Raw genomic sequence first — 543,265 nt, 5'->3', positions numbered from 1 at the left:
TCGGACATCAAAGTCGAGGCAAAAAAACGTCTGGCGCTGCATCGCCAGCAGAGTGTGTCTGCCACGGGGGGGGACACCGGAGCTGACCCCTCTTGATGAGAGACAAGCGGCAACAATTGGGGAATCCCTTAGTGGAGTGGTGACTGAGGCGCAGGGGGACGCCGACGCGCCAGATGCACCGGGTGACACACCCCCAAAAGCCCGCAGAGGTTCAACAGGACGGCTCGAGGAAGTCGGAACCGGCTCATAAGCCACTCGTCCTCGTTTGCCAGCACGTCTTCTTGCTGTCTAAAGATGCGTTCACTCCGAATTCTTCCATTTGCCACATCTTCTAAGAGTGCAAGATCAGCCATTGTGCGTCATTACGCATTGTGATGGGGGATTTTATTTCCCTCCATTTAATTACATCTGACAAGCTACAGATGTCGGTAATAATCGACGTGGAAATGGGAAATTGATCAGCGCAAATGTAATTTCTTGTTGCTTTCTGAATGGTTGAGACATACGCCATACATTGTTTTATCAAAAATAAAACAAACTAAAGGCATATGCATGAATACCATAATTCTGTAGCTTATGAAGAAATGTTTTACTATGAAAACAACTTTCCCTAGTGGACAATAAATGCATCTCTCTCTATCTAACCATCTGTCTGTCTAATTGCACCTATGTCTGCTCCGCCAGACGGACACATTGACGAGAATATCAGTTTTGTACATTATTTCGTACTGTTAACTATATTATTTATGAGGATGAATTGCACAACATGCCAATATTGCAGAACATTTTTCACTTTTCTTTCTGCACATAAGTGTTCATTTGAATTTCTGTTGTAATTTTCGTTTGATTTTTTTTTGTTTGTTTCACTGCTGATCGATCAAACAGGTGTTGGTGTAGCTGTTAATTGTAAGACGCTTTGTGAAGTCTTCATGTTATTTATGAGAGGCAGTATTGTCATTTTCACTTTCACGTGTTTCTTCCATCTGCCGACGGTGTCGCCGTTTCTCATTTCACCCGTTTTTGTGCGTACGCCTGGGTCAGAGCTTGCGTGAAGGACCGCACATTTTCCCGTCAAGTTTGCTTTTTATAAATCTCAACTATTGCGTAGAGAGTGGCGTACGCCTTCTTTTGTGCGTACGCAACGTTTATAAATGAGGCCCCTGGAGTTTGACACCCCTGCTATAAGGCTTTAGATGGTCATGGGTTAGGAGTGGGGGTGCTGCAAGGATTGTGACAACTAAAGTCCACGAACCTGAATGTGCGGCAGCTTTTCAAGCATGAACCCCTGTCGACTCAATGTGAATCCCGCCATAAATTCTTCAATGAGCTTTTCTTTAAAATTCTTTAAAAACTGCTGTTTGCTTTGTTGCTTTTGCCAACCAACTTTTCGTTTTTTTTCCCTCAGCTTTCTTTGAGGTGCAGGTTTCTTCATCAATGACATTTTGTGTGTTTCCCTCTCCTGCAGACTGGCTTCTTGATAACATTCACGTCCAACGTCATATCTGACTACCTGTCCCAGGGATCCAGACTGACAAACTATTTAACCCATGTGTTATCTTCGATGACCCCACCCGTACTTTGACGTGTTCTCCCTACCATGACAAAGGTGGATAAAGGTGGAAAGATTTCATGTAATCCATGGACACCAGTGAAGATCACAAATCAGTGAAGAAAAAGGTTCAGCGCACTATCTAGTGGGTCTAGATGACCCAACTCCCAATGTTAAAGTGCCTAGGATAGCACAAGGTTTAAAGAGCAGTAGTACTTTGCAGCTTTCTTCAATATTACTTTGACAATCTTGAAACTTTGAGTCTTCATCAACAAAATGTTTCACAAAAATAACATTTCTATTAAACTGAATTTAGTTTTTAATTAGTTAGATTTTAAAAATATATTGAATAAAATAAGAATTTTAAATATATTGCTAATTTTGTGCATTCTTTCCACTATTTCTGACAGCAGCTTTAAAGAATATTTAAAGAATCACTTATGAAACAGTCTTATTGATAAGAGTATTGTACAGAATGAGGAGTTGATAGTCCCTTATAACATAGATACCGTTTTATGTCACATAAAACAGCTTTGTGGGTTAGTTCGCCAGCAAAGTATTGCTTTAGTTACAGTGGGAAAGCAACCAACCCAAACACCAAAAATAAATTATGTAGTATATGATAATTGAAGGAAAAACAACGAGCAGACCAGCAGCTGCAAAGCATTCAGTCTTGTTACAAAACCTCGAAATCTAAAACAAAGAAAGACTTTTCCCCCTAATGTTATTGTTTGAGCATATATAGTTGTCAGTAAACTCTTTTGTAAATATCAATGGACTGCATTATTTAACAGCTAATTTTAGGTGCAGTCAACTGTTTGCAATTTTTTCAAAAATAAGATCCTGACAGGAACCAATTAGGTCTAAAAAGCGTAAAAACTACAGCAAATGTCAGGGAAGCTTTGTGTTGTGTAATCCACTTAAATGTTAAGGGACTCTTGCTTGCAGACCTGATCTTTTTTTCATAAATCCACAAGTTATCAAATATTAGTTGAAAAAAAGAATTAATATTATCAAGCAGGACTGTCTTTGGCAGGAACTTTTGCATGTAGCTGAAACCATTGCGCTGGGGTTTACAGTAACTTTACCTGCTTCAGTTTCAAACTTGACTTTGATCAGAACCATATGGTATTCTTAAATTCTAGACTGATTTGATTTATAATTAGTCAGATGCTGAGAGCATTAAGACTGGAAAAGTCAGTTGGTCTGGACAAAGTCCGCTTAATATGATCTGGATCAAGTCTTGAACCTTGCGCTTGGTCTGTATTTAAACTGCATTCAGTCCTGCGCTTTGCAGCCCTTGTCGGGATAGTTCACTTATGCAACTATATATTTCACTGACCAACTTTGAACGTTTGTTCAGGTACAACACTTTTTACTTTACTCTCAATTTCAGTCTGTACTTGCTTACAGCCAAATGTTAAAAAAAAAAAGTGGTGAGTTAAGAAGTACCATTATACCTTTGGTGGGTTATTTTTAATGAAAATGTCTCTGCAATATTTTATATTTGCAAATACCATGGTCTAGTATTCAAAATTAAAGTTTGCTGTTTTGTAAGCACAAATGTATAACGTTTTCTTTTTGCAAAATAGAAGCCTATCATGTCAGTGTCTGTCTGTCTGCATTTGTCCTGTTTTAGTTACGTATTACTATGTATATAACTAACAAACTATTTATAAAAGAAACTTTTTGAGCTTTTAAGTGTAATATAATGTCATTTCTTCCCAAAAAACGTAACCCAGAAGAGTTATTTTGATCAATTCACGCATTTCTAAGTATTCCTCTAAAAACATGCTCTCTGAGCACCAGCACCTCCCAACCCACGAAAATGTGCGGGTTCTCACATTGTGACGTAGATAAGTGAGGAACAGCCCCTTCTAGAAATAGTGTTTGCTGCCAGCACCGCCCCCAGCCTAACGCACACTTTCTCCACAGAGCTAGCGGTGATCGGCAAAAACGCTTTCCCTCTATATGCACAGTATGCACATCCATGGGCGAGACGCAGACACGCTGCCAAGGCCGGCTCTAGATTGGCGTCATGAAATGGCCGGCACTCACAGGGACCAAAAGCCGGTCCCTCCAATGTTGCCAGATTGGGCAGTTTTCCACCCAATTGTGCAGTTTTGGTTTTTCAATTTTGTATAAAATTGATTGGTAATCTCTGAGGCACCGTGCCTCAGAGATTGAGTCTTCTTACTTCCGGGTTGGAACTGGAGCTGTGAAAATAACAAATATTTCATTGAAAAATGTGTTCCTCAGTGTGCCAAAGATCAAATATTATCACATTTATGGATATAGTCTGAAAGGCTTATGAATAGCACAATATAGTCCTTTTTGAAGGTTAACACAAGTGAGATATCAGCAAAACTGTTTATTCAAAATAGGGAGTACTGTAGGGTAAAATGAATCAGTTCTAACTTTCTTTTCTTTTAACTTTACTGGCATTGGAAAGTTTCTGTTTTTGATTATTTTCTCTAATCTATAAAGCAATGAGTTCATTTAACTCTAAATCTTTGAGGCTTTATGTTTGGCTAAATCATACTTCAAAGAGCTAAAGAACTCAACTGCACCAGAGTTTGTGTTGGCATGTCAAAACCAGGTCAGTTTTTCTTTTTATATCTTCAAAAACTCAAACAGATTTAGTGAGCAAGCCAAAGCAGCTTTTTATTTATAGCTCACAGACCATAATGAGCGTCTTTCAAAGAGACCAAACGACATTGGCACCATTAAAAGCACATGCTACAACACTTACAGCAACTTTAACCAGAATCCGAATCGAACACGGTATTTAAAGTGTGCCGTTTTCATACGTCATTAGGATTGCACTTGCTGTGATAGACGCCGACATCTCTTGTGTCAGGTCTGATAAACAGCCACGACCTTGATTTATTTTAAATTTTGCTTTATGCTTGTCAGGTTTATTTTAGGTTTGTCATGACATATGGAGATTAGAGGTCCATAAGGGTCAATAAATTTATGTGAACCAAAGACCCATGGAATTGTATTAAGAAGTTGGCAGGAAGAACATCACTTTGCAAATAACCCATTTAAATGTACTTTCAGAGCACATGTGAACCTTACAGAACGATTAGAAGAAAAAAAAATGTGATTGTTTTTAAAAAGTATGTGTCTTTCTACCATGTTCTACTTTCTTTGTAAAATGTTACCTCTTTTTTTCTCTATGAAATAAAATATACCAGTTTTTAAACTTTACCATAAACCTGTACTGTCTGTAGTGTTAAATATCCTAATTTTTAAATCGATTTATGAATATCTCAACTATGCTATTCTATTAAACCAAATAAAAAGATGCTAAATGAAATGTTTGCATTTTTTAAAAATGGAACATTCTAGTTTTGGTTACGCCAAAATATATTAATACAGAGAATGTAGTCTAATTTATTTTATTTTTCTTAAAAGTGTGTTGTGTTTAATGTTCTACAGGTCAGAATTTAAAACCATTATTTCATAATATTTAATGGGATCCGATTTAGCTCGTGCTGGTTTGCGGCGCCTTCCGTCCGTGCAACCAGGGTTCGACTCCGGGCTGCTCCCTGTTCCCTTCTCCACCTCCGTGCCGGCTCCAAGCCCGGTTTGAGAAGGTTGCGTCAGGAAGGGCATCCGGCGTAAAACATTGCCAAGTTTACCATGCAACTTGTTCGCTGTGGCGACCCCTGATGGGAGAAGCCGAAAGAGGAAGAGGATTTCATAATATTTAATACTTCATGTTAGTTGGAAAAACAGTCAGAAACTATAGTTTGAACTGAAGATTGTGAGTATTTGCCAGTATTTCTAGAAAGATTTCAAAGTAAAAGCTTCCAATAGGTGACAATTGTCCAATAAGTGACAATTTTTGGAATGCAGTTTTCTAGGGTGTTCACAGATCACTATCCTGGGTGACAGATTCAATAGTGTCCACTTTCCCAAGACCTTCTACAGAGGGAAGCAGGTGCAGGAGGCTAACAGGCAGATTGATGTCTTGTGAAATGCATCCATATGGCTTTGACATGCTTTGTCAGTCAACAGGTGGACATATGGATCGCATTTCCTGATCCACAGCAGGATGCATGCTCAGAACTGTTGGCCAAAACTCAAAGCCACATCAAAAACACATGATCGTCAGTGAAAAGTTAGAGCTCATGTGTTTCTTGTGTGCTTGAAAATGGGTGGGTTTTCAAATAATTTTCAGTGGCTGTCAGTCATTGAATAACAGTGTTTTGGGGGTTTAATCAGCATGCATTATTTTAAGCTGTTAACAGCATTTAAGAAAAACTACTTTTTTTTTATTTCCACAGTACTGTTGCACCTTATGTGTTCCTGGATATGATTCTGACATGATTTCTTATACCTTTATTTCATATTTATAAACCTATAATACAATTAGGGCTGCATTGAGACCGTTTGTATGTGTTAATTTTCTACGGCCAAAAAAACATGCTTCATAGGTTAATTGAAGATCCTAAATTGTCTCTATAGGTGTAAATATGAGTGTGTGGTTGTATGTGTCCATATAGCCCTGCAACGGTGATCCCCACCTTTGCCCTTCAGCAGCATGGTAGGCTCCAGCAACTCCAAGAACCCAAAAGGAATTAAGAATGTCGATGGACATATGCAATAACGTAGACATGAAATTTGGGCTTTTTGTGTAAATTGTAACATAAAATAATTAACCATTCAATTGTAGAAGCATAAAGTCCCACTCCAATCATCTTTTCATCAATTGTAAAACCATTCCCAGTAGTATTTCATTATAATTTTGCTGATTTTAGTCAAAATCTAAAAACCTGTGTCATATTCTGGGACCTAATTTCTGCAAAGAATCAGGAGTTCATCAGAAATTTGCCTCTGAATTGTGGGCGGGACTATTGGCACTGAAGTAAGCAATCGCTGATATCCTATCATTCCTTTGTTTGCACTCTCCAGCTAGCTAACAGCCCATCACAACCCCAAAGTAACGTTAGCAGTGCAACAGAAATGGCGAGCAATGTTGGAGCTATCCATTTGTACAGTTTTGAGCCAGATGCCAGCTCAGACGAGGAAAAACAAAGACGCTCATGGATTTAGTTGTGTGGACGTGGATGCATCAGAATAGAGCCGAGCAGAAAGACTTTGGCCCGCCCATTTCAGTTGCAGTCATTGCTGAGGACTTTTTTATGCAGCAGTTTTTTTACCTGCTCCTAATCCATCGTCATTAAAAAAAGAAATGCAGTTTCAATCTTATTTTTCTCTAGATATGTCCTCCACCATAAGAAAAATGTTAGAAGAACATGTTAAAAACCCCAAAAACATGATTTTCATTAGAATGGGTCTTTAACTGTTTTTATCTAACAACAACTTCAAATATGCTAACAATATCCTAAAAGTAACATGATATTTATTAGCATTTTGTAAAGAGCTGCGGATAGCTTAGTAAAGCATCTGTTTCACACTAAAGTTTGGACGGCGTAGTTCCACAGGTATTTAGACAACAGACTTTCAAAAAACACGCACCTTCCCATCTCAACAACGTTTTCCACATGATGTCATTTTGTTTTCATTTCAATTTAACTGGGAAGAATTAACAGTAAAAAACTTACAATAATTTAAAACAAAATTTATCAAATTAATATGAACTGTTACAATAGATTATAGAATTTATTTTGGAAATAAATAAAACCGTAAACACAATGGTAGGGAAATGTGAACACTACGTGTGTAAAAGTCAAACCATGAAAGGGATTTCTGTTGTGCAACCCAACCGTTAAGAACAAGAGATGTTTCGGGTTCGTTCTTAGATTACTGGCAGTAATTGAACGAAATGACTTGATCAAAGCTAAACTTTAATGTTGGGAACAAAAATGCCGCTTCAGTACAGTTAAATTTGTGAACAGTCTTTATTTAATTTGACAGTTTTGAATTTCAGTATGTAATTGTTTCCCCGGAATTGACCTTTTGACAAAAAGCCGCAGCCATTATCCCAGTAAAGAGGATTATTGTGAGGAAAACACATTCACTTAAAGAAGAAAAAGGCACTTTTGTGTGGAATTTTAACCAAAAACATCCAGGACGTTGCTCTTTATAATAATTGCTGACAACCAGATGAAGGGGGTGGGGGTTCTGCGCATGTTTAAGCCTGCCTCTCAAAAAGGAATAATTTGTAGAGCACTGAGCGGCAGAGGCATTCAAAGGTTGGAAGAGAGTTTTCCTCCTCTCTTAGCTCCTTTGAAGCGCCAAAAACAGTCAGGATGAAAGTGGCGATTTTGTTTTTGTGTTTTCTGCATTTGACTTTTGTTATTTCTAGTCCTCGGGCTAAACCCAGACACATATGGCTTAGCGAGGAACAAACTTTCCAGAGCAAAGGTGAGTAAATGGGCACCAAATTCTAATGCAGATCAAGAGAGAAAACAGCATAAATTTTGTTACAAATAAAAACTTAAGTTAGGAGGATTTTTTGCAATAAAACGTGAGGAAAAGCACGACTTTTTATGTTCTAAAAAGCAAATATATTTTTGTTGCTGCTTCGCCATGTGTCCCAGCTTAAACTTTCAAAGAGCAAAAGTTATAATCCTGCTTTAGTCCTCGACAACTAGTCCAAATAAACGTTAATGAAAAGTAAAAAAATATTTCCCTTAAAATGCATGACAGCTTAAACTGTCCCTGAAGATGCTGAACTTTGCTCACAATTGGTTGCTATTATGATCCTTGCTTGGTGCTAAGCTAACTCAGCTGCAAAAACTAAGGAACAAACTGTGCTCTGAGTATTTTAAAGGCCTCCAGCACTCCTAATTGGCAAATTTGTGGCTTTAAAGAGATTGTTTTTCATTTTGAGATTAAACTATAGGAATGTGAAATCAACTATTGGAGTTGCAACATTTCCAACAAAAGGGTTTGAATTCTGATGCGTTGACAGATGTGGAAAGGCTGAAAGGTGTTAAATCTGCATGTCTAGTGAATATATGCTTCTGTTGAAGTAAATTACTTCTTTAAACATTCAGAAATTGCATAAGAAAAGAAGTGAAGGAGAGCGTTGCAAATCTCTGCCAAGTCTATCGAGTCAAAGTAAATCTGTGTGTGTGTTCAGACAGAAAGCAGCACACGGATGACAGAAAGGCATGCAGCAAAAACGGCCCCGCTCTCTTAATTTATCACTTTTAACTTTGCAAATGTTTACAGCTGGAGTGCTGAAGCCGTCCGTCTTCAAAACGAGATGCTTTTGAGTGCGTTCAGATTTACTGCCGAAGGATTTACTGCCTCGCTCTCATCTGCAGTGGTCAGTTTTGATGTGTTTGTGGTTTGTAATCAAAAGAAAAACAGAAGGGAACCAGCCAGCCGTCGGCGCTGCACGATAAGGATGCAGGAGGCCCCGCTGCTGCACATAAACACACCACAACTCAAAACCATCATCTTTTTGGATGGCATGAAGTACTTTGAACTCTAGAAGCTGAAATTAAATTTACTCTACGAGTGTAAAACTATTGCATCGGCTGTGATGAAATGTGGTGCATTTCCAGTTTGGTGGTGCAAATCTTAATCTTGCATGTCCAAAAGCTTCATCCCACCATTTAATTTATCAAAAAGAAGTTAATCTGTGTTTAATTGGAAAACTGGAAGTCATTTTGTTGTGCTTGCCTCTATATTATTTTCTACAGAACACACTATGTCCCTTTGACTTCTGTGTAAGAACGTCAAACTGAATTGCATCAAGAAGGCCTGGAAATAAAAACTGGCCAAAACATTTAATACAATAAAAGAAGAGAAAAGAAAAAACCTTGGGTGTGCATTTGTTAAAATCCTGGTAAGAATTGCCTGCTGTTGAGAGAATTCGGTTCCTAGAGAGAAAATAAAAGCAATGATGACTTCGGCAAATGATTAATTAAATTGTGCTGATTTTCTTTCTGCAGGATTGGCAAATCAGGACAGAGTGGGACCTCTGTTTGCCAGAAGGGGACAGTATGAATATCAGCAACTTCTTGGGCCTGTAAGGCTGAGATCTGTGTTGTTCTTTTGTCAGTCACAGAAACAAATTCTCTCAAGATGCAATTTTCAGAGGCCCTTATCCCGTTTTGCAACTTTTTAAGGGTTCTTTTTTGTCTTCCAGAAGACAGTTGTGCTTCCTCCCTCTCAAAACGACGTTCTTCACACCAAAGTTGAGAGAAAACGCATAAAGCCTGGCTGCTCCCTGCTGGGCCAAAGCTGCTCACGCCTGTCGGGCTGCTGTGAGGCCTGTGCGACGTGCCACTGCCGCTTCTTCAGCGCTATCTGCTTCTGCCGGAAGGCAAACGTGCAATGCGAGAGGAAAAAACTGAACACTAGCAAAGCCAGACAGAGGCGAAAACAGATTCACTCGGAGAACCAATAAACACGCCAACCCATTTGGTTATAGAAGTTCAGCGGTTGGTTCACTTCACACTCTTGACTTTTTTATACCTCTTAACCCTTGTTCTATCATAGATGACCCCACCCTTACTTTGACATGTTCTCCATACCATGACAAAGGTGGATAAAGGTGGAAAGATTTCATGTAATCCATGGACACCAGTGAAGATCACAAATCATTGAAGAAAAAGGTTCAGCGCACTATCTAGTGGGTCTAGATGACCCAACTCCCAATGTTAAAGTGCCTAGGATAGCACAAGGGTCACGAAAAATGTTTGAGCATCTTTTTTTAAAGTATTTATTCTTTATTATTGCAGCACTAATTGGTGTTTTGGTTGTTTTTTTCTGCATTTTGGTTGCACCCTTGGTTTCCAGGTAAACCATTATATTTTACTGAGTGTTTTAGTTTTTACTTAGTTTAAGTACAAGAAAAGTGTATTAAACGGTACTTTTGGAATTTTGTTACAAGTTTTTCTAATTTCTAAAAGGTCACCTCGTGTCCAAGTTTATCGTCTATGTGGATTCACATTCATCTATGTTTTTTCATAGTGGGTTAAAAAAAGCAGTCAGTAAGCTTTTTTTTTTGAAGATGTTTCACATTTTCTACAAGATGAAGTGAACATCTTCTAAATAAAAGAGAAACTAGGTTCCCTTGTCCACTTTTTCTATTTTATTCAGTCTAGAAAAACATTGAGAGATTAAAATCATGTGAACTTTTCTGTCACATTAAAAATAAAAAACTGAATTAAAAAAGATTAACCCAGGATGAACAATGGGTCATACCAATTAAAAATGGATATGCATTTTACTTTCTTTTTCTTCTTGCAGAAGTGGGACCAAAACGTTTTTAACATTTTTTTTTAATATCAATGATTAGTTTCTGCATTTTTATTGGTCACAACATACAACATTATCAAAAAAGCCCTCTACCATGAATAGAACGGGACAGATTTTTAAAATTACATTTTGATTCTTAAAGCCCAAGAAAAGTACATTAAGAGCGCCAAAAGATAAGATAAAAGATATGTCACGCTTGTTAAACACATCTTGTGTGTTAAAGGGAAAAAAAAGGGTAAATGGCTGATAAATTTGTGGCAGGTGGAGTGCCACTTAGTAAAATGATTCCACCTGTGTGCACCAGCTGCTTACCTGCAGAGGGTTTATAAAAGTGATTTCCCTGTCAGTGTGAGAGTTCAGTGGCAGCCTGTTGCTCCCAGGTTGGACTGGCTGAGCGGAAGCTGAGGTCAGCCACAAATGCGCCTCAGCACAGGGTTTTTAATTGCTAAAGGTAGCATCAAATGCTCCTTAGCAATGGTAATGAGTGATTGCAGCATCAGATGCTGGATGGCTGCATAATTTGGTCAGAATTGTGGGCTGGATCAAAGGCTTTGGGTTATGCTGCTCATGTGACTCCTGGCGGTTGTTTTCCTAAGTTAAAGTAGCAGGTGCCACTGTTTTGCCGTTGTTTTGGAGCTACTGTCTTAGGTGTTGCTTGACGCCGTTGGTATGGACCACCAATTTGGATGCCGCCTGCCGCGTCACGGAAGGGCCCACTTGGACTTTAAAGCCACCCCATCACTCTGACTCACCAGGGGCCACCGGAGTATGCAGTTTCCCACAGTGGATGGCTGTCGACCAGCCCCGATATGTGCCGTTGGATTTGATCAACAGGCATCAGGACTTTGTGCAGAGTCTGGGATTGTGTTTTGGAGCTGTGGGGGCTGTGTGTAGGCTTTTAATTGTGATCCATCGATTATTTGTGGTGTAACTGGTGTTCTTAAGGTGTCTATCTTTTTTAGCATAGGTATTATACTAGCCTTTTGGTATCAATAAAGATCTGTAAATTTTGTTAGGATGGCAGTCTCATTTTTTTTGTCGGAAAGTCCTGCGCCTATTGTTTTAAGGTTTCTGGTGGCTACACTCTTAATGCATCTTCACACAATGTTACTAAACACAGAGGGACGTGACAATAGGCATGTTTGAGATGAAGCAGTGCCTTGTCTGGTTTGTCGGCAAGAACAGGCGCCTGAGATGAAGTCGAACGCCGAGCTGCAGCGAGACTGAGAACAGGAAGTTGCGATTGTCTGTAACAATCGGTTGAACTTTAATATACATCCCCCTTAGTATGATCGGTGCTATTATATCTTTATATTCATTTTAATGTTTTGTAATGTGTGTACCTTTTTTTTTTTTTTTTTTTTTTTATAATTTTCAACAGGTTTATTTTTAATTTGACAAATAGCCACTGGGCTGATTCTGGCTCATTGTGGTGATGCTTTTAACGTGCACAGTCCCTAGGAAATAAATAAAATTGAAATTGAAGTTAACTTTTAAAGGCAACAAAGCGCAGAACCACAGAGGATTTGGGATGCTTTGAGTTTTGTCACATAAATGTAAATGCCTGTCTGATGTTTAGCATTAAAACCATGATTATCAGTAGAAAAATTGAATTAAATGTTTCAAGTAAAGTAATTTCTAATAAGATAATTATAGCATAGTATAGCTATGCTATAATTATCTTATTAGAAATTACTTTACTTGAAACATTTTTTAAGTGATTCACTATTTGCAGAAAGAGAATTAACTTATGTAACTACCAACTGCATGTTTCAATAGTCTAGCAGATGAACTTCATCCAGATGGAGTTGGGGAACGGCTGGGGGCGCGAGACGAGCCAGAGGCAGGATCCAAGTGTAAGAGCCGGAGCAGAAACGACGTACACGGTCAGGTACAGGGGGCACAGATGCAGTTTAAAAGCCAATGTTAAAATGGAAAGTAAACCAGGAAAAGGAGACAGATGGTTACCCTTCTTGCCACGGCAGCGATGCCCGTACTACTTCACTCCACCAATTGCATTTGGTGTAAACAGAGCATTACAGATTCTCCTTTAATCTAAAAAATCTGTGCCACCTACAGTAGAGGAGAACAATACATAAATCAGATAATAAAGAACCGATTCCTGTTGGCAATACTGGTGTAGGAGATCTATAAAAATAATTTAGCCCATAGAAGAAAAGAGAATGTTTATCTGAAATACACAAACTCCCTCCCGTAACTTTCTTAAAAATTGTGTGCCAAGTGCAATCATAAGCCAACAAAAATAACAGCAAGTGCTGTGGGAGGAATTCCTGGAACTCTTGGATCAGACCAGGAGAAGGGATCAGACCAGAGGAGTTTCATTGAAGAGTTAAGCAAGAGAAAAACAGTCTGCAGGCAATTACAGTCGGGTGTCAGACCTGCCGCTGTTTCAGGGGAAGCTGCAATATTGCAAGATAAAAAGGGAAACCTGACAGGCTGGCAGGACGTTCCAGAGTCCTGAGCTCTATATAAGTTTCATATAATGTTAAATGAAACTGGTTCTGCAGAGACATTGTCAAGAATTTTTTTCTTTTAGCTGAAATCTCTTTCTAGGACTTATTGAAATCTGACAGCTTGTTGTCTTAAATCATCAACTATTTACAAGTTTTTATTTTTCATTCGAAAAGATTTTAAACCTCAAAAATGCTCAAATAATATCAGCTGCATATGTTCCATGTCTGACTAAATCTTTTTCTGTCTTTTCTTAACTACCTCACCTGTGTCTCATTAGATAGCTTTAGAGTTTGGGCCATTTGGCCATTGCACTCAAGTAAGCTACAGAGTCCCACAAGGCTCAGTTCTAGGGCCCATTCTGTTTATGCTTTACATGCTGCCCTTAGGACACATAAATAGGAAACGCAGCATTAATTTTCACTGTTGTGAGATGGAGTTGTATTTATCCATTAAACCTGACCAGAATGACCAAACTTAATGCCTGCATCATAGACATCAAGACCTGAATAATAATTAATTAACTCCACCTAAACCCAGAAAAAATGCTTTCTTTTCTGTTTTTTTTCCTTACCGAGAAGGAGAGTCTAAGGGCAAGGATGCTTAGTCTGTTTAATTTAGTTTAGCCATTACCCATTGAATTCTATGACTTCATGTTTTCAAGCCTATTACACAATTACTGGTATGAAGATCATTGAGACAACTATTGTTGTGACATATTAATAAACCTAGATAGAATTGAATTGAATTTGTGATGCTGGAGGTTATTTGTGGTTTGATTGAACTTCATAAAACTTAAATACTCCAAATGACCATTTAGCTGAGATGAGAAGCATATGGAAAACTCATCTTAGATAGGTTCAAGTTAAACTGCGCAGAAGTTTTTTTTCTTTATCTGAACAGATTGCAAAATGTGTTGTCCATTGTGCCAGAAGGGATCTAGATAATTATTTTCTTTTTTTATCTTTAATGGATTTTCCTTTAGGCAGGGTAAAAAAAAACATGCCTGTTTCCTGTAGGAAGTGTTTCCAGGAATACCTGGAAAATCATATTTGATGTCAGCAAATTGTGCAAACGTTGTTCCCTTTAAGCCCAAGGAGAGTTATCCATTACCCTGCAGAGGCAAAAAATGATAGTTGACTTTGTCACCCTGGTGAGACGTGTGGATTTCAGAATGCACATGTGTAATAAAGCTTTGAAGTCATTCTTTTTCATCTTTGTATTCATCCTTACCGGAGTTGCGGTGGAATTGGGGCTTTTCCCAGATGTCATGAACCGAGGGTTTACATGTATCCCTGGTTTGGATGACAGTCATTGATATTTCAGGTTTTTTTGGGATGTTTGCAGGTTTGCTTATGAAGGTGAAAATTCTTTCATAACTTCTGCACATAAGTTTTTCTTATTAGTCTCATCTGTATCAGAACGGTGTGACATCGTCTTTTCCCATAATACCTGCTTAAAACACTCTGAACTAAAAAAACATTTTAATCATCAAAAAAACTTGAAAGAAATATTATTAGATATAAGTGAGAGATGATGAGAACGTTTTTTCAATGCTTTAACGTACGCTTTAACATGTTTAGCATTTTTCTCATGATGGAGGACATGCATAAAGGAAATTAAACTTAAAATTGCATTTCTGAGTATTTTTTTATTCACATCGTTGAATGATCAGACAAGAATTGTCATAATAAGGCAGTGGGAAAAAGCCTGTAGCTGTGACACAATCAGCAGACCACAAGCTCCTTGCTCCACTCCATTCGGATCCAGCCACTTGTAGACATGTACGTATTTTTTTTCCTCGTCTGAGCTTGAATATGGATCTAAACTATACGACTGGATAGCTCCAATATTGATCGCCTTTTTTGTTGCATCGGTAATGTTAGGTTGGTGGTGTGGGGGGCTGTGAACCAGCGGGAGAGCATAACAACATATGGATGATGGGAAGGATGGGAGAACCTATTCAGCGCCACAACTCAGCCAGAACTCAGAAGCGAACCTCTAAAGAACTACTGCTGCTCTGCAGAAACTATGTCCTTGAAAACAACACAGATTTTTAGACTTTGGCTGAAAAACGACATAGTCTAAATTAAAATACAACGGGGAATGCAATGAAAATAGATGAAAAGGGAATCAGAGTAGGTCCTTAAACAATGGGAAAGCTTAAAACTGGCAGCTAATTTAAAACATAAACAGTAAAATAACTATTTTTTTTGGAACCTCGTGGAAACCACTGACTTACATCAAGATATTTAACTCTGATGCTTCATAAAGAGAACTGTAAGAATATGAAACAATACACAATACTTATTAAGCTTTTAAAATCATTGTTCCACCTCCAACGAAGATGATGGATAGAATTAGGAATGGTCACTTTTAGAGGGACAGCTCAGGATAGATGTTCGGAGATATGAAGCCAGCAGGAGATGGTATGCATTGGAATTACATTGGTAAAAGGATGCTGAGGTTACCAGGAATGGCTAGACACAGGGGTGTCAAACTTCAGGCCACAAGGGCCAGCCTGCTGCTGAATTTTCAGAAATCCTGCCTTACCTGCTGCTGATTACCTGGATCAGGTGTGTTTATCCAATAGGGAGCTTCAGTGACAGGTTGGTTGGAAAACATGTTGGACACCGGCCCTCGAGGCCTGGATTCTGACATCCCTGTAGAGGAAGACCAAAGCACTGGTTCATGGCTTAAGTGAAGAAGGACGTGAGGGGAGTTGGTGTGAGTGAGGAGGATGCAGAAGAAAGGATTAGATTGGGACAGATGATTCATTGCAGCGACCATCATAGGGTTCAACCAAAAGGCAAAGAAGAAGAAGGAGAAGAGGGGGCAACGATATCCATAGTGGCAATTGTTCTTTCATAAGAAACATATTCCAGTTTGATTTTTTTTTAAAGGATAATCTGCCATATTTCATTATATTTTATCTGTGAAGCAGCATGGCTCGTTTAGTTTCATCAAGAAAAGTCAAGATGACTTGAATGCAGAATTGAGGGGTCATCGATGGGTTTTTGTCTCTTTGGACAACGTTAAAATTTGTTAACTGCCAGACTTGCGCAAGTTCAGTAAATTTTAAAAAAGCTTTGACAGCACAACATTCATCTTCCCATAATCTGAGTAGAAGGGATGTCCAGACTTTACTCTTTCCAGCGTGCACATCCTCTGGCTCTTCCAGAATATTCCTATAACGTCTTCCGCTATAGGGCCTCTTCCTCAGCCTTTAACACCTCAGTAGGGTGGCATCCAGATATCAGTCAGACCAGTCAAAACCACCAGGACTCTATTTAAATAGGAAGAGTGGCATCACTACTCTGAGATCCTCCCGGACGATGAAACTTTCCACCCAACCTCCTGTTAATATCAAACCCCTTAACTGCCTCAGTATTTTTGGAAAATATATTGATTGCCCAGATGATCTGAATAAATACTTTTTTTAAACATAAGGAAAATGTTCTTGCATGCAGCAATATGGTAACCTATAGGGAAAATTATGCTTTTTATGCAGTTCATTTAAAAAATTTCCTTTTTTTCCTGATTTTCTGCAGAATTTGTAGCTGAAAAATAGGGTGCAAAATGTGTTTTTAATTGAATTTTAATTTTAATTTGCATGACCCAATCTTTAATGACACAAGTGAGAGTCAGCACATAGACTGAACTGCAACTGGAGAGCCTTTTTCCAATCTAGAGATATTCCCCCCCCCCCCCCCCCCCCCTTTTTCTACCTGAAAACCACTTATAAGTGGTGTTGGCCTCTTCACACTGTCAAACTGCTCATAGAAAGATGCTGGTCAATGTTTGAGGGAGCCAGACATACACTTAGATGTGTTTTTTCTCCTTCCTTAAAGTATGTTCTCACTTTACAGACTATTTGCCCCTGAAGGATCTGTTTTGAATTCTGCAGAGACCCATCTCAAGCAGAGGCAATAGACACCTACACATGTTTCTTCTCACTTTAGAACAGATTTGAGCAGAAATCTGCACAAAGTTTGGTGTCACTGAAAGAATCTGGAGATAAGAATGTGTTTTGGGATTATTTTGACATGCTATCCACTAACAATTTCTATTGGGATACTGAGAACTGCTAAAACAACTTCTCATGTGATATCACAGAGTTAACAGACCCCTTAAGTTGTAATAAACAAAATGAAACGTTGGCGGTCCTTGCTTAGGGCACTGGTGTTAATGTGTGGCCTCTGAAAGCAGTTGTGAGCTCTGAGGGATTTTTTTATGGCACAACATAATTAGTCTGCTTTCAGGATGTGCTGATCATGGAAGAAAAAAATGAAAAACAGCATGAAATAAAACCTCAATTTTAACTGGGCCAAAACAATATTATGTTGTTAAAGAACCAGATGATGTGGCTTTAGTTAGCTCCATTTGTTTTGTGCATGTTGCTTTTTGCTTTGGTGGTGTTTAAAATCTGTTAGTGAAGCTAACAATTTAAATGAAAACGTTCCGCCTTACTTCTAAATACACTAAAGTGTTAGTCACTTTAACACCAATAATTAAAGACCCACTCTGAGAGCGGTGCAGGGAGCTTGCATATAATCTCTTTTCCAAACAAAATTGTTTTCATCTGCTCCTGATTCACAAGAAAGAAATACTCAGAAATGCAATTTTGAGCTTACATTTTTTTAAATATGTCCTCTATTGTCAGAAAAATGCCACAAGAACATGTTAAAAAACACTAAAAACACAATCTTCATGTGAGTAGGTCTTTAAGCTTTTATTCTGAAACAATGCCCCTCCTTTTCTTCTCATCCAACCACAATGATATTTTTGCTTTTAAATTCATAGATATCTCTTTGAAGATCTCCACCTGGAACAAGGCTTGGTGATGGACTAAACCCTAAACCACCATCAGCTTATAGGCTCTGGGGTTTATTCCTCCATCTTCTCTTATTCCACCAGCAGGACATCATCGGCCCAAAGCCTGCAGCCGCCACAGGGTTTGGAGTTATTTCATGCATATCTTTTTGATTAACTAATAAATCTTTTCTCACTTTCCTTAGATCTTTTTTCATTGAATTACTTGACATCCATTCAAATTTTCATCATGTCTACATTTTTCCAGCACATCAGAAAAAGCTTTTTTTATCTGTGAGGTATTCATGCAGGTTTTCTTGGTAGTGAAAAACTTTATTTTAATATCCCTTTATTCGTTTAAAGTGTTATGCAGACATTTGGGGATTGCTTTCTATCATATATAAACAAGTTTGATTCAAAATTTGTTTAAAAAAATGTGAAAAAACAACCTCTTTGTTGTAACAGATGCTATTCAAGAATACCAGCAAACTAAAAAAAGATAGAATCTCAATTTCTCAATTCGCATTCATTCCCCAAAACTCCTCTGCAAATGTGGACTTTCAGTTTGTGTGTTAATGACAGTTTTTGCTGGATTTTTCTGTTCATGCAGCTCACACCCACTAAATTCATTTCACTTTGTGAATATTCATTTGAAGGATCTTTATCTTGTTTCCTGTTGTTTCAGGTGGCAGATTTCCTCTTTACACCACACTCCTTGGAGTCCACATACACTCTCTTTACAGCAGATTTCTGTGTTTGAACTTGTTAAAATATTTATGTTGGAAAGGAAAATTGCAGGGTGATTCAGTGAGTTATTCTTTTTGAAATAATGATTTCCCTTTATTATTTAAACTCTCTTGACCACAAAAAATGTATGACTTAAAAACCAGAGTGGCCACACAGTCATAAATACTCACTCCAATGAAAAAATGGTGCTTTTGGTATTATTATGTTCTTGTGGCATTTTTCTCATGATTGGGGACATGTATGAAGAAAAGTAATCTGAGTATTTCTGTTTTCACCACTCTGAATCTTTACCAGATGAAAAAATGACTTTGGAAAGAAGTTATAGGTGTGAAGTAGGTGCTACTATTGGTGGGCCACAACTTCCTGCTCTGCTTCATTCTGATGCATTCACTTGCAGACAACTAGATTTATGTACGTTTTTGATTTTCTTGTCCGAGCTGACTAGTGGCTCAGAACTGTACAGCTTGATAGCTCCAATACTGCTCACCCTTTTTGTTGCACTGGTAATGTTAGGTTGGGGTTGTGAGGTGCTGTAAGCTAGTGGGAGAGAGTATGAACAGATGGATGTCGGGAGGCTAAGGCGGGCTTACTCGGAGGTGAATTTCTTTTAATGAACTCCTGCCGCTCTGCAGAAACCATGTCCTAGAAAACAACATGTTTTTTTGTTTTTTTTTTTGGCTAAAAACAGCATAATTATATTTAAAAGACCACTGGGAATGATTTTAAAGCACATAAAAAGATGATCAAAGTGGGACTTGACCTGTCTTTATGGAAGGTATTTCTACATTTTTATCTTTGGCATTATTAAAAGGGGGGTGGGGGGTAAAGTATTACAAACAGGCGCAGCAGCACAGTCACAGTTGTGTTCCTAACCCCCAAAAACAAGTATGAAAGAGACAATATTATGAACAACTCCAGATGATAACATTTCACCTTCTTATACATAACCAGAACCTTCTTATGTGGTTATTGAAGTCATTCTGTCTGTATATAATCTTTAACATCCAAACCAATGATCTCTTTCAAATGGATGACTTAGTCATTATGTCAAATTACTGATCGTTCTCTATCAGACCTTTTGGAACCTCTTTAAATAGATGGTTCCTGTTCTGGCCGACCAAGTTTAAAAGAAAAATACTCATGTTTAATTACTTTTTTTGGCAAGTTCTTTTCTTCCCAGCAGCTGTGTTTCTATAACTCAAGAGAGATGTTGCCTATCTTTGACCTTCCCTGGAGGCGTGTCAGGAAAACCTTTTGCCATATGAGGGGACCCGATGCACTCGCATGTCCCCGTCTGACAAAAAACAGAGCCTTAAAGCTGAGATGAAATCCCTCGAGGTGTTAAGTTTAAGTTACATCACTTCCTCTAAGTCAAAAAACTTTTTTTTTCTTTTGCACAAATTTACCTTTTGTAACTTCAGTTGTCCGAAATAAACTGTAACTGCTAAATTACTCTTTCATTGTTTCATAATGTTTCTCCCCACATCCAGTTAGAGGTTTTCCAAAAGGAACTCTTTGGCCCCAGGCAAAAATGATTTAAGGGTCCAGAGTCAGTTTACCGTGTCCAGTAAAAAGCTTCTAAATGGGACGTGCTGTGCACGCTCCTTCAAGATGCTCTTTTATGCTTGAACGTGTGACATTTATTAGCTGTTAGAAAATGATGTGTTCTTGTTTCCATCCTAAAACCCTTTTTCCATTTTTTTCCTCTTTGTAGAAGTTTTATTCTGATGCCTAGTTTTGCTATAATTTTTGCTCTTTTGCCAGGAGCAAGTTTACGAAGGAGGAGGGGGCTAGCTCTGAGGGAGTTTCAAAATACCTCATGGGTTGCTTTTTCTGTAATGGATCGCAGAGTTTGTGGCTTTTGCTGTCGTTGCTGACAGCTCCAGACTCCCTCCATGATGGTTTTCAAGCATTCTGTTGACTGGGCTATCCAGCATCTCAAACAGTCTGATGCTTCATGAGGTCCAAACACAAAAATCACTGTTCTTGGTTTAATTTTTGAAAGCTTTTGTCAGAACACTGCTGGTCTCATTGTGATCTTTTTATTTTTTTTGTCTAATAAAAAAAATTACCTTTTACTTATTCTGCTGTTCAATTTTTGAATGATTCTCCTTCAGGTCGAGTGAATACCGATACGCTTCAGCTCTAAAAGGTTCTCTAGAGTTGGCGGAGTGTTTATAAAAGGTTGGTCCTGACTTTTTGAGGAGCCATTGATCGTCTGCTAAGCATTTTTATTTTTAAAAGGTAGATTTCTTTAAACTGCCCTCTGACTCATTGCCTGCATGGCCACAAAGTTCTAATAAGCTCTGATTTGAAGTGAATTAAAAAAATTGTGGCCTGCATGCAGCAACTTACAGGCGATAAAAGTAAATTTTCTTCAGGGCATGCCATGTTCTCAAATGATCTCATGCCACTCTGTAAAACTGCAGGTTTATAGTCTGACAGAGGACTTTGGTCACAAAGTTGTTGCTTTTGTTCTTTTTTACGGGATTTCCCGGCCCTTACCTCACCATTAATGTCTTACGTCTTTTCATCAATGATCATAATTCCACTCATTTTTTATCTTTGTGATATAAATGTAAACTGGTATCCTAAATGTAAAAGAATATCGCAGTAATTATCCATATTGAATTTGTTTATGTCTCAACATTTCCTTGTCTTCTGTGATAGAAATCCTAACCTGATATGTTTCTGTCTCCATTACGCTCTGCAGGGCTGCTTTCACAGGCTTGACATTACTTAGATTTAAGGCTCAGGAACCTTCCCTAAAGCTTTGTTCTTCCTTCCAAATCCCTGAGAAGTTATTGTCGGAAGCTTTTATTTCTCTTCTTTTTATTGCTTCGCAGTTGGATCATGGAGTTTTGTGTGTTTGTGTTCTCATGTTTCTTTTGAAACTAGGTCTTATCCTCACAAAGACAACTGAACTCATTCTTATATGTCTAAAGAAAGCATTAGTTGTACAGTGGGGGGGGGGGGGGGGGTCTTGTTCGATGATTCTGTACGTGGTCCTTCTTTAAAGATCAGAGGTCTGTAATGTTTACCACAGCCACACTTCAACTGTGAGAGACAGACTGAAAAGAATTATTCAGGAATTCACATTGTGTGATTTTTAAACATTTCATTTCTACAAAGGTGCTGAAATAAGAATTTGGTCAATCAACTTTACCTCAATAATTTGTATCGCAACCCTGGTTTCAATGACAGACGTCATATGTTTCCTGTGGGTCTTCACTAGGTTTGAACTCACTCTAGCTGCTATTTTGGTCCATTCTTCCTTGTAGATCTTCTTAAGAGCTGAAATGTATTGGAGTTGTTGCTGGGCAACACAGGGTTTCAACTCCCTCCCTATATTCCTGGTAAGAGGAATAATGTGACCTTGGCCCGCCGAGAAGTTGTTACATTACAAACCCAAGCTTTTTCAAATGACAAGTTTTTTGTCTACTCCTGATCCAAAGACAATTTGAAAAAAAGAAATCGTCAGAAAAGCAATTTTCATTTAAATTTTTTTTATACATGTCCTCCATCACAAGAAAAAGACTAAGAACATTTTAAAAACACAATTTTCATTGGCATGGATCTTTAAAACAGTTATCCTGTTTCCTTTGAAGAAAAGCGGCCCCAACGCATGATGCTTCCACCATCATGCTTCACAGTCATTGAGAAATTCTTTCAAAATATTTTTAATAACACAAAAAAACTAAACAATGAGAAAAACTAACTGTTTTGGTTTGATGTTTTCCAATGTCTCTGCAAAGTTTCCATTGAGGAATTAAAGTTTGACAGCTTCCAATAAAATTATGTTTAAATAGCTGAAACCAATAATTAAATAACTATAATAAAGTTGTCAACCAAAATAATAAACCAAGCTTGCAAGTTTTCAATTGTTTTAATTAATACAACACAAATTAGAATGTACTTAAATACAGATAAATATTATTTAAATAAAATATGAATCCGTAAAAACCCTCACATGGTTTTAGCAGACATGTTATATTAGACTGTTGGTTCTGACCCTGTCTGCCGTTATCGGATCTGTTGTTATTACACAGCAGAATTCGGGGTGGCGCGCGCCCGTTTCACTGGTCGGAAGCGTACAGTAGAGATGGCAGCAGAGCCGTAGTAGACTGCGAGGCCTGTACGGTTCCCGACAACCGCTACGTGACGAGCAGGGATTGTAAATGGAGGAGCGAACAAGGTAAAAACAACACCGCCCGTGTTCTTTCTTAACCCATAACACACCAAGTTCCCCTCACGACGGTGAATGTGTATTTTATCCATTTGACTTTGCTTCCCGTCATGGGGGACAATTAGCCAAGCTGCTAAGTAAGTAAGTTAGTTAGCACGCCGGCTAGTAGCTGGTTGCTAACTCTGTTAAGTTTGTTACGTTAGCTAGCTAAAGAAGCTACACACCTAAATAATAAACACACGATAAAGTTTCTTTATGCGTCCTAATATTAACACTTCGATATGTAGGCAACCATTATTAATGGCAATTTAAAGGCTAGGTATCTATAGCCACCATAACAATACTGGGAAGCTTTATTTTAGACTCAAAAGAAATCAGAAAATATCACTCAATATTCGTAAAGGAATAAAATAAAATGGAAAACAGAAAAACACTAAGCAGTCAACATCACGGATAGTGTAGAAAACTGAGATCCTTCCAAAACCTCCCAAATGGCACTTCAGGAATCAAACGTCACTAATTTGAGGATTTAAAAACACCAGTTACAACAGAATTATTGTGTTTAACGAGTCATGCATATGGAGCAGGAGAGTTGTTTAAAAAAAAAAGTAAGATAGCTTTTGAGGTTACGTTATAAACTTTAAATTAAATGTAAAGCTTGGTTAATAGTTTTAATTTCATTGTTGACAGTGTTTTGTAATTCCATGTTGTAAATTGCACTTCAAACAAGGAATTGTATTATTGTTTTGTAATTGCTTGATACATACTGTGATATACAAGTCAATTTATAAAGGTTTTACAGCTACATTTGCAATTGCATTTGAAAATACATTTTTTAAGGGGGAATCCTTTATTTTATTAGAAAACCCTCTTGATTTAATAGATTAAAAGAAATTTTCCATATTCCTTTATTTTCATTGTACTGTCCCCTGGTGCATTTCAAATACACTTTGCAATTCAATTTAATTAACTGTTTAGCCTCTCCTTTTATTTTTTGTGTGACGTTCTGGGGCCTTATAGTAGAGGGAAACTGGTACTTGAAAGTACCCCCGCTCTCTGATTGGTTACACTGTGTCATGCTGTCATGGCTACCTCTTAGAGCAGAGCTGTCCAACCTCTGGTCCTCAAGGTCTACCACCCTGCCTTGTTTTACTGTTTTTCACTGCACCTCTCTCTGCTGACTCAGGTGTCTCCTTGTTCCGCTTAACTGAACTCACCTGATCCGGGTAATCAGCCGCACAAAGTGGAGGCAGAGCTGGAAAACAGGCAGGCCTTGAGGACTGGGGTTGGGCAGCCCTGTTCTATAGGATCATGCTCTTTAACACCAGCTTCTTTTAGTGAATTCACATAGTGGAAGCCACAGCAGTTCTGGATTTTTGGGCTTCAATAACTAGTGATAATTCATCCTTCTGATCACAGATGCAGGTTGTTTATCTTATTGACTTCATTACACTCAGTAGTCCCTTTGAATGAGCTAAAACAACTACAACAGGTGTAGATTTTGTGAGAGGTTTCTTTGCAAGAAAAGCTATTATTGTAGATATCTGATGATTATTTCATAGTGTTAAATCTAAAGAGAAGTAGGGCTGTGGATTATTACTTGAGTGGCAATCTGATTCATCTACAGAAAACACTTGATAGCTTTACTTTGATAGCTTTACTTTGAAGATTGATTCACTTTCTGTGACAGTAGCACAGGTTTGTTTACTTTATATTCTTAAATCCAGCATTATTCAGCAATTTTAAAGTGATAATTACATTGCCTGAAATGTATTTGTATTATACTCTTCTATGTTTATAAAGATCGCAAATGAATGATCTTAAACGTCACAAATATCTGTTTTAAATTTTTCTTGTACTGATTGTGGATATTCTAGTTTCTAGATACTCCTTACAGCCCTTGTGAGAACCTTTTGGCAAAAGCACGCAACATTTTTGATCTTAACAAGTTGTGCCTGACTCTACAATCCATTCTAATTTTTGATCTTTGGTTGTTGTTTAAAGCCAGGCTTAGATTGTTCAGTGACTGTTTCAATCGTCTTTTCCCACACAGCTTTAAACCGGTAAAGTCCTTTTCTTTGGATATCAGTAAAACTGCTCCGTTTCTATGACATCAAGGATTCCTCCTCCTGATCTAGAATTCCCTCTGCAATGCTCATACTGCTGACATGCGGAGTGTGTTGAGGCTTTGTCATTCATCAGCTTCCACTGATCACTTCCCACAACAGAAGCCAGCCTTATCTTTCTGTTCAAGAAAAAAAATTTCACACTATCGTACCAACAGAAATAATTCTCACACACTGATTGATGTCTGATCCTCACATACATATAACTGAGTAAACAACGGCTGATTGATGGCTGCCATGTTTTTTGCAAAGCATTTTAGATAGGGCTGCAGCTATCGATTTTTTTTTTTTGTAATCGATTAATCTAGCACTTGATCGATCGATTAATCGAGTAATCGGATAAAACGATTTGTGTGTGTTTTTGAACAACCAAAACAAATAATGCATAACAAAAATGATGTGGTTGTAAAATGAACAAGCATTTGGCTTTTATTTCTCAACAGAGGTATTTATTTCCAATTCCAAAAGTTTGGCTCCAAAATTTAAGTGCCAAGTTGGCATTGCCAACAATTATAGAACAATGTACAGTTAAGTGAACTTACAGTAACATGTATAACATGTATTGTAAAACTAATATGAATATAAACTTAGTTTTTTGTCTTCTTAATACACAACATTACAAAAAAAGGATTGCACCTTCTGCAAATTTAGTTTAGTTAACCTGGGAACAAAAAATGAATATAAAATATCGAGCCAAACAGGTACACAATGTATACAATGTATAAAAAAATTATGTAAATAAAAGAATTATAAACAATTATAAATAATAAGCTGTAATCTCAAAACAAACATCAAAATGTACGTGTTTGTGTGCGTGCGTGCATGTGTTTGTGTGTGTGTGAAGGGGGTCTTTTTTTAGGCTATACTCTCTTGCAATTGAACGTGATACGTTTACTACTTTAAAACATCATCAAAGTTAAACATCATATCTAGTCAAACCGCATCACGACATCGCTACAAATGCAGTATGGGATTAAAATCAGCGAACATCAATAGGCTTAAACTATGTTAATTTACCTTGTTTCAGCGATGCTTGGTGAAACAGCATAGAGTGGATGTCTTCTGTTCAGATGCTGAATCATGGAAGATGTACTGTTGTCGTATGCCAGCTCTATTTTGCCGTGACATCTCACGTTTTCTGCCGTTTACTTATAGATCTATTCTCCGCCATCGCACCTACTAAATTCAAAAGGCCCGTGTGAATAAACGGTCCGTGTGACACAATCAAATCCCTGCGCCGCGCGTATGGTGCACGTAGGATTTTAACGAGGCTTCGAGGCAGAGTTTTTGCCTCAAGGAATTTTTGTAATCGAGTAACTCGAGTAACTCGAGGAATCGTTTCAGCCCTAATTTTAGAGACTAAAATTAATTACAGGAAATATTCATTCCTATTTAGTAACATTTTGCAATATTATTATTGGGTGAGAGGAGAAAGGTGTTGATGAGTTGATCGGTTTAGATGGAGCATTTGAGGTTATCATTTCAGCATTTGTCAAAAGATCTGTGCATGATGAGAACTCAGAAAAACACTTATGTTCATGTGTCTATATTATTTTTAATTTTTGGAAACATGCAAAATATTTCTGAAGACTGAAAACATTTTACAAGTTTGCAGAAAATCTTTACAGCTGTAAATCTCCTTTACACACACTCAAATATTTTTACAGCCATCAATCCTTTTTATACGAGGATACATTGGTATTGCAAAAGCAAAAAACCTTTCTGCTATTACAACTTTTTTTTTTTTAACAGATGCAGACATTTTGTTTGAAGAGGCAAAACATACTTGCATGTGTGAACATCATTTTAACACAAACTACAAAATACCAATAAAAGAAATATAACTCTATAGCAATAGGGAACCTGCTGAGTTACATTAGCAGTGGTTTGATATCCTGCTTGACACTCCATTTGTCATGGCAACAGACAGCATTATCATGCAAGCACAGATGAGTAAATATTAGATCAAATGAGGCCTCATGGCTTCAACTTTTTAAAGGAAAACATTTGGGCCCATTTTCCTACAATGAATCCGGTGAATGTAGCATTCCCAAACTATATGCTTGATGCTATGGGCTGTAACCTGTAGTTAAAAATAAACTTAACAAGAAAACATCCAGCCAGTAATTTATACAAATGTTGCTATTTTATGAAGCTCCATGTATGCTGGAAAAAAACAACAACAGAATTTTGTCTGCGGTGCGCGTCTCCGTTGTGTGGTCACACGACTGTCAGCTAATTTATGTTAACATGCATTATCCTGTGAGCATGTCACCAGTTTAATTCTGAAAGTACAAAGCAAGTTTTATTATGAAACCTGGACCTGTTTCTGGTTGCCCGACTTTTTGCAGCAAAATTGACGCGTAAATTGACTTGAAATAGAACTCTTGCGTAAAGCTTGCGATACGGAGGGCTGGACATGGAACGCAGACATGACGGAGGCGATGTAAACATTCTGATTGATTAATGAACGTTCAATTTTTTTGCATCAATGCACTGCCATGAAGCAGCACTGCAGACGGACCAGTGGAAATCAGCCTGCAGGTCATCCTTCAAAATAACTCAAATACTTTAAATGTATTTCTTTGATTCTAATGATGCAGTTGTTTACTGCAGCAAAGAGGCAGAGAACGATTGAGAAATGCTTTGTGACCTTCTTGCTAACAGTCATCTCCTTGAAACAAAGAAACAACTGTTTCTGGCTGCTTTGCTCCTGTTCTCCAGAATAATTCTCTCCTTTTTGTGTTTTTTTGGGGGGGTGGGGGGTATGGAGTATGTTCTGTAATGATTTACTACTTTTTCTTTGTGGTCTACGTCTTTGTCACCCATAAAGTATCAATATAGCTCTAAAGCAATAACACACTACTGTACTGTTAACACAGTTACTTGCTTCCTATGTCAACAGTGCATCACTAAAACTAAAGATTTAATATAAAGAATGGTTTTCATCACTGACAGCCATTCTAGCAAAATGTATAGCTTTAAAATTACAAGAAATTTAAATTTAAAGCTTAGACATTGGTTTTTTATTGCGACCCAAAGGTTGTCTAGTTAATGATCACATATTGTGGAATTGCTCAAAGTGAGATACACAATCGTACAGTGATCAATGCCATAGTTTATGCTTTTGATAGCAGATTATTTAATATGAAGCATTTTTCACTCTTACTAAGGATTCTAGGTCTGTGGCATTAAGGCTTGTTAATTCAAATACTTTGAGAAACAATTAATTGACCAGCAGAAAAGTGTAAATAGGTGCTTTTCTTATTTTGCCAGAAGAAATTGGTTGTGAAAATCATTTACTTTTGACCCTCGCGATCATGGAAACTGAAACTAAAAATTACAAACGCTCTGACCGTTCACATCATCAACGGGAATCAGCTGATTGTGATGCGGAGAAAAGCGGCTTTTAATTTCGGCTTAGCACTGAAATGAAACACATTACTAATGTAAAGTATTGCTTAACGGTGCAAAGCCTCTTTGCTCTTCCACAGAATCAGCTGATTTATGTTGCTTGCGTAAGCAATTCACTACTGTAAAGTGTTGAATATCGGTGCAATGCTACTTTTCCCTACTTCATAATCCGCTGAATTTACACTATTTGGGTAAACGGTTGAATAGTTATAGTAGTGGGAAGAATGTCAACCCTGGAGTTTTGGTATGAAAAGGTTAAAGAGCAAATACGTTGTTAGACAAAAACAGATACATTTATTTTATGGAGTGACACATTTTATGTCAAAAGATATAGGTTTAAGAGAGGTGTAGATATTGTTGTCAGTGTAGATGATGACCACCTGGCTAAAGGTGATATCCTTAACCTTCGCTTGATTTAACTAAAACATACTTGATTGTGCATCTATCCGCTCATAGGATATATTCGTAAAATCAAAAGGAAAATGGTCTATAAATGACTTTTCTTATGTTAGGATTTGTTCACTGTTTGCTAACACGAGGACAAAAGCTTACTTTCATGTATAAAGTTGCAAAGGTTACAGGAGCAAAAAGTGTCTATGTTATTTTCCCCCCTCAAGTTGTTGTTGATGTAAACACATAGCCACCCCTACCTGTGCTCATACTGCAGACACGCTTGTACTATCAGTTTGTCTTGATAGGGGATGTGGAGCAACAGGTAGATCGCCACAAACCACATATCGTAGATGATTTTTCTGTTAGGAGACGGTAAGTTCCAATTTCCAATGGTCTTGCATTTTGTGACAGTAAGCTTCATGGCTAAGCTTTGTCTTTGCTCCACCTTGTTTCTATTCAGCTTTACAGCCTAGTGTCCTACGTTTTTAACATCTTTACAGTCTTTTGGACAAAATATAAACTCCCTGTGAACTCAGACCTTGTTGTATGTGATTCTTTTTTCCTTTTACTCTGGTTTGTGGTTTTTGCGGGCGGCCGTGGTGCAGCGGTAGGGGCGGTCGCCCCATGATCGTAATAGCAGGTTCGATTCCCGCCTTGCACACCCATGTGTCGAAGTGTCCTTGGGCAAGACACTGAACCCCACCTTGCCTCTGGTGGTAGGTTGGCGCTAGGGTTGTGCCGATAGACGATACCATCGTGATGGCTGACTGACATCATGATGGAGAGACACCATCTTGATGCCACGCCCCCACCATGCTGCAAGTCGACACCATAAGCCGCGGTTACATGTGCAAAATATCTTGATCGGATCAATGGTCGGATTAGATTTCAACCGTGTACATGGGCCCAGAAAAACCTTTTCCGATTAGAACAAACGTTCACATGGGTCACATTTTTGGTCAGAATAAATCATTCGCACATGCGCAGTAGTGTTTGAAATTCCGGAAAAGGAAAAGAATTCCACTGAGAGGCTACATGCATAGATATCTGGCAGCTCCGTAATATACTAGAGGATCTTCAAAACTTGCTTTTATTGATGTTACGGTTATTATGAAGCGCTTGTCCGCTCATCATTTTAATTTTAATCCGTGTTGTCCGTGCTTTTTCTGTTGAAGAACGAAGCCGGAAGAAGCCAGGGCTATGATAGGCTAACATGGGCTAACAACATGTTGCCTTTGATAAACATAAAATCCATGCGGGAAATGCTGCAATCTGCAGCTTGGCTGAATGTAAATACGTAGGAATAACATCAGCCTTTATTTTGTCGGGACACGACTGGAAACACAAATCCACGTGATTGTTTGAACGGTTTCTAAGGACTGAGCTACATTTCTGCTTTGAAAAGCTCACACACCGCCCCAAAGCTGCTGTGTGAGCTGACAAAGCTGTCAGAGTTCTGCCCGGACACAAACAATTTTACCGGAAGACCCGGTTCTCCTGAGTTCTGTAGCTCGTTCACCTAGAGCTGCAGGACGGATCGCAGTCCGAAGTCTCCCATACATAGCACACGCGTAATAAAGCATCCTCCCCTCCCCCTCAAACACAAAGTCCGACTGCGTCCGATATCATCGTCAACTGCCAATTTAAGGGACATCGCCCAACCCTAGTTGGTGCCAGTGTTCGGCAGCGGAGCCGCCACCAGTGTGTGAATGTGTGTGTGTCTGGGTGAATGGGTCTATGACTGTAAAGCGCTTTGGGCCTTGAAGGTACAAAAGCGCTATATAAGTATATGCCATACGCCAGTTCAAGTTGACAGTATGACACATAAAACCTGTGGTAAGAAATGGATGTGTTTTGCAAACATGTGCAATAAATGTCACTTATCAGTAATTAATTATGCAAAATTTGTGTATTTTATTATATTTATTTACCTTTTGTTTTAGATGGGAAGCAATAATGTTTGAAAATACTGATAAATTTATCAAAGGTAAACAGTAAGTAGTATTTATTTGAAATAATGGCATAAATTAAATATATAGATTTTCTGAAGTTAGCCATTACTAATTGCTGGTCCATTATTAGTTGTTACTTGTTTGTTTTATACCTTGTTGGTGCTAAATTGTGGATGTTAAAAGTTGTGCTATTTCAATGTGGGGAGTGGTTCTGGTTTTGGAAGAAGTGCTCACACACATAAATCCAAGCAGCTGCTTGCTTGATTGCACTTTACTAGATATCCTTCCATTCCACACAAAGCTGCCAAAGGATTTGGGTCGTTTTAGTGTGTATTTGTTAAAAACTCCTCATAGTGAGGAAGCTTTGTTGCCTTTTTTTTAATCATAGTCCCAAAGACTAAAGTTGCCAGATATTTTTATATACAATAGTCGAGCAAGTTTTGTATGGGTTTACCTTAGAATAACAACAGAGAGGAGTACGTCTCTTGAATAATGTAGTTTTAATGCCACATGCTTGTTTGTCCTTTAACAAGAAAAAGTAATTTGTCATTAATGTCAGGCAATACGGAAACAGGAGAAACAGGTGTTTTCTTTGACCCCTACTTCAAGCTAGCCAGAGAAAGGTCAAAAAAGTTTGTGCTATTGTCTTATACTCACAGTTAGAATGAAGAGCTTTGCCACCTCTCTCTGGGCTGGCTGTGGTGTGGTGTTAAAGAGTCATTGGGCAGAACATTGAACCCCACATTGCTCCTGGTGGTTATTGGTTGGAGCCAATGTAAGTAAAGTAGAAAAGTGCTGTGTATGTGTACACCATTTACCATACGCCATTTATCTTTAGAAAACTTGTTAAACCTGTCTCAAAAAATGAAAATATTTTGTTGGATGCTTTGAAAAAAATATAAATGATCACAATAGGTAAATGTTATTAGGTAAAAACATTAGTTTTTGCTTAGTAAACAGTTCTTGACAAGTCTCTGTAATGTCAGATTATCTACTCTGCCATGTCACTCAAATTTCATTTCAACACAGTTTGATGAAGTGAAGTTGGTCACGTGATCCAGAAATGGGGGGTGAAGAGGCTAACAAGTTAAGTGTCTAAAGGGTGCATTTATTTAGAATCAAACAATGTTTTTAAAGTGTATTTGAGGTCACAAGAGGTGCCCCTCCCACAATTATATTTTATATTATATTGGACCCGGACACCAGTTCAGACAAGGAAATTAAGATGTTGGTGTATCTATTTGTCTGTTAAATGGATGCATTAGGAATGGGGTGGAGAAGGGGACTATGGCCCGGTTATTTTACTTGCTGAAACACAAATTTTAGCTTTTTCAAATGGCTTGTTTTATCTGCTCCGATTTTAATTTAAAAAATACTCAGAAATGCAGTTTTAATCTTTAATTATTTTATGTATGTACTCTATCATGAAGAAAAATTGCTACAAAAACATGTTAAAACAACAAAAGCACAATTTTCATTGGAGTAGGTCTTTAAGTGCTTTAAATTAGACAGGCTCCATTCTTATTTGGTGTTTAAAATGCTCTCTTTCCAGTTCCAGTGGCATCATGGGACACAGAGTGGGCTAAACCAGAGAGCCTAGCTAAACACATCAATTGTGAGTATATTTACACATTTATTAAATTTGATATAAAAATTGTTTTTGTTTTTCTTTTTTTATAAAGTAATTACAATTTGATAAAATAGAAAGAGTCTAATCAAATGCTTTGTTTTGCATTGTGAGCTTTTCTTGAGGGTGATTTTACTTTGACATTGCATTTGATTTTTAGTAAAGATTGCTCTTTTAAATTGATGAATTTTGGCTTAATCTTTAAAATATAATTTCCCACATTAATTACCGTAATTTCCGGACTATAAGCCGCTACTTTTTTCCTGCACTTACAGCCCTGGGGCTTATTCAGTGACGCGGCTAATTTATGGATTTAATTGGCGGCCGCCATGTACGTACTTTCGAACTCAGTGAATAGTTTGAATTCTCTATCTAACACCAAGCTCAAGGCATTTTTATTCAACACACCTCTTAGCAGCCAAACAGCATGGACTTGACTTCAGGTCTTAGACACTTCAGTCATGGTTCAACAAAACGAAACACGCATGCCCGGCCGCATCCCAGAATCCTTTGGTGGCATTAGACCCAACGTGCACGTGATCGCCATTACAGTATGATGCAGCTTTCAAGTTAAAAGCAATCGTTAAAAGCAGCGTAAAGAAATCCATCATCACCAACGGGTTTGGAAAAGCCGGTCAGCTGCGTGACGGAGAGAACAGCGCATGCTCAGGAGTGAATTTACCTCTGAGTCATAGTGACTCGGCTGGCTGCACGTAAATATGTGGGAATAACATCAGCCTTTATTTTGTCGGGACACGACTGGAAACACAAATCTACGTGATCGTTTGTACGGTTTCTAAGGACTGAGCGGAATTTTGCTTTGAAAAGCTCACAGCTTCCGTGTGAGCTGGAGACATCTTCTCCTGCTGCTCTTATAGAGTTGCGGGGCCGATGGCAGTCTGATGGCTCCCACACGTAACAACGCATCCGCCCCTCATACACAAAACGTACAGTTTTAAGTCCGATTGCTTTGCACAGACACGATTTGCTCCTTCCACCGGCGCAATGGGGACGAAGTGCTCCTCCATGAAGCCGGCCTGGCAGAGGTGTCGGAGTATATAGGAAGGGGAGACAAGGAGCGCGCGGGGCGAGCGCGGAGCGCAGAGGCGTCCGCGGAGCGCAGAGGCTTCTGACTTCTGACGCACGCGCCGCACTGAGGCGCGCGTATCGCGCTGAGGCGTGCGCTTTTCAGTCGCCGCTGCTTTATTTTACTAGTGTGTTTTTTAACCAGCCCTGTTACTCCCATAACGCTGCCGCGACACAAGCAGAAGGAGAGCTTTTCCCGTTCACCCCCTCCATGCACTGCTGATACTTGCTCATTCTTAAACACGGACAACAGTATGGCGAGCCGGGCGTTGGCCCCGCCTTAGCCCCTAAGACTCATGGGAAATGGGGAATCGCGGATGTAAATTTCCTCATCATAACTGAGCGATGTAATGTTGATTATATGGTTACTGTTTGTAATTTTATGTATGATACCTAGATTGAGGAACTTGTGAACAGAATAGAGGTCCGTGCTGTTTGACAGATGTTGACATACTCAAATACATGAGCCAGAGGCAAAGCTGACTCCACCCACAGTGTGCCAATGAATCGCACTCACTCTGGGATTCAGGACGTGATCTGTCAGGATGACAATGTCGCCTAACACATGCGCGGCTTATACTCTGACGCGGCTTGTGTATGTATAAAAGTAATTAAACACGTGGAAATGGGTGGGTGCGGCTTGTTATCGGGTGCGCTTTGTAGTCCGGAATTTACGGTAGTATTATTAGGTAGTTTTTAAAGCTGGTTAGACATATTGAAAGGGTGCTGCTTTGACAGATTAATTTTTTCCACTACACAGTATTTTTCTTTGTCATTGTGTGACTGTTGTGTGTGTGTTTCAAGTTGCATTAATCTTTTCTTGCATGTGTTTGGAAGGCATCCCACTGTGGTGTATGACATGGCCACTGCCTCATCCAGAGCAGAGACTAGCCATAACCACAGACAGACATCGCAGCTCCATGCCATCGGTGAGTCCAAACACTTCAGTTCTTTACTGTAAAACTTTATATATATATACATATAAACACCACCTCCTTTCTCCAATAATTTCTTACCAGTTTCCTGTGCCAAACTCAAACGGAAGAAGAGCCTGTTTGGGACCACCATTTACGTGGAGGTGACAGCGGATGGAGAGTCGCACCGCACGACAAAATCTCACAGCTCCTCCAATCCGAAATGGGACGAGACGCTCATCCTGTAAGATGCAAGTTTTTTTTTATTTGTGTTGTAGCTAATGAGTAATAAACCAATCCCAGTTCTGCTTTACCAATTTTATTTTAATAAAAACAAGAAGTTTTTTTTCTTTTTGTCTGCAGAAAATCCCTTTTTACTACATATTCAAGTGAATCAGGAAATTATTGCAAAATAACAACAAACTTTGGGTTCAAAAATCTATCTCTGATATTAAAGACTAAAATTGATTATATTTAGCAAAAATAAAATGAAGCCATGCCTTTTCCTAATTTAGGATATCTCTGAGTTAAGCGCAAACTGCTTCATCTGATACAGTGGGGCTAAAAGGTATACAGTCAGCCACCAGTTGTGCAAGTTCTCTCAAATTAAAAAGATGAGAGAGGCCTGTAATTTTCATCATAGGTATACCTCAACTACAAGAGACAAAATCAGAAAAATAATCCAGAAAATCACATTGTCTGATTTTGAAAGAATTTATTTGTAAATTATTGTGAAAAATAAGTACTTGGTCAATAACATAAGTTAAACTCAGTACTTTGTTGTATACCCTTTGTCGGCAATGACGGCAGTCATACATTTTGTTTAACTCTTCACTAGGTTTTCACAAACTGTTGCTGGTATTTTGGCCCATTCCTCCATGCAGATCTCCTCTAGAGCAGTGATGTTTTGGGGCTGTCGCGGGGCAACACGGACTTTAAACTCCCTCCAAAGATTTTCTATGGGTTGAGATCTGGAGACTGGCTAGACCACTCCAGGACCTTGGAATGCTTCTTGCAAAGCCATTCCTTCATTACGCAGGCATTGTATTTGGGATCTTTGTCATGCTGAGGTTTTCACCCAGAATCTGACGATACATGGCCCCATTCATTCTTTCCCTTACAGGGATCAGTCATCCTGGTCCCTTTGCTGAAAAACAGCCCCAAAGCATGGTGTTTCCACCCCCGTGCTTTACAGTAGGTATGTTGGTCTTTGGATGCAACTCAGCATTCTTTCTCCTCCAAACACAAAGAGTAGAATTCTTACCAAAAAGTTCTATTTTGGTTTCATCTGACCATAGGACATTCTCCCAATCCTCTTCAGGATCATCCAAATACTCTCTAGTATTTGGATGATCTTTACTCTCTAGCAAACTTTAGACAGGCTGCACATGTCCTGGCTCTAGCAGGGAGACACGTCTGGCACTGCTGGATTTGAGTGTGTCTTTTATATAGATAACCAGTTCAAACAGGTGCCATTAATACAGGTGGAGGACAGAGGATCATCTTACTGAAAAGGTTACAGTTCTGTGAGAACAAGAAATCTTGCTTGTTTGTAGGTGACCAAATATTTTCCACAATAATTTACATAGAAATTCCTTAAAAATCAGACAATGTGATTTTCTGGATTTCTTTTCTCATTTTGTCTCTTGTAGTCGAGGTATACCTATGATGAAAATTACAGGCCTCTCTCTCTTTAAGTGGGAGAACTTGCGCTACTGGTGGCTGACTAAATACTTTTTTGCCCCACTGTGTTTTATTTTTTATTTTATTTGAAGAGGGAGGAACAAGCTGCATGAAGAAACACAGAGCTCTTTGTTCCACCACACAAGTGGCCCCAGGAGCCTGAACATTGCAGCATTCCAGCCAGATGATGGTTCAGCCAAATGCGAAACATGCCATCGTGGATGTTAATGGTCATCTCTGATTCAACTCATGTTTATGTTCTTGTGTTTTATGAGCTGCTGAGGGTTCCGTTCTTGACCATCAGACCTAAATGATTAGTGTTTGTCAGGCTTATTTATTTTGGCTTTGGATGAAAAATCATATGGCTAGATTATATAATTCAAATATTGTGCTTTTTGAAATAATGAGAGGGAGCAGATGTTTGGGATAAAGAGACAAAATTGTTTAACAAGAGTTCTCATATTATTTTAAGGTACACTATTAAGGATTACATTTATAATAATACAATCTTTCACTTGTCTATAAACAATCAGTGATTTTGTTGCACTCCCCGTTTAACATAAAACAAAAGTTTTATTATTGACTGAGGTAAAAAGGTGGATATATTGTTACAGAAACAAGAAAATGTTGAAACCATTTAAGTGTCTTGGCACCGGGAAAGGGAAAACTATGAATATTGTATTATACAAGCAACACTCAAGATGAAATACAGTACTTTAAAGACCCACTCTGTTCATCTTAAGATCTACTTTAAAAGTGTTCTCAGTAGTCTTTTAATGATGTTTTCAGCCAAAATCCAAAAACCGTTTTCCAAGACAGTGTTTTCAACCAGTGGGCACACTGTCCTGTGCCGTGGGAAATTGTCCTCATTAACTGATCTAAAAACATTTACCATTTCCAGGATGTCAGCTTTTTGTTCATCCAAACAGGCCCTGATAAAACACAGAGTAGTTAGGAATATGAAAGATCATAAAATACTTTTTTCTTTGTGTTTATTTGATTCTATTAAAGACATTTTGATAAGAATGACGGTACCGCGATTGAGCCGCGGCCATATCTTTTTTTCTTAAAAGTCCTGCCCCTTTAACTGTCTCCACCAATCATTCTTGGAGGCTCAATCACACGTCATCAGTCTGACCAATCAGAAATGGTTAAATTCTTCACTTCCTTGTCCCGATTTAGCTCATAAAGTCACTCAGTTCTAACAAAAATACCAGCTTTCCACAGAATCCAGTGGCAGACCGTGGAACAAATGAACAAAACAATGAAGCTCAGAGACGCCAGTCTTTTTGCTTTTGGCGGCTGTTTGCACTAAATCTCCCATGATGCATTGGGTTAAAGTGACAGCATGTCAGCGCACAATGAGTCTTCCTTGTTAAACGTCTTGAAACCACAACGAACACACATCAAACAGTTTTTGAATCTTTTAACTTAACTTTTATTACATCTTTTAGAAAAAACAGCTGCAGCTTCCAGCTTTTTCTGCCACAATTATCACAAAAATGTATGCGAGTTTGCAGAGGGGCTGTAGATCAATACAGACTGAGTTTCTCCTTTTTTTATAAATTTTTGGATGCTGGTGTGCCGCGGGATTTTTGTCGAGGTTAAAGTGTGCCGTGGCTCAAAAAAGGGTGAAAAACACTGGTCTAAGACATAGTTTCGGCAGAGGGGCAGTAGTTTATTAGAAATTTACCTCTAAGCTGTGGACAGGACTGTTGGCATGGAGCAACCCTGCCCCCCTTCCCTTCACCCTCAACTGAGAGCCCTGTTTACATGCTCTCCCTCTAGCTTACAGCCCCTCACACCCCCAACCTAACATTACTGGTGCAACAGAAATAGCTGGCAATATTGGAGCAGTCCAGTTGTTCAGTTTTTTAACCAGATGTCAGCTCAGACGAGGAAAACAAAGACCTAGCCGTCTACAAGTGGATGCATAATAATGTGACAAATAAGATTTTCAGTATTTTTTTTTTGTCTGCTTCTGATTCCCATTGATTGGAATAAAGATATACTCAGAAATGCAGTTTAAAGTTTATTTTTTTCTATATATATATATATATATATATCCTCCATTATCACAAGAATGCGATGTTTAAAACACTAACATGTTAAAAACACTAACAAAACCAAGTTCATCGAGAGGGTCTCTAATTATTGCAAAAATAAAAGTGCAAAGTATAGCTGCACTCTATTATTTATTGATATGATGCAAAATGTGCCCAAAAATTCAAGATTGAATGTCTACTGACATCTGTTTGTCCATAAAAAATAAATAAAATCATGTTATCCCACATCTAGATGGTTATTTGCTGTTTTGTTGTGGTCGTGGTAATTAATTATAATTATGTATATTTCTGCTCTTAGGAATGTAACGCCACACACACAAGTGGAATTCAAAGTATGGAGTCACCACACCCTGAAAGCAGACGCTCTGCTGGGCAAAGCCAAGCTGGATCTAATTCAGGCTTTGGAGCAGCATGACAGAAAACGTATGGTTATGAGATGTCATACATCACATGATGTTTTTGCCCTTTTTGTATCGCCTCCTAAATAATAATGGCTTGTTCGGATGAATAGTGGAGAATGTAAAGGAGGTGCTAAAGCTAAACGTGGAGCAGAAAGGAGTCATGGTGCCTATGGGGGAGCTGATGGTGTTCCTGGACGGACTGATCACCAGTCCTGAGGATGGGCCACCTCTCACCAATGGCAATGCAACAACTGCCTCTAGTGAGCTCAGTATTTTGATTAGAGGTGCGTTACATTTATTTTTTCCAAAATTAACAAAGAAATGTTTTATTTTCTCTTTGACCTCAAAACCTGTTTTATATGTTTCAGTTTAGTAAAAACCCTCCTGCATGGGCTACCTATAGTTAACATTTCTTTTTATTATTTTCAGAGGTCCATCAGAATGGCGAGGTTGTCCATGAAAACGGAGACTCCTCCTCATCCTCTTCAAGGGCTGCCAACAGGTAAACTCTTTTTGGACTGTATCTAAAGGGAAAAACGCCAGGAACTTCTAAAAAAACAAAAAGTTCTGTGGACAATTGAAGTCATAAATTACTTTCAAAATCAACATGAGAGAACCAGATTGTAGTGTTGACGAGTTTTATTAGCAGACTTTTCTCTATTTTGTTTTTAGTGGCACATTTTTTTATAATACAAGAGCATAACAAAAGATGAAGAATTGTCAAGCAAAAAATAATTCATTCATCCATCTGCCACATTTTGACTTGAAGTTACTTTCATTTAACCAAAATATTCAACCTCTTTTTGATTGTAAATGAGACAGGTGTCTTTCAGAAGGGAACAAGACAATGGACAAATGACAATATTGTGGAAAAGTTTGAGATATTTTTTAGAGCTGCACGGTGGCACTATTGCCTCACAGCAAGAACGCCCCCAGTTCACGTCCCAGCTGGGGGACCTGAAACAGAACATCAATGGGGGACCCCCCTGTGTGGAGTTTCTATGTTCTCCCCGTGCATGCGGGGGTTTTTCTCCGGGGGCTCCAGCTTCCTCCCACCGTCCAAAAACAGGTGGAACCTAGGAATTACAGTAATTTCCGGATTATAAACTGCTACTCTTGTTCAACGCTTTTTTATGCATTTAAAAAAAAAAAATTAATGCATTTTTTCTAAACGGCCGCCAGTTGCACTCGAGGAGAAAAGGTAAGAGTGAGACAGGTGCAATACGGTATATGTGTCGAGGAAGACGGAAGTTTAGTGTAACTTCCCGCTTTGTGAATGAATAGCATGAATATCATGGAAAATGCAAGAAGAAATGCTGATTCTTCTTCTGTTACATAAGTTTAACAGGGAAGAACCTTTTTTTTAAAGTGCTGTCATCACACCAATTACTTAAACAGAACGTTAAGAGGAATTGTAGGTTATTATTTTAAACTTTCCCTTAAAAAGTAAAAAGAACAAGTGCTCCATTTTTAAATGTCCAAGATGAAGTAATCTCTTTTTCTTCTTTTAAATCTAATTATCCATCCAGCAGTTCTTGTGTAACAGTAAAAGCATCAGTTCTGTCCAGTAATGCATTAACCAATCCCGTCTGTTTAACAGAAATACATGACATAATCCTTTTTTATAAAACATATTTTACATTTGTGAAAGCAAGTGTGATTCGAAAGGACTAGTCTGTCTTTTTTTTAACTGAGCTGAAACCTGATTTATTCTTTAGTCTGTGTGTTATGATGTTTCTTAATATGTCAAAGACTTTGTTTTTTTGTACAACATGTAAGTTACAAGTATTGTGCTGATTGATTGATGTGAGCGAAACAGGAAGTCAGAGAAGGAAACAATGTGGGTGGTGTGGTGCAGTTAAACAAAAACATTTATGGTGCTGATCACAACTATCCAGCTTGTTTCATTTTGTAAATACATTTTCTCCAAACTTGATTCAAGTCATTTCCTTCTCTCAAGGTCAGCAGGACCCCTAGATTAGCAGTGCTGCTTGGCATTAACCTGCTTAGACATTGCTTAGAGCGTTTTAATGCCATTATACAAAGTTTCCTACTCCCTATTGTGTTATAAAGTCTCTGGAGGAATGTGCCAAAGCTCTTTCTCGCTGTAGAGTGGAAACTACCCATTAAAAGAAACGGGAAAATATCCATCCATCTTCAGAACCTGTAGAATCCCTTTTGGGGGTCACAGTGTTGCTGGAGCCTATCCCAGCTACTGTTGGGCAGAGGCAGGGTACACCCTTAACAGGTTGTCAGTCTCTAGCAGGGCCACACAACCACACTCACATCTAGGGACAATTTAGAATCATTATTTACCTATGAAGCATGTTTTTGGACTGTGGGAAGAAGTCAACACGTGCACAGGCAAACATGCAAATTCCACACAGAAAGGACCCAGCAGGGATTCAAACCACACCAGGATCTTCTCGCTGTGAGGCGAAGATGGGAACACTCCATAAAAAGCATCTGAAGACCAGCTTTCTGATGTGTTTGGTTTTAAGCAAACTTGCAGAGATTAGGATATTTGTTTTGTTGTGTGCTGCCAACAAGGATTCGAAGTCCCACTCTGATCATATTTGGATCTATTTGCTGGTTTTAGTCAAAAAACTTGTCGTTTTCTGCAGAGTTTGAGAAATTCATTACTGATTTGTAGATGGGAAAATTGGCGCAAGGTTGAGACTGCTTTTATTTCCCATCATCCCTTTGTTTGCAGTCTTTCCTGCTAGTTTACAGTCCCTCACAACCCCAACCTGTCGTTAGCGGTGCAACAAAAATGGCGAGTAAAGTTGGGGCTAACCAGCCGTACAGTTTTGAGCCAGAAGACTCTGCTTTAAATAAGTACAGCAGCCTTTATATTTAGGCTTTGGTGCTGAATTTAGAAATGTTTTTTATTGAACTGCTTAAATTGTTCATGTCTTGAAAAATAATATTGCTTTAAAGCTTATTGCAAATTATTATAATTTTTAGTTTGCAAAAAGCTAAAGATTTGGTTGTTTAACTGATTGATCGTTGATTCCCTGCTGTAGGTCTTGGCTTAGCTGAGCTTTAGTTCTATGGCTGGTTTTGGTTTGGTCGTTCTGCAGGTTTGTCTCTGACATTACCTGAAAAGCTACAGCTCACAAAGAAAGCCTTTCAGTTGTGCTCATTACGCCGCTGATATCTCGTTTCGTCATTGCATTTCATTTACAATCTCCTTCTTGTCTTCTCTTTCTTCTCCCTCAAGCACAATGAATGGTTCAGATTTGGACCCGAGGTCAGGTTCCTGTTCAGCCTCCAGTGGCGCTGAAGGTCAGGTGCCTTCCAGCTCCTGTAGCCCAGCTCGGGATCATGCGGTCAACGGAGAGACAACCCTAAACTCCACTCCAGTCCACCAGCCATTCGACGGCGAGACACAAAATAGAATAGGTGAGTTTGTCTTCTATGTTCTCAATTCTAAAGTCTGTTGATCTTTTCTCTGAAAAGAATTCCTAAAAATGTCATTTTGTTCACATTTATGCTCCCTAAACAAATCTTTATTGTGTTCAAGTTTGAAATGACAAAAAGAGTAGTTTTAGGTAGGGATGTCCCGATCCGATCACGTGATCAGAAACTGATCCCAATCACGTAGTTTCAGACTCGATTGAAATCAGATGATTGTTTTGGTAAACACACTTTTTAACGAGAATGGCTCTCTGTGCTGCAGATAAAGAGACAGCTGTCAAGGGGTCTACAAAGTGCAAACTCTGGGGAAAAGTGATTTGAAAAAAATAAAACAAACAAAACAAAAAATCTCTGCATTGGTGACTGCTAGTAATGTGCGGTTAACCGCGACACCGCGCCCCCTGCTGGTTCATCAAAAATCCCACACCATCACAGCTCTACTTGACAATGTTCTTTTTTTTAAATTAACTATGAAAATAACAGTTTACACTGATAGTTCTCAAAGTCCAAGTTTTATTTTTAATCCTCAGAAAAGTTGTTATATCTGAAGTACGTCAATCATGGTGGCATTACACCAACATATCCAGCTATTGGACAATACAATACTTTCTATTTTTAAGATAAAAAGTTTATTGTTCTGAATGTTGATTTTGTTTTCATTCTCTTCTTATTAAGCAGCCATTGAGGCTGAGAAGAATATTTTACCACAGACTTCTTCATTTTTCCTAAGTGTACATGTGATGCAACAGTTGCACATGTTTTTGATGTCAAAAAGTCAGATGATGCGAACAAATAAAAACCGTCATTGTCCTGTGTTTGCAGTAAATGGGGAGTCCAGCGAGGCTGCTGCCAGGCAAACGTCCTCAGCAAGAACGGATGTGCCCCCCACAGGCGGCCACGAGGACGGCGCTGGAGAGGCCGACTCTCCTGCCGCCCCGAACAGCACGTCGCCGCCTCGGACAACTTCCGCGTCTCCTGTAGCCTCCTCTGCCGGTGCTAAACCTGCAGACACCACCGCCGCTGCTTCCACCACATTGGCCTATGCAACCCAAGGGACCAGCACCGCCACAACACCCTCCTGTTCGTCCTCTTCCTCCCCGCCCACGGCAGAAGTAAATGCTTCCGGAGACGGGGGCGGCGGCGGCAGCAGCAGCGGCAATGCAACGACAACCTCAGACGGGGTCAAGCCCAGGCAGCCGCTCTCTAATGCTGCATCATCTGATCCTCTACCACCAGGGTAAGAAAAAAACTTGATTAAAAGCTAGAACCGCCTGATAACACACGGTTTGATCCTGTGATGTTTATTCAGGTGTTGTCAGCATCTTTAAGCTCTATTGAGAACATGCAGTGGTACAGATTTTGTTCAAGCACTTCACATACACTGAAATGATAGCTATTACTGCAGTAAACTTAAAAGCCCTCTTTTCAAATGTTACATGGCAAATTCTAATTTGTAGGGTTAAACCACCTCATTTTCTCTATGTTTTCTATTTCGGCAGTCAAATCCAACTTCTGTAACATAAACATCAATAACATTTGCTATTGTTTCTCTGGGGGGTTTTCGTGTACGGTACTTTATTGACGGTCCCTGCCTGCCTCTGCAGCTTCACATCAAGGCAAACTCCGGCTCTGCATCACCACAGACAAAAAAATAAACTGTTCATAATGGTCAATAGAACTACATCCAGCGTTTTACTCTGTAATGTTTGTGGATAAAGTCAGAAGAACAGAACAGACTGGAGATACCGTGACGAGCACATAAACAAAACCGATCATATCTATGAACTTGACACATTGTGGCTGTTAGACTTCTAACATTAGCTCATCTTATAGTTTCCGTGAGTAAATGAGGTTAGAGCCCAGCCTGTATGTAGATTTTGAAAATATTAGAAAAAAATCAAAGAAAAGATTTGAACAAAGATCACCTTTTTTAATACACAAAAATATATATTTCCAATTTAATACCATCCACTTCCATATGTTTCTTTTAATTACTGGATTTAATAGTTTTTTTTCCAGCAGATCAAAAGATTTTCTGATGTAAGCATAATGATTTCTGTCGCTTAGTTGGGAGCAGAGAAAAGACCCCCATGGGAGAACGTACTATGTAGACCACAACACCAGGACTACTACATGGGAGAGACCACAGCCACTACCACCAGGGTGAGTAACATGTTTTCTCTTCAGGCCTGTAATACTAAGGATACTTGATGGGTACTTGATTTTTACTCCATGTGTAATTCTAAATGACAAAAAAGATGTTGTCTGTCTAATCTGTTGCTGCTGCATTTAGAAATGCTCTTTTGATTAACAATATTTATTAAATGCTTCATGAAAATTTCTTTTGAAACACAATTACCACATTTTTCAGAGGAAGTTGCTCTGGACACAGCAGCCATAAAATACATAAAAGATAAGAAATAAAATAATATGTAATTCGCTCCAGAGTGGAAGTTGCACTTTTTCAAGAAAAGTGGAATGTTTCTGAAAAAGCATAATGCTGTGTTCACACCAAACGCGATTAACACGTCAAATTCATTCAAAGTCCTTTCTTTTTTTTTTACGGCAATTTTTAGTTTCTACTGGAAGAGCTAGGTCTGAATGACGACGCTTTCAGCGATACTTCCGTGTCTCTGTAACCCAGTTTCATGACTTGCTGTCCTGCATTAGTCGGAGGAGGGAAAGAATAAAAACAAGAACAGTAATGCTTTAAATACCATAAAGTTCAGGAGAACGATCAGATTCTCCTCCATGTTTGTTTTGGACAGCGCTGCTTCTTCTCTGTTGCTGTCAGTAGCAAAAATGGATATAACCACTTACAGCCCCCCCTAGCGGTTGTCAGTGGAAAAATAAATATACGAGCTGATATAAAAATTTTTTAATCATATAGAAGTGGCCCCTTTTGGCCAAACTATGCAAAATCCTGCACAATGTTCTCAGAAAAAAACTTAAAATTCAGAGTTACTCTAGACCAGGGGTCTCAAACTTGTGGCCCGCGGGCTATTTGCCAAGATGTTATTTTGCGGCCCCCTCCTTATTATGAAATTTTAATGTTAGTGCGTCCTGCCAGTTTTTTTTATTAATGACACTTTTTCAGTGTTGTGCGCTGAGCTGACGAACCAACCAATCCAGGGCTCGACATAGCCATTTGTCCGCTGGCCCGGTCCTGTTTTTCGAGCAGTGCGGACCACAAGACTTTACTTTTCACTTGTCCGCTCGGGCCACTAAAATATTTAACGGTTTATATATTCTTCACCTTTTTCAATAAAGTATATTTTGCGAAAACTGTAGATTTACCTCGTCTTCATAATGTAGTTTTTCTGCTAGTCCTGTGTTCAGACTTCAAGGGTTTCTATGGGAAACCTTTGATCACTTCTCCTTCTCTCCCGCCTGCGCGCGCTCGGCTTTCACTGCCGAGCACCACGCGGCACGCGCTCACTACTTTTTTTTTTCAAACTTTATTGAATGTAACAATTCAATACAAAACAATGTTAAACAGCAACAACGAAGGCACAAGCCAGTGGGTTATTATTACATTTGATTATAAATCCGACACCGTCACTGAAGAGAGACTGAAGCATGTCAGAGATGTGGAAGACATGGCAGGAATAGATAGGAATATGTTGGATGGAGTAGTGGGTATAATTAGTAGTATGGACAGCAAGATATTTAATGAATGCATTGAAGATGAAACTGTATCCACTAAGCTTTAAGCTGAATGTCAAAGAATCAAAGGCAACTCCAAATACCTGAATCTCAGACTCAAATGCAGTAGAATGTTAAACTACTTAATTTTGTTTTTCTTTACAACACTGTAAGCAGTAAGTATTTCTAGTTAGCTGAATGATCTCAGTTAGACCTGCACAATATGAGGAAAACTCGCGATATGCGATATCAGAGATTAAAATTGCGATAACGATATAATTTGCGGTATATAAACAAACAGCAAAATAACCAAATAACCATTCCCAGTTTAAAAATTATACTCCAAATGACCCACGTTGACATAGGTTACAAACATCTAACATAACAGGGCTCCATCTGATTGGTCAACAATGTGAAGGCGTCCATCCGATTGGTCAAATGCATTAAGGGATTTATTTGATTCGTTAAATGGTTCAAGCTGCCATTAGATTGTTTTAACACATTTAAGGTTTATGATTTATTGCGATATTTGCCGTTAGAAGCACCATGAAAACTTCTGAACTAGTGTTACCTACTACACTGCAGTGCTCTCTTTAAAACATCTGAAACAGACTAGAGCAGATTTAAGTTTGATATGGTCTATTTTCAGTCATTGAAAAGTGTAGAAATAAGTGATGTCACCAGAATGCACCAAATTGTACCATATTAAAAGTTTCCGGGGGGGCATGCCCACAGACCCCCCTAAAGTTGCAAGCACCTGCGGAGCGGCGGGTCCCGCTATGCGCGGTGTCGGGCCAGTAACTTTCAGGCAGGGCCAGTAAGTTTCAAAAACTACTGGCCCTGTGGGCCAGTGCAAATTTCTGGGCTATGTCAACCCCTGCAATCACAGTGGGGTATAGGACTCTTGGCGGCCTGACATTGACCGGGCTTTAAAGCAGGGGGAAATTTAAGGCAGGAAACCTGACAGCCCCCTCCCCAGAACATATTAAGAACTTCTTTACTTTCCTTTTTAGAATTTGTCTATTTGCTTGTAATTTTCGAAATACGTGCAGTCAGTTCGGAACTTTTTTCTGGGCCGCACAGACGCTTACGCGCGCGTATGCATATTAACCCCAACCAAACGGTTCTCCCGCTGGAGGTGTGTCAGATGAGGAGAATAAATGTCCCACACTTACATGCGTGATAGCTAACGGGGCTTTAACATTAAACACGTGCGAGCAACAACACGATTTAGTCTTAGACACACTTAAAATACGTGTGGAAAATGCAACGATAGGGGGGTTGGGTTGGTGAGATGAAGGCAAAGCCGCATCGAGACTGAAGGAGAAAAGGAAGTTGGAGTGGTTTTTTGCAATATTTTATTTTCATTTTCAAGTGTACAAAATCAAACAGGCAAAACAAACAGTTCAGGTGCTCTTTAGACCATTACAAAACACAATGTAAAAACACAAGTAATTAAACAATTGCCAGTTACATTCTATTCAATATTTATTCACAGGCCGTCCAAACAGGACATAAATAGAAGAAAGAAAAATGCAGTCTCAATACAGAGCTAAATAACTTTAACTTTCTGTAAGTGATTTAGAAATGGTGTCCAGAGTTTATTGTGAACATTAATTGAGGCAGTCCTGACATGGCGAATTTTTTTTCATGTGGATGAGAGATAGCATGTCAGTGAGCCACACTTTAAAGTATGGAGAAGCCATAGATTTCCACTCTCGCAAAATTTGTCTTTTTGCAGTCATTAACCCAAGTTCTAGTGGTTGTTGCATTACAGTTGGGATAGCTCTAGTACGTACGCAGCCAAAAATGGCGAGCTCTGCATCGGGTGTTATAAAGCAACCATAGGCTTTGGCATACCAGTCAAATATTCTGTTCCAGAAGCCAGCCAATGAGGGACAAGACCAAAAAGCATGAGCCAATGTGCCTTCAGATATTTTACATTTATCACAAATGGGAGTAATTGAAGGATATATTTTGTGCAACCGTACTTTGGAGTAGTGGAGCCGATGGATGATTTTAAATTGTATGAGTTGGTGTCTGCTGTTGACTGAGCACGAGTGAATCTTGGACAAACACTTTTCCCACATAGATTCTGATATTTCTATGCCCAACTCCTCACTCCAAGCGTTGGAGTTGTTTTTAACTATTTATTTTTAATATGCTTCTCCCCCTTAGTATGATCTGAGTTATTATATCTTTTATATTTATTTTAATGTTTTGTAATGTATGTAGCCTTTTTTTATCAATAACTATTTTGAAATTACTTGAATTAATCACTCAACTACAAAAACCATCAGGACACGTTTCCCATAATGCATTGTTTTGTAGTCATCAGGGCAGCTTTTAGTCAGCGCAGTACTAAGTTTCCAGCTGCATTCGCTTAGGTTGGACCTTGCCCCCGCCCCTTTCTGGTGATATTTTTGTGATGATTGACAGGTGATGTTGGAGCAAAAACATACGTCACACACCAGGTGATCTGCGCAGCGTTGCGTCCATCTGGGTGATCTTAAACACGCTTATTGTGCATCTTGGCTGCACTTATTTGGTGTTGCCAGCATAAATTTCCATCAGTTTTTGAGCCTTTCTTGAGCCTTTCTTTGATCTCAAGTATCGGTAAAAAAAATAAACATTCAACACAGACTCAAAATTGGGAGCACAAACTCTCTTATCATCATTATATTTCAATAAGTCCAAGTCCAGTCCAGATTTACTGACAGTCATCTTCAACCACACTGAGGGTCTCTGCTGTATGAGAGGAAGTGCTGCCAAGTGTCCATCAGTGAGAAGAAGACAAGAGAAGCCGTGTTCAGAAGAACCATTGATGGATTTACAGAACTGTAGAATTGGAGTCTTCTTTTGTGTTTAATAGTTATAATGCAACACTGTTAACTGAACTGTGTTAATAAGGACATTAAGATCAGAAAACAGTAGATATAGAAGACTAAATAAACAGAAATGTACTGATTTATTTACTCATTGATTTTTTTGGTGTATTTTATTTTATTTGAATGAGAGTTTTATAAGTACATTTTGTACAGAAAACAGTTAATAATAGAGTATAGTTAATAGTATAGTATGTTCCATATAAATTTACTGACTCTCAATCACTCACAGGTTGCGTGTGTGTGTGCGTTGAAATTGCGGCCCTGCCTCAGCTAGACCCTGCCTTCAGTGGCCCCCAGGCAAATTGAGTTTGAGACCCCTGATCTAGACAAAGAAATGAACGCCAAAACCAAGGGCAGCTCCACAACAGTCAGAACCAAAAAGGGATGTGGAATCACAGAAATAAATCCCCCTATTTTTGTGGAAATGCAGTGATAGGTAAATGCATTTAGAAGCATATTTGCTGAAATGCAAAAATAAAGTTTGAATAAGAAATATAGATTTTTTATTTTTTTAGTTTTCTAATATTTGTCTGCTTCCCCTCTACAAGTTCTTGCCATGGTAACATTTTTTTTTTGGCAGAGGTTTTTACTAGAGATTTCCTGATCAGGGTTTTTTTGTCCCCAAGGAACAAACTCTTACTACAGTAAAGATGTCTTGGCAAAAGTAGGTCTGTGACATTGAAACTACCGAACACTCCTGTTTCCTCATTGAGCTCTTAAACGCTGACTTGTTCTTAATTTCTCTAAGCATTTCCCTTCGTTCTGCTTCATTCGTCCAGATGGGAGCGTCGCGTAGACGAACGAGGCCGGATCTACTACGTGGACCACAACACCCGCACGACTACGTGGCAGCGCCCCACCATGGAGTCGGTGCGCAACTTTGAGCAGTGGCAGAGCCAGCGAAGCCAGCTGCAGGGAGCTATGCACCAGTTCAACCAGAGATACCTCTACTCTGTAAGAACTTTGAATGAAGAAATACTCAGAACTGCAATTCTGGGCTTAAAAACATGAAAAACACCATTTTCCTCAGAGTGGGTCTTTAAGATTATAATTCTTTTCCTGTGATAATTGATCTGGTCTAAATAACCTTTTTAATCTTTAGTACGAGAAAAGTTTTGTTTTGTTGACACAAAACAGACTAAACACGTTTTTGTTTGCTGCTATTCAGTAGAGTAAAAGATTGATCGTATTACTTAAATAAACGTTTTATTATATTTTAGGCATCTCTTAGAGTTTATATGTTCAAATAAAAACGGTGCCACAGAAACTCGAAAAGCTACAACATGCAACCTCAGCTTTAAGACAGTTTTCCTTTGCAGCGCAGGGATGCAAAAGCACTTGAAATAACTCTAAATTTAGCGGGACTGATGCTCTATGCTCAGACTTACGAACATTTAGATTATTTTTATGAATTCTAATTTAAATAATTGGTTGCTGTACTGATTTTGATTACCAAATCAAATCAAGCAACAATCCCCCTTTTTTTTTATAAAGGGGATTGTTGCAAACTCTGGTCTTTATAAAACTTCTTGTTCCTCTTTTATTTAAGTCCTGCTTGAAAAAAATCTAAAATATTTCTCAAGTAAATAATAAATGCCCATTTTTTTTCTAATTTTAGGCATCTATGATGACTGCTGAGAATGATCCACTTGGACCGTTACCTCCTGGTTGGGGTGAGTTACTTCTTTTTTTTTTCTATTTGGTGCATTTAAACGCAATAAAAACTTGCCCTGTGTTTCAGTTTATAAGCAGTAAATCTAAAATGGAAAAGATGTTTACAGCATCCTAAGGTTTTGGTACTTTTGTGTTTATCGTATCCCATCAGGTACGTTGGGTCATGAAATTCAGATATTTATTTATTTTAGTCATCTTACCGTCTTTTTAAAAAAGTGTAAATGACTGAAGCGTTCATTTCAGTGAAACTCTCATGTAAAGGCGTTTCTTTGACTTTAGAGAGACGTGTGGACTCCAATGACAGAGTTTACTTTGTCAACCACAATACCAAGACCACACAATGGGAAGACCCGCGAACTCAAGGGTGAGCTTTGTGGCATCGACATAAACACAACAAGCCTACAAATAAAGTTATCAGATTAAGCGATGTAGGTTTCCTTTTGGTGGTGATTTATTTTTGTTTGTTTTCTAGCCATTTTTTCCAAACTGTCTGTGAAGGTTCTCATTTATTCAGGTGATTTTTGCCTTTAAGGTGGTTTTTTTTCAAACTGTTGAACAAAGCAGAAGCAATTTTATTTTAAAAATTAATAAAACTATATTGAAATCTAGTGACATAAAACTATAAAACTGTGTAAAAACAGTAAAAACGTTGAGACAAAGACTGCGATGTTCATGCTGGGTTCACACTGAATGCGATTCGCACATCAGGTGTGTCAGTGCACAGAGGCGGCAAAACAGAGGCAGTGGACGCACGTTTGACATGCGAATCACACGATATGTGGATTACAGAATTATTGTTGGTCCTCTCACTAATCTGGGTTTAAGAGCAGATTCTTTAATCTAGTTTAAAATGTACAAAATGGTTTTTACCAAACAGATAATCAAGTCCCATTATTGCTATCTCACTGCAGAATAACCAGCAAATCTGATCTACAAAATCTCTTGCTCCTGAAAAGTAAAAACAAAAATGTTTTCCTGGTACCTGCTCCAAATAGGAAAATACAATTTAGTTGGATTGATCTAGTTGATTTCTTAAAAAAAAAAGTGCAAATGTTTTTTTTATTTTATTTTTTTTTTACAATTTTTTTTAAATATTGCGCTTTAGTTCTTGCTCACACACATTTTTCACAGAAGTATTAATAATCTTTTGACCCTTTACTCGCATAGATAGCCTTTTGTGTATATGTTGTCAGAGTGTGCGTTTGTGTGTGCCTTTAGGCTTCAAAATGAGGACCCTCTGCCTGAAGGTTGGGAGATCCGCTACACGCGGGAAGGAGTCCGCTACTTTGTGGATCACAACACCCGAACCACCACTTTCAGCGACCCCCGCACTGGGAAGTCCTCGGTGTAAGGAGCTCTTTGTCCCGCATCGCACTTCTGAAAACAAAGCTGGGTTTTGTCAGTGAGCTTACAGGCCGTCCACACGCACACACACACACGCATGACCCGACCAGCTGCTCAGGGAATATAATGTTGAAAAAATTTAATACTTATTACCAAAAAAGTTACATTTAAGGGAAAAGTTGATCAAAGCTGGATTCAAACGTTTTACTGGTGATACATATGTATTATTTTATTCATAGGAAAATAGATTTACCATCTGTTTTACAGTCAAGTCAAAAATATAGCTTTGGGGGAAACAATTGCAATTATTTTTAACCCATCCTCCTAAACAAATACTAAATGATAAATGTATTTTTTAGCTCCACTATTCAACGAGTTACCTTTAGGTAAAACTTAACATAGTTTCATATTAAAGAGCTAAGAATTCAAATTCAAATTAATTTTATTTATAAAGCACCTTTCATGTCAAACAGACAGCTCAAGGTGCTTTCCATAAAAAACAAACAAGAATACAATAAAAACAAACCCCACAAAAAGAAAGAAAGTGACTCCAAAGCTCTAAAAGGATTGGAAATAATTTAGTTTGGATTTAATTGGTTGTGGAGGGTTAACCAGAAGGTATTTTGATCGCTATTCTTGATGGAAAAACTTTCAAACAAAGATTTTGGTAAATATTTTACTCTGAAAGCAGTACTACTACAGGAAATCTGATAACTTTAAATTTATACCATGAGTCCAAACAATTATTTCATATTTTAATGATGAAAGTATTAATTGCATGTGACACATTGCGGCTCATTTTACCTCGCCTTTCTGTTCCTCTCAGCACCAAAGGCCCTCAGATTGCCTACGAGCGCAGCTTCCGATGGAAACTCGCCCATTTCCGTTACCTGTGTCAGGTAAACCTTGTAGGCTTTATTTCAGTCCACTCTTTCCTAGAGAGACGGCAAACGCTGCAAACAGCTCCGACCTACTTCCAGCGGCTTACCTGACTCGCGTCTCGAGCTGTGACCTCTGAGCCGGCTCACCAAAGCTTCAATGCAATTTGATACCATAAATTGAGCGTCGGAGCGCTTTTTGACATGGAGGATTCATTTTGTCCCATATTATCATCCGGTAGCTGTCAGTAGTGTGAGCTTTGTTAAATAAGCGGATATGTGACAGGAGTGTCTGAGCGCTGACTTACTTCTGCTGTGAGCCACGCCCGACTCACATCTGATGAGCCGTCACTCTGCTGGTTTTCCTTCCCAAGAGTCGAATCCACAAGCAACACGAGCGCAGGAAGTTTAAACTCAGAGCCATAAGATTTTATTTAGGCTTGTATTAAAAAAAAAAGGCTTAGATTTTAATTAAAGAAACAATAGAAGAAGAAAGAAACAATTTAGATTCTCCCGGTCTTCCATTTCTCAGATGGTAACTTTATTTATACTTTAGGTCTAAATACCGGGTTTTATGAAGTCTTGACTTGATTCACGAAACGCAGACGTGAGTCAGGTTAGCCGCCGGAAGTAGATCAGAGCGGTTTACAGCGCCAGCCCCTGCTGCTTTCCTGCCCCAGTACTAATTTTTCTCGTCCACCCTCAGTCCAACGCCCTCCCCAGCCACGTGAAGATCAACGTCTCTAGACAAACTCTGTTTGAAGACTCTTTTCAGCAAGTAAGACTTTCCACTCGTCATACAGCACTCTATGTAAAAGTCAACAGCTTTTTGTTCTAATCCTGTGTTTGTTTCAAATTTCTGTTAGATCATGGCTCTCAAACCTTATGACCTGAGGAGGAGGCTGTATGTTATTTTCAGAGGGGAGGAGGGTCTAGATTATGGTGGCCTGGCTCGGTAAGAGAATCATGAACAATGATGTTTGAAACTAATAAAATGCAGTTGATGGATGAAGAATTCATGAATGGTGATGGATCACTTCTAGCTCCTGTTCTTCCTCCCTTTGGACTAAGGGTGCAACTTTTCAGGGAATCTTTTCATAGGAATTTAACGAGGCTTCGAGGCAGAGTTTTTGCCTCGAGGAATTTTTGTAATCGAGTAACTCGAGTAACTTGAGGAATCGTTTCAGCCCTAAAATCAACTGTCCGTTTCCACCGAACGCGATTCACGCATCAAATCCACGTACACCGTCTTTGTTTTAACATTAGTCAAAGTTGCTGCTCGACGTTTGTCCAAAAGTGTGTTAACCCAAAGCTCTCGCCGAATGTGGGAGGAGCTTCTGTGAAAAGCTTTTCTCGGCCTCATCCCAGAGGACGGGGATGATGACAGATCAGGTTTCCTTACAAAAGCATCAGTGAGCAGTGCGCATCTCCATGGGTGGATTCATGAGATCATTCAATCGCTCCGCCTGTAACCAGTTGGAGGGGTTTATAGCAGCAGGAGACACAGTAAATGAATGTAAAGTTGTAAATTCTGACATCCCCCGCACATCCAATTACTTAAAATTGGATATTTGTAGAGGTAGCAATAAACACCATTTTAAATTAATTGTTATCATCCATGGGCTGCACGGTGGCGCAGTGGTTAGCGCTCTTGCCTCACAGCAAGAAGGCCCCCGGTTCAAGTCCCGGTTGGGGGACATAAAAAACACAACATCAATGGGGGACCTTTCTGTGTGGAGTTGGCATGTTCTCCCCGTGTGTGCGTGGGTTTTCTCCGGGATCTCCGGCTTCCTCCCACTGTCCAAAAAACATGCTACATAGGTTGATTGGCAACTCTAAATTGTCCATAGGTGTGAGTGTGAGAGTGAATGAATGTGTAATTGAGGATATTCTACCCTGCGACAGACTGGCGACCAGTCCAGGGCATCCCTTGCCTACGCCCAAGTGGCCGGGATAGGCTCCGGCAACCCCGTGACCCCGAAAGGGAATAAAACGGTTAAGAAGATGAATGAATGAATGAATGTTATCATCCATAAGTTTGCTTTACCTACATTAAAAGATGATCAAAACTGACTATAATGCTCTGTGGGTAGCTGAGATTTTTGTTGTTCCATTTGCTAATTTAGACACAGCGCCCCCCACCTTTAATGGTGGTTGTGTGCAACTGCAGTTCCAAACGCCTTAAAGTCAGGTCCTAACTTAGAAACACTCGATCACTTGTTCTGTTTTAATGGTTTTAGCTAATGCGGCTAATAATCAGTTGCCACCAATTTCTTTATCTAAGCAAAACTCTGGAATCAGTGGGAATCTGAGGGATTCTGAGGGCTAACGGTCTTAAAATAGATCCTACATTTTTATAGATGATTTTTTGGTGTTTGTTTGGGTTATTTTTTGCTTTAAAGAACCAGACTTTTTTTTAATTTTTTTTTTATTGCAAACAAAAAGAGAATTGTTACATAAATGAAATTCAATGAAACAAAGAAATAGTTACATATTTGTAATACAACTTGGGCAGTTTTTTTTTTTTTCAAACACCACTCTCCCGTCTCCCCACCCCCGCAAAAAAGGGAAAATAAATTAATTAATAAATAAAAAAAGAACACCCTCAAACCCCCCTCTCCAGGCTATGATATACATTGTCCAATGTAACAAAAGCTTACCTCTATATGATCAACTCTAAAAATGGCAACATAAAATAGAGAAATATAGGTACATATAGAGCTGATTTGATATTTATACGTAAAAATATAAGAATAATAATAATACTAATGCTAATAATGTTAATAATAATTAAGAAGAGTTGGAATATTTTAAACTATAAACTACAGGGATGTGATGGTAGAATGTGAGGAGGTCTCAGGTAGAATTCTGAGTTTGCCAAAGTGATCTAAAACCGGACCCCAGACTGAGAAAATTTGTCCCTCGATCTTCAAACTGAATATTTTATTTTTTCAAGTTGTAATAGTTGCATAAGGTCCATCAGCCACTGGGACACCCTGGGTGGGTCTTTAGATTTCCAGTGCAATAATATACGGCGCCTTGCTATTAGAGTAGCAAAAGCAAGAATGTCTTTGTGTCTTTTTCTTAATGGATCTGGGTTTTGGTGTGAAACACCAAAGATGGCTAATGCACCAGACTTTAGCAGACAGTTACACCTCTTTGCTCTTTCAGCATCTGCAGACACTTGGAACTTGTCTCGTTTCTGTAAAGGAGTTGTTGCAGCCTTTTCAAACAACACAGAGGATCTAGCAAACATTTTCAAAAGGCACAGAACAGCAGAACAAAGCGGAGTTTCACTGAGGCAAAGAGAGGAAAGCAACAAGTGCTTTCTTTTAGAAACATTGTAGGAGAACGGTCTGTCCTTGCCGGTGTCCACAGACCTGCAAGACGTCAACAGACACCTTTAATCTGTAAAAAATATTTATTTAATACGCAAACAACCGAAGTGTAATCGATTGGTAGGACTACTTACTGTAGTATTTAGGAGACATCCTCTTTGCAGTTTTTAATTCAGCAACTCTTACTAGCATTGAACTGATGAGCTTTGTCAGCAGCCTCCATTTCCCACAATTCTCTTTAATTCTGTTGATTCTTTTCCACGGCTTTTGAATCAGCAAGAGAAATATTGAGGCTTTTCTGCAATGTTTCTGCTGGCTAAGACCAGCCTCAGATTCCCCAACAATTTATAAATTCTGACCGTTCTGCTGAATTTCATTTTTATTTTTCCCAGATGTTTAATATAATGAAACCTGGAATGAAAATAATGACTACACTGCTAAAAGCATATTAAGATGCTTAGACCATAAGGAAGGTTTCTATTCATGCATGTCTGTGTAAATACTTGGATTATTTTTATCAGTAAGAAGGTTTCACAGATAATTTAAATGAATTGCTAAACAGAAATGCTGCACTCCTGTCGCCTCAAACCTGAACCGATAGCTAGAAAAAAAGGGGTTTTCTTATTTCTAAACCTTTTTTTTCTCGTTTGTTGTGTTTTTCCCCACATCTCACTTTGCAGAGAGTGGTTTTTCCTCTTGTCCCATGAAGTGCTGAACCCCATGTACTGCCTGTTCGAGTACGCCGGCAAAAGCAACTACTGTCTGCAGATCAACCCGGCCTCTGCCATCAACCCCGACCACCTCTCCTACTTCTGCTTCATCGGCCGCTTCATAGCAATGGCACGCCCACACACACACGCACATCCCTCTCAGTTACATTTATATTCATTTCAATCAATTTTTGTTGCTTCCTTTTAGGCACTTTTCCATGGGAAGTTCATCGACACGGGCTTCTCTTTGCCTTTCTATAAGCGCATGCTTAACAAGAAGCTGATCCTCAAAGACCTGGAGTCCATCGACCCAGAGTTCTACAACTCCCTCATATGGATCAGGTCTGCCATGTTTTTCAGAGACTTGCAAGCTTACAAATGTTTTAAAACTTTGATTTTGTTCTTTATTTACTGTAAGTCAGTCCTTGAAGTCAGCTTACAGAAACTAGGAAGACTTATGATGGGTGATCTCTCTATTTCTGTGAAGCTTTACGTTTGTAGAACAAAACCACAGAACATAACATTTATGTCAATTCTGAATTAGGAGGAGTTCATGTAATTTATGAAAAGAGGTTATATTTGACCTATATTTCAAAATAAATGGCAACATTTTCCATCATAGACCAAATTTGATCCTTTAGATCAGTGTTTTTCAAGCAGTGTGCTGTGGGAGATGGTCAGGTGTGCCGTGGGAAATTACCCATTTTCACTGATCTAAAAACATTTCCCATCTCCAGGATATCAGCTCTTTGTTCATCCAAACAGGCCCTAAAAAAACCACTGATTAGTTAGGAATATGAAAGATCATAAAATACTTTTTTCTTTGTATTTATTTGATTTGTTTAAGGACATTTTGATAAGAATGACGGTACCGCGATTTAGCCGCAGCTTTAGCTCTGTTTTCTGAAAAGTCCCGCCCCTTTAACTGTCTCCACCAATCATTCTTAAAGGCTTAATCACACGTCATCAGTCTGACCAATCAGAAGTGGTTAAAGTCTTCACTTCCTTGTTCTGATTCTGCTGATAAAGTCTCTCAGTTCTAACAAAAATGCCAGCTAAAGCTTGTCTTTAGCGGTGTAGCTTTCCACAGAATCCGGTTTCAGACCGTGGAACAAGTGAACAAAACAATAAAGCTCAGAGAAGCGATCTGCGGCAGTTTTCGTACTACGTCTCCCATGATGCATTGGATTAAAGTGCCAGCGTCTTACCGTACAATGAGTTTTCACTGTTAAACCTCTAGAGACCACAACAAACACACATCAACCGGTTTTTGAATCTTTATGAACTCAGAGGTCAACAGTTTAGTTCTCCTTCAAGGTTTGTGTTTATTAACAGCCAAACATCCCAGAGTTTGGTCCAAGTCATCTTTCTGACTGAAACACTTTTCTAATAACATCTGGATTATTTTATATGTTAAACTTAAGAAGTAATAACAACATTTAAGAAACAGGATTAAGGTGAAGTGGCCAACAGACGCAATTAAACTAAATTCAAACAATTTAATCATCTAAAAAGATATAAAACATTTTAGTTATAGTCTTTAAAGACTTTATCTTTAATTAAGACAAAAGAAAAACTAATAAAATCTTCAACATGTTCACTTTTTGTGTAGCTATAGAAAACATCAATATGTTAGTCTTTTTGTGTAAAATGTATCAAACATATTGTGATCATATCATGGTTCAAAAATTTATAGTTGCTTTTGCACTAACATTAAAATAAATATAAAACAATACATCTGTTTTTAGAAAGAATATATTTGTTTTTTTGTGATGTTACAAAAAATTGCATGTTAATAAACTGAAGGGGAAAAACAACTAACAGGGTAAAATTTCAAATAATTTAGTTGAAAATTGTTATGGAAAACTAACTTAACTTTTATTACATCTTTTAGAAAAAACATTGTGAAGGGGCTGTACATCAAACCAGACTATGAGTTTCTCTTTTATTCAATCTTTGGATGCTGGTGTGCCGCAGGATAAAGAGTGCCTTGGCTCAAAAGAGGTTGAAAAACACGGCTCTAGAAGAAAATACAAAATGAAAATACTGTATGTTTGGGAACATTTTCATGATCCTAAAACTTTGAATTTTTATCTGACATGTTGAGTTTTTTTCATGTTTGCTCATCAGCACTTTGTCAAAGTGGTCTGAGTTTGTGTTGACGTGCTAATCATTCCACAGTAATTCATAAGACTACAGTAAAATCTAAACGTCTCACCAGTTTATCATTTTAATTTACTACATCAAAGAATTGACAGAAAATTCAGGTGTTTAGTAGTTGAGATGTTTTTGAAACTCTTTGATGAAATCCATATAAAATATTGCAATCTAATTTTTTAACGAAATAAAGATGGTATCAGTTCTGATACGTTGGGGGATTTGGAATGTTTTTGCTCACAACAGTGTTAGTTCACTCTGCACAGCACGTTCTCCATTAAAGATCAATAGGAATACCACATGTTGGAAACAGGAAAAGTGCTATTAAACCTGGATGCAGAGGATCTACTGATTTCTGTTCACCAGTGCGTATAAGAAACGAAATGTCATCGTCTTTCAGGGACAACAACATTGAGGAATGTGGGCTGGAGATGTTTTTCTCAGTCGACATGGAGATCTTGGGGAAGATCACGTCTCACGACCTCAAACCTGACGGCGCCAACATCCAAGTGACTGAGGAGAACAAGGAGGAGTACATCAGGTTTGGTTCATGGTCCAAGACCTAACAGCTGAAGATGAGTTTGGAGTCTGAATGTGGTTTGGTGTGTCTCTGCAGTCAAATGGCAGAGTGGAGGTTCTCCCGCGGGGTTGAAGGTCAGACCAAAGCCTTCCTGGACGGCTTTAACGAGGTGGTTCCACTTCAGTGGCTCCAGTACTTTGATGAGAAGGAGTTAGAGGTTAGGTTTGTCAAGATTAACTCACAGCAATACAAGTGGCTTTACAGTGTTCCCTCGTTTATTTATCACGCGAGTTACGTTCTAAAAAAAACTCCCAATGGGTGAAACTTGGACAACTAGATTCTTTTCAATGGTCATAGATGTTTTAAGGCTGTAAAACTTCCCCTACCTTTCTTAAACACTTAAACATTTTCACACTTTTCTCTCTAGTTTAAACTCAAAATTAAATACAGAATTATGCTATGAAAACGAAGATCTATTGGCGATAGAAGACTTATGTAATTGTGGCAAAGTGACTTCATTCTGTACAGGAGAAGACATTGACACGGTCTGCAGCCAACGCAGAACATGCTGGAAAACATGTTGTACGTTCTTTACAAAAGCATACAAAATAGCACTGAAAAAACACGCATCATCATTGAGGGAACACTGTATAGCTTAGAAATGTATTTTTCTGGATTTTCTTGTTTACATTCTATTTGCCATAAACTGTGGAGGATCATCAAAGACGTTTCCTCTCCTCCTGGATGTGTTTGCTCGCTGCAGGTGATGCTGTGTGGGATGCAGGAGGTGGACCTGCAGGACTGGCAGAGAAACACGGTGTACCGTCACTACACCAGAAACAGCAAGCAGATCATCTGGTTTTGGCAGGTACGCTCACCTGTTCACACACCTTTGAAGGCTTGTATGTGTGTGTGTGTGTGTGTTTTTGAAGTCCTGTTTTCCGTCCATCTTCTGCTTTCAGCTGGTGAAGGAGGTGGATAATGAGGTGCGACTGCGCCTCATGCAGTTTGTGACTGGAACCTGCCGGCTTCCTCTGGGCGGCTTTGCTGAACTGATGGGTCAGTGCGATCAGACAGCCGGCTTGTCGTCACTGTTGTCGTGTTCTGTTGTCGTCTTCAGCAGCTTTACAGGCCTGTCTTGTTTTGGAATGCAGGAAGCAACGGGCCTCAGAAATTCTGCATTGAGAAAGTGGGAAAAGACACGTGGCTCCCCCGGAGTCACACATGGTGAGTTCTCACAGAGGTTTCTTAACTATTATAAACAATTAAAATATTAATAGATAGATTTTGTGATATATATATACATATCTTTTTGCTACAAAAAGGTAATTAAAAAAACACTTTTTTATTTTTTGTCTTAGTTTGTGCCTCGGTTTGAATTTAATTTTTTTAACGACTGTATGGCAGACATTCTTCCAACTACCATAACTTTTCCACCGTTGAAGCTATTAACCGAATTCCAGCTGATTTTTGTGGCGGAGAACAGCAGATTTGCGTTGTTAATGTGTGTTAATGTTAGCGTTGTTAATGTGTGTTAATGTTAGCGTTGTTAATGTGTGTTAATGTTAGCGTTGTTAATGTGTGTGGAATATCCGTGCAGAGCCGCACTTTTTGTCTGCGTCAGGATCAGCTCATTCTTTTTTTAATTGCAAAAAGCGGTTGAATAGTTACTGTTTAGTCAAAGAGCGTGGGGTGCTTAGGTCTCGCTGGCTAAAGGGTAACGGAGTAATATTGATCGTTAAATATTGACTTGTTTTTTTTTGTGTCTTTTCAGTTTTAACCGTCTGGATTTGCCGCCCTACAAAAGCTACGAGCAGCTGAAGGAGAAGCTGCTGTTTGCCATCGAGGAAACCGAAGGTTTTGGTCAGGAATAGAAGCGTCACGCCGCCTCTGTTGATCCGCCGTTGTTGTTTATCCAGGCAACAAAACAAAAAAACAAACAAAAAATTGCACAAAATAACTACAATGTACATAAGCTATTTTGTCATGTAAAACCAAATCCTAATTTGCTGCACAGTTTTTGCCACAGTCCCATTCCCCTTTCCTAATATATCAAATAACCCCCCCCCCCTTCCCCTCATTGAAAATATGCAAACATTTTAGAATTGTGCTCTTCTATCTAAAAACAGAAATCAGATTTAGTTTTATTTTGAAGTTCTCCTGGCCGCTGCCTGGCTTTTAAAGAGACAAAGTGTTTCTGAAAGAGTTTTATAGTTGAAGCACAATCTTCTTTTAAAGCTCTAGTTCTATAGAGCTCCTTTAGGCCTACATTTAGATTTTAGGATCTGGTGCCTCAATCTTTTTTTTTTTTTTTTTTCATGTTGGACCCATAATCATTTTTGCAGTTGTTGCATGCTGCCCCCAAACGATTGAAAGACTGCTGTGAACCCCCTCGACCACCACAAGCGCTTGCTATAACATCCAGCATGGAGCGCCGGAAGGTTCAGGTTCTCCTGATTCTAAGCTCAGAGCCCGGTTCTCCCGACGTTTGGTGCACAGAACCGAGTTCGGATCTGGGGACTGGAAGGCTCTCTCCATGCTGGAGGTTCTGGACATCTGCTGCCTGCTTGCACACTGTGACGCAACCAGAGCGAAAGGGCTCCTGGCTGGTACCTCAAGAATGGACCCCCCCCTCAATAAAAAAAAATAAGATTGAGTTAGAATGCTCGGTCAACCTTTGGTTCTCTTGTTTTCAACTGCAGATTGTCTCCAGAGCATTAAAGTCATTCTGAAAGAAAGTTCTCACTTCACAACATGGGGAAGTCTTTTTTCGAATGTTGAAAATATTCCTGCTAACAAAAACAAAAGTTAGCTCCAAATTCCAAGACTTGGATCTGAGCAGAATGCAAACCTACCAAAGATGATCTCCTTGATGTAGTCTCCTTCCCAGCAGTCATCAGGATTCAGTCCTTTTGCCGGTCTATAACTGAAAACTCCGTGAAGCTAACGCGTGCGGCTAACCGAGTGGAGGAGCAACGGCACAGAGGAACCTTTAAAAAAAACATCTGTGCTTCCTTACCATCCAAAAAAAAAAAGTCAACCGTGTTTGTGAATTACTCATCGTATGGAGACGACAATACATGAAGTAATGACATAGTATAACTAATACCACACAGATTTCCACCACGGATGGAAATCTGTGATGCCTTTTGTTCTTATCAGAAACAGTTGGACGGTTTCAGGTGGCCTTCACTGCAGTCGGTAAAACGGACGCTGTTGTATGGAAGCGCCTGAACGCATCAGACCTGTAACATATCACGTGTAGATACACACTGTAAACACCAACTACTCTGTACAGAATGCCCCTTTACTGGAGACGATGTGTATAGAAGATTCATTTTTAATCTGCTTTCACCCATTTTTAATGGGGAGAGATGGATTTATGAGATAGATATTAATAATAAAAGAAAATCCCTCACAGGCTGTGCTGTCTTTGTGTTACACAAGTGTAGAGTTCACTCATTTGTGGTTTTTCTGTAAAGATTAAAAAAAAAGTTACTCTGTACTACAAATGTTGCTGTTTCTGCTCTAAGATGAGTTTATAAGTCATTTATAATAAAACAATTCCAGTTCAAGCATTTTATGCCATTACAGAAAAAACATTTCATAAAAATTAACAAAGCAGAATTTCCATTTTCCTGAAAGATTTCCCTGAAATTTTTCCGATATTTCCTTTTGAAAATTTTATGTTGGTTCCTTAAATTTGCAGCTCAGAAAAACAATTTAATTGATGAACCTTGTGAAAACATGTTAAAATCCAAATGATTTCGTTTATATTTTCACATAAATAAAGGCACAGATATGAAAGCTCTAAACTGGACTGCAACTCTAAAACTTCCATTTAATTGCTTTCCTGCTATGTTACTAATGTTTTCATTTTGGTTGAATAGGAAGCACCTAAATGTATTTGAGATTTACAAAAAAATTAAATTAAAACATTAAATCTATATAAACATACTGGCCTTTTAAAATGTTCAAAATCCCATTTTTTGTTTGTATAGTTTTTTTTTTTTTACTAATTTTGCTTTAAAAAGAATCCCAGATCGTGTTTACAAATCAAAACATTTAAATCTGTTTGACCCACTCTGATGAAAGTTGTGTTTTTGGTGTTATTAACATGTTTTGTGGCATTTCTCCGGTGATAGAGAACATATATGAAGAAATTTCACCCTAAAAATTATATTTTTACTTCTTTCTTTAATCAAATTGTTAAAAAAAGGAGGAAAAAAAACCTTTGAATGATGGGGGGGGGGGGTGAATTTCTAATTAACTACTGCCGCTCTGCAGAAACTATGTCCTGTCTCATAACTGTAATAAAGAGACCACTGGGAACACTTTGAGAGTAGATCAAATGATGATGCTGGGCTCTGATATGGAGTTTTTTTAATTAACAAATCAGATTATTATAATAAGATCAATATCTATATTGGGTTGCTTTTAAAGACTCCATCTTCAGTGGAAAACCAGTTAGAATCTGTCATTTTTCAATCATGGCCAAATAGATAAAAGAAGACTAATCTGGTTGTACTATTTTAGCTAAAGTAATTCTCGATTTCTTTATTCTAAGAACAAATTGGATAAACTTACAGGGAGGGCTATTTCCTATTAAGGCATAAAGGTCACACGTGCATAACTTCTAAAATCATTCATTAATGTTTACAGTCCGGAAGGCCTCATGCTCCACTCAGATGAGCTTCATCCAAGCTTCTTCAGGAGCTCCTCAGCTTCCTTATGGACCTGCAGAACACATACGGAGATAAATCCTCTGGGGGGGCGGAGCGGCGCCGCCCACAAGAAACCCAACGGGGACTGTGTGCACCTGTTTGTCCTCTGGCGTGTGGGCGGGGTAGTCTTTGGCTTTGGTCAGCCAGAGCAGCGCGTTCTGATCGTCTTTCATGGCCATGTAGGTCTTCCCCAGCATCAGCAGGTTTTTGCTGTAGAAGTTTGGATCAACTGGGAAGAATTTAAAACTAGTTCTTCTCCGGAGAATCCCAGCGGAAGTGAGCAGGAGATGAAGTTAAATGGTGTGGGGGGGGGGGGGGTCTTACCTTCTTCAGCTTTCAGAAAAAACTCCAAAGCCTGAAAGAACAGGACAAAGACTGCTTCAAGTTGGCATCTATAGTGAATTGAACTCCTTCAATCAATGACGGGGACACAGCTCCCATGTTTTAAAGTGGTGATGTTGTGGGAGGAGGTCCTCACCTCCTCAAATGTGGATGTGGGAGGGGATTCGAAGATCACAGCAGCTACTTTGCGCTGATACCACGGCAGCTCAGCGAAAGCAAAACACCTCCGGGAAAGAAGAGCAAGCCTTAAATCTGGAGGCTCCCTCTTTGTGAGACAAAAATCAAAAACAGACTTACCAGTAACCTAAAATGTGCAGGGAGGTGGGATCTTTGGGATTCAGCTGGATGGCTTTCTTTAAAAAAAACAACAAAAACATCTCAGTCCAAAAATGTGTCAATATCACTGCACGGTTCCTGAAAGCGTCTCACCTCCAGATGCTCCCTGATGATGAACGAATTCCCAATTTTAGCCTTGACCCCTTGACTCTCCCCAATGTCACTCAGGCAAATAGCGTACCACTGTGTTGGAGCACAAAAAACACCTCATTATGTCAACAGAGGACAGATGTCCACTCACAAAGTGGGACAGCTTGGCCTGGTGGCCCCCTCCACCTCTTACTTTGTGTACTGCAAAGTTGGTGTCGTCTCTTTCCAGGGCCCTCTTTACAAACTCAAAGGCCTCGGATGTCAGCTGCGTCTTACGCTGGGGGTCAGTGTCCGGGAGGAAGGACAGTTCCCGGGACGCCCGGGCCAGCCTCCACAGGAACTCCGCCTCATCGCTGTGAGAAACACAAGCGGACAACAACTGGGACTTTAGTGACCCCTGGCGGCCGTGTCACAAATTAAAATCTATATTTTTAAAGTGCTTTATAGAATTTTAAAATAAAAGGGGGATAATAAAAATGGGAAACAATTTCTTACCATGGATAAAATTTGTGGAAAGAGTTTTAGAGTCATCACAGTTTATATTCTTGCTATGCAGCTCCTGTATCAAGCAGCTCCTGTTAGAGCTACTCCAGACTAAAGTAGAACATTTCACAGAAAAAAAAAATGATTGCAAAAGGCCTAAGATTTTAAACGGATTGATCATCTTTTGATCTGTTGTCAAAGAGTTCCCATTGGTCTTTAAATTATCATGATGCTGTTTTTAGCCAAGTGGACGCATCAGAATGGAGGAGAGCAGGGAGACTTCAGCCCAAATGTAGTTTCTACCTCACAACAAGCTTTTTCTACGTCATTTCTTCCTGATTCACCGTGATTAGAATAAAGAAATACTTAGAAATGCTATCTTGAGCTTAATTTTCATAACACATGTCCTCCATCCTCAGAAGAATGCTACAAGAACATGTTAAAAACACAGAAAACACGACTGTCATCGCTGTGGCCTTTAAACAATTTTGTGGCTTCAGTCAGACCAAAACCCCAACCTTCAGAGTTTAAAAAGCAGCATGATGCCACCAAATGTTCTAGTTCCTCAAAGAGCTGATGTCTAAAGGGAGCATCTCTTCTTTAACGTCTTTGTTAGAAAGTCTCAATCTAGACCACAGGAAAAAGACATTTAACGCCTGATGTCAGTATTGATTTTTTTTCCTTTTTTTCTTCATAAAACTGTGAAGAAAGATTTTTGTAAACCTCTTTTTTATTTTATTAGCTCTAAATTCTGTTTTGTATTGGCAGTCAGGTGAACTCATAGCAGTTTAGGTTGCCCTTTGGCCCGGGATGTTGAATATGCCCCGCCCACTTTAGGCTTCAGTTTTCCTGTTAAAAAGCATAGGAGGGACTCAAACCCCTGTGCTCGGTTCACTAATTTGACAAAAAACCAGGTGGGACCAGGTGTTGCAGTTCCTCCAAAAGACTGGGGGGAGACATTTCCCATCAACTCGCATGTTAAAAAGTCAGATTTTACTCCAAAACTACACCTAAAAAAGTGTGGAGTTAAAAACGTTTTTGGTGCATTTCCCTTTATTTTCATGAAAACTCAGTGGAGGTATTTTCTCCTCACCAAATTTAATCTGCACATTTATTTGATCGTAATAATTTCACCCCTTGACACCTCAATTTATTTCCAGCAATGAATAAAAAAAATTCACTTCTGTTTTTGAATCATAGAGATGCTAAATTAAGATAATTTTGCATATGCATATTTTCATCAAACGTCACATTAGAGGGATACTGAACAAGGTAGAGGTACTTTTATTTTGGAGTCTTTTTCAAAGCTTTTAAACCAACTCTTTTAAAGTTTAGCTCAAACATTTTTTAATCTTAAAAACTAAGCAATAGCGCAAACTTCCTAGAACTTTTTAATAACCTCCTAGAAAATAATTGAAACCTAAATTCAGTGGATGGAGGGAAAAGAACTGTTGTGCAGAATTAATAACTAAGAGTGTCTTTCTGTAACCCAGAATGAGGGTGGTGTAAAGGTGGGGTTTGCTTACCTGTCTTTGTACTTCACCAGCAGCTCATAGAGCTTCTCTGTCTCTGCACAGCTGTATAGGTAGTCCGCCTGCTCCAAAATCTCATCTGCACCAACAGAAGTCAAAGATTACGTTTCTTAGGGACATGTATGTTTTTAATAAAGGGTTTCCTTCAGCACCAGCTGCTGTGTACCTTTCTCTAAAGCGCAGACGAGAGCAGAGGCGTGAAACCTGCAAAAAGCTTCATAACTGAGAGCGGAGAGCACGGGGAGGCCGAGGAGGAGGGCAGCACGTCCATTCTGAGCCAAACACAGGGGAAAACAGATGTGACAGAGGCAGGGTTAGCTAAGGTCACTCCAACTAATCTCCATCAATCATTGAACAAAAGATCTACAATTACGTTTATTCATTTAAAATGTTTTTCATAACTAGTTTTAGACTGATTTAAGTGCAGTTTTCATCATTAAAATCATTCATTCTTAGAATAAAAAATTCAATCAGAAGACAAATTTTCACTATAAAAAGAAATTACTGGGATTTTCTGAAATGTTTTTTGTCCGTTTTGTAATCGAAAATCTAATTAATTCTGACTCCGCCCCTTTTTAGTAACACAAAGTGACGTCACAGTCGAGCTCGTCTGTCAACTGTGGACTATGCTACTGTAACCGAGCGATGGGGGAGGTTCAACAATCATTCACTCCGTGGTCACAAACGACACGGGACAACAGGTCCGCCATTCAGTGGACGCGCTCACCACTCCTTTATTCTTCTTCTTCTCCCCCTATTTACAAAAACTCTCTGAACTTGCCACGCCCCCTGATCTCTAGGGTAACCCGGGAGGGACACACCTCTCCCAAAATAAAAGATCCAGGAAGTTGGTTACATACGTCCACCCTTTCAAAAGAAATGTCCTCATTTCTACAATTTCTACAGGAAATGCAACAGGCCGGGGATTGCAAAAAAAATAAAATAAAATAAATGAATTAAGAAATAAACATTCGAGACCCAATATGGCGTCAACAAAAGTCATCCAAACAGGAACAACATGAGTTTACAGAACCCACCGGCAAATATCCCACCACAGGAGGGAGAGGAAAAAAATAAAAAAAATCTGAATAATAATACAACATTGCCTGCCAACCAACAGCATATTATTCAACAGAATCTTTCAAGGAAGGAAAACACAACAACATATGACAGTCTCCACACAACACCAACAAAAATGTCACTGTGACATTACCCTGTATCGTTACATCCTAATAAAGTCCTGATAACGTGTTGGAGCACGCACCATTCTGCCACTGCGGGAGTGTGCAGGGGCTGTCCCAAACGCGTCCCTCTGACCCTGTTGGGGTGGATCACCATTATCTGGGGGGTCCAATGAAGTACCCGCCGAAGGAGAGGATGATGGTGGAGTGGACCTACTGTCGTTTGGGGAACCAGCAGGCAGGGGAAGAGTGTAACGTTTTAACCTGTCATGATGAACAACCTGGGCCCGCTCAGACATATCCAGGGGGTTGACAATGCGATATGTCAAAGCGGCCTCTGCACCTGAAGCCAGAACCTGATCCACACGATAGGGACCTTTCCAGTGCGGTGCTAGTTTTGTGCGGCCCTCTGTTGGGTTATTAAGCCAGACCAGAGCACCCTCTGTAAAGCCCTTGTGGTGAGAGTTCTCATCATGGTACAGTTTCTGTTTCTCCTGTGCCTCTGCTGCATTAACCCTCGCTGCACTGAAAGCAATCTCCAGCCGCTCCACAAGAGACGACGCGTATAAAGGCAGCGTGGCTGCACTCCCAATGCCACCAACCCCACTAGGAATGAGAACCTCTGCCGGGGTCCGGGCTTCACGCCCGTGCATAAGATAAAAGGGAGTAAACCGTGTGCTGGAGTGCTTGGAGGTGTTGTAAGCAAAAGCAACAGATTTCAAATGGTCATCCCATTCTCCCCCATGGGACAACAACATCTTGGCCAGCTGGTCAATTAGGGTCCGGTTATGTCGCTCTACCATGCCATCTGATTTCGGGTTGTAGGCCGCAGTACGCGTCTTAGCAATGCCAAGCAACCGGCAGAGGTTCTGAATCACCTCTGCTTCAAACTGCCGACCCTGGTCGCTGTGCAGCACCTCAGGGACCCCGTGCACCAGCACATAGTCCTCAAAAAGACAGCGGGCAACTGTCTCTGCAGTCTGGTTGGGCAGAGCATACACATTCACAAATTTTGTGAAGTAATCCTCCACTACCAAAACATACCGGTGGCCCCGAGACGTTAGAGGCAGCTCCAGGATATCTGCTGCCACCCGCTGTAATGGACGACTGACTGGAGACCCTCCCATGGGCGCCTTGGCTTTTGGAACCGGGGATCTGCGTGTCTGGCAGGCCCTACACTGCTCACACCACTGTCTGATGTCTTTAAGCATGCCAGGCCAGTAATAACTCTGTCTGGCCTGTTCCCAGACCCTCTCAGCAGAGAAGTGAGCTGCAACCGGGCCCCCATGGAGTTGACCCAAAATGTCAGGCACCAGCGCTGAAGGAACCACCACCTGCACCTGTTTGGAACCCGAGGGAAAAGATGTCACAGTCCGACACAGCAATCCGTCCACCACTGATAGGCGGTTAAACTCAGCCCACAATTTTCGTAGGCTGAGAGAGGAGCCCCTCATAACTCGGCGAGGTGGTCTGGATTTTCCCCGCTCCAGCCAGGCTACAACAGCGCAAATGTCTGCATCCTCTTTTTGATGTGACTGCATCTCAGCATTACTATGACATAGTGAATAAGTGGACTGCTGCAAACAGGCAGCGAACACTCCTGTAGGAGCCGGTGCATGGATGACAGGATCCACAGTCACTGGTCGACGGGACAATGCGTCTGCATTCCTGTGACTGAGACCATCTTTGTGAACCATGGTCCAGTTGAAGGGATCTAGTTCCAAAACCCATCTGCCTCTTTTTCCTGAAGGGTCATGATCCAGTGCCATTTTCCTGAGGCCCAGTAGGGGGCGGTGGTCCGTGACGATAGTAAATTCCGAGAGACCAACATAATGTTTGAACTCTCGGACTGCCCACACCACAGCCCAGAGCTCCCTATCAAAGGTGGACCACCTTTTCTGGGCAGCTGTGAGGGCCTGGCTGGCATAGGCTACCACTCGTTCAAGTCCATCCACTACCTGTGCCAGCACCGAACCCACGGAGTTCTTAGATGCATCCGTGTAGATTTTGAATGGCAATGTAAAGTTGGGTAATGTCACTACAGGTGCAGATGTAAGCACCTGTTTCAAATACGTGAAAGCAGCCTCACACTCAGGCGTCCAGTCAAATGTAACATTCTTGCCAGCCAATCTATTCAGTGGAGCCGCATACTCAGAAAAGTTTCGGACAAACCGCCTGTAATAAGAACACAAACCGACAAAAGCTCTCACCTCTGAGGGAGTGCGAGGCGTCGGCCAGTTCTTTACCTTGTCTGTGTTGCGAGGATCCGGCTGGAGGCCATTTTGAGAGACCAGATGGCCCAGGAAAACCACGTGGTTTCTGGCAAAGTGACATTTCTTGGGGTTCAGTCTCAGACCTGCCCCCTGTATTCTAGATAGAACCTCGTTCAGGTGTTGCAGGTGGTCTTCAAACGTACGGCTGTAAATCAATATGTCATCTAGATATACCATGCAGATGTGCCAGGGCAGACCCCTCAGCACCAGTTCCATCATGCGCTGAAAGGTGGCCGGTGAATTGGTCAGGCCCATGGGCATGGCTCTCCACTGATAGAGGCCCCTGCCTGTCGTGAAGGCCGTCTTTTCCCTGTCCTCCTCGGCCACCTCAACCTGCCAGTAGCCGTTTGAAAAGTCCAGTGTAGTAAACCAGGACGAACCAGCCAGAGCGTCAAGGCTATCCTCAACTCGAGGTAGAGGGTGCGAGTCTTTGATTGTCACCGAATTGAGGCGGCGATAATCAACACAAAATCTCCACTGCCCTCCTTTTTTTCTAACGAGTACCACTGGAGATGCCCATGGGCTGCAACTCTCCTCCACTAGCCCATCTGCCAGCAACCCAGCCACCTGACGTTCTATCTCCAGCTGTTTACCTGGAGAAGCCCTGTATGCTCGTTGTTTAACGGGGGGGTGGTTGCCTGTCTGGATGCGATGTTTAACCAGTGTGCACCTGCCTGTAGGTTTATCAGGTGCGCTGAAAACAGTACAAAACCTCTCTAGTAGCGCAGACAATTCTCTTTTCTGCTGCTCACTAATAGGGGACTCCTCTAGGGTGACAGGCAGGGCTGGGGGTCGGACCTGGATAGTGTTCACATCAGGGGAGGAGAGAGATGGTGTAACGTCAACTACATCTAGTGGGTATAGCTCACCCAAATGTAGTCCCTGTTTCAGTTCCATTGCTGTCCCCTTAGGATTAAGGACCCGGGCCACAGTGACTCTGTCTCTAACTGTTGTCACCGCATGAGCCACCACCAGTCCGGTTGTGTCAGGCACATTAGGCTCAAGATAGCCCTCAAAATCCCGATTCAACAGGTCTGCACCTGCCACCAAAGACACAGTTACAGGAACCAAAGCCTCACTCAGGGGTGGAATTGACCTGCTTTCAGCCACTGACACATTGCAACATATAGGAGCTAATTCTCCCCCTCGCAGCAGGGGAATGCTGACATCCCATAATTGGAGCACCCCACGGCCCAGATCTAGCAATGCATGGTTTTTAGTCAAGAAATCCAAACCCAGCAACACGGCCTGTGTGGACTCGCGCAGTACAAAGAAGGTGTGCTGCCAACAGGTGGGGCCTAAGCGAAAACTCACTGTGATGGTGCCTAAGGTGTCCAGCATCTGTCCGTTTACTGCGCGTGATTCAACATAGTTCTTCCTGAGGGGTCGGCTCCGTAGGGCAGGAACAGACATTCGAAAGTCGGCGCTAATCAATGACACAGAGGCACCTGAGTCAACTAAAATAGAGACCTCTGTATTCTCAACCACCCCTCTAATGTAAGAGGTGGGGTGATTCTCATTTGACTCAGAGTCAAGCCCATGTGTGTTAAAATCCTGATGGGAGGGGCCCCTGACAGATGGAGCTGGCGTCTGGGCCTCAACACCAGCTACTGGTAGTTTCCCTGCTGGGTGCTGTCAGCTCCTCCGCCTGGTGGTAGGAAACGCACACTGCGGTCCCTGTGCTCCCCTTCCCGTGGAGCACGCCATCCGGGGCTGGGGCTTCGATCTCCAGACTGCCTGCGGCTGAACGCCGCCCTTGAACCTTGCTGCCGGCCGGCGGGGTGGGGGTCCCCTTAATAATGCGCAGTCTCACGGTCCGGAGAGCGACCGCGATATCCATCCCAGGGTGCTCTCACTTGACACCCCCTTTCTCCACAAGTGCAGGCACAACGGCCGCGCGGGGAAAAACGGGGCCGCTGTTCTCTCTTCTCCGAAACATATTCCCTCAGTCTTTTGTTTTCACTGTGCAATTCCTTCATTTCCATTCTCATGTTGCACATCTCATCCGTCAATCTGTCCAAAACTTTCTGAAGACCGTCTGTGACTGACACGGATTGCACAGGTAATCCTGTCTCCTTCGCGTGCGCGCCGCCGTGAGTACTCACACAGTCCCTCTGTAGAGCTTCTCTGGCGTTCTCGCATCTTTCAGCGATGATCAGGGCTTCTTCCACGTCCGTGGCCCCCTGCTCAAGGCACTTGGCTTTCAGAGCGGGATCCAGACCCGCGAGGAAGCGTCTGAATATTTCCACTCTCTGCGCCGCTGACTCGTACTCCGGGAACGCCTCCGCAACCAGTCGGCGCACATCAGCCGCGTAAACCTCCAAGGTTTCACCGGGAGCCCGGGTCCGAGCAGACAGGCTGGCTCTGAAGCGATCCATAAATTGTCTCTGTCCGAACGCCGCGCCAAGTCTCTCTTTGGCGGCATTGTAATCAGATTTAATCACATCGGGAAGGCTGTCCCACAAAAGGAAAGCAGACTTGCTCAGACGCGTCGGGAGGATTCGGGCCAGCTCCTCGTCGCCGCGACCGCCGTCACCCACCATGGCTCTGACTGCAACCTCCAGTTGTCTCACCCAGCCAAGGAACCCCTGGCTCCCGTCGCCGGTGAATGGGGCGGGCAGATCCACTTTGAAATCACGGAAGGGAGAATCGGCGAATCGGTGCATGCTGGGCTTGAAGGGATCCTCGTCTCCACGCCACATGTTACTGGCGGGAACTTTTCGAGCTGCACTAGCTAGGTTAGCAGGAGATGGGAGCTGAATGAATGAATGACGCCACCAGCGGAGTTCAGAAAACTTTAAGTAACTTGCCAACACCGCTGCCACCAGTGTAACCGAGCGATGGGGGAGGTTCAACAATCATTCACTCCGTGGTCACAAACGACACGGGACAACAGGTCCGCCATTCAGTGGACGCGCTCACCACTCCTTTATTCTTCTTCTTCTCCCCCTATTTACAAAAACTCTCTGAACTTGCCACGCCCCCTGATCTCTAGGGTAACCCGGGAGGGACACACCTCTCCCAAAATAAAAGATCCAGGAAGTTGGTTACACTACCCTTTGACCTACATACGAAGTATTGAAACGCGGATTTAAAATAAACAAAAACTCAATTCCAAACAAAAATGTCCAAAAATGAAAAACTATAAAAATACACTCCGTTCTGGCCCGACATGCCAGTGAATCTTGAGCTTTAAACCTTTCTGCAGGTATTTCATTAAGTGTTTACATTCAACGAGTCCGCAATCCTCCGGGTTGTAGTCCCATAGAGGCGTTTCGTTCCTCGGAGTCCTGTGCATTTCGCAGCGGGGTTAATCTTCAGTAGAGAGCTGCTCACGCTCAAAAAAAATCTTCGAGCCATTTTTGTGAAGGAGGATGATGAACCGGCGACTGAATGTATTAGGAAGGAGCGAACACGGTCACCGCAACAGTAGCGCCTATGCCGAGTTCTGCGTCAGCCAGAATGCGCATGCCGTCAGCGGAGCGCGCTAAAACCAAACCCCAGAGATTTATAAATGACTAGAAAACTGATCTGCGTCAGAAATCAGTCTATTTTTGCTGTTTATTTACTGGATAAACGAGCGCAATTGAGTCGCGTTCAAGAACCCAAAGCAAGCTAGGTTCACAAACAATAAACCGGAAGTGGTTTTTAGCCATCAGAAACTTTGAAATAAAAAGAATGAGAGAATGATGATTTTTCTACATTTACGATAGTTATTCTATCGTATCGTTTTTCAAAAACACGTGTTTAAAAAAATAACCCGTCTCTGAGAAGTATCAAAAACAAAAGTTGGATTTCATGAATGAGCAACACCAGCAGGTGTTGCAACATCAATATGCAACCGACTAGAAAACAAGTTATCTAACAGTTCCGACTTTTTTTAAATAATGTTTTATTTAAAGTTAAACTTTGGTAGCATGAAAAGATCTTTCTGGCAATCCTGATAGTATATTTTAAACTTTTTTCTTTGTCTTACTTTCTTTATTTTTTTTGGCTTCTATCCATGAATACCATTTTATGCATTTTCTGTTTTTCCAGATTTAAGATCTGGGATTAAGGCCTACCTGTACCTGAATGATGGGAAGAAGGGAGTTTTTTTTTTAAAACTTTATTAACAAATAGAAAGTTTGGAAAAGAATCTAAAGCACACAACACCTTCTGTAAAACATGGTGGAGTCAGTGTGATGGTATGGGCAGACATGACTTCCAATGCCACTGAATCACTTGTTTTTATTGATGATGACTGTGTCCGAATTCCCACCGTAATCCCTACCCACTAAAAGACTATATAGTGTGGGACTATTTTAAAAGCAATTCGGACACCATACTCACTACTATTTTTTAAAAATAGCAAGTAAGATGCCATCGATTTCACGATGTGAAAATCTAATTGATGTGAGCGTTTTGCGATGATCGTTTATAAATCCACTGTGTTCTGAAAATATTAAATAACTAGTCACATGCATCCCAACGAGGGTTAACGGGATGCTGCAGGATTTTGGTACTGACTCCCTGACCTCTTCACGCATGGGTTCTGCATGTGATACATAAGTGCCCGCCGGATCTGGATCTAAAAGTATGGTAACAAATGTCTTCCTTTCTCTGCATTTTCCTCTTTTCACATCCGCTCAGATAACTATGCTTTATTTTGCCACATTAGACATCATGGTTTTCCAGCCCAAAAGTAATCTAAAAAACCACCAGACCCAAAAAAAAAAATGCACAAAAAAAATATGAATTAGTAGAGGAAGGTTCCACCCTCCGCAATTACTGCTGTTTTGGGGGTTTCGCCCCCTGAAATCATAATAATGTCTCTAAATTAAAAGGGACAGCAGTTGCCTTTGCAGCCACAATAGCCTGTAGGACTATCCTCCTCCAGTGGAAACCAGATAAACCTCCTTCATTTAAGGGGTCCCAAACAAACCAACTAAAATGATCCAGTGCCATTGGGCTCGGCGCCACCAGGGCCCTTGAGAAGCCCCAACTCCAGGCTTGGCTGTAGAGAGGATATTACAGCACTCTGGCCTGGGGAGTTTGTGTGTGTCTGTGTGTGTGTTGGTTCCCCTGCAGAAGGTTTGTCTTCACCGTCCTCTGCTGTCTTCCCAGTCTCCTGGAGGGATAACCGCCTCCCCTCCTTCCACTTACCAGGCTGGGAGGGAGGAGATATAAATGCTCGGACTTCCTTGGACCAGGGGCGGCTGAAATTCTTGGGTGGATTCTGTTCGTGTCAGCCTGCCCCTGTTGTCTGCCTCAGCTCATTTTGCCTGTTCGGCCTGGTGTTGCCCCTTTTATTACTTTTGGAGTTTTTTTCCCTGGTACTGAGCTTCTTTTATGTCTCTTTATGTTTAAGGTTCATAGCCAGGCTCTCTTAGTTGCTATTTACTAACCCCCCTTCATTTGTGTCCCTGTTTTGTTATCCCTGTTTCTTGGTGCAATACTTGTACTAAACGGCCTGGCTGCCATTTACTGCTGATCCCTCACGGGTTTGTTTGTTTTGTCTTTATGTTACAGATTCATCCCTTTTCACTGAGACAGCATGGATTAAAATGGATGTCGCAGTGCAGCTGGGGTGGCACCAATTCAGGCAACAAGATCAGAACTTCATATTGCCTTTTCTTGAAGGAGTTTTGAACTCTCGGTCTGGCTCGTCACTTGGGACCTGTCTGCCATGGGTGACCCCAGCAGTGGCATTAGCCCCAGACATCTTTGCTTCTAGGATCATCCCAAACCCCTCCACACCTTTAAATAATAATACTTTTACTGGGTTTTCAGCTGCCCCAGAGGGTTGGAGGCCCCAGGCACTTACCTACCTTTTACTAATGGTAAGTCCTCCCCTGTTGTAAGTACGGCTTAAATCAGTGTGTTGCGTTCAATCACACAGCCTCGAGAGCATCACAGAGGTCGGTGCAGCCATTGGAGGGATGCGCTGCAGGTGATTAGGTCATCAGTTTGCAAATTTAGAAGAAACGCATGCTATAGTTTAGAATTCAAGAACCCAGATGCAGAGTAAGGCTTGGGTGGAAAAAAACAAGTGGAAGACAGTTTAATGACAGAAACGAAGGATCCCCTCACAAAAAAAACTAAAGGGAAAGGCCAGGAAACCAAAAATCAAGGAGCAGCGTCTGCAACACGAACTGATAACAAAACATCACGAAAAACGCTCCAACACTGAGATAAAACAAGGAGACTGAAACAGGCAGACGGCTAACAGGGTGCAGCTGTGGATTCCAGCATGAAGCACAGGTGAGTGGGCGGAGCAGCAAGGAGAACCAAAAAACAAGCAGAGCGTGTCAGCCACGTGCAGAGAAAACACAATGAGAAGCTTCATATCCATGACTCATGAACTGTGAGATTGCAGTGAGATGGAACATTTCTGGGCTAAAATGAGGTAAGTAATATGAAAATAAAAGCAAGTTATATATGGTATAATTTTTCTCATTGGCATTGACTGTATTAGAGGAACTGGACTGAGTGATGCCTAGCCCCTGGTGTTCCAAACAGGAAGTACCTGCTGATAGCAGCCAATCTATTTGTCAGAATAATTGTTCTTGCTCTGATCTATTTTAACATGTTCTTGATAATCCTAATTTTTCAAAATATTTTTTCTGTAGTGCAAGTTATTCAAGCTGTAAACTGACCAGATGCCTCAATAAAAGTCCGTCTCATATGAAAGGCTCAAAAATTGGCATCCCGAGCTCGCTTTGAGTGGAACGATAATGCATACACGTCACATTAAATGTATTCTATATTTTAAATATCGAATAAGTTTGAGTAGAGTTTAATTTTTTGCTTGTAAAGGAGTTAACAAGAAGGGCATTTAAATAATCTTACCTTTATTGAGTTATTTTTTAATATAAATATTTCTTCATAGTTGCCATAATCAGATCAGACCAAAAGCAGAATATTCATCAAGTCAAAAAAGGTAGTTCTTATTGATCATCCTCTGAAAATATTTTTACAAAATCTAAAAAATTTAATCCACCTACGGTACTTTTTTGAAGATGTCTTTCGGAATATGAATCCTTATTGAGGTAGGATTAGCTATAAAGTCTTTTAACCATTTTATTCTAAAAGTTTCAACCATTGATTCAATATATATTGTCTTCATACCTCCCCAATTATATTCATTGTTAGGAATTTTAGTTAAGATTTTCTGATGTAATGGGTCTTATTTTTTCCAAATACTCTTGTAAATAATTGAGTAAATTTTTTGATATTCTTTGAGTTAATGTGAAGAGATTGGCAGCATTTTGAAATTCCTTCTGATTAAGACAAGTTTTTTCCGAAAATGATTAAATCTCTGATCAACCTATGATTTAATGATTTCTGCATTTGATCATTTTTTTTTTCCATAATGTTTATTTCTTCTCTTGCTTAATTTTATTTTATTTTTCATTTTATAAATGAGTTGTTCAACTAATTTCGTGGTGCAGTAACCAAATAAGTCCACAAGGTGGCAGCAGAGCACCCTCTCTTCGGACATATTGAGGGGAAAAAAGCCGAAGAAGTTTCCGTTGACAACATCTGCCAGCTGTAGGCACCGCCCTTCAGAGCTAGCTATCCCGAATGTTAGTTTTACTATCACACTGCTGTACACGAAGAGAAAACACCGGAAAAAAGGTATTTAGTAATTTTGCAAATAAAAACTCAATTTGATTTTTTTTTATCTGAAGACAGACGCTGCCGATAAAACATGTACGTTGTTCGCTCAATAACTTAGATACGTGTTATGTGTAAACTAGTATGTACCTTTAGCCATAATACTGACTAATTGTGTTGCAACAAAGTCAGCCTCGCATTTGTTGTTCTCTCTTAATAATCGATTCATGTTTTGCTAGTTTTTTGTTTATCGATGGTCACCGTAGCGAGTAAGGAGGTTTCCGTGTTTACAACGTTGTAATGTCAATGTAACCACGCTGGAGACTCAACATTATAGTACACGTTTGCTACCATTAAGTAACACATGATCAGGAAGCGGGATTTGGCGTGTTATAATCTTTCTTGCCTGGAGGAACACAGCTAATCTCTGCATCTCAGTTGAAATAAAAGGGAGAATGACAGTGATGGAGAAGATGAAGAATCCTAGGGTGATGAAAATAACACTTACAGATACTGAATGGAAACCATTTAGTAGGGACATTTTGAAGGAATTAGAGGGAAAAGTCGAGGCGATGATGAGGGGAAAGTTTAGAGGCTGTGCTGGCAGACAGATGTGATGATGAAGAGGCTCTTGGAGAGTTTTAGTCAGATTAAGTAACATGGTTCTTAGAGAGTGACCGAGGACATTTGAGTCACTGTTTTGAAGCAGAGAAGCAGCGACTTTCAGTGGAAATTTAAGAAAAGGCAGAGAAAGTAAAGTAAAGAAAGGAAGTGAGACTTTGTGAGCTTCTGTGAGGTTTTATGCCAGGAAAGAAAGCAGCAAAATCAGCATCTACATTGAAAATACAGACGGAGAAATGATGGCAAAGGAACAGGAACTGCACTAGTTTTTAATACAGAATAACCGGGACACCTGGATGGTAATATGATGAAGTGGTAGAGAATAGTAAACATTGTACAAAAGAGAAGCCAATGGTGACTTGTTTCACTCTGATAACTAGAAATAGTCTACATTCTTTAACAAATAAGATTTAGAAAAACTGATAAAATTAACCTAAATGACCAAAACAAAGACAGAAATTAATCTAAATCATTCCAATCAAACGGTCGACCGCTGGTCCACAGCCGCCCCTTAACAACAATTCGATTCATATCATCATGCTGTGGCGAGCCCTGAAAGGGTGACCAAACAAAAAAAACATGGCATATATTAAAGGTGTATTTGAATGAATATGGGGAGGAAAGGTGGGATTACTTGTGGTTTAAATTATTCAAAGCAGCAAACGCTTTTTTTTTTTTTTTCCTGTTCATCCATCTTCCGGTTCTCAGCTGTTGGGAGTTGGTACCACAAACCGCCATGGCTGTAGTTGAAGCCCCGAACTCCGGGGCCACAGACTGCGTGACCAAGGTGGCTCTAAGCATCTCATGTGACAATCTGCTCGACAAGGACGCCTTCTCCAAGTCCGACCCTATGTGTGTGGTTTTTATGAACACCTCGGGATCCTACTGGTCTGAAGTAAGAGACGACATCAGGGCCAAAAGCCTCTGAACCTTCCAGTTCTTCAAAATGAGACCTCCTTTGTCATTTATTAAATGTATTTTTTTTGATGGTAATAAATACTCGACTCTTAAAAATGTGTCCTAGATTGGCCGAACGGAGAAGATCCAGAACTGCCTCAATCCTACATTTTCCAAAAGCATCACCCTGGATTATTACTTCGAGATGGTGCAGAAGCTCCGCTTTGAGGTTTACGACATCGACTCGGAAGACTGCAGTTTGCAGACCGCCGACTTTCTAGGGCAACTGGAATGCACCCTGGGGCAGGTTAGACTGCTTTTGCTTTTAGAGGATCATGAGAGTTTTTTTAGTAGATAGCGATCCTATCAGTTCTGTCCAGCTGAGCCTCAGGCGTGTCTTTTCTTTCAGATTGTGTCGTCAAGGCAACTAAGGAGGCCGCTCTTAATGAGAGACAAGACGGCTGCTGGGAAAGGAAGCATCACTGTGAGTTCAAAGCCGTGTCCTCATGTCAAGCAACACGGCAAGTGTTCTATGGAGGGAAGCTTTACCTGCTAAATAGAAATAAACCCTTCGCTTTGATGTTTTCTAGATCTGTGCGGAGGAGAAAACAGACAACAGGGTGGTGGCATTTGAAATGGAAGGTAGAAAACTGGACAAAAAGGTTAGAAAAACAGCGTTTAAAAGGACAATATGATGGGTTTAATGTGTGCTGGAAGTTATTTAATTGCTAAGTTGATGTGTGTAAATTATAGAAATGTTTATATATATTTTTTAAATCAATTTTCAGTTTTAGTTACTGTGATCCTGGCTGTTGTTTCAGAGTTTGGTTTCAACTTCTTATTTTCAATTGTGATGCATTTGTTTTCATCTGTTTCTTATTTTCTTGCAGGATTTTTTTGGGAAGTCTGACCCGTTTCTGGAATTTTTCAAGCAGACCGAAACTGGATGGCAGCTGGCTCACAGGACAGAGGTACGGCGCCATGTCTGCTTTGAAGAGTTACTGGGTATTGTGCTTTAGTACAGTTATAATTAATAGCATTCTATCTTAATAGCATTCTATCTATTCTATCTTATCTGCTGCTTTTAGTAACAGCAGCAGATAGAATGTGATTTTAAATGAGTGTTTGGAGTCATTGATGGTTCAGTATAGCACTGCTGGTTGAGTAAATCGGCATAAGCTTCTTTTCCTCACCCATCAATCAATCCATCTGTTCTCTAAACCTGCTCAATCCACTCCGTGGTCACAGGGTTGCTGGAGCCTATCCCAGCTACACTAGGGCATCGTTCAGTCCAGTGACATACATCCACAGACTCACATTCACTTAGAGACAATTTCAAAATCCTTAACTAACCCATAAAAGAATTTCTGGACTAAAGAAACCAGAGTGTCCGGGAAAAACACAAGCAGAAAGAACCCAGCTGGGATTCGAACCTGTGTATTTTTGCTGTGAGGCGAGAGCACTGCACCACGATTTAGTGTACCCTTCCATTCCAAAAATTACCTATCTGTAGTAAGGAGACTCGGAGCTGCAACAATACTCATGTAAAGTAGTCATTTCTTAAATTAACGATTATGAAGGGATTTTTGTCCTGATGTTCAGATTATAATCTGGGTTTTCATAGTCATTTTTTTACCTTGTGATGGTTCAGGATTAGATGCCGACTCGTCTGTTTTAGGGTTTTTGTTAGTTCAAACAGTTTTGTTTTCAGACTAAACTTAAAAGAACATCAGCGTCTAAGTTTCCTCAAGTATTTTTCAGCACATTCTTCCCAAGGTTTTGCAGTTTTATTCATCTCTACTTGGTATGTTGGTCATTTAACTGTTAGCTGCTCTCATGTCCTAAAGTGGGGATTAATGAGCGAAATGAACGGCGATCCACTACTATGGCTGCTAAAAGGAAAACTTTTTGTAAATATATATTTTTTTGTTGTTCAGTTTGTGAAAAACACCCTAAACCCAGTCTGGAAGCCATTCCGGATCCCAATGCAGTCACTGTGTGGAGGAGATGTGGAAAAGTCCATAAAGGTAAGGAAACATGGAGCACATGCTGCCACACCTGTTGGAACAAAAAGTTTACAAATGTCTTTTAAGACAAAATGGTGTGAATGCTGGCCGATGTTCTTGCTGGGAACACTAAAAGTGACGATAGTTCCTTCTTTCCCCTCTCACATTTTTGAGTTTGTTAGTTTATGTGTGTCGTTTTCTGCTCCCATCCTCTAACCCTGTTGAAGGATCAGATGTTTTCCAGTCCACACCAAAAGTGAGTTGACTGCCGGCAAAGACCAAGCAAATGCAGTGTCTCTGAAAAAAACAGAAGTGAATAAAGGACAGGCCAAAGCCCTGGACACACCTCCATTTGTGTCTGAGGAAAACGCACAACTCTCAGGACACTGGCCCTTTGGTTAACCAACCAGAGTTTTTATGAACTATTTTGTCACCAGAGATTGTCAGGGTTGTGTCTGGAAGCTTTTAGGTGTGTTTACGAAAAAAAATATTATTAAAAGTGTCAAAAGTTGCTTTTATATCAGTTTATGGAAGAAAAGGCTTCAAATACTGTTGCTAAATCCCAAATAAACATGGGTTCATGTAACCAAAGGGCCAGTTTCACTCTAGTTAATCCATGAGCTTCTTTAGCTGTTGATCTTGTAGCTTTTAGCAGTTTTCTGTGTGCAGAGCGCCTCGTTTTCACCCTTCTCTCTCCACACACGGGTGTCATCCTACCTCAAACATGCAGCCTATCAGAGCTCGTCCCCACTAACCAGTTCGGATGGCTTGTGCGTGTTTCTGGTAGACGTTTCTCTGTGGAGAGGGCACACCTCCCCCCCATAGCATGCTTTTGCCTCAGCCACTGTGGCCTCAGCTGTCATTTCAACGTTTGGGTTTCAAGTGTTCATAAGTCAAAAATCAAGAGGAAGCTTTGATTTTTGCTGCTAATTCCGTGTGTCCCTGTCAGGTTGACTGCTACGACTACAACAACAGCGGCTCTCATGACTTCATCGGATCCTTTCAGGCCACGCTTTGCCAAATCCAGCAGGCCTCAGAAACGTTTGCAGTGAGTTTAAGGTTTATAGACGCAGATAAGCAGACGGTATGGTATATCTCATGATATCTGTGGCTTTTATGTCTATTTTATAGGCAGAGTTTGAGTGTATTAATGGAAAGAAGAAGGAAAAGAAGAAAGGATACAAAAACTCTGGGATCATCGTCATCAAACAGTGCAAGGTACTTCATGTGTGTATATATATATATACAAACACACACATACTAGCTTTGTTGAAAACAACCGCTGTGAAACTGCAAAGATAATCTAAAAATCTTACAATTACAAATGTTTTTCTTGGACGGACTACTTCAGGCATCTCAACTTTACAAAAACCGCTGACCCTGCATGGACAGTGTAGTTCAAGGTTTTATTTACTCACAAAAAAAGGTAAAAGCAGAAATATTTACATTAAAAACAAAACCCAAAAAACCAATTGTTTTAAATTTCCGTCTCCACTCTCCGACTTATAAAGTCTTTAACTCCAATAAAATGCTAACTGACTGTGAAGACAACTTTTATTTGACTCCTATTGGGTCATGGCAAAACCACTTGATGGTCTTTTAAAAAAATGTGTCCGCCATGTTTTTTCAGAGTTTTTTTTTTTTTTTGTAGCCAGCAGTGAAGTAGGCAAACAATTCATTCCAACATCATGGAAACTGGGCGGGACTCCTACAAGCTGTTTCTAGAACCAGAAACCTACAGAACTGTGCAACAATAACAGGAATGTTTCTGACTGTTCCTGTCATCACACAACAGTGTGACGGTTGTGTGGCACGCACTCAGTTCAGATGGTGTATTGACGTTCTCTGGTTTTGCAGATTGTGAAGGAGTACTCTTTTTTGGATTACATCATGGGGGGATGTCAGATTAACTTCACTGTAAGTAATGCAGACTCAAGTGAATCTATTCCCTTAGAAACGTGTTTTTGATGATGCCTTTTTCATATTGGCGACCTCCTTCTGTGGACAGATCGCTATTGATTTCACAAACTCCAATGGAAATCCTGCCTTACCCACGTCTCTGCACCACATCAACCCTCAAGGCTACAATGAGTACCTGGCAGCCATCTGGTCTGTCGGTAATGTCATCCAGGATTATGACAGGTACACCAGATTTCTGTGTTTGCTCTACAGAAATATGCTGAAAACATATTTCCAGTTGTTTTTTTTTCCCCCCTCAGTTTTTATGGAAATGTGATTTTTAGTTGACACTCACTTTCTTTGCACAGCGACAAGATGTTTCCTGCATTTGGTTTTGGTGCCAAGCTGCCTCCTACCTGGCAGGTAACGGCTTCAGCCGCCTTTTCTCATGGTTTTTGTCTGTTTCGTATCAAAGCTCATCCCTGGATCAGCATCACTTGCAGATTAACAGTTGCTTGTGATTGCAGGTCAGCCATGAATTTCCCATCAACTTCAATCCATCAAATCCCTTCTGTGCAGGTAATGCAGCCTGAGTCTGCTCTCTGGAATGGACACCAGACCGTTTTCTATGACACATCTGACTTTATCGACTTAAAAAAAAGTGTTTTATAATGTAATGATTTCCTAAAATCATCTAATCATCATCAAGCCAATGCGTTTGTCTCATGAGAACGGGCCATTCTTTGTGTATTTCACAGGTGTTGAAGGTGTGATCGCAGCCTACCAGCAGTGTTTGCCTCAGATCAGGCTTTACGGCCCCACAAACTTCTCCCCCATCATCAACCATGTGGCCCAATTTGGGAGACAAGCCTTGGAGCAGCAAACTGCATCTGTGAGCTGCCTCCACTTTTTTAATAGATTTTCAAAAGCCTTCAAAGAAGGACAGAAATGTTTCTTAAGTTTATTCCTCCTGATTATTGTTCTTATTATTACTTCAGCAATACTTTGTCCTGCTCATCATCACTGACGGAATCATCACAGACATGGACGAGACGCGTTCCGCCATCGTCCGCGCTTCCCGGCTCCCCATGTCCATCATCATCGTCGGAGTGGGAGGAGCCGACTTCAGCGCCATGGAGTTCCTGGACGGAGATGATGGACTTTTGCGTTCGGCCACCGGCGAGGCCGCCATGCGGGACATCGTGCAGTTTGTCCCGTTCAGGCAGTTCCAGAACGTAAGCCGCCGTGGTTCACGAGCCTCAGCAGACCTGCTCTGCTGGAAATATCGCCTTCATTTGAGTGTTGCACATCTAATTTCAGGCAGGCACTGCAGTCCTTGCACAAAGTGTACTGGCAGAGCTGCCTGACCAAGTGGCCTCCTTCTTCACTTTATTTGAACTGATCCCCCCCAGAGACCCCGGCCCTTCTTAGAAATGTAGGAATACCCCGGCAAATCGCACGTTGCCTTGTCTTCTGCTTGGGCTGTGTGAGGTTTTAGATCATTTCTTGTATTTGAGAACTGGACTGAGTGAGTGTGATGTCACCCATAGAAAGCTATTTGCTTCTGCCTCCGACCAAATGAAGTCGATTCAGTCGCCATTTTTGCACGATAGGGATGCCTTGATGGAGCCAGACGACATCAGTAAGCAGTGATTGGTTTGAAAATCTGTCAATCAAATGTGAGGTCACGTACTTTTATGAGTAAGTTTATAACCTAAATAACTTGCACTTGCAACAGAAAAAACAGAATGATCAAGAACATGTAGCAGAACAAGAATGTTTATTCTGATATATAGAATGACTGAGTAATGTTTATTTCTCTATTGAGGTCAATTGGATTTTGACTTTTTGGAACCAGGGGCTACTTCCTGTTTGGAATGTGAGAGGGAGGGGTCACCCAGTCCAGTTCTCATATACAGTCAATGGTTTAGATGCTGCAAAATAGTTCAATAAATTTGATTATTTTAATACATAACATGCAGCTTGAGCTCTAACTTCTGTTTAGTCTTATTGAGGTTTTAGAACGGCATGATGCTTCTGCAGTTTCTCCCAGGGGTGTCCAAATTACAGCTGTTGAGGCAACTGCTGCCAGAAGACAGTTATTTGGGTGTCGGCTCCACAAAATCTAAAATATATGTTGTGGTTTACCCCAAATTTTTAATTTAACCTCCACGTCATTAGATTTGGCAGTAAGTGAAGCTGCTATTTCTTGCAAGCCAGCAATAATCTAAGACGACGTGTGCAACAACAAGAACACTAAGCTGCAAAGTGACAGAACCAAACACACTGAAGTTTCCAAAAATGATTAGCAAATTTAGAATTTGACCAAGCACCGTGCATAACTACCTAAATAGAAAGTAGAGTTACCGTAGCAACAACAGGACAAAAACTTGAAGTTAAAAAATTGTAAAATAGTATTTAGTTAAATTAGGATAAAACCAGTAAAAAAAAAAAAAAGTTACACACTTTGCTGTTGTCCACACTGAATATTGTGTCATCTTAGTTGCAACACTTTAAAAAACATTAACCTTAAAGACCCAAACCCAATAAATATTGTATTTTTACATGTTCTTGTGGCATTTTTCCGATGATGGAGGACATATAAACACTTTAAGCTTAAAACTGTATTTCTGAGTATTTCTTTATTTAAATCAATGTGAATCAGGAGCTACTGCCGCTCTACAATTATGCCCGAGAATAAAACGACAGGGTTTTTTTTTTGGCTTAATCATTATTAATAGACCACTGGGAACGCTTTCAAAAATAGATCAAAAGATGATCGAAGCGGGTCTTTAAAGGGCACATTAAAAAGGAGCTGTAAAATCAGGTATATTAGGCTGAAATAATATCTCAAAATCCCCAAACCTCTGCTAAATGAGAGGAAATTGCAAAATAACTGAGGGTGTGGTACACCTGAGAGACTCAGTTGTCTATGACCCTCATCCAAAAACAGTTTGGACATCCCTGAGCTTCTCCTCTTTCTTTCCTTTTTTCAAGATCATCCCCTCTTGAATGTTTTCTGCAAAATAAAAAACACTTCTTTTTCTTTTTTTCTTTCTGCAGTGTCCTCAGGAAGCCCTTTCTCAGTGCGTGTTGGCAGAAGTTCCAGGTCAGGTGGCGGAATTCTTCCACAAAATGAACTTGAGGCCTCCTCACGGCGACTCGCCTCTCTCTGAAATGCCTCCATCAGCACCTCCTCCCACCGGGCTTTGAAAGCCCAGCCATCCATCTCCAAGCCCGCCTACTTCAACCTGAAATCTGTGTATGCTCCACCTATATCGCCATGTTAGCAAGTAGCATTAGCCTAAATGTAGGATTTGTAAACCTTGTTAATCCAAATATGAAGACATGTTGTGGAGGACTCTACCTAATTTCTACCAGATGTTTTTTCACAGATGTTCACTGTGAATATTACGTTTTATTTGATGTGACCCAAGTGCCAGAATGGTTCAAAGTACCATAGTTTTTTTTTTTTTTTACATTCTTGTTGATTTTTAGAAAACTATCTGAACCCTTCTAGAAATCTTATTGTTTTTATTATGTTTTTAAAGAACTGAAGCAGCTCGTAAAAGCCATTTCAAGCCAAATGCAAACACAGAAAAACCAGAGCACTTTTAGAGTTTTTCACAGAAATCTCTCCTGCAGCACTTGCATGCTATTAAACTCCTTTCTGTTGGTTTTAGTGATGGAAAGTACAGAAGATGTATTCAGGAACATGGTCGATGCTTTCCAAGTGTTTACAGAACTGGACTGTTAAATATTTAGAACCTAAGAGGAATTTACACTTACAAAATATTGTTTTTTGTTTGTTTTTCTAATTCAGCGTTTCATGTGATTAAGCTCAACTCTGGGTGCTGCCATACAAGCGTTCACTTTTCTGTATAAAGAACCCCTTAAAGTGGTTAAAAATATCATTATTTACACTATTTTGTACTGTAAATTATTTGTTTTCACTGTAGGAAAAATTCACTTTGTCTTAATAGAAGTATTATATGTACTTCACACTTACCTACATTTTACACATATGAACTAAACTATGCAAGATCATATATCCAACTGTAATTTTGGTTGAACTTTTTTTCCTATTTGCCATATGATGCCAATCTTTTTGTTTTGGCCCAGCTGCTTTTACGCCAACAATAAAAAAAAAAGTTTTCTTATAATTGAGATCTTTGTCAATTTATTTATTCATTTATTTTAACATTTATTGAGTTTATAACAAAATACAATGGCTTGTTATAAACTGCATGAAGACTCAAGACTCCAGTCATGTAATACGGAAGTTTCTTGCTAAGAATCATCAACAAACATGAACTAAAATAAAATATAAGTAGTGCAGAGAATAAAGAAAGATTCTAAAATGTTATATTTCTTAGTCTGCTCAAATAAAATGCACAAATCCTAAGTCTACTGTCTTCTTAAAGTCAGCTCCTATGAGCATATTGTGGTCAGGTTTTTTTTTTTTTTTTACAATTTTCTCCTGTTGAGAGATGTGCTTCAATAGATGGAGGAACAAACTTTGAACCTTTTTTTTTCCTTTTTGTTTTGCACATTTGTCTTATCTCAGGTTGTCCTCCTCAAACATGGAAAAAAATCTACTCTCCTCCCTTCCAAAGGTTCTTTTAACCACCCTTTGTAGGAAACCATTGTTTTGATACAACACAACATTTTCAAGTATGTTTCTTTATTGTTACTTGGAATAAGAAATTATTTCTCAATTATCAATCAAACCTTATTATTACAGAAATCTCTCCTGCAGCCCTTGCATGCTATTAAACTCCTTTCTGTTGGTTTTAGTGATGGAAAGTACAGAAGATATTGCATTCAGGAACATGGTCGATGCACAGGCTTTCCAAGTGTTTACAGAATAAATTCACACGCACTGGACTGTTAAATTTTTAGAAACCAAGAGGAATTTATACTTACAAAATTTTTTTTGTTTGTTTTTTAATTCAGCGTTTCATGTGATTAAGCTCAACACTGGGTGCTACCATGCAAGTGTTCACTTTTCTGTATAAAGAACCCCTTAAACTGGTTAAAAATATCTTATCATTATTTACACTATTTTGTATTATAAATCATTTGTTGACACTGTAGGAAAAAGTTCACTTTGTTTTAATAAAAGTATTATGCACTTAACACTTTGTTGATTTTGCACAGAATTTTACACATAAGACCTAACGTATCCAAGATAAGATATCCAAATGTTATTTTTGCTTAATTTTTTTCCTGTATGCTGTATGATGTCAGACATAAACACTCACCGGCCACTTTATTAGGTCCACCTCCTAGCAAGGGGTTGGACCCCTTTTGCCTTCAGAACTGCCTCAATCCTTGGATTCATTAAGCTACTGGAAACATTCCTCAGAGACTTTGGTCCATATTGACACGACAGCATCACACAGTTCCTGCAGATTTGTCAGCTTCCCATCCATAATGCTAATATCCCGTTCCAACACATCCCAAAGATCCTCTATTGGATTGAGATCTGGTGACTGTTGAAGCCAATTGAGTCCAGTGGCTTCATTGTCATGTTCAAGAAACCAGTCTGAGATGATTCCAGCTTTATGACATGACGCCTTATCCTGCTGAAGATGGTACACTGTGGTCATGAAGGGATGGACGTGGTCAGCAGCAAGACTCAGGTAGGTAGTTGTGGTGCTGTAACCAAGCTCAACTAGTACAAAGGGGCTCAAAATTTGCCAAGAAAACATCCCCCACACCACCCTGAACTGTTGATACAAGGAAGGATAGATCCATGCTTTTAATGTTGTTGATACCAAATTCTGACCCTACCATCCGAATGTTGCAGCAGAAATCAAGACTCGTCAGATCAAGAAACGTTTTTCCTTCTATTGTCCAATTTTTGGTGAGTCTGTGTGAATTGTAGCCTCAGTTTCCTGTTCTATGTTGAAAGGAGAGGCACCCATAGTGTGGTCTTCTGCTGCTGTAGCCCATCTGCATCAAGGTTGGACTGTTGGAATTATCCCTCATTCTGTCAGCCTGTGCTTCTTAAATATGTGTACTTGTTGGCTACAAAAATCATTGAAAAATCCATAACAAATTAAAATGTATGATTTAAAACATTTTCATCTAAAAACGCGAATTTGAAATTTGTGTCACTGTTCATTGGCATTATGTCTAATCTGATAACTAGAGTTTTCTCACAGGATATTCAGTAATCGTTAAATAACTTTTTCTCAATTGTTGTTTTAAATATGTATTATTTGTTTGAAGTCGTTTATGTTCCTGTAAAAGTTTGAATTGAATGGAAAGTTGTTTGCCATATACTGAAACAATATAGTGTGCTTAAGCTAGTAATAATAACAGCATAAGAATAAGTTTCTTTTATTATTTTTGTAATACTCTGATAAATTTGTGTAATATGCGTCAAATATGCCAGTACATGCATTTTACATAAAATATTCAAGTTTTTACAACTGTCATATAAACATACAGCTTTCTGGTTAAGGCTTTTAGAGATGGAACTGAGATACATTTCAATTTGTTTGATAAACACAGGGGAAAAAAGTAGAAGTTGAAGAAAATTTGCATTTATGAATATAAAAATTGCCAAATATAATAATGAGATTAATTGTGAGTTTTTTACTGGAGTCCAAGTTTTTATTATGAAAGCCAAAAATTATATATTCAAATTTCAGAGTGAAGTTGGGGTGGATATGTGTTTTGATAAATTGTAAACACTTTTTCCAAAAAGATCTAATTTCATTACAGTTCCCAAAAAGATGGTTAATTGTTTTTGGTTGTTCTTTGCAAAAATTACAGTTAGGGTCAATTGTTTTGACGTATCTTAGCATGACTTGATTGGTGGGGTAAATTTGGGAATTATTTTATAAGAAACTTTAAATTTTTGGGTCACACTCCAGCCTTTTTTTCTCCAAGTACTGGCGGGACCAAACCGTCTCCAGTGGTTTTTGGCACATGGTACAGAAATGACATCCCTAGTTTGAAACAAGGCACATATTTTGTTGTTGTTCTTGTGGGTAGGAGTAAAGCAGATTTTTCCTGTGTATTGTCACACGTGTGTGGATGTCAAGCGTTCTGGTGTCGTAAAATAAACAGCGTGATGACGACAGTACTCCTGACTCCTCCCCTTCGGCTCTCACGTACAACTCTTTAGGAACGTAGGAACTAAACCCTTCAAGCCAATCCCGCCTGTCACCCGCTTAACTTTCAGCCAAGTCAATTATTGACATCTCCCATCAGTGAAGAGACTTTTCTTCCCTTGCTAGCCTCAGTGCCACTTTAAAGGTAAGCGTTTTTACTACTACTATTATGAGTTTTCAGCGAAACTTCGCGCTAATTAGCTTGAACTTCAAGTTGAAGTTGCAACCCCGCGAGCCTAATGGTGGTCAGTTAACATTATTATCCGGTTGGCGTAGGGTTGGGTGGTCCATTTCTGAGCGGCTTGCTGGCTTTACTGCCCTGAACAGTAGTATTTTTATTCACCGAGGTCCTAGTTTAAGTCAACTACTCTGGTATTAACGCAAATACGCACCTTTAATTTAAAAAAAGCGTCAACTATTTGATTGTTTTTCCAATGGTTTCCTGACGTATTAGTCACTTTTTAATGACGTAACCAAACGGAACTCCCTAGTAGTAACTAACTCCTGTTCTTGTTCAGACCCATTTGGTGCTTATTTTGTTCTTCTTATTATTCATCGAAATGGTTATAAGGGTTATTGCGTAGTTTTGTAAAGTTTAATAGAAACTGTGCCTATGACACTTTTTTATCGGTGCGTAACCTTTTACATTAAGATGAGGCTGCTTTTCTGCCGCCCCTGCTTGTTGTTTTTAGCCGTTAGCTGCGCATCATGGCTGCTCAGTGTGTCACCAAGGTGGAGCTCAGTGTTTCCTGCGATCATCTGATGGACAAAGACATCAGCTCCAAGTCTGACCCCCTGTGTGTCCTGATGATGTGCGGCGAAGACTCCCGGTGGTACGAGGTCAGCATGGCCACCGAATCGGATTCTGTCCAAATATTAAATACTAATCAGAGGCTTAAGTTTAATTTTTGTCAAAACCTTAAATTTCTGTGATTTATCTGTTTTGAGGCCCATGTTTATTCTCCTTTTTTTGCCTTTTTACAAGATTACATTTATATTTTAGAGTGTGGTTTATTTAGTGAATTTGCAACAACTATTATTTATTTTAATAAACCAAAATGAATAATCTCCTGATGATTAAATGTGTTAATGTTTTACTCACACCTTATTTCAGGTCATTTCAGACTCACTTTTGCTAACAAGGCTTCCTAACAGGTGGGACGCTCTGAACAAGTGCAGAACTGCCTCAGCCCCAGGTTTTCCAAAAAGTTTGTCATCGATTACTTCTTTGAAGTAGTTCAGAAACTGAAGTTTGGAATTTATGACATTGACAACAAGACAATTGACCTGAGTGATGATGACTTCCTGGGACAACTGGAGTGTAATCTGGGCCAGGTCAGTTATATTTCTTTAATATAAGGGTATAGACGTCAGAAACTAGTTCTGCTGGAAAAGGAGACCATTTTTTTCTGTTAAAGATCTGATAAACTCTTGCTGATAAAACTCTGTGTGTAATATGATCTCATTTGTTGACTCTGCTCTGCTTTTGTGGGTTTAAGTAGCATTTTTGCCTAAAGGCTGAGTTTTCTGCTGTTGTGTTGTATAGAGTTAAACTGTTTTTTTTCTGGCTTTCTGTCCATAAAAACCATAATCTGTAGAAGTTGTATTTAGGGTTAGGTGGTAACCAACCTTTTATTAATACATTTATTAGCTTATTTGACACAGTCTGGTTAGAAAATATGTATAAATTGTATAAATCTTCCTTTTTTTTGAAATTTTAAGCTTTTTGTTCCACTTTCTCAACCGTTTCTTCAATTATTTGTTTATTTTTTGGAGTCTTTTTAATGCTTTAGGTTGTATCCAGCAAGAAACTGACACGACCACTCGTCCTGAAGAACAATAAACCAGCTGGCAAGGGGACCATTACAGTGAGTGGGCAAAAGAAGTGATATTTTTATACTGATCTATCAATTGTTGATCATTTACCCTGATTTTTGTTGTGTTTTAGATTTGTGCAGAGGAAATAAAGGACAACAGGATGGTGAACTTTGAGGTAGAGGCGAGGAAGCTGGATAATAAGGTACAAATCATTTGGTTTTTAAGTTCTTTAAGACGTTAAATGCTTTCTACTTTAGCTAATTATTTGTTTTCATACTCAGGATTTGTTTGGAAAGTCTGACCCCTATTTGGAGTTTTACCGTCAGACAGACAGTACATGGCAACTGGCTCACAGGACAGAGGTAATCCGATTACAACTCTACTGCTATTGAGGAGGAAAATGTCTGCAGTTCTGCTCAAACATTCAATCATCTCCATGTGTCTCAAACTAAGTTTTTAAATGTATGAAACCAGTTTGACTTTGCCCAGGGAGTAAGTTAGTGTAGAACCGCCACTGATTAAATTAGTTACAAATGAATGAAAATGTCAAAACCTCAAAAGATGTCAGTCATGACTTATGACTGCTGCACGGTGGGGAAGTGGTTACTACTCTCTCCTCACAGCGAGAAGGCCCTGGTTCGAGTCCTGGCTGGGTTTTGCATGCTGAGTTTGCATCTTCTCCTAAGGGCATGCATGGTTTTTTTTTCCAGCTTCCTCCCAAACTTCAAAAACATGTGGCAGTTTAGCTCAGGTGGTCGAGCAGGTTGTCCAACAACCGAAGGGTTGACGATCCCCGCTTTCCCCAGCCAGCCAGCTGTCACCCCCCGAGCGCGGCTAATCTGCATCTCAGCGCTCCCCCCAGGGAATGGGTCCAAATGCGGAGAAGAATTTCTCCATTGTGGGATAAATAATGTGTCTTTTTTTTTTTAATTGATGATTCGAAATTGTTCATAGGTGTGAGAGGCTGGGAGAGGCTCCGTCAACCCCTAAAGGCAATAAGCGCGTTTAGAAGATGGACGGACTGTTTACAGCTGTTAGTATTGCAGTTTGATCTTCATGCTACAAAGTCGACTCAGACTCAGCATGTAAACAGACAGACTGAGTTGACATTTTTTTGACTGACTGGTTACATAGATGTTTTTCCAGATTAAGTCGATCAGATTCACTCTACTGCCACAAGTGCTGACTCTTTATTCTAAATAATTACATGCAGGTTGATACGAACATTTAGGAAAGTTTGGGACACTCTCAGAAGTCCAGTTTGGTTCTGTGCTGCTAACTGTTCTGCAGTGATGTTCTATCAAAGTAAAAGCAGCTGGAAACTCAGCCATGAAGTGGCTGACAGAGTTGTCATTTTATGGCTTAATGCAGTGGAAGTAGAGCCGTGCCAGGTGTTCCTGTTTCTAGTATGGCTACTGTTTTCTAGTTCCATGTTTCAGTTTTAAGTTGAGAGTTTAGCGGGTTGAGGACAAGTTAGGCCATTAAAAGTGGAAATCAGGACCCACACTTTGAATTTTACATTGCTCAATTTGGATGAATATGTAAAACTACAACATGATAACAAGTTCCCTCTGTCATTTTTCCTTGAGAAGCTTGTTGAATTGGACCCATGTGTTTGTAGTTGTAATGCCAACGGCACTGCAGCCCGTGACATAGGGGCAGTTGAGCAAAAGTAAGACACATTAGCAGTCAGACTCCTAACATCCACGGTTAGGAGTCTGACTGTGAATGCTCACGCCTTTCTAAAGATTTGAAAGGAGAACAACTCCAGATATGCTAACAGAGCATAGTACTGGGTTTAGTAGAAACAGTAATGTACACTGACGTTTGGATCAGAGGAAGCCAGTCTGCTTGTCAATCAAGTGACTTACTTCATGGCGAAAATGATGATTGGCTGGAGGCATTCTGTTTATTTATTTTTGACGGCCCATGATCAGCCCACACTTCCTGTGCGATTGACGTAGGCCTGCATAATAAATCACAAATTTATCGTAATCGCAATATCAAGCTGTGCAATACACATATCGCAAAAGACAGCGATAAATAGTAACCTTAAATGTGTTAAACAATTTTATGGCAGCTTGAAGTATTTAACGAATCAAAAAAAAAACATTTATGCATTTAACCAATAGGGTGGAGCTCTTCCTGTTGTTGACCAATCACACGGAGCCCTTTTATGTGAGATGCTCGCCTCCTTTGTAGACGAGGGGCATTTGGAGTATCATTTAAGTTGACTCTTATTTAAATTAAACTGTTGGAGTGAAATGGAAATTATTCTTTTTGGTCATTTTTCTGTTTGTTAATGAAGCGCAAGTTATTGTCATGACAATATTGATCACTATAGGTGTGGGGTTGTTGGTTCTTATATAAGGAACTGTGAATGTTCTACAGACTTTCTGTGCCACAATGATCCACACCAGAACACAGAAACGATCCATAATGACGTGAGTGAGATTTTGACCTGTACTGATTCCTGACTTGAACTTTTTACCTTCTCAGAACTGCATACATTTTTGCCTTTTGTTGATGATGAAATCTTTTCAAACACATTCCAAAAACGGAATCCAACCTATTTGTGAAAAAAGCTTCTCTAAAAGCTCTTTCACAATTTGAGCCCATTGAATCCTGCTGCTGTCATCTCTGAATGGTTCTGTTTCGCCGGGTAAGAAGACAGAGAATAACTTGATATGTCAGTAAACTCGGCTGACCTCTTTCTAAAGCCACATGGGGTCAGAAAATCTGGGTCGGACCAACTCCAGCAGCCCCAAAACGGCTCTCCCTGGCTTGTTAAGTCGGCACTTTCATGACCTTCTCCCTCGCACTCATCAAGGCAAATCGCCTTCTCAACAGGACCAATTGACCTATTTGCAATGGATGTGTACATTTTCTTTTCAAATGTTTGATTCCAGGTGGTGAAGAATAACTTGAATCCAACGTGGAGGCCCTTCCGAATCCCTCTGCAGTCTCTGTGTGGAGGAGACCTGGACAAACCTATAAAAGTAAATGTTTGAACAGGTTTAAACTGCAGCTCACACCTTCAGTCACAGTTGGTTTGATCAAGGAAGCCGTTTTTTTCCCCATTGTCAGGTCGCTAGCACTTAAAACAATCAAGTTTGTCCTCTTAGACAATTAGTATTTAGTGTCATAATGTATATTTTTGAACTTTTGATGCAAACATGTCAGGAAGGAAGCAGTTTTCCACCACGCGGGACACGTGAGTTTCCCAGAATTCCACAGCTTTGTGTGTCTGTCTTCATCTCACCATCACTTTTCTGGTTGAAGTGTGTGTGAATGAAGGAGATGGTGATGACACAGAAGTCCCTTTTTTCTTCTTGTAGACATATTTATATTCAAACATTTTGTCCGTGACATTAGAAGTGTAGATTGTTCTGTTGCTGTCATACACCATATGTGTATTTCTGCATGTTCATTTATCTGTCAATCAGTTTCCCGCCACTAAAACAACAGGAAGCAGAAACAAAATAAAAGCACTGTTAGAAATATTTGACTCTTTTTCTTTTAAAGTTTAAGTGAAGAAATGTTATTTTTTTACCCAGAGTAAACGTTATTATCTGATGTTCCCTCTTTTCTCAGGTTGAGTGCTATGACTACGATAGTGATGGATCACATGACTTAATTGGAACTTTTGAAACCACAATGAAACGTCTCCAGGAGGCTTCTCGGACCTCCCCGGTACGAGCGTGATGCTTCCTTTTATCACTCGCTATTTAAAAACAAAGTCAAACTATTGTCTGAAAATCTTTAGTTGACATGTCGGAGCATTTTCGCGCTAAAGGATGCATAAACCTTTTCAAGACGCGTGTCAACTATTCTGTCCTACAGGCTGAGTTTGAATGCATCAACAGTAAAAAAAAGCAGAAGAAGAAAGGCTACAAAAACTCTGGGATTGTGAGCGTGAAGGTGTGCCAGGTAGGGTCTTTTACTCACTTTGAATGTCCTAATATTGTGCAGTAATGTGTTCTAAAAACGTGGCTTTGTCCTCCAGGTGGTGAAGGAGTACACATTCCTGGATTACGTAATGGGGGGCTGCCAAATCAACTTTACTGTAAGTTTTGAGTTTTGGCCTCACTTATTTTGAAAGTCTTGAATTGATGCTGATGTTCTGTCACCCACACGTTTGCCGTCAGGTTGCCGTGGACTTTACCGGCTCTAACGGTGATCCCAGATCTCCCCAGTCTCTGCATTACATCAGTCCTCAGGGTGTGAATGAATACCTGTCTGCCATCTGGTTTGTGGGAAATGTCATCCAGGACTACGACAGGTGGGACCACAAGGACTTGTGAAAAGCTGGAAAAGGACATTAAGGATTGCCCTCTTGCAGCTGGAGTGACTCATTCACCTATTTATGCAACAAAACAGAGAAAATGCTTGGCTTAGTGATTTAGAGCTGGTTAGACTTTGTCCTCGTGACTCATGAGGCACAGAGAGGCCGGTTTGAACAGAATTGATGCATATTTTCCATTCAGAAAATATTCCAAGCAGTATCTGTTCCACTACCTTTCTTTCATGTACCGGTAGGGACAATAAAAGGAAATGATTTGATTTAAAAAAACGTCATAAAGCAATTGTAATGCATCAATGACATCTATGTGACTGAATAGATTTTCACTGAATGTCAAATCTAGATGTTTTTAATCACACGTGTAAATAATTTATTGCAGTAAAGCAAGAAGTTTTTACTGTGCTTTCTCCTCTGTGTGTAGTGATAAGATGTTTCCAGCATTTGGCTTTGGAGCTCAGATTCCCCCTTCCTGGCAGGTTTCCCACGAGTTCCCCCTAAATTTCAACCCATCAAATCCATTTTGTGCAGGTATGTTAACAGTAGCACAGCATCTCCAGGGCTTTAATGACACCCTGATTTCAGCTGTTTGTTATTTTTGTTTGTGTGTGTTTGTGTGTGTGTGAAGGCATTGCAGGCGTGGTGGAGGCCTACAGGATGTGCCTGCCTACTATCAAACTTTATGGTCCCACCAACTTCTCACCGATCATCAACCATGTAGCAGGTTTGGCTTGTCAGGCCATGCAGCAGACGGCCACATTGGTGAGTTCTCTATTATTTTCATTTTTTTCTAGAGCTGTTTTCCTTAAAGCCCTACTCCGATCAGCTTTTGATCTATTATAAAAGGAAGATTATGCCTTTTTCGCCAAAAACCTGTGTCATTTTCTGTGGCATAGTTTCTGCAAAGCGGCAGGAGTTCATTAGAAATTGACTTCTGAGTTGTGGGCGGGACCATTCCCACCGAGCACCCCTCCCCCTTCCTGTTTATGCGCTCTCCCACTAGCTTACAGCCCAGGGAAGGGAGCTGGGGGCTCAAATCCAGAAACGGGCCCAAATCCACATTTTTGCATCTGCTCCTAAATCCCCACAATTTAACCAAAGAAACACTCAGAAATGCTGTGTTAGGCTAAATTTCCTTTAATCTTGTCGTCCATCTTCAGAAAAATGCCACAAGAACATGTTAAACAAAATTATTAGCAGGGGGGGGGACTTTAAAAAACTTTAGCTTAATTATAAGTCTTAATTAAAGTAAGGCCATTTTTTGTATTATGAATGTTTGTACAAAGGTTTGCAACTTGTAGTTTAAAGATTCCACTGTAAAGTTAGTGTTTCACTAACCGTCTCGTCTCAAATATTCACGTTTCCTTATTTGCGAAAGCTCTCTCCATCCTGTGTTGTCACTCTGTCCTCCTGAAGCAATACTTTGTCCTGCTGATCATCACCGACGGAGTCATCACAGACATGGACGACACTCGCAGAGCCATCGTCAACGCCTCCCGGCTGCCCATGTCCATCATCATTGTCGGAGTGGGAGGAGCCGACTTCGGCGCCATGGAGTTCCTGGATGGAGACAACGGCCAACTGCGTTCACCTACAGGCGAGACGGCCATGCGAGACATCGTCCAGTTTGTGCCATTCAGGCAGTTCACAAATGTAAGTCTCACCACAAAATAAAATTCTGTGTGTCAAACTTTCAAACCCAAAGTCGTCCTCCTGACTACCAGCAATGCAAATGTGTCTAAACCTGAATATCTCCCAAAAACTGCATACGACTGAATTAACTGCTTTCTGACGTTTGTGGCTTTTCAGTGATACCAATTGTGAAGAGGTGGGACTCTGGGAATTGTAGTTTTTGGTGGATTTTAGTCAAAAGAAATTCTCTGGTAGTCAGGAGGATTTTCTAATATTCAAAACATTCTCAAACATAAAATCCTTGGTTTGTCTAATCTTCAACGTGTTTACCTCTACACCAGCTCTCATTTTTGCATTGATGCAAAAGAGTCATGTAAATGCATTTCTGCAACGGTTGTTTCAAGACAGTAAGTCCCCAACCCCCAGGCTGCAGACTGGTACCGGTCCGTGGGCCACAAATAAGAAGGCTGCATGCAGCTGTGTGGTTTAAGTGACTTCAATCTGAACTAAATATAACCACACTCAGAAATACAAAGAATTTAAATTTTAGCTCTTTTGAGCACCTAATCCTGTACAGGCTTTCTATAGGGAAACTCCTTTTATTTTGACATGAACGTTCTTTTTAGGCTTTAATACACTGTCAGGGTGCTAAGAGACAGGGAAAGCATGACTGCAGCACCAACAAAAGAAGGAAAACGTCTTCTTCATAGTAGTGTAAGAAGAAAACGCTTAACTTAAGGTTCTTTAAAAATGTGTGGATGCTGCACTTCCAGGTTCTGTGCAGCAAATTGCCTGCAGTGCTACTGACTCAGCTCTTGATGAAACTGTACTGTAAAGCAAAAATACAGTTGCTGTGAAACTGCTGCAGTGCATCCAAGTCAAATTGAAGATGTTTTTACCGTGTTCTTGTGACATTTTTCGTATGATGCATAACTCCTCATCAAAAAATAATAAGGACATAAAAAAGAAAGTTAAAATAGCATTTCTGATTATTTCTTTATTCAAATTGTTGTAAATCGGAGGCAGATGAAAAGCTGCAGTTTTAAAAAGCTGTGACAGCGCAAATACGGTGGTCCACAACCTCCCTGCTCCGCTCTATTCTGATGCATCCACTGTCAGACAAATAGATCCGTGTTCGTCTTTGTTTTCCTCGTCTGAGCTGGAATCTGGATCAAACCTGTACGGCTGGATGGCTCCGATAATGCTCGCTGTTTTTGTTGCACCAGGAATGTTATGTTGGGGCTGTAAGGATGTGTTAAGGAGAGTTACGGGGGACGTGAAGGAGGGTGGGGTTGTCCCCCCACGATCCCTTTCAACAACTCAGGTGAATTTCTACCAAACTCCTGCGGAGACTATGTCTTAGAAAACGACACAGATTTTTTAATTTGGACTAAAATTAGCATAATCACAATTAAAAGACAACTGTGAACGTTCTTACAAAAGATCAAAAGATGATCGCAGCCGCTCTTTAAATAAGAAGAATTGTCCCCAAAACAGAACAACGGACAAACTGAAGGTTACGTTTCAACTGACTTCTTTTTTTTTTATGCGTCAAATTATCTCACTTCGGTTTAAAAAATGGATGTTAATTATCTTCATGTGTTCATGCTGAAGTCTCCTCCTGAGGCGCTGGCGAGGACCGTGCTGGCAGAAGTTCCCGCTCAGCTGGAGGGCTTCTTCAACACCATGAAGCTGCACCCGCCCAGCTCCAAACCTGCACCCACCCCTACAGGGACCGTGTGACACCAGGAAGAGGAAACGTCTCCTCTGTTTTCACATCAGCTTGGAATCCACGCGCAGCACATCTCCTTCGTAAGCACTCCTCTCTGCTGGCATGTCTCACTTTCAAAGCAGATCCAGACGAGGTAAAATACTAATTGCTGATGTCTAGTGCTTCAAGAAAGATAGCATTCCATTATTGAAAAGGTTTTGCACGGAAAATGGGACATAAAACTTTTATCTTTTAAAATACTTTTTCCTTTCGAAAATGTTTCCGCTCTAGTAGCTTCGCGAAAAAGATCCATAGCCAACTGTATGTATCTGTAACATACAACTACGTAAGCATGAACATGTATACATAAAATTATGTAAGTGTGTTTGGAGCCTCCATAACACGTGTGTGCTACCTTTGACATTTGAAAATCCAAAACTGACAAGTGACTTCATGTTGTTTACATGAAGTTCCATGTTTGTTTTTGGTGCCCGGGCTTTATTTTTAAATGACATACTATTGCATGTTTCTTTATGTTATTACATAGAATGTATTATAAGAACCTATTTGAGGTCTTTGTTGTGTTACAGGAAAGATTGCCAAATCCACAAAAGGAATCTTACATATTACAACTGGAAAATCTGTCTCATTTCTGCCAGTATCATGTTATCACTATGCCATTTACTTTTAAATGCATTGTTTTTTATTTGTATTATAGCTAGAAACTAAGAATTTGCAGGTTGCATTATTAATCCTGTCTGCACTCTTAAATTTTGAGATTTGAAACTTATGTTGGCTCTGTTTTAGCCTCAGAAATAAAATGCTTTATCTTCAATACAAATGGATCGAGTGCCATATTTACTGAATGTCTGAATACTAATTAATATTGGAGTTTTAGTCAAATCCAACTTTGTGAAACCAACGACTTCACCATCTTTGGAAGACTTGGTTGAAAAAGGATAAATCACTGCTGCCACCTAGCGGAGAGTTTGATTCATGACATTTTTAAAGATCCACTGACCACTGATAATTATTTTTGCTGTTTTCAACATATTCTTAAGGCATTTTTCTGTTGGACTTGCATAAAGAAAATTAAGCTTAACATTGCGTTTCTGATTATTTCTTTATTTAAACTGTTGTAAATCAGGAGCAGAAGAAAAATAATAGAGATTGTGTAGTGTTACATGGTAGTTTTAACATAGAAATTCTGCTGGGCGACCCACAAGCTTCCTGCTCCAAGATCTGGGTAACAGAGAGGAAGGGGGGGGGGGCGGCGTTGCTCCACACCAACAGTCCCATCCAGAACCCAGGCAAATGTCTACTGAACTATTGCTGCTCTACAGAAACGGTCCTAGAAAATGACAGTTTAAAAAATATATATTTTGGCTAAAAACTGCAGAATCATAATTAAAAGACCACTGGGAACACTTCAGCAATTGATCACAAGATGACATTACATGGCATGAATCAGCAGATGTGAAGTGAGGTAACGTACCCATAATAACAAAAAAAAGAGCAAAATTCCAATATATGTTGCTTTTAAGTCGTAAACAGATTTGCAGTTTTTTTTTTATTGTTCAAATAGTTTATTGTAGAGAAATTACAAAGACAATCAAAATGAATGTCAACACTGTATGTTGGGCATCATCAGCTCTATACACTGACCTGTAATCAGGCACAAAGTCTTTTAAATATAAAAAATAAGCTATTCTCTCAAAGAGGCTGTTATTTCCTGAACGCTTCAAGTCTTGTGAATCAACACTAACTAGATGACTCAATGTCCAAAAGCTTCCCTTCTTTTCTGAAAAATGTCGCGGCTCCCTGGCGTAACAACCGCCGTGTGGTTTGTGGTTACATGCGATGGATGCTGCTGTGATCCATGAACTGCTTTAGGTTGTGCATGTTGTCCCACCACTTGAAGAGGAAAGTGTCGGCGATGAGGCTGAACCAGGGCGTGACCTCCAGCTCCTTGCGCTTGGCCTTCTCCAGCATGGCTTTGAGCTCTTCTTTGGTCACGTAGCAGTGGCTTTTGATCTCATTGGGATCTGGACTTAGGTCAACATCCTGTAGAGAGACACAGGATGCTCACTGTTTTTTTTAGGGTAAATAGGAAGAAAAAAAGCCCAAAATTCAAGAATCGGAAGCACAACCTTCTGCACAAAGAGTATGTAGTCGATCTCATGTTCTCCCCAAACACCATCTGACTGGGCCTTGTAGTGAATTCTTGTTAGATATGTCATTTCTTCTGGAGTTACCTGATGAAAGGCAGCAGGTCAACCCTGATGCACAACAGTCATTTTCCCTTCAATGAAGTAACTCCGCCCACCTGCTCCAGAGGGATACCCAGCTCAGCTCCCAATCTTCTCTGAGCGGCTCTCCTCACCCCCAACGCATCCTTCTCCTCCAGCTCGCTGTCTGTGTGGAGAGGATGACTGCAGCAGGTGTTTGTGAAGCATCCTGCCCACAAATATTCAGTGTCATCAAATATGCTCAACGCTTTGTAGGTAAACATAAGGTGTTTTAGACTTTACTGCTGACCAGGAAAGGTGATTTTGGCGTCAGATCTCTGCTGGAGGAGCAGCTTCTCCTCACTGTTGAAAAGGAAGACGCTGAACGCTCTGTGCAGTAACCCTGGAGGACAGAGGCCGTTACCAGCAGATCAAGGTTACAGGTAAAGGAAAAAAAAATCAATAAGCAGTAACCCTGGAGGACAGAGGCCGTTACAAGCAGATCAAGGTTACAGGTAAAGGAAAAAATAAATAAAAAGGTCTTCAGGCAGGAACCTTTATCAATATTAGAGTTGAGGTGGCAGTTCTTCTTGGTGTCAGCGCCGATCTTGCGGTCGTCCTCGTCGATGAGGATGCACATCTCCGACAGCAGCTGCACCTGCTTCTCGTCCAGGTGGTCCGTGGTTATCTCAGGCATGCCGGATGCTGACCCCAGGTGTCTCACCTGACTGAAGCAGAGGACCGGTCAGTGTGGTGTCTCGAATCAGGAACAAGTCAGGTGCGATCACTCAATCTGAACACTGAATCACGTGATCCAGGTACTCAGCAGGAGAAGCTGAACCTAAAAGACATGGTTTGTCTTGATAGCAGTAAAGCTGTGCTGCTTTTCTGAATGTAAACTATCCATCTTAATAAAAACTATTAGAGTCTAGAGACCCCGAGTTTACAAAGGCTCCAGTACAATGACTTGATATACCAGGAGTAGCAGCAAACATAGATCAGTGCTTTCCAAGTTTGTCTGGATTTGAATAGACATCTAAGGTCACACTAGGAGGCGTGGATCATCACACAAGCGATTAGCTAACAGGCAAACAGTAGTAGTTCCTCGTGCACAGCTAGCATAACTATTATTGAGCGACAAACAAAACAACAGCTGCATTCCCGCTCTGAATTACCTGAATATATCTCTACTGAAGGGGTTGACAGCCTTGCTCCTCAACAGTGTTACTCCGTCGAAGCCGTTTGGTTTTAGCACGGCGGCTCCCTGCCGGGTCACGCTCCGTAGCGCCGCCCACAGCGCTGGGGCCATGGCCTGACCAAAACAGAGGACCAATCACAGAGCCGGAAGAGGAGGCTGCCCGCAAAACACGGAGCGGACTGTACCAAGAGAAGGATCGGGTGACACATGAGGGAGGAACTGGGACCCAGTCAATTAGTTAATAAATATTAAATAAGAATACAGTTTGTTCACATTTTAAAAAGTCTTCAAATAAACGAATACGTTTGAAGTTGTTTTTAATTAAGTTTGATCACACCAACTTTTATATTCTTTACAGATTTTGTAGAGACTAATGCTAATAAAATAGTTTCAGCAGGTATTTATAGAATGAACGACTAAGGATCTTTCACTAAGCTAATGCGGGGTTGGAAAATTCAGGTGATTACAGAAAAACGTTAGTATCTTTGTGCTATTTTCCAACACTTTTTTTGTCTTCCACTCTTTCTTCTCATTGCTTTTAGCCACTAGTGTCTGCAGGGTTGGTAACCTCTTTTAACAGCCTGGATCCAGACAAAAAAACACAACAAAATGTGAATTTTTGTTTTTTGTCCTTTGTGTGCAGGTTGTTGCAGACTGTAGCTGAGAGCAGATGAAATTTTGCAAAGAAACTGCAGTGTGTCCTCAATTCATGAATATACAAAGCCGCTCATCCATGTAGCTTCACGGGTTCTGACTGCTGGAGCTTCTATGCTGTCGGGGAGAAGCACAAAAACCTCCATAACTTGCTGTTAATGACTCGTGTTCTGCATGATGTCCTGATACTAGAAAATGGGTCTTTGTGTGACTGGGAGGACGTGAAACCTGTTTGTGGTCTTCTTGTATTGTGTGACAGCTGTGAATTGGACTTCAATTGACTGAGCGACGATTCCAAAACACAGAAGAAAGAAGATTTGTCAGACCCTTAAGTCTGTAAAGAGTAGGTTCTCTGTTTTGACATGGCTACATTGACTCATTCAAAACCAGCTTTGCTCTCAATCCAAAATGCACTTTGTTTTTCTTAAACTACTGATGCCATAAACCCCATTCTGTTTCAGTGTTGTCTCCTTGGGATGGAGACATTTCTGTCTCAGTGTTGCTGAGTTTAACTGGCTGCGTTTTGTAGATCCTTCTTTGACTATTTTTTCAATCTTGTGAGTTTATCTCTTTTAAACTTTCATCAAACAGCTGATGAATCTTCTCAAATTGTATCACAAAAACATCCTTAAAATAAATTTTTTAGGATGGTTTGGTTTTGGCCAGAAAAAAATTAAAACCCTGCAGAGAACAAGACCTGCATGAAGGAGGAGCTTCACCTTTCATCATTTAATTGAGGGGTGTCAAACTCATTTTCACCGAGGGCCACAAAGGGGCAGATATAACTTATACTAAATGTAATGAAAAATTAATTTAAATTCTCCTTATAATGAATTATTAATTAAATATAACTTTAAGGATTTCAAGAGGAGAAAATAACTCCTTTGGTATGTCCCATTTGTCCCTGTAAAATGAAACTGATAATTTTGTTCAAGGACTTCTTGGAAAAGTATACCAAAACTCTACAAGTATGAGTCTTTCAAGGATACGCAACAACCAACATTTTTGGGTTAGGCTGTTAGGCCCAAATCCCATCCTCAATAGAATCATATTTGATTTATTAGCTTAACTTTAGGAAGTTTCTAGTTACTTTTACATTTGTTTTATAGTTGTTTAAATAAGAAGCTTAAATAAAAAAATCTTCGTGTTCTGCATACATTTTATAAAGAAATTACTAATTTTTTTTATGGTTAATTAAAATGAAAAAATAGTAGTCTATTAAAAAAACAAGTTGTTTACATGGGGCTAGCCCGCTTCCGGTCCAGTGTGATCCATTTCCTGTTTCATCGATCACACTGAAAGTCAACACACCATCAGACCACCAACTGCTGAGGCCTCTTGTAGCCGAACTAGAGTTTTCGCTGCATGTTTCGTACATATAAAGCCACGCACAAAAACCGAAAGCAAACGCGGCTACTTACAGCACGTTTTCTTACAAACAGGCGCACCAAACACGCTGGATTTTGTCTGCGTCGATGCTCGCAACCCAATACGCGTGGAGTTCACCTCCCAGCTCCTGACATTAAAGCCTCTCATTGGCTACGTGGCCAACGTCGTGGCCGTTCATTGGCTGCGTGGCTGACGGCCTGACCGTTCATTGGCTAAAAAAAGCGCAAACACAACTACGGAGCACGGATGTAATCTTAATGTGATGTGTCAAATATTGGACGGGGGAGAAAAAAAAAGAAAAATCAGATAGACGCAAATATGTAGCATTTCGTCACAATCCATTGTTAAAGCCACACAATAGGATGATTGTCTTAAGTTGATTATACAGCTTGAAATGAACTCAAACGTCACAAAAGTCTCTTAGTTTTCGTGAGTAGCGCAGACAGACACCGCGGTATATGTGGCGGCTAGCGATGCTAGCTTACAGCTGTTTTTAGGGCTGAAGAGACGGCAATGAATTCAGAGACAGTAAGGTGAGTGTCGGTCCGGTTTCTTATCATTCAAATGCCTTATATTAACCCACGATAAATGAAAAACAAAAAGTATGCATTTAAAAAAGATTAAACCTGAACGGCTGCATCGTTATTATACGCTGTTTGGTAAACAAATTAGTTTGCTACAAACAGGCGGAAATATTCCAGTTATCACCGCAGAAACGCATAAAAAATGTATAATTTAAAACAAACAGCTAACATTTCCTCATTTAAACTCTAGATTTATGGTTGATTTCCACATTTTGTGACCCGAGAGTTTTCTTTTTTATTACTAATAAAAATTTCTCACAGCTATAATATTAGCTGTGAGAAAATGTGACAGCAGAATGAAAAGCATCTGGGAATTGTGGCTGAACCGGTTGTGTGACAACTACAAGATAAATGTAAATGGATTGATTGGAATGGAGTGATTTTTCTTTTTGTGTTTTTATAATGTCCTGTAATGCTTTAGTTGTTATTTCTTTTCCATCAGCCATCACTAAATTCTGTGGGATTTTCTTTGAGCCTATAATCATATTCTTATCATTTATTATTACATTGGAAGCGCATGATAAAAGTAGATTCATGTGAAATTGTAAAACTAGAGACTCTGCATGTTTTTACAAAGTGACATTTAATCCCAGAGTTTAGGAATAAATTAGTATAATTCTGCGTCAGGGCAAGACTGACTAACAATCCTTCTTGCTTTGCATATTCAGGCAGGCAGCAACAACTGACGCGCCCAAGCTTTTCTCCAGCCAGCGAGCGTGGTTTCTGTTTACCAGTTTGTCAGGTGGATTGTGAGGGGGCGGAGCCACACATCAGGTAGAAAGCATGCCTGTGGAGGGAGGAAGCAGCAGCGGCTCAGGTTCAGCTGCACGTCACCCCAAGCAGAAGCGCAAGGCTCACAGCCTGTCGATCCGCCGCACCAACAGCACAGAAGACAGGCCGCCGGGCGTCCTCCGAGGAGACATGCTGGAAGGACAGGTGAGAGCGAGGGGGGCTGCCCTTTACGTTCACATCTTTTCCTCCTGCACACCTGCAGGTCAGAATATATAGAAACAGCCTTTAGGAGACAAAAATGATAAATAATCTACAGCTTATGCTGGGATAACAGGAAGTTTAGATTGTCTTTTAGTCGGGGTGTGGGGCTGCTGTTGTCAGGCACAAGAGTAAGCTGTGATCCGGTTGGACAGCATTGTTTTGATTTTTCTGCCTGCTGGTGTAAAATCCCAGATCCCCACATCTCCACATTGTTTGTAAGATGTGAGATTGTGAGATGTTTCTGAGGGTTGTGTTTTTGTAAGAAGCTACAGAATCCCATTCAGAGTAAACGTTAAAGAAGTGTCTGGTGTGGCCGTGACCTCGGGTTACTAATTCTTGCAATGCAGAACAAAGGAATCTGCTGTGACTTTTCCGAACCGCTGGTGACATGCAGTTGGTGATTAACTTTTTTCTAACTAAGGTTGTTTAAATGAAACCCACACGATGACCTAACATGGCGACTGAGATGATAAAAATGGCTTCTGTTTGAACAAGAAGACTACAGTTGTTAACTTTTGGGAGTTGCCTGCAGAGCCAACACAGCAAAAGCTGCCTCTCAGATAAGGTGGACAAAGTCTTTTTATACTCCCTCATCAAACAGATGATGGCATGTGAAGTTGTAGCTGGTGCAAATGCTATTTCTCCTTCTAGATTTCATCTGAAGTTCCTCAGATCTGATCATTTGACCTAATTTGACCCCATTTGTCGTTCAGCTTTTACTTTTTCCGCTCGTCTTTCCATGTCCAGCAAGCAAAACTCGAGCTCAGCTTGCAGCGGCCTGTTGCCTCATCAAGTTTTAATATGAGCCGCTTGTCCAGGTCTGATTAGTCTTTTCAACAGTCCTCTTTTATTTTTTTGTGTCTATTGCCTATATCCGCTGGCTGTTTTGTGTACTCAGTCCAACCCCCACAGCTCAAACTCCACATACACAGACAGCTTTATGAGCCCGGACGGAACACGGAGAGCGTTAATTCTGCCTCGTTTTAATGGTGTCTTTATTGAGCCAAATGCATTTTAGGTTTAAGGAACAAAAGTAAGCAGCTTTGAATTTCGTGAATGACCTTTTTATGCCTTAGGAGTTTGTGGCGTAAACCGTCAAAGCTGCTAACGCCTCTTTACTGCAGGTTTAGAACATGTGTGCTGTGCCGCGGCTCCTCAGATGGCCCTTTGCCGTTTCTTCAAAGTTTTGTACTTTTTCTGCTTAATTTTGTTTTGGTGAAAAGTACCTGGCAACTTGTGGGATTTCTCATGGAGGTAAGGCAGTTCGTTCAGAGTTTTGTGAGGGTTTCGCTTCAACGACACGTCGCCCCATCTGCATGAAGATGTGATCACGTTTCCTGCTTCTTCACATTGAGCTCACATTTCCTCCATTCAGGACTCCAAGCTGCCCCACCACGTCAGGAACAATCTCCTTGACCTGTTTGGCCAGATTGAGCGCGAGTTTGAAAATCTCTACATTGAAAACCTCGATTGTGAGTAACCGTTGCACCCTAACCAATCCGAATTACAGAACTGTCAGAAAACTCTGACTCTGCTGCTGGCTTTTCAGTGCGGCGGGAAATCGACTCGCTGAACGAGCGGCTGACTGGAGACGGGCAGACGGTTGATGGAGGAGACCCCACCAAAGGAGCTCTGAAAGCTAAAGGTCTGGCTTTGTGTTGAGCTTCCTTGACGTTAAATATGTTTAGCTTTTTCCAACAGCATTAGATGACAGCAAGATTTATTAACTGAGTGGTGCAAAATTTAGACATTAGCAGGAGATATTTACTAAAATAAGGGAATTTGTTCATTTTTCATCTTAAGTTAGGGCTAAAAGTTGCATAAAACAGCTCAACACAGGCCTGGAAGTTTTCGTGGACTCGAACTAATATTCAGGCGCATCAGAGGAACATGTAGAAATGAATGTATCAGAACAGATAATGAAATTAGATTTACATTTTAGGATCATCAAAGAAGAAGAATTGACTAAAAAAGACAGCATGTGGGAATTTTTAAGAATAAATCTGACTGATTAGGCACAAAAAAAGAACAACAACCTGCACAAAAATCACAAGTAAAAAAACAATTTTTTTGTAATAAATAAATATATTTCTTATTTATGTGCTCTGTGGATGGATCTACAGCTTATGGATGCGAAAACATTTGCAGAGTATAATTATACTTTTGTCTTCTTCTTTTTTTTAAGACAAAAAAGGCAGATTTATAGTCTGTTATCTTAAAAAAAAAAACAATTAGGATTTGTTCCCATTTTAACCCTGGAGAACCCAAGAACAAAAGTTACTTTGATTATTTTTTTGGTTTGGTTTGTTCATTTTGGGTAGCAGCAATCAACAACGGCCAAAAAAATTAAAAGTAAAAACGTAATAAATAAAAAAGAGAAATAAAAATGTAAAAAATGGCAGCCAATTTTCTGGGGATTCAGGGAAGCTCTCCTGCTGGAACCAGGGGAGATGAGAAAGCGTGACTCTCGACGGGTCGGCTCTTCCCACCAATGGGGGCTTTACTTACCAATTAAAAAATAAACATCTTAAGAAAAAAAAAGAGAACGTACCGTTCTGGAAAAAAAAGAGCATTTCTGTGTTGACATTATTCAGAATCATAATAATTAAACAGTTATACATGATTATGCAGTTTTTGATGAAAATAAAAACATTCAGTTTTACATTTTTTCTGATTTCAATTTTGTATTTTGAAGTGAGAAAGCATTGGGACAAATTTAAACCTTTGGGGTTTTATGACGCAATATTTTACTTTTTAATGTCGACCAAAACATGAGCTTTTTGCAGCCAAAATCCAAATCTGTCTTTTTTTTTTGCGGGTGGGGGGGTTCCTTAATAAAACAATGTTTGTTTTGAGGTTTTCTTGTTTCCCAAAGTCATTTTCAAATGTTTTTGGTCTAAATATCTTTACAGGAACTTTTAATATTATGAAACGCGATGTAGAAGAACGTTTGAAGGAGCCACAGAAACCTCCAACCGTAGCTAAATCTGTTCTGTGTCGGTTAAAACAATCCTCCTGAGTTGATTTGCAGCTGAAATTCTGTACAGACGAGCATCGTTTTAGCCAACAGGACTCATTCTGGATTAACCTCTGGGTTATAGTCGGATTAACAACCTGGATTTTTTTTTTTCTTCAGGTTTTAAATCTGTAAACCTGGTGTGTGATCCGTGACGTTCTCACAGATTACCAGCCACAAAACAAAAACAACAAATAGCTGTAAATTCAGTAATTTCTTGTGTTTTTGTGTTCCTGTCACAGCCAGCCACAGTACCAGCCAGCTGTCACAGAAGCTGAAGACCACCTACAAGGCCTCGACCAGCAAGGTACCAGAGCTCCACTGATCTATTGTGTTTCAATGGGATGCACGCTCTGTGAGAATCCTATGTTTTTGAGGTAGAAGAAGAAAAACTGGTCTGCTTCCTTCCCCAGGGATAGTAGAAATGTGATCAGAGTAGGTAAACAGATTTTTAAAAATCCCTGCTTTTTGATACTAAAGTTGTCTCCTTTCACTGGTCTTTGATATTAGATTAAGTTACAGAAATCTGAAGAATCCAAACTTTAAAGTGACTTTTTTTTCTTTTTCTTTTAACTTTTACCGAGGTAGTGCTTATGCACTTTCCAGCACAAATTAGGTGGAGCGCGCAGCTTCACCACATGGGAGTTGTGGGGCGGAGATTCATGGGTAACTTTTATGAATGCTGCTTGTCACTAAGCATCGTGGGAAACTGCTGTGGATTCTGTTGGATTGCACCTTGACCCCATATCCTAAACAGAAAAAGCTCAGTGAGCCGCTACATAACAAAAAACATATTCAGAAATGTAGAAGAAGCATTTTACTAACTTTAGGGATGGTTTGCATCGTTTTTTTTATTATAAAGGCAGAAAATTATCTGTAAAACAGCTTATGATAAACGTCTTATTAAACTGTGGAATGTCTGTCATTTGGAGCCAAAATCTAAACCTGAAAATGAATTTACCAGCTACATTTGGGGTTTATGTGCCAGACTTCTTATGACGTTTAGAATAGATTAACACGCACATTGCTAAGCTTTTGCTTTAGTTTGCAGCCATTGGAAGAGAACAATGCCATGGCAATATATTAAAAGAAATTACAGTTAAAATACATCAAATCCACCCTGTTGAAATAACTTTAGGCAGATTTGAAATGAGTAGGAAAAATTGGAACACAACAAATTGTATTGACAATAAGATGGTAAAAGATTTTTTTATTTAATTTACATTAATTTTATGTAAATGTCATTACACTTCTATAAAATCTAAAAGATAATTAGGAGCCCGAAAAATGCAATAAAAAGACCCAAACCCCCAGCCACAAAAAGCAAGTGATAGGTATGTAGATAAATATTTATCTATTTATCTACATAAATAGATAAATAAGTAATGTGAAGTTAAATTACAAATAATGAAATCTTAATTTCTACACTGTTAAAATGAACTGAATGTTCTGTACATGTTTTTTTCAGAGCAAGAGGCATTTTTATTTTATTACATGGGAGAAAACACCACAAACATGATTGTCATAGGTAGTGTCATTCTTAGGTGTAACCACTAGATGGCACTGTGGAGAGGAGCTTGGACATTGTTGAAAGCCATGTCTGAATTCCATTAAACTATAAAGTGGGGGGGGGGGGCACATTCTTCTTTTTTTATGTTGTTGATGTTATTTTTAATGGCAAAGTTGATTTCACGTAAAACTTTAATAAATTTATAAAATAAGAAATTAAATACATTTTATACATGAAAAATCATTTAGAAGCAATGCATTGTGGTCTATAGTTGCCATTCTAGTGAAGGTCAATGTTTTAACAGACTTCTTCTTCTCAGAATTCCCAGGGAACTGGATTTTGGAATTGTAAAATCAGCCCCCCCAAAATACCCGTCATATTTAGTGCATTTTAAAGTTTCTTGTGGTTTGTCCATGATTCCTTCCTCTAGACAGATTTTGGGATAAAAAGAGGCGATGCAGAAGAAATGAGCTTGTTTTAACGTTACTCACATGTCGGTGGATTTCAGTTGACGTTGCTTCATTGTTTTCCTAGACTCACTTCTTGTTGACTGTTTAGATCAGGTGTGTTTTATTCATCTGAACCTGGAAAAGGGTATTTAGCTACACATAAAGCAGAAATAGCTTAAGAAAAATAAAATCAGGCCTCCAGAACCAAAACTAAACTCTTGAATTCATGTTTTCCTTCAACATCCCATCAAAATAATAATTTTTTCTTCCAAACGTTTGTAATACAACCACATTTTTTCTTATTGTAAGAAAAAAAGGCCAAAGATTTTTGAACTATGGATGACTGGGTGTTTTTTAAATGATCAGTTTGTTCTCTAATTTACTAAAAAGAATCTAGACCAATAAATTAACATAAAGTTCTAGCGACCTTGAAAATGATTCTGCTTTCAAATGTAATCAAAGTCTTTAACTGTTGAAATCTATTTTCACATTTGCACTGTCATAGTCTGCTGTAAAGTGGTTCTGCTATAATCCCTGAATGCTGTTAGGATTTAAACTATCTCTGTCGCATGTGGACTCATGCTCCTCCACATCTGTGCTGGAAAAACGGCGTCTACAGTTTAGTTTGGATCAAATAGTCCGCTGACATTTGGCCTCAGGACACCCGAGAGCCCTGGAAGAACTGACCTCCGGTTACATTTTTTATTCTTTTCAAACGGGATGATTTATTTCATTTTCTTTAGCAAAGTGTCTCACCAGACTGGCATCTTCCTGCAGAGGTTTTTCTCTTTTTTTTTTAAATATTTGAATATAATTTAAAGGTCACCTTGTTCTTCTATCACAAAAAAGGTTTTGGCGCTTTCATTAAAACGCTCTGTTCTTTTATTTTTATGAGTCATGAGCACAAACTGAAGTCAAAAACCTTTTTCTGAAGAAAGTTGTGTTTAAAGCAGGTTTGTGCCTCCTTTTGCATAAAGCACATTGACCTCTGCTGACATATAATGGGAGGCTTTAGTTCAAATAAAAACATCATTTTCCATCATTTTAGGTATTATTCTGGCACAGAAAACCCCAGTAAAGTTGTAAAATGTTTAAATTTAGTGAACAAAGATTCAGGGCTTTCCAAAGGATCTACTTTTTAGATGAAATTGTTCATTTTTTTCACGTTTAAATTGTAAATAAAATAGTGTTTCTTTTTAAAGACGGACTTATTTAAAATGTCTGCTAGTATTTTCACTGAAAACTGGAGCTTTATGGAAGAACGACACATAATCCAGAGGCTGGACCTCTCTGATGAATCAGCTGAAGCTCAGGCGTCTCTGGATGACACAGCTAACCCAACAGCTCTAATAATCCTGAGTGAAAACCAGCGTTCAGACTGGAAACTAATCATCCGCACTAACAGTAGCCTCTGTGCATCACAGGTTTGGCCTGGAATGTTTTAGCTTTCTCATCACTCACTTGTCGCTGGCTTCTCATGACCTACAGCAGTGATCCCCGACCCCCCCCCCCCCCCGGGCTCCATGGGACAGTTGGTACCAGGTTGCAAAGAAGAAAAAACATGATTTGGAAGGAAGTTTTATTTTGGAAAACTACTGGACTCTCCACCACATCCGATTCCATCTTGAAGGATGTCAGGCTGCTCGGTCAAAAATCCATCCACTACTTTCTGAAAGTTGCTGCACAGACAGCTAGAAACCCCCAAGCTAGCAAAGTTAACAAAAAACAAACTGATTTGGTTTCTTTTTGAGGAAAAGAGCCAGAGAGGAAACAGAAGAAGGACCTTTGACTTCAAAATAAAAGCTATCAGCATTTAGAAGACAAAAACCAGGAGGCTTTATTCCAAAAATGGATTTACTGGGAAAATGCTTCCCACACATTATAATAATGCATAATATTCAGCAACTAGCGGTCTAATGTTTCGAGGTTGTTGCTAATAGTGACTATATTTAGAAAATGGCTGTTTTAGTTACCACTTTTTTTGTATTTATTCGTCGCACTGTAAAAAGTTTTTCGTTTTTTTTAGCTTCCGCTTTGACAGTCAGGGTTAATGGAAAATCTATTTTACATTTTATTGGATCCTAAACAAAATCTGGTGCAAAAATAAATCAGATATTTTACAGAGGATGAGGTTGAAGACGCTAAAAACAAAATCAGACGGCCACTTCAGCCTCCGTCAGACCGTTCCATGAAAATATAGTCTGACATTAAACCGGTCCGTGGCCTGAAAAAGATTGGAGACCTCTGACCTATAGGATGGCGCTGCGGCGCGTTGTGAGCGTAAACTCTGAGGTAATTTGTGTTCAAATGTCCTGGTTGATCCAGCTGCTCTGCTGCAGCATCAGTTGACTCCCAAAGATCTGATAACGCTGCTTGCAGCAGCATGTGCTGCTCAGACTGCGTCACTCCTCAGTTCCTAACTCCTGCAGCGTTGGATGTCATGTGTAAGCGGGAGGAGAGATATTTTTAGAGCTCTGCTGTCGGAGCACAGCGACCTTCCGTCTCCCCCTCGCTCAGATTTGATTTGACGTGTGGTCGTGGAGATAACACCGGTGAGCTGTTTGGTTTGATTTGAAAGTGGCAAAGCTTTTCCCAAATATTCCATGTGAAGCAGACAGCAGCTATTCCGAAGTAAAAAAAAAATCCAAATCAAGAAAAATATTTAGAAACTTTCATTTCTGTCAGGAGCCAGTGGAAGAAATTTTTGTGAAATTTCTATCTTCTGATGTTGGTGTTGGACGCCCTGCAGCAGAATAACATGAGGATGGCAGTAAAGGAGGCCAAACTGCTTACATTTATTTATTTTTCTTTTATTTGATATATATGATGCATGAAACTGGTTTCTTACCCGTTATTCTGTTTCTTATCCGTTATTTATTCATTCATTTTCTATTCCGTTTTATCCCTTTCGGGGTCACGGGGCTGCAGAGCCTATACCGGCCACTAGTGGGCGCTATTTATGTTCGGCAGGAAATATTTCCAGAACAAATTATAAGAAATCGATTTTATTTATTCAATTTAACCAATGTCTCGATCCCCTCACTACTCGCTAATTCCTTAAAAAAGAAAACGTTGTGAGGAACTATCTACACTTTGCCAAATTGACGTAAATCTTTGATCGCGATCAGATCTTTGTTTTCGTTCTATTAGGCAGGGCTTATTTTTCTATGAAGGTTTGAACTTTGGGTTAAAACCTGAGAAAAACCTGTGAAAATGTTGATGTTCGTCTGAGAAAAGTGTGTAGTGAAAGGATTTACAGCATTAATACATGTAAAATATAATTGGGAAAAGTAAAGAAGCCTACTTTGCAGATGTGACTCGTAGCAGGTTATTTTTAGAACTTAACTTTGTTCAACTAACGCTCATATATTGTAAACCACCATCAAGGGTTGGTTTCAGCTCTGTTCCTGTAAATTCACTGGTGTTCCTGTCCTCTGTAGATCGTGTCCAGCTTCAAGGCCACCACAGGCTCCCGGGCTCTGTGTCAGCTGCTGAAGGAGTATGTGGGCCATCGAGATGGGATCTGGGACCTGAGCGTCACCCGAACGCAACCGGTGGTGCTCGGCACGGCTTCTGCTGGTACGCTCAGACTGTTGGAGTCAGGATGCACCACGAGAAAGCCGTGGTTTCCTTCAACTACAACAGTTTAGTATTTTCCATATTGTTTTTGACATGTGCTCTGCTCCAACAGATCACTCTGCGCTGCTGTGGAGTATAGAAACAGGAAAGTGTCTGTTGAAGTACTGCGGCCATGCAGGATCAGGTAATAAATGGAGGTGTGCAGCATTATGTTAAGTTTACATCCAACGTGGTTAACGCTTCAGGGGCGTCCAGTTTTAACTGTAAGTTATAACGTACAGACGCGATGAGAGGTCATGCGGCGCCATTTGAATGTCGGGCGGGGCGCTTTTTAGGAAATGTATCCAGATTTTTGTTTCCAAAGTTCAGATATCTGGACTTTGGTGAAGAATGTGCATAACGTCAACCAATCAGGAATAAAGCTTTGGCCCGAGATGTGTTGATGACATAATCACCATCTTTAGCCCCAAACCAACACGGAGGAGAAGCTGATTGTTGCTGTTTGTTTTCCTCCTGAACTTTAGGATATTTTTGATTTATGTTTTTTGTTTTTTCTCAAGACAACAATAAAATGGTCCATTAGATTTATTCTTATTTTTTCTCTCCTCGAGGGGAAAAAATGCGCGACAGCAAGTCATCAAACTGGGTCACAGAGCGACGGAAGTACCACTGAAAGCGGCCGTCATTCAGACGCAGCTGCTGCAGTAGAGGGTGAACCTCACCGTACCGGAAGAGTCTCTGAATGATCCCATGAACTCAGATATGGAGACATGATGACTGATTTCTTTATCCATGTCTTCCATGATGAGTGAACAAAGTTCTGGCGGGACAGTCCGGTTTCTAAACACATTTTTGGATAAGCGTTGAGGAGCAAACATGAATTTGGCGCCCAAATCACGTTCAGTGTAAACTCAGCATTAGGTTTCCGTGTCTTATACAGTCAAAATCTCTAGTTTACACAAAATGAATTTGTTTTAAGAGATATCTGAATATTCTCTTGTCACATTGTTCTTCATATTACTTTTTATTCAGAGCAAATCTTTCTTGGTCCTTTTTCTATACAGTGAACTCCATCAAATTCCACCCGACAGAGCAGATGGCGCTCACAGGTACGCACTCGATCGTGCGTCTGTTTCACGTTTAAACCTTTAATGCAGCATCTGGACCACAAAGCTGGATGATTTCAGACATTTTCTGTTGATGTGCACTTCCTCTTTTTCTCCCCAGCCTCTGGAGATCAGACGGCTCACATCTGGCGCTACATGGTGCAGCTCCCCGCCCCGCAGCCACCACCAGATGTCACTGTGAGTAGTTCAGGAGCGAACTGAAGAAATCACGACTCGCTCCGTAACGTGGACCTGACACATGGCGTCGTCCCGCAGGCTCTGTGCGATGATGACCAGGACTCTTCGGATAGAGAGGAGGGCGAGGTGGACGGAGAAGGTCCATGCGAGGTCCCCACGGTCAGGGTTGCCACAGCAACGCTGAAGAGCCACCAGAGCGTGGTGATCACTGCTGACTGGCTGGTAGGAGGACGACAGGTGGTGACGGCTTCTTGGGATCGGGCTGCCAACCTGTACGAGGTGGAGACATCAGAACTTGTTCACACACTCACTGGTATGTGGAGGTTAAACATGGCTCATGAATAGTTACTGGCTCATTTGAAGGGTATTTTACTGCTATACTGTGAGCATGGGTCAGTGCAGTATTCAGATTAAAAATAAACTGATTTGAATGTTTATTTTGTGTGTTTGTGTCTAAATTATTTAGTTGGTATGGTTGGGTATTGCTGCCAAACTGCTGAATCCATTCGAGTTCGATTTGCGTGAAATTTCCATGCAGATTAACATACTTTTTTAAGTTTTGGCATGTCAGCAGCTTTCTTCAGTGCGCACACTTTGGATAATAAAAGCATGTGTGTCTTTCAGGCCATGACCAGGAGCTGACCCACTGCTGCACACACCCCACCCAGCGCCTCGTGGTCACGTCATCTAGAGACACCACCTTCAGACTGTGGGACTTCAGAGACCCGTCAATCCACTCGGTCAACGTCTTTCAGGGACACACGGAGTGAGTGTGGTCCACTCTACACCACACAACGCTTTTATAGCTTCTATTCAGGGGACAGAACAGAAGTAAATGTTTTGCCAGTCATCTCTGTGTGGCTTAGATACTATGGCGTTTCATCGCTGCCATAAAGTGAAAGGGCGTAAAGACAACTGAGCGCAATATAAAGGGGCGTTTTTGTCACTTGGGGGCGGTAACCTTTCTGGTTGATCTGATTGGCTGCAATTTGCTGGTCAAATTCAGCGAGGCAGCGGGTCAGGACTTTCTTTTAGAGGCTTTAATAGAAAAGAAACGGCGGCTGTAACGTGGATTAAAACGGTAACGAATGCAGTGCAATTTAATCCACGTTACATCTGCCGTTTCTTTTCTAATAAAGCCTCTGACACAAACAGGGGTGGGGAACAAGTTTGACACAAAGTGCTGTAATTTTTAACTGGGATAGTCAAAGAGCCACACCATGCACTGACCTGCCAGACACACACACAAACACTCAATTAAAGCCATATTATTTCCCATAACACACACAACAGCACTGGATTAAACGTTGCCGTTTCAGTTATGATTTATTTTTTAATTTTTTCAGTCATCAATCTGCATCCAAAACTCCATCAAAGTCCAACATCCGGGCTACATTTCTATCAAACACGCCAGGTTCCCTTCCGTCATCGTCAGAGTCCGTCTCGTCTCCATTTCAGTTATGAAATTTTTACCTTTTGGTTTCTGGATTTTTTTAATGTAATGTTGTTTATCATTTGGTTTACTTTTGTGATCTTTAATATGTTTTTGTGTTGAGCGATTTGTTGGTGTTATTCGCACTTCCGGGCCACCGTAGTAAGGTGTCGCAGATCGAAACAAAATCCGTTGTAATCCTGTTAATTGCATAAATGGTTGAAGAGTTACTGTAGTGGAAAACATTTCAACACTGAAGCTAAAGCTCTGGTGTTGAAGGGATGAACATTTTTGATGCTCGTCTCAGTGCACCGCTTAGCTGATTTGTCTTTTATCAGCTGTTGTTGCAGTTTGAATTGTGACCACAGGGTGGTGCTGCTGCACCTCTTGATCCCCCTTTTCCCCTCTCACGTGACATTCTTATACCCTGTTGCTCTACTGCAAAGCTCCTCTCATTCATGAGCACTTTTTCCTCACTACCCACAGCTTGCTCATCTTCATCCTCCCTCCTCCTCCTCTCTTCCATTCATCTTTCTGTCCATGTTAATCCCCACTCTATGTAATTTGGCACTTTGCTTGCTAACACTCAGTGGCGGTGCTCATTTCAGAACGATGACTGTCAGACTGGTCTGTGGCGCTCCCTGTAAACAGCAAGTGGAGTGTGTGTGTTTGTGTGTTTTTTACATGTGTGTTGGCTGGCTGCATCTTTCTGGCAGCCTTTGATTGTGAGCTGGAGGAGGGGGGGGATTACATCAAGCTCATTACATTTACAACCCCAACATGTATAATTCCTGCAGACCCCACTTTAATTCTTTCCCATAGACAATTGCTGTAATGAGATTAAGCGCTGGTGTTTCACAGTTAGCGGCTCTTCCTCCGTTTTCTCCATCCTTACGTCATTCCCAAGCGGCTTCCTCCCTGTTGCCCTTCAGTAATGCATTCAAAAGCAAGAAATCTGCACTACCTAAACTTGGGTGTCCGCATTGACTGTAAATGACATCTGGACTGAGTGACTCCTCCCCTCTCACATTCTAAACAGGAAGTACCTGCTGGTTCCAAGAAGCCACAAACAGCTGTTACTTAGTTATTCTATTTGTCAGAATATCCATTGTTGCTCTGATACCTTTTTTAAAATCAGCTAATCCTATTTTGTAGAGTATTTTTTCTGTTGTGCAAGTTATTCAAATTGTAAACAGACCAATCAGATTTCTGATTCCAACATGGCGGTGTCCGCATCACAAAAACAAATTGGTGACTGAGTTGACATCACTTTGTTGGAGCCAGAAGGAAGGCATTGTGGGAAGTCGCACACTAGCTCTCATATACAGTCAATGACACTGAGATCAAAACCACAGTTGGGTCATACCAAAGGCTATGGGGGGGGGGCACCTCAGTGTCCCATCAGAACTGTCAAATACAGAGAATCAGAAGAGTTAATAATAGACAACTATTACATAAAAAACTAAAGAAACATTTAAACTATTACTATTATTTTATTTTATTAATTTTAAATTTGTTTAAAGTTTAACTTGTAAAATACTGAACTGGACAGGATATTTTTGGTTTCTCTGAAGTCTGGGGCAAAATCTTCATTTTAATATTGGAGCCTATAAAATGTGATTAAAGATCAGGGCTTTTAGGTAAACTTTGTCCATAAAAGGAGGCCTTTTCTTATCGCGTTGGTGTTTTTCCCATCTTCATGGTCTCATATCTAAACAGGTCTGCAATGATCTCCCTGTCATACGTGTGCTGAATCGAGCAGGAGCGCCTAGAATCGACAGAGGAAGTCGTCTTCACTGGCAATTACAGCTAACGCTGGGTGACAGCCAGCTTCAGCATCTAAAAGTGCAGCCCCCGCCCTCCATCCGTCCCTCCCTCCTCCCGCCTGCCCCACCATAATTGCAGTGTAATGACAACTGTGTGCGAGCTAACAAAACCCAGCCAGGGCAAACGAGAAATGACAGCAGACTTGCTCTACAAACGGGATGCCATGTCGCGTTTGTCTCTCCTGCCGTCGAAGGCTTCCTCAGATGCTCTGATTGCACTTGATGCAAGTGTGTGAGTCTGTGTGTGAGTGTGTGCGAGTGTGTAGCCTGGGGTTACTTGCAGATTTGACATCCAGTCTCTTGAGAATTACTCAGGCACTTGCCAGTTTCTCAATGAGTGTCAGTTTTGCTGCAGCGCAGCAAAAACTAACAAGGCGCTCTCCGAGCACCCAGTCCTCTGAACCTGAAGAGTTTCATTGACAATTTTTATTTTTTTTACAATCAGTCCATTTTTACAATTTTTGTTGAAGTCTGCCCCCTTTAAGCAGCTGACGGCAAATGTTTATTTTTACTGCGTATTTATAAATCTAAATATTGAAGAATAACCTGTTTTGTTGATCCTGATGCTTTAATCTACTATTTAAAGTAAAGTTTAGCAAAACCCAGAACAACCAGAACATAAAGTGCTGCAAAGCCGTGTTTGTCTTTTGGGAAGTTGTCCCAGTGAAAAAGATGAAAGGTCGGTAATTTTCATTAGAACTGAGAGACAGAATGTTTAAAAAAACAATCCAGCAAATCACATTCTATGATTTTGAAAGAGTTTATTTGTCTAATGGTGCAGAAAATAAGTTTTTATCGCCAACAAACGAGTAAGAATTCTGTCCCTTAAAGACCTGTTACTTCTTCTTTAAGAAGGTCTTCTGTTCTTCCATTGTTACCTGTTACTGTCATGTGGTTATCTGCACAAAAGACACCTGTCCACACCTTTAAACAGTCAGAATGCAAACTCTCCACCATGACTAAGACCAAAGGACCATCGAAGGATACTAGGGACAAGACCGAGATGAACCGATCTACAATAAACAAGCAGCTTTGGAGGGAAAATCAACTGTTTGAGCAATTTCCCTCTACTTGAGGCTCCATGAAAGGTCTAACCTGGTGGAGAACAAGTGATCTATAGATCAGTGAGGAAATCGCCCAGAACTGCACAGAGGAACTGGTCCTCAGTAACAAAGGTTACTATAGTAATACTCTTTGTTATGGATTCAAATCCCGTCTAAAGTGCTCCAGAGACCATCTGAATGATCCAGAGGAGGATTGGGAGAATGTCACGTGATCAGATGAGACCAAATGTGGTAGAAACGCCTCTTGCCATGTTTGGAGAAGGACGAATCCTGAGCTCCACTATAAAGCATGGGGGTGGAAACATCATGCTTTTCTATAACAGGATAGGACGACTGATTGGTGTTTAGGAAAGGATGAATGGGCGGTGAAATTCTGGTCAAAAATGTCCTTCGGTCAGCGACAGCTTTTGCGGATGAAACGTGGGGGGATCTACCAGCATGACGATGATCCCAAACACATCTACATTCCTCAACAATTTAGATCTATTGACCTTTACATAAGAGAAATGAAGAAGTAAAGCAGAGGAATAAAGTTTGGGAGACATTCTGGGCCCTTTGCCATCCGTGCAAACACGATTTCCATTTTCCCCTCCAGCTTCTCCAGTCCAAGGGTTTCTTGACCTTGGCTGTCAGAGACACTGCAGAGCATTAAGTACCTCCCCCCCTTCCTCACACCCATTCTAAAAAACCTTTTAACCTTAATCAACCTTTTAATCAATTACCTTGTCTGATTACACTCCGTGCACACCTCCCTCTTAGCACGCCCTCCCGTCTTTCCTCTCCTCCTCCTCCTCTTCCTCGCTGCACCTCTCCTGCTCCCAGCTGAGCCAGGAGCCCGCAGAGTCGGAATGGTGCCTGAAAGCAGGCAGCCGTTTTCCCGGAGCCTCGGCTCGGATAATAGACCAAAGTTTGGTCCACTAATTAGCCATTAATGTCGTGTCAGTTTGAATTAGGGGGGAGGACAGTTTTAGCTGGAAGAACTACAAGTTGAGCCCAAGCAGCGAAAGAGAGGAGGAGAGCAGTTTAACCAATCTCCTTTAAAGCCCCCGTGTTTGTGAACAGGAAAACTACATCACCAAGTATACACACCATAACCAGCGTTCGAAATAAGTGGTTATCCTGTTGTCCGAGACAACCAGATGTCACGGAGGACAACCAGAAATGAACCTGATGGTTGTCCGTGTGACGACCTGGTCTTTTATTCAACATTTTGGTATTTTTCGACTATTTTTCAAGTTTCAAGGGTTAGTTTTTGGCAACCTCTGAATTGAGTCATTCGCAGCAAATTGTATAACATGTATAATTCCTGCAGACCCCACTTACAAAAGAAATGAATATTCAACCAGTTTTTAGTACTTTATTCTTGTTATTTTCTTCGGTCTATTTGTCACATGACAGCGCACCCCGGCTGCTTTTTTTGTGGTTGATAGTTTTTTTTCCCTGTAAAACCTTGTTGTTTTTTTTGGACCAAACTAGGTTGGGTTTTTTTTTTCTTTCCTGCGACCGATCAGCATATATGATGCAGTCTACATTTAAAAAAAAAAAAAAGCCCGGTTCCATAGCTGCTTCTCACACACAGTCATGCTCTTGATGGTTTGTCTTTGTAGGATTTTCCTGCTGAACACCAAACCCAGCTCCACTCCTCACACTTTTAAGCGGAAACCAACTTTCACAGCATCCCAGCAGCTCCATCGCATTCAGCGGCGTGAAAGCTTTCAAGTCTTTTGTTCTATTTTTTTTGGTGTTTTTTTTTTCTAAATAAATCCCTCACGTTGCCCTGACGACTGCACGCATGTGACAAAAGCAGAGCAAGATCATGCCAACCATTCTCTGCTCAAGCGAAGCCTTGTGATGTTTTTAAAAAGAAACCGTAACTCCGGAAGCCAGTTATCACTGCGGCGTTGTACCCGATACATCCTCTGTGACGCATGTGTGCCTTTGTCTCATCTTTCCGAATGCGTGAGCAGCAGTGCACTGTGGGAATTAACCGCCTATAAATAAGTGTTCTTTAGGAAAACTTCACCATATTTTTTCTTATTTCTTTGAAGGACCAGAACTGATGATGAACTCAGTCAGTGTCTGTTGTCACGTCTAACCCCTCTCCTCACCTCGCGTCTGCTTGCAGCACCGTAACGTCGGCCGTGTTCACCACGGGAGACAACGTGGTCTCAGGAAGTGACGATCGCACAGTCAAGGTGTGGGATCTGAAGAACATGAGGTCGCCCATAACGACCATCCGCACCGACTCGGCTGTGAACAGGTGGGTGACAAATTCAGCTTGTCGGGTGCCCTCCTGCAGGCAGAGGAGGGAACTGCAGCACGATTCCACTCAGAGCATCAATCACAATTGGTGCACTTCAATTATTTTATTTTTTACAATGTATATTATTTTTCTAATTTACAGTCAGACTTTTTATTGATTTCAAGCTGATCTTGATTTGACCCCATGCTACATGAAAGTCCAAGAAACCCCACCTTGTCTCTTCAGCTACTTACCTGCAAGCCCAAACTCAGGGCACGCTAGTGGTTCACGAAGAGAGAGAGCAACTTTTTAACACAAATCAACTCATTTACCATTTGATGCTAAAAATATAAGTGGTAAATCTTCAATATTCATGTGGAGCTACTTTGACTTGGAAATTGTAAATGTGTCCTTTTGATTGACAGCTGATTGTTAAATCATCTGGTTTAGAGTAAAATGTTTTTCTGACCTAATTATTCATTTCTTAGACGGTCGGGATTCAGACGCTTCGTATTCAAGAAGAAACAACTATTTTTGTGCTGAAAACTTGCTTTAAAGCAGTTCAATGGGGTCATGTGACCCAACATTCAACCATCTCTGACCCACAGTCTTTTTTTTTTAACAGACTGGAATCTGTAAATATGTTTCAAATTTGGACCCTGTCAACGTGACATGAGCCTTATACTCATACCAGCTGGTGAACACGCTTCTGCTCTGAAAAAATCCAAACATCTGACTTTATCTTCTCTGTTATCGTCGTTTAGGATTAGCGTCTCTGCCAACCAGAGGATCATCGCCCTACCACACGACAATCGGCAAGTCCGGCTGTTCGACATGAGCGGAGTGAGACTGGCCCGACTTCCACGCAGCAACAGGATGGTGAGGACCGGATGGAGCAGGGCAGAAAGAGTCCCATCCACCCGTTTAATCAAACTAAACTCCCCAAATGTCCTCCTGCAGGGTCACAGGCGGATGGTGTGCTGCACCGCGTGGAACGAGGAGAATCAGACCTGCAACCTCTTCACCTGTGGCTTTGACCGGCAGGCCATTGGTTGGAACATCAACATCCCCGCCCTGCTGCAGGAGAAGTGACCGACCCCGACCCCCCCCATGTACATAGAGCATGGTACAAACCAACACTGGAATCTGCTGCCTCGAACATGCCAGCACGCCAAACGTTTGGAGCGCTAAAGCGGAGAAGACATCATGCGTCTTCTGGGTTTCTGAGCGTGCAGCTGTCAGATGATGTCAGATTTACTCCCCTGTTTGGTGACTCGGCTGGCATGAGCGAGGCCGCAGAGTTTCCGTTTCCGCCTCCTCCTCCCTCCACGTGGATGGTGACGCGGCTCAGCCCTCCTCTGTGTGGAACATATTTGAGTCTGCGTTTGTGCGCCGTTCGTTCCCGCCACTGTTCACCACCGTTCACTCGTTCCCGCTTCTGCATGTCGACCGTCTCAAGTGTTTCAATCGACAAGAATGGCGTTGCAGACAGAAGAAGGCGTGTACTTAGGATGGAGTGGCCCGTCTGCCGCTTCAGGGAGGAGCTCAGCCAGACGGTTTTATCATTTAATCTCACTGAATGAAACATATCACACCCCTGACCCGCCCGCCGCTCTACCTGCCCGGAGAGGGCCGGCCCGCTGTGTCGTCTTAAAACCGATGCCTAATTTAGTTTTGTTTTTGTGCCCTTGCCTCTTATTTTTGACACTTTTAGTCGTGCGCCACGCTTCCAGATGTTGTCAAACTTTACTCTGCCTTGTTCCATGTTTACAAAGCCTTTTCTTTTCATACATAAATATATATATTTGGGTTTATTCCGCCTCTCTGATGGGATGCAAAGTGTCAAGGGCGTTGCAATAAAGGCAGACTTCAATGCAGTATTCTCAATACTTCGCTGGTTCTGATTCCAAGTCGTGCCGCCAGTGACATCGTCTGTGTTGCTGTAAAGTGTGATCCCAAAGTGAACTTGTTGGTTACTGTTTGTGCCTGTCCACACGAAAACACCATTTTGACCTTGTTCAGGTTTCCTTTCTTTTAAAGAAACAGAAGCAATAGCCGAGCTTCAAGCCTTGTTCTTTTTTTATTTTTATTTTTTAACCATTTATTTTTCCTGAAACTCAAACACTGAATTTGACGGAGTATTCGGGTCACCATAGAAGAAGAAGAAACAAATATATGAGAGTAAGGTCGCAAAAGGATTGGAAAAAATCTAAATTATACTTGGAAAAAGTACAATTCTGAGAAAAATGTTGTACAATGATGAGCATTAAGTCAAAATTGAAAGGATAACGCTGTACAATGACTTGAGTCTTTACAAATGTTGTAAACTTATTGTTACATTTAGCTTTTAAATTGTTTCAACGACAATCCAACTTTACCCATGCTGACAAATCGGATGGATATCACATTGCTTAAGATTTTTGCTGAACTACTTCACTTTTATTTATAAATGTACAACTTAATTTTCATAAAATAACAATTCTTTTTTTGGAACATGAATGATTTTTTAACTTTTAAAATGATGACTTTTTAAACAGTAAATTTATGACAGTATTCTCCAAAAAATGTTCATTTGTCTCTAATTGATAAATTTTAACTTTAAAAAAAATATTGTACCAATTAATTCTTATGTTGGAATTTTTTTCCTCATAATTTTGTGACTTAATTCTCATATATTTATTTCTTCTTTTTTTTATGAGGCCCTAATCCTCCGTTTATTTAAGCATGCCTGGATTTAAGCAAACGTGGTTTGTTACACTTGTGCAATAGGCTAAAAATGAACCGATGCTGTGGTTTTTAACTTATTTCAGTGCTGTAGATCCTTACAAAAAAAGCTGTACTTGCATATTTGACTGGTATTGATGTACTGTAGCTCAGTGTACATAAGTGTGTTGAAGTCACTTCATTGCCGTTTCTGCAGATAAAAGCCTCGTTATGCATTTAGATGTAGCATAAAATGGAATAAATTTGCCTTATATTTCCTTGTAAGACGGTGCAGAAATGTTATCCTTCTGAGCATCTTCCAAATGCTTGTTAGAGAACTTAATTGTGGCCTGCAGCACGGTGCAGATCTCATTCTTCTTTTTTTTCCTGTTCCATTCATAGAAGTCAATCTTGCGTCCGCTGGTATCAGTGTCATTTTAATCTGCGGCTGGAACAGGAACGTGAGGCCTGCTTATGAAATTCCAACTGGAGGAAATGTGATTTTTGGCTCGATACATGAAATTACTGCAGGAGGAGAAGGAAAAAAAAAAAAAAAGAATGGGCTTCGGCTCACAAAAGTGAATTTCTATTCAACTCCAGCTGTGTTATGTGATCTACTTTACATACTTTATTGTGACTGTTTCGTGCTCTGACGTTTTTTGAATAAAAAAGTGATTTTCCCCTTTTTTCCCACACATCTGTCATCATATTCAGTATAGATTCTTCTCTGGCTTTGCTTCCAGTTTTAATGAGACGTGTCTGCTTTGGAAGAAAGTCGTACTTCGTTCATCTGCAAATGCAAAACTTCGGATGATAATGATTTATGGTGTGAATAAGAGGGACATGGTGTTGTCCGTCCACCTGCGTACATACAGTCAGGACCATAAATATTTGGACAGAGACACATTCTTTCTCATTTAGTTTCTGGACATTACCACAGTGAATTTTAAATAATGCAACTCAGATGCCATTGAAGTGCAGACTTTCAGCTTTTATTCCATGGGTTGAACAAATTGCATAAAAATGTGAAAAATAAAAGCATTTTTAAAACACAATCCCTTCATTTCATGGGCTCGTAAGTAATTGGACAAATGAAATAACTGAAAACAAAATGGTCATTACTGATATTTGGTTAAAAACCCTTTGTTGGCAATGAAAGCTTGAAGTCTTGAGCTCATGGACATCACCAGATGCTGGGTTTTCTCCTTCTGAATTCTCTGCCAGGCCTTTACTGCAGCGGCTTTCAGTTGCTGTTTGTTTATTGGCCTTTCTGTCTGAAGTTTAGTCTTCAACAAGTGAAATGCTGCTCAATTGAGTTAAGATCAGGTGACTGATTCAAGAATATTCCACTTCTTTGCTTTAATAAACTCCTGAGTTGCTTTGGCTGTATGTTTTGGGTCGTTGTCCATCTGTAATATGAAACGCCGCCCAATCAGTTTGGCTGCATTCAGCTGGATTTGCTCGGTCAGTCTGTCTCTGAACACCTCAGAATTCATTGGGCTGCTTCTGTCCTGTGTCACGTCATCAATAAACACTAGTGTCCCAGTGCCACTAGCAGCCACGCACGCCCAGACCATCACACTGCCTCCACAGTGTTTTACTGATGATGTAGTGTGCTTTGGATCATGAGCTTCTCCATACTTTTCTCTTACCATCATTCTGGTAGAGGTTGATTTTGGTTTCATCTGTCCAAAGAATGTTTTTCCAGAACTGTGCTGGCTTTTTTAGATGCTTTTTAGCAAAGTCCAATCTAGCCTTCCTATTCTTGAGGCTTATGAGTGGCTTGCATCTTGCAGTGTACCCTCTGTATCTACTTCCATGCAGTCTTCTTTTTATGGTAGACTTGGATATTGATACGCCTACCTCCTGGAGAGTGTTGTTCACTTATTTGGCTGTTGTGAACGGGTTCCTCTTCACCATGGAAATGATTCTGCGATCATCCACCACTGTTGTCTTCTCTGGACGTCCAGGTCTTTTTGCATTGCTGAGTTCACCAGTGCTTTCTTTCTTTCTCAGGATGCACCACACTGTTGATCTTAATGATGGCTCCTTTCACCTGCATGGAGAGCTCCTTTGACCGCATGTTGTCTGTTCACAGCAAAATCTTCAAAATGCAAGCACGAGTCCTCTAATCAACTCCAGGCCTTTTATCTGCTTCACTCATAATGACATAACATGGCAATTGCCCATACCTGCCCATGCAATAGCATGGAAATCATTTGTCCAATTATTTACGAGCTCATGAAATGAAGGGATTGTGTTTAAAAAATGCTTTAGTTTTTCACATTTTAATGCAATCTTTTTGTTCAACCCATGGAATAAAAACTAAAAGTCTGCACTTCAATGGCATCTGAGTTTTTTTATTTAAAATTCACTGTTGTAATGTCCAGAAATTAAATTAGAAAGAATGTGTCTCTGTCCAAATATTTATGTTCCTGACTGTAGATGGAGGTTTTATCCAATGACACTTTCTCAATCCAGAATCTAGTTCTTCCCGTTTTCATGACGTCTGGGAATATTTGAACCTATCAAAACAAGTATCCTCGTACTTCCATAGATTCCCATGGATTTCTGTTTTTTCAGTTTAAAGTAAAAATGCACAAATAATCTTTAATCATCCATCTGTCTATTTTCCAAACCTTCTTACTCTCTTTTGCGGTCATCAGGTTGCTGGAGCCTATCCCAACTACTGTTGTTCCATCTTTAACAGGTCTGTTGCAGAATCACACAAAAATAATCTTTTTTCATTGCTTTCATTATAAGGGAAACGGTTTTTGAGGTTGTGTGGACCCTAAACAAATGAAAAATATATGCATTAAAGAAAACGGAAAAAGGAAACGTTAAAATCCCTCTGAAGCAACAGCTGGTCATTTGTTTTAACTCAAAGACGGACTTTTTTAAAAAATGATCAGCTGCAAAGGCAGACATTTTAATACCTTATGGGTCACCTAAAACAAATTTGAAAAAAGAGAATCTGCAAAATTTTGCAAAATAAAATAACTGTAGCCTTATCTTGGGAAATTTGTTCAGGAAAAGTCAGTCTGACATATTGCATCTCCTTTTTAAAAACATAAAAGGGTAAGGAGGTGGAAAAAGAATTCTATGATATCCACAAAAAGTGGTGATTGGTTAAAGCTGTCCAGATTTCTATGACAACCACTCTCGCCTATCAGGAGTGAGCTTGTTGGAAGGCCACACCCCTACCATTTGAAAGTGGACTCTGAAGAATCTGTCAAGCGTTTGCTCAATGTGAGACCACCTACTGTTACTGAGGCATCTGATTGGTCCGTTGATAACTTATGACGTTCACTACTGGAAAAAAAGAGGTTTATCAAGAAACGTGCTAAAAATGTTATCAGAGCAAGAAAGGTTATTCTGACCAATAGAACGACTGAGTAATATCTGTTTATTTCTGTATAGAAGTCTATGGGACTTTGGCTTCTTGGAACCAGTAGGTACTCCTGGCTTAGAACGCCAGGGGGGCGGGGTCACTCATTCCAATTCTACTGTACAGTCAATGGTGAGGACCGTGCAGAGTGGTGGTGTGACCTCACAGGCCGTGGTGACAGTGTTGGGTTTCCTCTGACAGACAGCATGAACCTGCGGGGCACAGGATCCCGCCGAGCGTCTCTCTGTCCTTCTCCATTAGATTAAAGCTGTCCGACTATGACCAGCAGCTGGAGCAAATTGTCAATTATGGTGTTTATGCCTTGGCTGGAGGGATTGGGGAGGGTTGTTACGGAGAACGCCTCCTCTTCCTCCTCCTCCTCCTCACCTCATTCCTCCTCCAGGCTAATTTGGTGCCTGCTCTGTTTGACACCTGCCACAGCCGAGCCATTTCCTTGTGGATTTCCCTGGGGAGGCCCTGCAGAGAGCGTGGAGCGAGGGGGGGGGGGTCCTGTAATAATCGTATAGGGATGCTTCTGAGGGCCGGCACATTATCACGCTGACAGGTGATCATGACAGCGCAGAAAGAGCTAGATAGTGGAGAAACCTCCACATCGGAGCAAATTAGAAACCAAAACCTGTCAGGAGGTTTTTTTTCTTCTTTTTTTTAACCTAGTCAGATATTAATATCAAATTCAACACAATATGTTAACCATGGTCTGAAGGTCAAAGTAGGGAGTTCTCCGTGTTTTCAAGGACCCCCCCACCCCTCTTTTAGATTGGCCTGTTTCTACTGGAGTCTATTCCAGCTAATCAGGTTCCTTAGTGTTCATCTGGAGAAACGCACAAGTGTGTCTGCTGTGCTTTTTACTCATGAACCTTTTTATCAGCTATACCAGCTCTCTCCACCTTTTTACATTTGCAGACACTTTAAATAAACAAAAAATCCTGTAGTTTCTGATCCGTCTGCTATGATTACAGCCGCCTTTACATTCTGAAACACTGATCAATAATCCTTCTTCACATCCTTCAACCTGTGATGTGTTTTGTTGAAGTTAACCCTTGTGCTATCTTAGATGACCCCACCCTTACATTGACGTGTTCTCCCTACCATGACAAAGGTGGATAAAGGTGGAAAGATTTCATGTAATCCATGGACACCAGTGAAGACCACAAATCATTGAAGAAAAAAGGTTCAGAGCACTGTCTAGTGGGTCTTGATGACCCAACTCCCAACGGTAAAGTGCCTAAGATAGCACAAGGGTTAAAAGAAACATTAGCCAAAATCAGCATCTCTATTTCTCTTCTAATATGATGTAAAATTGATTAATTATTTTTGTCAAGGAAAAAACACACAGAGCCACAGTTGGGTTTTACTTTATTAATAAAAGACACAAAACTTACCAAAAAAAAAAAAAAAAACTCTCTAGTGATGGAGAAATGGAATGAAAGTCACACCTGGATCAAACCTGCTGCTGTCAAACCTCCGGAGCACACGGTTGCAGATCAACTGTGACACCACCAGATGTCGCTCTAACTTCTAATATTTTCCTCTCAGCTGCTGGCGGTGGTCTCCAGGCGGTAACAGGAGCACGCTCATAAAGGTGATGAATACAAACACTGAGCTGCATCAGGACGTCACACAGTGAAACAGATGGAGGAGTCCGACGACGAAATACTCCCAACGTACGAATTTACACGGTCACGTGTTCTGTTGAAAGTTTTCTCGGAGTGGGGAGGCCGCGTGGGTTCGCGGCCCTGGAAGGAGTCTCTCATTGGTGACGAGTAGCGTCTCCTGAGAAACTCTTTTTGTCGTGGATTCACTTATTTCAGGTGTGGGGAGAAGAGGGGGACAAAAGGGGACAAGCGCCGGAGTAAAAGGGTGAGTTAGGAGAAGGACAAAGATAGAAATGGAAAAAGAAGCTGCCGTCTGTCCTCCTCCTTGCTCCTTTTCCATCAGCCGTCACCCTGACAGGGCCGGTAATTGGACGTGGGCCCCCCTTTTTTTTTTCTTCTTTCCCTTCTTTCCCTCCGTCTCCGTCTGTCTCGCTGTCTTTCTCCTGTGGCTCTGCTCCTCAGCGGGAGCTTTGGGGCCCGGAAATAGCTGATGACAAGATAGCGGCTGCCTTTCATTCCGCTCAAGGTTACCCCACCCTTCCTTGACAGGCGAAGAAGGGGTGCATGTGAGCTCAAAGCACAGCCGGAGAAAAGAGTCCCACCCCCCCTCCCGGTGCTTTTTGTCCCATTTGAGCCTGACATGCTGAAAATGTGGCATCTTACCCCCTTGAAATAAAAACTAAAGGTCACACAAACGCCAGCTCGCACACACAAACACGCCCCCCCAACTCAGATGGACAACAGGAAGTGCTCCTGCTCTGGGGGCTTTTTGACCCAGGTACCAAGGCCCGTTTCCTGCAGGGACCTGAACCACTGCTGCTTGGCTGTCTGGTAGGGGCGCGCCGCCATCTTGGCCTCGTAGTACATGAGCTGACCGTCCGCAGATCCGGACGCGTGGATCCCCAACTGGAAAAAAAGGAGGAGAGGGCGTCAGAGAGGAGCAGGCGAGAGGACATGAGGCGGCACGGAAGCATTTGGGTGGGGTCGGCAGAGGGATGGGGAGAGGGATGGGGGGAGGGCCCCAACAGCTGTGTAATCTCCACATTTAAATTTCACAAGCAATTGCACTTTCTCTGCGCCTCCTTGTGCGTTCCCGCCGTTGATAGGGGAAACAATGGAGATCGGTGGAGAGCTGAAGTTTCTTTTAGAGATTAGTACGCCTGCTGTAGCGTGGCGCTCATCTGTAGTGTGATGGGAGCACTTAGGGTGGAGGTGGGGGGGCGCTTACTCCAGGACTTTTCCAAATAATTATGGTTTCATAGTCATTACGCCTTAACAGCTGCCATTTGGCGTCTGGTGCATAAAATTTTGGAGTGAAGGTGGAGCAGGTGAGGATCAGGCCGAGTTCTGATGAGAACCGGATGTTGCTATGGCGACAGGAAATCCTTTTTTCTTTTCTTTTAAGGCTGGTGATGCTTTTGGAGCTGTAAAATATTTGTAAGTTTTTAATCTTTTTTCTTCTTTGAAGAACAAAAATTTTACATTTTTATAACAGACTAAAAAAGAGGAAGCCTTTTTCTTTATCCAAGGTTTAGTGCTGTTCCACAGTAAATGTATTTCTTCTAAACTAAAGTCAGACTGCGTAGAAAAGCCTGTGGAGTGAGATAAGTCAAGATTGGAACTGTAAAACCTTGCCAGCATTAAATATTTTTTAGTTTTGAATCTGCTTTTAAAAAAAAAAAAGTTTAACAAAGAGCTGAGGATTTGCCCTCACCTTGCGGTACAGCCGACTCCAGCGAGTGAACAGGGCGTGTTTGCAGAGGCGGGAAGGCGCCCCCGAGTCTCGCCTCCGACCCGTCACTGTGTTGACCACCTCCAGCTGCACGTCACCCACAGTCCAGTTCACGCTGACGCAGGCGGCCTTTCCCGGCTGCTGGTACTCTGCACTGCTCAGTCCTGCAGCCAGGAAAGACAGTCCCTTTCAGAGGCCTGCCGGCGGGTGATGCATTCATTTTTATCACTTCAAACTGCACCCGTGAGTGAATTTTTGTGTTTTTTTTTCTTTCGGCCTCTTTGCACTCTCGTCTTGAGGTCTGTGCAAAGATTTGGAAGCAAAGTTGCAAATATGTTTTTTAATACATAATATACATATTTTTTTACTGAGTAAGGATGTTGGTAAAACAACACTAAAGTTCAGAAAATCTATATTTGTACCAGGACTGCCTGCTGTCCACAACTGAAAGCTGAAAAGCAAACAGGAAGTGGTAAAAAGGAGCAAAAACAGCCCAAAAAAAAGACGAGAAATATGTTTCTCTTTCTTTTACTCTTGCTGCCCCCTCAGCTCATGTTGGGATAATTAGGAGACAAATTCTGCCCCCTTTGTAACCTTAATTGCACTTTGGGTTGCTTTCACACTGTAATATTTAGAGTAGACCAAATCTTAAGAAAACAGTCAAAACTGACGATTGTTTGGAAGCGATGTTTTGTAAAATTACTATTGTAAGCAATCTGGCCTGGAAGGACTATATGAGACAAGTAGGAAACGTAAAATAAAATAAATAAACTAAGCTGTCTTCTATCATATATTGAAAACCCACTCCATTATTTGTTTATTCAAATCGTTGTGAATCAAGGAGCAGACAGTAAAATGTTGTTTCAGAAAGAGCTTATTTGTGATGCAGACAATACATTGGGTGGACCATAAGCTCCCTGCTCTGCTCCATTCTGATCCATCCACTTGTAGACAAATAGATCCATGAACGTCTTTGTTTTCCTCGTATGAACTGGAATCTGGATCAAAACTGTACAGCTGGACAGCTCCAATATTACTCTTACTTTTGTTGCACCGCTAGTGTTAGGTCGGGGTTGTGAGGGACTGTAAGCTGGCTGGAGAAGCTAGAGGTAGCGCGTGTAAACAGAGAGCTCTCAGTTATGGGTGTCGTGAAGTGGGGATAGGGTTGCTTTGTCTAAAAATTACATTTTTTTTGTTTAAACAGTCCACTGGGAAGCTTTTACAATAAATCAAGGAATAATTGTAGTGGGACTTTGATTTGCACCTTTCAGAATTTGCACACTGGGTTATTTTCTTTTCTCCTAGATACCGTCGTCTTAATTTACATTATTTAATTCAGGACTAAACTTGGGAGTGAACTGATACTGACATGTTCAGATGAAAATAGTCTTTGGGTTAGACCACAGGGTGAATCCACAGTGAAACAAAACCCAACATTTTATGATGTAACAAGAACTCGCAGTAAAATTTGGTGCTATTGATTTGAATGTGCAAAGTTTTCTCTACGATCGTGTGTTATAAAAACATATAACGTGTTTAAAAAGTTTATTCATGTGTGGCTGAAACTCTTCATTTTAAATAATATTTCATTATGTGCATCATGGAGGTTGGGATCAGTGCATACACTCTTACCTGATTTGTTTACCACACACACAACAAAAAAATCTCTTTGAGTTCTTATAACAGAGCCTTTAACCCTTGTGCTATCCTATGACCCCACCCTTACATTGACGTGTTTTCCCTACCATGACAAAGGTGGATAAAGGTGGAAAGATTTCATGTAATCCATGGACACCAGTGAAGATCACAAATCATTGAAGAAAAAAGGTTCAGAGCACTGTCTAGTGGGTCTAAATGACCCAACTCCCAATGTTAAAGTGCCTAGGATAGCACAGGGGTTACATCCTCATGAATGAGCGTCTCAGCAGTCACTAACAATGCTGCCACACCTGTCTAACAGCAGGTTTAGCACCTATGTCCTTTCTTTGTGGTCTTTAACCCTTGTGCTATCCTAGGCACTTTAACATTGGGAGTCGGGTCATCTAGACCCCCTAGACAGTGCACTGAACCTTTTTTCTTCAATGATTTGTGGTCTTCACTGGTGTCTATGGATTACATGAAATCTTTCCACCTTTATCCACCTTTGTCATGGTAGGGAGAACACGTCAATGTAAGGGTGGGGTCATCTAAGATAGCACAAGGGTTAAAGACCCACACTGATGAAAATACAGTTTTTGGTGTTTTTAAGATGTTCTTGTGGCATTTTTCTGATGATGGAGGACATATAGAAAGAAAATTAAGCTTAAAAATTGCATTTCTTTGTATTTCTTTATTTAAATCGTTGTAAATCAAGACCAAAATATACACTGGACAGGCTCAATAACCCCAATATAGTTCAACATTTTTAGTGCACCACTAATGTTGGGTGTGAGGGACTGTAAGCTAGTGGGAGAGTGTAAACAGACAGCTCTCACTTATGAGTGACTGAGGGGGGTGGGGTTGCATTGCACAAATGGTCTTCTCCACAACTCAATTCTCATGAACTCCTGCCGCTCTGCTAATACAATATCCAAAAAACGACACAGGTTTATTGATTTGAGCTAAAAACAGCAAAATAATAATAAAAATTATGTTTTTCTTACCTTTTTTCAATAGATCAAAAGATGATCTGGGTGAAACTTCAAGACCAATCAGTGACAAAACATGATTAGGAATTGTTTTAAAAATCAAATCAATCAAAATAAAAATGGAGATTTCATTTTTCTAAAAAAAAAATTGTTGATGCATTACTCATATTTTAAAGTATGCCATGTGTGAGCTTTTAAAAAAAGCAAGAAAATGTATTTTGGTTCTTTGAACATGTTTTTATCCTGCTCTGTGGGAGTTTAGGAACTATGAGCTGAGAGCATATTCATTTTATTGAATCAAATTAAGAAACACTTTAATCTCCATAACTAACTGAATTTTCTGGTTCTTTTCCACGTCTTTTTTATGCAATATATAAAAAGACTAACTTTAAACAGAAACCTTTCTTTTAGTTATTGCAATAGATTTTAGGGTTAGGGAGAGAAAGGCGATTGGTCAGATGAGCTGATAGGAAGTTTTTCAAGTAAACTGCTGTTATTTATGTTGGTGTATTTATAGCAGTCTTTGTAGATTGAAACACCACACACAAATCAAACTTTATTGACAGTAAGTCTTGACATTGTTCAGATGTAACACATAACATATGGTGCCGTGGTGAAGCGGCAGGGCAGTCAATCCCTGATTGTAAGATTGGTCAAGATGGCGCCGTGGTGTGCTTGGCTAGCCTTCTGTCTCTACGAGTGTTGTTTGTATTTGCGCTTTGTTTACTGACTTTAGTGACGAATGTCAACTTGTTGCTGATCTACGATCGCCAAACTCTTCTGAATCTACGTCCCCCCTTCAGAAACCCGTTTCAAAATCCGCTTCAACTTAAATTCCCCGGGCAAGAATCGCGCTGTCCCCCGCTTTTCTCAAGCATACCAGCTCACCTGTATCGTGCTCCGCTTCCGCGATGGCGGCGCAGGCGGCGAGGGAGACGTAGCGGTTTACTGGTGAAACTGAAAGCTGTACGTTGTACGGACCCGGTCGCTCCCTGTTTGGTTTCTCTGGTCGGCGTGGACGTGGAGCTGCGGGGCCGTCGACCCACCTTGCCGTACCTCCGCAAGCGGGGGAGAGGCCTCCACAACCTGCGGCAGCTTCCTCGCGCTCTGCCAATGAAGGGCACTCCAATCCCGGCTAGGATGGCGCTCGTGAACGCTAGATCGCTAGCCAACAAAACCTTCATCCTAAAGGATTTCTTCGTGACCCATCGACTGGATTTCCTTTATGTAACTGAAACTTGGATCTCTGGAGACGACAGTAGCGCTTTCACTGAACTTTTACCACCGGATTGCTCATATTTAAGCGCTCCTAGATCGTCAGGTCGAGGAGGGGGTGTGGCCACCGTCTACAGGACCAGCTACAACTGTAAACAGGTGACTTTAACAAAGACCTACTCTAGTTTTGAGGCAAGCGTCTTTAAACTAGACCCTGCTCTCTCAATGTTTTGTGCTGTTATATACAGGCCGCCAAAATACAACAAGGACTTCATTGATGATTTCGCTGTGTTCTTGGCTGGAATAATGCCAAAATATGACAGAATTTTGATAGTTGGGGATTTTAATATTCATGTCTGCTGTCCTGATAAAGCACCGGCCAGAGACTTTTTGAATCTTATCAACTCTTTTAATCTTGTTCAACTTGTGTCTGCCCCTACGCAAGAACATGGTCACACACTTGACTTAATTTTAACCCATGGCTTAACAACTTTCGACCTTGAAATCTGTGATGCTTTGTTTTCTGACCACATGCCTGTTTTGTTTAATGTACAGCTGCCATGTCACACAGTTAAATTTCCAGCCCCTTTTTTATGCAGTCGCACTATTAACTCCCATACGGCCGCACAATTCTCTGCAGCTTTTAACTCTACCATCATTTTACCAGAACATCAGAGCTGCAATTCAGATGTTGAGAACATGTCATCCTGCTTGTATTCAACCTGTCAAACTGTTTTAGACAGTGTAGCTCCACTAAAAACAAGGCTCTCCAGGTTGAGGTCTGAGCCCTGGTTAGATGAGACCACTCGTGCCGTCAGGCGAGAGTGCAGGAGAGCCGAGCGGAAATGGAAGAAAGACCGGCTGCAAGTTTCCTTCCAGTTGTTGAGAGGCAGCTGGCGATCTTATCAAAAGACCATGAAGGCTGCTAAAACTAAACATTTTTCAGACATCATTGCAAGCAACCAGCACAATCCTCGGGTTTTATTTAAAACCATTAACTCTGTTTTAAATGTTCCACAATCGGTCTCTCTTGAGAACTCAACTGAGGTTTGTGAGATGTTTATGACCTTTTTTATTGATAAAATCAAGAACATTAGGACCCTCATTAGCCCCCTCTCTTTCAGTCACTCCGTCTCCACCTCATGTTCTACTGTTCTCCACCGGTTTGAGCATGTCAGTCTGTCTTACTTGGAAAAATTAATTAGTCAGATGAAGCCATCAGGATCTCCCAATGATCCAGTTCCACCTCGTCTTTTTAAAGAAGTGTTTCCCACTCTGGCTCCCTATGTTCTCGATTTAATTAACGGCAGTTTAATTCATGGGAGTGTGCCTTCGTGCTTCAAACATGCAGTAGTAACACCACTTATTAAAAAGCCTGGCCTGGACTCCTCCATTTTGTCAAACTTTAGACCAATTTCTAAGCTCCCCTTCCTTTCGAAGGTTTTGGAGAAAATTGTGTACTGCCAGTTAACAACGTTTTTAGAGGAGAACAGCATCCTTGAGGTGTTTCAGTCAGGATTTAAACCCCGTCACAGTACCGAGTCTGCGCTATTGAGGGTTTCAAATGACATTTTTCTAGCAACGGATGCCGGTCACCATGTTGTTTTGGTTCTGCTCGATCTGGCAGCTGCATTCGACACAGTTGACCACCAAATCCTTTTGTCTCGCCTGGAAAGCTGGGTGGGTCTTCGAGGTAGTGCTTTAGAATGTATCAGATCTTATTTAAATGAGAGGAGCTTCTGTGTCCGTCTTGGACGTGCAGAATCCCGTAGAGCAACTTTCACATGTGGTGTACCTCAGGGCTCTGTTCTGGGGCCTCTTCTTTTTTCATTGTACCTGCTTCCACTTGGGTCTATTCTCCGCAAACACGGGATTTCATTCCACCTCTATGCTGACGACAGTCAGATTTACATACCGTTAAAACAGGAAGAAGCATATTCTGCTCACCAGTTACTAGAATGTCTTGATGACATTAAGACATGGATGTCATGTAACTTCCTGCACTTAAACCAGGAAAAAACAGAGGTTCTGCTATTTGGTCCAAGTGATGTCTCTAAGGCACATGTCGACTTAGGCGTTTTAAATGATCACCTGAAACAGACAGCAACAAGTCTAGGTGTGAAACTGGATAGCAATTTAACTTTTAATGCTCATATAAACTCAGTGGTGAAATCCAGTTTTTTTCACCTGAGACAACTGGCCAAGGTTAAACCTCTCCTCTCCCGCCATGACTTTGAGATTTTAATCCATGCTTTTATTTCAACACGTTTGGACTACTGTAATGCTCTCTATGTTGGGCTTTCCCAGAAATTACTTGCTCGTTTGCAGTTAGTCCAAAATGCAGCTGCCCGTCTTCTAACTGGTACACGGAAACAAGAACATATCACTCCCATTTTAGCATCTCTTCACTGGCTCCCAGTTCGCTTACGCATTGATTTTAAAATTCTCCTATTTGTTTTTAAATGTCTCCATGGACTCGCCCCAAAATATTTGTCTGACCTGATTCAGGTGTACAATCCCCCCCGCTCCCTTAGGTCAACAAATCAGACACAGCTGGTCGTCTCGAAGACCAGGAGAAAACTGAGAGGTGACCGAGCCTTCTCAGTCTTCGGACCAAAAATCTGGAACGAATTGCCCCTGTACCTCAGACAGATAAACTCACTCAGTATTTTTAAATCTGCTCTTAAAACATATTTTTTCACTTTGGCTTTTAACTGAGTTGGAATCCGGACCTATTTTATGTGTTTTATGCTTTATATTTTCATGTGCTTTTATTAATTTTTGTATTGTTCAGCACTTTGGTGAACCTTGTTCTGTTTAAAGTGCTTTATAAATAAAGTTGAGTTGAGTTGAGTTGAGTTGATTGCAGGTACGATTCCCGCCTTCACGCCCATCCGTCAAAGTGTCCTTGGGCAAGACACTGAACCCCACCTTGCCTCTGGTGGAAGGTTGGCGCCGGTTTTCACCACACATTCACACATTCACCAGTGTGTGAATGGGACTGTGACTGTGAGGTGCTTTGGGGCTTCAAGGAAGGTAGAAAGCGCTGAACAAGTCAACACTTTTTACCATCTGAAGCTCAGTAGGTATCCTCATGTAAGTACCCATAATGCTCCAACAATTCATCAATCGGCGCAGCTTTGTAGTTTACAAAGCCCGATTAAAACATTTGGAGAGATTTTTGAGCGTCGTGTACCACAGAAAATCAGTTCCAGGTGAGTACGAGCAACCAGGCTCACTGCTGATTTTATGGGACAATTAAAGGATTTTAAGTGTCTAATGGTCCAAAAAATGCAATAAGTAAAAAGGGGAAAAATGTATCAAATCAAACAAGAATTAAATAAAAAAAAAAAAACTCAGTTTACTCTTCTCCCCTGCAAAAATGACAGCTTTTACTTTTATTTTTCGTAGGAAGGTACGCACCTTTGACCTTCACAGAGAAGTAATCAAATTCTCCACAACATAAAAACATCTCCAGTGCTTTTTTAAATGTCTGAGCTCACCGTAAAAATGTTAAACTCAAACATCTTTCATGCGAAAAAGAGAAATAAACTCCCTGTGCCATCAAGAAATCCCAGCGCCATCTGGTCACCCTTCTGGAAAAGAGCTGCTGCTTTCTAAATCGCTTTGATTGCAGCCCACTTATTTATTACATCAATGCCATGTTCCCGCTTCTTTCTCCATTTCTGTGACTGCTGATCAGTGAACACCTCCACTCTCATCATGTGGCAGACAGCCAGTTATAATACAATAGCTGATCTTCAAAGCTACAATGCATACCTGGGCATCATCGCTGATTTTCCCATTTTCGCTCTTCCATTCACCAAGCTTGCCTCTTCTTCCCCCATCGCTGTGTAGAGCTGGAATGAATCACCTGCCACTGCAACAATCCTCCAAGTCTCTTATTACCCATCTTCCCCCTCTTCTGCAGACGCATCTCTTTGAACAAAAGGCCCTTCTATCCATCCAACCTCCACCCCCTCTGCTCCTCTAGCTCTATTCATGGCTCATTTCTTCCCTTCAATGGTCTTGACTCCTGTGTTTCTGTAATAGCCAATTTGATTTTTCCTTCATTGAAGGCTTGATCAATGCTTTCTCTGGGAAATGCTCGGCAGACATGAAAGAGGCAGAATTAGAGCAGTCTGTTAGAGGATCATTCGGCTTCACATCTGAGGCTGCTGCACGTTCAGATGAATGCGCTGGGGCTGCTTTTACGAAAAAATGCAGCTTCTAAAAGTCCTTCAGGTGGAGTAGCAACAGGTACGTAAACTAATCCTTTCAATGAGACACTTAGATCTGTGTTATTCTGAGGTTGTGTTCGTTTAAAGCATGCACCCACAAAGGCGGTTGACCGATACCGTTATTGGGTCATGTGGGCCCATGGAGGGTCGTAGAGAGGAGCGACCGAATCATAGGGGGACCACAGGTGTGTCTTTTACTGTACGAATGGGTTTGATAAAATGTTTTTAAACTAATGTAAGTTGCAGATGCTTATGAGGTACACATGATGCTGTCCTACCACCTTGCGTCACACTTTAATCCTTAATAATGTGGTCCCTTCTTGAATGCAGGGGGCGGAAAGCTCCAGGATTATTTCTCTGCAGTCGCTTAAAGGCCCGTACACACCGGGACGAATATTCGCCAGACGTTATTCGCCAGCGTTTTTCGCCACGTTTTTTGTGTTCACACCCAGGCGATTTTCGCTGATGATGAGCCGAGCGAACATGCAATTTCGTTCCCTGACATTAGATGGCGCTTAATGTAAACAGAAATACTCCTGTACACAAGGTGGCGCTGCGCAACTTTACGCTTCTTAAAGTCGCTTTTCACTCAGAAGAAGAGAGCAAGTATTTACGCGCTTGTCAGAATAATACAAAGAAAACATGAATATTTCAAGCACCAGTAGCTCCAACTGGTGCTTGGTTCGGGGATATTTTAGAATGTCCGTCATTATTTCTCCGCGGCAGTGTAGATGCTACTCGGCGTCTATCTTCTTCGCTTGTATGTGTGCTCAGCAAGGCAGTTTTGTGTTTGAGCGCCCCCAAGTGGTGTTTTACTGTAACTTCAGAAGCTCCAGACACGTGTGCAAAAGCGCCATTCTCATTGGTCGAATAGATTTCGACGTGAGGCGTCAAAAAAAAAAAACTACCCGAGACTTTGTTTTTTTTTTACGCTTTTTACGCGTGGCGTTTTTTCGCGTCGGTGTGCACACTCTCATTGGTGCCCTTTGTTTAGTCACAAGGCGTTAAACGTCGGCGAAAATCGCCGGCGAAATTCGTCCCGGTGTGAACGGGCCTTAAGAGTTGCTAAGCTACTGTAAGGAGTTGTTTTTTAGGTAAAATTACATTTCCAAGAAGGTAAGTAACCAGTTTTACATTTTTGTGTTGTCAAAAGACTGCACTTTAAAACGTGTTAACTGTCAAAGTCAGTAGAAAGAGAACCAAATGTTGAAGAGTGGTAGGAAAACAAAAAGTAATTCATGTAAGAGGGGCTGTTGAGAGTCTATAGGGGTACCAGCGACAATCGCCTGTCCTTCGCCGCGCAGCAAATTTGCGGCTTGAGCATTAAAAACGGCACTTTTGATGGCCAAAACGGCGTTCCTTACCTGGCAATTTCTGATACTTTTGCTTGCTATAGCTCGACGCCTTTCCAAAAATGTGTTCGTTAGCTTGATGCCCCAGCCGCATGTGGGAGGAGCTACCACCAAATGTTTTCAGCCTGATTGCTACATGGAGCGGTGTCTGTGTGTGTCTCATTCCAATGCATGGAAGACACGAAGGCTGTTTAGAGCAGTGGCGTGCGGGGAAGGTTGTGGCTGGTGATGCGCTGACTCTTTCAGAGTCTGATTTGCAAACAAATGAGAGGCCTATACGCCTCATTTTAGAATGGGAGAACATTTTATGTACCACCCATCATATTTCAAATAAGTCACAAACAAAATACTAAAAATTAGTTTCTGACTAACATGTCTTGCCTCCTTACATAGTGCCACATAGTGCACTATGTAGAGCACTATGTTTTAAGTATTATTATAGTGATATAATTTACTGGTTCTTATTAAATAAACTAATAAGAAACGTGAGCTCACGCGTCGCTACCCACATATTTCGGGCCCTACATACAAAACGGGTGGTGATTGAACATGCATTGAATGTTAAACTAGGTGAAACTTTGACAAATCAAGGTCTCAGATATGGTACTGATGTATGGATGCCGTCCCCTTTAATACAGGGTAGTGCCAACTGTTTGAAAAATGCAAGTTCTTGAACGCAAGTCACATGCTCGGTGTCTGGAGCTTGAGGCTTAACCCACAAGATGATAACGGCTCCTGTGTTCAGTAAGTAAACCATGTTCAGTAATCTACACTCATCTTAAAGCTGCATCAATTGTTCACTGGATTCCACAGTTTTCTTTGTTTTCTACATCTAGCTCAAAGTGTCTATAGCAGGGGTGTCAAACTCATTTTAACCGATGGCCACATCAGCAAAGCGGCTGTCCTCAAAGGGCCAGATATAACTTCTACATGTAACTAAATGTAATGAAAAATAAATGTAACTACTCCTTAATGTTAAATAACTCATTATTTATTTACTATAACTTTTTAAACTGACAATTCCAGTTGCATAGAAAACATATATTTGCTTGTTACTCTATAATAAATCTTTTTAAATTAGATTCTGTCAGGTTAGGTTATATAGACAGTGTATAAGTCCTAAAGTATAGTTGCCCTATAAATACACACCAATTTGTAATAGTCATTCTAAGAACTTAAAAACTTTTAGGCTCTTGCGGGCCACATAAAATGACATGGCTGGCCACATTAGGGTCAACTTTCCTTGTGGTTTTCTTTTAAATGTATTTCCTGTGTGTATCCCCCTTTTTTAACCACACTTTTGTCTAGTTAACCCTTATGCTATCCTATGACCCCACCCTTGCATTGACATGTTATTCCTACCAGGACAAAGGTGGATGAAGGTGGAAAGATTTCATGTAATCCATAGACAACAGTGAAGATCAGAAATCATTGAAGAAAAAAGGTTCAGCGTACTGATGAAGTTCTTGTGGGGTCATCTGGAACCCACAAGAACTTCATCACTATAGTTACCTTATCAACTGTGTGTATAAGTGGCTCCTTGCTGGAACTTTCCTCAAATTTCTGTCTATTATTTGATTCCAGTTGTGTACTCTAGCTAGCATTTAGTCTTTTATCATTTTCTTGGTATTCTGCCTCAGCAGAACTATTTGTTGTTTTGGCTTAGCTACCTCTTCATCTGCACAGCCTGCATTTTGATCCTGATCCATGTTCTCTAAGTGCTTCAGTCCTGGTAGATGATACTGAGATGATGGAGGTGTTGGACTGCTCTCCAGCAAATTCCTTGATTGACAGCAGTACTCCCTTAACCCTTCTGATTTATCGCTGAAAAGGATTAATGTTGCTGCTGCATGAAAACATGGTTCTGCTTGCTTTTGTGGCAACAGACTGCAGTGATGAGCTCTGCATCACACGCCACAGCTAATAATTCGGCTGCTCCCCGTTATTCTGATGAACGGGGACGGGTGGTCCCTGCACTCCACAGCAGATAATCACAGAGCGAAACCCTCAGCTCTGTGATCCATCCATGCTAGAACCAATTACCCAACTTTGTACACACAGTAGCTTGACACCAATATTTTAAAACAGCTTTAAAACTGACGTTTCACAAAAAATACATTTAAGCAGTGAAGCTACGTTCACTCGGGGCATGTGACGAGCATTCAACAATGCTCAACGTGTATCCTGGACTGTCGCTACCCAGTACTAGCGCATGTCCGCCATCGAGTCCCTGATTGGTCAAAGTTTGATCTGGTTTAACTTTTAATGCGCATTCAACGGACAAGCGTTTTGTGTGTACTGCTCAAAAAGGATTATGAAAACTTGTATAGTCATATTTAAACACTGAAGCCCAAAATTCACGTTTACACGTGTTTACTTAAACTTATTATTGGAAGTGGCCGCTTGAACATGCGTCGCCGGCGAAGATGTGACGGTAGCTTAACATGCCTAAGGGATTTTTCCCAGCACTTAACTTGGAATGTGTTAACCTTAAAAGGTGGCTTTGAATTTTATGTCAAAAACTACTTAACCTAGAAGTTCATTTTATTATGTCTTCAGTTTTTGGATCAAATCTTTAACAGTTTTGATTTATTGTTGCTCTCTTTACCATTAATCCTTGCATAAATCTTTTTAGGCCTTCTCAGTCAATGTCAAGTCTTTAGAATACTTCTTTTTAGTATCTGTTTGCTAAAAATAAAATGCAGACTAAACCAACCTTACAATAAAAAACATGTTTAGCTTTAAACCTCTTTAACGTTTAGGCTTTTTCTGCACGATTCCTTTAAAACAAAGCATAAAAATCACCTAAATCTTTGATAAAACACAAACAACCTGAAAAATATGAACAAAACAAATGTTAGTAAATCCTTAAAAGTAATAAATGACCATCAGTAAGATTTCATGTATCAGCTGCCCCTCTGGTTTTTCAAATCCAAAAACAACAAAGTGACCGTCTCTGCTGGCTGAACGGCGGGACGACGGTGAAGGACGAGTCAGTCCATCGATGTGTTTGGCCCTCGGGGTTCAGGAGGACCTGCTTTGGCAGAGTGTGATAAGAGCGGCCCCTATGGACACCAGGAGGCTCCTTTGGAAGGGTGGATGTGTGTGTGTGGGGTGGGCTTTTAAGGTCAGACTCACAATAGAGTTTGTCAAAACCAATAAAAACCTGAAGGAGACGAGGAAACGAAGACGAGAGCAGACATCTGAATGCAAGTCAAGGCCTCCTTCCTTCTCCCTCCTCCTGTGGTCTCTACATGTTTTACCCCCACCTCACCAACTGGGGCACCCTATAGATTGACTAGCTGTCTGATAAGAGCTACAATTACATTGATTAAGTGTAGGGCCATCTTTACCGTCTGTCCCCCTCCTTCCTTTCCTCCAGTCCTCAGCTGACTATAGCTTCTCTAACCACTGCAGGTGCTGAGATCCAAGCTTGGGACAAATACACACTGAGAAAACACACATTTTGAAGGCTGTAAGACATGGGAGTGGGAAGGGGATACTGTGCAGCACCAACCTGATATGACAAGTTTGGAAAACCTTCAACCATTTTTGCATAAATTGACTATGAGGTGTCATGAGTTTTGATGATGGACAGCCCCATCCCAAAGTCCTCTCCCTCTGATTTTTCAAGAGGAGGGTGCATGGGCGGTTGTCTCCATAACCCATATCGCATCCATTGTCTCCACAGCCGCCCACGCCGTAAGCTTGCCTAGACTGCCGGTACCCTTTTAGCTGCCTCAGGAGTCCCACAAGCCAGTCAGGCTGGGTAGGACTAGAGGCAGAGAACATGGTTCCACCGTGAGCTAAAAAATCTATCATGTTTCTTTGGAACTTACAAAACACAATATAAACTTGACTGATGTCTCATTTGAAACTAATAGGGTTTGATGAGACAAATCTCTTCCGGGTTTGGGCCATCCCTAAAATCTTCCACCGTTGATGCTTGAATTTATTCCAATTATGAAAAAAAAACAAAGCAAAAAATGTTTTTGCTCTCAAGTAGAGGCTAAATTAGGTTACGTTTGGAGCGGTTGAAGTGTATTTGCATCAGGCCATGTCAAGAGATTAAAGAATAAAACTGTCCAAAATCTCAAACTTTCTTTCGCTGGAACTAAGGGGATAAGTCTAGTTGCTGACAAACAACCCCACACTATCATACTCCCTCCAACAAACTTCACACAACTCGTCCCAGCAACAAACACCAAACCAGACTTGGCTGTTGGTTTGCCAGAAGTTTGGTTCATCACTACAGAGAAGGCATCTGCTTCAGATTCCAAAAGCGGTGTGCTTTAACCCAGTGGTCCCCAACCACCAGGCCGCGGGACACTTGGCACGGGGACGCACCACGTCGGTTAAATAGAAGTAGTCTTTTTGTCCAGGTGAGGTGTTTATGTCCCTTTGACCATGAAAAATTCTATTTTTTTGAGGGATGAGTGAATACTTTTGTCATTGTGGTTTATTTGCTTTAGTCACAGTGTGATTTTGGTGGGACATCCCATCCATGTGATTTTGTTCTCATGAGCGAACCCACAAGAGACATTGGCCTGTCTTTTAGCCTCTTTGACTGGCCTAGATTTGACATGACATCTGTTGCTGTTTCTGCATGCTTGCTGTCACTCAGATCTCCTGCCAATGTTCACAAACGAAGCCTCAAGACGTTGGGGGATCTCCTCCCAGAGAAGCTCAGCTGCCACACTAACAGTGTACAGTAGCAGAGGAAGTGGCGCTGGTGGAGTGCATGGGTAGTAGCTCGGCTGAAGGGGGCATACTTTTGAGAACGAACCTCCACCAGTACATCAATAACAGTCAAAGAAAATCACAATCTGACAGAAAGGAACATAAACCTCATTTGACTTTTGGGAAGTCTTTAAGTGGCTGAAAAAACCTGTCATAAAGGGACAACCTTTTACCATGTTTACATGTGTTGGCTTTTGTTAAGTATTCTGGTCTTAAATCATAACTTCTCCTACTTTTTTGCTTGGAAACACAAACAACAGTCCAACAAAAAAGAGAATATTGTCATTTAAACATCAAATAAACCTCATCAGAGACCGACCTTTCCTCTCCTGAGAACACAGAAATACTAATGCATGCTGGTATCACAGATTTAGTGCTCCACTTTCTGCTTTCTCAGACATGCAGCTGCATGGAAACTGACAAGAAGCAGGCAGAGAGCGCACATCACATTTAGGTTCAAGTCTCTGCAGGGGATGTCTGAGTGTTTCAGAACTGATCTGAACATTCTTGTTTGGGTTTGAAGAGCTCCTGAAGGTTTAAAACCTTGATATTTGTGAGAATTGCTCATGAATTTTGAACCTTGAAGACCACTACATAAAGGAATTGACAGAAAATTCAAATTTATTTGGAATTACGATGCTTTTCAAACCCTTTGATTAATTCAACATAAACTGCAATATCATTTTATGGTATCAGTTATATTAATTTGGTTGTTTTGGTAAATTTTTTCTCAAGAATATTGACATGAGTGTTCAAGAAAAAGTGACTTATTTACCTAATGTTTCAAACTTGATCCACACATTCTTAACATGGTGTAACTGTATTATTAATAACTAATTATCAACATTTTTTTAAGTCTTTCAATACAGCAAATAAGTTATTCTTACCATAAATTTTGAAAATTAACTAAATGTTTTCCCGCCAAAAGTGGTTTTGAGAGGCAGCCATTTTTAAATGAGCGGGAAAAGCTCTTCTACTGCCCCCAGAGGAAAGAAGAGGTACTATAGGGCAAAAAATTTGGACTAAGTTCTATATAATGGTTTTTTAAGGAAAGATTGGATCAAAAATGCTTATATCAAATATGATAAGAATTGTTAGAAAGATTTAAGAGCACTGGAATATAGTCTGGATTTACAACACTTAAATCTACTGTTTTGATCTGAATAAAAGCCCTGAAAAAAACTATCTCCTTTTCATATATTCGATAAGCTGACATTTTTTTTGTAAAAAAAGAAAAGAAAAGAAAAAAATGCAGTTGTCTGAATACATATCCGGAAAGAGCATAAAACTGTTATAGAGAAAACAACACAAAATAGAAAAGTTTTTTTTTGTGGTAAAGTTTGCTTAAAACACAGGTTAAATTTGAAATCAGAAATCTTATTTCTAGCTTTGAAGCCAAAGTTCTTATAAATTAACACAAAAATGACTTTTTTCTGTTAAGGACATACAATGAGATGCTGAAATTTAAAAGTGACGAAAATGTTCCCACTCAAAGCATCTTCTTATCTACTTTCAAAGCCTTCCTATGGTCTTTCAATTATTATGTATGTAGTTTTTAGTCAAAGTCAAACAACGTGTTGTTTTTGAGAACATAATTTAAGCAGGAGTTCTTTAGAAAATTGTCTCTAAATTGTGGGCAGGACTGTTGGTGTGAAACAATCTCACCTTTCCTTCTCTGTTGCTGGAAACTGTTTGTTTACACACTCTCTGGCTAGCTTATAGGCCCTCACATCCCCAACCTAACATTAATATTCCAATGGCGAAGAGTATTGGAGCTATCCAGCTGTACAGTTTTGATGCCAGTTCAGACGAGGAAAACAAAGACGTACATGGATCTAGTTGTCTACTAGTGGATGCATCAGACTAGAGTGGAGCAGGGAGCTTTTGGCCCGCCCAGCATATTTTCTACGTCACAAGTACAATCTTTTTCCGACACTATTTTCTTTGTCTGCTCCTGATTCACAACAACTTTAATAAAGAAATACTTAGAAATGCTATGGTAGTCTTAACCTCCTTTATATTTGTGTTCCATCATGAAAAAAATGTCACAACAGCAGGTTAAAAACAGCAAAAACACGATACAAATCAGAGTAGGTCTATAAAAAGTGAGCTGATTATTAGTTACTAGCCTCCAAACTGCCCACAAAGTCAATGTTTAAGGGTTTGAAAATGTACTTACCTTAAAAAATGAACTTTTGGAGGATACAAAGACTTACAAGATGCTAAACGATGTAACTAAATTTTTCATATCGTGTCTGAATTCATTGGAACAATTTTTATGTTTCCTGGAAACCTTTTGCGTATGTTTAAATTATTATTTTTTCTTTTTGACTAGTCTGGCTGTGTATGTTCGTACCGCTCAGCAGGGGCTGGTTGCGTCTGTACGAGACAGGAAGTGGGCCCAGGCGCTCCTGCCGCTGACTCAACACTCTGCTCAGGTGACCTGTGTGCCGCAGGCTGCCCACAGTCACGCTGTGCAAGTACACCGGCTCCACAAAGTGGCTCAGCAGCGCTCCCTGCAGGCCCAAAATGTTCCACCTAAGAGCAAAAAAAACAGAGAAAAAAGAATACGGTTATGTGAGGACAGGTGGGAGGAGAGACAGAATTAGAGGGTGGGCAGAAAGAAGTGAAAGCCTCAAAGAAAGGTGGAGACAATTTGATCATTATCTTGATGTGGGACGTGATGAATAACAGTCAATGACTGACGGCACCAACACACACACACACACAATCACACATCCTCTCCTCCAGAAACCGCCCTCATTGCCAACACCAACACAGCCAAAGGTCAGTACATCTGCATTCATTCCATGGAACAACACATTAGCATGTGTACATTCATCAGAGCCACAGAGGTTAATGCACTGCACAGGGCTGCAGGAGAGCCTCCTTCGATTTGCTCGCTGATCACCTCCAGGTTTGTTTAGGAAGATCCACAAGTGACACAAAATCTTTCGGAGGCTAATCTAAGCAGCCACACCCACGCCTGACTCCGATCATTTACCAGAGGGTTCAGATCCCCCATGTTTACCCCTCAGATACTCAAATGAAATGGATAACGCTCATTATCTGTTCACTGAGAAAACAGGATGTTTGCTGAGCATCTCACCGAAGGCCATTTTTGAACCAAAGCTCTGCAAATCATCTCTTTGGTTAATCAATGTTTCCTTATCTCTAATCTAATTATATCTGCACCCCAATAACAGCCACCTGCTTTACCTGCAATAAGACAGAAAATATAGATCCACAAATAAAGGAGTAGCTTTTCTCTGGGAGTTCACACACACACACACACACACACGTCAGTTCTGCAAATAACTGAAACTGTTTGTGCCGAAATATTAATTTACTCCCAAAGCGACACCGTGAACAGAAACATCTTCTAATCTCATGCAAGAAAAGACAGCCATCTGGCTCAGGAGGGAGACTCTGAAGAGAGGGGAGAGTGGAGACCTCTTCTTTCTCTCCCTCTGCTGCTGCATCCATCGCCTCCTTCCTTCCCTCCGCCAGTAAATGCCGAACCATTAAAGTAATGCGTTCATCTGCATAAAAGTGCGATGGAAGCGGGAACATCATCGTTATATGAAAGCCATTTAGGGCCCTCAATTAAGTCCAGCTGTCAAGTGCAAGTCAAATATTTGCAAAGAAGTTTCAGTGGGGACATCTCCGGAAAACAAAGCGGCGATGGAAACTACATCGCGATGGATGCATGTGACGGGAGCAACGATCCGGACGTTCCCTCCGGTCACATCTGAAGTAACTAAAATAAAGAGCAGGAAATGACGGGAGGGAGGAAATAAAGGAAAAGTGATGGGACGATGGTAAAGGGCACAAAGGGAATCTGCAGCAGCGTGTGAATGTGTGTGCACTGGCTCGTCTCAGTTACGCCCACTCTCCTGACCTTGATAAACTGGCCCTCAGTGACCCACTCACTTTAACGATGGCCACCGATCACTTACAGCGATAAAAAAAAAAAAAAAGCACAGACTCTGCCCTCTTAGAAAAGGGGAAAGGATGGCGGGAGAGAAGAAAAGCGGGATGTCCCTTCTCCCTCCCGCCGTCACTCTATTTTTTTGTCAAGTAATTGCTTTCACCCCTGTTGGTGACCTGGGTAGATTTAATCACACCGTCTCCAGCTCGGGCCAACTGAATCAAATTGGTCAAATTAACAGCAGCTACACGGGAGAAGGGGTTCACCTTTTGCTTTGCACCCTTTTTCCTGGATGTCCTCCTTGCGTTTTGCTCTGTTTGCACCGGTCTGGTCACAAACACGCCTCAAGCTGCAGGCCTGCACGCCTGAGTTGGCACGCCGCAGTGCTTGCTAAGCTCAATTCACAGCTCTCCTGTGGAGATTTAATCTCAGCCAAAAGAAGAAAGTCTACATTGAAATAATTTTTCAGATCTTTCAAGGAGTTTGACGTCCAACCTAGAGGTGCAGACATTTTATTACTAAGTTGGATCCTTGATGCAACAGAGTGGTAGAATGCTAAAAAAAAGTCGATTAATCATTTAACACTGGAGCTTTATCAGAATCAGCTGATTTACTTTGAAAACAAAATAACTTCTTAACTGTAGTGCTTCGTTCACACCCAGCATGTGATGTGCGTTCGAAAATGCGCTGGTTCTTGAACGCGCTTGTCGTATCAGTTTTCACACTGGACTGTACCTACAGTTGGAAGAGTCTTGGTGCGAAATGTCGGAGCGATGCAAATCCTGCAAATCTTGCTCCAGGCTTTTTTCTTTTACAGCTCTATGCGGATACATGAAAGACTTGGTGTCATATAATTCTGTTATGACACAAACCGCAGCTATTCATTTCTCCTTCATGATTCATTTTTTGACAGTTGGCACCTCCGTGTTTGGAAAAGGACTCTACCAATACGACACTAATAAATCCAAGTCCCTGATTAGTCAAAGTTCAACCGGCTTAACTTTCATCACGTGTTCAATGGCCGCATGTCTTGTATGTAAAGCCCGAAAATGGACTATCAAATTGCGAAGAGACACATGACCGCGACAGTTTTAAATGCCGAAGCCCTTTTTATTGGAAGTGGTTTCTTGAACAGGCGTTTCCAAGTCCGGTGTGTGAACGTAGCATATTGACGGAAAGCTGCTTTTCTCTGCATCAGAATCCCTTGGAATTACATTAATTGCATCCCTTAGCAAAAAGAAGTACACTTGAATTCTATTTTATTAAGTTTACTTGAGTATAAGTACAAATATGGCAAGTCTACTAGACCATGTACGTGTAGAGGAAGTATAGTAAACTGAATACTTCCTCAGACTAAATGGGAACATGTTGAATTTACAATTTATCAAAAGTATATGAAAGGTATACTGCCTTACTTTTGCTTTAGACTAAGGGTGTATTTAGACTGGGAAAACTGTTTGTTCTGGACCGAGTCCACTTAATTTGGTCTGGATTGAGTCCTGAACCTTCAGTTGGGTCTGTATTCAGACTGTCATCAAGCAGCCACTCAGCATTAAGGGTTTGATAGGGGAGTTAAGCCACCAAATGGTTTCTGAACACAGCTGTGTCTGCAGCTCCCCGCTCCCCCAAGGGCAGGGACTTAGATGCAGGGCAGCTAATAGGACTTTTACCCAGACAGCTTTGAAAAAATATGGATTTACGATAAAGTACAGTGGGTCTAAAGTGCGAATCACATCGATAAATCACTCAACACAAAAACTGATCAAGATCACAACGACAATAAAAAAAGCCAAGCAAATAAGAAAAAAGGCAACATTATATTCCAGAAAGCAAAATTAAATTCCAGAAGCAAATGAATTTTTTTTTATGAAAACCAAAAGGGATTTCAAATCCAATGAGATCAAAATGAAATGCGGAAAAATGAAAGAAAATAAGAAACCGGAAAAGGTAGATATAATGGGACATCACTGATTGATGATGGTGTTTGAGTTTTGAAGCAAAGAGAAAGCAGCAGCAGATTTTGTCCAAACTGTGGTAAATAAAGAATTGACTCAGAAATCACTAAACTTTTGCAGTGGGTGTGGCCAGACGCTCAAAGAAGTCATTTCTGTCAGAAGATACTGTCATGGTAAAAAAGTTCTGGTTGACTATAAAATGTCATCATCCATGCCATCCACATCATTTTTATTGTAATCAGTGATAATAATATTGAACTTTTCTAATTTCACTTTACTTTTTTGGCTTCAGAATTTCTGTTTTGCTTTTTAATTGTTGTGGTGATCCTTAACGTTTTTGCATTGAATGATATAATGTGAATTGCACTTCAGGGCCACCGTACTAAAGTGTTAGCAAACCTCTAAGAACTGATGAGACTAATATTTCATATTAGTATTCATATCACAGAATTTTATATAAAAATAAATACGACTTCAGAAAAAATCTCATTTCATCTTGAATGTCTAATCTAATATCTTGAACAGCATTTTGGTTGTTTAAATTAGATGAGTATCTTTTGGGCGAAAAAGGTTGATATATAACATTTGATTATGTGTGAAGATCTATTTTATAATTCATTCATTTCTTCTCACCTTACAGTTTGTTATCTCTTCCATTTTTTTTAAATTTACCTTAGGAATTCAGATCTAGAATTTCCTTACAAACTAAAGGCCGGGGAATCCCAGAGGTGAGAGTCATTATGCATATTGGCCTGTGTGTGCAGCTGCAGAGAAACTCCCAGCGTGAACTCACTCCTATCACATCAAGATGGTGTGAAAGTGGAGCTGAGGGGGCAAAATACCTTCATCACCAACCTGTGGATAGTCTTAACCTGGTTTCAGGGTGCATACAGCTCCCTGCTTTTTCCAGTTTCCTCTGATCAGAGCACAACACTGGATTTTACCTGAACTTTGCTGCTCTGGAAAAAAGTTCATATAAGTTAAAAAGTAATTCAACCTATATGAACTTTTTTTCATTCACTTAACAGTCAAGCCTGAAAATCTAGAGATTACAACACAGATGTAATTAATCTTCTAACTGATTAAAGTGGGATTACTAAGTAAGGCCCTTCATGGAAAATCAATTGTGGCAAACACTACAACACCAATGAACAAGGTAAATATCAGGCGAGCCGCCACTCATCTCATAACGTATATTTTAAAAGGCTTTTCTCAAACTAGACTCTCATGACAGTCTTCTAAAATCCCTCACTGTTTAGTTTATTTTTATTTTTCTAAAGAGATTTCACATTCATGGAGTGATGTGTATTTTCTTTTCAAATGTCAGCGACGATAACAGAATTTTAAGTCGGAAAATGAGGTTTTAACTTTCCAAAGTGGCACACGGAAAGTGAAGAAAGCAGCAAAGGCAGGACTCTAAATGTCACGGCACATAATAGATTTACAGATAGACTCCTAAAAGAAATGTTCAAAGGAAGGCTTTGATTTGGACCAAAACGTGATAAACTACGATGGAGGAGGGTGATAGGACTCGCCTTGTGAGCTTGTCAGTGCAGGACATGGTGATGAGCTGCTCGCCCTGCAGGACGCCGTCCCACGTCTGGACGGGCCCCCTGCATCGGGCCGGCACCGTCCCTTCGCCCGACTCGATTTTGGTCCGCAGGTGGCACCGGTGCTTCCTCATAAGGTGTCTGCTGCTGTGCACTGAAGATAGAAAGGAAGTTTCACCTACAGATGGATCTTTTAGCAACCTAAATACTTGTTTTATATATTTCAAACATAAACGTTTTTGGGATAAAACTTCAAAAGAACACATAATTTTTTATTTATAGCTTTTTATAAAATCCTGCAGGATAATCTAGTGCAGATTACATTTCTGGCCGGGCTACAAAGAACAAGCAACCCTTTTTTTTTTTAAAGTGCTACATTCATTTTCATTAAAGGAAATGTTATTTAGTCAGCAGTAGTGCTGAAAGAGGCCAAATTATGGGATGTCAGAAAAAAATCATTTCCATAAATTGTGATTAAATGAGAGTGGTTTAATAAAGCGGATTATAACAGAAAGGAAGGCCTGCTGTCTTACAGTCAGTGGAAATTTCATAGGGCGAGTTGAGCCTCCCGTCACCACACGGCGATGTGCTGATGTACAAGTGGAAGTGGACGTCGTCTCTGAGCCTGTAGCTGCGCTCTTTGTGGCGTACGAATATCGACTCCTCCCAGTCCTCCATCCTTTTACTTTGACAGCAGCAAAAACAGAGAAGGCAACAAGAAGGAGGGGGACTGATGAGAAAGGCAGCACCATTCATCACAGCGCGGGAAATGGATTTCCACTTTTCTTTTCCAATGATGAAGTGAGGCAGAGGCGGAGAGAGATGGACACCGGCTCTCCCTCTGACCACAACTCATTCTGTTGTGCCCGAGCGATTCCTGTACATTAGTCAAGCTGTCCAAAGAACTCAGTGGAAAAAGGGGAAATAAGGCCCCCCTTTTCTGAAAACTCATGAAATCCGGACCCTTGTAGTGATTTAAAACACAAATGAGAGCAGGAAACATTTAAAGAATGACATTAGTTTGAACACTTTTAGTGGCAGGGAATTTAACTGCTGAATAGCAACAGCTTACAGTTTGTTGCGACTTTCACAATAAAAGCTGAGCGGATTGGGGTTAGAATAGACAGAAAATGGTGATTCATTATATACCGTTTGCTTTGCTTACACATGGCCTTCTTAAACTACGTTCACATCGGCTGTGGCAACTCGTGTTCGAGCGGCCATGTTCGACAAAAAGTCTAAGCAAACGTCCGTACAGCCGCATTTTGTGCTTCTGCGTTCAAACCTCTTGCGTTCATGTGTCACTACGCAAGTTTTTAAGTTTTTTCTTTGGCTCCACGTACAAACCGGGCGTTCACTGAACACATGCTAATAGCTCAAACAGCTGAACTTCTGACTGCTTGATTGACAAACAGCTGAACTTTGACCAATCAAATTCGGTAGAGGCAGTAAGACCCAAGAGCCAACCATTTGAAAAATTGATCACGGAGGGGAAATTATTAATTGTGGTTTATGTCTGGCTGGAATTGGGACATTTTCTGGGAAATCGGAGTCCCTGATCGGTCAAAGTTTAACACATTTTCAGTGGTTGCACTTTTTGCACGTTAGCCCAGAAATTGGTCTTAGAAGTGTATAGCTACGTGTGTTTTGAAAGCAAATGTCCGAAATGTGCATTAACATAGAGTTTTCTATGGAAGTGGTCGCTGTTTTTGAGGCCGGTGTGAACATAGCTTGATTGGGGGGGGGATTGATTGATTGATCAGAACCGGTTTACAAAAACGATGTAAAACTATAAAATGAATTGACTCAGTGGGGGTGGGATTATATGACCTTGCTTCTTCCCACTCCTTTTCAAGCAATAAATCAAGCTCTACTTGAATTTAGTTAATGATCACTGTTTTTAATTAAGCATATCTGATTTAAGTGTCTTTTTTTGTTTTATTTTCTGTCTTTTTAATCTATGAATTTCATCATTTCTGTAATGAGTTTGACAAATCTGTCTGAGTTCTTTATTGCTTCGACCACAATGCTTGAAATAAATCATTCATTCATTCATCTTCTTCCGTTTATCCCTTTTGGGGTCACGGGGCTGCTGGAACCTATCCCGGCTACTTGTGGGCGAAGGCAGGGGGACACCCTGGACAGGTCGCCAGTCTGTCGCAGGGTAGAATGTCCACAGTCACACACCCATTCACTCTCACAGTAGCCGCGGTTACATGGGCAGAATATCTTGATCGGATCAATGGTCGGGTTAAAATTCACCAGTGCACATGGGATCAGAAAACCTCTTTCCGATTAGAACAAACGTTCCCATGGCTCATACTCTCGTTCGGAATGAATCATTTGGGCATGCGCAGTAGTGTAAAAATCACCCGGATGCGGATATAGGTCCCGTTGTAAACAAACCGCTTCCACAGACATTTATGCAGCAGCTCGGTAACATACGAGACGATCTTCCAAACGTGCTTTTATTAATGTCATGAATATTATGAATTGCCTGTTCGCTCATCGTTATATTTAATCTGTGTGGTCAGTGCTTTTTTTGTGGAAGAATTAAGCTGGACGAAAGCTTAGGACAGACTAACACGGGCTAACATCATTAGCCTGATGGATGGACACAAAATCCAGGACCGTGCGAGAAACGCAGCAATCTGCAGCTTTCTAAGGACTGAGCGACTTTTATTTCTGCTCTGAAAGTTCACACAGACCGCCCCAAAGCCACTCTGTGAGCTAGCGGCCCGAGCTCTGTTCAAACACGGTTCCTCCTGAGTCCTGCAGCCGCTAACCCAGAGCGGCGGGACGGCTCGCAGTCTGAATTCTCCCACACATAACAAAACAACAAAACGCACACGTAACCCCCCCCCCCGACACAACATTATTAATCCAGCTGCTCTGCTCACTCGGGTGCCAGTGGACCGAGTGAGCGCTCCTCCTCCGAATCTCCCCCGTGAGGGGTGTAAGAGAGGGGAGAGCCAGCGGGGCGAGAGCGGAGCGGCGCTTTTCACGGGGTGTCCGCAGAGCTTTCTCTCAGCGAAACACCGTCTATGCGTGACGTAAACCAGAGCAGCAGTGACACACGATCGGAATGACCGTTTACATGCTCCACGATCGGATAAACGATCGGTATAACCCACCTATCTCGATCGGAAAGAAATTCTGATCCGAATGAGTCTGACCGGGGCAGAGTATTCCGAACGGCGCGTTTACATGACGCATTTTCTTTCCGATCAGGCGTTCATTCCGATTACTTTTGCCCATGTAAACGCGGCTACTCACACCTTTGGACAGTGGGAGGAAGCCGGAGATCCCGGAGAGAACCCACACATTAACGGGGAGAACATGCAAACTCCACACAGAAAGGTCCCCCATTGATGTTGTGATTTTCATGTCCCCCAGCCGGGACTTGAACCGGGGGCCTTCTTGCTGTGAGGCAAGAGCGCTAACCACTGCGCCACCGTGCAATAAATCAAATAAATCAATAGTTAAGTACCATATATTCTGCACTTTATTAAATGCCCTAATTTTTTTGAAAACACTCTATAAGATCACAGAGTGGTCCACAATCCTTAGCGAATGTTGTACAAGTTTGCCCATTTTTCACCAGCAAACAGCCATATTCAGGCTACTGCATAAGCTAACTACATGCAGAAAATGCATATGTAGTAAAATTACGACAAAAATATCAACAATTTACCAACTGGTCACTATTTTGTGACATCAAATAAATCTAAGAAGAATGGGATAGAGTGTAGACATACATTTACTAAAAAAGCTATTGATAGGAAAACTAAACTAACTAACCAAACTAACCTGCAAGACTAAAAACATTTATTTATGTATTTGATTCTTTAGGATTAGAACCAGCAGAACCAACACAAAGATCATAATGACTTTACTTGAATCTTCTGCTGTTGCAGCTTTTGGGTATAAAGTTGGTGAATAATTTTAGGTTTGGTGGGAAAAAAAAGAAAAAGAACTAGAGGAGATGGACCTGACAGAGGAAAATTGAAATGAGGTACAAGATGTGCAGGATCTGCTAATTAAACAGGGCACAGTGTTCAACTCTGACAAGATTAGCTCTTGTTTTGTGCCATTTACTAAAATGAATTTTAATTCACACAAAAACATTCAATCTTGTGTCCTGGTTGGGAAATTGTGAGTTGGCATAAAGTTTATTGTATCTTTGACCTTTTTTTTTTAAATGATAAAACCTCCAAAAAATGATTTTGTCAAGAATCTTGTGACAGTTTTCCAGCTGCTAAAGGTGCATTGTAACGTCCTCCATACTGCTAGTTAACTCACAGCTGCATTTGAGTTAGCACGAAAAGAGGTAACTAATCTTGTTGGTGAAATGATTGAAATTCATCTTTCCTGTTTACCTCTAAGCATCAATAAACATGAAACCCAGGCTAGTGATCCTAAAATAAAGCAGGAAGTAAAACACTTTTAGAGGATTTATTTTTTTTTCTGAGCGTGCCACAACATGTAGTTTCTTAGGGTTTTATGGGATGGATCTACAGGTGTTTGCCCCAAAGGTTTGGATGATGTGAACTTGAAAGAGACGTGCGTTGATGCTAAACTGGGATTTTGGAATTCTTGTTCAGAACAGCTGAATGTCCCACAGCAAAGAGCAGCTGCAGCCACTAATGCTGCTAATGAGCAGCAGGACGCTGATTGCACGCTCCCAGCATCATTAGAACTGCAGTTATGGCAAATATCAGACACAATTTCAGCATTATTACTGTCAGCTCCCCTGAACCACGTCTGAGCGGTTCCTTCCAGCAGCAGGACTGCAGTAAACTATGAAGAATGAATCAATAAAAGCCAAGTCTCTGGTGAGGGAAAATTATTGATAATGTTAAAGCTTATTTACAATGGAAGAGTGATGCTTGTTTAATGGGTTTGTTTGCCAAACTGTTGACTTGAAGAGACACTTTAAATAGAATTAACCTGATGCTACTATCTTTACTTCTGAACGCTGCTTAAACTGAATGAAAATCTTTTTAGTTTATGCTTTTCGCTGTCAGAGGTTAAGGAAAGTGCATCGAACTGATTCATCAGTAAGAAACTTTTTTCACAAACACAATGTTTATGAAAGTTATTCCTTTTAGTTAACCTAAGATAAATACTAAACATTAGTATGTATTTATTCTTCTTCCTCTAAAATCATATGAAAAGGTTTTTTTGTGTGTGTGTGTTTTTTTTAACATGTTCTTGCTGCATTTTTTTTCATGATGAATGACATATATAAAGAAAATAAAGCTCAAAGTGGCAATTCTGGGTCTTTCTTCTACATCCAAATCATGAATCAACAGGGAAGGATAGCATAAACTCAACTCTGATGTGAATTTCTAATGACTCTGCAGAAACTATGTCCTATAAAATGGCACAGCTTTTTGGATTTTGGCTGAAAACTGCATAATTATGGTCTAATTAAAAGAAATCTGGCAACACTTAGAAAATAGATCAAAAGATGATCGAGTTGGTCTTTAAATCATCTTCTTAAACTTCTCTGTGGTCTTAAAATATTACTTAGTCAAAAAAAAAAAACCTGTGTTGTTTTCTACGACATATTCCAGCTCAGAAGAGGTAAACAAAGACGTGCACGGATGTATTTGTCTGGAAGTGCATGCGTCACATATGTTCTGTCACAAATATGCTATTTTTCAAACAGAATTTTATTTATCATGTGAAAAACACCAAAAACACACAAAGCTGATTAATGCATCCTTTCATTTATTGATTGTTATTTTTTCAAATCTGAACAGTTCCAACAAGAACAAAGAATTTCTGTGCTTTAAATAGTTGAATTACTTTAATCAGAAACTTTTTGACTTCTGTAATGCAGTACAATGGAAAAGCAAGAGTCAATGAAGCCAGGTCAGTGTCCAAGAAACCTGGAGGAAGCTTGTTTCCCAGCTGACATTTGAGCCTCTGAAAGATCCTCACTTTCTGCTGTGAGCAGAAATAACCTTTCTTTATTTATTTATTCAAATATGCATCATGATGCAAAGCACGAGCGCTCTATAACCTCTCAGGTGGCTCCGATGTCCTTACGCTCGGTGTAAATATGGCAGTTGTGGCATTTTGTTTGGTCATTTCATTACGACTTATCTTCCCCATTAGCTATTTTTGTCAGCCGCAAACTCTCTGTACCTGTCGTCTCGCATAGACCTAAGACAAAAAGTCAGTGCAGTATGCAAATTTGACATTCAGCGACGTAGACTTCTATCCACTAATCTGATCAATCATCCGTGCTGTTTGAGTCCCCCTGGGAACACAAAATCCTAATAAATTCACATGCATTGGAAGCAGGTGAAAGTCCAAATTCATCAGGAGGGTGCTGGGATTTTCTTAAGGCTTGGTGAGTTTGTGTGCTCATCCAGCAGTGACACACATGTGGAAAACAGAGCACTGAGCCAAGTTGTACTGTTTCTATGGCATTACAGCATGAGGCCAGCAAAAAAAGGCGGCACAATGACGATCATTTCAATGGGTGATAAATGGTGGAATTATTTTAAGATTAAAGCTTTTTCCTAAAAAAAAAAAAAAAAAAAAAAATGTAATTATAGGTGAACCAAAATGACAGTTTTCCAGTGATTCTACTTCAGACTAAATCTTTAAGTTTTTACCGTCTCATTTAGAACATGTTCAGTAGATAAAAGAAACTGGAGGAAAGATGTTTTGAGTTTTATTTTAAAGTCCTGACAACTTTAACTAGGATCAGCCATTCCCATGATTCTGCCACCACCAGCTGCTAATATAAATAGTTTTTGCCCATCAATAATTGTTCATAGGTGCTAAATGAACTTTATTTTATCATGGACTACTAAGAAGAAAAAAATTGCTCCAAAAGCTTCACTGTAATGGATTTCTGTAAACTGGGCAGTATTTTACTGCAATGTCAAAAATATGGTTTTATTTTGTTTTATTTAGTTTTATTCTGTTATTGTTTCCTTTATAGGGGGTTTGGTGTTTGGTCGGAGTTTTTGGTCATGTCTGTCTGTCGTCATCAGGTGTTTTTTGTATGTTAGCGTTATTATGTCAAATGTTTAATTTTGTTGTTTTGTTGTTATGATTGTTGTTGAGTGGGGGTTTGGATTTTTATAAGCTTTCGCTTCTTCCATTCCCCTTTCAAATCTTATTTTCCAAGTCATGTATTGACTTATATTTTCTTTTTCCAGGTAAATGTTGATTTGATTTGATTTGAAATAAACTTGTTACTACTACTACTACTAAAATACTGTACAAATCTGTTTTTACAGTATTTTGCTCTAAACACCAATGCATTGTGGGAATTTACTGTAAAAAGCAATGGATTGTGGGGATTTCCCTATCACTACTGTAATTTCCAAGTTACTGTGCATCAGAATACAGTAAGTTATAAAGATTCTTTATTGTGAGCAAATTCCAAACATTGTTTACATGTGGTGTCACTCACAGTAAAGAATCAAGCTGAAAGCTAAACTGTATCCCCTGATACTTCTTACTTTAGCTTTTCTTTTTTTTTTTTAAATGAATTTACCCATTGGATAGTTTTATTGAAATTATAAGTCATCTATTTGTGGACATACGGAGCATCAGGCTCAACTTGGGGTTTATTAGTTAGATTAGTAGAGACACTATAACAGATAACTTTTCTCTTTTAAAATTCCAGTATTTTACTCACAGCAGTTTCACCAGTAAGCTACTGTTTTTTTTTCTTTTTACAGCAGTTTACTGTAAGAATACTAAATAAATATATTTAGGTTCACTTTCTAACTTTATTGGGTAAACGTGAGATCTTTTTCTTTTAATTAGCAAAGTTGACAAACAATAGGAGAATGCATGATTGGTAAATTATTGTTTAATGTGAAATATTTTATTGATTATAAGTCTTGCACTGATTGAAAACATATTTGTTTTTTTTAACTGCAGTTGTTAATTTTTCCAGTGAAGGACTAAAAAAACCCCCAAAGAACTAATTAAATGACATTTTGACTGAACGACATGTTAGCACAGCTGTTTTTTGAACACATGGTAATTAACTTTTATTTATTAGTTTGGTTTTCTGTTGCACATTGATATTAAAAAAATTGTTGTCATATTTTTTTAATTTTAGAGTTACAACAGACAAACAAAAGCAATTAAGCTTATAATAAAATTAATAATTTTAAATTTATTTTTCTGTAAAAAAAACAACTCACTGTGCTTAAATGGACTAAATGGTCAAAGGATTTAATTTAGAGAAACAAAAGTAAAAAAAAATGGTGAAAATTGATTTATATTTATGACTTTCAGAGAATTAAATGACCTCCCACACTATTGAATAGGAATCTAAATAGCAAAGACTAAGACTAAGCCTCAAAGTTCACATATTTTTAATAAAAACGTTTGCCTTTATAAACATATTGAGGAAAAAAACCCTCATATCATTACCTCAAAAAGAGTTCCAGCTGAGAGTAGAGGAACCGCAGCAGAGCTCTGCGCGCGGTGACTTCAGCGTGACAGTCGTTGACCACTTGTCCTTGGTCACTCAGGTATTCCCCGTTGATGCATTTGGTGCCGGTGGATAAAGCAACCACCTGTGCGCGCCTCAGGTCCAAATCTGTGGAGCAAGTTCAGGTAAACGTTCCCGTCAGGAAATTTATCAAAACCCTTCATACCTATTGATCTTCAACCTGCGTGTTTAATACCTACCTAAAACCTTCAATCTCAACTTTCTGTCAGTGACAGATGTCTGTTGAAATTGGAAAAAAATAAATAAAAAATCTTTTGAACCCAACTACAATACCCCAATTGGAAGGAAAAGAACACTGAAGTTAAAAGTTAACTTCAGTGTTCTTTTGTTGACCTACAGTTCACCTTTAACCTACTCTGTTTGGATAAAATTGCTTTTAATTCTTTTTGGATTGCATTTGCTTCAATTTGTTTATTTGCTTCAGCAAATAAACATTAAAAAATGTTTTAGTACAACCCCCCCCCCCCCAAAAAAAAAAAACAAACAAACAAACATTCACATCATATCAAAATAGAACCATAAAAATGACAAGTTCAATAAAAGAAAACTAAAGTCCCACAACGTGTCCAAGAAACTGTAATCCACAGCCGTAATTGAACCCCAATATTCTTTGATTTGCCAGAACTGCAGTCTATGGACTGAAAGAAACTGTGCAATTTGATTTTTCAATTTAACATTCAGAAAAGTGATAAAGAAATTATTTCTTTTAACCTGAATGAAGTTTCATAACAAGTGTCAAGCCATTTAGACACATTTACCATTTTTTTCTAAAAAACCCTGTGCCCTTTTGACACCTCTATATATAAAAAAGAAACCATCTTAAACCAAAGAAACAACCGTTCTCTGGCTGTCTTGAGGGAAAGGTGACTCCTTTTTTGTCAGGAATTCTCCCCATATAGGGGCGTGTGATGGACAGACGGAAGGGATCTAAAGGAAGGTAAAGGGGAGCTGTGGGTGGTGGATCAGCTTGCCATTCCTTCCATGGCTGCAACGAAATCTCCCGGATCGCCTCTGAAATTTAGGCTTCACTGACTTCTGGCAGACCTGCAGGCATTGGCAGACCAGCACATGAGCTTTTATCAGCTCCGGCCCAGATGGCACAGTGTCCTGACACCTCCACTGATGAGGGGAAGGAAGGAGGGCAATGAAGGCAAGACGTAGAGGAAGAGCAGAGCACGGGCAGTGTGTGTGTGTGTGGGTGTCTGTGTGTGGGAAACATGAGTAAAAAAGAAGGAAAAGTTCAGTTTTTCTCCATGTAAATAACAAAAAAATTTGTTGTTGATTATTGTAATGATTATTGTGCAATAATCATTTTTTTACCATGGTCCGAGTGAATACTCGATTCTGATTGGCTGCTGGGTGTGCGTTAAAGCCTGATAGCCGCACGGTGAAAAAAGAAGTTCCGGTCACCTAGCTTAAATGTTTTGTATGACCATGGTATAAGCGGGTTAATGGCCTTCGAAGCGTCCATTATTATTTTTTAACGCACTTCACGGAAGCAACCAGGCTTCCACGGGGTGCGGTGCACCACGTAACAAATAGTCCCGGTTGCGCCGCACCACCGCTGCAGTCAAGATTCGGCGATATATATATATATATATAAATAAATATATATCTAAATATATATATATATATATATATATATATATATATATATATATATATATATATATATATATATATATATATATATATGCTGATCTTTCCGATGGGTTGACTAAACCCATCCGTAATAAACCTTTTGCTTCATCATTTGGACAAAAACAAGCAGTAAGAGGTGAACTTCCTCTTTGAACTGATGCTTTATTCAACCCATCGGAAAGATCAACATATATATATTGCTGACTCTTGACTGCAGCGGTGGTGCGGCGCGACATCATCAATCAGAATCGAGTGTTCACCCGGACCATGGTATAACACTTTTTAACGCGTCGGACGGTTCAGGCTTCCACGGCGTGCGTTAAAAAGTGATAATGCATACTTCGTCAGCCATTAAACCTTAAACGCATAAAAACTACATACTACATACTTTTACTGTACAGTCATTCTTACTTGTATTTATTAAAAAGAGCTGCTGGAAAATTAATTTCATTGTGCACTGCATGACTATAAAATATTCTGAAAAAAACCTATTTATAGTTAAATTCTACCTTTTTGGAAATGAATTTGTTCTCCTTTTCAAATTACTTAATTTATGTGCATCTAAGGTTCTTGCAAAGTCCCTATTATTTCTTGGCAAAGCAACCCACACCTTAGTTTTCTGTGTGCTTTTGCCTAATCATATTTCTTGTTCAGCATAATTAAAGGGAATATTATGTAGTCTGTTTAATCAGATTTTTAAACATTTTGTGAGCTTCAAAAGTGCCAGTTTAATAGGAAAAGTAAAGTTTTAGGACTGTTTTTGTACAATTGAAAACATTTTTGTTAACATTTTTGTCCTTTTTGGTTTTTGCTGGATGACTACTTCAAAAAACTGTGAAAATTGCGGAAGATTGAAAACCAGAGGTTAAAGCATTGGTTAAAAAACAGACATGTAGTCATATTTCACATAATCCTTCAGGTGCATTATTGTTTGTCATGGTAAACGATCAAGTTTTGGGGTCACGTCTACTCTATGCTGTTTTATGTTGTGTACACTTTATGCTTTTACTTTTTTTTGTCATTTGTGTTTAATGTCTGTGTTTCTTTTGTTATTACTTGCCTTAGGACAACGGGTGTAATTAAGGTTTTGCGCATTTTCCAGCAAATTTATGTTCTAGCTACGCATAAACATTGATTTAGCGTGCATTAACCGAGCTTAAATAAGTCTGAACCGCACCAGAGTTCACTTGCAATAAAATCCCCAAACTTTGTTTGGGTGTGACTTTATACCTGCAAAAACAAAGTACACACATGCACCCGAAAGCGGGGAATGAGCGGTGGAGGATTGTAGTGCGGCCATGTTAAGAAGTGTCCTGAACAAACCATTGTTGTGTGTGTGAAAAGTATTGTGAAGTATTTGTAAGGATACAACGTATGAGTGATGTTGTTGTATGATGCCCGTACGCCACACTATAGCCATTAGTAAGGCACACATACAGGCTTCTTACTGACTGCATGCCAATGCTGTACACAGGGTGTGCAGGTAATAAGGAACTGTTTGTAGGATAGCCAAACAATCTATGGTTTCGTGCAAGAAACGCGCAAGGATCGCACACTTTTCACTTGAACGGGAATAACAGGCTTCTTGTGCAGTGCGCTGGATTTTGGGGCTTGATTAATGCCTGCGTCACACCTACTTCACCCTTCTGTGTTGGTTAAGTGTTTACTATGACCTGTCGCTAGCAGCGTGAACATAGTGGAAAATGTGCACGAACATTTTCGCTCTGCAGGCTCCCTGTTTGGTCTTCCTTTTTAAAATGTATGGCATCCCTGCATGGCTTATACAGGTTTGCTCGCCTAAATGTACCAACCATGTCAGTCTCAGACTTGGTACGACTTTGATATTTTTGCTGGCTACTTGTGTGCCCTGTACAGGTCCAACTGTGCCCCCCCCCACAAACAGACAGCCCAAATCCATCTGGACAGACGATTGTTGCCAAGGCCCAACCCAAAAACAAAATACTCAAAACGGTTTGGACCAAATAGCCCGGCATGAGGGTACTCTTGGCAAGCTTCAAGTAGAGAAATGACAGGTGAAATGTAATACGCTATTATGCAAATACATGCAGTACCTAAAAATGTTCCGTTTCAGATAAATCTTGATATCATGAGTTTATCTTTAGTATTCCCTACAGGCAATAGAGTCCAATTCCCTTCTCAGTGATAAAGCAAGTTCAAAAAGGTAACAGACTCTCCCTATTTCATTCTCCTGCGTTCTCCTTGCCGTTCCACTTTGCGATTGTTTAGATCAGTTTTGCAGTGGATAATTCCTGCTGCGCTGCTCGCTACCCTCCCATGAAATTGCCAATGAGGTTGCCTTCAGTTCGCATAGGAAGAGGTGGAGAGATAAATGAAAGAAAGGCAAGTGAGAAGGAGGCGATGGGGGACGGAGCCCCACCGGCACAGCGCTGCTTTTTTAAAAGCAGGAATAATCAGCAGCATCACAGAGATCTGAATAAATAAATAAATAAAGATGCGGTGGGGGGTGGGGTGGGGGGGCAGTAAAAAGGGAACAAAGTAGAGGAGTGTCAAAGGCCTAAAGCACTCTTCACACAGATACATCTGTTGATTGCTGGTGATTCAAAGACGACACGCCCCGGGGGGGGGGCAACACTGTCAGGAAGCATGTTCATCACAGCCTCAGACCTGGAAATACTCGCTATGGCAACTGCAGTGTACTGTTAGAGACCTTAAACAGGAAGACAGAAAGAGACCACTCTCTATGGCAACCTGTGTATTGTGAAAATGGCTTTTTGATTTTGGCAGCAGGACACACATGAAGGTAAAGTAACTCATTAAAGCACTTTTCTACCTTCTTTAAGGGCCAAAGTCCCTTGTATGTATGTGAACGTTACTGGAGCCAACAGATATGTTAGTAACAATTGAAAGTGTGTGGACAGGCCCCGCCCCTTTTAGATTTGTTTTACTTCTTAGCCTGACCATAATGATTATGAACATCCAGCAACTTGTTGCTTTATTATGCTTTATGATTTTATTCCCCCCTTCCATACCCTCCCCCCCAACACCCCTCCTTCTTCTTCCCCGCTTTTCTTTTTTGTCCGGTCCAACAAAAAACTGTTATACATATGATTAATTGGAATAAAGTTTAGTATAATTTACAAAAGGGGTTTATTCAAATATACATCTGCTGTGTCAGAAGATTCAAAACCCCATGTTGTAGAAGTAAATTATGTCCAACACAAGAGGCACAAGAGATTTCTTTTTAGTGAAATTTTGCATGCTTTTTCTGTTTTTAAACAGCTTATTGTGTTCTGCATTCTGATTGGCTGTCGATTACAGTCAACCAATCTTTTCAAAGCTGTGTCTCCTGTACAGAATGTGTCCAGTTTACCAAATTTACATAAATCTCAGATCACAGTCAGGTATTTATTTTTTATTCTATAATACTGGACTTTTTCTTTCTGTGAAGGTTTGAACTTTGACAGTTTAAACAAAAGAGAAAAGTGTAAAAATGTTCTTGTCGGTCTGGGAAAAGTATAGAGAGCGTGTAGTGAGGAGTTTTACTGCCTTAAAAAATCTGTAATCCTACTTTGTAGATTTAATCTATGGCTAACTCCCACGAAACACAAGGAAACACTGTATGTGGGAATCAACCTGCTGAATTATCACCAGAGGTTGACCGCTCTACCTCTGCACCACAGCCATTCTGTATAGAAGGTAGACTGTGCAAAAACAATGATTACCGTTCAATAAAAATGATGTTAAAGATCAGATGCCTGAGTGCTATTAAGTTAAATTTTTATTCCACACTGAGATCCAGACAGAACTTATCGTTAATTTGAATAAAAACATTTCTAGTGAGGTGATTTCATTGGTTGTGACCCCTGTAAGCACCTGAGACTGAAATAAGCTCTTCCTGATGCTTTTAGGCCCCCCTGGAGTGGTGCAGCAGAGCTCTGTTCTGCTTACCTGCATCCTTTGCCTCACACCTAAAAACCTTGTGTCTCCTCTAATAAAGTCCTTACATTGCAGCTGTTCTCAAAGACTAAAAGGCAGAGCTGCTCTACAGACAAAAAAAAGCTTCTTGGCAGAGTGGAGGATCAAGATTGCATCTAATTTTTGCTGAAGCAGTTTTTTTTTCATCTTCTCTTATATTAGAGTGTAAGTCAACACATTCTTCAAACAGGAACAGCATATGCATTTTCTCTGTGTTTCTGCTTAATGTTGCATTACTCCAAGTTCTGCCCCCCACCAATACTAGTTTACAACATGGCAAAACTTTGGCAATACAGCCTCTTACCAGCAAAAAGACCTTCAACACTTACAGAGACAAAGGCACAAAGTCTTTGCTCAACCTTTAGAAAAGTAAGACACTGATTTGCATTTATGTTGTTATAATGATAAATAAGCTATTGTTGTTTTAATGAGTTTTATATGACTATTCTCAATAAAAGACACCTTGTACAACAGGATCATCTCAATGCAGCAAATGTAGTGGTAGGATGTCAGCAGAGACAAACAAAATAACATAAAATAAAAAATGGCATGGTTTTTATTTTATCCTTGGTACATTTCAACCAGAAATAAGTAAATCTAAAAAATGAAATGAAATCAAAGCTAATTAAATAAAGATTAATAGTCAGGCTGCCTTATAATCAGGCCTAAATATGAATTCTGGCTGTGCTTACTGACTACTACACTGCGGTCAAAAATCTGTCCAAATGTTTGACTTTGGTAAACTAAAAAGTTGCACCACTTGATGGATCGTTGGAGCATTATAGGGAACTGTAGTCAGGAGCTTGGTGGGGTGATACGTAGTCCTGCAACTGTTTTGGAATTAATTGAATAAAGTTTGACAATTTGGGTTTGCCATTTAGTCCACAAAATACTTTACTTTTTACAAATTAAAAAACATTTAATTTTCTTCAACAAGAAAGATAAACGACCCCACAAAGGAGAGGTCAAAGAACCACACGTGGCTCCATAGCCTTGAGTTGCAGGCCTTGGGCCACATTGCAACATTATCATAGCAGTGTTAGTCCAATAACGATGCAAGAGTTTATTTCTTTTTCTATTGAAAATATCAGCATTGATGATAGTATAGAAATATCAATAGAACTACTATTTCCTACCAAATGACACATTTTTTGATATCAGGATTCTGGAGTATTCCCACTTATTTCCATGTTGGTTTACATTATTGTTTTTTTAATTTTACATAGCAATGAGTGTTTATTTTTGATACAGCCATTTTTAAATCACTTTTATTTTTTCTCATTTTATTCATGGTCACATTCCATTTCATATTTCATTTGATAAGTCACCACAGAGAAGCCCTGTAAAAGTGTCTATTCAAAAATCTAAACACAACAGAATTCTTTTGGGGAAAATCTAAAACTTTATGGTCAATTGTGCTTTTCTGCCGTTTTTTACCACGTGATTTACAGTCCAATTCCCCCATATACACTCACACTCACACACTGATGGCAGCTCTGCTGCCATGCAAAGTGCCAACCTATAACCACCATGAGCAATGTGGAATTTAATGAATTGCCCAGGGACACTGAGACATGGGCAGGCAAGGTGGAAACTAATCTTACCACCTTCTGATCAAAGGTCAACTGTTCTGCACCACAGTTACAGATATTGTCATGTATTTTTATTTGGAATCACATTTTTTGGGATTCTATAGAAATGTTTCAAGTTTGCAGGTCTGGTGACAAACATCTGGCATCATCTCTATGGTAACATAGAGAGTTGGAGACATTTATTTATTTTAAATAAAAAAAAATCATCTCACATTTCTGCCGCTATTAAACTAGATTTATGTAAATATACTGTTCCCCTTTGCATTTCTTCTAAGGAAGTGGGTCAATTTAGTACATATGTTTTAGGAGAAAAACATCATTGAGGTGCTTAAAATCAGAAATCAAAACTTTTTTAAACAAAAATAAATGTTAAACTTTGAAAAGAAGTAGCTTTCCTCGTTCTTAAGAAAATATTTTTAAATGCAGCTGCTTTGTTGAATTTTGCATATATTCAGTGAATACTAAAAAAAGAAAAAAATGCAGTATTACAAAGTGACTGAAATGATAAATCGACTGTGAATTTATGAGCTGTGAAATCTTACTTTGACAACACATTTTTTTACGAATATTTAATGAACATGAAGAATTTACAGTAAACACGTTCTCAGTGGATTTGCGAGGTGGCACATGGGATCACTTCAGGATTTATTTTTGCATTAATTAGAAAAGTTAATTAACAACAATCTGTATTTTAACAACTGTGCTAAAAAAAAGTTGAAACTTAACAAAAAGGTAGTGCAGAAATAACAAGCAAATGAGATTCATTGTCAAAACAGATCAGTAAAAGCAAAATAGGTTCAATAGTTTTCATTCAACAAAGAATTTTTTTTTTCAAAACATGGCAGTGAAACTTTTATGGGTTCACTTATTTGGACTTTTTTTTTAACATTTTATTTGTGGTTTTCTTTTTTACTTTAATTGAGGTCTTCTATAAAGACTCACTGATATGACTGCAAATGATGATTTAACCCTTGTGCTATCTTAGATGACCCCACCCTTACATTGACGTGTTCTCCCTACCATGATAAAGGTGGAAAAAGGTGGAAAGATTTCATGTAATCCATGGACACCAGTGAAGATCACAAATCATTGAAGAAAAAAGGTTCAGAGCACTGTCTAGTGGGTCTAGATGACCCAACTCCCAATGTTAAAGTGCCTAGAATAGTACAAGGGTTACACTGGACTTTTCTGACTCAGCTGAAATAAAGACCATTAGTTAAACACAGTTACTCTAAGTCACATGCACTTGTATGGCGGTTGATCCGTACAGGTTTTTGAGTTCTCAGCCCTGTGGAGGGTCGTGGAGAAAAGTGGCCGCATCTTAAGAGGAGCACATATGTCTCTTGAGGCACATACAGGCCACCTTCAGAGACATCATTAAAATGGTGTGTGGTAAGTATATCGTGACGTTTCTGTAAGGTTAGTGTAAGTTGTGCACACTCATGACATAAGGGTGATGCCATCATATGATGCCCTTATGCCAAACTTTAGTTGTTAGTCAGATGAGCGTACTTCTTACTAATGGGGGTATACATGTGATACCTAAGCGCTTGAGGACACCTGTAGCATTTACACACAAACTACCCTCTGATAGTCTAATTTCCTCATTTCTAATAGTCAGGCTGTAGGCAAGTAGCTCACCATAATCTCGTTAACATATGGACTCCTTGTCCAGTCTGCAGGATTTTTGGGGGGTAAAAAAAAAAAGAAAAATGTGTACAACACGCCTGTGTTTCACCTGTTTCACCCTTACTTTACCTTTGTGTCTTTTTAAAGTGTTTGCTACAACCTGTTGCTTGTAGTTTAGAAAATGTGCATGAACATTTTGGCTCCTCAGGATCACATAGCGGTCCACAACCTTGACAATTTAGTGTGGACCACTTATGTGCTTCGTACAAGTTTGCACATTTTTGTCCCACAGACACCCCATATCCACCCGTAAGGCCAGTTGGGACTAAGCATTTAGCTATAAAAAGATTGCAATGTTTTTGAATAAAAGCTTGATATATGCTGCAAAACACCCCCAAAAAAGGCTTAAAAGGAGATTTTGTTTCTGTGTTATGAATAATTAGGAGCATATTTGTCATGTTTTTCTTGTTTTGTTGCTTCATCTGTAGGGACACTTGTGTTTGGATGACCTCTATGTTTAAAGCTCCTAGTGAACTCATCAGGATAGTAAATGGTACTTTTAATGAGAAAGAAATAACCAAACAAAACAATATTTTTATGCCTTTCAGAGGTCACAATAGAAAGGTCTTCTCAATTACATAAATTTATATTTATGGCTTTAAATATAATTCTAAAAATAACCAAGAGTGCATAGTTACACAAAAGTAAGAGCATAAATTAATTGTGATCAACTGGAGTTTACTTGTGAGTTAAAGCACAGAGGTTTACATGAATGCTAAATGTGACATCATTAAGATGAGCAGGCGCATGGATCAATTCATGAGCATGGAGTTGAATGGAGCAACTCTCACCCACCTCCTGTCCACAGATGACATCCTTTTGAGTGGATAAGACATCAACTTCCAAATCTAGGATCTCCAGCAATGATATTGGAATATCATTCAGACTGGGCAAGGGTGCCTAGGTGGTAACAAAGACTTCCTTTGTGGCTCCTACTTTGTTAACAAAGTAAGGTCCATCCTGAGAATTCAACTGAATGGAAAGAAACAGTCAGGGCTACCATCATGCTGGCATAATAGGCTGCCCAAAGGAGGAGATGGAGGCCGATGACACAGAGACATAAAAACATGTAACACATGTAAAAGTACTTTTACATGTAACACATGTAAAAGTAAAAAAAAAAAAAAGTTTTTCACTTTTTTCTCCATTTTGAAAGAGAAGTTTTTGCAGTTTTTGCAGTTACTTTTAGCCCGTGTCTGCTTAACGCTCAGACGGCTAAAGGCGGGGAACCGTTAGCTGCTAGAGCAAAGAAGCTCACACCAGGAAAGATGAGGTATTTTATTCATTCACCATGGCGCCATGGCACATTTGTGGGATTAAGAAAAAGAAAAAAACATAAACATGAGAATGTGTGTCGCAAAAAAAAAAAAAAAATCACGATACTGACCTTTTCAATGATCTGTTATAACAGCTGTCAGCTGCAAATGATAGAAGCTATTATTGGAGTCTTTTTCATTTTGGGTGGCAGTAAAACCGGGCAATTGTTTCCTAATAGGGCAACCATTATCTCAAAGCAGGCATTTAAACATTTTCTTGTGAGCGACCAGGAGCTCCCAAGGTCAACCTTTATATGCCATTTATATGCCAACTCATTTATATGCTGTTTAGGTTGGGCTCCGGTAGACCCGTCTTTCATGTGTTTTTTCATCACAAGATGTTAGATGATTACGCTGAATGTCACCCGACTGCTGTTGAATCACAGAAAGTGTGTGGAAAAACCTGAGTGGCAGCAGAAAGACGGGGAAAAACAAACTTGAAGAATCTTTATTTGCTTTAACTCCTTGACGCCTATTGATGAACTTCACAAATCCCTTTGGTTCCAAATTTACCTTAGTTTAGCATCTACTTGAAAGCAAATTAGTGATTTTATTTTTCAGAGCAGGAATAAATTCAGGTGTCAAGGGGTTAACCCTGAGCAAATTGTAAAGTACTTCAAAACGCTAAAACAGGCCCAGCCGGTCGCTGCTTTGTAAAAATTTCTCTGCTCATCTCAGCATCACTTCAAAAATATTTCTATATTTGTTTTTACCTTCTACAAGCTATGTGGTTATTTGAAAGTCACAGTATGTGGTTTCTGGAAAAAAAAGCAGATAAGAACCAAGAAAAAAAGGCCTGTTTGAAAGTGGAAATGAAGATTCAGAGCTCAACTGCTATTTGTAATCAACTTGTGTGAATCCATTTACTGGTACTCCCTCTCTGAATTCATGTGCGTCCCCTTCTTGCTCCTTTGTTTTTGTCAATCTGCTCGATAAAAAAACACTAGAAAAGGAATTTTTGCCTAATCTCAGCAAATAAATTTTTGTTTTGCTGTTTTTCTTCTTTTAGAGTGGAAAAATCCAGATTCCCGCTGTCTGTGAGCACATGTGACCGCTGTTTACCATCTCCATCGATTCAAAGGAGGCCCTGGTTGCCTTTGCTGCTTGTCTGGATCTAATCTCGCTCAGGTTGGAGCTCAACTGTCGCAGCTGGACCCCAGTGAGGATGGTGGATGTGGGTGGGGGTGGTCGCTGTCAGTCTCCAGTTCAAAGACAGACCCCGATTAATATTCTCGAGACAGAGAGAAAAGGCGGGACTGTTCAGGACTCCCCAGAGTTCCTGTCAAGTTTGGTGTCTGCTGCTCAGACGCTGGCCGCTGCAGCAGCCGGCGCCATCGCCGCCGCCTCACTGTGAATACTTGGCAGCCTATGGTCTGGATCTTTGAAGATAACGCTTGCTATTAATAAACAAACAGAAGCAATTACTGGGAGCCAGAGAGAGGAGAAGGATTGGATTAGGTCCGGATGAGCGCCCATCTCACTGAAGTCTAAACTGATGAGCTGCAGCACTCCAAAGACAGAGATAGTAATCCCTTCTCACTGAACCCCCATCCTCCTCACCCCCACAGCCTGCAGCGACACAGCCAGATAACACTCCTCTGTACGTGTGTAAAGGCATTTTAATATCATATTCCACAAAAGGTGAAGGCCTTCTGTTTAGAACCATGGCTTTTTATCATATTTAATTTTTTCTTTACCTGACGAAATGAGGCAAACAGACTGATAAGTTACGTTCACACCGTCCGCAGCAAGGTGTGTTCAAGCAACCACTTGCAAAGCAAGGTAAACGCGTGTTTTAGGCTTTGTGTTCAAAACTCTCACATTCAAGCGTCTCTACGCAAGTTTCTACAACCGCTTTCTGGCTCTACGTACAAAATGCGCTGGCCTTGAAAGTTAAACCAGGTCAAACTTTGACCAATCAGGGACTCAGATTTGGCAGTAACGTATGGACGGCGTCCTTTTCATGGAAGTGGTACCTGTTGTAAAAGTGATCATGGAGGAGAAATTAGTAATTGCTGTTTGTGCCCGGCTGGAATTCTATGACACCAATTCTTTCCAAACACCATGCAGACAAAACATTTTTTTTTGTTATTTCATGTCTTCTTCTTTCTCTTTCGGCTTTTCCCATCAGGGGTCGCCACAGCGAATCATCCTTTTCCACCTCACTCTATCATGGACATCTTCTACCCTAACATTAGCCAACTTCATGTCCTCTGTTAAGACATCCAAATATCTCCTCTTTGGCCGTCCTCTTGCCCTCCGGCCAGGCAGCTCCATCTCCAACATCCTTCTACCAATATATCCACTATCCCTCCTCTGAACATGTCCAAACCATCTCAGTCTGGCTTCTCTGACTTTGTCGCTAACACAGGCAACATGAGCCGTCCCTCTGATGTACTCGTTCCTTATCCTGTCTAACCTGGTCACTCCTAAGGAGAACCTCAACATCTTCATCTCTGCTACCTCCATCTCAGCCTCTTGTCTCTGTCTTACTGCTACCGTCTCTAACCCATAGAGCAGAGCTGGTCTCACCACTGTCTTGTACACCTTCCCTTTGAGTCTTGCTGGCACTCTTCTGTCACACAACACTCCTGACACTTTCCTCCAACCGCTCCAACCTGCCTGCACTCGCCTCTTCACCTCTTTTCCACAATCCCCATCACACTGAACTGTTGACCCCAAGTACTTAAACTCCTGCACCTTCTTCACCTCAGCCCCCTGTAACCTAACGCTTCTACCTTGATCCCTCTCGTTCAGACACATGTATTCTGTCTTACTACGACTGACCTTCATGCCTCTTCTTTCCAGAGCAAACCTCCACCTCTCTAGCTGTTCCTCCACCTGCTCTCTACTCTCACTGCAAATTACAATGTCATCCGCAAACATCATTGTCCAGGGAGATTCCTGTCTTACCTCGTCTGTCAGCCTGTCCATCAGCATAGCAAACAAAAAAGGACTCAAAGCTGATCCTTGGTGTAGTCCCACCTCCACCTTGAACTCCTCTGTCTGACCTACAGCACATCTCACCACCGTCATACTTCTCTCATACATGTCCTGAACTACTCTGACATACTTCTCTGCCACTCCAGACGACCTCATACAGTACCACAGCTCCTCCCTCGGCACCCTGTCATACGCCTTCTCTAAATCTACGAACACACAATGCAGCTCCTTCTGACCTTCTCTGTACTTTTCCATCAACATTCTCAAAGCAAAAATGGCATCAGTGGTGCTCTTACGGGGCATGAAACCATACTGCTGCTCACAAATCTCCACCTTCTTCCTAAGCCTGGCTTCCACTACTCTTTCCCACAGCTTCATTGTGTGGCTCATCAACTTTATTCCTCTATAGTTGCTGCAGTTCTGCATGTCACCCTTGTTTTTAAAGATCGGGACCAGAACGCTTCTCCTCCATTCCTCAGGCATCTTCTCACTCTCTAAAATCCTATTGAACAACCTTGTTAGAAATTCCACTGCTGTCTCTCCTAAGCACTTCCATACCTCCACAGGTACGTCATCAGGACCAACGGCCTTTCCGCTCTTCATCCTTTTCAGAGCCTTCCTAACCTCATCCTTTCCAATCTCTGCTACTTCCTGCTCCACAACAACCACATCTTCCTCCCTTCTTTCCCTGTCATTTTCCTCGTTCATCAGCTCCTCAAAATACTCCTTCCATCTTTTCTGTACACTCTCTTGGGTTGTTAGCACCTTTCCATCTCTGTCCTTAATCACCCTTATCTGTTGCACGTCCTTCCCATCTCTGTCTCTCTGTCTGGCTAGCCTGTACAAGTCCTTTTCTCCTTCCTTTGTGTCTAACCTGTCATATAGCTCATCGTAAGCTTTCTGTTTGGCCTTTGCCACCTCTCTCTTCACTCTACGCTGCGCTTCCTTGTACTCCTGTCTATCTTCCTCAGTCCTTTCTACATCCCACTTCCTTTTAGCCAACCTCTTCCTCTGGACGCATTCCTGTACTTCCTCATTCCACCACCAAGTCTCTTTACCGTCTTTCCTCTTTCCAGATGACACACCTAGCACCTTCCTACCTGTTTCCCTGATAATCTCTGCTGTAGTTTCCCAGTCCTCTGGAAGCTCATCCTGACCACCCAGGACCTGCCTCAACTTCTGCCTAAATTCCTCACAAGTTTCTTCATTCTGTAGCTTCCACCACTTGGTCTTCTTTTCTGTTTTCCCTCTCTTCTTCTTCCTGACCTCCAGAGTCATTTTACACACCACCATGCGGTGCTGTCTGGCTACACTCTCTCCTACCACCACTTTGCAGTCGTTAACCTCTCTCAAATGACCTCGTCTACATAGGATGTAGTCCACCTGAGTACTCCTACCTCCACTTCTGTATGTCACTCTATGTTCCTCTCTCTTCTGGAAGTAAGTGTTGACTACAGCCATTTCCATCCTCTTCGCAAAGTCCACCACCATCTGTCCCTCCAGATTCCTTTCCTTCACACCAAACCTGCCCATCACCTCCTCATCACCTCTGTTGCCCTCACCAACATGCCCATTAAAGTCTGCTCCAATAACAACTCTCTCTCCTCTGGGAAAACTCTCTATGACCTCATCCAACTCACTCCAGAATCTCTCCTTCACTTCTAAGTCACAGCCAACCTGTGGCGCATACCCACTGACTACATTCACCATCACCCCTTCGATTTCTAACTTTAGGCTCATCATCCTGTCTGAGACTCTTTTCACTTCTAGAACACTGTTTACAAACTCCCCCTTCAGAATCACTCCTACCCCGTTTCTCTTCCTATCAACACCATGATAGAACAGTTTGTATCCTCCTCCAATACTACGTGCCTTGCTGCCCTTCCACCTTGTCTCCTGCACACACAGTACATCTACCTTCCTTCTCTCCATCATGTCTGCCAGCTCTCTGCCTTTCCCTGTCATTGTGCCAACGTTAAGAGTCCCTATTCTCAAACCTATGTTCCTGCCTTTTCCCTTCTCTCTCTGGCCACGGACCCTTCTGCCTCCCCTCTTTCTTCCACCAACAGTAGTCAAATTTCCACCGACACCCTGTAGGTTAACAGCATCGGTGGCGGTCGTTGTTTTTTTGTTATTTCATGTCACTTTCTTCTAATCTCGGTTTGGTGTAAAAAAGGCACACCCAGAGGAAAATTAACAAATAAATTTACATATATATATATATACATATAAATATAAATGTATATTTATATACATATAAATATACAGATTGTTTAAATTCTATAAAGAAAAAGGAAAGAACATGCTGCATTCACAACATCAAATATTTTGCCCAACGCTTGTCCAAAAGTGTGTTCATTTAACTGGTGCTCTTGACACTAGTGGGAGGAGCTACTTTTCAAAGTTTTTTGCCTCATTGCTACATCCCTGAAAACATGGATGATGTTAAGATGTTATCGTTTTTTATTTGGAGAGTTCTACAAACGCATGTCTGTGTTCATGAGATCATTCAGAGTCCCACAGAATGACGGCCGTTCTTCAGTATTTTCGTTTCTCTGTGACCCAGTTTGACGACTTGCTGTTCTGCATTAGTCCAAGAAAGAAAATAATGATATTATAGGACCTTTTTATTATTGTCTCGCTACAGTTTAGGAGGAGAATGATCAGATGCTCCAACATGTTTGTTTTGAACTCCACCTGCTGATTACATCATCAACAGGCAAAAGCTGAGTTCCTGATTGACGGAGGCGATGCAAATTCATTACCAAAGATCAGATATTTTAACTCTGGAAACAATGCAACGTGCCACACTGGCCAGGACTTCCAAAACCCGCTGCCACTAGTTCGCCGCACCAGACCCGACGCTCAAAACACTGCAAGACCTCTGATGGCAGCTGAACATGGTCTTTAGTCTCTTGCGTGCAAATTGAGTTTGGCGTGAACACAGCTGAATGGTTCCAAGGCTGTGAAAGAGTTTACTTCACAACTTTTCTGTTTCCATGTTCTTGTTTGACTTGCTAAAACATTTTTTGGTGGATTTCGGGTTGATCTGGACTCACGCTTTCTACTCAGATCAACTTTTAACTGGTAGTAACTATATTTAACCCCAAATCATAACCCTACCACCACCATGTTTGACACACGGAGATAGGTTCTACATACCAAACATTTTGAAGCCATTTTTTTTTCTTCTCAACATGTTCAGTGGATCTTTAGCCTACTTTTATGTTTTTAAAACACCTCTTTAATATATGAGAGAAAAAAACACACATACCCATTTAAAAAATGATTGAATGGAGTCCCCCTTCACATAGAAAAATGACGGTTTCTTCCAAATGTGATGTGAGAACACGAATGACTGCCGTCATGCTATAAAGACCCAGGTGTGGGTTAAACACAGTAAGACGCAAAAAGCAACACAGGGTGCAACTCCTTTTGTTTGCAGGAGAGCATCACTGAGAAACTTCCTGCTCCACCTGTCGGCGTCTCGCTCGTGTCACTCAGTCAGGTTTCAGATTAAACTGATCTAGTTAAGATTCCCGCTGTGGCTTCTGGAATTCCTGTCAAAGCTTCCCGAGGAGTGTGAGCCCAGCATGCTGTGGGGATGACTGACACTCGCTACTGTGTTTCATTCTCCTCAGAGACCCTGAATAGTCAATAATTCAGGTTGACGGTGTTCTCCCCTGCATGAGCACGAGACACAGCATGGAATAGAAACTCTGCCTGTCCTTCCACATTCAGTTTATTTCTTTCTCAGTCACACATTTCCTTCACTATCCTCTTTCCCGTCATCTTTCCTGGCCCACCCAACCCACACTCACTCCCTCTATATTGCACCACTTCAATAATTCAAAGTCATATATAAAAGTCAATGAAATTTGCCATACCTCGGGTCATTACGATGCCTGCCAGGGATTTGTGTCGAGTGTGAGCGGGACTGCAGCCCCCCACCAGCAACCGGTACTTCTCCTTCACCAGGTAAAATACTGAATCGGCAAAATCCTGAAAAAAACCAACACAGATGCTGCTTTCAATTATGCTTCAAACAATCCATGAAAAAGTTTCGGATTTTATCTTTCAAGGGAATTTTCTGTTTCCTTGTATCTATTTAGCCAACAATTAAAGACCCACTCCACTGAAAATGGTGTTTTTAAAAAGTTCTTGTGACATTTTTTCAATGAGGGAGGACACATATACAGAAAATTAAACTTAAAATTCAATTTCTGAGTATTTCTTTATTCAAATCGTTGTGAATCGGGGTATGACAAAAAAAAAAATCACATTTGTGATACTAGAATGTGGGGGCTACAAGTTCCTCTCCATTCTGATGCATCCATTTGTAAACAAGTAGATCCATTAATGTCTTTATTTTCCTCATATGCGCTGGTATCTGGCTCAAAACTGCACGGCTGGATAGCTTCAATAATGCTTGTGGACATTTTTGTTGAGCCGCTAATGTTAGGTTGGAGGTGTGAGGGGCTGTCAGGTAGGAGATGGGGGGCGGCGTTGCACAGCACCAATGGCGCCACCCACAACACAGAGGTGAATTTCTAATGAGCTACATGCCGCTGTGCAGAAACTATGTCCTACAAAACACCACAGGTTTTTGGCTAAAAGCAATATAAAGCTAATTAAAAAAAACTCGGGGAATGCTTTGAAAATAGATGACTGGAGTGGGCCTTTAAAGAAATGCTTTTGATTGAGATCATATTTCGGGTTAAAAACTGTCAATATAACATTCGTAATTTTTATTAAAACAGGAATGCAATGCAATAGGAAACAATCAATAAAAACCTGCAGGTTTAAAATAATAAACTTGTCCATTTAGCTGAGCTTTTATAAATGGGCCAATGAGATTTGAACCATATTTTATCACAATATAAAGCAAGCCCAGCTATTCATAGAATTAACTGTATATAATATTTTAAAAGTTCCACTCTGAAGGCGTACCCCTCTTGCTTTGTGTTTCATAATTTTACTTATTTTTAGAGATTTTATTCTCTGACAGCTCAGGAGCTCTTTGGAAGCTTGAGCTCTCTTTTCAACAACAAAAAAACTTATTTGTGATATTTACGAGCCAACAAATCGAAATCTGTTTGTATTTGTTCGATTAATTTTTTTGCTAAACTGTGGTTTTTGTAGTAAATTCATTCGCCCCGTTTTAACCACCTAAAAGTCCCCTGACTTCCCACTAAATCTCCAACCTTCAACAGATGTTTCCCAACTATGTGCATCACATTCACACCCATCTGAAGCTTTACAGCTCTTTACTCCAGTTATAATTAAGGGCTTAGTTCCTGAGCTGCCGCCGCGCCAAGTGTACAGCGGCAGAATGGCAGCAGAGCCGACAGATTGAGGCCCAAACGGCTAAAAGGACATCAACAGTTGCATCAGTGACATACATAAAACGTGAGGGAGGAGGAGGGAGATTAGAGCCCCAAACGGCAAAGAGAGTGAATGAATTAGTGAACATATTGAACATTATAATCCTCATCAGAGCTGGAAAGCTGTCACAGAGGCTGGCTTTGCTCACAGCTTGTGGTGCAGTGGGTGGCACGCAGCTCCATATGCGCGCATGCAGGAGCGCGCACATTTTCAAGCTGACACTGATGTCAACATAAAGCTTTTAAGGAATGAGTTAAAAAGAGTGGCGGAAAGTCACAAGGATTTTTTTCTTTTTCCAAGTCAAGCCTGAGTCAAGTCGTCTTTACCAACAGGCAGCCAGCAGGAGAGCAGAAAACATCATCTTTTGTTCCACTGCAGGATTCTTTTTTTTCTTCTTCAGCATTTGAGATGATTTGTTTGTCCTGAGCTCAGCTCTAAGAGCAGAAGCTATTTTAAGAGACAACACTTCTCAGGACTGCCATGTCATCTGAGTACCGCACACCTGGACTCTTATTAATCCCACAGCGCTTCTACGAGACATGGAGAAACCAAACTTGAATGATTCTGTGCACAAATTTGCAGTTTAATCCAGATCGACTGGTAAAAAACATTTCTAAAGGGGAGGAACTAGTTCATGTGTTGGTACCAGATTACACACTCATTTACTAAATAAGTTATTTAGGGTTTAAAAACATCCTTAAAATATTATTTTCAATCTTTTCAGGTTCTTTAATTATCGTGAAGAGAAGCTACAAAACAGAAGACAATGGAGATATTTTGTTCCGCACTAAAGGGTACACTGAATTATTAGGCGCACCTTCAATGAATTGTCTATTTTTTTTACTTTTGTCATATAGAAGACTTTATTAACTGCGTTCATTGTAACTCTCGAACTCCTCTTCTTTTCCATCCGGTCCAACAAAAAACAGTTACAAATATAATTAATATAAATAAAGTTTAGCCCTTAATACCAAAAAAGGAGTTTATTCAACTATACACCTTGTGTGTCAGAAGAGTCATAACCCCCTGTTGTAACATTATTATCTGTCCAATAGAATACGCCTTCAGCTCTCATCTCTTTGCTCAGCAGTTGAAAGCCGGCTTGGGAGAATCTGTCAATCAAACGTTTCAAACGATGGACATAGGGACCAGAAGGCACCACATGCTTAGTTGATTCTGTTGTGAAGAAAAGGTGGTTTTCTCCACGTCAGCTTCCACTAAGATTACAATAAATGTGTAAACAGTAAAAGTGTTAAGGCAGAGGGTGTGTTATTCAGATGTCGCAGGGGACATCTCTGTTTTTGAAGGGTTAATGTCATCTTTATGTTCTACGTTGTGTCTTTTTTTTCTTTAACTATACAGCGGTCCATCTCTATGGCACAGATCAGTTTTTGCAGTGTTTTGGGAGTTTCTTTCTGTGCAGTTTTGTATCCTTTTTAATTTCTCAACGCACTGAGTTCTGTGTTCTGAGAGGCAATTTCAGATTTTGAGCAGATCTTTGTTTTCATTCTGTAATGCTGAATATGAAACGTGGGAGTAAAATCATATTTCTGTCTTTTTAAAAGCTGCAAAGTGTTGACATTTTAGAGAAACCTTTGTGGGATCAGAAATAGTCAACATTTTTATTATTTCTTCCATTCAAACAAGACTTAAAGATGCTAACTTTCATTCTGGCTAATTGTATGGGGTATATTGAGATTCATGGATTAGCTAGCCACCAAAGATTCACCAGAAACATTAAAAAAACAATAATAAAAGTACAGTACTTTGTGCTTCTCCACAGGGAAATGTTACAGCACCAAGAGTAGCAAACGAAGAAAAAATAGTTTGCCACTGGAGAAAAAGGCTCATGTCTTGAACCTCAAAGTGACATCCAATTAATCTGAACAGAATCCTGCTCTGTGCAGCAGCGTCGGCTGGTGTCAGTGGTGGTGTGAACCCGGAGTCGGGTCCTCCGTCCCTCCCACCGGCCTTTTCATTGAAGACATTACGAGGGGAAGAGGGGGCGGCGGCTCAGAGAGGCCAGCAGAGCAAAGGTGGAATAGACCTTGGCAAACAGCTCGGCTCTGCTCCCCTCCCTCTGACTCTGTTATTTCATGTTTCCTCTTATATCCTTTTCACTACGTCTCATCTTTTTCTCTTCCCCCTTTAACCCCCCTGTCGTTTCCTCCTAAACTGTGTGATAGAGGGCAGTGGTGCATCAGAAACAGTGGACCACCAGCGAGTCTGGACCCTCATTATATCTGAAAGGCAGCTGTGTTTTTTTCCTTCTGAGCCTCTCCGTTTATACCAGTTAAACACTTGTGAACACCTTTCTGCTTCCTTTACACATACAAACATAGAAATATGTGTTTACACACACGCAGACACTCTTTTTTTTTCCTCTGCGGGAAACGCCACCTTGAGTGTTGGACCCTAATGTGGCAGAAAAACGAGGCCAAGGATCTGGCTCTTTCGCTCAGACAGACCAACAGAGCGGCCTGTCACCCCAGCAGGAGGAGGCGGCTCGCTCCCCCTCTGGAGAGCATCAAGGTTGGCAAAGCTCTACTACACAAGACATTTAAGAAGAATTTTGTAGATCTGCAGTCAAGAAGCTTTTGCTTTTATTTTTAATGGTTTTAAAAAGGACTTATCATGATGTTAGTCATTTTAGTTAACCCTTTAACACCAAAGATCTACTCGTTGAACTACCGTTAACTCTTCTGCTGTTTATGCAATCCCTACTGTAAAGTGTTAAATATCAGCGCGAAGCACTGTTTCCCCGCTTTAAAATGCAATGAGATTACGTAAATTGCGTAAAAGGTTGAAGAGTTACTGTCGTTGAAAGAACGTCAACACTGGAGCTAAAACTCCAATGTTCAAGGGCTGTCTTGATTTATTGTAAAAATCCATCCTTAAAGGACCTTGTTAAGATTGGAGATATGCTGTCAGAAAGCATATCCAAGCTGGTCTAAGCATCAACAGACTGAAATTCCTAAATGCGTCTGCTATATTCTGTAGATAGAGTTATCTCATGGTTGTTTAAAAAATGCCAAAGAAGAGTGTTCTTGGCTGTTAATGACAAAAGGAGCTTTTTTGTTTTGTTTTAAAATGATATGTTTGGACCGTTGCAGTGGATGCAGTTTATTTTTCAGGTAATCTTCAGTGGTTTTTGAGTGTTCTGTATTTTACTTTGTCTTTAGCTGCGTAATGTGGGAGCAAAGTTTGTTAGGTAATGAAAAGACAGTTTGGCATGTTTTAAAAAAAAATATTATTTTTTTTAACCAGCCTGGATGAAGAGAAAAACAGGATTTATTTAACTTATTTGTAAACTAAAAAACATCTACTTGCACAAAAACTCTACATAAACACGTTTCCAAACCCATATTCTGTAATTAAAAATTTTCCCCAAGATAAAAGATACAGTAAATAATTGCTGTTACGTTTTCTGTTCCTGTACTGTTTTACTGTTTCTACTCCTCCATAAACAAAGAAACCGATGTCCACAGTAAATATCTCTTTTAATGTTGACTTTTATGTCCCACATAGCCTCTGCTCATCTACGATTTGTGTTTAAAGATGAAGGTAGTCTCCACAGATTGCTGGGTGGTCATGGAAGAAGATAACCAATCAGAGCAATTATTGTATCAGATAGGAAAAATGTAAAAAAAAAGAAAAAAAAGAAATCATTGACGTTTAGGGTAGGAGCCATGTATAGATGGGTTATCATGGTTACATGTGGTGTTTGAATCACACACAGATAATTAGCAACAGTGGCTGGTGAGAATACAAACAGGTACCATCTCATCCACAAGGGAGAAGGACAAAAAGGTTTGGTGGATGCATTTTTTTTTTGTTAACCTTAACGACAAACATTATGCTTTTCTTATTTTGTATGTCTTCAGGTATGTTTGTCAAGTATGTGTGAGTTACAGGAGACTCCTCAATCGTTTTTGCCTTTTAAAAATGTAAATATTTAAGAAAATCAAAAGAATTTAGTTGAGTTCTTGTTCTTGTAGCCGTAAAAGTTGGCACTTTTGTAGCGCTTTAATACTGGAGCTTTAGCTCCAATGCTTATATTCTTTGGACTACCGTTACTCTTCAACTGTTTATGCAGTTAATGCAATTTCAACTGATTGTGATGTGGAGAAAAATGGCTTTGCGGAGATATGCAATACTGAAGCCTATCTCTGCATTAGAATCAGCTGATTTACTCTATTTACATAAACATTCATGTATTTTTCTCCGGCATTGTGCTGATATGCAACACTTTACATTATAGTGCTTACGCAATCAATGTAAATCAGCTGTTTCTGTTGTGGAGAAAATCTGTTTTTGCCGTGTTACGCAACCCTTCTATTTATTGCAAAGCTGATAAAAAAAATCTGCTTTGCTCTGAATTAGTTATTCATGTTGTTAACAGTCAAATAGTCATGGTATGTCAAAGAGTCTGTGTTATTTAGGTGTCACTGTCAACATCTCTAGTGTTAAAGGGTTAATTATAAGCATTTTGGACTCACCCAACTATTACTGTTTACATAAAGATGCATGATTGTATACTTACAGTGCCTTAAAAGAGCAAAATAGGGATTTGAAAAAGAAATTCTATAGTAGTGTCAGAATAAATGAAAGCATCTTACAAAACCCTTCTTACAAAACAACAACAAAAGGTTGTTGTTCAGGAGCACTAGTGGGAATATTAGCATATTAATATTTAGGAGTAAATACAATATTTAAGGAAGGCTGCTCATATTGTCCATAGTTAAAAAAAAAGAAACAAGAATAATTTTCTTTTTCTTCATTTTTTTTTTTTAAAGCTGAAGTAGGTGATCTTGCCTCCAGAGGCCATGCTCCATGACAGAACGGCAACAATTATTAGTAGTTCAACTTGAACGGCTTTATATAATACTACTAAACAACGGCAGTGAAATAAAATAACCTGTGTTAATTATGTCTGTGGGGACCATGCTTGGGAACTTCAGTGACACAGAACCAAAAAAACTTTTCTCCATGTTGACGAAAGTCCTGAACTTTTCTCCGACAATGAATTTGTTAACATTTTTAGGGACTTGACTTAGACTGAGTTTAATTAAAGCATTGTTTTTAAAGTGTAATTAATCGAAGGGAATGATAGAATCTGTTAAAGGAATCATGGAAAGGAACCCAAGATGCATGATTTCATTAAGATATGATCCCTGAAACGAAAAAAAACATTTTCAAATAACTTTTTTTTTGCTCTGACTGTTAATAAAGTGTCTCATATGTGGGTGGACAGAAGACCAAGTAAAGCAGTACAACATGGAGTGGCACTTTATTACGCATCGCAGAAGCACCATGCTAGCTTCTCATCAGGCACTCACTTCACAGAAAAAGCCTTTGAGTTAAAAAAAGCTCTATGCAATCTTATTCTGTGTATTTTTCCCCCCACAAGGCCTGTAGAAAGTCAGGATTGTGTCTGAATTCCATCACTAATCCTCGGTTAGTGCACTACATAGGGCAATCGCTATTTTGCAGAGGTGTCAGAACCTAGCGCATGTACCTACAGCTGGAAGAGGTTTGGTGCCAAATGTTGACGCAGTGAAAATCTCGTGAATCTTGCTCCAGGGTTTTTCTTTCACAGGTCTTTCCCGATGTATGAAAGACTTGTGTCATAAAATTCTAGTCGGGCACAAACTGCATTTATTAATTACTCCTTCATGATTCAATTTACAAACAGTTGGGGCTCCCATGAATAAAAAAAAAGGATGCTACGTTACTACCAAATCCGAGTCCCTGATTTGCCAAAGTTAAACAGTTATAACCTTTGGTGTACGTAGAGCTAAAAAACAGAGTTAAAAATTTGCGTAGTGATGCGTGTACGCAAGAGTTTTAAAAAGGGAAGACTATACGTGCGTCTAAATAAATGTAGCATTACAGTCATTGTTATTCCATCCACCCCGCTGCTTGGTCTGTCCACCGTTAGCACATGTCAACAGTTCCACATTCTCCTCCAAGGTGGTGTGGAATGTCACCAACACTCCTCCTTCTGTTTTTCTTCTAAAGTCAATATTGTGGCAGAAACAGAAAATGTCAGCAGTGAAATGTCCTCCGCTGCTGTTTGACCTAGAAGTCTGCGCACGCTGGCCGCCTGATGGCATGTGCCTTTCTGCCGCGAGCTAGAAATAATCGCTGGAATTTATCGCATTATTGTTTTGGCTTAAAAACGGAAAATAAGGAACGGATGATTCGCCGATTACCTTTTAATGATGTTTCAGCGCATTGAGCTCCAGGAAATCTGGTGAAACGCGGAAGGGAAACTGGTTGCCATGATAAGTGTGTGTGTGTGTGTGTGTCATTCTGCCTGATTTTTAACCCCCCCCCCATCACATACACACACCCCTCCTTGCTGAAAAACACACTTCAACCCAATGCCCTCAACACCTTATCAACTGCCTGCAGAGCCACCCAGGCAGCATAAAAATGGGGCCATGTCTTATATTTCTTTATAGAGGTATTTAACAATTCATTCTCTGCAGTTTTAATACTGTCTGCCCTCTGCCTCAAACCCCCCCCAGCACCACCACCTCAGCCTCCAGCCCAGCCTTCCTTCTCTCTATCTCTGTGCTGCTGCAAAGCAAGAGACTTTTGAAAATGGATATCTATTCATTGGGTGGAAATGCTGCCTCCAGGGGATTTTTAGATTCGGAAAATGCACGCCACCTCACAGAGAGATTGTTTTTTTTTTTTGTCTTGTTTATTCTCCGTGTGACACCTTTACATCCTCTTCACTCATACAGCTTCACCTCTCCTCCAGATCAGTATATAAAAAGAAATAAATAAATAAAAAAAACAAGCAAAGTGAAGAAAAAGAAAAACGGACGCATAATTAATCTCTCCTTCAGTCAAAAGTAAAAAATGCAGTTGAGTCGCGGGAAGGCAGCAAAGCGAGCTGAACGGTGAACCAACGTCAGGGGAGCTGCGAAGCAATCCCGGGCTTTAACAACCTTTTGCTCCCGCTACGACCGAAGGCCTTGGAGCACATTTCACTCATCAAACTTTTGCCTGAACGGTGGGGCTTTGTCAGTCGGATCGGGCTGCCGGATGGTGCTGTGCAGCCAACAGCACCGCGGCACCAGGCTTTCTCCCTCTCAAAGCGCTTGCTTGATCTTTCATAGTTAGAACGAGGGCAGATAAAGGAACAGAGAGAAGGAAGAAAAAAGGAAAGGATCATGCATCTGTCACAATTCCCCCTACCAGCCTTTCCTGTTCAACACGGAAGAGACAGAGGTGTGAAGCTATACCTCAGGCTTCCAGCTACAAAGGCAAAGCTGAAGCAAGAGTTTCTTATTAGGGTTAAAAACTGGAAATCAAGGCAGCAATCAGAGAAAATATGACAGTCAGGGAAAACAATCCTAACCCATCCTGGAGAATCATGCTAAACATAGAAGGGGAGGATCCATGACAGTTTTTCCGAATTGCAGAGGAAGTCCTGAACTATGTTAATATTGTTTTTTTCGTACCCACTCATTCCCATTTTGGGGTCACAGGGTTGCTGGAGTCTATGTCAACTACTGATGTGTGAAGGCGGGATACACCATGGACAGTCTGCCAGTCTCTTGCATGGCCACACATGCCCTCATGCAAAAATGCACAGAAAGGCCCCAGCTGGAATTTGAACCATTTCGCAGTGAGGCAAGAGTGCTAACCACTACACCACAGTGCAATTCTTTTAGCATTAGATATTAGCTAATGGCAGTGCAACAGTAAGTTTTTGTCTCATATTGAATCAGACGCCTCTGGATTATGGTTCAAGAAGCAAAACGTTAGACTTTAAATCAGCAAGTCTGTGGTTTAGGACCAGGTTTAGCAAGAATCCAGTGGTGTCAGGAACATATCTGATGTTCAGGGGTGAAAGCTAAGCCAGTACATCTGTTACCAAATCCTTTTGAAATCACAAATTAAAATTGTTATATTTTAATTTCTACACTGGACACTTCAAGCTTAACCAACGACAGGTTTGAAATCCAAATGTTGCACATCGTCCCCTTTATGGAGTTGACACTGACGTTGCTACGGTTTGATAGAAGAGCATATCAGACCTGCATCCCTGAGCAGAGGGGATGAAATGAACCACATCAGCTCGAAGCTGCTAATGCTCTTAAGCACAAAAGCAAACATTAGTTTGGGCAACGCAGCCCCAAACATTGAAGCCAAAATGAGCTGAAGCTGCTGAATCCGAACCACCAAACAGGGATGTTCAGCACCACCGACTCTGAAAATCATTTTCAATCTGCTGCCGATCAAACAATAGATGCTATCAGAGTCTCACACGTGTGGCCTGACGCTCGGAGCTGCGGTGATCCGTTACCGCTCTGAGCCGTCCTGCAAACTCACACAAGGTCATCGCACAAAACTAGTTCAGTCCCAAACTTTAGGTTAACGGAGTCCTAAAACAGTATTCAGAGTTCGCGATGAACAACGCTTAATAAAATATCTTTAAACTGGAAGAGAAAACACAGAATGTACTAAGGTAAACGGTTCAAAACTGTGTGACAAAACAGCACGTTCTCTGCCTGTTCCCTCCATCTTTAAAGATATGCGCAGGGCAGAAAAGATGACACGGATCAAGAAAAAGCGAGAAATAAAAAGGTTCAGGGTGTCGTTTGGTTGTAAATCCCCTCTGATTAACCTCAGCGGTTAGGAGATAAAAGCAGTGATATGCCTGAGACGACTTCATAATGTCATGCAGAGTGTAAAACACACTTGAGGCTTTAAATATTCTGCAGCGGAAGGCCAGCAGAAGGCTCATGCAAAGAAGATAACGTGACCCATCCTGAGAGAAAAGACAGATACAAACTTAAAGAGGAGGAAAAAAAATATAAAAGAAGGCAAGGTGGAGGGAGGAGGGTCATAAGGATTAAAGAAGAGTCTGTCATCGATGGGAGATAGTTGACAAAAGGAAGAGGAGGACGAGGACACTCGAGTCGCCTGAGGGTTGCCCTTTAATTTACCCATGATTCAAGAGGAAAAAAAGAACCAGAAAGAAAGAAAAAAGCCCTTTTGGTGCGTTTAAATCTTCACGTAGCAAGAAATTATTTGAAAGTTTTAGCTGCGGCCAGCATGCTGCCTGGTAGAGTTATTAGCCTCTTTGAAGTACAGGGGGGTTTCGTTTGTTATGTGACTTCTGGCTTGATTGCTGCCTTGATTAAACATAGAGGGAAACCAAAGGGACCCAATGCTGAACATCGCTATAGCAACCAGAAGTCGAACGTTGCTGGAAACAGCAAAAGGGGCCGAGGAACCAAACACAATAACGCCTGAAACTCTAAATCGCTCAGTATCCTCTGAGCTTGAAAGTCCTTTGAGGAAGAACATCACAGAGCAGAGAAGAAGTTTTATGTGCTGCAAGTAAAAATAACAAAAACATCTAAGAATTTTGATGGTTCAGGATAAACGTACCCCGATTTTACCAGTTGGACATGTCTATAGAACCCTTCAAGTAGCACTGTTGGCTATAAAATCCCTTTATCCTCAACAGGTAAAAAGATAAAAGATGCTCAAATCAGGTTTTTGGTGATTTTAACATTTTCTTGTGACATTTTCCTTATGATGGAGAACATATATAAGGAAAATTATGCTCAAAATTGCTTTTCGGAGTATTATTTTATGCAAATTGTTGTGAATCAAAAGCAGACAAAACCAATGCTGTTTGAAAAAACTTATGGTTGTTACGTAAAGTCTTCATTTGATGAGCCACAAGTTCCCTTGTGCTTCAATTTCTGCAGTTCTTGAAGATACTGCGACAGCTCTTTGGACAACCCGGCCAATGAGTGGGACTTCGAACCGGTCTCTGAAACGTCTTTTGGCCGGAGCCACCTTCCCCACTGTGTTATGATTAAAGACAAATTTTTTCCCCACTTTTTTTTGTTATATGCTCTTCAGTGGTAAAGTTGTGTAATTCCTGGAACGCAGCGTGCCGTAAGGAATCTGACAGCGCTAAATCCCAGAACAAAACCATTTGTTCAATGCTGCAAAGGAGAATTAAAGCATGCTCTCAATATTTATGGTTGTTTCAAGGCAAAGAAAAAAAGTCGCATAAATAACAAGATGGATATCGTCATTCATTACATGTGCTTCCAAGGTAAACAATTACCCAGAGGCCTTAGCTCTGCTGGTGACTGAGTGTGGACCGGTGCCGGGTTCCTGTCTGTGGGTGCTGCTGTGGCCAGCAGGCCCTAAAGGCAGCCATACATCATCAGATATTGATACGCTTCCACCGCAGCACCGCTGCTGACATTTGATTCACGGCTCCAGGCGGGTTTTTTTAAATTCTCAACAGTCAACAAGGGATCATGGGTAAATGTCAATGTTGTGATGGGTTCAGGCACCTAACTGACATGGGGGACATTGGTGAAATCAAGGGAAGTCACAGCAGAGGTAGTGAATTTTTTCTTGAGTTGACACAACTGTCACATGTATACAATGCATGCATTCCTGTATTTAAACAAACTGTTAAAATGTTCTTCATATAAAGAAGGAACACGACAACTTATTAAGAAATTATAATATTCTGTTATCTCTTTTTTTACTCTTGACTTCCTGTTTTATTTTGTTGAGTTCTGTTGCCTTACTCCTTTTTTTTGTTAATGCTTTTCTAGATTTTTATGAATCAAGTCATAATCTACACATCATATTTCTCAGGCTAAATGTTTTTTTTTTTTTTATGGTAATTAAACATTTTCTTCTTGTTTTCCTATTTTTTCTCTTCTGATTTTTTTCAACTTTCTTTTGTGTACCCACATTTTGATTTTCTTTTCTTTTCAGTTTAAATCAAGCACGTGTATCATGCAAATCACTTTTTAGAACTTTTAAGTGTATCATAATGTTAATTCCTCAATATAGACAACCCAAAGCGGTATTTTGATTAATTCACACATTTCTGATTTTTCCTCTTAAAACCTGCGCTTTGAACACCGGCCCCTCCCAACCCACGAAAATGAGTGGGTTCTCACATTGTGATGTAGACAAGTGAGAACAGCCCCTTCCAAGAAGAGTCTGCACTGCCAGCACCGCCCCAAAGCTAGCACACACACCCACTTTCTCCACAGACGCACAATATGCACATCTATCTTTGCAAATGTCCGGAAGTTGATTGTTTTCGTGGGCGAGACGTAGACACGCTGCCGAGGCCAGCTGTAGGTTGGTTGATGTCATGAAATGGGCGGCACCCACAGTCTGGCAGCCGGTGCCCCCGAGAGCGGGTCGTTTTACTTACAGGTAAGAAAATGAGCTGCGAAAATAACTCACATTACGTGAAAAGTGGCTCTTTAGTGTGCCAATATTCTCATATATAGGAATACAGTTGAAAGGCTTAACAAAAGCTTGATAAAGGGCCTTTAAATCACTGAACTAAGTTATCATATGTTTTTTTAAGTTAGACTATTACTGGGTTTCGAATGAAAGTAAAGCAGCAATTTAATGTTTTTTATGATCGAACTTTAATTTGTGAAGTATTTTCTTTTATTCAAGGCCCACATTTATTCTAAACTAAATAATGCTTAAGTCTGAGGTCATGTGACCTGTTTGTTTCCATATTTTCACGATTGTTGTCATTTTGGTCAGAGAAGACATTAATAACCCTTAAACATTCTAAAGCACATGGGCAGATATAAACAAGCCTGATAAGCATCAGAACATCTCCATGAAACCTGTTGTAGAGTTGAAGGTATAAAGTCACCAGTAAGTCTGGAGGCTGAAACCAAGTCTCTTTTAGTAGTGAAGTGGGATATGAGGTGAAAGTAAACTTGTGTGACCGGCCCCCAGTGGTCACTTATAGAACTGCACCTAATTTATGTCAGTTATTTTCTAATCTGGAATTCTAGTGTTTCCTTTCAGGGAGCAAAAGTACAGTGGAAATTAAATTATTTCTATTAAAATAAAAAAGAAGGCTTATAAAACAATAATAAATAGTTTCTATTTCTATGTGATATTTGAGCTTTTTAAAGAACTCTTGCCTTCTGTGGTGACCTGTTGCATTTTAACCTGTAACTGACCCTTATGTCGTGACTGCTTTTTCTGTTGATGCTGCGCATGATACCAGTCCTAAATAGCTTTAAACTTCAACTAAAGACTTAGTCGAAGTAGTTGGCGGCATCTTGTTTTTTTCTACTAATTTTATTTGATTCATATCTGTCTTTTTCATTTTGTTGTCTGTTTTTTGTACTGCTGTTCTTCTAAGTTTTGTTTTTAACTTTTTTATAGTAAAGCACTTTGGCATCCTGATGGCGTTGTAGTGCTAAAGAAAACATTTGTTTGTAGCTGTCCACCATTTAGGATATTAAATGTCTGCACATATAGAATGGTTTTGATCAATCTATATCCATCCATCTCTCCCTCCCTCCATCCATCCATCCATTCTTACTCATCACGCTGAAGATTCAAGGTTTCACCCAGCAGATCTCTATGCAGAACAGAAAACTGCTCTGTGCTGCCCTGATGAATGTGTTTCCTAACAATTATTGATTAACAATAGAGCTCTTGAAAGCACACAATCTCCCTCATTTCCACCAACACACACACACACACACATCTGTTTTTCAAAAGATTATCATGTGCACCTCAGTTCCTGTAGAAGTAATGAATGCAAATAACGATACAGGAAAAAAAAAGCCTTTTGAGCGAGCAGAAAAGTCCTCCACGGCCTTTGCTCCTTTAACATTTTCTGAAAAATACATCAGTTGACGTTTGCAGAGTAAGCAGAACAGCAGACAGACTGTAACAAATGCACACGCTCTCTATTGTCACCTCTTCTTTGCTCCAAACCTTTGAATACAAGTGCGCATGGAGTCAGTATCACACATGGCCAAAGGACCTCTCATCTGCTCTCATTGTGGAAGCTTTACTTTTAAGCCGCAGCTTTTCTTTTTTTTCTTTTTCTATCACTGCTCTGCACCTTCAGATGTGTCAGTCATTGTTACAAGGAGATTCAACAAGTCATTGTCTTGATTTCCTCCTTTGAGTGCCACTCTCGACACTCCTGTAATAAAAGCCTCTGAAGGAGGGCGGCAGAGAACAGGGAGAGAAAGAAACTGAAAACAATTGATCCCTTACTTTTGGATCTTCCAGTTTCCACCCTCTGTAAAGTGTAAACACAGTTTGCAACCTCCATTGATGTTGAAGTTAGAAAAATATGTACATAAAAAGAAGAGGGTCCCATGATTTTTTACAATAGAAAAACTGTGGAAGACTAGCAGATAGCTTTGAATTTTATCATTTAACACATCTAGAGGTAGGTAAAAAAAAAGTTTTAATCCTGATTGTATGGAAAATCTCATCAAATCTTACAGCTCTAATAAATATTTTATCTCCTTTAGTGGAAGCAATTTCTTCAAATCTTCTTAAGCCGTATTCACTCTTTCTTACACTACTTTTGATTATCGCAGACATTCCCCCCAAATACACTGATGGCGGCTCCGCTCAACACTGGCGCCAACCTATAACCACCAGAAGCAATGTGTGGTTCAGTGTCTTGCCCAAGGACACTTTGACACATGGACGGACAGGGTGGGAACAGAACCTGCGATCTTCGGATGTCAACCACTCTAGGTGGCGCTATCAACACAAGCTGTTTTAAGGGACCATAATAATAATAATTTTAATCGTGTCCTGGTAGCCATTGGGCTCAAATCCCCATCCCCACGTAAATTTAGGCTTAAATCCAAAAACAAAAATTTTGGAATTAAAACTTTAAAATGATGACTCAAAATAAAGAGTGAGAGAAACGTAAAAAAAAAGCTGAAAATATAAAACAGTAGCATTTACAAATAAATATTATTTTTCATTTGATAGCAGTTTTAGATGTATTGTTTGTTTTTTATTTAAGTTTTACATTTACAATTGTTTTCGGAATTTCTAGAAATTTCCATCAGATAAAAAACATTTTATCAAATATACACTTATATTTATACAATTTGAAATAATTATTTCAAGTTTACCTTGTGTACTTTTAAATCTTTAAAGCATTTTCAAATGTGTGATTTGTTTTTTGAAATTTACAATGTCTAATTTTTAAATGTATATTCCATTTTTTTTTATTACTTTAAGCTTATCCTGACTTGACCGCATACTTAAGCATCTATGAAACTTTGAAACTGTTTGTTCCAAATTCAGAGAGATATTCTGCAGTGAGTACGACAAACAAAGAAAGACTTTAAAAAAAAAAGGAAAAACCGAGGTGTTTTTCAGTCACTGTTTCATTACTTTTCTTAGATCCTCAGTTTAATGTCTCTTTAGGTTTACGAGCCATTGGTTGGATCTGACTTAAAGCTGAGAAGGACCTCCTGAAAAACGCGGCTGCATCACACGCCGTGAGTCAGCTTCTGGTTTTGACCGTCTGTTCTGATAATTCTTCCGCTCAAACTGTGCGCTTGGGCCCGTGACTGCGCCTTTGATTTCTGTATCAGCGGGGGCGGCAACAGCTCATCATTTTTGCATGGCAGAGCGCCCAACATGGGCCACCGAATTCAGCCGAGATGCGGCGCGAATGGATTTGTTGTGTACCTGCCGACGTACGACCAGGTGTTGGAGCAGAGATTGGGCTATTTTCCAACCGGAGTGGCCGTGTTGAGTTCAGACTTTACACAAGCGTGAGGACAGGCTGCCTTTAGCTTTAAGTAATTTAGAGGTTTGGTGGAAAGGATTCTACACTAAAAGTATTCATTAAAGTATTCATGCAGCATCTCCACATACCAGTTTATTAGCAAAAGCTCATAGAAGCTCTGAATCATCGAATCACCTTTGTCATCTGTATACAGAGCTTGGCAGAGTTTCAGCAGTTTGCCAAAGGTCGCCTCAAAGATACTGTATTCAAAAGTATGAACACAAAACAATCATACTAAGATAAATGTCAAAATAAAACATATTCATTAGGACAAACATGTGCACAGCTTTGCAAAAAAAAAAGAATACATTTAGTTTAACATTTAATATTTCTGTTGTGAAAATGATTGGTCTTTGTCTTGAATACAAGATTTCTTGTTACATTACTGTCAAAAATAGGTCACAGGGTTACAGGCATTTATTTTGAGTCACAAAACAGATATTCAATAAGGTGTGCATCCGTCATTTAATAAACTAAAATAGTGTCGAATTTACCTTTATTGATGCCACAAAAGGGACATTTATTAAATTGTCACCATAGCTTTGAGACTGGAAGGTTGTGAGTTCAAATCCATGTTGAGTCATACCAAAGACTCTAATGATGCATTGAGACAAGACGCAATTCAAGCGTCAAATACATGTCTGCCACCTCTCTTTTGTCGAATTTACTGCTCAATGCTTTTACACCCCGGCTGTGGAGCGACCGCCAAAGTTTATCTGGACTTCATTCGTTGCAACATCCTTAAAAACATTTACGCTGTTGAGTGAGTAGCTTAGGTCTATACTGTATGTTATGGAGAGCTCTACAGAGGTGCCGGCAAGCACGCTGTCGTATCTGGGTTCACCAGATCATTCAGAGCCTCTCCCACTGTACTTCAGTCTGGGTTACAGGCGTTTAAAACGTTACTGCCGTCTGTCTGTGGCCCAGTTTGAGCACTAACTTAAGGAGGGAAATATAAAAATAAAACTGGGGAACCTTTTTATTGTTGTCTGGATGAAAACAAGATAAACATCATAAGCCCATGGAGTTGGAGCAATTGTGAGGCCGAATCAGCTCTCCGTCTGCTGGGCAGCCAACCGCCGGCGGGCCAGCAAGGCAAGGTCTGCTGCCCAGGGACCGGCAGCCTGGGTCGTGGCGCACTCAAGGTCTGCCGGACCCTGGGCGGAGGAGTTCGCTAGCTCCCTGCTCTGAGTACTGGGCGGCTGGCTAGCATAGTGGGCTCAGTCCCTCCCGCTCCATAGGCTCTGTGACAGGCAGGGTGCATTCGTCCAACAATAACCGGGACAGTCTCCGGCCACCAAGCAGGTTAAGAAAAAGTTCAGGATGAAAATCCTCACATCAGGCGGCCATATTTAAAAAAAAAATCTACCCTTTGATAGAGTAACCGAAAACGTTACATGACCAAGTCGAGTCCCTGATTGGTTGACCCTCCCCATCAACCTTGCCAAGCCCGATGCCCAAATTGTGCCGCAGGACCTTGGACCGCATCTGCACATTGACCTAACAGTAACATGTGACGCCTCTGATGGGCAAATCACGTCCGGTGTGAATGCAGCATTAAAGTGGAACCCAAAGCCTCCCTGCCTGACACTCAGTATTAAGGCGTTGGATTGGGGGTTAAAACCAACAAATGGTTCCTGAGCGCGGCTGTGAGAGGCTGCATCTGCAGCACAACACTACTCCAGGGGATGGGTCAAATGCAGAGAACAACATTTACACACCGAGGTGCGTGATAGCAAATGGGACTTTAACTTTGGAGCTAATAAGAACACTGATCTCCGGTCGCTTCCCCAGCAGCATTTTGCTTTTGCCAAGTGACAACTGCTGATTGTGTAAACAATGTACTTGCAGACTGTTTCAGAAGTTGTTCAAAATAGTCCAAAAGGGAGTTGTAAACATGATGTGCCACTACATTTATTAGGTGTAAAAAAGTCTAAGTCTGTCAAAAAAGCTTGATAATAAGATAATTATGAAACAAAAATTAAAATAAGTAAGGTGCTCTGAGCTAAACAAACTGGCAGCTTATCGTAGGTGTTTAGTTTTAGCTTTATCGAGATACCCCTAAATTAACTGTTATTGTATTTTTGTTTTTTATTATCGGTCAATAAACTACGCTGTCTGTTGGCTATGACGCCATTGCTGCAACTTTAAAAGTTGGCGAGAATTTGCTGTGACCAATCTACATAAAAAATATTAGAGTAATGCTTAATCATAACAAAAACTAGAGTCATTTAAAATATGTAAACTGTTCCTCAGTACCCGATTGCAGTCCGTTGCAGAGGCGTTTTTAACCCCTGACGTTTTATCTGGTTGGTAGTCAGTACTCATGCACACTATGCTGAATCAATGTCTTGTGACTTCATATTCATGTGAGCCCTTGATGTATTTTTTTTTAAAGTGTGACTTTAATAAAAGAGTTAAAATACCAATCAGCCATAAAAACTTTCCATTTTGCGTTTGTGATCCTTCAAATCTGGCAGAACTCGATTCCTGTTGAGGCAAGCTCAGGCAGGAATAATTCTCCACCTGTGTTCTCCGCACCAACACAGGGCCTCATGTAAACAGAATGTGTAACATACGTGACCTCCGCGTTCCTGCTGCCGCCCGCTGGGATTACATAAAAATACATGAAGATGGAAAGCGGGCCCCATCCATAACCCGGTGGACAGTGGTTTCAGGCGCCGCGTCCGCCTTAACTAGCATGCTGCTGTTATACTCACCGGCTGATATATGAGGGCTGAGGACGCCAGGTCTCCCCCCTCGCCCCCCACCCTAGTTGTGCCCTGCAACCATTTTGACACCTAATTAATCCTGAAGGTCTTTTGTTCCGCCGAGGTTTTTTTCTTATTTCCCCACTGCAGACCATCCATCCTCACCTCCCACAACCCCCTCCACTCCAACAAAGTCACAAACAGCACGTGTGAAAAGATTTTTACTTGTAAACCCCCCCCGCTTTTATTGTTAACCTTAGGTCTATCAGAGAGCCAACTCCGGTTTTCTGCTAATTATGTTGCGACAAAGGTTTTATTTGTAAAAAATCTGCACAGCAAAGGCTGAGGTCACTGCAGGTCACAGCATTATCAGCACCACACTCTCTGTTGTAACATCTTCATTTCCCATTAAAGACACACTCCGATAAGAATTGTGTTTTTGATGTTTTTTACATGTTTTTGTGGCTTTTTTTTCATGACGTATATTGGGCGGTCCACAAGCTTCCTGCTCTGCTCTATTCTGATGCATCCACTCGCAGACAAATAGATCCATGAACGTCTTTGTTTTCCTCATCCAAGCTGGTTTCTGGCTCAAAACTGTACGGCTGGATAGCTTCAGTATTTCTCGGCATTTTTGTAATGTTTCAGTAATGTTGGGTTGGGGGTGTGAGTGGCTGTAAGCAAGAGGGAGAGTGTGTAAACAGAGATCTCTCAGCAACTTAAAGGGGAATTTCTAATAAACTCCTGCCACTCTGCCAAAACTATGTCGTAGAAAATGACACAGGCTTTAGAGACTGGATAAATCATAATAAAAAGACCACTGGGTACGCTTTTGAGATGGATCAAAAAATGATCAGAGTGGGACTTTTAACAGGCAAACGACAGACCAAAACAGGGACTAAAACAATTATCTTATGCAGTGACACTGTTACCAACATGAACAGTAAAATGATGATTTACACAAGTAGTATTACAATAAGACCTTTTTAAAAGTGTGGAATGTAAGGAGCTCGGGGATGCCTGAAAGGGATTTTTCAAATTCTGAGCATGGATGGATGGATGTTATTTTGTTAATTGAGATAACATAATCTAATACCCCATCTTGACTTTGGAAGTTAGCAGATAGCTTTTGCTGTTCATAAAAAAGTTGAGCAACTTAGAATAATGTGCTTAGTATGTTTACCTTAAGGATGCAAGTAAAAATACCACTGGGGTTTTTCTTCTGACCATTTGTTTATCTGTCAAACTGTCACTTGTAAAAGGATTTTTTAGTAAGTACTGGGTGCCTTTTGACATTTCAGGGCCTTTTTTTGGCCTCTCGGTGTCTGCATTATGCTTCTGGTTCAAAGTCTTTAGTTTTTGGAATAGTAGATGCTGTACGAAAAAGACCAAAAGCCAACATTCACTTTGACTAAAAACTAAGACAGCCTCTCTAGGACAAAACTAGATAAAGATAAAAGTGGCCTTTTAACTTTTTGTGATCTACTTGTCCACTTAGAAATTTTTACGGTTAAAATATACAGTCAGGACCATAAATATTTGGACAGAGACACATTTCTTCTAATTTTGTTTCTGCGATTCTGCGATCATCCACCACTGTTGTCTTCCGTGGACGTCCAGGTCTTTTTGCGTTGCTGAGTTCACCAGTTCTTTCTTTCTTTCTCAGGGTGCACCACACTGTTGATTTTGCCACTCCTAATACTGTAGCAATTTCTGGCATGGTTTTTTTCTCTTGTCTCAGATTAATGATGGCTCCTTTCACCTGCATGTAGAGCTCCTTTGACCGCATGTTGTCTGTTCACAGCAAAATCTTCAAAATGCAAGCACGAGTCCTCTAATCAACTCCAGGCCTTTTATCTGCTTCACTCATAATGACATAACAAGGGAATTGCCCACACCTGCCCATGCAATAGCATGGAAGTCAATTGTCCAATTACTTACGAGCCCATGAAATGAAGGGATTGTGTTTAAAAAATGCTTCAGTTTTTCCCATTTTTATGCAATCTTTTTGTTCAACCCATGAAATAAAAGCTGAAAGTCTGCACTTCAATGGCCTCTGAGTTGTTTTATTTAAAATTCACTGTGGTAATGTACAGACACAAAATTAGAAAGAATGTGTCTCTGTCCAAATATTTATGGTCCTGACTGTAAACAAGTCTAATGCAAATTATGAAAAGCAAGATGTTTTGTTCGTGCTAAGACACCACAGTCAATTTCGAACTGTTTCTGCACGGTTAATTACAATAATACCAATATTAACAACGAGCTAATCTGTGTGTGAAATCTCTCCCAGACTGAAATACAACTTTGAAATTAATCTGTGTTTGCTGCAGCCTCCTTTTTGACCTCATTCTGCCCTTTTATTCAAGCATGAGCTAAATTACCCACAAACATTGACGTTTGGCAGAAAAACTGCTAGAAGGGTTAAAGAAAGGGAGGACCTTTGCAACAATATTTGGTGGATTCATATGCATCTTTCTACGTTAATGGCAAAAACAAGTCGCTATGTATAGATAAAGAAGTTTGGTTTGCGATGTGAAGACTTCGCTAACTTCCAGATCTTGGTAGTTGTAAACAGGATCCATCAAATGTTCTGATTTCAACTCAAACAAACATCCGAAGCTCAAAGGCGATGTGAGGGAGCTTTAGCACCAGCTGTTTACACTTTTTCAACTACCATAACTTTTCAACTGTTTATGCAATTAAAATATTTACAGCAGACTTCCTGGACCTCCCGTGGGGTGGGTGGCTGCCTGGAGCGTAAAGCGCGTCACACTTGATACAATCCCCACACCCCTGGGTTGGATGCCCAGAACCACCGGGTGGTGGTGGGCTGCTTCTCTGTGTCTGTGGGGGAGGGAGGCTCACTGGGGGTGGGGCCATACGCTGAGGCCCCACCAGGGCAGGCCGGGGGGGGGGCTATTATTCTGATTGGGCTGGAGTTTGCACTCTCTGTGCTCCTGTGCCGCCCTGCTCTCTGGCAGTGGGGGCCCCTGTAGCGGTCCTGCTGACCCTGGCCTGGGTGGCAGACGTGATAGCCTGGCAGGCAGATTTCCTCCATCTGCTACACCGTATGGGTGTTGGGGGTCCTGACTACCACTGCTGCTTCGGTTGGGGTCTTGGTGTGGGGATAACTGGACACTCTCCCCCCTTCTTTTTACATGCCATCATCCACCCCAGGAGAACATAAACACTCACTCGAGCACAGGTGTCAGCTCACCTTTGCACAAACAGTTTGTGTGACTGAATAAAATGCTTCACATGTGTTGGTTTGTATGCATGTGTGTGAACTGTAGTTGTATTGTGTACATGTTGACATGTTTGTATGTGAAAATTGTTGGAGCCAAAAAGGTTTGTTTGTAACTTTTAAGTGTGTGTGGACAGGCCCCGACCCTTTAGACCAACATTTACACCTGAAAGCAATGATGGTAAACTTCCAGCACTTTGTTGCTTTATGATTCTACCCCCCCCCCCAAACTTCTGTAATCATCCTCCTATTTCCTTAACCTCCATCCCACCCTTTTTTGAGCCCCCCCCCCTCTCTAACATCCCTCTCTCTTCTTTCCTCTTACTTTTTTCCATCCAATCCAACAAAAGAAAATTTAGATATACAAAAGGGGTTTGTAAAAATATGCACCTTGTGTGACAGAAGATCCAGAACCCCCTATTGTAGAAGTAAAATATCTCCAACGCTAGTGGCCTTCAGCTCTCTGTTCAACAGGACAAGTTAGAAAAAAAAATCCCATAAATCTGTGTTGTTTAGGCGTAGGTGGTGACATCTGTGGTGTTAAAGGGTTAAAGTGATCTGACTCTGAAGCATCTTTTGATGTTTTTCACTGCACTTCGTCAACCATCCAGACGTACAATCGTGTTGCTCAACGCGTATGACCGTACGGCCCAGCGCCTTAGGCTGGAAGGTCATTTAGAGGCCAGACATCCAAGCCCCTCCCTCATCTTTCTCACTCTCCAGCCTGAAAGCCAGAGATAAACCTACACATGGCCGCCGCACAGGACCAATAGTCATGATTTATCCGAAGCCATTTGCTACCTGAACGCCTATGAAATCGTAATGAACTTGATTATGCTTTTAATGAAGTGTGAGAGGTTCTTCAGGAACGATTATAGCCATGCTTGGCTCACAGCTAGAGGCTGTTTAGGGAGCTGGAGGGAAGGGGGGGGGGTGGTGGTGGAAAGAACGACTGTCATAAAGAATGAAGACTTAGTAGCTGCGACTACTGTGGGGGTGCACGCGGTAACGCCACACTTCTTTGGAATAGATTACAGGGGCGTTTTAGTGTATAAGCAAGGTGACTTGACCCCACCAACCCTATTTCATTTCCTCCCTGCTCAGGGATTTTCCCACAAACCCGCATGCTGACGCGGTACATTAGAGCGAACAGCCTGCAGCCTCATAGGTCATATTTTGCATACATATTAGACAGATGAGGATGATTCTAACCTTTCCACGTTCTCGCCTGCTCCCGTTCAGACAGGGAAACGTTATTGTTCTGTAGTTTCACACAGAAATCAGTCTCTTGCTTTTTTATATATATATATATTTTCTTAAATACCAAGTGATGAGTTAAGTAGCTGGAAAAAGGGCAGAGTGAGGATCCAGGAGATCATGTTACTTTTGCACACCAGTGGAGGAAGGTGCTTCATACTGACAGCAAAAGCTGCTTAAAAAAACACAAAGCAAGACTCACTGGATGCAGACTGCCGCTCAAACAGCAAAAAAACCCAAAACGGGTTGCACTTGCTTTCAAATGAAACTGAAATCTGTACTACGTACACACGAGGCATGCGTGTTTGACCCTTGTGCTATCCTAGGCACTTTGACGTTGGGAGTTGGGTCAACTAGACCCACTAGACAGTGCGCTGAACCTTTTTTCTTCAATGATTTGTGATCTTCACTGGTTTCCATCGATGACATGAAATCTTCTTCACCTTTATCCACCTTTGTTATGGCAGGGAGAACACGTCAATGGTCATCTTGACCCCACAAGATAGCACAAGGGTTACAAACGTGCTCAAAGTCGTTATACTCATTTTATTACAGTTTAAAAAAAGCTCAAAAGGACATTTTTCTCTGCATGCTAAAATACCACTAAATTGCTCAGTGATTACCAAACCATAACTGATTTTGTACAAATGCACTAAAAGCTACATTTAATTAAAGTTGGTTTAGAAATAAAGTTACTTAGCTTTGCCTTAAAAGCTGCCATTTCTAATAAGCCTACTGGATGGTTTTAAAAAAAAAAACATTATGGACAATCACTGCAGTCATTTTTTATGTCGCTAGGATTTCTGGTGGGTGAAAAAAGTTTAAAAATGTTCAGCTCATTTGCTTTTCTCTTGATCTGCTGCAGGAAGCAGGGATTGTGATTGAACCACACTTTTCTTCATAACTGTGTTTTTATGTTTTTTTTGTTTCTTTTGTTCCTTCGTGTAAAGACTGAGATAAAATACTGTTTAACAACCTCAACTAGGCTCCTTTTGTGGAAATATCTTTTCAATTAATATTTACAGAGGAAATAAGAACTGAGAAATGTACTAATGTTCAATGTTTGCTTCATTTCAGCCAATGTAACAGTGATTTTGGTTTGTACTTTTGGTTTTATTTTTGATTCTAATAAAAGTCAAGTCAAGTCAAGTCAAGTAACTTTATTTGTCAAGATCTACAATGTTGACACATACATAGAAATTGAAATTGCGTTTTCTCTTCATCTTCAGTTTAAACGGGGAGACACCTTCAAATTGCACAATAAACAACTATAAATAGTAGTAGAGGCCTAAATATAAATAGTATAAAAAAATAAAAGTAAGACAATGAGGAGAGAATAAAGTGACTAGAGAATAAAGTGACTGAAGTACAGTTACTTAGTTTTTTAACGGCACTAGAGGACTGGTGGAAGGTGCAGTCAGTGCTGATGAGGTAGGTGACGTATGTGTGTCAGAGTTCAGCAGAGCAGGAGGGCAACAGGGCAGCAGGAGGGGAGGGGGGGCAGGGCTGGGAGAGAGTTCAGCTTCCTGACAGCCTGGAGGAGAAAACTGTCTCTGAGTCTGCTGGTCCTGGCCTGAAGACTGCGTAGTCTTCTCCCAGATGGAAGCAGACTGAAGGAGCTGTTGGATGGATGGGTGGGGTCAGCTGCAATGCAGAGGGCTTTTCGGGTCAGGCGGGTGTTGTAGATGTCCTGGAGGGAGGGGAGGGGGGCACCGATGATCCTCTCAGCTGCCCTCACGATGCGATGGAGGGACTTCCGGCAGGACGCGTTGCAGGCGCCATACCACACCGTGATGCAGCTGGTGAGGATGCTCTCCACAGCGCCTCTGTAGAACGTGTGCATGATGGGGGGAGGGACATTTGCTTTCTTGAGTTTACGGAGGAAGTAGAGACGCTGCTGTGATTTCCCAGCTAGTGATGCGATGTTCTCGGACCAGGAGAGGTTGTCTGTGATGTGCACACCCAGGAACTTGGTGCTGCTCACTCTTTCCACCGTAGTGTTGTTGATGGTCAGAGGAGCATGCTGAGTGTGCACTCTCCTGAAGTCCACCACCATCTCCTTCGTCTTCTCCACGTTCAGGAGGAGATTATGGTCTCTGCACCAACCAGCCAGGTGGTTCACCTCACTCCTGTAGTTTGTCTCATCTCCGCTCCTGATGAGACCCACCACTGTGGTGTCGTCGGCAAATTTAACGTAAATGTTGGAGCTGTGTGTCGGGGCGCAGTCGTGGGTCAGCAGGGTAAAGAGGAGGGGGCTCAGCACACATCCCTGGGGAGCCCCTGTGTTCATCATTATGGTACTGGATGTGTTGCTGCCGACTCGCACTGCTTGTGGTCTCCCCGTCAGGAAGTCTAGCAGCCAGTTGCACAGAGGTGTGTTGAGCCCCAGCTGAGCAAGTTTGTGAGTGAGCTGCTGGGGTATGATGGTGTTGAATGCTGAGCTGAAGTCAATGAACAGCATCCTGACATATGAGTCCTTATTCTCCAGGTGGGTGAGTGCGGAGTGAAGAGCAGTTGAGATGGCGTCCTCTGTTGAGCGGTTGGACCGATAAGCAAACTGAAATGGGTCCAGGGAGGGGGGCAGGGCAGACTTGATGTGCCGCATGACTAGCCGTTCGAAGCTCTTCATGATGATGGGGGTCAGAGCAACCGGACGGTAGTCATTAAGGCAGGAGGGAGATGGCTTTTTTGGGACGGGTATGATGGTGGTCGCTTTGAAACATGTGGGGATGACAGCCTGACTCAGAGAGATGTTGAAGATGTCTGTGAAGACATCAGCCAGCTCACCCGCACAGTCTCTCAGCACCCGACCAGGGATGTTGTCTGGTCCTGGGGCTTTCCGTGGATTGATCCTGCTGAGGGATCTCCTCACGCTGTCTGAAGACAGCGACAACTCCTGGTCACCAGGAGAGGGTGGAGTTTTCTGGGCCGTTGTGCTGTTCGCTGCCTCGAAGCGAGCGTAGAAGGAGTTCAGATCGTTCAGCAGGGAGATGGAGCTGTCACATGTCTGTGGAGGAGGTTTGTAGTCTGTGATGGTCCGAAGTCCACGCCACAGGCTCTGGGTGTCTCTGCTGTCGCTGAAGTGATGGGCGATCCTCCTGGAATATTGTCTCTTGGCTTCTCTGATGCCGCGGGTCAGGTTGGCCCTAGCTGTCCTCAAGGCCACCTCGTCTCCAGCTCTGAAGGCAGCATTACGGACCTTCAGGAGTCTGTAGACCTCTCCTGTTAGCCACGGCTTCTGATTTGCCCGGACTGTGATGGTCTTAGTTACTGTGACATCATCAACACACTTGGCGATGTAGGCAGTAACAGTCTCTGAGTACTCCTGGAGGTCTGTGGTGTTGTTGTTTGTTGCAGCCTGCTTGAACATGTTCCAGTCTGTGGAGCTGAAACAGTCCTGGAGAGCCTCTGAGGACCCCTCTGGCCACACCCGTATGCTTTTCCTAACCGGTCTTGCCACTTTTCCTAGGGGTCTGTGTGCAGGCATTAGCATCACAGTGATGTGGTCTGAAGATCCAAGGTGGGGGAGGGGGAGGGCTTTGTAGGCTCCTCTCTGTGAGGTGTAAACACAGTCCAGTATATTGTCTCCACGTGTTGGAAAGTTGATGTATTGATAAAGTTTTGGGAACACACTTTTGGGGTCTGCGTGATTAAACCCCAGCCATGATGAGAAATGCGTCTGGGTGTGCAGTCTGCTGCTCGCTGATCTGTAGGTGCAGGTCATGCAGTGCAGCATTTAAACAGACATTTAATAATATATCTATTTTATTTTGAAATGTTTTAACAGGCATTTTTTCTAACACTGCTACATTTTGAACAAATAGGTGCCAAGTAAATCATTTAGTCTTTGTTAGAGTTGTTGGAAGTGTCTGGAACTCCTCCCAAAAATGGCCCCTAGCTGCTCTCAGTTTCCGCTGATGAAAAATGCCAAAATGATAACACACAGCAGTGAGGGGTTGGAAATGGGTAAGACCCTTTGCGCTACTACCTAACTATGTAACTACAAAGGGGCCTAAGTCTGAGTCTCCCTGTGCTGGTCCCCAGCCCGGGTAAAATACAGGGTTCTGACAGGGAGGGAGATTCTTTGCCAAATCACCTGTGTCAATCAGTGATCCGGCAAACCCTGCAGGGATTTGCCGGAAGCTGAACAACATATGTTTGGAGTCTGTTAGGAGACAAATATGAGAACCCAATCAAGTCATAAATAAACTTTGTAAAATGTTGATACTTTTTTTCGGCAAATTCGGTTGAAAAGCAGAGAGCATGGTGTCTGAATTGCATAAACCCATGTTGACCAAATTGGACCAACTACTGTTAATGGACGACATCTGGTTATAACATGGCGGTGTCCATATCAGGAAAAACGGCGACTGAAATGACTTAATTTGGTTAAGTCAGTTTGGAAGCAAGGCAATTTCTAAGGGTGACGTCACACTAACTCGTCCATTTCTCCTATAAAGTCAATGATCAGAAAACAGACATTGACTTAAACCTGGTGGTTTGCAGAATTCACTAAACGTTACAGGATCTGCAACACTTTTCCCGTTTTTTCCCCCAACAATCAGTTGTTTCCTTAAAACTTTGCAAAAAACTGTTTCTGGCAGGCAGCAGCGCAGCCTTCAGTGTCAAGCGGGCTTGAGCAGCATTTTTAGGGAAACTACCCCCTCTGAGATTTACTGCCCAAAGGAACAATTTACAGCCACTCGAGGCGCTTTATGTGACTGTATCTGAGGCGGTGATGGATGCGCCTGTTTTATCAGCACGTTTGTTCTGCGCCACTTGTAGAGATAATCACGGGCTTCCCTGCCAGTGACCCCCCCCTGCAGGAGCTGTCACTATGCAGTGTATCTGTCGCCATCACTATCCACATGCTGCGGGTGCAACGCTATCTGCAAGGTCTCCGAAGCTGTTAATCAACTCCTCTCTAATGTGCTGTTCACACCTCCTCTCTCCCTGAGAGGGAGGGTTCCTATCTTAGACGGGGGGGGGGGGTGGCTCTGCCAGGCGATCGCTGTCACTAATTTGTTGTGGCAATATTAATTAATGATCAGCCTGTCACAGCTGTTTATATTGAGACAGATTAAAAGAGGGAGAGATTACACAAAGAAAACAATCTGGGAGAGGCTCAGCTGCTGACAGGGGTCACCTTCACGTGTCTGAAATCATATTCAATTTGCGGCGGTGGAGGCGGGGAAATTACTCCACTTGACCGCTCCGTGTGTCTCTCTTCCTGCTTTCACATTTCAAAATGCACCTGCATTTGGTCTTTGATGATACGAGCGATTGGTTGTTTTTTTTGTGCAACACACAAAAATATCCCCTCTGACACATGTTCTGTCAGTTTTTTTTTTTTTTTTCAGCCTCTGTTTCAGCTCTCAAGCAGACTTGGCAGCATTGCGGCTTCTCCGTGGTCACCACTAGACGTGAAGTGGCCAATCAGGACCTGAAACAGCGGGGCGATGATTCCTTTCGGTCAAAATGGATGTCAGGATTTTTCCAGTACCCTCTCACTTCATCCGACCTTAATTAGGCAAACTTGCTTTCTGGTTCCTGGAGTGCTGTGGATGGACTTGAAGGACTGCATCATGGTGTCTGGTTTTTGATAAAGGCTAACACAATTAGAAGCTACCGAGGCCTCGATTAAAGGTTTAGGAACCACAGACATGGAAGAGGTAGGGATCATTTATTAACCTCTATTCAGTAAATGTGCAGCGGTGACACTGTGTCCTCAGATCTGAGTCACAGAATTTGGAAGAGCTACAAAAGACTTAAAATACATCTTTCAATTAATCATTTTCAGTCATTTGTGAGACAGTTGAATGTACATTAAAGCCTCGAGAATATAGAATGGTCTGCAGTTGCCACCATCCCCCCAAACTCTGTGACTAACTGCATGACAAGTGGATAGACAAAAATAATCTCTTGAAAATGGCAGCTTTTCTGTTGGTTTTATCTCCATAGCAACCATTTTATATTTCGGTCGCCTGGTGATGACGAACTGCCTATGTAATTTTTAGAAGAATCTGCAAAAGTAATTTTTTGGATTTCCTTAGCAACAGAGGTCTTTCATTGACTGTGTCCACATTCCTTACAGTCAGCAGCGCAGCCTTCAGTGTCAAGCGGGCATGAGCAGCATTTTTAGGGAAACATTCCTTACATGTTTATATTGTATGTCATATTGTTTGCATTCACCCAACGATTCATTGCATTCACCCAACGATTTCACAATACTGTGGTAAAAAAATGTGCAAGCAACTGGGTAGCAACACTTTTGCGAGCTCGCCACGCTAACACAGTTCACAGTTCTCCAATGAGTAATTTCAATATTGATTCCCAAATAGCCTCCCTATTTGAGGAGGAGGAGGAGGAGGAGGAAGAGGAAGAGGAAGAGGGAGAGGAAGAGGAAGAGGTTGGCTAAAAAGAAGTGGGATGTAGAAAGGACTGAGGAAGGTAGACAGGAGTACAAGGAAGCGCAGCGTAGAGTGAAGAGAGAGGTGGCAAAGGCCAAACAAAAAGCTTATGATGAGCTATATGACAGGTTAGACACAAAGGAAGGAGAGAAGGACTTGTACAGACTAGCCAGACAGAGAGACAGAGATGGGAAGGACGTGCAACAGGTAAGAGTGATAAAGGACAGAGATGGAAAGGTGCTAACAACCCAGGAGAGTGTACAGAAAAGATGGAAGGAGTATTTTGAGGAGCTGATGAACGTGGAAAATGACAGGGAAAGAAGGGAGGAAGATGTGGTTGTTGTGGAGCAGGAAGTAGCAGAGATTGGAAAGGATGAGGTTAGGAAGGCTCTGAAAAGGATGAAGAGCGGAAAGGCCGTTGGTCCTGATGACGTACCTGTGGAGGTATGGAAGTGCTTAGGAGAGACAGCAGTGGAATTTCTAACGAGGTTGTTCAATAGGATTTTAGAGAGTGAGAAGATGCCTGAGGAATGGAGGAGAAGCGTTCTGGTCCCGATCTTTAAGAACAAGGGTGACACGCAGAACTGCAGCAACTATAGAGGAATAAAGTTGATGAGCCACACAATGAAGCTGTGGGAAAGAGTAGTGGAAGCCAGGCTTAGGAAGAAGGTGGAGATTTGTGAGCAGCAGTATGGTTTCATGCCCCGTAAGAGCACCACTGATGCCATTTTTGCTTTGAGAATGTTGATGGAAAAGTACAGAGATGGTCAGAAGGAGCTGCATTGTGTGTTCGTAGATTTAGAGAAGGCGTATGACAGGGTGCCGAGGGAGGAGCTGTGGTACTGTATGAGGTCGTCTGGAGTGGCAGAGAAGTATGTCAGAGTAGTTCAGGACATGTATGAGAGAAGTATGACGGTGGTGAGATGTGCTGTAGGTCAGACAGAGGAGTTCAAGGTGGAGGTGGGACTACACCAAGGATCAGCTTTGAGTCCTTTTTTGTTTGCTATGCTGATGGACAGGCTGACAGACGAGGTAAGACAGGAATCTCCCTGGACAATGATGTTTGCAGATGACATTGTAATTTGCAGTGAGAGTAGAGAGCAGGTGGAGGAACAGCTAGAGAGGTGGAGGTTTGCTCTGGAAAGAAGAGGCATGAAGGTCAGTCATAGTAAGACAGAATACATGTGTCTGAACGAGAGGGATCAAGGTAGAAGCGTTAGGTTACAGGGGGCTGAGGTGAAGAAGGTGCAGGAGTTTAAGTACTTGGGGTCAACAGTTCAGTGTGATGGGGAGTGTGGAAAAGAGGTGAAGAGGCGAGTGCAGGCAGGTTGGAGCGGGTGGAGGAAAGTGTCAGGAGTGTTGTGTGACAGAAGAGTGCCAGCAAGACTCAAAGGAAAGGTGTACAAGACAGTGGTGAGACCAGATCTGCTCTATGGGTTAGAGACGGTAGCAGTGAGACAGAGACAAGAGGCTGAGATGGAGGTAGCGGAGATGAAGATGTTGAGGTTCTCCTTAGGAGTGACCAGGTTAGACAGGATAAGGAACGAGTACATCAGAGGGACGGCTCATGTTGCCTGTGTTAGGGACAAAGTCAGAGAAGCCAGACTGAGATGGTTTGGACATGTTCAGAGGAGGGATAGTGGATATATTGGTAGAAGGATGTTGGAGATGGAGCTGCCTGGCAGGAGGGCAAGAGGACGGCCAAAGAGGAGATATATGGATGTCTTAACAGAGGACATGAAGTTGGCTAACGTTAGGGTAGAAGATGTTCATGATAGAGTGAGGTGGAGGACGATGATTCGCTGTGGCGACCCCTGATGGGAAAAGCCGAAAGAGAAAGAAGAAGATTCCCAAATAGCCTCCCGATGATGGTCAAGGGGTTTGGAGGTGATTGACTGGAATCTCAAGAGGAGTTTAAACTTGTAGTAAATACTAAAAGTGATTTGAAATTCAAGCTCGTAGCCTCTTCTCAAGATCAAAGGTCAATGAAACTTAGACTTACAACTGGCAATATGGGTGTCTGTCGTTTCATTTTAATAAAGACTGATAAAACTACTTCAATGGGTGGCAAAACATTTCAATGAAGATTTTAAAGGGTCTATATCATGCTAAATCAATTTTTGAGCTTTTAATTTTATTACAACGTTACTTCCTCAAGAACCAACAATCCCAATCCACATTGTGATGTAAATAGGTGAACAGTCTGCACAGCCAGCACCGCCCCCAGGCAAGCACACCCACCCACTTTCTCTGTGCAGCCAACGGTGATTAGCAAAATGCTTTCCTTTTATATTCACAGCATGCACGTCCATCTTCACAAAAGTTCTGATGTTGTTTGTTTTCGTGGGCAAGACATAGACATGCTGGCGAGGCCGGCTCTAGGTTGACGAAATGAAATGGCCAACACCCACAAGGAGAGAAAGGCGGTGCCTCAGAGATTGAGTTGTTTTACTTCTGGTTTGGAAAATAATATTCAATACAAAAAAAAGTTTATGATCATATACATGGATATTTTTCACTACAAGAGGCTTAAGGACAGCATGGAATATTCCCTTTAAGTCGAGTTGCCTTGACGTCACTTGGATGAAGGAGAACCTTCACTGACATTTTGCTACACAATTTAGGAGGGACCCTGAAAATTATGTGGTAATATGGGAAGACTGCAACTCAAAAAATATTTTTTTTTTCTATAAATAAACACAGTTCTCATATTAAAAAAAAGTTAAAAAGGAAAAACTTTTTCTTCCTTTCGTTTTTTTTGCTTCATAGAATTTCAGAGTAAGACCTTGGGTGGGGTTAAAGCTGTCAACTTTTACCCACGTGTGCCGGTAGAAATGGACATTTCTTTCTTTAGCTTTGAATAAAGAGTGTGAACAGTGGAGTGTCTTTTGATTTCCCTGGATAACAAAAGGTTAATTGAAGAAATAGAGAATGAAAGCGCTTTCTGGAAGATAAATAGCCTGTTAATGTCAGGCTGACTGTGGCCCAAAGATTCCCTTCTGCCAGGCTTGATAAAGCAAATTCCCTTAGACCAAAAATGGAGAAGGAGCAGGCTGGAAGTTATTATTACGGCAGAGTGAATCATGTGCGCTCATATTCTTGGCGGTTCTGTCCACCAGCGTCGGTCCAGAGCGTGGATGTGAAGCCAGGAGGTTTCAGGACGAATAGACATAGTTGAAATTATTCATTGGCGGGGGGAATTCTGGAGTTATTGGCTCTGGTCCAGTCGTTGAATTTCTATAAATCCTAGGTTCCAGGCTCATGACTTCACAGACAATGAGGACACTTCCCTTCAAATGTCAGACTATCCTTACGTCAACCTATAACTGCTGTTTACTTTTAGTTTCCCCTCTGTTTTATTAAATAAAACACATAAGCTCAGCCATCATATACGTAGATCCTGCTAAAGCAGCATGTCACACTGCCGATACGTACAATTTGCACATATTGTACAGATGAAAACTGGTTAACGTGAATATACGTGGAAAAAGTGAGAAAAGTTCTTTATGTGAAATTTTCACAGATGTATCACAAAAAAACCATGTTAAAACCACAGAATAAGTATGAATAAAGCTAGCAAAGAACACGTGAACTTGCGCTTCATTCATTTTCCTCACTTTGACATGCGAAGCACTGAGCAGAAATCATATCGTGTCAGCACCATGGTCAGCACCCGCCTTGGGCCCTCTCTAAGCTTTATTTTAGTATAACAGTTGGATTCCTCCACCAGTTCTAAGTCAGCTGCCGGGCGCCAGAGTAGGCAGCCTGCAGGTGGTGGATCTGCGAGAAGGGCCTGGCTCACGTCCAGAGTAGCATCTGTCCCCTCCGTACCCAGCTCCCTCCCAGCTACCCGCCTTCCCCGGAAGAGAGGAGCGGGAGACCCCCACTCAGTATAGACTGCTGGAGAGGTGAAAGGTTGGCCGATTTACACACCTGTCAAGTGACCGATTAGTGATTCATGCATCACTTGTGTAATTTTAACCTGATATATGCGCTGTATACATTCATTGATTCAATTCATTCATGTTCTTCCGTTTATCCCTTTCGGGGTCACGGGGCTGTTGGAGCCTATCCCGGCCACTTATGGGCAGGGGACACCCTGGACAGGAAGCCAGGGTATAAACGATATGAAAATTACACATTGGTGATATATGTGTGAAAAGTCTGTTAGACATATGTGGAATGGTTGTAGAAAGCCACAAATTTACTTTGTCGCAGAAATCACACGCAATTGCATATGATTCACGTAATAATTGTGTATGAAACACTTAAAAGACGAATGAACGGCATAATTCTCAACCGACCAAAGATTCTGAACAGCTCTAAACTAAACTCACGTAAAGAGCCCAAACCCTCGACGAACATCTGCGGACATCGACAAATGAAAAACACACAAAACACTTTTGAATTACGTATATCACGCACGAATCACGAAAGACTGAGATTACATTTATGGAAAATACCCAAAAAGTATGTAGTGGCAGTGTGACACAGCTGCTGAAAACCTCAGTCACATGCACTCGTACCGGTGCTGCGGTTATTTTCTGCACTGTAACAAACTGATTTCCTCAACTTTATGAAGATTCTGACTGTTGGCATGATGGGAGTTTGTGACGCTAAACTTTTCAAAACTCCAGTGTTGATATTCTTTGATTTACCATAACTCTTCAACTTTTTACATGATTAATCATGTCAGAACGTATTTGAATCCAAGCAATAAGGATTAATGCTTGGATTCATGGATCTGTGCAAACATCTAAAGCTTTCGGTCTGGCAATCGTTTGCATAATTGAGACTGTTATTGCATAATCAATACGTGGTAAGTTCGAACTATTAATATCTTAGAAACACACCATAGAGGCAATGGCGACAACTCATCATAAACCAGTCATGCTCAGAATTTGAGATAAATTTGGGGATTGTTCCAAGAAAGGTTTTCCGACATTGTCTCAATAATCCAGCAATAGGTACAACTACAGAGGAATTTGAATAAACCTAAAAACTTGACGTGTTTGTACAGCCCGCAAGTCAACAACGACCCCTGCAATCAATGCCCGGCAACCACTGACTGTATATAAGAACTGGACTGAGTGATTCCAAAAAGCCTAAATCCCATAGACTTCTTTCAGGAAATAAACAGCTATTACTTAGTCAACTAATTCAAGTTATACATTGACCAATCAGATGTCTCAATAAAAAGGATGCAGTTTCACGTTGAACTTTGGAAACATTTAATTGACAGATTCTCCGAAGCCCACTTTTAAGAAGTAGGGATGTGGCTGATACTGACATCGTCTGGTCCCAACGCTGTATTGCAAAAAATGACGACTGAATTGACTTTTTTTTGGTTGGAACCGGAAGTAAGTCATTTTCTACAGCTGACATCACACACACTCATTCAAGTTCTCATATAGTCAATGCGGGCAACAGGAAGTAACATTTGTTTTTGGAAGCCTAAGGCCTCTGCGTGATACTGACTACTACTCACACCTCCAATCCACTCTGCATGCGTGGATTTCTCATGCACGGCGCTCATCTTTCACCCATAGAAGTTAAAACGTCTCTGGAGGATGGCAGACAGCACGGCTGACTTTCAAGAAATTCCGCAATCGAGTGCTTTTCTGGAACTAAACGGGTGCAGCAAATCCTCTCAAAATCCTTTTAGGCACCGTGGCAGAAGAAAGGGAGGAAAAAAAAAGAAAAGTTTCTTCCAGGCAAACATGCAGGTTTGTTGGGTTGACGCTGTGCTCAAGGTAAGGATACTGGCCAGTTTTTTCCTTTTTTCCTAGGTTAAAAAAAGAATGTCAACACAAACCACAAGGTGCTCATTATGTTCTGACAAAGCTTCAAATGAAAGGTTTTGGATTGATGTTTCCATTCAAAACCCTGGAGTGTGCTGTTTTGCACATCCCTTTATGTTTTAATTTGACAGTAAAGGGACCATTTAAAGTGTCACATTCCCCTTTCTGTGTGCCCATGACCGGGACGTCTTGGATTTAATGTTCCGCTTCCTGCGACAAAGGTGAAAGTCAAAAAATCAGTGTGACTATCTGCTCAGCTTCAGATTTGGCTGAGATGAAACTCTGCGGCGGTGGTGGCGGTGATGCTAAGCGGCTGACGTGCATGCCAATCCAGCCAATGCTTTCTTCAGGCTCTCCAATTTCTCTGAAGTTTGCGAAGAAACCGGTTTCCTCGCTCTGATTGCTATTTAAATATTTGGCTAAATGAGCATGGAATTGGTCTTAGTGGTTTGTTTGTCAATTTGCTTTTTTCTTTTCTTTTTTGATTTCCTTCAGGCAACAGATTGAATTACTTTTTTTTCTGTGAAGCCACAGATGGGGAAGCAGGGGACTTTGCAAAAATACAGCACCCTCCTAATTTTACCTCCTCAAACACAAAAATACCCAAACAAACAACAATGGCGGGCTGGTTATGATTGAGATTTCTTGTGTTTTCGGAGGCGCCGGGACGATTCATTTCCTGGCTTCATTTACAAGCTTTTTCTATTTAAAATTTAAGCAGACCAACAAACGAATATTGTTCGGCAAAGATCCGGTCTTTGCCTAAGCGGCCTTGTTCACACGTAGGTGCACAGACTTATGGGATGTGTACTTTCACTCCAATTTGTGACAGCAGATAAACGCCTGGTTGTTCAGACATTTTTAGCTCCTCCTTCCTCCTTAATTAACTGTTGGAAGGAGTTTGATTTTTGTTGATGCATTGCCTGCTGTTTTGGTCATTACAGGCCCCTGTAGGAAGTCGAGTGGCTGCCAAAGAAGCTTAGCAGCAGCCCGGCGCTGGAAGTGTGCCTGCACTCACCTGGGGTAAATGAAGACAGGATTTCCTGCTGACTTTGAGGCCAGTCCTACCCTCGGGGGCTAATCTAATGTTGAAGAGCGCCTGCAGGGCACACTGCGCTGCCTGGGTCTTGGCCAGCTTCTTGCTGCGTCCGCAGCCCTCAAATATTCGCCCGTCCACGCGCACCGCCATTACAAAGTTTCGCAGCCGCCTGCCCTCGGCTCGCTCTGACAGACAGGCGTAGCGCAGGCCCGGTCGGAGCTCGTTGAGCATAGCCACCGGGCCCTTAGGAGCGTCCGGCTCAGGAACGATCCCCCCCAGCCTCTGCTGAGCCTGCACCATGAGGTCCAACGTGTGGCGGAGCAGGCGTCCATGTCGGAGCAGCTCGCTGGACAGCAGCTCGCTGGACAGCAACTCACTTTCGCTGCCTGAGTTGCAGAGTGAGAGGCCGTCTGAGCACGACGAAGACTCAAACTCTTTGAAAAGTGTGTCAGGGAAGTCCGCCTGGTCTGAAGTAAAGTCCGCCGTAGGGTTGGAGATGTTTCCCATGGCCAAGTGAGCCTGAGGAGCGTTTGGAAACTGGATGAAGGACTTGAGGGCTAGCTCAGCAGCCCTCATCTTAGCCTTCTTCTTCGTGGGTCCTGTCCCCTCAAATGTCAGTCCATTAACCTCCACCGCAATGGAGAAGACGGGAGCGTGGACGGGCCCCGTCTGGGACACCATGCGGTACTGCAGACCCGGCCGGAGCTCGTTAAGCTGCACCAGTGCATTCTTTGGAGCTTCAGACCAGGAGAGTTTCTTATAGATGAGTCGTAGCTGACACAAGTGCCCGTTGTTGTCTTCCTCGAGAGGCCGCTTCCTCTTTAGACCGGAGCTCCCACTTCTCGCCGAGTCCGAACAGAGAAGGGGCTGCCGCTCTCCGGAACCAATGGAACAGTCCTCCAAGTTACCAATATTCCTGTTTTCCTTTACCTCTGCGCTGCTGGTGCCTGCAGTAAAAACAAAACATTAAGGTCAATAAAAATGACAGAAAACACTCCAAACACAAAACGCAGCCATTACTGCACGGCGCTCCCGCCTATCCTGGCCGAACAAAACGCAGCAGGGAAAATCTCTTGAGGCAGATTGAGCCACTTGATACACAATGAAATGGTAATGACCACATCTACACTCATCTCCCTGAGCTGAGCCCACTCCATCGCTTGAGCCCGCTAACATATATAAGTATTTTAAAACCCTAATTCCCCCCCCCCCCCCCCCCCCCCGGAACTGCCGATATTATTCGCCAAATAATCCAGTAATCTGCCTTCAAATTGCTTGGGAATCTGTGTAGTGGGTAGGAAACATTGGACCCTGCGGCCACTGGCAAGCATCAATCCTATTTGTAATGGGGGTGGGGGTTGGTCGAGTGGCATACATTCCAGGAAAGGATAAAAGGAATGTCTGTAGCTTGCTTTATTTCACACTTGTATCCTTTTGCAGCGTCTTAACAGCTGCAACGCGCTCTTCAAACCCTGTTATGTGGAAGAGGCGTTGCATGTTTGATGGGAAAATGAAGGAACATAGGGCGTGCTGGTACTTCTACAGGACTATTATTGGTGGAATGGGGGCTGTTAGGGCAGAAGACAGCATCAATGCATCTGGATTTGAGGACTTCTTCATCACGCCTCACGATCTGAAGCGAACAAGTTCATCTCCCAAACTCATGCATGTGACAGAGGGATGCGTTTCATTGCCCATTGAAAGAACAGAGGCGGGGGCTTACTTAAACTGTCCTCGTCCTCCATATTTCCTGTCCCAGGGATTTTGTACTTGAAGGGTGCGATCAATGCAGACAGCATGCTGACTTTCTCTGGGGGAGAGAGGAGAGAGATGTAGAGTCAGCATGAGGGCAGCTCTGGAGCTGTTCAGATGGTTTTATCGAAGAGAGCCGGCGATCATCGGCCTGACAAAGAGGAAGCATGCGCACGCACACACAGTTCAACACAAAACACACACACAACAAAGGGCACTGTTTACATTTATAGCTTTTTTTCCTCAGAGATAAACATGTAGCACCATGAACATGAATATTTTTAATCTAGCCAACAACTTTATTAACTCCTGAAACTTTCGCGGTGCTGTTAGAATCTAAAGCTATGTTCACACCACCCTTGGAAACGAGCGTTTAACCCTTGTGATATCCTATGACCCCACCCTTACATTGACGTGTTCTCCCTACCATGACAAAGGTGGATAAAGGTAAAGGGGATGTCATGTAATCCATGGACACCAGTGAAGATCACAAATCATTGAAGAAAAAAGGTTAAGAGCACTGTCTAGTGGGTCTAGATGACCCAACTCCCAACGTTGAAGTGCCTAGGATAGCACAAGGGTTACGCAAACACGTCCAATGAAAAGTCTATATAAATAAGTGTTTCTGGCTTCCATGTTCAAAACTCTTGCTTTCTCAAGTAGCTACGCATGTTTCTACAACTCTTTTTAGGCTTTACATACTAGGCGTGTGGACATAGAACATGCATTGCAATTTAAACCAGGTGGAACTTTGACAAATCAGTGACTTGTAGTTGGTTGTGACATATGGATGGCATCCCTTTTAATTCACAGAAGTGCTAACTGTTTGAAAACTGATCATGGTGGAGAATATGTCGGGAATAGTCTTTCATGTCAGAATAGAGCTGTGAAAGAAAAGCCCTGATAAGCGACACCGCTTCGACATTTTGCATCAAGCTCCTTCTAACTGTAGGTGGCGAACATTCACTGGTGAACAGAAGAAAAAGATAAAGAAGAAGAAGCCCCTCCCTGGTTGTCCATTGTGAACACCGCGGGCTAAATGTGCGTTTAGCCCAGTTGGCTTATGCTGAGCGGGGTGTATTGGTAGAAAGGTCAACCTCTGATCAGAAAATTTGCAGGTTCAGTTTCCGCCTAGCCCACCCATCTGTCTTTGGGCAAAACACTGAAACCCACATTGGTCCTGGTGGTTATAAGTCAATGCCAGTGTTTGGCAGCAGAGCCGCCATAGGTGTGTGCATGAATGAATGAGGCTGTCACAGCAAAGCACATTTGGCCTACTTGGAAGGTAGTAAAATGCTATAAAAGTACACACCATGTTTTTTGACACTTCCAACACAAACAAATGCAAATGGCCACAAAAATTCACTTTCCCCATAATTTGGTTCAGTGGTGTAGTATACAATTCAGTTTTGAGCCAAAGGTTTTGACATAACAAAAGCATACTTGAAATCAGTTAAACAGGTGGCCCTAAATCTGCATTCTATAAAAGTGGGATAATGGAAATGAATAGACCTGCCACGTCCCACCCAAGTCTGGGTCTCCCTGAGCCCTGAGAGTTGTGACAGGAAGGGCATCCGGCTTAAAAATCTCTGCCAAACCACCTGTGAAAGTGACAACCACTGAAAGGATGTGCTGAAAAGTGAACAACAGACTTTTTCATGATATTCTAATTTGTTGGAAAGGCTGAGTATCTATATTCTATGTCTATACATCTATATTCTCATTTAGTTCCTATAATCTGGTTACTATCAGATCAAGCACAGATTATCAATATTTTATTCAATTTAGCATATTTATATTCATATTTATCAATCATATGTCATGAAACAGATTTTTAGAACTCATTCTGATAAATAAAGAAAAGTTGCACTGGTATCTACAGTATTTAAAGAAAGAACAGCTTTACGCCGTGTGGTGGCGCAGTGGTTAGCCCTCTTGCCTCACAGCCAGAAGGGACCTTTCTTCTGGCACTCCGGCTTCCCACCGTCCAAAAACGTGCTTTGGACGGTTACTCTAACTTGTCCTTAGGTGTGAATGTGAGGGTGCATGGCTGTGTGATTAGCGGCCCTGCGACAGACTGGCGACCTGTCCAGGATGTGCCCTGCCTTCGCCCGTGAGTGGCTGGGACAGGCTCCGGCAGCCCCATGACTCCCGAAAGGGACAAAATGGGTTTAGAAGATGAATAAAAAAATAAATAATTTACAATGTCATTCTTTGTTTTTCAACTTCGCTTCCCAACTTAGGCCTTTGTCAAAGACCCAATAGTTTCATTGCAGCACAAGCTTAATCACTTGATAGCAGTCAAACATAGAACCACATATAGATGAAAGAATAAGCCTAGCTTCTTCTCTTTATCAGCTCTTACTTGTTGACATTTGCTCTGCTCTGTTTCTCCCTGAAGCTGCCACTGCCCAGGTGTGCGTGTTGTTTACAGTGTGAAGCCCTATTAGAGCCATTGCTTGGTCTGATGCTCTCCACGCAGCACTGAGCAGAATTGACAGATTAGTCTGGCTCCTTAATTAAACCTCCTTTCTCTTCCCAACATCAGCTAATGATCAATAAAAGAGAAAGGTAAGGGAGAAGCAACAAGGAGGGAGCAAATAGTACAAGGAGGCGATAAAGTTGAAAAAAACAAAAGTTGACAAAGATGTAGGCTGGCGTTAATGCAGGTTTGTAGAAGGTCAATAAGTAATGCAACTGAGAAATACTTTTGTATGCCTCACATGTTTTGCTTTTCTCAGCAGCAAATTTGTAATAAACACATTTTAATAAACGTGCAATGTTGTGAACGAGCTCAGCGGCTGGTGCCCTCTATTGTCGCAGAGCAACAGCACTGGAGGGCCTCCATGAGTCACTTTGAAACACATGGTTACACTCTAAACACGAAGGCTGCAGCTCTGCTACTCCTTGTGGGCCAACATTACAATAAAAGCATTTGCATCCTGACCTAATTACCGACTAAAGACCAACACAAGCAGCAATTTAGCTACAAACGACTCCCACAGCCAAAAGGGTCATTATATAGACCCTTTTCAAATCACTGCACATTGTTTTTTAAAGCCCCTTATGTTCCATCCATAACAAAAAATTGCAATAAAAAGCTAAATGTTATCGCATTACGTGTTTTCAAATGTGCAAAATTAGATTTCCTGAAGGTTTTGCCGGCTTGTGCATTTGTTCACACAATGCATCCATTTCCTTTGTAGCGTGAAAGACAAGTGTTTGCATCAAGCATGAAATTAGAGCACACACGGAGGCAATTATAACACGGGAGCCCAAGGTTTAACAACGGGGCCCCAAATGCCTTTAATGTATATTTGATAATCCTGTTTTGTCAAGGGATCTAAACCCGACGCTCAAAAGCTTCTGTCAAGCCAAAGGGCCCACAGGGCGACGAGGCATCAGGGCCAAACGTATCACAGAACACTGTATGATACTACACTCTATCCTCTTGGGCAGATCTGTTAAAAAAAACAACTCAAGACAAATAGCAAAATATTGAACAGATTTAAAGCAGAATGCCTCTTATGCCAGATGTTTTTTTAAGGTCGTGTCACACAGCCCTTCGGAACTTTTGGTGCATATTGCACAGAAGAAAATTGGTCATACGTGAAACGAGTGGGAAAAGCTGTGGTCTTTACATGAATGAGTATTTCACGTTACAACCACAGAAGAAGTACGAATTACGTAATTTTAATGTGATATGTGCGTCGCATACACAATATTTAAGTTATACATCATTGGTATGTGCGTAATAAGTCTCTTAGACAAACGTGAACGGTCATGGAGAGCCACAAATTTGCATATCCATCTTGCAGAAATCCCCCACAGTTGCATGAGATTTAAGTAATAATTGCCTATAAACTATGTAAAATATGCGTCAACTGCATAATTTTCAGCCGACCGAAAATTTTGAACAGTTAAAAACTTAATTCCCGACCTGACGGCCAAAACCCTCAACGGACATCTGCACACATCGACGAATGACGAACGCAATAAACACTTATGAATATCAGGCATGTATCACAAAAGATCAACATTTAATGTGTGTAAAATGCACAAAATGTGCACAGTGGCTGAGTGACACGGCATTTAGGTTAACTACAAATTCATTTCAGGAAGTACACACATGCTTGAATATTTTGAGTTTTGCTTTAAAACGACATCTTGTCGTTCGGACTCCTGAACCTGTGTTTAGCACGTTCTTAGCGCACGTCAAATGCCCAGTGTGTCTGCGAATTCTCTCATTAAATGGTAAATGGCGTATACGTATATAGCGCTTTTCTACCTTACTCGAAGGCCCAAAGCGCATCACAGTCACAATCCCATTCACACATTCACACACACTTTCACACACTGAATGCGGCTCCGGTTCAGTGTCTTGCCCAGGGACACTTCGACCCATGGGCAGCAAGCCGGGAATTGAACCTGCAATGTTACGATCATGGGTCGACCGCCCTAACGGTGCACCACGGCCGCCCGCCTTACTATCTAACTGCCAAAAAATGATATAGCACTGGACTTTCCAGTGTCAATTCAGTCGCCGTTTATTTGCTATGTTGGAGCCATAAATGGTTAGTGAGCAGTGACTGGTCCAAGACGGTCTGAGTCAACGTTTCTATGGCAACCATTCTCACCAGCCAGGAGTGAGCTTTTTGGAAGTCCACAGCCCTCCATTTGAAATGGAGCAACACCAAATCAGTCAAACGTTTCAAACACTTGATGTGAGACCAGCTACTTTTATTGAGGCTTCCAATTGGTCAGTTTCTAACTTAAATATCTTGCTTTACAAAAAAAATGGGACTATCGAGAATATGTTTAAGTGTATCAGAGCAAGAATGGTTATTCTGACAAATAGACTAAACTAAGTAATAGCTGTTTTTTTATCTATGAAATCTATGGGATTTAAGCTTCTTGGAACCAGCAGGTACTTCCTCAGTCCAGTTCTCTTATACAGTCAATGGCAAGACAGAATAAAGTGAGACTTTTGTTTATTTTAGCCAGCCTTCTGCGGTCATTTGAGGTACTGCAATGTTTAGCGTTTCCTCATTGGCACAAATTCTGTAACAAAATGTGAGGGGTCACTTTAAAACAGCAAAAGAAACAGTTTTGCTTTTTTATTCATCATTCAATCTTTACTTTTATGAGTTTATTTTTAGAGGAGCTTTTGTTTATTCCATTCTGCATATTTCATGCAACCCTGAAAAGAAAAGTCTGATTGTCAGTACTACGCAGCTCTCTTTTCAGAAAGAAGCCCTTGAGTAGAAAATATGAGTGATTTCAATTCCTCTGACGTTGTGCAGCTCAGTTGAGAGGTCATCCTTGAAATGCCACCAGTGAAAGGTTTATGAAGTGCAACAGGAAGCACCGACTCTTGAAAAGTGAAAGAGATCTGCATAATATCACAGACAGTCAGTTTTAGCTTTTCTAATGAAACCGCTTTTCAGAGTAGGAAACAAAAATGAAACATGTCATCAGTGAGTTTATCGAGACGGGAAATTTTAGGTGCCAAAATGTTTTAGTGACCCGGTCGACATGACACATCTGAGGAGGCGGAGTTTGAGATCTGCTCTGTAAAAGTCTCTTTAAAGCTGAGGCAGAAAAAAGGAAAAAGAAAAAAAAATGCAGTGAAGTTAATCAAACGTGCCAACAATCACCTTTCGCTGATGTGGCCAAAGTTACCCCGCGTGCCCTTCACGGTGCGGTATCTGTCATCCATCCCCTCTCATTCAGGCGGGAGGAGGAGGTGGGGTGGGTGAATGATGGACTTGATGCAAATAGCCTCAGCTCCGACCCCCACCGCCGAACGGCGAGAGAAGACGTCGCTCATTTGTTCACACCTCACAAAGGGCTGAGGCAGAGGACAGCCAGGTTAGATAGGTGGAGCTCTGGCAGATGGCCAAACACTCCAGATAGGGTGGTGCTCTGTCTCTTGGCACCCCCCCCCCCCCCCCCCTTCCTGTTCTAAGCAGAGGGTAATGAGCCCAATCAGAGTTCCCCATGGCTCAGCATAACGAATGGGTCAGATGAGCGACGGGAGACTATTGAAACAAGCGTCGGGTGGAGTGCAGGGTGGAGGAATCACAGACTTAGTTTGCCTCCCGCCTGCCTCCCCGTCTTGTCTGTATCTTTCATAGTGAAAGCCACTGAGCCACTAAATAAGAGGCTGCATTGTTTCACCGAGGCATTAACGACTCCCGCCTCTTCTCCTCGGCGATAACAGCCGTGTAATAATACACACTGTTAAAGGGCCCATTTGCCTTTTTTTTCTTCTTTTTTTCCAGAAGCATTTTAAATTTATCTTAAAACGTAAAGAACGTGCAGCCCAATCGTGTTTTTTCTCACCTGCTGACAAATGCGCGTACAATGCAAGGAAAGAAGGCAATTACCGTGGAGTGAAAAACTATCAGGCCTGTCTTATGATCCAGATAATCAAATACCTTTTGATGTTAAGCAAAGATAAAGTGAAAACATTTTTTTATTCTAAGCAATTGAAGGCATTGCTTAAAGAAAAATGTCATTACCTCCTTAACAGAATAACTGGCAATGCAGCCTCAATGAATAACAGTTTGTCTTTAACATGGCTGGTTTAATAGAATTTGAGTCCAGATGGTTTTCCTGCATTAATGGCTGCTTAAAGTCAATAAAATTGTAACTCAATCAGGTTTCAGTCATGATTTTAATTCTGGCGCTGCGCAACTTTTCATTTTCCAGTGGTGTACCTGTTGTGTTTGGATTGTTGTCCCACTGCCAACATATTTTGGAGCCTGATGTCATGAACTAATCTTTAGACGTTTTTTAAAACATCCATATAAATAAAAATGGTTAATTTGGTGTTTTTAACATGCTGTTATGATATTTATCCCATGACATTTATTAAAACAATTAAGTTTGAAATTGCATTCTTTTGGTATTTTTTTAATCAAACTGTTGTGAATCAGGAGCAGACAAAAGGTGTTGTTAGTAAAAAAAGAGCTTATTTGTGACGTAAAAAATATTTGGGCGGGTCACAAACTCGCTGCTCTGAACTCTCAGCAACCAATTTTTTTTTTTGGTTTAAAATGGCACAGAAATATCTAAAAGACTACTGGGAACACCTTTAAAATAGATCAAAAGATGACCAGAGTGGGACTTTAACCCTTTAACACCAGAGCTCTTCCTGGCAACAAGACATACAACACAGCTCTCTGAACTACTATCCTGTAACTCTTCCACTGTTTACACAATTAACAATATTTCAAAGGATTCTGACAGGGAGAATAGCCGCTCTGTTTTGCATCAGATTTTATCCACTTCACTACTGTAAAGCCGTAAATATTAGCACAAAGCTGCTTTCCTCCACTTCAAATCTGTCAGAATTACCTCGACTGCATAAACAGTAAAAGAGTTTAAGGTAACTTGAAGTACATCAGCAGAGGAGCTACAGCTCCATCTTCTACAGAATCACTGCGCCACATGCCCATGAGCAGATCATTTTTTTCAACATTACGAGAAAAAACAAAATAAATAGCCGGCCCAGCGTGTTTATCCGTGCCATGAAATTTGTACAACACATAGACCCCGTTGTTGCACAAGGGTAGGAAGAGGTCCTTAATTCCCATACCATCATACTACCACATTCTTCGGGGAAAACACTGCTTTTCTTTAAATTCTATGCAAACAAGAACCCCTTTTCAAGTTCCAAATGTTAATTAAAACAAATGAGGTGAACCCCCTAAATAATTAGTAAAAAATAAGCATCTATTATTCCAGGGAAACTCAGATTTAACCCCACACAAATGTTTTTAAAGTCTCAGTGTCATTTGGTTCATTAGGGAACCTGTTTACTGTTGTTGTTAAGAAAGGCCAAGTCATGCAAATTCAAGACTTCAACACTTTTTTTTAAAGACTCTGACCCAACAAGTGAAAGCATTGAGCTCCTTATACTATAAATGTACCCAGTAAGGTTGTTCTCAGGATTTAATAGCTTATGCCTTTGTAACATGCACTTATACAGAGGGTTGATTCGTACGGGTGCCCCTGGAGGGTCACAGAGTGGAGCGTGCACTACTTACAGAGAGCGCAAGTGGGTTAGGTAGGGGTAAAATGATGATTAAATTTATATGATATGCGTTGTTGACGATATGATTCATAGTCATTATTGGTTCATTTTGAATGATCCAATTCACTGACCTAAAATCAATATTTTGCCAATAATTCAACCAGTGTGACTCAGAGATAAATACCGGAACAGTGTAAATGTGTTTTCCAGAATTCTTGCAAGATAATCAAGAGTAAATTAAATATGTTTACAAGTAAACAGGAAATCCATTCACATTTGAGTTTTACAAAGTTCAGCACACCGTTGTTTTTCCACACCAAAATAATCCAAAGGGGACATTATTAGAACATTCTACCACACTGTGTGGTCACATGTTTTTACAAAAGTCAGTGTTTCCACACGTTGGACTGGAATGACAGACTGATCATTTTTTGCTGTCATCACATGTGTTGTCTGCTGTGATGTCACTTGCTCGTTTTTACCTTATCCTAAAATAAACCTATCATGTCTCAGTCCAAATGGTATTTTCCAGTATTGATATAATCAATCATTTTTATTTGAAAACAATTTCATAATGGTATAGGTCGATTCGATTTACAACTTGCTTCAGATGGATGTGGGTGGATCATAGCAATAGAAATTGATTCATGGATTATTCTATTGATTAATCATTACACCCCAACCATTTTGCAGTTCTCTTGAGGCTCCTCCGGCCATTAAAAAATGAACATCATGAAAATGGAACGTGCCATTATTGTGTATGTAGTATTTGTAAGGATAATGTTACTTACAAGAACCAATAACATATGACAAAATCACCAACGTACTGACTACTTCCTGGTTTCTATACTACAGTTCCCATCAGCCCTTGCCCTCGATATCAGGATGTTCCCCAGCTGCTTTCAGCCATTCATTACTCACCTGTCTCACATCTGCAATCACACAACCTCTATACACTCAGCATCTCAGCCGTGTCACTGATCCTCAGTGGACCTCGGTCACCTGCCACCTTAACCTGCTCAAACTCGGTGCTTTCCCTGTTTTCCTACCCAAAGCCGACGCCTGCCATCTCATCTGTTCATGCTCTCGAGACATTTCCCTGTTTTTACTCTGTCTGGGCTCACCAAGTGGTCTATGACCCTGATATTTTATACAGGCCACCTGTGTGCCCCATACAGGTTTGCCCATTTTTTGCCCGCAGACAGCCCGTGTCCACTGTCACTAAGGCTTTACCTGTCAATCAAAAGATCAGGACATTTTATGGTGAAATGTAAAAAAAATAATGAAGTCTAGACTTATTCATAAGGTGATAACTGAAGGTCCTAAAAAGCAAGCAGATGGAAAGTGCATTATGGGAGTTCATGATTTTGTTCCTTTTGTGGAGGACTGACTCAGTTCTGCTTTTTTTTGTTAATATCGACTCAAAGCGCCCCCCCCCCCGCGCTTCCACCACAGGGCGACTCGTCATGGTTGAGTGTCCCTTCACGTGCGCGCTCAGGGCGTGTGACGCCTGTGGATTACTGCAGCGGCGGCTGTGACGTTAAGACACAGGGCTGAGTCCGCACCTCCACCTAACTCCTCCAGCTCCCACGTCTGAGAGCACGGCTAGATAAAAGCTTTTTTATGTCCCATCCCAGATTCAAAACTGTATTAAAACAGAAAAAAAGACATCAATGCATTTATTCCTCTTTTTTGCATCCCGAGCTTTTGGCCGAAGATGATGTTTCTTCTGGACGCCGTTGAGCTTGGCTGCAAAAAGCTTTCAGCACAGAAATAGAAGCATCTGAACAATAGTGCATTAGAGCGCAGAAAGTGCCTTTAATTCAGAAGCAGATCCAATAAAGGAAAAAAACAGGCCTGTTTAAACGTCTATGAAATCCAAAAAGGAGTAGAAATACCCCCACCCCCCCCCATGCTGGAGACATCCTCTCTAAAAATACCTTTTGGCAATTAAAGGCAAACAACCCCCACCCCTTCATCAATGTCCATGCAGATCAGGATTGAACCTGATAAGTGGAGGATTTAATGCGCCGGCTTCTTGCCTTGACAGAATATTAATGCAGGTTGTCAGCCATGAGAATGACTCATTTACACGCATGCAGAGGAAGTCAAACCTGGATGAGGTTTGCCGCCCTGCTCTATGATAACGAGCACTCGAGTGTATTTACAAGCCGGTGAGATAAGTGCGCGGTTGTAATGACAGTAAGCAGGTCGGCGGCGTCTCTGCCGCTCACTGCCTTGTAGCTCATCTCGCTCCCATGGTTCTCTCTGTCAGCGAGCCGCTGCCTCCTGCAGCATTATCTGGCACAAAGCCTCAAATTCAGTCTGGCTTGTGAAACTTTTTTTATTTTCTTTCAACTGGTGTTTAATTTGTGCTGTTGTGTGGATGGAAAAGGAAAAAGACCCAATCTGAAGAAAAATTGTGCTGTGACGTTTTTTACTTGCATTTTTTTGATGATGGAGGACATACGTGGCATACAGTTATGTAGCACTTTACTACCTTCTTAATAGGCCCAATACAATGTGGTGCAGGTTCAAGGATGCTCTGAACGTGGGTTCCTGAACACCCATTTAGCCAATGCTATTCACAATGAACTGTTGCCACCGAGCGCATGTACCTACAGGTGGAGGAAACTTGGTGCAAAATGACGAAGTGGTGCAGATCTTGTGAGTTTTGCTCCAGGCTTTTTCTTTCATAGCTCTATCCTGATATATGAACTGACTTGGTGTCATGGCTGGAAACAAACTGCAATTATTATTTTCTCCTTCATGATTCAAACGGTTGGCACTTCCATTCATTAAAAAGAACGCCATTTATACGTCACTACCAAATCCAAGTCCCTGATTGGTCATAGTTCAACTGGTTATCATTCAAAAGTGCTTTGTATGTAGCGACCAAAAACCGACTTAAAACATGTGTAGCAATGTATGAATGCAAGAGGCTTAGACTAATAAAAAAATAAAAAAATAATACATTTTATTTGTTTGGCGCCTTTCTAGGAACCCAAGGTCGTCGTACATAAAAGTGAAAATAAAAATAAAAGCAATAAAATAAACATTTAAAATAGGCCGGGAATAAGAAGTTATGAAGGGAAATAGGCAAGTTGGAAACTAAATCCGAAATGACCGTTTACATAGACTCTTCATTGGAGGTGGTTGCCTTAACGTGTATTGCTGAGGGCAGTGTGAGGGTGGCATAACACTGGCTCCAGCCTGTAACCACCAGGGTGAATGTGGGGTTCAGTGTCCTGTCCAGCGACACATGGGCAGGCAGCACAGGAACCAAACCTGCAACCGTCTGACCAGCAAACAAAACAACAAATAGAAAATTAAGCTTAAATTTACATTCATGAGGATTTTTTTAATTCAAATTGTTGTAAACTAGGAGCAGACAAAAAATTTACAAATGTAACCTATTTGCATCAAAGTTCTGACTGAAAGATCTAGGTGGAAACCAACAACTCAGAGACTCAGACGAAGTGAGGGTGGTGAGCAGAATGCAGCTGCAACCCAATCAAAGGGTGGAGCAAAAAACAAAAACCTCCTCAGCTCACCTGCTCCTCACACCGCCCTTCCCCGCTAAATGGCTTCGCTCTCGCCTCACGAAACCTGCGATCTCCTCCAGCAGTATTTCACACCTCACATTGTGACACATTTCATCGGTGCTGCTCCGCTTTGTTTCGGCAAAAACGGCTGCACCGATGGTCACCGGGAGGCACAGATGGGACGAGGACAGTTTCTCGTCAGTTGTTCCGTCCCACCAAGCTCGACACATCTGGTATGCAGCGAGAGGCATCTTTGCGCTAATTTGTTTGTCACTACACATTTAGGGGACGATCTGTCTTCCTGCCATGCTTTGGTTGCAGCGGAATGCTTGAAGAACATGGCTAGTCAGAAGTTTCTGCCGACGAGGCCACAGAGCCACTCGAGACATACACACACCATCTGACTGAAAAAAAGAGGGGAAAAAAAGCATCTCTTGGAGCTGCAGTATCTGATAGGGATAAAAATATCAAACTCCTTTTTCTAATCACATACAAGCATGATGTTAAAGAATAGAAATGAAAATCTATCAATCAAGTGTATAAGGGCTGATATAAAGGTTTTTTTTTGGATTTCAAACACAGTCATAAGGCAACAAACATCACATTTCCCTTTAATAAGCCAATCAATTGCAGGACTGAAGGTGTCCAACCAGGAGGATTCAAATGTGGACTGAACCCTGTACCTCTGAGACTCATGAAGCCACTTGGATGAGCGGCGAAACACTTCAAGGAAGATTTTATGTCCAGTTGCTACGACTCAACTTCAAGACAACGTCACCTGCATTAATGAGAACCTTCACAGACTGACACAGTCATATAGTTTCCACACCATTCCGGTCAAATAAATAAAAAGATCCACCTATAGATGACGGCAATTTTCTTTCCAAAATATTGCTCAATATACACATCTTCAACATTTTTGGATTCTTCGTATCCACTTACAATGGAATGAAAGGGAATACAGTGATCCCTTGTTTATTCTAGGAGTTAAGTTCTAAAAAAACTTCAACAGATTAATTTATTATTATTTTCTTTACTATTCTAGATGTTTTAAGGGTGTTCACTTTTCTTAGATTAACATGAACATTTTCACACTTTTCTCTCTTGTGCGAACACTAAAAGTTAAGACCTTTGTTTTTTATTGTATTATACAATTTTTAATAAAGATCTGTAGGGGAATGTACTGGAGGAGATTTAATAACAAGGTCTGCAGCCAATCAGGGTGCAGAATATTATGGCCTGGAATACATTTTTTTTTAAATCATGCAAAATTGCACAAAAAAATCACCTTGAAACAAATTATATTAAAAAAGAGCTTTAAATATAGCTGCTTATCAGCAACCTCATAGGGGAGTACACATAGAATATAATTCTCAGTAACAAATAGGGATTATATATAGAGAGAGTTTTGTTTTATTTTGACTGGTTTAGGATCAAAGCAACTAGAAAATTATTGAAAACATATATTTAGAAATGCAGAACAATTGATAAGAATGATTTTTTTCTGATTCTGAATGAGTGAGTTTGTTGAGGTCTTATTGTTTTTTTTGCATAGGGAGAAAGCTCAAAAATATCGCTCATGTGACAATCCCAAAATGAAAAAAAAACAAAAACAAAGAAATTCCTCTTTTATTTTAGAAATACACAATAGTTCAGTGTGCCAGAATCCTGCAACCTCATGAGTTAAAACCCCCAAATCAAAAGCATATCAACATCATAGCTTAAAGCAGAACAGAAAACAAAAACAAAATCACTTACTGCACATTCAAGCAGAGTGGAAGAGAACAAGAGTAGATATATTTAGCTCCAACTGTCACTGGTTCCAGAAAAGTGCTCTGAATAATGGAGCTGCCTAATGTGGGCACACACACAAGCTAAAAGGGTTTTGCTGTCTTGCTTTGATTTGGTACCATTGACGTGATGGTGTCATTATGAAGAATAATCTCTAGCATGCACTACCATGAGGTTTGCAAACTGAGTACAGGTTATGTTCTAAAACTAACACGCGATAGCTGAAATCCGCTGACTAGACTTACAGATGTTTTAAGACTGTAAAACTCCTCACTACACACTTTATACATTTTTCTTAATTGGCCTTTATCATGCAAAATCCACTTTTTTGAGCTTTTAACTGTAATATAATGTTAATTCCTCACGAAAAACAACCCCAAAGTGCTTTTTTGATCCATTCACGCATCTCTGAGCATTCCTCTCAAAGCCTGTTCTCTGATCATCAACCCCTCCCAGTCCATGAAAATGATCGGGTCCCCACAGTCAAACATTTAAACAGAGGAGGGGGAACAGCTCCTTCCAGGAAGAGTCTGCACTGCCAGTACTGCTCCCAGGCAAACACAAAGACCAACTTTTTCCGTGGAGCTAGCGGTATCAGCTGGGTCAAGAGTGTAACAATGTGCACATCAATCTTTTTGGATATTGTGGATGTTTTCGTGGGCAAAACGCAGAAACACTGCCAAGGTTAGCTCTCGGTTGAGGTTACGAAATGGGTGGCAACCACAAGGAGCGTAAGGAGCTGTCTTAGAGATCGAGTCAACTTAGTTCTGAGTAGGAAAAGGATCTGCAAAACTAACTAATATTTCCTTGGGCCGTGGTGCAGCGGTAGGGTGGTCGACCCATGATCGTAGGATTGCATGTTCGATTCCCGCCTTGCACGCCAATGAGTCGAAGTGTCCTTGGGCAAGACTCTGAACCCCAACTTGCCTCTGGTGGCAGGCGGGCGCCTGTGTTTGGCAGCGGAGCGGCCACCAGTATTTGAATGTGTGTGCATGGGTGAATGGGTCTGTGACTTTAAAAGCGACTTGTCCTTGTAGGTAGAAAAGTGCTATACAAGTATATGCCATTTACCATTTAAAAAAATCCATATTTAGTGTGCCAAATGTCATATATAATCATACATATAGATAGAGTTTACTCTGAAAGGCTTAGAATACCATGGTATGGGCCCTTTTTACCTTTGACGCTTGTTCCAGAATGAGCTAAATGTTGGTTCTTAAATGCGTGTTTAGCCCATGTTGTTCACACTGGACAAGCGAGGCGGGAATGCTTCTTCTTTTCCTCTTTCTACCATTAACTAGTGCATGTCCACCACCAACAGTTGGAGAAGACTTGGTGTGAAATGTCAAAGTGATGCAAATCTCCCAAATCTTCCTTCAGGCTTTTTCTTTCACAGCTCTATTCTGATAAATAAACCACTTGGTGTTATTTCATTCTGTCTAATTCCAATTTGTATTGAATTGAATTAAAAGGGTAGCCATCCACACGTCAGGAGTCCCTATTTGGTCAAGCTTGCTCAGTGGTCGCATGTTTTGTATGTTGAGCTCGAGAACGGTTATAAAAAAACCTGGGTAGCTATGAGAGAATGGGAGAAATTTGAACGCGGAAAACCAAAACTTGTTATTATGCACGTTCACATCAGTGACGTTCAGAGGTTGATGACTGGTGAGTCACTGACTCCTCTGGAGTTGATGACATCAAACATCTTCATTATGTTAAAGATTGATGTTTGATGACATCAAACGACATCATCATTTGTTTTTGTGGCTGAGACAAGAAAGTACAAATAGAACTAAGGTTAAAGGCAGAAGGCAGAGAGGTTTTAAGCTGGAGGGATGGCACACTGTTCAGAATCAGTGAATGTGGCTGGAAAAGAAGACAGGAGTGACGATGGGAAGGACCCCCCAACAATGAGCGAAGATGTGACTGATGCAAATCTGCTCAAATTGTTGAGGGTCAAAATGAAGGTTGTTCGAGGAAAGATTATGTTACTCAATAATCCGAAAAAAGATGAAAGAGAACTTGTGGCGAAAATTGTAAACGAATCTTCACCAAATTCTCCAGACGAAAGTACAGACTGCATCAGCAGAAGTGACACTATTTCTAAATCAAGACAAGAAATAGAAAACTTGCCAGCACAGCTAACTTGTCAACAGCAAATGACTAAGGACCAGTGTAGTACTTCTCAAGAACACATCAAAAGCTTGGAAAATAAACTTCAGCTGCTGACAATTCAGAATGACAGACTTGTAAACCAAAATAAGATATTGTCTTCTAAGAATAAACTAAAACAGAAGACAATATCATGTCAGGAAAAAAAGATAGCTGTGCTGAAACGCAAACTTGTGAGGAAGCAGGGGAAGATCAATGAGCCTGACCGATGTATTGAAAACCAAAAGGAGTCAAAGAAGGTGGATGCCACATCCCCCAAAGAAGACGCTCTCCAATCAGAGGGGGAAGAACAAGGGACGCAGTCTTTCAGTAAAAAGATTTGGGGTTGGGGCACATATGCTGCACTCAGTTCCATCTGGTATATAGCATCAGAGCTATATACATAATAAGTAAATTTTAGGTTGTAGGACATTTTAGCTTGTAGGTCATTTTAGATTGCAAATCATTTTTTAGGGGAAAAAAATGTAAAAGTAACAATAACTCGTAGGATCTCATGTAGGGCAACATCAGTGGCGGTTCTGGCACAGATGATGCCCTGGGCGAGCCAGACCAGTAGCGCCCCACGGTACCCCCCAATTATGACAAAGAAACTTTACTTTATTATTCAAATATCTAAAAAATAAAAATGATTAAAAAATGCAACTTGAGGCTTGTAAATTCTTACAACGTGTAGGACTGTTATAAAAAATGTTAAAAGTAACAAAAACTCTTACAAGGATCACACATGTTGGCTAAGGACCAACCAGTCCTTAATGTCCTGAAGACATGAGAGGAGCTGCTTCATGGAAAGATCATCTTTTTGTAACGGCAGATGGATCTGGCTGTCATCTGCGTACAAGTGAAAAGAAATGCCATGCTTCTTCAAGATTGACCCTAAGGGTAACAGATACAGAGAGAACAAAAGTGGCCCTAGAACCGATCCTTGTGGAACCCCATAAGAAACCTGAGTTGTGGTAGATTCAAAACCACCCAAGCTGACACACATGGTTCTTTCTGCCAGGTAAGATTTGAACCAGTCCAGTGCTGTACCTTGGATCCCCACAGAGTTCTGGAGCCTATGTATTAAAATACTGTGGTCTTCAGTGTCAAATGCTGCTCTTAGATCCAGCAGAACCAGGACGACATAGTCTCCTTCATCAATTGCCAGTAGAATGTCATTGCTGACTCTTCGTAATGCTGACTCTGTGCTGTGCAAGGGCCTAAAACCAGACTGGACGACTTCAAGAATTTGATGTTGGCTTAGGAAGTACTCTAGCTGCGAGTAGACCATTTTCTCCAGGACTTTTGAGATGTAGGGCATTTTGTAGATGGGTCTGAAATTAGCCAACACAGTACTGTCCAGGCTAGGTTTTTTAAGTAGAGGCTGGTCTGTTGCATGTTTAAAAACAGCAGGGACGACACCAGCACCCAGAATGCTGCTGATGATAGAAAGGACCATCTGCGCTATGCTTGGGAAAAACTCCTTGAAAAGCTTGGGAGGGATAGAATCTAGGGGAGAACCTGATAGTTTGCACTGAGTGACCAGCTCATTTAGGAATTGAAGAGACACTGGCTCAAAATCTCTCTAAATGGCTGAGCAACAAACATAAATCGAAGGGTCAGAAAAAGGGAGAAAAATGACAGCCCTTATGTTCGAAACCTTATTATTAAAAAATTCTAAAAACATATTGAACAGATCGGGTGAAGCTTCAAGAGACTTTGCCTGTGGAACATTAAGAACAGAATCTACCATTTTAAAAAGCACCAGTGGGTTGTGCTGATTAGAAATAATAATATTGGTCAGGTACTCTTTTTTAGCCTGTTTTATAGAGTCCTGATAGAAATTCCAACTGTTCTTCAGGATTTGTAGAGAGATCTGTAATTTATCCTTCTTCCAGCGACGTTCCGCTTTTCTACAGGCCCTCCAAGCTGCCCGGGTTCTCTCATTGAACCAGGGCTCAGGTTTAGAACGAGGCTTTAGTATCTTTAGAGGAGCCACAGATCCCAGGATGTTACTGCAGGAGGAATGAAACCAGGAACTGAACTCCAAAACATCAGCAGCAGAGCAGGGAGCAGTGAGCTGGTTAAAAGCAGAGGAAAACTGACCAGCAGTGGAAGACTTTAAAATCCTGTGGCGCTGAAGAGGAGGGGTAGATTTAACTGCAGCACGAAAAAGTTCAGCTTCAAACACCACAGGCATGTGGTCTAAAATAGCCAAGTCACAGATCTCCATGTTAAAAACAGGCAATCCATAAGATAGAAGAAGATCCAGTATATGTCCTTTTTCATGAGTGGCTCCAGACAAACACTGAACTCGATTAAAAAGGAGTCAATGATCTCAAAGAAGTCCTTCACCAACAGTTGAATGGTTGAAATAGGTAAAATTTGTAGCCGTAAAACGGCAGAAGATACTATAAAAAGACTAAATAAAGAGAAACAGGAAAACAGCATTCAACATGCGCACAGCATGCCCCTTACTTGAACTCATTTATTTTGGATTACTGGAGTTTATAGGTGAAACTATTAATACATTTTGTGTTAGGTCAATTAAATGTAGATACATTATTTTGAAATAAATATATTTAAATAAAACAAATATAATTTAATTTTGTCACATGAAAGAGGGGCTTAAATTATTTTTTATTGCATCATACATCATCACAATGCTGCCATCAAATGCATTGATGATGTTTGATGACATCATACCTCATCACAATGCTGCTATCAAATGCATTGATGACATCAAACATCATCATAATAAAGTTAAATGTTTGATGACATCATACCTCATCACAATGCTGCTATCAAATGCATTGATGACATCAAACATCATCATAATAAAGTTAAATGTTTGATGACATCATACATGATCACAATGCTGCTATCAAATGTATTGATGACATCAAACATCATCATGATGTTAAACGTTTGATGTTTGATGACATCATCGTTTGTTTTTGTGGCTGAGACAAGAAAGTACAAATAGAACTAAGGTTAAAGGCAGAAGGCAGAGAGGTTTTAAGCTGGAGGGATGGCACACTGTTCAGAATCAGTGAATGTGGCTGGAAAAGAAGACAGGAGTGACGATGGGAAGGACCCCCCAACAATGAGCGAAGATATGAATGATGCAAATCTGCTCAAATTGTTGAGGGTCAAAATGAAGTATGTTCGAGGAAAGATTATGTTACTCAATAATCCGAAAAAAGATGAAAGAGAACTTGTGGAGAAAGAACACATCAAAAGCTTGGAAAATAAACTTCAGCTGCTGACAATTCAGAATGACAGACTTGTAAACCAAAATAAGATATTGTCTTCTAAGAATAAACTAAAACAGAAGACAATATCATGTCAGGAAAAAAAGATAGCTGTGCTGAAACGCAAACTTGTGAGGATGCAGGGGAAGATCAATGAGCCTGACCGATGTATTCAAAACCAAAAGGAGTCAAAGAAGGTGGATGCCACATCCCCCAAAGAAGACGCTCTCCAATCAGAGGGGGAAGAACAAGGGACGCAGTCTTTCAGTAGAAAGATTTGGGGTTGGGGCACATATGCTGCACTCAGTTCCATCTGGTATATAGCATCAGAGCTATATACATAATAAGTAAATTTTAGGTTGTAGGACATTTTAGCTTGTAGGTCACAGAAACTTTACTTTATTATTCAAATATTTAAAAAATAAAAATGATTAAAAAAATGCAACCTGAGGCTTGTAAATTCTTACAGCGTATAGGACTGTTATGAAAAAATGTTAAGAGTAACAAAACTATAATTTTAGGCCTAAAGCCCATTGAGACAACTATTGCTGTAATAATGGACTATATAAATACAATTAAATTACACTATTAACTTGGTCTGCTTCTCTTAGTAGACACTAAAAATGTGTCCGTCTTGTGCTTTTATGGGTAAAGTCATCATTCAAATCCTCATATGTTAGTTTCTCAGCTATGGTTTATGCTTACAACTGCCAAACCAGATAGCTAATCTTGAGCATCTTAAGAGCATTTTAATAAGCTTCAGCTTACAGCTAATTCTTTCCAAGTTTTCATGCAGCCACCTATGTGCTGGCATGAGAGAGGAATGGGCGGATTCTGGCAATGGTTTTAAGATGATAAAATCCTGTCCTAATAACATTTTGATGTGTGGAACAAAAATTAAGCTAGTCAAAAAGTAAACCCAGGTTTCTCACACAGTGAAATGGTATAAAATTCTGAAGATGTGTTAAATCAATTCTCTCTTGCTTTCAGAACCAATGATTAAAATGTCAGCTTTGTCCTGGTTGAGGTGCAGGACGTTTTCTGCCATCCACCACTTTATATCTAAAATGCAATTTAAAAGAGTGTTTAAGGTCATCCGGGGACACAGCAATGTAAAGCTGTATATTACGTCATAACGTTTTTGAATTTGATGAGCATGGCGAAAAAAGCATTTAACCCTTGTGAGCATAAATGTAAAAAAAAATAAGCTAAATGACATTTTGGCCTTGGTCAGTTGTTCTGATTTCCTTTCTTCACAAATTTATTTGATGTTACATTTAAGTATTTTATTCTTTTTTGTCCTCCATGAGTACCGTAGGAAAGACTTCATTGGATGACTTTAGTTTTCCCAGAAACAGCGATATGGCTTTCTGGCACCAGTGGCAGAGATCCTTCTTTGTAAGGAGGCCTTGATCAGTTTCTGTCAAAGTGCCAGCTTTGATGTTTTGTTTACAGCCTTGTAAACATTACTCACCATCCTTTAGAGCTTAGGAGGTGCCCTAACACTGGAATTTTGTCTTACAAAGCACAAACAGATAAAGGGATGATCAAAATAGAGGAGTGTTCCATTTTCTGTGGCATCCTGAATCCACTTTTTAGCCCTTTAACACCTAAGCTCAATACCCAGTATTGACGATCTTTGCATTCATTTTTACCTATTCCTGCTAATTTGAGTAATCCTAACAGATTCTGTAACTGAGAAAAAGCAGCTTTGCGCTCTAGATTGGAATAGGTTATGGAATATTGCAATACTGGATATAAAATTGAACTGTACAGTTTGTCCTCCATCGTTTGATTCCCCCATTACTTTCATACCGAATGCGATTGTACAGACACGATAAGAGGTTTTGAGCGACAGACGCAGCAGTCTGAAAAATCTGGGAGATCGCCATGTCGTGTCAGTTAAACAGAAAATCAGCTTTGGGCATGTGACGTGTGCAGTGACTCATCAGCGGGTGGAGTGCAAATCCAATATAGAGGTTTGATCTGAGCATTCTCGTCCTGAACTTCCACCCATCCATTTTCTCAACTCGCTGTAAGCCTTTCAGGGTGCTGGGGTTGCTGGAGCCTGTCCCAGCTACTGCTGGGCAAAGGCTGGGTACATCCTGTACCGGTCACCAGCCTGTCGCAGGGTTCATGGTGCCGGAGTAATTGAGTCGACTATGCCGGCCCACGGGAGGCCGCCTGGGGGGCAGACAGCAGAGCAGCTGCAGTATGGGTAGGCTGAACTGGTGACATTGTTCTAATTTCCATTCAGACAATAATAAAAAGGCCCTTTGATTTTTTTCTTGTTTTTCTTTTATGTCCTATCTGACTAATGCAGGACAGCCAGTCTTCAAACTGGGTCACAGAGACATGGAAACACCACAGGAAGCTCTTGTCACATTCCATGTTTTTATTTCTCTGAATGCTATAAACTTTCTTTGCCTCTTCGCAAAATGTAAAATGAAAAATTGTAAAATAACAACGCTTTTTGTTCTTCTTTGGTATAATACATGTATCAAACCAGGAATTCAACCTTGACCCAAGTATTGAGGTATGAATCATATCAAAGTAAATTGTATCGCACTTCCCCAATATCGTTTAGTCTGTGGCGTATCATTTATCCTCCAATAATGCTATCCCCATCCCCCACAATCCCTTGCAACGTCACATGAAAAAGTTTGAGTACACATATCCGAACATTTCAAATATGTTTTTTTTATTTCTTACAAATTTATAGCATCTCACTAAGGTTATATAAAGAAGTGTTGAGCAGCAATCACACTGTATTTAGACTTTAAAGAAAAGAGGAGCTCATTTCAAACAGAAAGAAGCAAACGTCACACCATATCTACAAGTGACTGTCATTCTGAGGGGGCTTCACCATCCAAACTATTTCAAATCACTTCCATTCATGCAGCCCTCTACCCACAATCACCCTCTGCGAGCCGGAGCCCAGAGGCCCGTGCAGCCTTCCCTCCTTAGCTTAGAGAGCGTCGAGCAGGGAAGTGAGGTCGTTATCCACACGCCAAATGGAGAACCGGCTTCATTTGTGGCGCATTCATGACTCCTTTTGACTTTGAAGAGAGCGGCACACCTGACTCATGTTGTCTGCTTCCTCTTTTTGAAGCTAAGCCGTGATGATCTGCTTCAAGCAGGGGTTTCACAATGCTGCCCTAAATGCTAAAAAGCATCCATGTGCGAGGGAGTGCTGAAGCGACAAGCTCGAACGTGTAAGGAGAGATTTCTTTACTCAGAATGTTTCTCAAAGAATTCACATTAGCAGAAAGATAAAGTGTTTTGGATTTAAATGAGAATTTATTTCCCCCATGGATTCTTCACGAAGACATTTCCTACGTCACAAATGACAAAGACAAATGTTGTGTGTCTGGGCACAAAACAAACAAGGCTGATAAAGCAACACGTGATTTCAATGCAACAACAAAAACACCAGGACTCAAGTTAGAGCTTTGATTTTTATTTGCACCAAAAATTTCTGAAAGTAGACAGACTCCCACATTCAAGGCCATTGGTGGAGTCTCCTTCACATAATCTTTGTAAAAAGATTAGTTTACTGAATTTTTCAGAGTGTACATCATATTTTTTATGTATGTTTTGGCTGGGGGTGAGACTTATACTCAAGTGTGGCTTAATAGTAATTAAAACTAAATAAATATTGGCTCACATAGTTGTTATTTTCCCACTTAGAACCATGTGTGTGTTCAGTTTGACCAACAGGAAACCAAAATGAACATGGAAGAGAAACTGATCATTATCATCCTGAACTTTGTGATAGTTTTCTTGATTTGAATCAAGACCATAATAAACAAATCCTCTAATTCTTTTTCTTGTTTCTATTTTTTATTTGTTCTTGGCAGGACAGCAAGTCGTCAAACTGGGTCACAGAGAGATGGAAGTACTGCTGAAAAGGCCGTCATTTAGACGCACTTCCAGCAGCAGATGGTGAACTTCACCGTTTCTAAATAGTCTCATGAGGCAAGAAGTGGAGACGTGATTACTGATGCCTTTGAAAAACGTTTCAAAATCAATAAACCTGATCTATAAACATCATCCATGTCTTTCCATACACTGTAAAGGAAATATACAATGCTTCAATGCAGCGATGAGCCTACAAACTTGTGACAATAGCGCCTCCAACACCCGCCTGGAGCGTCAAATTTATGAACACAATAAATCTGTTGTGCGAATTTGAACGCAGCATTAAGCTAGGCTTGTTGAGAGGCGTTACGCTTTTCTCCCAAAAGTGTGAATTATGCTACGTACACACCTGGCATGTGATCCACAGGTGTCTCTTTATGGGGCGGCCGTGGTGCAGTGGTAGGGTTGACCTCCAGTCGTAAGGTTGTGGGTTCGATCCCCGCCTTGCACTCCCATGTGTCGAAGAGTCCTTGGAGAAGACACTGAACCCTACTTTGCCTCTGTTGGAAGGTTGGCGCCAGTGTTCGGCAGCGAAGCCGCCACCAATGCGTGAATGTGTGTGTGAATGGGTAGCGTTCGAAGAAGGTAGAAAAGCGCTATATGAGTATCCGCCATTTGTACGTAGGTTCTTGAACCTGTTTTTAGCACACGGTGATCACACAGGACTGCCGCTACCCCATTTCAGCGCATGTGCCCACAGTTGGAAGAGACGTAGTGTGAAATGTGGTGCTAATCTCTTGAATATTGCTCCAGGATTTTTCTTTCAAAGTTTCCTAACTGCAATTATTAATTTGTCCGTCCTGATGCTTTTTCCAACGCTTGGTACATCTGTAAATTAAAAAGGACGTCATCCAAACATCACTACCACATCCGAGTCCCTGATTGGTCAAAGTTCAACAGGCTTTTCAATGAGCGTTCAATGGCCACGCATTATGTTCGTGAGGCCCGAAAGCAGACCTAAAAACTTGCGTAGCGATGCGTGAACGCACATGTTTTGAATGCACATGTTTTGACTGCACATGTTTTGACTGCACATGTTTTTAACGCAAAATTTATCCGCGTTTCTGGAGACTTTTAATTGAAAGTGGTCACTTGAAAGCGTTTTGCCAATGCTAGTGTGAATGTCGCATTACACTCCAGTGTGACTTGATCAGGGTTTTTTTCTTTCTTAATAGGCTTTTTTGTTTGCTGACTGGCAACTTGTACTCTAGAGTGACCTATAGTCCAAAAAAAAAAACTGTGTACATTTTTATTATTTTGTCAATTATTATTATTTTTAAAAATTGGGCGTTTAAAAGGGTTTTTGATGGTTTTATATAGAAACTCTTAAAATCGACCACGTTCACCTTCTCAGAATAACCTTTCCTGAATTAGCTCTGCATGCAGTTGTCTTCACGATTTAACTTCAGACAAACTTTCACTGGACCTCTATGATACCACTCAGTTGCTAGGAAACCAGTGACTCAACTCTACCAACTGTAAAAAGATATCACAATATTATCCTTATCCCCAGTAGGTGTATGTATACGTGGGTGTGTGTGTGTGTGTGTGTCAGAAGTTGTCAGACTGGCAGCGTTTTGTTTGGACCAGTACCCTACTCATTCCACGGTGACGTGTCCACACTGACACACTCCGGGTTTCACTTTTTTTCATCTCCAGCGCAGAGCTGCTTTTTCTGGAGCGACGTCACTCATAAAGTCTTCTTTAGGTAAAAAAAATTCTAATTCCACACATTCTACACAAAGTAAATAAAAAAGATGAGATCTGAAACGCATTTCATTGCAAACCGTGACCTGGAAAAAAAGAAGCAGTGAAACGGAACATCAGCTTATTCCTGCTTTAGTAAACTCCGATGCGTGGAAACACAATGAATTTTGGCACCACAGCTCAACACAGCTGTTTGTACTGTTGTGTGCAGCAAATGCTCTCTGACAGTTTTACAAGATCTTTTCTGCTTAGATTCATACAGCAAAAGAAACTGGAGAAAGCGCGGCGAACATCCCACCAAGAATGTTCGCTGAATCTCTTCCTACAACATAAACAACCTATCACACACTGGTGTCATGTCAAATCCTCAAAAACAAATTTGTACAATGGCTAAAGCTATGACGGTGTCGGATTTTTGATCACCGCGGTGATGTACAACCAGGGGGTGCAGTTAACCGCAGTCCCTCCTCATACCACTCCCCAAAAAAAGAGAAAAAAAACACAAAATCCCCCGGCAACCGCATCAGGAATAAATACAATTACAACGTAGTATTCTTTATTAACAAATAACAGTAACAACTAACTACTACCTTTCTAACTAAAGAACTAACTATATAGCCTATATAGGTGTTGTGACTGTGTGAGCGCGCTGCGTCGTGTGTAGGACTAGGAGGAAGGTGCGCACACGTGTGTTGTGGGTGCGTGTTGATTCCTCTGCAGCGGACCGCTCTCTAGCTGCACAGTTTCACCTGGTCTCTTTGGTACAGACATCTTCTCAGAATATTACAAATTGCCCAGTAATAAACTGACTGCAGACACTTTGTCACCTTTCCGGTCGCCATAAGGGCCTGACACCCAAGAAGAACGTGGGGCAGGAGGCTCCACCTTTGTTTATACAGACACGTAACTTTGCGCTGCACAAAATAGTTCCCAAACAAAACATGAAGTGATATTCAAGGAAATCTAACAATGCGCGTTCATGTTTGGTGTTACGGAGTGAAGGAGAACAGTAATAACCCCCCCCAACACAAAATCCTCCGGCGGGCGGCCGTGTAGCACACATAAGAACGCACGCAGCTTGTAATGGAAATGAATACAATTAATAATTAGAACGCAGTAAATTTGTCATATTTCCTCGCGAGACGGAAATTTCTGTTGTAGAATAAGGATGTGTGCTTCTGAAAGCGTGCGCCTGTGTGTAAAGGGAGCCGCGTGCCACGTGCAGCAGAGGCAGTGAGAGAGCGCGCGACGAGAGACAGTGAAAGGCGCGGTGGGAGAGAAGGAAAGAACAGTCTGAAAGAAAGAAGGAAAGTCTGAACACAGGACTAGCAGAAAGAGTAAATTATCAGCAAAGGTTAATGTGTTTAATGTGTTTATTATAGTTCCAATCACGCACCATATGCAGAACTGTCAAAAAAAAAACTTAAAAAAAAAAAATGCGGTAATGATGTCATCACCGCTGTGATGACCTCGGTGATGCGGTTATCGTCACAGCCCTAACAATAGCAGAATTTCCTTTTCCGTCCGGTCCAACACCAAAGATTTTCAGACATGATTGAAATTAATAAAGTTTGGCCTCAATTACAAAAGGGGTTTATCCAGACATACCTTTGGTTTGTCTGAAGATTAATAACCCCTCTTGTTAAAGTAAAATCTGTCCAACACAAGAGGCCCTCAGCTCTCATCTGTCTGCCCAGCTGTTGGACAGGACAAGTTAAAAAAAAAAAAAAAAAAATCCATCAAGTAGAAGCTAAAGCATAAAAAAATGTATTTAAAGGAAAAAAACATGATGGCTTCTACAGGATCCATGACAAACTTTGAGAGGGACAGTGCTAAACACAAAGAACAGTACTTTTGCTAAAAAGATCTAGGTTATCTATGAAATTGTTGGACAAATATTACGTGGATTTATGATGGAAATAATGAAATGTTCATGTTCAGTTTTATCTGAGTCCATCTAACTTAAAAGTACATACAAAACACGTCAAAGCCGCAGCTGAGCATGGTGGTGGGGGTGTAATGATTTAGCTGTTCATGCTGAAAAATATTATAGTGTGTCACAAAACAAAAAAGACTTTTAAGATGGATGGTTCTAGATGTTGTGCACATTTAGTTTGAAAGCATGTGGATTCTCTGATAATTTTTTAGTCTCGTTTTGCAGATTTGGTTCTGTACAATTTTACATGCTTTTTTAATTTTTGTTTTTTACAGCGTTCTGCATTCTAATTGGCTGTAGACTATTGCCAATCGATTTTTTCCATGCTGTGTCTCCTATACAGAATGCTGCAAAAAAGATGTTTGTTTTCATTTCTATAAAACTGGACTTCGTTTTCTACAAAGGTTTGACCTTCAGACAATCTTTCTGAGAAAAGTGTATAAAGTTTGCAGTGAAGTTTACAGCCTTAAAACATCTATAATCCTACTTCGCAGATTTCATCTATTGAGTGGTATTTTTGGAACAAACTGCAGTACCTGTGATAAACAATGGATCTCAATGGACATGTCCTGTGTGTAAACCCAAATATTAAGAAAGGTCCTGCTTTGATAAAATGTGTTTGTGAAGTTGACTTGCAGACTGTATATCGTGTAACCCTACTGTCTACTATCAAGCTCTTTGAAATTGGCAGTTTAAGAAACTTTCGCAGGTTTATTAAATAACAGTTTAATACCAAATTAAAAGCATCACTCCTCACTTTATAGCCCCAGTGGAACGTGTTTACGACACAGAACCGTCTGTGATTCCTTCAGTTAGGATCATCAAGACGAAATGAATCCTTGACATTGTGACCAGCGTCCTTGTGCTGCAGTCTCTGCATCCGTGAGCATCTCTCCACCTGGCTGCCCATCACACGGCCTATCAGAGCCACTATCTACCTATCAATCTGTGAGCGTGTCCGCCTGCGTGCCGCGATAAGGAGGCGTGGGTGTCTGCGGGCCTGACACCAGCTGATTTATGCCGGCCCCCTTTTTTTTCCCTTTAGGGGGGACGATCTGTGAGAAAATCCCAAGCGACTCGCGCTGATTTTGCGAGTGTGTGTCCGTTTGTTTGCGTGTGAGCGTTGTGAGGCAGGGTCTTCAATCAAAAGACAGGTGACAGGAAGCCGTGGCTCTTATTTCTGTAATGCAGCGTTGCTTTGTCTATCGCCTCTAACCGATAACAGTCATGTTTGAACGTTAAACCTGGCTTTTCCCATCAGTTAATGAGCATGCTTATCTACATTAAACGCAACACATTGTTTGCCTAATGAGATATATGAGGACACGCTATACTGGCAGGTAGAAACGATGGAAAAAGAGAAGCAGGAACAGTGTAGGTGTCAAATATCCCTGTAATTTAATCATCCTGGAGGATTTTAGTCAAACCTAAGCTTGCTGTTTTAAACAATTAAAAAGAAAGGCTTTAAAGGCACAAACACACCTAAAAACTGGCAGTGGATGTAAGATTGAACAAACCAGACCACAACAACACAGTAAGCCACAGTGTGGATGTTTCCTTTTTCACTACACAGAAATGTCCGAGTTTTCTGCATGCTGGGAGAGAATCTGTTCACAGACGCAACAAGGGAAAAAGAAAAACAAAAGGTTTTATTTAAAACATCATTACAAATGTGGAGAGATGGTAAAAATAAAATACAAAAACCTAGATAAAGGGTACAGGTCTCTTTCACAGGTGCAGCAAAAAATACATTTGAGTACAGGATTATTTAAAATAAAAGAGATTTCAATTTTTTTTGGATATACTTAAAAGGAACATATATTTTTTTAGTTTATAAACAGACAACTTGCATTGGTCAACCCATTTAGTGTATATGGAGACAAACAATCCAAATGTAGGAGCAGAGGCATTTGGAAAATTAAAAATAAATCTTTATTTCAAACGTTTTCATTTTCTAACGTTTTGAAGTAAATGAATAGAGTAGATAATTAACATTGTGTAAGGGGTTACCTGTTTTTATTTGGTGAATTACTGCAGGAAAGCTAGTTGTGATGTAACTTCCTCTTACAGTCGGCTTCCATTGGCAGCTACACTGTATGTTCTGCACTATAGGGTTCACCAGATTACAAGACGCATCGAAAAATTGGTTTATTTTCAAAATGATGTTATATATAAGGTGTGCCAAACTGTAAGGCACATTAAGCGAGACAAAAAACTACTTCTCAACATCACAAGTAGAATTAATCCATATATAAGACGGCCTTGATCATAAAACACTTTGCTGATTACATAGCTGTTTTTCTCTATGCCAATTGAGTTACATTAATTCCATAAATAGCGAAAAAGTTGCTCTAGTTTGAAAAAATGTAAATGCAAGAGCTCAGCTTGGTTGTTAAAAGGTTTTAATATCAATTCCTTCCTGAGTGAAATGTGGCTAGATAAACTACAGTGGAGATGTGGACAGATTATCTACTAGCCAGAAGAGCAGGTAGGCCATTAGGAGGAAGTTATGTATGTGTGCGGAGAGAGTTTGAAACTTCAACCAGGTCGAATTTTGACCAATCAGGGACTCGGATGGGGTAGTTACGTATGGATGGCGTCCCTTTAATTCACGGAAATGCCAACTGTTTGATAATTGAGGAAAAATTAAGAATTCTATGACACAAAGTATTTCACATATCAGAATAGGGCTGTGAAAGAAGGTCTGGAGAAAGATTTACGAGATTTGCACCACTTTGACATTTTGCATCGCGTCTCTACCAACATGCGGGAGTAAACATTAGAAAAATAAGCCCCTCCCTGCTTGTCCAGTGTGAAAACCATGAGCTAAATTCAAGAATCCACGTTAGGTGCGTTCTTGAACGTCACATGTCCCCTGTGTCTGTAGCTTTAGACAAAAAAGAAAAAATGTTTCACCGCTTTTTGTTTCTCTTGATTTTTTTTTAGGTTATGGTTGAAGAAGCTTGTTGGTGGATTTTATTGGTTTTAAAGTCACACAACAAAATCTGGTGGGTCAATGTGCACGTGAACCTTTTAGAAACAAGAACTCTGCCGTCATTCACATCCACATCATACCTCTGACAGCTTCATAAATCCTCAATGTGACTTGAAGAGACAACCCTAATCAACGATACTTCCTACTAACTTATAACCATCCAAGCTTCTTCATCGTCACAGGTTCAAAATGTTTAATTAGGGCATTTCAGAGTGGATAAGCTACCATGGCATACGAAGAAACAACGCAGTAAAATTTTAGATAATGTAGATATACAACATTTTAGGAAGGTTTTCAAATGAAAGTCATAGCAGTTTTGCTTTATTGTATCTTCTTACGCTTAAAAATTTTTTTGTTGTGGTCGGTTATGTCTCGGTTAATAGCTCACATGCTCATATGGCTTTCAGCATTCATCTCCACTCAGCTGGATCACTTCACCCTTCACATAAACAGCTGGACCGCCGGCGCTGGGACAGCAGAGACGGCAGACACCACTTTCTGCTCTCTGGATTTCTGCTGGATGAACACGCTGGAGGTCACAGGGGTCAGTCTCTGCTGACCTGTGGTGAACTCTGCTCTGTTCCTGTCATTTATCACTGACTGACTGTCACAGAGTCTGTCTGGCTCCCCCTAAAAGCCTGTTTTTGTCTTGCTTTAGATCCCAAGTACAGCTTCTGGGTTGACTTGGATCCCACAAATTAACTAAGGAATCTGGAAGGGGCCAGTCGGTATTACCGTCTCTGCTTCGTCGGATCTTCTCTGTTGCAGTTTGTGGCAGGAGCGGCGCAGAGCAGGCGGAGGAATCAAGAAAAGGATGTTGCGCGTTTCTCTGTGCTGTTTTGGCTCGCACACAGCTCTGCTGATACAGCGTACATTCAGCGCACCCAGAGCCTGTTTGCCGAGATAATTAAATTCTCAAAAGATGCAAGGAAGACGCAGCACGTAAATTAATTTGCGTCCGCGGTAGCAGACAGGATTTATGCTGCTTTGGCGGGAGCTTTCGCAGGGCAAACAAATGGGATGTTTTTGAAATTAATTACTCTTCCCGAGCGCCATTAAAGAGTATCAGTTATCAGATGACTTTGGAACAAACGCCCGGCTCTTTTGATGTATTAATGATGACAGAGTAAACCATCCTCCCAAAAATCAAAGAGTTAGGAAAGGAAAAAAAGCGAGTCGTTGACAAACTTCAATTTAATCCATTCATTTGAAAATAACAGTTGTCGTGGTTCAGATATTTTTTTCTCTTTTCATTTTACTTTTCGTTGAAAAAAGTAAAGTTTTGAGCCGTGCTTCATGTGGAGAGGCGTGCCATCGCCACAAGTCCAGCAGATATATGCAATTGTATTTTGCTTCTCTCCTCTGTTGTAATCCCAGATTTAACAGGCTGGTTCTTAATCCATGTCAATGAAGGCAGAAAAGTCCCATTTGACAAAAGCTAACTTCCCTCTGTAATTAGAAAACCTCATTAAGTTCATTAAGCCATTTCTTGTGCTGAGAGATTTGCTTTGGCCAAAGTCGCCGACAGACCAGCAGAGGCGGTGTTTGCTGGGTGGAGGAGTCTTGGGGAATATCCAAACAGGAGGAAAACACGGAGGGCCACGTTAAAATGGGGAGGGATGTCACTGTGACAGTTTTTTGAAAGGCCCCTTTGTCTTTGCTATTTATTGGAGGCCTTGAGCGTATGATTTTGGTGGTGGGGTGTTACGCCGAGAACCCTGGAGGAGCGACGTGGTAACAGATGACTACCTGCCAGCGCTGGAGGCCCTCTGCTTTCTGTTGTTGTTTTTCCCTCGGTTTGGGCTCCAAACGCCTCGGATGTGGGCGTCAGTGAGAGTGGCGATCCATCACTGGCTGAATTACTTAGTGGGCTGAGATCAGAGGGCCATTCATCTCAGTGGCTGACGCGCTAGCGGCCGGAGAGCGGCCGTGGCGGCGGCAGCGGCTGAGAGGCTGACTCACATGAGCGTGAATACACTCAGTCACAGGAGCAGGAGAAGGTGAGGATCACACTTCACTGCAGAAACCTCAAAAGGCATCTATTTAAAGTTTGCTAACATTAGTCACCACGTGCTGATGCTCAAAAAAAGCACAAGCAAGGCAGTAAATAGCAAATCCGCTAGGTTTACTCCATTGACAAATAGCTTATGAACTCAGCGAAAGACTCTGGAAAGCATTTCATGTTATGCTTTGAGGTTTCTCCATTTCCTCCTCTGTGTGTTTACAGGTAGAGAAGTCCACTCTGAACTGACCAAAACCCAACCTTTTAAAAGGCCCAAAAGTATCAGAAAGCTAAAAGCAGCACACAAACTTGTAGTATATTCTGGTATCATTTAAAGTTCAAAATAATACTGCTTCTGGTCTTGAAAAGTTATGTCTTTTCACCATCGTGGCACGATTGTTTTGCATCACCACTTGCATCACTTGGCATGACTAACATGGTGTTGCATTAAACATTTGACAATTTAGTTCTTTTAAGGGTGTATTCAGACTGGACACATGTGGTTCCCTTAAAGTGAATCAGAGGTCGTTTCCCCGATCCAAGAACACATTTTCAGTCTGAATGCACCCAATAGGACCCTGGAACCGCTCTCTGACCCATCATTGGAGGTGGTCTCTGAGCCTTTCCAATCGGACTAAGCTCTGGTTTGCTCTGACCTTTCGTCAGTCTGAGTAGGCTCCGTGCTCAGAGTGGAACAACTGGATCAAAGCGGCATTATGGGATGTAAACAGAGTAACGGAGCAACTAAGTGACACAGCAACTCATAGAAATTTTTGTTGGATGAATACAGGCTCATTAAAACAATTTTTAACATATGTCCCGACAATGCATATGTTATAAACTCTTATCAGCACTTTAAACCCAACATCTCCTCGGTAACCTTGCAGAATGCCTCCACCATACCAAAGTAGCAATAAAAGGTGTTGTGCCTGACGTCGATACAGAAGTTCTAAGTGAACTTTCTTAGCTAAACATAACGTCTATCCCAGCAAGTATAGCAGAGTCTAGGACTTCCATTATTCTTTATCTCGCTGTTTTATTCCGCCCTCCTAATTCCTGGCCAATGACTGAAGAGATCTTTAGTCACATGGTTTTTACACGCTTTGGTTCGAAACAGAAATGTCCGGTAGACGGTAATCTGAACAAAGACCAAATGCAAGGTTCAGGACTCAATTCGGACCAAATTAAGTTTGAATACACCCCATGTCTGACCATGTAATGGAATTATCCCCTTCTTTTCTTTCATTTATGGTGAAGAATATTCATGATTAAAAAAAATTCCATAAAGCTAGCATTCAATATTTTTTCTTTAGCACATTACTGGGTTTCAACCCCTCTCACCCTAGCACTAGTCTAGACAGTTTTTGGTTTCTGAATGTAAATGTTTGTCAAGACTTCACCTTTAAAATGTATGTTTTGCTAGTAATATAATATAATATACATGACGGACACAAAGAATATGAATGAATATTTGGTCAAAAAACAAGTTAATAAAGGCGTTGGCTCCGTGTGTGTTCCACCTCTTTGCGTCCCTTTAGATAGAGCAATAGTTGGAGTCCAGTTTTTCATTTCAAGATAAGAAAATTCAGCAATTAACAAACATTGAAATTTTACAGACTAAAACCAAAAAAAGTTGGGACAGTTTATTTGATATATTTTATTTGATACTACTTATTTATTATAATTTATATAATATAGGGCTGATTGTAATCGTTTTTCGACAGAATCACAGACTGACTGTTATTTAACTCCCATTAGCACTACTTCTCAGCGTAAATGAGACAGGGAGTGTACTATTAATTTCATTGGAAGCTTTGGTCTTACAACAATGACATGATTGACTCATTTTGTAGACAACTGACACCATAGCAATGTCTCAGGAGCTCAATTGAGAGACTGCTGCTGTTTTCAAATATAGCAGCAACAGAGCTTCATAAAATATTGAATTGCAGACTTCTACTCAGTTATTATGATCTTTTTCTGCGCTGTCTGTTCTCTACCATAAGACTGGTGTCACTCTGTTGCCAAACCAAGTTTTCCCCCTTTTTTCAGACATAAAATAGGCTTCCAGTTCTCCTCCACCAGCGAACAATCACTTGATCCTGGGATGGAAAACTAAAATGTAAAGGAGATGTGTGGAAGATTTAGTTCAATAGGCTATAAATACAAAAACACTGACACACAAACACCCCCGTGACAAGTCTAAAAGCAACAAAACCCATCATTTGTGAGAAAGCAGAGCACGCTCTCTGCAGGTAAGGAATGTTACCAGCATTCATAGTCACGGTAGTGGGAGCATGTTGCATTCAATGACTTAGTCACAACTGCTCTGACGGCTAGATGTGGGCAAAAAATGGGCTAACCAGTATGGGGCATACGGGTGGCCCAGACGAAACATCAAGGTCGTTTAGACTGTAGAGCAAAAAGGTCAAAATGTTTTTCTACGGGTATGCTATGTCAGGTAGCAACAGGTTGTAGCAAATACTTAAGTTACATTTAACCAGGGCATTTGTGTTGAAGAACATGCTAAGAGCACCTTCTTGAACGAGCGTTTAGCATGTGGTGTTCACACTACTATTAACAAGTGCATGTCCACCACAATTGGAGGAGGCTTGGTGCTTTCACAGCTTTATTTCAATTTATGAAAGACTTGGTGTCAAATAATTTCGACCGGGTACAAACTGTAATTATTAATTTCTCCTCCATGATCAATTTTCAAACGGTTTGCACTTCTGTGAATTAAAAGGGACGCCATCAATACGTCACTACCAAATCTAAGTCCATGATTGGTTTAACTTTCAACACACGTTCAATGGCTGCATGCTTTGTACGTGGAACCTAAACAATTGTAAAAACGTGCATGAACGCAAAAGTTTTGGATGCCCAAACCTAAAACGTGTTTTTATTCATGCTTACATAGACTTCTGACTGAAAAAGGTTGCTTGAACGTGTGTTGCCAATGGCAGCGTGAAGGTAGGTTCATACAACGCAAAAGGGGTATTAAAGGGTAAAGTGGGTGAGGCGTGTCGTACCGATCTTCCTTTTTTTTTAACAACTCAAATTCTGGGGACTGCGCAAGGAGCCCATAAAAGCTGTTTCACGTGATAGGTGAGTTCTCCTCGCACTCACTTATCATTTATCTCCTATTTATCATCACAGACAATAAATGGGCGTAAGGGCAGTTGTGACAAAAGCTTTACGAGGAAAAGCATGACATAAGAGAACTGTATGACAGCGTGCCTCGTACGTCAAAGGCACATGCAACTTACATTAGCCTTTCAGGTTAATCATGGCTTAAGAAATTATGATTGGCTAATGGCACCATCATGTTTCTTGGTAGCCAATCAGAGCAAACATTGTTTTACACACAAGCCCACTCGCGCAAGTGAAAACAGCTGCAGAAATTGCCATTCCAGAAAAGCCTAATGAAAAGTTTGTATTTTTTATGAGGAGATAAAAGGCCTACTACAAACAGTCAGAAGCAGAATGTAGAGAAAACCTTATGACCAGAAGAAAATATTTTTTAAACATCCAAAATATAAGTACTATCTTTTACTACACCAGTTTATGTTAATTTGGAGTACAGATGCTTCATGCTAGTGAAGTATTTACTTCAGCTATGAGCAAAATACAAACACAAATGTAATACTGTAGGTTATTTACAGTACATTCCTTTTACTAAAGAGTAATTCAGTGACTAAATGAGTTACTTTTTTTTAAAGTAACATTCCTATCACTTGGACCACACAATGTTAAAGTAAGTCTTTTTTTTTGTATTTGTCTTGTGTTTCTTCAAATTTGTGCAGAAGGACAAAAAGAAGTATGACACCAGTTAAAGCCCAAGTAGCTACGCTGTCATAGCACCACTTTGCACAAACACATCTACGCACACACACAAATTGCTTAACATGTGTGCTACAACTCAGCAAAATGCATTTCAGAGTCAGCCATCTGAAATGCCACAGCTAAAACGGAACGAAGAAAACGGGCGGGTAAAAGAGAGATTCCATCTCGAGTCCGCTTATTCTCATGAATCGCATCAAAGGGAAAAGTAATTAAGTCGTCTGAGGATGTTATTGGAAACAAGAATTCTGTCAGTGAGGCTGCGGGCTTGTGATGTCGGCAGCTTATCCAGTGTGTACATGTGTGCGAGTTTTTCTGTGACTGACACGCCGCCGTGCAACAGAAGATGAGACCTCTGTTGTGCACAGTCGGGCGCTCCTCATTAACCTTTTGGGAGATAAGCCTGTTTTTAGTCCGTGTTTGAACAGCCTGTGTGAAGTATCTCCCACTGATACGCGGCTAGCCACCCACCCAAACCGTCCCTTGTCTCCTCCCTTCACATCCAAGCCGTCTCTTTGCTCGCCTCTCCCAGATTACCAGAATTAAATTTCAATTTTAATCACAGACCCGCAAATCTCCATAAATCTAGCACCTGAGCCCACCTCAATTATGGAACAAGCATTCAGGGGCAGCGTGCTGCCACGGCCCGCTAACAAGGTTAAAAGGTGCAAAGTGTGTGTAATAGGAAGCAGAGGAACTCACTGAGCAATTGTTAACACCGTGTTAGCTACTCCACTTCTTTGTCTCCTGCCATGTTAGCTTTCTGTTTTCCCAGCCAGTGAAATATACCTTGTTAGAGGCGCTAGGCTAGAAGTAATGTAATTTAGCTAAGTGGTGAATGTGGAGGTGCCAGATGTGCTCTTTCGCAGGGAATGTTGACGGCGGTGGTGATGCATCAGACACATGCTAACTGCTACATTATCTGCTCTACACTGCTTTAGATAATTGGTGTAAAGATGGAATCTGCTCTGCGGAAAGACTTCACAGCTTTCCTCCAATGTCCAAAATCCTTCATGAGTGTTTGTAAAATGTTATGCAAATATTGTGCAATTAAGCTGAACCGTTTGAAGACATTTTTTTTTTTACTTTGTCTGTTCTTTTAAAAAAAGATATATTATGCTGTGACATTTTGTCTTTTATTTAATCTTTGGGTTGCAGTCTTACTTATTCCTCAAACCTGGTCTAAGCTAATTGTCACTCCTACTGTTGATCTTGGTGACATTTTTAGTCCATCTTTACTGTTGTTTCTGGCCAGATTCAGGAAAATCTTGTAGTGCATTGATCACTATTGTCTGGTTCCTAACATGGGGACGTCCCTATCGCGGAAAAATTGGCTTAACTTTGCTTGAGTTGAAAGTAAGGCATTTTTATGGGTGATGTCACACAAACTCAGTGTAGTGCCCTCTCATGCAGTCAATGGTCAAATGTTAGCATGTTAAATGTTAATACATCAAAGATTAGCTTGTCAAATATTAGCAAGTCAAATGATAGCATTTCAGAGATTAGCATGTTAAATATAAGCACGTCAAAGATCTGCGCTAAATTATATTTAGCAAAAATTTAAGACAATGGACATAGCTGAGTACTGCAAAGAAGCACAACGGACCGGTACAGCGACCGCATAACAGCGGACGCTGCTCCAATCCGCCTGTAAATCTCACGCTCCGATCTTCCCTCACACATGAACAAGACCCCGAGATATTTAAACTCCTCCACCTGGGGCAGGAGCACTCCATCTACCCAGAGAGGGCAAACTACCTTTCTCCAGTCAAGAACCATGGCTTTGGTGGTTCTGACCAACAACCCAGCTACTTCACACATGGAGGTTCTGGGTCAATGAAGCCAACAGGACGACATCATCTGCAAAGAGCAGAAAGGAGATCCTGTGGTCCCCAAACCAGATCCCCTTCGGCTCATTGGCTGCGCCTATAAATGTTGTTCATAAAGACTATGAACAGAACCGGTGATGAAGGGCAGCCCTGCCGGAGAACAACCTGCACCGGCTAAGCGAACCACGTTTCATACAGATACTAGACGGCCCTCAGTAAGGCTGTAGCTTTACATTTTTGATTGATTATTTTTCTCTTGGAATAAAATTGCAAAAGAAAACAAAAGTCTCAACAGTATTTTTTTTACCAGTGGTGGTCAAAATATTTTAACCAGCTCAGTGCAATGGTTTTCCTAACTGAGTTATTTGGCTTTTCAGATTTAAAGGTAGACTTCAAGTCAGTGCTGGAGCCACTTTGGTGAAACTTTAAGGGGCAACCAGTGATTTATCTGTTACTGGTTCCTTGTGAATTTTTTCATAAAGCACTTATTTTAGGCCCAAAGTGATATTTTGCAACAAACGATACATTTCTCCAACAAAGCAGCAGGCTTGAAAGCTCAGAGAATAATATGACTTCTAGACTGACAATATAAAACCCATGATTTTTTTAAAAGCAGGAAAGGCTTCGGGATGGATTTCAGCCCTTCAAGAAAACCATCACTGTTGCAAAGCGATAATTACAATCCAGTCGCTCCCACCTAAAACTGACTCTTTGTCTCACAATTTGCAAGCCTGGGGTTGTGAAATAAAGTGGGACAATGCAACACAAGAGGAGAGTATGCAAAGGATTTTATGACTGTGGAAAGCAACTTTAATTAAGCCCTGGTGTATAATAGGCATATTTGAGCCTTTCAACGTGTGAAACTGAATGCCAATTTGATAATCATCTGTAAAAACATGTAGTACCACAGTGATTGTATATGCCACTCAAACTATGTGGAGTTCTTTTACAGAATTTTCCATTGACAAGCTCATTCCTAACTCAACAGGTACATGAATATAAAACTGTTTTTTCTGTTTATGTTATTATCTCCTACACTGATTAATGGAAGCTGAGGAAAATGGACACCTCCCGCTTGATTTTGGTCACTGGTCTGCTCAGCTTTCCAGATGTGCAGGATTCTTTCACCCTGAAGGACTCATGGATTTTTAAAGCTTTTTTTAGCAACGAATAAATGAAAGTGAATGACATAAAAAGGAAAATCAAATATGAAGCCTTCATTTGACACGTTCTTTGTCGGTATGCAGACGGAGGAATAAACAAGCTTCAGTCTGCAGAGACAGAGCGTTTGAGCGTGTTTGCATTGTAACGTGTGAGTTGCAAGATAGCAGTGGGTGGGAGGGGAACAGCTGTTCTGCCTTCACCCCCCCTCCCTCCGCAAATACCCGATTTAACATGTGACTAACCTTTCAGAAGGCTTTGGTAACTTTCAAAACACTGAAAACTTCCAGAACTGCTAAAAGTCAACGACGTCTATCTCAAAACTCAGCAAACGTGTTAGTAATTCATGTCTAAATGACATGAATTACTAATTATCAAGAAGTAGGAAGGTAGCAAACTATAACCACACTGACTCAACATTTCATAAACTTTAAAACAAGTCTTTGAAACCAACCTCTAGTGGTCATTTTAGGAACTGCAAAATTTTGTAATTTTGGATTTGCTTCAAATTTCAACTGCAGTCAGCAGCTTTAACCTACTGTAGAATACCTTTCCTAGTTTTATTAGTAAATACATTTGAAAGCATTTGAGGTACATTTGCATGATTCTAAAAATCATGCTAGCTCATATGATTTAAGATACAATAACATTATTTCGTCCATTAATACCTAATCATCAAGAAACTCACCTCTCTATCAACCGATAAAAAAACGTATGACTAGATGACAAAAAATGTATAATTTAGTTTTTAACAGTTTTTTTTAAGAGTTCTGGAAGGTAACCTAGTTGCAACCACAAACATATATTTAGATAATCTCTGACGTCCACCATAGGATTAAACAGAAGCCACAAATCAGCTGTTCTGAATAGAAAAGAAAACATCAAAAGAACCTTTGAAACCAGGCTCTAGTGGTCATTTTGGGAGCGGTAACATTTTGTAATTCTGGGTTTGCTTTCAATTTTGAGGTCAGGCTGCCTTAAACACTAAGTAAAACTGTCCTCTTGAAGTGAGCAACCTCCCTATTTTGGACAAGTTTGGCTATGTTAATGAGCGATCCAGCTTTGAACGCCGTGCTCCAGTCGAACCAGCCTGCGCTCGAGACTTTTACAAATTAGAAGCGCTAACAAACGATTGCACATAAACACACGCACACCTTGAAATCAACACCTCTCACAGTGGAGCCAGGGCAACAAATCACACGACTCTCCAGACAATATTATCTCCTATGCACAGACATATGCCCCCCTTTTGTTTTTAAGGACATGAGTATTTCTCATGGAGAGAAAGAAGAAACACTTGCACATTAATAAAAAAAATCCCTGCAGAAACAGAGGAAGGAAAGCCCTCAAAGGGGAGCTAAAGTGGCACTTATGGATACTGTTAGCGTTTTGCTCAAGTGAAAGTCCCATTAAATGGGTCTCTGTGTCTCTTTCCCGCCGGCTCTCTGCAGAGCAGATCAAATGAAGGTTACGCTGTCCTCTCTCATGGCCTACATCCTGATGCCAGAGCTAATTGCATAATTTGTTTCAAAATTAACAGCTAATAGCACTCTGTTCTCGGCTCGACTCACACACATCTTTTTTTTATTTTTTTTATTTCTCACAGCCTGTCATCTCATTATGTCTGTATTTGCACATTTAAACTATAGAGCACAAATTTACCCTGAAGCAGCCCGTGTTAGCTTTGTCTGTTAAACCCGTCAAAACAGGACATTTTCTCTGTTTCTAGACGCAAAGTAATTCAAAAAATAAATGCAGCCCCACAGAAAAGCTGCTGCGGCTCTCCAAAGTGGGATAAAACAATCAGCTTCGTGCATACGCAAGGAGGCCACAAGGTTAACAGGTGACCGAGGACGCAACACGCCGGGAGCTGGATGAGCCGAAGGTGGAAGTTACAAGTCGTAGCCCCTGGCGCGAGGCAATAACTGCCTTTTCCTCTCTGTGTAATAATAAGCTGGAGTTTCAGACCAAGCAAACATTCAGGGGGAGGAAGAGGCAGGCACAGGAAAGCAACCAGACGGAGGATTCAATCAATACCATCATCCACCTGTCAATCAGCGGCTATATTAACCCGTCGTTGGTGGATGCGAATGTTTTATCTGTTTGTCTGCCCTTGACTCAACACAAGCCACCACTGTGCCCGTCTTCTCCGGTCAAGCTCTGATAACAACAAGAACAAATATTTCACTAAGCTGGCTAAATAAATTACAGGAAAAACAACACAATCGCGTCACTGCAGGCTAAAACTCGACCTCTTTGCGCGTTTTTTAAAAATTAAAGGTCATTTCTGCCTGAAACCTGGTTGACAGGTCGTGAATTAGTTTTTATGCCATGAAAAAAATAATTTGATTGCCAAGTCAAAAGAGTCGCCATGGTGAAAATGTTACTCTTGCCCCCCTCCCCACCCCAATCATGTGTCTCGACCTAGGTAGGCAGTGATCTGTATCGGGCTCTCCTGCAGTACAGCTTGCAAACTCAGCCTCAGGCGCAAAAATCCTAATTAAGGTCCTTGGCCATGCGCAACCTTCAGATAATTTCGGCAAAACAACGACTAACAAATAATGGAGGAGAAAAACTTTTTTTTTCTTTCCTTTTTTACCATTTAGAAAACAACACAAAAGAAAAAAAAAAGTAAACCTCACACCTTTGGGTGCACGTGGAACTTGATTGTAACCTCGGGTTGCCTTTTCTATTATGCTAGGAAATAATGCCACAACACACGGTACCAGCGTTTAAATTGAAATATGACAGCTGTGGCAGACATGTGAATAATAGGAAAGTATATATTGCATATTCACAGAATGCTTCTTTTCTTTGCTTTCCTCCATTTCTCATGTGAAAAATACGCTAGCTGACATTTTCCTTTTGTGAAAACCAACGTCTTGGTTCAGCTATGTCATTAATAATATATCAGCCGGTGTACATGTCTGGATGCTGTTTGCTTCCTAGTCACAGGGTATTTCGTAATGTGGTTAAAGATTACGTTATGAAGAAAATTTTATGTATTAACTGATAAAACAGGCCACATATTCAGATTTTTAGATATAATGCAGAACAGTTTGAGAAGTCCAGTATGTCACACTACATGCAGGAATATTTTATTTTGAAAAGATTGATTTCGAAAATGCCAAAAGATATTAAGCTACATATACACCACCCTCTGCAACGTCGCCAGCGACAGCACGCTCTTTAAACTACCATATCTCTTTTTAGTGTTTATGCAATCCCAATAGAAATACAGTCACTTTTTTCCTTGATGTTTGAATCAGCTGGTTTAAGCTGATTGCGTGAACACATCACTGCTATGAAGCGTTGCATATCAGTGCAAGGCTGATTTTCTGCTCTGCAGAATCCATTGGAATAGAGTGAATTGCATACACGGTTTAAAACTTATACAGCAATTTAAAGAACGTCAACACTGAAGCTGAAGTTCTGGTGTTATTGCTAGTACAATCACATGTTTTGTAATCAATTCAAACTTTCGTGAAAATTTTGATAACTGATTGGTAACCATGGCTACATGGATGTACTTACACTCACTGGTCACTTTATTAGGCACACCTAGCCAACTGGGAATCATATGGCAGCAGCTCAATGCATTAAGACATGTAAACATGGTCAAGACGAACTGCTTCAGTTTCAAACCGGGCATCAGGATGGAGAAGAAAGGGGATTCAGGTGACTTTGAATGTGGCATGGTTTTTGGTGACAGACAGGCAGGTCTGAGTATTTGAGGAACTGCTGATCTACTGAGATTTTCGCCCACAACCATCTCTTGGGTTTACAGAGAGTGGTCTGAAAAAGAGAAAATATCCATTCAGTGACAGTAACTGAAATAACTTGTTAAAACTGAGCTCTGCAAACTAGGATCTCTGAACGCACAACCTGTCCACCCTTGAGGCAGATGCACAACAACAACAGAAGACCACACCGGGTACCACTCCTGTCAGCTAAGAACAGGAAACCGAGGCTACAAAAATTCACACAGTCTCACCAAAATTGGACAATAGATCGTAAAAACGAGCCAGTTTAGCTCGTGCTGGTTTGCGGCACCTTCCGTCCGTGAAACCCGGGTTCGACTCCAGGCTCCTCCCTGTTCCCTTCTCTACCTCTGCCGGTTCCAAGCCCGGCTTGAGAAGGTTGCGTCAGGAAGGGCATCCGGCGTAAAACATTGCCAAATTTACCATGCGACTCGTTCGCTGTGGCGACCCCTGATGGGAGAAGCCGAAAGTGGAAGAAGAAGAAGATCGTAAAAACGTTGTATGGCCTGATGAGTCTCCATTTCTGCTGCAACATTCAGATGGTAGGGTCAGAATTTGGCATCAACAACATGAAAGCATGGATCCATCCTGCCTTGTATCAACAGTTCAGGGTGGTGGTGTAATGGTATGGGGGATATTTTATTGGCACACTTGAGCCTCTTAGTACCAACTGGGCATGGCTCCAACACCCCAGCTTACCTGAGTGTTGTTACTGACCATGTCCATCCCTTTATGACCAGTGTACCATCTTCTGACGACTACTTCCAGTAGGATAAGGCGCCACGTCATGAAGCTGGAATCCTCTCAGACTGAGGTTACTGGACTCAAATGGCTTCAACAGTCACCAGATCTCAACCCAATAGAGGATATTTGGGATGTGTTGGAACAGGAGATTGGTATCATGGATGTGCAGCCGACAAATCTGCAGTAACTGTGTGATGGTATCATGTCAATATGGACTAAAGTCTCTGAGTAATGTGTCCAGTACCTATTAGAATCTATCAAGGACTAGCAAGGTGGACCTAATAAATTGGCTGGTGAGTGTATGAGAGCTTGCTTAACCCTTGTGCTATCTTAGATGACCCCACCCGTACTTTGACGTGTTCTCCCTACCATGACAAAGGTGGATAAAGGTGGAAAGATTTCATGTAATCCATGGACACCAGTGAGGTTCACAAATAATTGAAGAAAAAAGGTTCAGCGCACTGTCTAGTGGGTCTAGATGACCCAACTCCCAATGTTAAAGTGCCTAGGATAGCACAAGGGTGACATCACAAAGGTGCAACTGTTCAAAGACTTTCAGGGGGCTTGGTTCAGATCTGTAAAAAATAACTCAGGCCAGTTCCCCACGTGTTGTTTATTTGTACTAATCGCAGAGGCCAAATCTAATCTCTGAGTTCTTTCATGAATCATCATGCATGTCATTCATGATGAAGTAGATTTAATGTCATGCAAGCCTTTGTAGAAGTGAACTAAAACCAGTTTTAAGGCAACAGATGCAGCAGGTTAGACAGTCAAACTTCCACCTCAGCTGCTCTGATCTGCAATTTGTTACTCAGGATTTAAGTGACAGTAACCCGTCATCTTTGTCTGTAAAGTGAGCTTGCCCAGTTTGTTCTGGGATGAGTGTGTCTGTGCCTCACATGTCTTTCAGTCTCAGCGCTGCAGCCCGTAAGCTCCACACGGTCACAGCAATATCAGCAGCGCCAGAGACAGCATGTGACCGAGCTTTACTCATCTCCACTAAAACCATTTCTGCCACACGCACACTCACAACACACACATGCAGAAAATGCACAAACACAACAGCGCAGGCTCATGCATATCTATGTGCTTGGTGGGGAAAAAAGGCACATAAGCAGAAAGGAAAGAGCTAATAACAATCTTACCTGCTTCAATGAGTCAGCAGCAGCAGGGCAGAGCAGAGAGGAGAAAGACAATTTAATGAGAATGGTATGGGAAATGCGATGCTTTATTTATAAATTCATTTATTTAACACACACTGCAAACAAGGTGAGTCAGTTTTTTGTAGGTTTTGCACAAATCTGCAATGTTAACATTGAGATTTTGAATATCCACCCCTGTTTTATACTTTCTTTCCCTTTTCCAACATATTTAACAGTTTTGACAATTTCTGAATATGACTGCCAAGCGACTAGTAGTACGACATTCCTTTCTATAAGGGCTGTAAAAAGGCCTCCATGTTCATGTTCTCAATAAAAAAAAATTATTTGATGCTATTTTTTTAATATTCTAAAAAATGTATTTTAATTAATTTTTTGATAAACCATCCATGTTTTTACCATCAGAACACAGCGGGATCATAAATAGTCTTCATAAAATGTTCATATTTATTGGGTTTTTACTTCGGGAAATCGGTGACGTCATATTTGCTCTTGAAAAAGAAAGAAAAGGGGTGAGCATGGTTCTTTGCTTTGGTTTGGTTTTTCAGTTGGGTTCTTGGTTTTGGTCATGTTTTGAGCTGTTCTCCCATCAGTCACTCCTGGTTCATGTTGATCATGTCATTTCCCCTCAAACTATTTAAGTATCTGGTTTTGGGTCATCTGCTTTTCTTTGCCACCTTTTTGTTTCTCCGTAGTTTTCTCTCTCTCCAATATTTCAGTTTATTCATTAAACGTTTGAGTTTCAGCCGACAACACCCCTTTTCCTTGACTGTCTGATAATTAAGAATCACAAAACCAACATGAACTGTACAGTGGATTGCCATACTTACAGTTAACATACTTATGCGTTTATTTTATTTAACAGACTCCCTAAAAGCAGCATCAAGATCCACTATAAAAGGTACAAAGAACAGATGTGAGAAATATACATTCATGCTGATTTCAATCAAGATTTGTGACAGCCTATTGGGATTGGCATGGGTTATCATTGTATCCTGTGTGCTGCCATCCTAATGCTCATTTTCCTTATCAACATTAAGTGCACTGATAGCACCACTGAAAAGGGATTGTCATTTTCTGGTGAAATAGAGACTTATGTGTCTTCAGCAAACACCACCTCTGTCTGTGATAATAATAAGGGTGATCCAGGAAAGGATGAACTGGTTGATGGAAAATATCTAATCATAATACTATAGTGTCTCTGAAAAGCTGTCAGACGTCTTCACTAAAATACAGAAGAAGTGTTAAGCTAGTCCCCATCAAAGAACCTTTCATCGTCAAAGGAGAAAGTAATGAAAGGAGTAAAACAAAAAGAATGTAGAACGGGCATAAAAGTACTGAAAATTCTTTCTTTTCTTTTTAGCTTAGTGAAGTTGGTCACCATGACAACTTGTGATGCACATCCACCTCCAGAGATGTAAGTTTAGAAGCATAAACCAGAAAGCATATTTTAGTAAAGCCATACCATTTTTTTCTTCCTCAGGTGTATTTTTTTTTGGTCTAAATATGAAGGCAAGAATATTCCTGTCACTGCAAGTTAAAATATTGTGCTGTATTTAGTGTCCAACAAACTACATTTTATTGTTTTGCTATGAAGTATCCGCCTGTCTACATTGTTAATAGTGCCTAAGTCACGACATGTCGATATATTTGGGTTCGAAATAGGTTTTACTGTTTAAACCTTTTAACACCGGAGCTTTAGCTTCAGTGTTGATATCCTTTCAACAACCATTTATGTAATTAACATAATTCCAGTGGACACTTAAGCAGAGAAAAGCAGCCTTGCACTGATATGCATGGCTTTACTGTAGTGAAGTGCTTACGTACTCAACAGAAATCAGCGGATTCCGTTGCTAAGAAAAACCTGATTTGCGGCATTATGCAATACTATCGTAAAGTGTTGCATAATGGTGCAAAGCTAATATAAGAAGCAGCTTTTCTCTGCGTAATAACTTCACATTCACATTGATAATGTAAACGGTCGATGAGAAGATCAAAGAGCGTGTCTTATTTAAGTGTTGCTTTCGATATATCTCTCGATATAACCGCTGAAGGAGACGACTAATTTGGAGAGCGGTTTGGAAAGGGAGTTTGGAGAGGGAGTCACTGGCTCCCCAACCCCCAGCTGAGGACAAAGGACTATGAACGACCCGAAACCATCTAGGCATAAGTTGACAACACCTCCAGTTTCAGGTCTGACTCCTCCCCCATGAGCGCATATATACCAGCTCTTAGACCAGCTATTTCAGAATTGACAAAGCCTCTTGGATAAGAGGCGAAACGTCTTCCAACTTTTAAAACCAAGTCCAGATGACATCCCCTAATCCTACTACTATTATGGTTGTGAAGAAATGTAAACACTGGAGATAAAGCTCCGGTGTATAAGTTTTACAAATCTGAACACTTTTATTTGAAAGGAATAAAACAATTATCCTTTTTGCCCCGTTTATTGTATACGTTGCACACTGAACCATTCATTCACATAAAAAAAGTTTAATAAAAGGTGCAATAATTCTGAAAACTTGTAGAATTTCCATTTCCGGCTAATGACGTCTTGCCGCCATCTTGTTTGCCACCAGGTGCCCTTCGTTCTCATATACAAAGTCAATAGATGCTCCGGTAAGTTTTGTGACTCTGGTTATGACCAAATTCTGCTGTGTTTTCTACACATTCTTTTTACAAAGCCAAAAATCCTGCAAGTTCACGTTCTGTTCACGTTTGGCCAATTAAATAAAAAAATGTTTGGGGAGTAAAACCCATGTAAGAGAGAGAGGAAAAAGTAAGGCTTTACATAACCCACAAATACTTGATTCTGTGATTTCTTGGACAAAACATCAGCCCTGGCCTTTGGCCCTCCGGACTGTAAATGAGGAACACAGTTAACAGGATTTGATGCTGTTGTCCTAAATTCTGTCGACACGTTTTTCCAGCGGTTTTTCTGCGGTCAAACTCGAGTTTCTGGACTGAGTACTGAGAATAGGAGTTAAAACACAGATGCGGCAGCCTTGTTGCTTCACTCTCTTGTGATTTAATTGGCAGGCCAAACCACACTGTGACACCGTGCTATAATTACTGATGGTGAAGCCGGCCGCTTAAAGCAAATACAAGTTGACACACAAATCCACATCGACAGAGAAAACCGGTCCAATCAATTGTCCTCAGAGCGAACATCTCTAGATCACAGAGTTGATGAGCCTTTTTTTCCCCCTCCATGTAAGCCTACAGGAAAAACCTTTTGTTCTCATTTTTTCCCCTTCTTTTTGTTGCTTCTTTTACTTCTCAACCACCTGCAACATGCTGCTGCGGCATCTGGCAGTCAATCCGCCAGCGCCTGCAGGAACAAGAGAGTGAGTTAAAACAAAAACAAGACTCAAAGTCACACAAAACACCAGAAAAAAGAAAAATGGGCACGTCGTTTGTGCAATACAAAGAAAAAAAGCAATCAGTAGCAGAAAGGTCTAATTTTAAAATTGGAACTAGAACGCATTTTTATCCAAAGGTCATTATGGGCAATCTAGAAATAAATGGCGAGAGGTTTCACAGCATGCCTAATTGACTTGGCCTGAAAAGTCAAGGAGAGGTTCAAACAGGTTATGACGCACAACTAGACTGTAGGTCCTTGCTAGTATAAAAGTTGTTTCAGAAAAATGATGTTCTGTAATCAAAATAGTCTATTCTTGTTGAAGGAATGAATGTAAGGGACAATTTAGACAATTTCGAGCCACCAATTAACCTATGAAGCATGTTTTTATACTGTGGAAGGAAACCCGGAGAAAACAACTCCATGGATGGAACACAATTATTTATCTACCTGTTTGTTTGATCTGATATTTGATAAGCTGTAATTGTACTATTACTTGTTTTGTCTTTGAGCTACCATGAGAAGTGAATTCCTTCTTGTGGGATAAAATGTAAAATTCAATTCAATTCAATGGGAAGAACACGCCAACTCCACACACAAAGGTCCAGCTGGGGTTCAAATGAGGACCTCACTGAGTGTGCTACCCACTATCAGATTGTGCACACTAAAGGCTGAGTTCCACTGGTCCATTTGGGGCGCATCTCTGTTGCGTTGACATAAAAACCTAGAACATTCATTAATAAATCAGAATGTTTTTACATCGCTCCGTCATGTCTGCGTTAACGTCCGTCGCTCCGCACCGCAACACAAGCTTTACACAGAAGTTCTATTTTAATTGACATGCCAAGTTTGTGGCAAATTGCTGGGGAACCGGAAACATGTCCACGTTTCTAATTAAATACTTCAGTTGTACTTTAAAAAAAATATTAATAATTTTCATTTAAGGTAACGTGCCCACATGTTAACACTGCAGAAAACACCTGTGTCCATTTTCCCCATGGACGACAACCGTTTACTGTTGGAAGTACAGAAACATAACAACATTTATTCTATTTTACAAGGACTTAGTAAGGAAGTAGAAGGCATGGGGTCTGATTGCTTAAGTTTTGGATGAGCCAAGACAAACTACTTAACTATGGGGATGACAGGATAAACCACTCCTCCGGGAGTCAGGGGGGATGGACCTGAGACACAACTGAGTCCATGTAAACTAGCTGACGGACTCCCCACGCAACGCAACGAAGAATGCACCGTGGTGGTCCACTGTAAATGAGGGGTAATAGGCTTCTCCGTACAAATGACGCTCAATTTGCGGTAGTTTAAAGAGATGTTGCAGACGACACCTAAATAACGCACGCTCTTTGACCTGCTGTAACATATTGTGACGTTTACACGTTGGATGTGAATCAGCTGATTCACATGCAAAAAAGCAGCTTTGCATATCAGATTTATGAAGCCCTTTACATCGTGCAACTCTTTTTAGCCCACGTTTTTTTTTTTTTTTTTTTTTTAAACATTAAGGCTTTTAAGTTCACCTTATAGTCCATAAAATACGGTACTCTGCTGCAGATCAAAAGAAAAGCCTTTAGTTTACTTTAAACCTTTAAAACTTGAGATGTCACTGGTGACACCTTAATAACACACATTCCCTGAACCACCGTAACTCGTGGTTTGCCCGTTTACGCAAATACTATAATTATAAAAGCACCTTTTAGTGTTGCATAACAGTGCAAAGCCGATTTTCTGCGTATCTGTATTAGCTGATTGATTGCAAAAACACAAAACTACTGTTAAGTGTTGCGTATCAGAGCTTGACAAGCTGGACAGTCCAAAGATCGTCAACATTGGAGCTAGAGCTCTACTAGTAAAGGAGAATTGTTCAGGGAAAATCAAATTAAAATTGTCTACATTTTTTATTGGGTGAAACAAAAAGATAAAAAAATTGTGTTAAAAGGCAATAGATTAAGGATAGACAGTGTCAAAGTAAAAGGGTGACAGAAAGAACTTTAAAATGTGTCGTTTTTTTCATGAAAGAAGCTCAACTGTACTGTACAGACTCAAGATCCATGACAGTGAGTTTGTGGTGGAGACATACTGGCAGACGTTCACCTGCTACTGCGATGCTGATGCTAACACACTTGACAAGCAAATACACTACAGTCTGAAATGGAAAACGATAAGTAATCCGCTTGCTTTAAAGGCGCTTTATGCAATATTGGTAAATGTTCACTACAAAAATCACAGGTTGTTGGAAACTGAATCATTTGAAAAATACAAAATCTTCCCATTAAGCATTGATTGTCTACGTGTTTCATTGTAGTTTATTTTTGCTTTTAGATCAAACTTTAAAAACTATTTTGATTTATTTTAAGTGTATCCAGTGGTAGTTAAACTATGATTACGTTGTTTTCAGCCAAAAATCAAAAAACCTATGTCGATTTCTAGGACAGAGTTTCTGACATAGTTTCGTCTGCTCCTCATTCACCACGATTTGGATAAAAAACTCAGAAATACTTTTTTAAGCTCAATTTTCTTTATATGTGTCCTCTATCATGAGAATAATGCCTCAAGAACATGTTAGAAAACCCTTTTCATTGGAGTTGGCCTTTAAGAGTTTGTTGGATCAGACAAGTTATAGCATTATGATACCTGATCCTGGTATGAGCGACTGAGAGGCCATTCATTTAAATTACCCTGATAATGATACAACTATAACATTTTTTTAAATAACCCAAGTAATTACAATATGTAGTTTTTTAAATGAGGGTTTCATTTATTAAGATATAAAGCTGTCCCGTCTGCCTTTTTCTTAATTAAAATGTAATTATCCCCTTAACCTAATAACCACCCTTGACCTTAACAACTGCAATCAAGCATTTCTAGGGCTTCCAATCAGCCTGTTGTGCGGATTTGGAAGAGATTGAGAGACTTTTCCTTGCAGAACTGTTGGCTTGAAAAGTTTTGAACTTTTTCCTGCATCATAACTTAAGGCCGGCTTTGGTAGGGGGACATTTTCCTTCAGCATCACAGGTGAAACTATGAATTTATGGTTTCTTCGGATTTAAGAAACCTTTCAGCAGTCCCACACCATGTTAGTGCCAAAACTGTGTTTGTTGTTTTTGCTCCTTAAAGAAAAAAATAGAAAAGCTACGTTCAAACCGGGCATGTGTGGCGCTTCGAGAATGTGCTGATCGTGAGTTCTTGGACACGCTTTTAGCATCTGGTGTTCACACTGGTCTGTTGTTACCTGATAATAGCGCATGTAATCACAGTTAAAAGAGGTTTGGTGTGAAACATGTAGCCTTGCAAAATTCGTAAATCTTGCTCCATGTTTCTTTCCTCACAGTTCTATTCCAATACGTGAAAGACATGGTTTTGTCTAGCTCTGTCCAGGAACAAGCCGAAATTATACATTCCTCCTTCATGATCAATTTTCAAATGGTTGGCACTTCCATGTTTCGAAAAGGATGCTTCTCATACATCATTACAAAATACGAGTCCCTAATTAGTCAGAAATCCCCTGAATTCACTTTCACTGCTGATTCAGTGGCCACGTGTTTTGTCTAAAGAGCCCGAAAACAGACTTAAAACCTTGCCACAATGCAAGTATAAGTGAGTATTGGATGTGAAAGCCTAAAATACGCATATCCACGCGTTGACATAGACTTTTCCTTACAAGCGATTGCTGGAACGTGCATTTCGGAGCCCGGTGTGAGCGTAGCACCAGACGTAATATCATTGACATCTTCCAAAGGTTTACAAAGGTTTTCTTTTGAAAGAATTCTAGTAGATAATCCAGATCTTTTTTTTGTCAAGAGGTCTTTCTCATGTAATCATGTCATACCCCTTTCTACGGCAGCCCAGACAGCTCACAGAAAAAAGTATTAATAAAATAACCACAAAACACTAGACAATTAACCACAACACTTTCAAATTAGCAGCAAAACAATAGAGCGGAAAGCAGATGGAATTGGATGTGATGTCACTAGGAAGCAAACAGTTTTTAGCATAAATGGTCAAAAATCGGAAAATATTTGGAAACATGAACGTGAAAAGAGAGTTAAAATACTGACGATAAATGATCTTAAAAATGTGATATGTGCAGCTATAGATATTGCTAACTGTGATATGTAAACAAAAGTTGTGGCACGTTTGAAGTTGCCTTTGACCTGCGATAAAATGAACATGCTCACAGAAGAATAGATAGGTAGTTCTGCTTCTTTTTCATAGTTTGTCAAGTTTTCTGTTGTTCTTTGGCATCCAAAGTCATGGAAAGAATCCTTAAACAAGTTCCTGCACCAGTACAAGTCAATGACTTTCTTATTTTTTAGCAAATTAATGTGTTAAATTTTATGCATTTTTCCCTTTTTTTTCTTCCAATTTTAAAAAGTTTTAGCAGATTTTTCAGTTCAAAATAACAATAATCAGAGGAGGGTGGGACATTTACATTGTTGGCTGGACCTAATATTTCAGATAACTTGATTTTTTTGTCTTCCTACAACAACAAAATAGTCATTTTAATTTAATTTTTTGTTCCATTTTTTTATTCATTTTTTACTGATTGATAGATTTCAGATACTTACTTTATGATGTGTCGCATTTAGTTTTGACTCTTTTCCCCCAAAATGTATATATTCACCAGCCTCGTGTTTTGACTGAAACAATCATATCATATTTTGGTAGATGGTGAAAAGCTGGTCATACGAAGGTTGTTTGGTTGTTGACGTACGTCCACAAAAGAAGATCGGCGATGAGCATGCTGTGTCTCTCTTGTTGGTGATCCCTGTTTCATGATAGATGTTGTTGGTACTGAGACTTGACCCATTTACATGTTCCATGTGCCACACCAGGAGGAAGGGCCGTTCTTCCGCCATCTGCTGCACACAGAGCCGCGGTTACCCCGCTGCCCCCATTGATTTCAATTGGCTTAAGGCGCAACACAAGGAGGGCCATTCAGCTTCTGCCAGCGCCGACGCTCAGGTCGGCCACACAGGCCCACTTGTACAAATGAAAGAGCCGCCAACAGTGGGTGGATGATAGCGAAAACAAACGCAGGAATAATGAGCTGTTCAGAATGCATGGCAATTGGCGATACATCTGTTTGTCATCTTGCTGAACTTTCTGCCATCACATAAAAACAAAACCCAAATGACTAATTAGAAATAGGTTAGACGGGCAAATGTAAATGTGTCATTATTTTCTGAAGCTGTTCGCCGGTGGCGGCGAGTCGTTGCGACGACGAGGCCTAATTAAAGCCCGTGCAGTGGCCGGTGAACCTCGAAGCGCCGACGCCGTCTCATTAAACGCAGCTGATGAACTGATAGAGAGCTGCTCGGACGGATGAGGGGACCTGGAGAGTTTGCAGGCGTGCGGGTGAGTGGCTCGACGCCGCTGTCAAAACAGCCGAGAGACGAGCGGGTGATGAAAACGCGCCGACACCCAGACAGCTGGCTACTGACAGGGAGTGTCAACCTACCCGGCGTTGTATCTCTTTATTGGACACCTCATGCGTGACCGCCATGATGCTGCCAGGTTTTGGATCTCCAACAGACAAACAACAGAGAAAGCGGGAGGTTGTTTGTGAGTCAAAGTCAGACGGCTGTCCCGCACGAAGACGTGGCTGCCAATTAGAGACTCGAATGAAAGCCAAACAGTGATTAGTGACATAAGCATCAGCCTTTAACGCAGTGTCAAACCATGAACAAACAGCAAAGGAACTATAACCACAGCGTGTTGCACCAAATATTAATCTATTTAAAAGCATGACAGCATGAAGACTGGCTGCCAGTGCCTTCAGGCTCTCATACGATGCTGGCACAGGTGAGGTTTTTTATAGAGTATTTTCAGACATCTTCATTTTTATTTATTTTTTTCCTCACAAGCTGTGTTTAGGACTATATTTACAGCCAAGAGTAGGCGCATGGCACTAATCCAAAAATGACTCAACTAATTGGCTGACCATGACTGAAAACATATTTCGATGTCGCCTGTTGGAGCAATCTATTGGTTTTGTCCAAATTCCTATATTACTCCCCACATGGTGCACTATATAGGGCGTTTGCTATTTTGACAGGGTGTCTGAATCTACAATTACAAAATCCTGTGCTCTAGAAGTCTCTGCTAAAAACCAGTGTGCATCAATACTGTTGGCGATTGGCGTTTTACATTTTTCATGTAAAAACATTTACCTTTATAAACCCTGTATCCCTGTTTCCATCATTACACAGCCTGCGACAAAAAATTATTCATTTGTTCCCACAAAATAATTAATTCGTGGGAACGAAATAATAATTCACGTGATAAGTCATTCAAAAACACGGATGTGAGCAATACTTGGATTTACAGAAGATATCTTCACATTCTGTGTATATTTCCTTACAATGCATGGAAGACACGGAGGATGTTTAGAAATCGGATCTATTTTAAAAAGCTCTACAAAAGAATCAGTTATCATGTCTCCATATCTGGGCTCATTCACATCCTGCTGCAAAAGCCGCTACTTCCATGTTTCTGTGTTCCACACTGATTCAAGAGGGGGAAAATTAAAACAAGGATCTAACTATAGGGGATCTATTTATTATTGTCTCAATGAAAATAAGAAAAATATCATTAGATTTAGGTGGCCCGAGCTGGCTGCTTCCCCGGGTCGCAGCGACTCTCCGTCAAATAGTGTGACGTCATCACCAGTCGCAGGCCGAACAGTTTTCGTACCTACTCCGGCATGCGGGCAGCTGGCTGGCCGGCAGACGAGAGCCCCTGCGGTAAAAAATGATTCGATTTTTCTTTGGGATTTGATTAAATTCAATTTGCAGATTTAAAAAAAGTAGTGAGCATGGTTCTCGGATTTCTTTTAAAAATCAGGGCAATAGATAATCCCGTATTATTTAGTTTTGCGTACATAGTGAGGGAATTTGGACATAAGCATTGGCCAAATACAAATAGCTTCGCTACGCCTATTACTCTTCCCTATTGCTCCAACTGTAGGCCATTTGAAGCTGTAGTGGTACCCGAACTTGTCTTAAGCACAGAAGTTTACATTTAAATGTTAGTAATGACTTTTTAAATGTTGCGTATTTTCCGAACACTGGGAGCGTCACGCTAACGGAGCTCACCGGTGACTACAGATGACGTTATCAAGCAGTAGTAACGTCCAGATTTCAAACAAGATTTGAAGACACTATTTCTTCCACATCTTTCCACTTGGAGGGATAAATGTAGGGATATGGAGAAGCTGGAGGGGTAGGGAAGAAATTCGGGTTCTGCCATTGAGTGGCGAAAAGTCTTCGCTTGCTGTTCTGCACCTTTCTACTTCCCCCACCATTGTCGGTGCTTTCTCTTTGAACCTTTAGCTTCAGAAAAACAGTGTATTGTGTGTATAAGCCTTTCTATCTGTACTTATGCGTGGTTATTAACCTGTCAAGTGGGTCTGTGTGCCGTCGGTGTTGAGGATTTTCATCTGGTATTACTCAGACGTATGTGTTTTTCTTTTTATAACATCATCTTTACATTTTTACTTACTCTGTAGCACCGCTGGCGTAGTGCGGTGCACTCGTTTCCTGTCAGGGTCCTCTAGCAAACAACCAACACATCAAAGGATCCCCCCCGCCTGATAGCAGGCGTGATATCTGCCCGAGGACGGGAGGTTTAAGCACTCATACGCCCATGTTTTCTTTACGATTAACCAGGCAGCGGAGCAAAATGTCATTTAGTCGAAGACTGTTCTGCTGGATTTGCGGCGCTATTTGTCTTGTTAAGTCTACAACAGAAGACTTGGCATACGAACCCTGAACCCTATGAATAAAACAACATGAGAGCCGAGACGCTGCGAGAGGAAAAAGCTGCAGATGGCAGCGTGATTGGAAGCGACAGCGGCAGCCTGGAGTCACCGGCACGGCAGAAGAAAAGCTCACCTGGCCTCTCACAGAAGGACCTTCAATGTTCAATCAGCGAACATGCACGCTCAGGTGTATTAACAGCACAATGCACAGTTGATTAGGAGTTACTCATTATATGCTTCACAAACTGCACCATTTGTTATTGGGACAAAACCATGCTGCTACCTGCTTCAAAAGGGTCACACTCATTGGAAAGATGTCTCGTTTGCTCCGCTCAGATCCCCCTGTCAAGCATGTGCTCTTTCAGGCTGTAAGGCCAGGTCTACTCTGATTGATAAAGTCTTAGTGCTAAATGCCCTTATGAGTGGATATGGGTTGTCATTGGGTGCAAATTGGGCAAACCTGTACAGGGTACACCGGAACCGTACACCTGCATGAAATATTAAGGATGTACACAATTCAGTGAGCCCGTAGAATGAAAATGTTCATTCACATTTTTTTTATTGGGAATACTGCGGGCGACAGGTCATAGCGAACACTTGTTTGCTCAACCACTTTCAATGAAAAGTCAATGTAAAAGCACATATCTGTACGTTAAGTAAATGAACAAAATGTGTGCCCATTGAGCCATGCCTTTATAAATCCAAATAGAGCTGGGAGAGAAAAAGCATGGAGTGAGATTTGTGAAATTGGCACCCCTTTGACATTTGTGACTACATGCGCTAAATCGGGTAGTGACAGACCAGTGTGAACACCATATGCTTAAAGTGCATACAGAAACCCACTTTCAGGGCGTTCTTGAACCCTGTCACACATACCCAGTGTGTATGTAGCATAAGGCCTCAAGTAGTCAACGTCCAACCACATTTTTTTCCTTTTTGAAGTTGCTAAAAGAAGAAAAAAACATTTACAGCCGTTTTTCTGTACAGGGAAAATTGGCTTAGTGCCAATATGCTACACTTTAGTGTTGTATATCACTTTTCATTACATCAGAATCTGCTCATTTCTGTTGATTGCATTAAACAGTTCAACAATGCGTTTCTAGGCTACAAAATGCGTTGAAGTTATGTTAATTGCAGTTGAAGGGTTATGGTAATTGTAAAAAAGGGTCAACACTGAAGCTTAAGGTCTGCAGTCAAAGGGTTTAAGGACACAGGCATGCAGTTGTTGCAACACATTTTCAAGCCTGGGGCTTATTGGAAATACGTGTCAGTAAGACAGTGTTTTTCAACCAGTGTGCCGCGGCACACTAGTGTGCCGTGGGAGATGGTCAAGTGTGCCGTGGAAAATTGCCCTCATTTACTGATCTAAAAACATTAACCATCTCCAGGAAATCAGCTCTCTGTTCATCCAAACAGGTCCTGATAAAACACTGAGTAGTTAGGAATATTAAAGATCATAAAATACTTTTTTCTTTGTGTTTAATTGATTCTATTAAAGACATTTTGATAAGAATGACGGCACCGCGATTTACCTGCAGCTATAACTGTTTTATGAAAAGTCCCGCAGCTTTTACTGTCTCCACGACTCCACCAATCATTCTTGAAGGCTTAATCACATGTCATCAGTCTGACCAATCAGAAGTGTTAAAAGTCTAAACTTCCTTGTTCCAATTTAGCTCATAACTCACTCATTTCCAACAAAAACACCAGCTAAAGCTCGTCTTTAGCGGTGTAGCTTTCCACAGAATCCGGTATCAGACCGTGGAACAAGTGAACAAAACCATGAAACTCAGAGACGCAAGTGTTTCTGCCGTTTTCTCGCTGTATTCACACTACATCTCCCATGATGCATTGGCTTAAAGGGACAGCGCCTCAGCGTACAATGAGTCGTTCCTTGTTACACGGATTGAAACCACAACGAACATACAGTATGTATGTAACTTAACTTTTATTACATCTTTTAGAAAAAACATCTGCAACTTCCTGCTTTTTCTGCCACAATTATCACAAAAATGCACGTCAGATTGCCGGGGGGTGGGGGGTGGGGGTGGGGGGCTTTAGATCAAAACAGACTATGAGTTTCTGCTTTTTTTTTTTTTTTTTTTGGGATGCTGGTGTGCCGCGGGATTTTTGTCAAGGTTAAAGTGTGCCGTGGCTCAAAAAAGGTTGAAAAACACTGCAGTAAGAGACGGGGAACTAAAGATTTACAGTATCAGTGAATTCCATTATATTAACACTTCAAAATAAAGCTAGTGGTACACAAGCTAATGCTTTAAAGACCTGGCAACATGAAAATGACTTCAGCATACATAGTAAACAGATATTAGCGAAGCAACAGCTTGCTAATAAGCAAATATGTAAAAATCTTGATTTGTTTTCTCCCAACAAGGATCATATTATGTTGCTTTTTGACATCTTGTTGCTTTCTTTCAATAATCTTCTTTTTTAAGTATTTTTCACAAAGGAGTTGTGCTAAATTGTGTTGCACCTGTACAATGACAATTCAGTTATTCAATTCAATTCAATTCAATTCAATTCAATTCAATTCAATTCAATTCAATTCAATTCAATTCAATTCAATTCAATTCAATTCAATTCTCTTCTCTTCTCTTCTCTTCTCTTCTCTTCTCTTCTCTTCTCTTCTCTTCTCTTCTCTTCTATGTTGCTTTGGCCACATCTGTGTTGATCTAAAGTTTAAATACTAAACCAAGGCTTAATGTAGAGCCCTGCGCGGGACTATTTTCTTCATCCCGCTCCCGCCCGCGCCCGCTGAATTTCTGACCAATCCCACCCGCTCCCACAACGTATGCGTTACACTCCTGCCCGCACCCGCAAAAGTCATAGAATTTAGTCCCGCACAGTAATAGAGATGCATTGATTTTGTATCGCCTCCCGTCCCGCAGGAAAAAAACACGTATTTTTATTGATATTATTAAAGAGATTCATGTCCCTCCTCCAGCCTCATCTTTTCATGCATTCCTCTATTTTGTAACGTGCAACCTAAATATTAAATATATTTTCCCAAATCCTGTTCGGTTAAAAGTGTGCGTGTGTGTGCGCGCAGACAGACGGCCTGAAGCGCGCTCTTAGTAAGAGGCGGGGCGTTGCACACCCCCAACAACAGGTTAGATGACAGAGGCCATTGGGCGTCTCTACCTGGTGCCTTCACGGAGCTTCAGTACATAAGAATCCAACAACCGCACAGCCTAACGTAGTCCGCCAATATATATTCATGAGATATTCATGGCAGCACTGATCCCGCGGGGTTTTTTTTTGCCGCCCGCTCCCGCCCGCAGCACAATTCAAACCGCCCAATCCCGCGAGATTTGGGTTGGGTCCCGCGGAACCTGGCGGGACCCGATCCCAATGCAGCCCTCTAGCTTAATGTGCATCCCTGGTTGGTCAGACTATGACTAATGGCAACATTCCAGTATAAAATACTGATTATGCTTTCTCAATTCTAAAATTTCAAAATCTGCATTTTATATCAATGCCACAAAATCAATAGTTGATAGCTGATATTTTCCCATAATGGTAAAACAATCAAGAACCATCTTCTTTTGTGCAGAAAATGCATGGAGTCAAGATAGAGAGCCTAATAGTGGATGGGGATATTTGGCCAAGTGTCATTTCATCATTTAGTCATTGTTCACTAATGAAATTGTTAGCTTCTGCTGTAGCCCGACCAATTTCTGTCTCTCTTTTTTTTGTTTTTATCAGAGGGATGCAGACCGGCCCAGCTGTGGGATTCCTTCACCTCTCTGCAGGGACAGACAAACAACAAACCCCGCTCTGAAAACAAGACGGGGTCTTCAAGGATTTCCTGTTTCCCTTATTAGCATTCCGATTCTGCCCACTGGCACTCTGCCTGCGCACGGCTGAATATGACGCTTTGACGAGTTATCCCACTGAAACCCAAACGTATTGATTACAACTCAATAGGCCCTTCTAACCCACAGATTATAATCAACATCCACCCGCGGAGCACACCTCACTTCCACTGCAATGAAGCGCCGCGCCGCTGACGGGCTCTTTAGCAGTTAAAGGAGAACTATTTGGTGATGGGAGTGGGTTGGTGGATGCTAATTAAGTCCAGCATTTGTCTGTACGCTTTATTCAAGTGTGTGGGAGTTAGATTTTTGCCAACAAAAGCCAGAATGAGATCGTCTTCGCCTCCGTATAAAGAGGTTTGTAATTGCTACAAATCTGAAAACTTTAACTACTTAAACAATTTTGATGTCTTCTTCTTGCACGTCAATAAAATCTATTTTTTATTCTAAGCAAATCAGATCATAGGCAACAGTAAAATAAAGGCGAAAGCTGGCTATAGTGGATCATTAGAGACCGATTTTGGCTGATACCGCATCTTGGATGACATTTTTGATGTAATAAGCTGCCCCGGCTCAGATCCACATGAAGCTGAGGGACGGCTGCCAGCAGCGTGGGAAAACTGGCACGGACAAGGAATGCTAAAAACAGGAGTTCAAAATACACAGCTTGGCATTCAACCGCCAACTGAGCGTCCAAACCCAGCAAGTCATTTACTTTATGCAAGGGGGCACTCGGTTAGAGTAAATATCAAAGTAAAACATTCAACATATTTGGATTTTAAAGGCCTGCTCCTTTGTTGTCTTCACTAACTTTGACGTCAGATGTGTTTAAAATTACAAAAACGTCTACAGAACATGATGGCTTTAGGTGTATTCTGAGGAGTCTTTGACAGAAACATAAGCGGATGATCCAAATTTCAAGTGAAATGAAGTGAACTAACTGATTAAAGGTTCCAGATACAAAAATAAGTAATTGGCAAAAACAAAAAGAAAGAAAGACAAATCCAAAATAATTTCTAATTTAAAGAGTCATGTTTATATTTTACATCCAGTGTATTTACAGTTCTCTTTTTTTTTCTTTTTATCTGCCTTGTAGGAAGTTCACGTTTTTTTTTTTGTTGCTTCTTTTTTCTTACAACAGTTTTTTTGCCTCTTTACAATCTTGTTTAACAAATCTTTGAGTCAGCTTTGGGTTTCTTTTGGTGGAAGTTAAACTCATTGATGTCTGACACAGGGCTACATTTATATGTTTTTAAGTAATTAATTATTTTATATTTTCCATCCATTTTCCAAAGCCACTGATTCTGTTACTCTGTTTCGTGGTTGATGGAGCCTATCCCAGCTACTGTTGGGCAAAGGTGGGGTACACCCTGGACAAATCCCCAATTTGCCACAGGCCAACATTTAGAGTATTTTTAAATATTTTTTCATCCATCAAATTTCCAAACTAACTTCATCTCTTTTCGGGTCATAGGGTTGCTGGAGCCTATCCCAGCTACAGTTGGGCAAAGGTGGGGTACACCCTGGCCAATTTGCCAGTCTTTCACAGGGCTACATTTAGCTTTTATTTTTTTATTTTTTTATAATTTTCCATCCATCTTTTTTCTATACCGGATGAACCTCTTTTAGGGTCAAAGCATGTTTGGAGCTACTGTTGGGTGAAGGTAGGGTACGCCCAGGGTGAAGGTGGGGTACACTCTGGAGAGATTGCAGTTTTTCACAGGGCTGCATTTAGATGTAGGTTTTTCTTTGTTAATACCTACATGAAAAGCAGTGCCTCCATACAAACTTTAAGTACCAGAGTTTATAATGGTCTTTCTTACTGTTATCCATCCAGTCCTATGGATCCAAGTTTTGCTACTTACATGAATCATTCCCAGTTTCAGTTGTTGGACTCAAAGGCAGCCTCATGGTGTGTTGTTTTCAAGAACATCTTCCCTTTTTGCACAGAAAGCATCGAACGCCTGACGCTCTGACGTTGCGGCGGCGGGCTTTGACGGTAAACCCAAATCCTGCATTAGCGCTTTAACAGCCACTTCCCAAAGCAGAGATGAGGGGGTGAGTGAAAGGCAATCATCGCTCCATTTTTATTAACAACTCCATTTAAATGACTTTGTGGCAGCAGCAATCTGCAGAGGGCACCTTCAGCAATCAGCGGCATTTGAGCAGAGCTGCCACGGTGAAGGGCACCGTGGGGTAGTGGAGAGAGCCGAACAATGCGATTAATCCGGCAGGATGAGGGAAAAAAAGAGGAAATTCCACAGACAATCACAATGCCACGACCTATTTGCTATGCAAAGGCCTGTTTGAATAAGGGCTTCATTTAATAATAATTGATTGAGGTAAATTTTGAATGGTGCATGTGAGGTAGCGCCCTCCCTTCGCTCTTTCTCCCATTTTTTTCTTGCCTGCTTTTCCTCCTCTCTCCAGAATAGTATTTTGTGCTTGAGTGAATTAGGTGATCATTTTTTATCTTACATGCCGCGCTGGCTTCTGGAGTTTCTAGCTCCAAGGAAATTGGAGGGGAAGAAGAAGTCGAACATTTATCGCATGCCGAGGTTAATCTCCTGAAATGGTGGGATTTGGTCAGGGAGGAAGTAGAAAATCCACGCTTGCACTCGCTAGCTGCATTACAGTCACTTTTCCAGTGTTATTTTTCTCTCCTCCTTTTCCTTCACTTTATCCTGCCTTTCCCCCCGTCCTGGAAGGAAAATCCATCGCGCTGAACAAGCAGTGACAAGACAAAGTAGCAATGCATAAATTAAGTTAGTGACTGGACCCATCACTCACGGTTTTCTGCATTAATAACACTGCTGGCTTTGTGATCATCTCCCATCATTGCTGCTAATGTCTCAAACGGGAGCGCGTACCTGCACAGCCACGTTTAGTCAGCCGGCGTTCGCTCACAAGATACATTTACCGCAACATGCCGACAGACAGGCAACAGTTTGAACACTGGTGATGTTAACTGAAAAAAATAAACAAGTGTTTGTTGAACAACAGGATGCAGGTCCGTCTCGACACCATCAATAAGAAAATCGTCCATTTTGCAACGGGAAAGGTTGCCCTCCTATTAATTTTGGAGGGCTTTTTTTTTCTACCTGCACTACCTTCCATTACTTCAAATAGGAAACCCGATTCTCAATTGGCAACATAATTTGCAATGTCTGCATTGTTCAAATTGAGAATTCAATATGCAATTCATTCTCGCCCTCTAAAAATGCATTTTGCTATTTAAAATTCCATGAAGGCTTTGTCTGTAATATCTTACCTTTACCTGTTTTATTTCATTTAAAGACCTACTTCGATAGATCTTTGGATCTATTGCAAAAGTGTTCCCACTAGTCTTTTCATTGTGATTATGTCGTTTTCTGGGACATAGTTTCTGCAGAGCGACAGGACTTTATTCAAAATTGTGCTTTGAGTTGTTTTATCCAAATTGCGTAACCACTGGCATGGAGTAACCCTGCCCCTCTTCCCATCACCCATAACTGAAAGCTCTCTGTTTACATGATTACTGCCCCTCCCACCACCAACCTAACATTACCGCTGTAACAAAAATGGCGAGCAATGTTAAAGCTGTCCAGCCGTACAGTTTGGGGCCGAAAACCAGTTCAGACAAGAAAAACGAAGGCGTACATGGATCTATTTGTCTGCAAGTGGATTCATTAGAATGGGGTGGAGCAGGGAGCTTGTGGCCCGCCCAGCGTATTTCTACGTCACAAGGTTGTGTCTTATCTTGCCAACAGTCTTTGTCGATCGAGACTGAAAGGATCCGTCAAGCCTCAGAAGCTTTCAACCTTTCCAGTATCTAAAGAAACCATCAGTAACTGCAGCTGTTACAATCCTCGAACTGAAAAGGTCTTTTGATGTACACCTGACTCCGGAGAACCCAAAAGTCAGAGATTGAGTGAATCCGTGTAGGAGATTTATGCCTGCACTTTATGGCATTTGCAAATGGCTGTCTCCATAGTGGCAGAGTAATTCCCTCCTGTCATATTTGTCTTTAGAAAATGTAACAAATTACAGCGAGTCTGCAGCAGATGAAGCTCCTCTCAACCTTTATCCTTTTCTCTTCTTCCTCTTGCTCACCTTTTTTTTTTTTCGGGTGTGGGGGGGGTTCTGCAGAGATGGGCCGCTGATGGTAAGATTGCGGGCCCATCCATTTACAGTGCGTGGCAGGTGACAGTGAGACATCATTCATTTTTGCTGTGTGATCCCCCCCCCCAACCCCCCCGTGTCTGTTCTCTATTCTCCCTCCACCTTCCATCATCTTTTTTCTTTCCTTTCCTTCCCTACATTCTTTTCTTCACCCCCCCCCCCCCCCGCCATTTTTGAGAAGGGTGCCTGTCAGCATAACTCAGCCCGTCAGCTCAAGGGACAGGATAGGGGTAATTGGGGTAGAAGTGTGTGTGTTTATGTGTGTGAGCTGTTGCTTTTTCACAGTAGACCTGCCTGCCGTTCTCCTCCTTCCCGCCACCTCCTAATGAGGTGTGACTGGTGTCTTGTGGAGTGTTGGACAGACAATTGGACCCTCCCACAGCTGACACGCACCTCCCGGTGACCACCCTCTTTACTCCCCCCCCCCCTCTGCTTTAGCATTCAATAGATGCCAGAGACTTATCACTCACCCCCAAGACATCTGATTCCTCACCAGAACCTACGGTGAACGGGTTGTCAACGCAGAGCACAGGGTGGAACCAAACACTCTGGCCTCCGCTAAATTTAACCACACTTCATTTTATGACAGTCCACTGGGACATCCGCTGAAAGGGTTATAAATATTATTTATAATGAGGGTGCAATGACATTAAAGTAAACAGAATATCCCCAAAACATACTGCAGGTATGTTCCAGTATCTCATGGCAACACGGTTGTTCATCTGATGAAGTACTGGTGTACGTTGGGCAAAAAAACAAAAAAAACAAAAAAACATTCTTGCATCAGCAGCAAACAAGAGGCAACGCTTTGACGTCCTGTTTGTGGCAGGTTTGAACAGCAAGGCTGTTCATCGAGTCACCAGGCAGAATGGTGTAGCGCACCAACCTGTACCAACACCGAAAAACTGCTCAGATGCCCAGAAAAGAAGAAACTTACTCATCTTTCTGTTCGCTTGAACTGTTTTATCTAATTATCAATGGTACTCCAAGAGTCTTTAGTTCTAAATGTGATGACTTATGTGTTGCAAACAAGGTTGGGAGTTACAGGTATTGTGCATAAACTACTGTTTTGCAGTGTTAGATCATGTTTTTTTTAACATGTTGCAAACAATGTCTACAATTTCTACAGTTATGCATGCGCTCTTCAAAATTCTCTGAAATTCTCTGAAAAGGATTTATTTTTCTTTTTAGCTTTATAGGATGTGTCAGCTGGAGCACAGAAATGGGTTTATTTGTGAGTTGACGTTTTACAGCTGAAAGCAGATGACACGGATTTACAGTGTAATTGCAAACATTCAGGTGAAAGCACAGTACGGAGGTGAGTTGTGATGAAAGAGGCTGATCTGCCACTCAGAGAGACGGAAATGAAAGGTCAAATATTCTGCAGAAAACAGATAAAGCATGCAACAAGAGCATTAGCTGTGCTGACAGTGGCAGCACAGGCTGATACAGATGTGAGCGCGTCAGAATTGAAGTGTGGCTAAAATCAAAGAGAAAGATGCAGATATTCCTGTTTGTGAAAGTCAGTTGGTCTAACAGTTCAGGTAATGAACAATATTAGGCAAAGAAAATCTCGTGTTAATTTTAAATATGCAAAGAAGTAATTTCCGCTCTGAATAATCCTTATTTTCATAACATTTGAGAAAAAAAGACCGGTATAAACGTTTAAATGTAATTAATGACCTTTTGAAGTTAACACAAAGGTAGTTTATGGTTTTGTTTTTATCAATTCAATTCAATTCAATTCAATTTTATTTGTATAGCCCAAAATCACAACAACAGTCGTCTCGATGGGCTTCGAAGTAAAACATGAAAACAAAAGGATCACGAATACAAAGAGTTCAATAGAAAAATACTAAAATGAACTAACAAACTGACTAAGCTATACTGGCATCCCTGCCCTTAGACCCCCCTTCGCGGTAAGGAAAAACTCCCAAAAAACAGGATTCCGGAAAAAACGAAGAAACCTCAGGGGTGCCCACATGAAGGAGGGATCCTCCCCCAGGACGGACAGGCGATTTACCAGAAATCTTAGAGAAGAATTAACTTATCTAAATCTACAACTACATATATAAAGTCCAGCAGACGAGCTTCATCCAGCCGTGGTTGTGGGGACAGTCAAAGGCGCGAGTCGAGCCGGAGACAGGAACCACAGCCAGGTGTAGGAGCAGGAGCAGAGACGAGGTACTCGGTCAGGCACAGAGCAGAGACGAGCCAGAGATGAGCCAGAGGCAGGATCCCCAGCCAGGTGTAGGAGCGGGAGCAAAGGCGAGGTACACGGTCAGGAACTGGAGCACGGATGAGCCAACTGGAGTCTGGAAGCACTCCCACTCCCCAGGAGGGGAGAGGAAAAGAGGGACAATACATGAATCGCACTGCACCAAACAGAGGCATGGAGGACTAAATGATAAATTATGATCAAGAATAGAGGAGAGGAAGGGTAGAAGTAAAAAAGGAAAGAGGACAGAACCCCAGTGCACCATAGTTACCCCAGCTTCAACTTCTAGCAGCCTTTTAAAAGAAATAGTTATTATTAAGTTTAATTTAAACAAACTAACATTAAGTTAAATAATCTCTGAATACTAACTAGTCTGACAATAAGCCTGTCCAAATAGGAATGTTTTCAGTCTAGCTTTGAATGTAGAAACTGAGTCGGCCTCTCTTACATGAGCTGGGAGCTTATTCCATAAGACAGGGGCTTGGTGGCTAAACGCTCTACCTCCAACCGTACTTTTACTAATTCTAGGAACCACAAGCAGTCCTGCATTTTGCGAGCGAAGTGTTCTGATTGGTTGGTAAGGGACTATGAGGTCCTTAATATAGGACGGGGCCATTCCATGTAAGGCCTTATAGGTTAACAGGAGGATCTTGAACTTAATTCTAGAATCAACTGGGAGCCAATGGAGTGAAACTAACACAGGAGTGATGTGATCTCTTCTGCTAGTTCCAGCTAACAATCTAGCTGCTGCGTTCTGAACAAGCTGGAGACTTCTTAAGGAACTCTTAGGACACGCTGCTAACAAGGAGTTACAGTAATCCAGCCTCGACGTAACAAATGCATGGATGAGTTTTTCAGCATCACTCTTAGAAAGTATATTTCTGATCTTAGCAATATTCCGCAGGTGAAAAAAGGCAGTTCTACATGCCTGAGATATGTGAGCCTTAAATGATAAATCCTGGTCAAGTAAAACCCCAAGGTTTCTAAATGTGGAATTGGGGGCTATACTTATGCCATCCAGGGAGACTATCTGAGCAGACAGAGCATCTCTGAGGTTTTTAGGACCAAGTATAATGACCTCAGTTTTTCTGGGTTCAAGAGGAGGTAATTAATTGTCATCCAGGTCTTGATGTCACTGATGCAGGCGTTCAGTTTCTCTATCTGGTCATTCTGGTCAGGCTTCATGGATAAATACAACTGCGTATCGTCGGCATAACAATGAAAATTAATGCTGTGTTTCCTGATTATGTTTCCTAGGGGTAACATATAAAGCGTAAACAGGATCGGTCCCAAGACTGAGCCCTGTGGGACTCCATAGTTGACTCGAGTGCACTGAGAGGAATGGCCATTTACATTAACGAACTGATACCTATCGGACAGATAGGATTTAAACCACTGGAGAGCAGATCCTCTGATCCCTATGTCCTGCTCTAATCTATGGAGTAAAATACCGTGGTCGATAGTGTCAAAGGCAGCACTGAGGTCCAACAGGACCAGAATAGAAAGTAGTCCCTTTTCTGAGGCCAATAACAAGTCATTAGAGACTCTAACTAGTGCAGTTTCCGTACTGTGGTGAGGTCTAAACCCCGACTGAAAGTCTTCAAAGTGGCTGTTGTCCTGTAGGTGGCAGTAAAGCTGCTTAACTACAACTCTTTCTAGGATTTTAGAAATAAAGGGCAGGTTTGATATCGGTCTATAGTTGGCCAAGATGCTAGGATCCAAACTGGGCTTTTTCAGAAGAGGTTTAACAACTGCATATTTAAAAGACTGTGGCACGTAACCCGTTTCCAGAGAGGCATTTATCATTGTTAATATGGGATCATTAATTAGGGGAAAAGTTTCTTTAAAAAGTCTAGTGGGAATTGGGTCTAACAGACACGTTGAGGATTTGGAGGACGTAATAATTGATGTTATTTCCGCTTGATCCACAGCAGTGAAGCAGTCTAATGTTACAGAGGTTTCTATGGATGCCTCCATTTCTACCGCTTCAGCCTGTTCTGGGCTGATAGTAGGAATAACTTGATTTAACTTATGTCTAATATTTGAGATTTTACTATCGAAAAATGTAAGAAAATCATCAGAGCTGAGAGAAACAGGAACATGTGGTTCTACTGAGCTCTGACTGCGAGTTAATTTAGCTATAGTGCTAAAAAGAAATCTTGGATTGTTTCCATTCTCTGATATTAAGGTTGAGTAGTACTGGCTTCTAGCTCTACGCAGAGCTTTTTTATAATTTAATAGGCTATGTTTCCAGATATCCAGAGACTGCTCTGAACCGGAGCGGCGCCATTCTCTTTCCAACTTACGGGTTTCTCGTTTAAGAGAACGAGTTTCAGCGTTAAACCACGGTGCTACTTGGTTTTGTCTGACGAACTTTGGTTTCAAGGGGGCAACAACATCGAGTGTACTCCTGAGGGCTTGTAAGGCATCATTAACAAAGTGGTCATTTATACTAGGACTGATACTATGGGAGCTGGTCTCAGAGTATTTTCTCAGAATATCACTAAGTAATGGCTGAACTGTGTGTTTAAACTCAGACACAGAACGGTCAGTTAAGGTTCTTCTAAGTTGTTTCTTATTCACTGGGGCAGAAGGATGTTCCAGTGTAAGCTGGAAGGTAATCATAGAGTGATCAGAAATGATGGGGTTAAGAGGAAGGACACTCAGCTGGTTGATCTCTATCCCATGGGTTAGAACAAGGTCCAGGGTGTGCTTATGACAGTGAGTGGGTTCATTCACACTTTGGGTGAAACCAACATCATCTAATAAAGCTGCAAAAGCCTTTCCTAGGCAGTCACTGGGGTCATCAACATGAATATTAAAATCCCCTAATATTATAATTTGATCAGAATCTAAGACAATAGTCGATAGGAAGTCGGAAAACTCAGTTAAAAATTCTGAATATGGGCCGGGGGGGCGATAAATAATTATGAGTAAAACAGGTTTTCGAGTTTTCCTGTTTGGGTGATTTATAGACAATATGATGCTTTCAAATGAATTATAAGCATTTTTAACTTTAGGGCTGAGAAGTAAGCTAGACTGTGATATTACTGCCAAACCAGCTCCTTTCCCTGAAATCCTGGATTTCTGATAGTTAGTATAAGTGGGGGGGGTTGCTTCATTCAATCTAACATAGTCATCCTGATGGAGCCAAGTTTCTGTTAAGGCTAAAAGACTAAGATTGTTATCAGTAATTAACTCATTGACTAAGAGGGACTTGGAGGAAATGGATCGAATGTTTAATAAACCGCATTTAATGACATCATAATTCTGCTTGTGAGAACTGCTGTCTGTCACTTTAAGGTTTCTATGACGCGCTCCTTTCATTTGTCTTTCAGCACATAAGCTAAAGCTAGGACCTGCTTGACTTTCCCTGCATGGGTTTTGCACCGGCACTAACCCTAAGGGAGGCTAAGAGGAGCGTTTTACACTGCTGCTCTGCGCCCGGGTCTCGTCTCTGGATTGTCAGGTTAACAGACTAAGGCTAGCAGAAATGTTTCTAGAAAGAAGAGCGGCACCGTCCCGGGTGGGATGGACGCCGTCTCTCCGCATGAGACCGGGCTTCCCCCAAAACGCGCTCCAGTTATCCACAAAACCAACGCCGTTTTCTGGGCACCATCTAGAAAGCCAGCGGTTAAATGATGAAAAGCGGCTGTACATTTCATCATTGACTAAGTTCGGCAGGGGACCAGAGAAAATTACAGTGTCGGACATCGTCTTAGCCAGTTTACACACCGAAGTTACGTTTAACTTAACCACCTCTGACTGTCTCCGTCGGGCATCATTACCGCCTGCGTGAATCACGACTCGACGGAACCTGGACTTACTCTGAGCTAACATCCTAAGGTTCCCCTCGATGTCACCAACTCTGGCCCCCGGATAACACCTGACAGTAGCCGCTGGGAGCTCCACGTTTCTAACTTCAGAAGAGCCTATAACCAGAGTTGAGTGTTCAGCGGGTGTGTCGCTGAGGGGGGAGAACCTATTACTAACGTGGAGTCTTGGGTGCTCTAAGTTTTTGCGTTTAGCACTATGTTTCCTCCCAACCGGTGCAAACCCCTGACTGTCTCCCGGCTGTTGGGAGGGCGCTGGGGTGCTAGCTAAGTTAGCCCTGGTAGCGCGGCCCGCGCTACGAGTAACGACCTGGCTAGCCGGCTTAGCTTCCACTGTGCGGAGCCGCGCTTCTAACTGCTCCAGCCTGGCCTCCAAGTCTAACGCAAGACTACACTTAACACACCTACCCCTATCTTCACTAAAGGAGGCAGGATCATCACTAAACATATGGCACATGGGGCAGGAGAGAGGAGGAGAGGTGGAAGGAGTGGTGGTGGCCATACTAGGTTCTAAGCTAAGGCTAGCGGTGTTTAAGTAAAGAGAAGTGGTTTATTTAGCAAAATGAGAAAAGTGAACAGCAAGCGGTTTAACAGTGGTGAATTCGCTAATAAAAGGTACTAGATGTGAATATTAACCCAGATAACCCTTAGAGTAAGCAATAGTAGTAAGGCTAATGCCAAACAAGAGGACAGCAGTCACACAACTAGCACTGGGAATAGCTCACCCGGAAATGACGTCACAGGAAACATTATTATCCAAAGATAATAAAAACAAAACAGTGCAGACTTTTTTCAAAGAAGCAGGACTTAGTGGATTCGTTTTTAAAACACACCAAAAAAGTCAATTATTGACAGATTTGTACTCATTTGCATTAAAATCTAAAGAAAAGGTTTTATCAAAGCAAAAGATAAACATCTGCCATCTTGATAACTTTATCTGCATGCTTTATAATAATAGGTCTCATCTTATATTTAATATATTTTTAAAAATATTTTTAACATCAACTTAAGTCTTAGTTGCATGCACCCGTAAGAGGGTTGACCCATGTAGGTTTTTACGGGTTCTAGAGCAGGGGTGTCAAACTCATTTTGGTTCGGGGGCCTCATTGGACCCGTCTGATCTCAAGTTGGCCGGTCCAGTAACATAAAAGCAAAATAACCTATGGTCTTTGGGTGGGGCTGGAGCTCACAATGCAGGTTTTTAAAGGAATCCTCTGAAATGCGAGAACGGATCAAAATACTGTTTTGGGGTTGTTTTTTTGTGAGGAATTAACATTATAATACACTTAAAAGCTTAAATAGTATATTTTGCATGATATAGGACCTTCAAAATTTCCTACGCGACACCTGCAACAGGTTTCCCCATTTTTCACCTGCTGACAGCCTGTATCCACTCATGAGGGCAGTTGTGACTACGGCATTGGCTTTAGCATTAACCCTTTAACGCAGGACCTTCAGCTACAGTGTCACTTTTTTTTTAACTTGCGTAACTTCCATCATTCCATCAAGTAATGTAAGTCCAGTAGATTTTGGGGCAGAGAGAAGCAGCTGTGCATTATCATGAATAACTTTACTAATGTAAAGCTGCTTTTTTCCACGTTAGAATCGGAATTCTGTTAATTGCGTAAACGGCCGAAGAGTTACGGTATTTCAAAGAGCCTGTGTGATTCAGGTATTACTGGTAGCAAAGGGTGTTAAAGGGTTGAGGTGCTTGTTAGCCTAGCATTTAGGGGCTGATCAACTTAGCCTCAATATTTAGGGGGTTTTAAGCTTAGTCCATAGACTGTAAAAAGAAACTGGACAGACTGACCCCTCTCCTCGCACTCCAAACAGGAAGTACCCGCTGGCTCCAAAAAGCCAAGATCCCGTAGACTTCTATTTTCACAAGAACAGGCAGACGGCAGGATACAAATGCAGCCTGTTTATTAGCTCACCTGAAAGTCCACAAAGCTAAATTAAAGTCAGGCAGGCAGGGGTCAATAACAGCCATGAGATCATCAGAGAAGAGACAGGGTAGTCAGGGTCCAGGTGAGAGTCAGGGCAGGCGGCAGGCAAACGGACTCAGAAACAGGGTCAGGAAACAGAAAATCAGGTCCAAATACCACGCTCGGTAAGGAAGGCAGAGTGTAGCTTAGTGCAGTGTTGAAGTAGACTGTGGTTGATTGAGTGAATGCCAGGTGTGCGGCATCCAGGAAGTCTGCGCTGGGGTTTCTGGGAGATGTAGTGTGGTTAGAACTCTGGGGTTGGCTCCAGACCCTCTGGTCTTATCTGATTCCGAATGGTGATGCCTGTATCACGGGGAAATGGCGACTGAATTGGCTCAATTTGTCTGGAGCCGGAGGTTGGTCATTTTCTATGGGTGACGTCAGACCTGGCTGTGTCCATTTCTATATACCATCTATGGCTTAGCCTGAGCATTTTTGGGTTGATTAGCTTATAGTGTGAATACAAAATCATCCTATTCGTGCTATGACTAACTTCAAGTAGTGGTTATCACAGGATGACTGGGAGGGTTGCTGTATGCAGATCAGACTGCACACATAGCTTGACTTGCCCCCACTGTGACACCTCAGTCAAAGCAATGAGCATTTACCCGCCACGCTCCCCGCAGCTCATCCTGTCACCCTCTTTAACAAACCACTTGCTCGCTGTAGTGGCTTGTTCCTTCGCAGCAAGGCCGGTGGTCTTATCGCTCAACCACAAAAGTGCCGGCGTACTATATCTCCTCTCATTAAGTCGGCTGTAATGTGTCCCCCAGGCGGGAGTCACGCGTAATGCGAGGCTGTCTCATTAGCGCTGTCACGTCACTTTCATTTAGGAGCTGTCCCGTAGTACTGCGCTTCTCCTTGAGCGCTCGGGCCCCCTCCACCATGTCCAATGACTTATTTTTGCTTGGCTCTTCACATTTCCTTAACTTTCACTCATTAAGGGCGCACTGTGAAAACATATTCCCTGCAGAGTTCTGCCAATTGAATCTTTTGTTAAACGTGTGAGGTGGAGTTGTAATCTAATAAACCTCATTAGTTGAAAATAAAGCTTGATGAAGACAAGGGGATTTAGGAGACGCTTGCTAACCACCCTGCTTTAACCCTGAAAGAAATTACTAATCAATGACCAGCCCACAACTAATTGCTCAAATAGCTTAGACAGACGTATCAAAGGATTATGGGAAATAGAGCCATCACTTTAGTCCTCTCAGCTCAGACTAAGATGAAACTGCCTCTTAAAGTGTGCAATCATTTATCGTTGACTTTTGCTGCCAAATTAAATAATAGCCATTCATGAGTAAAAATTTTCATAAAGTGTTTTTTTTTTTGCAAACAAACTGACTTCAGATACCATAAAACAAATTGAGGCTGGGGTAATTTAGGGTGAAATATTGCACAGAGATAATCTAAGAAATACCCCAATCATGCACGAAAATGAGATTTGGCGTAGTCTATTTTTGTCTCAGCTGTCACTCCTAATTCTGAGAGCTGCCGATTTTTCTTTATTTACTTTATGGAAATCAGCTAGAAAAAGAAAAAAAAATCAAATGATGCTGTCTGTGTTTTACCGGAGAAAAACGGCTTTGAGCAGCAAGTCAGGAGCGCTCATCCAGAAAAAAATGGAGGAAGTTACCCATGAAAATGGTCACCTGGGAGGAGACGGTAGGCTGGCCATTGATTTGTCCTCACAGGCATCCGTCACCGAGACAAACAAAGAAAATATCCCTCAAGGTAATCTGTACTACTGAACACATGTCAGCAGGTCCATTAGGGAGCATGACTGCCCCTAGACTAACAGCTAGTAGAGGGGGGGGGGGGGGGGGGGGGGGAAGCACCAATCCTCCAGGGGGAAACAGTGCAGAGCTGCAAAGATGCAGGAATAAGTCACTGACCACTTGCAAACACCAGCGGAGGGGAGTTAGTGAATCAATAACAAAAAAAAAAGCTATAGAGACAAAAAAAAGTTGTATCAGCATAAAGACCCACTCCAATGAAAATGATGTTTTTGGTGTTTTTAAGATGTTTTTGTGGCACTTTCTGAACATGAATGACAGTATTTTTAGTCAAAAATGGTATGTTTATAATAATAGATTGGATTTATCTGCACTTTTCCAGACGCTCAAAGCGCTTACAGTGTGTCCAATATTCATTCACTCCTCATTCATACTTGGTGATGGTAAGTTACTGATGTAGCCACAGCGGCCCTGGGGGCAGACTGACAGAGGCGTGGCTGCCAGTTGGCGCCTTCGGCCCGTCTGACCATCACCGGGACATTCATACGCATCCACACACCAGCGGAGCAACACTGGAGGGAAGGAAGGTGAAGCGTTTTGCCCAAGGACACTACATAAGTTGACCTGGGGGAGCGGGGATCGAATCACCAACCCTTTGATCCCTGGCCGACCTGCTAAACCACCTTAGCCACACTGCCGCCAATAATAATAATAAATGACACAGTAAAAGTATTCACATCTTTGTGAGATGAAAGTGCAGGATCTGTAGAACAAGAATGTGCCTGGAATTATTCATCAGTCACTTAATCAACCTCAAAGTTGACAACTTTTGATATATGTTTAGTCAAAAATACTTTTTATGTAGTAAGAACTCAGAAACTACGCAGTAAGAGAACACACATTTTTTGGAGGAGATAGATTTGTCGTGTGTATGAATGTCTTTTTTTTGTAGGAATATATAACTAGAACAAATAATGTGTTTTATTATGAAAACAAAAAGATCATGTTTTATGCTCTGCTGTAAACCGTGTCATGGGGGAGGGGGCAGGACATTGTAGCTGGTTTAACCACGACTGAGCACACAGCGGCCCCTGGTCTGTGGGCAGCGCTCGAGCTTCAGGACAACACTGCTGCCTGAGTGGGCTCCAACCCTTTGGGCGGGAACCGCTGAGCTGGCAGCAGGCGCCATGGCAGGCCAGCCCGGGCCTCAACGCTCCTGCGGGCCGGAGTGGTCCTCCGCCAGGTGGAGAAAGAAAGAAAAAGGAAAGTGCACTCAGTGTACTTAAACACAGTGACGTATGATTGACCATTCTGCTTGTCAATCAAGTGACGTATATCACACCGAGGAAGATGATTTGCCGATGGATATTTCTTTCTATATATATATATATGTTTTTGTTTATTTATCATTGATGGCCCTTAATCTACCGTCACATCCTTCGCGATCGACCGGTCGATCATGATTGATGCAATAACCATGTTATAGGAGTTATCGGAGGAATAATCTTAGGGTTTTGTTCCCAAGTCCAGGAAGGATCCAGCATCAAATTCACAGGTGGGTGATAGGTGCCCCAGCTGCTGATGTTGTCTGCTGTAGTAAAGATGGAGCTGAGCTCAAAGCCAAAGCCCTCAATTTACTGGTCTACCCATGATTCTACCCTTCATCTATGGCCATGGACGAAAGAAAAAAGATTCTGGATATAAGCGGCTGAAATGAGTTTCCTCTACAGGGTGGATAGGTGTCCCCTAGAGATAAGATGAGGAGTTCAGTCACCCAGGACAACTGGGTAAAGCTGCTGCTCCCACACATCAAGTAAGGCCAGTTGAGGTGGTTTGGTTATCTTTTATGTCTTCTGGACATCTCATTGGGGAGGATTCTGGGTAGGACCCAGGATGCACGGTAGACGACATCTCCCAGCTGGTCTTGGATTGCTTTAGGGTAACTGAAGGAAGTTTCTGTGAGGAGACACTTCTGCCTATGCTAATTCCCCCCCATTCCGAGATACGTCAAAGAAGAAGAATGGATGGGTAAAAACTAAATGACAAATCTAAACAGGATAGTGGGATCTCTTTGAAAAAATAAAAGCATCTTTGTAATAATTTGCTGTGTTTATCTGCAATATATTACCCTAACTTCTGCTTTTTCTTTATTTGTATTTGTTGATTTATGCCCAACAAATTGTTTTTCCTGAACACATTTCTTCTGGCAGGAACCTCTACACACGATCCGTACATGACGTTGTGTATGTGTTGAAACTACAATTTAGAGGTGCTAATAATTCTTTTACAAATCGGTAACAGTGCTGCCAGGTGTTGTGCTTGTTAGCACAGTCACCTCACAACAACACAGTCCTGGGCTTGAATCTTATTTAAACCCTTGAGCACACAATTGGCATGTTCTCCCTGCACATGGACTGCTTTCCTCTATGTTCGGTCCCAGAATCTAAAAAATCACAACAGGTTGACAGAGTGTGATCATTCACAAGTCAAATCAGTAGACATTATCTATAAAAGAAAGCCATAGAATCACTTAAGTAAATCATTGTTTTAAACTAAATAAGGTTTTTTCATCACCTTGACTGTTTGGATCAGTGAACCGTAAAGAAACACGCAGCAACTTAACGTTATGTTTCTATCACCGCCTGTCCATACGCTATATCAAGCCACATCTGACAGTCTGACGAGGCAGAAAGTAAAGAGTCACACTGTGATCATCAGGGTTGCAGGGTTCAAAGAACAGACTGATGAGTTCACAGCACATATGCATTCGATAGTCAGAGCAACCTTGTTAGTAGGTGTGTACACGGTACCATACAGAGTGTTAACAAAGAGAGGTGGCTGACTAGAGCGGCCCTGGAGGGTTGCAGTCGGAGGGAGGTGCTGATGGGTGGAGGTTAAAGCCCTCTTTTTCGCAACACACACAGCGACAATGTCACGCGCTGTCAGGCACCCCGGGGCAGTGCAGCATGTACCATGTCAGGGAAGAGAAATGATCTGTGAATCCTGGGGGAGCAGTCAGCTAATGTGCGCTGAACTCTGTGTCCCTGTACAGCCTGGGTAAGTGGTACAAAAGCCTTCCTCCATTCACAGATCTCTTCTTCTCAGATCACCTTGTTGCACAATAAAGTGTATTTTTCCCACACAAATCCCCCAAAATAGTGAAATGTCAGCAGGGTAGACTATTATATATTTGCTGCTGGGTGGGGAAATGTAAGCCTTAGGAAGTGATTTCAATGTAGAAAAACTGAAGAGAAAATCTTACTTGAGGTGAAAAGTCAAAACACACAGAAAGTAGTCTTAAGGACTGTGTTGAAACATTTCCGCCAATTAAACCGAATCTTTAACATAGGTGAACAGAATGGTATTATTTTCCCAGACATTACCTTTGTATTTCAAAACTATATTCCAACAATTGTTAAATGCAATTCAAAATTATTTATCATTTCTGAAAAAAAATAGACAAAGACAAAACGAAATGAAAATCTTAACAATAAAATAAAATAATAAGAAACTTTTTAGAACTGATAGGTAAAATTAAACATGCTTAATTACCTAGCATTAGTGTAGCATTATTAAAATATGATAAATAATCCCAAAAGTGACAAACTATAAAGTGCTCTACTGGTTAACTAGAATCCCAAACCAAAAGCACTGGTTTTTGCAGAATTGGATAAACGAAAGTGTAAAAAAAAACGAATGAAATCCTTGGCTGTCAAAAGAAAAATCTTCAAAGATTAGAGTTAAAAATTGATCATGCACAGTTAGTTATGTGCAAAAGAAACTTACTGACCTTTTAACGAAGTATAAAAACTCAAAAAGCTTCATTCTGAAAACAAATATTAAACATTAACATTAAAACCGCCAAAACTAAGAATTTAAAGGCCGTGTCACTCAACCACTACGTCCATCTTCCCTGTATAAAAATGTTGGTCTTTTATGATGCATGCGTGATATACGTACTTCAAAATTGATTCTTGCGTTCTTCATTCGTCGATGTGCGCAGATGTCTGTCGAGGGTTTTGGCTGATGGGTCTTTATGTGAATTCGACTATAAGCTTTTCACAGTTTCATAATTTATATATTTTATGCCCATTATTGCGTAAATCTTACGCAATTGTACGTTAATCTTTCAAGATGCATTCATAAATTTGTGGCTTTCCACGATCGTTTTACTTATGTCTAATAGACTTTTCACGAATGTACCACGGATGTACTGTATAACTTTTATATATGTGCGGTGTGCACACATGTCACGTTAAAATTACATGATTGACGCACAAATCACTAATAAATTGCATATAAACTGTGCAATAATCACAAAAGGTTGATTTAGGTGTTCTTTGTGTCGTTTATTCGTACTTCCGTGATTTTAATGTGATTCATTCATGATACATCAGTAAAAATTAAATGTAAAGACCCCAACCTTTCTCACTTTTTCACTTAATTTCACGTATGACCAACTTTTGAATTTGCAATATGCACAAAACCGCAGAATATGCTAATTGTGTAATTAAACGTTAAGGGTTAAATTAGCTGAAGAAAAATCAGAAATAAAGAAAATACGAAAAAATGAGACATGCTAAAGATAAAAAAAATCCTTACAACCTCAAGATAAAATGTTACAAGACAAAGTGTAAACGACAGTGCTAAACAATGCTTAAAGGTTAAAAACCTACAATGTGTGCCATCGGAAAACCCTTTAAAAAAAAAAAACACCACTAAAAATACACAATGCCACATTAAAAGCACTGAATTTTGAAGAATAAAATAACGGTGAAATAGCGCAACGTTTGCTAAACTTTTAATAAGTTTGTATGCTAAACTATCTTGAGAGTAAAATGTGTTTGAGAATGTCTGTCTAGTTTCAAATTTAATGAGCATAAAAATGCTTTAAAATTGATCAAACTTACAAGGATAAAATATAAAAACATAAAAAATTTACCGAGGGATGAAATTTGTAATTCTTTGATGTTGACATGCAGAAAAATGTTTTCTTTTGGTAAAGTATAAAATAATTCAACAAACTCTAAACTAAATATCAGGATGCTTTTATTTCTTTAAGCTATTAATTTTACCTTCGTTACTCAGCACAGGATTTCCCAACAAACTTAAAACTGAGAAAATATTTACTTTTTTTTTATTTTTGCTTTTTTATGTCATTATGTTCCTAAGAAGCTTTCCTTTTGGAAAGAGGTTATTCAGTGACATTTCCTTGCATACAGTTCATTTTGTGCCTTTTTTGAGAGCTCGTTTGTGTCTCCACCAATGCAAAATCCAAAATCATGATGTTAGGTTTCTGCTCTCTAAATTATCTCCTGAAAGCATTTTTTCTCGCTCTCATCACTTGACCGTCAGCACGTCTTGGGTTTTTGATTTATTTAAATTGCTGCTGTGATTCATTTGGAGCGAGTGAAGTTGCTGCACTGAACTTGTTCTTCCTCTTGATGGATTTATGTTTATGTCCTTACCGGAGGCAAAACATGCTGCGGGAGCCTGAGGAGCCGTATGCCAAACTTTAGAGGGTAAAAATATGACTGTTCAACAGTAAACAGGCATGTTATGAAGAAATAAAACACTCAGAGATCATGCAGCTGTCTGTAAACTAAAGGGTGCTGAAGACCAAACTTCCAGTTCCAACGCTGGTCCCATGGGGGCGGTACTGCCTGACCACCGTGGGGAAAAAGGACAAAAAGTAGAAAATGGTCTAGTTTAGTTTGCAACTTTCTCTCTATATTTTAAACTATCCAGACCCCTTTGCCCAATTTATTTTCTCAAAAGCAGCTTAGCAACAAATATGGCAACCTTTCCTTATGCCACTGGAAACAGTGGGTTTGCAGACTTATTTAATGGTCCTTGTTGTTTTGACATTTCTGTTGTAGTATTGAAGATCCAGATTAAGACTCCATCATATCAAACATGCAAATAAATTACGCATGCTGCAGATCCCACCAGTAGTAGATCACAACCTTTAACTTGTTGTGAAGCATAAAAACTATGTGCCTTTGACAACCGAGTTCTCCAGATCCATATCAGATTGATGTGTAGATGAGTGACAGGGAAGTTGAAATGATTTTCCCTCTCTAAACTCACAGAATTGTATTTTATTACACATTTTTAGACTGTTAGGGGCATCAGATTATAGGACGCATTAAGGGAACCAATACAAAATGTGATGACTGCACTACCTAGAATGCCAGGAGAGGCTAAGGCAATCGATTGGTTAGAGGAGTTGATGGGAAGTTTTTTCTAGTAAACTGTGTTGTTAATCTTGTTAGCGTCTTTTATCTGCAATCAGCAGCCTTTGCTGAGAGCAATACCCGACGGATGAGTCAATCTTTATTGACAACAGCAATCAACTATGTTTAGTTGTAATCCATAAAATACAGAACAAAGCACTCACTTTTTCAGTTCACTTACCGGTATGTTGAAGTTGTGTTGAGTTATGTTGAAGCACAGTATGTATCACTCATCATAGTCATAGTTATCAGTCATAGTTTACCAAAGTGAGACCTAAACATTTTGACTCATGTTTGAGCGGCGTGTAAAATCCATTCCAGGTCAGAACAAACAACCAGAATTCTCACATGAAGTGCATTGGATTATAGTCAACACAATTAATTTTTGAGGAAATTAAATAATTTAAAAAAAGATGTACCCTGATATAGCATTTGTCTACATTGATTACAGTCACAGTCCGATTCATCCACGCACACACATGTGCATTCACACATTGATGGTAACTCTGCTGCCATATATGGTACCAACCACCAGGAGCAATGCTGTATTCAGTATCTTGCTCAAGGACACTTCAACACATGAGGCACCAAAGCAGGAACTGAACTTGCGATCCTCCCATTGGTGGTCGACCGGCCTCTATCTGTCCCAAAGTAATTTTAAATACACCTTATAGTCCAAAAAATACGTAGGTCTAAATATAGTTAAAATGCTTTTACCTACTTTTTAGTTTTGCTCGCAAAGTTTTTAATTTTTCCACAAAAGGCTTAATGCTCACAATATACTATTTTGATGATGATGTAGTTTAGTGACACCAAATTCTTCTTTTGTGCAGCTTTAACTTTTAGCCATTTTTACTCTCATTAAATTTGCTTCTGCATTTTGGTTCAGCCTGAAGTCACATGATACCCTCGTCCGAAGGCTACCAGAGTTCAGAAAAGCTTTAACACTTGCTAAATCAAGCACACTAACTAAGGAAAAGGACTCAGGTGAGAATCAGTTATGTCAATGTGAATGCAAACTGACCTTTTACAAAAACTAATGGTTTTTAGAAATGGTAGTCTGACCAATATGGGTTTAATGGGGGATCTAAAGAATTTAAATTGTCTTAATAATCCTTTTTTACACTCAAGGATAACTGTGCAAAGATTTAATAATAATATTATCTTATATATGTATCGTATAAACACACACACACACACACTCACACACATATATATATATATCTATGTTTCTGAGAAGGATGATAAAAATTATGTTTTCGAGTCAAAAATTTCTACCAACAAAACCCAACAATCGATCATTCTTGCTGCACGATACGATCAACAAACGCTCTTTCCCTTCTACTTTAGTCCTTTTTTTTTTTTTTTTGATTTTGCTTCCTCTGCGAATCTTTTACAACCCTCGTTTCATTTCCTCCAGATAAAGGAAGAGTTTGAAATGAGGAAAAGGTGGAAAACAATTCTGGCATGCCGAATGTCTCACAGCAAAACAAGGAGCGATGGATATGATGAGACGGAGGAACGCACAGGCAGCGGCGCGCTCCCAGTTTGACAAAGCGCCGCGCCCGAGGCCACAGCCGTCATAAAGGCAGTAATAGACCGAACACACATTTTCATTAGCTATTGATTCATTTCCAAATTCTCCATTAATTTTGGGCCATCGCGGGGGCTTCTCTCCTCCCCTGGCGACGTTTCCCAGCCCTCCCTGACATGACCATGGTAATTACTGCACTGCCGCCCCGCAAGCTGTTCCCTCTTTGAGAAAACAGAAGAAATCGTCTAGAGAAAATGCAGGAGACAGGAAAAAAAATCCAAAACAAGCTCAAAAGGTGCAATCAAAAGACTATCAGTAATAGGCCTGCAGTTTAACACAGCAGAATTGCAACATACTATTAAAAGTGTGCGGTCTGCGGGAGTCCGCTGCTGCAAACTTTTTCTCAGAAAGTGAGGCCAGAGTCGAGGCATCCAATAACAAGCACCAGCGACCGAGAGGTTGATTCAAGTGAGACCAACCTTGAGGTTAATGCCCGACTCTAAAGGTGCTAGCTATGTGTGGATTATACACTGCTGACGCACCCGCCGTGCAGCAGATACTTTACGGGCTACATCACTCTCGGCGGTTGACAAACACGTCAGAGTGTGCTGGATTTATAACACCCCGGGCCAACCCGAAGTACGGACCGAGGGTGGAGGGTGACGTGTTAGGTCTCTTGGCCCCCTCCACGAGAGGTCAGACGTGATGATACACATAATGAAATGTGCAGAGAGCATGCATTATAGAGGAGAGTTCTTACCTGAAGGAGGTAACACCAGGAATACATGTAAAAGAAACAGAAGAAGATCAGCCACATGCTTAGTATTGTATGCGGTTAAATTCATTTTGCTGACTTTTTATATTACTAAAAACACCAGTAAACGAAAACTATCTACTAAAAAGATAAATGTGTATATATTTCTCTGAAGTAAATACCATTGGCTATGTTAGCTATTGCACCATACAACTGTTTTGCACAGTAGCAGAAAATACAACCATAGAAGAAGATGATGCAGGTTGGAAGGACAAAACAAAACAAAAAGTTTCTCCTTTAAAAAAGAAAGGTTTCAGAGAAACTAGCAACGAGCCCCAAAATGAGACAGATCTTTACGCTAACTGTGCTTTAAAAACTCCTTAGTTTCAAGGCTGGTCAATGGGCCTTTCTTTTTTTTTCTTCTCCATATGGAATCAAATCTAAGACCAAAGTTTACCAAGCTAGGCCGTGTCACACAGCCACCATATACATATTGCGCATTTCCACGTAAATAATTTCTGCCTTTTGTGATACATGCGTGATATAATTCATAATTGTTTCTTGCATTAGTCATTCGTCGACGTGCGCAGATGTCTATTGAGGGTTTCGGCCAACGGCTCTTTATGTGAATTTGGTTTGGAGCTATTTAATATTTTTGGTTGGTTAAATATTAAACAGTTTACGCATTTTTTAGTCTATGCACAATCATTTTGTAATTCTTACGCAGTTGTGCATGATTTTTTCGAGATGCATATGTAAATCTGTGGCTTTCCACGACCGTTCCACAATTCCAACAAACGTTTAACGCATGTTCCACCGATAATTAGTGTATCCGGTGCACATATGTTTAAATTACATAATTGACATACGAATCACCAATGAATTGCTTATAAACAGCACAATGACAACAGCGGTTTATGTTCTCCGCTGATTTACGTGTTCTTTGCGTGGTTTTGTCGTACTTCTTATGTGGTTTTAACTTGGTTCATCCGTGATCCATCTGTAAAAAATTGAACGTAAAGACCACAACTTTTCTCACTTTTTCCACATATAGTCATGTATGACCAATTTTTATCCTTGCGTTATGTGCAAAATGTACATAGTGGCTGAGTGACACGGCCTTAAGGTCGAAGTAGCTTCAGGCACTTTCAGTCTATTTCAGTCCACAGAAAGATGGGGATTTTTAAAACAAAAACATTTGATCAGATAGGGTTTAACAATCTTTTCTAACCTGTGTGGTTTATTAGTTTTTTTTTCACGTTTTGAATCCAATGACTTCAGGAGAAAACTGATCTAAATAAGGTGGTGGTCTGATGATTGACAGCTCAGTTGTTCCAATAACTGTCATGTATTTTTAGGGCAACCTGGCAGCAGACAAAGTGGTGGCCACACATTTAGTCAGTCTCCAGTACAAAATAAAGTGCAAATAAAGTGTGCAAGATGAGCTAAAACTGGGGCTAAACAAGGCAACCGTTTGATTCCCTTTACTGCTATAACTTTTCAACCCTTAACGCGATATCAATGTGAATCAGTTTATTGTGTTGCGTTGAAAAGACGCTTTAAAGTGTTGCTTACTGGCGCAAAACGGCTTTTGTCTGCGAATCAGCTGATTCATGTTGATCCCCTAAGGAGTTCCAGTATTTCAAAGGGCACAGGTTTGAACAGACACACCTCTGGTGTTAAAGCTTTAAAGCTTAAAATGGAATAAAAACTTAACTGTTAGGGTTGCTGTTTAAATCCGTTTTTTCAACAACAAAAGTATTTATCGACTGAAATAAGGAGAAGAGCGTAAACTTCCAGTTTCGGTCGAGGACTTCCACTTCCGGTTAATGATGTCTGGGTGCCATCTTGTTATCTGCAGGTCCTCCTGGGTATTCTCGTCCCAATAATTATGCAGAATTTAGGAACTTTGATGTTGTTATTCCTTACCTGTCCACTACTAGAGGAAAGTTTTAAAATGGAAAAATTCGACTTTTACAGTCGTCCCTGGCTATATCGCAGGTCATCTTTCTTTGATTTTTTTCAGTGCATTTCTGCATGCTTTCTTTTTCTTTTCCTCAATGGTGCATCCTGATTGGCTGTAGACCATTGTTTATCAGTCTCTTCCATGCCATGTCTCCTGTAAAGAATGCGTTCAATTTGCTAAATTTGCATAGGTCTTCGATTGCAAGCAGATCTTTGTTTTCATTCGATGAAAGTTTAAACAAGAGAGAAGAGTGTGAAAGTCTGTCTAAAAAAAAGTCGATAAAGCGTGTAATGAGGGGATTTACAGCCTTAAAACAATTATTTAAAGATTGAAAGTCAACTAGCAACTTTTATTTCTGTGTCAGGTGTTTGACGGAAACAAAGACAGGCTTGTAACACAGCGGAAGGACGGGTAAGAGTAGAACGTTACTGTTCCACCATAACCTGCAGAGGAAACGCTGTTCTTTGCACCTGAGGCTGCCGCGCAGCCTGTATGGGTAAAGAAATGAACTCCACCTGCTTCATTTATCACAATAGCTGCCTGCCCTGCTCTGCAAAAGAAAAAAAGGGGGAAACAAATGGGAAAGCAAATCAATTACACCAAAAAGAATCATGTCACCTGTCAAATATAAACTCTCTTCCGTGTCATTCTGCTTTTTTTTTTTCTCTTTCTCCCAGCGGCTCACATTTCCAAGATTGAATTTTGAAAACCTTATACATTATTAACAGGCTTCATGCCTCATCAGTGCGGCTGGCCCTCTCCTCTTGTTCTTCTGCGCTCGCCGAGACAAAATCCAATAAAAGTGCAGTTTGCACTCGTATTCCATGCTTCCTTTTTTTATTTTTTAAATCCAACCCATTATCAGCTGGGGCCATGTATGTAATTCAACTGGGAGTCCATTCAGACTGTAAAAATGTGCAGGGGGGGGGGGGGGGGGTGGTAAAAACCAATCCAAAGGAACATCAAGTCTGAGCCACACTCCACATTTCAGTCAAGCAGACAAAAACTGTGTCCAACTGGGAAAAATGCACAGGAAGAGTTTTCATATCCGCTTAGATTAAGGGGTACTTGGAAGAAGGGTGAAATAACGATGGCGTTGTCAAGGAAACGAGTGCCTCGGCGACACCTTAATCTGAGGAAATATAATTGGAAAAGGGGTGATAAAAATCTCCCTGTCGGAGTGTGTGATGTACTTTTATTTCAACGTTGGATGGAAGCCGCCTGAGCACTCATCAATGGAGTTATTGTAAAAAGCAGCGCTAATGAAAACACAGGGAGGAATGTCCTCCTGAGAGTACAAAATTCCGGTGAAGGATAACCAAAAAAAAAAACAGATTTGTGGAGTGCAAACAGCCAAAAACAACCCTACAGAAAAAAAACTCTGATCTTTAGAGAGCACAGGTGCGTCTGCCCCTCCTTCCACCACCGCCAACCAAAGTGGCGCTCTGTTCCCGGCACGAGCCAGTGGCACGAAAGCGTGCAGTATCATTAGTGCCTCAACCTTCGCAGATGAGAGAAGAAGTCATGAAGGAGCGGGAGCCAAAATGACATGCAAATAAGGAAGAACTGAAGAAATCTCTGCCATCTCCCACCAATTATCTTGTTAATTACAAGCCATTGTGAAAGGCTCCCACTGTTGATGGAGGCCCTGATTATACAGTGCATTTGTCCACACGATCCGCTGCCTAATCAGTAATTACTACCTGCAGGAGCAGCAGCAAGCAGCTCCAAGCCGAACATGTTCGGACATGTTAGGATGATGGGGAACGCAGCGGATTTCAGCGGGGGTTTGCTCGAGCAGTTTGATTCTCCAGATAAATCTTTTTGAGAGATGAAGTTTTCTTCAACATTTTAGAAATTAAGGGTCATTCTGCAGTCAAGTAGCTCCTGTTTCAAGTTTAGCACGGAACCTAAAGAAAGACAACAATGGAACCAAAACAACAAAGGTTTGTAGTTGTAATTTTGAGCTCTCAAGCTCCTCTCAGTCTTTTTTTTTGACCAATCAGGGGCTCTGATTTAGTAGTGACGTGTGGATTTGGTTTATCTGGTGAACCCAGACATGTAGAGACAAACTAGACGACATCTACTTTTTTTTCAGATAAAGATAAACCGAGACCACTCCCCTGACATGATGGTAATCCACACCCACCATTGCAAGGATGCTAGCAATTAACCAAATTGTTTCCATTTCGAATCATAAAGATTTGCACCACTTTGACATTTCTCACCGAGTCTAATCCAACTGTGGGTGGAGGACATGCACTAGTTATCAGGAGAAGCAAAAGAAGTAATTCTTCCCTGCTTGTATGAGCATGTTTAGTTATTCGTAAGGTTTTTGGGAGAAGTCAAACAACTTATATCAGAGTTCAGTGATTCTGCAATTTTAACCTTCATAGCATAAGCTACAAGTTCTTCATTTTTAATGCCGTTTATTGATGTGTGTACAAACTCACTCATATAGAGTCACTGGATGGGAGGAACTCAACACAGGAAGGTCCTAGCTGGGATTTGAACCAGCGTCTTCTCACTGTGACTCAACAGTGTTAACCTTCGCATCACCATTCAGGCCTTCCTCTTCTTTCTTTAGAGGTAATCCTCATCTGCTTGTTTAAGCCTCTTAAAGACACTTGCTCTAATGCTCTGTCGCCATGGTTACGCATGGTAACAAGTACCAGGAAGTGACAAAAGTCCAACATCAAAAGAAAGAAAGAAAAAAAAACAACTTACAACTTGCGAAGAATATTACCTAGAATTTTACTTTAAATAGCTGCTGCCATGCACCGTATTAGTGTAAATCAAAGTTATTGCTTTCAATTTAAACTGTTTTTTAAGTCTATATATGAATGGACAAAAGTGGATGTTTTATTTTTAGAAACTTTTAGAAACAGTTCCACGTTGAAACCAACTGATGGTTGAATCCCAGTCGGGAACATAAAGAGATAACTGGTAAGAAACATTTCCCCACTTCTTAAAAACCCATCACAGGCAGGATCAGTAATGTCATTCTCTGTCATGTAAAGCAGAACAGATGCCGCACTCTTACCCTGCTTATGACTAAAAAAAAAACTCCCCCAGTCTCTGAAGCCGCTCCAGCAACAGCGATGGCGCATCTACTGTGTGATCCCCCCAGGCGATTGCATCCTCAGGCTGTATTTAACTTCCATTTCGGAGCACAAAGCCCCGAGGGCAAACCATAATCTATAAGCGATTGCACTCTGAGCTAACATGAGTTTGCATCTGACAAACCGTTCAGAGTTAAACACGGTTTCCCAATGTATAAAAGGACACTTTAGCACCTTGTTTGTCTTGCTTTTGGAAACATTTCAGGGCAATGCAATGGAAGCTCGAGATTCTCGCAAATCGAGACGGAAACTTCTTAAAAATCCAAGGCTGTGCACCCAGTTTGATGAGTACTGGAAGATGATTTTATTTTATTTCTCTCCTGGCCTCAAGGGTGAGAACCCAAACCACTCCAGCACACCAGCACAAAGTGAGGAAGACTCTCTGGTGCGCTGTTATGCATATCGATGGGGCTGGACTGTGAGGGAGGAAGAGTATTCCTTTCCGTGATGGAAATGGTCAGACTGCCACTGAGACCAGATGAGGTCATTGCATGACTCAAATCAGAAGTCTTGTATCAGCAAACTGGAGAAATCTTGTAATAGTGATAAAAGATCAATCTCTAGGTCATCTCTCCAAGATCTTCATCAACTCCATAAACAAAAAACTCACAGTGGTCTGTAAACATGGAGACAGGAGTGTGTTGTGTGGTGACTTGACAACCTTTTGGAGGTCAAGACTTTATTAGTCTATTAATCAAAGCTTTTCCCATCTCTTCTGCTCTTAGGAAACCTGCGAGGAGTCCGCTCCATGCTCCTCCACAGGATAAACTCATCCCCAGCAGGTTTTTAGATCAGCTCCAGATGAGCCTAATCGTATCCATTTTCCAGACCACAATTATGGATGACTGGCAGTAAAGTCACACCGATGACTGGAAACGCTCTGGTGATGCTTCTGCTCTGATTAAAATCAGGAAATCTGGAGTTCAGGACGGCATCAGCCTGGCGGATGCTGTCGGCGTCTCAACCTCAACCTCAACTAAAACTAAAGGTAAAGAAAGGCTTCACAGGTAAAAGGTGAAAGAGGTCATTCTGATGGCAGAACCCAGATCAAACCCAAAGACGAGAGAGAAGACAGAAACAAAAGATGAGAGGAAGAAAATAAGGACAAAGAACAAGTTTGAGAAAAATAATAGATGGATATCAATGCTGTGCAAGTTAATGGAACTATGGATCTTTGCTTAGGTGCCGATCCGATTAAATTAACAATTTAAGATAAATGATTCTTATGATTTATTGTTATTATGTTTAAATTATTTGTATGTCTTTTTATTGGATGTATGAATATTTAAATAATATGTATTTAACCCTTTAACACCGCAGATATCACCAACACCACCTGATTAACACGCTCCTTAACGTACCGTAACTCTTCAACCGTTCACCCGATCAATTCTAGAACAGATTGCAGATACTCAAGTATTTGGATAGTCGTTACAGCCCGAGAAGAAACCGATGGGATAAATGTTTGAGGACAGTGATAGTAGTAGACAGAGGTAGGTAGGTAAATAAATAAAGGACAAGTATGCGTTGGGGGTGAGAGATGCATCGAGAGGGAGGGCATTCTGGTTGGAGGAAGAGATCAATAGATGGATGAGCAGGAAGTAAGTGTTTAATGGATCTGGAGAACCTACCGGTACCAGCAGCACACAGGTAAGAGCATGCGGGTCTAAGGGAGGGACGGATATATGAATGAAGACAGAGTGTGGATACGTAGAGAATATTAGGGAAAGATGAATGGATGAGGAGGATGCAGAGGAGGATAAAGGAGGAGAGGCTTTCCAGTACTGAACTGTAAGAAACACATTTTCAAGGCAAACTGCTTTTATTGGAGTTTGAAGATGCTTTTCTGGAGACGTTGGTTGATTAAAATCCAACTTTGGCCTGATCTGCTTTGAACCTTTGTTTAAAGTGTTTTCTTATAGCCCTGACCTTGATGGCTTCTGTGGTTTCCCGTCTTTATTCTCTAATGTTACGTTCACAACAAGTGTCAACTTTCAGTGAAAAGTCCGGCGTAAATGTGCGTTCAAGCCTTCCGCGTTCAAATCCCTTGCGTTCACACATTCCTACTCCAGGTTTTATGTGTGTTTTCAAGCTGTACGTTCAAAACACACAGCATTTGACCACTAGGTTAAAGTTAAACCAGTTGACCAATCAGGGACTATTGTTTTTTTCATTCACAAACTTTCCAACCGTTTGAAAATTTATCATGAAGGAAATATGAATAATTCCACTTTTGAAAAAAAAAAAGCCTGGAGCACGATTCACAAGTTTTGTTCTGCTTTGACATTTCACACCAAATGTCTTCCAACTGTGAGTACATGTGCTAGTATGGGGTAGCGACAGTACAGTGTGAAGACCATGTGCTAAACATGCAAGGACTTGCGTTCAGCACTTTCTTGAACCTGCATCCATTGCCTGGTGTGTACATAACATGAAATCTTTTGACTTTGTGCGGACGGCCCAGTTCCCATCTGCGATCGCACAGATGCTCTAATGAGAGACGGATGTCTTTCTGGATGTAACTCAGAGCGAGATCGCTTCTGCTGCCTTGATGGGAGTAAAGCAAATGGCATGATGGGAAGCATGAAGGTGAGGAGGCAGAGAAGTGTGGCAGGAGAAGAAGCGATGGATCGCTGGATGGGCGGATGGATAGATAGATGGAGAGAGGGGCGAGGAAAAAAGAGAAGGTGGGAGAATGCTTCAGTGGCTCCACTTGACAGCTGAGTGAGAGGGGAAGCAGAGTGGCTACTCTATGTAATTTGTTAGCGGGTCCATGATGCATGCAGGCATGATACCGCAGCATGCCTGGAGAGCGCCAAAACGACTCCAGAGATGGACAGACAGGCAGCAGAGAGGGAGAGGAGGGAAGGCAGGAGGGTTTGATAGATCAGGTAGCATCAAGAGAAAGATCAGTTGGGGCGGGTACATCTGGGGAGCCAAATCGAATGAATTTGCAGCCTCTGGCAGGCAGGTGAGGCTGACCAGCAAGCCCATTTTCTTTTGATTTAGCACAACAGCACTTCTACGTTGCTAATATTGTTAAATTTTTTCGTCTATATTCAAGAAAAAGTTCATTAACTGAGGCAATGTAGTTTATCCACGACACTCAAAGACCTACTACAATAAAAATTGTTTTTGGTGGGGTTTTTTTCTGATGTTACAGGACACCAGAAACCATGATTTACGGCTAAAAACGGCATAATCATAATTTAAAAGACGACGTGGTCTTTGCTTATACTTTTACAATAAATCAAAAGATGATCGGAGCGGGACTTTAAATTAAAAATGATACAAATGTGGCCGAATTATGACGGCCTGCTGCTGCTTCTGAAAATGTGTGTTTGTGACTAGTTGACAGGGGACTGATCCAGGATGCCATGGCAGCTGCCTGCTATAATTACTTTGGAGCCCATTTGCACACCAAAACATACACAAACACACACACACATACCTCCTGATTACCTCATAAAGCCGGTTTTGTATGATTAGCTTCCATATTTACTCCATAGACTCATGTTTTTTGAAGCCTCGTTGGGGAAGATTTCGTCTCATTTGGCTTCTTTGTGACGCAACATCAAAATCCATGTCAAAAATGAATTTGTTTGGAAAAAAAATAATTACTTTGAAAAAAATAATGTTAAAAAAAATCGTTTCTTGACTGTTGTGTAAAATAGAAAGTCAGGGGGAGCAAGGAAAAGGGCACCTGGCATCCAAGCGCAGACATTACCAGATGGTATTTCTGGAGGGCATATCGATGGGCCTGAATGGCTCCGTCAAGCAAACACAGTGTAGTGTCTGACACACAAACACACACCATCCTACCCACATTTCTCACCTCAAATCTTTTTTCTTTTTCGCCAAATATTAGCATAATGTAATGCATTTCTATCCATGCATCATCACACCCCAGCTCTGTAATATGAAGTGCTCGTTAGTTGAATGACTGTCGGGATAGAGCATCAGGTCGGCAATATACTGTTAGGGCAGACCTGCTGCAATCAAGACTTTCTGAGCGTTCCCTAAATGTCACCTATTGAAAAGAAAACCAAAAAAAATGGATGCAGATAGACACAACAGTGGGGAGGGGGGCTAACCCAACAATATGTATGAAATAAGTATGAGCAGCTGAAGAAAAACAAGGATGGGACAGGACGGCAATAGTAAAACATGGGAGCGGCATGATGTGTCGGCTGGGAGGAGGGACGCACGGAGGGGGCGCCATCATTCCTGAAAAAGCCCGCTTTCCTGTTTTCATGAGGTCACAAGACAGAAATGAAAAAAGGTTATGACTTTGGAGTCGGCTTCTTTTATTGCACCACATAGAGATCCGGACAGTGGAATAATGGACAAAGAAGTTACAGAAAAGGAATGGAGGTTCCGCCCACTAAAAAACAAGTGATAACAATAACTTGTAAATAAAAAAGTAAATAAAATATCGGCATAACAAAACATTTAAATATATACACTTATATTTAATTTCTAATAAGAATTTATATGTATTTCTTTAACATTTTTTTTCAACCATTGTTCTTTCTTTTTCTACGTCATTTGTTTTTAAAACTATTTCCAGGACAGCCTAAAAATATTTAACCTATTATTTAAATAAAAATTATGAATAAATATTAAAAAATATATATTTATAATATTTATATTTATAAATGTAAACTTAATTTACTTCATGTTTTATGAACAAAAAAACCTCTGATTTTACAAAAGAAGAGGATTTTTTGTGTTAAACACAATAAATACGACAAAACAAAGGATATATAATGATGTAAAATGTGACACGCGTTCCAAAACGCACATTCTTGAATGCACATTTAGCCCAGGTGTTCACACTGGACTGTCACTCTCTGAGCGCTCGTTCTCACATTTGGAAGAGATTTGGTGCAAAATGATGAATTGGTGCAAAAATTAGGGTTTTTCTTTCATAGCTCTGTTTTGTTTTATGGAAGACTTGATGTCATAGAATTCCAGTCAGCCACAAACTGCATTTATTAATTTCTCCTCCATGTTCAATTGACAAATGGTTGGCGCTTCCATTAATTAAAAGGAAGGCCATGCATGCGTTACTACCATATCCAAATCCCTGATTGTTTAAAGTTCCAATCTGGTTTTACTTTAAACATGTGTTTAACGGCTGCACGTTTTGTACGTAGAGCCCCAAAGTGGTCATAGAAATTTGCATGGCTACGTGTGAACGCGAGAGGTTTGAATAAGGAAGCCCGAAGTGCGGATTTACGCGTTTTTGCACAGACTTTTCATTAGAAGTGGCCCCTTGGCAACGGCGTTGTGAAGAGCTTAACAAATGCTAGTACCCTGATGGAAGGAACAGTGTAGTCTATCCAGGAAACTGGATGCATTTCCATCAAAAAAGTGAATCGCATCTTCCAGTTCATCCTCCGCACAGTACAACTCTGACAGTTTCACATTGCAATCAAGCTTTTGCATTCTCTTTCTGAATTTGGAACTAATACAAAATGATTAAAAATTGTAGTTCCTCAAGTGACCACTGCAGGCTGGTTTCAAAAGAAAACACCAAACCATTTACACTTGTGTTAAGAAGTCTTTATGCCCAAAATACGCTTGTGTTCAGCCTGATGTCAAAAACTTAATTTGAGGGGGGGGGTCTGATTGACAGGTGGGTAGTCTCAATAAAACGAAAATTCAGTCAATGTGCCACACCCATTTCAAAGTCAATTTTTGCTCAACAAGATCCATCTGCATGTCATGGTTACCCTGTCACAGCATAATGTAAAGTTAGGAGAACTGGGCCGAGTTTAAACAAAAAAAAAAAAGAGCAATCAAGATGATCTGCCACTTATCTCATCTGTGATGTTACCAATGACTGTACATGAGAACTGGACTGAGTGAGTGTGACATCACTTATAGCCAGAAGTAAGCTATTTTCTATATAAAAATCAATTCGTTCACCATTTTTCGCCATATTTGAGCCAGACGATGTCCGTAAGCAGTGACTGGTCTGAGTCGATTTGAGTCAATGTTTTTATGGCAACCACTCTTGCCAATCAGAAGTGAGTTTGTTGGAAGGCCACACCCCTACCACTTGAAAGTGGGCTCGAGAACATCTGTCAAATGTTCGACATGGGACCACATGTTTTTACTGAGGCATCTGATTGGTCAGTTTTTGACTTGAATAACTTGCGCAACAGAAATAAATATTCATTCATTTTTTTTTTTCATTTTCTGTACCGCTTTGTCCCTTTCGGGGTCACGGGGTTGCCAGAGCCTATCCTGGCTACTTGGGCGTAGGCAGGGTATGCCCTGGACAGGTCGCCAGTCTGTCGCAGGGTAGAACATCCACAATCACGCACCCATGCACTCTCACACTCACACCTATGGACAATTTAGAGTTGCCAATTAACCTATGAAGCATGTTTTTGGACAGTGGGAGGAAGCCGGAGATCCCGGAGAAAACCCACGCATACACGGGGAGAACATGCAAACTCCACACAGAAAGGTCCCCCATTGATGTATTTTTCATGTCCCCCAGCCGGGACTTGAACCAGGGGCCTTCTTGCTGTGAGGCAAGAGCGCTAACCACTGCACCACCGTGCAGCCCAGAAATAAATATCATGAAAAAAAATAGAAATACTGAGGGGAGATGGGTCACTCAGCCCAGATCTCATATACAGTCAATGGATGTAAAAATGAATGGCTCTCTGACTTTTATATTTGGAGGCTTAAGCGGACTTCAGCCACTTCAGAAATCCAGACATATCTATTTTTTTGATAATAACCCCTTTAATGCCACTCCAAAGCTATTCTACTAACATTGTTAGAAGAAGCCAAGGTGCTGTATGAGAGGTTCATCTCCCACTCCCCCTTATGCCTGGCTGAACACACAGTGGACCTGAATTCGGAGGACTATGCGTGCGGACAAAAAGTGTAAACATTGGGCTTTGTCTCTATGGGCCCGCCTGCACTAAGGGAGAAGGATTTCTTTGCCTCTAATCCTCCCGTTTACAAGCACAGCCACTTTCCACAGCCATTGTGGACAGTCCTCTCCCCCCATTTACTCCCCGCATGGCAGTCATTTCAGCTAGTTTAACGCCGCTTGGGTTCCAGGGGGAAGGATTAGGACGTGACGCTTGCCGGCTGGTGTGAAAACAACACTGCCTTTTGGAAACCTGTTATTCCTTTCTTCTCTTTTGAAGGGCACACTGGTGGACTTTGGGAAGTTTTTCCACCTGAATTTCTTCTCCATACAAATGTATGCATTACTTTGGCCAATTTTTAGCAAATAAAAAAAAAATAGTCCTAGTTTTTAATTTACTATTTTTTATCCATTTGCTGGAGTGTAAAACCTTAAGGCTTCATTGTTTTTGACTAAATTTACTGATAAAACAGAAAAATGTAGAAGTTTTTCCAAATAAAAATCATGTAAAATCATATTTTAAAAGCTAGATTCTAATCAAATATGTTTGCCTAGCAAACTACATAAAAACCGATTTTTCTGTTATATAAATTTCAAAATAAAACTTGTGTGGAAACAGGACTCTTCAATTATCTTTCAACATTTGCCTAATTTACCGATAAAATGAATGACCATATAAGGATGTTGCATCATTTCATATTTGCCGGCTCCACCTTCCCCACATTCCTGCCTTAATAATCCAGCCTGCATGTAAAAATTGTCTGCATGGTGATTCCAAAATCAGGTCAATTTTCCAGTTGTGGAAAGTCCTAAGAGAAGTAATCACTTCCTTTGAGCGAGCATGGAAAGGCCAAAGAAAACAACAAACCGTCCAGTCTTACGGCAGAAAGAGTCCTGCAGGGACAAGAAAGGTGGGAAAAACATGTCAAATGTGCGGAGCCTGACGCAAACCGCATGGCACCAGCTGAAATAGAGCGCATGAGCCAACGTCCTTTTTTATGCTGTTTGCACGACAGATCAAAAAAAAAAAAAAAAGGCGATTACCACTTGGAAGCGGAGCTGTTAAAATGCTGACCTTTTCGCTTCTGTGTGCAGACAGCTCCGCCTGTATAAATGTGTGCGTAAGGAAAATGCCATAAAAACGTCCCTCGCTTAGCATGAGCGAGTGTTTGCAGCGTGATTAGGTGAAAAGGCCGTCTGAAGTGTACAGGTGGAACCACACAAAATAGATCCCTTTAGTGTGTTACAGAGAAATGTAACATCTTTATGTTCTCGTTTGCTATGGATCTCAGACTTTATTCGACTGATCACAGTGTATTGGAAAACCAATCAGATGCAACATTATTGGGTTTCAACCAGAGGCAGAGTTAGTTTTGCTAAACCCATCCCCAGCAGCTTGATTACCCATTTTTTTCCTCCCCCTACAGCATGTTATTAGCGACTTGCAGATGCTATTGTCCTCCACCATTCAAAATGAATTGGTCAGAGGTAAAGCCTGAGTCCTTTTTCAGACGAAATCACTCAGATCCATCCTAATTAAGTCTGGCCCGTTGGTGAACAAGGAGAGTCAGGTGGCGAAAAAGTGAGAGAGAGAAAAAAAAATCCAATTCCTTTTCTAAAAAGCGGAACAATAGCGGAGATGGCCAGGCCCCGACTGACAAAAAAAGGACAATCCACCACAGCTGAGGCGCGCAGGCGTTCTCTTTGACTCCCCATTATGCTTCTACCTTGGAGATGGCGGGATCTGATTTTCCAGCACGCTGTTGTGTTCCAATCTCCCTCCATTCACTGGCACGCGAGTCCATTATCATTAAAATCGCGTTTGATTTTCTCACAATGCACTCGCCGCTCACGGTGAACAGAGACGTACAGGGAGAGAAAACACATTAAATAAATGGCCTATGAATGTATGACAACAATAAACATATTTGTTGGGAGCAATAAGCAATCTTCATAGAGATAAATGATGTGATAGAGGTGGATGGGCCTTGATGAAAGGAAGGAAACCCCAAATGTAGTCGGGGGAGGGGTGGGGGTGGCAGGAAGAAATGAAAATATAGAAAATCTGTTTTTTAATGCTTGTCAACATGTTTGTTCCAGATTCTCATATTTTTTTATTTTAGCAAAGCGGAGACATTCCCTTTGGAGACTTGTGCTCATGTAAATTATTTAATAGAATTTCATCATTTATCATAATTCTCTGACTAATGCCCCTGTTTTGCCTAACAAAGAGGCAAAACCTTCATTTGCTTCACTAAACCAAACTGAATTCTGCGAGTACTTTCAACTCTATGAAGGTTTTTCTATGAAAGTGCTGATGAAACATGAGAGAAGGCAACTTTTCGAGTCAAGATTTAACCCTGAATGCCCATAATATATTTTCTGAGATTCTTATCTGAGTAGCAGGATTGAGACTTCCCCTAAAAGCCCATTGGATAGAACTTCGTCCATGTTTTCTGCCATGTATTTCATCATTATTCCACTAGGGGCAGTAAAAGGCCTTTTCCTGCTCATTTCAAAATGGCTGCTCTCATGAAATCTTAAAAACACTTCAAGCAGGAAAAGTTTAGCTAATTTTCAAGACTTTATGGTATAACTGGTCAGAATATCTCATCTATTGTAGTTCAATTTTTTAAACAACCACTTGTTATATTGAAAGAATAAAAAATGCTTGATAATTTATTTTTTATAAAACAATTAAATATGTGTGTATCAATTTTGAGACAGTGGGGAACAAAAAAATGAGAAAATTGCCGGCACATAATTAAAGGAAGAAAAGAAATAACATGAAAATAAAAACAGGTAAACTGAACTAAAGCCTCATATTTATACGGACTAAATCACTTGTGTGATGCCCTTAACATAAAAAAATGGATCAGGTGGGGAAAAAAAACAGAATTGAGTCAAAGTGTTCATGAAGGATAAAACCAAGGTCAAGTGGCCACTTTCGAGCAGACCTTAGGAAATGGACCGTGACAGCAGACAGAGAGGAAGTTAAGAAGCCCCGAAAATGACCCAGATGGAGTTCTAGTCCTGCTGCATCTGATGGTCACATCCTTGAGTCATTTTTAGATCTTTGGGAGACTTGAATGCAGGAGACTCAGAATAAGATTTATGGAAAACTTAAATTATTTATTAAACTGAAAAAAACAACTTAAATAATCGAGTAAATGAACAGATAAAGAACAAAAAATGTGATAAAAGTATCCGACAAGGAAAAGGCTAAAGAAGCTCCTGTGTAAATACAAACAAAGGGTTTAAAAAAACCGAAACACCTACATTATTTAGAAACTTTAACATACTAGAACATATTTTTCAGACGTACAAGGAAAAATAAAGGAAACATGAACATAGACACAGCGGTTTATGATGATGCTTGTTCAGTTACTTCATGAAAATTGACCTTTTTGTTTTAATGTAAACAATTGTCTTCTGTTTTTCTCTGTTTTTTTCTTTATCTGTAACTTTCTGAACTCTGAAACAAGCTTCTAGCGATAATTTTTTTTATTTTTTGACCGGGATAATTAGGTAACATCAAGACATATGTCGTACGGAAACTTTGGAGTGCTCCAGTTCATTATTATCATCCAACTACGGAAAAGTTTCCCTGAAAAGCCTCCAGCTGAGAGATCAGACAGTAGTTAGCAGAAAAGGATCACATTTGTCCAATTGGAAGTTTGAGAAGTGGAAGCCGTCCGAACTTTGAAGAATTAATAAAGCTCATAGTCAGAACAGGTAACTAAGGCAACAAAGGCTGGAAGAGGACTCCCAAAAGAAAGGAAATCTTCTTGCCAAAGGAGTACATTAAATAGAATCAATCTGTTTTTATGAATCAAACAAATACAGAGATGATTTGGTTGATGATGAGTATATATTTTGGAAAACAAATAGTGGTAAGTGTATCGTGAAGTATGTGTAAAGCTGATGTAAGTTGTGCAGTTATGACATACGGATGATGCTGTTGAACGTTGCCTTTGTACCACACTCTAGTCATTGGAGTCTAGCACAAGTAACTTCTGCGGCATGCCTGTAGAACATCCATGAACACCATAATTAAGCGAAGAAGATGGATGATTGGATAGATACATGGATGCAAAATGTTGGTGCACATTTTGTGTCAAGCTTAGTTGTGAAGCATTTTTGTGACAAATCTTAGGGGCTCTTATGAATGGTACCAAATTAATTATCAACCATCAAGCTAACAAATGACAAATGTTTATACTAAGGGGATAGCTGCAGGTATTTAACTAGTTTTTCATCTTACCAAGCTAAACTGGACAGCCCACTAGGTTGGATTAGGAAACTACAACAAGTCTTTTGGAATTATTCCTGGAATAGTCCAAACTAAAAAATGAAGTGACTCAATGAAAATCATTTTTTGATGAGGAAAAGAAAGTACGATATACAAACTATAATGTAAATTCAAAGAAAAACAACAGAAAATGTCTTGTTCCTGAACATTCTGTGGTGAGGAGATTAAATCCTACCAAATATATATTGTTAGAATTACAGAAGTAGAGCTCTTGTCAATCTTTTTAGCATTATTTCTTGAGTATACCACCTCCAAAATAACAGCTGTTGTAGCTCTGACCTTTCTAGACCCTTTAATTAGAGAACTAGACACAACATTTGAAACAGAAGTTACTGAAAATCCACAACTTGACATTTTGTTCAGTTTTTTTTTTGATCGACAGATGCTTAATAAAAAAAATACATAAAGATTGACACCACCTGTGCACATTCAGCAGATATTTAGTAAAACAAAACAAACATAGAAAAACCTGTCATATTGCTGAAACTCAAGAGATTTTAAGATCACGAGATGTTAACCTCCATTAGACAGGCAGGTTTGATGCCATTCCCTTGAAATCAAAGAGCGAGCCATTACTTCTCCTCCTCTGTTTAGCGCTGACAAACATCGACAGTAGGAGTGATCCATTATAGAGGAGGATGTCAGGTTTTCTGGTGACAGCAGCCTCTGCAGACTGGAGCTCGGTGCAGCGAGAAAAACCCGGTTTGATGTTATTTTCTATCTGTTTAACACAGGGATCCCTGACTTTCTTTACCTCCGCCTGTGGGGATCGACATCGCAATGTGTTCCTTTTGTTGACATGGCAACAGAGGCAATAGAAAGAGTTTGCCTTTCACACATAAAATGCAGAATCGCTGGCGACTGTATTCGAGAAGAAACGCAACTGTCATCGACCAGACCCAAAGTTGGTGGAACGACATAGAAAATGTTTCCAGAGAGTGGAGAGAATGATTTTTTTTTCTTTTTTTAGTGAGCTGCTTTTCCATACACATCAATGGGAAGACATCTGTAATGAGATCGCCTGTCAGCGCTGTTAGAACACTTGTGAGGAAACTACACTATTTAGAGTGGAGGAGAGATCAGGCGTGACAGCAGAAATCTTTGGGCTGTCAAGATGTGGTTTAGGTGATATTATGTTATGTGAGGAGCACTTACAGAACTCAATGTGCAACCTGTCTTGTCCTGGTTTACCTTTTCCATTCGGATGGAGATCTCTTATAATGATGGTGTGAATAGGAATGGGAGTGAAAATAAAAACTGCTTCATGAGCTTCTTGTTTAGGGATTTAGCTAACTATTATTATTATTATTATTTACGGATTTTCTTTCAGTTTACTTTGGTTCCATCACTAATGTAACTTTATCATAATTCTTTAAAAACAGTCTGTACTTTATTGTTTACTTTATTGAGCATTGTTTTTGCCACAGAAAATCAGTTCTAGGTCAGAAAGACCAACCAGAAGTTAACCATAACGGTAACTACACACCGGACGCATGTGGCGTAGTCCAGTCTGTGCTCGAAGCGGTTCCATGACTGACTTGCAGGTAGCGGCAGTGTTTTTACTGTCACCACCTTACTGTTTACTGGAGCTTGTCCGCTACAGTGGGATGAGGCATGATGTGAAATGTTGAAGTGGTGCAAATCCCACACATTTTCTTCCAGGCTCTTTTCTTTCACATCTCTATTCCAATAAATTAAAGACTGTAACAACAGAAAAAGCCCAATTAGGAATTCCTCCATCCTGCTCATGTTTATAATAGTTGGCACTTCCATGTTTTAAATAGGACATCACTAACAAATCTGAGTGCCTCATTGGTTACAACTTAGTGTTGTCAGGATTTAGCAGTGAAGAAGTTTAACTGGTTGAACTTCCATCGTTAACACAGACTTTTTATTGATGCATGGCGCACCAACACAAAAATGTGTTTTTAACATATTTTCCTCATTGACTTAACCATTGTTGACGAGTCTTTGGAGGTCTTATCTTGCGTTTCTTAACCACCTCCAGGATATCTACCAGAAACATTGTAGAACATGCCGCTGCATTGGTCAGCTCTGTGCTCCTTTAGAAAACATCTTAATGCTCCTGTAAAGAATTTGGCTAAAATAGCATTTGCTTTACAACCACACACATCCACCTTCCTGTGGATGCAGAGGGGAGGCTCATCATCACCTTGCACTTTGAGATAGCTGAGGAAAAGCCAGGGCACTCTGGGTAATGTCGCTGATTAATAGCATTCAGCAGACATTAAGGCGCTATGATTATCTCTCCCACACTGCGCCGCTCTCTCCTTCGATGCTAATTACTGTGATGTCGCTCGGAGGGGTATTTCTCTTTCTTTTTTTTTTCCCCCTCATGATGTCTCTCACAAGCACTTTTTCATTGGATCTGATATCATTTGTTTCATTTGTTATCAAATCATCAAAACTCTGCGACCAGATAAATCACAGATGATTAACCAAAACAACGCCGAATGATTGGAAATGAAACTTATTAGCCAAAATCTTAAAATCGTGTATTTTTCAGCAACCCGACCTCTATCCATCTGATCTTTGCCTGATGTTTCCATTAGACTCATAACTATTGATGGGACTCGCTCAGTCTTGTGTGTTAAATAGCCAACTGAGAGCCGGTCAAAGAGCTGTGGGATCTCGTCGGAGCACAGCGCTCTCAAAGAGTCCTTCGACACCACAACATATCGATTACTCCTGATCAAAGCAGCTGTGCCACAAAACTGGTTTGTTTTTTTGGCTGAGTCTATCGGCACTGAGATGGCACGTTTGGGTGCTTTAGCTGCGGTAAATGTTGGTCCAGTGATGCACAAAAGTGCAACAGTACACCACAGCTAATGGCAGCTCACCCATGACGAGTCCATTACAGCCTCAGCAGGAGCGTGAAGGACAAAGGCTGTAATGAACAAACACAGGCAGGTATGCAGTTATGCACAAAATGCGTCTCTGTCCAGACTTTCATTTACAGAAAGTCAACTGTGTGGGGACGAATAAAGAAAATTCCTTTTTACAAATGTTCTTGTTTGGTTAAATGACAATAGACACCCTATGCAGAGGACTTAGGAAGCTTTTACCCCGGATTTACACTGGTCTGTCTGCGATGGATCTGAGTTTCTTGGGGAGTCCGTCTCATGACCGTCAGTTAGTTTACATCGTCTCCATTGCGTCTCTTGTCCGTCCCCACTGCCCCCTGGCTTCTGGAGAAGGGTTTCGTGCTGCCACCCCAGTATTGAGTCGTACGTTCTGCTCTATTTGCTCAACTAAAACTTAAGCAAACAGGCCCCATGCTCTCTCCTTTCTCACTGAGTCCTTGTAGGATGCATGTTACATGTCCTAAATTACAGCGTTAGGATTTTGTTCTTCCAAAATTAAACGTTTGTCGTTCATGGCAAAAATGGAGGTTGGGCTTTGGGAACATGGAACCAGTATGAGGAACCGAGTTGGAAATCACTTAACTGCCTTCTTGGCTTCCCTCTAGCCTGCCTGCGACAATGCTGCTGTCATTCAGATGAAGGAGCGTTTCACTTTCCGGCAGACACTCGCCTCACATTTCCGGCCAACCGAATGCCAAACATCCTGAAATGAGCCCAGGCGACATGTAAGCACAGCCTCTGGCTCCTCCAACCCCTGTTCCAGGCACGGGCTCCCGTCTCCCAGGGTCATCTCCTCCTTGCTGTTTGAAAATAGAGATGATTTGAATGAAGACACCGCTTTCTAAAGAGGAAGAGGCTCCATGGTGGCACTGGGGGTGCTGGCACGGATGTTCTGCTGGCCCAGTATAGAGGTTTGGATGCAGCCTCAGGGAGCTACAGCTCAAGGCGACATGGCTTAGGAGATCTGACATCTAACACGGGCAGGGGGAGGATGGAGTGTGTATGGAAGGTCATAAGGTCCCTCTGGACGTGTGTGTGTGTTTTATTTATTTATTTATTTTAGTGCTGTGAGTGAAGCGAAGCCCAGCAGGGCTCGGTAACACCGGCACAAAGCCAGAGCCGAGAAACCAGCCTTTCTGCGAGGAGGGAGTACTGCACATGCTCGGAAGCGAGCGCGTGCATGAAGCGGTAATAAAGGCTGACAATAGTGAAGTGCGTCCCCTAACCTGGAGTGGACTGACAAGGACATGTGACAGCTCCGAGGCCAGCTCAGCTGTCAGCAGCACTCAAACTGACGACAGCAGACAGTAGCCCGGCGTGAAGCCACCGAGCGCCCTCTGCACTTTCATTCTCGGAAATTTCCAGAAACCGAACAGGATTCTGGTCGAATAGAAAGCGTCGGTTCACTACTGGCTGTCAATTTTTGCAATGTAATGCAACAGTGCTTCAGCACAACTGCATGAAAGGCTCGTTAGTATGCCGCAGCCGAAGCCACAACATTCCCAGCAAACCCCTTGAGTTATTTTGGAAGTTATCAGTCACTTTTTGGAGAACAGACTTTCTTCCTTCCAGAGAGATTACAGTCCACTGATGCTTCCAAAGAGAAAAAAAAATACCAACATATATTTCATCACAGATGTTTTTTATTAAACCGTCACAGCACTATGTAGAAAGTTTGAATGTCATCTGAAATACTGGCTTGGCTTTAACCTGCAGTGCTTTAGTAAAAGTCTGGTCAAATCTATAGTTTTTCATTTTTTAATAATTGAAAAGCTTAACTTATAATATTTTTCTATTCCTTCTATTTTTAAAGACCGAAACACATTTTTTTTTACATTCCATGAAATCTGAAGAATTTAACTGGAAATTAAAGACAAAGAGTAATGTGAGAAAGAGTATTTGTGAAATAAAAAAATACGCTGGGCGGGTCACAAGCTCCCTGCTCCGCCCCATTCGGATTCATCCACTTGAAGAGAAATAGATCCATGTACGTTTTTGTTTCCCTCTGGTATCTGGCTCAAAACTGTACGGCTGTTTAGCTCCAACATTATTCACCATTTTTGCTTCTCCGCTAATGTTATTAATGTTGGAGTTGTGAAGGGCTGTAAGCTAGTGGGAGGGGGGGCATGTAAACAGAGAGCTCTCAGCCAAGGTCGAGAGTAAAAAGGGGGAGTTGTTGCTCCTCAGCTTAACTTAATGAACTATGTTCAAGAAAACGACACGTGTTTTTGGATTATGGCTATAAATGGCATAATCATAATAATAAACCACTGGGAACAATAAATCAAAAGATGTTCGTATTTATTGTGAAGATTTTAAGTTTGCATTTAGTGTTTAGGTTTGTGATAGATTTGTGTTACAAGGGTATAAAAAGTGTTTTTAAAATACAATTTGATTTCATTTGATATTCAAGCTGTATAATTCTTAGACCTGTGAATTCTTCACTAACTTTTTGTCATTGAAAGAGAACCTTGATGCAAAAAATAGAAGATAAAGTTGAGTGAATGCCAACACTCAAACACACATATAAAACAAAAAATACTTTACAAACCAAAAAAGGTACTTTTTTCCCCCTCCTTCCTAGCTATACTTACAGTTGCAACTTTGTTGAAACAAATTTCTAAAATTAAATAAAATGCTAACATCTACATTCGTATCACAAGGAACTAAAATTATGGATAATTGGACTTTAAAGGTCATAAAAACTGTCACAAGCAGTGAAGGCATTTTCAATTTCTGATCAATATTGGCACTTTCTAAAGTGACAGGATTCTTAATGTTTTGTTAAAAATGTGTTTTAAAAAGAATATTTTAACACTATTTTTGTACCAAAGTTTCAAAATGGTCAAGTCTTAAAACTTAAATATGATGCCAAAAGCCATGCTTTTATTTTTCTAAACTTTTTATGCCCCTAAAAATCTAATCAATTTTCTTCTGGTTCTCTTATTTTTTGGGAATAATACACCATTTTAAAGTTCACAGTGTTCTCCCTTAAACAAAAATGTGATTATTTCCCATTTTTCTTTTTGAAGGAACCTCATCCTCTCTAATGCTTTTAGAATTTTCCAAATTTGATGGGTATTCTGAGGAATTGTATCTGATTAGTGCTTCTATTCCAGTGTTTCCAGACGCTCACAGAAAGTCTGCCAGTGAAGTGATGGTATCTGATCACATGGCGCTTGAACAGATGTGGCGCTCAGCAGACACACAAGCTCACTGGCGTAATTGGCATGCAGGAATGTTCTCACATGCGCACACAAAAAGCATTAAGTGTGGTAATCAAGGCTGGAACAACAGAAACCTTTTTATTACTTTTTTTTTTCTGGGGGTCTTTCAGCGGTGCAGGGTTAATTTAGCCACCGCCACTTGAAAGTCAGCAGGTTGCCGTGCTAATTAATGGAGCACGACTGTTGTCCTCAGGCGAATCCACGTGCAATCGCGTGCACTTTAGCTCCTGCGTTCACAGACGTCAGCTGGCCGGAGCTGCGAAAAACAGACGTGCGCTAAACTTTCCGGAGAGCCGGGTTTGTGTGTGCGAGCGCGCCTGAGCAGGCAATCAGGAGACGTACAGCTGCACACTCAATCAGACTGGTCTCAACTGAAACACACACACAGCAATGAATGCTCTGTACGAATCATATCACCCGCTTGATTAGTTTAAGCCAAGTTCTCCTTTGTTTTTATCATTTTTTTTAAACGTCAAAAATGCCTCTACTGAATACAATTATTTAAATGCTGCATCAACTTGGACTTGTGACTGCTAGTTAACATCCATTTTCCATAACCTTTGGCATAAAGTGATTATATAGGAGCTAGAAGAACAGATAGGCTACAAAGCAAACACGTCACATACCGTATTTCTCAGACTATAAGTCACTCTGGAGTTTAAAGCAGCCGGAAAATGCAAATCTGCCAAGCCCGGCGTAATGCTGTGTTCACACCAAACACAATTCATGCACCAAAATCTTATTGGACATGCATCAAATTTGAAGCTTAATGCTTTTTGTTGAGTGTGGGAGAAGCTGCCATCAAGTTTGAATCCTCATCGCTACATGCAAGCCCTGGCTGTATACCTCATTTACAATTCACGGAAGACATGGATGGCGTTGAGATATCAGGCTTATTGATTTGAAAGAGTTCAACAAAAGCATTGGTAAACACATGTCCATGTCTTGTAGCGTAGTCCGTTAGGTTGATATTTCAGACAAATTTGGGGTTGATTTACCTTTAGGATCCCCTCTGTCAGAAAAGTGCATTACCCACGAAAACAATCCAACATGGCGTCCATTTGTAAAGATGGCGCCATACACTCAATTGTTACAAAAATATTCAATTTCTATTCGACCCGAGTCTCAACAATATGTTCATGGACAAAATGCAGTTTTTAGACTGGAGGGGTACCTACAGAATACTATGACATGAATATAACTTATTTTTACAGCCTTGGATTTTCCCAAGGCTTACATGCTTTTTTGAAAGAGATCATACTAAGGTACATCAGTCTCAAATTTGGTGCTTGCATCACAAAATGCACCATTATAATAATAGCCAGCTCAATAACTGTGATCTTTTCCTTCTACAGCAGGAGCTGCGTCCGAATGACGGCATTTTGAACGGTACTTCCGTGTCCCTGTAACCCAGTTTGATGACTTTCTGTCCCACATAAGTTTGAGAAAGGGAAAAGTAAAAAACAAGAATGTCACAATGCAAATAAGCAACACATCATAAAGTTCAGGAGGATGATCAGATTCCATCTTTTTGGGTTTGTTTTGGACAGCGCTTCTTCCTGTGCATTGCTGATAAACACACCTACAGTGTGTTGTAGTGGTTGTTAGAGGGAAACAATCGCTCAAGGCCAATCGGTTTGTTAGTGGGAAAATAACGAACACTTAAGTTTATTTATATTTTTAAAAAAAAAATCACAAATGAGTCACTCTTGAGTATGAGTCTCGCCCCCGGACAAACTATACAAAAAAACAAAAAAAAAATATGCGACTTATTCTCCGAAAAATACAGTACCGCTAATAACTCCCAGCAAAGGGGAATTACACTGTGTGTTTCGTCCATCAGCCTAATAATGCAGGTTTGGCGATGGCTGTTTATGTGAGAAAAACATATAACTCGACATGTAGGAAAAAGCATCCGGGGTATAATCTGACCTGCATCACTCTGCATCTGCTGGGCTAAAAAGATGAATTTAGAGTGTTAAAACAATGGCCCCTGTGTACGGCCCCTTGACACTGGGGAAGGGGGCTCTCTTCCAGCCGAGTGACTCCCTGACACCAACCCACTTTCTAAATGAGTGTAATTTTGCTTTTAAGCTGAATCCTTACGGAATCATAATTCATTACCACTGAGGTAGAATGAATCGGGGGAGTCCGAAAAATTACTTATAAAAGCCATCAGTGGTCTGACAAGGGTAGTAAATCTTGGCTTGCACTCAGGTGTGACTGCATTTTGTGAATCAGGTGTTAAATTTGGAATTAGCTGCTTGCTGGCTAACAACACATACATCACACTAATGCAGTTCTGTCATTGCCGTGCTCGCCTTTAATCAGGGCGCATCTGTGTTCTGATGAGGAGCCTCAGCTCTCTATGATAGTAGTACACACAAACACGCACGGACACAAATGAAGTCCCTGGAAACCCCAGGCTTCCAGTGGACTCTTAGTATGACGCTACATTCACTGTGCTGACGTTTTTGTCAGGATTTTAATGCAGATCAACGTGAACAAACACTTCCTATGGTCTTTTTTCTTTTCATTTCACTATGGATTTGCAGAAACGTTAATATTATCCATAAATTCACAGTTTCACATAACACAAACCAAGACAAAGGTTGCTTTCATGTTAGGATAGTCAAATTCAAAACGCTAATAGTTTCCATATCTTTGTTTTTATTCACTTGAAGAAACTTCACTTGGTTCCAAAGTATACGGGGGAGCAAAAATACAAAAAAGTTTAAAAAGCTGTACTTTCAATAGCAGCTCAGTAGGGGGCAGAAAACAAACTAAACTAAACCAAACAAAAAAGAAGGTTTGTAAGTAACCTCTTACTCGTCTGATCCACAAGTCAGGTGAGCTTTTCAGTGTTCCCCATTTCTCGCTGGGGTTCTCTCTTGTTTAAACTCTCAAAGTTCAAACCTCTGTTGAAAAATATGTCCATGTTTAAAGATAGACAATAAAGATGTGATCGTGATGACAGATTTATGTAAATTAAGCAAACTGAACGCATTTTGAACGGGAGACACATAACAGAGATTGATTGACAATGAACTGCAATATAATGAGAGACCACTGTACCACACGGCAGGCGACTTGAATAATTCCTACTCAATCTGGTTTAGTCTGTGCTTTGTCACGTTTTACACAAAGGATAACTTGTTTTACTATCATGCGTTTAAAAAAAGGGTTTTCTAGTGTGTAGAAGACAAAAGAAGGTGGCAAGAAAAAGGGACAAAACCCCCAAAACAAATACCTTTGATGATCACACTTACAACTACTGTTTAATGCAACTGTTGTGCTTTAGCGTCTAGTTACAGAACCTGCCGCCTCTTTATCCACAGTGGAGTTGACATGAGATCCCATAACTCTGCTTTGTACATCATCAGCAGGCTAATCATAATCAACAGAGAGATCAAATAATGTGCACTAATTCTGGTATAATGTACCTGATGGTTAAGAAGATGAATCATCCTGGTGCTTGTATCGTCTTGATAGCTGCTGTTATGTTTGCTCTGAAAAATGAAATGCTACAGACAGTTGTATAAAAGAGCTACATGGGTCAAAGTTGTGTTCACAAACTAATTTAGTCTTCCGCTACATTTAATTTTGACTGTATCTGATACAACAATATCTTATGTTTCCTGTGTATAGGTTGCATAGTTTGGCCAGGAGTATGACATACTATTTAAAAAGTAAATAGCAACAACTGCTAAAGGGCACTATAGGTGTGTGTTTCAGTATCAGAAGAAGCACCCCTTAGTCTTCCACCAGGCTCGGTGGATTTGTTGCAAAGTGACACAGAGGATGAAAAATTCAATGGATTTAGTGATTTGAAGGGATGTAACCATTGTGCTATCCTAGGCACTTTAACATTGGGAGTTGGGTCATCTAGACCCACTAGACAGTGCTCTGAACCTTTTTTCTTCAATGATTTGTGATCTTCACTGGTGACCATGGATTACATGAAATCTTTCCACCTTTATCCACCTTTGTCATGGTAGGAATAACACTTCAATGCAAGGGTGGGGTCATCTAAGATAGCACAAGGGATAAAGAGTTTAGTTCACTTGTTAGCATGTTCTTTATGATATGGTTGTCTGAATAATTGCCTGTATGTTATAAAAATAAAATATACTAGATTTCTCCTGTGATTTATGAAGCTAAACATGGTTACGGTAGTGAAGGGTGCATATATTCAGTCCATTATTGTCATCTCCTCCATTGCTATGATTTATGTTTCTAGATTAAATGTCCATTCTTGTTCCCATATTTTGTTAAGTAACATCTCTTCCAAAAGTGCAAATTATACCCAGTGTGACTTATATATGATTTTTTTCTTCTTTATTATGCGTTTATTGGGGACTGCGACTTACATCGAAGGGACCCTCATCCGGGACCAGGAACCGCTTTCTGACCCATCTTTTGAGGTGGTCTCGGTTCTTTTCAAATCCAACTGAGCTCTGAGTCTCCTCAGTCTGACAAGGATTGCAAAGCGAAGGACTTCTATTAGAACTTCTGTTGTTGCTTTGCCCTCGTATTCCTGGCCAATGACTGAAGAGATCTTTGGTCACGTGTTTTTGTTTACAAGTTTTGGTTGGTAACAGAAAAGTCTGCCTGACAGCAGTCTCAATACAGACCAAGCGCATGGTTCAGGACTCTATCCAGACCAAAACAAGCAGGCTCAGTCTGGGCCAATGGACTTTTCCAGTCCTAACACACCCTTATACTCCAGAGCTATAGTCCGAAAAATACAGTGCAAATCACATAGTTGAAATAAAGTTAAGAAAAGGTATTTATAGCGTCTAGTCCAGAGTTGGGCAAACTTTTTGACTTGTAGGCCACAAAGGGTGCCATAATTTAAGAGAAGGGCCGAATTATAGGAGCAATTGTGTGGGGTGTTTTGTTAATCCACCATGTAAACTGGACAAAAACAATTTTATTTTGATTGAAAATTAATATTCATTCATTTTCTAAACCAGTTTTGTCCCTTTCAGGGTCACGGTGTTGCTGGAGCCTATTCCGGCCACTATCCTATATAGGAAAGGATATATTTATATTAAAACAGATCATCTTAGAGTTTTTGGGTCAAAACTGTGGCTTTTGTTCTCATTTTTGTACCAATTGCACCAGAGGGTTGATGTGCTTCGGAGAAAATGCAAATAAGAGAAATGCTGCATTTATGTAGTGTTTGAATAATCGGACAAATCGCATAATTAATTTAAATAATAGGCAAAACCAAAGAATTTCTCTGTTAAATTTTCCCTAGAAACAGTTCCGTCGCTATTAGTAAATTTTTCTTTTTGCATATCAAACATTTATTGTTTTATGGATCTCAAATTTAGGGACAACTATCTTTAATTGTTTGCTACTAAATACTAATAAATAATATGCAAAAACAAAACATTTGTTTTTCATCTGCTAAAAAATAATACTATATTAAAATAACCTGAACTTCCACTTTTGAATTTACCAAAAATGTGTTCTCTTGGTTTTGGGAGTGGCGATCTGAACTATGTGCATCTTTTTTTTACTTTTATTCTTTTCTTTTTTTTAAGGTAAAAAAAAGCCTCATTATAGTTTGACTGAATAAAGTTGAAATGCATCCAAAACTTTAGTTGCTCTAATCAGCAGCAGGTAGACTAATGTAGTTTTGTGACATCTAGGTACAGTACAGTGTCATCTGCATAAGTATGATAGAAATAATTTATATTGTGCATCCCTTTATTTAGCTGACTTTTATTTTAAGGAAGATACTCCTTTTGTCCTATTTAATTTCTTCAAATAGGTAATGGAATAAATCAAATTGCAAAAATTGTTGGTTTTTTTTTTTGTAAAACATTCAATAGCTCCCTGTTGTACAATATAAACAGCATTTTTGTCACTTACAGTGCAGTCCAACTTGTTTTACCTGCATTTCCAGCCCCTTCAGTAATTGCTGCACAGTTGGAGCAACTACTCTCAGCTCTGGGCTTTATCACAGTTGTTGAGGCAGTGAATGGATTTTTTTATCACAAGTGCCCTGTCAAAATGGCATTTCTATCACTGTTTGGTACTTCATTGTATTCTCAAGTACAAGTTTGTGATTCATGTCAGCAAAGGAAAGTTTTATTTTGCTGCAGGTGGTACAAACCAAGAAAAATAACAACACAAGCTTTCCATGGTGAGGTTGATCTTTTAGATTGGATTCTGACAAGTTTAAATACAATTGAATGGTTTCTGAACATTTTATTTGGATTTGCATTTGGCCACATTTTGTTGTCTGTAAAGTGTAAAAGGTTGTCCCGCATCGAAACCAGTGCAAACATGTCACAACAAGGCCAACAAAGCAGATCCAGAGGAAGCCACTTTCTGTCTTTCTTATTTTCCTCTGTGACAGACGGTCCGCCATGACCTGGATATCCTTCATTTTCGCTCCCAGGAGGTGGTAACATTGTGCATTACCTCTGACGACCGTGCAAATATGAAACATGTTTTTCCATGCTCAGCAAACACCACACAGCTGCTGTGTTCCTGGATAGTAAAAAAAGGCCTGCCTCATAAAAATAAAATAAAAAATACAACTAAAATATGGTCTTTGATTGTTACCTATAGGGGGTTGAAGAAAGAACAGGTTCTCTGTTTTGGACTCAGTGCCGTTTGAGACGTCATGTGTGCAGGATCAGGAAAGGCACTCTTGCCTGACTATTGACCATAAATTTTTAGAGGCATCGATAGGTTAATGTTTCCCGTCAAGCAGTGCGTTGCACTTTCAGGCTTTCTCACGCAGGACTTCCATCAAATCACATCAGGCTGTGGGACTAGCTTGTATCATCCTGAGCATTATCAGCCATCAGCCATTGACTTCTTTGGCTGTATCTGGCTCCCAGCTCATCTGCTTCTGAGCAGCGCTCCACTGCTCGTCATAATTGAGGCCGATAGGGTCTGCCATGACTGCCATCCTAACACTTCCTTTACCATTTCCTCCCGTCCCCTCTCACCCTGCTCTTATCTATCCCAAACCCCTTCTCTTCATGCAGTAAGGAGTTTGGCTGAAAGTTAAAAAGCTCCTTCTTTGAAACCTCATCCTGTGGTACTGTTTTCTGTGAAGGACTTAAGGTATTACCTTATGATGTCAAGGTTCTTCGTGAGGAAGACACAGCAGCCAAAAATACCAACATTTATTTTGGGTACCTCAACTCATCCCAACTTTTTCCCATTTTTCTTGAACAATAAATCTGGAACCGTTTTCATATTATTTTAACAAATCAAAACCATAAATATGAGAAAATGAAACAAATTAGCAAAAATATCTCATCTTTTTACATTTTTTTCATCTACATTTGTGCTTTAACCCTTTAACCCTGGAGATGTCCCCAGTGACAGAACACATGCTCTTTGAGCTACTGTATCTCTTCAAACGCTTATGCAATTAACGGATCTAACGTGGAGAAAAGTGGCTTTTCATTTTGGCGTAGCCTCAATACTAACGGTGCAAAGCCGCCGCTGTGTCAACGGTGGAAGAATAGCTGTAGTCGAGAGAATGTCTGGAGCTGAAGTTCCAGGGTTAAAGGGTTAAAGCTAAAAAAACAGGTGTCATTATAAGAAACTATTGTTGGTCTTAAATGTCTTAAAGAGAAACACAGAAGAAAGCGGAGTGCCAAACTAAAACAGTTTTCAGGGAGAAATATAATGGCAGGAGGATTGATTTTCAGGAGATGGGCTATTGGTTTCATTATGTTAGACGCTGTTATTAAATTAGTGAGGCTTGCTGAAGAAATGAGGGCTCCCTATTGCACTTGAAATTAGTCATGTTCAGCTGAAAGACGAAAAGGAGCCATCTGAACTTTTAGAAGCTGCAGCTTGACAGTGTTTCCCTCGCAGAAAAAGAGAAGAATGTTAGACAGAAGTCAAGCCCTATAAGGCATCAGTTCAAAAGTACTGAATAATAATCTGAAATCTAAGGTAGTGACCTGTTTCTGCACAGAGGAAGGATTTGGGGCTGCACTGCTTTAACTTCAATAACAAAAAAGCCCGTAGATGATGGTTTTTGACCAAAAGTATAGGTTTCCATTCCTTTTAAAAGGCTATTAAAAAAGATGAAGTCCTATTTGTGCAAATATTAGTATATGTTTCATCAGAACATTACACTGTTGTTTCACCCCAGCATTTAATACTGTACTTTCCCTGGAGTTAAATGCAACTACATCACCTGTTGAAGACCTACTCTGATCATATTTTGATCTATTATCAAAGCATTCCCAGTGGTCTTTTGATTGTGATTATTCTGTTTTTAGACAAAATAAAAAAAAACCTGTGTCATCATATGACAGTTTCTGCAGAGTAGGAGGAGTTTGTCAGAAACTGGCCAAAAAGTTATTGGCGGGACTATTGGCGCAGGGTAACCCCGCCCCCCTTCCAGTTGCTGAGAGCTTTTTGTTACACTAGCTCCTTACACTCCCAACATATTGCTTGCTCGCACAATACCAGTGCGAGCGGCTGGACGACTCAGTTCCCGGTTGGGTTAACAAGAAAATAGTTAACAAGAAACCTGGGTTCAGTTCCCAGTGGCTCAATGGGCTGAAAAAAAAGTCCAGTGTGGGTCCTTAGGCAAGACCCTTCGCGCTGCTGCCTTTCCGGGTCTCCCTGTGCCTTAAAAATACAGGGTTGTACCCAGGAAGGGCATCCAGGGGAACATACAGGCTGACTGAAAACTTTAGCTTCTAGATTCTGTGTCAAATTAGCTTGTAGGGTTTGAAGTGCAGAACAGAATCAAAACAGAAGTTACTAATTTACATGCAGTGGTGCGCTGAGACAAAACAACATTAGAAGTGCTCAAATTGATTTTCAAAGTTCCTAAAATAAAGGAAAATTCCAGTGTCAGTGGTGTAGTTCCTAAGAAATAGAAAAGAAATAGTTAACAGCACAAATTGGTATCTCTACAGTGTCATATAAATGTATTTGATCTATTTTTGGTACTTTTAAATATACTTTGCAGGGGGAATTGTCAATTAAAGGCGACTAAATGAAGTTCTGGTCGACACGTCCACAAATCTATGGCTGCAGCTGCTACCAGAGACGAGGTTTTGTTTCTGTAATCTTCAGAGATTAACTACAAAGTTGAGGTTTTTTTTTAAACATTAGGGAGGATTGGTGCCGTGGTTCATTCACTGGCCAAACAGTAACAGTCATTTATATGCAAATGTTGGAGATTACAGCATTATTATGAAAAAGATAGTGATAATCACATTAGGTCTTATGTCTCTAATGCCAAACCACTGAGGATTTAATCTGCATTCACATAAGGAATCCCACCAACTGACAGTACAGAAAATTTGGCTGCAGTCAGGTCTCGGATCACAGAGCGTAACATAGTCGCACTGTGCATGGCAGGGGAAGCACACGAAGGAGGTTTTGGGTGGGAGTCAGAACGCTTCTCCATCAGGACGACTTGGGGCATCTTCATGCAATCAGCACCACAGTCAGAGGGTGCGGGGGAAGACAAATTACCAGAGGAATGACTGGAGAGTAAGGCGAGCTACCCTTCCCTGCCTCCTCCAGATGGACATAATTAAACCATTAGCTGGCAAGTGGGGGCTGATGACTCCATTAGGACCCATTTTGGGCCTAAGTAAACGATGGAAAATAAAGCTGCATTCAAAATTGCAGCCTGCTTGTTCACGCGCTGTTTAGCAGCAGTGTGCTGGAAACTGAGAGCGCAAAAAACAAGAGGAAAGCAGTTTTTCACATTTAAAAGAAAAAAAAAGAAAAGTAACTTAACTTTGAGGATGCAGAGCGGTCCTGCAGGGGTGAACCGTAAAACCCCACCGCAAAGTCGTACCCTCGAAGAATAATTGAAGAAGAGACCTTTGAGGCTTTCTAGCTCTCCTCTTGAGGTCCGGTTTATTTTTTATTCACTTCTGCTGACCTAAATATTTGTACACAGAGCAGCATGAATGAGTCCTGCCATCCTTCACACTGTCATCTTCCACTATGCCACTAGTGCTGCTGGAAGCAATGAAAGCCGCAGTGGCACTGCATTTACTCCCTCTATCTGCTACTTTTGTTGGCCGTTTGAGTGGAAAAGACATTGATCTGTTCTGGATGTTTCTCTTCTTTCAGTGGAGTCTGACTTGGCCAGCAAAAACAGAATATATTCCTCTACAGGGCGGGCAGGTTTCTAAAATAGTTGATTTTTAATTTTTTTTTTATTCTTAATACCAAGTAAATTCTCAGCAACGCAGGCTTGAGTGACCACCTCCAAAGTGGTGGAAAACGCGTTGAAAGTTAAACCAATCAGAGACTTGGATTTGGTAGTGACATATGGGTGGCCTCCTTTTGAATTCACAGAAGTACCAACCATTTGAAAAATGATCATGAAAGAGCAAATAATATTTCCCTTTTGTGCCTGGACCAAACTATACGACACAAAGTTTTTCATACATCGGAAAAGATCTGTTAAAGAAAAAGCCTGGAGCAAGATTCATGAGATTTGTACCGCTTCAGCGTTTCGCTAAAAAAGACTCTTCCGGGTGTGAGTACACGGGCTAGTATTGACTAACAACAGACCAGTGTGAGCATCGTATGCTAAAAGTGGTTCAAGAACACGCACTCAACACTGTGTCCACGTTATCATTAGAGGTCTATGAGGCATGTTCCAACTGTCTTTAGGGCGAAGGAATGGTATAGCCCTGGACTTGTAGCTGCTCCACCCATGCAAAGTCTTTAATGAAAGATGATCATCTGCCCATTACATTGATACAAGAATAGCCACTATGTGTCAAAACATCCCTGCGATGGGGAAAAGAAAAATCACGTTTTACAGCAACAATAAACTACTTTTTGGGGGTTTTGTGTTATAAATCGCATTCCACAGAATAATGTTACTTGATTCGTGGTCTACATCACTTCTATCCATCTATCCAATTTCCAAACACACTGTATCCCTGCTACTGTTGCACACTGTGGTACACATCCGTTGCAGGGATACACAGCCACACAGTCACATGCAATTTAGAATCATCAATGTATCTATAAAGCATGTCTTTGGACTGTAGGACAAAACCAGAGTACCTGGTGAAAATCCACGTCCACACAAGAACATAAAAACTTCACACAGAAAGAACCCAGCTGGGATTCGTAACAGTGCCTTCTTGCTGCAGTGAGAGTATTAACAACACAATCTATTGTACATTGAGCAAAAATGCGTTTATTAACTAAATTTGGCTTTTCAATAATACGCACAATGTTTTATTACATCAAATATGAAAATATTTAATTGAGGGACAAATTCTTTAATTGTACCTTATTGCATACTGTAGGGTCGTTGTTCAACAAGAAAGCTAACTTCTTCTACAACTGATTCCTTTCATAACACTATAATCCAGCTTCTAATTGAGCCTTTTTCTACTTTCTGAACTAATTACTCTTTTAACCCTTTAACACCAGAGATCAGTTCCAGTGTTGACACTGTTTCCACTACCATAAATCTTCAACCGTTTACGTAGTTAATTTAATTCCAGATAATTCTGAAAGGGAGAACAGCAGCCTTGCACTGATATGCAACACTTAAGAATGTTAAAGTGTTCACGCAGTCAACGTAAATCAGCTGTTTCTGATGCAAAAAAAAGCAGCTTGGCGCCATTGTGCAACACTTCACAAGTTAGTAATGTAGGGTTACGGAAGAGTTATGGTTTGTCAAAGAGTGTGTATTTTGGGTGTCACTGGCAACATCTCTAAGTTAAAGGGTTTTTAAAGTGAACACCACTAATTTTTATTCACTGGAGTTTCACGGAACATCTAGGTTTAGTAATTAAGTGCCAATACGAGGAATGCATTCAATAAAAGCATATCCACCAATTTGAAAAAAAAAAATGACTTGGTAACTAAGAAACTGTAAAACTGTTTATTAAATTCATTATTCAAACAACAACTTAGAAATAGTTTCATGAGAAGGAATTTGTAAGAATTTGTTATGTAGGAACTCAACTATAGGATCAAATAATAGCCATTTGTACATGTCCTTGACTGAGTTATAAAACTCCAAAGGCCTGTTTATCGTGAGGTGGACAGCAAAGCTGTCACTGATCTTACAGATGTCAGCATTGCCTTTTAAAAGGGTAGCAGCTGAATCATGGGAAATATTTCTGACTCCCTGAATTTAAATGACAGGTTCAGTCACCAGGTCGTCCTGCACTTCAACGAGGGATCAGTCGTCCTTGCAAGAAGAATGATGTGGCTCACTTTTTTCTGTCCTTAACTGCCAACACAAGCGCCTTTCTCTTAGTTCTCTTTGTACACCATCAAGTAATAGAAGAGAAGTGTGTGTGTGTGTGGGGGGGGGGGGGGGGGGGGTCCTCCCTTTTTTTTTCTGTCTCAACCTAATCTTTCTTTGTCAATCTGCACACACAGCCTCAAGTGTCTCTTTCCCACTTTCCTCTCTGACAATGAAATACATTGACACAGATCTCGGGGGTCCCTCGGCTCCGAAACACAGCTGTGCGGCTGTCCCACTTTCCTGCCATCGAACAACCCGCCTGCCAACACTTCATCCACGTAGTCCTACCGACAGCAAAAGCTTTCCCTCTCTCCTTCCCCGTCGTTTCCTCCCTGCACTTTTACTCTCCCATCTTCCTTTACGAGTGTTTTACCGAGGGGGGGTGGGGGGTGGCAGCGACAAAGATAAGGGCCAAACAAAAAGTCAACATTCCCAAGAACATCTGTTCTGTATCGCCACCGCTCGCTCGCTCCAATGCTCCATTTTATGTTTGATTTGTCTGTCAGCACCAGGGGAGCGCCACAGAAAGTATATGGCATGCTACAAGCCTTCCGACGCTCCTTTGTTGAACCAAAGAGGTGAAAGCAGAACGGCGTATATTGTAGAGTGCGTATTTGTGCGACACTACAGAAGGAGAGACGTACCCTCTCTTTAGGAAGTGGAGCACGCACCTGACTGGAACAGCAGGATGTTTGCTGATACCACACCTTACTGACGGAGCGGAGGATGGGGAGCTGTGCCAGGTCTGCACCTGCGTGGATATGATGTGCCAAACGCAAACAGGGATTCCTTATTGTGCCTGGAGCTAAGTTAGAAGGCATAACAGACATTTTCACTCTAAACCAATTTTCTTAAAGGTGTAGTCACATGAACCTGTACATGTATTGTTGGTTTTTGGGTTGTCCTGGCCCGTAGAGGGTCATAGAGAGCTGTGGCAGCATCATAAGGGGAGGGCAGTTGTAGTTCCCTTAAGGCTAGTTGAAATGGAACGTACATTTGTCAAGTGTGTGGTATTGTGAAGTAATAGTAAGGCTCATTTGAGTTACATGCGCTTATAATGTACAGGTGGCACTATCGATTATGCCCATTTGTCACACTGCAGGCTGAAACGACCCAATTCCGATTTTTTTGCCCCTATGCGACCTGTATCTGACCTTTTCATGACAGTCTGAACGACACAGATCCGATCTTGGTATGATATGTGATCCTGAATCCGATACGTATCCGATCTTTTGAAATGCGACCTCCTTCTGAACGGCCAGGCCACATGTATCCGACCCGTACGTCATTGATTCGCTCCAAACGTCATAATTCTGCGTTGAAGTAGGCGGGAACGAGAACATGAACATCAACCATGGCGGTCGGTGCTGCTGAGACCAGTCAGTGGAAGGGAAGCGAGGTCACCGATTTGATTAATATTTGGGGTGACAGCTCTATTCAGGCCAAACTCGAGGGCTCTTATCGCAAACGGGCGGTTTTAGAAAAGATTTCCAGCGAAACGGCCGAGCGTGGGTACAGACGATCCTTGCTCCTCACATCAGTATCCCACCACTCCTTGCTGCGACTCCGCACCCCACACGTTTTCTGTACCGACGTAGCTAACAATGCTCCACAAAACGCCATGGCCAAAAACCTTGCTATCCTCCTTTTTAATTTTCTTCTTAAAATGAGAAGATTGTAATTGTGCTGGCTCCTTTGTGAAAATTAATTTAATAATGCAAAAATAAGCTCCGCTGTTGACAACACTGTTGTTGACATCCATTGTTAACATTAGCTATTTCCGCAAACAACGAGTAACATTGTTCACCGTTGAGTACTATTCTGCGGAGAGGGGTCACTTCTGGGTCATTTCACGGTCACACAGGAGAACCCAAAAATTCACATTTAATTGGAAATGTGAACGGCCTTGCAAAAAAATCAAATTTTTCAAAAAATCGGAATTGAGCATTAAGCCCTGCAGTGTGAACTGCCCCTTACGGCCTGATATGGGCCGTCAGTAGCCCTGCACAGTATAGCAAACTTATTAGAATATCAGACAGTGCAATACCCGTATCGCAAAAGACAGCGCAAACTGTGACAACTGCTTGCTTTAAGTTTTTGCACTTGTGCTAAAACAATTTCATGATAGCTCAAAATATTTGACGAATCAAAAAGGGCCCTTTAAAAAACTGACCAACTGGATGGACCCCTTCATGTCGTTGACAAATCAGTGAGTGTCATTTTGAGGGTCACCAATTGACTTGCCTAAAATATTATGTTAGAAATACATCGATTTCAATGGTTTGAGCAAAAACTGATGCATTGAGGCCAAAAGATCAATGGAATGAGATAAGTCAAGTCTATAAATGCTAAAGTTAGAAAATGTAAAAATTGAGCAACAGTTATCATTTGAATTCAAATAAATAAGTACTTTCAACACATTGGTCTTCAAATATTGAACAAATTGCAAATTTACTTGAAAAATCACTCCCATGATTTTCATGAGTTGTGCAAATCTTTTTGTTCTATTTGTGATTTCCTTACACTCCCAGGTGTTCAAGTGAAGTAGTTTCGCAAAAATATATCTAATTTTTGTACCCAATAAGTGCATTTTAGTCACAAAAACATGGGTAATCTCTCCCAAACTTGTCTCATGTCTCTCAGCTTTGGACCCAAAGAAAGAATAAAGGAGAAGATGAGCTGAAACGCTACAACTCTGTGACTTTTCTGATCATTACATTTCCTGTCAGGAACGGGTGGTGAAGGACCCAAATTGCAGGAAACCCGGTTTGGTGATAGGAAATTAAACATTTAATAAACAAACTGAAACATGACAAAACGATGGGGAGAAGCAAACAGGTGACAAAGTAGAAAAGATCAAATGACCTGACACTGATGAACTGAAAACCAGACACTTATATACACTGAGGGTATAAACTAAATGAAGACCAGCTGTGGATGAACAACCTGCATCTGGTGTGACAGACAGGGCAATTCAGAACATGACCAAAATAGCATAAAAACCAAACTAAGCAACAGAACCCTCACAATTTTCTGCACCGAAAGAACTGAGTCTTGGAATAAAATCCAGTGAAAATATTCTGATACATTTTTGAAATTCCCCCATTGATCTAATGTCTCATCTTTTCTGCAATGGAACAGACAACCATGTCAGTGCAATTGTTGTCCCATATGCAGCAAAGGATGAAAAATGAAAAACTCGAAGGTGGGTTAATCGCTGATTAAATGTCAGAACTTCATACTGACTCTTTCAGCTTTACTGTTTGTGAATCATTGATTGCATATGAGAACTGGACTGAGTGACCCCTCACGTTCCAAATAAGAAGTACCTTATACCCATAGACTTCTTTTGAGAAATAAACAACTATTACTCACTCAGTCATTCTTTTAGTTAGAATAATCATTCTTGCACTGATACCCTTTATTTCATACATTTTGTTTCTAATCCTATTTTTTTCATATATAATTTTTTTCTGTAGTGCATGTTATTCAAGTTACAAACCAATCAGACCCCTCAATAAATATATCTCGCCTCACGTCGAACATTTGAAGCGTGTGAGTGAGAGATTCTCCCAAAGTAGAGGTGTGGACTTCCAACAAGCTCACCCTTGATTGGCGAGAGCGGTTGCTATAGAATCATTGAAGCTCAATTTTCTATATATATGTCCTCCATCTTGAGAAAAAAATGCCACAAGAACATGTTGAAATTTATCAGAGTGGATGCTTTCTTGTTCATTGGCAGCACTTGACCAACTTCCTGTCAGCTACTTACTAGAAAGCATCTTTTTCGCTAACATTATAAGCGGCATTTCTAAAAAGTAGGTTTTTGAAGTAAAAGAAAAGAGTTTCAATCCCAATCAAAATAATGCAGCTGAATTAGCACCCCAAAAAGCCGTGTTACATGGAAATACAGGACATAGCGCAGGCATTAAAGAGCGCTGAGTTTGGTACTTTGTGCTTTCAGCATGTTTAGCAGTTACAGAGGGGTGTACAGTGGTGACAAAATGTCATAATAACGGTTGAGGGGTTGAGTGGGCATCGCTCCCGAGCCAGAACTCCCACTCTGAAGCTCAGCGAGCAGCCGGGCAGAGCCCCCTGTCACGTTGAAGCCCAGACCCAGCAAGGACACGATCCTCTATATTCCCTCCTTTGCCGTCCCAACCCTCTAATAATCACCCACATCTCACTGACACACTCATCCTCCTCCTCGCTCATCTGACGCTCACTGAAACCAGCAATTGGTCTCAAATCAGCCAAATGCAATCCGCTCCCTGTTTCCTGCAACAGCATTGAGCGCCAGCGGGGGGAGAACAAAGAAGCTGGTGGAGGCTCCGCTCCTCGATCTCACCCAAACTGCCTCATCATGTGTTTGAGAGGAGTGGTGTTAAGCACAGCCAGCTATCCCTCATGCCGTTTCTTTTGTTCTGTGTAATTGCACACAATGGACCTTGGAAAAGTGTGCAGTTCTCTTCTGTAACTCGCCTTAAAAGGCGGTGCGACAAACCTCGCCACAACGGCGGGTCTATAGACTTCTGTGTTCTCAATTAGTGCACTCGTGCAGTTTCTCACCTTTGGCTCCCTTGTTCATCCATCAAACGGCTGCTCTCTAAACTGGGCGAGCTCGTCCCCCTGGTGCTTAACCCCTTTACTCTCCTTCTGTTCAATCATCCATCCTTTTTCACTCTTTGTTTTCTATCTTTGACGCCTGCCCCACATGCTTGCTGCGTTTGCCCTCAGGCTCCGCAGGTGCAATTCCTGCAACTACGCTGGGAACACCAGCCAGAAACACTCAAAACATAGCCTTAAAACAAATGAACACTTCAACACAAAGCTTTTTACGGAAATAACCTTCATTTTTCTTCGGTCATGCAGACCCAATCCTCAAACCACAAGCAGGCATCACCCCACTTTATTTCCACTTATTTGTGCGTTTTACTTTGCTGGAAACATGAAGACCACACACAAGACCGTGCACTCACACCAGACTATGAAACGTATGAGTCTATGTAAATATGTGTATTTGTACATTTCGGAGTTCCGCGTTCAAAACTCCTGATCGACCTTCGCTACCCGTGATTTGAAGTCTCTTTTTGGGCTTGTACCTGCAGTATTTGAAAGTTAAACCCGTTGAACTTTGACTAATCAGGGACTCTGATTTGGTAGTGACATATGTCCTTTCCTTTATATAATACTATTTGTCGCCTGTCAGGTTATCTCAACTCAAATGGAAGTAAAAGACATAGAGGCCCTGCGATGTTTTATTTCTTTTAATTTATTTTTAGTATTTAACTACAATTCTTTGACTCTGTTTGTTCCTTATTTCTGCTCTTCTCCTATGTGACAAACACACCAGCTTTAAACCTCCAATCAACAAGCCGTTCAATGAATTATCCAAGTGTATTTAATGGAGAGTTCATCCATCAGGTTTCGGTTTTTGCAATGACATGTTTGAGTTCCTCTATAGAATTTTAGGCCTTTGTAATCATGTGTACATTTTTCCTGCATGATCCACCACAACAGAGATTAAATTGTATCTTTACTGTAAATATCCTGATTTAAAATCCACTGGCGTTCAGGAAAAAGGCCTTTATGTTTCCTTTCAAAAACTCAAGAATGTGTCATACAATGTAGGATCCCTTCTTTTATTGCTTGGAGGGGGGACATTAATTATTTGACAGCTAAAACATCAACCCCCCCCCCTCCAATCCCCCCTCCATGCTTGTTATATAACGCTCCACTTTTTGAGAACATAACAACAGCCTGAACAGGGGAATAAAACTATCAGCAGGGTCTGAAAACTATCATGATCACAGATTTGACAGCTATAAAGACAGTATAATGACTTAATGGGGGGGAGGGGGGGTTCGTGAGTGCTGAGAGCAAAGCAATGCCCGCTCTAGTTTTCTCAGCTTCAATGAAACGGCTTGTGACACTGCGCATGTGAGGGCATTTCTGCCGCACGCCAATTGACTCCCGTCATTAGGTTGTGATGGTGCCAGGCAACGCCACTTTTATTAGCGCATTTTTAGCGGTAATAACCAGCTGGTGAATAGAGATGAGGGAAAAAAATAACGAGGGGGAGGGTGTACAGCAATGTCAAGTCAAGTTTGAGTGTCTGTAGTATGAGAGTTGGCACAATCGGCTTTCCAGTTTTCATTTCTAGGTGAGATGAAGACATTTTATGGAAAGAGAAAATACTTTTTTTGTGTATTAAATGACAAAGCTTCATTTGGAGTGCAGGCAAGTGCGTTTGTGGGATTGTGACACAGTCGAGCTCAAAGCAACGCCTCGTCTTTCTCGCAGCCATCTGTTGATTAGCAGTAACAAAGAGCTGAGAAAGGTAAAATGTGTCAAAGTTACTGCATACCAAGTTTCAATTGTTGGTCTGATTAAAAAATGCTAATTACAGCGCTCGTTCATCTCAAGCAGCCGCTGAGGTGTAACGCCCCAGACTGCCAGGTGTAAACAATGCTCACAGTCGCACAGGAGGCAGAATCCATCGACATCTGTTCATTTATCTCAGGCAGGAGACCAAATTGAAAAATGGATTGCTCCGTGTGACCTCACTGCAAATCTGCATGGCGATCTAGCAGAGATACGTCTGAGTACCTGCTTAGAGCACCATAATGGGCCTCGCTGCAGTTTGGCAAAGCGGGCAGCCAATAAGGATGGGATTACCGTCCTGGCAGGAGAGACGGCCAACAGCAAGCAGGTGTGTGGAGGAGCTGGAGCCGCTTGATGAGGAGCTGGGAGACGGCAACCGTCAAGTCTGATTATTGCAATGACTCTCAGAGTGTTGTTAGTGTTTACTGCCAAATGTGTGACATTATACATGCATGTAATCAGTCTTAGTTAAATTATCAAGCTGTGATTACTGTTGTGTAGGATTTAAAAAAAGGTTTGCGATAAACAGTCACAATACAGGAAATGTAGCAGTAATGGATTAACTGCTAAATCTCCATAACTTCCGGACTATAAGCCACAACTTTTTCCACACACTTTTAACCCGGTGGCTTGAACAATGATCTCGATAATTTATGGATTGTAACCAATGAAAATTATTAAACAAGCTACTGTGGACCAATGAAACTGTTCATAATAAATCCAACGCACTGACCCTACAGTCATTTTGAACTTAAGGCACACCATCAATGGAGAAAACACACAATAAATCACAATGAAACTTTAAAGTTAAAGGCGATCAATTCAGCTATTAAAGACCCACTCCGACTATCTTTTGATCTTTTATTAAATCTTTCCCAGTCGTCTTTTAATTAGGGTTATACAGATTTTAGCCAAAATAAAAACTGTGTTGCTTTCTAGAATATAGAGCGGCAGGAGTTCATTGAAAATTCATCTATGAGTTATGGGTGGAACTGTTTATGCAGGGTAAGCCCCGCCCCCACTTCCCATCATCCATCTGTTTACACACTCTTCTGCTAATTTTGAGCCCCTAACAGCTCTATCCTAACATTAGCGGTGCAACAAAAATGGCGAGCAATATTGAAGTTAACCAGCCGTCCAGTTTTGAGCCATGATGCCAGCTTAGACTAAGACATAGATGGATCTAAAACTTCATCACCTCTCTCTGAGCTCTGCTTTCGCAAAGTGATCATACTGATATTAAAACACTTGTAGATATAATGAAACCAATTTAAACAAAAAAAAGTCATTATTGAAGATGAGCGTGTCAAAATAAAAGTTTGAATTCTCTTTATTTTTACTGTGTTAAGGTAATGAAGTCCAGCTTTTCTTTATGGCTAGTAAGGTAGTTTTTTTTAAAAAAAATGGGTACGTGCTTGATTAAACTTTTATGCAAATCAACAAAATAAAATCTGGTTTGCCAAACAACTAATGACTGGATTGTGAGGAGAAGGCATTATTAAAAAAAGTGTTGCTAGTTTGACAAATTGCAGAATAAAAGCAGTGGAAAAAAAATTCTGAATGAAAAATGACAGTTTTTCCTTTTTTGGGGGGTGGGGGGTGGGGGTGGGGGTTGGTTGTACAGTTTGACTTTATTATTTAAAGCCATCATTAACTGTGTGGAAAAATTTTGGTAATAAAGCTCAATAACCCATCTTGACCTATATTAACAACACTTTTAAGCTGAATGCCTTCACTTTATTCATATTCAGATATCATTTAACCATCTGCGTTTGCATTATCCGTGGTTGCGGCTTGGGCTCCCCCTTCTCCCCACAGAATCGTTAAACTTTAATCTTATGAGAGGTTAGTGGTGGCGAGGAGCTTCGTGTGGTAAATTCCTCCAAGAGCACAGCAGTGTTATTACAGGAGTTTAATGAGTGGAAATGAAAGACGACAAATCTCTTTCCTCCGCTCGAGGTTGGCTGGCTCTTTACTGTAGCTGCACTAATGATAATGCATTTTCCTGTTTTAACAAAGCTCTACTCCATATGCCCTCTGACTCATTGCATAACAGCTCTCCAACTCACAGCCAGGAGGTCTGTGAGTGATGTTAAAAAGCTAATCTGCGTGTGTTTTTTGTCTAATCCATGCTGGAGATTACGTTTTTATTTCATCTGTCCGCGTAATAAACTCAACCACTGGTTAACACATTGAACTGGCTGAGTGCATGTTTGAGTACCACACTCTACTGTAGTCTCTACCAGACGCACAGAAATTGGCGCCAAAAAATTGAGATTACTGAGTTGTCCAATCATTTCATGAACTGCCCCACAAATTGGTTAAATATTTAACACCGGAGCTTTAGCTCCAATGCTGACATTCTTTCAACTACTGTAACTCTTGAACTGTAATTCTGAAGCGGAGAAAAGCAGCTTTGCACTGAAACGCAACACTTAGCATTAGTAAAGTGTTTAGACAATCAACGTAAATCAGCTGATTCTGATTCTGAAAAAGCAGTTTCCCGCCATTATGCAACACTTTACTAACATAAACTACGCCTACTAATGCTACGTACGTTCACACTGAATGGTTTAGCACTGGCTTGCTGCTATCCGATACTTTGCATGTACCTGCAGTTGAAAGAGGAGATGCCAAAGCGGTGCAAATCTTGGGAATTTTGCTCCAGGCTTTTTTATTTTCCCCTCTTGAGTCTCTGATTGGTCAAAGTTCAATTGGTTTAACTTTCAATGCGCGTCCAGTGGACGTGTGTTTTGTACGTAGACCCCGAAAACCTGATATCTCAGGTACATTTTATGGCAATGAGTGGGACCATTAGTGTCTCTGAGTGTGAATCAAGCAGCCTTTTGAACCTCCAATGAACCAGCAGCTATACGTAGAGATAAACTCATGACCTGTTGGACCATTGGAGCATTCATCTCTCAGGGGAGCGGATGAAAGCAACACTGAACAAATTCACTTGCTGCTATTTAGATAACCCTGAAGCCAAAGCCATAACAAAGCACCCAGCCAGAGAGCCAGGGTTGAAACCTATTAAATCTGTCTGCAAATTCAACACCAAAGTGTACAAGCCAGACGTGCCACAGGCAGTTCATAGAAGCCCAAGGTCAACCAACAACAGTTGTGTTTTAAAGCTGGCTTACAGCTTTACAACGTGTTTTATTGTGTGAGGGTACAGTAAAGCTGTGTGCTGTGGTTGTGCAGATTGAGGCAATTATGATCAAAATGGACAATCCTATTTGCAATCAGACAAGTGTAAGATCTGCAGCTGGATCTCTTCTTTCCCTAAAGTTTACCCGGGAGCACACTTTTTTCTTTTTTTACACTCCCATGTTCTGCTATGTGCAGCAGAAGCTTAACCGTTTTCTTTTAAAGGAAGGCTAAGAATCCCAAGAACATCAGCGGCTGTAATTGTAGTTCACTCTAAACTTGAATGAGGCTTAAAGATTACATCGTTTACTAGACTCTATACAGCTAATTAGCTACAAACGGCACATTGTTTTCTTAACCTTTTATGCAAACACATTAAGGAACTACTTTCTAATGCGACATTTGTCTTTGAATAAAACAAGTGTCAAAAAAAGGAAATACATCTGAGTTTTTGGGAAAATAAGAACATAATGGAGTTCATATATTTTGAAATTTACTACAAAACACAGAAAACACCAAGGTTAGACAGAAAAGACATTATAGAAGCTTAAAAAAAATTGGTCATCCTAATTAAACTATTTGGCCTGTTTCAAGTTTTCCAGTTTTAAAGCCCTTTTCTTAGACTGCATTGTCTGTTGTCTATGTTTTAAACTATGTTTATTTTTGTCATGTGGTTTTAGTTTTCAGAATCAGAATCCTTTTATTTTCATTGTACATGGTAATACAATGAAATTACAGCAGTCTTGGAGTTATGAAGATAAATAAAATAAAAATACTCACATCTATAAACAAAAAATGTATAACATGTACAGAAACAGTTAAATATGAAATACGTATGAACAAAATAGAATGGAATGAGTTGAGGTGCCATGAGCGCAGCATAATAAATATTGTGTGTTATTGCACAGAGACCCGGTTACTGCACAGAAGTCGGATATTGCACGCATGCGTAGTAGTCAGTTATTTAGGATTTGTAAAAAGTCAGAGTGGGGTGTAGTAGGTGGATGTATGTGTATTCCGTATAGTGATTGCCTGTGGAAAAAAGCTGTTCCTTAGTCTGTTTGTCCTGGTTCTGAGGGACCGGTACCTTCTGCCAGAGGGCAGCAGGTCGAATAGAGGGAAAGCAGGATGGGTGGAGTCAGTGGTGATGCTAGTCACCCTGCTGAGGCAGCGTGACTGGTAGATATCCTTCAGTGAGGGGAGAGGGCAGCGATGATCCTCTTCACCACTCTATGGTGGCTCTGTTATTCTGCTTCAGTGCAGAGGGAGAACCACACTGTGATGCAGTGGAAAAGGGATGCTCTTGATGGTTGAGCGGTAGAAGGTTACCAGAAGCTCCTGGCTCACATTGTTCTTCCTGAGCCTTTTCAGAAAGTGGGACAGAGCCTTCTCAGGAAGTACAGGCGCTGCTGTGCCTTCCTGATGACGGCCATGGTGTTGATGGCCCATGTTAGGTCAGCTGAGATGGTGGTGCCCAGGAGAGTGAAACTGTGGACCCTCTCCACACAGTTTCAATTGATGTAGAGTGGGGGGGTGGATCTGCTCTGTTCTTCCTGAAGTCCAGGATGATCTCCTTGGTCTTGGTGGTGTTCAGGATGAGGTTTTTAGCTTTACACCACCTGGACAGTTTCAGGACTTCCTCTCTGTAGGCCGTCTCATCACCCCCAAAGATCAGCCCCACCACAGTAGTGTCGTGTGTAGAGCGTGTACAGCAGAGGACTCAGCACACATCCCTGTGGAGAGCCTGTGCTCAGCATCCGGGTGGAGGAGAATTAGGGACACAGTTAGACTGTTTGTGCTCTGTTTGTCAGGAAGTCTTTGATCCAGGTACAGGTGAGTGGGTGGAGTCCTAGATCAGACAGTTTGCTGACCAGAATGTCAGGAATGATCGTATTATGAGCTGTAGTCCACAAAGAGCACCCTGGCATAGGTGTCTCTGTGTTCCAGGTGGCTCAGCGCAGTGTGGAATGTGAAGGATATGGCATCCTCCGTTGATCTGTTTGCTTTGTAAGCGAACTGGTGGTGGTTGAAGGTTGGAGGAAGATAGTCTTTGATGTGTCCTAGAAGCAGCCGTTCCAGACACTTGGTGATGACAGGGGTGAGTGCAACTGGATGGTAGTCCGTCAGGCAGGCCGTGGATGACTTTTTGGGTATTGGAATGATGAGGGATGACTTCAGGCAAGCAGGGATGAAAGCCTGAGCTAGCGACAAGTTAAAGATTTTTGTGAAGACCTGGGAGAGCTGGTCCACAGAACCTTCCCAGGAACTCCATCAGGCCCAGCCGCTTTCCTGGGGTTGACTCTAAAAGCAGAGTGAGGATGAGGTCATGGGACTTCAGACCGCAGTGGTGTGGTCTCGAAGCGCGAGAAGAACGCGTTCACCTCTTCCGCTAGTGCAGCGCTGGAGTGTGCCTCGGTGCTGGTCTTTCCCCTGAAGTTGGTCAGCTGTTGTAGTCCCTGCCACACCTGCCGAGGGGTTGTTGTTGGAGAGGTGGTCCTCTATTTTTCTTTTGCAGTCCAACTTGGCCTTCCTGATCCCTCTCCTCAGGTCAGCTCTGGCGGTCCTGTACAGATCCTTGTTCCCTGACCTGAAGGCAGAGTCACGGCCTTTTAGGAGCAACCTGACCTCTTTAGTCATCCAGTGCTTTTGGTTAGGAAAGACCCGGATGCCTTTCACTTCTGTGACAGTCCCCATACAGACGGTGATGTATTCCATCATGGCCTCTGTGAATACTGTCAGGTCCTGGTGTTCGAAAATGCTCCAGTCAGTGTGTTCATAGCAGTCCTGGAGCTGAAAGAGTGCATCCTTGGACCAAGTTGTGATTTCTTGACGAGTGAGGTTGAGCTCCTTCTCAGAGGTGTGTAAGCAGGGGTTAACAGCAGAGAGAGGTGATCTGACTGGCCTAGGTGTGGAAGCTGAGTGGCTTTGTATGCTTGTTTAATTTTTGTGTGAACATGATATAAGGTATTTTTCCCTCTGGTTGGACACTTAACATGTTGGTCAAGGTTAGGCAGGACAGATTCAGGTTGGCCTAATTAAAGTCAGCAGCTATTATGTGTAAACCATCAGGGTGAATCCTCTGTAGTCTGTGTATTGTGTCTGTTAGCAGTGAGAGAGCTATGCTAGCGTTAGCGTCGGGTGGTATGTAAACAGCTGTAATTAGCATGGCTGTTGGCTTTCTGGGTAGGTAAAATGGACGGCATTTAATGGAAAGTAACTCTAAGTCTGGCGAACAATGTTTGTGGATTATTTGTCTTTTGACCAGTTGTTGTGTACATACATGCACAGGCCTCCTCCTCTGCTCTTACCCGAGCCTTCTTTGTTCCGGTCGCTGCAGTGAACAACGTGGCTAGTTAGCTGGATAGCCGCGTCGGGAATCTGTGGGTGTAGCCAGGATTCTGTTATAACCAGCACACAGCAGTCACGGACATAGTGGTTCCCTTCCATGAGTAGTTCCAGCTCGTCCATTTTGTTGTTCAGGTATCGTGCATTGGCAAGGAACATACTTGGGAGAGGAGGCCTATGGTTTTTTTTCCTGTCTTTCCAGAAGGTCTGAGCGGCAGCCCCGCTACTGCTTCCTGTCTCTACTCCGTCTCCGTCTCCTGCCAGCACCGAAAACAAACCAGGAGGCAGCACGAGATACACAAAAGTAAAACCACAATCCAAGAGTCGCGAGCCGTTGCGTCCGTACGCGCCGCCATCTTAGCCATCTTAGCCATTTTGTTTCACAATTTGAAACTGATCTTGTCTTGCAAGTGCCAGGGGGTAAAAAAAATAAAATTAAACAAATATATATAACGTCATATTTGACAGACAACGTGTGTCTTACAAGAAAACGGTGAGGTAGGAAGGGGGAATGGGGCCTGATCGCCAACATTTTGGAAAACCTATTCGACACACGGTGGCAGGACAAACCACTCCTCCGGAAGCCAGGGGTGAGGGGGGGCGGACCGGAGACACAACTGAGACACAACTGAGACACAACTGAGACAGTATAAACAAACTGAATGTAGTGAGACGGACGCAACCCAAGAAAGATGGACAGCAGACCAGTGTGAATCTGGTGTTTCTATTTTTCTATTAAATATATACATTCATGGATAAAGTTACGTTTTTATTTGGAATATCCTTTATAACAGTAAAACACCAAAATTAGCTGCAATGGAAAATTGTAACAATGCTTTTCTAGTTTTGTCCTCTATCAAAGCAGACAACAGAAGTGAGAAACTCTGTGGTAATAGTTACCAACCTGCAGCCTGAGGAGGTTGCCCCGTTCCTCTGTCTCGTCTCTACAGCTGTGACTATATACTTTCCATGTGGCTCAGTTTCTCTTCCACATAACCCAGCACACAAGCGGGCAATTCTCTCTTTATCCAACTGATGGTCTATTTAAATTAAAACTTCCATCACGCTAATAGGGGAGCAGAGGACAAAGCGCGGGCTCTCCACAGTCAGCAGGAACGGCAGCAGGATTATCGCTGCAATCGTCTGAGCCATTATCATTAAACCAAGTTGCCTCCCTCTCTGCAGCAAACCACCGGGCCAACAGTTTACTGCAGCACAGCTTTGAATCGGCTCCATGTCGGCTGTGGTTTCAGTGGCAGAGGCACACTGTGTCGCACCAGCTGATTAGCTTGACTTCTGTCTTTGTCTTTGGACTATTCTATTTCACTTTTAAGACATGCTCTGAAGTCCGGCTCAGGCCAAATACGGCCCTTATTCAAATTTGCCACAGCCCAAAGGCTTCTTTCTTAAAATTAATAATATGCAGTCCCCAGCACTTTCTAAAAAGTGTACAGACGATTTTTTGGATTGTGATTAGCTACATTTAAACATGTGGCAACATTGTCATACGACCCATCTGTGACTGTTTAGCTGATTTCTAAAATGTCAACTATAAATAAAAGTGGAAACTGGCCTTTTGTTTCAGTAAAATTTAAAACAACTGTGTCAACTGGTTCTACCAGAAAAGGCATGCCATCTATACCAAGCTAAATGGGAATTAACGGTGCAAAAATTGACAAAATGTATGGTAAAAAAAATATTAAGATGTATTTGCTTTCTATGTGAAGAAATTAAAAGTTCATTGCCATAAACCATTCAAGAAATAATTTTTTATGCATTTAATGTTTATAAAAGCATTCAGAATTTTCATAATGTTACTTTCAAATCTCAAATCACTTCAATTAGCAATGTTTGAGCCACTCTTAACAGAACACTGATGTTTCCTTTATCCCTGTGCTTCAGAAATAGCGTAGCTTGGCAACAAATGTGGGCAGTTTGCAGCTCTTACTGTTCCACAGAGAACAAAGTTGACGTTAGAAGATCACACATAGAAGACGTTAGTCAGGCGATAACCCACAACAGTGTTGGATTACCTTCACACCATAGGGAGTGCAACCTTAAAGCAGATGACTTACGTATTCAGAGCTAAAAAACACAGAGAAAAAAGTAGATTGCAATTCAAAAATAGAAAATAAAGGGACGGATCTTTTACATTACTGCAAATAAGGGAGAGTTAAAGACGCAACATCAACCGTACGTCATAAGCAACTTACATTTGACTTACAAATAGTTTACAATACGCTTACCACAATCGCACGAGAATTGTGGATTCCTTTTTCATGACGTCCCTTAGAAGCCATACAAACCTCAAGGGAACATCAAGACACAAAGGCGCTCCCCTTAAGATCCGGCCACTACTGTCTATGACCATTCATAAGCCCGGACAATCCAAAAATCTGCAGCACCTTTATGGGTACCTGTAACTAAGCCTTAACAATCTGGTGCCCAGTTTTAGATCCTCCTTGATTTTTCTAGTTACATGCTTTCGGCACAATGTCAAGGTACACAGACATCCTTATGACACACAGATATATCCTCTTCGTAGCTACAGCTGCTAAGCTAACCATTGATTATAATAGACAGCATAACAATCCTGCCATCCCTTCTCTGATTTTTTTTTTTTTTTTTAGGAATTGTTTTCAAGCTTTTGCTAATCACATTGGTTTCAAACTTTGGTTGTACATAAAGATACATCTTGGTGTAAGATGACGAATTATTGACTTTACATAGAGTGCCACACAGACCTAAATCCTTAGAAAAGGCCTCTCTGGCTGCTCTAAAATTTAGATTGAAATCTAAAGGCGACCCAGCATTCGCTGTAAGATTTTCTCGACTTTAGATTGACCGGCCTGGAGAGATAAGGCAAGCAGATGGAATGTCGTCCTTTAAATCACTGGGGGAAAAAAATCTTGAACCTTTTTAAACTGGATAGTTTGCTACTGTCTGTAAATGTTCATTATCAAATCACTTACTGCAGATTCCACAGTAGACCCTTTATTTGTGGTTCATCTGTTTCTACATCTCAGAAACACTTTCAACCTTGGAATATCATAGCTTTTTGTCCTGAACCAACAGCCACGTTTGCAGCCGCTGGTTCCACATACCCTTCATCCTTCACAAAGAGTTCACTTCCTGAACAACACTGACTAGGAGAAAGAGCACAGGGGCGGGAATAAAATTCTCCATTATGACAGAACTCATTCGAGCAGACCCATGCCAAATCGCTGTGCCTGTTCAAACAGTTCAGCTGGATCCGACTGGATGTACACTCGGGCCTTATCTGAGAGGAGTCAAATGCACTCTGAGCTATCAAAGGCGATGGATGAGTGATTGGAACTCTTCGCTTTACGGGCAAACGCAAACAAATCCATCACGCTCCAGCAAATCAAGCTGTACAAATGTAAAAATCAGAGGGGCAAAGAGGAAAAACAAAACAGCAGGTAAGCGCTAAAAAACAGGAAAACTGGTAAACAAAACTTTGTGTATTGCTGAATCAGCCAGGTAGGTCCATAAAACTTCCAACTTGACCGTTGCAGGTGAAAGTCTGCCATGATTCGCAAAGTAAATGCAGGCAAAGATTTCATTTTCTAAACACATTTTCACGGATTTGAAAGATAAGCTCAGCTGTTTGTCCTGGAAGGAGACCCTAAAGCATAATAGAATCGATGGATGAGAGAGGGATTTACTATAGGGCGATGACAGGAAAAAACTGTAATTTAATGCTGGGATGTGAGGAGAATGCAGCAACCAGGAAGCTAAGAATCTCCTGCTCATCATCGTAAATGCACTAATCTGCCATTAAGCAATTCCATCAGTCACGCAGGCCTAAAATACACTAAATATAATCTGCATTTACTATCAAGTCAATCACTTTAAATATGTTTATAAAAAAGCTCTGAACGTCACAGAGAGGGTGAGGAAAAAACTATACATAAGATACAATGAACGCTCCATCAAAAATGTAAGACTTTTAAGGCAAAAGAAGGAACAATCTATTATACCTGTTAGCTACTTTTTTCATTGATCAAAAATGTACACAATTTTTAGAAGATTAACATGCACACAATTTTTTCAGGAAGAGCAACAACAAAGAAATGTAAAAGTATCTTTAATTTGACTTTTTTGGTCTCACTTACTGCTAAACAAAAATGTAATTTCTAAAATATACATAGGGTATACTTTATTTATTGAAACTAGAAAAATAATTTGGAAAGTGGACCATAAAATGTTTTTTTTTATTTTGAATAGGGATTATGTGCAGACACTTCCACTTGCAGTAATCTAGATAAGCTCAAGGTGAACTGAAAGCACTAAACCTTTAGGAAAAATACATATTTCAATGCATCAGTGCAACCATCAAAATTGACATTTCATTATTTTAAAAGGCCAATGTAAAGTAATAAAGGAAGCGTAGTTGCATTATTGATGTAAGTTTTAAAGTTATATTTGTCCAGTTGGAATTGAAAAATTTTGTACAGAAAACTGTCATGTTCTAATCAACACAAGGCCTGTAGTTTCACCGATAGAAAAAAAAAGGATGCTTGTATTGATCGCTTCCAAAAAAGGAACACATTTCAAGTGTTGAATAGAAAAGAGTTGTAGAAATAGTAAAAAAAACTAAATTAAACTAATCAGTACAATAAACATAAAATAGTCAGATATTAAAATATTCTGAAGCAACAAAAAAACAGCAACGCACGTTCAGATGGCCACTGAACGTAAACATGCGTTTCAGACCTCTTGCGAACATAACTCTTGTGTTTATGTGCTGCTACACAAGTTTCTATGATCGTTTTCGGACACTACGTCCAAAACGGATGTGCGCTAAAAGTTAAACCACTTAAACTTTGACTAATCGGGCACTCTGATTTGGTAGTGACGTATGGATAGCATTCTTTTTAATTCACGGAAGGGTCAACCATTTGAAAATTGATCATGGAGAAGAAATGAATAATTGCAGTGTGTGTATCCAGCTGGAGTTCTATGACTCCAAGTCTTTCATATATCAGAATAGAGCTGTAAAAAAAAAAGCCTGGAGCAAGATTCATCAGATTTACACCACTTTGACATCTTGTACAAAAACTCTTCCAACTGGACATGCACTTGTAAACAGTAAAAAAAGAAAAAGAAGAAGAAAAAGTCCCTCCCTGCTTGTCTAGTGTGAATACCATGAACTAAATACCTGTTTAGCGCATGTCAAATGCCCGCTATGTATGTAGCTTTAAGGTCAAATAATACGTTTTAACAACCATAACACAATAGATAAAATTAGCTAGTAACTAGTCACTAGTGAGAAATGAGAAGCTCATTTTTTGTAATAATGTCAAGAAGTTTTAAAACTTGGAGTTAGTTTATTAAAGCCCTGCTGAACTATGAACATTAATAGACTAAAGACTAAAATCATAGAGCTTAACTAAAAAGGAGAAAGCTAACAAGTAAGCTAATGGAGGGTAACAAGACATTCAGCATAGCTGAAGGACCAGGCTATTACTATTAATATTCTACATATGATAGACAGCAGTGATTATTTTGATCGAGTGTCCTTCCTAGACCAAATTGTTTATATCAAGGTTAGGGAAACTTTCTTAGAGGAAAAAAAGACCTGCTGCTAGAGTGTCTCCATGTTTATTAAAGGTGTATGATCTTTACAACAACCTCTAGAGAGGCCCCCTTGTAAAAGCCTTTATCTTATTAATGGAAATAAATGCTGGTAGCACCCCCTCCTCCTTGTGCAATAAGACGTGTCTATTCTTGGCTAAAGTCTCCTTCATTAACGTTATCTCAAATAGGCCCCCGTCTGATGGCGAGGGAAGGCACGGAAAGCGTTTAAGCCGCTTCATCCAATTTCATTATTCCGTATGAAGCGGGGTATCAATGGTAACTTTGCAATGTCAGCACAGCACACATTTGCAGTCTACCAACTGGTCAGGTCAGTCCTGTTTTTGGGCTTTAATTTTTAATGCTTTACATTTTTCTGTTTTGTGTGTGTGTCCAACTTTTAGCATATGTAAAAAAAAAGAAACATGGAACCTCTACCCTCACACCAACAGGACCAACCTTACTAACCACATTCACCTAAGAAAAAGACTGTAAATGAAAATGACATTAAGGAACAACAGAAATAGAAAAGTGGACAAAAAGAAAAAGAAGAGAGTGTCGACCATCAAAGGATCTGGCCTGTCTCCAGACACAATGACTCAGGGATGATGGCACAGTTACAGCTAATTAGGATCATAAACTGGAGAAATGTTTGCCCCGTGATGTGTGCGGCACTCCTACGCCATTGGCAGTACTTCATACGAGATTTGAGCTTTTCTTGATACCAAATAACAAGAAAAGCAACAATAAGCTGTTCTGGAATGTCATAGAAATTGAAAGTGACTAATAATGACATGCTGGCTGTGGAACTTTCAGATTCCGTTTTGTAAAATGTCCTGATCAGGTCCAAATTAGGGCTTCTTGTTGGTATTCGATGGTGGTCAAAGTATTAGGATGAAGGAGTTATAGGAAGATTTGAAGTATTATATGTTTTCCTTTTTGTTTTAAGCTTTCCCAATATGCCAGATAAAGAAGACTTGTTTTTCCTACACTTTAGCATGTCTTATTTAGCAGTCAAACAAAAAAAACTTATTTTATCATTGCCACATCAATGGAGAATTATTGAGCGCTTTATAAAGGGCCCAGTTTATACAGTGATTTGTAACCGCGTGGGTGGCCTTGGTCGCAAGGCCATTGGTAGAGAATAGCCCTGCGAAATGTGAGACAAGCTGATGACATCATCCACAATTGAAATCGTATGCCCGTAGTACAATCGCATGCATATTGCACCATTTAACCTATATTTATGTTGAGCAATAGGAAAACAAGATGGCTGATCAAAATATTTACTGCATATTCAATTTCTAATGCAACTTTACCTTCAGATATTTTCAATTAACATATGGAGCAGGTGGCAAATACTTTCAAATTTACACATACGTGTAAATAAACGAATTCCACCTTCACCCAGCAGTGGCCAGGACAGGCTTCGGCAACAGGCGCTGGCATCCCCTTGAACCCAAAAGAGATATAGCGGGCTAAGAAGATGGATGGATGGCATCTCGAAAATCACTGTATATCACTAAAAATAAAATACCAGACCACTCGAATGCTGGAGACAATTGCATCATCAAGCTTTAAAAGCACAAGTGCTGATCAAAAGTTTATTGTTTTCATCCGGATATTCACAAAGCAAAACCGACCAACCGTGGATTGAACTAGACTGCACGATTGGGGTATGGACACAATCTGATTGAGGGGCTATGAAAATTAGATATTAGGAATATGAAGAAAAAGCTCATTTTTATCCCTGCAATTGAGCTGTTTTTTTTCAATTTTTCCTTCTTAATTTTACTTTTTATAAACAAAATAATTTGAAAGAAAAACCCTGTGCAGGTCAAAAGAAGCTAACATGACATACTATGTGGATATACACTTATAGATGGATAAATGATCATTTCACTAAAGTCAACAAACTAACCCAAACCCTTTACCACTTCAAAGTTTTATTCATGAAAACCATTCATAAACCATCCCATTTTTGTCTTTATTGTGGCTCTGACATTTGTTATCATTAGTGAATATAAAAAGGATGGGTGTAACAATTAATCCACTTGATTGATCAATCTGTCATGGGCAAGTTGCTAATCGAATCGACCTTCCAACTGAAAAAAAACAATTATATCGATACTGGAAAACACCATTTGGATTGATTCACAGTAGGTTCCTTTTACTATAAGGTAAAAATAACCAAGTTCTGTTTGAATTATTATTCTGTTTGAATTATTTTCATGTGGAAAAACAGCAGGGGGCTGAACTAAATGAAATTAAATGTGAATGGATTTGCCATTAATTATTGTGTGTTTGTACTTACATATAATTTACACTTGATTATCTTGTAAAAAAAAATACAAGGAATCTGGGAAACTTCACCTACACTGTTCAGTACCCATGCATTAATCTCTGAGTCACTCTTGTTGAGGTTTTGGCTAAAGATGTCCTGGTTTGATTTCAGGTCAATAAACTGAATTCAATCGGATTGCTTAAAAGGAACAAATACTGAGTATGAATCGTATCATCAACCACAAATTATGAAAATAGTGAAATTGTTGTTCCAATGAATCGTGACACCCCTGGTGATGTAACTTTCCAGGTTTTCCATAAACTATTCTCAAAATGTCTAAAGCCAAAAGAGGGACCTTTGTGAGCAGAAAAGTCCTTCTGTTATGATACATTTGTTGTCTAACTTAAATAACTGTTTTTTTTCAAGATGAACACAAAAACAGTGAGCCCTTTTTGTGATAGAAACTGTCTTCCTTCTTGCGCAGTATAAACCATATTGACGGTGATTAGGCTAAAATCTGACTTGTGTTGCAGATGTAAAGATGCCAGAATACCATTGAGATGCTGTAGATCAGCGGTCTCCAATCCCCAGGCTGCGAACCGGTACCGGCCCGTGGGTCATTTGGTACCGGACCGCACAGAAAGAATAAATAACTTACATTACTTCCGTTTTATTTATTTCGGAAACTGAAAGATGTTTTATTTTGAAAAATTGCCCGATTCTCTGTCACATCCATCTATGTGACTCTTGACACAAGCCAAGGGGCTCTTCTTTGTCACGTGATAGGTTACCACTAAAAGTAAACACAGGAGCTAGCAAAATGAGTAAACAACAAACGTCTTTGGAAAGTTTCTTTGCCGAGGGAAAAACGCCCACCCAGGAGACAGAAGAGGACTTCCAAAAAAAAGAAAGCTACATTTGATAGACAGTACTTCTTTTTTGCACCATGAGTGTGGGAAGGGGAGAGGATGATCAGACCTGTGTGATGTACAATGTCATCCGTGTCAAAATAAAAGCTCAGAGGTTGTCGTGTCACTCTCCGTTTCTCCTTCATCATAGCGTTGCTACAATAATCGTCCTCCATATCTTAAACGCTGGTCCGTGAAAGTTTTTTCTGACGTCATACGTCCGTGGCATCAAAAAGGTTGGGGACCACTGCTCTAGATTGTTGTGAAAAGAAGGTATTTGAATGATCTAGAAGCAGCAAAGTGCTTAAACAAAAAAAGCAGACGTAAACTTCAGGAACTTCAAATTTGAAATCCATATTTCCACATTCTTAGATGACTCTGCTCAAACACGCCTTATAGCATGTCAGAACCGTGTTTCCAGCAGGATCAACCAGCTGTGCTCCTTCGTGTCCAGCACCGCGTCAGAAGCACTTGACAGTTGCTGCGAGGCGGCTTTGCTCTCTCTTTTACATCGCCGGCTCCCTCGTGTTGCGTTGTCTTGTGGACCGCAGACGCACAAACACTGACAGGAAGCGATAATGCTGCTGACTTGCTGCGCTACATCTCTGTTTATGAAGACTGACAGCTCCCCGCCAAACCTCAGTACTCTGCACGTTTTACACACACACACACAACAACACGCACGTTCGTGCAAACAAATTGCCATACGGAGGCATCATCTGATACACTCCGGAACATAATTTCCACTGCAGCAGCACACACATTAGCACAGTGCCACACTCAGATGTCTCCCCTGAAGTAGTCATTGTTTTGAAAGCTGTTGAGGACAGATTGATGAAGTGTAACACATGACTAACTCAATTTAACTAAATGAAACCGTTTTGTTGTCATGGCAACGAGTTATTTGCAGAGTGAGTAATACCCTCGTCTTTTCAACTGTGGGAGTCATCAAACAAGAGGCTAATTAACTTAAGTATCACCTTCTGAATGTTTTAAATCTACATCAGTGCTTTGATGTTCCTGATGCAATTTCGGGGACAACGGGACACAACCTTTGTGTAACTGACACACTTTTGGCATGAGTTTAGTCGTTTTTATCCAAGCTGGGCTCTACCAGGCTATCATGAGATAATTGCTAACTGGACTGATGCATTAAAGTTGGACGATCCCTCCTGCCTGGTCATTTTATCAGCGGTCCTCGGGAGACCACAGTCAGCGGTAAGGGCGTTGACCCCCTCGCCTCAGCTGAGCGCTCAGAGGACGGCGTGTCAGTAAGAGTCTATAAACTCGCACAGCCTTGCGTGCGCACACAGCGGCGCGGCGTGCCGCTTCCGCCGGCACCGACCTTCATTAACCTCATAAATGCCAGCGGTGTTCCTGTCGCGGCTCCTAATGCGGTTATCAGCACAAACACAAACAAACGTGACAGCAGCCTTTCAGGGCTGAAACTGAAGCTACAGATTGCTGAAAGGCCTCTTCATTTTTATTTTTTATTTTTTTTGCATGAGCACTGTGACATTGGGGTGTCCTAATGGGTAGAACCAGCAACGAGCACACTCCCCCATCCTGCATGCACCCCCATCCCTGCAGCGGCTGAGCCTGCTTTGGTAAATAAAGCCAATTTGTACGAAGTCACTTCATTTGTTCCTGAACACTTCCTGGTGTATTGGTACAGTAGAGTTCGTCAGATTATCTTCCATTAAACTCCGTGCGTCTTTTCGTTAAGTCTTTTTTACAACGGCTAACCAGACTGTCTCACAAAAGCCAGCATACCAACACTATAGATGCAAAGATGACAACATTAAGAGTGAAAAAGTAGAAATCAATCTACACACAAATTCCAAAAGTATCCTTGTCAATTTTTGTTCACGATGTTTTAAATCTACATTTGTGCTTTGCTGTTCCCGATGTAATTTCTAAGACAATGCTGTGAAGGACTACTATGTGAAAAGTAAGCACTAACAAGCTAACGGTTTAAGGCAACGTGTAAAAAATACTTATCCTCAGCTTCAACACAATCGCTTCTCTGAGATTTGGGGCCTAACTGAAACTATTTAAAGTATTTTGTTCTTATATTTTACTGCCATAAAGGTGTGGTAGGTGTTGTTCCATGGCACAAGCTTTTCCTCTTTAGTTTGTTTTGAAGTTGTGCTGCAACAATGTAGCCGTTTCATTTACGTGCAGTTCATGTTTTTACACTCGCTAGCTACACACACTTTATGGAGGTGCGTGCAGCTCAAAACGGAGGCGCCGGGGACCCTAGAAACGTCTGCAAACATGTGGAAATCCTGCATTTCCCGAAGACAAGCAAAGGGATCATTCATTTACCTTTTTTTTTGGGTGGGGGGGGGGGGGGGGTGGTCCTCCTTTGCTGCACTTTCAACCTTGGAGTCATGCATGTTATTCATCTCCAACAGAAGTGAAATCTGCCTCAATATCAGCCTCATCATTAAATCTCCCTACAGTTCATTAAGGTTTTGGATTTTGTCACTATGTAACTAAATGGCTCCCTTTAGTTACTGGTCTGATCAAGGGTTGGGGGGCTGCTAGAAGCTAGAAGCTCTTGGCTGCCGCCTCGCCAAGAGCGAACAGTAACCGCCGCATGAATGATGTGGCACTCTGCTTTTTCACATTCCCGTAGCCGCAAACCGGAGTCCATAGGGAGTCGGAAACTAAATTAAATTAAGGAGAATTTGTAAATAGATCTCGTGTTTTCGGTACTAACGGTACACTTTAACACACTGATGACAGCCATGAGCAACGTCCATCCAGATGTTTTCTGTACGGGCTGATATCCCTTTGGGAGAGGGGGTGCACAAAAACCACAAAGCTGTAATTAATTAAGAGCACAGTCCCTGAATCTGCTCTCAGATTTCCAGGAATTTGGGAGCAGAGGTTGGGTGCTGTCAAAAAAGAAGGAGCAGTCAACAAAAGTCTGATCTGTAATCTGGGGTGATTTGTTTGCTCCAAACAATTGCAAAAAAAAAAAAAAAAAAAAAAAAGAGGAGTTTGGCCAAAAAAGATTTAATAAACACAGCGGATTCAACCTTTTGAGCTCACACATAGGTTTCACGAAGTCCATCTAGAAATAATCTGCAGCCTTTTCGAGGGATTAAGCCCCACATGCCAGGCAAAAATCCCTCCGTGACTTCATTTAGTTGTCCGCTTTTTATTTATTTTATTTTGCTCCAAGGTTTATAAAAATAATTGTGCCGCAATCTCAAGATGTTGATCCTTTGGCATTTAGGATGAAAACGATGAGAAAAAGGTTCAAACTTGGCCCGGCTTATGAGTAATCTGAGGTCAAGGAGTACAAAAAAAAATAATAATATAGTGGGTTTGTATATAAAAATATATCATGACTGGTGCAGTCAGTCCACCTCTTTCATCTCTGCAACCAGCCGTCATCTCCACCTCTCAGAGGCACCACTTCATTGCCAAGCGGCCCCTGAACTGGCCCCTAATGTCCCGTGTTATCAGAATGAATCAGCAGTGCTGATAGATTAACTGCAAAGAAGAAGAAAAAAGAAAAAGACAAACTGGCCTGCCGGCTAATGTGTGCGCATCTGTGTGCCATTCATATGCAATGCTTAATGTTGTGGAACCAATTCTGTCGTTTCCATTATGTAAATACATTTGCCTCAGCACTATATTTTATGTATTGTCTCCCTTGTCTCAATTACTTGGGCTATTAAAAATCAAGAGGTTATGGAAATGAGTCGCGGTCGCCTGTTTGTGGTTTGATGACAACTGCAAAGTGTTTTTTTTTTTTTTTGCTTTTTGGAGTCGGACACGTCGACGCGCTCCCAGCGTTCATCCATATTCCAGGATGTGATGGGGCCGACATGCTGACATCTTCAAGCATGAACAGCACACCAGTTGTCATAAAAACTGCAAACAAACAGAGCGACTTTTCATTTATTTAGATTCCTTCTCCTTTTGGAGGAAGTGCGGGAATAAGAGTTTTTTTTGTCTGATCCTTTAGTTCTAGCCAACTTATTAACTAAAATAAATGAGGAAAGCATGTGCAAAGAATGAATACTTTAATATAATTTTTCAATCTTTTAAAAAAAAACATGTCATTCTGGACTTTTTCTTCTTCTCCCTTCGGAGTAAAATGACAAACTGATAATGAAACAGATGGTTTATTCAAACAGTGTTTGTGAACTTTAAAAAGTGGATGTTTTTACAGCGGATGCATCATCTACACTCTGCTGCTGCTGATAAAACAATGTGGGATGCAAGATATCATGGATTTGTTTTTTGGTTTTGTTTTTTAATTATTTTAGCTCGGAATAAATGGAACACAACTGTTTTCTATTAATTCAATCCAATTAAATTAATTATGAAAGATTTTCAGTATTTAATTAAAAAAGCACACATAGAGAAAAAAACTAAGACTCTTATGTGAGATTATTTTCTTTGTTTTTTATATAGTTTATTAATTTTTTATCTAAATATTGACCAACAAATAGCCACAAAGAGTCAAAGTTTAGTCTTTTTTTTGTTTTTGTTTGGATGTAAGTTTTCTTATAAATGATGACAACAAAAGTTGAAATATTTAAAAAATCTTATTTTGTGTTTAAGTGATATGGATCAGTCTTCTCCAGAGTATTAAATGCTGGCATTCATCTCAACAACAGCACTTTGGAGTTAAAAATAGAAAGAAAAAAAAAGGGGGTTGATTGATGGTTAAAAAATGCATAACTTTTGCTTCATTTGTTCTAACTACACTTTTTTTGTTTATTTATTTTTTCCTCTAGATTGTTTCCACTGACATTTTCGAGGGCAGACGCTTCCTTTTCTGGCGGCTGCGCCAGCCGCCCCGCCGTGGATCCTCCGTGCGCACTGATGCGCGCCCAGCTTTGGAACCGCAGAAACGCAGCGCGCGGGCGCGAAGTGCCGTAAAGTTTTTGTTTTTACCTCTTCTCTTCGACCGCCTCCTCCGTCTCCGCTTCAGCTTCATCTTTGCCGTTTGTCCAGCCTGCGCACCTGCCGCGCGGCCGCCGTTCCCAAGTAGGGATGCCATCTGCGCAGCCTCCGGAGCGACGCACGGGAACAACTTGGAGCCGCCGGCGCGCCTCTCCTTGGTGGTACTTTGTCTCGCCTCCGCAGCCCCCGTCCAACGCAGCGCCGTCCGCTACGAGTAAACCCCTTTAATGGTCCCCTCCACGCCTGGGAGGTGTGTGTGTGTGTGTGTGAGAAAGAGGAGGAGGTCGCGTCTGCTCCTCCTGTATCACCTCTGGAAGTCCAGCTCCAGCGTCTGTGTGTGTGCGGAGCAGCCGCCGTCACTCCCGTGCCTCTCCGCCAGCTCTGCCGCACCTCTGCAGAAATTTAGGGGGGCATCAGCCACTTTGGACTCAATCATGCGGGACGCCTATCTATTTGCTGCTGAGATTTCTAATTAGGGTCCAATCGCGGCTGTTTGGGAGGTGTGACATCACCAGCGACACCCACCAGCTCACACCCCTCCTTCACCCTCAGCGCTCTGACTCGCTGGCTGTTCTTTTTCTTTTTTGCTGGCAGTTTGCTCCACCTGAAGGATGCTGGAGATGATTCCCGCCTTGTTTAGAGGGGTCAGAGGTCAGCCAAGAAGGTTATCCAGGGAACATCAGCTAAGGAGAGCTCAGCCTCTCCTTTTAAGGACCCACTCAGATGAAAACGTGTTTGTTGTGTTTTCAACATGTTTTTGGGGCATTTTTCTGATGAGGGAGAACGAATATGAAAACAATTTTTTAAAAATTGCATTTAGTGTTACTTTATTCAAACCGTTGTGAATCAGGAGTAGACTAAACAATGGCTCACAAAGCTTGTAATTGTGTATGTAGAAACTATGCTGGAGGGGCCACAAGCTCCCATTCTGATGCATCCACTTGTAGACAAACGGATCCATGTGAATCTTGGTTTTCCTCGTCCGAGCTGGCATCTCACTCAAAACTGTACAGCTCCCAACAACGGTAATGTTAGGTGGGGCTGTAAGCTAGCGGTTGAGGGTAAACAAATGAAGGCAGGCTCACTCAATTTCTAATGAAGTACTGCCGCCCTGCAGAAACTATGTCCTAGAAAATGACGCATTTTTTTGTATTTGGCTAATCATAATTGCACTGGGAACGCTTTTACAATAATAAAAAGATGATTAGACCACAGGACTTTGACTGATGGAAAGCCATGTCTGCCATTTTTTCCCCCTAAAAGTTCGATTGGAATTTGACTTAAAAAATCAAACTTAAAAAATGTATATTTATCTTATGTTTTGTCCCTAAATCGCTTGTTTTGAGTTTAGTCTTTTAGTAACCTTCAGCAGCACCAGACAAATAATAATAATATATTTAAAAAAAAGGAAACCTTGCAGCAAAGTTGTGACATTTTGACATTTTGGGGCGAAAGCGCGGTGTCGAGGCTTTCAGAACGCATTTGTGTTCCTCCTGGCTGCAGGTTAACCCCCCCCCCCATCCCCCCTCTCCCTTCCAGGCCTCTGTGGTAGAAGGTCAGGTGTGTTGGAAGGAGGCGCCGCCGGACGCGCTCCACAACTCCCCGCAGTGAATAAATGTGGATTCATATCAGCTTCTTCATTCTTGTGCGTCTTTGCACAACTGATGCATAAAAATAGAAAAACCTCAAAAATGGCTGCTCCTGTTGTTGTTAACCCCCCTCCCAGGTTCTGTAAAGACCCACCCTCATGAAAACAGCGTTTTTGATGTTTTTAACATCTGGCGTTTTTCTAATGATGGAGATCATTAAAAAAAGCACAATTAAGATTAAAATGACATTTCTGAGTATTTTTTTATTCAAATTGTTGTGAAGCAGACACAAAAATGCTGTTTCTATGACGTAGAAAATACACTGGGTGGGTCACACGCTCCCGGCTCTGCTTCATTCTGATGCATCCACTTGTAGACAAATAGATTTATGCACGTCTTTGGTTTTCTCGTCCAAGCTGGCATCTGGCTCAAAACTTTATGGCTGGATAGCTCCAATAGCGCCATTTTTGTTGCACAGGTTGGTCGTGTAAGGGGCTGCAAACTAGCATGAGAGCATGCGAACAGAGAGCTCACAGCAATGTGAAGGACGCGGGATTGCTAACAGTCCCACCCACAACTCAGAAGCAGGAACTCTTGCTGCTCTGCAGAAACTATGTCCTTAAACACAAAATGTTTTTTTTTTAATTTAGGCTAAAAATGCCATAACCATAATTAAAAGACCACTGGGAGCACTTTTACAGTAGATCAACAGATGATTGGAGTGGGTCTATAAATCCACTACAGTGCATGTTTACGTTGTAAGTGTGACTTTGAGGCTCTGCTCTTAGGTAAACCCCCCCTCCTCCAACCTCCAAGCCTGGGGGAATGGAGGCAGTGAGGGTGGGGTAACGGGGCCGTACACCAGGCTGCAGCCTGCCCTCAGGACGCCCACAAATATCCATGTAAATTGCAGTTTAAGAGAAATCAATAGAAGTGACAAGTTGCCAATGCCACTATCTGGGCTGTAATGAAGGTGCGTTGGTGGGGGTGCGAGGTTGTTGCTGGAGCGTTCATAGATAACGGCAAAACGAGCGGGTGGAGGTGCGGGTCAGAGGCAGGAGCGTGAGCAGCAAGGTCAGTGGTTAGTGGATGGTTGTCAAATGCCTGCTTTATTCTTTACGGGTCATTTGCTGTCACCTTAAACTAACGATCAAGGGGCGACACTATACCTCCATCTAAAACCCTCCACCCTTTAAAACACATGCTACATCATTTCCTATTAGAGAAAGGCTGTTCATGTTTGTGCCACACTGTAACCAAAAATGTTGGTTCAATAAGGACAAAAAGCCTTTGATTTAATAGATAATTTGTTTATTTCAAAATTCTGACCCGGAATGGGTTCCAGCTACTTCTTTAAGGATAAACTTTATACAGTTTTTTAAATTATGGAGTAAAGACTGCTTTCACGGTGGTATAACCAGGACAACACGGTTCAGTTAGGCAGTAAAGACTAAAAATGTACACTTTCACTTGGCTGCATCTGCTTTTGCAGTGCTCTTACAAAAGAACCAACATGTCTGTAAATGCACTCTATAAATGACATTGCAGGCATTATGTAAAGGTTTTATGTCAACATGAAGCCCACTTATCCATTTTACCAAGGAAACGCAAGTTACTTTATAGTTAAATAAAATTATAATTATTTCAAAACAACTAAATAAAGCAAATTAAATTCAATGTAACTAGGTTATTTTTATAGCTAAAGCGCTTTGGTTCAAGAGGTTTTTTCCAAAAGGCTTGTTTTGATTTTAATTTTGCGCATGCTCTGTGTAGAAATATTTTCTCCGGACTTTCGGATCAGTTTGAAAGAAGTTTGACTGCATTATGCGTAAGGAGAATGGATTGAAACTGTTGCTATCCACTGATAATTTGGTAAACCCAACATTTTAAGACCGATAATACCTTACAGAAGATAATCTACCAATTAATATTAGTATTTATTCAACTTTTTATGGTTTTGTGCTTTTAAAACAATGTCTGGTAAATTTTACACTTGGCTTACTGTAAGTCACACGTTAGAAAGTGTTTGACAATCTAACAAATTTAACAATATTGTTACATGATGAAATACCTTTTTTTAGATAAACTTTTTTAATTGTGTTTTAGAATACGCATCTGCATTATTCATTTATTTAAAGGAAAGAGAAAGTAAAGTCATGTGTGTGGCTTGTATCAATATACTGTATAGTTAACATGTTTTCTTTTTCATTTTGACCTCAGACATGTGCAGAGTCGGCAGAGCCACTTGAAGATGATGATGTCATCACAAAAAGAAGCACAAGAACTTCACTTTGCTGCCTATTTGGTTCCCTCTGAAATTTGAAAGTCTAGCCAGAGACAATGGAGAAGACTGGACCTAACTGTGGACTTTGAATTTAAAGCTAAGCAAAAAATGAAGCTCAGTGACCCCAAAATGTGTTAAGCTGGTTCAGAAAATAGATGAATGGCATTGGATGAAAGATCTACAGCTTCCAATACATTTGGACACACACAACTCAAAGATCATCAACACATTAGCTGAAGCTCTTGGGTTCAAGAGTTAAACAACGGGTTGTATTCTAATCATCAACTACAGAGCAGCCAAACCTGGAGAGTTCCAGCAATCACACCATTTTGGATGTGTGTGGGAACCCCCCCCCCCTTTGCCCAATAGTAGCAAGACAGGCTCTGGCAACTCTGTGCTTCCGAAAGGGATAAAAAGGGTTAAGATGGATGGACAGAAGAATGGATGAATGTACAATATACTAAAACCTAAAAAAAACCTAGTTATGGATCAGCTCAGTTTGATTTAATAGATATTTTCCAAACAGGGTTTGTCCAAACAGCATTGGTGTGAATGAGCCCTAAAATTTTGCTGGGGGCTTGTCCGTGATACGGGTAAAGTGAGATTGGCTGTTGATCCTAAATAGTCAGAATCTAGCAAAAGCATTTAATTATGTGGTTATATAATATATATAGATGTAAGGGTTAATGGCCGACGAAGTATGCATTATCACTTAACGCACGCCGTGGAAGCCTGAACCGTCCGACGCGAAGCAGTAAAAAGTTATAATGCATACTTCGAAGGCCATTGACCCGCCTATACCATGGATGGTCAAGATTTAAACAGTAACCCGTTTTAGTCCTTAATTCTTGTTTTTTTTCCAATTTGAAACACTTTTCTCACAAAAAGCGGGCTATTTCTTATTTGTTACGGAGCGGCGCCGCACCACGTCTATGCTGATCTTTTTCCGATGGATTGAATAAAGCGTCAGTTCAGAGAGAAAGTTCACCTCTCACCGCTTGTTTTTGTCCAAATGATGAAGCTAAAGGTTGTTTTAAAGAGGCCGGCGCAGTGATATAAAACATTTAAGCTAGGTGACTGGAACTTATTTTTTCCCCTTGGGGTTATACTGTGGTATATCACTTTTTAACGCATACCCAGCAGCCCATCAGAATCGAGTATTCACCCCGACCATGGCATATATATATATATATATATATATATGTGTATGGATCCAGGCTGCTCCAGCAGCATGGTTCCAGAGAATGAGCATAGATAAAATGAACTGAATCCTTTTTTAGACAAAGTGAGTCCTGGATTAATTTAGTAAAATAAAGATAATCCTATTGAGAATAGATTATATTTATATTTGTATTATGATAGAAAAAAAGACTAATTTGACAGTGCAACCTAAACAGGCGGGATCAAAACTTATATAAAACCCATTTAAACTTTAAAATGTAGAATATAAAAACTCAAATACCCAAATTCTTAATTTGAATGAAGAAAAACTGGAGCTTGAAATTCACTAAAGGTCCATTCGTAGAACTATGAGATCAAACTGGGAAGCCTGAATGTGGCCGCTGGGACGTGCTCCCAGTTCCATGTGGAACGTTTCGGCACTCCTCTGTTTACTCAGCAGGCTGAATTATCCAAACACTTAGCATTAGTTTGATGTCATATCTATGGATTAAAGAGACAGATTTAAATTATGATTACGGCAAACACGTGGCAGCAGCCCCTCTTTTTTCCGACATCAAATCAGACACCTGCAATCTAAGATAAGGAGGCCAATCAGTAAACTCCCCAGACACATTTATTTTCTGCTCTTTTGATTTTCTTCAAAAATATATATATTTAAAGGAACATGGCATGTGTATTCAGTTTTTTTCTTTTTCCATCCTTTCTTTTCATTATAAAACTGAAAATGTGGCCTAAGCTCAGGTAGCACGGTTTCCATGGTAATACACGTGTTGCTCTAATCAAGATGCTGTAATTAACATTTATTTTTGCCGAAGACTTCTGATGGAGCATTAAGTGTCAAGTTCCAACTCGATGGCTGCGTTTTTTGCTTTTAGTTTGGAGGAACAAAATCTGCCGTTCTACGCTTTTAATGGAAAGTACGACTTGATGCGTTAGCATTTTTGCCCTTTAATGTCAAAGAATGTTTGGAAATTTTCTACCTGCTTTTTGATGGAGCTTAAAAAAATGAAAATACCCTAACACATTGTTTTAATTTAAACAAATCAAGAAACAAAACAGTTTCTGGTTTATGGAAATAATGGCAATATAGCGAGAGGAGCTGCTTATCAACTCTCCCAGCCAGGTTAAAGTAGAGGAGCAGAATCCCTCGGAGGGCTTCGTCATCACTCCCCGCATGAACACTGATTCTAAGCTTTTTTAGTTTTTTTTTTTTTAGGTGTGTGTGTGTGTGTTTGGGGCGGGGGGATTATGTGGCTGTGGCCTTATCAGGTGGGTGCTCACGCTCCTCACAAGGCAGGTGACTGGGAAACGTACAAGCACCTTCATCTCTCCTCCGCAGCCGGTTCGTCCCTCAGAATTTAATCCGCGGCAGGCAGCGGCTCTCTCCTGCAATAACTCTTGGAGCAGCGATAGAATGTGTGCTGCGTGCAACCGTTCCGCATTTTATGCTAAGATTCCACATTAATTTGTCAAACCCTTAAAACAGTTGTAATCAATAAGAATATTTGGGCTGCTAAGATGTTTTTGCAATAAACTAAACCCTTAAAATCCAGATTGTTTTACAAGAAAGATTCTTTCTTCTGATAACATGTCAGTTTTCCCATTCTGTCGAAGGACATTTAAAGTCCCACTCCCACCTTTAATCTCTTTTAAAAGTGTTCCCAGTGGTCTTTTAAGTATGATTATGCCATTTATAGCATGTCGTTTTCTCTAACATAGTTTCTGCAGAGCAGCAGGAATTCATTACAAATTTACCTCCAAGTTGTGGGTGGGGCTGTTGCCATGGAGCAATCGCACCCCCCCCCCCAGCAGTGGGAAGGGGGGCTAACAGCTAGCCATTTGCCTCTGATTCACAAGTTGAATAAAGAAATACGCCTTTTTGGGAAAAACACACTCCAGCTGCCACTGAAGTCCATCAGCTTTGGTTACAGACAGGAGAACACGAGGCTTGTGCTTGAGCTGAGAGACTCAACCGACCCTGTTGTAAGAAACACCAACTGGACGCAAATGGAAGGCAGAAGAGGCTGTTGACCAGGCCATCAGCAAGCTTAAGCACAACAAAGTCGTGGGAAAGACACAGTGAGGCAGAGCTAGATTAGGCTGGGGAACAGTCCCCAAGTTCTGGTCCAAAGCCACAAGAAGTGAGAGGAAAGAACTGGTGATTGAAGAGGTGACCAGGAGCCAGGAAAACTAGTAGAAGATCAAAGCACTCAGCCAGCCTCAACAAGGGTGTTGGACAACATGGGACGGCGTGGTCAATAGGACCATAGGGTGGTCTGACATATGGAAGATGCCTCAAGCAAGGCTGAGGTTCCTCATCCGGGCCACCTATGACATCCTACCCAGCCCGAGCAATCTGAGCCTATGGTTTGGCTCAGAGGAAAATTGCCATCTCTGCAAGACTCCAAACCCTATGTTACAACACATCCTGTCCGGTTGCAAAGCAGCTCTGGCCCAGGGTAGGTACAGATGGTGGCATGACCAGGTTTTGAGGAAACTGGCAGAGGTCCTGGAAGAGATGATGGGAAATCCGTTCTGGCTTACTTCTGTGCTAACAATCCGACAACTCAGATGCAAATTTCTAATGAACTCCTGCCACACTTCAGAAACTGTCCTAAAAAACAACAGGGTTTTTTTTTGCCTAAAAACTGCATAATCCTGATAAAAAGACCACTGGGAAGGATTTTTACAACAGATCAAAAGAGGATTGAATTGGGACTTTAAGAGGGCACAATTACATATCCACAGTTGGGTCATATACCAAAAATTCTAAAAGCGTGACCCGAGTCCTTTCCCGCTTAACACAGCCTTCAAAGGGATTGGGGGTGTGTGTGACAGCTAATGGGACTTTTATCATTTCTTTTTTAAACAACTGACTTGCCTAACTGCAGATAGAATTCAAGATAAAAAACAGTTATAGTAGCAGAGCAGTGAGTCCTTGACACTGATTCCCAGGTGTTATCAGGACAGTACTGGTTCACTATACATGCCCATTGACCACACCATAGAGATCCTGAGAAACTGGGTGCATTCCGTACAGCAGCTAGTTAGAATCATTCTTTTACAAGTGCACAAAAAACAAACGTTTCACACTGAGCATGTGCAAAGCTGATCATATTCTGATTTTACAAGGTCTAATCATCAAAAAACCAGAAAGGTGACTTTAGTGTTGGCAGGAACCTGAAGGATCAAGAACACTTCAACACTTCAATTAGTCTATATTTCCTTTAGAGTAAAACCCAAGATTGTAATGTAAATATAATGATTTCTTAGCTGCACAAAGTGGTTTTTTCCATTTGATGTTAATGGGAAAACTGACAAACCAACTGAAATGTAAAAAGACAGCTGCGACAGGAACCTGATTCTACAGCTTTAAAAACTGCTTACAAGGCCTTCCCAGCGCCAGCAAGGACGCCAACAAATTGAAAGTTCGCTCCGGAATGCTCGTACAGCGAAGGTGAGGGATGTCAGGTGTTGCGGCGAGCTGTGCCCCGATTCAACGTGCACATTACTCGAAGGCAGCAAACTCTGAGCCCACATCTTTGCTCAAGGTTGTCCAACTTTGAAAGTGGTGCTGATGAACGGCCACCAAAAAGTCTTTTTTTTCCCCCCGCCGAACTTCTTTTCTCTCTTTCAACCTCAGCCCACCCCTCTTAAGTGACACCCATTAATCACGTTGGGTCTTTGGAAGTATTGTCTGCGGAGCGTCAAGTCTCAGCTGACCCCAGCATTTGGAGAGCAAAGATAAAGACGTTGCTCTGACAGCTATGAAAGAGCCCCTCCAATTTTTTCTTCCGTAGGTCAGCGCTCTGCCAAATATGAATATTATTATACATAAAAGAGGAGGAAAAACAATTGAGTTCAAACAGTAGAGGGTTTAATGACAAAAAGGTTCCAGGGTGCCTCTGTGAATCTCAAATACGGTAAGCAAAAGCAACCGAGATTCATTTTGACATGAACAACTGTCAATGTCACAAAAAATTAAAAAAGATGAAAGTATAACATCATACTCTTATTTTTACTTCAGTTATTTCTTAGTCTGTCATCTTAAACCAAATAGCTCCAAGTTTAAATAAAACAGTAGCGATAAAAACTGCATTTAATATTGGATTCCTTCATTTCAGAGAGCATTGAATATTATGGCACTCTTTGTGAGTCTACATTCCAATCAAAATTTCCCCCTGAATAGAAACTAACATCATTGCCCTTAATGTCACGTAACATTATCAGCTCGGTGGTTTAGTACAATGAAGCCATTGTGTTCAGTGGTGAGGAGAGCTTATCAGTGAAAGACAGGAAAGGAGAAAGGGAAGGAGAATATGAATAGAATATAATGTGAGCGTTGGTTTCCAACTTCTTAACAGTGCTGATTTCATGCACCTCATTCAAACAAACTTGAATGAAAAACATCTATTTTAGCTGCTGTCAAAACATGTTAGGACAGGAAGGAGACATACCATATGTTTTTTTAGTAAAAATAAAGATTTTTTGTACCCAATAACCTACCGTATTTTTTGGACCATATTATTTTTTTCCTCCAAAAATTATATATCATTTTTTCCCCCATAAAATGACATTGTACCATATAATCCGGTGCTTCTTATGTGTGAGTTTTGGTTGTGTTAACTAACCTGAAACTTGTTTTTCTTTGAAAAATCTGTCAAAGTTTTCTCGAATGCCTTCGGTAAATTTGATGTTTTGTTGGAGCATTATGGGTAACGTAGTCAGGAGTATGGTGGAGTAATACAAACTATTCTTCAACATCCAAAGCTGAAAAAGTTTGTGGTGGTTTTATTTATTTTTTTATGAGTAACAACTGAACAGTGTTGCAAATTGTGGTCAATAAAGTTTGACTCATCTGTTGTGTTGCTTTCTCTGAAAAGTCTATTTATTTAAGATACTAGAGGAAAACAGGAATTCATTACAATACAGTTAGCTTGTAAAAATTCCCAAACACTCTTCTAACCAATTACCTGCTTCTTGGTCCCTCTGGGCATTCTGTATGGTGCAGTAGTACAACATTCTCTGATAGTTCTATTTCGCATAATGGCCCAGTAAACTATTTTAATGCAACCTAGATGGATCTGCAAATGAGTCTTTTGTTTTTTGGACAAATTCATGTTATTTACCAAATTTTCGCATTATAGGGTGCATGGGTTATAAGGTGCACAGAACTATAAGTAGTATTAAGCGAGACAAACAAGACAGATAAATCCATCCGTCAGCCAGACTTAATAACTAGGTTAACAGTAATTCTGGAATATGCTGCATGTTAGTATTTTCACCACACCTGTATCTCCCAACATCGTTTGCAACATGTAAAACACAGTCCACAGTCATTGCAATACTTTACCCTCCTTAGGGCATTTACAGACTTTGAGGTTTTTCCAGTTGACATCTATCTGCAACAGAATTCAGTTGACCAAATCAACTCTTTTGAACAGCTTAGGAGCTCTAGAAGTGTCATTTTTTCTTAAACTTTCATCAGTCTCCCTTAGAGGCGGAGACAAACAGAGCGGCCATGGCTCAGAGGTAGAGCGGTCGACCTCTGATTGCAGGATCGTCAGTTCGGTTCCTGCCCTGCTCGCCTTAGTGTTAAAATGTCCTTGGGAAAGACACTGAACCCCACATTGGTCCTGGTGGTTATAGGTGTTTGGCAGCGGAGCCACTATCAGTGTGTAAATGTGTGTGGACATGGGTGAATGGACGATAGAGCACTTTCTGCCTTAACGCACGGTATAAAACCACTGTGTTTCCCACTGAAGAAAACAAAATATACATATTTTTTAATTTTTTATTTTTTTTAATTTATAATATAAAAACATTTTTGACAAAAAATATTTTTCTTAGATATTTGATGCTCCGGTTTGGTTTGTTTGTGTCTTTATAATAGACTTCCATGTGAGAATAGCTGGATTTAGAAAACACAAAAAATAAAATAAACAGAAACGAGAAATTTCACACAACTCAGTAGGTTATTTATTTCTATTAGAACTGAAAAAGACATTTATAAATATGATGTTTCCAGTTACACATTTAAAAAACACTGCTATTGTCCGTGTTGCTATAAACACACAAGCAATCATTACAACTGCATGTCATCATTTGCATAACTGTCTCAGTCTGCCTGAATTGTTGTGCTGTTTTTGTTATTATTCTATTTAATAGAATTTAATGAAGCTCTTTGTCCAGACTGGTGCATAAGAAGCAGGAATGAATGAGAAGGGATCTTCATTGAACTCTATTATTTTCACTAAACTCTTTTTAACACAAAACACATTCAGCTTCCTGTAGACGACAGAATAATCTAATTTAGGTTGAAGTTGGGGTTTAAGAAAAGCTTTGCAGATTACTTCTGGTTTTTTTCTTAACAGCTCCAGATAGAAAAGTAGTTATTTTTGAATATTGAGGAGCAAAATATAGCAGAAAATAAGGATTTGACTTATGGAATTCCTCAAGAACTTAGTTCTTGACATACCTGTTTCTTCTTTAAGAAGTTTTTCTATCTTACATTTGTTACCTGTATTTATGTCACCTGGTTGCCTGTATGAACGCCACCAGATACGGGCAGTGAAGGTTGTGGTTGGTGACACACTGACTCTTTTGGAGCCAGATTTAGATATAAATGAGGCATCCATAAGCCTGATTCTGGAATTGGAGAACATTTTACGTCCCACCCATCATATTTAAAATAATTCACAAACAAAATGTGTGGTTTCTGACCATATTTACATGTCTTGAGACCAAATCTACAGAAGCTAAGAGAAAAATAATACTTAAAAATAGTGTGGAGTAACCCCTAAAATGCAAACCTTCCCTTGTTCCACCCCCCCAAAGTTCTATATATCTAAAATAAAAGTTCAATTTAAACTTTGAATTATTTCTTTTTGGGATATATATTTTTATTGAAGCCCCTAACGCTGGGAATGTTTGTTTAAATATACAAAACATTTCAAATAACTATTATCCATGGAACATCCTACTTGTCTCCCACAACATGCACCCAACCCTGTTACCATAACCTTTGCTTTTAGCAAATATTATTGACGAATATGGAGATGAAAAGCCGAAAAGTGAAGGTTTACGTTTTATGAATTTGAAGCCCAGAATAACACACATGTCATTGAAGTCCATTTGCCTCTCCTTCTGGACATAAAAATCCATGCCTTTAGCTTAATAGTCCTCCTTGGACTAGATTACAAAATGTTTATTCAAATATACCCCTGGTATGTCAGAAGATGTTGTACTAACAGTAAAATATGTCCAACACAAGAGGCCTTCAGCTCTCATCTGTGTTTGCTCAGCTGTTGGACAGGACAAGTTCTCCTTACCTTCTTCTTGTTATAGAAGTCTGTCAGTCTCAATAAAGATGTGTTGGTTCAGCATTTACTTTTTTTTTTTTGAAATTCCTACTTGGAATCATTTTGAACGGGATTACAACCGTCATTATTGCAGTGAGTCAAAGCAAAACATTTTGAATAAACTTTATACGTAACAAATGAGGAACAAACGCGAGCTCATGGGCGCCCCCTCTGTTGAGGCAGTGGTACCGCGTGCCACACCTTCCGTCTTCTCAGTGTGGTTTTGTCACATTTTGTCAGAAAATAATTGATAGAAAATAATGAAATACACTAACAATTAAATAATAATATATTAAATATATTGTGCTGTCTTTCCTTCCAGCCTGTGCTGTAACTGAACATGAAAGTAGAAGTTGTTGTATTTTGTGAATACATGATAAATGGTTATAATGATCAGTATCAGACATTTATTGTGTCTACAGCACAAATAAACCACACACTTATTTTATTTTTAGTATATATTTCATGCCATTTTTATGACCCTGACTGCACATTCCTGGTACCCCCCCTTAAACAGTTGAACGTACCCACCATGCATTCGACTCGCCATGTTGTTCACACTGGACAGGCAGGGAGGCGCTTCTTCTTTTTCCTTTGCCACTGTTTTTTTTAGCACATGTCCCCCACCTACAGTTGGAAGAGGCTTGATGAAAAATGTTGATATCTTGTGAATCTTGCTCCAAGCTTTATCTGTTACAGCTCTATTCTGACATATGAAAGACTTGGTACCATATAAATCTGTCCGGGCACAAACCGCAATTATTCATTTCTCCTCCATGATCAATTTACATACGGCTAGCACTGCTGTCATTTAAAAGGTGAGCCACCCATGTGTTACTACTAAACTCCTAGTCCCTGATTGGTCAAAGTTTGCAACCGACACTCAATGGCCTAGAGATTCAAGATTGTGGTAAAGACATACCTAGAAATGTGAATGTAGGAGTTCTGAACATAGAATCTTGAAACACACATTTTTTCATAGAGTTTTTGTTGAAAGTGGCTGCTTGAATGCACGTTGCTGAAGGCAGTGTGAATGTAGCTTCAGACTGTAACCTCTCCACCAAGACCTAAGAGTTGTTGAAGGACACCACGGACCAGACTGTAGACATGAACAAGTCTGGTGTGTATCAATCTATAATAGGCAAGCAGGTTAGTGAGATCAACTGTTGGAGCAAATATTAGAAAATGGAAGAAATACAAGATAAAGAAGACATTTGTAAAAAAATAACTGAATAAAAAAAAATTGTGGTAGTCTTGTCCTCCTTTGTACTCCTTATGAAGAACTAAAATGGTGTGTTGAAATGATAAAAACAGAAAAAAATTAAAATAAAACTGACCTACTGTTCACTCATTCATCCCTGGAATTATGTTCTAAAGATAACCAGCAATAGGTGAAATCTAAAAAGTTGTCAACTAAACTTTTACTACAATAATTCTAGATGTTTTAAAGCTGTAAAACCCTGCACTACACATTTTATGCACTTTTCTCCGACAAACATGAACATTTTCACAATTTTATGATAATAATAAACTTTTTTATTTAGCACTTTTCAAAATCGAGATTACAAAGTTCTGTACAGTTAATATGAGACAAAATCCAAATTACAGTATGTAGAAATAAAACCCAGCACACACACGAAACAGTGATGGCGGTTAAAATCAATACAATTTTGTCTTTTTTTAAACTCTCAAAGTTCAAACCTTCATGGAAAATAAGCCCATTATTATTGTGCAAAACAAGGATCAGATCATAATCTAAGAATTATTTGAATTTGATTGATTGACATGATCACAAGCCAAATAAAAGCAAAATTGCACAGGAAAGGAAATTGCCATTAAAGACTTTAATTTTTTTCCAGATTTCTATTTATAATTTCTATATTAATTTAATATTTAATACATATCTTTAATATATTTTTGTGTGTTTATTGATGTTTTTGTTTATTTTCTGTTCTAATTCGAACCCGCTTTCTTGCTTTTCTTTTACTTTTTCCGTTTAGGTCTGTCTGTACGTCCACAGTTGTGTATTATTGCAGTCGTGCTGCACATTGTGAGCCTTAGCTGAATGTTTGGGAAGAATTGACCTCGGTTGCGATCCACATTAATCTGTAAGTAAAAGATTGATCTTGGGGTTGAGAAGTTCAAAAACATGGATTTATGTTTTGACATTAAATTCCTTTTGACTTTTTGTTTTCCCCATTGTTGTACTTGCCGTGTTCAGCTGAGCTTTTTTTCATGCCGGCCCCTCTGATAGTTTGTGTTTTCATGCAGGTGGAGATTTATATCTGCACAGACAGATGGAGAAGACAGTTGTGAAGCTCCTGAAGGTAAAGATGCTTGCTGTGCCAGCTCTGATCAGCCTGAATTCTGCAGCCAGAGGGGAAGCGATGTTGGTTTTCGCTTTACGAGTTGGAGCTACGGTGACAGGAACTTCTCCGACCTCGCCCTGAGCAAATTTTCCGGAACAAAAGCTTTTGAAACTCCATCCGAAGATTTTTTTTCTCTGCATTTGTTGTGGAAATAGTATGTTTTATCTGAAAAAAAGGGAGACAGAAAGAAAAGATTATAGTTCTGAATAAAAATTCCATTTTAACTGATATTGTGGCTGGGCAAGCCTCTTAAAGTCTTTTCACATATTATTAATAACAAATAAAAATATCTCCTTGTATTTTCTCTCAAAGCTTCCACAGAGATATTAGCAAACAGAATTTTCCAGAAGACAATTGTGTTTCCGAACATCTTCTTGAGGAACAGCATCTCATCTCAGCTATGATTAGAAACTTCAGAAGGTCAAGAAGTTCAACCATTAAAAAAAGAAGCCCTTTGTACTTTAGTCTCTCTTTTTTTTCTGGTAAGACATGCATTAGAAGCCAGTGCAGTTTCTCAGTGTACACTGCAGCCCAGTTAACCTTCACATGCACATCCCAATCAAAACTTGATGCAAAACCAATAGATACGGTGGCGACTAGGTGGAGTAAAAGAAACAAAAACTTTGCAGAAAAAGTCGAATGTTTACCTATTAGTTTTATTTTGAAATTTTCCACTAGGAAATAAAACATCCTGGTTTCCTACAGTCAGAGTTTAGGCTAAGGAGGGGAAGGTACTTATATTAAAGTTTGGTTTCACCTTGCTGGATAGCTCCAAGTGTGAGTTTGTTGCCACGGTAACGGTGAACCTACCTGGTGCAGCCTTACCTAGACTCTCTGACTCCTCCCACCACAGGATCCATTTCTATGTTAACTAAATTAGGGTGATGATTGGAGGATTAGAAGGTGTACCCTGCCTTCACCCAATAGAAGCCAGGTTCAGGCTCCAGCAACCCAGTTACCCCAGAAGGGTTTAAACAGTCATCCATCCTAGCCTATGTGACTCTCACAGACACAACACAATCCAGTTTCCCGTGTTTGCTGCAGCCTCCTGCTCTGACTCTGCGTCTGTTGCTCATTCCACAATCAGCTTGTCTATGAGGAGTTCAAAGGGGCTCTGAATTCCAAATAAAATCATTTTGGGAAGACTATTGAGAAAAATGCCACTTTGGGGGCAAGGAGGAAATAGGCAAGGACCTTAGCCCCTTTAACCCCCCCCTTCCCGCCCCCTTACTGTAAAGGCCCAATGTTGCCCTCACACATGATCATCCATGACTTGAATTAGCCTTTTAAAACCAAAAGGGGTGCAAGGGAGTACAAAAATGCTACTTTTTGGCAAGTAGAAAACCCAGCAGTTGTGGCGTGGGGTCATAGTTGTGATGTTTGCAGGTGCTCAAGCGAGAGCACAAAGCTGCCGCTTTAATTAATTTCCCCCCGTCTTTGTTCCTGCGGAGTGGCAGCATATGCCGCACTCTGTTTTGGCAAATCCTCCATAATCCAGAACAGCGTGGGATTTATGATCGCAGCAGATGAGGTTTTGATGATGATGAGGTCGCTGATGGCCGTCAGCGGCGGAGAGTCTTGACTCTGTGGCGCTGCGATGTGAGAGTGAGAGGGGGTCACCCGGATCCTCTGCCAGCGCTGGCCATTTTATTACACCAACAGATGGTGGCTGGGATTTTATCACTAAAACATCCTTCTGTTGAGTTTTTTCATGGAAAAACAAACAAAAATATGACTTACTTCCTCCTTTGCTTTTTGAAAGGATAAAAATATTTTAAGAGAAAGGAGTGACTGAATATTATAGTACTCCAGATTAAAGTGGATTATGAAGACTTTCACCGCATTTGCTTAGTGATTGAAGGTCAGAAAAAGATTTAAAATCCTCCATCATCAACTGTTTTTATTTGATGACTGAATGTGGGATCGCAGCTCTTTTCCTTACAGTTGCAGCACCAACCAGCACTGATTACAAGTCCCCATTGACACGGGGCTGCTCTTTTGCCCTCCCAGGATGCCTCCGCATGAATAAGGAGCAATCAGTCTTTGATCCAATCAGAGGTGGTTGCCTCTGTGACTGACAGAGGCCTCTGATGAGGCCAAGAGTTAAAGGACTCCCAGGAGACCAGACACCGAACGGCGACCATTCGCTAAACTGAAGTCTTCATGTCTGACCACTGTGGGTATCTTATTATCCGCAGAAAAAGATTGGTCCCTTCAGGTTAAAACATTAGTATGTTTTGGTTACATTTATAGATTTTTTTGTAATAGCCAGATGTTTTTTTGTTTTTTTTGATTGCTGTCCTCGATTCATCTGGACACACTCCAATGAAAATGGTCTTTTTGGTGTTTTAAACTTGTTCTTGTGGCATGTTTCTAAAAACGGATGACCTTTTTTTTAAAAAAGAAAAGAAAATTAAGGTCAAAAGGTAATTGAGTATTTCTTTATTTAAATATTTGTGAGCAGGAGCGGACAAAAAAAAGCAATTTGAAAAATATCTTATTTGTGATATTACCATGGGCGGGCCGAGCTCTCAGCAAAGTACTGCCGCTCTGCAGAAACTATGTCATAGAAAACAACAGAGGTTTTTAAACTTTGACTAAAACCGGCATAATCATAATTAAAAGACAGCTGGGAAAACTTTGACACTAGATCAAAGTGTGACTTTAAGTTTGCAGGAAATTATATATTGTACAATAAACCGAAGCATTCTTGACATCTAATATTCCTCATGCCTTTTGCAAAGAAGGAGATAGTTGCTTGTCGTTTTTGTCATACTTTGTTTTCATTGTATTTTTATTTTATTTGTTTTGGTAGACTTTATTTGAAAATGCTAGATCCACTTAAAAATTAAAACTTTGAGACCTAAAAAGCACATGTTTTTATCAAAATTTTTTAGGAATTCATTAAAATCAACTTGTTTCACTTAGTTTTTTAAAAAAATTAATTTTTGGCTCATTCAGTAAGAGCTTTCACTATGATAATTCACAACCACCTGTTGCTGCAGCTGGATTTAACTTGTTTTTATTCAAACCTTTACATTTACAATACAGTGATCCCTCGCGGTTTACTTTTCACGGTTTCGCTACTTCACGGATTTGCATCGTGCATTGTGTTCTGCATTGTGATTGGCTAAAAAGTCACTCCGCTTCTTCTCTACCTGTGCGTCAATAACGTTGCAGTTTAATATGTGCACATACGTAAAACAGCTTGCCAAATTTACATTACGTACGTGCAAATTCTCTTGCAATTTCAAGTTTCTCCAAAACCCATAGAAAAAGGGCGACAACAACTGCCTATCACTATGTTCTTCTCCCGAACAAACACAGCTGCACCGAGGGCTTCAAAAGAAAAAAACACTGCAGAGCGGAGTCAGGATGCAGCGGCTCAGTCTGAAGAGCAGTGAAATACACCTGAGTCAGTCACTATTTGTCCGTTGTACTTTGTATTTTTTTCATAATCATTTTGAATTTTCTCCCGTTTATCCAATTATTCGGGTTGCGGTGGGCGGGGCTAATATCCGCAATTTGAAGCCTTCTGTTCACATTGATGATTCAAATCATTATTTGACAGTACAGTACAGAAGTTATTTGTTGAAAAAAACGTTTCTAAAGTACTTTGATTTGTGAAACAAATGCTTGAGCCTGTAAAATGGTTTGTTCTTTCTTTTCAATGTCTAATAGAGTATTTAATTGTATAATAATTGTAAAAAAAAAAAGTAGAGGTTGCTACTTCACGGATTTTGCCTATCACGGGTTCTTTTTGGAACGTAACCCACGTGAAAAACAAGGGTTTACTGTACTGTAAGTTTATTTATTTTAAAGACCCACTCCAATCATCTTTTTATCTATTGCAAAAGTGTTCTCAGTGGTCTTATGGATATGCTATTTTAACCCCAAATCCAAAAACCCGTGTCGTTTTTCTAGGACATAGTTTCTGCAGAGCAGCAGTAGTTCATTAGAAGTTGTGGGCGGGACTGTTGACGCAGAGCACAACAAAGGCATTTCTTTTTCTCTTGGATACATTTTTGTATCCTATTGCCATATATTTAGATCCAACAATGAAATGTTTAACTTTTAGTCTCTAAACTCACAGATGCCAATCACTTTAGTTATTCACAATGTCGTAGGACACCTTTTTGTAGATTTATACATAGCGAAGTGGAGGTTTGCCTGTTTTTGTAAATACATTTTTCATAATGTTTTGACCCTGTCCTTGATTTACAATCGGGTTTATACATTTTTATTTCATATTTACACATTTGATCCTTGAACACAGTCTAATGTCAATTTTTGCCGTAAACAATGACAACATTTATCACCCGGAATTGAGTTCTTTGTGCAGTTTTAAGGTTATTGTGGAAATAATGAAAGACTTCTGTAAAAAAAAAAAAAAGTAGGGGTTGTTTTTAGAAGTCATATCAAATTTTACCACAAAAAATCCTGATAAATGATTGGAACAAATTGGAAAGTAGTTAAAAACAGTGTTCAAAAAGTCCCCAGACTACTGAGGGTTAAGTGCTCCTGGAGGTTTTTCCATGAAGTGTGAGGATAAGAGTGAACAGTAGATGGTGGTAGTAAACGTTCTTCCACACAGCTGGAGCAGCAGATGTTTCCCACTTCCTGACAGAACATACCTGTTATGCACCGATGCGACTATGTCTGCGTTAAAAGGAGGTTTTGAGGACTCGCCCTCAGTCCGGCTCCTCTCTGTGTTTCCCCGCAGATCAGAAAAAAAAAAAAAAAAGAGTCACTGCTTTCCTGTTACTCTGGCAGGGAATTCAGGCGCCGTGTTTTGACAAAACGCGGGAAGTGAGAAACAGGGCTGATAAATCCCCCCCAAGCTAAGCTCATCACCTCGTCCTCCTCTGAGGCTCTTGTCTTTCATCAGACCATGTTTGAAGTCTCAAGCTTCTCCGCCCCGCACTAAACCACACACTGAGCTGAGCAGCAGCTGAGATTAGATTCCTGTCGAAGCGGACCAGCGGGCCTATGAGAGGTGGAGTAAAAAAGGAAGAATTTTAGCTTCATTGGGCAGGCGAGGCGTGGACGCACATGGGTGGAGTTTGCTCTTCGGGAAAAGGCAGAGTGTGATGGCGCTGAGGGGAGGAAACTAAAACCTGTCAATGCAAACCAAAGCTGGCAGATCAATAAGAGTGTGAAGCAAAGCCTGTCAGAGACTTTACCGTGGAAGCGGCAGACTCTGAATAAAAACAAAGGCTGGAAATGGAGCGTGACAAAAAACGCACATACTGGATTTGTCTGATTTACTGTCTTAACATAAATCTGTCCTGGGATGAAGATGCTCAGTGGCAAAAGTCAGGTTTTACTTCCAAGTGGTGCTCTTTTCACAGACAATATCCCAATATGCTTAGCAGTGTAGGTTCCAAGATGGGACCCACATGTAGTGTGTGATGTTTAGCTGACAAAAGACACTTGACAGATCCTTGGAGCAAGCAGTGAAGACCAGGTAGAACAAGAGATTTGCAATTCTCTTCTGCTATTTTAACATGTGATGCGGGTTCTTGAACGTTCTTTAAGCATACTGTGTTCAGACTGGTCTGTCGCTACCCGATTCTATGTATGAGGCTTGGTGCAAAATGTTGAAGCGGTGAAAATCTCGCAAGTTTTGAAGCAGACTTTTTCTTTTCACATATCTATTGTGATACATGAAAAACTTGGTGTCATGGATTTCTGGCCGTGCACATGTCAAAATTTCTCCCACATAATACATTTTCAAACAGTTGACACTTCAAGGAATTATAGGGGACGTCATCCATACGTCACAACCAAATCCGAATGTGATTGGTCAAAGTGCAACTGCTTTAACTTTCAGCACGCATTCAAACCTGCTCCTTTTGAATGTACAGACTGACTGCAGAAGTTTGAAAGCCTTTTGTTTGTTTTCCTCCATTATGCATATACATTCCCAGACACTCATAACAGCACACCTTCATGATTTCTGTTGTTTGATTATTGTGTTTTTCTTATGCATATTAAATGGTGCTAAAACTGTTTTTGTCGCCCCTATTATTTGTTATGGAGACAGTCATGACAATGTGTTGTTTAGTTTTTGCTGGTGACATTTCCAGTGTTAAAGTGTTGAAGAAAAGATTTTTTTTCATTTAAAATAGGATGTATAAAATACCGAAAAAAAGTTAAACTTTAACATTTCTTAAATCAAAATATTCTGAGCAGTGACTAAAAAAAATGAAACATCACCAACGTCAAATAAAACAACATTTTTCTCCCTTTAGTCCACTTTAAAAGCTACAAATCTTAACAGTTTATGCTGAATGATTTTACTGCAAAACAGGAATGGATCATAGTTAAAAAGGTACAATAATTAGAAAAAAAGTAAAAATAAGGTTCAAAATTCGCCATTATTCAGAGTCCAGATGATTAATCACTTGGTTTGACTTTTTTTTCCCATCCTCTCATGAAATTCTAAGCAGACTTTCCCATTTCCCAGAAGAGATTTCATAACAGTCCCAACAAAGAGGTCTCATGCTAATTCATGATGTCCCGCCTAAAGCTGTGATGTATGTATACAGAAGAACAGGAGCGACTCCACACAAGCCTTTGAATTGTCAGAGCAGAGGGATGCTAAAGGAGCATTCTAAAGGGATTCTTCTTTGCCTCTTTAGATGGAATTGATTTCCTCTAAGACGACTGTTGTTTTTTAATTAAAACACTGAACTGGCTAATTGTGAAATTGATTCAGGTTGTGTTTTTTACTGTGTGAAGCAATATACTGGTGCCCTCGGTGCTCTCTATATTTATCAGCAAAAGTGAAGCAGCTTGCACTTTGCCTGTCTCGCTCTTTCTAATTCCTGTACAGCGCACAGGCAGTTTAGAGCATTTAATGCTGTAATCCGGCGACTCTTCAGAATGTTTTGGAAGTTTTTCAGTGAGCTATAAGTGACAGCGCGAGAGTATTTAACTCACAGCGAAACCCTGTAAGCTCATCCCCTAAAGTAGTTTGAAAGTCTGCGTCAACAAAAGGATTAAACACGAGCGCTTCAAACTTTTCAGGAGTCTTGTTGCTAGTTGGAAGCAACTGAGCTCCTACTGGATATAATGTCAATTTATTCATAGGAAATATGTTTTTTTTCTGCCATTATGATTTATGTCATGCTTGAGATAAATTTTGCCAACAAAAAATCCAGGATAACACTCCACATTGGTCTTTCTTACAAGGGCAAATATCACAGATGCAGGTTCTGTACTTTTTAGTTACGTTTTTGAATCCAAATTTATGTTTGATTAATTCCCATAATTATTCTTAGTTTAATTCCACTAGTTGGGGTAGCTGTGGTGCAGAGGAAGAGTGGTCAATTTTTGACTGAAAGGTTCGTTTCCCACCTTGACCGCTCAGGTTTTAAAGTGTCCTTGGGGAATACACTCCACACCACATTGCTTCTTATATTAGTGCGGAGCCGCCATCTAAATATATGCCATTTACCAAGTTTGCAAAGACATAAAAATGACACAACCACATCACATGACCACATAGACCAAGTTTTTTACGGTATGGAAGGCGCCATCCCTAGTTACTCGCCTACAAGTCAATTAAAGTTGCTAAATTATGTGATCGTCTAATTACATGTTTGTTTCTGTAAATCCATTTAGAAATACATGTCAAAAGAAACAATAGAATGTGAATACAACAAACACAACCTCCTCTTTCTTCCAAGCTTGAGACTGTCAAAGTAATTCAAAGGATACACTTTGGCAGAGGCACTTTTTTCTTTTTGTGTGTGTTGAAGAACAGAATATCAACATTATGTTAAAATTCCACAATGTGAAACTGAGCAGAATCATCTGCAACATCGCTTGTACATGATTCATTTTCACCTTTATTGTGGTGGGGTGGAGATCACCTTCGCTTCATTGCAACTGTTGGGTTATCTGACGGTCATGCTGATTGTGGAGATTTCTTCAGGGTGGGCGAAGTCTCACAGCAGCAATGGCTCGTGCACTGTGAGAAGAGGTAGGCCATAACAATATGTGCTTCCAAAGTTGTCTCCACACACCAGAAAGGTCTCCAACGAGGAAGGAAGGAGAAGTCGCAGAATGGATATGGTCTGTCTGCAGGCCTAAAATGGGCAAATTTCTATGGGGTACAAAGCTGCCCTGCACAAAATGTTCAGGTCATAGACTGCTCAGTGAACCCATACAGTGAAAATATTCCTCCACATTGTTTTCTACGGCATGCTTTGGGCAACAAATTTTTTTTCTTTCCACAATCCGTTTTTTTATGTTTAGTTTGGTGTAGCAATTACCTGATGAATTTTATGACTGATTTCTATTCTTATACTATAACTGGTATGAAGCAATTGAGATAGCTATTGATGTAATATTGGGTTATATAAATAAAATTGAATAGAAATTTTAAATTGAACTGTAATTAACACTAATACAAGGATAAGAAAGGGTGAAGTAAGTAAGACGCATGAGTGCATCTTTCTGACCTTCCCAAATCCCACAGACTGTGCAAGGGTCTGTAAGTGCCGTTTATGGGATAAGTGTGTTCTCCTTGCGTGCCCCGTTCAGGTTTGTCCGTATTCACCCACAAGGCCAGTTGTGACTAAGGCTTGAATTTTGACCAGTTGAGGACTTGGATTTGATAGTGATGTTTATGTAGCATCCTTTTTAAATCACAAAGGTGCCAACTATTTGAAAAGTGATCATGATGGAGAAATTAATAAATGTGCTAGTAACGGGTATCAACCGTTTGGTGTGAGCACTGTATGCAGTCAAGAATGTGAGTTCTTGCAGAATGCAAGAACATGCAGAAAGTGTAGTGCATGCTAAATCCTGATTAGAACTCGTCTGTTTGCACTTGCTATCCATCACTCCAAATGTCCACCTGCAAGTCTAACTTTAACAGCACTTCTTATCTATTTGTCCGTGCATGCAATTTTGTGTTCTTTCTTGGAGATTTGATTAAATTCTGGTTTGGGGATTTGGCTTCTTTAATGTTTCTACAAGAACTCTGCATTTTACTTACTGACCTTTATTTGATTGAGTGACTTTTGATCAAAACACCTCATTTCGAGGGTGGCATCTAATATTGGAAACCACCAGGACAACAAAAAAGACTTGGGTCTGCTACAACAACAACTTCATACTCTGTACTTCCCTTAGTTTATCTCCCAGTGTTAAGCTAAGGGCTGTCCATTGTTTTGCTGCAGGGTCTTGGCCAGCATCAAAGCATTAAAAAAAACAAGAGCTGGAATCTTACTTTTAATTTATCCCTCCCAAGAGTGTGAGTTATTCCCCTCAGCACTTTCTTTGTTAACTTTGGCCCAGTTTAAATGTACTTACTGGTCCCTGAAGCAGCTGTTTTCACACAGGCCAAAAATTAAACATGTCACCTCGTGTCTATACTACATTAGTCCTCATTTTTCTATTAGCTATGTCCCAATTTAGCAGCAGCATAATGTATAAACTGCTTCTGAAGATGCAATGAATCACAGCAGTGCATGGAAAGTTTTTATTAGGACTCATAGAGACTACAAGTGTGTCATTTCTCCAGGCAGCATATCCAAAAATGGATCCATAAGGAAAGTAACGATGATAGCTGGGGGATTTTTGAGTTGACTCTTTTTGTGGTCATGTTTGCCTTGTGTGTTGAGTACCGTGCAGGTCAAAAGCTCTGACGAATCACTCCTATGCTTCGTGGATTTCTCAAAATGTTTTCGGGTCCCAAATTTCTCTGAAAATTTCTTTGAAGTTGGAAGGTAACAAATAAAATCTGACATGTTGAATAAGCTTCCAGTTCATTGAAAAGAAGTAACCTTTGCAAAATTCATGGGCTGCAATTGCATTGCTGTGTTCTAGGACTACTTTCAGGAAATCATGGATTTGACATGAACAACAATAAAGTACATTACAAATCCAGTTTTTTTTTCCTATTGTTTTCCTGTTTCTCTTTATCTTCCACCGTTGTTCGCCGCTTAACTCCTTCTACAATTTTTCACCCGTCTTTTAAGCATTGAACTTTTACAATTTTCAGCTCTTTCAGCTTTTTCCAGCTATCACTTCAAATCCTTGAACTTTTCAAGATATTCCAGGATTTCCAGGGTTTTGCCTCCATAGAAATACATGGGGAATCCTTGAAAACCTTTGCTTCTCTCTGGTGCAGAAGCTCGCTGGTTCAATACCCGGCGCTGACATTTTTCACAAAAATATCTTTTTTGTTATTGTGCTGTTTTCAGTTTATGGTCAACTTTGATAATTTCTTTATTCATTTTTTTTCCAATTTCTACCCTTTAAGTTTCATTTTTAATCAGTAATATAGCATTTAACCCTGCATTTTCTTCTGGAAATGCAGCTTCCTGTAGTTTGATTTGATTCGGTGCAGTTATAGGGAGCACCAAACTGAAAACATTTTTTTTTTCAGTTTTACCCATAACTTCTTGCAATTTCATTTACATATGTCTTTATTTTCAATCCATAGATGATCACATTGGCAGGAACCTTAACAAATCCACACACTTTTCACTCCTCAGTCAACTTTTCTGACTTTTTCAGGACAGACACTTCTACAGTAATGAAATAAAATCAGTATAGAGTATTTTCTCCTGGCTAGTTATAATTTATAGACCCACTCTCTTCATTTTTTGTAAAAGCATTCCCAGGAGTTTTAATTATGTTCAGCAGTTTTTAGCCTAAATCACAATCCTATCATTTTATAGGACATAGTTTCTGCAGAGCAACGGTAGTTCATTAGAAAGTTGTGGATAGCACTATTAGCATGTAGTAACCCTGCCCCGTCCCTATTCCTGTTGCTGAGAGCTCTCTGTCTACATGATCTCCTACTAGTTTCATTCTTTCAAACCCTGCGCGCTGTACAAGGACCTCATCTGTGCTGTACAAATGATTAGTGTGCGGTCATTGAGTGTACCTTGACTGTTAGAAATCATGAAATTAGGCTACGTTCACACAGCAGAGCTTAATGCTCAATTCCTATTTTTTGAAAAAATTCATTTTTTTGCAAGGCCGTTCACATCTCAATTAAATGCAAATTTTTGGGATCTCCTGTGTGACCGTGAAATGACCCAGAAGTGAATAGTAGAATAGTACTCAACTATTCAGACTCGTAGAATAGTACTCAACAGCGGAGCCATTTTGCATGATTACATTTATTTTCATGAAGGAGTCAGCACAATAACAGTCTTCTCATTTTAAGGAGGCATTGGAGCCACGATCGTCTGTACCCACTGTTGTTGAATGGGGATGTGAATGTGCTGGGGCCGCGCGCGTGTGTGTAAGAGAGAGGACAGAGCGAGTGTAGCGAGGTAGGGAATGGAATGAGGGGGCAGTGGGGGCGTGCATTCATGTTGTGTCTTATGGAGGAAGGAGAACGGTAATAAAAGAAGGTTTCCCCCAGAATAAATGCTATGGATTCTTTATTAACCCGTTCTGGAGAATCATGGAGAATCTGAAGGTCCGAACGAGGAAGTGAACCCTGAAGGAGGATCCATCCGCCTTCAGTCCACAGCACTTCTGACCAAGTTCGGAAAGGGGGGAAAAAAAGTAATCGCGGGGAAGGTTCAACACCACGCTCGGCCATTTTGCTGGAAATTTTTTCAAAAGCCCGATAAGAGCCCTCGAGTTTGGCCTGAATAGAGCTGTCACCCCAAATATTAATCCAATCGGTGACCTTGCTTCCCTTCCACCTACTGGTCTCAGCAGCATTGTCTGCCATGGTTGATGTTTATGTTCTTGTTCCCGCCTACTTCAATGAAGAATGATGATGTTTGTTGCGTGTCGATGACGTACGGGTCAGATACGTGTGGCCTGGCCTTCAGACGGCGGTCGCATTTGAAAAGATCGGATACGTATCGATTCAGAACCACATACCCAAGTGGCCTGGGTCCCATTTGAAAAGATCGGATCTGTGTCGTTCAGACTGTCATGAAAAGATCAGATACAGGTCACGTAAGGGCAAAAAAATCGGAATTGGGTCGTTTCAGCCTGCGGTGTGAACGTAGATAATCAGAGTGCAGTCTGTGTGGCCGTCCAAGCACTTGTGTATCATGTGCACACCTTGTGAGTGCAGCATTTGCACGCAGTCATTGAGGAGCCAGTATGCAAATGTTACAAGCTACTAGACTGTGTGGAAAGGGGATCGTACGACAGCAACAACCGGACGCTGTAAGTGTGTGTGTAACCTACATTGGCCTTAAATTTTACAATTTACTTACCACATGCAGAACAATGGTGTGTTCCATTTTTGCGATGCCCCTTCAGTTGATCCCATGAGCTTTAAGGGAACTGCAGGATATACTTGTGCTCCTCTTTGCGACCCTCCACAGGCCTGCACAACCCAGAAACCCACAGCATCTGTCCGGGTCAACCCCCTGCCCTCCCTGTGCATGTTCCCAAGCAATACAAAGGGGAGGAAGGCTGCTGGTGAAAGAACTAGAATGCCCAAGGTTGCACAAAAAGCGGTAAAAATGTACTAGCTCATCTTTTAATATCCGATTTTTCTTTTGATGGTCTTGGGGCAGCCTTAGACAAAATGCTGCATTTATTATTTTGTTTCTTGTAGTTTTCTTGTAGTAATTTATGTCTTTTAAACATGGGATTACCTTCTACCATCAGTCTCTTTCATGGAACAGACGGCCTCATACAGTAAACGTAAGCATTCGTCAAGCCAAACTCCCCTCACTAGCACACATTTTTGACATTTTGATGTGTGTGAAATAATAAACTTTCCAATCATTTTAGAAGACGCTCCATAATGATTCACAACAGATATAAGGGATCTGCTTCAAAACACACACACACACTTTGAAATGATTTTGAAGCCATCTCTTCAAAGGTGAAAATCCAAGTTTGCCCTCAGCCGCTCCGCTAATGTTTTTCACATTTTTTTAAATAACATTTTGCTTTGTTGTTACACTGATGTACAGTTATTCAGAATGATACTTAGATATGTGTAAGTAACCAGTGGCAGAGCTAGAACAGTTCATATGGGGGGTCAGGGTGGAGGCAGAAGACTTTGAAAAGGTGGCAAATGAGAATAGCAGAGTGGAAGGTCATTACAAATGAATGTATCAAAAATACGTATTTCAAGCTGTTTTATTTATTTAAAGCTGATTTTTTAAAGCATTTGCTATGTATAAAGAAGCTTGTATTGATGATTTCTTAATCTTTGTCAATAATGATGAGCAATAATATTAATATTGACTCAAAAATTTGGGGGGGTAAGGGGTCAAAGGTTTTGCTGGAGGGGCAGCTGCTTCCCCTTCTTAACCATAGCTACACCCCTGTACGTATTTTAATTTGCCTCTTTCCCAGCGAAAAGTACAAAAAAACATTGATTCAAACACAAGGAATTTAAGTTTAATAAAATGTCATAATGCCAAAAAAAGAAATTATAACGTTTTATGGTAAAATTCATAACCAGCAAACTCTTCTACTGTAAACCCCAGATGAGATTAAAAATTATTTTGTTTAGAGGTTTAGTAGGTGTGGCTGTAAAAATGTGCAAATAGTCTCACATCACCTTATATTTCTGAAAAGTAAATCAGAACTAAAGGATCATTTTCCAAACAATTCTTCCAAAAGAAGACCAAATATTGTGATAATTGACATAATTGTAACTTTTTCCCCCTCCAGACTGTCATGTACTGTAATGTACATGCAACAACTTTTAATAATAAGAGCTCAGAGGAAAATGCTGTAACTAGTATTTCCTAATTCCTTCCTATATTTATTTTCACATCTTTACAAATAGAAAATGGTAAGAGATTTATTTTAAACATGCCACAAAAATAAAAAAAAGAAGTCTCCCTGAACACAGCAAGTCACTCACAAAGCTGATGGTCTGTTCCTTTAAAGAGCCACGCTAAACTGTTTCACCAAGAAACGCGCCGGTGATCGTGCTACTAAATCTGTTGGGAAATTAATCCCTTGGTTTCTTAGTCCCACACATCCCAATTAATCAGGCCCCCTCTCCGCTCACAGTGAACTGGGTTTAGAAAAGTGTCAAAGAGACAAGCTTATTTATTCTTGACTAATGTTTTTATAGTCTCAATCAGCTGTCCACTCTCCTGTGGTGAGGAGTATTTACAACTCGGGTTATTTCGTCCCTTCAGGAGGAGTGCATAAATCCTATTTATGAGAGAATAAATTCCCCTTCTTGTCCACTCCTTGACGCTTTCCAAAGTGCTTTTTATCAGCCACTCTGATAAAAATCATGTTTTTGGTGCTTTTTTGAACATGTTCTTATATCATATTTCCTTATGATGGAGAATATTTATAAAGAAAATTAAATTTGCATTTCTGAGTATCTCTTTATTGAAATTGTTGTGACTTAGGAGCTTGGAGTTGTTAGTATAAACTACGATTGGCCACTCCCTGCTCCGCTCCATTCTGATGCATCCATTTGTAGATGACAAGATCCACAAACGTCTTTGTTTTCCTCGTCTGAGCTGGAATCTGGATCTAAACTGTACGGCTGGATGGCTCCAATATTGTTCACAATTTTGTTGCTAGGGGGTTGCGAAGAGCTATATCACATATAGACATGTCAACATGTACACATCACAACTACAGTTCACACGCACATACTTATGCAGACAAACCCACACATGTAAAGCCTTTTATTCAGTCACGCAAACTATCCGTGCAAAGGTGAGCTGACACCTGTGCTCGAGTGAGTGTTTATGTTCTCCTGGGGTGGATGATGGAATGTAAAAAGAAAGGGAGAGAGTCATCCCCACACCAAGACCCCAGCCGAAGCAGCAGTGGTAGTCAGGACCCCCAACACCCATACGGTGTAGCAGATGGAGGAAATCTGCTCGCCAGGCAATCACGTCTGCCACTCAGGCCAGGGTCAGCAGGACCGCTACAGGGGCCCCCTCTGCCAGAGAGCAGGAATGCATAGGAGCACAGAGAGTGCAAACTCCAGCCCAACCTGAAGAATAGCCACCCCCCGCCGCGCCCGGGGGCCCAGCATGGGGCCCAACCCCCAAAAAGCAAGACCAGCCACAGACAAGCAACTCACCACCACCCAGGAGTTCTCAGCACCCCCCCCCACCCCAACACCAGGCACAAGCTAGGGCTCCCCAAAGGAGACCTGCCTCATGCTCCAGGCAGCCACCCACCCAGCCTGCTGGAGGTCCAGGAGAGTGAAAGGCAAGCCCACCCACTCCTGCCCAAGAAAAGTGGGGATCTCCAAAGAGCGTTGTAAACATGACCAAGGTCACCCACTGTTTGAATTTTGGGCGAGGCCCAGAACCCACACCACAGGGACACAGACACCCATAGGCTTAGATGTGATCCCCAGCTCATGGTCTTGCCAAAGAATTCAGGAAACCCAGCACCCAAGGGACACGGCCGCCATTGCTGAGGGTCAGGTTTCTCCCTGCCAGGGATGGGAAAGGTCAGAAGATCAGAAGTCCCACCTCTCTTGTATAATGCATGAGTGTATGGATGTTTGTGTGTTGGAGTGTATACTGTTGAGGCTTCAAAGTTGTGTGTAATAAAGGGTGGCAGGTAGGGCATTGAGAGAACATCGCCTGATTGCTGGCAGGAGCACCTCCCCATCACCAGCACCACCGAGGCTCCTACATGTCTATGGTGCAATTAAAACCGAGAGGGGAGGGGTCCGAATCCATGCAGCAACCATTGGAGGGTGACCACTGTAGCTCATCCCCCCAAGGTGCATCGCAGGCTGATCCCCCCCATCACCCTAATGTATGAGGAATGAGGGTAGGTCAGGGACAGCTGCTAGACTCACTCCCTGATTGGTGAAACAACGTTCCTCCAGCCCCCCACCAGTGTTGGGCCTACGTCTTCCCAGCCCAGGGGCCCCATGGCTCGAAGAGCAAACCCCCCAGGCCCCTCATCCCTCACCCCACACAAAGAGAGAGGAGCCTGTCCCAGGCTCTTTCTTGCCCCAGCCCCCCACACCCAAGTGCCGCCCTTCCGAGAGCTCTGGTCAGCCACCGATGGGAGGGACCAAGGCAGCTCGACCCGTCAGGGCAGCCACTGATTGCCAACTCAGAGGAAAATTTTAAATGAACTCCTGGAGCTCTGTAGATACTTTGTCTAAGAAAATTACACATAATTTGGGATTTTGGCTAACAACTGTAAAATCACAATTAAAAGACCACTATAAACTATTTTAGTTTAAAAGACAATCAAAGTGGGACTTTTTTTTTGTTTTTTTACTCCACTGAATCATGTCATCCGTCATGGAAGGATATCAACCAGTATATCGTGGCGTTTAAAAGGTTTTCATTTCGGATGACAGGGCGGGTTTTCTGCCACTTTTACACGCCAACAATGCCAGCTGCAAATCATGTGCAGCATGACTAAGTTAAGACTGAGATTCCATTCCAAACAAAAAAAGAAGAAGAAAGAAACGCACGCAAGCCCACAAATCTCAACGTGGAGAGGAAATCGTTCTCACCTAAATCCCAGCGAGACTAAAAAGGCTTCGGGGATTACAGCGAGCGCTCACTTAGCTTTAATCAAAGTGCAAAGCTGTGCAGGCGGTTGTTGTCCTTGTCAGGCGTTTAAGAAAGGAAGCCAGGTTGGAGCAGAGCCGCAGCACTTAGTTAATCAGACTGGAGAGTAATTACAAGTTGTACTCGCAATATCAACATTTATCTTGTTCTGCGCTCTGTTTGTCGTTCCCCCATGCACCTCGTGCATTTGAAACCAGGGCAGCCAAGAATACTCTGCGCTGCTGCATCAATTTAGCCTGCCTGTGCTTTGGGGGCGCATTTGTTTAAAGTGTTTCTGAGGTTTCCTTGTAATCTTGGAGCTCTGCACGCCTGTGATCTCCACAGAGGGGTGTGTTTCTGCATCAAACGCTGCAACGCGGCGTATTTATGCATGATCCCTGCGCTTCTTTTTCCCCCCCCTTCTCCCCTTCATGTCTTGCTCGGCTTCTTCCCACCTCGACATCATTACTATCTGCTCTCATCGCTCCACACCTCTTGTTGTTCCCTTTGGGATGTGACTCGTGCTCTTTGAGTGCGGGGCAAAGGTAACACAGGGAAGAGAAGGCAGCGCTTTTTCTTTTGGTTTTCCTGGGAGTGGGAAGAAGACAAAAGAAAGCCCTGAGGCTGTCTGTCAGGCAGGGAAACCAGAGGGGGGAAAAAAAAAAAAGAAGAGGTAAATATGGATTACCGCAGAGCAGCAGCAGGTGCAGGAATATACAAAAAAAATTTAAATAGATATGAAAATCAGAGGGATTTTAAAGTTACACTGAATGAAAGACGTAGAATTTGTAGTTACTAATGAGAAAGGCAGCTAAAAATGGATCCTCCAACCATGTAGAGCCAGTTGAGGTAAAATCAGGAGTGAATTCTGACGCAAACTTAAGAAATCTGACATCTTACTTGGTTCAGCTACACTTTAACCCTTGTGCTATCTTAGATGACCCCACCCTTACATTGACGTGTTCTCCCTATGACAAAGGTGGAAAGATTTCATGTAATCCATGGACACCAGTGAAGATCACAAATCATTGAAGAAAAAAGGTTCAGAGCACTGTCTAGTGGGTCTAGATGACCCAACTCCCAACGTTAAAGTGCCTAGGATAGCACAAAATGCAATTTGTAATGGTAATAAATCCTAATTGCACCTTGCATTGATGGTAATAAACCCTAATCATACCCTAAACTATATTAAAAGTTATTTATTGGGGTTATTGGGATTTCTTTGGGGAAAAGGGGGAAAAAACAAACAAAAGCAAATGTAGGGATAATTTTTCCAGGCATTCACAGACAGCACCAAATCAGACGAAATTTAAAAGTTGCTAATATTTTGTTTTGAAACTATACAAATGTGTCAGCCAGGCGGAAAAATCTCTCCTCTGACCAATTTTTTTAATTGAAGAAAAATATTTTCTGATTAAAAATACACTTTCTTGCAGTTCCTTTTTATGCTCTTTGGCTAAATTTAAGTTAATCATGTTATATTCTTATATGAGTTTAGTTTATTTTTCCTCCCTTTCTTAGCAGTATTACCTTGTCGCATCTTAGCAACAACAGTTTGTTATACAGGGCCACTAATTTGTAGTTATAAATAGTTAAGCCGCACAAACTAAACACTCATTCGTGACTTTGAAATATTTAAATAGCACAAATGAAACAAGTGTTTGTGACTACAAAATAGATCAAATGTACATACCAAGTACACATTTTTTGAAATTAAATAGGTCAGAAGTTTGAAAAAGATATCAACTTGAAGCTGCAAAACAGTTAAATTGCATTGGTAAATACTAAATTGTGGCAAAAAGTTACAAATAAGGGTGGTATTACTATTCCCAGACAGCTGGGTAAACAAATCGAGCATACTGTCAGATTTCGGGGCGGCTGTGGTGCAGAAGTAAAGCGGTCAGCTTTTATTTTGAAGACCCCACATGGCTCCTGGTGGTTATAGGTCGGCACCAGTGTCCGGCAGCAGAGTGTGAATCTGCCATCAGCGTGTAAACGTGTGTGGGTAAATAGGACTGTGACTGCAAAGCATCTTGGGCCTTAAAGGAAGGCAATAAAGTGCTATGGATGTACACACCATTGATACTTTTCAGAATGCCTTTGTTGATTATTCCCAGCCTAAAATAAAACTCAGTCATCTTGTCTCCATCCATCATGTAGCTTTACTTTACCTTACATATAATGATTTATATCAATATGATTAATATTTGTTCACACATTTAGATAATCTTGTAGCTGCAAAACAGTACTTTATTTTTTTTTTGACTATTTGATGGCTGCAATTTATTTATTGTTTTTGTAACGTCTTACTAGACGAGCGCCATACAGCTTTATAAAAGTAACTTTTAAAACCCCCTAAAAATTATGACTTAGGATGAAAAAAAGGTAAGAAAGGCATCAGAAATGGAAAAATAAATAAGGTGTTGTGGATTTGTGCATCTTAAAAATTAAAGATCATCTTAAAAACACATTTCTCAAATATTTCAAATCATAATCTAAAGAGTAAAGATAAGGCTGGTAATATTGTTTTATTTTGGATAATTTGTTCATGGAAACATGTTTCTCATTAAAAAAATATTGTCTTATTTTTATTATTCATTTAAACATTTTAGTCATAAGTTCTTTGTAAGCCGGGCAGTAGCAGTGTCTTCTTGCAAAACCTCCTTAAGGCCTTTGCCTCATTAGTGAAGTAAACCTAAGACGATGTTACCGAAGACCAGACCCACCTCAAAGGGAGGTGTGGTGGATATCCAGGCTTAAAATGATCAAGCTGCACCGGACAAGGGGATCACTTTTAATGACTTCTACTCTGTTCCCACTAACCACACGGCTCACATGAGACTCCCTCCCAGTCCAGACTGATATAGACTCAAGTTCAGCCTGCTGGGATTAGAAGAAGAAGAAGCACTTGGAGTGCTGCAACTTTCTCTTAAAAACCATGCAAGTTTTTCAAACCTTTTCCCAAAAAAATACAATTAAACTTGAAACATGTGGAAATTGCATGTAGCAAAAAGTAAAGTAAAGTAATGAAGTACTTTAAGGGCTATCAATTTATGGTCTTAAGGCAGATTGGTGGGATGCAAAGATGAGATTAATTTATGCCTTAGTCACAACTGCATTTATGAGTAGACACGGCTATGTGAATATCCTTTTTTTGCATCGGTGTTAAGAGGGGCTGTAAACTAGTGGGACAGTACGTAAAACAGATGGATGATGGGAAATGGGCTGGGCTTACTCCAGACAGTCCCACAATTCAGGCAAATTTCTAAAGAACTACCGCCGCTCTGCAGAAACCATGTCCTAGAAAATGATACAGGTTTTTTTGATTTGGGCTAAAAAGAGCATAATTGAACTTAAAAAAAAAACACTGGGAACACTTTGAAAATAATTTAAAAGATCAGAGTGGGACTTTAAATGAACCAAAATAAAAGTAGTTTTAGAGTAACCTCTCACGAAATTCCTTGGAGCAACACTCAGTTACATGAACAAAACCAGAAAGTATTTACTGCATTCTGCAGAGAAGGTGTCAGCAAAAGACAGGACATCAAAGCATCTCACTAAAGTGTACTTTTTACATTCGGGCTGACTTCATAACGAGTTTTGAGGGACAACAAACAGCATCCCTCTCCACCTAATGTCATAATAAGCTCCTTCTTATCTCTGGGGGTCTCTTGGGCAGCTGATGATAGACACATACCTGCTTGTTTCATGTCGGGTAATATCAAACAATTTGTACCACCTCCTTCTTCTCAGCCTCTGTTTTCCAGGAAGTCTTTGATGCTGTGTCAAATGTCTCCATCTTCAAAGTATTCAAAGAGACAGACTGCTGGACAAAATTAGTGGCTTCTCTGAGCTTTGCAGTTATGGCAAACCGAGGAAAACGGGCAGAGTGATGGACGAACGCTAGGATCCAATTTTGTATGTTTTATCAGGGTTAGAGCTGCTGTTTTCTGACCGCACCTAGTTCCTTCAAACAGCATGAAAAAGTTTATCATCTGCTTTTAGACCCCTAAAACCCACTTTTAGCCTAGTCCTGAAGAATATGATCAAAGTCAGATCATCCAAATATCAAAAATATTGTAATGTCTTTTGTAGTTGTGTCTTTAAACACATAAAAAAATTGTCCTTAATTTGATTTCCAGTCACTTAAAAAGCTCTTATTGTTAAAAACAAAACTTAATTTGGAACAATATCAAAAATTCAGTTAAATCAAGTAGTATTTTCAAATTCCGTTTTTGTTTTTGGGTGTTTTGTAATGTAAATGTTTTGTTTTAATTGGTGCTAAAATAAAAACATTTGTCTTTTTTTTGTTGTCAGAAATTGGCTGTAAAAGCCTAGACCTTTTAAAAGATTGGAAGCTAGTTTTTACATTTATTTATTTACATTCTGAACTGATACCATAAAAAATAAATGTCATAGACAGAAATATTATGTTGTTTGACAAAAAGCGAAGTTTGAAAAAGCCTTTAGATGAAGGGGAAACAGCCTTTTTCTCAACTCAGTTTAAGCTTAAATTGACACAAAGCCTCAAATTAGCAGGAATGTTCTTGTATTTGTATTTCAGCTTTTCGTTTGAATACCTTTTTTTTCTTGTAAAATCTATTATTTCCCTTTTACTTTTTATAAATAACATTTATTTATAAAAAATAAATAACTATAGAAGTGCAAAATAAGTTATTTATTAGTCACAGTGCAATATTACATCACTCTCTATGCGGTGGCAGATCTAGAACATTTTATATATGGGTGCCGGGAGGAGGCAAAAGACAATGCAAGGGTGCCAAATTAGACATTAGAGTGGAGGACCATTACAAATTTAGATAAAAAAAAAAATGGGACTCAAGATTTCATTAAAAAGGTTTTTTTGTCGTTATTTTTGCAATGCTTAAAGAAACTTTTACTGATGATTTCTTATCTTTTTGTCAATAATGATACTTATGTTGAGCCTCCCCTCGGTTCCCTGTTGCTCCGCCCCTGCTCTATGTTCACCAGCACAAAAATTTAATCTTAAATACACGCAGACAAAAAAATTTAAAGACCCAGACCGATTAAGTTAGTGTGTTAACAGGTTGTTGTGGCCTTTTTCCGATGATGTAGGGCATATAAAAGAAAGTTAAGCCTAATTTTGCATTTCTGAGAATGGGGGGTGGGGGTAAGGGTTGAGGGACGCATTGGGTGAGGGGGGCTGTAGAGGGTAGTGTAGTGTAGGGGGAGGTAGGGGTGGAGCTGTGGTTGCGTCGTGATCTATGGGTTGCTTGGGTCGGGCACCGGGGCTGACCTGCGGTGATGAGGCTTTGGCTGGCTGGTGGGCTGCTCCTGGGTCCTCTGGGCCCTGGCCTCGTCTTTGGCCCACGTCTCGGTGTCCAGCACCCGGTGGCCCCAATGGCTGCCGCCCGGTACAGCGAAGCGCGCCTGTCCTGTGGCCTGGGGGTCCTGACGCTGGGCTCGCCTATGCCTTGCCTGGGTGGGCGGTCCCCTCCCCGCTCGGGGTGTGTGGGTCCCGTCGCTGGGAACGCTTCTGGTCCGGGGGTCTCACCCTCTCTCCTGGTCTGGCTGGTCTGGCTGGGGAGGATCTGGTTCCCCTTATGATCACATGGTTCACTTTGGCAGTGTGCATGTATCTCCACCCCCACATGCACACTGGCACACTTCTCCCTGTCTGCTTGATCCCTCATCCTAACCCACAGTGCATCGATGGACAGATATCTTCCGCTTATATTAGTGTCAGAATCTCAGGTTTGGATGTAATATTGGCCTTTTTGCAGATTTAGCATAAATGTTTCACAGCTGAAAATCATAACATATTCAAATTAGCAAGTTGTAACCCCTCACTTTCTCCCCCTCCCTCTTTATTTTTTTTTTTCTACCCCCCAACCCCCCCTGCCCCACACACACTTTCCCCCTCTCCCTCCAATAAAAAGAATATGTATATATACTTAAAACACAAATACACAATTTTGGGACCTAAAAATGGCATAATCATGAATAAAAGACCACTGGTAACAGCTGTAAAATAGATTAAAAGATGATCAGATTGGGATTTTCCCCTGTCATTCATTCCAATGATTATTTTGTTTTGGCAGTTTGAATGACTTCTTTATGTAAAACCAAAGCAAAATACAGCAAATCATCAGTTGATCAACAAAAAAATGCTCTGAATGAAGGAGTCCAGGTCTGCTGTGAGACAAAAAGTTTCCCCAACAACAGAATAGCTTCCTAACCTTTCCTTGAACCCATTCAACATGTCTCTCCGTTGACCCGCTCGCTGCACAGAGAGGTAAATGAAATAAAAGCTCTTGTCATTTAGCAAAACAATGCTGGAATAATGCACAATGGAAGGAGTAGCCTTGGAAAACATTTGCATGTATTAAACTTGTTTTAGCTTTTCTACCCTATTACATCACTTCCTCCAAACTTTTCTGATTTTGTACTTTGGTTAGAGCGGTGCTGTAGATGCCATATCCAACTGTGCGGACAGATAGCCAGCAGGAGAACACCCAAATCCGTCTATGACCTGGTTGAGACTGCTTCCTGCTACTTTCCTCTTGCTTCACTTTTCTCCCTCCTGAGACTCCCACTTTGGAGTATTAAAGGAGCTCCGATGTGAATCATGAAATGCATTAAGCTCCCTCTCTGTTGGTTTGAAAACAACACGACTCTCCTTGGAGAGCCGCTTAGATGTTCTAATGGAGATTCTGTGTTTTTAGGTGCCTGTCCAGCCTTCTGCTGCCTCAACATTTAGTGTCATGTGGTCCCCGGTGGGGTTATCTCTGTACCATCCGCCCCCGCGCTTCGCCTCAGCTCCGCTAGCTGCAAGGCCACATGGGAGAACGGGTGGGATGATCCGCTCCCGCATAGCTGCTAGCAAACTCATCACAAAACCAAGGAACCTTTCAAAGTTAAACAAATCACCCTGGGGCCTTTGTGTCCCTCCACATTTGGCTCCAACCCTGAGAATGCAGGAAAGTTTAAGAAGGGCTTAAACAGCTGAGTGAAACCTAAATGAAAGAACGGCACTGAGCAGATTCTGTTCATCTCAAACAGTCTTTTCTTACAGTGTAGAAAAAAGATACTTTTTAGTCAATACCAGACAATAATTTATTGTTTTAGTAGCTTATTTCAAGGGAGCCAGTTTAGCTCGTGCTGGTTTGCAGCACCTTCCGTCCGTGAAACCAGGGTTCGAATCCGGGCTGCTCCCTCTTCCCTTCTCTGCTTCTGTGCCGGTCCCAAGCCCAGATGTATTGAGAGGGTTGCGTCAGGAAGGGCATCTGGCGTAAAACATTGCCAAGTTCATCATGCGGCTCATCCTCGGGAGAAAGGTTGTTTCGCTGTGGCGACCCCGGATGGGAAAGGCCAAAACAGAAAGAAGAAGTAGCTTATTTCAAGCAATTATACGAAAAAAAATGTTGGTAGCTTCATAAACATAAGGTATTAACCCTTGTGCTATCTTAGATGACCCCACCCTTACATTGACCTGTTCTTCCTACCATGACAAAGGTGGATAAAGGTGGAAAGATGTCATGTAATCCATGGACAACAGTGAGGTTCACAAATCATTGAAGAAAAAAGGTTCAGCGCACTGTCTAGTGGGTCCAGATGACCCAACTCCCAATGGTAATGTACCTAGGATAGCACAAGGGTTACGCATTAACTAGGTGTCCTTGCGTTCCAAACAGGAAGTACCAAGAAGCCAAATTCCTATGTTATAGAAGTAAACAGCTATTTCTCAGTCATTCAATCTGACAGAATAATCATTCTTGCCCTGATACCCTTATTTAACGTTCTTGATCATCCTATTATTTTTTATGTAGTGAAAGTTATTCACGTTATTAACTGACTAATCAGATGCCTCAACAAAGTTTACGGCCTCACAAACATTTGAAATGTTTGACAGATTTCGGATAGCCTGCTTTCAAGTGGAAGGGGTGTAGCCTTCCAACAAACTAACTTCTGATTGACGGGAGGGGTTTCCATTAATACAGAACGACTCATGCCGACCAATCAATGTTTACTGACCATCTCTGGTCTAAATATGCCGGCATCCATATCACAAAGTAATGGGGACAAAATTGACAAAATTTCGTTGGTTTCGTAAACAAAACATTTTCAATGAGTCTCACTTGGTCCAGTTCTCATTAACAGTCAATGGTATTGGGTCATTAAATGGGAAATAGCTGAATACTGAATTAATACTTTTTACATTAAATGAAAAGCAAAAAAATAAAAGATGATGTCATCATCTTGCCAATAAAGTTGCTCCTCATCATTAATAGACATATTTGTACATATGCATTCAGAATACATTCACATGACACATAAAACCTATTAAATATAATGCTTGTCACATAAAGTTCATTGAGAAAAATTTAAATTTAGTAGCTTGAATTCGAACATTTTTTTTGCGTTTTGTCTAACATGACAGACAGAAGGAAAATGCAGCATTTAAAGCGTGTTGGGGACAGTTTAAAGCATTGACTATATATGACAACTTGACAGAGTGAATGTGATGTCACTCATAGATAGTGCCTAACTTCCGCCTCAACCAACATTATGTCAATTTGGTCCACAACAATATGGAAGTTGCCATTTTGGAACTAGCATTAATCAGCAGGCAGTGATTCTATTCTAATCGAGTAAACTTTCTTATAGCAACCGATCTGGCCAATCAGGACTGAGCTTGTTGGAAGTGCACACCCCTACTTGATACCGGGCTAAATGAAATCTGTCAAACATTCCGAACATTCGACGTGAGACCACGTACTTTTACTGAGGCATCCGATTGGTCTGTTCATAACTTGAGTTACTTGCAAGAAAAAATATCATAAAAAAAGAGAGGATTAGCAAGAACATTTAAAAAAAAGAAAAGATTATTCTGATTTTAGAATGACTGAGTAATAGTTCTTTATTTCTCAATAGAAGTCTAATGGATGTTGGCTTCTTAGCACCAGCAGGTACCAAGGGGTAGGGGCCACTCAGTCCAGTTTTCATAGACAGAAAGTGGTTTAAACCTTGGTGAACTTTTGCACCTTAAATAAAGAATTGCAAGTTCCTTCTAGGATATACTGCCATAACACAATGGGGTGGGGGTAGGGACGCAATGGCCCATCAACCTTAGCTACAATTTAGCAGGCGCAGCCAGCCTTGTACGGCACATATTCAATGGCCAGAAATTACAAAATCATTTCAAGTTTTACATGGAAACTCAAAAAGTTGCAACAAAAGCTTTGCATTTGCGAGATAATGAATCACATGCCGCAGCGAATCAATAAAATTGCTGGATCCGCGTTTCCTAGAAGGGATCATTACTCTGAATGAGGGCAGTTGTGTGTAACAGCAGCATAGTTAATGGCTCCATGAGTGCTCAGATCACAGTGATTTCAGACAGAAATGACTCCAGGTGTAACAATCTTTGAGCCCTTTAAAAACTGTGATTTATTTTTTTATTTTTTTTGGCGCATCATTGGGATACCGAAACCTAACCCTGCCACTCGTGGGCGAAGGCAGGACATGTCAACAGTCTGTTGCAGGGCCACAATCACACAGCGCACACAGAGCACTAACCTCTGCGCCACAGTGCATAAAGTTTTTCATTTCAGTAAAACTGAAACAACAAAAATCATCTCTAAAAGTACGCCATCAGAGTTTGACGTCCAAACTGGAAAAAGGACCAGAACCGTTTAAACTTCCAGGTTTTTCAGCAAGACAGTGCTCTAAGGATGAGAAATGGTTGTGTCATGGCCTTGAAATGAACAAACTACAGTATAGCATATAGCTGAGCTGCTCTCCATCATCTCTCTGCTCAATACTGGCTCAAATGAACTTTCTTGTACGTTTCCTCGACTTCTCCTTAGTCACAACTGCTCTTATGAGTGGATATGGGTTGTCTGCGGGCAAGATATGGACAAACCTGTATGGGGCACACATGTGGCCCACATGAAATTTTAAGATCATACCATTGACATTGGAGAGCTCAACCCCTCCCTTCTCGTGTTCCCAAATAGGAAATACCATTACCTCCTGATACCAGTGCCATGTTGAAACCAGTCGACAGTGATTGGTCCGAGTTGCTTTGAGTCGTCATATCTATGACAACTACCGTTGTCATTGCCGTACGATAACTCAGAGCGACTCGGACCAATCACTGTCGACTGGTTTCAACATGGCGCTCTTATCAGGATGCAGTGCTATGGGATTTTGTTTAATTGAGTGAGAGCCGGAGGTAAGGCATTTTCTATGGGTGACGTCACACCTCGATTCGTGCGTTGTTTTTACAGTCTATGGATCGTACACAACCGGGTGAGCCCATATAGGGAAATTGTTAATTTTTCCTGCGGGCATAATGCCGCTTTCTTGAGGCACAAGGGAACTGCAAGGCAAACCTGCGCTCCCTTCAAGATGCGGCCACACCTGTCTACTGACTCAGACAACCCAAAAACCTGCATCACCGTGTGGACAACTCCTGGAAAAGTTCTTCTTGAAAACGTGTTTAGCATATGACGTTTACACTCGACAAGTGGGGAGGGGCTTCTTTTTTTTTTTTTTTTTTTTTTACTGGAGCAAAATTATGAAGCGGTGCAAATCTTGTATATCTTGCTCCAGGCTAGTTCTTTCACTATTCTGGTGTATGAAAGACTTGGTGTCATAATTCCGGTCGGACACAAATTGCAATAATTAATTTCTCCTTCAGAATCAATTTGACGCTATCCAAAGATGAATACCAAATCTGAATCCCTGATTGTTCAAAGTTCAACTTACAGGCGTTCATTGGACTTGCATGTTGTACGCAGAAGTCTGAAACACGTGTTTTACATTGACTTTTCTTTAGAAGTGGTCGCTTGAACACACATTGCCGATGGTGGTATTAACGTGGCTCAGTGCATTCAACTGTTGCAGAATTATCACAACTGAAGTGATGGTGTAAAGCAGTTCAGAAGAGAGTCTCTCCATTCTGTTTTATTGTGTTTTACCTGTTTTATTTGTGCAGTGGCCTTGAGAGCCCTGAAAGGCACTTTTTTAAAAATAAAATGTATTATCATTGTTATTATAATTATTATTTGTTGCTAACTGGAAACAAAACAAACTCCCCTTCCCCGAATTCTTCTGCATTTCTTTCCTTCCAGTCTGTCAGTGACTGATCTCTCCATTCCTGTTAAGAAGCTCTTCTCCATCATGCCCCTCCTGCCAGCCCCGTCCCACTTTCCCAGAGCTATCATAGCAGTCGCTCTGAGAGGCCGGCGATAACGAGCGACCTGGGACGGAAAGGTAAATCCATCTCAGCAACACGCTGGCAGGACGCCCACACTCTGTGTGTGTTTGTGTATTTACTGTATGCGTTTCTTTCAGATGATGTCAGCGATACCCATGCTGGGGCAAATGTGAACTGATGAGAGTACATGCATAAGTACACCGGCACATGTGCCTCCATGTTTGAATTTCAGAAAGAATTTTAGCACTCAATGTGATTCTGTTAAGCCCTAAAGCTTTTGACATGGTTTCACCTCCTCTCAAAACTTTTTCATCTGTTCTTTATTCTCTAAAGATGCTTTAGTAATATGGGGTCCTTTCTTCTTGGGGTGTTTAAATGTGTAAATTAGGCCGATCAACAAATCCTTCACTCAAAAAGTGAAACTTAATTTTCAGACTGCATTGCATTTGCCTGTTATTTTTGGTGTAATATCAGCTTGTACACATTGGTTATCGAAAAGATATTACCCCTTAAAAAAATATCCTGATACTTTTCTATATTTTCTTATATTTTTATAAAAATGTACAAAATTCCAGTTCTAAAGTCTTTAACTTCTTGTTTTTGACATATAAAAATCAGCAAATATCTCCTCAAAATAACATATTAGGGCATTTAGAAAATGTTGTGACTCCCAAAGACATAAAAACCTGAGGTTTTGTTTACGAAAGAAGTTATTATAACTTGGTTAATTCACACACATGTTCAGATTTAATTGATTCTTTCTTTAATTTCTATATATATTTTATTTTTTTGGTTTGTTACTTTAGAAAACAAAATGTTTTAAACACTTTTTGCTTCTCTTGATTACCTTGATGTATCATTATATAAGATTCTGTACAAAAACTGGTATTCAAAGCCGTTTTTCACGTGTTAAAGCATGTTTGAACAATCACTAACAACAAATGTTTAACTTCCTCCAGTCTTAATCTCAGTAAATAACATGCAGATTAATTAATCAAAAAGGTTTTCTGTTCCAATGCTGATTTAAATGCCAACATAGGAGGAGAATGTTCTAGAATTACAGAGAAATATGAAATATATTTACAGCAGCACAGTAATTGTAGCATTAATCTGAGTTATCATGAAGGATTATTCAAACTGATTACTTCCATGAAAGTATTTATATCAAACTTTCAAAAGACAAAACTCATGCTGGTTGATCAATATGCATTAAAGCCAGTAAACAGAACATTGATTTGGAGCTTAAACACAACAATAAATACCTTCTGCCGGTTGGTGAAATTCTGAATATTAATTGCTACCAATTTTCAAATCATTACTTACAAAATGTGTTGTGGAACCCAGCTATCCATCTGGTTTAGAGATACAGACAAAAAAATCTATTTTTGATAATGATTGTATCTCATGGTTTTGTGGCTTTTATCTCCACAAATGCTCCATCCTAACAAGATACATGGGTTTTAATTAGAGTGGGCTGCAGCTCTGAGGCAGCAGGTAAAGGCCAGGCTGAAATTCCAGGAGACAGAGGCTTCCGTGCTTTAAGGAAGAAAAATGCTGAAAAGGAAGTTTTGTGAAAGTTGCACAAAAAAAAAGACCTGGTGTTGCTCATAAAAAGTGATCATGAAGTGAAATAATCAGAAACAGAAGTTTACAGACACATTTATTTCTTTGCATTTTTCATTCAAGCAAGTTATGTTTTTAACTGTGTAGTAATTATTATTTTCATTCCAGGTCCTATTAAAGACTCACTCTGAAGAAAAGGGTAATGTTAACATGTTCTTGTGGCATTTTTCTGGTGATGGTGGACAAAAATAAATAATAAATTAAAATAAATAAAATAGACGATAAAAACTGCATTTCTGAGTAGTTCTATTTTTAAACAAATAGTTGTGAATCAGGACCAGATGAAAAAAAATTGCAGTTGGGAAAAGCTTTTGCAGTTAGAGGTGCTACAGTTTGTGGTCAACAAGCTCATTCAAGACATTCGCAAAGATTAAATTCACAACAAATTCAGTAAACTTTTCTTTAGAGGTCGTATTGTTGGGCAATCTGAGGGTGGTCTCAGCCAATGAGAAGATGCAGAAAATCCTGAAACTCTTCTTGGTGCTTTTGATAGAATGACAGTACATGTTAAAAGTCAAGGAATAAAAACAACAGATTTTAGTTCCCGCTGATCCACAGAAAAGAAGCTTTGCTGTTTGAAAAGAAGTGTGTAAAACAAAGCCCATGCTGCTTACAAAGTTCATCAGTTCAATGGTAAAGAGTTTCTGAAATAAATATTGCAAAGAGAATGTCCACTAAATACTAAAGTAAGTATTACATTTCAATTGTTCGTTCTTCGTAAAAAAAAAAAAAACTTTGAAAAGTTGAAAGTTTAGTTTAGTTAATAATCATTCATTTACTCATTCAATCAATTTCAGGGAAAAAAGAAGTCTCCATTTGACAGAACTTAATATATATTTAAAAATAACAAAGGTGTCTGTTTACTTTTGCATGTCTGTGTACATGAATGGACGGATATATGCCTACATGGTTGGGTGGTTGGCTTAACGCTGGGCGTTGACCTTATGGGCCCTGAGGAGATTGTAGGTGGTCCAGGACCATGGAGGGTCCTACAGAGGAGCGGCTGGATCTTAAAGGGAGCGCAGGTGTGGCTTGCCGTACCCTTGTGGCTCACAGGGCTATCTTACGGGACGTCGGGAAAATGCATCATACTAATGATTTGTGCATGTAGAAAGTGTACTGTGAAGTATTTGTAAATGATAAACGGAGTATGCTTATACAGCCCTTTACTGCCTTCTTAGAAGGCCCAAAGCACTTCATAGTCATAGTCACCCACGGACACACACGTTTACACACTGATGGCGGCTCCGCTGCTGAACATTGGCACCAATCGCTAGGAGAAATGTGGGGTTCGGTACCTTGCTCAAGGACACTTTGACACATGTGCGTGCTGAGCGAGAATCGAACCGATCGGGGTTCCAGCGCTCTCACCATGGTGAATATAAGTTGAATGCACGTACGAGTGATACAAAAAGTCGGGCTGCACACAGAAGTGCGCACTTATCAAATGAACAGCACTAACCGGCTCCTTACGCAGTAAAAAGTATGGGACCGGTAGAAAAATAAAAAATCTGTACGACATGCCGGCATCTCACCTACTTCACCCTTAGGTTGGTTAAGTGTTCTCTATGACCTTTCACCCGCAGCTCCCCGTAAGAGTAGAAGTCCATGAACGTTTTCCCTCCACGGGCTCTCCATCTACAACTTTGATATTTTGTGAAGACCACTTGCGTACCCCCTACATATTTTTTCCACAGACAGCCCGTATCAATCCATGAAGGCAATTGTAACTATAGGTTAAAGAGTTTTATGACATGTTTCACACAAACTAAATTGAGAAAAAAAAACTCTACGAACAACAACAAAATCCCTTAATTCCACATATTTTAATCATTTTAGGAAATTATTACATGTATTTTGTTCTTAAATGGTTCATTTATTATCTTTTTAGAATGATGCAAATCAAGATTTTGAAGTGAAACCCAATTAAAGTGAAGGAAAAGATTGATGGAAAACGACCATATTTGGTCATTGAGAATGCTTTTCGTTGGTTAAACAGCTGCTTTTGTTTCAAACAGATGCTTACTTCTTCCGTCCCAACACATGTAAGTGCAGGTTGGAGCCTCTGGATCAGTATTCCTTCCCACACAAAATTAAGAATGCAATTACAATTGCACAAAAGAGGAGGCCCGGCTGGTTCTCCTCGCCACAGCTTTTACCATAATTAAGCCACGAGAGGTCAAAGGGAGTCCATGTAAAAGTAATCACGCAGTAACACTATTTTGAATTTTTTTAAAAGCCCATATAAAAAGTGTGGTTTCTTCTTTTGAACGATGAAGTATTGCAAAAAGGATTTCAAACATTTTGTCATTTTCAGCGGGACGTCTGTTTGCAGAAGATATGCGAAGTTGAATACTGGGTCGCAACCGTCAGGCTGCTGTTCAGGCTGAAAGAGCTTTGACCATGATGAGGACTAGGAGGAAAAGAAAAAAAACACAGATGAGCTGCCCGCTTTCCTGATTAGCAACGGCCCTCAGCTTGGCCTGTCTACCGTTTACTCTGCTTTCTTTTTTCATGAATTAAGCTCAAATTGGTCCCTAGAAAAATAATGACTAATGTTATTTGGTTTAATGTGTCCAAATAGATTGGGTCCACTAAAATAATTGCTTAAACCCCAAGATAATAAAGTTCACAAAGTATTAACTTCATGATAATTGCACTTTCCTGAAAAAATGCAGGACTTTTTTATACGATGCTGAGAAAACATCTTTATCCAGGACGGCATTCATGATTTTTTCAGGACTTTTCCAACACAATGAAACTATTTTGCTGCAAACTAATGTCATTATTAGTAAATGACTCCAAAAACACAACATTTAATCAAATATTTTTGTTAAATTTCCAGTTATAATACCCTTTTACATCTAATTTCAGACAAAATTAGCTTACCAGTAATTATTCAGTGAGACATAGTGACTTGTTTTAAGACAATAAGCCTTTAAATGTGTTGTTTAGTCTTGACAACATCTTATTTCAAGCAATATGTCTAATAAAGCAAGCTTTTTTTTTTATTCACAGCACTGTATTTTAAAGCAGAAGTATTGATTGTGAATGGAAGTGTGATGAAGCATCTCAACGTCAACCCAAGTTGTTTTTTCTTGTTTGTCACTCCTCTAGCAGTGTCCGTGTACTGTAGTTTGCATCGGACACACCCACCTCTCACATCCACACACGCCTGCACAAGGAAACAAACCCTATAAATTGCTCGCATTTCACCACAGTCATTTTTGTTTGAATCCAAGGGTGCACACTTGGATTTAACACTTAAACACCTGAGACCTAAATAACCTCAGCTTTCTGACAAACCCCCAACTCTTTGATCGTTTACTTGATCCACGCGAATCAGCTGATTTTGACACACAAAAAAGTCCATTAGAATGCTGTTAATCCCATTAACTATTGAAGAGTTACTGTAATTTATTTTGTTTGTTTCAAACATGTCAAAAAACAACACATAAATCAGTACCATCATTATTGTCGTTCATGTTTTCGCACATCTTTTCAGGTGTCGCCACAGCAAATCAGCTTCCACTAATTCACAAAGGTGGTTTGGCATTTTGACATTTTTAGGCCGGATTCCCCTTTCTGACACTACCTTGTATTTTATCAGGGCTGGGGACCAGCACAGGGAACCCTAGACTTGACCCCCTTGTGGCTACACAGTTACGCAGTGGAGCAACGTGTCTTGCCCAAGGACCCACACTGGATGTAGCTCATCGCGCCTCCTGGGAAACCTATTTTATTAAGTGTTTAGAAATAAAGATTTAAAATCATTGTTTTGTATTTTTTGTTAAACTGACTAATGTTTGGACTCTTTGTTTTAGTTCTGGGTCTAGTTCATTCCACAGTTTTACTCCAGTTATTGTAAAGCAGAATCTTTTTCATGTTGTTTGTAGCTTTAGTTTTAAAGTTTAATTTTCCCCCTTAATCTGTATCCTATTCTCTTTCAAAACAAATTTAACAAAACTCCGATGTCAAAAGGGTCAAACAGAATTGTCCTCACCGTCAGGCTTTTCCCACCACAAACTTCCAAAACAAGCTATCATACACCTCATCAAATATATCCATTCACAACCGGAAAACCGGAAACGGTAAGTCTTTGCATGACAAAATTCTTAGTTTTTCTTTTTTTTCTTCTTTCTTTTCTGTCCAAAGGATTTTTATTTTTTCAAAATTAGCCTGTTTTATTCTTTCAAAAGTTCAAATGCTGTTTAAAATATTTGAAATATATGTTTAATAGTTTTCTGAATTCAACCAAATATCTTCCTAACCCTAACCCCTCAAATAGGATGGGAAAATGTATAAATATACATACTATAGATAAAAAAAAAACTATTTTTTGAGCCATAAATGCATATTTCAATGAAAATAATATTTCCAATCACCACAGAGAGATACCCAAATATGGGTGTTAATAGCTAATTTCAAGATTTCATGTTGTCTTAAAAGAGGAAGACACAACAGTTTCTTTTAAGAAATGCTACCAAGATCAATTCTACTCGCTCCTTGCCATATTTTGTCCTCTAGAACAACGGAGCAACATTGTTTATTTTAGACATTCAACTTGGTTGAAGAAAAACATTTTCCCTTTACACCTGATTTTAAAACATGTAACAATAGAAATGTAAAGGATAACAGATACGTGTAGAAAAATCAATCTAATACTCAGAGAAACAGCAGTATTGAGTTGCGTTAAAGGCATTCTCAATTCTAGTATTAAATGCCAAATGATTTTTAAATATCTAGATTGTTTCTATTTAGGTAAAATAATTGGACAGTATCATATCACCACAAAGTTAGTTGAATCTTTTTTATGGATCTGTGAGCCATGAATTGGGATGCGCTTGAATCATGTGAGAGGGAAGGACACACATCCATGTGTAACAGTACAGGACTTCTTGTAGGTTTGGAAGCTTGTTTTCTAACTGGGGCATTAGAAGTCAACAGTATCTGTCCGTCTTTGGCTTCAATGCACATTTGTTTGTGTCTTAAAGTGAATTTGTTCACGTTTTGGCATATCCCATCACAGGGTCGCCACAGCAAATCAGCTTCCCCTGACACAACCCTGTGTATTAACCAGGCTAGGGACCTGCACAAGGGGACCCAGACTTGGACTACATGGTTAGGCTGAAAGGTCATGCCTCGGGACCCACACAGGAGCCCCCTTAGAATGAACCCGGGTTTCCCATGTGGCAGTCCCACACACAGCCAACTGAGCCTATGTCGTACAGTGAATTGTTACAGTGAATTCGGTCTTTTCTTATATTTTTATTTATTTATAAAAGTTTAAAAAAAAAACAACAACTGTTGTTTGACTCGAACCTGCACAAGCTAGCAAAGGAAAGCTTTGCGACGCAGCACTTTATTAGCTAAGACCTTTGTCTGTGGACAAGAACCAACACCTCTGCGGGGGAATGTGTTACTCCAGCAGCTTTTTCATGTATGCAAACAAAGAAAAAAGAGCAATGTCCCTCTAATTTGTTATGTTCCCTGTCCTTAGGAACAGCCGCTCGCCTGCTCCGGCCCATTTGTTCAGCACTTAATAAATTGCAAAGCGGGTTCAGAGAGGTGGCATGATTGATCACCGGATAAGGAGTTTGCCAGCAGCAGCATTTGTCTGAGATTGCAGAGAAAATTAGCAATAACTAACTGTATTTGGAATAAGGAAATAACTCGAGCGATGAAAGGCCTGCTAGTCCATTCAAGAGGGAGCCGCCGAAATTTTGGGCAAAACAAAAAGCAGCAGCGCACAAAGGAAGTAACTCTCCACGTCAAATACAGCAGAATGAATGAGTCTGTTTGGGTTTTCAGCATTGTAATCTATTTCGTTTTAGCCTACAGTTTGTTTCAAAGCTTGTTCAGAGGCTGTTTAATGAACAGCTCAGACTCGGTTTGGTTCCATCACCATGGATTTCACCTTCATCATTTAAATGAAGGGCTCAGTAATCAGGCTAATTGCAGATAATGGTAGTCTTAACCTCCACCACAGGATCTAAGGTGTCAGCGGGCGCCTCCCTCCACATCTCCTCATCTCACCGCTGAGACCCCCACCCCCCAACCCCTACTGTTCCTGCATGATTAATGCAGAATCTGAAACTCAACAAGCAGGGCATGTGAAGAGACATGACTGCTAGCTGCTGGAAAATATGCTGGGATAGGTGCGTCCAAAGAGGAAAAATTACATATAGGGGAACAGTTTTGAATAACATATAGTGAGAAAACTAAGCAGAGGTCAGATGGTGTACCATTAACCCCTTCACAATGTATGTTGCTAATTCACAAAGTACCATTTAATACTGGACTCCACTCAATTTAGCATCACCTTGAAAAGAAAAAAACACTAAAGACATTTTGTTATATGCCATACTTTTGGGAGTAAAATTCGTGTTTTTTACAAAGTTTGTCCAGGGGTGTGACGCATACTCAGGACTGACTTATTTGTGATTTTTCTAAAGTAAGCTCATATGCACTATATTACCAAAAGTATTGGCTCACCCATCCAACTGATCAGATCAGGTGTCCTAATCGCTTGACCTGGTCACAGGTGTATAAAATCAAACACTCAGGCATGCAGACTGTTTTTAGGAACATTTGTGAAAGAATGGGCCGCTCTCAGGAGCTCAGTGATGTGGAACTGTCATACGATGTGCAACAAATCCAGTGGTGAAATATCCTCGCTCCTAAATCTTCCACAGTCAACTAACAGCTCTATCAGAACAAAACGGTAGAGTTTAGGAACAACAGCAACTCCACGTAAACTAACGGAGAGGGATCGGCAGATGCTTGAAGCGCACAGTGCAAAAAGGTCGCCGACTTTCTGACACAACACACACGATCTCTTTAGATTCCTCCTCTCAGGCCGGCGTTTCAGAGCTCTGAACGGCAAGACCTCACACCACAAAAACAGCTTCTTCCCCCGAGCCGTCGCTCTGCTGAACTCTTTACCAGTCAGTGTAATAACAGAAACCAGAGAATTTTTTTAAACGGCTTAAATGTTGTATTCATCTTTTTTGCTATTCTTTTTACATCTATTTATATTTGTCCTTGTTTACCTAGTCATTGTCCTTGAGAGCATAAGACACCAAAACAAAATTCCATGTATATGCACTTATACTTTGCCAGTAGAGCTAATTCTGATTCTAAAAATAGGATTTTCATATAAAAGCTTTCACAAAACGATAGCATCTTGACATGTTTTATGGTTTATAGATACTTTTTTAAAATAACTTTCCTAAAAACAGGTGAAATTTTGTTACAGCAAGAAAAAAAAAAAGGTATTTTTACCGTTTCCTCTTGATTTATGGAATATCAAACAATTTGGAACTTAATGCACGTAAACATGTCCGTTATTTACTTACCAAACCTTTTTACACCAAAGAGTACTGACAGCAGCCCTTAACAATCATTTCTCAATGATCTTTCTGTTTCGGTAGTTGAAACATCAGCCCTGAGAATTGTCTTTGCTCTGCGTCCTCACGACTCTAATTGCTGCTGCGCTGCAGACAGGAATATTGATGGCGCAGCTCGGTGAGACTGGCAGCTGTATGAATCGTTATTAGCCAGGTGGCTGGACTCTGGTGGGCTGTGGAGGAGCTCAATAGGCTGCCATGATAAAGCTTTATGCTGCTGGACCCCAGGAGAGGTGATCCCTGCACAGACAGGAGATAATTAACCATCTGAGGCTGGGGGCCCATGGGCCAGCAGCCAGGTGAGGAGGTGAGATGGATAAAACCGCAGGACGGCACAGGGAGGAAAGCTCGCCTCAGGAGCATCAACACCACGCAGGCAGTTGCTGGACATCAGAGTGAATAAAGACTGAGAGCGACGGCTTCGAATGGGACGATTTTAGATGACACTAGTTAAACCTGAGGGGAGGCTGGGATCTTGCAGCAGATAATAAAGCCGTTTTGGCAAACATACTATTCCATTTTCAAAGAAATAGCTGCCAAATATGTCATTGTGAGATCAAATCCACATAAATTTATTAGAATATAAAAGCATTAAAATTATTACTTTAAGTTCAGGTCAAACACTGATTAAAATATTTTGTTTGAGGAGAAAAAAAACACCTTCTTAAGCCATTTTAAGAATTGTTATAAATGGTCTTTATTTTATTTACAGATGCACCTTTTAGCTGTTTTAAATTCATTGTATTTTTTGTTTTTAATAACCAAACAATGCACTATTTATCTACTTATTGCAAATGGAAGTGTTATTTAGATGTTTTTATTTTTATAACTGAATAATCTACTGATTATTAGTTGTAAGGGATGCACTGTGGAGCAGTGGTTAGCTCTCTTACCTCATAGCCAGAAGGCCTTGGTTTGAATCCCAGCTGAGACCATTTTGGATGGAGTTCTCCTTGTTTCCGTGGGTTTTTTCTGGGCTCTCTGGGTTTCTTACACCGTCCAATAACATCTGTGGTACCTCAGGATGCTCTAAGTGTGCACTTGTACATAAAGAACCAATAATAATATTCTGTATTTTACATCTAAAGCTGATGTCAGATGAGGCGTGATAGACTGACATGGAGAGTGACCTCTTTGCAACGCCTTCTTCTCTGACCCTCTCTGGGTTAAATCACAAAAGGAAATCATACAAAACTATTGAATTTGGCCACTTTTATCTAACATATGTGAACCAATGTTCATATGAGTTAAGTCATGTCATGGAACATAAACATTTGAGACTACAGTTATGTTAAAGTGGCATAATTACGTCGATGTTGTTTAAAGGTTTATTCTCAGGAGTGCTTTTCAGCTGCCACTTCAGTGCAATTTGTTTTATTTTTGCAATCTGAAGCTTCTCTGATTTGTCAACCGTAAACCACACTGCATTTGATGTGTAAGCCATTATAGACACACTTTTTATGTTATCCCTCAGCTCTGTAGCTTTTGTGTAGCTCCTGTAGCCAAAGAAAGACTGAAAAGAAGGGAAAACAGAAAAGATTATCAATTTTTCAGACATGCTGAATCCCTCACAGGGATGGTGGAGCCCATCCCAGCTACTTTTGGGGGAAAGAGGTGTACACCCTGGACGATCCATCACAGGGCCACAAACTCACACAAACACCTAGACCTATTAACCTATAACGCACATATTTTGGACTGTGGGATGAAGCTGGAGTGCCTGGAGAAAACATGCAAACTCCACACAGAAAAGACTCAGGCGGGATTTGAAGTGCTCACCACTACACCACCGTGCAGCCTCAAACAAACAAACGGAACAGAAAAAACATCCGATGGGTTTGCTGAATTTGGAAAACATTAAAATCATGGAGCATTTTTGACTATTGACCTGGTTTATGCCATTCAAACATCAAAAGTAAGACCACAACAAGAATAATGCATCAAAGGATAAAGAGAATTCAGCTTTTTTTTCACCGCCATCTTGGTCACATTTCAAGCAATGTTTACATTGCCCTCTGCAACGCGCATTCAAGAGACGACTTCCAATGAAAAGTCTACAAAAATGCACTTTTCAGTGCTCAGAACTCTTGTATTCACATGTAGCTATGCAGGTTTCGGGCTCTATGTACAAAGCGCGTGGCCATTGAATGTCCATTGAAAATAAAGCAAGTCAAACTTTGATCAATCAGGGACTCGGATTTGGTAGTGACGTATGGACGATGTCCCCTTTAATTCACAGAGGTGCGAACTGTTTGAAAATTGATCATGGAGGAGAAACAAATAATTAGAGATTCATGTATCTGAACCAAAAAGCCACTCCCTGGCTGTCTAGTGCGAAAACCATGGGCTAACTGTGTGTTTAAGAATCTGCATTTAGCGTGTTCTTGAACACGCGTCATATATCTGGTGTGTTGGTAGTGTCACACTGTTGAAATCAGCAGAGTCAATAAAATGCATTAAAAAGGGTAATAATTTGTTACATTTTGATGATGCTTTTGTTCTATTCTCCTCGGAAAACTTCCGATTCACTTTCTAACACAGTTGGGGAGTTTAAAAGCTTTCTGTTTTCAACAGATTTCACTGATTTATACTATTTCATTTGAAATCTAAACAAATTGAAAAACAGACAATGGTAAAATAAGTTGCAGAACCTGAAAATGTTCCATCAGAAAGATGTTTGATGGGTGGTAGTTATCTGTCTTTTCTTCTCCGTCCTCTTGATTCTTGCTCTGAACACTTTGAAGATCCTGCTGGAGAAGCTGACTGCATGCGCCTGCAAGATGAAAGGCCCAAAAGTTCCCTGCTTAGCTCAGGTCCCACACCGTACCACAGCCGATTAGCATAAACGCACAGGACGTAGCTCTAGGACTCAATTTGTCCTATTTCTACCAGAGATTGTCAAAACCTTGCTAATCCCAACTTTACATAATAGCTGCTTTTTTTTATAGTAATCGCATTTGTCAGGGAAGAGAGGACGATGATTGTCAAAGTAACACTTTGCAAGAAGTATTGCATTTTCCACTCCTGACGATTTCTCTTTGGGGGGGACTGTCTTTTCCCAACGTAATCCTTCAATTTCTGATCACATGCTCAGACTCTCGCGCAAACACACACACAAGGCTGAATATAATAAACCTCATGCTTTCTTTGCCTGGAGGCAAGTGGAAGGTAAATTGAACAGCAGCTGGAGTGAAGCTGTGTGATGGAGGAGACTATTGTTGCAGACGTGGGATTAAACACCATGTTCTTTATGTGCTCAACACAGATATTGACCATCTGTTGTCCTGTCCTCACTCCAGCCAATTCTCCACACTGTTCAAAGTTCGTCAAGAAAAAATTGGCTAATTCACCTCTTCCTCCTGTTCATTTTCATTAGCTGAGTTATTAAGTTCACAGAGCTCCTCAAAGGCAAAGAGGACGCCAACACTCCTGGCTCAATGGTCACCCATGTTGAATTGCTGAATTTTATCAATACATGTAAATGATTGTCCAGCGCAATACCAATCATTGGCCTCATGTGGAAAAACGGAAGCTTACAGAGAAACTGGGCATCATAGGAGGAGAAGCTTAGTTTTGACAATGATTAGTATGAGAAAGTTTGGGCACCCCTGACAATTTCCAAGATTTTTCTTCATAAATCATTGGTCATTGATCATCAATTTCAGTTAAATATATCATATAACAGATGAACACAGTGATATTTGAGAAGTGAAATGAAGTTTATTGGATTTAAAGAAACTGTGCAATAATTGCTTAAACAAAAATAGGCAGGTGTGTAAATTTGGTCTCCCCTGTTGTTTTATTGATTTGACTACCTTTAGCAATAAATATTGGAACACAAAATTTGTATTATAAGCTCATTGATCCTTGACCTACATACACATGTGAAGCCAATCATGAGAAGAGGTATTTAAAGTGGTCAAGAGCAAGTTTTTCTCCTCTTTGCATCTTCCATGAAGAATGTCAACATAGGAACCTCAAAACAGCCGTCAGATGACCTGAAAACAAAGATTGTTCAACATCATAGTTTAGGAGAAGGATAGGCAGAGGCGAAGGATGGTGACAACAATCAAACTCAACCCACAGACCAGCTCCAAAGACTTACAACGTGATCTGGCTGCAGATGGTGTCACTGTGCATCGTTCAACCATTCAAAGCACTGTGCACAAGGAGATGCTGTATGGAAGAGTAATGCGGAAGAAACCTTTTCTGCACACATTCCACAATCAGAGTCGCTTGAGGCATGCTAAAGCACATTTTGATGAGCCAGCTTCATTTTGGAATAAGGTGCTGTGGACTGATGAAACGAAAATAGAGTTATTTGGACATAACAAGGGGCGGAATGCTTGGCGAACAAAAAACATGGCATTCCAAGACAAACACTTACTACCCACAGTCAAATTTGGTGGCGGTTCCATCATGATTTGGGGCTGTGTGGCCAGTGCAGTAACTGGAAATCTTGTCAAAGTTGAAGGTCGCATGGATTCCAGTCAGGATCAGCAGATTCTTACAATGTTCAAGAATCAGTGACAAAGTTGAAGTTACGCCAGGGCTGGATACTTCAACAAGGCAATGACCCTAAACACTGCTGTAATTCTGTGTTCTTAAATTATTTTTTCTCAGACACTGTATTCGGCGGAATACCTTCTGCCTTCATCAGAGTCGTCATCGGGCGGTGGTGATGTGACGTCTTTAAAAACAGATGATTGTGACTGCTCTCCCATACCTGGAGCAACATCCTCCAGCAAAAAACGGACATCAAGGGGCGGAGTCACTTGTCTAAGTCTGACAGGTGACTCCACCTCAGTCACAATCATCTGTTTTTAAAGACGTCACATCACCACCACCTGATGACGACTCTGATGAAGGCGGAAGGTATTCCGCCGAAACATGTAAGGTACGCTTGACAAAAACAAACCGTGTCTGAGAAAAAAAAAAGTTAACACAGTTGAAACTTGTAGACACCATGAACTTAATTGAATTACTGCTCTAATTCTACAAAGGCATTCATGCAGAGGAACAATTACAATGTTCTGGAATGGCCATCTCAGTCCCCAGACCTGAATATTATTGAAAATATGTAGTATGATTTAAAGCGGGCTGTCCATGCTCAGAATCCATCAAATCTGAGTAGACTGGAGATGTTTTGCAGAGAGGAATGGTCCAAAATACCTTCAACCAGAATCCAGGCCCTTATTGGAAGCTATAGGAAGCGATTAGAGGCTGTCATTTCTGCAAAAGGAGGATCTACTAAATATTGATGGCATGTTTCTGTTGGGGTGCCCAAATTCAAGCACCTGCCTATTTTTGTTTAAGTAATTAATGCACAGTTTCTTTAAATCCAATAAACTTTATTTCTCAAATATCACTGTGTTCATCTGCTATATGATATATTTAACGGAAATTGATGATCCAAACAACCAATGATTTATGAAGAAAAAACGTTGGAAATTATCAGGGGTGCCCAAACTTTCTCATACCACTGTAAGCATGTTGTTCTGTTATGAACTGGTGGAAGACCCAAAATGCAGGAGACCAGGCTTGGTGACAGGAAATAAAACATTTAATGAAAAAACTGAAACATGACAAAACTATGGGGAGAAACAAAACTGTGACACAACAGAACAGATGACCTGACGAGGAAGAACAGAAACCAAGACACTTAAATAGGATGACAAAAAGGAAACCAAAAACAGGATAAACAAAACAAAACCACTGAATCCTTACATGTTCACTATAAAGCATGTCCCTTTAGGAGTCGCCACAGCCAAAGTGCTTTCCCTGATGTTTAAAAGGTGCTTTGGCAGAAGATTTTTATGCTGAATCCTGACAGCACCCTGTGGTCTTTTGTCCGGGCTGGGGAGCAGCACAGGAGGGTCCTGTGGCTATGTACTGTAGATAGGCATCAGCCTGAAGTGTCTTGCCCAGGGAACCACACTGGATGGAGCTCATCGTGCCCCCTAATCCACACCAGTCTTGACTTCTTCTTAAACTTTACTAACTAATTTGTTGGCTTTTAAAATGTACTTAAGCAGCAGTTAAGTATGGCATGGACAGAAAACAATGCAGCATATTTTTGGAAGAAGCAGATTAAGCAAACGTTTTCTGGTTAGACATAAGCTGAAATCTCAACCTACTGTAAATTTAAGAAATTTTGCCTTCGATTTAGACTTAGGTTCAGGATGAAAAGCATGCCTTATTTACGACTGTCCTTTACGGGTGGATATGGGCTGTCTGAGGCTTAAAAAAGCTGTATGAACAGATTTGCCTATAGAGGATGTGGCAGTTTTCCCTGACTGAACCACCTGGACGAGAGAGAGAGAGAGAGAGAGAGAGAGAGAGAGAGAGAGAGAGAGAGAGAGAGAGAGAGAGAGAGAGAGAGAGAGAGAGAGAGAGAGAGAGAGAGAGAGAGAGAGAGAGAGAGAGAGAGTCTCGGTCGCAGTGAAGGCAACAGGCTCTCAAAAAAAATGTTCACTAGTATTTTTTTCTATGGCCATGCTGCAGGCGACAAGTCATGGCACTTAAACAACACGTAACTGCTGGGTGAAATAGGTGAGACACATGCATGTCATACGGATTATTCATTTTTTTAAACTCCTCCAAAACCTGGGCACTGCACAAGGGGCCCGTTGGTGCTGTTCAAGTTATAAGTGTGCACTCCTGTTGAGCTCCCAAGGGTTTGCAGCCTGATTGTTAGCAATGGAGCAATTACATAATCAGGGTTTAATTTGAATGAGCATACAGGCCTCCCATAGGTACTTACTTATCACCTGCACACCCTGTGAGTGCAGGATTTCCATGCGGTCAATTTAGGGAGGTAGTATGCTCATGTCACAAACGACTAGTGAGGCTTAAAGACACGATGACATCACCTGAATGTCACAAGTGCGTGTTACTTACAAATCCTTCACAAAACAAATATCACACGACATTTTCATGACGTCTCTTAAGTTGGGACACACCTGTGCTGCGTCAAAAACTATACGACCAATGAGAACGGCGCTTTTGCACACGTGTCTGGAGCTTCTGAAGTTACAGTAAAACACAACTTGGGGGCGCTCAAACATCAAACTGCCTTTCTGAGCACACATACCAGCGAAGAAGATAGACGCCAAGTAGCGTCTACACAGCCGCAAAGAAATAATGACGGACATTCTAAAATATCCCCGAACCAAGCACCAGTTGGAGCTACTGATGCTTGAAATATTCATGTTTTCTTTGTACGATTCTGACAAGCGCGTAAATACTTGCTCTCTTCTTCTGAGCGAAAAGCGACTTTAAGAAGTGTAAAGTTGCGCAGCGCCACCTTGTGTACAGGAGTATTTCTGTTTACATTAAGCGCCATCTAATGTCAGGGAATGAAATTGCATGTTCACTCCACTCATCGTCAGCGAATATCGCTTGGGTGTGAACACAAAAAAGTGGCGAAAAACGCTGGCGAATAACGCCTGGCGAATATTCGTCCCGGTGTGTACGGGCCTTTACGGTCTTAAATTGTCAACACTGGATCTAAAGCTCCGATGTTCGAGGGTTAAACTGTAGATTTCACTTCAAGAAACTAGTCAAATCTTTATGCAAACTCATACAGATGTGACGTTAGAAACACGAGGTTGTTACTGTGTGAATACATGAGTTTTACCATTTTCTAAGGTATTTAATATACAATTTCAAATTTTTAAGTTTTAATTTTTGAGTTGCAATGCTTAAACATTTGCTGTAATCTTCCTTTTCACACCGGAATCATTTCAAACACCCTCTTATTGATTTTAATATGTTCTTTTTGGTGAAAATTCAGACTTTAAAGAGATTCCAGTGAATAATTTGTGCCTTGTTTCAGTGATCGTTTGTTGATTTTTTTTTTGTTTTTATCTTTCTGGTGTTGCATGCTCCTTTCACTGGAAGCAGCATCTTTAAGTGAGCAACACCTGCTCCTGTATGTGGCCCCTCTTGCTCGGCCCCCGCCGGACTTAATAAATTCCACCGTGACGACAAATCCACCAAGATACCGACTTTAATTATGAGAGCGATAAATAACCTTTTGGAGAACTGTATAGATCAGGCTCTGCTCAGGATCCACCACTGGTGAATTATATTCCAACAGGGAGCGTTGCATGCTGGGGAGTGCAGTGACAGATTGCAGCAACAAGACCTCTGCTGCTGAAATATTTGTTCTTACCATTAGTATAACACTCCAGTGATTAATGGTTTCATCTCAGCATGGAAATATAATTACTCCATATTTATGCAGGGAATAAAAACCCCACAACTGCTGATTCCTTGATTGTAAAAATCTCTTAAAAAAGCAGATTCTGTTCATGCGTAACAAAATATGCTTTAAATAAAGGGTGCATTTGAGGAATGTGATGGTTCACAGTTCAAAAGTTAAATCTTGAAGTAAAAAGACCCTTGTTTCAGGAAAAATTGTCCTATTTTCTGCTTTGCAAGAAATGTGTTCTCATTTTGATGCCCACTCAGATGAAATTCCTGTTTTTTGGTGTTTTTAACAGGTTGTTGTGGCTTTTTTTTTCATGATTATGACATATACAAAGAAAATTAAGTCTAAGATTGAATTTCTGAGTATTGGTTTATTCAAATCATGGGGAATAAGGAGCAGATGAAAAAATGCAGTTGGAAAAGGATTGTATTTATAACGTCAAAATATTAGACTGGGCAGGCCACAAGCTCCATTTGGATCCATGGAACTCTTTGTTTTCCTCGTCTGAGCTGGCATCTGCTTCTGAACTGTACAGCTGGGTAGCTGTACAATTGTTGCACTGTTAATGTTAGGTTGGGGTTTTGACGGCCTGTAAGCTAGCGGAAGAGGGTGTAAACAGAGAGGTCTCAGTTATGGGTGTCAGGAAGGGGGATCGGGCTTACTCCGCCTCAGAGGTCCCACCCACAACCCAGAGACACATTTCTAATGAGCTACTGCTGGTATAATCATAATTAATTAAGACCACTGGAAACACTTTTAGGTTATGTTAAAAGATGCTCAGAGTGGGACTGTCAGACAGTTTCTACTATCTTAGTTTAAGAAAACTAGTCTTAGTGACCAGATTAACACAGAAAGTATTAGACATTTTTCATATCTGATTTCTTGGCATATTTGATAAAAATTTGCAAAATTTTATGAATTTTTGTCTTACTTCTAGTAGGCCTGTTTTCCCTTCTTCTGGTTCTGATTAAATACTAAATGCATTAGATTTTAGAGCTCAGAACCTTTTTTTTGTTTTGGACTTTAAAGAAAAATAAGTCACTTTGACTTTTCAGTCAAAGTTACATTTTCTTCCCCTCGTTTTCATGTTCATCAAAGAAGACGACTGCAGTTTGTTGTGTGCTTCACATCGATTGTTCCTGGCAGTCTGAAGGTTATAAACAGCAGAGGAAGCAGAGTAAATTTACTCTGGATACTTCAGCACGTCAAGATTTATCAGCAAGGATTGCAGTTGAAGGGAGAACAGAGGGGGGAGGAAGGAGAAAAGAGAGGAAAAAAAAAAATCAAATAAATTCAGAGGCGGCCTGGCAGACATTATATCCATTTGTCACCTCGTGCTGCGTGCAGAATAAAAGGCCTGTATGAATGGGCTCCATTATGAGAGGAGCGAGCTGCTAAGCTGCTTGCCACTGTTGATTTCTTGCAGCAGTCGATAAATTGAGCAAGGCCTAAGCAGGCCGTGGATGTCCCATTAAACAGCGAGCGCCGCTTGGCGTGTCGTACTTTTCACCAACGCTCCAGCAGTTCCTCCTGATTGCTATTCTCTTTATTGATTTGCTGTATTCACCTGCTCGCCATGCAGAAAATGTAAAGGAGACGGATACTGTATTTTTGGAAAACCAAATGGTCCTAATGACACCCCTGCAGCCTCAGTCCTACACATTGAACCAGCATCAAGGCTGCAAAGGAAATTGGATTCTTCTCTGAAGATCTCCCCACTGACAGAAGAACTTTTATCTTACCTTTTCCTGTTCAATTAAATTGTCTAGCACCTTGTAAATATGAGCTTGATCGCCAACAGCTCCTTCAATTTCAATTCAATTTTATTTATATAGCCCAAAGTCACAACAACAGTCGTCTCAATGGGCTTCGTACTGGTAATTGTAAGGTAAACATACAATCAAAAGTGAACAATACCTCCAGTTTCAGGTCTGACTCCTCCCCCATGGACGCATATATATACCAGCTCTTAGACCAGCTAATTCAGAATTGACAAAGCCTCTTGGATAAGAAGCGAAACGTCTTCTAACTTTAAAAACCAAGTCCAGATGACATCCCCTAAACCTGCTACAATGGAACCAACCTGGATGAATGAGAGTCTTCATAGACAATCAAAAAGGATCATAAATGCATAGAGTTCAATAGGGTGATACTAAAACTTTAACTAAACAGACTAACTAAACTGGGCATCCCTGCCCTTAGACCCTTCCTTTCGCGTTAAGGAAAACTCCTGTACAGGAGTACAGTCTTAAGTGAGTCTACAAAGTTTATACAGGTGTTTATTTTTGGAAGATGTGAACTTTTAGGAAAAAAATGGACCAAATCTGCTTAAAATTCCCCTGAATAAAACAACACTACATCAGCATTTCTGTTGGTTCTTTAGAAAAGCTGCAGGCTGGTGGAGCGGCTTGTACTCACAGCAGCATGTATCAAAGTATTCTTGGGATAGGAACTGAACCACATGCTTGGTTGGCGTCGGTATTAGGCAGTGGAGTTGCCATCAGTGGCCTGTGACTGTTATGCACTTTGGGCCTTCTGAGAAGGTAGTAAAGTGCTACAATGGTAAACGCCATTGTACAAAATACATGTTTTGTATACTTCTTTGTCTTGCTGACAGTTTTATTTAAAATTGCCACACACTTCAAATTCACAGAACTTGATATTTTGCATCCAGTAGATGTCCTATAGAGCAAATAAAGCTAGAAGAAGTTTTGTCCCGGAGCGAACCAACTGGATAAAAGGGTTTAATGCTTCATGAAGCTTCATCTGCCCATCACTATACAGATCATTTATGTTAGTTCCTTGAAAAAAAAGAGGCATACATGGAAAAAGCAGCAGGCTCAATGGTGGGCCAGTTTGCAGTCTACCCTCACAGAGGCTAAGTTCTAAAAACTTAAAAAAATAAAATAACAAAAAAAAAGACTAACCAGCAATTCATGCATATTTAAGGAGGAGGAGGGGTGTGGGAGCTCTCAGTGGAAGCTAGTAGCTGAATTATAAACAGGTGAGCACAGGTGTGTCGAACTAGAGGTGAGTGGGTGAGCTTGATTAAAAACAGGAACAGGACCAACTTTGGTGAGTATCAGAAACACCCAAGTGGGTCTTAATTATGTACTTTTGTGTTTTCTGTAGTTTTTCCTACAATTATGCAACAGTTTGTCCACTTATTTGTATGAATTCTTCCTGATTTTGTATTTCAACTGTACCCAGGTTTAAAAAGCGGTATATAAAGCTGCACCACATTTAAAATAATTACTGTAAACCTTTTTTGTAACCCTAAATAACCAAGATGCTCATAAAAAAATTCAAATTGTGGTCAACTATAAATGGCTGTATGAAGTCATGAAATTGGATCCAAGTATGATTCCAGTCTATTGAGAGGTGGACTTGTTGGTGCGTTTAGATCATTGTTCCGCTGCTGAACCCATGTTCGGTAAAACCAGAGCAGGTCATCAGAATCAGCTTTATTGGCCAAGTACAGCGCATATACAAGGAATTTGTCTTCGGTGTCTGGAGAACATCCAGCTCAAGGATTGCTGGTGTAGAATTTATGGCTTTTCACAGTTTACAAATTAAAAAAAAAAAAAAAAGCTAAGAATTTTAATGTTTTTCTTTTATTGTAATGTGAGTTAAATCTTTCAGTTTTGAGTTGAGTCTTTTCTCCAATAACTGTCTCCATGGATCCCTTTTTGTCCGGTCTTGATAAATAATTAATCCTAACATTTATTCTGATTCTTCTGCAATCACTTGGAGATTTGTGTAAATATGGCCAAATTCCTTTATTACATTAATCAAATATCATCTCCTAAGTTTTATACATCTAAGGTATTTGATGTGTTTTTATGTTTTTATGTTTAACTTTGTAGTTAATTTTTCTATCAACAATGAAAGTCAATTGATTTAATTAATTAATTGACTAATCTTTTAATTGGACCCTCTTATTTTTTGTCTTACTCTTTAATTTATTTTAAAACAATCTTTTTATTTGCTCTGTTTAGAATTCCAGTGTTTCCCAAATCCTCAACCTCTTTCCTTTCCTGTTATATACTTTAAATATGTATATTTTTGTCTTAATAATACTACTTTTGTAAATATGTATGCAGTTATTTAACCGATGTGTATGCAGAGGAAAAGTAAAGCGCGTTTCTCTGTAGATCTTTTCTCATCATTTATTCCAGTTTTTTTTCTTAAGCCAGCATATTTTAAAATGCTTAACTGTATAGTAAAGCTCAAACATGTATATAATTTATATGTAATATATAAATAAATAAATACATAAATAAATAGATAATACTTTATCCATTCCCCATCAGGAAAATTCTATGGTCTGGTAACACAGAAAATCACACAAAATATTAATATGTATTGAAAATGCAACAAATACTTAAAATATTTCATAAGAAATAACATACAATTTTATTGCGGCCAGGAAAACATTTCTACAGAACCTTCTTAATCATTTAGTTGTAACAAACAACAAAAACAAAAGTCTGGTAAGTTACCATCAGTGTACAATAATACAAATATATGACATTTCTCGTAATAGTACATGCATTGGCATGACTTTTTTAAAGGTTACAAATGTTCAATTAAAGAAAACCTGATAAAGCTGCTCGCCTGTACACTTACAAAAAAAGGGGGGGTCCTGACTTTGTTAATGGGGTCATAGATTCCCTCGTAATAAGTTTGAACCCCTTTATTACTCAAATGATTTTTTAAAAAGGATATAGCCCACCATTTACAAAGTATGAGTTTTTTCTTTAAAATCTACAACTTTATACATGTAAAATTAAGACTTTTTCTTATAATTTTACTTTTTTTCTTTTCTTTTAAATGTATTTTTTCATTGTGGCTCTAATACTCGGTGGTACAGCAGGCCCCTACATCTCATGAAAAACGCTTGAGAAATTCAGTCTTCTCAATAATGCCTCATGATTTTATTTCTTCCTTTTACTTTAAGTGCTTCATCAGATTGCCATCTGGCTCTTAACACACACACACAAACACACACACACCAATAAAGAACAAAGCTGACTTTTTCTGCCTCGATCTCCTTCATCCAGCTGTGTGGCTCACATTTACAAAGCAAAAAATAGCTTTTCTCTTTCAACAAGACAAATATGATGATGCTGGACCTTCGAGCCCGACACCTCCTCTGTATCACAAAAGTGGTAAGGAAATGCAGCGCCGCTAATGTTTGATACCATCCGTTCTATTTCCATGTATTTAATTAATCTCCTCTGGCCTGGTTTAGTCACACGGAGGCAGTTTATTAGGAGCGAAAACAGAAGCACGCTGCTCTTATACATCACCGCGATACAATTGTGCCAGAACCGGTGCGACGACATTCCTCCATTAGGTGTTCTGTTTCCTAATTAACAAACTGCCATCTTTTCCAGCAGACTGCGTGTCTCTTCCTCATTATTCACCCTCAATTATGTGAAGAGTTTGTCCTGCGCTACTTAATTACTTCATCCAGGAAGATGATAAGTTAATTTTGTGATTAACCCGCCGACACCTGAGCAGACAAGAATATCATGAGGGGATTATCATTTCATTTGAGGATGTCATCGCCACTGTTATTTTGTAACGGGCAATTGAATGTCAAAGATTGCTACTTTTTATTATGCAGTATGCATCTTTAGACATTTAAATGGATGATATTTCAAATAAAGAAGCAATTTTTGTGATTGAAATGTGGATCTTGACATTGTTGGACAAAAGTGGTTTCTATTCTTCCTTTATCTCCTCTGATAACTGCCTTAACACCAATATTTATGTCTATCAGCTTCAGATTCCTGCGAATATTTCTCATGAGAGAGCTGGAGATGCCACATGACTGTTTGCTTCGGAATTATGCCGGTGTTTGTGGAGATGCTTGGAGCGAATGCGGCGCCTGCTGAGCTTCACACCTTACAGGTACTGTCTTTTTAGGATTCCCTCGAGGTTGGTTTGTTAAACAAGTACCTTTCATAGTTCATTATTGCATGTTGGTGGAGAATGACTGTATTTAAGCTTCAGAGATCAAAAAGGAGATGTTTCCACCCCTGTCTGCTATATGAATTTACTTCCGTGGTGTTTTTGTTGTATTTCTAACATTATTTTGTGCCATTTTTCTGATGATGGAGTGAAAAGTGAGTCACAAGATTCCAGCTTCGCTCCATTCTGATGAGAACCATGTACGTCTTCGTTTTCCTCATCTGAGCTGGAATCTGGATCTAAACTGCACATCTGGATAGCTCCAATATTGCTCGCCATTTTTGTTTTACCGCTAATGTTAGGGTGGGTATGTGAGGAGCTGTAAGCTAGCGGGAGAGAGTCTAAACAGAGAGTTTACAGTAACGGAAGGGGAAGGGGGGGTCGGGCACCAATGGTCCCGCCCACAATGTCGAGGGAAATTTCTAAGGAACTGCTGCTATGCAGAAACTGTCACACAAGTTTTTGTTCTTAGCCTAAAGTGGTATAATCATAATTAAAAGACCACCAGGAACTCTTTGACAATAGGTCAAAAGATCATCAAAGCGGGTCTTTAAAGGAAGATAAAATGGGTAAAACCAATAACTTAACATGAAAATCCACACTCATTGAAAAAAGATTTAATAAATGCAAATTTAAAGGGTTCAGAAGTCAGTTAAAGTGTTACACTTGACAATTCGTGGGGTACAAGTGGGGTACTGCTAGGGCATTTGTAAAGGCAAAAATGTCCCATTTCAGAAATTTCTGGCAAGACGGTTTTTGGTCTTACTCCAGAAACTTCTGACATTCAGACAAACAACACAGGAGGGGGTAGCTGTGCATTACTAACACTGTTAGCTGTAGCGATGAGGTGTCACTCCTCTAACAAGCTGATTCTTGACAAGCTTTCAACTGAGACTTACTTGGGTGGGTGGCACGGGGGTCCAAGTGGAGGTATTTGACTTCCAGATTGAATCTTAAGGGAAAATTAACTGGTGCCACATCAGCTTAGCAGGTGGCTTCTTATACAGACATATTTTTCCTTCACCCACTGCAACATTATACTGTTCAGTTTAGAAAAAAACACAGTCTAGTCCCAGAATTTTATGAAAATAAAATTGATGATACCTGCTGCTTTATGCTCATTGTCTACAGGGATTATAATCTGATGGAATAAATTCACTATAGCTCTAGAAACAGGGAACAGTTACAGAAAATCCTGTGGTCCAGCTGTGAGATGTTGACACTCTTTTTCCCTTGAAAGAATCTGGTGTGTCAAGTTTGACAGCAGCTAAGAAGATTTAATGCTGGTAATCGCCTCTTGATTTCCCCAAAACCCATTTGGTTCAAATCCTAAACTGTTAAAAGTAAAAACTTTTGCAAAGAGGAGAGTTCTTATGCATTAGTCACATGCACTTGAACGCTGGGCTGACCTGTACAATTGCTGCGGGTTTTTGTGTCGTCTCTGGAGGCTTGTAGATAATAAGTACCTAGAGGGACGTCATGAAAAAGGAACATACTATTGTCGTCCATGAGCTAGGTGTATCACGACGTATTTGTAAGGCTAATGTAAGTTACACGCACTTATGACGTACAGATGGCGCTGTTGTACGTTGCCCTTACGCCACACTTACTACTGACTGCCCACAACTGTTGCACATGCAGGATGAACTTGCAATACATAAATGTGCATGTAGGATACCCACACAAACGATGATTGACTTCTATCCCTAACCCTTGTGCTATCCTAGGCACTTTAACATTGGGAGTTGGGTCATCTAGACCCACTGGTCAGTGCACTGAACCTTTTTTCTTCAATGATTTGTGATCTTCACTGGTGTCCATGGATTACATAAAAATTTTCCACCTTTATCCACCTTTGTCATGGTGGGGTCATCTAAGATAGCACAAGGGTTAATTATAACAGTCAGGCTGCATGCACGGGGTGTCCCCTTTCTCCCTTCAACAGAACAAACTGGCTTCTTCTTCTTTGTGATATTGTGTGTTGTTTTAGTGTTTGCTACGACCTGTCGCCCATATGATGGCAGTAGAAAAAAAAATGCATTTTTGCCATACTTGCAAATCTTTAGATTTCATGCAGACGGCCTGTGTGCCCCATTGAGGTGTGCCTATTTTTCACCATCAAACACCCCATATCTATCCCCATAGGAGCAGATGGGCTAAGGCTTTAGGAATGTTAATATGGGTTTGTTTGTGATCCAGAAAGATTTGCAGAAACAAATAAATCCATAATCTTTGGTGGTTAGGGTCTGGGGTGAAGTCTTTCATGTTTGATGATAAGTTTGGACCATAGATGAATAAACCTTAGAGCTTTGATGCTAACGGTGGTTAAGAGCCAAACCAGTACTGCAGGTGGAGGTGGGCGAAAACGTCTGGAACACATCCATCCATCCTTTTCAGAACCTGCTGAATCCCTTTTTGGGATCACGGCTTCGCTAAATCTAACCCACCTACTGTTGAGCAGAGGCGGGGAACACCCTGAACAGGTCGCCAGCCTGTTGCAGAGCCACACCCTCAAAGTGAAAAATTTGATTGTGACTGGCTACGGAGAAAAGAAAATGTAGCTTCTGGTTCAGAATGAAGGCGGACTGATCAGTGGTGTGTGGACGTAACAGCACCTGAAGGTTCCAAAAAACAAGCTTTAAATCTTACTGAAATTGCCCCAAAGCTTCACAATCATTCAAAGCAATTTTTGAGTTAAAACGGAAGATTTTAGTCGAGCAACAACTTAAGCAAAGCTATTGCTGACTGAAATTTGCAATCAGTTATACTTTTTTCCGCATTTTTAAAGGTACATAAAAATCACATTTACATGAAATAAATAGCTAATGTAATATGTTAATATTGATATTCTGTAAAGACTTTGTGACTTCAAAAAACAGCAGTAGGTCGGTTGCAAAGTCTTTGCCCTTTTTTCCGCTCTGCCATAATTCCACTGAAACGTTAAGCTTCTTTCAAAGACGGCAAAGAGAAACAATAACCCAAACTGTGAAGCTGCACCCATTAACTTTTAGCTCTTGATTAACCAGTGCGGCTACACGCAGTGCTCGGCAGAAGAGCCTTGTAATCAACTTCCAATCATTAATGGTCCTGTTATCTGCACCTGGCTACTGAATAAACAAAAATCTCATTGCTCCCCTCAATCACTTGAAAGTTATCCCACTGAGAGGCACTTTCAACATCATCAGCAACACAAGCGGCTGATTCTGGGTCCCCAGTGACAGAACGCTCCCCTGGAAGAAAGCTTGATCAGCTTCCTTTGCCTTAAACAGCGATTTAAAAAAAAAAAAAATTTGTCAAATCATACTGCTCAGTGACTCATAATCACAGCTTAGCTCAATTGGACTCATTGTTGTGGGGCTGACAAGTCTGCTTTGTATGCTGATTGATTCATGTCATCTGAGAACGAGTTGCTCGAAAAGACTTATCATCATTCATTTGCACGCATTTCTGTGTGTAGACCACACTATTGATGATTACTATATCAGGAGATCTTTAATTAGCGGCTTTTGTGGCAAAGACAAATAAAAAACAAAAGGCAAGCAGAGTGAAGAGAGATCAAAATGAGGAGCGCTTGATGAGTAAACAGTTTAATTATGGTGTTAAGAATAAAATGAAAGGTACCATTTGCAAACAAATTAGTGTAAAGGTCACTTTGTTTCAAAGTATTTCACTACAGCTTTGTTTTCACGTGTTCTGTCCGTTATGTTCCTGGACCTCTCCCATCCTCAGCTATGGGTATAAAGAAGTAACTAAGTGCCAAATGAAATTCTGTTTCTTTACATAACAACAATTTGCAAAGTTGACAACAGGTTAACAAATAAAAAGGCCAATCATCCTTTCTACCTTCTGCCATCAGACTTTACAACCTTAGCTGCTCCCAGTGAACCACGTCAAACAACATCATCGACTCTGTCCTATCTGACCCTGTGCAATAACCGATCATATGATCATCCTGGGCAATATTTTGGAATGTATGTGTGTATATTGTGTATATAGGTGTTTATACTTATTCCATAGTCTTTTTCTTTTACATACTGCTCTCTGTTCCTGTACTGCTGCCGCAATAAGGACATTTCCCCATCGTGGGACTAATAAAGGAATATCTATCTATCTATCTATCTATCTATCTATCTATCTATCTATCTATCTATCTATCTATCTATCTATCTATCTATCTATCTATCTATCTATCTATCTATCTATCTATCTATCTATCTATCTATCTATCTATCTATCTATCAGAGATATGTAATTCTATCAATTCTAATCAAAATGGAATTGCATTTACAAGTTTTATCAGGATAGTGTTACTTTTAACACCAGATATGTCGCAGGCAGGGCTGCATGGTTCTACAAAACATCAGTGGGGGACCTTTTAGTGTGGAGTTTGCATGTTCTCCCCGTCATGCATGGGTTTTCTCCGGGGACCCTGGCTTCCTCCCACCGTCCAAAAACATGCTTCTCAGGTTAACTGGTTAATCTAAATTGTTGCCCTGTGACAGACTGGAAACCTGGCCAGGGTGTCCCCAGCCTTTGCCTACAAGTGGGCTGGATAGGCTCCAGCAGCCCGGTGATCCCAAAAGGGAACAAACTGTTTATAAGATGAATGACTGAATGAAAATGTTGCAGGCAACAGCTTAGCATAGCTAGGGCGATTGCTCCAATCTAATGGGCCCTGCGTCAGGCTGGCGACTTGTCCAGAGTGTATCCTTCCTTCGGCCAACAGTGGCCGCAGCAGTCTCCGGCTACCCCAGCGGGTTAAGAAAATGGATGTTAACCAGCCAGCTGTGCAGAGTTGTTGGTCACATGACTCATTTAATTCAGAAAAAGTGTTTCCATTGATTGCAGTTTTGTGAAATATGTCAATTTTGGTGCATTTCAAAAATCACCCCTTCCAAGCACACAAATCTTCTTTTTTGATAAATGTAATTTTTTTCTAAAATGATGTGTTACCATTGTAATTGCAAATCCATTATGCGCAACTTCCTAGTCAATGGAAACGTGTCTTGTTATCTTGTTATGATTTGCCTGATTAGTTTCTTTAAGTTTTCATTTGCCTTTTCATGGGTGTCAGTGCAGACTGGCTGTGACTATGCCAATTCGCCTGTGGAACCTATAGAACATTCACAGCTGCCTACCCTTTGCTAATCACCCACACATTATTTAAAGACCTGTCTCTGAGCCTTTAGTGTTTGCTTGCCTATTCTCTGCAGCTATATACTAAACCAGCTATGTACTGGCACTCATGAAGACCAGGATTTTCAGATCACTGCATTTCCGTAGTGAAAATATCTGATTACTCCCTTTTTTGTTTTTGGCATGCCAATGGTTTCAAAGTTCCAAATATCTAGAATTCTTTTAAGCCTACTTTTCTTGCCACCAGGTTACCTATCTTATTTCGTAACGATGGGTAACATTTGGATTTTATCTGGTGCAGGTGCCGAACTAGTACTGCTGAAACAGTTTCGATGCCTAAATGGAGCTCGGACTGATGCTTCAAAAATAAAGCATGCTAAGTTTTTACTTAATTTTTTAGTATGGCAGTTTTAGAGTATGGCAGGGTTGAATGTGCCGAAGATGCTTCATGACATTGTAGACGTCTCTCTTGTCCAATAGGCCACCCAATGAGAATATTTTGCTGTGAAATGCAGATAAACCTTCGCTTGCGTTGCGTTTGGCATTTTGACTGTTGTTCCAAGGACCCTCAAAGCCACACCCAATTTTTTTGGGGCCGCCCAGAATTGCTGTAAAGGTAAAATGAGTAGCTAGAATTAGAAAGAACAACTGAATAGAATACAAGTGATTGAAATTTTAGAAATGAAGCACCAAAATCTATATTTTCATTCAGTACCATTAGTACCATGTCCAGCAACTGGATAGCTCAGTTGGTTAAGCAGGACTGGAACCCAGGGTTTGATTCCCAGGAGGCGCAATGAGCTTCATCCTTGGACCCTTTGCGCTCCTGCCTATGTAGCCACAAATGGGCCAGAGGCTAGGTCCCCCTGTGCCAGTCCCCAGCCCGGTTAAAATGCAGGGTTGTGTCATCCGGCGTAACCTGTTGTGTGAATCAGTGAAAGCTGATTTGATGGGGCGACCCCCTCAAGGGATATACCAAAAGGTGAACACCTACAAACAGTAGTATTGTATTCATTGGTATTGGTACCAACTTGGCACCATCATCACCCATCCTAACTAAATAGGGGGCAGCTGTGGTGCAGAGGGAGTGCAGTCAATCTTTGATCAGAAGTTCACAGATTTGGTCTTTACCTTGCCTGTCCATGTCAAAAGTATACAACCATAAACAAATAAAAAACTGTCTTTGGGTAAGACACCGAACCCCACATTGGTTTTTGTTTATTATAAAGCATTTGCATGGCTGCAGATGCAGAAGCACCATCAGTATGTCAGTGTGTGAGTATACAGGTGAATGGGTCTGTGACTGTAAAGGCCTTTGGGCCTTCATAAAAGTGGAAAAATGCTATGTAAGTATATGATATTCACCATTTATTCTAAATTTACAGTGATTATGTAATTTTGCTTGAGGTACATCAAGGTCTGTAGCTATTTGTTAGGATTTACCACCATCTTTTTATAAATGAGGTGATGCAGAGATAGCATTTGAACAAACACAAAAAGCAATTCTATTTCCAGTGCTCAGATGAAGTCACATGAAACGTAACAATTGTTTATCTGATGCATGTTTCTGTCGTCAACAAGGTGACTTATTCCCTGCTGTGTCTGAGTGTGAAGGACTGAATCCACTGCTTTTGTTTCTGTCCATTATTTGAGCTGATCTGGCCGGAGACCTTTGCCTTGCTGGGAGCCAAATGTGATGTGATGTCGGCTGACACATCCTGACATCCCCCCGCCACCCCCTCTGCTGCTGACTGCCGGCAGTCTGGTGGATGCTGGAGCTCCACCTCGCAGCCCGCAGTTACCCCGATACCGTTTTTTAGAGAACGAGGAGCGGCATCAAAGCGAAAACACAGAAACACAATCAACTGCCGGCAGGCCTCGTGTCGGGAGGATTCAAACCTCTGCAGGTTCAGTGAGGATAAAAGTTGAAACTGTGAGAACAGAATGTTACAAGGTGTCGCACGCCAGCATCCCCACAAACAAACAAAACACTGGCAGAAGTTTAATATTTCAACTGTCGCTGAACTATTTAAAGAAGTGTCCTTTAAAAAAGAACACTTCAAAGCAGGAGAACAATGAACAAAGCCTCAGGAGTTCCAAGAAAGTAAAAATCAGACATGCTTGCGCTGTTTTCATTAAAACATCTAATATAGCTTTTACATTAAAGGCTAAATCAATACACATTTGTCTTAATGTTTAAGCTTAAGGTTGTTGCAGACAAACTGCCTTTGTAGTATATTTAAAACTCCAAATACTTTGTAATGTCTCAGATAGAGGTTCATGTGAAATTATGTCTCAGCTGTCAAGAAGACAAGCAACACTTTCAATACTTTTTGTTTGCTTTTGACTGCACTGTACTACTAAAAATGATAATGAAGTATATGAGTCTGGTGTAATTTTAATATCCAAAGTATTTATTTTAGTTTGTGCTTCAAAATATGAGCTGTAAAGTTTGAACAAGAATTATTGTTTACTTGAGATGTGTGCTAATTGATGGTGAAATTCCATCCATCTATCCATTTTTAGAACCCTCTAAATCCCTTTTGGGGTCACGCGGTTGCTGGAGCCTATCCCATCTACCATTGGATGAGGGTTACCTTGGACGGGTTATCAGTTGGTCGCAGGGCCACACAACCATGTACACGCACATTCACACCAAGGTGCAATTTCAAGTCATCAATTAACTACAAAGCATGACTTTATACTGAGGAAGGAAGCAGGAAAACTCACACATGCAAAGGGAGAACAAGCAAACATCTATCTATTTTGTGATTTTGTGTAATCCCTTTCAGAGTCAATGGGTGGCCGAAAGGCAGGAGTCCCAACTACTGTTGGGTGTAGGCGGACAGGTCCCCAGTCTGTTGCAGGGCTGCACAATCACAACCTAGGGTCTATTTAGAATTACCATTTAAAGGCCCGTACACACCGGGACGAATATTCGCCAGGCGTCATTCGCCAGCGTTTTTCGCCACGTTTTTTGTGTTTACACCCAGGCGATTTTCGCTGACGATGAGCAGAGTGAACATGCAATTTGATTCCCTGACAGAAATACTCCTGTACACAAGGTGGGGCTGCACAACTTTACGCTTCTTAAAGTCGCTTTTCACTCAGAAGAAGAGAGCAATTATTTACGCGCTTGTCAGAATCGTACAAAGAAAACAGGAATATTTCAAGCACCAGTAGCTCCAACTGGTGCTTGGTTCAGGGATATTTTATAATGTCCTTCATTATTTCTTTTTCGGCTTTGTAGACGCTACTTGGCGTCTATCTTCTTCGCTGGTATGTGTGCTCAGAAAGGTAGTTTTGTGTTTGAGCGCCCCCAAGTTGTGTTTTACTGTAACTTCAGAAGCTCCAGACACGTGTGCAAAAGCGCCGTTCTCATTGGTCATATAGTTTTCGACGCGACGCGTCAAACCAAAAAAACGAACCCGAGGCGTTTTTTAAAAAGTGATGCTTTGATGCGTGGCGTTTTTTCGCGTCGGTGTGCACACTCAAGTTGGTGCCCTTTGTTTAGTCACGAGGCGTTAAACGTCGGCGAATATCGCGGGCGAAATTCGTCCCGGTGTGAACGGGCCTTAAGATGCAAAGCTCGTTTTTTGACTCAGAAAACACACACATGCACAGGGATAACATGGTAACTGTAATGCAGATATTAAATTGTGTAGTTTTTGCTTTGTAGTTATAATGGGATTTACATTAGGTTTTGTAGTTCTTTGTCATGATTAGTTATACAGTATGTGTAGTGTTCCATGCTTGTTCAGTGTTTGTCCTGTTTTGATCACTAAGCAGGTGAACCACTAGAACTATGATATGAGACAAAAAAGAAGTTAAATTGCAATGCAATTCAATTCAGAAGTAGAAATTTCTTTAGTTCACTTGGTCATTTTGATTTTTGTAATGATTACATTTTTTTCACATATGCCAAAACACATTTCACAAACGTGTCCTCCATGTTCCCCAATGTCTAAACACCACACCCTTATCTAAAGCTACACAAACAAAGCCACAACTTCTCACTTCAAAACTCAAACTTTCACAGCACAAGAGAAGCTCCAAGCTTTCAAAACTGTAAAAACTAGACACATCATTACACACTACAGCAAAACAATGGAAACCACAATGCTCAATTTGTGAGAATGTTTTTTTTTTCTACAACTGCCAATCCATAATATAATTTTAGAAACTTTACAGTAATGGATGTTCTTAGATCTCTGCAGAGGATTAGACATACTTGTTTGTTTGTTTGCTAATTTATTTAATTATTTATTTAAGCTACATAGTCATCATTCTTTGTACGTGGGGGCCATTGGTCATATGTTTTAATGGAGGGGAGTGGGAAGGGTGAAGGGTGGGTTGGGTTTTAACTGTAATGTTGTGTGTGTTCTGTTTTTAATGTTAAAGCGCTTCGAGCTGCACAAAATGCATGAGAAGCGCTATTTTATAAATAAAGTTTGATTTGATTTGATTAGGATTTGTGAGTTTCATATGAAGAGTACAAATCTAAATTCTGCATGTAAACTACTGTAACAAAACTCAATGCAAAAACAGAATCTATTGTACACAACAGTACTCTTGAAAACATGATTGAGTGTGAAGTCATTTTATTTAGTTTACAGTATTTACACCACGATCACTGTACGGCATCATGTCGCTAAGCTGCTTCTGGCCACATCACCTCATTCACATCGCAGGCTAAAATGTGTCTTGCCAGGCACCGCGGGAAAAATGCCCTGGAATGACGAATCCATCCTTGAAAGGCCTCCACTGGGATGTCAGCACAGGCCAGCTCCATTGCCCTTAGTAGGTTCTCTCTAGTGTATGGATGTCTGTCATAAACTTTCCATCTTGCTCTCCCTCCTGGACCTTCTCCTCTCCCTTGTTGGCCTTCTCCTCTTCCTCCTCTGATTTGAACTCTTCTTCCTCCATGGCCAGCTCTTCTCCCTCCTCTGACTCAAATTCCTCTTCCCCTGACTGTTCCTTCATCCATTGTGTTCGTTTGAAATCTTCATCATACTGTGCACTCTGAACTTGCTTTTATACAAGTTGTCACAGCATTAGCAGCAAGTGTTTTAAGTTTTGAGTCTTTGTGTGTAAAGAATGGCACCAGGTGTGTTAATTGTGTTCAAATATTGCTGACTGTTGCATCACATGAGCTTTCATTTGAGCATATGAGCAGAGTTCTTTTGCAACTTGTGTTTTAGCAAGGAAAAACATGTTAAGATTTATGAGAACAGAGGATTGTGTTTTGTGAAGTGTGTCTTCATGTGAAAAGTGTTTAAGAAATTGGAAAAAGGTGGCTAGATTTAGTAAACGTGTTTCGACAACTGGTCATTTTGTTTAGGGGATTGGCTTTTTTGTTTTAGCATTTGAGAAAAACTCTAAACCACTAGTTATTTATTGTGTCTGTTATTGTATAGCAGTTAATGTGAAATGGAATTGTGACAGAGTGATGATTTTTATTTTATGTACAAAATGTAGCTACTTATTGTTAGACTGTGTTTGTGCAAGCAGAAATTCCAATTACCTTAAAGTGCTCACAGGCCGAACAGAACAAACAAGTGTGTGTCAGACAGCTTTGGATCCTTTATTAGCAACAAGGAGCAAAGTGGACAGAAAGAAGGACGGATGTACCATAGACGGCAATGACCCAACCCCGAGATCTGCGCAGCACAATAGAGGCTGCAGCGGTGAAGCCTGTAAGGGGCTGCAGGCTGGGCTGCTGCCTCTGTCTGAGCTGCAGTAGGTGGTGCTGCTGATTAGCCCTGATTCCTGCCGCCTGTTCCCTCTCATAAATTCTGGCTCTGCATTTTTAGTTTTGCCAGAACGATGTCTGCTCTTCATGCAGTTTCATCATTCAGTCTCCCTCAGTTAATCTCTGTGGCCACTTTCTCCAGATGCCAAAGGACTAACCCTGAGGTCTTAATGTTCCTTCAAGAGTATTGGGTCGACGCGCCCTATCCTGTGTGTCTGAACCAACAAACTTGAATTGTCCAACAGTCTCTGGATAGACTTACTTGCGATCTTACCTAGGTCTGTTTCCCTGAGTCACTGCTCCTGAGCTGTCTCACCTGAGCCCACGCCCCAGAGTGTACATTATTTTGGCCTTTTTTGTGTCGTCCATCACCTCAATCTTTGACAGAGCCATGTCATAGTGGGCCTAACTAGAGGCAAACCCCTACCAGGAGACAGAAGATGCTGGGCAATGCCACTGGCCTATTGGGAGTGATAAATTTATCTAATCTAACACATAGCTTAAACCTAGTTGTGAAGAAGGCAGTGGAAAAAAAAACCTGCCATAACCAACATTAGAGCAAAGGCGACCAGGGTTGTTGTCTACTTCGAAAGTAGTGTAAAAGGCAAAGAGAGGCAGTGATGAGTATGAACTAATTAGGGAGTCCGTAGAAGTTATTTTACCATTCAACATTGAAACAACTGAACTGAACAAGCCCTGAGCACCACAGCGATAGAAGCTCAGATTTACCACACCAGACAAGACCTAAGGTGTAGGCTTTCCAAAGGGCTGCCTGAAACAATCCAGCACATAACTGCAGGGTGTAAGATGTTGGCAGGGAAAGCATACATGGAGCGCCACAACCAAGTGGCTGGAATAATATAAAGGAACATGTATGCAGAATATGGACTGGAAACCCCAACGTCAAAATATGAAACACCTCAGAAAGTGGTATAGAATGAGATAGCAAAGATCCTGTGGGACTTCCAGATCTAGACTGACAGGATGGTCTTGGCGAACAAACCAGACATTGTAGTGGTGGATAAAGAACAGAGGAAAGCCGTTATGGTGGATGTGGCAGTACCAAGTGATGGAAACATCAGGAAGAAGGAACATGAGAAACTGGAGAAATACCAGGGACTCAGAGAAGAATTGGAGAAAGCATGGAAAGTGAAGGTGAAAGTGGTGTCCGTAGTAAATGGAGCATTCGGGGCAGTAACCCCCAAGCTGGAGGAGTGGCTACAACAGATACCTGGAAGGACATCAGACAACTCAGTGCAGAAAAGTGCAGTGCTAGGAACACCTAAGATACTGCGAAAGACCCTCAAGCTCCCAGGCCTCTGGTAGGGGCTTGTAGAGAGCTTGGGTGAGAAACCACCCGCAGAGGGTGAAAGGGGCAGTTTTTTTTTTTGTATATAAGAAGACAGGTGAAGAAAATACCACTGGAGGATGAGACGAGCCAAAAAAAAAAGGGATGGACTATGGCACTGAAATCTAAAATCAGTGTGAACAGAAGCAAGATTTCTCCTACACTGCAGACATATTGGAGTTCTTCACCAAAGGCAGACACAAAAATAAATAAATATTTGTGTAGGAGATGAGCTCTTGAAGCTGTAACACTGGGCTGACGGCTTAAGCTTAGAGAGAGAGGGACTGAGGGACAAATTTAGTAGCAGATCTTAGAATAACTAGGTGGGGATAAAGCTTTAAAAAAAGTGCAAATGGCTGCAGTTCTGGACGCTTTGCTTAAGGCTCTGAGATGAAGTGCTGACTGAAATGTTTGCCAGTTTGGAAAAATGATGAAAGGAAGTTCTAATCAACATTTTTTTTATGTTTAAACCTCAGGAAACAAAATAAGGTTTCTGTGGAATGATAACTCTTTCATTCCAAAGTTGAAGTCTTCCAAGCTTCTGCTTGTAAAAATCAGTAAAAAATAAAAACAATAAAGATACAATTCATGGCAATATTGTTATTTTATGGGAAATCAAAATGGAGGTTTACAGTGCCCTTTAGTTTCTCACCTAAAAAGAAAGGAGGCATAGATTTTAAAGAGCTTATATCATGCAAAGTAAACTATTTGAGCATTTAAGTGTATTATATTGTTAATCCCTCACTATAAACAACCCCAAAGTGGTATTTTGATACATTCGTGCTTTTCTTAACATTCCTCTAAAAACCTGCTTTTTGAGCACCAGCCCCAACCCATTTACAAAAACGAGTGGGTTCTCACATTGTGACATATAAGTGAGGAACAGCCCCTTTCAGGAAGAGTCTGCACTGCCAGCTCCGCCCCCTGGCCAACATCACACACTCACTTTCTCTGCAGAGCTAGCGGTGATTGGCAAAAACACTTTCCTTTTTTATGCACAATATGCACATCCGTCTTTGCAAAAGTTTGGATGTTGTTTGCTTTCATTGGCAAAACGCAGACACGCTGCCGAGGCCAACCCACAAGGACTGAAAGGCTGTGACTCAGAGATCGAGTCATCTTACATATGGGTACAAAACGAGCTGTGAAAATAACTCATATTTCGTTAAAAAATTGTTCTTTAGTGTGCTAAAGATAATATATTATCATACATGGATATAGTTTACTCTGAAAGGCTTAGGAAAAGCACGACGTAGGCCCTTTAAATGAGACCAACTTGAAAGAATTTTATTCTGAAAATTATGTAGGCGTATTACAGTATCATTTACTGTTTGCTCTTCAAAGTACCACGAGGGACTTGCATCTTATCTAATTTAATAGACAATATTTTATTGTTCAAAGCAGAAACACCAGCATTTCAGTATCAAGTGTCCCTTGTGAATCATCACAGCAATTATCAAAGCATTCTTTGCAGGTGTTAAGTCAGGGTTAGAAATAAGAATCAATTTCAAATAAATAATATTTAGTAATATTTCTTATATATATATATATAAAAAAAAACCGCCCCTCTCACTCTTTCGCGGGTGGTTACTCACACAAGGTCGGGTTCTCTACCAGAGGCCTGGGAGCTTGAGGGTCCTGCGCAATATCTTAGCTGTTCCTAGGATAGTCTTTCCAGGTATCTGTTGTAGCCACCCCTCCAGCTTGGGGGTTACTGCCCCGAGTGCTCCAATTAACACAGGCACCACTGTCACCTTCAATTTCCAGGCTTTCTCAAGTACCTATCTGAGTCACTGGTATTTCTCCAGTTTCTCATGTTCCTTCTTCCTGATGTTCCCATCGCTTGGCACTGCCACATCAACCACAACGGCTTTCCTCTGTTCTTTGTCCACCACTACAATGTCTGGTTGGTTCGCCATTACCATCCTATCAGTCTGGATCTGGAAGTCCCACAGGATTTTTGCCCTTTCATTCTCTACCACCTTCAGAGGTGTTTCCCATTTTGACCTTGGAGTTTCCAGTTCATATTCTGCACACATGTTACTGTATATTATTCCAGCCACTTCATTGTGGCGCTCCATGTATGCTTTCCCTGCCTACATCTTACACCCCGCAGTTATGTGCTGGATTGTTTCAGGCGCCTCTTTGCATAGCCTACACCTTGGGTCTTGTCTGGTGTAGTAGATCTGAGCCTCTATCGCTCTGGTGCTCAGAGCTTGTTTCTGAGCTGCAAGGATGAATGCTTCAGTGCGGTCCTGTAAAGCTAAAAGATGAAAACAAAGAAAAAAGTAGCAATCAAATTGACATGTAAAGACCTGTCTAGCCATTAATAGGACATTTTGATATCAGCCACTTCAGTTATGGTTTGGTGGTACATCCCATGCAGGGGTTTGTCCTCCCATGAGGATCTGTCCTCCAGCACTGTATACTCTGCTCTCCATTGTCTGAGACATTCACTGAGCACACTGTGAGTTGGGCCCTCGAGCTTGGACTCATGCATCTTGGATGTTTCATCCTGGATAGTGGCTTCCACGCTCACTAGTCCTCGGCCTCCTTCCTTGCGGCTAGCATACGGTCTCAGGGTGCTGGATTTGGGATTGAACCCTCCATGCATGGTGAGGAGCTTTTGTGTCTTAACATCTGTGGTCTGTATCTCTTCCTTTGGCCATCTTATTATTCCTGCAGGGTATCTGATAACTGGCAGTGCGTAGCTGTTTATTGCTTGGGTCCTATCCTATCCACTGAGCTGGCTTCTCAGGACATGCCTTACTCGTTGGAGGTATTTAGCTGTTGCAGCTTTCCTTGTTGCCTGCTCAAGGTTGCCATTTGCCTGTGGAATTCCAAGGTAGTTGTAACTGTCCTCAATGTCTGCTATTGTTCCTTCTAGGAGTGAGACCCCTCCTGTGTGGACTACCTTGCCTCTCTTTGTCACCATCCGGCTGCATTTCTCAAGCCCGAATGACATCCCAATGTCAGTACTGTAGATCCTGGTGGTGTGGATCAGGGAGTCAATGTCACGCTCACTCTCAGCATATAGCTTGATATCATCCATGTAGAGGAGGTGACTGATGTTGGCCCCATTTCTGAGTCGGTATCCATAGCCAGTCTTGTTGATTATTTGGCTGAGAGGGTTCAGACCTATGCTGAACAGCTGTGGGGACAGAGCATCACCTTGGTATATCCCACATTTGATGGACATTTGTGCAAGTGGGTTGCCATTGGCTTCAAGGGTGATTTTCCACAGCTTCAAATTTCCTATGAAGGCTCTTAGAGTCCTGTTGATGTTGTACAGGTCCAAGCACTCAGTGATCCACTTGTGTGGCATTGAGTCATAGGCTTTCTTGTAATCAATCCAGGCTGTGCACAGGTTGGTGTGTCGTGACCTGCAGTCCTGAGCGACTGTTCTGTCAGCCGGGAGTTGGTGTTTGGCTCCTCTGGAGTCTCTACCAACGCCCTTCTGTGTGTTGCTCATGTATTGATACATGTGCCTATTTATCTTTGTTGCAATGATGCCTGACATGAGCTTCCATGTTGTGGAGAGACAGGTTATTGGCCGGTAGTTGGATGGGACTGCACCCTTTGAGGGATCCTACTCGCTCAGGATCGTTCGCCCTTCTGTTAGCCGTTTGGGTGAGTCCCATCTCTTAGCAGCTGGTTCATTTCACAAGCTGGTTCATCAGCACAAATGGACAGCACAAATGGAGTGCCTTCTTTAGCCAGTAGGCATGTATCATGTCAGGGCCCAGTGCTGTCCAGTTCTTCATACCTGAGACTCTTTCTTGGATGTCATTGCTGTTATGTGCTGTCTTTTTTTCCCATATTCTTTTCCAGTACTGTTCAGCTTCTAGCCTTGGTGGGTCTGCTCGGCTGTTTTGACACTGCCACTGAGCGTACACTTTCGCAGGTTGAGTTGCGAACAGCCTGTTTATCCATCTGGCTTCATTATGTCTTGTGTTCCTTTTTAGGCGGCTGCTCTCATTATCTCTTGTGTACCTCTTTAGTCGGCTGCTGATGGCTAGAAGCCTTTGTTTGGCAGTTTCCAGTGCTTTAGGTATGGGCGTCTGGCTGTATCTCCTAGGTACTTGCTTTCTCATTGTACCTCTTTGAGCCTCTGTCAGCTTACTCACATCCCTCCGGGTTGCCTTGATTTTGGCCTCTAACCTTTGCTTTCATGGTGGGTATTGTATTCTCCCAAGGTTGCTCTTATAGCCAAGCATCTCAAGGATCACTGCTGCTGAAGTGCAAACCAGTTCATTGGTTTCTGTGATAGTTGTGGTAGGAATTGCCCTGAATGCTTCATTCACAGTTTCTAGGAGACTTTCAGGCGGCACATCCCGTAACCCTTGTGCTATCCTAGGCACTTTAACATTGGGAGTTGGGTCATCAAGACCCACTAGACAGTGCGCTGAACCTTTTATCTTCAATGATTTGTGAACATCATTGGTGTCCATGGATTACATGAAATCTTTCCACCTTTGTCATGGTAGGGAGAACACGTCAAAGTAAGGGTGGGGTCATCAAACATAGCACAAGGGTTAACCGTTGTAGCTGGTGTCGGGGTTGCCTAGTGTTCATTCTAGACATGATCTTGTCTTTCAGGTCAGTTGCTGCCTTCCTCAGCAGGCAGTGGTTGTTGGGGTTGTGTACCCAGGCTCAGGGTGAGAGTGTGGTATAGCCTTCTATCTGACCTGCTGTTCTGGCTCTCCTGTGGTGTTACAACTGTATTGTACCGTTTCAATCTCAAGTTGTGATAGGAGTTGCCGTTTGTGGATGTTGGAGCATTGGGCTACCAGTTGTTTGGAAGTTAGCCTTGATTGTGGGTTTCGAAGCGTCCATTAGTAGCATTCTAACAAAACCTTGTTCTCACATCTAGTCCATTTCCGTCACACACATATACATATATACATATATATACACACACACATGACTATGACTATGAAAGTTGTAGAGTCACACTGAAGGCATCAAAACTATGAATTAACACATGTGGAATTATATACATAACACAAAAGTGTGAAACAACAGAAAATATGTCATATTGTAGGTTCTTCATAATAGCCACATTTTGATTTGATTACTGCTTTGCACTTCACAGGTGACTGTGTGAATCAGGCCTTCATGGTAGAATATCTGCTAGGAAACCACTGCTAAAGAACGGCAACAAGCAGAAGAGACTTGTTTGGGCTACAGAACACAAAGAATGGATATTAGACAAGTGGAAATCTGTGCTTTGGTCCAATGAGTCCAAATTTTAGATTTTTGGCTCCAACCACCGTGTCTTTGTGCGACGCAGAAAAGGTGAACAGATGAACTCTACATGCCTAGTTCCCACCATGAAGTATGGAGGAGGAGGTGTGATGGTGTGGGGGCGCTTTGCTGGTGAAACTGTTGGGGATTTATTCAACATTCAGCATTGGCAGCCAAATGACCTGGCCTCCACAGTCACCAGACCTGAACCCAATCTTTGCTTTCTGACTATCGCCGAGGACAGACGTGTTTTCCTCTCGCTCTTCCTGTGTCAGCCCTTCCCAAGGCTTTTTGTCCTGTCTGCCCCAGAACTGCTTTTTTTTTTCAACCTTGTGCAACTACTGCTTTTTGCACTCTGAAAATGGATCTGATCAGCTCGTCTTTAAATTTGTTCGACAACGTTTTTTCTACACTAAGGAACGGGAAAGCGGACCCTTCCTGCCCAGACGGCACCCATGCGGCGAGATACACCATCGATCCATGGGGCAAGCAGAGGCTGGTGTGCCTGGCCCAGCTGTCTGTTGAAGACGTCAAGGACATGTTCATATTTGGATTTATGATAATTGGATTCCTCCTAATTGGGATGGGAGGATTTCTGGTTTATCAGGCGGTCTGGGAGAAGAGGACGGAGAGCGGCGATCTGTCAAGGCTCTTGGGAAGGATTCTTTGGGGAGGAGAGACTCAGAACGAGAAACTTTCACCAGCGGATCAAAAGCTCTGTGCTTGTCTTGCCCACTTAAGCAGATTGCTTGAGACTCCTGAACTTGTGCGGAGGATGGAAGCCACCTTGGAGCGGGTTTCTGCCTGGATAGAAGGAAGACTGGGCTAAATTCACCCACTTTTATTCTAATTAAATCTGCCTCAAAAGGACTCAGCCAGCAGAAAAAAACAACCTCCTGGCAACCCAAAAGCATTTAATCTAATCGGACTACCCGAAAGAGCTGTGGACAACCGTCCTTGGCTCTACCAAAACAAATCTGCTTTTATGGAGTGGACTACAGCAGCTGTTCACAGGGCTGATAACTGCAACTCACCTCCTACTTGACCTTGGCTCTCCTACTACCCCCCTCCCTCCTCCGTGTACTGTCTGGAGGAATGTGCCTGGCTCACGGAGCTGCACCTGAAGGACAGATTCATGGGGGCCAATCCCTCATGAATCCCCCCCCCCATTGTGCACCATCTGCACATAGGACAAAGTTGCGCTGGGCTTGGGCATCACGGCCTGGGTCACAGGACCATGACCTCAGGCAACTTCTCGAAATGTATGTGTATTTGTTGTTTGATTTAATCTTGTTCGAGATGTACTGGAACTAAATTTCCCCTTGAGGGATTAATAAAGTATCTTTGATTTGATTTAAATTGAATTGAGATGGTTTGGGGTGAGCGGGACATTTTCAGTTGTTTCCCAGTTTTTTGTTATGTATAGAATACCACATGTGTTAATTCATAACTTTGATGCATTCAGTGTGACTATATATATATATATATATATATCAAACATAAATACCAGGGTTTTGAACAGCGCAGGTGAAGTTTTCCAGATTCCTCGTATTTCTTGAAAGATAATCAACTGTAAGATTAAAGTGTGTACAAACAAGTAAGCAAGAATCAATTGTCAATGGCAAACCTATTCGCATTTTGGTTTCATAAAGTCCAGCCCAATGTTGTTTTTCCACATCAAAATAATCCAAAGGGAACCTTATTAGAACATTCTACCACACTGTATGGTCACATGACTTGGCAAAATTCAAAGGCTTTCCACACATTGAACTGTAATATGGACTGATCATATTTTGCTGCATCACATGTGTGATATATGCTGTGATGCACTTGAATTTTAACTTAGTAAAGTTGTAGTAAAACTTACTGTGTGTCAATTCAAATGCTATATTCCAATCGACTTATTTTAATTTGAAATGAATTTTATAATGGTAAGGGTCAATACGATTAACAACTACTTTCATGTGTGTTGGTCCTTCTTTTGCAAATTGCATTTAGGTCAATGCTACTTACAAATCTGCTAGTCTGCTTAACAAAAACAGGAGGTGAGATTCTACCCCCAGCCTCTGTGACTTTTCCATCTGCTCCTCCTCCTAAACCTAGATTCCTTCAGAACGAGGCATCTTTAGGCACAAGAAAACGTCCTCTTTTTCTCTGCTTCATCTTCTCAGCTGTATCCAGCGCTGCTCCTGTTGGAGCTATTACCGATACGCTCCGGCCAAGTGTAAAACCTCTATCTGCCCCTTATCAGTACACAGACTTTCCTCCATGAAAACTTCCCGTCATGCCAAACCTCTCCTCACTTGCACCACAGGGGGACAGATTTTGGTTTTTTCTTAAGAAAACTTTACTCCCTGACATTTTAAAATTGTTCACATTCTTAACGTTCCAAAATAGCTGTAATTAATTTTTATCAATTACTACCCCAGTGAACACCACTGTATCTTTCTAATGAGAATGTTGGAAGGTTAGCCCACAAAGAAAATCATATTTAGTTAATTAAACTACATAAACATTTTCCCTGTGAATAAAACATCAGACCAAACCTGAACAGTGTTTTTTTGAAACAGCAAAGTTATGGAAATTTACAAGCCTTGTAAGAATGGAGAATTCCATTAACTCACATCTCTGTTATGATCTTTATAGGCCAGCATCATAAAAGGTCCAATTAAAGATTTAATAAATTAACTTCTGTGTGATGTCAAATGAATTTGGCAAAAGCTGGGGATATAAGCTTTTCGTCCTTCCTTTTTTTTTTTTACACACACATGCATGATTACATGCACACCAAAGAAAGGGGCTCGGGGTCGTATTTTCATGGAAAAATAGGCTGAGCTGGATAAGCCTTGGAAAACAAATTTGGTCTTTGTTTTAAAATAAAGAAGACTTCTTAAACATGTTTGTATATAAGTCAGAAATTGAAAGAAACATCAAAAGGAAAAAAAAAAACATCTATAAAGTCAGTCCTAAAGAATAAACAGATCATAAGTAAACGTTCGATCCACTAACTTCCAATTATACCCCGATTTGGGTTGATCCGATGAGTGTTTTCAACTCAATGGTCTAGCCCAAAACACCTCCCCAGGGAGGTGGCCAATAGGCATCCGGAGTAGATGCCAAAGCCACCATAACTGGCTCCTTTTGATGTGGAGGAGAAGCGGTTGTCCAGTTTGAACACCACCGGCTTAATACGCTCCGTATAGCGTGTTCTTAAACTTGTCATACACGCCCTACGCCATACAGTACAAACGCAGCATAGGGACCAGTATTCTCACTGTACAAACAACTAGATTGTGGTGTAGCGTCCGATAGCATCACCTGTACATCATAAGTGTGTGCAACTAACATTTGCCTTACAGATACTTCAAAATACACTTATGCACACACTGCAATGGTACTTTCCTTTTTCATGAGGTCACTCGAGGGCCATATGGATATCCACCCAATATGGATAAACTCCCCTATGGGTGCATGGGAATAAGGCTTTAACCACTGGTCTTTAGGAACCAGACTGAAATCATGCTTATGCAAAGTTAAACAGTTTGAATTTAGCATTATGAGAGACTGGTTATCTGGGTGAAATGACATCGTGGCTGGATGGCTCAGTTGTGCCGGACTGCCACATGGGAAATTAGGGTTTGATTTCCAAGGAGCATGATGAGCTTCATCCAGTGTGGGTCCTTGGGCAAGCCCTTGGTGCTACTGCCTAATATGTACCCACAATGGCGGGCCCAAGTCTGAGTCCCTCTGTGCTATTCCTCAGGCCAGAAAAAATACAAGGTTGGGTCAGGAGGGAATCAATCAAAACTTTATTTGTAAAGCACTTTAGCATCCACTAGAGATCCAACGTGCTGCAAAGGTAGGATAAAATACAATTACAAGTAAAAATAATAAAATATAACAGTAACAGTAAAATAAACGTTACTAAAAACACTAATAGAGCTGGCCTAATTGTCATCTACTCTGGTGTTAAAAGCCAATGAAAGAAAGATGAGTTTTTAGCAAAGATTGAAAATCATATAAAGACCTGGCAGATCTCACAGACAAAGGGAGACAGTCCTAGAGTTTAGGGGCAGCCACTGAAAAGGCTCTGTTACCCTTAGTCACAAGTCCAGCTCTGGGAACCACTAGGAGCATCTGATCTGCAGATCGCAAAGCTCTACTAGGGTGATGGTGCTGCAGGAGCTCAGTGAGATAAAGAGGTGCTAAACCATGTAAACACTTAAAAGTCAACAGTAACATTTTAAAATCAATTCTGAAAGATACCGGCAACCAGTGTAGAGAGCGTAGTATTGGGATAATGTGATCACGCCGTCTGGTAGCTGAATTTTGGACCAGCTGAAGACGGCGTAGGAGAGACTGCTTCATCCCAGAATAACGGGAATTACAGTAGTCCCGTCTAGAAAAGATGAAGGCATGAACAACCCTTTCCAGGAAGGGCATTCAGCATAAATATCTTTGCCAAATCATGAGATCAATGAAAGCTGATTTGCTGTGGCGATTCCTGAGGGGATATGCCGAAAGGTGAACAACAACAACGTCTGGTTAAAATGGCTTGGCTGCGGTTACTTTTGTAATTTATAGATCTTCCTTTGCTAGTTTGGACATGAACTTTCCAGCAAGATCTTCCACTAGACTATTTTCTGGTTTCCTTTTAAGGCCCAACCCACAGTGGAATTCGTGTGGCATTCCTGCCATGTGTCCAAACCATCATGTCATGGAAGGAAATTGTAAGTTCAAGCACCTCAGAATTACTTTTAAGTCACCTTTGTCGATTATATTTGCCGTATTTGTTTACATCCAACAGTTTATAGCCATAAATGAGGAACAATTAGTTTTACCTTTCATGTTAACTCCCTTTTTAGCACAGGGATGATACAAAATCTGCATTGATCTGTCGATAAGTCCCATGCTCCTAACATCTGTTCCACCAGTTTCAACAATTCCAAAAACCTTCACAACTCAATCCACAAAGTAGCTTAAACCAACTGTCCCACTGGCAGGCGGTGATGCCTCTGAAAGAATCCCAAGTGGCTTGTTCAGGCTGAACCCAACTGGACCAAATGGATGCCCGTCCATCCTGTTACTGTTCTGCCAGAGCAAATGTCTCCATATTGCCAGTGAAACTCAGTTTAGAGTTGAGATTTTTTTTTCACTCCAGTTATATTGATTTAAATTCACCAGTTATACAGGTGAAAAGCTTGCTCCAACAAACTTTCCTTTAAAACCCAACAAACCATAACAACCATTTTCTTGGCAATACAGCGAAAACACGTGAGCCTCTGGTGACTAATTTTGAATATAACAATCTATTTAATCGCAACTTAACATAATGGATCCCTGTGTTAAAAGCTATTTATGTGAAGGTCTGTGGGCTGACAGAATGATGCACTCATCCCCCTCTGTCATTTATTTCCCATTCTGCCACATTGAGCCAGAAGCCTGGAGCGTGCCACCGAGATAAGAAATTAAATGTGCGTCTGCTGTAAAGGACATGATCAGGCTGGAAAGGACAGCATGAAACTCTCACTATCTCTTTAAACACACATTGTTAGCAACACTGATCCGGCTTGAGTATTGTTATCAGAGAATAAAATCACTGTTTATTGAATGGGTGTCCTCAGAAATTAATCATTAATACGACAAAATTTGTATTTTAAATTAGGTCTTTATTTTTTCTGCCAGCCATCAAGCATGTAATGTTAAACAGTTATATGCAGTTACATCTCGAGTCTGTTGCCTAATTTAAACTGTTCATACTAACATGGATTCTTCCCCATTATAGAACCATTTTTGTTTGTTTACTTATATGTATATTAATTAAAAATTATAGCAAGTAAACATAGACAGTTGGTGTTGGTAAATTCCAAGGTAAACAAACTGACTCAAGGCAGGACGCATAATTGCATAAGACAATAAAATCCAGAAATGAAATTTGTTCTAATATATATATATTATACATAGTCATTTTAAGTGACAATAAGCATCATTTCAAACTTCACTTTTAATTTTTTTGTCCAGATGATCAAGCAAAGGTTTGTTTCAAAGAAACAAATTCTACATGTTGGGTTCTTACTCACTTTTATTGGAAAAAATTTCAACCTTTTCACTCGATTTCTTAATTTCTTTCATTAATCAAAGGAAACATTTTTACCAGTTGGCATTGAGCAGGAAAGAAACAGGCAAACTATTTCAAATTAAAGGCAATCTGCCATTGATGGTAAAAATGTAATAGAGATCCTGTCATGTCCATCACAGAGCAATTTGAAAGACAGTCTTGCTGTTGTGATAAATTGTGGAATAACATATGTTCACCTATCGTCCAAGTTTCTGCTATAGTCTGGTTACCAACTGGTGTTTAGGCCCACGCAATAATATAGAACACGTGAGCAGACAATGTGACCGGAACCTCTGAGTATCACTTCTTATTGGATGCACTGCAACAAATCAGAATTGAGTATTCACCCGGGTCATGGTACAAACACAAATAATATTCACAAAACAATAACAAAATGTTGATTTGCTGATTGAACTGGCAGCGTCTGTCAGACTAAGTGGTGTGTCTGAAAGAGGCTTGTGGGCTTTAATTAGTCACACTTTGGCTGCACGTCTCCAACATGTTCACACACCCTCTGCCATATTTACACATGCACTGCAACTGGCTGCATGTTGCATGTTATCAAAGCCCAGACCATGATATGACAGGGCTCTGCCTCATGCCCTGCAGCTGCTGGAAGGTGTCCTGGCTTATCAGAGTGGTATTGATCTGCACTCCAGGAGAGGCTGCACTGACAGAACTCATGTTCATTTTGGAAAGAGGACACAGCTGTCAGCCAGCCAAAGATTAGTCCATCTGAGGAACATTTCTGACATAAATGCTAAACAGCGTCTGGCTCCATCCAGACAGGAAGGATCTAACCTCAGCTGCAGAGTGGGGAGGAAATCATTCAATTAAAATTCAAAGTTATTCAGTTAATCCCTGAAGGGAAATTACAGTTTTAGAGTTCTAAAAGGGCCTTTTTGAATACCATGAAAATTAAAAAAAACGTTTAAATCACATGAGTCAATAATTTATTTGCAGCAAAACAAAGATAACAAAAGAAATGTTTAAACAGAAAGGTTTTACTCAATTATTTGCCAAACAATCTGATTTTAAAGCCGATGCCTCCTACAGGTGTCAAGATAGACTAAATTTTAAAAAAAGACTTAGCTGGGAGAACACCCGCCACATGATTAGGTTAATTGATATCAGGTCTGGAACATGATTAGCTCTGAGAGAGGGGGAGACACTCAAAAGGATCCACAATCAACGAAGACGGCATAAGAAAAACAGTTCTTTAAAATATTGTTTCACGTTTTTTTGCAAATTGCACCATCTGCTGTGCGCCACACTACAATAATATTTAGAGAAAGTGGAGAAATCTTACAAGGCAAAAGGACAGAATGCTTATGGTCTGGCTATGCAGTGATGGAGGATCACACATTTATGATGACATTTCTGAACTGACTGGACTTTATCGTAATTATACAAAATCCCTGTTAACAATGTCTCTGGAGTTGTTAAAAATCCTTAAATTGTTTTGGAAATGGAAAATAAAAAGTGGAAATTAATAAAAACAAGTCACAATGATTGATGTGAATAGAAAGGAAAAACGCTAAAACTTTTGTTGCTTATCTAACAGTTGCAACACTTGAATGCCGCTACTTAACCCTTTGATACTGCACCTGCCACTGCGACACAAAAGAACACATGCTCTACAGCTAACATAACACTTTGACCATCTACATAATTACCAGGATTTCAGTAAATTCTAAAGTATATAACAGCTTGAAGGACTCTAACCCGTTAACACTGAAAATGTCACCAATAATCCCTAAATAACACACTGTCTTTGACATATTGAAACTCTTTGTTTATCGTTTATGCGATCAACGTGAATCAGCTGATTCTGATGTCCAGTGCATATTAACATTGCAGCAACTTCATGCAGATAGTCATAAAGGTGGGTTTCTTTTCTTTCATGGTGCTGGCCACACTCTTTACAGACCTGATGTGCTGCTGGTGGCAACTTAGTTTTCCGTTGGAAGCAATTTTGAGTAAAGCTTAGATCAACATTTAGTGAGAAAGAGATTAATGAAGCCCCCTAGTCTCCTCAAAGGCTAATTTGTAAACTTAAAGTCAATTTTTGCCATGGTCAAAGCTACATTTGTGTAGATGGAACAGATGAAAAGGAGAGAAGTAGAGAGTGGGATGTTAGAGACGGGGGGCAAGGTTACTAAAGAAAGGGGAGAAAAAAGCAATGATTACAGTCTCGGGCGGTGGCGGATCAGGCCAGTCCTTGGGCGTCTAAATGGTTGAAGAGTTATAGGAGTCCAAAGAGTGTCTATGCTGAAGCTAGAGCTCCAGTAATCATGGGTTAAAACCTAGTGCCATCTAGATTAACAATTCCAGCTTTTTGGTGCTAGCTTGGACTGCTGATGGTCTCCCCCTTCACTCCCTGTCTGCCTTGATGGATCTCTGTGTGTTCATTTATAGAAGCAAAGTAAGTGTGTCTGATTAGAGCTAGTCTTTCTATGCTAAATTTGCCTGCAAAAAAGTAGAGATTCTATTAGCTCCAAGTAACATCTCTGTGTTTTATATAACAGCTTTTATGAGCTCTCCAAAATTTGGCTGCATCAAAGGAGACTTGTCAGATCATGAATCTTACCCTGCTAGAATCCTTCAACCCCATTATCTGGTTAAAGTGTCCTTCCTTTGCCATTTGTGCCCTGCTGGGCCGCGCACCATTACCTTCTGATGGCTAATAGCTCCTCAGACTTCCTATCCTGAGAAAATGGCTAAACTTCTTTGGTTGCTTTGCCCTAGGATAAGATGTAATAGTTGCATTTGAAACCTTGTAGAATAAGTGTCTGCGCAAGAGATGAGAGGAGTTTTTCATCCCAAAGTATCCGTGACATTTACAGAAAAGCAGCTGTTGTGAAATCTTGACACCATGGGATGAACCCCCCCCCCCCCAAAAAAAACAAAAAAAGCCTTGCAAAATTTCTTATTAAGCTCATATAAGATGGTTATCTGCTCTGCATGGATCTGCTCAGTCATGCCTCACCAGTCTGTGAAGTCCCTTCCACAGTGCAAATGAATATGAAGGGGGGAAAAAAACTCTCAAGGATAATGGAAAATTGATTTTTATCTCCCCATATCTGTTTAAATATGATTAACAGTGAGCTTGACACAGCATGTCAAATTAATAATGACACGTGGAGGGAAAAGGCAATCAATAATTGACAAGAGAAATACAGATAATGCTCCTGATGAGGGTCACACTGATAACAAATGAAGTGTTGGCGTGTGAATAATAATCAGGAGTCATTAGGTGGGTGGGAATGACAACGCAGCATAAACATGCCTGGACTTCACCTCCTTGCTCTCCGCGAGCATCCGGTGGAATCATCCGAGCTTCGTATCACGCTGATGATCTGTTCTGAAGCCTGATAGCAACCTAGAGGTCATTTGCCAGATCAGCGTGCTTCTCCTCAACATCTGCTCGCCTCCCACGTATGCCTACCGCCTCTGCTGAATCATAAGTGGAGTGGCCACTAATGAAAACAAATCGGACATTTGTACGTCGTTAGCATTGAGTGCGCTCTCAGGAGGCAGCGGGCTGTTGGACACGTGGTTCAGCAGTGATTACGCCGAGGTTAATGGGCAGTCTGACATAAGTGTTGGACCCCTCAGATTGTGCCGATTTACTGAGCTGTTGACCCATTACTGTGATAAAGCCAGGCATTTATGAGAAAGTATATTAAACTTTATTTCAAACATTTGCTTAATATTGCACCAAAATGTAATTTCAATCTTTTTTTGTCCTTCTTTTTTTTGCTAAAACCTTTCTAGATGACACACATATGCATCAATAGTGTGTGTCACAGAGATGTGCAGACCTTTACTTATCATCCGCCAGCCCCTAACTATAGGTTTTAGATGACAGAGCTCGTAAATGGGTTATCTAAAATCCAATATATATTGGAAGAGAGATTGCAGGGGGGAAAGGCGTGCTTGACTATTTCATCCTGATCCATAACTTTCCCCCCCAACTAGGGGCCCATTTATTGTGCATTCCATTCGAAAGATGGGTCTGTCAGTTGGGTGGGAGTCCTGCTGCTGTTTATTTTCGAATCAATACTCAATTACTATAAGGAAGATCCACTCCCTTGCCTATTTTCCAGACGAAATTATGGACTGCAGCAATAACACTTAGTCAAGTCAAGAGCTGGTGTCATTGACTCACAACTGGGCAGGATAAGTACACCAGGATTTTATAGCATCTGGATTTCTAACCGTCCTCCTCTCCTCCCTCTACCCTTTTAATTTCTAATTAATCGATATGAAAAAGACTTTTCAAGACATAACGGATGACTAGAGAAACAATTTCCCCCCAAAGAGCCTTTTCATTTTTAACTCTGGGAGCTCATTGACTGCAACTCCCAACAACCCATCAATGATAGTTTTTAATGCACTTCCTCTTTTGTTATTGAGAAGAATGGAGAGTCAGCAAGGCACCGGCTCCTCTTCATAACTCATCTTATCGATTTGCTAAATGCCACACATTTGCCACAGAACAGAACTCTGCCAATGGCGTTAACTGGTTGTGTGTAAATTACTCTGTAAGAAAATACACAACAACATTTGTTTATAGTTGAGAGAAAAAGTTAGGCTGTGTGCACGACCTGGAATAAAATCTTTTTGTTCTGCAAAAGTCTGGTCTGGTATTTGGCAGTGCCAAACCCTTTTGTTTCCTGGATTTGAACCTAACCAAGTACCAAATATTGCAATTCTTCTGTTTACCACTTTATTTTCTATTAATGAAAACTGTCACTGATGTGTCACTCTTCACTTTATTTCCATTGACTGTATATGAGAACTGTTCATAGTGAGTGTGACATAGAGGATGACATGGTAGTGGATTTTTACTCCTGTCCCGCTCCAACAGGAAGTAATCTTGTCCCATCCCACTGTGTAATCAGACTCCCGCAACTGTACTGTTCCCTTATATTTCTGTCTTTTTTGTTGTCATAATGTAAAAATCTTAAATTATTCAAAATGGGTTGGGTTTTAATTTGTACGCAAATTACAATGTCATTTTTTAATTATAAGATGCATATGAAGTTGCATCACCATCGCACCCAACATTTATTTATTCCATCTTACTTTCAGCTCTCTGAATTTAACAGAAGAGTATTTCTTACTGACTCTTTGCTGGAAGTAATTTTTTCTGTTGTCAAACCCGCCATGGTTTGTAATTCTCCATCGCCGCCATTGATATATGATCACTGCACTTTAGATTTAAGTGGGAAACCATGACAAGGAACACTGATTGCTTCTGGGTAATGTAGTATTATGGTGCATCATCGGAAACTACTAAATGGTTCCCATAATCTCTGTTTTTAGAGATTAGGGTCTTTTGGATTGGCTAACTAAAAAGAGTCGCCTCTTTCAGCTCCCAAACGGCTCTTTAGGTTGTTCTGTTGCTTTATTCAATTTATTATCAACAATTATATAAAAATATGTACAAAATGAATAACTATTGTGAAAATGTGTTTTAATACATTATATGAATGTGCTGATTCTGTCAAACTCTTTCCCAGTACTATTAACCCGTGTGCTATCCTAGGCACGTTAACATTGGGAGTTGGGTCATCTAGACCCACTAGAACAGGGGTGTCAAACATTCGGCCCGCGGGCCATATCCGGCCCGCCAGATGGTTCAATCCAGCCCAGTCATGAAGAGTAAAAATTATAAGAATGTTTAAAAAAACAAGCACGTTTCTAGTCCATTCCTGTGGCGAGTTATAAATTTTTAAAGAAATAACCGAAATGCGCAATTCCGCCACTAGGGGGAGCAAAGGCTAAGCAAAACGGGTGAAAATGCATATCTTTGCACCTGCCAAAAGTGAAACCTAACAGCTCTGTGTTTGAATAAGATGTAGTTTGGTTCCCCGCAAGCCCCACTGCTGTTACATTGTTATAAGAATGATCAGTAGTGACACACTAATGACCAAAATGTTGTCAAAAAGAAAAAAAGGGTTGAAGTGAAGTACTGAGCTTTCCAGGAAAAATGGACAAAGTTTTATTTGTTTAAGGAGTTGAATGCAAAACCTGCGTGCTTGTTATGTCATCAACAGGTGGCAGTGCTCAAAGAATATTACATTCAGCACCACTATGAGACAATGAGGAAAGTTTCACCATTTGCAGTTAAGAATAGAGAGGATTTACCAACTAAAAGCTGGACTTAAAAACAACCGTCTGCATTTACTGCAGCATGACGTCAGTGATGGAGCAGTGACAGACACCTGATTGCAGAAAAGTTGGAGCAAACATCCAAACCATTTTCAGATGCTGAACTTATGGAAAAATGCTGAAGCCTGTAGAAGTCTTGTTCCCAAAAAGCAGTCTGTCAAGGATTATGATTGCAGATACAACATCTCTGGGGAGACTTGGGCGCCATTTTAAGGAATCGAGTCATTTATTGTATTTTCGGTCACTATTAATGAAAGCACAGATATTGGACAACGGTGCATATTTATTAGAGGTGTTAAAGAGACCGTCACAGCGGAGTTTCTTGAGTTGATGGACACAACAACAGCTGATGACATAGTCAGCTCTCTTGTTACAGTGCTGGACTATGTTGGAGTGAACTGGTCACGTGATGTCAGTCTGGTCACTGATGGCGCCCATTAAAGGTCAGGAAGAAGGCAGGTGTTGCCACAAAATTCAGGCAGAAACCAGGAAAAGATTCTTAGACATTTCATTGTGTTTTACCCCCTTAAATTACAGTAAATGTGTTTCTGCAAAGGATCTGAATCTGAAATTGATGGCTGGCTGAAGTTTGAGGAGAGAAAGGAGGTTAACTCCAAATTCTTGTTATGTTCACAAATGTTTGCAAGTTTAATTTAGTTTAATTATTCATTGATTTGCACATTTACATTTTAGGCAGGTGTTACATTTTTTTTCCGTAGCCCCTCTTGAGTTTGTTAAAAGGCTTGATTCAGTGTCAGATGTAAAATATTCAGTCTGAATAAGATTTAATAAAACAATTTTAGAAAGTGAAATGCATTTTATTTTCCATCCATTGGCCTCAGTGAATGAATGTGTAATAATAAGTGATTAGGCTACCATGTTGGCTGAGGCATTTTTTCCAACTGATTAAAAAAAAAAACATATATAAACACTTTTTTTTGCTTTTATGTTACTGGTCCGGCCCACTTGGGATCAGATGCTTTGAATGCGGCCCCCGAACCAAAATGAGTGTGACACCCCTGCACTAGACAGTGCGCTGAACCTTTTTTCTTCAATAATTTGTGACCTTCACTGGTGTCCATGGATTACATGAAATTTCAGAAATTTCAAATCTTTCCACCTTTACCTTTGAGATACTTTTAACCGTTTTTAAATGTCTTAACGGTCTTGCGCCTTCTTATTTATCAGATCTTTTAATAAGATATGAACCCTCGCGGAACCTGAGATCCTCTGGCACTGGTCTGTTAACCATTTCCAACTGTAAAAACTAAAACCTAGAGTAACTGCGTTTCAGCACTATGGCCCCCGTTTATGAAACAGTCTGCCAGTGTCATGAAAATGTCTGTTTGTTGTTTTGTCTGGCAGTCTGATTTTCTCCTGAATGTCCTCCCCCTTCCTGAGTCCTCCTGTGTGAGTCACAGCTGCACTGAGTTAGTGATTATGCCTGTATTTAAGGTGTGGCTTGTTCTGTGTTTGGTGCCTGAGCGTCTTCGTACCTTCTCTAGTTTGGTCCTGTATTAAATCCTGCTCTAACTGAGGATTTGTGTCATGTCCTTCCTGCTTCTGGGTTTCTTCCCTGGCCACTCCGTTACAGCCAGAGGACCTGAGAGCTGCAGAGAGCATTGATGCTTTTAAGAAAAGGCTTAAGACCTATCTTTTTAACCTGGCTTTTAGCTAATTTTTTACTACTTTTATTTATTTATTCATTCAGTTATTTATTTATACGTAATTTTTATTTTATTTATTTATGTATCCATTTTATCTTGTTTTATGAACTTGAACCTGATTTTTAACGTGTTATTTTAATTAACCTTATTTTAATGTTTTATTGTTTTTTTTGTTTACTTTTTTACTCTCATTTTTATTCATTTTTATTTCCAGTGCTTCCTCAGCTGGAACCTCTCCCTCTGGGTCGGCTGCTGTTCATTTTTAAATCGTCAATGCTTGTTTTTATATTTTGTTGTGTTTTAATGTAAAGGACTTTGTGTTATATTTTTATATGAAAAGTGCTTTATAAATAAAGTTTGATTTGATTTGATTTGATTTATCCACCTTTGTCATGGTAGGGAGAACACGTCAATGCAAGGGTGTGATCATCTAAGATAGCACAAGGGTTAAATGGATACTTCCAAGTTTATCGAAAGTGCAAGAAGCCTAAAATTAAGTTCACCATTCAACTTTGACATTTTTTAAAACAGGTGTTTCAGTTATAAATTTTAAATAGACGAAACACTAGTATCTTTTTTTTTTGTATGCAGTATGTACATTTAATAATTATACTTATATAACTTCTAAACTTGCAAACATATCATTAGGTGTTTTCTTAAGTTGACTTGGTGGGGAAAAAAAGTCTTTTTTTTATTACATTAAACGAACTTGTTATTAAGTCAAAGAATGTCAGGGTTTTGGATGTGCACTGCTAGAAAATCAAAAGGCTAAAGCACAAAAACATTTATTTGGGGACTCAGGGATGACAGGAAAAAGTAGCCTCTGGGAGCAATACGGCCATAGGCCAGGAGGTGGAGCATCAGTCTCTGCACAAGATGAGAAAGTTGTATCATGTCCAACAACAATGGTGGATCATGACAGGGGGCCTACTTCTTTGTGCGAGTGATGCTCATTGCAACAAAAGTCCAAGTCGAGAAAAAATAAAAAACTGCATGAGGCCAGACCACAGACTAAAAGGATTAACTTGTTGGGGTTTTGCTCGACGTCAGCAAGTCTCTTCTCTTGAAAACCCATGGGGAACAAAATAGATTCACAACTCCAAACACTCCTTAGAGAGGCAACAGGAAACCAGTGGAAAGCAAACTTAGAAGGGGAAAGGGAAAAAGGAAGAGAGCTCAGAAGCATGTGACTATCAGGGCTTGGCAACAAAGCGGAGGCTGAGATGACTTTATTATGACTGAATTTCTGCAGCAGGGAAGGCACACAGGTGGAGTAAATCAGCTGATTGCACTGCTCAGATGAGCTGCCAAGGTGGAGTGGCCCAGGATCATGACCACATTTTTGCACACAACTTTACTCTTTGAGTAAGTTTAACACTTGAAATGTTCACATCTATAGTCGACATTTGGCTGTGCTCTAACACAATGCTTGAAAAAGAACAAAACTGTTTACCATCACTATCATCAGTTATTCAATGTTTGCTTTTAATGTAGTCCATGAGTGATGAAATAAAATGCACATGTTACTGGATAAGTAACCTCTTCTACAATTGAGGACTGTGATACTTGGCCCCCACCTCTCCTTTGCCCACACACTTAGCATCAGCTCGCCACAGGGCTGTGTGCTAAGCCCCCTGTTGTACAACCTCACTCGCAACTGCAGTCCAGGCCACAACAATAACCGCATTCTCAAGTTGGACAATGATACCACAGTGGTTGGACTCATCTCCAAAAGGGATGAGTCAGCTTACAGGGAGGAGGTCCTGAAGCTGACAACCTGGTCTTTAGATGACAATCTCATACTAAACACCAAAAAGACCAGGGAGATCCTCAATGACTTCAGGAAGCATTGCAATGACACAGTCCCCCTCCATATCAATAACGAGCGTGTGGAGAGGGTCAACACCATCAGGTTTCTCTGCGTCCTCATCTCTGCCTACATCTCTTGGACAGCAAACACCATAGCAATCCCCAAAAAGGCTCAGCAGCGTCTACACTTCCTGATGGTCTTCAGGAAGAACAATCTTAACACCAATCGGTTGTTGACCTTCTACCGCTCATCCATCGAGAACCAGCAGACATACAGCATGACAGTTTGGTTTGGCAGCTGCACAACCACAGACGGGAAAGGCTGCAGACAGTTGTAGAGACACCTCAGGAAATCATTGGACACCACCCCGACTGACATCTTTTCCTCCTGCCGCCTCAGCAGAGCCAAAAAGATCCTCAAGGACTGCTCACTCCCTGGCTCTGATTTGTTTCAACAACCAAGACAAACAAACTCAAAACAGCTTCTTCCTAAGGGAATAACCATGCTAAACTGCAAGATGTCCAGATTAAAAATCTGTAATAGCACATGCCAATGCACATGTTTTATATATGTGCATATGTATGTATATGGGACATGCATATCTGTTTATTTAAGCATTCATTCTGTGTCATGTCAAAACTTCCTACCTCTCTGCTGTCAAATGGTACATGCCCATAACAAACATGCCTAGAGTTGTACATACATTTTTTAGACACAGATATGTTTATGTATTGCATATATCGCTTTGCACATTTTTACAGACAGGTATATATTTGCACATCTTATTTTACATTACATACATGCTTATATTGTATTTTTTTAATTTGTTATATTTTCTTTCTATGCACTGAGGTAGTGACAGCTCCAACTTGATTGTTCATGTAGACAACATCCATCCATCCATCCATCCATCCATCCATCCATCCATCCATCCATCCATCCATCCATCCATCCATCCATCCATCCATCCATCCATCCATCCATCCATCCATCAAGCTAGATTTATCAATTGCTTGTAATAAAAAACAGCACTGCTAACCAGACTTAAGTCTTTGATATTTGTTATTTTATGCACCTTTAACAGTGCCTGACAATTGAACCTACGAGTGGCCATCTGTATTGTTGAACTCAATCTTACGCAGTGATTTTTGTTAGGCAAAAGAACCAGAGGTTTTTAAGCATGTTTGGTTGGTTTACTGAATTAACTGTAAGCCTGAGCATCTAAACTGTAATGGAAGAAACCGTTTGATGGTGGAGCTTGTTTGAATACAGAGAGGAATTAATCAAAGTTGCGACAAAGTTGTGGTGACGGGACAGAGTTGCAGTGTCAAGAAAAAGGTACAGGATCTGTTTCGATCGCATCTTCGCAAAATCTTGAAGGTGCCATCTATCCTTAGAAGTGACTTTCCAGGGTTATCACAACCCTCACCCATGATGTTGTTGTAATATTGTTTCACCTTAAAATTTGTCAGAAACTCAACTTAGCAAATGTTTTCATCCTTTTTAAGTTGTCTATCCAAAGATCGTGATACTCCTTGCTGTGCCGCAAGGTGAATCGCAGAGTGATTTCTTCTGAGAACACATTGTGCATGTATGTTCAACATGTGAAAAGTTTGCTTCTTCAACTTCAGTCATATGGTTCCTGTTACGGCCCATTTGATGTCTAGGGGTACCCAGGAGCATAACATAAAAGTAAAAATTTGCCTTTACTGTAACAAAAGTACCAAAGGTTGTCTCCATCCAAAATATACCATATGTTTTTACAATTAAGAAATAACAAACAACAATAACTTAAAAGAGAAGCAAAAAGGCTTCAGGGTGAACCAAGGCCAAAATAACAAACAAAACCCCACCTAACTGGAATATGTAATCTTACCTGTCAATTAAAGAAAAGGGAAATCAATGACAAAACACTAACCAACCTAGGCTAACAAAAACAGGAGAAAACAAGTAATAAATAAAATGGTAGTTCACCCTTGCAGCTTCACTTAAACAAAACTACACTAAACAAAAGACAACACAGAGTGGGTCTGGGGCCTGTTTCAGAAAGGACGTTCAACCAACTCTGAGGTTAAACTTGAACTCTGAGTTGGTCAATTGAGAGATTAACAACTCTGAGTTTTCTGTTTCAGAGAAGCTGATCGGAGTTAGGTCAATCAATTCTGAGTGGACTGATTCGGAGGTAAGCGTCCGCACCGCGACTATAAGAAGCCATTATCAATGGAGCGCAGATATGACGAGTCACCATGGCAACCGTGGAAAAAAAGAGGTCTGCGTATTTTTCGCCAGCTGAACTTGACGTGCTGCTGCAGAGTTACAGTGAATATGAGCACATATTCCGGAAGACAAGCAACACCGCTGCATCTGCAAAACAGAGACAGTTAGCGTGGGAAAACATAGCTGCTCAAGTTAATGCGCAAGTTTGCATTTAAATCATTGTTATGAAATATTGGCTGTAATAACTTTTTAAATAGCGTAAGGTGTGAAATAAAAAATGGCGATATTTAGGTCTACTTTTGAAGTGTCATTCCTGGTAAATGCATGAAATGCTGCATAGTGTACAGAACCAATCTGGGGGAAAAATGCATTTAACGTCGCTAATGTTTAGAGGACTTTTTTGTTAACCTTCCCCTCTTGCAAACGTTGGTCAGTTTAATATTAATACATTCAATTGTGTTTTTAAAAGTGAGCTTATGTCTACCCTTGTATTGATCAAGTGGTATAGGTTTATATGGGATTAAGAAAGTAAGCAGTACTAGCAAATTGTGTTTCCAAAAACTAATTGTTACATTAATCTAATCCAATGTCCCTGATTTCATTTTCATGTAGATGCAATCCTGCAGGAATTAAAAGAACATGGCAGCAGCTAAAAATGAAGTATAAAAACATAATTCAATCAGGTATAATTTGAGCATGTCATGGATGTAGGCTTTGTTGACAATATTTGACATATGAAACATCTACATAGCAATACATATCTAATGTTGTTTTCATTGTATATATGTAATTGACTGCAACGAAAAATGGTAACGCTCAAACAAAAACGTATGGGGAAATGACAAAAAAACGAGTCTAGGTCTCAAAATCCTCGCACGACGTAAATGTAATTCTCTACGAATTAATGCAGCATCCTCGTCTATTGGGTCCTCCAAAAAAGGACAAGCCATTCTTGTCACTTAGACCCTCTGTGTGACGGAAATGTGGGCAATGAAGGTTAAAGCGACAAATACCGCTTCGTCTTTAAAAAGGGGAGGGGACCGGCAGAAACCTTGAGTTTAGAGAATAAAACCTGCTCCCGACCAGGTTAGGTTCACAGCGTAAGTAACCATGGACACTGACTCCGAGTATAAGTTACCTCTCTTTCAGAAACGGGTTTGACTTACTCTGCTTTCTCTGGTTTAACAAACCTCCCAAACCCAGGGTTTCCCTGATTTCAGGGTTAACGCACTCAGAGTTTACACTTAACCTCCTTTCTGAAACAGGCCCCAGGTCACAAACCCACAAAATTCCAAAGTGAAACTCAAACTAAAACAGGTGGAGAACTACAAAACAAATGGATAAGAGTGCCGAGCTGCAGTGAAGACAGGTTGCAGAAAATCTCCCTTCTTACAGGTTGGAAGTCTACATGGTGCTTTTAAAGGCTGCCTCCATCAGCTGGGGTCCAAATGGAAGCCACACTCTTTCCAGCACAAAACATGAAAATAATTAGACAAACATACAAAGATGCACAAAAACAACAAAGTCCCACTCTGATAGAAATAAAAAGTACAAAACAGAACAAAAAGAATGAACAAAACCAAATACGGCAACAAAATAAGTGTGATATTTTGACTTACATAATGGCTGAATAGGTCATAAATTTGTCATCTTACATTTCTGTACAGCATTAAGCCTTAAAAGACTGCAAATCTACAAAGCATCAAGAAAAAGAAAAACTTGACAAAAGCTCCTGAAAGACATAAGACATCCGTCTGGTAGTCATCGGTGACCTGTATCTCACCTGATCCTGATAATCTGCCAGATTGGATTTGGAATTTGGAAACATTTATGTATTCATTATCCTCATCACTGGTATCTTCATCCATTTCCTCCTCTTGGAATTGTAAATCGAGTTCTGGATAATCAATACTCTTATCTAAGATTGAATCTACATAAGTATCTTCAACAGGTTAATGGACTTGTGCAGTTACATTCTCATAGTCATTATCATCATCATTGGTGTCTTCATCCATTTCCTCCTTTTGGGATTGTAAACCAAGTTCTGGATAATCAATACTCTTGTCAAAGACTGGATCTACATAAGTATCATCAACAGGCTGATGGAAATGTGCAGTTACATTCTCATAGTCATTATCATCATCACTGGTTCCTTCATCCTCTTCATCCGTTTCCTCATCCTGCCTGTTATTCTCCGTATTCAAACACTTTCTTCTGGATCGTGAATCAGCTTCTGAATAATCAATGTTCTCATCATATATTGCATTCACATAATCATTACTGTCTTCGTCTTCTGATTCCTTTGTGAGTCTTGATGGAATGTGTTCTCCGTCAGGATTTTCATAATCTTCCTCACTGTCTCCAGTGCACTCTTGAAGAGCCCCTGAAAAACATTAAGAGCCAGAGTTAAGGGACTCTTTGAACAAACTCCTGTACTTTAAATATATTGTATCTTGAAGAAGACAGACTTTGAGTCTGGTAAAGAATCGATGAATTGCTGAGTTTTCTTCTCCTTCGAACCAGACAGATCAGGATCAAGATGAACAGCAGCAGAAGAAAGATTCCACTTGATATCAACAAGATCAACAACAGGGACTCTGGAAGACACAATTGATCCACAAAACAAGTCTAGTTCATTTCCAGCACAGGTTTTTTTGATTATTTTACAAAAATATTCTATTTATAACTAAAAATTGTTGCCTGAACATAACACACACATTCAGATCTTGATAAACAGCATAGCACATGATCTCATACATTCTTGTGTAAATACTAAACTACAGAAAGCACATGCTTAGTACACGTGTATTGTTCTCCTTACATTGTTCATCCACAAATGACCATAGAAGATCCATGTTAGACGGTCCACCATTTATTGACAGCTATAAGTAACCTGGTTATAAAGTCAAAGCTTGTGTGGCCAAACCAGCTTTCTCCTGATTAGCCGACTCATGATGATGATTCCACATCCTGATTGCTTTTTTAACCTACAGTTTTACTATTAAAGTAAACACTTTTTCATAACACTGCTAAAAAAATGGAATTAAACTTTACTTACGTTTAAATACAACAGTGATGGGTGCTGATGCAGCAGAGGTGAACGTGGATGTAGGCAAGATAACCTGGTACACACAGCTGTAGCTACCTTGGTGTTCAAACTCTGCCTCAGGAAAGGTAAAGGAGGCTGAATTGTTGGCAGCTGGGAGTCTGTTTGTCTTGTTGGAACCAGAAAACATGAGGAGGAAATGACCCTGAAAAACTTCATCAGGAATGAAGCAGGTTAAGTTAAAGCTGTGACCCCTGGTAACCTCCGCTTCTCCAGGACCCCAGATTAACCCCACTCCAGGAGACGTGAGTGAGATATTAGGCCTCTGCAGTTCCGCTACAACAACAAACAGGACATGATTAGCACATGAAACCTACAACAATTTCATTCAAATTAAATCATTTAAATCTCTGCCTTTCTCTGTCTCTTCTGGTGTACCCCAAGGTTCTGTCCTAGGTCCTCTTCTTTTCAGTACTGATCTTCTACCCCTTAGCGATGTCTTCCATAAATCTAATATACAATTTCATTGTTTTGCGGATGACACCCAGCTCTGTTAATCTAGCAAACCTTACTTCTCTCTTCCACCCTCCTCCCGCCATTCTTGTTTATCTAAAATCAAACACTGGTAAACCTTAAACTGTCTAAAACAAAACAGTTATAAAACCAAGCTACTTCTCGTTGGTTCCAAATCCACCATCTCAAAAAGCTACAGGTTTTAGTCTTTTTATTGACTCTTCTGTCTCCCCATCTCAGCAGTAAAAGAGTCTGGGTGTCATCCTGGATAGTTCAATATCTTTTCAGTCTCATATCAATAATTATGCTTAGTCTGCCCATTACCATTTACATAACATTAATCGCCTAAGCCCCTCCCTCACCATCCGCTCTGCTTCTATCCTGGTTCAGAAATCATCTGTGAGCTTCAACTGGTCCAGAACTCAGCTGCCCGCATCATCTCCAGATCCTCTTCCTTCAATCATGTCACCCTGGTTCTCCACCAGCTGCACTGGCTTCCCATTACCTCCAGAATCAAATTCAAACTCTTCCTATTTACCTTTAAGAACCTCCACAATATCTTCTCCATATCTTTCTGACCTACTCCAAATAAAAACCCCTCTGCTTCTCTTCGGTCCTCCTCTGTTCAGCTCTCTGTTCCTCCAGCCCGACTCGTTACCATGGGAAGCAGAGCCTTCAGCTGCTCGGCTCCCAAACTGGAATTCCCTCCCCCGTGATCTCCGTGACATAGACTCTTTACAAACGTTCAAATCAAAACTCATCTCATTTTGATTCACTTTTAATTTTCTGTCAATTTCAATTTATTGTGCTTTTAATTGATATTTTTTACCTTTTGTTGTGTACAGTGTGAAAGGCACTTTTAAATAAAAGTGTCATGGTTTCAGTTTGTTGTGTCTTGTGTTTCGCTTTAGTTGTTGTCCTGTCTTGTTTGGTTCTGTTTCCTGTTTTATTTTGAAAGGTTTCCTGTCTTGTCATGTCTTGAGTTTTACTTCCTTTGGTCCCCATCTGTCCTGATCGTGTTCACCTGTGTCTTGTCTGCCCTGTCTGTATATAAGTCTTGTCTCTGCCTTCCTCCTGTGTTGGTCCATTATCCCTGTCTGGTGTTCATGTCATGCCATGTTCCTCGTTTCTTGTCCCTCCCCACGCCACAGTGAGTTTTGGTTTGTTTTTGTCATCCTGCTCTGCAGCGCCTTTTGTTTGTTCGCATTAAACCCCTTGCCCTTGAACCGTGTGCCTCCGCCTCTCCATTCTGGGTCCTACCGGCTCTCAAGCCACCCCCGCACATGACAAAAAGGGATTATTATTATTAATTGTGTCCACTTGATTGAGGTATTTGTTATGCTTGTTTTTGTGTTTCTTTGTATTGTTATAATTTTCTCAAATGCTTTGTTATGTTTCTTTTATAATTTTCACAGTGTGATTAGAGCGAAGGCATGCATTGTAACCAACGAGAAGTGTGATGACATAAAGATGTGCACATAAGTGTCTGTGTCAATAACTGACCCGTGTTGTCATGAGAAGAGCTACAACGTTCTTACTGATACTTTAGAACTCTTCAGAATAAATAAACCTGATCTCTCAACCTCATCCTTGTCATCTTGTCATTGTAAATAAGATATATAGTCAATGTTACTGTTTAAAGTAAATACATTTTCACTGTACTATCATAAAAGAAAGTGTTGCTAAGCCATTAAAGTTCAACATGTTAGTGACGAGCTGCAGAGCATCATATTTCACACAAGTTAAGCAGTAACAGGATGCACCCAGTTTACACACAAACCTCAAAATGACTTAAGTGCTGAATCTGAAAAGCAGAACTCAACTTTTTATTCATTTGCAGCAGGAACCAAAAAGGAGGAACTTTTAGTTGACCTTTCTTGGTAACGCTTTCTTTTACAGTACAGTACTTACAGTGTACTTAAGTGGTATTTACATGGTACTTATTGTGTAACTACTGGGTACTTTCAGGTTACTTACATGGTACTTTTTATGGAATTTACTGGGTACTTACAAGGTACTTTTTTGTGTCTACTCTGTACTTACATGGTACTTAATGTGTATTTATGTGGTACTATTTGGTTCATACCTATGTGGTATATACTGGGTGTTATAATATTCTTACTGGGTATTTACATGTTGTGCAAAGGTGTCTTTTATGGTACTTACCACATGTATGTGCACGGTAAGTACAAATAAAGAACCTTGAATTCAAGTCTGCACTCGTATGTTTCATAGTATTTACGATGAATTTACCACAGAAACTACCCCTTAAGTACACTGAAACTGGACTGTAAAAGAAAGTCAGCCCTATTTCCACTCTATTACATGGTACTTTCATTACTAAATAGGGCTGCACGATATGAAGAAAACTCGCGATATGCGATATTGGTAATTAATGTTGCGATAACGATATAAATTTCATTTGTTCAATATTTCAAGCTGCCATGAGTTTGTTTTAGCACATTTAAGGTAATCGTTTATTGCGATTTTTGCCGTCTTTTGCGATATGCATATTGCACAACTTAATATCGCGATAAAGATAAATTTGCGGTATATTGTGCAGGCCTATTACTAAATACTGGGTATGTTCACTTGAATATTACTTGGTACTTACCCCTTAAGTACACTGAAACTGGGCTGTAAAAGAAAGTCAGCCCTATTTCCACTCAACTACATGGTACTTTCAGTAGTAAATGCTGGGTATCTTCACGTATTACCTTCCCGTACAGTGTACATACACACTTGGTCTTCTGACTTCACCAAACGAGACAATGCTAACTTGTTGTTAAGGGTAAAGTAACTGCATTGTAAAAACATATTCTGGCCTGATTACTTCTTGTAACATGAGGCAAATGTAAAGAGAAACAAGACAGCAGTGAAAACAACAATCTTTAATGATACACTTCCGCAGCATACAAAGTGTCTTCACAATAACATTTGTTTTAAGTTCTCAACAGCATTCCAAAAAACACATTATTGGCCTGAGGGTTGTGTTTTTGTCCGTCAAAATTCTTTCAGCAGAGTTTGGTAACGGTGCAGGACTTCTTCAGGGTTGGTAACTGCAAGAAAAATCCCAATACAAGCTCAAATGAACATAAAAAGCATAAAGACTTTTATAAAGTACAAAGTATATTTTACTTATTTAATCATTTCTGTAATGAGTTTGATAAATCTCTGTAAACAGTGTTGCCAGATTGGGCGGTTTTGGTTCTAAATTTGCGGGTAAAAATGGCTTTGGGCGGTTATGCATAATTTGGGCGGTTTTAGGGTCTGGCGGGATTTTCCCCTCATGACTATGTAATAACGGACTATTATTCATTTTATATATATATATATATATATATGATAAACACAAAAACACAAACTTGTCACGTGACCCCTCCCCCCCACCACCGTAGGGCGGTTTTTGGCTGAGTCTGGCGGTTTTCAGATGACTTTTGGGCTGGAAAACTGTGACTCTATCTGGCAACACTGTCTGTGAATTCTTTATTGCTTTGACTGTAATGCTTGAAACTAATCAATTATCCTCATTTATAAATATGATAATAAACTTTTCAAAACTTAACTTTTTTTAAAATATTGTTCTAAACATGAACTTGTTTTAATATATAATGTCAGGAAAATATGTAAAACAACAAGGCTAAATATTTACTTTTAATACTAAAAACACCCCGAGTGTGTGTTTTTGTTAAGTAGGTCGGGGCGAGCAAAGTTGCAAATTCCCAGGGCACTTGAATGCAGCATAACTACCCCAAGGTGAACGTGCTTTAATCTAGAGAGCCTCGACGAGGCGCGCGCAAAGTTTTAGTTTGTCTTCATTTGGCAGGTAAGCCTGTGTTTTTGTTTTTTTTAAATATTGGATAAATTACCGTATATGTAAATATTTAAACTGATCCAACTTTATAAAGAAGCTAACCTCGTGATTTCAGCTACTCTCTCTCTGTGTTTGAAACGTGACGTAAGAGTATGTCTGTTGCCTTACTGCAATAATTTCAGTTATTTCAAAATGTATAACTTTTCAAAGTTTGTAATGAAAATTTACCCTCCATAATTAAGTCTGTGGTTCCGTGCTCGTTTGAACGTACGTCTTTCTGGGAAAATCAAAGAAAGGCGTTTGTTTATTTAAAATAATGATGACGTACTTCCGTCTTTTTACCGCTTTAGATCAGCTATGGTGAAGAAGACATCCCAGATGAATCCGTGAAGCCACAGGAGAGTAAGCTAAAGTAAGCTAAATCCACCAAGTGGACATATTATTTACATTAATGAAGAGTTTAACTGCATTTTCCCCATTTTCTTTTCTTTCTCCGTTTTTATTTATTATTTTTTTTAAATGTGATAGAGACAACAATACCACCCAACAGCGAAATGCAATTTAAAACATATTTTTGTGATTAACTGTGTTGAATTTGAAATTGCGTATTTTTTTCTTTTTTTCCTTTTCTTTTACACTGCCATGTTTTTCATGCTAATGCAAATTGTAGGTGCGAATAATATTTATAAAGAAGAAATACACACAGTAATAGCCTATTAAAACATTACTTTAGTCATTCTTTGTCTAAACAAATTAGATTTTTTATGGCAATTTTGATTTTTTTCTTCTTTATTTTGTTTTTTGTTGTTTTTGTTTATGTAACTAAAATATAAAGTTGTGAATAATCCATCATGTTATAAATGAGGATAATTGATTAATTTCAAGCATTACAGTCAAAGCAATGAAGAATTTACAGAGATTTATCAGACTCATTACAGAAATGATTAAATAAGTAAAATATACTTTGTACTTTATAAAAGTCTTTATGCTTTTTATGTTCATTTGAGCTTGTATTGGGATTTTTCTTGCAGTTACCAACCCTAAAAAAGTCCTGCACCGTTACCAAACGAATTCTGCTGAAAGAATTTTGACGGACAAAAAGCACAACCTTCAGGCCAATAATGTGTTTTTTGGAATGCTGTTGAGAACTTAAAACAAATGTTATTGTGATGACACTTTGTATGCTGAGGAAGTGTATCATTAAAGATTGTTGTTTTCACTGCTGTCTTGTTTCTCTTTACATTTGCCTCATGTTACAAGAAGTAATCAGGCCAGAATATGTTTTTACAATGCAGTTACTTTACCCTTAACAACAAGTTAGCATTGTCTCGTTTGGTGAAGTCAGAAGACCAAGTGTGTATGTACACTGTACGGGAAGGTAATACGTGAAGATACCCAGCATTTACTACTGAAAGTACCATGTAGTTGAGTGGAAATAGGGCTAACTTTCTTTTACAGCCCAGTTTCAGTGTACTTAAGGGGTAAGTACCAAGTAATATTCAAGTGAACATACCCAGTACTTAGCACTGAAATTACCATGTAGTTGAGTGAAAATAGGGCTGACTTTCTTTTACAGTCCAGTTTCATTGTACTTAAGGGGTAGTTTCTGTGGTAAATTTGTGGTAAATACCATGAAACATGCGAGTGCAGACTTAAATTCAAGGTATTTGATTTGTACTTACCTTGTTCATACATGTGGTAAGTACCACAAAAGACACCTTTGCACAACATGTAAATACCCAGTAAGTGTATTTTAAATACCTAGTATGTACCACATAGGTAAGAACCAAATAGTACCATGTAAGTACCCAGTAAAGTCCCATAGAAAGTACCATGTAAACACACTGTAAGTACCCAGTAAATTCCATCAAAAGTACCATGTAAGTACCCTGAAAGTACCCAGTAGTTACATAATATGTACCATGTAAATACCACTTAAGTACACTGTAAGTACTGTACTGTAAAAGAAAGCGTTACCGTTTTCTTATATAAGCAAAAATGCAAATGAGAAAATGCAGAAAAGTTTACCTAGTAGGTCAAAAGAAAATATGTTTAGAAATATTTTCCACATTCCAGCTAAAGTTCAGTTGGTTTAAATGTTCATCAACATCTATCTTTGTCCTATTCAGTATTCATAATCACATATCACTGATCATATCTTGATGTATCCTAAAAGCGTTCCCAGTGGTCTTTTCATTGTGATTGTGGCATTTTTAGCCAACATCAAAAACCTGTGTTGTTTTCTAGGACACAGTTTCTGCAGAGCAGCAGTGTTTCATCAGACATTCACCTATTGCTATTAAAAGAGAGTGTGTTCAAGTATATGAGAACTGGACTGAGTGACCCTCCCTCTTGGCATTCCAGTCAAGAAGTACCCGCTGGTTCCAGGAAGCCATAATCCCAGGGACTTCTATTGAGACATAGAAGTATATGGCTTTTCCCTTCAGTGGTTGCCACAGCAAATAGGGTTCCTCCATATAACCCTGACTTCAGCATCCTCTACTCTAACATCAGCTACAGTCTATCCTCTCTGCCTATGAATCCACCTTCCATCTTTCCTTTTTTGAACAACAGAAGTCCAATTTCCACCGGCACCCTGTCGTTGAACATGGCAGTCGTTAACCAGGCTTCACACATAAAGAAATAAAACTGTAATTTTTGTGAACATTTAAAAACAAGTGGGGCACAATAATGAAGTGGAACAAAATTTATTGGATCTTTCAAACTTTTTTTAAACTAAAAAAAAACATAACGTAATATCGGGCGTGCAAAATTATTTTGCCCCTTTACTTTCAGTGTAGCAAAGTCTCTCCAGATGTTCAGTGAGGATCTCCAAATGATCCAATGTTGACCTAAATGATTAATGATGAAAAACAGAATCCACTTGTATGCATTCAAGTCTCTGTAGAAAAGCACCTGCTCTGTGAAATCTACAAAGACCCTGGTGTCCGTCTGAACTTTCAGCTCAAACAAGGAGAAGACTGATCAGAGATGCAGCCAAGAGGCCCATGATCACTCTGGATGAACTGCAGAGATCTACATAAATCTGCATAAATCTAACCTTTATGGAATAGTGGCAAGATGAAAGCCATTTCTTAAAGATTTCTATAAAAAGTGTTGTTTAAAGTTTGACATAAGCCACCTGGGAGACATACCAAACATGTGAAAGGAGGTGCTCTGGTCAGATGAAACCAAAATCGAACTTTTTGGCAACAGCGCAAAACATTAGGTTTGGCGTAAAAGCAACACAGCTCAACCTGAACAAACTGTCAAACATGGTGGTGGCAGCATTATGGTTTAGGCCGGCATTTTTTCAGAAGGGACAGGGAGGATGGTTAGAATTGATGGGAAGATGGATGGAGCCAAATACAGGACATTTCTGGAAGAAAACCTGACAGAGTCTGCAAAAGACATGAGGCTGGGATGGATATTTGTCTTCCAACAAGACAATGATCCAAAACATAAAGGAAAATCTATAATGTAATGGTTCACAAATAAACATATCCAGGTGTTAGAATGGCAAAGTCAAAGTCCAAACCTGAATCCAATCAAGAATCTGTGGAAAGATCTGAAAACTGCTGTTCACAGACGCTCTCCATCTAATCTCACTGAGCTCCAGCTTTTTTGCAAGGAGGAATGGGCAAATATTTCAGTCTCTCGATGTGCAAAACTGATAGAAACATACCTCAAGCGATTTAAAGCTGCAATCACAGATGATTGTGTCCCTGTAGTTGTTGATTCTTTACAAGAATTTACAGTTTTATGTGTTGATGTTTGCAGCCTGAAATGTGGCAAAAGGTTGAAAAGTACAAGGGGGGCAAATACTTTCACAAGGCACTGTTTGTGGTCGCATGTTGAACATTCAAAAGTATGATAGATTCTCCCAAACCTGCTTTCAAGAGGCAGGGGTGTGTATTTCCAACAAGCTCACTCCTCATTGGCAAAAATGTTGCCATAGAAATGTTGACTTGATAGACTCGGACCAATCACTGCTTACTGATGACGTCTGACTCCAACATGGTGACATGTGCATCATGAAAAAAATGGGACAGGCTAACTTTATTCTGTTGGAGTGGGCAGAAAGTCATTTTCTATGGGTGAACTCACACTCACTCAGTACAGAACACAAAACAACGTTGTCTAAGGTGACAGTTGGTTTAGTCGACTGACTATTGCTATCTGCCCTGCAACAACAACGTTGGCGATAAAAACTTTTTTTTGTCTGACTAAAACTGAAGTAGGCCCAAATGTTGCAAATGTCATTTTTGAGATTTTATTTTAAATTTTTGCTCTGCCTTAACTTGTAACATTAGTTATGATTCGTGTGTCTGTCTGCTCTGCTGTAACACAAAGGTTTTGTTGTGTTTTGCTGTTGTATACTTAGTTCATTAATGATAAATGAGCTGTGATGGTAGCAAGCTGCTGCTCCTGCTGATGCCATAAAATGCTAATGGGGCAAATAACTGCAGATTGGCCACTAGATTTGTGCTTTATAATATTTATTTTATATTATGTATTCAATATTGTGTTTGATTTAATCCTTGTTCTATCCTAGGCGCTTTAACATTGGGAGTTGGGTCATATAGACCCACTAGACAGTGCGCTGAACCTTTTTTCTTCGATAATTTGTGATCTTCACTGGTGTCCATGGATTACATGAAATCTTTCCACCTTTATCCACCTTTGTCATGGTAGGAATAACACGTCAATGTAAGGGTGGGGTCATCTAAGATAGCACAAAGGTTAATATTTTCCTACCTAACTGTATTTTTGCCATGCTTATGTTCCTTTATTTTTATGTCCTGATAACTGTTCTAATGCAGTGCAGAATTCTGATGAACGTTTTTTTTTTTTTTTTGTTATCAATTTCTTAGTTTCAATCACAATAAAACATGCCAGTTGACATTGACACAGGGACTCTAAACGGGGGGGCGTCTCGCCCGGGCAGTAATTCAGGGTAGAACCGCCACTGACCTAGACAGTAGAATAAGTATTGCTAAGCAATTAAAAAAAATTGTTTGTAATAAGCTACAGAGACTCGTGTTTGACACTTGTTGAACAGTTAGAGGTTATACTCAGTGAGTTGTGCTGAGGCTCAAAAACAGATTTCTACCTTTTGACGATTCATAAACTACAGAGAAGGAACTTTAACTTGCTAAAGACCCAACATTTACTTAAAATTCAAGTAAAAAGAAAAAAAACTGTAAAACTGCAGTAAAAGCTAATCTAGACAGGCAAAGGCAAATAGGTGTATCACTCTCTCTCTTCATATATATATATATATATATATATATATATATATATATATATATATATATATATAAAAATATAGGTCTGTTGGTTTGACTTTATCAAAATTTGTCTTTTTGCTTTGCAATAATTTATATTCTCCAAAAAGTAAAATAATGCTATTCTCTTCCGTAACTCTCAAATTCAGAGGGGAACTTAAAGGTGAGGTGAAAATTTGACCGGTGATGCTGTAGTATCGCGAGACCCAGCGAGACGAGTGTGGTGAGTAGACTTGGCGGCGCGTAAGCATTTGAACAAACATTTTCGATCTTGTTTCATTTTTCCGCCATATTAAAATATTTCCTGCTAACTAACATAACCTGTTAAGAGTATTAAGCTTCTGTCAGCCTGGAGGACCTGGAGAATTTCATTGACGAGTGTTTTAATACCTGCAACATGGTGAAGCCCAAAACCGCCACCACCACCCCCTCCGCCAAGCGTGAACGGCCTGAGGACTCTCCTGGGGCTGTGTCCTCTCCAGGCAGCGGAATGAGCGATATCCTGGATTCGATTGATAAAAAGCTCTCCAGCTTTGATTGCCGCCTCAATTTGCTGGAGATCCTCCATAGAGAATTTCAAGGTCTGCGGGAGTCTCTGGAATTCAGCCAGCAGCAGGTGCGGGAGCTCGCAGCGGAGAACCAGGCCCTCAGAGAGACCATCAAGATCCTGAACAGTGACACCACTCGTCTCTCCGAGGAGAACCGATCCATCAAGGAAACCCTCCTGGATCTTCAGTCGAGGAGCATGAGGGACAATCTAGTGGTCGCGGGGGTTCCAGAGGAGGCAGGAGAAGACCCCGAGGCCACCGTGAGATCCTTTTTAGAGGTCCACCTGAAGCTCCCCAAGGAGGAGGTGCAGAAGATCTCCTTCCACAGGGTTCACCGCCTCGGAGGAAGAAGGTCCGACCACCAGCGCCCGCGTCCTATTGTGGCTAAATTCGAACATTTCAAACAGAAGGAGCTGGTGAAGGGCCGCGGACGGGAACTGAGAGGCACGCATTACAGCGTTAATGACCAGTTCCCGGCAGAAATCCTCCGTAGAAGAAAGATCCTGTTCCCGCTGAGGAGGAAGCATCTTGCTGCTGGTTCGAGAGCGATTGTGGCCGTTGACAAACTTTACGTGGACGGCCGGCTGTTCCGGGACCCGGAGATCACTCCCTGGCTGTGCTGAAGGCTTTCAAATCCGCGCTGAGAACATCTGCGCTGCCCAGAAGAAACCCGCTAAACTTACTTCAATGAATGGAAAACCGGATCATCAATAATCCACACCTCGATCGCAGGAAAACAGTCTTTTTTTTTTCTTCGTCACCTCAGTCCCACTGATGTTTCTATTGTTGTTTTGTTGTTGTTTTCGTTTTCCCTTCTATCTCTTTTTTTCTTTCCTTTACTCTCCCCCCCCCCTCTCCCCCCTCATTATATGTAAATCACCTGGAAGCAACTCATCCTCAGTAAGTATTTATTTATGCACGGAACGGGCGCACGCGCACACAAGCGCACACAGGGGCGTGCACATGCGATCCCGCACACACACGCCGACATACTGCAATCACCTCACACAGGCTCTCATAGGACGCACACGACAAGCAGCTCACATAGCCAGAAAACGTTCACGCGCACAACGCTTCTCAATGCGGGCACGCGCACACGGACTGGTACACAAGCACTACTTAGCTTTACACCTTTTCAGTCAGAGCAGTTATGAACAGTCTTAACATCGTTAGCTGGAATGTGCGTGGACTTGGCTCTGAGCCAAAGAGACTGAAAGTGTTAAAGCACCTGGATGGTCTAAAAGCAGATATAGCTCTACTGCAGGAGACCCATTTATCGAATTCTTTGAATCACCTTATGTGCTGCTTACAATTTCCAGTTATATACTCTGCCAGTTACAACTCCAAACAACGAGGAGTTGCTGTTTTAATTAATAAAAATCTTAATTTTACTCATAAGGATGGAGTTACTGACCCAGAAGGCAGATTTGTAATCATTAATATATCCATTCAGAATAAGGACTTTTGTATAGCGAGTGTTTATGGCCCTAATGTTGACGACTCTTCCTTCTTTCACAGATTCTTCACTTCACTCTCAGTTCACTCTGACTCCACAATCATTATAGGAGGAGACTTCAACCTTGTTTTGGACCCTGAACTTGACAGACTCAGCACAGCAGCAAATCAGCGTACATGGCGGTCTGCAAGTATTCTAAAGCAGTACATGAATGATTTGGGTCTCTGCGACGCGTGGCGCTCATGTCACCCAAGCACTAAAGGGTTCACCTTTTTTTCTCCAGTCCACCATTCACACTCCCGTTTGGACTATTTATTAATCAGTAACTCTCTTTTAAAAAATATTCAAAGCTCCAATATCCATCCAATTATTATCAGTGATCATGCACCAGTCTCTGTAAACATTTCTAGGGAAAAATCCACACCCTCTGGTACAACTTGGAGGTTTAATACGTCTCTGTTAAAGGACCAGGAATTTCTTGAATTCTTTAAAAAAGAGTGGGCAACCTTCTTAGACTTCAACAATACTCCAGACATCCCACCGTGCGTTCTTTGGGAAACAGCAAAGGCAGTCATGAGAGGGAAAATCATTTCTTATTCAACGCACAAAAAACGCAAAGAGGAAGCAGATTTATTAGAATTAGAAAATAAAATCAAAACCCTGGAGACTGCTAATGCTGCTTCAGCACAGGAACGCATTCTGGGAGATCTGAAAAATTTAAAGCTGCAGTTAAATGACATCATTAATAAACGAACACAATTTCAAATACAAAGGCTACGACTTGAAAGATTTGAAAACTCTAATAAATCTGGCAAATTTCTGGCTAATCAGCTTAAAATTAATAGAGAAAAATCATCAATCACCTCTATTATGGACCAAACAGGAAATGTCACTCATGACCCGGTCAAAATTAATAACGCATTTGAAAAATTTTATAAAAACCTGTACACACCGCAGATCAATCCGTCAGAGCAAAGTATTGACTCATTTCTTAATAATGTAAACCTACCCAGGCTAAATGAGGATCAAATCACAAACTTAGATTCTCCGCTCTCGCTGTCTGAACTTCATGAAGCTCTGTTACTTATGCCTAATGGTAAAGCATCAGGGCCTGACGGCTTTCCTGCTGAGTTTTATAAAGAATTCTGGGAACAACTGGCACCAACATTTTATAAAACGGTCACATCTATTAATGAGAGCCAATCAATGCCACCTAACATGAACTCAGCCAACATAATTCTTCTTCTAAAACCAGACAAAGATCCCACTAGTCCTTTAAGCTATCGCCCCATTTCTTTAATTAATGCGGATGTAAAAATTATCTGCAAAGCACTAGCACAGAGAATAGAAATAATCACTCCTCACATAATTTACTTCGACCAGACTGGATTCATCAAAGGCAGACACTCGGATGATAATGTCCGTAGACTAGTTAATATAATAGACTTTACCACCATTGAAAACCAGGAAATGACGGTACTATCGCTGGATGCTGAAAAAGCCTTTGACAGAGTAAATTGGAAGTTCCTTATTGCTGCCCTCCATAAGTTTGGTTTTGGAGAAGCATTCATCAATTGGATCAAAATATTATATCACAACCCCAATGCATCAGTTAGAACTAATAAACAGACTTCAAACAGGTTTTTTCTTGGAAGAGGAACCAGACAGGGCTGCCCACTCTCTCCTTCTCTTTTTGCTATATTCATTGAGCCTTTAGCTGCAGCAATAAGACAGAATGAGAGCATTATAGGAATAAAAACCAAACACAGCCATCATAAAATTAGTCTTTATGCGGATGACATATTACTGTTTTTAAGGAATTTACATTCTGTAAATGAAACAGCAATGATCATAAATGAATTCTCCTCCATATCAGACTATTCCATTAATTGGAATAAGTCTGTTTTATTACCACTCAACAGGAATATGGAACAAAGACTCACAATTCCAGTTAAAACAGGAAATATCAAATATCTGGGTATCTACTTTTCCCCTAAACTATCAGAACTGGTGCAGCTAAACCACACCCCATTACTGAAAAGCATACAGGACGATCTAACACGCTGGACCAACCTGCCTCTGTCCCTTATGGGCAAGGTAGCCACGGTTAAAATGAAAATCTTACCCAAGGTTAATTATCTCTTCTCAATGATTCCCACACAACCGCCATTAAAATGGTTCAAAACATTAGACTCATCCATATCAAGCTTTCTATGGAACAACAAACCTGCAAGAATTAGTCTAAAAACTTTAAAATCTGCAAAAAGCTGTGGAGGATTAGAATTACCTAACTTCCACAAATACTTTCTTGCAAATAGATTACAATATATCTTAAAATGGTTAAAAAATAATCCAGAAACCAACTCATGGTTAGACTTGGAACAGGCGTTATGTGGAAAGATCAACCTGTCACAGCTACCATTTATTAGCCAAACAGTTAAAAAACAGGATTGTTTCAAAAGCATTAATATAAATGCCACTTTAACAGCCTGGTGGGAATTTCTCAAAATATCAAAATCATCAATTCAACCGTGCAAAATGACACCCATCTGGAACAACCCGGACATCCTTATTAACAAAAAAATGATTCACTTCCCAGCTTGGCAAGCAGGGGGCATAAAACAACTAGAGCACGTAATTATTGATAGAAGATTCATAACTCCCCAGGAACTTCAAGACAAACATGGAATAAATAACTTCTTGGAATATCAGCAACTTAAATCAAGTATTACTAAAAAGTATAAAATTAAAGACGACGATTTAAAGCTACCAGATGTAGTTACCACTCTGATTAATTTTTCAATGAATAGAACTCTCTCCAAAATATACAAACTTTTATGTAATTTAGATAACAATATTGCCCTTCCAACAAAAAAATGGGATGCAGATTTGAGCATCAGCACAGATGAAAGCTTCTGGTCAGAACTCTGTCTAAATACCTTTAAACTGACAAAAAGTCCAAATCTGCAGCTAATCCATCTCAAAACTCTTCACAGAATTTACTACACTGGACAGAGGCTGTTCAAGATGGGTCTCAGTAACTCAGACATTTGCGAGCACTGTGATAATAATCTACCCGACAGCTACATGCACGCACTGTGGTTCTGCACTCCTGTCCAGGCTCTCTGGCAGCAGGTATGTGCCGATTTATCAGTCTGGCTTAAGGTTTCAATCACTGCCTCACCGTCACTTTGTGTGCTTGGTGACATGAGTGCCATCGATATAGAAGAAGGATTAGCATCTATCATTTTCATAACTCTTTGTATTGCCAAAAAAACTATTTTAATAAATTGGAAAAACAAGAAAAATATAAACATAAGTCAACACCGAAATCTGCTGTTTGATCATATCAGCTTGGAAAAAATGTCAGCCCAAAGCTCAAGTAACTTTGAAAGAATTCAGTCTCTCTGGTCTCCTGTGGTTGACTCCATGACTTAGGGGGTGGGGGGATTGGTCGTCGCTGCTCTTTGCCCTTCTGCCGTGGTTTGGGGTGGGGGTCGGGGCTTCCGGTGCCTGGGTGGGGCGGGCTGGGGCGCTGCGTGGTCCTCTGGGCTTGGGTGTGGGGGTGCGTGGTGGGGGGGTGGGGTGGTGGTTGGCTTGGCTTGGGGGGGTGGTCCCTTTGCCTGTGCTGGGGGGGGGTTGGCGGGGGGCCCTGCTCGGGGGGGCGGGGCCCAGCGGCGCCAGATGGGCTGCCCATCTGCACCTGGGGCTGGGATCGGCCCTTCCCTGGCTCTGGGACGGGACGGGACAACCCTCTCGGGGCCCCCGGTCGCTCTGGGTGTCACCCGCTTCGGCTGCGGGGTCTGGGGTGGGGTGGGGGGCTTGTCGGCCCTGTCCTGTGGGGGGGCGTTCTGGGGGGGAGGGGGGGGCATTATTGGTACGGGTCGGGGGGGCTAGCGGGTCGGGGTCTCCGCTGAGGCAATCAGTGGTTGCCTCGGCCGGTTGGCCTCCTCAGTCCCGTCGAGGCCTGACCAGAGCTCCTCTAGGGCCGGCGTCTGGGGTTGGGGTCCTGGGCTTGCTCCGGGGGGGGCGACGCTTTCTGGCTCCTCTCTCTCTGTGTGGGGTGGGTGGTGCCGGGCCTGGGGTGTCGGCGCCTCCGGGGGTGGGGCCCCTGGGCTGGGTGGCCCTGGCCCCTTTGCTGGGGGTGGGCTGGGGGACGGCTGTTTGACCACCGGGGGACAGTCTACCAGCTGTCCCCAACTTACCCCCTTCCTCATGTAACCTCATATTAGGGTGAGGGGGTGGGGGGTCAAGCCTGCGATGCGCCTTGGGGGGGGGGGCTACTTGGGAGTGGCCCCCCTCCTATGGTTGCCGTATGGAGTGGGCCCCCCCTCTTTCGGTTTTATTTGCACCTTAGACATGTAGGGTCCTTGGTAGGGGGGGTGCTTGGACATCACTGTAAGCAAGCAGCAGATGTCCTCCTGGCACCCTACCCGCCAATTTTAACCGCACCTTAGACATTTAGGGCCCCTTGGTGTGGAGGGTGAGGGGACATCACTGTGAGTAATCAGGAGATGTCCCCTTAGTATGAGGTGCCGTGTAGGACATTACTCAGAATTAGCATTCATAAACACATATGAAATCTCTCACACACACTAGTGAAATGCTTGTATACATACAACTGAAAATATATTCATTCACATGTGAAATCTCTCACATACACATGTGAAAATGCTCTCACACACACATGTGAAAATGCTCTCACACACACATGTGAAAATGCTCTCACATACACAACTGAAAATGCTCTCACACACACTACTGAAAATGCTCTCACACAGACTACTGAAAATGCTCTCACACACACTACTGAAAATGCTCTCACACACACTACTGAAAATGCTCTCACACACACTACTGAAAATGCTCTCACACAGACTACTGAAAATGCTCTCACACACACAACTGAAAATGCTCTCACACACACATGTGAAAATGCTCTCACATACACAACTGAAAATGCTCTCACACACACTACTGAAAATGCTCTCACACACACTACTGAAAATGCTCTCACACACACTACTGAAAATGCTCTCACACACACAACTGAAAATGCTCTCACATACACATGTGAAAATCCTCTCACACACACTACTGAAAATGCTCTCACACACACAACTGAAAATGCTCTCACATACACATGTGAAAATCCTCTCACACACACTACTGAAAATGCTCTCACATACACAACTGAAAATGCTCTCACATACACATGTGAAAATCCTCTCACACACACTACTGAAAATGCTCTCACATACACATGTGAAAATCCTCTCACACATACTACTGAAAATTTCGATAGAAACGGAAGGCATTTCAGTAGAAACGGAAGTTGGCTGATTATCGCGAGATTTAACGGCAGTCAAAAGCGTTGCTATGGTGATGTGTATTGGCAGCCTGCACTAGTAAATTCCCAGAAGTCTCTACAAAAAACCAGTGTGGATCGATGTAGAGGGCTGCATTGGGATTGCCAAAATCTTGCGTGATTGGGTGGTTTAAATTGTGCTGCGGGCGGCAGAAATAAAACCCCGCGGGAATCATCATGAATCATGAATATATATTAGCGGACCACGTTAGGCTGTGCGGCTTTTGGAGTCTTATGTACTGAAGCTCCGTGAAAGCACCAGGTAGAGACGCCTAATGGCCACTGTCATCTAACCTGTTGTTAGGGGTGTGCAACGCCCCGCCCCGCCTCTTAGAAATTGTGTTCTTTAAAGCCTGATACCGCGGTCGCGTGTGGGCGGAGCTACCAGCTAGAGGTTATGGTCTGATCGCTGCATGGAGCGATGTGTGCATCAATGCATGGTAGACACTGAGAATGTGGAGAGATCAGGTTTATTATCTTGAAGAGTTCTACTTGGTAATCATGTTTCCATGTTTGAGTTCATAAAATCATACCAGGGAAAGTCTCTGCTTCAACTCCCGCAGGGAAAGCTGCGTCTGAATCTGACGCCCGCGTTGTCATCTCTCTGACAGGGTTTGAAGCCAAAGCCCCTCCCCCGCCTCTTTACCTGCTTCTCCTCTCTACCTGTTCACCTGTTCTCATCCTCTGCAGCTGAGAGTTATTTTTCCCCGCGCTCCCAGTGTATTCCACAGAGAGCACGCATGATAGTTGGGACAGCAGAAGGATGAAAGAGCTGTGACTCTATCTGGCAACACTGCGCTGGATGAGGAAGGAAGGAGCAGGTTTCCTGGCAAGGACATGATGTCAATTGATAAAGCAGAAAAGAACCTCAAACGAGCTTCATCGTGAGACACGCATGGTGTTCAGATCTGCGAGCCGATGCCCAACTGAGGCCAGAACAGCAAAAACGGGAAATAGCTGAAGCTAAAAAAAAAAGTATTTTTCCATCAGGAAAAAATTAATTCATAGATTTTCAGCTCTGTTGAACCATTACAATGTTTTTTTTTACTTTGACCTGCATCTTTACCAGCTGGTTTAGCGCGCTTCAGGCCGTCTGTCTGCGCGCGGACACGCACACTTTTAACCGAACAGGATTTGTGAAAATATATCTAATAATTAAGTTGCACATTACACAAAGGAGGAATGCATGAAAAGATGAGGCTGGAGGAGGGACATGAATCTCTTTAATAATATCAATACCAATACCTGTTTTTTTTCCTGCGGGGCGGGGGACGATACAAAATGATCTCACGAAAAATGGTTGAATTATTGCCATGAACACGGACAGATTCATATTCAAAGCCATTTTTAGTAAGGTGTGAGAAAACTACAGAAGAAAAATGCCTCCTCGCAAGAGCCGGTTAATCGTTCAGCGGCACAAAAATAAATATTGCCATGAATAAATAACTTGGGGGTTTATTTATGAACAAATACATTAAATCAACACCAAAGTGTTTGTAATTTAATTATTTATAAATCAGCCACGTTTTCCATGATCAGAACAGAGCAGTCTTTGTAAAATGTCCATATTTATTGTGTTTTTACTCTGACAAATAGGTGTCATTCTCTGCGTTAAATAGGAGTAGTTCGCCTCCAGACCAGGTGGTGGCGGTAATGCGCCAATTTGTTTTCGTGTCAAGCTCCTTATGAACAACACCCGAAAGAAAAAAGTAGTGAGCATGGGTGTCCAAATTGCTTTTAAAATTCAGAGAACTATATAGAGAACTATATAGTGCTGCACTATATAGGGTTTTTGTAATTAGGGATTAGGCCAGGAATTCGGACACAGGTTCGTTTCCACTGAAATGCCTTCCGTCGACCAACTTCGTTTCTAACAAAGTTTAAAAAAAACTGTCTCTACTGAAATGCCTTCCGTCGTTTCTATTGAAAATTTCAGTAGTATGTGTGTGAGTATTTTGGTAGTGTGTGTGAGAGCATTTTCAGTAGTGTGTGTGAGAGCATTTTCAGTAGTGTGTGTGAGAGCATTTTCACATGTGTGTGTGAGAGCATTTTCACATGTGTGTGTGAGAGCATTTTCACATGTGTGTGTGAGAGCATTTTCACTTGTGTGTGTGAGAGCATTTTCAGTAGTGTGTGTGAGAGCATTTTCACATGTGTGTGTGAGAGCATTTTCAGTTGTGTGTGTGAGAGCATTTTCACATGTGTGTGTGAGAGCATTTTCACATGTGTGTGTGTGAGAGCATTTTCACATGTGTATGTGAGAGCATTTTCACATGTGTGTGTGAGAGCATTTTCACATGTGTGTTTGAGAGCATTTTCAGTAGTGTGTGTGAGAGCATTTTCGATAGTGTGAGAGCATTTTCGATAGTGTGTGTGAGAGCATTTCACATGTGTATGTGAGAGATTACACATGTGTATGTGAATGAATATATTTTCAGTTGTATGTATACAAGCATTTCACTAGTGTGTGTGAGGGATTTCATATGTGTTTATGAATGCTAATTCTGAATAATGTCCTACACGGCACCTCACACCTTAGTGCCCTACTCGCCAATTTTAACTGCACCCCCCTTGGTACACACACCCCTCCCCCTTCAATATATACATTCAAACATAAACACACACACATGCACACAAACACCCTCTCAAACACACATACACGCACACACATTTTACAAGGAAGGTGGGACCTTCTCTGGGTCCATCTGTCCCCTACCCCTTCCCTGGTGGGGGGTGCGGGCCCCTTGGCGATGGCGGCCGTGTCCCTTGGGTGCCGGCTCCCTGGGCCCGGCGGTGCTCTCTCCGCACGGTGGGGGGGTTCATTTTACACCTGAGCCGGGGGTGTTCGTGTCCCTGGGGGGTGGGTCCTGGTCCTTGCCCCTGGGCGCTGGGCCCCGCCAAACTTCCAACATGGCCGAGCCTGGTCGGGCCATATTTATAACACCCCTTGTGGGCCGCCCTTTTTTCCCCGGGGTTCCCCCCTCCTGGGCAGGGGCGGCGGACCCCTGCCTTGCTCCTACCTGGACCAACCGTGGGCCGGGTGGATGGCTGCCTGGAGTGCGGAGCGGGTCTCCCTTGGGGGGTCCTGGCTCGTACCTGGGGTCGGGGCAGGGGGATGCCCGGAACTCCTGGGTGGTGGTGGGGTGCTCGTCTGGGGCTGTGGGCGTCCCTCTCCGGTGGGGCCCTGCGTTGGGCTCTTCCGGCGCGGCGGGGGGGCTGCTTTCCTGGCTGGGCTGGGGCGGGGCTCTCTTTCCCTCCGCGCCTCCCTGCTCTCTGGCTCTGGGGGCCTCGCGGCGGTCCTACTGGCCCTGGCCTGGGTGGCGGTCTTGGTCGCCCGGGGGGCGGTTGTTCCCTGCCTGTTCCCGTATGGCGTTGGGGGAATTCCGGCTGCCGCTGCTGCTGCGGCGGGGGTCTGGGTGTGGGGGTGGCTGGGCGTTCCTCCTCCTTCTTTTCACATTCCACCATCCATTTTAGAAGAACATAAACACTCACTTGAGCACTGGTGTTAGCTCACCTTTGCACTAATAGTTTGCATGATTGAATGAATGAAAGATTTCACACTAGTTGGTTTAAAGGCATAGGTATGCGTTCGTGAACACTATCTGTTTTGTGTACATGTTGACATGTGGACATTTTTGCAGCTAGCAGGTGTGTTGATAATATTTGAGTGTGTGTGAAAAGGCCCCGCCCTTTTTGTACTACATTTGAACCGTACCGTATTGATAAACAACCAGTAAACCTGTCTGCTCTATGCTGCTTCATGGTCTTACCCCCCTTCCCCTCCTATTATCACCCTCCTACCCCCCCCCCCCTCTCTCTAACGTCCCTCTCTCTTCTTCCCCTCTTTCCTTTTCCGTCCGGTCCAACACCAAAGATTTTCAAACATGATTGAAATTAATAAAGTTTGGCCTCAATTACAAAAGGGGTTTATTCAGACATACCTTTGGTTTGTCTGAAGATGAATAACCCCTCTTGTTAAAATAAAATATGTCCAACACAAGAGGCCCTCAGCTCTCATCTGTTTGCCTAGCTGTTGGACAGGACAAGTTTAAAAAAAAAAAAAAAAAAGAAAAAAAAGAAAATTTGACCAGTATTGAGACTGGTACGATCCACCATGATCAAAGTAACTTTAGAGATGGTGAAGGTTGCAGCGCGGCTTGAAGAAATTTGTTTCTCTCTGAAGGAACCTGACATCTTCTGGAGAATAAATCTTTTTTCCAAAAGTTCAGCTGCAATGGAACTAGTGATTCTGAATTCCCAACCACACCAGATCTCTTCAGCAGGATCCATGGAGATGCTGGGCTTCTCAAGGCTCAAGTTGAGGTAAATAAAAATATTAACTGAAGTTGTGTCTTCCAACATTATAAAAAGAAACCAATTTATCAGCTGTTTTTAAATAAGTATCTTTCAGTCTTCCCTGATCTTTACAGTCCCGCATCACAAACTCTGAGCATTAGCGCTATTGAGAAGCGCTATTTTATAAATAAAGTTTGATTTGATAAAACTCACAATAATGTAGGAAATCTCCTCACCTGAACAGATGACACCAGCATCTTCTCTATGATCACAGTTATGTGTTCCATAACCTCTGTGACCACACTGTATTAATGAGCTTTCATTGCCTGAACATGCTACATCATCCAGCCAGATTTTGTCTGATCCTTGACCAAAATGAGATGATCCAGGAGTTTGAAGAGCTGGTCCACAGGACAACTGTCTACAGACCACATTTGCATCATTTAGATCCCAGTCATCATCACAGACTGTTCCCCAGGATCCATTGTGGTAAACTTCAACTCTTCCAGAGCAGCGAGTTGATCCAGACCCAACCAGTCTGATCGGACCTTAAAACACATCACAAAAATGTATGTTTTCCCTGGAAATGGTTCAGAACTCAGCAGAAGATGACTGCATCACAAACTCTAGATAGCATTTCAGGAAAAGCAAAGGATTTTCATAAAACTCACAATAATGTAGGAAATCTCCTCACCTGAACAGATAACAGCAGCATCTTCACCGTGATTACAGTCATGTGATCCATAACCTCTATGACCACATTCTGTTAATGAGCTTTCATTGCCTGAACATGCTACATTATCCAACCAGATTGGGTCTGATCCATGACCAAAATGAGCTGATCCAGGAGCTTGAAGAGCTGTCCCACAGGACAACTGTCTGCAGACTACATTTGCATCCTTTAGATCCCAGTCATTATCACAGACTGTTCCCCAGACTCCATTGTGGTAGACTTCAACTCTTCCAGAGCAGCGAGTCGATCCAAACCCAACCAGCCTGATCTGATCTTAAAACACATCACAAAAGTGTATTTTTTCCTTGGAAATGGTTCAGAGCCTCAGTAGAAGATGACAGCATCACAAACTCTGAGCAGCATGTCAGGAAAAGCAAAGGATTTTCATAAAACTCACAATAATGTAGGATATTTCCTCACCTGAACAGATGACACCAGCATCTTCACCGTGATTACAGTTATGTGTTCCATAACCTCTGTGACCACACTGAGTTAATGAGCTTTCATTGCCTGAACATGCTACATCATCCAGCCAGATTGGGTCTGATCCTTGACCAAAATGAGCTGATCTAGGAGCTTGAAGAGCTGTCCCACAGGACAACTGTCTGCAGACCACAATTGCATCATTTAGATCCCAGTCATCATCACAGACTGTTCCCCAGACTCCATTGTCGTAAACTTCAACTATTCCAGAGCAGCGGGGCAATCCAGACCCAACCAGCCTGATCTGACCTTAAAACACATCACAAAAGTGTATGTTTTCTTGGGAAATGGTTCAAAGCCTCAGTAGAAGATGACAGTATCACAAACTCTGAGCAGCATGTCAGGAAAAGCAAAGGATTTTCATAAAACTCACAATAATCTAGGAAGTCTCCTCACCTGAACAGATGACACCAGCATCTTCACCGTGATTACAGTTATGTGTTCCATAACCTCTGTGACCACACTGAGTTAATGAGCTTTCACTGCCTGAACACGCTACATCATCCAGCCAGATGGGGTCTGATCCTTGACCAAAATGAGCTGATCCAGGAGCTTGAAGAGCTGTCCCACAGGACAACTGTCTGCAGACCACTTTTGCATCATTTAGATCCCAGTCATTATCACAGACTGTTCCCCAGGATCCTTTGTGTTGGACTTCAACTCTTCCAGAGCAGCGAGTCGATCCAGACCCAACCAGCCTGATCTGATCTTAAAACACATCACAAAAATGTATGTTTTCTTGGGAGTGGTTCAGAGACTTAGCAGAAGATGACAGCATCACAAACTCTGAGCAACATGTCAAGAACAGTAAAGTATTTTCATAAAATTCATAACAATATAAGACATTTCCTCACCTGAACAGATGACACCAGCATCTTCGCTATGATCACAGTTATGTGTTCCATAACCTCCGTGACCACACTGAGTTAATGAGCTTTCATTTCCTGAACATGCTACATCATCCAACCAGATTGGGCCTGATCCTTGACCAAAATGAGCTGATCCAGGAGCTTGAAGAACTGTCCCACAGGACAACTGTCTGCAGACCACAATTGCATCATTTATATCCCATTCATCGTCACACACTGTTCCCCAGGATCCATTGTGGTAGACTTCAACTCTTCCAGAGCAGCGAGTTGCCCCAGACCCAACCAGTCTGATCTGACCTTAAAGCACATCACAAAAGTGTATGTTTTTTCCTACATTAACAGAAATTTATGAAGAGGAAAAGATAGGAGAAAGACCTGACCTGAGGCAAATGAGCTCCAGACACAAAACACTGATACTGGAAGAAATAGAATGTTTGTTAAAGGAAAAATTAACATTCAGATCATTAAAAATAAAGTTTTTAAGTTGATCAGAATAATATGTAGTGAAAACTAATACTTACTTAAAATCAGAAGAAGAAACTTTCCTTGCTTTTTGTTGAGCATGGCTGAGATTAATCTGCTGTGTGACCAATTTGAAGAAACAAGAGAAACTGAAGCACATAAGAGAGAGAAGAAATATTTCCTGCTGCCTTTACAGAAAAGTTCCTCTTTCTAAGAATACATCTTAGAGCTTCTGTTTCTCAGAAAAATGATCTATTCAATAGAATGGAACAACGTGTTGAATTTCAAGCCTTTTCTCAAAAAAAAGTTCAACTTGTTCTTGTCTATGTTTCTGTGTGCTGTACACCAGGGTGCAAAGATTGTCTTATGGAGGGTCTAAGGGAAGTTTCTCATTTGCATTTTTGCCTTCATAAAAAAATGTCATCAAACTTTTGTAGGCTAGAAGTTCCTCCATTTTGGTTAGTAAATGAACAAAAAGTTGAGTTCTGCTCTTGAGGTTAAGGACTAAGGCCACTTTGAACAACCCTCAGCGATGATCCCGTGTAAGGTTAATGTCTGGTCAGCCTTTACCTGGACACTCCTACGTCTTATTCACCGGCCCACAGCAGGGCTAATCCAGTACACAGCATCAGAGCTTCTCCGACTTTGCTGCCAGCCCGAGGGGGTATTCCAGGTGTTCCAGAAGGCACCTTTAAACTACCGTGAATTTAATCCTGAACTCTGGCTGAAGTCCGCCTGAACTTGCTAACTCTGGGTATGTCGGTTCCAAAAGACTGTATATGAGTTGGCACAATTACGCTCGACGTGGTATCCCTGGGTTAACGCGTGTGCATGGCAAGAACATAAAGGCATTCTCAATGGATCGCCGATTTCCGGAGTCACCATGGAAACGTGGCGAAAAAAAGAGAGCGCTATACTTCATTGAGACCGAGTCTCAGATTTGAGTGAGTCTGAGATTTGAATGACGGCATATGAAGATAATACGCCCATCAAAAAAGTAATACAGCTGCATCAGACAAAGAGTTTCTGCTTGTAGAAAAATAACGGACAAAGACGCATGAGTTTCTGATTTGATTTCTATTTTCATTGTGATGCAAAATGCTTTTGGGAAAAAAAAAAAATATATATATATAAATATATATATATATATATATATATATATATATATATATATATATATATATATATATATATATATATATATATATATATATATGTATATATTACAGACCAAAAGTTTGGACAGACCTTCTCATTCAAATGAATGGGAAGGTGTGTCCAAACTTTTGGTCTGTACTGTATGTATGTATGTATGTATGTATGTATGCATGCATGCATGCATGCATGCAAAAAAAAAAACGCCCCTCTCACCCTCCGCGGGTGGCTTTTTTTCCTCCAAGCTCGGGTCCTCTACCAGAGGCCTGGGAGCTTGAGGGTCCTGGGCAGTATCTTAGCTGTTCCTAGCACTGCGCTTTTCTGGACTGAGAGGTCTGAGGTCTTTCCAGGTATCTGTTGTAGCCACTCCTCCAGCTTGGGGGTTACTGCCCCGAGTGCTCCAATTACCACAGGCACCACTGTCACCTTCACTTTCCATGCTTTCTCCAGTTCTTCTCTGAGTCCCTGGTATTTCTCCAGTTTCTCATGTTCCTTCTTCATATATATATATATGTATGTATATATATATATATATATATACATATATATATATATATATATATATATATATATATATATATATATATATATATATATATATATATATTCTCCAACTTGAATGAATTATTTCAATTGGTAACAAGTAATTGAGTTAAATTTATTCAACCTAATTTCTTACGTTAATAATTGTTTATAAAACTCAAACTTACATCTTCATCCAACTAAATGTCATATTACTCCAATTGAATTAAATCTTTTTCCATTTTAATTTACTGTACTTCTTGAACTCTCATATGTCTAAGTTTGAGGCCGCCAATGATACAGTGTGGATTTGCAATATAAAGTACAGTAAACCCTTGTTTTTCGCGGGGTTACATTCCAAAAAGAACCCGTGATAGGCAAAATCCGTGAAGTAGAAACCTCTATTTTTTTTTACAATTACTATACAATTAAATACTCTATTATACATTGAAAAGAAAGAACAAACCATTTTACAGGCTCAAGTATTTGTTTTACAAATAAAAGTACTTTAGAAACTTTTTTTCAACAAATAACGTCTGTACTGTACTGTCAAATAATAATTTTAATCATCAATGTGAACAGAAGGCTTCAAATCGCGGAGATTAGCCCCGCCCACCGCGACCCGAGTTTTGGATTAAACGGGAGAAAATTTTAAATGATTATGAAAGAAATGCAAAGTACAGTGGGACAAATAGTGACTCAGCTGTTTTTCACTGCTCTTCAGACTGATCCTTTGCATTCTGACTCCGCTCTGCAGTGTTTTCTTCTTTTGAAGCCCGCGGTGCAGGTGTTTTTGTTCGGGAGAAGAACATAGTGATAGGCAGTTGTTCTCGCTCTTTTTTCTATGGGTTTTAGAGAAACTCGAAATTCCAAGATGATTTGCACGTACATGTTGTAAATTTGCCGAGCTGTTTTATGTACGTGTACATATTAAACTGCAACGTTATTGTGGCACAGGTAGAGAAGAAGCAGAGTGACTTTTTAGCCAATCAGAATGCAGAACACAATCCACGATGCAAATCCGTGAAGTAGCGAAACCGTGAAAAGTAAACCGCGTTATAGCAAGGGATCACTGTATACAGTTATTCATCATGATTCTGACTTTAACTTCAGTTCTTATAAAATTACACAGCACTAGCGGTGTTAAATAGGGTTGTGCCGATGGACGATGGTATCGTCCATCGTGTTGGGTGACTGACATCCCGATGGAGAGACGCCATCGTGATGCCATGCCCCCGCCACGCTGCAAGTAGACACTATAAGCCGCAGTTACATGTGCAAAATATCTTGATCGGATCAATGGTCGGATTGGAATCCAACCATGAGTTGCTATGGCAACTTGACATACCCTGAAACATACCTCTGTTTTTGGAACCGAAAGCTGAGGTTATCTGACTCCTTAGCCTCAAACTTACAGTAGTAACTAGCAAAACCTGCTTTCTGGAATACCCCCCCCCCTGCTCTACTTCCGCAAACATTCTCTATTTCCGCTATGCCCTCGCGGTCAGGTGAGCCGACATCTGTGGAAGTGCGGTCTCGCTAGCCGCCACTGACTTTTTGCATGCGCGTTTACATTATTGTTTACGGTACACACGCCCAGCGAGCTGAAAAGACGGTATAAACTAAGCGCTAATATCAACCTTGTCACAGTTACCTATTATCAAATAACATGTATTGTGCTCAGAAATCGATGAGAGCTATTGCAAGCCCTTTATTGTCATTTGATCTACAAATGTATTCGTTTAGATTGAATGTCTGTTAATTCCATAATAAACTACCAGAAATTACGTGTTTTGCTTGAAATATAATCAATCAGACAGATTCTAAAAGTGAGATTTAACACTGACAAGAGTGTTTTGTTGAGCATCTCATGGAAATGAATCAAACAGAAATTAATTATTATTTCACTTCATTTAAGGTGACACAAAACTTTCACTGGATTATTGTTGATGATGATGTTCACTAACATCACAGCAATTTTGAAGACAAATAACTGCAGAAAATACTCTAACCATGTATTCACCTAACTAATATAAATAATATGGAGGTTAATACTCATGTTATACTCTGATTATGAATGAGGAGGCCAGAATTAGATTATAATGTCAATATCTGTAATTTTCTCCAGTCATTTTTCTTCAAGCTTGCTGTGATGATCATGAACATCATTACCAACAATAATCCAGTGAAAGTTTAACCTCACTTTATGATAAAGTGGCATTTTGGGTGGTTAATACGTAATACTTTGGTCCCTTCTCTGCTTCTGTGCCGGTCTCAAGCCCGGTCACTTTGAGAGGGTTGCGTCAGGAAGGGCATCCGGCGTAAAACATTGCCAAGATTACCATGCGGATCTTCCGCAGTGAAGTGGCTGGTTCGCTGTGGCGACCCCTGATGGGATAAGCCGATGTGGGTACCGGATGTTCTCGGGTTGCCGGATGTTCTCGGGGTCCTTCAGGGTCCTTCGACCAATGATGACGTCAGACTATTTGATTGGCTGTAAGTTGCCACGACCAATGAGTTAACGTCGCTAAGTTTTAAAAAAAAACTTGCTTGACAATTGCGGTGTCATTAACAATGACATTAACGTTAACAACGAACAATAACGATGTAATCAATATTGCCTCGAGGATCAGTCACCATTGCCAAATATAACATATTGACATAGAAAATAAACAAAAGAGGGGAAAAAAAGAAACAATGAACATAACACACAAATAAATAAAAACATAAGTAAAATAAAATAAAGGAACATAGAAAAAATCTAACTAGTCTAATACAAGTTAAGTTAGGGGTACTCGTGAAGTTTGTATTTCTGAACAAAACTAAGCAATTTCAAACCATTCTTCTTTTTCATATAATGAAGTGATTGAAAGCAAAAACAGAGCTCTTTATTAAATGTTATAAAAAGTGGTTTGGTCTTCAAAACTTGACCTCACCAAGATGGCGGTGCTCTCCTCCCATGAGGAACCACGTGATGTCTCCTCTGTATAACTCATTTGAAGGACCCCGAAGGACCCCGAGAACATCCGGTACCCACACCGAAAGTGAAAGAAGAATAAGTAATACTTTGACCATACAGGCAGGATGCTTAGGAGGACTATAATGTCAATATCTGTATTTTTCTGCAGTTTTTGTCTTCAAACTTGCTGTGATGTTAGTGAACATCATCATCAAAAATAATCCAGTGAAAGTTTTGTGTCACCTTCCTTAAATGAAGCAACTTTAGAAAGATTTGACATGACATGACCAGATCTGCCCTTTTATGTGTAATATCTTCATTTCTGTTTGATTCCATTCCATGAGATGCTCAATAACACACAAAACACTCTTGTCAGTGTTAAATGTCACTTTCAGAATCTGTCTGATTGATTATATTTCAAACAAAACATGTTATTTCTGGTAGTTTATCATGGAATGGACAGACATGCAATCTCAATGAATACATTTGTACATCAAATGACAATATAGGGGTTGCAATAGCTCTCATTGATTTCTGAGTACAAGACACGTTATTTGATTAGGGGTAACTGTGTCATGGGTGATATTCGCGCTTTATATCGTCTTTCCAGCTTGCTGGGCTTGTGTACCGTAAACAATGATGTAAACGCGCATGCAAAAAGTCAGTGGCGGCTAGCAGGAACCGCACTTCCACACATGTCGGCTCACTTGACCTTAAAACCCAGGAGGTACGTTCACCGCAGCACTCGGCGGCAATTCGAGGACGACTGAACCAACTCAGTCCGTTACTTCTCCTCCGCCACCCAGCGCCCTCCCCGCAACAGCAGACGCATTGTGGACAACAGAGCGCTCTCCAGTCTTCCTTGGTTGCCGGTGGTGCTGTGTACCAAAACTCCACAACAGTCATTTCAGCCTCATCAACATCCGCTCACTGTCGAACAAGAGTCAGCTGATCCAGGACATTATATCTGACCGTAAACTTGACTTTCTTAGAGTGACAGAAACTTGGCAGCATCCAAATGACCATTTACAACTTAACAACTCCACTCCGCCTGGCTTTGTTCACATCTCTCAACCTCATAAAATAAAAATAATAAATCTCACAAACTTGTTGCTCGGGCCGCGGAGGAGGTCTCGCTGTGCTCTATCGTGAGGGCTGGAACCTGTTTTTATATACTTTATTTTTTCTTTTAACTTTATTAACAAATATTGCACATACAAAATACCAAACACAAAACTCCACACTGTGTGCAAAATTCAATTTTCACGTTAATTGTAATGTAAAACAGGTTAAGCAAAAATAAAACAAAAATATTAAAGGCGAAGGAATCTGTTAGAGTTTCAAAAGAGACCATGTTTCAACTGTTCTGAGAGCTTTTTTGTTAGTGGAGGATTTTATACTGTTTACATACAGTACCATATCTTTCTGGAAAACATAAAATACTGTTTTTTGTTAGCATATTTACACTTGTGTGTAAAATATTTAGCCATAATTATAAGTAAATTAACAACATATATTTTCTCTGGATTATGTCTCCACAGTGTAAAATATCCAACAATAATATGCTCATAAAATAATCTATAATCTTCACCTAGATGAGTCCTTATAAAATATATCAAATCTTTCCAAAATACTTGAGTGAAGGAGCAATACCAAAAAAGATGAGGCACAGTTTCTGGTGAGGAATGACAAAATGACCAGTTTATGTCCAGATCTTTTTTAAACTTGGTAAAGAAGTGTTTCACTGAATAAAATTCATGAAGAGTTTTGAAAGAAATGTCTCTGATTTTATTGGTGATGAAATACGTTTGTGGCAGGGACCAAACATTTTTTCACTAAGTTCTACAGGCAAACCTATTCCAATATGAGATAACATGCGGTTTTGTGGCAATCTCACAGAGAACGGATACTTTGATTATTCCTGCCAGCTGAAAAACAGATCTTTCCACACCACAATTCCGTTAATTTGGGAGGAGAACATGGAGTATTTGAAGGAAAACTGCCACATAGAAGTCTAACACCACCTGGGATGGCTCCAGTAACCAATGCAAACTCTGCTAGTGGGACATGCAGACTATAGCATGGACAGAAACTCAACATATATCAGGTTACCTTGTGGATTAATCAGCTGTGTCACAAGAGAAATATTCTTTTCTAACCAATTTTCAAGAAAAATACTCTTGTTTTTGTATAAAATATCTGCACTATTCCAATTGTAGTAGCGATGAGGAGAAAAATTATGTTTGTACATCAAAGTCCATGCCAATATAACCTGCTTATGAAAATTAGACAGTTTTAAAGGAATTTTCCCTATTTTGAAATTACATAATAGAAGAAATGGCAGACCTCCAAGCTTATCAAATATATATTTTGGTATGAAATTTCAACATGAGGTTTCACTTTTTAAGAGTTTTTTTAACCATTTAATTTTGAGGACATCATTTAGAGTGGAAAAGTCAAGGAAGGCAAGTCCTCCGTCTTTTGATGAATTATTTACTACTGATTTTCGGACATAGTGGATTCTATTTCTCTAAAGGAAATGAAAAACTATCTGATCAATCCTTTTTGCATTTTAACAGTCCAGAGATAGTGAGGAAGCACTGTAAACCAGTCTGGAAATTCCCTCTGTTTTAGCTAAGAGGGCACAACCTTTTAGTGCAAGATCTCTTTGTAGCCAGTGATTAAACTTATTTTGTGCTTCTGCAAACATAGGATTATAGTTATTCAGTTCTTTGTTTTTGATCTGCAAAGATAGGATTATAGTTATTCAGTTCTTTGTTTTTGATCTGCAAAGATAGGATTATAGTTATTCAGTTCTTTGTTTTTGATCTGCAAACATAGAATTATAGTTATTCAGTTCTTTGTATTTGATCTTTAGTTATCTGCAATCCCAAATATGTGAAATTTTATTTGACTACTATATTATTTATGGATGTTAGAGCACATTGTTTAAGAGGAAATAACTCACATTGTTTAGGTTTAGATAAAGTCCAGATGCTTTTGAAAATGTATCTATAACTTGAAGAACCATGGGAACCTGTGAGGAGTTTTTTAAGAATAATGTGGTATCATCTGCCAGTTGACTTATAAGAATGTTTTTGAGGGACGGAAACACTCCAGTGGAAAGTTCTTCCGGTCCTGCTCCCCCCACTCAGTTGCATGGAGTGCACCGCCTTTATGCTTCCTGGACCTACTCCTACTGTCATAGCAGTGGTTTACCGCCCCCTAAGGGCAACAGTGACTTTATAGATCAGTTTGGATCCCTGCTCACCCACCTTTAATCCCTCCCACCCAATGTCATGATTTTAATATTCATATTAAGTTGGTAAAATATGGCTGTAGCCAATTAAATCATGCTCTGAAAGTCTCTTATTAAATCAATGTTGGTCAGTTAAATTCCCTAAAAGCACCAACTACTCTATGTGGGAACCTGCATCACTGCTTAGCTGTGGTGGGCCGGTCCCCGACTGCGATGCTGCATTTGGCTGGTTGTGCGGCTGGTCAGAGACAGGAAGGTTCCAATTATTAGCGCTTCCACTATCCTGTTTTCGTGCTCAGCCTATTTCTCATTATCTTTTCACCCATCAGAGGGGTGTTGTGCGTAGGTACACGGAAGGGGGCCCTATTTTTAAATTTTGTATTTTTATTTATTTATTTATTTTTTTCATTTTCATGCTCGTTTTTATTTTATTTGTTTTGTTTTGTTTTGTTTTAATGTAAAGCACTTTGTGTTATACTTTTATATGCAAAGTGCTTTATAAATAAAGTTTGATTGTTATTGACAATACCAGCCTTTCCCTCACCAGAGACTTCTGTTCCTGCTTGGACAGTTTTAATTTTAACCAATCAGTTCAACTTCCTACCCACATAAAAGGATGTACTCTGGACTTAATATGCTGCTCCGGCATAACTCCCATTAACTGTTCTGCAGGCGAGATCCCTGTAACTGAGCATTTTCTAGTTTCATTTAGTATTTCTGTCTGTCTAACCGTCACTAAACCTTAACGCCTCGTCACTTTTCGCAATGTCAAAAATATTAATCTAGAAATGCTCTCCTCCCATATAGGTGACATTTTACTCCCAGATTCTCATGATCCTGATGCACTTGTTTCTTTTTACAATAGTAGTCTTGTTGATATTCTGAACCTCCTTGCTCCTCTCAAAACTTGCAGTGTTTCCTTCATCAAATCTGCCCCATGGTTCACTCCTGAACTCTGTAAAATAAAAGCTAGAAGTCACCAGCTTGAGCTGCTCTTCAGAAGAACTGCACTTTCTGTGCACAGGGAAATGTTTAAAACTGATCTCATAATGTACAAAGATCTGGTATCACTCACGAAAAGAGATTATTACTCTAAGCTCTTCTGTGTCAACAAAGGGAATCTTAAAACTGTTTTTTCAATTATGAATAATATCTTTCAGGCCCCTGATAACCTTCCCCCTCATATGTACTCCACTAACACCTGCCAATCCTTTCTGTCATATTTTGACAAGAAAATTCAAACCATACAAGATGACCTTCATTACCCTGACCCGCTCTTCATCCCTTCTGACTCTTTCTCTGTGTCCCATGTATTTTCTTATTTTCAGTTGCCTAATCGTAGTCGACATTTCTTCCCTCATCAAAGAATCCAAACCCTCTATTTGCTAGCTTGATCCTCTTCCAACATTTCCTTTTCAAATCCTGTCTCCCACAACTCCCCCTTATTTCAGCCATTATTTATTCTTCAGCAACGTCTGGTATTGTCCCTTCACTTCTCAAAACTGCAGCAGTGAAACCAGTTTTTAAAAAACCTGGTTCAGATCCCACCATTCTTGGCAAGTGTCGACCTATCTCCAATCTGCCAATCATTTTAAAGGTACTCAATAAAGTAGTAGCCTCTCAACTCCATCAGCATCTGAAACAAAACCGTCTTTTTTAAATCTTTCAATCTGGTTTCTGTCCCACCCACAGCACTGAAATTGCTCTTCTGAAAATAACCAACGACATTCTTCACGCTGCTGACTCTTGACTTATCACCATTCTCCTCCTCCTTGATCTGAGTGCGGCCTTTGACACTACATCCCACTCAATTGTCCTCCATAGATTCTCCTCTCCTGGCATCACTTCAACCCCTGTCCATTGGTTCCATTCTTATTTCTCAGGCTGCACTCAGTTCATTCAGCTAAAGTCCTTCAATTCTCATTCCTCATCTCTCTCTTCCGGTGTTCCCCAAGGCTCTGTTCTTGGTCCTCTCTTATTTATCACTTACTTCCTTCCACTTGGTAACATCTTCCATAAATTCAATATCAACTTCCATTGTTATGCGGATGACACCCAGCTCTATCTCTCCAGCAAACCCAATTCCTCTCTCCCACCCTCCTCCCTCACCTCCCGTTTACTTGAAATTAAAAACTGGTTCACTCAAAAATTTCTAAATTTTAATAGTGATAAAAACAGAACTAATACTTGCTGCCTCTAAATTCACCCTTTCGAAAGTTCCAAAATTCACGCTCTCCATTGACTCTTCTTCAGTTTACCCCTCCCCTCAGGTAAAGAGTCTGGGTGTCATTCTTGATTTTTCACTCACCTTTGAACCCCACATTGATAACATTACTCGGTCCGTCTTCTTTCAACTGCGCAATCTAAATCTTTTTTCCCCCTCCCTTACTATCCACTCTGCTTCCATTTTGGTTCATGGTTTAGTCACTTCTTGTCTTGATTACTGTAATGCTTTTCTCTTTGGTTTACCTAAAAAAACTCTCAAAAAACTCCAACTGGTCCAAAATTCAGCTGCTCGCATCATTTCCAGAACTCCACCATTTCATCACATCACCCCCACATCAGCCCCACCTTATTTATCAGATTTTCTCCATATTTATACACCCCCCACGCTCTCTCCGGTCTTCTTCATCCCTGCAGCTCTCTGTACCCCCATCCGACTGATCACCATGGGGAGCAGAGCCTTCAGCCACTCGGCCCCTCAACAATGGAACTCCCTCCCCCTGGACCTCTGTATCATTGACTGACTGCCTATCTTTGAATCCACACTCATAACTTACCTCTTTAAATCTGCCTTTCTTCTCTGAGTTGCCCTTCCATCCATTGGCTGAATTTATTGTGCTTTTAGTGTTGATTTTATTTATTGGACTTATTTTATTTTACTTATTGTATTTTCTGTAATTTGCCACTGTAATTTCTTGAGTGGCAAGAAAGGCTCTTTAGATAAAATGCATTATTTTTTATTTTATTAGATGTATAGAAAGGAAAAGAAGTTGCCGCATTGATAAAAGAGGAAGAGTAGAAAGGGTTTAGGTCTTCTGTTTGTAAAGAGAAATGATAAAATATAGCCAGGGAACCACTAACAGCTGCGACTTCTGCGACAAAGAATGCCTGTCCCGGATTGGCCTTTACAGCCACCAACGACACTGTCCCAGACAATCCAACACCAAGACGAGAGCCAAGATACATCATTCATGTCAACACTGACCGACAGAGGCCAATTATGATACGTATATATATTTATACATTTTTGTTTTTATTTTATTTATTTTATTAAAACATTTATTTGTTGTTTTTTTTATTTTTTTTATTTACATTTACCATTTTATATCGGTTTATTAAGGTTTATTTATGTACTTATTTGAGTATTTATCTATTTTAATTTTTATTTTATTGCTTTTACTTTTTTTACTTTTTTTCCTCAGAGGGATCCTCCACATCAGTGACTGACCATTCTCAGTGAACGGGGTAACTGCAATGAGGTCTCCAAAGTCTTTATTTTAATTTAGATCTGGGGAGTCCCATGGCAGTGCATTCTATGAACTTGAGTGGGGGGTCACTGATGTGGACATATCCACAAAATATCATTTCCCTACTTCAGCACAAAGCCAGATTTCTACATTGCATCATTGTATCAATCTTCTTATCATGTTTTGTGTGTATGTGTGGTGTGTGGGGGGAGGGGGGTGTCATTATGTTGGTTTTAAAGAAAATAGTTGATTTGTTGTTAAATTTGATTATGTTTTTAGTGTAAAGCCCTTTGAGTAGCATAAGTTGTAAATAAAGTTTGATTTAATTTGAATTTTGATTTGATTTGAAGTTTGATTTGATTTGTTCCAACTTAACTTTTGTTGTAGTCCATAAGTAATGAAATGAATGAAATGCAAATATAACTGATACTTGGCCCCCACTTCTCCTCTGCTCACACACTTAGCATCAGCTCGCCACAGGGCTGTGTGCTAAGGTCTCTGCTGTACAACCTCTACACTCGCAACTGTAGTCCAGGCCACAACAATAACCACATTCTCAAGTTGGACAATGATACTCCAGTGGTTGGACTCATTTCCAAAGGTGATGAGTCAGCCTACAGGGAGGAGGTCCTGAAGCTGACAACCTGGTCTTTAGATGAAAAGCTCATTCTAAACACAAAAAAGACCAGGGAGATCATCAATGACTTCAGGAAACATTGCAATGACACAGCCTCCCTCCATATCAATAACGAACGTGTGGAGAGGGTCAACACCATCAGGTTTCTCTGCGTCCTCATCTCTGCCCACATCTCTTGGACAGCAAACACCATAGCAATCCCCAAAAAGGCTCAGCAGCATCCACATTTCCTGAGGGTCTTCAGGAAGAACAATTTTAAAACCAATCGGCTGCTGACCTTCTACCGCTCATCCATCGAGAGCCAGCAGACATACAGCATGACAGTTTGGTTTGGTTTGGCAGCTGCACAACCACAGACGGGAAAGGCTGCAGAGAGTTTGATGAGACAGCTCAGATCATTGGACACCACCCCGACTGACATATTTTTCTCATGCTGCCTCAGCAGAGCCAAAAAGATCTTGTAATGTCAAAACTTCCTACCTCCCTGCTGTCAAATGGTACATGCCTATTTCAAACAGGCCTTTATTTGTACATACATTTTTGGACACAGACATGTTTATATATTGCATAGATCGCTTCACACATTTCTACAGACTGGTATATATTTGCACATCTTATTTTATATCACATACATGCCTATATTGTATTTTTTTAACTTGTTATATTTTCTTTTTTTTGCACTGAGGTAGTGACAGCTCCAACTTGATTGTTCATGTAGACCAGTGTTTTTCAACCTTTTCTGAGCCACGGCACACTTTAACCTTAAAAAAAATCCCGCGGCACACCAGCATCCAAAAATTTAAAAAAAAAACAAGGAGAAACTCATAGTCTGTATTCATCTACAGCCCCTCCACAATCTCACATGCATTTTTGAGATAATTGTTGCAGAAAAAGCTGGAAACTGCAGCTGTTTTTTTCTAAAAGATGCAATAAAAGTTAAGTTAGAAGATTTAAAAACAGTTTGATGTGTGTACGTTGGTTTCAAGACGTTTAACAACAGATCTCTTTGTGCGCTGTCACTCTCACAACCCAATGCATCATGGGAGATGTAGTGCATAAAACGGGCGGAGAGCGCGTCTCTGAGCTTCATTGTTTTGTTCACTTGTTCCACGGTCTGATGCCGGATTCTGTGGAAAGCTACACCGCTAAAGACGAGCTTTAGCTGGTATTTTTGTTAGAACTGAGCGACTTTACGAGCTAAATTGGGACAAGGAAGTGAAGACTTTAACCACTTCTGATTGGTCAGACTGATGACATGTGATTAAGCCCCCCAAGAATGATTGGTGGAGACAGTTAAAGGGGTGGGACTTTTCCAAAATACAGCCAAAGCTGCAGCTGAATCCCGGTACAGTCATTCTTATCAAAATGTGTTTAACCTTGTGCTATCTTAGATTACCCCTCCCTTACATTGACGTGTTCTCCCTACCATGACAAAGGTGGATAAAGGTGGAAAGGTTTCATGTAATCCATGGACACCAGTGAAGATCACAAATCATTGAAGAAAAAAGGTTCAGAGCACTGTCTAGTGGGTCTAGATGACCCAACTCCCAATGTTAAAGTGCCTAGGATAGCACAAGGGTTACTAAAATAAAATAAACGCAAAGAAAAAGTATTTTACGATCTTTTATATTCCTAACTCCTCAGTGTTTTATCAGGGCCTGTTTGGATGAACAGAGAGCTGAAATCCTGGACATGGGAAATGTTTTTAAATCAGTTAATGAGGGGAATTTCCCAAGGCACACTTGACCATCTCCCACGGCACACTAGTGTGCCGCGGCACACTGGTTGAAAAACACTGATGTAGACAACAATAAAGGCATATCCATCCATCCATTTATCCATCCATCCATCCATCCATCCACTCAGCAAGCTAGATTTATTAATTGATTGTAATAAAAAACAGCACTGCCAACCAGACTTAAGTCTTTGATGTGTTATCTTATGCACCTTTAACACTGCAGGACAATTGAACCTACGAGTGGCAAACTGTATTGTTGAACTCAATCTTTCGCAGTGATTTTTGTTAGGCAAAAGAACCAGAGGTTTTTAAGCATGTTAGATTGGTTTAGTGATTAACTGTAAGCTTGAGCATCTAAACTGTAAAAGAAGAAACCGTTTGATGGTGGAGTTTGTTTAAATCCAGAGAGGAATTAACCAATGTTGCGGCAAAGTTGTGGTGACGGGACAGAGTTGCAGTGTCAAGAAAAAGGTACAGGATCTGTTTCGATCGCATCTTCCCAAAATCTTGAAGGTGCCATCTATACTTAGAAGTGACTTTCCAGGGTTATCACAACCCTTACCCATGGTGTTGTTGCAATATTGTTTGACTTTAAAATTTGTCAGAAACTCAACTTAGCAACTGTTTTCATCCTTTTTACAGTTTTCTCAGTCACTTTAGTACAATTCTCAGATCAGAATCGAAGATTGCAAATACGTGTGTGCATTTCTCAGAACAATTTGTACAAACAGCAAAACACTATGGATTTCTTGCAAAAGCCTGTAACTTGCTCAAAATCTTTAGTTCATCTCTCAAAACTCTTTATGTCATTGAACATGTCAGTGCCATCAGAATGTCAAGTCCTTGTGTCATTGTCTACGAAGAAGACAGTCAAATTACTTAGTCATGTTGTCAGTATAACTGTGTACTTTAGAGGGAGGTTCTGATGTAAACTATGGCTAAAGGTTTGCTGACAATTATTGTAAAATGTAAGTTACACCTTTTTTGTTTGATTGCAAGAGACTGGACAAGATTCAAATTTACACTTTTATTGTTCATATTGTAATTTGTTGACAGACCATGTCATACCAACATAGAAAAACCCACTGCAAACAGTAACACAATGAGGAAAAAAAGATAGGACAATATTCTGTACAACAGTACAGGCAGTGCAGTAGGAATTGGTGTGGTCTTACTACACCTCTTGTCATTCCTGTATGTTAGGCCACAAATTCTCATCCACATCAGCGAATATCCTCTCTTGCAATGCAACGAAATATGTTTGTCACATTATGACAACTTGGTCAACGTTTTTGCAGTTAATGACTTATACGATGAACTACTGATTAGGTGTTTTGAGGAGTAAGACTATTGCACAGTGAACTATATAATACATTTTGATCAACATGACAAACAATTGATAATGTAGCAAAGAGCAGATAAATGTACATAATCATTTGCATGGATGTACCAAAGCAATTGCAACTTGTTCAAAGTGAGAAGCTGCTTATATGATGTGCACAAGTGACATCATGATGTGAAGATTGAACAAATAGTTTTGGGAATTTCATTCTGATCTGAGAATTGTACTAAAGCGACTGAAAAAACTGTAAGTTGTCTATCCAAAGATCGTGATACTCTGTTACGGGGCTGTGCCGAAGGTCAATCGCAGAGTGATTACTTCTGAGAACAAATTTTGTATGTGTGTTAAACATGTGAAAAGTTTACTTTTTCAACTTCAGTCATACGGTTCCTGTTACGGCCCCTTTGATGTATAGGGGATGTCTAGCATAACATGAAATTAAAGATTTGCCCTGACTATAACAAAAACACTTAAGGTTTCTCCAGCCAAAATATACCATATGTTTTTACAATTAAGAAATAACAAACAACAATAACTTAAAAGTGAAGCAAAAAGGCTTCAGGGTAAACCAAGGCCAAAATAACAACCAAAACCCCACCTAACTGGAATATGTAATCTTACCTGTCAATTAAAGAAAAGGGAAATCAATGACAAAACACTAACCAACCTAGGCTAACAAAAACAGGAGAAAACGAGTAATAAATAAAATGGCAGTTCACCCTTGCAGCTTCACTTAACCAAATCTACACTAAACAAAAGACAACACAGAGTGGTTCTGGTTACAAAACCACAACATTACAAAGTGCAACACAAACTAAAACAGGTGGAGAACTACAAAACAAATGGAGAAGAGTGCCAAGCTGCAGCAGAGACAGGTTGCAGCAAATCTCCTTTCTCGCAGGTTGGAGGTCTACATGGTGCTTTTAAAGGCCGCCTCGATCAGCTGGGGTCCGAATGGAAGCCACACTCTTTCCAGCACAACACATGAAAATAATCACACAAACATACAAAGATGCACAAAAACAACAAAGTCCCACTCTGATAGAAATAAAATGTACAAAACAGAACAAAAAGAAACAAACAAAACCAAATACGGCCACAAAATAAGTGTGGTATTTTGACTTACATAATGGCTGAATAGGTCATACCTTTGTCATCTTACATTTCTGTACAGCATTAAACCTTAAAAGACTGCAAAACTACAAAGCATCAAGCAAAAGAAAAACTTGACAAAAGCACTTGAAAGACATGAGACATCCGTCTGGTAGTCATTGGTGACCTGTATCTCACCTGATCCTGATAATCTGCCAGATTGCATTTGGAATTTCGAAAGACGTCTGTATTCATTATCCTCATCACTGGTATCTTCATCCATTTCCTCATCTTGGAATTGTAAATCAAGTTCTGGATAATCAATAGTCTCATCTAAGATTGGATCTACATAAATATCATCAACAGGTTAATGGACTTGTGCAATTACATTCTCATAGTCATTATCATTATCATTGGTGTCTTCATCCATTTCCTCCACTAGACTTTTACTCTCAGCACTCACACACTTTCTTTGGGATTGTAAACCAAGTTCTGGATAATCAATACTCTTGTCAAAGACTGGATCTACATAAGTATCATCGACTGGCTGATGGAAATGTGCAGTTACATTCTCATAGTCATTATCATCATCACTGGTTCCTTCATCCTCTTCATCCGTTTCCACATCCTGCCTGTTATTCTCCGTATTCAAACACTTTCTTCTGGATCGTGAATCAGCTTCTGGATAATCAATCTTCTCATCATATATTGCATTCACATAATCATAACTGTTTTCATCTTCTGATTCCTTTGTGAGTCTTGATGGAATGTGTTCTCCATCAGGATTTTCATAATCTTCCTCACTGTCTCTAGTGCATTCTTGAAGAGCCCCTGAAAAATTGAAACCAGAGTTAAGGGACTCTTTGAACAAACTGCTGTACTTTAAATATATTTTATCTTGAAGAAGACAGACTTTGAGTCTGGTAAAGAACCGCTGAATTCTTGAGTTTTCTTCTCCTTCGAACCAGACAGATCAGGATCAAGATGAACAGCAGCAGAAGAAAGATTCCACCAGATATCAACAAGATCAACAACAGGGACTCTGGAAGACACAATTGATCCACAAAACAAGTCTAGTTCATTTCCAGCACAGGTTTTTTTTTGACGATTTTACAAAAATATTTTGTTTATAACTAAAAATACTTGCCTAAACATAACACATACATTCAGATCTTGAGAAACTGCATAGCACATGATCTCATACATTCTTGTGTAACTAAACTACACAAAGCACATGCTTAGTACATGTGTGTTGTTTTCCTTCCATTGTTCACCCACAAATGACCATAAAAGATCCATGTTAGACGGTCCACCATTTATTGGCAGCTATAAGTAACGTGGTCATAAAGTCAAAGCTTGTATAGCCAAACCAGCTTTCTCCTGATTAGCCGACGCAGGTGATCCACATCCTCATTGCTTTTTTTATTCACTGTTTTACTATTAAAGTGAGCACTTCTTCATAACACTGCTAAGAGTGTAAAGTTTACTTACGTTCAACAACAACAGTGATGGGTGCTGATGCAGCAGAGGTGAACGTGGTTGTAGGCAGGATGACCTGATACACACAGCTGTAGTTACCTTGGTGTTCAAACTCTGCCTCAGGAAAGGTAAAGGAGGCTAAGTTGTTGGCGGCTGGGAGTCTGTTTGTCTTGTTGGAGCCATGAAACATGAGGAGGAAATGACCCTGAGGAACGTCATCAGGGATGAAGCAAGTTAAGTTAAAGCTGTGACCCCTGGTAACCTCCGCTTCTCCAGGACCCCAGACCAACCCCACTCCAGGAGACGTGAGTGAGATATAAGGCATCTGCAGTTCCGCTACAACAATAAACAGGACATGATTAGCACATGAAACCTGCAGAAATTTCATTTAAATTAAATCATTTAAATTTCTGCCTTTCTCTGTCTCTTCTGGTGTGCCCCAAGGTTCTGTCCTAGGTCCCTATTCTTTTCAGTACTCATCTTTACCCCTTAGCAATATCTTCCATAAATCTAATATACAATTTCATTGTTTTGCAGATGACACCCAGCTCATCTAGCAAACTTTACTTCTCTCTTCCACCCTCCTTCCTCCACTCCTGTCTAGCTAAAATCAAAAACTAGTTAACCTTAAATTTTCTAAAACAAAATAGTTATAAAACCAAGCTACTTCTTGTCGGTTCCGAATCGACCATCTCAAAAAGCTACAGATTTTAGTCTTTTCATTGACTTATCGTCTGTCTCCCCATCTTCGCAGGTATAGAGTCCTGGTGTCATCCTGGACGGTTCAATATCTTTTCAGTCTCATATCAATGACATTGATCGGGGTGCCCATTTCCATTTACGTAACATTAATCACCTACATCCCTCCTTTTTTTAATTTTATTTTTTTAACTTGTCCTGTCCAACAGCTGGGCAGGCAGATGAGAACTGAGGGCCTCTTGTGTTGGACATATTTTACTTTAACAACAGGAGTTATTAATCTTCAGACAAACCAAAGGTATGTCTGAATAAACCCCTTTTGTAATTGAGGCCAAACTTTATTAATTTCAATCATGTTTGAAAATCTTTGGTGTTGGACCAGACGGAAAAGAAGAAGGGGAGAAGAGAGAGGAATGTTAGAGAGGGGGGAGGAGGGGGGTAAGAGGGTGATAATAGGAGGGGGGGGATAAGACCATGAAGCAGCATAGAGCAGCAAGTTTACTGGTAGTTTATCATTAAGGTACGGTTCAAATGTAGTACAAAAAGGGCGGGGCCTGTCCACACACACACTCAAATGTTATCAACACACCTGCTGGCTGCAAAAATGTCCACATGTCAACATGTACACAAAACAGATAGTGTTCACACACCCATACTTATGCCTTCAAACCAACTAGTGAGAAATATTTCATTCATTCAATCATGCAAACTATTAGTGCAAAGGTGAGCTAACACCTGTGCTCAGGCGAGTGTTTATGTTCTTCTGAAATGGACGGTGGAATGTGAAAAGAAGGAAGGAGAGTGCCCAGCCATCCCCAAACCAAGACCCCCACCGCAGCAGCAGCGGCAGCCAGAACCCCCCAACGCCACATGGCAGCAGGCAGAGAACAACCGCCCGCCGGGCGACCAAATCCGCCACCCAGGCCAGGGCCAGTAGGACCGCTGCGAGACCCCCAGAGCCAGAGAGCAGGGAGGCGCGGGGGAAACAGAGCGCCGCCCCAGCCCAACCAGGAGAGCAGCCCCCCCGCCGCGCCGGGAGAGCCCAACGCAGGGCCCCACCCGAGAAGGGCGCCCACAGCCCCAGACGAGCACCCCATCACCACCCAGGAGTTCTGGGCATCCCCCCGCCCCAACCCGAGGTACAAGCCAGGACCCCCCAAGGGAGAGGGGAGGGGGACAGATGGTCCTAGGTCCCACCTTCCTTGCAAAATGTGTGTGCGTGTATGTGTGTTTGTGAAGGTGTGTGTGTGCATGTGTGTGTGTTTGAATGTATATTTTGAGGGGGGAGGGGTGTGTGTACTAAGGGGGGTGCAGTTAAAATTGGCGGGTAGGGCACTGAGGGGACATCTCCTGATTACTCACAGTGATGTCCCCTCACCCTCCCCACCAAGGGGCCCTAAATGTCTAAGGTGCGGTTAAAATTGGCGGGTAGGGTGCTAGGAGGACATCTGCTGCTTGCTGGCAGTGATGTCCAAGCACCCCCCCTACCAAGGACCCTACATGTCTAAGGTGCAAATAAAACCGAAAGAGGGGGGGCCCACTCCATACGGACACGTATGGAGTGGACTCCAGCCAAGCCACAGTCAAGTACTCCAGCTACGCCACAGTCAAGTGCTCCAGCCACGCCACAGTCACGTATATTCAGCCACGCTGCTGACTAATGCTCCTGTCACGTCAAGATCAAGACCCGACTTCTCAGCACTCGACTCAATCGAGTCTCCGCCACGAACTCTGAAATGCTTCACCCTTATCTTCATCCTCGCCTCAGTCTCAGCTCCGCCAGAGTACCAGTCTCACTATTCACCAAGACCCGCTGGTTCTACAATAAAACTCATTACTTACCTCTCCACCTACCTGCCTCATCCTTCCCGGGTCCAGCTTCTGGGTTTGTCTCGTGTTCTGACCATGACAGAACGAAGTGGCCCAACTCCCGACCCAGCTGACCCGAAAGAAATCCGTCTCATCCTCTCACAGCAAGAAATCATTCTTCACCAGCAAGCAGATGTTATAACCCAGATGTCTACAGCGCAATATGATCTTTATCGCCGTCTTGACAGTGTGTCACAAACCTGTATGGAATTATCTGGACAAATTTCTAACTCCCCAGATACTACTCCACTCTTGTCTTCCGGCAACATTACAATTTCCGCTTCCCCCTCGACCCCAGAAAACTATCGTCTTCAGCCGGAGCCTTTGTACGGTAACGTAGAAGCTTGTGGGGGTTTTTCTCTTGCAATGTCAGCTCTTGTTCCAACAGTCCCCCGGATACTACCACACGGACCACAGTAAAATCACCATGATCATCAACTCTCTCAGGAACAAAGCGCTACAATGGGCCCAAGCCTTCCTAGCAGCTAACCCCATCACGTATCTGCCGTTTGAACGCTTCATGGGTGAGTTCAGACTCATTTTTGTTCAACTCCGAAAGCAGGAAGAAGCCACCAAACAAGTACTAAGGCTCAAGCAACGTAATCGATCTGTCAGCGATCACATGATCAACTTCCGGATCCTAGCGGTGGAAGCAGGATGGACCGATCCAGCGCTTTGAGGTATTTTTTATCAGTCACTCAACGAAGTTATTAAAGATCATCTGTGTACCCAGCCCGAAACATCATCTTTTGAAGAACTTGTTGCTGCCGATGGCAGTTGTTAACCAGGCTTCACACATAAATATGTAAAACTGTGGGACACAATCATGAAGTGGAATGAAATTTATTGGATATTTCAAACTTTTTTTAAACTAATAAAAAACCTAACATAATATTGGGCGTGCAAAATTATTTGGCCCAATTACTTTCATTGCAGCAAACTCTCTCCAGATGTTCAGAGGATCTCCAAATGATCCAATGTTGACCTAAATGATTAATGATGGAAAACAGAATCTACTTGTATGCATTCAAGTCTCTGTAGAAAAGCACCTGCTCTGTGAAACCTACAAAGACCATGCCGTCCATCTGAACTTTCAGCTCAAACAAGGAGAAGACTGATCAGAGATGCAGCCAAGAGGCCCATGATCACTCTGGATGAACTTCAGAGATTTACAGCTGAGGTGGGAGAGTCTGTCCATAGGACAACAGGCAGTCATGTACTGCACAAATCTGGCCTTTATGGAATAGTGGCAAAAAGACAGACATTTCTTAAAAATATCCATAAAAAGTGTTGTTTAAAGCTTGACGTAAGCCACCTGAGAGACACACCAAACATGTGGAAGAAGGTGCTCTGGTCAGATAAAAACAAAATCAAACTTTTTTGGCATCAGTGCAAAACATTATGTTTGGCACAAAAGCAACACAGCTCATCACCCCGAACACACTATCCCCACTGTCAGACATGGTGGTGGCAGCATCATGGTTTAGGCCTGCTTTCTTTCAGCAGGGACAGGGAGGATGGTTAGAATTGATGGAAAGATGAATGGAGCCAAATACAGGACATTTCTGGAAGAAAACCTGCAAAAGACATGAGGCTGGGATGGAGATTTGTCCTACAACAAGACAATGATGCAAAACATCAAGGAAAATCTGCAATGCAATGGTTCACAAATAAACATACTGTATCCAGGTGTTAGAATAGCCAAGTCAAATCCAGACCTGAATCCAATCAAGAATCCGTGGAAAGATCTGAAAACTGCTGTTCACAGACGCTCTCCATCTAATCTCACTGAGCTCCAGCTGTTTTGCAAGAAGGAATGGACAAAAATTATGGTCTCTTGAAGTGCAAAACTGATGGAGACACACCCCAAGCAACTTACAGCTTCAATCACACCAAAAGGTGGCGCTACAAAGTTTTAACTTAAGGGGGCTGAATGAATTTTCCTGCCCAATTTTCAGTTTTTCATTTGTTCTAAAGGTTTGAAATCCAATAAATTTCTTTCCTCTTCATTATTGTGTCCCATTTTTGTTGAGTCTTCACAAAAAAAATACAGTTTTATGTCTTCATGTGTGTAGCTTGAAATGTGGCAAAAGGTTTATAAGTTCAAGGTGGCCGAATACTTTCACAAGGGACTGCAAGTTTCCTCACGTTGAACATACAAAAGTATGACAGATTCTCCCAAACCTGCTTTCAAGAGGCAGGGGTATCTCTTTCCAACAAGCTCACTTCTGATTGGCAACGATGTTGCCATAGAAATATTGATTTGATAGACTCTGACCAACCACTGCTTACTGATGACTTCTGGCTCCAACATGGTGGCATGTGTACCATGAAAAAAAGGCAACTGGACTGACTTTATTGATAACGCTTTCTTTTACAGTACAGTACATACAGTGCACTTAAGTGGTATTTACATGGTACTTATTGTGTAACTACTGGGTACTTTCAGGGTATTTACATGGTACTTTTTATGGGACTTACTGGGTACTTACATAGTACTTTTTTGTGTCTATTCTGTACTTACATGATACTTACTGTTTATTTATGTGATACTATTTGGTTCATACCTATGTGGTACATACTGGGTATTGAAGATATACTTACTTCATGATCCACTTTTGCAGCATACAAAGTGTCATCACATTGACATTTGTTTTAGGTTCTCAACAAAACAGTAAAAAGGAGCATTCCAAAGAACGTATTCTTTTTCATATTATTTATCTTTTCTTCCAGAGTTTTGTGTTATTCCCGGAATGATTTGCACTCGTTTGGCAGTCAAGCATTGCAGTCAAAGCAATAAATAATTCACAGAGATTTATCAAACTCATTACAGAAATGATTAAATAAGTAAAATATATTTTGCATTTTAAAAGTCATTGTGCTTTTTACGTTCATTTGAGCTTCTATTGTGATTTTTCTTGCAGTTACAAACCTTGAAGAAGTCCTGCACCGTTACCAAACTGCCAAAGGAGTGCAAATTATTCCTGGAACAACACAAAACTCTGGAAGAAAAGATAAATAATATGAAAGAAAAATCTGTTCTTTAGAATGCTCCTTTTTACTGTTTTGTTGAGAACCTAAAAAAGAATGTCATTGTGATGACACTTTGTATGCTGCAGAAGTGTATCATATTAAAGATTGTTGTTTTCACTGCTGTCTTGTTTCTCTTTACATTTGCCTCATGTTACAAGACGTAATCAGGCCAGAATATGTTTTTACAATGCAGTTACTTAACCTTTACCAACAAGTTTGCATTGTGTCATTTATAAGGTCAGAAGACCAAGTGTGTTTGTAAACTGTACGGGAAGGTAATACGTGAACATGTCCAGCATTTACTACTGAAAGTACCATGTAATAGAGTGGAAATAGGGCTGACTTTCTTTTACAGTCCAGTTTCATTGTACTTAAGGGGTAAGTACCAAGTAATGTTCAAGTGAACATACCCGGGATTTACTACTGAAAGTACCAAGTACTAAAGTGGAAATAGGAATGACTTTCTTTTACAGTCCAGTTTCATTGTACTTAAGGGATAGTTTCTGTGGTAAATTCATGGTAAATACAATGAAACACACAAGTGCAGACCTAAAGGTCAAGGTATTTTATTTGTACTTACCTTGTTCTTACATGTGGTACGTACCACAAAAGACACATTTGTACGACATGTAAATACCCAGTAAGTATATCTTCAATACCCAATATGTACCACATAGGTATGAACCAAATATACCACATAAATACACAGTAAGTACCATGTAAGTACAGAGTAGACACAAAAAAAAGTACCATGTAAGTACCCAGTAAGTCTCATAAAAAGTATCATGTAAATACCCAGCAAGTACCCAGTAGTTACACAATAAGTACCATGTAAATACCACTTAAGTACACTGCAAGTACTGTACTGTAAATGAAAGCGTTACCACTTTATTTTGTTGGAGTGGGCAAAAAGTCATTTTCTATGGGTGAACCCACACTCAGTCCAGTTCTCATTCAGTGTTTCTAACTTTGAAGGGTAAGATAAACCTTTTGAAGGATGTACTATGTACTGACTAGACAAAAATATGTTTGTTAAAAAGTGAGATTTCTACTTTTCATTTAAGATTAAAAAAATTTATTTTTTTTAAATGCATCAACATTCCAACATGGTGATGGTCTGGAAATGGTTTGTAGCTTCAAGATCTGGACAATTTGTGCACATTTTATGTAATCTGGAGTTATTTTCAGTTTAACCAGAAAACTCTTGGAAGAGCATGTTTGGCATTATATTTTGCCCAAAAAGCTTGTCTTTTGCAGCAAAACAATGACCAAGCACATAACAATTTTAAATGAAAAAATGTTTTAAATAGATTTTGGAAAGTGCCTAAAATTTCCTCCTTAACTTCAAGCTCTAAGTGTTTTACAGACAAAATCTAGACGGTAATAAAATGTTGCTAAGCAATAAAAAAGAGAATTGTTTGTAATAGGCTGCAGAGAATCATGTTTGACACTTGTTGAACAGTTAGAGGTTACACTCAGTATGTTGAATAGAACAGAACAGAATAGAATAGAATAGAATAGAACACATTAGAATAGAATAGAATAGAATAGAATAGATCTTTAATAATCCATAAGGACATTTAAAATTGGCCATCTGCTCATAAAACACACACAAATGTTAAAAACAATAAAAATGTGCTGAGGCCAAAAAGCAGAAATCTACTTTTTGACATTTCATAAACTACAGAGAAGGAACTATAACTTGCTAAGGTATTACAGCAGTAATTTAAATTCTCTAAAAAGTAAAATAATGCTCTTCTGTTCTTCTCACTGATAAGGCTCAAATTCTGAGGGGCACTTAGAGGTGAAGTGAATGTTTGACCAGAAACTTTCTCGTAGTGACACTGGTACAATCCGTCATGATCAAAGTTTACTTTTTATGGAAGCGATTCTGTAGCATAAATAAAAAGCAAAGTCAAAACCAGAAATGCTTTTTAATTTTCAAAATGAAGCTGCATTTTTTGACTCAAAAATAAAATGAAAAAGCAATCCACCAAAATGCTTTTTCATTTCCTTCCTCAATACAGCTTTTTCTGTCACTTAATTAAAATGATAATGAAAATGGTATTTGACATTTCAATTTCAAGACGTTCCATGGTAAATGTGTAGCATAATTCATTTAGAAATGTCTAATTTGACAATTAAAATGGATTAATAGAAATGCTTTTTAATTTTCAAAATGAAGCTGCATTTTGTGACTCAAAATTAAAAAGAAAAAGCAATACTTCAAAATGCTTTATCATTTTATACTTCAACACAGCTTTTTCTGTCACTTAATTAAAATGATAATGAAAATGGTATTTGACATTTCAATTTCAAGACCTTCCATGGTAAATGTGTAGCATAATTCATTTAGAAATGTCTAATTTGACAATTAAAATGGATTAACAGAAATGCTTTTTCATTTTCAAAATGAAGCTGCATCAAATGACTCAAAATTAAAAAGAAAAAGCAATATTTCAAAATGCTTTTTCATTTTATACCTAAAACCGCTTATTCTGTGTCATAATTAAAACGAAAATGCAAAGAGGGGATTGCATTTGCATTTTAACATCCACCCCGCGCAAGTTGTCACAATATTCATTTAGAAAAAGCAATAGCAGAGGGGAGGCGGGGCGATGACGTCACTGCTTTCTCCGTGTGTCCGGCTGCTGACTGACGCACACACCAGGAGCAGACTGTGTTAGTGGCAGAGAAGACGGCTTTGTGATGGTTGTGAACTTCTGATGAGTTTCCACAGCTTCTCAGGACTAAGTAGCTGCATGTCCGCCTTCTGCGGTCCTCCTCCGGACCCACCGCGGACAAGCTTTGTTCTTCGGACCGCCAGCTGCCTTCGCATAGCCGAGCGCGAAGCTCCCGACGATCGCTGAAGGCGGAAATGCTGCTGCGATCTGAGAAACCATCATATGAATTTGTGTTTCCAGTGGTGTCCAGAACAAAATAAAGACATGTAATTCACAGATATTTACACCTTGATCTGCAGCTTCGCGGTGAATTTGCTGTTTGATTTATTAAGATCCAGGAATCCAGGTTTGAGCAGGCCAGGTCCAGCGGTTTTTGAACAGGACCCGGTTTTAGGTGATCTTAATGTGAAAAATGCAGCAGAATGTTCCTTCAGCTCCCTCGCGAATCAGAAGCTGTGAAGCCAATGTAAGCCAACTTTAGCGTCGTCTGACCGCACGGATTTAAAAACATATGATCGAGCAGGGCAGGCCCTTAAATATTACCATAAATGTAATAAAAGCACATTATGAAGATAGTCTCCTGGAGCTTCGCGCTGAGTGAGTGTTTTGGTCCAACCAGCAAACGTTTAGCATGGAGAAATCTGCTATCTGTTGATGGGGCTCCAGCTGTCATCAAACAGTAAATTCACCGCGAAGCTGCAAATAAATGTGTAAATATGTGGGAATTACATGTCTTTATTTTGTTCTGGACACCACTGGAAACACAAATTCATATGATGGTTTCTCAGATCGCAGCAGCATTTCCGCCTTCAGCGATCATCATCGGAGCTTCGCGCTCCGCTGTGCGAAGGCAGCTGGCGGTCCGCAGAACAAAGCTTGTCCGCAGTGCGTCAGGAGGAGGACCGCAGAAGGCGGACATGCAGCTACTTAGTCCTGAGAAGCTGTGGAAACTCATCAGAAGTTCACAACCAACTCAAAGCCGTCTTCTCTGCCACTAACACAGTCTGCTCCTGGTGTGTGCGTCAGTCAGCAGCCGGACACACGGAGAAAGCAGTGACGTCATCGCCCCGCCTCCCCTCTGCTAATGCTTTTTCTAAATGAATATTGTGACAAGTTGCGCGGGGTGGATGTTAAAATGCAAATGCAATCCCCTCTTTGCATTTTCGTTTTAATTATGACACAGAATAAGCGGTTTCAAGTATAAAATGAAAAAGCATTTTGAAGTATTGCTTTTTCTTTTTAATTTTGAGTCAAAAAATGCAGCTTCATTTTGAAAATTAAAAAGCATTTCTATTAATCCATTTTAATTGTCAAATTAGACATTTCTAAATGAATTATGCTACACATTTACCATGGAACGTCTTGAAATTGAAATGTCAAATACCATTTTCATTATCATTTTAATTAAGTGACAGAATAAGCTGTGTTGAGGAAGGAAATGAAAAAGCATTTTGGTGGATTGCTTTTTCATTTTAATTTTGAGTCAAAAAATGCAGCTTCATTTTGAAAATTAAAAAGCATTTCTGGTTTTGACTTAGCTTTTTATTTATGCTACATAATCGCTTCCATAACTTTTTACTTTAGAGATGGTGAATGTTGCAGCGCGGCTTGAAGAAATTTGTTTCTGTCTGAAGGAACCTGAGCTTTTCTGGAGAATAAATGTTTTTTCCAAAAGTTCAGCTGCAATGGAACAAGTATTTCTAACTTCCCAACCACACCAGATCTCTTCAGCATGATCCATGGAGATGCTGGGGATTCTCAAGGATTTCTGTGGAAAGTTTAGGTAAATAAAAAATTGACTGAAGAAGTGTCTTCTGACATTAGAAAAATCAACCACTTTATTAGCTGTTTTCAGATAAGTATCTTTCAGTCTTCCCTGATATTCACATTAAAGTTGGGAGAATGTCAACTGTAGACATAGATCTCTGTAAATATTACGTTGATATGACATTCCAGACTGGAAATAGTTCAGAGCCTCAGCAGAAGATGACTGCATCACAAACTCTGAGTCACATGTCAGGAAAAGTAAAGGATTTTCATAAAACTCACAATAATGTAAGAAATCTCCTTACCTGAACAGATGACACCAGCATCTTCACCGTGATTACAGTTATGTTTTCCATAACCATTGTGACCACACTGAGTTAATGAGCTTTCATTGCCTGAACATGCTACATTATCCAGCCAGATTTTGTCTGATCCTTGACCAAAATGAGCTGATCCAGGAGCTTGAAGAGCTGTCCCACAGGACAACTGTCTACAGACTACATTTGCATCCTTTAAATCCCATTCATCACCACAGACTGTTCCCCAAGATCCTTTGTGTTGGACTTCAACTCTTCCAGAGCAGCGAGTCGATCCAGACCCAACCAGCCTGATCTGATCTTAAAACACATAACAAAAATGTATTGTTTCCCTGGAAATGGTTCAGAGACTCAGCAGAACATCACAGCTTCACAAACTCTGAGCAGCATGTCAGGAACAGTAAAGGATTTTCATAAAACTCACAATAATGTAGGAAATCTCCTTACCTGAACAGATGACACCAGCATCTTCACCGTGATTACAGTTATGTTTTCCATAACCATTGTGACCACACTGAGTTAATGAGCTTTCATTGCCTGAACACGCTACATCATCCAGCCAGATTTTGTCTGATCCTTGACCAAAATGAGCTGATCCAGGAGCTTGAAGAGCTCGTCCACAGGACAACTGTCTACAGACCACATTTGCATCATTTAGATCCCAGTCATTATCACAGACTGTTCCCCAGGATCCATTATGTTGGACTTCAACTCTTCCAGAGCAGCGAGCCGATCCAGACCCAACCAGCCTGATCTGATCTTTAAACACATCACAAAAGTGTGTTGTTTCCTTGGAAATGGTTCAGAGACTCAGCAGAACATGACAGCTTAACAAATTCTGAGCAGTATGTCAGAAACAGTAAAGGATTTTCCTAAAACTCACAATAATGTATGAAGTCTCCTCACCTGAACAGATGACACTAGCATCCTCACCGTGACCACAGTTATGTTTTCCATAACCATTGTGACCGCACTGGGTTAATGAGCTTTCAATGCCTGAACACGCTACATTATCCAGCCAGATTGGGCCTGATCCTTGACCAAAATGAGCTGATCCAGGAGCATGAACAGCTGTCCCACAGGACAACTGTCTGCAGACCACATTTGCATCATTTAGATCCCAGTCATCCTCACAGACTGTTCCCCAGACTCCATTATGTTGGACTTCAACTCTTCCAGAGCAGCGAGTTGATCCAGATCCAACCAGTCTGATCTGACCTTAAAACACATCACAAAAAAAGTATTTTATATCCGTAGATTAACAGAAATTTATGAAGAGGAAGAGATAGGAAAAAGAACTAACCTGAGGCAAATGAGTTCCAGGCACAAAAGACTGTAGTATTGGAAGAAACAGAATGTGTTAAATGAAAAATTAACATTCAGATTATTAAAAATAGAGGTTTTGAGTTAATCAGAGTAATGTGTAGTAAACAATACTTACTGAATATCAGATGAAGGAACTTTTTTTGTAGTTTGTTGAGCATGGCTGAGATTAATCTGCTGTGTGACCAATTTGAAGAAACAAGAAAAACTGAAGCACATAAGAGAGAGAAATATTTCCTACTGCCTTTACAGAAAAGTTCCTCTTTCTGAGAATGCATCTTATAATTTCCTTTTTCTTAAAAATAAGATCTATTCTAAATTTAGCTGCAGCGCTAGGTTGTATTTTTTCTTTTTCTTTTTTTTTCTTCATAATTTTACGTTCAGTCTCTTCTCTTTCTCTCTCAAGGCGACGAGTGTAAGCAGCAGTTTCTTGATCTGCTGTTATTAACTTATTCTCAGCCTCAAGTTTCTCCAACTCTTCTCTACGACACTCTTGCTCAGCCATAATCTGCAACACAGCCCGTGTGGCTGCATACTCTGCTGCTGCTTCTTGTCTACTGAGTGCGGATGCTACAGAGTGACTCAAAGTCCTTTTAGAGTGGTCAGAGACCGAAAGTGAAACACTAGAACTTGAAGATGCGAACACTGAACTAGCATCAGGCCAAACAATCTCCTCCCTTTCCCCTCGTGTCTGTGACTGTGCATTTTTGATTACAATCTTGGTTACTGACACAGCCTTATCCAACTTATGGCGCATGTCATGAGGTGGACTATCTGTACATCTGTACTCATCATACACACTGTTTAGTGTTAACAGTTCCTTTTCTACAGAACTAATGTGTTCCTGCAGAATGTCATTAGGATCCTGTCTCATTACAGATTTTTTAGCCAACTTAGTTAAGGCTTTCCATCGTTCGTAGATGGTGTCAAAACGTAGCATGAGTCCCTCTAACCTTTCTCTTTGAAAGACTTTTCCCCTTTCTGTTAATGTACGGGCTCTTTCACTTCGACGAGGTTCTTCATGTTGCTCTGTAGCCACGTCTGCTGGTTCTGGCTCTGCAGCATGTTCTGTATTGCTTTCAGTCCTTTCATCAGGTTGCAACATTTTGATTTATAAATGGTAGTTATCCCTATTCTAACTTCAATATAACAGAATTTTCTTACATATCTAAATCAAACATAAACCCAGAAACTTCAATAACAAAATTAAAAGGAAACTTATATATATCAACTTATCAAATGTCAAATGTCAGTCTTTGTCACACTTCAAAACAAACACTTGTTTATCCGTCTTGTGAACATCTTCTCGAACTAACACAGGTGCAAAAGCGTTTGTTGTAGCTTATCTGCAGTTCCCGTCTAGATGAACTGGCGGGACGGTCTGGTGACGTCACGCTGATGAGCAGGCTCGAGTTTGACTTTCGCTCCCTCATGAAACACGGGACCACGGTTCTTCATACAGATGAATTTATTGGCTCTTTATCCACAACTTCAACAACTCCACCAACTTCGCCAACTCCACCAACTTCGCCAACTCCACCAACTTCGCCAACTCCACCGTCAAACTGACAGAACAAATAAATACACATATAAATTGTATAGACATTTCACAGAAATATAAATAATACAAACAAACATACCTCGCTGGCCGCATATATAATGAGGGAGGGATGTACGTGAAGGAACAACAAATATTCAAAACACTTTAACAGCTCTTAACTTCACTTGAACTTCTTTTCTTTTCGATTCACACGTCTTTTCCAGCTCTCCTGTGTTCTCATTAGAATTGTCCGTGCACAGCACATCACGCCACAACATTCCGCTTTGGTTTTCCTATTTAACTAAACAAAAACACAACACAAAAAAATACAACCTAGCGCTGCAGCTAAACTAAAGAACCAAACAACATGTAGAACTTTAAGCCTTTTCTTAAAATAATTTGATCATCAGTTCAACTAGTTCTTGTCTATGTTTCTGTGTGCTGTACACTACTGGGGTGCAAATATTGTCTTATGGAGGCTCTAAGGGCAGTTTCTCATTTGAATTTTTGCCTACATAAGAAAATGTCATAATTCTTTAGTAGGCTAGAAGTTCCTCCCTTTCAGTTAGTAAATGAATAAAAAGTTGAGTTCTGTTCTTTTGCTGCATCACTAAGGCCATTTTGAGGTTTGTGTGCAGATGGGTGCTTCCTGTTACTGCTCAACAAGTGTGAAATATGAGGCTCTGCAGCTCGTTACAAACATCTTAACTTTTACTCTTAACACTCACACTCTCTATTGGATTGTGTCAGGACAGATTAAGGGCTGAACTCAGACACAGACTTTCAGAGCCTTTAATCTCAGATAATGGCAATTTTTGTGGTACAAGATACGACCAAACACACTGGCACAGGACAATATGAGGAAGGGAATCACAGGTGGAAACAATCAGGGAGGATTAGACAGTCACGCCTGTAGAGAAACACACTAGGGCTGGAAGTAACAAGGCCTAAAACGAGAGGAGTGTTAGTGTTTCAAAATAAAACAGGAAGTTCAACACAAAACAACACAAGTGGCAGACATTGACCAAAAGTGTACAACTCAGGACAAAACCTAAGACTGACGACACATGACAGGTTGTTAACCAAGCTCCGGATAATCAATACTCTTATCTAAGACTGGATCTACATAACTATCATCAACAGGTTAATGGACGTGTGCAATTACATTCTCATAGTCATTATCATCATCATTGGTGTCTTCATCCATTTCCTCCTCTAGACTTTTACTCTTAGCACTCACACACTTTCTTTGGGATTGTAAACTTCTGGATAATCAATACTCCTATCTAATACTGGATCTACATAAGTATCATCAACAGGCTGATGGAAATGTGCAGTTACATTCTCATAGTCATTATCATCATCACTGGTTCTTTCATCCTCTTCATCCGTTTCCTCATCCTGCCTGTTATTCTTCGTATTGGAACACTTTCTTCTGGATCTTGAATCAGCTTCTGGATAATCAATGTTCTCATCATATATTGCATTCACATAATCATAACTGTCTTCGTCTTCTGATTCCTTTGTGAGTCTTGATGGAATGTGTTCTCCATCAGGATTTTCATGATCTTCCTCACTGTCTCCGGTGCACTCTTGAGGAGCCCCTGAAAAACATTAAAGCCAGAGTTAAGGGACTCTTTGAACATCATCATCATCATCATCATCAAAGTGACGTCCGCTTCCTGCCATTCTGCTGCTCGGTGAAACCAGAAGGTCCCACGGCCCACACTAACCGGACTAAGCCCTCCAGCCACGACACCAGCTGTATTCAAGCCTAGACTACCTCCACTATTTACATTACCATACCTGGAGAAACAATAAATTCTTTTCTCGCCAAAATCACTTACCTGTCTTTTTCTGGGTTCCAGGGTCTGGGTCCTCACGCCTTGAGCGTCATGACAGTAATACTGCTAAAAAAAAATTGGAATTAAACTTTACTTACGTTTAACAACAGCATCAGCAGTTACGGTTAACTGCTGATGCAGCAGAGGTGAACGTGGTTATAGGCAGGATGACCTGGTACACACAGCTGTAGCTACCTTGGTGTTCAAACTCTGCCAAGGTAAAGGTAAAGGAGGCTGAGTTGTTGACTGCTGAACCTAAGGTTGTCTTGTTGGAGCCAGAAAAACACGAGGAAGAAACGACCCTGAGGAATTTCAGCAGGAATGAAGCAGGTTAAGTTAAAGCTGTGACTTATGGTAACCTCCGCTTCTCCAGGACCCCAGACTAACCCCACTCCAGGAGACGTGACTGAGATATTAGGCATCTGCAGTTCTGCTACAACAACAAACAGGACATGAAACCTGCAACAATTTCATTCAATTTAAATCTCTGCCTTCCTCTGTCTCTTCTGGTGTGCCCCAAGGTTCTGTCCTAGTTCCTCTTCTTTTCAGTACTTATCTTCTACCCCTTAGCAATATCTTCCATAAATTTAATATACATTTTCATTGTTTCGCACTATGAATCTAGCAAACCTTACTTCTCTCTTCCACCCTCCTCCCTCCACTCCTGTCTATCTGAAATCAAAAACTGGTTAACCTTAAATGTTCTAAAATGAAATCGTTATAAAACCAAGCTACTTCTCCTCGGTTCCAAATCCACCATCTCCAAAGCTACAGGTTTTAGTCTTTTCATTGACTCGTCTGTCTCCCCATCCACAGAAGTACTGTAAAGAATCTGGTTGTCATCCTGGATATTTCAATATCTTTTCAGTCTCATATCCATAACATTGTTCGGTCTGCCAAATTTTCATTTACGTAACATTAATCACTTACATCCCTCCTTAACCATCCGCTCTGCTTTTATTCTGGTTCAGAAATCCTCTGTGAGCTTCAACTGATCCAGAACTCAGCTGCCTGCATCATATCCGGAGCTCCTTCCTTCAATCATGTCACCCTGGTTCTCCACCAGCTGCACTGGCTTCCCATTACCTCCACAATCAAATTCAAACTCTTCCTATTTACCTTTAAGAACCTCCATAACATCTTATCCATATCTTTCTGTCTGACCTACTCCATATCAAAACCCCTCTTGTTTTCTTCGGTCCTCTTCTGTTCAGCTCTCTGTTCCTCCAGCCTGACTCGTTACCATGGGAAGCAGAGCCTTCAGCTGCTCAGCTCCCAAACTGGAATTCCCTCCCCAGTGACCTCCGTGACATAGACTCTTCACAAACGTTCAAATCAAAACTCATCTGTTTAATTATGCCTTCTCATTTTGATTCACTTTTGATTTTCTGTCAATTTCAATTTATTGTGCTTTTGAATTAATATTGTTTTTACCTTTGTTTTGTACAGTGTCCTTGGGTTCCTTGAAAGGTGCTTTTAAATAAAATGGATTATTATTATTATCATTAATTTTGTCCACCAGATTGAGGTATTTGTTATGCTTGTTTTTGTGTTTCTTTGTATCGTTATCATTTTCTCAAATGCTTTGTTATGTTTCATATATAATTTTCACAGTGTGATTAGAGCGAAGGCATGCATTGTAACCAACAAGAAGTATGATGCCATAAAGATGTGCACATAAGTGTCTGTGTCAAGAACTGACCCGTGTTGTCACGAGAAGAGCTACAACACTCTTCGGAATAAATAAACCTGATCTCTAAACCTCATCCTTGTCTACCATGCATTGTAAATAAGATATATAGTCAATGCTCACGTTTAATCGCTTTTTTTTCACTATCGTAAAAGAAAGTGTTGCTAAGCCCTTAAAGTTCAACACGTTTGTAACAAGCTGCAGAGCCTCATATTTCACACATGTTGAGCAGTAACAGGATGCATCCAGTTTACACACAAACCTCAAAGTGGCCTTAGTGCTGAAGCTTAAGAGCAGAACTTAACTTTTTATTCATTTGCAGCAGGAACCAAAAAGGAGGAACTTCTACTTTAGTTTTCTTATATAAGCAAAAATGCAAATGAGAAACTGCAAAAAGGTTTACCTAAAATGTCAAAAGAAAATATGTTTAGATATTTTTTCCATCTCCCTGCTCAAAGTCAGTTGGTTTAAATGTTCATCAACATCTATCTTCATCCTGTTCAGTATTTATAATCACATATCACTGATCATATCTTGATGTATCCTAACAGCGTTCCCGGTGGTCTTTTCATTGTGATTGTGGCATTTTTGCCAACATCAAATTCAAATTCAAATTCAAATTAATTTTATTTATATAGGACCTTTCATGACAGCAAAGACAGCTAAAGGTGCTGTACATAAAAACAAAATCAAATGCAATAAAATACAATAAGATACATTAAATTAGCCCCACACAATAAAATACACAAAGACAAACACCAGTGGAAAATAAATAAATAAATAAAGATAAACCAGAGAAACCAGAAGACGCCATCTGCCCTGTCAAAAACCTGTGTTGTTTTCTAGGACATAGTTTCTGCAGAGCAGCAGTGTTTCATCAGACATTCACCTATTGCTATTACAAGAGAGTGTGTTCAAGTATATGAGAACTGGATTGAGTGACCCCTCCCTCCTGGCGTTCCAGACAAGAAGTACCCGTAGGTTCCAGGAACCCATAATCCCAGGGACTTCTATTGAGACATAGAAGTCTTTCACTTTTCCCTTCAGGGGTTGCCACAGCAAATAGGGTTCCTCCATCTAACCCTAACTTCAGCATCCTCCACTCTAACACCAGCTACCATCTACTCCAGGGGTCGGCAACCGGCGGCTCCCGAGCCGCATGCGGCTCTTTCATGCCTGTGCTGCGACTCTGTGGTTTAGTAAAATAACTATTATGTTGTAAGATTTTCGTGGTGCCTTTAACACCGTCAGGTAGTGCGAACGGGCAGGAGGAAGAGAGCAGCGTGAATGTGGAGGGGACATGGAAAGTTCTTCTAAAAAAGAAAGTCAGTGGTGATCTTGTAGGGGACACATGAGCGCCCCCTCCCCAAAAAAAGCATTTTCCCCCTAGACTAAAACCACCTATTTCCACCTATTAAAATGAATTAAATTTGTGTTTGGGTGCCCCTACTATCCTGCCCCCTTCTGCTATGATGACCGTATGTTGTGCTGTCAGTGTAGAACACACTAGAGCAGTGTTTTTTAAACTTTGTTGAGCCACGGCACACTTTAACCTTGAAAAAAATCAGCATCCAAAAAAAAAAAAAAAAAAAAACGGAGCAACTCATAGTCTGTATTGATCTACAGCCCCTCCATAATATTACATGCATTTTTGTGATAATTGTGGCAGAAAAAGCTGGAAGTTGCAGCTGTTTTTTTTCTAAAAGATGTAATAAAAGTTAAGTTAGAAGATTTAAAAACTGTTTGATGGGTGTTCTTTGTGGGTGCAAGACGTTTAACAAGGAAGACTCATTGTGCACTGAGACCCTGTCACTTTAACCCAATGCATCATGGGAGATGTAGTGTGAAGAGCTGCCGAACGCAAACAGACTCACTTCTCTGAGCTTCATTGTTTTGTTTACTTGTTCCACGGTCTGATACCAGATTCTGTGGAAAGCTACACCGCTAAAGACGAGCTTTAGCTGGTATTTTTGTTGAATCAGTCATGAGAGACTTCATGACTGATTCGGAACAAGGAATTGAAGACTATAGCCACTTCTGATTGGTCAGACTGATGATGTGGGATTAAGTCTCCAAGAATGATTGGTGGAGACAGTTAAAGGACTTTTCCCAAAAACAGCTGAAGCTATGGCTAAATCGCGGTACCGTCATTCTTCTCAAAGTGTCTTTAATAGAATCAAATAAACACAAAGAAAAAAAGTATTTTATGATCTTTTATAATCAGGAGAGAAAAACCCAAGAACAGGAATTAACGATTCAGACCCACTTTCCAAAATGAGAAGGCTTTAATGCCAAAACCACAAACGTAAACTGGAGCATAGAATAGGAGATGCTCAGATACAGAATCAAGTACAGCCATAGCTTAAGTAGACCCAAACCTAATTAACATAAAATCAGAATACCTGTGACTCTCGCAGGGGACCTCAGGAAGGAGAAGGGGCTCCAGGAGAGATCCTAGCAGAGAGAAATTCAAGCCTTTTCATGACAGAACCCCGACCCCTACGTACCAGACGGACGACGCATAGGTTAATCAGGGTGGTCACGATGGAAACAAGCAACCAGGGATTGGTCAACAATGAAATGGTCAGGAACCCACTGGCGATCCGCCGGACAATAAGCCTCCCATTCCATCAGATATTGCTAACATCAACCCACCCTTCTGGAAGTGTGGAGAGCCTTGACGGTGTACACGGGACCCCATGCACGATACGGGGGGCTGCAGAGGATGCTGCGAGGGGAGTATCTGGCAGGTTTCTGCTTTCTCACATGAAACACAGGATGGATGCGTAGAGTGTGATGAAGATCCAATTTAACAGCAACAGGATTGATGACTTGTGTGATGGAGTGTGGACCAATGTAGCGGGGAAGTAACTTTTTAGATAACCCCTTTAACGGAACATCTGCAGAGGAGAGCCATACTCTGTCTCCCACCTTATACTCTGGAACTCTTGTCCTCCGGCGATTGGCCACCACCGTGAGACGTTCTTGTGTACGCATGAGTTCGAGCCTGTACTTGCTCCAGGTTCGGCGACAGCGTCTCACGAAGGTAGCGGGTCCAGAAGAGGTGGCCAGTTGTTCCTAAAGAGGAAACACAGGTAGCTGATAACCATAGGCAGCCTGGAAAGGGGAGTATCTGAATGAGTTCACCAGGGAGTTATGGGAGTACTCCGCCCATGGGAGCTGAGAAGACCAGGTTCTGGGGCTCTTGCTGCACATGGCTTGTAATATAGCCTCCAAGTTCTGGTTGTGTCTCTCTACCTGGCCGTTAGTCTGAGGATCAAAGCCAGAATTCAGACAAACCTTGATCCCGAGGAGGTTTCCGAACTCCTTCCAGAAAGCAGCAATGAATTTGGGGCCACAATCAGAGGTGATGTTCTGATGGAAATCCATGTAAGCAAAACAGATGTTGACTGACGAGCACAGTCAATTCCTTGGCTGACGGAAGTTTCTGCAGGGAAATGGCATGACATCACACAGGTAGAGGGTGAAGCAACCCAGCAGGCGGGGTCCGGGGGGTCTTGACACTGGAACATGTGGGACAAGCAGCCACAAAGGCCCTAATGTCGGAGGACATAGCGGGCCACCAAAAACGCTGAGCCACCAGAAAACTAATCCTGGTCACTCTGGGATGAGAGGCCAGTCGGGAGGAATAACCCCACTTTAAAACAAGGGTGCTTAGGTATGGAGGCACAAAAAGGCTGCATCTGGACAGCCAGCAGGTATGGTGGCAGGATTAGGAACTGATGCCTTTACCTTGCGCTTTAGCGACCAGCGAGTGGTTCCCAACACCAAGTGAGGAGAAATAATGGTGGTGGTGGCCGCAGGCAGTGAGACACAGCGTCAGCAGTGACACCATCCGGGCCTCAACGGATTGTTTAATCTGTCATGGCGGTTTCTACGGCTTGTCAAAACTGTTGCTGTGACCAAATGAATGAAACTGTCACTAAGCTTAAGGATGAACTAGTAAACTTGCTGATGTACTCACCGAGAAAGAGACCCTCCTTTACTGCGCCTATCAACTCGCTGCAAAGCAGTCGCAGGCAATCACCAGTTTAACCGTCACCCAGGACACACTTCTGTGCGACCTGGAATGTATGCGGCCTTCCTCCTGCTCCACTCCAAGAGACCACCTATCCTGAGGTAGTTGTTCGGGATGCAAGCATGAAAATCCTAGACGAGGCCGACACCGCCATCAACGCCTCCCCAGGTCACCCTCTCCAATCGGTTCACCGTTCTGAGAAACGAAGACGCAGCCGTGGCTGGGGCGGGCATGGACTAGGATCATCTTCCGCCACATCGGCATGGTTGCCCGGCGGAGCGAAATGCTCCCCCACAACTGCAAATGACAACCACACTGGGGGATCCGGTCATCCTTTGCCCACAAGTGGCCGAGATAGGCCCCATGCAGCCGCGTGACCCCGAAAGGGAATAAACGGAAGAAGATGAATGAATGTTTGTAATAAGCCGCAGAGCCTCATGTTTGACACTTGTTAAGTTCCTCCCTTTCGGTTAGTTAATGAACATAAAAAGTTGAGTTCTGCTCTTTAGTTTCAGCACTAAGGCCATTTTGAGGTTTTTGTGCAGACTGGGTGCTTCCTGTTACTGCTCAACAAGTGTGAAATATGAGGCTCTTCAGCTCGTTACAAACATGTTAGCTTTAATGGCTTAGCAACACTTTCTTTAAATTATAGTACAGGGAAAAGGTATTTACTTCAATCACCATTGCCTTGATAATTCACTCAAATTCTTCTAAAAATGTTTTTCTGAGATGGTGATAACACTTACCAGGGTTATCACTTCTGATCCTGATAATCTGCCAGGTTGCATTTGAAAATGCACGTAGCCAGAAGTGGAATACCTGAAAGCCACAACTATATTCTCCTTTGTTTCTGAATGTTTCTCAACAGGCAGTTGTAAATATAGTTACATTCATGTATTCATTATTATTATCATCATCACTAGTTCTTCATCCATTTCCTCCTCTTGACTTTTACTCTTAGCACTCACCCATTCTATTGGATTGTGTCAGGACAGATTCAGGGCTGAACTCAGACACAGACTTTCAGAGCCTTTAATCTCAGATAATGGCAATTTTTGTGGTACAAGATACGACCAAACACACTGGCAAACGACAAGGTATCACAGGTTGAAACAATCAGGGAGGATTAGACAGTCACATCTGTAGAGGAACACACTAGGGCTGGAAGTAACAAGGCCGGAAACAAGAGGAGAGTTAGTTTTTCAAAATAAAACAGGAAGTTCAACACAAGACAACACAAGTGGCAGACATTGACCAAAAGTGCACAACTCAGGACAAAACCTAAGACTGACGACACATGACAGATTGTTAACCAAGCTCCGGATAATCAATATTCTTATCTAAGATTGGATCGATATAAGTATCATCAACAGTTTGATGGAAATGTGCAGTTACATTCTCATAGTCATCAACATCACTGGTTCCTTCATCCATTTCCTCCTCTTGATATTTATTCTTAGCACTCACACACTTTCTTTGGAATTGTAAACCAAGTTCTGGATAATCAGTACTCCTATCTAAGACTGGATCTACATAAGTATCATCAACTGGCTGATGGAAATGTGCAGTTACATTCTCATAGTCATTATCATCCTCACTGGTTCCTTCATCCTCTTCATCCATTTCCTCCTCCTGACTGTTACTCTTCGTATTGGAACACTTTCTTCTGGATCTTGAATCCGCTTCTGAATAATCGATGTTCTCATCATATATTGCATTCACATAATCATTACTGTCTTCGTCTTCTGATTCATTTGTGAGTCTTGATGGAATGTGTTCCCCATCAGGATTTTCATAATCTTCCTCACTGTCTCCAGTGCACTCTTGAGGAGCCCCTGAAAAACATTAAAGCCAGAGTTAAGGGACTCTTTGAACAAATTCCTGTACTTTAAATATATTGTATCTTGAAGAAGACAGACGTTGAGTCTGGTAAAAAACCGCATAATTCCTGAGTTTTCTTCTCCTTCGAACCAGACAGATCAGGATCAAGATGAACAGCAGCAGAAGAAAGATTCCACCAGATATCAACAAGATCAACAACAGGGACTCTGGAAGACACAATTGATCCACAAAACAAGTCTAGTTCATTTCCAGCACAGGTTTTTTTTTGATGATTTTACAAAAATATTTTGTTTATAACTAAAAATACTTGCCTAAACATAACACATACATTCAGATCTTGATAAACAGCATAGTACATGATCTCATACATTCTTGTGTAAATACTAAACTACAGAAAGCACATGCTTAGTACACGTGTATTGTTCTCCTTCCATTGGTCATCCACAAATGACCATAGAAGATCCATGTTAGACGGTCCACCATTTGTTGGCAGATATAAGTAACCTGGTTATAAAGTCAAAGCTTGTGTAGCCAAACCAGCCTTCTCCTGATGAGCCAACTCAGGTGATTCCACATCCTGTTTGCTTTTTTTTAACTCACAATTTTACTATTAAGTTTAACAATTTTTCATAATAAACTCAGTAATAATGCTAAAAAAATTGGAATTAAACTTTACTTACGTTTAACAACAACAGTGATAGGTGCTGATGGAGCAGAGGTGAACGTGAGTGTACACAGGATGACCTGGTACACACAGCTGTAGCTACCTTGGTGTACAAACTCTGCCACAGGAAAGGTAAAGGAGGCTGAGTTGTTGATGGGTTGATGAGTTGTTCTGTTTCTCTTGTTGGAGCCAGAAAACATGAGAAGGAAGTGACCCTGAGGAACTTCAGCAGGAATGAAGCAGGTTATGGTAAAGTTGTGACCCCTGGTAACCTCTGCTTCTCCAGGACCCCAGACTAACCCCACTCCAGGAGACGTGAGTGAGATATCAGGCATCTGTAGTTTCACTATAAAAAAAACCAACAGGACATGATTAGGACATTATTAGGATTAGGACATTACTGCAACAATTCTGTCCACTTGTTTGAGGTGTTTGTTTTTGTGTTTCTTTGTATTATTTTATCCTGTTTTTATTTTCTCAAATGCTTTATGATTTTTCATTTATAATTTGCTTAATTTAGAGCGAAGGCATGCATTGCAACCCACATAAGTGTGATGACCTGCAGATGAGCAAAAAAAAAAACGCCTGTGTCAATAACCGACCTGCGTTGTCATGAGAAGAGCTACAACTTGCTTACTGATGCTGTAGAGCTCTTCAGAATATATAAACCTGATTTCTCAACCTCATCCTTGTCTACCATGCATTCTAAATAATACGTATAGTCAATGCTTCCACGTAGCAATGAAACTAAAAACCTTTGATGGTAGCTCCTCCCACACCCATCAGAACAATTAAGTTCATGGAATCATTGTGGGACAAGCGTCAAGCTGTGAATTTAATTCACACCAAAACAGAAGCAGCGGATGTGAGTTTGATGCATGCATGACGTTTGGTGTAAAAATACAGCATAAGTTTTGATGTCAAACTAAAACATAATTAGATAATTACAAAAGTCAAACATGTTGGTGGTAGTGTGATAGCACTGAGATGTTTTGTGACTTCTCGAGCTGAAAACTTGGAATATATTGGAACCATGAGTTATGTTTATTTTAAATAGAAAACCCCATATCCTGGCCAAATGCTCCTGAGGACTTGTCGTTTGGACCAAGACAATAACATACTTTAGCATATAAAAATATTTTGAACAATAAAAAATGAACATCTGTTCAGTTTTAGGGTCTGTAAACACATTTTTAGTCAAATTCGACTGAATTAGAAAGGCAATAGATATGATTAAAATAAGTACCAACTGACCTCCAGCAGAGAGATGGACAAAAAATATCCAAACGTATTTTTTTTTGACTTCTTAGGTTAACTTTTCGGAAGTTTCTCGTTTGTATTTTTGCATATATAAGTAAATGTCTTCATGCTTTAGTCGGCTAGAAGTTCCATTTCAGTTAGTAAATGAACAAAAAGTTTACTTCTGCTCTTTAGCTTTGAGGTTTGTGTGCAGATGGGTGCTTCCTGTTACTGCTCAACAAGTGTGAAATATGAGGCTCTGCAACTTGTTACAAACATGTTAAACTTTAATGACTTAGCAACACTTTTTTTGACGATAGTTCAGTGAAAAGGTATTTACTTTAATCACTATTGCCTTACTAATTCAGTCAAAGTTTTCTTAAGATGTTTTTCCAAGACCCTAAAACTGAACAGACGTTCATTTTTTATGGTTCAGGTACTAATATAGTGTTTACACTACTCACCTGAACAGATGACACCAGCATCTTTACTGTGATTACATTGATGTTTTTCAAAAACTCTGTGACTACACTCTGTTAGTGACATTTCACTGCCTGAACACGTCACATTCTTCAACCAGATTTGGCCCGATCCTTGACCAAAACCAGCTGACTCAGTCGCAGTAAGAGCTGGCCCACAGCCCATCTCTTTGCAGACAACATTTGCATCATTCAGATCCCAGCCATTATAACACACTGTTGCCCAGGATCCATTTTGTTTGACTTCAACTCTTCCAGAGCAGCAAGTCGATCCAGACCCAGCCAGCCTGATCTCACCTGAAAGAAAGAAAAAATGCCTTCCTACATTGACAGTAACTATAAATAGGTTACACAGGAGAAAGGACTGACCTGAGACAGATGAGCTCCAGATCCAAGAGACTGAAACATTAGAAACAAAGATTTGTGTGTCAAATATTTAAAGAATTATTCAGGTAACAAAAAAAAAATGTTTCTCAGTTAATCAGAGAGTAATTTGTCGTAAAATAAAGACTTACATAGAGTCAGTAGGTAAAACTTTCCTTGCTGTTTGCTGAGCATACCTGACATGAAACTACCATCTGAACAATTTGAAGAAACCAGAGCACATAAGAGAGAGCAGCAATACTTCTTAGTCACTGCTTTTACAGAAACTTCCTCTTTCTGAGAATGGATCTCATAACTGAGCCTGTGACCTGACATGGGTAAAATAATAAATATCTCGTCCCCACAAATTAATATATTGTTCCCACAAAATAATATCTAGTTCCCACGCAATAATTAATTTGTGGGAACGAAATAATTATTCACGTCATTCATAAATATGTGTTTAATATATTTGTATATGTGTATTTAATATTTGGATTTACAGCAGATACAGTCCCTTCAGATTTCTGTATGTGTGTTTCTCATTACATTGCATTGAAGACACAGAGGATGTTTAGAGATCAGATTTATTTATTTTAAAAACCAAAAAGCATTGGTAATCACGTTTTCATGTCTGGGTTCATTCTCATCCCTCTTTGTCCGCTGCTGCAAAAGCCGCTTCCCGCGGCTAGTTCAGTGTCTCTGTGACCCACATTCGTTTAAGAGGCGAAAAATAAAAAATAAAAACAAGAATGATCGATTTATTATGGTCTTGATTAAATTAAGAAAAATATCATAAGATTTAGGATGCCCAAGCTATATTCTTGAATTTCTGATTTTAAGATCAGAAATAAAACTTCCACATAGAAAGTGGAACATTACATTATCATTAAATAGTTACTGTTTATTTCGCAAACACAATGTTTTCAGAATCAGAAATACTTTATTGATTCCACATGTGGGAAATTTGTGTGTTACCGTAGCAGCATTGTAATCATATAAAGAAAATAGAATAATATAAAAACTGTCATGATTCAGCTACGAGACAGATCCAGACGCTGGAACCCAGAAGGAAACACACAGGTAAGTGAATTGGTAAGTAGTGTTTATTTCTCCGTTGAGGGCTTGGTTTAGTCACCATAAGGGGCAAGGAACTGGTGTTGAAGCTGAAGCTGGGTCTCATTCAGTAGAGCAGAGCTTGAGTGAAGTGAGTGATCACAGCTGGTGGAGTCATGAGCAGAGCAGAGGGGGAGGGGGAGGAGAACTGACAGAGGCACCATGACAAAAACAAAGTAAATGTAAACAAACAAGGTGGTATAATAATTAAAATGGTTTGTTTCACTTCACCGATTTAATGGATAGGGTGGTAATTTTATTGTGGTGATAAATTAACCTCATTTTGTGTCTTCCATATATTTGTCTCACTGTGGACAGTTTGTCTTACTTTTTGGGTTTAAAACCACAAAACTCTCAAAGAAAAACCTTTTCAATGTGGCATTAGTTTCAACAATCTGTGAGTATAAAAAAGGAGATTTTTACCAGTCAGTCATACCAGGTTTATCATTCAAACAGCCATGAACACACAACTTTGCTAAATGGACAAGCAGGGCTACCTGACAGCACGCCTTTGGGTTGGTAGTGGGCAGTCAGATGTTGCAGGTGAACTTGGTTTGTCTCATCAGCAGTGTCACAATCAACTCCACCGCTTTGACCTGGATGCCAGATGACAGTTGCAAATGACTCCACTGACATCAAATCAACACCGTGAACGGCCATGTGACCTGGACAATGCAGCAAGGGTCTTCCGTCCTGTTCACTGATGAGTGTTGAGTCACTTTGCATAGAAATAATGGTCTTCAGCATTACTGCAATACGTCGAGGTCAACGTAGTCTCTGGGTGGAGGAGGTGCAACTGTCTGGGCAGACATCACCAGTCAGTAAAAAAACATTTTAGTTATTGTAGATGGCCCAGTCACTGCATGTTCTTACTTCAGAGACATCATAGAACCATCATCATCACCTAATTCCACTAGCATACCCCCAACATGACAGTGCTCCACCACATGGTGCCAAAATGGTGTCATAATATGTAACCATGGTGTCACAATATATTTTCATATGGTACAGCCAGCAATGTCCCCTGACCTGGAGCCCATAAAGCACATCTGGGAACAGCTGAAGCAGAGAATGGATGATCATACCCCACAATCTGAATCTTCCAGAATGACTCTTACATAAATGAAGTAAAGTTTTCAGTGAAGGAGCGAATATTTCCCACTTCCTCTTTTGAAGAACACAGGTTTTGTTTCACTTTAAAACTTTCAAGTAGGGTGTTTGATGAAGGACTTAAAATGCAGAGACTGGAGGCACACGGTTCCAAGTCAAGGGGTTTTAATTCCATAAACAAAAAGTGCTGCTGAGCAGCGTAACCTAACACAACAAACTGTAGACAAACCAAGTAAACAGGAAGAAGAGGCTCAGGGATATGGCGGTATGCACCAGCACAAGAGGAAGGCAGAGACAAGACTTAAATACAAAGAAGACTGACAAGGCACAAAATAAAACAGGAAGCAGAACTCAAACATGACAGAAAGAAAATGGAAAGGCAAAAAAACCCAAACCATGACAAAAACTAAGTTTCTTGGTCCCTATGTCATTCTGCAGATAAAAAAATAATATCATGCAAATTGTATTAACACCAATGCATAACAACCCCTTATAGCCAAAGCACAAACATTAAATTACACAGTTGTTTCATCAGCAGGAAACTCGTTTAGATAGCACTAGTCCAACTGCCTGGCTGGAGTATTTTAGGGCTGTACTTCCTGCATTACCTCTTTTGGCCTCACAGCGGAGCTGCAAAAGGAGAAGCTGGGCCACACCCATAACGTGGAGCCCCTTTAAGCACTGACAACTGAAAAAAACGGTGATGTTAATTAAACAGATTACCAGGTTGAGTAAACTGTACCAAAATAATAAAATGAGTGTGCTACTGATAATGACTTATGAAAACACCAAACGATAAATCTTAAATAAAAAAGTCTACTCATTGTAGGAAATCAAAATTCTGAATCTGTAAACACAATAAACAGTACAAGTGTGAAGTGCACTGAAGTTTACCGCCAATTTTTCTGTAGAACTGGTAGAGTATGCTGCCATCACAATAAATTAAATTCTCCAAACTAGGAAGAATGCAGGGGAATCAAACTCCCATTGTCTTTTAGTGATTTGAGGTGTGTTAAAAACAAACACAAACTTGAAACAAGCATTCAGTCCCCAGCACAGTGAAAAAGACAACCTGACATTATGTACAATAGGTCAGAATGCACCAACACTTCATAAAAAATAAAACATGTGAGGAGAAACAAAAAATGAAGAACATGGTTTAAGTTCTGTACTAATATAGTGATTTCTATCTTGATTTAGACCCAAAGTACTTTACAGTCACATTCACAGCCCCATGCACACACACACCATTACACACAGATGGTGGCTCCCCGTCATTCATGGCACCAACTTCTCACCAGCTTCTAACCATCAGAAGTAAGACAGGGTAGTGCTGTCATGTCATGTGACATTGTGGTGCAGTAAAAGATCAAAATACAACTAAAAAAGTGGCTTTATGAAGTTTTTCTTTTGGAGCAGATGAACAAGGGGTATTATTTTGTATATCAAACTTTAGAGGAAAAAAAAGTTCAGAGTGCTTCAATTCAACACATCAAAAAAAGCAGAATCACTTCTGAGCAATCCCCAAAAAAATTTACCATAAACTTCTTATTAATGCCCTACCATAGTGCATATGTTGACCTTATTCCACATATTTCAGCTGAGTTCCAATAAAACATGAATTTAAGTAAATAGTTGGAGACTTGTTTTATATTCTATTTAAGAAAACGACAATAGTCATGTTAAAAGAGATTTGTTCTCCATTAGGTACTCTTTTCTCCAGAATGTTTGCTTGTTTTGAGATCGGAGTCTTCGGCCCACCTCCACTAGCTCCATGAGAGGAGTTAGCCTAGCTAATCATCAAGGATTGATTTTAATGCCATCATTGTCACTTATTGCTCTCTTTTTCTTCGGGACCATGGTCAGCTCTATTTTTTGGACATAATCAACTTTTAAGTCGCTTGAAGAACTACATCAGAGCTGCTGACCGCAAAAAGGTTCATTGAGTGACATAAAGAATTAACTTTCCATTTTCAATTTACAACTGTGAAAATATCTATTGCACATATTGCTTATATGTGTAATCTGTTGCAATTATGTTTATTACATAAATGGTTAAAGAGTCACAGTAAGTCATGGAATGTCAACACTGGAACTAAAGCTCTGGTGTTAAAGGGTTAAGCAAAAGTCTTGGATCTGGGAACAAACCAAACAAAGCTGTAAATCCTAAATCAGAGCCAGATTAAACCATAACTGAACAGTTTACTGGACAGGCAAAGTCACAATGTTACAGTAGGTTTTGTCATCGCTGGTTTCTTTGTTTTCCTCCTTTTTTTCCTCTGTTTGTTTTTCATTCTTAGCACTCGTGCTCTACATTAATGATGGTGGACTAAATTCTTCATTAAGATTTGTCTCATCTCCATAATCAATTCCTTTGTCTTCATCTGCTTTGTTCGTAGGTTGAGATGGAAAGGGTTCTCCTGGAAGATTTTCGTGTTCTGCCTCACAAATCCCTCGGTCCTCTCTGGTGAACCCTGAAACCCCAAAAAAGACAATTAAATGGCCCCTTCACAAAATGCTAAACCTAAATATCTGGGAACCTCGTGAACACACACTTTGAGTCTGGAAAAGAACCGCTGGCTGTTTGGGTTTTCTTCTCCTGTGGACGAGATAGACCAGGAACAAGACGAAGAGCAACAGGAGCAGGATTCCACCAAATACTGTACAGATCAGCAGCAGCAAAGATTCTGGAAGTGACAATATTTTACAGGTTTAGATCAGTTCAGGAGAAATAAATGCTTCTTTGTTGGGAAACATCAACAAGGGGTTTAAGCTTTGTTAAGTTAGAAGCAATTGTAAAAAGTTGAAATTAAAAAGATGATTTACAGAAAATATCAAAATGGCACAAATTCTTTTTAAACCAAAGTGTTTGGGCCAAGTCACAGAAGAATCCAAGGAAAAGCTTTGTGGAATTGTACACAAAACAGTCAATTACAAAGAGCAGAGTAATGCTAGACTTCTGATGGGTTCAAGCTACTGCTGAAGAGAAAGTATGTCCCCAAATGTATAGTCTGAAGTAAAACTGGGCGTCCTAATGGGCCCTTATGTGTCATGTACTTGGGGCAGGTGCTGGCACCTTACTAAAACCTAAAGTGGGAAATAAGGAGACCTCATGTCAGACATCAGTCATATGTCATAAGTGTGTGCAATTTACATTTGGCTTACAGATACTTTACGATACATATACCACAGAAATGCACAACATTCATACGTTTCATTTCGGTGACACCCCATAAGGTGGTTATACAAGCCTAAAGGGAACTGAGAAACTCACCTATGCTCAACCCCCCCCCCCTCCCCATGCAGGTGCATGTGCTTAAGAATAAACCATTATATAGGTCAACTACTATGAAAGAAATCAATTAGGTTAACTCAAACTTTAAACTGACGACATGGATCGGTTTGGGAGGGGATACAATTTTGGAAAAACTAACTGTTGATTATTGTGGTTATTTGTGGCTGCATCTTGTGTTACTCTGCTTATGTACAATTAGACAAAAAGAAATAATTTTCTTCTGACGGACCACCCAAAACCAGCCCCCAGAGGTCATATTATGGACTGCAAATGTTTATATTGGTGTGTTTCACTTTACTTACGCCTCACAACAACAACAAAAATAGAAGCTTATGAACAAAAATACAAAATTTATATTCCAGCCAAAGAGATGTAGTTTTTCAAGACTTTCCAGATTGTGTGGATTTCTTACCGTTTACAGAAACTCTGACAGAGTTGCTTAATGGAGAAGTGAAATTTCGATGTGGTCCTTTTTTCTGATACTGACACTGGTACGACCCGTCATTTTCAGTGTCAGCTTTGGAGATTGCAAAGTTGGCGGAAATGTTCTTTGAGGTTTGAGTCTCTTTAAATGAACTCTGAGTATTCATCAGGATGAAAGTTCCACCAAGGACTTGAGTTGGAATTGAACAAGTGAACCCAAATCTCTGACCCCAGGAAACATTAGTAGAACTAATGCCTGGGAGAGTCTGGGCTTTAGAACGCTCACTGAAAAAATGCAGAAAATAATATAAAAAACAGTGAATCTGACTCCTTTCTCAATTTTTCAGTGCTTAAATTTTAATAAAAAAAAGAATTATATTTTTCTTAACAGTAACATTAAGTAGGTCGCTTAGAGGTGAAGTGAACGTTTGACCAGAAACAGTTTTCTCGTAGTGACACTGGTACGATCCATCATGATCAAGATTCACTTTAGAGATGTTGAAGGTTGCAGCGCGGCTGGCAGAAATTTGTGTCTGTCTGAAGGAACCTGAGATCTTCTGGAGAAAAAAGGTTTCTCCTAAAAGTTCAGCTGCAGTGGAACAGGTGATTCTGAGTTCCTGACCCCAGGAGACCTCTCCAACAGGATCCATGGAGATGCTGGGCTTTACAAGACTTTCTGTGGGAAGTTTAGTTAAAGCAAATTTAAACACTAACTGTGAATTTTAGTCTAGCTGACATTCTAAATAAGAAATAGTACAGTAACTCACCTGAGCAGATGACACCAGCATCTTCCCCATGATTACAGTTATGTTTTCCATAACCGTTGTGACCACACTGTGTCAATGAGCTTTCACTGCCTGAACACTCCACATCATCCAGCCAGATTTTGTCTGATCCTTGACCAAAAAGAGCTGATCGTGGGGCATGTAGAGCTGTCCCACAAGACAACTGTCTGCAGACCACTTTTGCATCATTTATACTCCACTTGTCGTGACAGACTGTTCCCCAGACTCCATCATGTAGGACTTCAACTCTTCCAGAGCAGCGAGTCGATCCAGATCCAACCAGCCTGATCTGACCTTAAAACACATCACAAAAAGGCTATTTCTATTATTTGTTTTGAACTGCAAATTAAGCAAAGGAAATAGGAGAATACACTTACCTGAGGCAAATGAGCTCAACAGACATGATACTGAATTGTTTGGGGGAAATAAGGTTCTTAATTAAATTAGAGACACAATTTTAAATCTTTTAGAATGCCTTCTTTTGTAAACTGACTCTTACCTAAAGTCAGAAACTGAGAGTTTCTTTGCTTTTTGCTGAACATGGCTGAGATATTCCTGCAGTGTGTCACCAATCTGAATGCAAAAAGAAAAATGGTGTTACATTTCTGCAGGAGAGCAAATGTTTCTTACTTCCTCTTTCTGTGAATCATTTGTTGAGTGAGTCATTTTTTTTTAAAACAGGGCGTTTTTTTATGTGTTTGTCATTCTATAGAAAACTGCTGATTGTGTTTTCCATTTTAAAAAAAAGAACTTGGGATGATGTCATGATGAATGTGCATGACTTCTTGTTTCCATGAGTAAAGGTGATGAGATTTTGTTGGTAAATTGGCAAGAAAAATGTAAAGCACTTTAAAAATGCAAACAAGAAATTGCAGCAGGAAAGTATCACTTACTCACAAAACCATGCACACTCAGTGAACACAGCAAAAAATAGCTTTAAAGAAATTCACCTTTCAGCTCTCCCTTATGGACATTCTTAATTCCTCCAATTCTTGCCAAAATCGAAGCACAAGCAGAATTTGACTAAATGTCACCCTCTCTAAAGACTAAATAGTTTCGTTAATGAGCAACATACATTTACAGAAAACATTCTGTCCACATCCCAGGCGTGCAGATTTGCCATCTTAATTCAAATCTAACTCCATGTGTAGGCACCTGTCCTCTCTTTGTTCTGACACCTACCTTAAAGCTGAGTCAATTTAAGTACCTTTTAGTACCTTTTGCTGTGTCAAAAAGTATTTGTTAAAGTCCTGTAAGATATAAAAAAAAGGAAATCCTAATCCTTTTTCATCAAATCAGGTTTTTCATTAAATCAGAGAAAATTTTAAATCTTCCAGAATGTCAGATTTTGTAAACTGACTCTTACCTAAAGGTCAAAAGTAAAGAGTGTTAAACCTTCCATTAAATCCATTGTCTTTTACCCATTTATCCAAATGCTTGATTTTTGAAGGATCCTGACTTTCCCCATACTTCCAATCCTTGCTCTGCAAATTTTTTTGTTGGACTTTCCTTACTCTGTGCCTTTCCCATTTTTCAAAAACACTTGTTTAATTAGCAGTTCAAAAATACAAGCTGCAAATTCAGCGATTTGCTAAACAAAACAACGACAACAAAACAGAGCAAATACAGCTATTACCAAAACACAGCAACAAAAAAACAAACAGCAACCGGGTTCCGGTTCCGGGTTACAGCAGCAGGACGCGTGGCGTGCCTCTCTGCGATTACAACTATCTTCAAATTACTTAAAAAGTTGATTTTTCTCCAAAAAAGAGAGCTGACCATGCCCCCGAAGAAACCCCAGGAATATGAAGATCTCAAAAAGTCTCTTGACATTATTCAAGAAACGCTGAAAAGTTTTATGGATCAAGTGTCGGCTAAGCTAACGCTACTATGGGAGATGATGGAAGAGTTCCGAAGATTTCGGGCTCAAAACGAGCAGCGAGAAAACCGGGTCGAGATTCTGGAGAAAAGACTGGACGATGTGGAACAGCAAGTAAGGATGAATAATGTCATTCTCACTGGAGTACCGATCAAGCCTCGAGCTAGCACTACTAATGCTAGCGCTAGTGTAGCTGGCAGTGCTACTAATACGGAGTTCGGTGGAGAGTCTCTGGAACAGCAAATACATTCATTTCTCACATCTAAAGGGATTTCCCTGGATCTCAATACCATCGAGACCTGCCACCTGCTCCCCAGGAGAAAGGAGACGGATAAACCAGCGATCCTCATCAGGTTTGTGAATCACAAACACAAGCTAGCTCTGATGTCTTTCTCCTTGGGTATACCGTCAACCTTTCAGACTCCAGCCAACGGGATGGGCACCAGTTCCAACAAAGGGATGACTCACCTAGGAGTCAGCTGTGGCCACAGTCTCCTGGGGCCCACCACGCTCACTGAAATCCTCAGGTATGCTGGTGTCCGGCTCAAAGGACCAAATTACTGTTGGGTTAAGACAACCTGCAACATCATAACAATTCAAAAAGGAAAGAAAGACAGACAGACAAAGGTACCTTTTATGAGGAGAAGGAACAGCGAATAATGCCCAATTACAATCTCTCTCCGCTCTGTGGCATATTCCTGTCGCTTCCTCTTTTATTAAGTTTGTTGGGTTTTCCCTAATTTACATATGCGCTTAGCTCTAAGGAGGGGAAACAGATAAAAACACAGCTGCAGTGCTATCAGAAAACATTAATTGCAACATGTCCATCCTTTCACAGGGTTCCCACATCATCTCTGGACCTGCAAAGCCTTTTCTCACGGATTAACTAACACAGAGCGTACTTTGATTCATTCTAGACACAGCTAACACAGGTTCTCAGGAAAATTTTGAGAAGACGCAAAGATAATCATTTTCTCTCACCTTCACCTTCCTGTGAAACAGAGTTGGACACAGACACTTTTCCGAACAGGATTATATCCCCTACATATAGCTAGGTGATGCATAAAAAAGCAAATAAGAGATAATTTATATACATTATTCCAACACTCTGCCCATCAAACCTCTAGACACCCCGATCAAAGCTGCGGGTTTGGGGGGGACAACACCTCTCTCTTATAACACATCGTACTAAACCCATACTCCTTATTACTTCCGGTAATCACAGGGAATTTATTCAATTTTTTTGTCACCTACTCTCCTCAGACTCCTGTTGTTTTAGATTTCTCTTGGCTCAGATTGCATAATCCCCAATTTGATTGGACTCTCCAACGTATAACCAATAGGAGCAACTTTTGTATGGCTAACTGTCTGCAGTCAGCTATTCCGTCAGTCACTCCTTCTGTTGCCAATGCTTCGGAAGATGTTGATCGATCTAAAGTTCCCTCCTGCTACCATGATCTGAAATCTGTCTTCAGTAAGGTCAGCACATTACCACCTGATAGGCCTTATGATTGTTCTATTGAACTACTCAAAGGTGCCACGTTACCCAAACGAAGACTTTAATTTATCCGGGAAAGCAGCTATGGAAAAATACATCCAGTAGGCACTTTCCTCGGGACACATCCGTCCGTCATCGTCACTGGTTGGTGCTGGCTTCTTTTTCGTCGAGAAGAAAGACAAGTCCTTAAGACCTTGCATTGACAATCGAGAATTTGATCAGATAACTATCAAAGACAAAGACACATACTCTGTCCCACTCATTGGCTCTGTTTTTGATTCCGTCCTAGAAGCTCGAATCTTTTCCAAACTAGACCTTCGCAACACTTACCTTGTTCGCATTAAAGAAGGTGACGAGAGGCCCCGAAGGGTCCTCTGGGCTTGGGTGTGGGAGTGCGTGGTGGGGGGTGGGGCGGTGGTCTAGCTTGGCTTGGGGGGTTGGTCCCTTTGCCTGTGCTGGGGGAGATTGGCGGGGGGCCCTGCTCGGGGGGGGGGGGGGGGGGGCAGCGGCGCTGGATGGGCTGCCCATAATACACCTGGGGCTGGGATCAGCCCTTCCCTGGCTCTGGGACGGGACAACCCTCTTGGGACCCCCGGTCGCTCTGGGTGTCATCCGCTTCGGATGCGGGGTTTGGGGTGGGGGGCTTGTCGGCCCTGTCCTGTGGGGGGGCGTTCTGGGGGGAAGCCCACTATTGGTACGGGACATTGGGGGGTTGACGGGTCGGGGGTCTCTGCTGAGGCAATCGGCGGTTGCCCCGGCCGGTTGGCTGCCTCGGTCCCGTCGAGGCCTGACCAGAGCTCTTCTAGGGCCGGCGCTTGGGGGTGGGGGCCTGGACTTGCTCCGGGGGGCCGGCACTTTCTGGCTCCTCTCTTTCTGTGTGGGGTGGGTGGTGCTGGGCCTGGGGTGCCTGGGCTGGGGGTGCCTGGCCCCTATGCTGGGGGGGGGGGGGGGGGGGGGACAGCTGTCTGACCACCGGGGGACAGTCTACCAGCTGTCCCCAACTTACCCCCTTCCTCATATAACCTCATATTAGGGTGAGGGGGTGGGGGGTTTAGCCTGCGATGTGCCTTGGGGGGGGGCTACTTGGCAGTGGTCCCCCCTCCCATGGTTGCCATTTGGAGTGCCCCCCCCCCTCTTTTGGTTTTATTTTCACCTTAGACATGTAGGGCCCTTGGTAGGGGGGGTGCTTGGACGTCACTGCCAGCAGGCCGCAGATGTCCTCCTAGCACCCTACCCGCCAATTTTAACTCGCACCTTAGACATTTATGGCCCCTTGGTGGGGAGGGGCAGGGGACATCACTGTGAGTAATCAGGAGATGTCCCCTCAGTGCCCTTACCGCTGATTTTAACTGCACCCCCCTTAGTACACACCCCCTTCCCCCCTCAAAATATACATTCCAACACAAACAC

At 40.7% G+C, this 543,265-nt stretch overlaps 11 protein-coding genes and 1 long non-coding RNA gene across 22 annotated transcripts; 5 read left to right on the top strand and 7 right to left on the bottom strand.

The window, feature by feature from the left end:
- The first annotated feature begins 7,217 nt into the window (after positions 1–7,217).
- On the top strand, positions 7,218–11,751 carry LOC101165013 (uncharacterized). The gene is made up of 3 exons (XM_004080918.5): positions 7,218–7,888; positions 9,430–9,506; positions 9,627–11,751. Exons 1-3 carry the CDS (start codon positions 7,774–7,776, stop codon positions 9,885–9,887), a joined length of 453 nt encoding a protein of 150 aa, XP_004080966.1. The 5' UTR covers positions 7,218–7,773; the 3' UTR covers positions 9,888–11,751.
- A 10,988-nt stretch (positions 11,752–22,739) lies between these two features.
- Positions 22,740–62,612, top strand: wwp1 (WW domain containing E3 ubiquitin protein ligase 1). 2 transcript variants are annotated; one of them, XM_023950410.2, is made up of 25 exons: positions 22,740–22,967; positions 32,396–32,458; positions 34,394–34,485; positions 34,576–34,714; positions 38,518–38,642; positions 38,731–38,904; positions 39,050–39,122; positions 41,844–42,025; positions 42,863–43,277; positions 44,108–44,203; positions 49,353–49,527; positions 50,192–50,246; positions 50,527–50,611; positions 51,466–51,594; positions 52,418–52,490; positions 53,176–53,247; positions 53,336–53,424; positions 56,488–56,647; positions 56,726–56,859; positions 59,075–59,215; positions 59,291–59,411; positions 59,958–60,062; positions 60,157–60,253; positions 60,349–60,421; positions 60,969–62,612. In XM_023950410.2, the coding sequence occupies exons 3-25, from the start codon at positions 34,416–34,418 to the stop codon at positions 61,066–61,068; spliced, it is 2,883 nt and encodes a 960-aa protein (XP_023806178.1). In that variant the 5' UTR covers positions 22,740–22,967; positions 32,396–32,458; positions 34,394–34,415; the 3' UTR covers positions 61,069–62,612. The 2 variants fall into 2 exon arrangements, with proteins under 2 accessions (XP_023806178.1, XP_078794515.1); XM_078938389.1 differs by having other exon boundaries at positions 22,792–22,967; positions 34,576–34,721.
- Positions 57,818–59,995, bottom strand: LOC105356658 (uncharacterized). The gene is made up of 2 exons (XR_910759.4): positions 59,884–59,995; positions 57,818–59,389 (listed from the first exon to the last, which is right to left on the bottom strand). It is a non-coding gene; the product is annotated as an uncharacterized LOC105356658 (long non-coding RNA).
- Positions 61,492–74,003, bottom strand: rmdn1 (regulator of microtubule dynamics 1). Of its 2 annotated transcripts, none has more exons than XM_023950409.2 (10): positions 73,384–74,003; positions 66,868–66,973; positions 66,696–66,780; positions 64,880–65,039; positions 64,690–64,779; positions 64,558–64,613; positions 64,397–64,484; positions 64,243–64,273; positions 64,014–64,147; positions 61,492–63,931 (listed from the first exon to the last, which is right to left on the bottom strand). In XM_023950409.2, the coding sequence occupies exons 1-10, from the start codon at positions 73,513–73,515 to the stop codon at positions 63,890–63,892; spliced, it is 924 nt and encodes a 307-aa protein (XP_023806177.1). In that variant the 5' UTR covers positions 73,516–74,003; the 3' UTR covers positions 61,492–63,889. The 2 variants fall into 2 exon arrangements, with proteins under 2 accessions (XP_023806177.1, XP_020568293.1); XM_020712634.3 differs by having other exon boundaries at positions 71,470–73,546.
- Positions 74,004–76,380: 2,377 nt separating this feature from the next.
- On the top strand, positions 76,381–87,340 carry LOC101169244 (copine-3). Of its 4 annotated transcripts, none has more exons than XM_011488753.4 (17): positions 76,381–76,543; positions 79,084–79,270; positions 79,400–79,579; positions 79,682–79,756; positions 79,863–79,934; positions 80,163–80,243; positions 81,210–81,299; positions 82,228–82,326; positions 82,410–82,496; positions 83,136–83,195; positions 83,287–83,420; positions 83,546–83,600; positions 83,705–83,756; positions 83,936–84,069; positions 84,176–84,412; positions 84,498–84,612; positions 86,241–87,340. In XM_011488753.4, exons 1-16 carry the CDS (start codon positions 76,518–76,520, stop codon positions 84,606–84,608), a joined length of 1,680 nt encoding a protein of 559 aa, XP_011487055.1. In that variant the 5' UTR covers positions 76,381–76,517; the 3' UTR covers positions 84,609–84,612; positions 86,241–87,340. The 4 variants fall into 4 exon arrangements, with proteins under 4 accessions (XP_011487055.1, XP_004080981.1, XP_078794516.1 ...); XM_078938390.1 differs by lacking the exon at positions 76,381–76,543 and adding an exon at positions 77,639–77,775; XM_004080933.5 differs by lacking the exon at positions 84,498–84,612.
- Positions 87,341–90,275: 2,935 nt separating this feature from the next.
- LOC101168996 (copine-3) lies at positions 90,276–100,606 on the top strand. The gene is made up of 15 exons (XM_004080932.5): positions 90,276–90,449; positions 90,997–91,144; positions 91,460–91,639; positions 92,098–92,172; positions 92,253–92,324; positions 92,404–92,484; positions 95,032–95,121; positions 95,717–95,815; positions 95,966–96,052; positions 96,129–96,188; positions 96,271–96,404; positions 96,847–96,953; positions 97,051–97,184; positions 97,839–98,075; positions 99,669–100,606. Exons 2-15 carry the CDS (start codon positions 91,013–91,015, stop codon positions 99,795–99,797), a joined length of 1,617 nt encoding a protein of 538 aa, XP_004080980.1. The 5' UTR covers positions 90,276–90,449; positions 90,997–91,012; the 3' UTR covers positions 99,798–100,606.
- A 263-nt stretch (positions 100,607–100,869) lies between these two features.
- Positions 100,870–105,401, bottom strand: idi1 (isopentenyl-diphosphate delta isomerase 1). 4 transcript variants are annotated; one of them, XM_004080916.5, is made up of 7 exons: positions 105,267–105,401; positions 103,169–103,370; positions 102,549–102,721; positions 102,304–102,396; positions 102,092–102,222; positions 101,916–102,020; positions 100,870–101,829 (listed from the first exon to the last, which is right to left on the bottom strand). In XM_004080916.5, exons 2-7 carry the CDS (start codon positions 103,300–103,302, stop codon positions 101,617–101,619), a joined length of 849 nt encoding a protein of 282 aa, XP_004080964.1. In that variant the 5' UTR covers positions 103,303–103,370; positions 105,267–105,401; the 3' UTR covers positions 100,870–101,616. The 4 variants fall into 4 exon arrangements, with proteins under 4 accessions (XP_004080964.1, XP_078794513.1, XP_011487054.1 ...); XM_078938387.1 differs by having other exon boundaries at positions 103,169–103,305; positions 105,267–105,399; XM_011488752.4 differs by having other exon boundaries at positions 102,549–102,717; positions 103,169–103,305; positions 105,267–105,303.
- On the top strand, positions 105,390–126,631 carry LOC101164263 (WD repeat-containing protein 37). Its single transcript, XM_004080915.5, has 14 exons — positions 105,390–105,767; positions 106,487–106,754; positions 108,187–108,283; positions 108,361–108,456; positions 110,070–110,134; positions 115,227–115,365; positions 115,478–115,549; positions 116,430–116,474; positions 116,593–116,669; positions 116,748–116,982; positions 117,294–117,435; positions 123,117–123,251; positions 123,998–124,112; positions 124,194–126,631. The coding sequence occupies exons 2-14, from the start codon at positions 106,602–106,604 to the stop codon at positions 124,323–124,325; spliced, it is 1,503 nt and encodes a 500-aa protein (XP_004080963.1). The 5' UTR covers positions 105,390–105,767; positions 106,487–106,601; the 3' UTR covers positions 124,326–126,631.
- Positions 126,632–130,686: 4,055 nt separating this feature from the next.
- adarb2 (adenosine deaminase RNA specific B2 (inactive)) lies at positions 130,687–361,091 on the bottom strand. 2 transcript variants are annotated; one of them, XM_020712721.3, is made up of 10 exons: positions 360,659–361,091; positions 218,112–218,198; positions 216,368–217,335; positions 179,809–179,923; positions 162,702–162,870; positions 154,817–154,968; positions 154,269–154,437; positions 149,204–149,385; positions 132,655–132,836; positions 130,687–131,846 (listed from the first exon to the last, which is right to left on the bottom strand). In XM_020712721.3, the coding sequence occupies exons 1-10, from the start codon at positions 360,762–360,764 to the stop codon at positions 131,670–131,672; spliced, it is 2,307 nt and encodes a 768-aa protein (XP_020568380.1). In that variant the 5' UTR covers positions 360,765–361,091; the 3' UTR covers positions 130,687–131,669. The 2 variants fall into 2 exon arrangements, with proteins under 2 accessions (XP_020568380.1, XP_020568378.1); XM_020712719.3 differs by having other exon boundaries at positions 218,112–218,201; positions 360,659–361,051.
- Positions 361,092–462,517: 101,426 nt separating this feature from the next.
- Positions 462,518–489,719, bottom strand: LOC110017257 (scavenger receptor cysteine-rich domain-containing group B protein-like). Its single transcript, XM_078938378.1, has 10 exons — positions 488,764–489,719; positions 488,623–488,658; positions 488,228–488,539; positions 487,770–488,081; positions 487,311–487,622; positions 486,852–487,163; positions 486,394–486,705; positions 464,887–465,210; positions 464,297–464,425; positions 462,518–464,211 (listed from the first exon to the last, which is right to left on the bottom strand). The coding sequence occupies exons 1-10, from the start codon at positions 488,804–488,806 to the stop codon at positions 463,781–463,783; spliced, it is 2,523 nt and encodes an 840-aa protein (XP_078794504.1). The 5' UTR covers positions 488,807–489,719; the 3' UTR covers positions 462,518–463,780.
- A 13,774-nt stretch (positions 489,720–503,493) lies between these two features.
- LOC101168750 (scavenger receptor cysteine-rich domain-containing protein DMBT1-like) lies at positions 503,494–519,850 on the bottom strand. 2 transcript variants are annotated; one of them, XM_023950392.2, is made up of 9 exons: positions 519,690–519,850; positions 518,168–519,614; positions 518,030–518,059; positions 517,633–517,944; positions 517,174–517,485; positions 516,715–517,026; positions 506,370–506,693; positions 505,792–505,920; positions 503,494–505,709 (listed from the first exon to the last, which is right to left on the bottom strand). In XM_023950392.2, the coding sequence occupies exons 2-9, from the start codon at positions 518,325–518,327 to the stop codon at positions 505,246–505,248; spliced, it is 2,043 nt and encodes a 680-aa protein (XP_023806160.1). In that variant the 5' UTR covers positions 518,328–519,614; positions 519,690–519,850; the 3' UTR covers positions 503,494–505,245. The 2 variants fall into 2 exon arrangements, with proteins under 2 accessions (XP_023806160.1, XP_078794505.1); XM_078938379.1 differs by having other exon boundaries at positions 518,168–519,574.
- An 8,328-nt stretch (positions 519,851–528,178) lies between these two features.
- Positions 528,179–539,111, bottom strand: LOC111946683 (uncharacterized). The gene is made up of 11 exons (XM_023950395.2): positions 538,978–539,111; positions 538,856–538,885; positions 538,461–538,772; positions 537,683–538,369; positions 536,531–536,662; positions 531,902–536,449; positions 531,756–531,785; positions 531,372–531,683; positions 529,685–530,014; positions 529,082–529,210; positions 528,179–528,997 (listed from the first exon to the last, which is right to left on the bottom strand). The coding sequence occupies exons 6-11, from the start codon at positions 532,083–532,085 to the stop codon at positions 528,471–528,473; spliced, it is 1,512 nt and encodes a 503-aa protein (XP_023806163.2). The 5' UTR covers positions 532,086–536,449; positions 536,531–536,662; positions 537,683–538,369; positions 538,461–538,772; positions 538,856–538,885; positions 538,978–539,111; the 3' UTR covers positions 528,179–528,470.
- Between the last annotated feature and the right edge of the window lie 4,154 nt (positions 539,112–543,265).

This window comes from Oryzias latipes, chromosome 20 (assembly GCF_053564925.1).
Source record: "Oryzias latipes strain Hd-rR chromosome 20, Olatipes_Hd-rR_3.1".
In the NCBI taxonomy this organism is placed as follows: Eukaryota; Metazoa; Chordata; class Actinopteri; order Beloniformes; family Adrianichthyidae; genus Oryzias; species Oryzias latipes.
Note: the sequence above shows the minus strand (reverse complement) of the source record. Positions and strands in the feature narration are given on the sequence as shown.

Bases quoted from the DNA above. Each gene is read 5' to 3' on its own strand.
- LOC101165013 (XM_004080918.5), top strand. From the start codon at position 7,774: ATGAAAGTGGCGATTTTGTTTTTGTGTTTTCTGCATTTGACTTTTGTT. The intron at 7,889-9,429 runs GTGAGTAAATGG...TTCTTTCTGCAG, and splicing joins ACAAACTTTCCAGAGCAAAG to GATTGGCAAATCAGGACAGA. The intron at 9,507-9,626 runs GTAAGGCTGAGA...TTTGTCTTCCAG, and splicing joins ATCAGCAACTTCTTGGGCCT to AAGACAGTTGTGCTTCCTCC.
- wwp1 (XM_023950410.2), top strand. From the start codon at position 34,416: ATGGCCACTGCCTCATCCAGAGCAGAGACTAGCCATAACCACAGACAG. The intron at 34,486-34,575 runs GTGAGTCCAAAC...ATTTCTTACCAG, and splicing joins ATCGCAGCTCCATGCCATCG to TTTCCTGTGCCAAACTCAAA. The intron at 52,491-53,175 runs GTAAACCTTGTA...GTCCACCCTCAG, and splicing joins ATTTCCGTTACCTGTGTCAG to TCCAACGCCCTCCCCAGCCA.
- rmdn1 (XM_023950409.2), bottom strand. From the start codon at position 73,515: ATGGCTCGAAGATTTTTTTTGAGCGTGAGCAGCTCTCTACTGAAGATT. The intron at 65,040-66,695 runs GTAAGCAAACCC...TGTTTCTCACAG, and splicing joins CTGGTGAAGTACAAAGACAG to CGATGAGGCGGAGTTCCTGT. The intron at 64,148-64,242 runs GTAAGACCCCCC...AATTCTTCCCAG, and splicing joins TTTTCTGAAAGCTGAAGAAG to TTGATCCAAACTTCTACAGC.
- LOC101169244 (XM_004080933.5), top strand. From the start codon at position 76,518: ATGGAACATTTCTGGGCTAAAATGAG. The intron at 79,271-79,399 runs GTAAGAGACGAC...AATGTGTCCTAG, and splicing joins CGGGATCCTACTGGTCTGAA to ATTGGCCGAACGGAGAAGAT. The intron at 81,300-82,227 runs GTAAGGAAACAT...TGTCCCTGTCAG, and splicing joins ATGTGGAAAAGTCCATAAAG to GTTGACTGCTACGACTACAA.
- LOC101168996 (XM_004080932.5), top strand. From the start codon at position 91,013: ATGGCTGCTCAGTGTGTCACCAAGGTGGAGCTCAGTGTTTCCTGCGAT. The intron at 96,405-96,846 runs GTGGGACCACAA...CTCTGTGTGTAG, and splicing joins GTCATCCAGGACTACGACAG to TGATAAGATGTTTCCAGCAT. The intron at 98,076-99,668 runs GTAAGTCTCACC...TTCATGCTGAAG, and splicing joins CATTCAGGCAGTTCACAAAT to TCTCCTCCTGAGGCGCTGGC.
- idi1 (XM_004080916.5), bottom strand. From the start codon at position 103,302: ATGGCCCCAGCGCTGTGGGCGGCGCTACGGAGCGTGACCCGGCAGGGA. The intron at 102,722-103,168 runs GTAATTCAGAGC...CCTCTGCTTCAG, and splicing joins TTCAGTAGAGATATATTCAG to TCAGGTGAGACACCTGGGGT. The intron at 102,223-102,303 runs GTCAGCAGTAAA...ATTTGTGGGCAG, and splicing joins CGCCAAAATCACCTTTCCTG to GATGCTTCACAAACACCTGC.
- LOC101164263 (XM_004080915.5), top strand. From the start codon at position 106,602: ATGCCTGTGGAGGGAGGAAGCAGCAGCGGCTCAGGTTCAGCTGCACGT. The intron at 106,755-108,186 runs GTGAGAGCGAGG...TCCTCCATTCAG, and splicing joins GAGACATGCTGGAAGGACAG to GACTCCAAGCTGCCCCACCA. The intron at 115,550-116,429 runs GTAATAAATGGA...TTTTCTATACAG, and splicing joins CTGCGGCCATGCAGGATCAG to TGAACTCCATCAAATTCCAC.
- adarb2 (XM_020712719.3), bottom strand. From the start codon at position 360,764: ATGGCATCCCTACTTGGGAACGGCGGCCGCGCGGCAGGTGCGCAGGCT. The intron at 149,386-154,268 runs GCGAGTCCTATC...TTTTGCTCTTAG, and splicing joins TGCACTGACAAGCTCACAAG to GTGGAACATTTTGGGCCTGC. The intron at 131,847-132,654 runs GTGAGGGCAAAT...CTTTTTTTCCAG, and splicing joins GGAGTCGGCTGTACCGCAAG to TTGGGGATCCACGCGTCCGG.
- LOC110017257 (XM_078938378.1), bottom strand. From the start codon at position 488,806: ATGCTCAACAAAAAGCAAGGAAAGTTTCTTCTTCTGATTTTAA. The intron at 465,211-486,393 runs GTGAGGAGATTT...TTGTTGTTGTAG, and splicing joins TGCTGGTGTCATCTGTTCAG to CGGAACTGCAGAGGCCTAAT. The intron at 464,426-464,886 runs GTAAGTAAAGTT...TGTGTCTTCCAG, and splicing joins CATCACTGTTGTATTTAAAC to AGTCCCTGTTGTTGATCTTG.
- LOC101168750 (XM_023950392.2), bottom strand. From the start codon at position 518,327: ATGCATTCTCAGAAAGAGGAACTTTTCTGTAAAGGCAGTAGGAAATAT. The intron at 506,694-516,714 runs GTAAGGAGATTT...TTATTGTTGTAG, and splicing joins TGCTGGTGTCATCTGTTCAG to CGGAACTGCAGATGCCTTAT. The intron at 505,710-505,791 runs GTCTGTCTTCTT...TCAATTTTTCAG, and splicing joins GGTTCTTTACCAGACTCAAA to GGGCTCTTCAAGAATGCACT.
- LOC111946683 (XM_023950395.2), bottom strand. From the start codon at position 532,085: ATGTCAGGTCACAGGCTCAGTTATGAGATCCATTCTCAGAAAGAGGAA. The intron at 531,786-531,901 runs GTAAGTCTTTAT...CTAATGTTTCAG, and splicing joins GTTTTACCTACTGACTCTAT to TCTCTTGGATCTGGAGCTCA. The intron at 529,211-529,684 runs GTAAGTAAAGTT...TGTGTCTTCCAG, and splicing joins TATCACTGTTGTTGTTAAAC to AGTCCCTGTTGTTGATCTTG.